Below are 498,754 nucleotides of genomic sequence, written 5' to 3'. Positions count from 1 at the left end.
CTAGAAAGCACCACATGTTACAGATGCTGTTCAAGATGCTTAACACATTACTTAAAGATGCTCTGTAACCGTCATGTTGTGAGTAATAAAAGAATGTGAATGCGATGGAAGAGGAACAATCCAGATTTACTGTGACCACATCTGTAGCCTTGCCACACTCGCATGATGTAAAGAGGTCCACAAACTTCTGCCAGTTCCTGAGGTATTACTGAACATATCTCTGCAGTGCAAAGCAGCATCAGATTAGGGAGCCTCCAGGTTACCTCCAAGTGAGCTGGCATGTCCGTAGTAGACTACCCCACACGGATACTAGCTTCAGTGCCAGAAACAGTAAAGCTCTGTTACTGCCATACATAGTTAATTAGCTCGGGTGTCACATGGAGCAAACACAGCTATATTGCTTCTGGTTCTGCAGCTCAGTTAATTGACGCTGGCTTGGGGATCTTTGCCCCAATGTGCAGTGCAGACATACCCAGGAATGCACTCCTATTGTTGATTGAATACTGTATTTTCTCATAAATGTGGCAGGAGTATAATTGCAGGGTGGAAAAAGAAGGGCAATATACATTCACTTCACTTTAGAAACTAAATTAAACCTTTGACTTAACTCACTTCTATACCAGCTCCCTGCAGGCATTTCTACAGGCTTCATTAGAGCCAACCTAGAGGCCATGGAAAAGGTCTTACAAAAGACTAGCCAGGAAGCCAGTCACAGACCCAGATCCTGCTGCTACAGAGCACAATCTGCCTCTTGGCACCTCGGGCTTGCAGCTGCCAGGCACTCTCCTTATGTGGTCACTGGTGTTGGCTCTGAGGCTGGAGCAGATAGACGAGGAGGGCTGAGGGGGAACACATTCATCACTGCCAGCAAAGAGTGGAGGCAGTGCCAAGTCACTATGTAACTAAGCACATGTGCCAATTTGCTCAGTAATTGGATTGCTATTTGAAAAATTAAAGTGATGTCTAGAAAATTCTAACCTTTGCATTTATGAAGTACGAAGGTTGTGTCTGAGAGCCCGAACAGGAAGAATAAAGGCGATCAAAAGTAGGTGTTTAGGAGAGCGAACGTAGGAAGTAATTTGATTAATTTCAAAAGTGTTGCCCCAGCCTCACAAGCAGACACTCTGTATAGAGAGACAAAGAGCAAGACACAGTGCAGTGGAAAGCTGTAACATTATGGACAAGCTGTAACCCATTGCTTACTAAGGAAAATTAGTGCAGACTTGTCAGCTGAAAGCAATTCATATAAAGAAAACATATAATTAGAGGGAAGGGCTTGATGTACTCGCTGTAATTTTTTCCCTAAAGAGGGAAAAAAACCCGGCGACTGTTAATGGGCATTATAATATCTTTTCATTTTTTTCTGAGCCTGGAAATTTGTTGCTTCTGTCTGCTATTGTATACATTACTCAAATGCATTTGCTGAGCGAGTCCTATGTACTAATATTAAAAATTAATTATATTGAATTATCCAGCTACAGAGAAAACTTCTTATTAAAAGCACGCCTGTGCCACAACACTTTCTGCTCCCCCTGAAATCAAATTCAGACCTTGCTTTGACTTTGGTAGAAGCCTAATTATATCCCAAAATACAGTTACCTAAACAGTCCTTCAGGCGTTTCATTATTCTTTGCAGTTGAGCTCACTGACCACCCTTATTCAGCTAAAAATTTTGAGCATATGGATACAATGGATTATAAATTCTTCCTAAGATAATATTTGTAGTTTAAAGTATAATCCAGTTGCTCGTAGACATATAAAAGTAGTGCCTGGGTTCTTCATCACTGTTAAGCGGAAACTCAAGCTGGAAGCCCCGCGTTTAAAATAATAAAAAGTAAAAATGTATGGACTCATACTGAGGAAGAACTATTTGGAACCTCTGTGAAATGTCTGATTATTTCTCATGCACTCAGTCCTGGTAGAATGAGGTTAACACATGTCAAAGCAGAGGCTCGAGAAATTTTGGGTTACATTTCTGCCCCTAGATGGAGTATTCTGCACACTGGTATTTTGGATATTTTGGGAGAATGGAGCTGTGTGTTAGGAGCCTTGAAATGCCTCTTGTTCTGAATTCCCTTTACAGTGTATCAAGTGCTGCCCATTGGGACCAGAGTAACTGGGTCCCAGAGACCATTTAGAAGAGAAAAATCAAAATAGGGTTTGTTTGTATAATTGATCGGATACTATAAAGGGCACTGCAGTTTCTTAGTATCTCTTATTTGTTGGTTAGTAATAGATACGTATCTAAAAAAGCAAGAAGTCTATATTTTATAAAGTGCCACTAATTACTACGAAACATCTGATATTTGCAGCTTGCAGTGCTCGGTGTTTCTGTGACTTTCATGGTATTCCCTTCTCTTAGTATACTGTGAGTACCATGGTAACGTTAACTGCTTGTAAAACATTTTAATAGTGACCACTGTAATATAGAGGTTGTGTGCAAACAGCATGCACCATTGCTTCGGAGGAGTTTGTAACATTTTGTTTTTGTCACAATCTGAGTAAAATGCTGCCAGATTTCAACAACTGAATCCTAAACTTGCCAAATGGGGAGCTGCAAGTAAGTTCTCTTCTGCAGCCTCTGTCTTTGACCATCTCTGGAGTTTCATTGATACATTCCTACCCAGCACTCAGGAGCTTAGTGAAGCATGGCTCCAGAAAGCTCCAAGTTGCTTGGGAAAAGCATTTGGCTACAGACACTGCGTGTGGAGGGGGGAGGTGGGTGTCAGCTTCGAAGCCAGCTTTTGAAAAAACTAGATTGTTTTATGCTGTGAGCAAGAATTCAGCTGTAGGCTCTTAGCTCAGGTATGTTCGCATGCAGGCTTCTGGTTCAGTCTGCTGTAACAGGAGGGACCAGCTGCAAAGTTTGTCCCTGGACTGGGAGCTGGATTCCTGCAGAATCCAGGATTTTGTTTTGGACCTTTTTAAATATGATGTAAATGCCAGCAGCTTCCTAACAACTGTTCCTGAAGCTCAGAGCAGAATTTAGAGCGGACCCTTGTGGGTTAGGGAATTGCACAAGATATCCCTTCTCAGAACAGAAAGAAAAAGCCCGACAAAACCTAAGCCATCTGACCAGAGTCCTGAGAAATGCTTTCCAGCTTTCAAAGAAAGAAAGGGTCTTAATTCAGATTTGCCGGAATCGTCTAATTAGTCCCTTTAATGCCATGCACCTTATAGTCTGCGCCACCGGATTCGTCCTATAAATGAGACGATGGGCTAATTCATCTTGGCAGCAGTAAACAGACCTTGTGATTGTCCTCCTTACAAACACCGGCCTGATTTTAGGAAAATGCTTTGACCAAGCCTGTGTCCCTGCTCCCTCCCCCGCGCCCCCCCTTTTCCGAGTGCTGCCTGTGCTTCTTGCCCTCCTTCTTCCCCACCGACCCACCCTACCCCGTCTCACACACAGTGACATACCTCACACATTTGCCACTGCTAACAACAACCTGTCAACTCTTTCTTTGCACCGTGCTAGGCGCCCTTTGTTTCTGCAGCCCAGCAAGCCTTGCAGCTGTTGTCCGAGGCCTGCTCCGACAGCCTGTGATCAGTCAGCTGCAAAATCCTCCCTGAACAACTCGGTATTCACAGCTCTAATCGGGCCAGCGGACTGTTTCCTCCTCTCTCGCAGTAAATCTTTATCACTTGCGCTCTGCTCGTCAGTTAGTGGCGCCAGCTCTTTGGGCTGCTCTATCCCTTTCCCATACTCTGCTGTGCCGTGTGCTCTGAATGCTAACTCCAGCCTTGTTTAGACTCGGGGCTGCCTCGCTGCTGCGGTCCACATGTTGGGAAGGTCCAAATTCCTGCTCCCTCCCCATTTTTAAGCTGCACGGACACCAAGTTTATCTCTCTCCAATTGCAGAGATACTCAAAAACTCCCTCCGTCTGCCTACTTCGTGTTGTATCCATATAAGTTAATTATGTGATTATCTTTCTGTTTCTCCCCAGCAGTCTGTCATGCTTCTGTTTAATAGCTGCCTTTGGTAGGAAGGCGAGGGTGAGCTGCCCAGCCTAGGGAAGCTGGGGATGGCAAGGGAAGCCCTGGGGAAACTGGCACGAGCTTAAATTTGATCGCATGCCCAGGGCTATTAACCTTCCTCCTAATGGTTCCCCCACGGACGGAAACACATTTCCCTCCATCCTGTTCCTGACTTGATGCCATCTCAGTCTTTTAAAAGATTTACGTCAAAGATGTTGAATTGTGAAGCAGATTTTTAGAGAAAGGATCAAAGTTTGCTTTCTTAGGATCCCGGTTGAGCTGAGGAGAGTCCACAAAGCTTTTCGGGTGAGGTTTGTGTCAATCTGGAGTTGCTCAGGATTTACACTTGTGGAGCTGAAAGCACAACTTTATCTGTGCCTGTTGCAGCTCCTGCCACAGCACAAAAACTCCTCCTGCCTCCTTTGCAAAGCGTTGTGGGTTTTGTTTTGCTCTGTGTTGTACTTGGGCCTGGGATTTTAGACGACAGAGAGTGTAACTATTGCTCAGTTAAACAGCGAGTTTTGCAAAGAGATTCATCTAGCTTTCAAGTAGAGCTTGCTGGAGATTACTTTTAAAAACAAATTATCCAGCACAGTGAGGTTTTATATGTGTTTGTAAGGAACCTGGAAAGCTTTTGCCTGAACAGGGGTCTGATGACCAAAAACTGCTGTTTTTTAATCGTCTCTGATGCTGAATCCATTTCCAGCGCTGGAAAATCCATTTCTCTTTCTGCTTCAGCTTCCCACACCTTAAAGTCCTTATTTTTCAGCCCTTCCAGGTGTGTGTGTGTGTGTGTGTGCGCGTGCACAGGGGTGAAGATTAGCCAAATGTAGAAATATTCCTTTAAGAGTAAAACATGAACTGGCTTTAAAAATATGTTGTTGCTATTAATTTTATGAGGCAGCTGTAAAATAGATGCTGCTTGGAAAATCTGGGTTCACGTCCACTCAGACTTTCTACTCATCAGTATAGTGGAAGGTAGATTTGCTTGATCAAAGATAAACTCATCTGTACGGGATTTTTTTTTGTGTGTTGATGGTCAGTTTGAGCTTGTAAATAGATGCGCAAGGTAAATTTGATGACGACAGTCAATCTGACATGCAGAGGAGCACTGCAATTAGACGGTATTAAGCAGGTATGTCCAGCAATACGCAGGTAACATGGGGCACTGCTGAGTCACCGAGCTCAAAGTTTGAGTTTGACAGCCTCAGGTCTGTCTCCTGCCTATCTGTGGCAGTCTGCAGTTGTGTGCACTTTCTGGCCGCTGTGGTTGTGTTCTGTTGATGTGCTCTCTTTAAACTGCTCCCATATATATCTCCATATGGGATGTTTTGCTGCTGTGTAACCAGACCTATAAACACATTTTAGGCTTAATTTAGGAAAATAGCTCAGATCTTTCTGGAATTTGCTACAGAAACATTTGTCGGTCTCAGTGTGTTCTTCAGCGAAATTGAACATCTGTAAACAGGATTTGAATACTTTTTTTCTGTAGCCTGTCTGCAAGGGGAAAAAAAGTCTATGAGAAAATGGGCTGGTTGAACCATTTGTTGCGGGAAGCTTTACTGTTGAAAGTGCTCCTATGATCAGAGTCAGTTGGTGGGACATCAGATAAAGAAGATACAATAATATCTTGACAAGCCCCAGGCAAGCATCTTAGATAACCCTTTCCCTTGCCCTGATTTTTCTTTTCTCACCTTACTCTTCTTTGTTCCTTTCTTCATGTCCCAGGGTTTTACCTCTCATCCTTTGGTGACCCCAGCTGTCTCCAAGGTCCTGGAGGCTCCTCTGAGACCGGTGCCCTGGCTGAGTTTCATGGTTTGGCTCACATGGCTCTTGGCACAAGTGATAACACGAGACCTCCTGTGCAGTCAACCACCCGTGCTTCATCTGTACTTGAAAGTCTCATCTATCCTGTGAGCCTTGATGGAGTTTCTTTGTTTACAGTTTTAATAACTGCACCGTTTGGAGGAAATACGGGTTGTATACCCTGACACCTACCAGCTAAAAGTGTAATAGCAAATTTAGCCCCAGCACACCTTATTATTATTTTTGTCAAATAGTCTGCAGTAGGCTGGACACAGTTATTTTTGATGTGAATATCTTCTATTTGATGAAGCAGTTCTGCTTCACCATACTTGGAAGAAAACTTGTCCAGTTCCACGGCATGAAAAGCAGTTTATTTTGAAGTGTTTCTCAAGCATTTGATGTCCTTCAACGTCCTTTAAAAATCAATATGTTGTATGTTATATTTTTATTTGAGTAAAATCATGGTAGCTCAGGATTTATCCATAACACTGATACAGGGGAAGGAAATATTTTGTCTTCTGAATTACAAAGGAAGGAAGGAGCTTCTGTCACTTCAAAGGGTCGGAACTGAAAGTAAATAGAACAAGAAGACTTTCTCAAAACTGAGCATCCAATCTCAGCTCCCTGCTTCAAGAGGCAAGCAGAGTCTTTGTGTTGACCCAGAGCTGCAGTGCAGGCTTAGTATTTTTTTTTCTGTTAATGGTTACTGCTAGCAGAGTACTTGTTCGTGGCTGTAGGCTGAGCAGAGTTTGAGAACAGCTGATCCATTCCCTGTTCCAAATTGAGGAAGGACTTGCCTTGCCTTTTCTAATGTACATGTGTATCTGAATACATATGTAGGAGCAGGATATTCTAATGCTCTGTTTTTAAGGAGCAATGTCAACATTTCTCTAGCTCCTTCTGCATCTGCCTTAAGAAAATTTCAGACACCAGCAACATTCTATTAGAAATTTTTTCCCAAGCTGCTGATAATATGCTTAAGCTGTAATTCCATTTTAAAATAGTCTTTTAGTCTAGGAATTTCCTCGTCTGATTTGCCTCAGACTTTCCAGAAAAATTCTACTTTGGCATAAAGTTTGCACCTGTGAAAGTTCAAGGAAATCGGGTTAGCTTTTGCTAAATGAGGAAGGGATTCTGCCAAAGTTGGGTTTACAATGAAAGGCTAGTATAAATATGGACAGACTAGTCTCTTTATAATTATTAGGTAATATTAATGTATAATCAGTCCCATAAAGAAAAAAGAAATCTACATGGCCTTTATATTGCTTATAAAAATGCATTTTTGTTTCTTCTTTGGCTAGTCAGGGGAGAATGTTTGCTATTAACCCATCTTGTTTAATTTTGTGAGCCGCCACTTGTGTGCGAATTTCCTGTACATCTTGAACAAAAACATGTAAAAGATGAACAAAGAACGAGGGGGGAAATTATAAATGGATCCATGTGACTGCCTCTTCTCCAGACATTTTTTCCCTCACTTAGGAAGTTCAGAGGGAATGCAGGGCCATGCAGTGTGTGTTAAAGCTGATGGAGTATCTTTCTCCCTCAGGGTATTTCTTTAATCAATGTTTCTTTATACCATTAGGTCATCTCTTCTTTCTTTATTTATTTATTTTCTGAAGAATCCTTGTTTTGTATGTTTTCATGCATCCTGACATTTATTCTCAGAATTATGGCCTGATCACTTCCTGTCCTTTTCCTCAAAATTTCTCTCATTTTATCTATTTTAAGTGCTGAAGCACAAAGATAACCCCATCATAGTTCTCTCATTTTCCCCAGCGGTTCCCCCCCTTGCCTCCCCGCAATGAAAAATGAAAGGTCTCATGGTCTTACAGATTTTCTTTATGCTTATTTTGGCCTATTTGCAACCCAAATACATCATCATGCTATAAGACGGCTCTCTAAGGCTCTTGGATCAATTAAAGGTAGCCCTATTCATTGCCAGTACAAACCTTTGCCTATTAACTCTTTCAAAGGGCATTTGTCATCGCAAAAAGCTGTGAATGCTGTCTGGGTTCATTGATTAAAAAAAGGTATTGTTTTAAGGCTGCTGAATATCTTAATTAGTTGTAATCAGAGGGTAGCTTGTGTCTGTAAAGTGATACAGTTACCTTTCACCTACTTGCTTTATTCTGTGTGTTTTTAAAAGAAAAATATCTCAAATGTAATTTAAGCAGAGTGTTTTTAGGGTACAAGAGGAGTGCACTTGCTGATCAAAGTATAATTTATGACGTTATTTTATAAAGCCAAATATTTAATGTGCTAACTCAGAATACGTCTCATTGGCTTACAACCAGCCCTGAGAGGGTAAGTAGAGCGGCGCTGCTCATTGCCAGCTATCATCCTCCTTTCTTCACTCACAAATCCAATGTCTGTATTCTGGAAATGTAGAAATCCACCTCAATTCTGTAAGCACTCGCACGTGTGCTTTGCTAGAGCACACGAATAGTCTGCTAATACAGAATACATGCAGCGCTGTTTGCCAGACAGAGGTAGAACTGGGTAACTTTTTTTTTCAGATCAATAATTCATTTACCACAATTGTGCTCTCAAACTTGCTGCAGCTATTTGTGAATTTGTACCAAAACTGTGAAATTGTTTAAGCTGGGAAAACGTCTTTTCTGCTGTCCCTTGAATCAAAACAGTGGTTAATAGTAATCTGTTTCTTATTTGAAGAGACCCCTCTGAAAATTAAAATCTACGTTTTTTCCTTGGGCTTCATGAAAAATTATGGTTGCACTCGATGCTCTTTTGGTTTATTTTTCTGACAAAATAGTTTGCGTTCCCCTAAGATATTTCACTCAAATCAAGTGGTTATTTATGTGCCTCTAATGGAGGCATTGGGGTGTAAACAGATCCCTTGCAGTCATGTGTATCGACGATGCATCAGTAGCTTGCATAATCTAACCCTCACCCTCTGGAGATGCATTTCCAGAGATGATGATTTAGGGATATATGCTTTTCTTTCCATATTTGTGTAAATATCTTACAGAGACGAAAAACACACTTGACAGAAAATCTTAAGTTAAATCGCGGTTGGTAGAAATGCGTGCTTTTGCTCTCGGAGACTGCATAGAATAGTAGCAGTAAATGACATTTTATTTGTTTCATTTTCGGAAGGGGAGGAGGGCACAAATGGTGTCTTAGTGGGGAGACCCCCTTATCTGGGAGAAAATATCTTTAGAAAGTACCTCACACGCTGACCAGGTGCATTTTGTTGCTGATGCAGTTTGGTGAGCTGTAAAGCAGGGCAGTGCCATGTCTGGGAGCCACCAGACACGTGAATCTTTAGCATCTACTCTCAACTTGTGGTTTGCTTGATGAATTTTATTATGAGAAATCCATGCATGCTCACACAGGGGTTCTCAAGGTAATGTAGCAGACTTATGTAAATGCTAACAGTACTGTATCCAATCTCTTATTTTTCAGTGAATAAGTATGCTAAATAACACTTCCCTCACAGGACGATTTTGCTATAGGTGCTTAGATTCATATTATGAGTACCTTATTTCCTTTTAATTTTTGTAATAAAAATTCTTCAAAAAGACTAGTTTAGTCTTCAGACTGTAATCATCCCTGTTTCATAGATGGGGAAAAACAGCCTGATAAAGATTAAAATCCTAATTCAAGAAAATGCAAAAGCTTTTTGACATGTTTTAATGTTCCTGTGATTTTGGAGTAAACTGTTCTGAAAAGTTTCTCTGGGATGTTGTCAGAGGCAAAAATAGAATATGCATTTGAGTTGCAGACAGTGCCTCAGTCACAGTATTCCTTGCTGCAATATGTGGACTTTAGAATTTTTCTTTATTCTTAATGATAAATGTGAGGCATTGCATGGTTACACAGCAGAGGGATTTATTTTAGTAGTTGGTTATTGAATTCAGTGATTTGTCTCCACACCAAAATTAATTTTAATGTTGTAGTATATCAGTGTAGTTCTAACCTTTTCCTTCAGCTTTGTACATTTTCACTGCATCGTGTAGTGCATCTTCTTTGGTCAGGTGCCTTGGAAATAAATTTGAAGAAATAAATACGCACATTTCTACAGTAACTGTGGTGTACATATGAATTTCTATATAATGGCATTGTGTGTCTTGCTCTATACAACATTTTTAGTTTTTTTTGTAAAAGTAGGAGATGATTTATGAAGTGTGACTCATTTTTCCTTCTCCACACTGTTCCAGTGGAAGAGCTCAGACTGCGATGAGAAAAACTAGTACACGTTATTAAGAATTCTGATAAAGTAGGCTGAATAAATTTGTTTTCTTTGTGAGCCTTAATCCTGTGTTGTATTGGCTTCTTGGACATGGCTAATTTATTTGGAATTCCATTCTGTTCCCGACAGCATTCCTGATTAGCAGTTTGATCACCCGGAGCAAAGTTACATACCAGCTTTCAACTCTTGTAATCTAGCAGTGTAATTTTTTCAAATGGACTCTTTTCTTTCCTCCTTTGCCCTAGCTCCCCTTCTTTTTGTGTCCAAAGAGACTTTAAAAATAAGCAGGATAACCTGTTAGTAGACTGAAAGATTTGTTCAAAACACAATGCAGTTTGCTGAATGCCCAACTTGTGTCTGGCCACAAAGCATCTGATGCAAAGTTCAGACTAGAATATAGAAAATTCCAAAATCATGGTCCGATCAGTGTGTGTTTATAGTGAGTTTAGTGTTTTGTAGCTATCAAAATGCAATTTAAGAAAGCAAATGATTAGGGAGAAAAAGCTAAAGCATAAAGCCTGAGCCATGCAATCCCGCACCATTTTTTGATTTAGTGTGACAATGGTAGTCTGATAATTCACTATTGCACACAGGGCTTTAAATAAACATAGAAAGTTTTTGTTGAAGTTAAGCATGTGTTTAATAAGGACCTTGTTGAATGCAGTCATATTTTTGATCATGTCTTCAAAGTTTCCATGACTCCATTATTTTCCAAATAAAGCTTTGTAAGAAATATTTCAACTATACCTTTCACGTAATGTACTCGTTTTAAAGTAAAAGAATAAGGTTAGGAGCTGTATCAGTCCAGCACGTGAAATGTTTGCCTTCTATCACTTGTAAAGGATAGCAATTATTTTCAATGTTTGCTTTTTATGAGTAGCGTGGGTCTTTCTATGATCTGTAGTTTATCAAAGCGCATTCCGCCTGTGGTAAATTTTAGAAACTTTACTTATCTATTTAGTAGTTAAGTTTGTCACATGCTAGACCTCATATGGAAATTGCAGTTGCATCGTTGTTCACTTCTGTCAATGTTGACTTAAGCTTTCAAAACAAATGATGACCGAGAAACCCAAATTTAATTGTAAATCAGGGACAGATTCTGATCTGATCTCTTCTTGGTAGAGCATGGGAGGAGCATCCTCACTGCGAAACTGGAGGAAACATGGCATAATCTGCTGAAGACATGTAGTTACAGATGAAAGGGAACTGTCTTTCCCATCCTGTGATGTTTCTTAAGGTCCCAGTATGGTTTTGTGCACAGTGAGATGAAAGTGAGGTTTGTAAGTCATGAGAAACTGGGGAATAGCTTGAAGATAGGTGGCCAGGGCACTCATCAGGAGACACAGCCTGTGGTTTTATGTATGAGTGTTTTGACTGTCTAATACTTAGAAGAGCTTGATCTTGTTCTGATCTTAAATTTTACGGATCTAAAAAACAGCTCCTGACAAATATATCATCATAGCTGGAGTGTGTTTTGCCAGATTTTCTGCTTTTGAAAAGCTGGCATTTCAATTGAAACATTATTATTTTGTACTATTTTTGACTAAACAAATTAAAAATAAAATTCTCTACTAGATTGACGTGTAATACCATGAATTCAGTGGAAAAAAAATCCACTAATGGAAGGAAAGCTCTGAGAATGAAAAAGCTCTGAGATGGTTTAGGACTAAATCCATTCTGTCCAATTTAATTCAGTGATAATTCCTTAATTTCACCAGCAAAAGTCCAGAGGATCTTTCCAAGAAAAAAAATTACACAACTGAGTGTGAAGACTTAGCAAGCTGTGTAGGGCCTCTGGCAACTGAAGAAGAAAATGGGTGTAATAATTGCTGATAACATATTATTTTTATGTTCATAATATATGCAAGGCTTTTTTCCTGTGAGTGGCTATTAATATATTTTTTTGCATTTTTATTCTTGTTTGTTGCGAGATGGTTGTCTTGGATGTTACTAATATTTTAATTCAGTGATGTGATTAAATACTGTGGCATGTACACAATCTTCTTGGCTACTTCTAGATGATGTTCTGATCACACTTCTGGAAAGAAAATTCTGCAAGCTGAAGGGCAATAATTTGTCTGCTACTGAGTATTGCAGTGTACAGCAGCATATGGAGGAGATGATGCACTCACAGCTCCTGAACTGCAAAGGTCTCATTGAATCTTTTTTAAAACACACGTCTCTCTAGGTAATCACTTTTAAATCAGATTTATGGGTTTAGTTTCTTTTCCTTCTAATCACTTTCCTTCATTTTTATTATTTTTCCTACACTGTGCTTTTTTTTTTTTCCCATTTGTGGCTGTGAGGCCTTGAGGATGTATTTGAGTTTGAGTTTTACAAACACTTCTGGTTTTATGGACACTAAAGTTCTTGAGAGAAGATATAGGTAGTAAATGAAGTGTCTTACTTCTGTCCTTGATCATGGAAAGGGGCATATCGAACTGACTGTGGTGGGAGGAGTATGTTTGCTGGGGACTTTCCAGTAGAAAACCAGTGGGGCAGGTGTTTGTGCTTTTCTTTGACTCAATACAACATTGAATGGTCTTGAAATGTGCTTATTATCACAAGTTATTTGAAGTAGGAATTGACTTTGAATGTTTGGTTTTGTCCTCTAAAGCTATGAATACCTTGATCTGGCTCTTTTTAAGTGGTGTTTTATTTTCCGTGTGATGTAAAATGCTTGTTCAGGAGATTTCATGTGTACAAACTGGAGCAAGGTGCCTTTTTCACTCTGATAACTGTAGCAGGCACATGACTGAGAGATAAGTGCTGGTCCTGAATTTCTTTCTTTCTTTTTTTTTTTTTTCTGTGTTCATTATTTTTTTTCTTTTTAGCAATGAACTGGGAATTTCTTGTTAGCCGTGCTGACACCTGCAACTCTTTGCCATTTTTCTTTATAGATATACTGACTTTTGAATATGTGGTAAATACAGTAAGTGAAATATCCTTTTAATTTCTTTATATTTTGAGATATATTTCAAATTGCTAACAGTGGATGTTTATATGATTATTGTTGTGCTGATTTATTGCTTGTAATTTTACTGGATATTTTAAAATTTTAGGAATGTAATGGTATTTTAGGAAGTAGACTGTTTTATAATTGGAACTGGAAAATTGGATATGAAATCTGTTGGCTTACGTTTTAAAAGACCGTATTCTTTGATTTTTTTATTTTTATTTTTTGCTAAACTACCCTTCAGAGTACCAGGGCAATTAATTACATGATGATAATTTAATAGCAAAATGCAGAATTTGTCTTGGAAATAGTTTCAAATTAGAGGATTTTCATAAATATTTATAGGAGGAGAAGGGAATAACGTTGATTATGTGATGAAAACGTATGTTAGTGAGAAAATACCACCCATCAGGAATACTCTTCTATCATGCCGTTATTCTCTAGAGAGGTGATTAGTTGAAAAACGATTTTAGCAAAATAAACTCTGAGCAGAGAGGATGCTTTTACATGTGATACAGCATACGTTCTTTGAAAAGGCAAATCAGTCAAAACAATGCCAGGCATTGGGAACATACGTTATTTGAAAACATATATTTGGAAAAATTCAAGCAATAATGATTTATATATAGGTTCTATGTAGTGCTTTTCCTCAGTGAGTCTCAGAATACTTTGCAAAGGAGAGGAGAACAGCGATCCATATTAAACTGCATTTTCTACAGTCACAGAATGTTTTCCTCTGGCACGCAGAATTGTCCTGCTTATGCTGTACATTAATTTTCTGTGCAAGGAAATCTGTCCTAAGGAGTGAAATATAAGCAGAAAAATACTTTTCTTCCGTCTTCGGCAACTGATGGTTCCTTTGTGTGAATAAATGCAGTACCTGCAGAGAGTGCCAAGCTGACAGCCGTGGCATGTGGAGCCAAAGACCTGCAACAGCAGTAGGGGAAGCTTACCCAGCTCTGTGTCAGCCTGTCCTAAGGAGAGCCCCGTGCCAGGCGCCAGGGTTGTGCGGTTTCCCTTCCGGCTTTGACACCTCTCAGGGAATGCCGGAGATGGCATAGCTGAGAACCACTTGTGAGCCTGGGGAGGAGGCACCTGTTCGTTTGGAATGAACCACCAATTTGTTCTTCGTGTGCCCTTAAATAACCACTGGGCTTCTCGCCACTAGCAGATTGAACTGGAGCTGATGGCCAGGGAATATGATGTGCTGTATGTCACAGCAGTCACGTTAGCTAATACTGAGCTCAGTAAAATCTGCTGGTGGTTTTCAGCAAACCTGCTAGAGTACGGACAGCAGGATTGCATTAGGGTGGAGGTGATGATTGTCACGGAAGAAGCACTTTTAGGTACAGCAAATGCATCCATCCAGAGGATACAGAAGAACTGTACTTTCTGAATTAAGGCAGTTATCATTATCTCCACCAATAAATTACTTACAGCTATAAAGTGAGTCAGTTGCCCAAGGGAGCGTGTAATGCAGAGCCACTGGCTGTGGGCTTACGGTGGTTGTATTATAGCAGATAGAGCCACTGAACAGTTTGTCAAACTGTTGTTCCCACTTAAATCCGTTTTCAGATTTAATTTCTCATCATCTTTGTGGATGTGGGTCTCTTAAAAACAAGCAAACAGGTTAGAGAAACACCTGTCAGGAGTGGCATAATTGGTCTTGTTTTAGGACAGGCTGATAGACCTCGCAGGTCCCTTTCTTCCCTTTTTTCCTCCTGTAGTTGGAGGTGGCCCTACTTATATATATGTGTGTGTGTAAATGTACATATATACATATTTTCCACCATGCCACATTCTTTCAGCAGAATCTTAACTAGTTGGAGCGAGGAGTCCCTTTAAACTATGCATCTTTTGAAGTCTGTAGGTATAGAAAGACACTCATTGTTCAGTGCACCTCCACAAAGAATCCCTCTTAATCCCGACTGTGTGTATTCATCCCTTGGTTGAGCCTTCCTATGCAGAGGAATTTGAGTTGATTCACATTCCTTCATAAATGCACGTAGGGTAATACATCAGACTTTTTCCTTTTAAGCAATCTGATCAGTTCTGACACTTTCCAACTCCATTAAAATATCCCCATAGTAGTTAAGAGCACCCATTAGTGTGAACAAACTCCTGAAACCCCTTAAAGTATTTACTTTGCCATGCCATTTAACTGTTTACAAAGCCTGGAGCTTTGCTTCTGATACACAGTTAATAAAAGGGAATAGACTAAATTTTTTCCTTGTAGTGTAAATGTATCTGTGTTGTCCTTGTAGAAGACAATGTGTCGGATCTCATGAGGCTACCCCAATCAGGACAATTCTGACCAGAAAATGGTAATGTAAGAGAGTATTGACAATTGATATTTTGTATGCAGTTTGGTTTAACCCAGAGTTTTGAAATTCAGGGATGCAGTCTTGACACTGTACTATGGCTTGGACCTCCTCCAAGTCATTTCTCTTACTGTTAATCCTTCATGTTTTTACCTTCCCAACTCCACTTGTCCAGTTCCAGTTGCTGAGATCCAGGCCCAGACAAGGTATTAAACATCTGTGTAAGTTCCTTGTTCCCCTTCTGAGCTGCGTGCTAGAGTTTCTGCTTGTTCTAATGGGGACTTGGCATCACTGGGGACCTCAAGGTATTACTGTACCTATTCCCTGATTTTACAGGAAAATGAATGTAGATTTCACAGAGCTTTAAGTCTCAGAATCAGGCTTTAAGTTCTTTTAGATGGAAAGTATGGTTTCTGGGCAAAGCAGTTTGCTAGTTGAGCAAGTTCAAAAAGATCTTAGCAGTTCCAGTAATCACTCATTTCATCAATCCTCTATGTTTAAAGTGAGCTAAACCAAGTTCTTTCCTATAATGTCTACTTCAAATAATGCTGCTTTACATTTGGAGAGCCAAATAAGGAAATACGACATAATCTTCCAGGAGTTTCTTTCCCTTTTAGTTCGTCTAACTCAGAGACTTGCTGTAACAAGAGCCCTTCTTTCTATGAAACCTGTTTAACATATTCAGCTAAACAAACTATCTCCTAAAGAAAGCACGAGCATTTTTTGTGTGTGCCTTGCTCTAGCGTTGGCTTTTGAGGACATTTCAGCGTTTGTCGACGCACTAATTGAGTGATGCATTTTGGACAGCTTCTGTGTTCTGATTTGTTTTGTTGTGCTTTTTTTTTTTTTTTCCCTCCCTCCCTTCTTCCCCTTTTAATTTGTCTAGGAGAAAAAAAGCCCCTCCAGTGTTGTTTCCTGCAAAGACCATTCTTAAGAGCTCGTTGGACAGCGCAGGGCTCTTGAAGTGATAGCTAATTGGTGAAAGAAAGGCCCTGATTGTCTTGAGGGAGCTGGAAAGTGCTGCGTGTGCTGCTGAAAGGGACTAGGGAGAAGGTGCCTGGTTTCGCTGAGCAGCTGCTGCTGGAGATGTTTGGAGATTACATCAGCATTGGAAAAAAGGGGCAAAAAAAAAGTCCAACTTCACAGAGACAGAGTTTATGGAGTTTTTTTCCCCTTCCAAAGGTCTTCTGACAATACTGTCATTGTCAATATAAGAGTTGTTAATTCTTTATGAATAGCACATGGGGCCTCTTGACTAAATAGTACGTTACATGTCCCAAATCTGTCAGCTGGGCTCTTCTCTCACATGCTAGTGAGATCACTTTGATTGGAATGTTACAGGAATTGCGGGGCCGGCCACAGAACTGAATACTGCATTATATAATTAGATCTCCCCGCGTATTTTTTTTTCACATTACCTCATTATTCTAGCTTAAATATGGAATCAGTCCTTTTGATGATTTTGCTGATTGTGATTATATTCATACGATTCGTTTTATGGTCCTGCCTTAGTGCTTATATAGATTACAAACTGTCCCAAAGGTTTCCTGACAAGAGAAAAAAGGACTAAGATACTTCAAAAGGCTTGTTTGGATTTGAACTGGCAATGGGGACAACTGGACAAGGTAAATGGAGCTAGAGCAGATTTTACTTCGGGTTCTGATGAGAGAGAAATGACCTGCTGAGACTGCAATTGACTGAAGAGTCTTCAGAAGGCCTCGTGCTGAGAGAGAGAGGGGGGGAAATCCAACAACTGATTGAGTCAAACGACTTCCTATCAGACTAGGGCAAGAATTTGTTGTTGGGAACAGACTTGTGGACTTTTGCCAATGAAATGATCTGGACAAGCTGGAAGGAATCCTATTGTTGGGCAGTCCAAGACTGCCAGTGGCCCAGTCTTGATACATGAAATGTGATGGCTTATTGCCTGCTGGACAAACTGCTGATCTGCACGTTAAGATGTCAGCTGCACAGCCTGCCTGGATGCAACAACTGACTGCGCCTGAACGAACACGAAGATTACTGGCCCAGCTTAGGATCTGTGTCTAAGGAAGCAGATTTACAGAGTGGAGTTTTACATGATTGACTGCCTTGTTGCTAAATTCTTCTTGTGGTTCATCGCGGTCAGTCGGATCAGAAACTGGATGTTTTTAACTGTCTATAACCTGATGATTATCCCCATTTCTTATCAAGTGATATATGCGAATAATCATGCATTGCACACCACTGGAATACCCTGTTCCATGAAAAACAGATCCGTACATCTGAGTTTGTCTGACAGACTAGCTGTGCTTCAGCAGCGTCAGGTGTGGGGACATGCAACAACACTCAGAGCCCTTGCAAAGTAATTTAATTTCTAGGCTTTCATAAGAAGCTACTGGGACACAGGAAGATTTGACGACTTGCCCAAGGCAATAGTGACTTAGGATTCTTTGGTTAGTGCGTCTTGCAAAATGAGACAGGGGACTCCAAGTGAATTGTTTGCTTTCAAATGGCTGTTATACTAAGTCAAACATCTAAAGAATCTTGCTGCAACAACAGAATTTAACATATGCTTTTAAGAACTTGGTTTTCCTACAGCAAAAGTAGGAAAATTGTACTGCCTTGCCTGAGAAAGGAAGTTGAAATGCAATGTCCTTGGCCCAGTCAACTTTAAAAAGGCTTCTCTGGGTTGATGATTTTTATGTCATTTGAAAGTAAAGGCTCCCACGTGATAAACTAACTTTTGTGTCTCTTGGTAGCTTACGTGATGATATCAGACTTCAGCCTAGGTAAAAACCCGAAGCATTCCTGTAAAGAGTTTCTGGCCCATTCATGAGTCACACACTCCTACAGGCTTGTCTCATTTTAGCAACTGTTAATCAGCCCTTATCACTTTGTTGTTTGAAGCCTCCTAAAATTCAGACATGAGAGGTAGCATGTGTTTAGGCTGTGGAGAAGGGTAAATGTCAGGTCAATTGATTGCAGCTTCAGGTTTTATTTATGGTGGATGACCAACCTACAAGACAGCCTGCAATGTCTGAAGATGCATGCCATTGCCTTGGAATCTAGCTAGTTAATAAATTATGTCTAGATGTAACTAATCCCCTTGTGTGTTTTTGTGGATCCTAATTTTAATGATGATTGTCTCATGTTTGTTTTTGTGTTCCCCAGCACCAGCAGACCACAAAGGGAAAGTGAAATGGTGTCTATTTGATGTGCAGACATACCTTTGATAATAAGTAACTGGAAAAATAGGCACAGCGATCCATTTTTCTTCTGTCAATTAAACATGGCTATTCTTAGCTGTTGTATGCATCATTGTGAAGAAAATGAAACTTGTAGATAAATTGATATGATAGTGCCTTTAAAGAACAAGTTTTCTAATCCATTTTTTTAATTTAAACTATACTTGACAGTGTCATATATTAATCATTTTAAAAAGTGGATATAAAGAGAAATGCTACAGATGGAGCTGTGGGTTAATGTCCTTAACGTTTGGTGATGTTCAGAACTGACACTGGTGTGGAATTCACGTCTTTGATTCCTTTATTCCTTTTATTTATTTATTCCTTTATTCCTGCAGAGCAGCATCTTGATTTTTCCATGTAAATCAGAGATCATGCTCTTGTTATAGACCATCCTCTTACACAGGCCACATTTTCATTGGTCTCTGTGGCACAGTTGGTAGGGCTGGCAGGATGGAATCACCAGAATGGTTTAATGCCTGAGTTGTCATAACCGCACCCTTAAATGGTTTGGGGGGTGGGGTGCAGAAAAGAAGGCTGGTACTGAGTGATCTTACTGATTGGTAGTTATAAAGAATGGGGGATATTTACCCTGCCAGATAGGGGGAACGGCCTCTCAGTGGGCTGCTTCTGTTTGCATTTGTCTATTTGTTTAATTTGGACCCTCTGAGTTGCACGAATTTCAACCTGATTCTAAGAATGTTATGGCCAACGTCTGTCAATATTAGATTTGCATCCTATACAGGTAAAACTGGCTGGAACCCTGAAGAGTTTTAGAATGTCAAAGCTTTGAGGCACATAAGATTAATAAAAATGAATGTTTTGACTAAAGAATTCATTTAAATGATTTGAATGCCTATCATAGAAGGTTGTGTTACCTCTTAAACTCCATATGCATTCAAAGCAATTTTAATAGCGTTGTGGTTAATTTCTGCTGTGGATTCATGTTCTTGTTTAGTGCTGCAGGGCGTTTTTGAAATGGAAGGCCATCCTGTTTATGCTGTTATCACAAAATCAGGGCTATTGCTCTTTTAAGTGTGCAAAGCGTAATGGAAAGGAGGATCTTCCTCTTTATTCTCGTAGACGTTTTTCCTTTCTCTTTTTGTGGAGACAAACAAAATCTAGGCCCATGTCAGCTGTGCAGTGACATGGAAGTGTTACTGTTTCCTGACCCAGTCCCATGGAGCACTGTGCTGAGATGCCTGAAATGAGAGAGAGTGTTACTTCAGGAACTGAAAGAAATACAGGTCCGTCCACTCTAGGCTGTGACAATGTGTCTTGATTAGTCTTGGGACCAAAGCCATGTCTCTGCAGGACTGTGCCGTGGTGACAAACCAGCTGGGCTGGCCGTGCTTGGGTTGGTGTTGCTGCCTAGTCACTACACACTGAGCCACTGCATTGAGCAGTCACATCACCAGGTACACCTGGGCCCTGGGGTGCCTCTGGCACTGCTGCACAGCATCCTATTATTCCCAAGGGCTAGTGTGTGGAGTTGGAATTCAAAACAGGATTGTTCTGCTGCTTTGGACGGAGCTCATGTGGAGCCAGCTTCTGATTTACCCCCTGCCTGAAGCAGTCACAATGAAAGTAGAAGTTATTTTTCATTGCAAATGGTGCATTTGGCCCAGTTTTGTGCCTTTTGAGGTAACTGTTCTGGTGTCTGAAAGCCCATTGTATCTTTATGCTTTTTAGAATTTTTGTCACAGATCTTATGTTGTGCTCTGATTTAACCGTATCTTTTTCTTTCAGGAAAATGTAGTATCAAGTTAATAATGACATTTTTACTTGTTTTACAGTATTTAAAAAAAAAAATAAAGCTAGGTTGTCTCTGTGCTTACAAGTTATTTTCTTTTTACAAGACAGAGTGCAGCAGAAGAAAAAATTTTGGAGAATAACTGCTTCATGTCAGGTAGTTGTACTTAATATTTAAGTTCTATCCTGAAGCCCATATTTCAATGGGAGTTGAATGGGGTTGGCTGGGAATCATTCTAGAGTCTTTTAAAACTAATTCCATTTCAGCTAGGTATTTAAGAAGATACATACGCCACGCTAGTTTTGATTGTGTTTAAGGACATATTTAAAAAAAAGCATGTGTTTAACAGCAGTTTTCAGCTGTGGACAATGTGAATGAAGACTGCAGTGTGGAGCCACCTTTCAAGACATGAAACCAAGGTATACGTAAAGGAATAGAAAAAATAAAAAAAAATCACTAAATACTGTGATGATATTAAAATTCCTTACAAATGTAACATTAATTTATATACATAGGTATTCAAATCCACTACACATAAGTATGTTCCTGTTATATTAAAGAAGCTTATAGGCCACCTGTGATGTACTTAAAAAAAATAATAATCTGATATTCCACTGTTACTCATAAAAGTTTGTGTGTGAAATGGTTTCTTGATTTCTTTTTTGCTTATCTAGTAATGCATACATATCAAATATATTTAAAAAAATAAATGGAAGTATACAACATGGATGCAGAACTGTTGCTGGGATATTGTAACCATTTCTTACATTTATAGGATTATGCTTTGTTTTGTTCGAAGCCAGTGATTTGGACAAAAGTGTGAGTCAGTTGTGTAAGTACTATTTCTTTTTTTTTTTTTTGAGACTACTCTTGGAAGGTTATCATGACTTCCTATTTCTGAATTTCCTCTTCTAAGATCAGTGCGTGTCTGTCTTACAGGTGTTAGTAGGGTCAACTTCAAACGTTGGAGAGCATTTATTTACTTTGGTTGTACACCCTTGGCTGTAAGCATATACAGATATGTATGTGGGTATGTGTTTCGGCATGTATTTGCATAGATTTTTATATGGAAATGTTAATTTTTTAATATCTTATGATAACGGCCCTTCCCACTATGTTATGCTACCCAAGCTTGTATAGTTCTGGAGGGAAAAAATGACTTGGATCAAACTGCTTAAGTAACTGAAGTTGCAAAATCCTCTTTGCATTGGTGGATATCAGGGCTGTGGAAATACCCAGTGACCATTTTTTGGTACTAGTGGTACCATTTTAACCAAATTTGCTCCCAAACCAAGTAGCCATATTGAAGTTCCACAATTAGTACTTTGTGATTTTTCTTTTGCCAGGACTCAGAATCTTTCTGATCTGTAAAAGCTCAATTGATTGTAAATATCCTGTCATCTGCTAATGTAATTTCTTTTTGACGTTCTGTAATGTGCACAAAGTTGGCATTATGGACTGCATTATGGTATGGAGAACTAATTACAGATAAGCTCATAGTCTGATGAGCGTGTAATTATATTTATTGATTAAAATAAGTCTATAATTTTATTTTGCAGTGTCATTACAATGGCATCCACTTAAACAATTACTGTCAAACCATGTAAACCAAACTCCAGTAGGAGTCCCTTAAATAGATCTGGCGATGCAACAGGTGGTCTAATTACTTTAGGTAGCTCCATTACAGCAGACTTCAGTGGAGAAGCTGAAGACACAAGTAGGGATACGATTATGTTGACTCTCGCAGGAGGAGTCTGAACAGCTGGAGGCCCAGTGGCTTGTCCGCTAGCTCTTTACAATGAGCTGCCATATCAGAAACTGAAGCTCAGGGGACATCTTGTAAGTAGTGCTGCTACCCTCTATGACACAGCTCTAAAGAGCAGAAAAATACTGTTAGAATCTCTCTGTCTAGATTCAACAGGTCATCAAATCGTAGGACAATTAAATGGCAGAAACCTCATCTCAGTTATGGTAACAGAAACCCAGAGTAAATCCATAAATGCCGTTGTTTTATGCTTGATTGACACCAAAATGGGTGACCTTATAATGTGCCCCTTTGATTTTCAGTACAGGCGGGGCTAGTAACAGCATCTATTGCTAAGGCTGCCAGGCACTTCCAGTCCTGAAGCCCTATTTGCAGCTATTCACAACTTTGTCAAAGTAACTTTTCAAACTAAACAAATTTTCCGTGTTGCATTGGGTGTCTGCCTCAGGCTGAATTCTCTTCAGAAAGTTTCAGCCAGAACAGTTTAGTGCCTTCCAAGAACAAGGCTAGAGAAAAATACATTGTTTTACACATGCTAAAAAGTATTGGCAATATTTTCTCTGACGAGATGTAGTCATCCCATTTTGGGACATGCAATTGGTCTGGATTTTTTTTCCCTATCAGGGATGTGTAACTCTTGTTCATATAAATAAAATTACCTAAATACCTACTTCAAATTCAAGGGGGACAGGACCAGATCTGATGTGTGTAAACAAGGATAAGGAAATCAGCAGGGAAAAGAAGACACTGTAACGACAGTTTAGGCAGAGGAGGAAAGTGTCTGTGCATAGTTGATAGAAAACGAGCTGGACTGCACCATGTAGGAAAACGGGCATTAAGACTGAGAGATGGAGATAAGAGGGTGGACAGAAGCTGTTGGGTTGGTGAGAATCAAGCCCTGTTCAGGCAAAGTGAGTGGGACAGAAATATTGGGCTGCTCAGAAGGAACTGGGGGAGGCTGCGTGTCCAGATCTGGTAAGGAACAGCAGTGTAGGAAGCAGAGCTGGAAAGAAGTGGTGAATGACAGTGAAACAAGAACAGCCAGTGAGGGGGTGGGCACTGAGGCTGGATGTAAGGACTGAGAGCAAAACCCACGTAAAAGCAGGTGAGCAGTTGACTAAATGCCAGGATGAGGTAGGAGACAGGCTGAAGGAAGTTAGGAGAGCTTGGGCTAACAGACAGGGTAAAAGTGGAGGCTGAAGTAAGCGATAAGGCTGAGGCCGGGAGGCTGTCTTACTGAGCAAAGAGATTTGTCCTGGAACAAGAGGTCCAGAGAAATGCCAAAGGGATAAGAACAGGATAAAATGTCTGCTGGACCAGACAAATACTGGGACTTGAGTTTCACTTTTTTTTGGCTATCAGAAAATTTCTGTGAAACTTACTGTCAAACTTACTGTCAAAAATTCCTCTGTCCCATCTGCCCCTCATTCTCCAACATAAAGTGCTCTGCGTCTATATACTTGGGCATTGCTGGTTAAACACAGAATTATCAGCGTAGCCTCGTGTGCTGGGCATCTAGCTGGCTGTAACAAAGGATGTAACAAAGTTAAGTGCTGAGATGAAGATGGTGATAGAATTAAGGCTTAATGTGCAATTCTTGTTCTGCCCCCAGGCATTATGATACAGTCCTAAACTGCTCTTTTCCCACCAGTTCTTTTGCTCATTTATTGCTCTGGCTGTCATGCTCTGGGATTGAAGGTTGCAGTGACAGTGCTTTGAATGTTCCAGAAAGATGGAGTGTGGAAGGCAGAGCTTTAGGAAGACTAATGTTTTGAGTGCAGTCATGAGGAAATTAGTCCTGTCTTTGCCTGTCGTTGAGTCCTGAGTGAAAACACTTAAATGTTTTCTTTTACTTTTTTGACTGCTTACCTGGAGAACCTGTGTCTAACTTAATTATGTGCCCAGAACTAGTCGCTGCAGATTAAGTCAGTGTAACAAGTAAACTGGTACCAGTTTAACAAGTAAATTGGTATGCTGAGAATTTGAATTCTGAGAATCTGAAGTGTGACACTTAAGATGCAAATAGAGTAATTTTTCTGTAGGTTGGTTTCTTATTGCAAGATGGGGTAACAAGGATATAACAAGAATGTTAATTAGCATTTATAGGACATACAAAAATTAAATGACATTCAGGAGGAAATTAATTATTCTTGCAAAGGGAATCAGAAGAAAACATGAGAACTTATTATGTAAGCACTGTCCATCCTCTCTGCTGAAAGTAGCAGGAATCCCTTGGAAAAAATCATCTACTTTTAAAATAAGAAAATAAGTTTTCTTCCCCTGTGTCATATAAGAAATCAATAGTTGCTTCTCTCAAAGCTGATAGTGAGCTTTTATCATGTCCACTGGACTTGAGAGCTTTTATCATGTCCACTACTCAAGAGAAGAGTGGACAGGTATAGCTAGTACTGCTTAGTTTCCAGATCTTGTTCACACTTGTGCGTGATAGATGAAGAGCTTCCAGCACAGAGATGTAAACACTCTGGGTGTATGCAGAAGAATAAAAATACGGGAAATTTGTGTAGAATAGAGACATATATAGTATTTAGGTATGCTTGGGAGGTTTTTAGCTTTGTATATTGGCATTAGATAACTAGACTGAGTATCAGAGGTACATGCCTAAATCCCCTTTTAGGAAAGGCGCTGATGAGTTTGGAGCCCAAGTCCCATATTTAAAGGAATGTTTGAACTTACAACCAGCACTAGCCCGTGTGTTTTAAGAGGCCATTTTCCACAAGCCCTGGCTGCTTCCCCATTGAGAGTTGCCGGCCTTAGAGCTCTTCATCAGTGTCTCTAATTGAAACTCATGAGGTTGATAATCTGTCTTTAGTGTCAATAATTGTTTTGGTTTCTTTAAAGATTTTTTTTTCTTTTCCACCCATATTATTAAAAAAAAATCTGCTGGATTTTGGGAATTACTGGCAAATAATAACTCTAGAGATTGATATGTCTCCTCCCTGATCTTTGTATTAAGACAAATTCATGGAAGAAAAATTCATTGGGGCTTTAAATGCAGGAAATCCTTGTGCTATAGGAACCTGAAGAGATTAGAGAAGCATCACTACGTGCTTATCCTGTTCTTAGTCTCTTAGAATATCCAGTGTTGATCATGATGGGGCATGGTGCGGTGTTAACTGGACCACTGGTCTGATTCTGCAGTATTCTGCTCTACTGGCCCAGGATGTTGTCTTTGCATCTGACAATTATGAGTCTGTCCATTATGTTATTTAGAATTGACCGATGTGACAAGTGCCTCCAGAAGGCAGGAAGAACTGGCATCTGCTGTCTGTGAACTCAACAAAGCAAAGTGTTGTGCTGAAAGGATGAAGAAAAAGTCGGCAGTCCCAATTATGAGCTACCTGAAGGCACGTAACTTTAACACTTTCTGTGCTGATCCCAGAGCACGTACTTCTAGAAGCATACCTCTGTGGCTCTGGCAGTTGATGAGATATCTGATTTTGTCTGCACTCTGGTTCTTTCTTTAGACATGCTTTCTTTGGCATGCATTTCAGACCGAATGTAGCGACTTCCAGATTTTTAGTCCCTGCAAAATGTCTCCCACCACGCCTAGATTTAAAAGGGCGCAGGATCCAGTTAGCTAATTTGTTCCTAGGCAGTTAAAGTACTTTACATGAGCTCTAGACCATGGAGCAGATTTAACGTACTATTTTAAGAATATGAACAGTGTTGCATAGGGGGACGTATCTGTATCTGTCTCAGAGCAATAATCTAATTGGAGGGCGTCCTTTGTGTAACCCTGTTAACATTTTAGACTATTCTGGGAAACCCTGTGGCCCAAGTACTATGGAATGTAGTTAGGAAAAACAGTGTTTTCTCAAATATTTCAGATGTGGAATATTTATTTTGTAGCCAGAGAAACTTGTTTTGTTGCCAAGCAACTGACCATGAGTAGGATCCACTGCCAACTGTACTTGAAAAAAGGAAAAAACCCAGTTACCTCTCCTCAGTCTGTGTGTGAGCATTTACAGTGCAGTCAGGAGAAATTTTAAAATCAGTGCGGGAAGATTCACTGGTAGTGGCCTCAGGTCACCAAAGGCTTTTCCCTTCACCATCCCCTCAGTCACATAATGACTGTTAGCAACCAACAGAAGAAGGCACTAATGAAAATATTGATGAAATAAATTATGTTGCTTTCAAAAGTCTTGTTTTGATGTCTGCTTCATCAGAGCCCTAGATAACGGAGTCTTACCTGCTCTTTGCTGGGCTTCTGATCCCAACCAGGTGAGATCAGTAGATGCAGCTCAGGATTCTGCTCTCTTTATTGACTTTATATGTTAGCCTGAGCAGGCCTTCAGCATCCAGAAGTTTAAATATTGTTAGTTTCAGAATCCAGATACCCAAGCTGGTTTTCAGAGGAGTTAAAGATGCTTAGCTTGCATGTGGTAGGTGAAGGCTAAAATGAGAAATAAATAACTTTGAAGGAAACTTACAGCAAAGGGGTTGTAACTATTTCAGCACAAGAAAAGCACTTCTTACTGCACAAATCTATTGAATGAAAAATAGTTACCTGGGGAGGTGTATGTTTGTGAATAAACCTGCTTGTTACACTGGACTTAGCTTAGGTAAAGAGTTGTTTTGGAATAACCTGATGATACTGACACTTGTTCATTGCAGTGGTTATGCCTGTGACGGATGCTTCCATCTCTGCATCTGGGCTGAGGCTGTACCAGTGGAGTGCCCAGTGCCCCTTTGTTAAGAACGCTCATTAACTGCTCTTTTAAAAAGTAAATCGCCTGTGAGAGTCCAATGTAAAATGCTACCCATCTGGATAAACAAGAGAAGGGAAAAAAGGAGCATTGATAAGAATTAGGCTTGTAGCTAAGTCTTAGGGAGAAGTGAGTCAAAGCCTATAAAAGGATGCAAGACAGACCTGTGAAATTTTGAGGTTGAGAAGGCACTCAGATTTTGGAATTTTTGGTGGGATATATGTGTACTGTTTTTCATAGCATGAATCTTTTTGTCTTTCTCAAAGAAGTTCAGGAAATGCTTGTTTGTCTCTGTTTCTAGTGTGTAGTAGTTTATCTGATCTTTGTTGTGGATACAGTACACTTCCATGCTTCACTGCCTACTTCGGAGATGATTGTTTGGGTTTCTGCTGGGGAGGGACAGATGTCAAATTCTTTATGCTTTCAAATACAAAAGGAGATTGCCCAGGATGGTGCTGTTCAGACTCCAAAAGCTTTCTCTCCAACCTTGGCTCTTCTTTCCATTTTTGCCCTCCTACTTCAGAATAATGCCTGTCAGTTGACCTCATTTAGCAGTCAAGACTCCACCTCACCTGTTCTGCAGTTTTCTCTTCAGCCACTGGTGGAGATTGTGTGCACACGTTAGTTTGGTTGGCTTCTCTGACAGCAGGTGACTTTTAACTTGTAATGGTACGTGAGGCATTTTCATGGCTTTTGTGAATTAAATGGAAAGTGCAAGTACTGGATTACCTCAAAAATTGCTCTCTATTTCAAGTTTACTTCAGTTACATACGAATGATTCACATGATCATGTGAAGGTAAAGATGCTTACCACATTTCTAATGTGTTTGGGGGAATTGATTCCCCTTCCCCCAAAAAAAACAATCTAATCATTATGTTTTATCTCTAGGTAAAAGTATGTGTAACTTACTCTGTTGACAAGTTTGAGATTTTTATTATCATAATTTCTTTTAGGAAAAGTTTTGAGGTTTCAGTCTGGATTCAAAAAATATATAATTATTCCAAGTGTTCAAAGTGTAGGTCTCAACCATAAAAACAGCTCAATTTACTATTGGTGCAAACTAGTGCATGAGTGTCAGTGATGAATTAGGTTTCTGTCATGTAAGTATTCCTGTGACATTATTGATAAGAAGATAAGATCAGTAGTACATAATGACTCAAGTGTATAAATAAACTTCTGATATAATTCCATGTACAAATACCTTGTATCATTTGCAGGCTGTGGCATAGATTGGCCTGCCTGTGATAATATTTATTTTTATTACTTTAAAAAAATTCTCAAAGACCAGTGCTGGGAGGTGTGATATCTCTCTTAAACATGATTATGATAATTTTTGTGAAAGTAATGTCTCTGTTATTCAGACTAGTGATCTTATATGTTAGGCAATGCACAGGCATATACATGTGGAAAAAAATACATTTAATGCTATTTCTGTTGCAGTACCTTATGCTCTGAAAACGTTAGATCCTGATGAATGAGCTGCTACGATACTGAAGTTTATAGCCTCCAAAGAGTAATACAAAGGAGTCAGTGTTTCCCTGCTCTTTGCTAACAAATTATGTGAATTTTATACTATCTTGTCCAGTGGCCTACAATGCAACGCATCTGAGTAGTTACCAAGAGAGGAAAGGGAGAGAATAAAGAAATGCCTTTCTTTCCTTTGAGCCTTGCCATTCTCTGGCAGCACAGCTCTGCATGCAGGAAACAATTTGTGTCTACGCAAATCAAACTGGGAGGTAAGTGACCGAGAGAGCTGAGTTGCATTCTGAAAGGTTACATGAAAATGTGAGAGTTGCTGTCTCTCTGAATGTTAGAGGCTTTGAAAGAGGAAGACACTAAATTTTCAAATTCAAAAAGGTGGAAAAGTTGTGATAGAAATTTTGTTTGGGAAGATTTCTTTGGTCCCAACCTGAAATTTCTGCTAAAAATAAGAAAACCCAGCTGTGCCTCAGAGCTCTGGAATGGCTAGCACCCTCCTTCACGCAGCCACCTAGAATATGACAGACGAAGTCAGCATCGCTGTTCCATCGTGCTAAAATGAGAGACTGGCACAACCCCATATAAGCCTTGTGATTTTTTTTTTTTTAAGCTATGCTAAATTGTATCACTGTGTAAAACTGCAAAGCTGTTTTCATGTAGACTAAAAAGTATTTTTTCTCTTTTACAGGTTAACCTTTTGTTACCAGAACCGGGGCACTGGTACCTGCCAAGTTCTCCCTCAGGCCACAGTGTGGGAAGTTTATCTCCAGGAGATACCTCACAAGCTGGAATTAATGCCACAGTTGAGTGTTGTGAGTGAGAAGGGAGGAATGTCCCTTGAATATTTTGTTTTCCTTGTCTTCAGATTACACTGATGTCATTTTGAGGAAAGCTGGAAATCCTGTCAGTTCTTATGCAAATAATAGCTCAATGCATTCCTTTTGTGAGCAACATCACTGAAAAAGATGATCTTATGCATGTGTTGTCAGTTACTCTCCAATATTTACTTCCATTAGTGGAAATCATGGTATTTCACAGGCTGTATTTTGGGCAGATATATGTACCAGATATGAATAACCTCTCATAACAGTGTTGTGTTGCCAGAGCTCAAAGTATATCTAGAAGGATATTCCTTCATTCTTTGGTTTTTTGTTTTGTTTTGTTTTTGGTGTTGTAACACGAGACATAATTTTTCAGATTAAAGAAAAAGTTGACATAGTTTTATTTGTACCAGAATTTGGGGTTAGTCATCTAGCATCATAACCTCAATAATGTGAGTATATGAAGAATTTGAACCTGTAGTTGGTATTTAATAATTATAGAACCTGTTTCCTCCATTTGTAAGTTAAACAAAACAAATCCTAAGTAAAAGCACAACATTTTTATTGTCATTCATGGTATTTCAGTCTATTTCCAGCAAACATTTTTTTACCAACAAAAACAGCAGAAAATTTACTAAAAAAAAAATCTGCAGATTGTGGTTGCCCGCAGATTCAGCCTGGAAATAATATTCAGTCATCTTGAAATCTTTCCAGTGTGTACCACATAGTTGTGTGATGAAGGAACAGAGGCAATGCTATCTGATTTTGCCATCCAGTCGTAAATAAGAATAACAGCTGATGAACATATGATCTGGCTCAGTGTTTCCATGTTTTGCCCAAATCCATGGTCAGAAATATGATTGCACATTTTTTAACATACATTTTTGAATCACAGGCATGACATGTAAGAGTCATGTCTGTTCTCCCTCTTTTGATCACAAAAGCTGTTGAAAACATTATCAGCTGAAGCTTACTTTCCCAGCACTAGTATGGACACAATATATTGGCTGTGGTATATTATGCATTATCTTATTTGAAAATCTTTTCTACCTTGTGCTCTCTTAGTGTGTGCCGTGGCTGCTCAGAAGGTCATTATTAGTCATCCTGGCTCTGGTTCTTGGCTATGCTTTTGTGAGTACACACTGGTCTACGGGATCTATACAGTGAAAGGCAGTCCATAGCAATCCTTTGCTGTTGTCATAACAGTTCCTATGCTGCATAGGATGCAAAGCTGTAAGCAAGGGAGCATGGTCCAAACATCCCAACAATGCCTGAAAACTGCAGCAGCTCTAAGTCACTGACAGCTGAAGCAAAGCAGAGCAGCTCTGAAGATGCTCCACTTTACACCAGGGTTTGACCTGGAGGATTGCCCGCTGCATGGTGCGGGGAGCCCTAGCAGCGTGCTCCTGCCTCGGCCCAGCTCTGGGCTCTTCTTGTGTGGTTTGGGTGCTGCTGAGAACCTGGCTCGGTGCTGGCTGCGCTGAGGCGTTTGTTTTCTGAGTGCTCGTGTGTATTGTATGCACGTTGCTTGTGGCTGCAGGCCGTGATGAATATATGTATAAGCTAGAGCGGGCAAGCACACAGCTGGTACATAGAAGGAATATAACTGAGTCAAGTAGCAGAAATATGCTTTCATGGTTTGCAGATATTACTAACCCAGTTTTACAGTAAAATTTACTGGTGCACCTAATGCAAAAACAATTTTAAAATCATATATCTGCTGAGGTACTGCTTCTGTTATTTTCCAGGATTGGAAAGAACAAAGTATTTTTATTTTCCGTGAGAGATAGTGTTCAAGGGTAGTGATAGTTCATTAACAAACATTTTTAGTTATTTGTTCTGTTCCATTCTCCCTTTTTCTGCTTGTCTTCTGAGGTGAAGAAATGGGCTTTGCAGGCTTAGCAGTCACCTGTGGAATAGTTAGAGCAAAGTGTAATATTTTGAGGCTCCATTTTCCCAAGGCTTCCTGAAGGCGTCTCTGTTTATCATTCAGCCTGCACTGCCTGTATTGGGTTACACTAGGAATGTGGAAAGCTATATGGGAAAATCTGTCAGGCTGCGAAAAGCTCTCAGGCTCTGAAATTTTATGGACCATGCTTTCTAATGCACATTCCATATTTCAGGGTGTCTGGCTACCCTCAGTCCTTGTAAGGATGTGACGTGTGTTGTAGAATATACATGCGTGTTTTGTTACAGGTGCTACTGAGCTGATAAACGAGGCCACAGACCAAGGGAGACAGAGAAAGGAAATCCCATTAGGGGATAAATTATAGTGACACCTACTAGTTTGGGTACAGATAAGGGTCAGTCACCATTTACTACACGTGATCTTTAATATGGTAGGAGCACCAAAGTAACTCCTTTTCCACAACTGTGCTCCAGTAAACTCCCAGTTTGGGAGTGGGGCCCATGTTTTTTCTAAATACAAATCATTATGAAAGGTTCATTACAGATTAGATCTTCAGCTGGTGGAAATCATGTTCATAGCCAGATGATTTGCTTTCACATACTTCAGCAGGACCTAAATTTGCAAGTCATCAAGCCCAGTTAATAGGACTTTGATCAAATGTCTTGAGCATGTTTATGTGTACTTTGTAAAAAGAAAAAAATTGCTCATGAAATTATCCTTTGCATGCAAAAGATGCTGAGATACCATGTAAACAGTTTCAGGAGCCTAAAACTGGACTGTATTGAAGAGGCTTTTTTCCTCGTTTGTAACTTTGATTAGTCTTGTTAAGGTTACCTACATGCCCTGGTAAGGTGATTGAAAAATAATAAATAAAACTAAACCAAAACAACAACAACAACAAAATAACTTAAGAAATGAAATTCCCCAATTAAAAAGTTGCAACAAAGCATAATCATTAACATCTTCTCTTCTTTTGTACTCACCAAGCTAATCAGCTTTCCTGACTACCCATTCAAAAGGTGGGATATTAACAGCAGATCTGTTAATGGAGGCTTAACAGATGGGATTATTTATACATACGTGCTTATAGAAAGTGAGGTGTGAATTCCAAAATGGCAGGAGTTTCTATACGTGCTCATGTCCATTAATGTTTCTGTAAGGCAGAAGACTCCAGGATTGTGAATGCAACATAGAGTCAGTCAGCCCCTTGAGTAGGCATATCCAAAGCCATTTTATGATTTAACACACCAAAACAAAGATAGCAAACTCCACTCAGAAGGCAGTAGACAGCCCTTTCAGGTATTATCGATGTTCTGTGGTTTTAGGGAGAGTCTCTGATTAATTATTTCTCCATAGATTTGCAGAAGGTCAGTTTGTCTATTAGATGAAATTCTGTGGTCTGGCTTATGTAGATCAGACCCTATTCTGGGAATTTGATTACAAAATGAATATGCATTTCTTGAGTATTGTCATTGTTCAATAGCTCCCTATTTTAAACAAGTGTACCTTAGAAGATGCTAGGCTTTTTTTCACGGGAAAAAATAAAAATAAAAAGATCTGACCCAAGGCAGCCACTGCTTGCTTCAGAAAAGGGCTCCTAAGAAGACATGACATAAAAATAAAATAGAAATCAAGCCCTAAGAAAGAACTGTGGATTTCATCCATGATGCATGTCTATAGCACCTGGATAGTTATGGGCTGATTTGAATCCCCTGCAACACCTAAGTTATGCATGTATGTTCATGGACACATTAAGGGTGATGGATTAGGGACACCTTTCCCTGATGTTCGTGTTGTTTTGTTGGGCTTATATCCAGACCTTAGTGCTATTCAAACCTCATAGTTTTTGTTTGAAATATGAAGCAAATACATTGTGAAACTGATATCTTTCCAAATAATTTTGTCATCAAGCAATTAAAATATCATGTGCTATAAACATCTCTAAGAGCTATGGTTGGGAACATTGCCAGTTTCACAAGTCACATTGCCTTCAAAAGTACAATGAATGTACAGTACTCTGAACAGTCTGGAAAGAAAAGTCATTTTCCAGCTCTTAAAATCTTTTTTTAGCTTTTCAGTACTCTGAAGTCAAATTATGATGATTTTAAAGGCAGAACTGTTAAATGCCAATGATATGTCAGTACTGGGCACACTTAAATTCTTAACAACACAGATAGACCAGTGCTTACTATCTTAATTGTGCATACAAAATGCTTTTAAAGTAAAGTTAGCCAGAATATCTATGCTTTTTAAATAATTATGTATTTAAAATATATTAGGAAAAAAAATCAGGGAACATACCTTTTTACTCCAATATTGCTATTTTTGGCTAGGAATATGATTGCATAGACTAGGAGTTTAAAGAGGAGTCTGTAAGATTTGACTCAGACTCATGCTTAGACACCAGATTATCTTCCTTGACTTTGAAAACTGTATTTCTCATGGGCTTCATCAAATTGATTTCAATTTACAAAAAGTTAAAAAGCAACTCTTGAATTAATTTGTTAGCTTCAATGGAAAGTGTTTTGAACTTGATGCCTTAGAAACAACTAACTAACAGAGGTCTGAATGTGTAGTGACAAACTTCAGGAATTTATTTTATTACTGGTCTATGCCTCAGTTTGCTGGGTTGCAGGGTGAAGATAGTGGTGGTGTGTCACACAGCAGGTCTGCAGTTTGGTATCGCTTCTATTGTGAGGGAAGAAATAAGCATTCGAAAGGCCAAGGTGGTGTTTGGGAGCCAGGTCCTGCTTCCTGCATGGCTGGTGTCTTCCCGGGTGCTTTTAGAGGAATTGTTTAGGCTTAGATCCATGGGAGTATTTGGGCATTTCCTTCAAAATGAGATAAAAAGGGGGCTCTGTTTTCTGTGGATCTGGCTCAAACTCTTCCTGCGTCTCTATCCTCATATGTAAAGAATAATTGTCATGTGCTGTTACAGGACATATATTTATGAATAACTATACTGATAGCTTCAAATGCTACAGTAAGAGGAGTCAGGGCAGTGAAATTTGGTGAATAGAAAAGCTATTTTTCAGAATGACATAGAAGTATAGGTCTCATTGACTTCAACGTTTTTGAATCTCTTGGGTAGTTTAGAGAAATGCACCCTAAAAGTGAACTAACTCTTAGAAAAAAGGCATAATATAACTTTATTATTGACTTCATCAGTTTAACACTAGAGTATTTCAACAGGGCGTGCTAAACGAAAAATAACAAGCTAATTAAGACGAATGTTGTATAACCCCTTGAAAACTGTGGTCATGAAGATCTTCAGTGTAATGCACATGAAAAAAAGAAATAACATTCTAGATCCTGTAACTATTATCTGAAAAACAAAGCAAACAAATAAACTAACAGTGTTAATGGTCAGTCCCAAAGTAATAGCAGTTCCTTTAGTCTATTGTTGCTCCTTAGGAATAAAAATTGTGATGAGAAAACCCCAGAGGAGTGCGAACAATTGGAAAATTTTACCTAAGCAATTAAGAAGATTATCTTGAGTAATATAATTGTTTAGGAAGTACGGCAGACCACGTATGCTCTCTGTTGACATTCTAAATATAAACATTATTTATTTGCGCTGGATGATGTGCTTGTGACAGGTTGGCTCAAAGGAGGCTGTTTCAGCACAGGAAAGTGCAGTAGTCTTTCTTCCACCAGGACAACCAGGGGAACAGAAATCCAGGCAGTTTGCAATCCTAGCTCAGACAATCACAGCCAGTAGCTCTGCTGACAGGGCTGCTTTAATGGGGCAGTCCTTCTCCAGCTGCTTGCTCTGTGCCTGAGTGCAGCATAACAGGCTGAAAGAAATGGGCAGCACAAAGAGCAGAGCCTCCTGCCAGTGGCGCCATGTTGCACTTCAGGAATAGCATTAGGAAAATCAGTATAAATGAGAAGCAAGTAATTATCAATGTATACTGCAGGTGTTTTTAGTCATAGCATTCTGAACTGAAATATTTTTGGAAAATCCACATCTAAATCTTTGTAGGAAATCGTATCCAGAAAAAGAAAACAGTGAGTTCTTTTCTGATGTTTGGTAATGTGGTACATAAATATGATCAAAGCAATAAGCATGGGTTTTCACTGCACATACTGAGGGAGTAATACACTGGAATTAGCAATAGAATAGGAGGAATGAATGGGGATATCCTCTGAGTGTTTATTCTCTTTGAAAGGTGATCTCTGCCTGAGACTTAAGAGTTGCTACATAGCTAATCGCTGATGCAAATGGTTGTAGATAGGATAGATGGCCTCAAGATTGATGGCTGACTGTTGTTGGTCTAAGTTTTTAATCCAGGCTTTTGCTGGAATGCAAAGTTCCTAGCTCAAGATCAATTATACAAAGACGTCAAGAAGAAAAAGACAGCCATGGTATTCGTCTGCTTCTCAAGCTATCCAAGATGGGAAACCATTTTTACTTGCAGTGACATGCTTGTTAATGCTGGGCAATGAAATACTTTTTAAAAAATTATTATTATTATTATTATTATTGCAACACTTTGCTTGCATTTAAAGGTTAAAACAAACAAAAAAAACACCCCTTTTTTGAATCACCGCTCATTTCTTGCAGTTTTCAAAGAATTATGATTGTGTTGCTCAGATAAAACCTGGGGACTTGGAATGTCACCGTAACGATGCAGAAGTTGCCTGAGTCACTTGGGGTGGGCAGCGTCCCAGTAGCTTAATCTAAATTTGTTTCATCACACTGCAGAACTATCAGAATACACCCAGAATACAACAGGGGACAAAAGAAGAATTCTGTATCTGGTAGCAGAGATGGGCCTGAATCAATTGCTAGCTCTGAATTAGGAGATGCTTTTGTGTGAGTTCGTATCTGAAACGTACTGCTTGTCTTCACTGTTCTTAATAAAACAGAGGCTGGTGCAAGAAATGAGGCACTGGGTAATGTAAGAAATGTAAACTTCCGATCGTGGCCCCAAACCTAAAGACATATTTAGATAATGGAGCAGTTGTCTCAAGTGTAGAGGGTTCTTTACAATACCACCTGTTAAACATGCTTTGATTTATCCATTAAGTAAATACCAATGGAGAGTGTATGAATATGAAAGGCTGAGAAAAAGGTAGAGCTATAGCATTTTAAAGGTAATTTTGAAAAAATGGTAATGCTAAAAGAATGTGTGCTGTTATTTTATTTACTTTTAGTTTCTGATTGTTCCTTTAATATACAGAGCATGAAAATGGGATGAATGCGTCTGATTTTGAAAATGTGATTTAAACTGCTTCTTTGATGGATCCTTGCTTATCGAATATCATCCCATGAAGGAGAAGAAAAAATTTCTACTTAGATGGAGGGTGAAACACAAAATGTGGACAATTAAGGCTGCTGATGTTTAGGATTATGTGATTGGCAATAGATACAAATTAGACTAAGTTTTCATACAAAGTAGTAATATTAATTGAATAACTTAATAGCCAAAGTTAAAAGTCAATAGATGTTGTCCCCCTCAGAAAAGAGGACTAAATTATTTGAACACGTGAATTCTTAACTACTTGGTCAAATGTGGTTAAAATATATGAAAACACTGGTTATTAATTCTTAATGAAATCTTCCAAGTGTCCAGTGCTGTGAATTCCAACATTTCTGTAGTCAAACAACAATGGTCAAAATTTTGTATAAGCTAAGGACTGAGTTTTTCAAGACAAAAGTAGAAGACATTTTTACATTTTTACTATTTTGTCACTTCTTTCTGGCTACTAAATGATTTTCCATTACAGCATAGTTAATGCTTTTTCTGTTTCTTTTTCTTTTTTTTTTTTTTTTCGTATTATGACCTATTAAGTCAACAAAATAGTATTCTATGGAGAGTGTAGCAATTGCACATGACTGTGATAACTTTGCATAACTTTGTGGGGATGTGGGGGGGGGATTCTTGCCCTCTTATTGGAAACAAAAGATACGACTCTGCCCTTTCCACCCAATACAGGTTCCTTAACTCGTAGTTTTAGCCATGAGACAAGACATCCGGTGTGATTTCAGCAAGTCCATATGGTTCTCGAATACTTTTCCCAAGGTAAGTATTAAAGAACATCAAATACTGCTTGATGAAGAGAGGAAATCTCATGTAATGCTTTTGTTCTGCTAACATCTATGTAAAGAGCTGCCTGGGAGTTTTGGAATGGAATCTGTCATCACGGTAATCCTGTTCTGGAAAATTGTGATGGAGACAGCACTGGGAGTGATGTCATTGACTGTTGGACACAATCATTGCCCACAGCAAAATCATAGCCTTACCCAACTTTCCTTTGTGTCTGACATTTGAATGCCCAATTGGCAAGATTATTGGTGTTGCTTTCTTTTCCCCCTTTCACAGCTGTGTTAAAATTCAAAACACAGATATGCAAGAAAAAGGCTAATACAGAGGAGGGTCTGTTCAATGCTCTCTGCAGACTTCAGAGGAATTTTTGTGCACTCTGCCTTCAGTGTCATATGCAGGAAATTCTTCTTTGGTCCATACAATGCAATAAACAAACCTCCTGTGTGTTAGCCTTAGCTTTTAGCACTTCCATCACGGTCTATGGTGAGTGGTAAACCTGTAAGAAAGAAGCAGTTTGCTTTATGAAGGTTCTGGCCTACCCTCGTTCTCTCATACACCTATTTGTTAAGGACCTGTTACCACACAGGGCAACGATAGTTGTATGACATAATGCAGAAATGCTATTTATGTACCATGTGGTAACAATTAAGTTGATAAATTGGATTTGGTTATTATTTTTTCTGCTTTTGTAAATTGATCCACCTGTGTTCTGCACTACTGGATGCGAGAAGACAGCCTGGGTTGTAGTCCTCTGGATTGCCTTTTTTCCTGACTGAGTCATGGGTTGTGTATGTGCACACTCCTTTGTAAGGCAGTGTTGCAGGTAGTTTCATGAGTTAAATGGTGTTTATATTTAAACACCTTTAGGTATGTGCTGAGTTATTGTTTTACAGATAATAATTTTACTTATTCTCACTTACAGGCTGTGGGGAGACCGTACCAGAGCACATATTCATCTTGCAGCCCATGGAGGGCACCACACTGGAGCAGGTGGACGTTTCCTGAAGGAGCCATGGCCCATAGGAAGCCTGCTCTGGATCAGGGGAAAAGTGTGAGGAGGAAGGGGTGGCAGAGAGGAACAACCATGCTGTATGTAGCCTGTCCCCCAATCTCCCTGTGTTTCTCAGGGCCAGGAAGGTAGAGGCGTTGAGAATGAAGAGGGGAAGCTGGGCCTGGGAAAGGTGGGGAAGCAGTTGCTTTAATTTATATTTTGTTTCTCAGTGTCCAAATCTATTTTTGTTGTCAATTAATTAAATTAATTTTCCCAAGTTGAGTGTGTTTTGCCCATGATGGTAAGCAATCTCCCTGTCTGTATCTCAACCCATGAGGTTTTTCATCTTTCTCCCTCCTGCCGTACTGAGGAGGGGGAATCATGAGCAAGCAGCTGTGTTGGCATCTGGCTGCTGGTGAAGGTTAACCCACGGGCTGTAGTTACTTCTCTGAAAGTATGGAGAAGCTGTGGAGCCTAAGATATTACGTTTACTTTTGTTGACAACTGTCAGCTTTCTAAGACTGGCCACGGAAAAACTGGAGTCCAGGCTTCCTTTATTTCCCAGACGATTTTCAGTTCATGAAGAAAACATCACAGAAAAGTATCAAGAATCACAGAAGAGTATCAAGAAAAAGTTTAACTATTTTATACATTAATTGCAGAAAGGAAGAACAGGAAAACAATAGAGAGAAGGAGAAGAGGCGATGTGTACTGAAAAATATGTGACTGTCTAATAATACCAAACAGTTGTTTATTTTTAGTGTTCTTAATCTCAGATGATGAAGCTATTGAATGCCAGACTGCACAGTCAGGTAACATCCCTCCAAGATACTTGAGTAGCAAGTTGGAATTCTTTGTCATTTGGGCTTTGTTTGCAGTCTTTCTGAGTGTAAGCTTGCCACAGAAGTTTGTTACTTTCTTTAGCTTTTCAACCTGACTCTTCTAATGCTAGGATGGCATATCTTGACCAGCCCACTGTATAGCATTAGAGATGTGTGGAAAAGAAGCAGGAGCAAAATATTACCCACTTGTATAAAGAGCCTATTTTTTTCAGTCATAATAAATAGTTAAGCCTCTTCAGAGGGTGAAATAACATGGCTGCAGTGCACGATGTGTAGGTTAACTATGTTCAGAACCCACAAGTGAAACATGCCTACTTTTTTGTTTCCCAGAAAAAATGAGATGGATGAATTGTTTGCATCCATCAGACAAACTCCAACAGAGAAAGAGATGGACCAACTCTATCTTCAACACTGCCAGCGCTGCCACCTGCAGAGATTATTGCCTCCTGAATGGGAAGAATCCCTTCCTGCCAGAATCTGAGGCACAGGAGCAAGGGCTTGGTATGGACTGAAGTTTTTTATTCTTTGTTCAAAATGGAATCGTAACTGTTACTTTATGATGCTTTTGACCAAGTGGAAAAGGTGCTCTCTCCTGCGAGATGTCTAGGCCTGTCACAGAGCCTTTTTGCCAGGGTTTGAGGAAGCTTGGCTTTAACCCTGGCAGGGTTCCGCTCCGTAAACTGGAAAGTTAGATCAGCTTTAAAATTGAGGTAAGTGCTCGATACTTTTGAGACCTGTGGATGAAAAATGCTGCATCAGTGTTTCCCTATGTGGCAAATTTTGGTTATGTACTGAGATTAGAAATGTCACATTGCATGCTGGCACTTTATAAGTGCTGGAATTTTCCTGTACACAGTGCTTCTGTTCACTACAGTTGGAAGGAAGTTGTACTGAAGCATTTCGGGGCTGAATCTAAACTGATTTTCATAGCAAGAATTTATCAAAAGCAAGACTGTCTGTATTTTTAAAAGCACTATGCAGGAAACAACAGATAACCACACAGTCTGTTGGAAACATTATACTAGATTTTAATTATTTAGCTTTTAAGTATTAACCTTTGCATAATTCCTAGTCTTGTTGTGTTGCTAATTATTTGCTAAAAACGCCTGTCAGTAACAGGTAATTTTCTTACCATTTTCTTCAATTTTCTTCAGCATTAATCCAGCTTCCACATGGACAGTATATTTTCCTGTTTTGGTTCTGATGCTCTTAGGCAATGCTATATGGTGGGGGGAAGGGGAGCTGAGCTGCCAACTGGGAATCTTCAACACAAAAACTATTAAGAGGTGATAAATCATTGGAGGCCCAGCATGTGATTAAAAGCTGTGGCCACCAGCAGTGACCCATGGGGATGGAGGTATCAGTGACAGAGAGCAGGGGGAGGTGTTTGGCATTCCTGCTCAGAGGCCTAACCAGGGCACCGGGGTTTGTTTATGTTTCTGTTCCACTGACTCCTGTGAAATGCCCTCTGTCTGTACACGGAACACACATTGAGTTAGGGAAAGTATCTTTGGTATTTCTTGAAATGTCAAGGCACGGATACTTGAAGGTAATGTGTGAGGAGAATTACCTGAGATTGCAGAGTAAAAGCCAAACATTTAGTCAGTTCAGGGCTCTGTAAATCAACAGTCGGCATCACAGTTATCATAATTGTAGGTGAGCTTTACACAGATGCACAGGATACTGCAAATATGACTCCCTTCCTCTCTGCTAAATTCTTGTCCACCTAGAAAAAATGTTTTTTCTTGAGCCAAGCGTGGGGACATCCAGTCTTGGGTTCTACTTTGTTCTTGGCTTAAGAAAAAGCTTGATTAAATCAGAGCCCCAAATAATCTTGGAAAAAATCATTAGGATTTGGCCCATTCTGGTATACAGCATTTGGAGCAATTACAGTATGCTTTGTTGCTGCCCGCAAGATGGTGGAGATCTAATTTCTGTCAGCTATTTGCCAACAAACATTATGCTACATGTTTATCAGAAAGTACAAAGGTATAGTTCCAGTTGCATAGTGTTGTCAAGATAAAGCAGCAATGAATAGAAAGACAGCTTTGGAAGGCAGTCAAGAGCCCGACGAATGACATCCAAGCCCTTTTGTGGTGGTAGTCTGAGTTACAGTCATAGAGAACTGTGGGTCCAGGAGGGGTTTGCTAAGAGGCAAAGGTCACGAAAAAAGACTTGAACAGAGAACAGGTTACAACAAATTAATAAAATAAAATAAAATGAGGTGTCTTTGAAGACCAAAGGAGTTTATTTTGGTAAAAAGGATGCAGAAACACTTTTTTTTTTGAATGCCATGTTGTTTTGATAGATGCCGTAACTATTTAGATACATCCTTAAATATTATTTAATAATTTAATTGTGAATTTATTCTGCCACATGTGAAAGACAGTCTTGTCATGCTTAAAAGTAACAAGACATACCCGTAAGGTAATTCCTGTATGTTCAAGAGCAGCAAATCCAGAATAGTGCTCTAGAGAAACATGCAAGAAATCTTGAATCAGGCAAATTTGAATATACATGATGGCTTCTTCCTATCCCCTGTAGAAAGAGATTGGCTTAAGGCCTGATTCAGAAGATTTTGTGTTTCTTCCTATGCTCTTGTTATTAGCTTGGACTGAATACTCTCCACAGCCATATATTTCTAAACAACTGGGAAGCAACTCACTGCAAACTGCTCGACTTTTCACCAGCGCCAAGAATATCTTAAAAATTCGCTGTACTACAGATAAGTAAGTGATTCCTATGTAGTTGATGCTGCTGAATGGCATAAACATGAGAGATACAGACACACCTTGTAAAGAAAGAACATGCCACAAGGAAGTTGGTAATCATTTGGTGTGAGAGGCTGATAAGGACTCTTAGCTAGTTTAGAAACATGGTTACCAGATGTGCGCTTCCAGATGTCAGCATTTCCTACTATATGCTATTCTGGTCAGGAGAAGTGGGTTCCCATGACAGTGTGTTAGAGCCTTTGAGACTTGAGGATTGCCTGACCCTGAAAATTAATTCTACAACTAAAGCTTATTAGAAAAAACTACAATCTTCACATCCTCCTGTGTATGAGTGGGATCGCAAGATGCCTTGGTAGGTGGGAGATGTAAGAAACTGATGCTGAAAGTTGGAAGAAGTCAAACTTCATTTCTGGGCAGAAGGCCAGTGTCAGGTCTCTGCAGTGATTAAGTCCCAGCACACAACTTGTCCGTCGAGGAGAGTACAGTGCTCAGAGTTGTGATTGTCCTGTCAGGGTGCTGCTTAGTAAGTGAATTTCTACAGTCCCTGTTTGCATCTGAGTGGCATTATGATTTCATACCTTGCTTCTGGTTCAATTCCATCTTCTTCAGCTTCCCCAAAACTGTAGCCAGGTGTTTGCTAGCCAGTTATTTTCACCAGGAGTTTACTGAAGTGATGTCATGCGTGAACTGAAACTAAACCAAGTCTTTGTCATTACCTTGTAGCTTCTTCAGACTCTTTCTAGGTACAGCTGTACTTCCTAAACCTCAGTTTCTGTTCAGGTTACCTTAAGCTACGTGGGTTTGGAAACCAGTGCTTCTCTCCATTGCTGCGCATAGCTAGTGCTATTCTGTCTTGCCTGATCCTCTGACTTTTGTCTCCCCTGAATCTCTGGAGACATCCTCCTCTTAGCTACTCCCACTCATTCTTATACGAAGCCTCAGTCCCACAAATCCTTCCTGGCAGGGAAGGTCTGCCAGACTCTTTCCAGCCTCAGAGATTTCCTAGAGAGACTTTGCCTTAGTTTGACCTTTCTTGATCCTTTGAAGAATCAGGCTGAAGAATGAGGCTTCATCAGGCTGAGTTTGATCATTTTTCCAGTGTCAACTCTGTTACTTGGGACCCAATGACAATGCAAAGGCAGTGTCTCAGCCCTAAGAGTGGCCTACAATTCAACCATTAGTGGGCAATTTTCTTGCAGACTGGTTTTTCTTTTCTTGCAGACTGTTTTTTATTTTTATTTTATTTTTTGCTAGCTAGGGACATTCACACTTGTCCCTGAGCCTTTTTCCCCTCTGGAGAAAGCTGCCAGCATAGCTTCCACAGAGCAGTTTCTCTAACTTTGTTCCTTTTTTACCTCATTTTTCCTCATTTTGCAGATGGTGAGTCAAAATCAGGTCAGGGCTGAAGAAAGTAAGAAATGAGATGAAGAGGTGGAGGGTGAGGAGGAAATGTCCCTTTAGGTTGTTGCACAGAAGCACTTAATATAGTCCTCTGACTGTCAATAGCAGAAAGGCTGTTCTAGTTAAAGTGAAAGAGCAGGGTTTATTTTTTTGCCCAAGAGCTCTTTAAGAAAGTCATCTACAGCTAATAGACAACCCTAATGGGCAAATTAAATGGCCATAGAAAGTCCTTGGTAAAAACAAGACCTACATACAGATCTGCTGTGTCTCAGCTCAGTGCTTTATCTAAGTGACACATATAAAATACTTTCTCAATATCTAATTCTGTCCCCAAATATAAATGCACAAATAATCATTATTGAATGCTTTGCTTAATAACTGAAGTATATTCATTTGCAATTTATTCATTTGCAATTTGTAATTTTCTTCAGTTATTTTGTACTTAAAAAGATGGAGAAATGGGGCTGAATGGAACGTTAGATGGTCACATAAGCATCCCAGTGCTTCCAGTAGCATCAGTCATACTAATCTTATACCTAAAAGGTACATGTTATCCTATGAATGCTCGCTGGCCAGAGGATCTTCCATGAGATAGATGACAGACTGGGTGCCCAGACAAACAGCAGAGCAGGGACTGGTGCCTGGCTCATGTGCAAGGGAACCATCCAAACCAGTTACTCTCTATTGTGGCTAACTGCAAGAATGGCTTTAAATGGCACCTGTGGAACATGCCTCCTAGGAGATACAGCTACCCCGGAAAAGAGGTGGTAGGACTTCAGATGACAAGAATTCATTCAGACAACCAAGTTTCCATTTACATTGTCAAAAGCAAGATGTTTTCAACACGAAGGAAACTGAAGTGTGGCTGTATGCCTGAGTTTGCAGAGAGTCTGAAATAATTGAGTTAGTAAAGACAATTGAAATGGCAACATCTGACATGAAGGATCAACAAATTAGGAAAATTTCATTTTCCTTGATATGAAGTCATGCTTACAAATGTTTTAGAAAATATGGGTCAACTGTGAGGATGTCCCTAGAACAGAATCATTGAATCATCTAGATTGGAAAAGACCTTCAAGATCGCCCAGTCCAACCATCAACCTGCCCTATAGGGTCCCATCACTGAACCATGTCCCTTAGTGCCACATCACATGTCTCTTAAATACTTCTAGGGACGGGGACTCCACCACTTCCCTGGGCAGCCTGTCCAGTGCTTGAGGACTTTTTTCCTAATTCTAATGAGAAATTCTTCCTAATATCGAGTCTAAACCTCCCCTGGCACAACTCAAGACTGTTTCCTCGTTGTGTCACTTGTCACCTGAAAAAGAGACCAACACCCTCCTTGCTGCAACCTCCTTTCAGGTTGTTGTAGAGAGCGATGAGGTCTTCCTTCAACCTCCTCTTCTGGAAACAGAACCCCAATTGCCCAGTCACTCTTCTTAAGTCCTGCTTCCTAGTCCCTTCACCAGCTTTGTTGCTCTTCTCTGCACACTCTGGAGCAGCTCTTGGCCTTCCTGGCCACCTGGTCACGCTGCTGGCTCACGTTCAGCCAGCTGTCGACCAACACCCCCAGGTTATTTTCTGCCAGGCAATTTTCTAACCACTCTTCCCTGAGCCTGTACCACTGCATGGGGTTGTTATGACCCCATAACTTTGCCAGGACCTGGCACTTGCCCTAGTTGAATGTCATGCGACTGGACTCGGCCTATTAGTCCTTCATCTACTAAGCAGATCATCTCATCGTAGAAGTAGTATGGCATGTCCCAAAGCTGATCTGTCTTCATGGGGCATATCCTTCGTGTTATATCTTTGCTTCTTATTTGGATGGATGCAAGCTTTGTGCAGGTTGGTGCACGTTGTAGCTTATGGCTGTGGGAGACTGCACATTAGTTGCGGAGATGCTCCTGCTGTGATCTCTGTGCATGGACCATCTCCCACTCATTAACTTGGGTTACATGGCAAAATAAGCCATCCTGACAAGTGTTGTGTTTTTTTTTTCTTTTTTTTTCTTCTCCTCTCAGTAAGGCTTGAGTAATATGGAGAAGAGCGTATAGATTGAACGCAATATTGTTATGAAAGATAGTGCTTATATACTCTAAGCAGCACTCCAATCCACTATTTCGCATTTCAGTCCAGGCTTCTGTTGGGAACACACTGTGCTCTTTTTAGATGGTTATCTTTGGCCACTTCAGAATTATTGGGTTTGATTATTTATATGTGGTCTTTTTAAAACTCATTTATTTTAAAAGACAGCCTGTGCTTATGGTAAAGGGTCCTCTGGCTTTTTGTGCCCCCTCTAGCAAAGTGACTCAGACTGATTATGGCTAAACAGGCAACGGTGCTGTGAAAACCAGCTTTTTGCAGGCTTGGAAGGTCAAATCAGTAGCCTGGAAATGCATTGGGGTCACCATACAGACAGGAGAGGCCTTTAACAATTACATTTAATTTGACTTGCAATCAAACAGAAGTAGATGGCAAAGCAGGAAATGGTATCTTTAGGCATGACATGAAATAGTATTGCTGTCAACTTGAATAAGAAATTCAGACTCTTTTTTTCCCTTTTTTTTTTTTTTTTTAAGTGACTACATATTTAAATAGCCTGTAGGGTCAAACAGCCTTTCCTACAGCCCTTTGATAGCTGGCCTGATAACAGCATATACACTATAAATATCCTAAATCAATAATCCTGTATCATTGCTGAAAGCAGGCGTGTTCACATATCACAGCAGATGGGAAGAAAGCAAATAATATTTGTCTTGCCTTTCAAATTGATTTCCTGTTTTTAGCAAGCCAGAGTGTGTCCATATGTTAATCAGATTGCTAAGAAAGATAGCAGGGCTCAGGGCAGCAGACTTCTACTTGACCCGCTGGGAAAAGGGGGGGGGGGCAAGGAAGGGCGGAGGAAGTCCTCCGTGGCCCTAAAATATCTGCGGCAGAAGCAGTTTTTGCAAATGTTATACAAATGCCTGTGTTTCCCTGACTTCCCCTGGGAAGTGCTGGGTGTCCTCCTTTCCTTTTCAGGCAGATCTTCACAGTGATCAATAAGCTGCAGGATTGGACAAGTTTGTTGGGGATTTCTTAATCTACCTTTTCTTTCGTTTTGGAGAATATTTGGCATGGTGAAATATTTCCAGTGCCCTGATCTTGGGTAGAAAGACCCAAGGTCCTCAGGAGGTGCAAAGGCTGCAGCCCTTCTCCCTTGCCTTCCCTTGCCCTTCTTCAGCGTCATGTTTCTCTGCACTTGCCCTAACACATAGCTATTTCAGCTGTAATGTGCCCTACCAGAGCATGGGGACAGTCCATAATGGCTTCCAAGTGCACTCCCAGGTTGTATTATTTTTCTTTGCAGACAGGAGATTTTAATTTATTGTAATGACAAATAGTTTTTGCATACATATATAAACTGTAATTGTGTTTATGGGCAATATTCAATGGGATGAAAGGAAATGGTGGTACACTTGATGTTCTTCTGTGGATGGAATTTATGTACATTCTTCAAGCTTCTCAGTTTTATTCTGCTTTAAAAATCCCAGACTTATAAACCATTTCTTATGCCAGTGTCAAGAAAACAATTCCACTGTCTGTTTAGTCCATATCTATGGTCTGCTGGAAAGTTCACCTGGCAGCTGCTGTTCTGTTGAAGTTGTTCTGTGTTCACGCCAATGTGGCACACTTCTGTTATCATAAACATGAAAATCAAATAAAGAATCTTTAATGTATTCTATATTAAATATAAGCCTGTCGGTGTTCAAGAGGCAATCAGATGATGCCCTCTGTAATATGCTTTAACCTTTGGTTAGCCCTGAAGGTCAGACAGTTGGACTAGAGGATCTTTGAAGGTCCCTTTCAGCTGAACTATTCAAATTCCCAGTTAATTTTAATTCAAGTTTATATATGTTTGGTGTTTTAAGCTTGACTGTTATGAGTTAGTATGTATGATCCCAGCATCCCCATAGACTCCCAGTTATCTCCTTCAATATTTTTAGAGGAAGGCTGATTCAAGAGGAAGGCATTGCCTTGATTTAGGAGACAATTTTGAAAACCCTACCTTATGTCTGATTTTGAGCAAGTTATTAACCTATACCTTTGTTCCCCATCTGTTGATGGAAAGCAGTACTTCCTGCCCTGTAGATTATAAAATACACTAACGGCTGGGATGTGGTCAGATTCCACAGTTACCTAAAAGAAGTAGGTGTGCCAAATGGATTAGTTTGAATCAAATCCTAATTTATGTTGCTTGTCAATAGGGAGCATGAAGGGGAATGGATGAGATGAGAATGAAGCTGTTAATTTCTTTCCTGAATTCAGTGTGCATTGGCTGTGCTCAAGAAGTATCTAAGGATGCCCAAATGCAGGGAGGACCAGAGCTGATCATTCTCATATTTTTGAAGTTAAAAGACAAAAACAGAAGACCACCCCTTCATGTAGTGGCTTTTATTATTAGAAAATTAATATTTTTGGAGAGGAAGGATGATTTTGTGGAGATGGAAGCCAGATGATCTCAGTTCTAATCCTGGTGTTGACACAGATTTTCCTGTGTGACCTCAGAAAAATCTCTTGCTGCATTCCAGTTTCCAATCAGTACAATGCAACAATCATTCTTTGTTGTGTCTGAGCAGCATTCTGCAGTTAATAATGCATGGTCACTAGACAGATTTTGACACATGCATAGGTGCTTAAAGATGGCGTTTGATATCCAGTGTTTTTTTTCTGTATGGTGGTTGTTTGTTGTTTTTTTTTAAGCATTGAAACAAGTTAGGTGCTTAACTTCTGTGGCAGTTTAGAAGCTCTATTTCTGTCTCCATCAGTGGGTGCCTTAATCCCTTTTGAAGTTCTGTTATGTACTAATGTGCTGGGGTAATAGAAGAACTCTAGAAATTATTGTCCTTTATGAGTAATTTAGTACTTCCAGTAAGAGAAATGGGCAGATGTAATCAAGTGAAATCTGTTAAAATATGAAGTCACTTTGAATGTTACTTTGGTTATTTTTTTGTATTATTGGAATACAATTTGTATTATTGGAATACTTCAAGACCCATCACACTAAACTTTGTACTCACAAGATCAACTCCAGCTGTTTTTGTGAATTGCTTTGCAATGTAAATAAAGATTTTTTAAGAGCAAAGCAAGGGCATGTCCTCTACCTCTTGTCGTGGGTACTTCAGCTGAACACAAGACTGGTTCTGTAATTTCACATGTAAACAATGTGAGTCCCCAAGAAACATTTTGAAGCAGGGCCCTGTATTTCCTAAAACATGTAATCAACTGTCTGTTGGTTAAGAGCCCATCCTAACTGCAGCCCCAGCCTTGTGCTGTCTATTCCTTTCATGCTACTACTACTACTCAGAAAGGGACATAAGATTTCTTTCCCCATCATTTTTGCAATTATCCTTTTATATATGCTATCATATCATCAGTGCCATGCCTTTTAACACCTCCCTTCCATTACCTTCAGTGTCTCCTCAGTACTCCTCCTGGGTATTGCTGCTTCTTCTGACAACAATTTGCATGAGCTAGGTGAGCTGTGCTAATGTTAGTATTTGTCTTCCCTGCACACTGCAGTTTGTGCCAGCCCAACGGACCCATAGTAGCCTGTGGAAATGATGCAGGTTCTATGACTCAGTGTTACTTTAGGTTGGCTGTGGTGTTCTCTGGGTTACTTGGGGTGTTACGTTCTACAAAGGACAAATTTTTAACTTCTAAAAGCCTGCCATTTGCTTTTGTTATGTAAGGCAAATGTTTATAATGGGGCTGAAAACTAGTGAAAGCCTCAGCTCAGTTACTCCCCTTTTAGGAATGTTTTTTGTGTTGAATTAATAGGTAGAGCCTCGTCAAAGGCTGGTGCACTTTGCAGCAGCCACTGCCAAAAGAGTAAGAGAGAAGCCAGAGATGAAGTGACTCAGCCAAGGTTATGGAGCAGCTCAGTGCAGAAATCAAGCGCAGATTACAGCTTGCCTGATAGCAACTTAATGCTTTAGCCACCAATTTATGTGACATGACAAATATCCAGAGTCTTTACCCAGACCCTTACTGTGTTTGTAGCTGGGTTGTGAGGAATGTTTCCCCTTTCCTTTTCCAAATAATCAACATTTAAAAATCAGTACCAGTGCTTTTTTTTGGTCCTTTCATTGACTTGGAATCTTCTTGGCTGCACATCTGATTCTTTGTAGATACAGGTACTGCAATTTGTATGCTGTTATCTGATCTATTTTCTAGAGTACGTGTAGCTGGTTTTGAAAGCGAATAAAAAGTAATCCATTTAGACTTTAAATCCATTCAGTAGCAACAATTATCTCAAGTGCTCCAGCTTCTAACATTCATCATGCTAGAAAAGGACACAAAGACGTTTATAAAAATATGACCATTTAACTCAAGTGGTGGTTCGAGGACATAAGAATAGAATCATTCTGTTGTGTTGAATAATATTATGTGGTTAAAATATGGCTAACAGGCCTTGAATATGGACATTAATGGTCGTGTGTGTGTAACAAAAGTCTAATAAGGGCACTCTAAAAAAGTTACCAAATATTACAGAGTTTCTTGGCTGCTTACATCAGCAAATATTCTAGGTAGAAGGAAAAATTGTGAAGTGTTGGCTGTTAATCTTGGGTGAATGTAAGAGATTCAATTATGTAATGTGACAATGAGTTTGTTCTGCTTTGCCTTAGGTTAGAATTTAAGCTTTTCCTCTTCAGGTTTATTCAGATTGTTAAGTGGCTGCTGAGAAGCTGGAATCTTGTCAAACAAACTTGGCTTTAAATTTTAAATTATTTTTAATCAATATGTGAAGAGGCCAAGCTCTGCCATATGTTACTCACCATCCATTAGTTGGTAGCTGGTCATTAAACTCTCACTAAGGTTTCCTAACTGTGACTATTGTGGTGATTTTTTTTCCCTCTCTTTGTAGAGTATGGGCAAAGGAGAGCATTCGTGGCAGATTGCCTTGAGGACAATAAAAACTCTCATGTAGTATGGTTGTTTGTTCAGGCACAAACAATAGGGACATTTTGCTATTACCATTTGCCAGCTATCAAGGGGTTTTGAACCCCCTCCCCCTTGGTGCCTACAACTCAAAACAGATGCAAAATCTTTCTTTTCAGCCCCCTTGAAATGACCTGTGGTGGTGCAGTGTCATTTAGAGGAGAAATTATTGGAGTGAGAGTGGCTCATAACAATAGGGGCCTTGTGCCAGGCACATGACAGAACAGTGAGGGGGCTGTTGGTGACTTTATTGGGGTGGAGGACGGCGATCTGGCAGGTGCTGCCATTGTTAAAGGTCCCCGCTCCTAGACAGTAGTCGCAGATGAGTTCATGTCATTTTGTTCAAGCTCTTTGCGCTGAGTTCAGTGATGTGACACTGGTCAAGTAGCCAATCCAGCCCTTCTGATCTCTTCAACACGGTCCCTTCTGTAACATAACCCCTTATTGCTGAGATATGTCAACATGCTTCTACGCCATATGGCTTCAAGCTAGAGTAACTTTTGTTTTCCCTGAAAAGGACATAATAACTTAATGTTTACTCTGCTAATACAGCCCTGGTACTCACTACTGATCCTGGCATTATTCTGTGGAGATGTCATCCAGAAAACCAATTAAAGTGTATTGATACAAAATAGATCCATTGGTTTAATGCTGAATTTTACAACAACAGAGATTGTTGCTTATGAGCTGAAGGCTCCCACTGACTATACTTAGAAGTGTGTGTTCTCAGGCTTTTTCTTTCTATATGCATAACAATGCAGTGTTCTGGTGGTGGGATTGCAGACCAGCAAACTGGGGTGAAGAAGTCGAAATTTTTTTACACTTGAAATAACAACATGAGTGATGCTAAGTAGAAAAGGTTAAACACATTGAAATAAATGTATTAATGCATTAATTTTACTCATGCTGTCCCTTTTCTGAAAGCACCAGGCCACACCATAATAGCTACATCTGCTTCTGTTGTACATATTGTTTAGTTCTAGTTTTGTTGGCTCAGAGAATAGAAACTGGTCTTTCTGTGGGGAAACAAAGAATTTGTTTTTGTAAATTGCCATTTTTTTCCTGAATAAATCATGACAAACTTGGCAGGTTGGACAGATCAGCCATATGGAATTTGGCAATTTTTAGTCTGCTAAGGATAATTAAACATGGATGTTATGTAGTCTAATGAGATACATGTTTGTGGTACAGGGGAGAAGCAGAGAGAGACAAACTGAAGAGATGGCACTCAGGAAAAAGTACGTCTTTAGACAGAATTGGAACTGGTGACATATAAGAAATCTGAAGCGTTTTCAGAGACACTTAACAGGCTAAGATGGGTAGTTTTCATCCAAACAGTGATTGTACATCCAAAATTGTCAGTTAATTTTTAAAATTCCACTTAAAGGGTAGTGTTGTTTTGTTTGTTTGTTTGTTTGTTTGTTTTGTAACCAAACACCATAGAGGACCATTCTTTTACAAGCAGGCTGATGAATTATGAGACAGAACAAAGACTTGGTCACAGTATGTAGAGGAACGCAGACCACATAAAGCCATTTGCACTGCGGATAAATGTTATTATTATTATTAATCTACTTTGACTTTTTGTTGTTGGTACAAATAAAAAATAATGCTATTTGCAATGAAATGGACCTACAAATACATTTTAAGCATTAAAAAATTCTATATGAATTACTGCAATTTCATCAGATATAGAACCATACCTTAAAAATAATGAAGAAAGGTAACTTTGTAGAAAAAAAGAACTATGTAACTTGCTATTGACAAAACTAAATCAACTATTGCAGACCTTTTGAAATATGAACTTTCATAAAACACCAGTGAGAAACCTTTCAAATTTCACTGATTTTGTTGAAACCCTGAGAATTCCAGACTTTGTCCTATATTTGAAATGTTTATTAGTTTTAGGATAAGACTAATGTAAGTCTTAGGATAAACAGGTAGCATGGAAAGGAAGTAGCTTCTGGCTAAAATCTCCAGTCAGTAGGCTAAGAACATAATAGAAAAAGGCATTATGGTTTATAGGAGTGTCTAATATCAGTGTAATGGGAAATGACTCAGGTATGCAACCAATCTAGCCAAATGGTCCACAAACAAACAAGCACTTCCCACCTCATTTCCCCCAAAATAACAAGGAGACAAGGAAAGTGAAAACAAATCTAAATGGATGGGGAGAGGAGGGAGGCATGTAAGGAAGGGTGTGAGGGAATGTGATCTGCTAAAAGAATATCGCAAAACTCCCCCAATTGCACTATCAGTAATTCTTAGATCAGGGAAAGAGAGTCTCATCTCTGGGTGTGCTACTCCCATTCTGACCTTTAAATGGAGAGTACTTTTCTTATCCGTTTTACAACTAGTAAAAGGAAAGAGATTACTGCCCAGATGTGGGGAGGTTTTCATTAGGTTCAGTAACGCACTCTGACCCTTCGGATGGCAGAGCCAAAAATACAAAAGGAAATGAGGGCACATGCACATACGGTTTGTGAAATTGAGCCAAATACTCCATACTATCCCAGCTGAGTGACAGGAGCTTGTGTGGTCAAAGAATCCTCTCACTCCAAATTGATGCATTTTACAGTCTGACAGAGCCGTGGAATACACATTTATGCTACTATATGCACAAAACAATATTAGCAGAACTTTAAAATGCAAAAACCAAGCTTTCAGGTTTTAAGAAATACTAGGCTTGAGGTTGCCTGTTAAATGTGAATTGTCTCCGCTTGTGTGGATGCAGTAGGATACAGTCTTTAATGGCATGATCACACTGTTTTTCTACAGGTCTTTGCTTAGTTCACTTGACATGATAGACCTGCTCAGGAGTGAGTTTGGACTGAGCACTGAAGACTCAGTATTGCAGCCTGAACAGCTGAAAGGTGAGTAATAAATGAGAGGAAATGCCACTGCAAAAATAGGGCTGTCTGTTCCTTTCTGTATAGGATGCTGAGAAGTGTTTTGTCCTCTGTCTGTCCCACAGAGTTCCTAAGCAATTCTGTACATCTTTTCCGATGGAAAGTGCCTCACCTTCTGAGTGCCCAGCCTTAGAGTTTGGGCTTTTATTTGCAGAGGCACTGGGCATTCAGACTTGCAGTTGGAATCAGGGGATACTTTCCTTGCCACAGGATGAGAGGCTTACCAATGAAAGAGATGATTTTTTTTTTTCGTACAGATCCTTTCATATGGAGAGTTCAATTAATGTTGTTTGGCCAAGTTTAATTCTGACTTCTCAAAGTTCAGAAATCCTGAAAACTTGATTTTGCTGTCTTGTTAATGCTCTGTGTTTAGAGGTTTCCATAAATTAGTTTGTAATCTCCTACTTTTAAGGAAGCAAAATGTATAATTAAAGCTCCCGCCCAAAGATAACCACAGGTTCAGCAGCATGGCTTTAACTTTCAAATGCAGTGCACAGACTGGTCAAGCTGCAGAGATTCTGGTCATGAGAGCAAATTGTAACACGTGACCCCCTCCTGGTTGGAATAGGTTGACAGATATTTGTCAGCAGCAGTGAGCTGTAGGAGAAAAAGCTTATCTCTGGTGGAAACTACATTATAGTCATCTCGGTCTGGTTTCCAGTTTCCATCTTGCAGCTTCTCTTTTGGCCCATATTCTCTAATCTGTTCCAGTCCTGTCAGTTCTCAATTCCTGCTTATCACCCTAGATATGTGTTTTGGTCGAGTCATCTTAGCCTCAGCCCTATGCCCGTAAAATAGCTCGGTCTCAGCATACTTATAACTGTGTCTGGCATGTTAGTTGCAGGTACTGTCTTTCAGCTGAGGCCTGGTCTGGGTTGGTCTATTCTCCAGCTCGATTTGCCAACGATAATCCCCTTCTTCTATCTCAGATTGTCTCAATTGCCTTCTATCTCAGGATCCTCTAAACATTCTCAGTGCTATTTGTAATCTGCATAGTAAATAATAAACATAGTAAACTAAGCTTCATAATAAACAATAGGTGGGACTAGTAGTAAAGGTGTATATTTGGAAACTAATCTTTTCATATTTTTTTGGTGTCCAGAGCAGGATCAGAGATCTCAGAGAGTGGCAGCAGAGGCTTGTTTCACCAGTCCAAATGCTCTGAAGTCATTCCCAGGGCTTGTAGAGCTGTGAGTATTTTGACAGGATTCAGTAATTACCTCTTCTTTTTAAAGTAGGAAACAGTAATAAGGCAGAAGGATGACCATGGTCCACCCTGTTTACTTTAAGGGATTACATTTACAAGAAGAATTTGTTAATTACATTTCCAGAACTTCTCTGAAAATACAAATTACATTCATTAGATGGACTCATTTCTGATTTCCTCTTTGTGGTTCAGTGGACTTGATTATTGTAGGGAAATACCTACTATACAAGGATTATATCACTTATGTACCTATGAAATTATTTCTCTTTTTTTTTTTTTTTGTAGTGTAAAGTCCTGATGTGATAACAATTGGTGTATAGTCATATATATATATATAGTTTCTCTGGCTGTAGAGTTTATTGAAAAGGTAATGCCACTTAAATGATGCGTTGCTAAATTTTATCTGGTGTGTTTGACACACAGTAAAAGCAAGATTGGAAAAAAACAAACCTTATTGACTGTTAATACTAACTATTAACTTTAAAGTCTGGCTGTCATATAAATAGTACTAATTCTTTAATTTTTCCAGAGTTCTTCCTAGATGTTTGGAAGAAACAAATGTGTTCTTTCATTGCTCATGCGTAGAGTAGCTCAGTTTCCTGCAGAATTGAGACTGACCTCAGAATTCTCAGCAGGAGAGTTCAGCCTGGATGCAAAACTGAGGCTACTCTCAAATGTGCAAAGTTTGCTCAAGAGGAAGCACTATCATATAGGTCATTTACTTAAAAATCTTCATTGATAATCCATTCTTAGGTACATTAGCCTGAATTTTAGCCTCCCCTACCTCTCTAGGACTAAAACCAGAACTTATATACATGACAATATGTGTCCTGTTCAAGAATGCATGTGCAAATACTGTACATATGTGTTTTGGTAGAGTGCATTTCATTCAAAACACTAAGGTTTACTTACCTGAAATTCTTATACAATAAAGTAAACAAAATGAGAACTTTAAAAATGTTTATTTTTTTCTTAAAAATACCCATCCTGGAAATGACACTTCTAAGAAGCTTCTTTTTAGGAACATGGCACAAGAAGCCTGAAAATCACCACAATATAACTTTATGTTACAATAAGAAAAAGTGATCAGAAACAAACATCTAAGCTGTCTACACAGTAGGGTGTAAGACACTTGGGACAGATTCACAGAGGTCTTTATATAGCAAGAAACATCAGGTTTCTTGTCTGATCTGCAAGAATTAACATTGAAGAAGATAAAATTGTATCTTCTTTTTTTGCAATCAAACTTTATTTCTTGTGAATAGATCTCCCAAACCATAAAACCTAATATGATATTTTTGACCTGAAAATGGTAAGCACTAGCATTCTCACTTGTGTTAGTAAAGAACAACTATGGTGTTCTCTAGTAAGGGTCATTCACATCTGATACAATTGCTAATGTGCAAATAGATAGGTAACATAGGTAGGTAACTATCAGGAGTCATAGATGAAAACAGACAGACCCCAGAGATCTGCTTTCACAAAGCAACCATTGATATCTTGCTGACAACAGAATCAGCTAAGAAAACGAAGGTAGTATGCAGTCACCACTGCTTGCAACATGTGGGTTTTTTTGTTTGTTTGTTTGTTTGTTTGGTTTTTGTTTTGTTTGTTTGTTTGTCTTTCTCCTCAGCAGAGTGAGTAAAACAGTGGCAGACCACTAAGAAATCTTAGTCCTGCTGAGGGTCTGCAGGAAGGCCTGGAGAATGAGGAGCATGAAGTGTTTGTTTTTTTAGAACAGTGGCTCTTTCATCGTGGCAGGCTAACAGGCCTGGGAATACTCTATTCTGCTTCTGCTTGGTACAGAGTACATTTGAAGAGATAATAACAGCAAGCAACGTATCATAGCTTTATGATCACTCATCAGCTTTGGGGAGTCTGTGAAATGAAAGGCCCCCAGACTGGACAAGGTTGAAAGGTTGAGGCTACAACCAGACTTTTTGTTCCTGAGACGGCCAGAGCCATTACTGAACAACAGACAGCTGTGAATAGATGATGGGCATCTTTGCTTTGTTGCTGCTCCCTGGTTTAAGGATACTCTTGTCCTCCTTCTGCCCCTTCTATATTTGACAAGTTTGCTTTCAGCAGATATGACAGGCACTGGTGGGGGTCACTGGCCCAGTTCCACATTTCCACACTTGGCTTGCTCCAAGTTCACTGGCCTGAACTAATGTCTCCAATGGAGGTCGTGCTACTGAACATTATGAGTTTTTATATATTAAACATGCATTAGTGGTTTTACCCTGCTTATCTGACAGCTGTAGAAAAAATAAAGAAAATTCAGTTTGAACATTAAAAAGCAGGGCTTAATTTATGTCCAGTACTTTTGTTCCCCACTTTCTTTTTCATTTGCCAATTGCAAAGCTCAAGGGAGATAATAAAATGGAGGAGCTGCTACTTTATACTTCCATGTCTTTCCAAGTGCCTGTGCCTTGCTGGGTGAGCTAAATCTAAAACTAGGAAAAGAGTTTTCAGATGGAAATTTGATTAAACAATACAATCATCTGTCTCACAATCTGTTTTTTTATAAGGAAAGTATTTTTTTTTTCCAGGGGGAATTTTCTTTCAGAGGGTTTTGTATGAAAAGGCAGACGTCATGAATACTGATGGGAAGGGCTCAGTGTTTTGTTATTTCTGTATAACAAAGACAAAATGCTTTAATAAAATCAGAAAACACAGATGTTACTTTAAGTATATTTTGCATCTTTTACTTTTTTTTTCTTCCCTTTTTTTTTTTAAGTTGGGAACAATCCCTCCCTCAGACTGACAATGGCAGCTCATGACAGACAAAATTAGCAGCTGGAAACTTAGCCAAAATTTGGGGCTTTTTAGTATGTTGTTATTGTGTGGGATTTTCTTAGATGGTGAAAGGCATGCTTGAAGGAAGAGGCATGGATGAATTGAAAGTCCTTGTTTCTCAATATAGTTTGACTGGATTTCAGTTTTTATAAACAGTTTAAAATGGGAAAATGCACAGCCCTTTGTTGAGAAATTAGCCTATTGTGTTTTTCTCTTTTTTGTGTTTGTGTGTGAGGACTTTAGAGGGAAGCTCATGTGGTTTGATAATATATACTTTTCATATTGTTTTCAAGATACCACATTTTCATTGGTTTAAAAAAAAAAAAGTTTCTGTATGTCATTGGAAAAGCAACATCTATCAATTTCTGTTTCTAGGGAGAAACCTAGAGATACCTGGTCACTCAGACTCTTGACTAAATAGTGGATCAAAGTGAAATAATTTCCTTGCTGTTTGCTCAGTATATTTAGGTGTCATGGTTGTTTTATATTCTGTGAATTTTACAGTAGCAAAGACGTCTACTAGAGCCTTGTCAGGGTGCAGAAGAAATCTGCTGGCGTGGTTAGATTTTGACAGTGTCGTCTTTATTTTCTTTGTGCATAGTGGTTTACACCCTGCCTGTTAAAATGGGCACCAGCAGGGTTTTGCCTTCAGCATGCCCAGAGCTGGGAGAGGGATCACGGCTGGGGATTATGTCCAAGTCCACCTGGTTGTCCACTGGTCTAAGTTAGTGCAGCCTTTAGGAGCCCTGCTTTCCTCAGGGCCAGATAACTCCAAGGCAGGAAACCTCTTCAGAGTTTACACTTTCTATACTGTATAAATGCTGTGAACACAGTGGAGGAGTAAATCTGCAGGTCATACTTACCTTTCCATGAGACCTAGCATAGATGTATTCAGTGCTAGGCTTGAGTGAAAACATGCAATTGTGTTTTGTCTGCTTTTGGCATATCTTGGACCTCTGTGTTAATGGGGCTGCAATTTACAACAGTAGCTACTCCAGAATGGTCTCTAGATGCTTCACTCTTGAGGTATGTTTTCCTCAAAGAAGGCGAGGCAAAAGATATTTCTGTTCAAGAGGCAACGGATTTAGAGGCAGGATTTTATAGGTTTCCTGTTTTTGTCACAGTTATGTTCTGTCTCCTTATAAACCTGTGGGTTTTATAATGAAACACACTTGCTCAGGATTGCTGAGTGGTCATTCGTTTCCTGGCCAGCATATTTGTATATGGATCTTTTGGTTATGCTGTCTTTTGTTCTTTCAGGGTATAAGCTCTTCAGAGGAAGGATCATAGCTCTGGGTTCATACTACATATAAGAAATTGTGGGGAATACTGGGAAAATCCACCTGCCAACACTGGAAGATAATATTACATTCAAAACAAAATACTAGCATTTGGAGATTTAGCTTCCGTTCTTCAAATCAGCTGTGACTTTAAGCAACTCATTCAGGTAAAAATATCCTTTAAATACATGCCAATGGAAGGGAACACCTTGTAATGATTATAGCTTTATTGCAGGGTGGTGTTGACACCTGCTGAATGCATATAAACATAAAAAGTGAATTAGAAATGATGATGAAATGAGAAGGGATCACAGGGTAGAAGAGAAAATACCGCTGTCCTTGTTCCATTTCAAAGATAAAGCGATGTTATGTTTTTGTGCTAAAATGCTTAGTATGTAAACATTCCTTTTCAAAGAAGACCTGTTTACTGAGATAAAGTAATTCAACAAAAATAACTAGGTTGGATTTCAAAGAACATTCTCTGAAATACTGCCTGATCTCTAGTGTGCAACTGCTGGAGGAACAGGGAGTTGCTGCCCATGGGAGAATATCCCAGGTTTTGTTCTATGAGGAAATTTGCTGCTTCGATGTGGTTCTGTCCTTCCAGATGCCTGTGAATTCCTCCAGGGTACCCTGGAGCAGGACTACTCAGGTATTCTTCACCTCAACTCTTTTAACAAGTCTCCTAATCTCTCCAGGGCCTTTGCATTTCAATTAGTGATTACTTTTTTTTTTCTTTTTTTTTTTTAACTGGATATGCTTCGTCACAATCACTTTGAGGGTTAGAAAATGTTGTATCCACTGGGTCTACCTATACATATTATATTTGGTAAAGGATCACTTTAATAAGGAAAAATGATTTTGAATTCCATTGACTGGTGACATTTCCTTATTTCAGCACCATTTTCTTTTTAGACTTTATGGAAATTTGTTCCCATACTAATCATGTAGTGTTACTTTGTATGTAAATGTTATGATTGCCTCCCTATATTAGGGATTCTAATGCAGGAGAACATAGTAGATGGGAACTTGCTTTTTCAGGTTATTTTTCCAACTCCCAATATGCAGTAGAGTAGTATTAGAGACCCTGAACCTAACTGAAAATGAGGGAACTAATAAGCTGCTGTATGGCTCATATTCATAGCTTGTGAGCTGAACTTTTGAGGAATGGCCTGTTTTCCTGTGTTTCTGAGAGGATTTGAGGATTTGGAGTACGTTTGTCCAAAAATAAAAAATAAAAAATAAGGGCGTGATGGAGGGGAGAGAAGGGGGCTCTGGAAATGGAAGATAAGGAAAATATTTTGCCTAGGAAAACATCATGTATGCAGAAAGTATAATACCAGGTACTGTGAGAAACCTGGTACTGATGTTTCTGGCCTTTTTCACAGTTTGTTATAAGGACCATTCCCTATCATTTCCATTTGGAAGCATTACTTCACACTTGCAACTGCACAAGAGCAAATGGAGCAGAAGAGCCTAATTAAAGTTACAGGGACTTCTTTATGACAGAGCAAATGTTGGTTTAATGATACAGTTACAAGTCACAAAGAAATCAGAGCAGACGACCCAAGTTTTATACATTTTTGGCAAAGTAAGTGGGAAACTATGTGCTAAAGTGAGATCAACAGATGGGATGGAGGAAGAGGGGTACAGGAGGGGAAGAAAGCTACACACCCATGTACAAAACCAAAAAAAGCCCCCCAAGCCCTAACCAAACAAATAAAAAGATAAACAAAACAAAGAGATAAACCTTGCAAGAAACAGATTTTTTAAACAAAGTTTGCCAAGTAAGCATTTTTTTTCTTTTTTTGAGGGCAGATGCAAAGTGCCTTTCAGTTCATTTTGGATAGGAATAAGTGAACACATGCTGTGCTTTAATAAATCTTGGTGTAACCCCAAAGGGGAATCTCAGACCTGTGTTGGAGTTTGGTAATAGTTACCAAGCCTTTTTGCATTCTTTCCTCTCTTTGTCTGTGTTGGGAAAATAAATAAATAGTGATATGCAGAACTTCAATTCCGCCTTCTTACACAAGGACACAAACAGGGCAGGTAGATGGCACTCGTAGCATCTAGACAGTATCTAGTATTTTCAAATCTACTATTAAGACTGTGGGGCTGGGAGTCAGAACTCGACAGTTCAAAATCCTGCTATAACTGACCTTGGACAAAAGTTATTAAGTTAACACTTTCAAAATTCTCTGTCCAGAGAGAATTCTTACCTTATCTTCTTAACTTTTCTTCAGTTCATTCTCAGAGGTTCAGCTCTTAAATTTCCTTCTTAAATTCCTTCTTCAGCTGCTAAGTAATCTAGTTTTCATAAAAGCTAAGACACTGATGTAACCTTTCTGAATCTTTGTTTTCCCTTTTATGAAAAAGGAATAATATAATTCAGTCACACTTTATTTCACTTTTTCTGTATTTGGTCATTATTTTCTTTGCTTTGAAAAAGCATAGTAATGTTTCATATTAAGTTTGCATAATCATGTAGTCCTGTCTCTGGCTTTGCTATCATCTCTTCTCATGCTCCCAGCATTGTGCTGTCTACTGCTTGTTTAGCTGATTTTTTAAGACAGAGATCAGGAGTGAAATCTCATCTCTGTCAAACCCAGTGAAAACAATTCCAGTCTTTAAAAGAATCAGGATTTTATCTCAAATCTTGTTATTTGCCTAGAACACTTGGATAACTGATAATAATAATTGTTAACATGTACCATTCTCTGATCCCTGCCAAGCATTCTGCATAAAGACTTAATACATTTGGTAAATCTGGAGTTTGCTTAGTATCAGGCCATTACAACTGTATCTAACAAGGACAGAGAGCTCAGGGGAATATTATCCTGACTGCAGATGTGTTGACATTGGTGAGCCTTATGACACATCACACACTTATACAAAGCCCTGAAATTTAGTCATATATACACTTGGCAAATTCCTGCCAGTCCATTTTTCTGGGCTGCCATAACTTTTTTGGAGAAGAGTTTTAGCACACAGAAGAGGTTTAATGTATAAATTTCACTCTGCTTCCAACAGTTGGATTTTGTACAAATCCTGTAATACATGAATCAAAGCTATTGAGAGCACAGACAGTGCAAACAGGGAATGTCTGACACATGAATCTTCCAAGTGCACTACTGTACTTAACAGAAAAGGCTTGCAAAATTCTTGCTATTGTACACGTACTTTTCAGCTTACTGAAGCTGACCTTGCAGGTAACTCTGAGAGCTAAAGAAGTTGCCTTGGTTGAAGGGAGGTTTTTTTCTGAGCTACATGTATGGTTGTCACTTAGCTTTTTCTTAATGCTATTTTTGTATGAGATCATAGTTTACTCTGTTCAAATACCTGTGAAAAATATTCAGACACCTCTTCTTTTGGAGCAACTTAGAACAACCCTATTGATGCCAGTGGTCGCACTTGCTGGATGTGAATGCTTTGGTCTAGATGTAGACGTATAAAAAGCATCTGCTATTCCATGCACTGTGGCACAGACAGGATACACTCCCAAATGGAACATATTTTTCCATGCCCACAATCCTTTGAAAGCTCTGAAATTCATGTCTGGGGAAACTATTTGGTCAATACGCACTGTAAAGTTACCAATGTGAACTTGTGTCACGGGAAGACTGATCTTCTCACAGTCAGCGCAGGTAACTGAACAGCCTTCATTTTGTTACTGTGGATTGAATTGTTCTTGAACCTTTGTTTCCACATGGTATACACAGCACCTAACCATATATGTGATGTCAGGTTTAAAATAAAGTGTTTCCTTGAATCAGGGTAACATTAGGACCTTCGTTAGAACTGAGAGGAAAAATTGCCTCTTGGTTTCTCCCTATTTTGAAGCTGAAACAGTGCGCCTATGATTTGTGGTCTCTGAGTGTGAAGTGATCACACAAATGATGGTTGTGACAGAGGAAGAGTGAGGGTAAGAATAAGCTGAAGGCAGTTTGTGGACTAAAAAAGTCAGATATAATTTTAGGGGCCTAAATTCTTTCCGTTCCTTTTTAGTTTGGAAAGGGGAATAATAACAAATTACATTTTGCAGGATGAAAAATACCTCTAGTACAGTATTGGTACCTACATTAGACCTTGTGTTTCCAAGGTGGCCTTTGCCCCTCATAAATTTCCTATTGCAGTTGGTCACAAAAAAGTTAATTACTAATTTCTAGGCAAAAAATGGATTAATTGACTAGGACTTAAAATATTATTGTTTACTTTATGTAATAGATTCAGTGAAAATGAAATGAAATACTTCCATCTCTGGCCGTGATCTATTTGTGTTAAATGAAAAAACAATTGTATCTATCTATCTGGTCTACTAATAACCTATAATCAATTTTCTGTGTCTGGGCATTAACTGTTAAATGCAGGTAACTTGTTTTGTTTTTATTGATAGCATTAGTTTTTAGGCTGTACTTTAGACATAGTGACATAGAGGTCACATTGGTAACTGGTGGAGTTAGACGCAAATTTGATTTGCAATGATAGAAAAATAGGAGCAGGTACAGTCCATTTGTCATAGCATTTGTTCAATAAGGCAGATTATCAAAATAATGATAAAGCATAAATAGTGTATTTCACCAAATGTGCTGAACAAACAAGGATTAAATGTGACTTTGAACTCTTCCCCATACATTATACTGAACCTCTTGCTTTCACTTCAGGACAGCTCAAACACATGCCTATCAGTTTTCCCTCTGGAATGTGGTGGAAATACTCTACAGAAACCACTCACAAAGGTAGCTCTTGCATCAGTGGGACACTGTGCCTGAGCAAATTTACCAAAGGAGGCTACTTGTGAACTATTGACTCAGTTAGAGCTCCTCCAGATGGTTGCACTGCACTCTGCGGTGAGCTAGGCATCATCTATGTCCTTCCTTCTGCTCCACTGTGTGCACTTGCCTAGGGTTTTGTCTGAACTGCTCTTGTTTTTCCCACATCACACTATTCTTCCTTATCTGTTTCTTTGCTGTCCCTTGCTTGGGTCCTGGTTCTTTGTACATATATTTCCTGGAAATACATTTTCAGATCATAAAAATTCTTCTATATGCCTCTCCCTTTGTATTTATGTGTGTGCATGTTTGTATGCATGTGTAAAAGTCTGGATACCTTTGTGTGATATACAGAGTTTACTAGGATGAAATTAAGGTCTTATATATGTGATACATTATTCACGATGCTCCAAACATTCCAGTTCAATTCCTCAGCTTGTTACTGTGTTCTGTTTTATCGCATGGCATATTTTGAGAACAGCTCTTTGAGAACTGTTTAGTTCAAGAACTTTAAAACTTTTAAAATAAATAAATAGAATAAAAAGTTCTTTTATTCTTCTGTCACTCTACTTGCCAAGCTAGTTGGTCTTTTGCTAACAGCCTGGATCTACAGACTAAAGACCAGCTACAGGAGAAGTTGACTTCAAAGCATTTTGGCTAAGTGTGGCTTCCACTATACAGATGAAGTCAGGTGCTTGTGCTATATGTACAAGGCTAACCAACTAGATGTTTGCTTTTCTATTTTGAAGACAGTCTTCCATTCCATACCTTAAAACTATTACAAACTATTACTGGTCTTGAAATGCATATTCTGTTTTTTTTTGTTTGTTTGTTTGTTTGTTTTTTTTTTTACTGGTATACCCCTCTTTACAATGAAGTGGAAGGCAATAGATAAAGATTTGTTAAAGGAGGAAAGGAATTTAATCTCTTTCAGCTGTGAATTTAGAAACTGTAGTTCTTCAAGATATGTGGGCCTAGCAAGTGAAGTGTTCAAATAAGCCTGGATTAGTATGTATTAACTCACTTCATATAGAAAAGATGGTAAAACGCTCTAATGAAGTCATATTGACAAAGATCATGCAATCCTATGTGTAAATTTCACTGTCGTGCATGTAGAAATGTATGTATTGTGTGAAAGTAATTGTGGGTATGTTGTGTGTTGATGTGAATACTTTGATAAATATTTCGACTCTTGAAACATGAAGGCACTTAAATATACAGTTACTACTGACTGAGTCAAATATGTGCTTCTCTTAGTAACAGTATGAAAAATTAGAAACTAATGTATAAAATCTGAGAATGTGGGGGAAGTCAAAGCAGAGTAATTCTTCTTGAAAGGAAATGTTGAGGAGGGGAGATATGGATAGATATGGAATGTGCAAAGTGATGATAAGAAAACATACAATATACACCTTAAGCTGTTGTTGTATCAAAAGAACTTTGCTTTCTTAGGCTCTGGAAGAAAAGCTACTGAATAAAATAAATTGGTCTGTGGCCTCTTGAACTTGCTAGAAACAACCTTGCTGTCAAGCGCAACGCTAACTTCAGAGATCTTAGCTGAAAGGTATTGTCACCCTCCCTCTTCTTCTTCTTTTTCTTCTTCTTTTTTTTTGTTCTCCCTGTTCTCTTGGGGAACTATTTTGTCTATACTGATTTGTACCCATAAGGAGCAAATGGATGCAGATCCAAAATGTTGCCAGGGATCGGGATAGCTCTGACAGTTCTGACGAGGCTAGCAGCCTCGAGAAAAGTCAACCAAGGCTCTTGGCAGCCAACCTGGTTTGGGGCAGGCAAAATTCTGGTCCATTTCTGGACTGGTGTCTGGAAACATTCATCCCATGATGGCATAAGTCATATCTAATGGATCAGTTCTGGGCATATATACCCATTTGCCATTTTGCATGCTTCTGTCTCTGCGAAGGTCTGCGCCTAATGAATGCCGAGGGAAATGTTCTTAATGCTGCTTTTGAGGTATCACTTCTTTAGAGAAGACAACCAATTTTACTGTTTACTTTGTTACCATGTCTCAGAAGTTCCTTCACCTCCTGACTGTGACCCTTACTGTGACCTGCAAATTGAGGTAATTGCAAATTCTCTACTCCATCAGCAAAGAACAGTATCACTCTTTGATTTGCATTTGTCCACATCTGAGCCTCGCATAAGCAGACACAACATCAGAGATTGATATTAAAAGCACTCAGCATATGGCAGTGCTACGTCTAAGTTGTAATTTTATTTACATGCTAAAGTTAGTTATTTCTGGGAACACTCGTACGTTTTGCCAGGTATTCTAGTACCTGGTAGCTAGCTATTCTGTCATTTTACCGATTGTTAGTAGACTTCTGCCAAGTTGTTTCTCTTTTGTTATGAAAGAGATAAAAATAAAATGGGCTGGACCTGCATCAAGAAATGATTTTAGATACAGCTTGGCAACAGAAGTGACCCTCAGCAACATTTTCCATTGTACAGTCACTTTTTCTTTTTTTTTTCTCTTAACTGGGCAGTATGATAAATTGCTAATTTCAGGTCAGACAGCTTAAAGTGCAGAACAAAAACAATGACACCATGGAAAATAAAAAGGTTGTCCAGCATATTGAGTTTAAATTTAAATCTGTCTCTCTCAGGAAGCAGACTTTAGCAACAAAGATGGAAACACCTCAGAGGAATATGTCTGAAGCCTAATGAGCAGGAATATCTTTCAAATTCACTAAGACAAGCAGGATCCTTTCTTCTGAAAAATGGATGAACAAAACCTTTTTTTCTTCATCTCTCCCCTTTTATATAGCAATAATTCTACTGTGTCTGATTAAGAAGTTTTTTGTTTCTTTCTAGTTCACCAAGTGTCTACTTTCTGTTTTTAAGAGGTTAACATGACGGCGGTAAAATCAATTGTCTCTTTGTATGTGTCTTTTTCTGACCGAATAAAATATGTTAGGAATGGTCTCAGAATGGTAGATCTATTCCTTGTCAATACAAGTCTGTAACAATATTATGAAATATTTCAGAAATGCTTACTGGGCATTTACCAGCATTTTCAGAAGTTAGGTGCTTAGATCCTATTGAATATACTGGGAGTTAGGAATTTCTTGATAATGTCAGATGTCCAAATACCCAATAACTGCTAGTTTTTAACCCACTAAAATTGATGACAGCTAAGTAACCAGTACTGCAAAATCTTTGTAAATGTGATTCTGGGCTCTTCAGTCTTTCCTGAAACTGAGATTGGACTGTTTAATCATGAACATGGTTTAGAAAAGTTTGTCTTGATTGTTGGTATACTTTGTTCCCGAGGGAGATACCACTACTATTTCAAATATCTCATTGTCATGTCAGTATTTGACACATGAATGCGATTTATCTGTGTTAAATATATTTATCCTCAGTGATTTTACTCGGCATATGAGAAGATGCAGTCACAACTGCGGATGTTTCAAAAGGTAGGGATATAATGTAAACTTGTAAATAATTAGGAATTTACTGGGTCAAAATTTAGTTACTGCAACCTCTCATATCAAGCCAGCTTCTGTATGATTTTTATTGCACTTCTCTGAACAATTTCCAGCATGCCAAGATTTTGTTGGTGATGAAATATATGAAAAGTGAATACAAAATTCCAAATTTACTGCATTACAGCCCTGTGGTGGGAGACTATTAAATCCCTGCACTGTGTGTGATAAAATGCCTGCTTCCTGCTTCTTCCTGCCTGGGTAAGTATTGAAAAGTCTTTGTCCTTTTTTCTGCACTTCATCACGTGGCAAATTCATGTCTAATTTACTTTTCACTACCATATTGAGATTTTCTAGGTTTTTGGTTCTAATTGAATAACAAAGTTTTAGACAATTTCCTGGAGTTACAAGCTAGAGTGACCATCTGTGGGACTAAGAGTCATTAAGTTTCCATGTCATTTCCACCCATTGTCTTCCTTTTAGACTATCCATAAGGATTCCAGTTAGCAACCAAACGTAATGATGGGTTGGTTTTTTGTGTCGTGGGGAACACCTGTCTGTTGGGAAGAAAACTGAAGCTTCCAACTTTTTTAAAGTAGATCAGTGAAGAATTGTCAGTTGGGAGCAACATTTGCTCACTAGCAATCTGGTTTGGCTACGTCAAATCCATGACCCAAAACTGAAAGATGTGGTTGCCTGATCAGTCTGTTTGTTCAGGGCTAAAACATAATTTAGTTTAGGCTAAAACATAACTTTCTTTATCGGGTCATAAAATAGCACTTGAATAGCTTTATGTATGCTTGGCTATACTTTTAATACTCTTTCTACAGAATTCTCACCTACGTTTAACTTAGCTTTTTTACTGAGTGTATAGATCTGGTGTGAAATTAGGGGGGTGTCCCAAGCACAATAAGGACCAAAATGAATATACGGAGAGATCCCACCTTCTGGTTTATTAGCTGAATTGATAATTAAGTGACAAACTCAAAGGGTGAGAGAAACATGTTTTATATATGTTTTTACATATGGGTATCCTATTAAAAAATGATTTGTTTTTCCTGCCTAAGGTTCAGACATTGCATTTAGTCCCTGTATTGCTCATTTTTTTTCCTCAGGAGTTAGTATGTCAATAGTGAATTTCAGTTTTATTAATGAATTCTTCTTACCTATTAATCCTTCTCCATTTTTATGTCAGTTGTTCTGTTTTTTTTTTTACTTCTGTCCTAAAATGTTGTGTCCTGTGTTTACTGAAGCTGTATTCTACCACAGTGACAGCTGCATTTCAGGAGTGGGATTTCCTGTTCTTTCTGGTGTATAATTTCCAAAGCTGTCTTAAAATAAGGGAAATACAATTGGCATTTTTTCTACAGCACCCACATTATTACAAGTGCTATGTGGAAAAGATACAAAGTCTGTTTCCCTGCCCAAAGGACTTCTCAATCATTTTTAAGAGTAGTTTAGCAAGTGGAATCAGAAAATAGTATGGAACACATGCAGATGAAGCATTCTGCAGTAATTATTTTCTTTGACTGATCAGATCAGATGCACATACAGCTGCAAAAGAAAGATTTTCTTGTAGCAATAATTATTGCTAATAAATGACTTATGAATGTGGTGGGGATGGTTAGTGATTGAAGTAAGAAAAAGGCAGTGGAACAATAGAAAGGAATAGAAAGAAAAGGTGGCCCCTTTTAGGTGTATGACTAAATGAACATTTTACATTCTGGGACTTTCAGCAAGTTAGGCCTGTACCGAAGATGAGTTTTGCTGAGTGGCTTCTGTAATTTTGTACCAAGTCCTTTGAAATCATTTCTGGCTGAGACTGGAAGAAATCAGGCTTAGAAATGAAGAAATGAAAAACCAGGATTTGATTCATCTTTTTTGGTTTTGAAACCAAAAACAATTGCCCATGTTTTAGTATTTTTCTCCCTTGTTCTAGCTGTAATTTGTGCAGTTGGGCTCTGAACTGACAGATTTACTGCAACACACAGAATTTGACCCTTAATTGCAGCAAAAGAAAATGGGCGGTGGAAGGTTTGCAAATTTCCTGGTGTCTTTAGCCTTCTGTTCTTATGAGGCATCAAGTTCCTCTCTATTTTATTCTTTTTTCACTTTTTCTTTTTTTTTTTCTTTTTTTTTTAATCATGCAGGTTTTCTTTTGGCAAACAGGTTTCCATTTCCTTCTCTTTTGCAGAATTTGTGGCCACATAAGTTATCAGCTATAAAAAGGCAAGAGCAGGAAATCTTGTCCTTGACATACCCGGTGGAATAAATAATCAAAAAAAAAAAAAAAAAGTGAGCCATTTCCCATTACTTTGTTCTGTTGGTAATTGCTGTAAGAGATTGCCAGAAGGAGCAGAGTCTGTCTTCAGGTCAGGATGGTAAACTGTGGTGTCTGGCCATACTAAAGAAAGCACAATTTTTATTTTCTGCTAAATGAGGTAGAGCCGTTATTTCTTTTGACAGCTAACCTTGTGAGCAGGATTAACTGCAGAAGAGTATGCAAGGTCCGTGTTGAACAGGGGTGAGAACAGTAACAGAGATAGAGCCGAAGGATGAAGAGCAGGCCACTGTGTTGGAAAGAGGCTCTGTAGCTTGCATAGCTGATTCACAAGATTCATGATTTAAAGGTCTGGACTCGTATTCTAATATTGTAACGCTATGAATGGTAAGAAGGTGACGGAATCATTTCCAAAGGATCAGTATTACCTAAAATATAACAACATATCAATACCTTAGACATGTATTGTTGGATAATGGGAATCATTCCTTAGAAAGACTTACCTCCCCTGATTACCTATACAGACAGCCTAGATGGTAGGTCTTCTGGGGTTGATGTGTGGTTAAGTTCAGTCAGACCCATTTCATTCTCCCCCTTTTTCCTACTCTGCGAAACACGGCAAACTGATATTTAGCCATGAAGAAAATGCTTTGTTAATTGCATATGGCAATTCCTTGCTCTGTTATTACAATTTTCGGTGTAGCATCACAGGACTTCACATCTTAGGCAAGTACAGGATTGCTTTCTGCTCACTGCCTTACAAACACAGCAAAAAGATGGTCCCTGCCCTTCCAGCCTAAATATCAGAGACAATGGATGGAGGCAGCCTGGCCAGTACAGAAGTAGAATCCCCACAAGGGGAAAACTTGGGCAACTAGAGTCACAAGAGTGACGGCACAGCACAGGGTCACAAACTTGTGCCATAAATCCCAGCTCTGCAAACTCTGTCCAGCTTGAGGGCCAGAAAAAGGAACCAAATATGTCTGTTTCTGCTTTGAGCTTAGCTGGAACATTGACAGACCTCAGGGACAGCAGGAGCACGCCACATACACCAGGAAAGCATAAAGCAAAGAGAGTTTACCTTAATGCCTGGATAATAATATTAGTAAATTACGATAGGTTAAAGCAAGAGGGACTGGGGAGAGGAGATAGCAATCTTCTCTTCTGTCTGGTTTATACAAGCAGAACTTCCTTCTGTGCTTCCCCATTTTCTTGGCTACTGAACTCAACGCTCTTTGTTTCAGTCGTCTTTAATAGCTGCTAACAAGGAAATCGCTCTGTATTCTTCCATTGCTTACACTGCACTTAAGCTCAGGATACAGAGTATATAGCTAATATATTCCATGTTTAATTAGCCCTCTGGTGTCAAGTTAAAATTTGAACTTGTTGGGTTACACTTCTTTCTTCTATAAGTAGATCTGACCTGGGGAGTGGCTGTCTGAACAAAAAAGTGCAGTGTTACAGCTGCTCTTTTTAGTCCTAGAAAATGAGCAGTAGCAAACTCTGGATCCCTAGGTTAATTTCTGGGATACGCTCTGAGATGCCTACAATGAATGATGTAACTTTCTGCACTGCACTTTCTGGAAGGGTAATGTAATTTTTATATGTCAAGCATCCCTAGAATAGGCTGTGCTTGCTGTTTTTGTATATAGGGATTTCACGGCTTCTCAGCAGCACAGATAAAACTGAAGTGAGCATTATCTCACGTTGTTAGTGGGGTGAGGGAAAAAGAGGGATTGTGACCAATGCCGTTGAGATGAAGGAGCCTTCCACCAGCTGCTGTTGTCTCACATGTGCTCATCTCCTGATGCAGAAGCTGCCAGATTGGCTTGCTGGTTTTGCGCTATTATGGGGAGCAGACACATGACTATTTTGCTATTTCCTACCCTTTACTATATCTAAAAATAACAACAGTAGTATAAGCAGTCTTAGTATTAACATGTCCATAATAATATTGAGAACTAAATAATTAAACCAATATCAATCCAGAAAATGATGTACTTTTAATATAACAGTGTGCTACTTTCTATTAGTTGATAGTGTTTGAAATTTTCAAATGGATTGAGGCTTCTACAGGTGTTTTTTACCAAAAAAATTGTACTTGAGTACTAAGTTTTATGAATTTTTTCTACTAGATATAGAAATAATGAAATTGCTAGCTAGGCTGCTTTTGTTGACGTGCAGCTGCCAATCGGTAAGATTCATGAAGATCCCTTTTGTGTGCCTGTTGTTATCATTTGATATGTGACATAAACTGGGGCAAACAAGATTCTTATTGCAAGTGTCCATTTTGATAATGGAGACCAAATGTTAAAAGATAACAAAGAAACAAGTGCTTTTTCTTTTTTTCCTCTTCCCCCCCGGCCCCACAATGGAACAGGCACTCCTCAATTGCACTGGGTTCTGAGCATTTGTTTTTAGATCTGAACTTTGAATTTGGTAACATAACAGTTATGAGAAGCCAGGCACTTAGATAATACACGGTCAATATATTTAAAGTCTTTGTTTAGCATTTTTTCTTTTTCTTCTAAGGGAAGCATATTGATGATGTAAAGTACAGGTACCCAAGAGGTTAATCACAACTACAGTAGAAAATATCAAACTTCAGCAGCATGGATAATGGCAGTACAAATTACTGGAATGAATACAATGAAGCTCTTTGTTTTCATATAAGAATTAAAAGATATTTCCAAATGTATCGAGCACATTCTTCGCTACAGCAAAGTCTGTTAAACTGGTGACCAGCTGTGCTGTCATTTTTTGTGTGTGTTTATGTTCTGATCATGTCTTTGAAATGGCTTTTCTCTTCAGGTAAACCATTCACCAGTCATCAAGTGAGAATGATTTTCAGGTACATCATATGGAGGCCATTGAATGGAAGGGTTGTTCATTTAAGTTAGATCCACACTGATGAAGCAGTGGTTTGTAGTATTTTACCAGCCTCCAGGACCTTAAGGTAAATTCACATAGTCTTTTTTAGCATAACTTCCTGCACATAATTTTTTTGCACCAATTGATTTTCAATCAACTCTATGCTTAAAAGTGCTTAAGATTGCTCCTTTCTGGTTCAGAAGTGTGCAGAGAGATTGAGAGGTTTGGATGAGTATGTTGGATTTGCGTTTAAACACAAGCTTAACTTTAAGCAGGGCGATAGTCTCACTATGTCTGTAGGATTACTGTAGGATCATGTGCCTGTATTTAAGCAGTGCTCAGATGCTGTAATGAATCTGAACGCTGGGGCTGAGATCTTCCATATTAAGAAAGAAATAGGAATTAGCTGTTTGAGGTAATGCAAATCCAAGCTAAAATCCTACCATGCTCCTTTTTAATAACCCATACCATTATTTTTAATCTATTATGTATATTTTTGTTTTGTTGGCCATGTTTTACTGACATGAAGCCCAAGGCTAAATTCCTGGAGAAATAAAATTATTAAAATTCTGCTTCCATTCCTGTTGCTGTAAATTTAGGCTTTGTAATCTGTGGGTGTTTTGGTACTTGAAGTATGGCATCACTGTGGGTCTATAGTGGCTCCCCTGTGCTGGATCAAGTCTCTATTTTTTTTCTTTTACAATGGGTGAGATGTGTTTAATTTATTGTAGGAAACTCTTAAAGATGCAAGATCCTTTTTAGAGGCTTCTACAATAGCCGTGAAGCACTTATTTAATCCCATTGAATGGAGGCTAGATTTACTAGCTGGGCTAGACATGATTTTTGTTCAGGAGTCATCTTGGAGTACATCGAAGTTTAAAGATCTTTGCAGAAAAACCACAGAGAAACAAAAGGAGTAAATTTTAAAAGGAACTTTGTCAAGGAGTTTTAGATGTTAAACAGATAGAAAAACCATGGTGGCTTGACTGAAGCGAGTGTTGGGTTAGCAGAATCGTTACAGATCCAGTGAGACATGCTAATGAGGCACTTTAAATGCAAGTTTGATGGAAAAAGGGGCAATTTCATACCAAAGTGCAGCAAGGTTACTGAATCAAAGAAGGTACACTTCAGTTCTGCAGACGGGAACAATGCTCCATTGTCGGATCCTTTTTCTTTTGACTTTAAACATGTTTTAACTACACTATTTACTAAATTGTACAATGTGGCTTGCCCACTGATTGAGAATTTATGACCAGAAACAAACCTGTTAGGGGAAAAAAGAAAAACTGAGTGTGATCCATACTGTAGCTGCATGAAATAGCTTGAATGGACTTAACCTGAGCACTGTGGGGGGTGCACAATATGTTTTTCAAGCCCAGGGGCCTGGGATCTGAGTTCAAATAGAATTTCGTCTTTCAATAACAATTTAAAAAAGGGAGAGTGTTTGGAGACATCTGTGGCCTCTCAACCTGTGTTAATATAGATGTCTCAGTTTTGTCTTAAAAAGCCTACTTCAGAATCGTGCCTTGTCAACCCATCCAGCATGTGAAATTCCTCAGATTGCATCATGCTTGAAATTCACAAACATCTTGTTTTACTTTCAATCATTACAGCTCTTTTGGTAAAAATAAAGACTAACAACATCAGTACTTGCTCCTACTGCCATGAAAAATCACAAACCTTTAGCTTCCGTGAAGGAGAACTCGGGCTCTTTTATAAGACCTATTGAACAGCTTTTGGGCAAGATTATTATGCACAAACACAATGAAATGGCCTAATTTTTGCCATGCTATTTGTATCAGGTCTGTTCTCAGACCTTGAAATGGATTTTTATATTATATGTCAAAAATTGTGTTAATTGTCTCCACATTTTGCTACCTTTTATTGGTAAGCTTCTAGTTCATATCTAGGTCTAAAAACACTATCCCTACATAAAGGTTCTCTGTCTACTTTTTAAAATGAAAAATACATGGTATCTCACTGAGGCCCCTTATATTGTAGTGCTTTTTTGCAAGATGGTAAAGCACCTGTATAAAGTGGGAAAGATTTATTTCTCAATTGCAATGGAAAACGCCCATATGAAATAAAATCTATTAGATACACCATCAGCTGGAAAAGATCAGCTATAGATCTACATTTTTGCAAACTTCTATGGTGCTGCAAGCTGGGCTTTTGTTTTTGACCCTGCATAGCAAACTTGTGAGCTGGGTTTTCACAATGTGTTTAGGTTTGGGACTGGTAATTACGAACCTTTAATATGTATTGCAAGTGAGGCATTACATCTAGACACAATTATTGTGTATAGATGCATGTAGATTCATTCATTAAGTGCTTACTGCATAATTTTGTACTGTTTAAACACATTACTGGGTAAGTATCATATATGACTAGAATGAAAGTTTTCTGGTTACATGTATATATCTTTTTATCACAGAAAGTGCAAAAGTCTAGATAATAATAATAAAAACTGAAAACTAGGTGGCAGTAATAACCCAGACATACAGCTCTCCTGTGAGTGATGATGGGATGACTCATACTTTTCTTAGGAATCCTGAGGGTGCTGCAGTCCCATACTGAATGGCTTAGCTATTAACAAACAGTTAGAAAAAGTACAGGACCAAGTGTTCATATGGGTTCATTCATTTAAAAACACAGAGTTAGAACATGATTTGCTGTAATTAAAAAGGAGTAACAAGAAGAAATGGATTGAATATTATAGGGTAAATAATTAATACAACTGAGCTTGTTTAATTGTTATATACATTAGAATCAATTTCTTTCCTAATTGCAGTGAGTGACAGGAGAGGAGGAGCTATGATTACTTATGAAACTCTTGTCTCTTGTGGTTGTGGCTTGGGGCCAGCAAGTATTTGAAAATCCATAAGCAGATTGCTGTTCACACCGGTGGTTATATATAGCCTGTGGGGTGGGTATTCCTCTCATGCCGGGGTAAGCTAAAAGTAATGTGAGGAAAATCAGCAGAATTACTCTGTAGAAGGACTATTATTGGCTCTAAAACTCCCAGGAGTTCATGGTCAACATCCTCATTTATTTAGAGACATGGACTGAGGCTACAGTCCTAGAAGAATCAGACAGCTAAGATTTATTGGCTGACTTCATTGTTTAAAAGCAATACTCTCCTTAGATTCATACAACTTAATTGCATTTGCAAAGAAGAATGTGATGTCCTTTTCTGGTTAGCCAAACTGCTTGGGTGGCAGGACTGGGCAGAAAAGTTTGGGGAATCCTTCATCTTAAATGTGGCTATCAGTCTGACGGTATTGGGTATATCTATTTGCTTTATTCCAATAAATTGTTTTGTTTGGAACTGGGTCGCCTAAATATTCTCAGAACTGTCTGAGCTGCCACAAGCTCATCTTGTTTCATGCAATATTGCAGAGATTTGTTCTGTGTTTGATTTGAATTTATGTACCTCTGCATATGACAAAGATCTTTTAATATCTGCTCCTTTTTCAACAGAGTTCTCTGCTTTGAAAGATCTTGCTGTACAGGTTAAATTCAGAATATGTCAGTGGCACTCCTGCCTGTAATATAGTTAAAGTTGATTTGCTTCCTCTTGTTCTTCAATGAGAAATTTTAAATACATTCTAACTTTTTCTGTGCCTTTGGTCTAACTAGGAAATGTCTTTCTCTCCTTTTTTTTTTTTTTTTTTTTTAGGTATCTCAAGTCCATTTCTGTTACTACTTCTGTCCTTCTGAAACATGTACTTAGGATGGATGAGGTCATAACTATTCGTTATTGAAAAAAAGATGTCTTCCACAAGGTATCCAGAGAATTCACAAAATGTCTAAACCTAGCAGTAATAGAAAGGCATTTCATCTTAGCTGTAGGACTACTTGGTAGGTGGTGGGTACCAGTCACAGGAAGACTTGCTAGATAGTAGATAACAGTTAATGGTGAAGTTTTACCTTAAAAATAATCACTCCTGTTTTCCAAAGCCTCCATTTTCATTCCTTTGAGCCATTCTTTATTTGCATAATAGTGAAGCTTATCAACTCTGTCTTTCTAGTGCTTTCTGAAAAATGTGATAAGATTAGTTTATTTATACATTTTTTGCATATGTTCAGGTGTTCATTATGTTAGGAAAAAATCAGTAAGTCTTTTGTACCTGAGCCAAACTGTCTCTAACCACTGCCAAACTAGATCTTCTGCAAGGATGGGAGGATTTTTGACCTACTCCTAAGGACATGGGGAATAGGATGTGCTTTGGGGTAACTTACTCATTCTGTGAGTCTTGTAAATAAGCACAGTTGGCACACAGCGTAAATTTCTGCATGTCAGGGGTTTAGGTGCTCTTAAGCAATTATTCCCACTTTTATAGGTATGCAGCCAACTATATATACCTTAACTATGCAGCTGAGAGCTTGCTTATAAGCACAAAAACAAGATGTGAATTTTTGTTTATCCATATTTTCCAGGCTTAAGTGCTCTTGATGATGGACTATTGGCCTGTTCTTCCTCTTCTGGCATCTTAGACAAAAAACTGCAATGGTGGTAGCATGGGGTCAAACCTAATGCACACAGCTGTGGACTTTTGCCCCAGCAAGTCTGCTGTCTTCTTTTGACGAACAGAGCTAAAGGTCTATTGGATATGTTCCAATGTTTTAAACTTTTCAAAAAATATATTTCTACAGAATTATATTGTTGAGAGTTCCTGTTGCAATTTAAAACAAACAAACCAAGCTGCAATAGGTATAGTTATCAGCAATACAGAGAAGTTCATAGCAATTACTTTTATAACATCAGAGATCTGCTGAGGGTAATTAACATGTATTGCCTTAAGATCCCAGTACAATTTACACTTTACAATCACATCATAAATAGTAGGATATCTGTGATCTCTTTCATGTCTGTGGCTCTGCTTTTGCTTTTACTTAAGAGTGTTAACCAGATGACACTTTCTGTCCCTTAATTTATTCTAACAGCCTCCTGAATGCCAAAGCTCCTGTTGTTGGAGACCTTGTCTAAGAAAGGAAAAAATGAGCATATGTAATTTCTGGGTGAGTTTACTGGCTTGTGTTCTCTTCAAAACTCCATACAACTGTATTTTGCAGAAGTCAATGTTACATTTTCCTGCAGAGGGGGATTGCAGAATCTTGCATAACAAAAGGCAGCTGAAGAGAATTCTTTATCCTTTCTGGGAAAAGCAGCAGCATCTTATTTGCAGGAAACCAAACATAAATAATTAACTTTGAACACTTGAAGTGAAAATACTTTTGGAGCTGAGGAACAAAAACTAATTTAAGTATATAAGAAGGAAATATATTTCTGTGTACTGTTTCCCAGTTACGCTGCATAAATTAGTAAAGAAAGGTGCCTCTGTTTCAGATAGTTGTGCATGACTTTGAACAAAATAAGTATACTTGCCTTAAAATGCAACATACTTCATGAATCTTCTAATGAGCTCAGAACCTTAATTTACATATCTGGAAGTCAAAGACTTTTTTTTGCCAATCACAGAATCGTCTAGGCTGGAAGAGACCTCCAAGATCACCTAGTCCAACCTCTGACCTAACACTAACAAGTCCTTCACTTAACCATATCACTAAGCTCTACATCTAAACGTCTTTTAAAGACCTCCAGGGGCAGTGACTCAACTGCTTCCCTGGGTAGCCCATTCCAATGCCTAACAACCCTTTCGGTAAAGAAGTTTTTCCTAATATCGGATTGAATCCCAGCATTAACATTTCTGTAGAAATCACTTGTGCATTACATCAAAAAGAGAAGTGAAAATTTTTCAGCAAAAGAAATATTTGTTTCTAAACTAGTTTTTTTTGGTCCTGGTTCAGTGAACGTGTAAGGATGGTTTTCATGGGCACACAAATCTTTAGGGTCAGGGACAAAAGCTGTTAAAATCTTTTTTTCGTGTGGTGTAATACTAAGGTAATAATCCTGTTGATAGTGTGAATGGTGTATACTGATTGCAATGAATGCTTTATATATTCCAAGCAGGAAGGAGGCAATTCCCATTTCTATTTACAGAAACATAATCGGCATGCTTTCAAACCCTTCTGCACATACTTTGTTCTAAGCACATATTCATCATGGTAAACCTACATGTAGTTACAGTTTTGAGAGTAGCTTTTACAGGATTGAAAGCCTTATTTTAAATATGTACTACTTTGGCTGTCATCTTAATGGGAGCTTTTATCTGCAAAACCTTTCTCTGAGCTATTCTCCTAAAGCAGTATAATATTACTAATGATATGTGTATTGGGTCTTAGGTAACTTTACAAATCTTTCATTATACATATGTGCGTACATAAGACCAGCTTTACATGAAACAGTAATCCACTTTTCCGTGGGACAGCAATAGCATGACAGAAGATGTGGGGAACACTTCAGGAGGCAGTATTATAGAGCTATTTCCCAGTAGAGAATCTGGCCAGGATCCTCAGGTTAACTTCACCATCTCCTGTGTATCAGGTCTTAGTGATCAGGTATGGGCAGGACGTGTGATTATTGTTCATTCTGAAACGGCCCAAGTCCTTGTCAGTAATGAAAGAGCAGTGGTAGTGGAGGCTGAACAAAGTTTGTGGTATACATTCTTTTTGTGTTGACTGAACAAATGATGTTATCAACCTTTTTTCTATTCTGAAGTCTAAACACAAGCAAGCCTTTAATGCAGATCTAAAGTTATACAGGTCTAAGTAAGCCCTGTGTAACTTATTCGCCGTTTTGACTAGATTTATCTCTACATGCTTAAAGTGTCTTTATACCACTATAACAGTGGTATAAATACACTGTGCTGAGATGCTGTGTATTATGCATATCTCTTTAACTTTATTAGCATTCTTTTGTATATAAACATTACAATCTGGTCCTGAAAATGTTTCTCACTCGCCCTGGAATCTGGATTTTCAGGCTGGAAAATTGCCTTTAAAAATAAATTCAGAACACTTCATGGATTTGTCTTACACTTAGGTGATAGACTTAACATTTCTCTCATTATGATACTTAAGTTTTTTTAGTATATCATATGTTCTATCAAATTTTCCAACAGAAACATTATGTGAAAACTATATGAGATCTATACTCATGTATTGAATGATTATTTAGCATTGTCAACTGCAGAGGCTTTTTTTCTTCTCTGACCTGATTAGAGATGGCAAATAACAATAATCTTTTCTGGAAATATAGTGACCTGAGATTTTCATTTTGATCTTTTTTTTTTTTTTTTTTTCTTCCAGTATTTGACAGTTTGGGTGCTGAGCATCTACTCAGTCTGCTTTATTGCTGTTCAGCACTTTGTTTGGCTTTCAAGCAAAATGTTCCCATTCTTCATTGCTGGTCCTCTACACCTGCTTTCACTGTTCACTTCATATATTCCTGGCAATTGGTAATTTTACCGGTGATGACCTCCTGGAGAAAATTCTCATAGAATTTGATCAAACTAGTGATATTTTTTAAAGATTTCTTTAGAAACAGAGTGATATTTCTAGTAAGATGTTCCAAAGTTGATTTAATAAAAAAACAAAACCACATACACACACTATAAAATGGACATGGACAAAAAGGCTGCTTATTTCTTCTTGCATCAGGAGGAAATTCCTCTCTTCCCCTGTAATCCAAACACACTCATATCACTGGCCCCATGCACTCCTGGCATTTTGCTGCTGTATGTTTTTATTTAGTATGATACAGCTCATGGGAACCGATTCTGTGATTGTCACCTATGCATTGAACAGAACCACTTCTGTGAACATCTTTTTAGAGGTGGATGACTTTGGTAAAGGACTCTGCTTTTGGAATATGATGCCCTAAATACATGAGTGCATTTGTCAGCAGTGCCTCTACGTACCTGCAGCCACGTGACCCTAGCCCTTTGTGTCAGGAAAATTCAGCTTCCACAACTTTTACTCCTTGGCACATTTGCTGCTCTGGGGCATTAGCAGAAGGCAGATCAGGGTGCCTGGGATGGACACTGCCTCCCTGCAGAACAGCAGGTCTCTGTGGGAGCTGTGATGGAAGCGAGTGCCCCTCCTGCCCGCACACTTCTCACAGCTGTTCCTGCAGGTGGAAATGCAGCCTATACAAATTCATCTACACCTCGTTCCCTTAGAATGCAAGATAGGTGGGGTGAAAGTAGCCACTGAGCAGAGTTATTGTGATGACTCTTTTCTCCAGAATGTTTTCCCTTAAGTGTCAATTTTCAAATGGAAAATATTTCATGTGCCACCACGAAATAGAGATACTGCAGAGTTATGGAACGTTGTTCTTGAAAGCTGTCGTGAAACAAATATATATACGAGGTTATAAAAATGTGTTTTGTATAAACTGCCCTCTTTTAGCAAACATTTCACTTCCTATAATTGTGTGCGCTTTTGTTTGAACTTATCAAATATGTGATTGTTCTCCTTCTCCTTCAGGGAGATAAGAAATCCACCCTCCGGATATGCAGAATGATGTTGTTGTAATCACTCTTCAAAGGGAGATCCACAGTAAACAAATGTTAGCTTGTCGCCTCTGCAGCTTCTTTTGGTGAGCAGCAGAACTTCCAGAAAAAAGGCGGAGACTAAGGGGAGAGGAAAAATTTAGCTGTAGAACAAGTAAATAATTCTATTTTCTTCAGCCCAGGAAAGACCAAAATTTATCAGTCCTTGTAAGAACACTTACCTCAAAATATATTTATATCTGTATTTTTTGTTTTGCCTCAGAATAGGTTGACTCTCTGAAGTTTGCCAGCATTACTACAAACCAGTAAGACTGAGAAACTAAAACATCCCATAAAGAAAAGTGCTTGGACCAGATAATGTTGTGTAACAGTAATTGGATTCCAGTGCCTGAGGTACATGGGAATTTTATTGTTGTTGTTATTTATGCCTGCCAAGATTGTATCCTCTCACTGAAGCAGCTATGCTAGCAAAAGTTTTAAATGCAGACTATGACTTATAGCCATCTTTTTTCTGCAAAGTTCCTGCATGTGACCAGATCATTCCTGTGGAATCCAAACTGGTCAGCCCAGTTCAGCAGCACTAGCCTGCAAGGTTTCCCAGCTTGCCTACTGAGCGTGTTTCATCTTTGTTACGCTGAGACCATCTCTGAGTCAAAAAGCTCGCACTCTCCGCTCTTCCTCTCTAGGCCTAACAAAGTCATATAGTATTAACATAGGTGTGGTTGCTCTTTGAGACACACAGCGGAAACTGGGCAGGGCTAGGACTGCTGCCTTACTCTGCTGGGGGTCTGAATGCTCTGGAGGGCAGAACATCTGCGAGCATGAGCTCCAACATGACAAGCCAGAAAGTTGGTGCTTTGGTTCATAAATTACCTATATTCTTCCATGAGAAACTGTTGCTTTTTCACATAAATGTGAGTGTGGAGGCGCCTGGCTCATTTCTGTATTCTGCATGCAGCCACACTTGTGTTAATAGGCAACAAATTTCTTCTCACGGCTGCTTATCACTCAAGAAACTGAAAGAGCAAAACCCCAAAACCATGTATAGTGCAAAACCTTGTTTGTTAACAGTATAGTCTCTCACAAGAAGAGATGGAAATCTGCTCTCTGGTATCTTACCCACCACTTTAGATTCATGTGAACTGGAGAGATAGCTCTGTAAATCTTGTGAGTTGCTAGCAGAAAGAAAATCATGGTTTATAAACCAGAGGTTTGAAATTATTTGTTGTTGCACAGTTTGAATTCCTACCCAAATCTGTTCTGTAATTTTGAAACTTTTGAGGTTTGCCGATCCATAACATAATCCTTATTTCATAATATAGATCTTTAAGATCACACGGAAATCAGTGAAGTTAGATGTTGCTTAAGTCACAGAAAGTTAAAACCAGCAGATTCAGATATTACAGGATTAAGCTACTTTTTTTTTTTTTTTTTCATAATAACTGTGGGAAGAATCATCTTTCCTTTTTCGTTTTCTTTCTCCTCCTCCAATTTTGGAGCTCCTTCTGACAATAGTAGCTGAAAAAGTGTTGTGTAGTAAATCAGCAAGAGACAAATATTCATCACTATTGTCAACACTTAGCAGATCTCAGCCTCAGTTAGAAAAAACACTTGTCTAATTGAATTGCTGTTCATGAAAGCAGTACTTCTGAATATGCTTAATCTTAGCGTGTTTAAAGCCACGCTTAGTTTAAATGCTTTCCTGAATCTGGGCCTCAGATTTTGAAGTATCTGGTTGCCTCCAGTTCTGCTGTGTACATTTTAACCTGTTCCAGGTTTCCAGAATTTAAACAAGCAACTGCTTCTTATGGTGTTTGTGCTCTATTTGAAGCAGAGAGGTGGGAGTGACACGTAAAGATTCATCTTTGGAAAAGGTAAGGAAAATGTGGAACTGCAGCCATAAAACTTTGCACAGCTAATGCTAGTACACATGGCAGCACCTGGGGACCAATGCAATAGAGTAAGAACTTCCTACATTGCCATGAAGGCTTCATGTGATGAATTGTGAAGTATTGTATTTGAGTAAGACTGTATCTTCTCTGTTTTCTAATCCTCCTTATGAGAAGTGTTATTAACATTGAACTTATTTACATTTGAAATAAGATGTAACCTAGCCAAGTGTTTAAGCAAAACTACACATATCCTTTGAGTTAAGCATATACATAGGTATTTTGCAGATGACTCTAATTATTTTGCACTTCTATTTTAACATTTGGTGCTGTACTTTGAGTTAGAAATCTTACCCAGGACTAAAACCTGTCAGCTAAAATGAAAGATCTCACGTATTCTCAGTGACTGTCATTGCCTCTGCACTCAGATCAAACAAACCCACTCAAAACTATAAATCCAAGTTGATTCTTCTTGCTTTGGAAACAAAGGCTCAATTGTCGGAATCCAAGGGTGTCTTCTATTATCTAAGCATTTTTTGCAGAATGTACATTGATTCATGTCCCTTAGCACAGTGCATTCTTTGTTTGATTTGCTTTCAACATTTTTGATGTAGATTATTATTTTTTTCTTTTCTGTACTAGGAAAGGTAGTTTCATTTTTCATCACTTTTCCAAAGAATGAAATGTTTGTCTTTGCAAAGTTTCCAGTGGATGACAATCTGTAGCATGTTAACTATTAATTCATTGGAAGGATACTTGGTGACTACAATACTGAAATGTAAACCTTGTCTCAGTGGAATCTGGATTTCCTCTTTTGAAGTTGGTTCTGTTACCTAAAGATCAACAGATAGAAATTTCGTAAACTTTCAAAATTAGAACAACATCAGAGCACCCTCATCAAATTCACTTTTTAAGTGTTTATTGCATCCAAATCCTGCCCAGGTCATTAGGAGATGTAGTGGCTCAGTGACTTAAAAGTCTATTGCATTTAAAGTGCTTAAAGATGTATTATGGATGCTAAATCTAAAGACAGAGACTAAAAATGTTGGGTTTTAATTGGTTTGAGCCAAACTTTAATTTCATTGTCCCTGATAAAATGAGGCTATGGGAATTATCAGCTGTTATTTTGCAACAAAGAGTATGAATATTGGGACACAGAATACCTTTACATAGTTGCATGTTTTCTACCTGAGTCTCTACTTTTATGAAGGAGCATACAGCTACAAATATCCATTCTCAAAGAAATTCCATTGCACTTGCGTAACTAGCTGTTGCATTTAAAATTTTCCTAAGAATCCATTTCCTTTCTTGTTCTCACTTTCTTGAAATACCTCATGTCTACTTTTGCAAAATTAACTTGCGTAGACATTTTATTCAATATGATGCCTTTATCTTCCTTGTGCTAGAATTCTAGCACAAAGAAAAGTGAGGAGGCTATTTTCTTCATTATAGTAAGAGAATCTGTTCAAAGCTTAAATTTCACATACCCTTTATGATTAGGCTTGCAATGTCTTGTTTGGTGACTACTGACTGATACTGCAAGAAAAAAAGCAGAGGTACCTGTTTGCATGTTTACCTGCCGTTTTGAATAAAAATCTAAAACATCTGGGAGTAATTAACTGGAGTGAAAATCAAATTGGCCAGTCCTTCTTAGGAAGAAATTAGTAAAAATAATACAAGTAAGCTTTGCAGTGGTTTGAACTCGCAGTGACACAGGTTCAGTTCCAGGAATCCAAAATGCAAATATTCGTAACACAGTTTTGTGGTCATTCCCATATTCTTCTACTGTTCTCTCACCAGGAGATCTCTCAGAAACAATCTCCACTGAAAGGCATTTCTGAATACTTCCACCCATTTAAGAGTGGAGAAAGTTACAGGTGTACATATTGTACAAACGTGCTGCCAGAAATAATTGTGTGTGACAGCTTGAAATCCACGATCTAGTTACAGTACCTGGCCAGATCTGCTATGGACATAATACCACGTTTTGGTTCAATGCCAAAATGTTCTGTGAATTCCGCCATCTTCACAGCCATTTAGCTAAGTGAAAGTATGTATATATACCTTTGAGAAATAGGGTTTAGTTTATATAAGACTTAAATAAGATCTGCAATAGCAAGGATAGACAGCACATTGTTAAGTGCAGAAACCACAATCACCAGAAAGACTTTGTTTTATTTACTGACCCAAACCACAGGAATTCTTTCATTACTTTCTTTCTATTTGTGCAGGTACCATATCAGGATGGGCGAGCTGTCTCCAGCTAAGCAAATTAACCTGTTGAGAAACAAGAGAATGCAAGTTAACAGGTTCTGATTTTGCCTATGAAAATGAGCTTCAGATGTGAGGTTGTGATCTATGTAAATTAAATGTAACCCCTCAGTATCAGAAGATAACTCCACTTGGGCCACTTAACGACAAAAAAACGTGCTAACGGTCCATGCTGCAACACCAGACTAAGGTACCTATTGTGTGAAAAATAAATAAATAAATAATTTTACAAGCTTTTCTGTCCTCCATCTGTTACTTGAAATTAAAAGAAACAAAAACTCTAGTGCAATGATTTCTCTCTTTCCTTTCATAGTGCTAGCTTGGAGCTGCCTTTTGCCATTCAAGTTTATTGCTTTCTTGGACTTCAAATTGGTTTCTTCTGAGTGAAGCAAAGATTGTACTGACCTAAATGTCACTTGAATTAATGTATTCTTGTTTCAGTCTTTATTTTTCTCTTGGAGCCACTTCTAGCTTAAATTACCTTGTATTTCAGGGCTTGAAGACAAGGTCACAGTTACACGAAGAATTAGAACTGTGGGACATTTCAAGTTTGCTTTCAGTATTCCAAGAGGAACAGTTTGAACACAGTGATTCCTGAATTTACAAAGCAAAATAACTATATTAGAAACTGTTACATAAAACCACTTGCTCAGTGATGTATTCTTCAGTGAAAGTGAGGGGGACTGACTAGCCAAGCTATGTAAAGAATAGTGTATAAATCACAGCCATAGCTGGAGAACTCCTCAACCACGAGTAATTCTGCTGCTAATTTTCATCTTTTTTTTTTCTTTTTTTTTTCTGATGAACATTCCATTCCCTTCGCAGAGACCACAGCCATCCTGAGTCTAATTGCGCAGCCACATAGCCTCTGCACATAATACTTGGTCTGTCAGCTGTTCGTGAGTGATATATTGCAACAACAACTCAGTATGCACTTCTGCACAGTGGTTAGAATCTTGGCTCTCCTGGCAAGTTTCTAAAATCTTCATAGAAAAGCAAAATATTAATGTCTAGTATCCAGAAATATTCTACAGGGACAATAGGCACAATTATTAAAGTTCACCGTCAATGAGTATAATCAAGCTGGTTACGTGTTCGTGGCAATTTTCCTGGAAAACAAAGGGAAGAGGTACTATTCTCATACTAGCAGAGCTTTTCTAAAAGGTGGACTCAGGTATCTTGTAGCATTCGTTCATTGGTGGTATTATTCTGTGCTCTCTGCTTTTTCAAAGTACATTGCTACTTTTGGTTTTATTCTTGTAGAGTATTAGCAGAGCATGTTCAGCTATCACACAATCTTTCCATGAAATAAATAAATAGATAAAATGACTATAAACAGCTAAGAAGGAAAAGAGAAGCATATAAACCAGATAAAAGGAGATGCTTTTGCTTTTTGTCTTCTGTTTATACTCAGTGTGTATTTGTTCACTTACTGTCTAGGCCTCTTTCTTGTCCCTTGGAATATAATTTAATTGATCATCAGCCTGATGGCTCCTCATAACATAATTCCATGTGCTGGATACTTTCTACATTAACTATGATGCCTAAATTCACTTTCTGTTCTCAACTTCCACCACTTAAAAATGACAAACTTAGCTGTTTCCTGTGTTATCCAGAAGTTATAGCAGCTGCAACAAAGAATCCCTAACCAATCTCCAGGCTGATTCATAGCCTCTTCCTCCTGCTTTGTTGCTGTTCTCTCTCCTAACATAGCTATAGAGTACAAACTCCAACAAATTGCTTGAGATCATAATTTCTAAGTGGCTTTCCCACTTAGAATATATCCCTGCTGTATAAGAGGCTTTTAACCGCAGCTAGTAATTTCCTACGGGAGTTTGTTAGGTAGAAAATTAAATTAAAATCTGAAGTGGCTTGAAGTTGTGTCCACTTTTGTCTTAATATTTTATCTGTAAGTTACTCATAAAAATTAGGAAATGGTTTGGAAAATTATCAAAGAGCAAAAATTGATTCAGTCATTTGCATATGGCATTATATGTTATATTTGCATAAGCTGTTCTGAATAGAAAATGCTGTAATGGTGATAATTCTGGATACATGAGCAGAACTGGCAAGATCTATGCTTATCTTAAATATGATGTGTGCCTTGGATTAGGGTCAGAAGAAAGTTGGAGTAAACTGTTTGCTTTTAATGTCCGGTTCCTTAAGGAGTTGGGTGGGTCCAACATCTAACAGTCTAAGCCATAAAGGAAAACTCTCTTATGTAATTTGCAGCAAATCCAAAGCTTCATCTAAAAGCTGTGGCTCATCAAACTCACAAGTGCTGTATTCAGGGAAATATGATGTTGCAACGTGCATTACATCAGTATTGCAGATACAGTGCGCTTGGTACTGCTGTTGCTTGAAATTGCTGACTTGTAATTTTTCATCTGGACCAACTGAATCAGCAAGTTCCGTCTATTTGGAGCTGTTTTATTTCTACAGCAAATCTGCTTTCAAGCAGTTGCAATGAAAATACAACACATTTCCTGCATTCCTTAGCAAAAGCCATTGTTTTTAATTTTACTTTTTACCTTGTGTACAACTGTGGTTCCTGGAAAAGGAGGAATCCTCTCCACTTATTTTTGACAAGCACTACAGTCTAAATGTTAACAAACACCAGGTCAGTACCTGATTGCACTAAATGTGGTAGGCAGAAGTAGTTGCAGGGACCCACCTGTCCATTCTTCTTGGATCTGTGATGTTGCATGCAATCAACATCCTGGAGTTGAGCTAGGATAGCCCATACAAACAAATTTCCTCCTGCTATGACGCGGACTGACCTGTGTTATCAGATGTCATTACTTAAAGACACAGTGGGCCTGGATTTCACCCTACCCAGTTGTTTTTAAAATAAAGGATGAGGAACAATGAGGCGAGGACATGAAAGAAGACCAAAAGAATATCGGGGTCACTTACTGCTGGCAGAGTTACTCTCTGTAAAGAGGTTCTCACAGATTCAAGCTGGTTGCATGGCCATATCATTAGGTTATTGGTGCCTACCGTTGTATTTTCCTCTTGGACAATGGGCTGCACTGCAGCACACACTTGCCTTGTGGTCTGGGAATAGCCTGGAGTGGCATGGATTGAGAATGTCTGGCTAGTGTGTGTGCACATCTGCGTTTCAGATATAGAGCTGAATGGCCACAGCTAGAAAAGGCCATGTCTGCATGACAGTGGGTGCGGAGAAAGAGATGCCTTGCAAGACCTGGGAAAATGTAAATAAATGTTGTATGATATTGAAAGGGTTACAGCAGAGAGACTAGGCCAGGCTCATGAAAGTCACTGCTGTTGAAGAAACAAAACGTGGCAGATACGTGGGAGGAGAAGGGACACATCGGACACGGAGCAGGGGCAGAAGAGGGCAGAGAAACAACTAATTGCAGAGAAATGCAGTAGAGCAGAATAGGCTGCCAATCTACAGAGCTAAAATACCACTGATCACTGAAGCAACTTTTTAAGCAACTTTGAAGAGGATACGTGCAAAGTAAATATTCAAAGAATACTTCTTTTGTTTCAATGAGAAATTAGTTAAGTTTGGTGCATATATCACAAAAATATTTGAGAATATTTAAGAGTAGTTACAGACTCAGAAATTATGAAGTTAGTAAGAAGAACTGTAGATACCAACGTGAGGGAAAAAGGCTGTATATTCACTTGGCAAAAGATGGGAACATATTTGTAAAGATGGTTTAAAAGCTTCTGGCATACAGCAGAGCATAGACTCAGAGCAAATATATTCCATACATCACTGGAGCCTAACTTGCAGCTTGGCAAATGTCCTGCAGGCTTGAGTTGGAGTTTTAAATTTGATCTTTCACTTGCATATTACCTGTGATTATGCAGTTGTTGTCTGGTTGCTTTAAAGCATTTCATGACTTGTACAATTTCAGCGTATATTCTCTCTGCTTTGGAATTCCCGTGTCTTAACATTTTTGGTGAAAACCATGGAAGTCTTCCTATTTCGCAACCCCCAAAATGCTGAGAGCCTGGTGAGTAAAGGATTTTCAAAGGCTCAGACAGCAGAAATAGGCAGCTTCCATATTTTGCTTCCTTATGTGAAATGAACCTGAATTCGTATACATCTCAAATCTGCCGATAATTTTTAATATTTTCACTGGAAAATATTTCACTTAACCATAGAGGCTGTCAGAGGAAAAAAAAGTAGATTATATATGTTCCACATAATTAGTAGAAATCAGGGCTCTGTTGCAATGATTTTTGTCTTTGCTTTCAGTGTCAGCTTCCTTCCCATTCCTCTGAAACAGCTGGTGCTGGCCTCTGCCTTTCACTGAATGGTGGCCCAGGTGGGCCAGAGCTGCGATGCAGGCTGTGAGAAGATGCAGAGAGAGAGGGTAAGGGGTACTTGTGGAAGAAAGGGTGAGGGGAGCTTATGTCCCTAAAGTGGTTTTCTGAACATGTTTGGGTCAAGCCATTTGCCGTTCCTGGAGTAAGAAAAAAAGATCCACCAAGAGGTACAGGGAGGGACCGAGTTTTTTTAAGCCCCCATAGACAGAGGGCAGGTGAGGGTTATGTGCAATGCTCCAGTTTTCTTTGCTCTGAGGAGGCCAACAAATGAGAATGATAACATTCATTTTTCCTCGTTATCATCTTTTGTCTTTCTGTGCAAAACGTTAGATAAAGTTTGAGTCATAACAATGTGGAGAAAGGGCTATTCCAAATATTCCCCATGTGGGTGCTAGATGGCGCCATAGATTAATGCTCCAGGCCTTTAGGGATGTTCTGGGGCCAACTCAGCGTGGTCAGGTAACAACTTAGCAATTAGTTTGCTTGCGGGAAATTGGATCAACAAAGATGTTCAGATTCTTAAATCCTCCTGGTTTCCTAGACTACCCTGGATATCTTCGAGGACTCAGAAGTTTAGCTGGAGCCATGCCACAATAAATGGGGCCACGGCCTTCAGTGGACATCAGTACCTGCTGCGCCAGGAGCCTCTCACTTGCCCTGATTGATAGACTCTAAAAAGATAGGTGACTCAAACAACAGAAGTCATGCACTTGCCTTCATATATCCAAGTGGAGAAAAGTACAGCTGCTGGCACTGCAGTGAGTTTAATCTCTTTCTGTCATCCACAAACTTTTTTTTTTTTTTTTTTTAATTTGTAATCACGTATGTTAAAAAAAGCAAAAGTAAGAAACCAACAACCCATAATTCTCCTGGCAGCACTGAGATATATTTCCGTTTTTTCAGGCTATTTCTGTTGTTGTGTTGTTAAAGGATACTTGCCTGGAACCATCCAAACTTTCCACTGAACTATAAAAAAAAAAAAGCACAATAGAATAAACTGGAAAGCACATCTCTATGCACAAATGTCAGCACACTGTTGGGCATGGGATTTGTATTCAGACAAAGTCTTGCTTTCTTTCTGGGAAAAAGACTCTTACTTAAAAACAAATGGTTTATAAAACAATGCAAAGAGACTGGGAAGACCACTTTATTGTGAAAAACTTAAAATTCAAATAACACCATGTGAGAACTTTCAGTGGTCAGTGACGGGAGCAGCCACAAAACAATTTGGAGTATGATCGGGGGGACTAGAAACCACTTAATGGGACTTCAATATCCAGCTCAAACAGATACACTGGATTGTGCTGTGGCCAGTATGCAGCAAGTTCAGCAATAACCAGCTTCAAACTCTCCATCCCCTAACCCTTCATCATCATCATTGGACACAGCTGTTAGCAGGAAGACCAGTGAATGATTGGCCTAGAAAATGAGTTATCCTTTCATGTCTGGAAGGGTTGAAACATAGTGATGCCATCATCAGTCTCAGCTTTGTGGATATGCAAAAAGCCTCAATATCCACACTAATCAGCTGAAATGAGAGGCAGGGTTCATGTCTTCATGGGGGGTGTCTGGACCAGAGGATTTTTTAACCTTCCTCCCTAGGACATCTGGTATGGCTTATGACCAGAAGTGCAACCTGTGGCACAAGAGCTATGAGGTAGGAGACCAGGGCCCCATTGCTGCAGCTGGGGACAAGCTGTTCTGCCCCTCAGCAACCCTCTTTCTCTTCCCACCCTTTCTCTTTTGCTGCTGTAAATGCAGGCTCCTGGAGGCCTTGGCTTGCTTGTTCGCTCAGCACTCAGGGCTCTGATCCACCATGTGCTACCGTGATACAAACAACTGCTTTCAAGCTTCTAAAAAAACAGACACAAAAATAATATTGCTTAGACAAAATACCTTGGGAAGAAGCTCTCAAGATTTGTTCCAGCCAAGAAAGCAGATGTGTATGTCTCTATTGACCATGTAAAGAGCAGCACTGAAGGGACAGACGTTCCTTATGGGGCACATTCTTAAAGCTTTACTTCTTCTTCCTATTTTTTTCTGACATTTGCTGTGTTTTATATTCTCTGGCAACCAGCAGAGCTCCACCGATGCTGACTTGCAGAGCCCATAGAGATACTAAGGAAATATTTTTCCTAGCAACAAGCGTCACACAAAAACATGAAGAAATGCTTCCCCTGCTCATATTTCCTTTCAATTTTTTCAGTCATCTGGTGCTGAGATAAGAGCTGCGTGGTGAAACCTGCTGCTAGTTTGTGTTTCATGGGCAACCTGGAGTACCGAGGAGCACGTCAGGCCTTGACGCCCACCATTACAGCAGCGTGGAGCCCTGTCTGACACAGCAGTGTGTGGTGTTGCCTAAGATGGTGGCCGCCCTCGGCCTGGCAGGAGAGTGGATAAATGTGATAATGCTTTCTGAGGCCGGGGCTTGCAAGCAAGGCATTGCAGCCCTGCTGCTCACCCTGTCTGAGGTGTCTGTTGCCACACCCTCTGGCTCAGGTGAGGCCATTTTGATGTTGGTCCAAGGAAAAAACAGTAATTAATGAGGCCTGGAGGTGAGCACTCCTGGCTGGCTGACAGGTGTCCTCCACTGCTACGGCCTGGGACTGCAGGGTGTCCCTGGCCACAGAGGGTGCCCAGCATGCTAAACACACAGGCTTGATGGAGAGGGGTGCTCCCATACAGTCACGCTCCTGAGGCCATTCTCTGGTCTGAGACTGGGCAAGTGGCAGGGCGGCCGCCATTGAGAGGTGAGATGAGGGGGGTGGCAGCGGGCAAGTGTGGCCTGGCTGTGTCCCTCGGAACTGAATACCATCGGTATCGAGTCCCACAGCAAAGAAGTGAATCTGACACCATCAACTTTCCCTCCATTTCTTTGAAAACCTGAGAGGGAACCTAGGGACAGTACTTCATCCTGATATGCCAGTGTTCTGTGTTTTCTGCCTGCTATTGGGACAGAGCTAAAGTCCCACTTTTTATTTTTATTTTTTTTTAACTAAAGTATAATTTTCAGTGATTGAATTATTAGCCAAGTGTGTGCAATGACTGATACTAGTGTCTGCTTGCGAATAACTCCCCCTTATTTTCTGTCCTTGCTCAGCCATGCTGAAACAGTGCTTACAGATGTGAGACCAGCAGCAGCGGCAGAAAGGCTTTGTCAACACCAGCAAATCACTGTTTCTACCTCTGCAAGGTCAGCTTCTGAAGGCAACGTGTTCAAGACCACAGCTCCACAACCGGTGAGGAACATTAATTGTCAGGAAACACTTAGAAATTACACAGTGTTAGGCAAAAAGTGTTCTCATGACAGAGCCAATGTCTGAATTTAAGGCCAGCCTTGCATCTATAGGGTGAATAGTTTGTGAGTAACTTCAGTGGGGTTAGGATGAAGCCCAGGAGTTTCTTACTCATTACTTGCTGGGTTAATGACACGATGAACATCTGCAGAACATGTTCCCGTGTCATCACTGTATTTCCTGAATTTGTCCTCTAGTATTTTGGAAGAATTTATCCTTTGGAAAAGCTTTATATAACAAATTGAAAAGCACTGGCTGTAGTTATTTAGAAATAGTGTGAATAAAGATAGGACCAATTTTGTAAAAAATGGTTTGAAAGCTGCTCATAGGCAACAGAATACAGACACAAGGGAGTTGCATTTCCCAAGATAAGCAACTATACTGCAGGTTTGAATTGGAGATATAAATATCATATTTTACCTGAACATATATCTAAAATACAGTATGATTCTTACAAGCTCTGTTTTGTGCTTTCATGGTTCTTGTGTAGAGCTGGAGCTGGTTTTTTTTTGTTTTTTTTTTTTTGTTTGTTTGTTTTTTTTTTTTTTTTTTTTTTTTTAGCGAAACTGCAAATAATCTCCAATTATGACGATTTAACAAACTTTAAAAGAAAACCAGAATGCAAAGGATAAAGTTTTAAAAATAATTTCTCAGGGTTTTTTTTAGATGAACTTGAACTCTTACATGTTTCAGATTTGCCAGTCACTGGTTATAATTTATCCGGGAATTGTATTACAGTGAACATCCTAATATGTAGGGACCAGATAGAAGACCTAAAGACTCTATTGTGTGAGGAAGGCTGTATTCTCTGTTTTATCCTTCAATTTGGAGAGGAAAACAATGTGAGGAAATGGTGTGTTGACCAGTATGTTGTACACATAGTGTTCTATAGAATGAGAGATATAAAGCAATTGCTTTTTATCCATTCAAATAATGTACTGTGGGTACATAGGTAAAGTATGTACCCTGCTCCATGCCATGCCTAATGGCTTTTTATTATTTTCTGAGCTGTTGCAGACAGATTCTTAATATAAGCTAGAGTAAAATCAAAAGCATGTATTTATTTCAAGATAGAAGTGGAAACATCCCCTCCTTGCAGCTAATAATAGGATTGACATTGTTAAACAATTAAATTTAAAAATATTAATAGTAGGTCCTTCATGCATGTTAAACAAAACTTCAATAAGCACTCTGTTTTATTGTTTAACTGTATGTATGAGTCATAAGGAAAGTGTTAATGTTCAGGATCGGATATGAATCATGTATTTGTGAACAATCTTCCAAGGCCAGCACTGAAACCCCAAACACATTTACTCTTTGTAGTTAGTCAGCTCTGCGCTTGGAAACTGAAAGTGTAATCAAAGTGAGAGTTTGTTTATTAACTAGCGGATGCTGTGCATCTTATTTACACAGATTGATAATGGAGGGTGAAAAATAAGGGAAAAGCTGGTAATGCATAGAGCTCTGTGTCCCTGGGGTACAAATCACAAAAGGAACCTGAGCAGCAGTAGCACTAGCCATTAAATGCTGAAAGCATTCTGTAACTTTAAAAGGAAATCCCATATTCATGAAGGGAATCCATATGGCACCCTATTTGTAAGGAGAGGTGCCCCATTCTCTTAAAAGCTGACTTGCATCATTTATTGTTTTGACTGCTTTAGCATTAGGGTGAGAGAATGCACTTCAAGGGGAACAAATAAGACAAGTAAAACGTGCAGGATTAACTTGGGTGTTATATTGTATTGTATTGATTTGCATTACAGATAGAAAATTGGAATTACTGAACTACAAACTCTTTGTGCTCTCTGTATTCTAGCATACTAAAGAAATCAGGTTCTTTGTAGAAAGCAATCTCACCTGGTAATTACTTCCAATCATTGGTAATAAGTATGTTCCTAATTGCCTCCTTTCCGGAAAGGCACCGAGTGAAAGGAAGGTTGAGTTGCCTGTGCTGGAGAAGGGACAGAAGTAAATGCCAGAATTCATGTCTAGTGTTATAGGCTAAGAAAAGTTTCTGAATGCTAGCTGTGGTTTAGGGGAGATCTCTGGAAATCTAGGTCAGCCTCTGATACTGCCCGACCTTCAGCAAACAGTTTTTCCTGTCTGGTTTCTCATCCGTGAAATGGATCCTAAAAAGCATTTGATCAAACTGTCTATAATACAATGCACAATCTCTCCTATGCTCAGGGAATTGCTATTGAATTTTAGTTATGCTAGGTGTCCATGATTTATGCCATTATGGCATGCCATATGGAACTCCTCTGGGATATGGCAGAATCAGTGTGGCTTTTGCAAAGGTGTGTGTTTGCTTATCTAGCTCTGTGTTGGTTTTCTCATCACTTTAAAATATACTTCCAGCAATAACATTTGGTTTTCATAGCTGTGTATATCTGAACCTAATGTAACATTACCAGTCTACTCTTGCAAGATCATAAAAATCTGGGTATTAATGATTGCATTAAAAGGAAGCAAAAAGTAGATTAAATAACTCAACAAAGCTTTGACCAAGCTTGCATTTGAATGGAGAATTCCTGGCCATATATTCCTGCCCCTAAACCTCACTTACAGATAAGAAATGACATATATTCACAAAATGTGTTCATACAGAGACTGTTCTGCTTGAGAGCCTGAATAACAGGTTTTGCTGCACGTTGAAATATGACTAGTGCTCTCAGGTGACAGGCTGCTTGGGGTCACAGCTGGCGCACTCACGGCCTGCTCCAGGCCTTTTTTGGAGGCTACTGCAGCCATCTTCAGGCTGTCCCATCGCTTGGGACGTGCCTTGGAATTTTGTGGAGAGGAGAGTGGTTTTCTCTGACTTGTAGTTTTAAAGGATGTAATGGTTACTGTGCTGCTCAAAGGAGAGTCACCTGAAGTGAGGTTTGGTGGTGACTGACCAGGCAGAAAGAAGTCAAAAGCACAAATCGGTGGTGATTTTGCATTTAAGCTCTGTTTCCCAGCAACTTCCCAGTTCCTCAAATATAAAGTTTTCTTTCTAATAGGTTAACACTAATCACTCACGTGCTGAAAGCCAGGCAGTAGCACAAAGTTTACAATAACAGAATGAAAAAATATAAATAATTAAAAGCCAGTCCATTTAGCTATTTTAGTTCTGATTAAACTGCTGTGTCTTTTGAGTAGGGCCAGACCCAACTATCACTGCTACTTTCTTCTGCAGCAGAAGCACAAACTGACGTCTGATTAGGAATGCTTCCTCCTCCAGCCTGTGTTGATTTCTTTGTGTTTCTAAATGGTATGCCCCATCTGCTGTTTACACAGTAGCAGGGAACTTCTACTTTTAAAATAAAAGCAAATCAGACCCTTTGCATATTATTAAGCCTTTTTATTCTTGTGACACTGTAGAGATCTCATCTGAAGTAATTTGAGTTGTAAATTATAAAATGCAGCCATGCAAAGCAATGGCCTGTTGTAGCTTTATAGCAAAGTACCTCCTGGAGGCTGAAATTAAGATCATGTGTTCAAATGTATTAGGATTTAAATATCTTATTGCAGATACTTGGACCAGTCTGTCTTGCTGGCCTGGCAAAATTTATTTTATTGATTGTATCAAATGGTGTCTCTGGACAATAATATCTCTGGATATATCTCTATCTATATCTCTAACTAAGCACTAGCAGTTGTGCACTGAAGCAGAGATCAGGAACATGTGTTCAAAGCGCGCTTCCATCGCAACCTGGTGTGAGCTGATCCCCCCCTTTCTCAATTTTATGTTTGGTATTGTCTGCCGTGTGAACCGCACAAAATACGGGGACATCCTGGCAGTGCAGACAAGGCTGTCTAAATTACTCTTCTCTTAACGCCTGTCCTTGTTACTGATGGTGAAGCACGCTCAGAAGAAGGGATGGGTCTGACTCACAGTTGCTCTGTCGATGTTGTAGTTTAACGCCGTCTTACAACCTTTCCTGTTACCTCTCTTCTGAGTAATGCTGTGCAGTCCATATCCATAATCTAAGATGCAGTCTAGTGTTTTTCCTTATTTGTGGATTTAGCAGTTGGTCAGATTTACTGAACTCTTTTCTTATTAGACGATTAAGTTTGTCTGCCATTTCTTGTCTACAGAGAGTCTTTCTGATTTCTGCCTGCCTTCAGCAGGGTCAACCAGCAAAGCCTGCCGCCTTCTCAAGGTTGAAAATTTAAACTTTGCTGCCATACGTTGTCTGCGGGTTAAATAATGACTGTGCTGAGCTGATTAACAGAGAACATTCAGTTTCCTTATTGCTGATGAAAGGGCTGGAATACTTGTCCAAATCCCATTAGTGGAAACCTAGTCATTGCTGAACTATGCAAGATTTTCAGAACTCATGCAGTAAAAATGTACAAATATGAGGTATGAAAGAGGAAAAAAGAACTAATTTTATGAGCTGTTTCTGCACTATTGCAGTTTATTTTTTTTTAAATGGCCATAATCTTTGCTGGTGCATGGTCAAATAATTGTTACTTAACATTCTGTCATTGGAAGGCACACACGGTATCCACATAACATGGTGGTTGTACATCTTAGTGTGATAGTCTTCAGACTTTTACAACGAGTATATACCTGGAAAAAACAAACAAACAAAAACCTTGGCACTCTGTGATGGGAATATGAATGAAGGCAAACTATATATATGGCCACTTCCGAACTGCACTTTTTGGATGCTTATATTTAGTTGTGTTCAGCTGCTTAGAGGAGTTGCTTAGGACTGACTATATCAGATCCTGAGAGATCAGGATGAGCTGTTCCTTTTTTCTCCTATACCTATTTAATGATCCCATGTGAATAGTTCTTTGAGACCTAAAGGAGTGCTGAATGCTTGTGCTTCACAGTGGTTATCTAGGAAGAAGAGGAAGGACTTGCCCTGTTGTTTATAATCTTGAGGCTGTTCCAGTTAGCAGCATTTTCAGTGTTGTATCCAGACCTCAAGGTTGGGGCCCCAGTTTAATTTTTTAATTTTTTTTTTCCAGAAACACAAACACTGATGTTAAATGCAATTATTAGGGGATTTTTAATATTCAGTTACAAAGAAACTAGTTGAATTCCATTAGGCTGAGGAAGGAAATAAAGGACAGAATTAGGTACTAATTAACATCAGTGGAAAAGGTACTTCAAGCTTTTGTTCTCGCTATACGGTAAGGAAAAAGTGTACATCAGAGGTGTTTGGTTAAGTTAAAAGCTGTGAACAATATGCTGGTTGCAAAGTCCATTTTACTTTAAAAAGATAAAAGTATTGGCAATGACTTGTAGATATGAAAATAAGTATATTAGTAATTCCATACTCTACTTTTTCAGCTGACCTTTGTTCTGGTGGTAACATTTTATGAATCACATTAATTTGCTAAATAAACTTATTCCTAGAAATAAGAACATGACAACTTTACACTTATCTGGCTAAATTGCTGTTGTTTTTTACTATGGCAGCTTCAAGAATTGTGTGGTGTAGACCAATGGCACTTTCAGAAAGTGGTTTATTCTGCATGAAGGGATGTATAATCCCAGAAAACAATGCATCCACAAGAAGTGAACGCATTCCCTATCAAAGAGGAAGTGTGGTGCCAAAAGGAGTTTCAGAACAGTTCCTGGATGGAGACTCTTCCCCAACATTGGGAGCATTTCGGACAGCCTCTAAACAGTGACAGCAGTGACATCATTGAGAAATATGATTAAGATAGAAAGCTGGTTGTGTTTTTTATTGCCCCCTAGCCCCAAACCCCTTTTTGCTAGCAGCACAAAGCTAACTGGTGTTCAGCCCAAGTATTTTAAATATTGGAATTAGCACTCTGGGTTGACATTCCCATAGTTCCCCGCAGTTGATACCTTTCACTGGGCTATTGATAATCACTGTTTTTTGTTTGCTTCTTCCTCTTTAGGAGCTTTGTGGTTTGTGTGTCTGTTTGTATAGCATTATTAACCTAACAGCTCACATATGCCACTAGCCTGTTATTGTGGATGATTATTTTATATTCATGTACTTTTATTATCAATATTTTACAGCCTGCTTGCCAATTTTTAGGCAGATAAATTCTGTATGCTGAATGGCAGAGAAACTTACTGATACTAGGAAACCGCTCATGGAGCCTTAATAACTTAGAATAGTTTATTGTGGCAGGTGTAAGAGATAAAGGAGGAGTGTCATATTTACTGGTATATGAGATTCTAGTAAGTGTCATAAAATCTGACCTAGAGCATCAGAGCAGAAAGTAGGTTGTTTTTTCTTTTCTTTTTCTTAATCTTGTTACACCTAACATTGTAATATTTTTAAGTATACTTGCATGCCTTGTGTTTTTATTGTCTTCAAACTCTCACAGTCATAACATTCCTTCCCTTAAGATTAGAAACATAGACAAACTGTTGATTACTCTGGGTAGAAAGTAGAAAAAAAAATAGAGATATTGTGAGAACAATTTAGAATACATTTGGATCCAACCTGTTCTTTCTTAAACACAGAAACATTTCTAGATAAGGCTTATGCTAGATCAAGGGATTCAAAACTATTTGAGGGTTGGAGAGCTGGAAGCAGCTGACTGTTGTTCTGAGAGCTGGTAAATCTGCTGTACTCAGAATAACCGCAGGTGGTCAAATTCAGGACAGCTCCATAGATACCGCTGAAACTCAGGACCACATTTGGGCCTTATAATGATAGATTCAGCTCCTGAACAGGAACCTCATTCTTGCTTTCCCGAGGCTGACAGGGATTTTTAATAAATACTCTGGCTTCAGCTCACTTCTGTTGGAAAGGTATCCTTATAAGATTGATTGTCTTTGAGTCCTTTCTGGTCAAACATTCACAAGCCATACCTCCTCACACTAGTACTTGGAAATTCAGAGGTGAGAGTTTTACTCTGCCAATTGCATGTGTCCAGTTCCTTTTGCAGCCAGGTACATGTACGTCTGAAAGGAGCACAGCTGACACCTCTGCTTTTTCTGGCTGTTCCATTCAAATCATTTCCTCATTACACCAAGACTGTGCTGGTTCAGCCCTGCCATTGTGTTTAACAGAACATGCAATAATCCTTTTAAAATATAATACATTTATCACTTTGCTCAGATCAAAGGTGCATGGCTTCAAAGGCTCTAATTAAATTGTGGTGATGTATAAGGCTGGCTTTATCTTTACCTTACTTTACAGAATGCTGTTTGGATGTTGTTTTGTGTTTTTTTTTTTTAAACCCATTGCGTTCAACATTGCAAAACCTTTGTAAGATGTTTCCCATCATCATGGTTGATCACGGTGTTAATATAAATCCAGATTTTTGCAGTGGATTCATGCCTTTTGCCTATCTAGAAACACTTAATATAGAAATAGTGCTTTTCTTCCTTGTTGTCTGTCTTCCAGTCATTTGCTGTCAAAGTTCCCATAGCTTCCTTTCTTTAACCTTGTTAGTACTGCAGTTTGTAAACCCTTTACAAAGATACCATGGACTACAAGTATGTCTGTTTCTAGTTCAATTTTTGGATGTGGAATTCAAGCCATACCTGAAGCCATACATGTTTTGGGTCTAAATGTGATTGTGTGCTAGAGTGCCTAGGATAATTCTAAAGCATTACTTTGATCCACAAACCCCGAGTTTGGGGGGGTTGAGATTAAGCCAAGTGTAATGGTTTGCAAGGTTTCAATCAGTGTTTTTTTAGAGATGGTTAGGAACAGAGTAAGCCAGGCCAACATCACCTAATGTTTAAAGAGTAACAAAACTCTGACAAGAGCCTATTGATTTTACATGGCTCCATTAAATACAGTTAAAACTGTTATTTGGGAAAATAGGGTTAATTATAATGGATCATCATCAGCCATCTCTCTATGTGGTTTGTGAAGTATATTGTAAGTACTGTTAGTTTAGCAAGAGATGAGTAGTAAGGTTATTTTACATGGAAAAAAAAAAAGATAGGTAGTAAATTAGTTAAAAAGCCAAAATGTGATAGAATTTGGGGCTGTGAATTAAAGGGGGAAGGTCTGTGTGTAGCCCAACTCATCCTCAGTGCAACTCCTCTGAAGCCAGTGGAGTTGCACACAGTTCAGGCAGGTATTATTTTTGTCGTACAATAGAAATATTGGCAAAACAGAGCAATTAGTTGCAGCCAAATCCAGAGCAAACTCATTTGCTAGAAATTACCCTGCAGTCCTGAAAGGAAAATGCTGAAGAATGAGATAATTTGAGGCGTTTTGACTTAGTCAAGCATATGCTCCCAGAGAGAACAGTTCTGGGACAGTAGAGGTGTTTCCCGAAAGCAAGAGGCACAACACTGAAGTTTACAATCCACTGATAATTGATAATAATCTAAGTGTAGAGTGTTCGTTGTTGTCAGCAGTTTAGAAACAATGATGAAAATAAAGTGATGATGGAAATACTAATTTCTGTAAATAAAATGTCATTTTTCTATTTGATTTCCTACTATGCTAATTTATTAGAATCAGTGAAACTCTTCTAAATATAAAGGGACAAACACTCTTTCTCCTATTCTTTTTTCCTTGGAGTAGACAGGACCATATGTTTCACTTGTCTATGATCAAAAAATCACCATTTGCTTCAGATTCCTTTGTAAAATTACATATCTAGGTTTTGTGTATAAAATCTCAAAGGTCCGGTCTTGCATGAGCAGCCAGTGAAGTGAACCATCCCGTTTTATTCAGTGGAAATGGTCACGTGAATTTCTAGAGAGATCAGGCACACCAGATGATAAGCTGTGATTTATTACAGTGTGCCCTATGCTTTGGCCAGTTTAAAACAGTGATGTTTTGCATTTTATTTATTTTTGGCAAAAACTGGAATGATATTCAGAAATCTGGAAAGCAGATACCGTGTAAATAATAATTCGCTATCCCAGTATAAAGAGGGGGGAAGCAGATTTATTAGAATTTTCCTTACAACACATTTAAATTTGGTATGTATGGTCTTATAAAGAGCCCACAGAGAACTATTTTTCTTTTCTTTTTCTTTTTTTTTTCAGTCTTTTCTTTCAGTGCAGCCAAGTCATCTCTTTTAGTAAACTGCTGAGTCAATATATTTTAAAAACTTACCAACTGTTTCTTATTTCTATATAGCTAACTGATAAGGACCTGTTTAAGGGTTACACCCTTCCGTATTTACAGTGTTAAGGCAAACATGGTTATAGGAAGCAATTACTGTTAAAATTTACAGTGTGTATCATATGGTATCACAGTATTCTTTTGACATATTTAATTCAATTTGTGTGTGTGCGAAAGTGGTGCTAGAAGCTGAAGAGCTGGATTCACATTGACGGATACGACAGGCAGCTGCTGACCAGCTTCTTCACAGAACTCTTCCCGTTGACCTAACCCTTGATGTTCCTAGAGATAAGCAAGTCCTTCAGTCCCCTCTGCTATTTCAAATTCTGACTGCAGAAATAAGTTGCTGTTTATTGAAACGAAGAGGCAAATCATACCAAGAATGGCACTCCCAGCCATGGGAAATAATTCAGTTCCCCTCTCACGTAGACTTACATCTCTCTGTAGAAATTCAGGAAATTCTGACACAAGTGCCAGAGGAACAGGAGAAGTGCTGTAGGTTCCAGGTACAGTTTGGGGGCAGTTCTGCTGAAATAACAAGAATGAGCACCTGTAAAGTTTATAAAAACTACTCCATAAATGTATGCAATGGAATGGAAATAGTGTTTCTTGTAACAGTCTTTGAAACATTCTGAAGAGTTAAATACATGATTTTAGATAGAACTGTCAGTGCAAACACATTTAGAGTAAGGCAATTTTTCTGTTTAGGTCCAAACTGTAAGCGATAATTCAATGGCATATAGAGAGGTCTTTAAAAGCTCTATTTTAGATTCCTAAAATTTGCATGTCAAAGACAAAATAATGAATATCTTGTGGTTTGGGTGTTTAATTGTAAACAGTCAAGGACCTTCACCCCATCACATCTCCTCGTTTCTTACTCTCATGGATGACGTTTGGCCAAAGCCAAAAGACAGTTCTAAATAGCACTGTTTCCACGCTCCCTCTGTCTCCTCCTTTCACCTTTTGGATAACTTAAGAAAAAGCAGCTGTTTTAAAGGGTGACAAAACTCAAGAACTATCTTTGGGACAGGGCAGCCTTAAATGATGCAGAAACATACAATTTCTGATTAGGATGCACTTTAAAGGGGTCGCTGAGACCAGGATTCTACTTAGGAAGTGTTTTTTTATTTTTTATTCTAGTGGATAAAATGGAAGATCAGAATTCAGGTCTTCTGCTGTCTTCCAGTCTTCCACCTCTTCTCAGTTTTCTGTCTGGTTTCTTGTGTCTCCTAGCCTTCGGGATAAGTATTGCAGCAAATGAACTAATTCATAAAATGTATTGAGTTCATTGGTACTGTAGTTTCTCTTCCCCTTGTTATACAACTGAGTGGTAAACACGGCAAATGAGTTTTATGGGACATGATCTTGCAGCGTATATAAGGAACAATCTGAGGAAACCCACCAAATGAAAGCATCCCAACTCAGGGGGGAAAAAAAAAAAGCATAATCTCTGGACTCAGCCTAGCCTTGGCCAAGACACGTGAGCTGGATTCTTCAGCCCTGTCAAGGCTGAAGTCTTTGGTGGGTGTTGGTGCAGAACAGGTTTTTAGATGATGACATATCTTGTATCCAGTGCTGAGGCACGAGTGGCATTCAGGCACCAGCAGGCAGGTGACACCTCAGGTAGAAGTTTCCACAGTTCCCAATCTGCTTTCATAAATTTGTGTGTGTGACTCCCCTCTTTCCACTGGATTTAATGGGTAGGTGGTTACTCTTGTAACCTTTATGCCTTTGAAAATCTCTCCCAACTATGTTTGTCTGATGGACAACCCATTCCAATGCTGTTATGAAATTTAACTTGACTGTTTTGAAAACTCTGGACTATAGAAAAGCTAGAAAACAACAATTGTTTTATTGTGAGCACATTTGCATTTTTTTTCTTTTGCCTGAGCGTAGAGCGGTATTTTTTTGTGTTGCTTGTGGTTTCCATGTGGATTATCAACCTTATGCTGATTTTTGGGGATGTTACAGTTAAGAGTCCAGCTGATTCTCAGAGCAAGAACAAAATGACATTTTGGTTGCCCATGTCAAAAATACTCCGATCTTCATCTTCTTAGGCCGCTTTTGGATGCTGCAGGACGGGAGGGGTCTCCCTGTGTAGCCCCTCTGTGCTCTCATACAGACTCTTGTTCCTTTCTACCGCTGTGCAAGTCAGGCAACAAATAGCCCCTCTCATTACTGAGTAAGGTTAGATTTCTCCCTTTTCCTCTTAATTTTATTTACTTATTTTGCCCTAAAACCTCAGCAAGTAATTTCTGTAGGGTTACTGGTGACTTTAGGTGAATTAAGATGATAATTAAGATGTTTGACTCTCATATATGACCCTTCTGTCTTTAAAGACAAACACTTTGTTGTAACACTGCAATATGGTAGGACACCATATAGGTGAACCAATACACTTTGCACGGAACAACGCTCATCCTCATCACTTATTCCTTTGACTGAAGAGCACCGAGAGTGTGCACTGTGAATAGTTCTGCAGAAGGATCAAGTCCTGCCTTCCAAAAGCAGCGGCAGGTGGAACTCTGAGGAGAAGGACCTGGGGATCCTGGTGGACGACAGGTTGACCGTGAGCCAGCGGTGTGCTCTCATGGACAAGAGGGCCAATGGGATCCTGGTGTGCATTAAAAGGAGCGTGGTCAAGGGAGGTGATCCTCCCCCTCTACTCTGCCCTGGTCGGGCCTCGCCTGGAGTACTGTGTCCAGTTCTGGGCTCCCCGGTACAAAGAAGACAGGGATCTCCTGGAAAGAGTCCAGCGGAGGGCCACAAAGATGATACGGGGCTGGAGCATCTTCCCTATGAGGAAAGGCTGAGAGACCTGGGTCTGTTCAGCCTGGAGAAAAGAAGACTGAGAGGGGATCTCATCAATGTCTATAAATACCTGAGGTGTGGGAGACAGAGGGATTTGGCCAACCTCTTCTCAGTGGTTTGTGGGGATAGGACAAAGGGTAATGGCCAGAAGATAGAGCACAGGAAGTTCCGCACCAACATGAGAAAGAACTTCTTCACGGTGAGGGTGACGGAGCACTGAAACAGGCTGCCCAGGGAGGTTGTGGAGCCTCCTTCTCTGGAGATATTCAAGGCCCGTCTGGATGCCTACCTGGGCAACCTGCTCTAAGGAACCTGCTTTGGCAGGGAGGTTGGACCCGATGATCTTTTGAGGTCCCTTCCAACCCCTTCAATTCTGTGATTCTATCACTGCTGGAACTGTGCTCATCTCTTTGTAACCAAAAGGCTCCCATTCATCTGCAAATTGCATCTCACTTGGTGCAGAAACATGCTTTGGGAGAGAAGGCGATGATTTGCTTAATGGTTCCAGTTTGAAACGGGTGAAGGGGGATCTTTCCATTTGGTTAACAACTGTAGGGGATACTCCCAGAGTCTCTGGCTGCTGCTTGTAAATGCAGGATGAAGCACCAGTGAGCCGGGCCGGTTGTGTGCCACTTCTGAGCTGAATCATCAGCATTAAAAACCACATTCAATGCTTTACTCAGAGCGCGCGTGGTATTTCTATAAGGGAAGTCACAGTCACACTGGGTGGAGGAACCTCCCTGTCTAGCTATGGGGATCGTGAATACAAGGAAATGCTTGCGGTTCTGGACATGATGGCATCCTTTGGTATTTCTCTGCTATTTTTTGCACTGATGCATTTCATTTGGCAGTTGAGAATCTCATAGCAAACACTCTGCAAGATGCAAACACTCTGTTCCAATGTGTTATGTTTTGGAACGTTAATGTTGTGGGTTTTTTTTTCCTCCCTGCTGAATGTTTCTTTTTCTTGTGGAGGTAAAGCTGTATGTGAACGGCATACTGAGGGGGGCTGCGGCCCTCGCTGTGGCAGGCACACAGTTGCTTTTAGTGTTCCTGAGCATCGTGAGTAGGCTCTGGGAGCCGTTCACAACCCCTCCTGGCCAAGACTGGAGTGTGCTTTCCTTTCCCCTCTCCCTAAACATTGTGCAACATGCATGTGATCCCCAAAGTGTTCCTTAAGATTCAGTTGAGGGAAATCATTATTTATTCTGGTCAGCAGCCACGTAGCACTGGAGAACGGACAGTGCTCTGCTTTACATTCTGCTACAATTGCCACCTCCTTTTCTCCCCATCCCAGCAGTTCCAGCTGAGGGTGAGAAATACTTGATGCCCACAGTCTCTGTTCATATTCTGTCTTTAATGAGACTTTTGGGATCTGTAAGGAATGTTTTGTGGGACTCAGTAAGTGTAAGTTCCCATGTATTGTGATGAGAAGTGCATATTACTCAAATTTTTGTGGGCTTCATTGTATTGGCCTAAACTTTGACCCTGTACCACTGTGACCTAGCTTCCTGGCAACTTCTGAATCGAGGGCCTTTCATCCCAGCTGTGTGATAGATCCCAAGCAGGAGTGTGGAGTAAATGTGGTTTCTGATTCATGAATTAAGCCTTAAATGAATTGAGCAACACTGGTGTATTGTAAAAGGCAAGGAAAGATTGAAAAGGTCTTTTTAAAGGACTGGTGCTGAAGGTGTTTGGATTGAGACAGAATAACTTGGAGGAGTTACAGCTGGGCAGATCAGTTTATTATTTCTTCAGATTTTTAAGGCCTCCTTTCAATTATTAATAAATTCTAGTCCACTATCTTTACCTATCTAATTTTGAAGAAAAATAAAAATGATCTCTGGAATAATTCTCCCTTCTTTAGTCTTTGTTGATGAAAGAAGTGCTTACATGCAACTTAAATAATGAAGGCTTCCAATGCGCACTTCTTATATTCCCTCTTGTCTATACTTAACGCTTCCATGAAAACAAAACTTGACTGAATATACTTTTCATTTCCTCTTCAATATTTCGTTAATGCACGGCCACAGTTTATTGAATTTTGCACTGAACAAAATGCAGCCCTGTAATGAAATTAGTCTCTTCTGAATGTGGAATATTAAGATATAATCCCTTTTGCTTTCTGTGTCGCTGAGTCTGGGAACAGACAGTAGATTGACCTTTAAAATGTTTCTGTGAAGTTCGACAAGTTCTTGATTTATCTTTCAGAAATAAGGAACAGCCGCCATTGTTCTCCTTGACTTCAGTTGAAATTTCAGAGTGGTTTTTGCATTGGAAAACCATTTCTCCCCCCTGACAAAGATGTTATCTAAGATAGGCATTTTGTTGTCCGTGCATAAGCTAGAGAAACCTGCAGTAGCTGAAGGATAAGTGGAAGTACAGGACCAAGCGAACAGCTGTAGTCGCTCGTGTGCTGATTTGCTGCTTGTTAGCTCCAGACCTCACTGTGTGGCCGAGATGCCTTCAAGCACTGCTCGTCTCCAGCATTTTGGGTTGGTCTTTCTCATTGCTCTGCTGCTAAGAGATGTTAAAGTGCTAGCCTGTATCTGAGTTAAAGCCAGTCAGTCTGTTCCAGGTGTGTAATGTTCCTGTCACAGACTTACTGTCGCATTTGTGCACTTGAACAAACAGAACCCTCTGCCCACCTCCGGACGAACGCCTGTCCACTGGAATGGGTCATTTTGGATTCATCTGTGGCTTTAAATGTGTTGCTTTACTTTAACGGAGATAAGGTGCATACTTAGGTGTTCAAGGTGGCTGTCTATATATTTCAGTTACCGTTTTAGCACCAGCAAATGGAAACCTCATAAAAACAAATGGGGGGGAAAAAAGCACTTGTAGATAGAAATTTTGTGTTGCTGATTCATGGGTCCTGTTCCCATGTGTGAAACATCTCCTTCTGCCTTTTTCAAAGCTAAGACAGGAAAAATTGCAGGGAATAACAGGGAAGAGCAGCACCCCTGTGTCCCCCCATCCCTTCCTGCACTTGGCTTTGTGTGTGCAGGGGTGGCACGGCTCCCCCATGTCCATGGGGCCTGGTCCCACAGGGCACTGGTGGCCGTGCTGGTGGGACGGGGCATTTGCTTCTCCCTGGTGGGATGGTCTGTGCAGGCAGAGCTGCACTTGTGCTGCTCGACCTGGCTTCTCTCCTGGCTCTGCGATTCGAAACCTATCTGCACATCCATGATGTCAGTGAGCTCCCACAAAGAGCTTTTCCTTTAGGGTTTAGCTGCTGAGGAGCTTTAATCAGAATGTCTTCTCCGCTTTCATCTATTTAACGTTTTATAACAAATAGTTAGATAATGTGAGAATTCTCTTGGTTCAGTGTCTCAGCTGAGTTACTGATGCAATACCCTGGGGAACCCAGAGTCTAAAATACTCTATTGCTGTCCTTATGGCCTTACACTCCATGTATTTTCATGCTGTTCTCAATCTGTGCCTTTCCAGCCACTAATGCCCCACAAAGCTTTCCCTTGGGAAAGTGACCAGAAGCAGCCTCTAGTTGACATTAGGGACCTCTGGGGAGAAAAACAGAGAAATGGAAACTGAATGTAGCATGAACAATTTCTTGGTGAAACAGATATCTTGTGGAAAGAGGTGGCGTTCTGTTTTGTTTTCCCAAGCAAACTTCCCTCTGCATTGCTACTGCTGTAGCAAACCTATTTGTTAGTGGCAGAAAGAAAAAAGATCACTTTAATTCACACAGACCTGATTCTCAGAGCTTCACATGCCTTACTGTGGCATTTACTTTTGTCAAGCAAAGTCAGAGGAATTGCTTGGTAAACATCTAACGGTTTGTCTCTGAGAAAATATATGATGATGATAAACCAAACAAATTCATTATATTAACAGCAATAACTCTTCTAACTGGTCTATGAAGAGGCTGCTGTTTTACCAGGAATTGATCCCATCTGCATCACCTTTACTTTTATTAAGCAAACTATCTTTGCTCTTGCCTGTGTATACACTGTTCACTTAACTCGGCAGTAATCATACATACATACAGAGAAAGAATGTTTCCTGTGAAGTTTATTTCAATAAACTATTGTGTATCAGAATAGATGCCTGCATTCCATTGCAATTTAGTTTTCAGCAGTTTGTTCTAAGAAAAATAGAAGATGAAATAGCGGAAATATCTAACTTCCATGTATCAGGAAATCATATGTAAAAGTGTTGTTATTGCTGGCTTAGCCCAATCTGCTGTTAGCCCTGAATCCTTGTTAGTGACCTGATGAGACCGGATTTCATCCCGTCTACCTGCTGGGTGGAAATGCATGTCACAGCAGCAAAAGCATCTGCTTCCTCTAGTTCAAAGCTTTGGCAGTGGTGTGTTTGATTCTTAAATTGGTCTTAGAAGTTGTTTGGCAAGTGTGTGCTTAGTCATCTGTATTCTTATTTTTGGTTCATGTCACTCAGCAGCAGCTCTTGGTTACATTCTTCAATTAAAAATATACAGGTTTGCTTTCTTGTATAGCTCTGAATATCTTTGAGTTTGAATGGTTACCACCCTGAACACCTGGGTGGCAATAAGATGTAAAGAAGCTTTTACTTCATAAAACTGGAATGATTGGTATATGCAACAATAACTCCCCTGCCTTCTCAAAGAAAAGAAAGTTCATGAATGAGTCATGGTGGTGTAGGTGGCGATATCAAAAATAATACCTAGTTGAGAACAAATGTTTAAGTGACTTTCACCTGGTTACAAATACACCAGATGCCTTTCAGCAAACCGAAGACTGGGACAGCCAGAAAGACGCCTAACTTGCAGGTTACTTTCCTGAGTGATACCTGGTGTATGAAGCTCTTTCTCAGGCTCTCAAAGTTTCAGAGCTTTGTGCAAACAAATATCTCACCGTTCTTCTGCTTGTGTTCACTATTTGGTCTCTGCCTCTTTAGAGTCTGAGCTATACATTCTGTATAATAGATAAGCCTCCCTCTGTTAGTATGTCTGTGATACTAGAAGCAGCTCATTATGACATTAATTAAAGTGGACTCTCTTGCATACAACTCTTGCAAGAATGTTATTCGTAGAAGGTGTTTTTTTAACATTGCAAAGGACTATGATGAGGTTTCAAGTGAGCACAGATGAGCCAAGAAGTGTAATTCCAACTCAAGAAAGAAAAATCCCATGAAGTTTTTACCTGAATTTATATCACTTTGTGAAATTGACTTCAGTCAAAATTTAATAGGGAGAGAAGGATATTCATTGCTTTTCCCTTCCAAAACACCCCTGTCCCTTTATAGAGGTCAAGAGTGGGGATTAGACCTAAAGCCAAATCTGTTCTTGGCTTTTACAGCACAGTCTGAAAAGTAGAGCATCCATTAGTGTCTTCAATGGCTTTTATATATACCTGTGACCAGTCATGAATGCAAGAAGACTACCAACTGGTTGGACTGGCCACTGGGGAGTACATTTGTCTGTCTGTCCAAGTGAAAGCTAACACATGGGCAGTGCTGAGTGGAGGAGCTGAGGGAGCTGAGCTTCTCCCAGGTGCTTCTGGCAAGAGGAAGGATTCTAGAAATGTGTCCACTGTAAACTCTGCTTCAAAGCTAAACATGGTTTTAGAAAAGTATATTAATTTAAAGGTATATCTGGTAAATGAAAAATGCACTAAGGGGCATTTGCCACAGATAGAAAACTCTTCAGGGCACAGATGATGCCTTTAATTTGTGCAGAGCAAAACCGAATGGGAACCTTACTGCCCTGAAGACATTGTGTGCTATTGCAGCACTACTAAATACACCAATATGTTATTTTTCTTGCTTCTTTTGTAGCTTTGTAACATATATTCATAGTATTCACACTTAAATGTACATACCGTCTGATAGTAAATAAATACTTCAAGGGACCCTGTGAAGACATTTTATTTTCCTCCTCATGTAGCTGTGGAATAAACACAGAAAGATTAAGTTGTAGAGTCTGTCGATGCAAGCAAGCAATACCTAGAATTAGTCTTTTTCTTTCATTTTCTAGGCTTACGGCAGTTCTCTTTGCCCCCAACACCTCTACTACAATAATAAAGTTTTATTGGTGACCTTGTTTTGTAAAATAATACATGATCATTATGAAGAAAGACATGAAAACACATTAAGTCAGAAATGGAGGAGACTTGGCTGGTCACCTAGCCCCAAACTACCGTGTTAGTCACCTAATGTGCTGTTCTGTGGGTATAGGGAAAAGTCAGAGTTCAAGGGAAGAGCTGCTTCTGAGGTTTGGTATTTTGTAGGCAGGAAACACAGGACACTGATGTGTCTAGATTGACCCATACATTCCAAAATACTTGCAATGCTTTAGAAGGCCTGATAACTTTTGTGACAAGATTCTTTGCCCTCTCTTTTACCTCTATCATCACCACCCTGCCCAACTTGTCAAACACCAACCCCAAACCCCAGAAGACGAAGAAACTATAATTAAAGTGATGGGGTGAACTTACTCGAGGAAGATAACTGACCTATTTTTGATTCTGCTTCGTATCTTGCACATGGTTAATCATGAGAAGCTACATCTTCTCTGAGATATAATAAGGGCCATTGAACTCTAAAAATGTAATGTCACAAAAAAAGAATGTGTTTGTTCTAATTCCTATTAGCTGTGGTGCCGGCACTATAACAGCTTCTGTATATGTTGTGCTGTTTTATGTTTTAGTTGTGAACACGAGACATTTGTCATTAAGAGAAATGGGAATATTATTCCCATTATTTCAAAAATGGCATTTTGAAATAATTTCTTGAAAATATTTAGGGAATGCATTATCCATACCTAAAAAACAATACTAGCATTATTCATTCTGGCCTAATTTCTTAGCAAGAAATTGTCTCTTGAACTCTGTAAACTAGGCTTCAGGACTGAAAGGCAAAAGGGTAGAAACGGCTGAACTGCAAAAGAAAGGGGAATTCTTTAAAAATAAACTTGGAGCTGTGGACACTGTGAGAAATGGTAACCCAGGTTGCAGCGGCCCCGAATGTGATACGATAACTTGATGTCAGTCTTCTGAAGCACTCAGCACTGGCACCTGCTTGTGCCGGGGTCCGCTTAGCACTGGTAGCAACCTGGCTCAGTTTGACCAGGAGACTGCTGAAGGACCAGCGATGCTGTGAGCAGCCACACTAGTTAGTTATTCAGTAAAATACTTCGGTCTGAGGTTTTCTGACAGATTGCAGCCGTTGCTGTACTATTGGAATTCCTGCCTCTGGGTAGGGTATAAAATCAAATCCTGAGCAGCTTTTGATCATACTGCAAGGGTGGGGAAGAAATCCTTCTGCCCTTATCTAGGGCAGCAGGTAAATTACCCTCTGTGATTCTGGTAATTTGGAGCTGGCTTGGCAGGTCCAGCAGGTCAGGACCTCACAAGAGAAAGTAGATGGTAGCTGGACCTTGTCCCTAAAATAGTTCTCTAAGGACTCTTCAGCATGCAGAAACAAATTAGCACAGTTACCTGTGTACGGGGGGAAACAAATCTGATGCAAGTATAATCAGTATTACTGATAAACTGTTAATTTGTCTCTTGGAATCTGAATTAGTGGATGGTATGTGAGTGCACAGCCACAAAAGCAGATTATGTGCACGGGTATTTTCTTCTGCTTTTTTTGGTACAAGTATGCCAATACAATACAACCTATGAAATACAAAATGCACAATTAAGTCAATATATGGACTTCATTTACTTACCCAAACAAACCCTTGCTGCTTGTGTGTTAGGGCTGTGATTTTATACCTCCTTCCACTGCGGGAGGATCTTCTGTATGTGAACCCTAGGACTCCCGTGGAGGTCTGTCGATGGAAGCATGACTCAAGCAACCTGCTTTCTTTGTGGCTCCTTGTGCCTGGCCCTGCCTCCGTTTGCCATCACTGGTCTGGCTAGCGGCTAATGGCGATTGCCAGGGAGCACATGACAGCTTATGCCGAGATTGCTGGAAAAGAATGAATCACCTTTTTCTTATGATTAGAGTAAGATTTTGCATTTCCATGGGCTGAAGAAGAGGGAAATAAGCCCAGTTATAGCTCTTGTAATTCTCTCACCTTTAGCTGAGCTAATTTTTAAGGAGATACAGGTGCTGAAATAGCCAGTCAGCAGGAAACAAAGTACCGAAAGGGGTGTTATTTAAGTTGGCCCACTGCTACATAACTTACAAGTTAATCAATGTTTCTGAGTTCAAAAGAGAGGAAGGTCAACACAGATTCTGATAAAGTTTGTTTATCTCATGTCAATAAGTTCAGAGGCTGGAGAGGGAAAATGAATTGGATGCTTTTAATTGTGTTGTAATTTCCAAAAAATCAGTCAAGGGGCTGCAGGTAATATGGAGCTGTGGCTGAGAACATGTGGGTTTCTCTCAGAAAAGAAGAGGTGTACTGGGTTGTGGTACAGACAGTATGGTTTTACAGTTCCTTGTTTTCATCTGCAGGATTCCTCCCTGCCTCATCCTTGGGGATAGGCTCTGAAAGGCAAAACGTGCACACATATACACAACACTGTTGTAACTGTGAAAGCAAATCTTTTGAGTTATTTATTCAAAGCTCTTTATTTCTTGTGAAGCTAAGTGACTTGTTTAATGCAGGTCAACTGAGCGCCATGCTAGAAACAAAAACGGATGAAAACCAAGGCCTATTAAAGACGGGGGTTTTCCTAGTTTTTTCCTTAATGTCCTTCTCCACTTGCAAGCAGTCTGCCTTATTTAATTTATGGTGTTGAATTCAGTTGTTGATTCACTATTGGTTCAGAGCATGGTCCGCAGCAGGGGAGAAAGATTGTGTCCTGGCAGATGTGATGTCCAGTTCAGCATCGGAAGAGAACGTGACTGAGAACAGTCTTCTATATGCACTAGGAAACGGATGACTACATGCATTGTGGAGTTTTGCAGAGATACTTCTGGAGAAGCTGCAATCAACCCTTTTCATTAATAGGAAAAGAGAACTTCAGAAGAATCCAGTCTTTTACAGTTTGGGCATTCCATACTGAAAGTTATTGTAACAACAAATGAAAGGTCAGAATGATATCAGAAAGTGGAATGTCTGCTAGTTAATCTAGACATCAGAGACTTACATAGAAAAATAGACATATAGTAGAGACCTGCTTGGGTTGGGAGTGAGGGGATGAATCTAGGAGACTGATTTTTGGGACGTAAACTGGCTCCGATATGTTTTTTTTGGCCACATGTGGAAGCATATGGAGAAAATGCAGTTCATTAAGAATATTGGTATTGGCATGTAATGTTGGAGGTACTGGCAAGCCTCTCTTCATAATTATACTGTACATCTCCAGGTTTCTCCTTGTGTTTTTTTTTCAGAGCTGTATATTTTCCAGCTAAATATGTTATGATCAGCTAGTTGCTGAAATAAACTGAAGCAGATTTGTTAAGGCAAATACATTAGTTTTGATTTTAAATGCACTTACTCATTAGTAAATGTCTGTCCTGTACAAAAACATAAACTTCATTAATAACTAGAGATGGATTTATTTCATTGAATGCTTGAATCTTAAAGCAAGCATTCAGCTTCCTGTTCTGGAGATGCAGTGATCAAAAATAGGATTATTTTTCTTTAATGCTTGGTGGAAAATCTGTTGACTTCTCATTGTAGCGAAAACATTATCTGATTCTATTTGAACTTGTTCTTTGGAGTTGCATGGAAATTTGTCTAAATAAGAAAACCAATTTTCTCAACTATTGACTTCAGTTTGCTGTCAGCCTTATATGTAATGTTTGCCTTGAGGTTTGTTTTAGCTACAGCAATGTGAAATTACTGGACTGCCCTGGTACAACTACCTTCAGGAGGTGCTGTCTCCAAAGCTCCCTGTCTTTTCCAGTTGTGTAGTGGAAAGAGGTTGGTCTGGTGAGAAGTAAGTGCATCTAATTGAATGCTGATCTCCTTCCATGCCACACTGTGAGATGGATGGACCTTTGGACCAGTTTATTTAGCATATGTTTCTGCAGAACTCCTTAAGTCACTGGGCTCCCTGGCCAGAAGTGACCACTGCAGTTTTGAGCCAGAAGGTGTTGAGTTTGCCACCAGCCTCCTGCCTTGGCTTGCTGTGGCTGGGCCAAGCCGGGGGCCGTGCAAGAGCTCCTTGGCCTCCTGTGCATGGGAGAGGCTAGGAGGGGACCACACTGCTTGTGCCAGCACCAGTTCTGCAGCATGATGAAGTCCCTTGAGCTGTGACCTGTCAGCAGCTGACAAAAAGACCAAGAATTTGTCTGGGTTGGCAGTTGGTAAATAAACCTCAGCTGGTCTCTCTGACCAGGTGGAGCTAAAAGGGTTTAAAATGGATCCTGGTTTCAGAAGTTTCCTGGCTTCTCACCTGTTTAGCTTTGGCCTGCCACAGCCTCCAGAGTAGGCTTTTCTATCTGCCAAGCATTTTCTACCTGTTTTTTAGATTCCTTACAGCTTCTTCTTGATGTTCCTAAAGCCATAAAGTGTATTTTTTCCTTTTTTTTTTCTTTTTTTTTTTTTTCTGCACACAGAAAACAAGGGTCCAACCCCACCAGTAGGGGTCAGGGAACACCTGAGCTAATCCTGCCTTCACCACAGAAAGGAGTCGTGGTATAACACAGCTGAGACCCTGAGACACCTTAATGTGCAGCCTCTACCAGGTTTTGCACAGAACGGGGCACAGTTATGAAGAGCTATCATGCAAATGGAGACTGATACAAACAAAGCAGAAAATATTTAAGTTCCTTTCTGCCTGTAGTGCAGCTGCCTGAAAAAGACAGAAAGCCAGGTTTTATAAGGTCTAAACCTGCTCTCAGTTTTAAAAACCAATATGAAAGAAAGTATATATCCAGGTTAAGTCCATGTGTTGCATGGCTATTGAAGACACCTAGGGGATGTGAGTATATGCCATTCTACTGAGATCAAAGGCCTTTTTGTAAATGTTGATTTATTTTTTTCATCTACCTGCTAAAAAAAGCATTTTTTTCCTCCATCTCCTTAATTTTAATAGAGAATTTAAATTCTGCAAACGTGTCCACTTTTAAAAATCTGTCTTGAAACTCAAAGTATTTTACTGCTTGATGTTGAGAAGTATGCCTAGGACCTGCAGCATTCGCATTCCATGGCTGCCACATCATCAGCTCGTATTCCCTTTTGGAATAGGAGCTGTGTCTCCTACAGACCCATCTTCTAAACCTGCAGTAAATTCTCAGGTAGAATACACATTTCCTGTGCTTTACACAGTCCTGTGCAGAAGAACAATGAGTCTTCCAATATCTTTAAACGTGAATGTATGCATGCATACAGGTTTATAAAGTATAACTGGTTATCAATCACCATCTCTTTTTGCTGGGCTGCTTTTTTTCCCCTTTTTTTTCCTTCTTTCTTTTTTTTTTCTTTTCTTTTTTTTTCTTCTTTTTCTTCTTTTTTTTCTTCTTTTTTCTTTCTTTTTCCCTTTTTTTTCTCTTTGGGGAGGTGTCTTCCCTTAGGAATTGCTTTTGAAGGTATTTTGATTAGTTATGTAATTAGCCACTTGTACAGTTAAAAGCAAACTTTCAGGTCACATACTGTATGTTTACTCTTTGGCTTAGGAGAGCTTCATTCAGAAGAAATTGCTATTGTTTCTTTGCCTTCCCATGGGAAAGCTTTAGTTTTGGAAACCATTCAACAAATGTAAGGTATGCAAAGAATACTGTAAAGACAGTTCTTGAGTTTGCCAAACTTTTTTTTATAGGCAGTAGTTACCAATTACTTTCTTTCTTCTGTATAAAGACAGAGATATTTTTTTTTATGTATGCTGCTGTGGACTGAGCTTTGATTTCTTGATGACCCTTGAAATTGATAAACTGTGTCAATGTCCTCTCCTCCCTCTTCTTCCTATCCCCGCCCCAGACTGCACAGCAGCCTTTAAAAAGGGTAAAATGGCTTACCTTAACTGATGCTGAGTGGTTACCTCACCCATTCTTGAGGAAAACATAACATCCATAAATACAGTGAGATAATTGTCTTCATTGCTACACTTTTATGCTCAAGTCTGTTATATATCTTTACTTCCAATGAAATGTATGTATTTTTCATTCCTAGTGAACTTTTTAAGATTCACAATTCACTGGAGAGCTGAAAGTGCTCACACAGAGCATGAAATTATTTTTCATCAGAAAAATGCTCTTTAGATGTCTTGCCCAAAGTGATCACTGCATTCAGTGCCTCAGGATTCCTTTTTCTGAATCTCTGTTATAACCTAATGTCATAGTGATCCCATCCTTTTTTTTTTTTTTTTCATTACAAATTTAACAAAGCCACACTGAACATATCCCCATCCTAAAATAAACTCAAGGTCTATTGCTAAAATCTGTGGATTCCACTGGATGATGTGGCAGGGCTGAAGGTCTGGTGGTGGATCATTTTCACAGTCCTGGTTCTTACAGACCTGCCCTCACAGAAAGACCAAGGTGATGTGGGATGCAAAGCCAGCAGGGATAATTTTAGTTAACCTGAGATTATGCTGTGTGAGGGCAATCTTTGGCCAGTTGCTTAGAGCAGCTCTCCTGTTATTTTTGGTGCATCTTAAATGGGGATATATCAGTTCTGGCAAAGAGTTTCACAGGATCAGTTGTTCTCAAGTGATGTCCTAATTGCTGTGGATGGAAAATTCTCTACGACGACTACAAAAAGAATAACATGGTTTGCAGCTAGGATTGCAGCGATTGCACATATTAGCTGTGATTGTGAAAGCCACCAAGCTCAAAAGTGTTAGCAGACATCTGAGTGGGATACATCAGGTATGCGTTCACGATTTTACTGGAGCAGCAGGTGTAACTCTGAGAAGAGAGCTCCGAACCCAGTGTTCAGGGAAAGGCCTATCTGGTTATTCATTTGTGTAGCAAGAAAGCCTTTAGTGGTGACTGAAGGCTTATTCTACTTCGTGAAATGTATTTTCTCAGTTCAAGTGGGTGTGTAAACTCCCTGGTCTGCTTTGGTTCTAGGGTAAATTTCTCAATTATTTAATCTCATGTTATTATAGTGATAAGGTACTTCCTAATGAAAATTCTGAACATACCTCATGAAGATAATTTTTGAACACTTAAGCCATGGAGATATGCACTTCTCATCTGAACATAGTAGATGTTTGTTTTTAAGGCACCTGCCTGTTAGCTTTGTGGAAAGAAGAGCTTGGTTTCTAACCGGCAATAACAGGATTCCCTGTAAAATACAATGGATCCTTATATATAATTATACAAAATGAATGAATTAGTGCTTTCACTTTTTTTTTTTTTTGATTTCAATCTTTAAAAATTCAGCTATGTTGTATTCTGAATGGTAGAGTGGATAATCCTAATTGCTGTTTTGGCTGGTAGAATAAAAATTTCTCAGAATGATGCTATTGCTATAGTATAAGCCATAGCAAGAAAATAAATTTGGTGATTACATCTTCCATTATGAAACACGAAAATTCCATCAAAGGCTATACCTTGTACATTGCCTGTTAACATAATTGCAATCTGAATAAAAGCACCCCTTAAACATAATGGGCAGCATTTCCAAACTGCACCATGATGGTTTGGCTGTTGAGAGGCTGTCATGAGGAAGCACTTGGGCACTAGTTACATAAACTCTTTTCTATTTAAAGTCTTGAAGCTTCGCATAACTGTCATACGTGTGATGACCTTTCCCTCTGTTGCTGTGTCCCAGCAACTAAACCTTGACAGACCGCATGGGACACCTCTGCTTGCTTGTTAATTCACCTTTTCCTCCACTGAGTATTAAAAAGCCCTCTCTGAGTAGAGCTGCCTGACTTGTCAGGAACAAAACTTGTTTCTGGGTGACCACAATTCATGTCTTCTGTATTGGAGTAGCTGGAGGTGTCTGAAATACAGCATCTAGCTTGTGCTGTGATGCAGGTCCTCCTTGGCTTACATGAAAGCAGCCATTTGTCTGTTGCTGAACACGTGCATTTTGTGGACAACCTTGCTGTAGATCATTCTATTTTGTGTTTTAAGCTGACAGCACTATGAAGTTTGCAGTGAGAATTTCCAGTAGTATTAAAAATTTCCCTGTCTCCTGTGTTCTTGACCTTGGCTAGTCTGACCTGATTTAGCATGGAAGGAAATCTGACTGCTGCTGACCTTCTGGGAATACATGACCGTTGTATCTATCATAGTCTTGAAGACCTTCGGCTGTGTTGATTAAAAGACTGAATAACACTTTGGCTAGCAGGCTTGGGAAGTGCAGGATAAGGCTGGCTGGGGGCTGCTGATCAGCTGTGTCAGGTAAGGACTCCCCTGGCCAGGCTGCGGTCTCCCTGTTTAACAAGGTGCGTAGGGCCGAGAGCAGCTCTGCGTAGGGATGCGCTGCCAGGCTGCGTATCTTCATTATCCAGTTGCTCTGTTCACACCTCTGCTGGTGGCTGGCTTTTGCATTGCTCCAGGTCTGGATCGTATAGTCCTACTTGAAGCACCTTCTGCCTTCTCCTTATCACTAGGACAGAAAGAACTGCAAGCCTAGGAGGAAAATAAAGCTGAAGTGTAATGAAGGTGTGGGTGTTTGTACGTATAAAGCAGGGACTCCATATCAAATGACCCTGAGGGAAAGCTAACCATTCCCAGGCAGAGGTGTGGTGGGAACTGAGATAAAGGCTTGTATATAGCCTGCAGGAAGAAAAGCTTAGAGTAAGATCTAGTCTATTTAAATTCTTCACAATCCTGCAGCCTGCAGGACTGTGGCAGGCTCCCGCCTCCATAAACCAGGACTGAGATCTGCTTCCAGGCACACCCCGGCAGAGCCATCAAGGAGGGGCTGCATCCTCGTGCCAGTGTGAATGTGCCATCTTCTCAAGAATATGCTGATTATGCTCATTTTGTGAACTATTTCTCTGTACCGGTCTTCTCTCACCTTGTGTGCATGTTGCAGTGACTGCCAGAGAACTCAGGTCTCGCTAGGCTTAAAGTCCATGCTTCGGGATTTGTAGCAATACATTCATCTTCCCCTATCAGAGCTTATGTCCAAAGAGAGGGGACAAGAAAATGGAGCCTTGGAATGAATTTCTGTGAATGTCAGTCCTTATGCATTGATCGAGGACGTTCGGTTAGTTCAAGGATATCCGTTTTTTGAGGAAAAGGGAACAGGCTGCCTCCTCTCACCCACTGTTGCTGTTTTACAGAATGCTTTGCTTTACTCACGACTTAAACAAATAAATAAACAATATATCCGTGAAACACTCCAGATGCTGAGAACCACATTGTAATGTAGTAGTTGAGGTGGAGCGATAGCGATTGTTTCTCCTGCTTCCTATTAAACTAATTGTTACCAGTCTTCACAGGATCTTATTATCTGTAGGTGGGGCAGGGACAGAAGTGTCTGAAAGGACTTCTTTGGCAATTGCAGTTGCTTTATGGTCAGGCATAGGAAATGCTCACACAGATCTGGCCAGTTTTAATCAGTATATTTTCTTCAAGTCCCAAAGTGTTGACCAGTGTGAAACACAAGCAGGGTTGTGTGAATGGAGCTGCATAATAAATTTGGTCGTCTGAGTCTGAGAAATGATGTGAAGCTGCTGAACTGGAATTGCAGTAATCCAGAGCGTGCATGGAGCTTCCTGGTCTGATTAACACTAAGGTTCATTGTAAGAGGGTGTACAAAACTTGGGTCAACAATTTTTATCTCTAACATAGTAGAAGAGATTCAGCTATCTGTTTGCCTAAGAAAAAATTCATTTATGAATGAAATCAAATACTAATATTTAGTGCTTAGGAAATGCTTTTGGCAAATGGGAGGTCATAGTTCAAATCTCCAGAACTGAGCAGTGAGAGGGAAATGAGTTTGATCTTCAGCAGCTTAAATGACCACCAAGAAGGGGGTCTTTGGGGCTGAGGCACACTTAATTCTTCCTCTAATTTTGTTTCATTGTAAATAATCAATTAAGAAGGAAATGGTGATTATTTTTTTGTGTTAAGAATGAATGTCTTCATTACATGTTGTTCTTTAAGGAGCTGCAAATTCTAACTTTTGTCCCCAAACCTGAGCATTTAAAGTAGATCAGTGTCAAAAGGAGGAAGTAGAATTTTTCCTTCTCACTGTCCATCGTCCTCGCTTCCAGAGTGCTTGAGGGCAGCCGTTCCTAAACTGCTGTGCTAAGTGGAATCATCACTGTTCTGAAAGTTAAAAAGGACAATCAGCAAAAATTTAGTTGAGATTGGGGTTTGCTGCAGGACAGGCTTAGAAGAGCCACTGCAGTTGCCGCTAGTAGAGTTGCAATGGGAAAACATGGGCACTGAAGGCATTTGACTGGGATGCAGGTCCCCAGAGTTTCAGATCTGATTGGCTAGAGAAGAGACTTGAAAATGGACTTCCTCAGACGTGAGTGAGCATTTTCATCACAGAACTGATGGATGCACTGAGCAGCAGTGTTGTTCAGTAGCTTTGCCAGTCAAGCACTTCATTTTCTCTGCTTTTCTTAGAATGGACTGAAAATAATATCTTTTGTGGAATGTGATATTTGAAGCACAAATCCTTTGGTCTTTGTTTTACCAGAAGAAAACAAAAAGTTTAAAGTTTTCTTTGGATGGAACTGATTTTATTTATTTATTGGGTCATCAAGCATACCAAAAAACAACATTTCATGAAATCCATTCACTATATCAGTGTGCAGCAAAAGTTCAACTTCTGTTTTGACTAAAGACACATTCCTGTAATAAATCCTAGATCGTGATGATGTTATTATTATTATCAATGCATCTTCTTGATGCATTAGTTGAAACTTACATGAGTTAAAGAAGACCAAACTGTGGTTTTAATCTATTCAAATGCTGCTACATATATTTGAAGTGTTGACATTCAAATGTCTAAATTTTGGACCTACAAATGAATGTGAAGAGTTGGAACAGAGGTACATCTAACGAAGTATACCAAGTCCAGTAGTGGATGCTTAGGGAAGAGGAAAAGAGCACGGTAAGTGTAATAGTGATACTATTTCAGAGCACTCTCCTGAGCCAGAGGAATAAGAAGTATTTGAATTCTTCTTTCACAAGTGTATCCACTCATTTTTTTGCACACATGGAAACCCTTTGCTTTAGTAATGTCCTGTGGTAAAGAATTCCTCTGCTTAAACACACACTTTGAAGAAATACCTGCTTTTGTTCAGCTTAAACTTGCCACCTGCAAGTTTCATTTCTTGTTCCCACTTCTTGTGTTGGTAGCTGCAGGGAGAAACCATTTCGTCTTCACCTCTTCCATGCCAGTCATGATTTTAGAGATCTTAACCTCCTGTCCTTTAAAACCACCTGTTTTCCAGGCTTGAAGACTCCTAGACTACTATGTTATTCATTCTGTGGAAGCTGTTCCACACACTTGGTCGCGATTTTTACTTTTCTTTTATCCATTCTACATTTTACAAGATTGGGAAACCAAAATTGCAGTATTTGACCTATGGACAAACCGTGGACTGTTTTGCTGGGAGATTGTTTAGCAGAGAATTTTGTTTCTTTCATAATATCTGCTATTTTTTTCTGACTGTACCAGTAGAGTTCTAGTGCCTGCATTATGGCTGACATGCTGTAATGAATTCATTATCATTTGGCATATCATCCAGTAGGTTCTTCCTACTGTTTACCCCAAATAACCTCGTTCATCTTTGTTTCCTACTGCAGTTTCCTCCAGTAATAATTCACACACCTGCACTTGGCCAGGCTCCTTACAGAAAGGACTAGTGCCATTGTGAACTTCTGTGTTTCCTGTACTGAAGTGTTTACACAGAAGCTAAAACAAATGCCTAAACCTGTGGGACTAACCTGTCATGTCAAATATTGCCCTGCTTTTTCAGCTTTCCCTCCCTATATTCATTTCCTAGCTGAAGTATAGATCCAAGTTCTCTAGAGCAGAGATCTTGCCTCCTTCTTCAGCCCTGAAGCCACAAAATCAAATAAAATGTAAAGTAAAAGGAAAATTAATTTGGGCTAACATAATTCTGATACAAGATAGTAAATAAATATTCATACTGTAACTAGAAATAGTGAAATGAACCCTGTGTATGTCCCATGCCCTTTGCTTGCCAGTGGAGGTTTTAGCTGTTACACTTCCCAGTGCTGTTGTGAATGCTGTGAGCGGGAGACCCATCAATCATTATCACCTTGGTCCTTTTGCTCGGGTTGATACCAAGAGCCACTTTCACTGTTCATATGGATGATTGCCAATGGGAACTGGCTTAGACCCTCAAACCTGCTTTACATAACTCATTGAATATCTATGCCAACTACCAAGATCTTGACATCAGCTTGGAGATCAAAGGATCTATTGTCCATGCAAATCTCATGGTGAAAAATTATTCCTTAATGATATAATGCCTGGCAATTGCTCTTGCAAGCTATACCAAGTATACTTATTTGTTGTTCCTTAAGAAACGTGTCTTGTAATAGCATCCCTGCTCTTAAATATAAACTTAGAAATGTGCCTCGCAGGAACAATTCTGCTATGTAATTGGATTTTATTAGTAACTCTATTAGATTTACATCTCTTTGAGTGTAGACAGCCTAAAATGAAGAATTGCACAAGATTCAAACCTATGCATTCAGACATCAAGAACATTTTGAGACCACAAGGAGGGGAGAGAGCGTTACCTTAGCACACCATTGCTCACTTGCTCTCTACTGATCTTTCCCTTTCCTCTCTGATAAAACCAGATTGTTCTCTGAAATGTAGTTATGTGATTTTGCTGCAGGCAGCTGGTTGAGTTACGGGTAAATTGCTGCTTTCTTCCATACCTGCCTTTCAGATGAGTTCACATGTTAGAGTAGATTAAGATAAACAATGGAGACTATTAATGAGAGACAGGAACTACGGTGAAAGGAAATCACACAGGAAAACTTTGCTGCTTTTTTTCCCTTCCCTCTGCTATATCTTGCAGTGACACAAAGATGTGCAAAGAGCAAGCTAAGTGGTGAGAATCTTTGCTTCATACCAGGTGGACAGTAGTTAGCTGATTATTGAAAGTACTATCTCACCTAGTAGAGATCTCCATGAATTTATATATTTTTCAGTTTACTTTCAATTTTTGGGGACGAGACTTATTTGGAATAATATTTAGGAAAAAAAAAGTCAAAAATATCCAGCTTATTTCAGACACCACTGGGGTGTTTTTGAGTGGGGTGTTCTTGAGTGGTCCTTACCTGTTCTCTGAATGAACAGCATGTACACACTGTTGAATTTAACTTTCTTATAATATTACCTTTAAACCCCAAATTGCTTTGTTATTTCATTTTTCCATCTGTAGCTGAGTTAGTCTGAAATAAGAATTTAAAGGAATTAACAATTTGAATTGATATAGGAGTTGTCATTAAAATAGGGTCTGAGATCTCGCAGTGCTCCAGTCTGAGAAAACAATGCATTTGAAGGGCAATAACATTTAAAGAAAAAAAAAAAAAAGAAAAAAAAAACTTTAAAATGTCAGCTGTTTCATAAGAAGCTTCCTACTTAGGACTAAAGAGTAAAAACTTTAATGAATTCTCACAATCGTTCTGTAGGAGGAAGGTTATGTGAATTACTGAAGATGACATTGAAAATCTCTGGCACAAACTAGGAACGCTACCTGACTCCCAGTCTTGCGTTGTAGCTGTAAGATTTCCTTTCACCCAGCAGTTCCTTTATTAACATGGAGAATTTGAGAAGATGAAAAAGTGATCTAAATGTTAAGTAGATAAGCAAATAATAATAATATGATGCAAATAAAGGCTGATGGCAATGTTTTTGAATTCGGAGTGAACATTGGCAAAACCCTTCACTAAGAAAACAGGACTGAAAACCTGTGATTATGTTGCAGAACACTTCACTGACGCTGTCTTAAGCTAACCTGCTTGCAAGATTGAATTGCAGTGGACCAGCTGGTGGCTGTGGTTTAAAAGCAGAGACATTTGTACTGCTATCCCACCCTCAGCATGCTACCTTTGGAAATGTCTTTGTCAGGATGAAAACTGTATGGCATCAAGCTGCTCAGACTATTTACGATCATGTGGAGCTGCAGAGAGTGGAACAGTTTTCATTGACAATAAGATATGGGCTCTTAGCTTGGGAAGATTATCACTTTTCACTTGTGGGTTTCTTTGAATTTTGAAACATTCTTAGGAGGAGGAAAACAGATGAATTGAGTACCATGGTCTTAACCCAACCAAATCTAGCATCCTTCCAAAAAATCCTACTAATCTGAAAGTGCTCATCAAAAAAGCTGTTTTAGTTTAGTAAGTCTTGCATTGAAATGAAATCAACAGAAACAAGTCCTGATTGCAATTATAAACAGACATCAGCTCTTGCCCTTATATCTGCCTCACTAGTACACCGGTGTGACTAAAACTGATGTGATTTATCATTTCCCTGCAGTATGGCTACCATTTGCTTTACAGGGCTGCAGCGGGTAGGGTTCAGCAATACAGGCTTGCACGTGCGCTCTCATGTACTGAAGGTCATAGTCCTGTTTATGTTATTTATTTATTTATTTTCAAAGGAACATGAAAACCTTGGCAATGTGTCTGCTTACAAGTGCCTGTTGGAGAGAGCAAGGGTGATCAGCAAAATCTACTGCACCTCCAGAAGCCCGACAGAGGCTGATGGCAAGCTGGTGGGTGTCCCTTCTGCCTGGTACCCAGGAGGAATTCCTCTGTTGTAAGCAGCAGGCTGCGCTAAATGGTCCATCCTGCTAGCTCCTGTCCAGTGAAGCCCATACACGTGGCAACAGCCTCTCACTTGCCTTTAGGGATCTATTGAAATGAAACCTGTACGTAATAGTTTCCAATCATAAAGGAGCCTTACATTCATTTTTCTACTCTATGTTACAAGAGCTGCAGTTTATTCTTGCTGTTCTTCAGGCACCCAGAGGAATTAGATCTACGTAGCCAATATTTTTACTGCAGTTATGTATCTGTAATTCATACTTTTTGTTCTGATGAAATTCTCCATGAATATATTGAGATTTTTTAAAAAAAAAAAAGGCTTTTTTTTTTTCCTACGGTTGCGGACTTCTTTCCCTGGCTTAATTAAAAAACAAACAAAATCCACAAATCAATATCATCAACAAAACCAGCCTTCAATACTTTGATGCTAGCTTGTGAAAAATATGGCTAATTTTGCTATTTAATTCAAGGAAATACTCCCCGTTCAAAAGATTGAAGAAGTTTCATCTTCAACTGTTTTAAAAAAGAAAAGGAGTGTAAATAAAAAATAATAATAATAAAAAAAAGATTTTGCATCCAACAGGGGGAACAGGGATAAATGAATGGATTTACATGTACGTGTAGTGATAAAAGCAGAGATTATGTAATATAAACTATAAAAGTACCATTGTTCAGGTATCCCTAAGTTAATCATTGTTTTATGAATAATCATTTGCCATTTAAGTTTCCCAAATCTCAGCCTAAAAATGATGATTCCAAATATTTGATTGCTGTTTGCAGGTAGACACTTTCTGAATAATCTGAACAGCCTAACTCTTACTCCAAGAGTTCACGATGTAGCAGACCAAAAGTCAGCAGCAGCTAATAAGGGCACAGCAGAAATTATTTGGTCTGGTTTTGAACAGTGAAAATTTGTATTGCAAGGTGATAAAACACAAGTAGCACACCAGTTGCATTTCTTGCTGATAAATTTCACAGGACTTACTTGATTGTCTATCAGTTTATTTTAAAAGAAATGTAACTTAGTGAGTTGAGTTGCTTGTTTGGTTCTTCAAAACTTTGAAAGCTTTTTTCCCTTAAGATGAGTCTCTCGTATATGTCCCTCTTTCCCTCAGATTAACAAGGTTCTTGTAAAGATGTATGACACAATGGGCCAGGTCTTGACTTCACTATTGACAGTTCCAGTAGCTCAAGCAACCAGTACAGGCAATTGTACTTGACAAGCTCTTTCAAAACTCACTGCATCCAGGTCTTCTGGGTTATGAGTGAGCATAACAGCAGGTCCCAGCCTGTACTTTGTTTGCTAAGAAGTATGGCCACAGCCACCTTTAGTTACACTGAAGATTAGGAAGGATGCACCAGTGATGATCTGTGTCAGAGTTTCAGAGATTTTAGCTCCCATTTAGCCCCTGAAAGTTGGTGTTCTGATTTATATGTGTATTTGGCACCCAGGAGTTCTTTCTGAAAAACACAGAAGCTTAGAACTAATGTCTGGCCTTGATATATAGTGGCAAAAATGAAAATGATGATGAAATTCAAGAAGAGGGCTGTTAGCGACTTACAGAGAGATTTTATTAACTGAGCACTAGTTAACTGAGGTTAGGCCTGTAAACATATACCAAAGTATGTTCTGTAGCATGAATCGAAGCACAGAGATTGTTGGCTGGCTTTTCAGGTTAAATGTCAAACACTTCTCAACATTTCAGGCATGGAAAGCCCGGGGAAGAGATTTGTGTCTGGCTGTCTGCAGTTGCATTTAACTGAGAGTGTTGCATAGCTATAATAGGGCTTTAGTGGTACAGTAGCAAAGTGTTCTCATTACCTAACGAAAACAAGTTAAGAAAAGCCTGTTACTGTTAACATCATTCCCGTTCACTGATGGTTTATTTTGTGATATGTACAATGAATCCCATTTAGCTTTCTGGACATGACGGATATGGTAAAAGGATTGAATCTGTGGTATATCTGTATTCCTTGGATGAAGTTCACACCTTCAGTAGATCTTGTAGAAGTCATAAAGCCTTTTCTGGGTTCTCAATTGGGATTTAAGTGGACCTTAAATAGAGCGTAGACCATAGATTGGCATAGATATAACCATGAATTTCACACATAGTAGTACATTGTCTGCAAGTATGGATAATACTTTACACTACAGTTTGAGATGCTACTGGCTGCAATGACTATGGTATGTTTACCTGAAAGTCAGGGGGGCATATGATACAGGTAGCTATCTGAAGGGTGGAAGAGCACGTATCCCAAGGGGCTTTCTACTAAATCCGTAACACCAAAAATATTCTTAAGTAATTTTATTTCATTTTTAAAAAGAGCCCACTGATTCTATTTAGCAGACCATTTTGTTAGATAACTCTACAAAAAGCTTATGATGCACAAACATACAAGTCAATTATTAAAGGAAAAGGTCACACCCTTTTAAGGTATTTTTTTTAACCAGGATCTCTTTCCGTGGTAAATATAAATGTTGTAAAGGATGATAATGGTTGTCCCCTTCCCTTTAAACTCCTGCCTACAGAGAGGAAAGCATGGGTGGTTTACAAGGGCCTCTTCCTTCCCTGTCTCACTGGGTCACTTGACAAAGGTGAAATTTGTCCTTGTGCAAGAAGGATTTAGAAACTTGGCAAGTTCTGGGCTATTGCTATGCATTAAGGTGAAATCACCTCAGACACCTTACCTTTTCAGCATGGCATAGGGCTACGAATGTTGTTGGCCTGTTTGATAAGACCAGTGCTATATAGAAACTGGCGATCAGTGGTGAAGTGCTCTACAACTACTTTTGAGTTCTATTCTTTCCAGTGGATTGAGTGAGTAGTTACTATGAGGTTACTGCAAAACCCTGTGAAATACTTTTGGTAGCTGAGTCTCTGGCACCAGTATAGAATTCAGCTTTTTTTTTTTTTTTTTTTTTCAAAATGCCTGCTCATGTTACAGTGGAGCTGAGTTTAAAATATGTATCTGTCCCTGCTTTTATTTTACAAACCCTAAACTATTTAGCCTGCCCATGCATTGTGGTCCAAATCACTGTGTGTTTTGGATTGTCTGAATTTTTATTTTGGCTTTTTTAAAGGTCTGCTATTTATATGATTTAGGATGTTTAGTGGCATGCATACTAATTGTAAAAAAAAAAAAAATAAAAAAAAAAATCCATCAGATATTACCCAGTAGACTAGAATGGCTCCTTCAGGGCTGTTATGGTCCATCAGGTAAATACATACTTTGGAACGCATACTAATGTCAAAAAACATGAGTTATTTACCCAGGAGATGCTGTTCTAGTATACTATGCAAATGTGTATCTAGATTTTTTTTAACAGCTGATATTTCATATTTTTTTTTCATACTGAGAAGGCTATATCAATTTTGAGAAAGCTGCCATGACTATTTATTAGAAAAATATACACTTTCTCAAAAGTAACACATGTGCCAAGCTGCTAAACTGTATGCTGTTATTAATATGCATTTATATAGCACCGTAATGTTGCATGTAACAACCTCTGGAACCAGGTTCCTAATAAGCCTATATATTACTGTAGTCTTATGTAATGCTGGCTTTGTTTTGCTGGTAATTGAACAGATGGATTGTTGTTGCTCACTCCCAAGCACTTTGGCTAGTCAAACTAGTGCCAGGTCCCCATGTTAATTCCTCAGTGTTGCTGAAGTCCTTATGAGAGATCAGAGACAATATAAATACATAGCATTCATAATATAAACAGTATGTTTTCTGCACATTAACCACTTCAACTCTGCATCCTAGGTAACTGTGTATGCTTAGCTTTTTTTTTTTTTTTTTTTACAGCTGAGCAATCTGTGGTATTGAGAGATTTTGAGTTGTCCATGTTTAACCAGTGAGCACTGATGTGGAGAAGCAACGCTCCATTTTCTGGACTTTCTGGCCTTTCTGTACATTTTGTCTCACCCCCTGCTATTTTAAAACTAAACATGCAAGTAATCGGACTACAGACTATGTTCAGTGTGGGTTACTGAGCAGTGTCTCAAAAAACGTTTTTTGAAAGCACCTGAAATCCAACAAGTGTATGGACCAATGCATTTGACCGTGCCCTCTGAATTTGAATGACTTCTATTTGAGCATTTTTAATCTGTTGGGACCAGATCTGTGGTTGGTGACGCAATCACTGAGATGCCTTCAAATGTGAGCCCCGTAATCTTTTTCCTTTTCGCTTTTACTGCCATCTCAACTGCCATCCTCCTGCCCTGATTTCTCAATAACGTAGATCCTAACCTGGCACCTGATTTGCCAAGTTCAAGCATGCAGCTACATTTTAATGGACACACTGCAGCGCCAGCTATGGCAGTGGAGGGAGGGGAAGAGGGGCAAGTGTACTGAAGCAGCTTTTTCCATAGGAGCGCCAACAGCACGGATATATTAAATTATATAGCACTAAACCCCAAAGGTCATTAAAATGGTTTGAAAATTCCTCTGTTATACAGTTATCTTTATAACTGCGTCCTATCTGTAGATGGCGGAACTATGACTTTCATTCATGTGCCAACCATGTACTACAATAATTATAATACTACGCTCATAAAACCCAATTGCTGCGTGCATGTGCAGATCAACCAAAACTCAGCAGATGGGATTGTGATTATAGACCCAGCTGCAAAAGGAAAAAATCTGTGATATTTGGAGTAAAAACTGAGGCTGTTGGCATTACTATGCTACATGTTCAAAGTGTCATTACAAGCTGGTAATTTATGTTTTGCATGCTAACTGAACGGCCTTTCTTGTGTGTGTTAGTTTGAACGACAATGCATTTTTTCATATGGGAGGAAGCAACAAAATAATAGAGTGAAATTAACCAATCAAAATCATGGTAAATAAAAGTCTCTCTCTCTTTCTTTCTTTTTAAGACTCAAGAGGCAGCTGGCACTCTCAGGCTTTGTTATATTGAGGAAAGAGAACAGCAAACTGCATGCAGTATAGAGTCAGTCTCATTGAAACTAATGGCATGAATGATCTCACACTATTGTAGTAAGACGGAGATTTACTGTGCTTAGTAGAGAACCCATATTATGGAGAAAAGCATCGATCTACTTCCACATTTTATTCACATGAACGACAAACAAGTTATTCACTACTATGCAGTCACATTCAATCCCTTAGTGTCTAAGTCACAATGCCTTCCAAGTCCCTCACACTTTACAGCTGTGCAGAGCACCTAGCCAATAACTACTTGTCTCCACTTCACAGCCAACAGAAAAGGTTTATTAGCCCCTCTTACTTGACCAGTTTACAGTTAGACTTGTGCTTTTTGGACAATTTTAGCCAAAACCTTTGATTCCTACAATAACAGATCCACTAATGCACTGTTCTCTTCCCCAACCTGCTTTTTATGCCACGCATTAGGCAGGTGGAGGGAGTTGTGACTATACTGACAATTTCACTTTTTTGAAATTATGAGATTATGAAATTTCTGTGGCCTAAGCATTCTGCTTCCAAAATCCCATTGCCTATTTTCTATGCAAACGGTGTGTGTAAAACCAGCAGAGGTAGGCTAAAATAAACAAAGGTAGGAAAGGCAAGGAGAAGTATTCAGTGCAGTATGGGTGCTTTGCGTTCTGGCTCTCCGTATTTACTAATGTCACCCGACAGAGCTAAAAAGAAAGGAAAAACCTATACCTTTGCTATTGTAAAAACTATTGGAAGTATCATAGTGGTAGCTGTTTCAAAAGAAGGTAGATGCTGGCAAATTGTTTTATGGTTGTTTATGTTTCCTTATCATTGGGGAGAGACTAAATAGTTGTGAAAAATAGTTGAAAAGGGCATAGATAAGCCACATGCACAATATGTTTGTGCTGTAATTTCCTGGTTCCCTACTTTGCTTTACAGCATCCATGCACGTCTTTCTTAACCATAAGAGGATGCTGTTGGTACATGAACTTTAGCTGTTTCAGAGTCCATGCCACCACGCTGCTATTCCTCACTTTCAGTGTAGCCTAAAGTGCAACAGATTAAGGATCTGACTAGGAAATCTGTGTACTGCCATTCCTGGCTATTCTAATGGTCTTTTGGGAAACATGAAGTTGATCTACAGAGCACCTTTAAACAGGAAAGCTCAAAGTCACCTCTGAGCCCTCCTTCTCAGATGTGCTGACCTGTATTTCAGTCAATATCATTGTAGCACCAGTTGTATAAGACTGCAGTCTTGACTTTAAAAACTGTTGCACATTCCTTAGTGGCACACATTTTCTATAATCACTACATATACTTGGGCAAAAAGAGATTGCAGAAAGCCATTGTTTTCTAAAATCTGGCCACGCCAAATCTACAGCTGCTGGCTATCATATAATTTATGTTTACTCTTCACTTTCAGGTCAGTCATGCTTCTTAGGGAGTACAAGCACAACAGTTTTCAAAACCTCATAACATTAAATGATTTGTCCCAAAGGAACTGGTGGCCAAGTCAGGAATGGAATCTGTCTTCTAAACTCCTGTTCTTGTTCTTAAAGGTCATTCCCTTGAGCTTCTGCATCCCCTTGATACACACTCTTAATATAGTATACAGTAGATGGAAAAATGCCTTAGTATCTCCAGTGCTCTAAGGTATCACTGTATATGCTGCATTTCTGAGTTTGTCTTTTTAATGTATGTTTTGGTTAGTTCTTACTTCCATCTTCTCAAAACAGCATCAAAAAACTGTAAGATCTAGACTATAAGAAGGAGAAACTTTTAATTTCAGAACTGGGTCTCTACTGGGAGCTGAGTGCGGTAATCTCAACATAAGTGGGACAGGCTGTTGAATTTCTTACTCATAAAAAAACGTGGCTGTGGGTGATTTGAATTATATACGGCACAGTTTCATGATTCAGAAACTCCTGAGATGCATTGGAACTGCAAATGGAGATAGAGGAAAAGAATTTCCAGTCCCAGAAAATAAAGGTTGGCTGTACTTATGATCTTATCAAATCATTTAATAAAAGAAAATACACCGAAAAGAATTCCCGGGAAGTCAGCGCTAGGCATGAGGTGGCTCATGTTTGCCCTTCCTGAGTGGCTTTGTCCCTTTTGCTCTGCAGGAAGTGGTGGAACTGAGTAGGTTTAAGAATCTAATTTTCAAATGCATACTTTCGTACCTTTCCTTTATGATTAAGGAAATATGTGAGAGCACAGACTGCTGCAAAAGGATCTGACTAGTGCATGGTACAGCCACTGTTTTCAGACACGGTTTTTATGATTGGGCCTGTACTTGAACAGAGATCTACTGCTTATGCCTGGGATTATGCCCAGTTTGAAGGTTTAACTATAAAATGCATGACTTGATTTTCTTTTTCTAAGGCTGGACATGCTCAAGAAAATCCAAACTGCTTTTTAAAACAACGCTAAGCTATGCGCAGGCTTCTGAGGGACAATATACAGGGCATATATGGCAAACATTTGCCTTCAATTCCACAACAGGTTTCTGAATTCTGGTTCCCCTGACTCTTTTTTTAATCTTTCTCTCATCTCACTTATTCTGTATTATTATATATTACTGATTCTAATCCAAATGTGATGAGTTAGTTGCAGTTGGTTAACAGTTTGGTCAGTACACAATTACTTCTCCTGTTTTCCAGACATTTTCTGTGATTCTTTGTTTTCTCATCTCCACACCTTTGAATTGAAGAAAAATAGGATTGGAAGAAACTCAAAAAATCTTCTAATCCATCCCCCAGCCCCAAGGCAGGATCAATTATGCCCCTGTCATCTCTGGCAGATGCTTGTCTCCTTTGCTTTTAAAATCTTCCAGTGATGGTTATTTCACCATTTTTAAAAGCATTACATTAACTCTTTAAGCTAAAATGAAAACTCCTTGGGTGTCTGCTGTAATTTTAAACCAGCACTGCAAAGAATTGGGTGTAAATGTGCTGTGGTATATGACTTAAACAGGACATAAATTGCCTATAACCTTTGGGCAATGTATCTCTACAGGGGCTCTCCATAAGGCTGAAATTCATCTTTAATGAACTCTGCTATCACGAATCTTTCACAGCTTTTGCTATCCTTTTAAACATGATAGTTCTTGCCATTTGATTACAGAAATTATTTTAATTATAGATTGATGCCAGATGTATGACGAAACACAAATATACAGAAAATTATTCAGAAAATTTAAATACAAATTCCTATCCACTCAACACACACCAACAGATTCCTACTAGATAAATATGTTTACAGGAACTGCCATTTTTATAAGTCTAGTCTTACTGAGCAAAATAGCTTACTTCTATGCTGAGGGTGGAATATTCTTAGCTTTTGGTCTACTTTGTATGTTTTCTGTTCAGATGGAATTTGTTACTAGAAATATGCTCTTGCTACTGTGCTTACAGTACAGCTATGTCAGCATAAAGAAAACAACCATCATAGTATTTTAAGACCTGTGGGATGGACTGTCAATCTTCTGCAGCCAAAATATAATACTTTGGAGCCAAAGGTCTTGGGTGTAAATAGTATATTCTGTTAATTTCTGAAAATGTTGGAATTTTATTAATAGAAGTCTATTAAGATTGAGAAGATAGAAATCAGTCACCTTTAAATGGAAAATACCTGAGTTGTTTTTGTTTTGTGTTTTGTTTTGTTTGTGATGCTGAGGAATTAAAGAAAGAAATCCCATGTTCTATGAAATGCCCAGCCTTGGTGAGGAAGGTAACTAGATTTCAGGACTTGATTTATGACTCAACGTTATCCAAGCTACCTCTACAGAAGTGCTTAAAAGTCTAAGATTTGTAGGAACTTTTAAAAACATGAAGCATTTTATTGGCTATCAGTTGCAAAAACTGGAAAATTAATAACTACTTTATCTTTTGAACTTGGTTCTTTGATTATTGGTTTTCTCTTGTATGTTGCTACTGTTAGCTAGAGATGGTTCCACAGCCATTTCTCTTACATTAGCTTCCTTCTACAGGATGTTTTCAGTTTTCCTAAAATTGTATTCCTCTTCATTTCTGTATTTTCAGAAACTGTTTATTGCCATCCTGTGCTAGGAAGAGAGAGTATAAGCTTGCCCTGGGGCCACCTCCCATTCACAATCTTGCATATGCTGGACTTACACAAGCCAAGCGAAGAATAAAAAGTCTCCTCTGCAGAAACGGGTGGGATACGCGTAGGTTGGGGCAGCCAGTGGCTACAAAACTGTTCTCGTCTAACGAGGTTGGCTTGCTGTAGAGTGCTAATCATCAGCTGAGAGAGTCCAGGATTTCAGCTGGAATCCTCGTACCCTTTTTCTGTTGTTCTCCCTCCGATAGCTCTGAGTGTGTCAAGGGCTTCTCGGTGGCAGACAGACAGAGGAGAGATCAGAGGAGCACATGGTATTGTTCAGTGGCAGTACAAATATGACTTACTTTCTGAGGCTGTCACTTAGCACTCATGCTGTCATACTGTGCAGGAGGGTTCTTCAGATGGACAGTAACCAAGCAGATACCTCAGTGCCTCTGCATTTTTTGGTTTGTGAACCAGAATAAGCTCCAGTGGAAACACTGAGAATGGGCCCTCAAAGCATGCCTAGCCATTATTCTCTCTCATGATACAGTCCTGTGTTTAATACTGCTTCAAGCTGACCTTTGTAAAATTGTGTCTATGTTTGCAGAAGAGTAGGAAGAAGATATTTTGCTAAGATATAAAATATGTTTGATGTGCTAAAAGAGTCAAAAACTCTACAAGCAAATTGTTGACATATCTCAGTTGTCAGAAGTGGCTTGTGAAATCCGATGAGATGAAGTCCATGCTCTGCATACAGACAGTACACGCATTCCTTGAAGTAACTAATTCCAACTTCATTAGGCAGCCTTCAGACTCACAAAAGGTGCTTGCAGTGACAAATGTAAGTAGGTTCTTCCTTGTTTTGTTTACCTTGTCACTTCTTTCCTTTCCACCTCCATATTCTCCTGTTATATCCTACTTTCTGACAACCTGATGTTTTTGCCTTCCCATACCTTTAATAGCTGTAAGTTAACAGGGAAATGAATTGGTAACTTGTAACATCCAGGTTTTGCTGTTATTTCTGACTTTTTTCCTTAGAGAGCTAGGGAATATCTGAACACAGAACACAATACCCTAATTTCTAAGGATGGAAAAGCAGTTAAAAGGACATTGAATTGAAGAGAAGTGACACAGAAACTAACAAGCAAGTGTTAGATAGGCAAGTAAGTGTAAAGCTGAAGTTACACCAGTGCCAGTTAATGAGTTTCTAATAAGGTATGCAGATGGTATCCAGGAGGGCTGTGCCTGCAGGGAGTGTAGGTCCTAATACGCATCAGCAGCTTCATGAAAGAAGATGCAGAAACATTTGTGTGACAAATGGGTTGTTAAACCTGGTGCCACTGGTGGAGAAAGAGCTCCTTTACCTCCATCATTTAATTAAAAATGTTCTACTTGGGTAGTTTGTTGTACATAGGGAGTTTGTTCTACATAGGTAGTTTTTGCTGTGGGCTTTAAGATGTGAGATATTGGACTCGCTGCATGTGATAACATTGCATCAACAATGAGCCTGTTCTCTAGTGTGCCCGGGCAGATCTTTCATTCAGGACAAAGGAAGTGTGGTCTGTGTTAAAGATATAGTTCAACTTTCATAATAAAGCAATGTGAATGATGAATGAAGGCACTTATTGAGCTGAAAGTACACACACCAGATTGAGCAATGTTGATCTTTGTGCAACAGTCAGCTGAGTAAGAGAAAGCTGGGACTGAATTTTCAACTGTCTCAGCCTGACCTTCATTTTATACTTTTTTTTAGCTGCAATTAACGCATCCAATTGTCAAGCAAGTAGTTACTGAAATTTTGCCTGCTACTTATTTACACATTTGATGGTACAAAAAAGGCAGATATTCAAGCTGCACTCACAAAAGGGATGGCTAGTCAGCTGACAGTGTAAATAATAAAGTCCAGTTGTATAAATTGATATGCAATTAACATATGCAATTATTCAAACTGTTAATTTAGAAGGTAAGATTCCGTATTCACTGACTGATTGTGAACAATGTCTCTCCTCCCTCTTTAACCCCCTCCTCATTTTTTTTCTTATGAAATCAAGCACTGTCTTTTTAGTAGGTTATTTACCATGAAGAAATACCTTGATTGGAATTCAAGCTGAAACAGATTTTAATTTACAAGGAGTGTTTGAAACAGATTTTCAAATGGCATAGCAACACAAAGGTAATTCACAGAGGCGTGTGTTTAAAATAAGGGACTAGTTTATAGGAAAATCCGGAATGTGGGCTGGAACGTGTTCCAGAATTCCACCCTCTTGTCCTGGCTACACAAACAATGTGACTGAGGCCGGCCAACAGTTGTCATGTTTAAATAGAGAGAGAGAAGGAAAGTGGCAAGAATTCCCTCGGCACCATAATCCCTGCAGCCTTGCTACTTAGCACTTTTAAGAGAAAGGCAGATACAGGAAGCAAGAATAAGAAATAGCACACTCCATCTCTTCTCTGCAATAAACACTGCTTAGAATTCCATCCAAGCTGGGAGAATAAACATTTTCAAGGCTTTTCTCTGAACACTTGATCTCAGTGACTAGAACAGTTCATTTTCTTAGCTCTCTCTGCTTTTCCACTGGACGCAGCAGTGTCAGCTTTGTACATCTTGCACTCCGAGACATAACTTGAAAACCAAATCACTGGTTCTTTACTTACAAGAAATCCTACAAACTTTAACAGGATGTTGGCTTTAGTAAAACTACTAGTCTTGACATTGTGACTGCTGCTGAGTTGGCAGTTGTGGAAACAGTTAATGAACCTATTGCTAAGGCAATGACTGTTGCATAAGGGAGTCTTAAGCTATGTTGAGCTAAATTCCTCACAAGGCAATTTGAATTGATGGGCCTTTATGACTACTCAGTCAGAAATGAATGCATAATGCACAGGCCCAAGAATGTCCATCCCACCTGGAGGCTGGCAGGTATCCCTTTTGTGAACTGTTTGTTGCATTTGTAATTGATATGAATTGAATGGTTTTATGGTCCCCTTTAAGTTTTTGTAAATTGACTGCCTGCCTTTTAGCATTATGAAAACTGGGGGATGTAGCAGGCTTCTTTTTGTGGGTTGTGGCAGTGAATGGCTGGAGGTTTAGGTTTGACATTTTTGTTTTAATGTTCTCCAAAAAGAGGTATGCTGCACAACAACTGCCCTGTCTCCCCACCTATAAAGTAAGTTTGCCATCCACTATGTCCTTTCATTTTTCATTGGCTTTTTTCCATTGACAATGTCAACTTCTTCAGACAGTGACATACGAAAAGGTCAAATACTTACACCGGTAGTTCTTAATGCAGTCTCTCTTGAAAATGAGCATGGAGCTTCAAATTCAGATAAGGAACAGCAGATCTTTCTCTCTTATTTGTAAGTGCCTCTCAATTATGTGTGGCCTCAGCCTTGCTTAGGGCATTGAGATGTTGCCATCTTCTAAATATTCACCTTTCTATTGTTACTTTTTAATGCAAATACGGGAGACTGGGGAAATCTGGGTCTGTGATAGCTTTTACTTTAGACTTGTTGTTAGAACAGGTACTTTTGCCTTCTTTTGCCTTTTTTTTTTTTTTAATCTGTAAACTGGGAAAACTAGTGCCCAACCTCCCAAAAGCTACCACTAGACTTAAGCAACTGATGTTGTAACTCATGGGAGATTTTGAGTAAAAGGCAATCAGTATGCTAAGCGTTGCATAGCTATTAATCTCCAGGCGAGGTTTTTCAAAGAGCTGAGCAGTCAGTGGTTGTTGTTGACTTCCAATTCAACTCCTAAAGGAAATGCCAAAATAATCAGAACTTCTGCTAGAGGCTTAGTGCTTCAGGAAATCAATCATCTGATTTGAAGATGCACGTGGTCAACTGAGTTCTTCTGTGAATCTGGCCCCTAACGGCTATATTTAAGGTTGGCACATCCTTCTTACACAACTGGCATGCTAAATATTTTAAAAAGCTCTTCTTTCATTTTTCTCTTGTTTCTGAAAAGCAATGTTTACAATACAAGCTTTGAAATATATTTCCTTCTTATTTTGCTCCCCAGGAGACCAAAGTCTCCTATTTATGAGCAGAACAGGCAATTACAGCCTGCAGTTCCCCACCCAGTTCTATCAATATGCCTGCATCTTGACCTGGGGGTTAGGAAGTGGTTTGTTCTCTATCCCAATCAGTCCTCAGCTATCAAGAAGTGTTTTTTCTCACGCAATATCACCAACTAGCAACCAAATGGAATCCATTACATGACTTTGCACATATATCGTATGGTAATAACTTGAGATTGTCAAGTGAAAGTGTCCAGAACCCATTAACAACATTTTGAAGTAGTCAATACCCCTCAAAATAACTTTCAAGCCTGTTGTTGAGCAATTGATTGTGTCCACAGTCTTCCCCTTTAAAAAACAGAGCACAGAAGAGTGTTTTATGGCCACTGCCACAAGCATTTGAAAATGAGTCGCCATGAATAACTCACTTTATCTCTATTTGTAAACAATTGCAAAGGATCAGATTTTTCTTCTGCTTTACTCTTGTAACTAGAGCAAGTCAGATGCGTATATAACTTGGATCTGTAACCACCAGTAGACTTTCGCTTGTATTAGCTTTCAGGTTGTTTGCATTTGTTTTGTTTTGGAAAAATGTACATTCCAAGTGATCAAACCCTCAAATATTTGTTAGGAAGAGCCTTTGTTATGCCTGTCCTCAGTTATGAAAGCATGAAGTGTTTTCACAAAAAAAAAATGATCTATAAGAACGAACTATGAAAGCTATGACTGATGCTGAGAAAAGAAAACAAGTCAAACTTGTTCTTAAAAACTCCCCCATTCTTCTGGGAATTTAGGACCATTTCTTAACACATAGTAGTATGTGTAGTAGTACATATGTCCCTGTAGTACCTAGATACAACAGAAAGAATGGATTTCCTATCCCTTTTTTCCCCTCTAATTTATTGTATTCCAACACAATTTTTGTGTGAGATTTATCTGGATTATACTGACTTGCCATGCTCTTGGCAGCAGTGTTGCTTCCTATATTTAATCTTCCTTAAGACCGCTCAAATTGTTGTATTAGGCATGCCTGTTATATTCATTTTGAGTGCAGAGAAAAGGGCAGCTGCTTTAACAGTTGTCTTTTCTGTTACAGTCTTATCACAGGAGCTATAAAAATATGGATGTCTTTCAGTATGCATAATTTTATAATCATGAATAAGCTTTGTGCTGCACTGATTCTAGAGAAAATGAAAATTGCCGCTGTAGGGCTCTGTGTTGCCAGAAGCATGCGTGTACCTGCACACACAAGCACATGGCAGAGTAGAGAGAGATGTTGCAAATGTGCCTGTCTTCCTATATGCATAATATGTCCTTTAGGTGGTGCCATTGTGTTTTTTTAAGATAAGATTGCAGACTCTGAGAACATGTAGGACACGGTAACAAAAAGGACGCAGTGCACAATACATCCTTATACCCGAGGTGACTCGGAAACATCTGAGTGTACAGAGCTATCTCCACGCACAGGATGTAGTGTTGTTAGAGTAAATATAGAGCGGCTGGTGTCAACAATGAAGAAAGCAAAAGCTAGGAGAAGAATGGCAACTTGAAATAGCCAGGAATCTCTCCTTCAAAAAGCTTTCTCAGACACAGTTTAGCTTTTAAATGTTCATGTTACTGAGGAAGGAAAAGTGAAGAAATCGAGGGAAAGTACATTGCTATCAGCAACAGGGATGATCCACGCAGGCTGGATCTGAAGTGCCAGGCGACTCCAAACCCATCCCAAACCCAAGTGTGGGCATGGCGGTTGGGTTCAGGTCGCTCCAGGCTGTGGTGAGTCATGAGGAATCTTACAAGTATGCAGAGAGAAATTCCTAGGGTGGGTCTCAAAGCAAAAGTGAAATATGTTTTGTCCACATCTCAGACAATTTGTTGCTAAGTGGGCAGGCAGGGTTGCCTCATAGCAGGGATGGGGAAGGAGCAGGGAAAGCAGGAGGCTGAATGCCTGGTATCACATCTCTGGCTGGCCACTTGCTCGCTGTGCATTTTTAATACATCTCCTAAACTGCATTCAAGTTTGAAGTAGTGCTGTTTTCCTTAAAGTGATTTAACGTATTTTAGGTGCTCTGAGAATGTTGCATTAATGGGTAACACATACAAAGCGTTACTGTCGTTGTGTACATATTGTTTAGATGATGTTGTCTTAAAAATCGAGGCACCCTCTGTCCCGTGTTTTCTCACTACATACGGGTCAGAAAAGCACAAAGGTACTGTATGTCTGAAACATTTCCAGCAGCTTCCCTGGACCTGCTTCCAAAGCTCATTGAAATCTTGTTAACAGAACACTCTACCTCCCTCTGATACCTCACACTGCAAAACAGCTTTGAAGGCCTAGACTGAATAATGAAGGAAACAAGGGCATCTGGGGTCCATTATTTACCCCATTTCATAAGGCGCTTCTACAAAGTCTGCTGCCTGCCTTTTCAGATCCATGACAGAAATAAATACAAAGCCTGGAAAGAGCGAGCAAGTCAGAGTTGTCTGCTGCCCTCTCCACTGCCCCCCTCCCCTTTTCTTCCTGTTTCACAGGACACATTTGTTTCATCTCAGCTAAATGTAGTTCTCTTTCTGCCCAAGACACTTGTTCTTTCCCTTTCACAGACTGTTTATTGCAAGGAACTCCTTCTTGCTTGGGAAGATGTCTCAACACCTTTGGATGTTTCTAAAGGAGGCCAGTGTGAAGATTGCTCACTAACAGATTATTTTTTTCTTTTTTTTTTTTTTTTTCTTGTCGAACTGACAAGGACTTGAAGACTTGACTTGCGACTGTGGCTGTGTTACAAAAACATGTGTGAAATGTCAGTAAAGTGATTCCCATCTCAGTGTGCTAATTCACAGGAGGGTATTTTAGAGTAATGGGAGTACTCTGAAATGTTAATGCATACAAAAGGCTGAAGCTGCTGTGGAGGCAACAAGGTGTGGAAATTTTTTGCAAATTCTGGAGTACCTGAGCATTTTAAAAAGGGATGGCCGAAAATGCTGCTACATTTCTTATGAAAATAAGTGGCTCTCTGGTGAAAACCTTCCAGAATGCTCGGTCAACATCAGAGCACTTGGTCTAAGCACTTAAGGCAGCTAGTATAGGTGAAGGATTGGAGTGCCTACGTAGTTACAGAGGAAATGTCAGTTGCAAACAGTTGATTGAGGAATATTTTGTGTGCGTGATTTTTTTCTGACTAGATGGTAATTTATACTGACTTCTTAGCTGCATAATTTGATGTAGTTCTCTGTATAAATATTGGCACCTCTAGCTTCTATCCACAGACTTTGAGGGGTTATACGGGGGGTGGAGCAATTATTCACGAGCTTAACCCTACATTTATTAAAGTCCTTTGTGAGAACTATCACTAAAGTTCCTTTTATTTTTATTTATTTTACCCAGATAGGACATCTCCTGCTTTAGCTGCTTCCACTTTGAATTAGCTGAACTGACAGTTCCAAATTAAGTTTGTTTCTTGAGTAAATGAATGTCTGCAAGCCATCTGAAATTGCCTTTCCTTTTGGAACAATTCAGAAATTTCAATAATGTTAATAATACCTCAAAAAAAGACCACAGCAGGATGAAAAAAATAGGAGAGTCTTTAAGTAGTTATTAATTACAGTCCTAAAACCAGCTCTAATAATAATTTATTTGTCCTAAATGAGGGCTTGGGTCTAAAAAAGAAGCCTAGACAGTGCACATCCTGAATTTTGGAGCTGCTGCAGCCTTTGCCGTTCAGTTCTAGCCATTCAAGCCATTTTCAGAAATGAGATAAGGTTTATGTTTCAGTCTCCCTGCCTATTGTTCAAGGAGTAAATGATCTTGTGTTCTCTAGTTTGGGATCAATTTTACTGGACCTTATGTGCCTGAAATGTCACCCAGAATTAATCTCTGAGGTGCAGAGGCTGTTGCTGATTTCTTTTAAGTGCACAAAGCTGCTTCCTGGTTATATTTATAAAACTAATGGGTGACTTTTTTCCTCTCAGAGAAAATGATAAATCTCGGAGTTCACCAGCATGTGTTTCAAGGGCAGTTACCAACCCATGATCATGTGCATATCGTCTAAATAAGAGACAGAAAAATCTCCCAGAAACAGCATGAGTACCATTTATCTTTCTCCCATAATAATTTTAGGCTTAGCCAACAAAGTATCTCACAGGATATTTAGCTGACAGCCCACACCACCAGCCTCTGCTGAATCATCGTCATATTACATGTGCCATTTCTATTTCTTTTAGTATTAGAGAGTACATTGCTTTGCCACTAAAGTAACTGCCAGGCAAAATAATGAGTCATTCCTTGTAAAAAGCAAATTGAAAATTTATGTTTAATTCAACCATGACATCTCTTAGTTGGCTTTCAAGCCTCGGAGGTGCTACATAAAGATATACCTGTCTTCAACAACATGCTACCCACCAACCACTGTTTCTTTATAAAAACAAGCCCGAAAGACAACCCAAAAAAGCCTAACACTTTCTGCCAAGCAGTAATCACATTCTGCTCTCTTGCACAGACGAGAGGAATAGAAGATTTGCCTGTCCTTAATCAAAAGCTTTTTGTTGTACTTTCGCTACCATTTTGGAGGTATATGTGAAGGCTATTCACACAAGCAATGCAAGGTGGTTTAAGACACTTCGTCCATTTCTTGCCACTGAAATCAGAACAATGGCATAGACTGCACAAGCAAAACCCAGACACTTACAGGTTAGCAAGGTTGCCTTGGACAGGGTACAGGGGACTGTAATAGTTCATGTTTGATTCTTTTATATTTGCAGGAAAATTGCATCCTTTCCGTGCTTCATTTTCACCATACTTAATGTGGAGTAAGAAGGGTATATGGAAACCAATTAGTGATTTATATGAAAAGCTCTGTGGAAATGCCAAGCGTCAACCCTTTGATCAAAAACTGGTGAATAGCATAGGCAGTTAAATGAAGAGGGTGGTTGCAGTCTAGTTGTAATTACGCACATCTTGCTGGCCTCACTTTTCTACGTACCTCCTTGGGTACAACACATGTTTGTTAGGCTGAAGCTAATGCGGTGGTGAGTACCACATACTGTTACATGCTTTGCAGGCATTACTGCGTTACTGCCTGGGAACTACAGTTGCTAGACATTGAAACATCACCAGTAGGTAACGAACTTTCAAGGGAGCTAAGTCTAAGAGCTTTCCTACTGCGTCATGGCCTTAGAGCTGCTGAGCATACATGTGCTGTGTTCTAGATTAGCTTGGCTTCTCCTGCAGCTCACTGCCTTGGTTTGCTCTTTATTGTGTCGTTTATCTCATGTTAGTATCCTAAGCTTTTTGTCCTTTTAATCTCAGTTTTTGAAATAACTTGGTCTTTTTCTCTGGGTTTCAGTATGATCCTTGCTGTTTTCTACATATTTGCTATTGCCCTTCTTGCCCATTGGTCATTTGCTTATTTCTTTCTTCTCTATTCAAAGTGAACTTGATAGTTTTCACAGTTGGAGTCTGCTTTTCAGAAGAGTGTGATGGCCTACTAAGGCCCTGAGAGTTATACAGTTTTTCATTGTGTAAATAATTTGTTCCAATTAACCATAGGATGTAAAATGAATGAAGAATAGTTACATCCCTAAAATGTTATGACTGTTATTTGTCTTGCTCCAAGGTAGTCTGGTAGGTACAGAAATACTATTGATTCCTATGGCCAGAGAACACTGGTACAAGCTCATCTTGTCTAAATTCATGATTTGGGAATTAACTCGCCCTGTGGTGTAGCTGAGTTGTTCAATCTATTAGTCTCAGTTTTCTTCCATGTTAAATGGAGGTAATGCTAATTAATGCTTAGTTATCTTGTGGAGTGTTATGGGGGTTAATTAATGCTTGGAAATTAAAACATGGTTTAAACACCATGGGGGACCAGAGAGGAAACAGTGAAGTTGTCTGGATTCATCCCAAACGTGACGGCTCCATCATATTTACCTACTCGTTTTTCTGCTTCCTTTCATCTCAGAAGACACTTGGCTTGTCAGTTTGTTCACAAACCTCAATGTACAACCATACAGGTGGCCGGATGGTGGGGGGAGAACTGGGGGAGAATTTGGTGGAGTGCACAGAAGAAGAAAGGAAGAGTTTAGTCATCTGTCAAATTAGTAATACCCAGAGTGATCTGAACTCTTGTACTCCTCCTTTCACAGCACACCTGATTTGGCCCTGCCAAACCATATATATGTGGTTTAAAAAATTAGAAGCCACAACAATGACACAAACTGTTACTGGAACTATTTTTAAACTCTCTCTTCTTCATGATCTACCTGCCCCTTTTCCTTTACTTCAGTCTTCCATGTAAACACATGGAACCACACTTATATCATCTTGTCTTTACAATTTCCCTTCCCTCTTGTCCCTGTCCTGTTCTTCATCCTCCTCCTCCTAGCATTTTCCACTTCCAGGCTCCCAGTTAATCTTGTGATGCAGTCTTCCTAACTGTCCCTATGCCTCTGTCTCCCATTTTCCTTGCAGAATTATATAGTGTGATGCATTCATCACACACCCCTAATCTGCTGTTTGCCCAGTGGTTCAGGCTTGCCAAGATAGTGTCTGATGGTTGCAGACTGAGGTACTGGATGCAGGATTAGCTAGATGGCTGAATGATTGATGAATCAGGCTCACAAGCACATCTTGTTAAGACTAAGTTTATCAAATCCGTAAGGGGGCTGCTCAAATCCACTGCTGTCCATCTCTTACTGGCAGTATCTCTCCTTGTTGCTTAAGTATTTATCAGCTAGTCATATCTTACTTGGTTTTCTGCATCTTGGTCTGCTTTAATGGCCAATTTCATCATCATGGCCATGTGTTCTTCTTGAATTATTATGAGTTTTTGTTTGTTTGTTTATTTGTTTATTTTCTCATCTTTTCCACAGAAAACCTTGCAATATCCTGGTCAAGCTATGGTCATTTCTAGTACACCTTCAAATTTTCCCAGGCCTATTTCTTTGCTTTCCCTTTTGCAGTGGTCTCTCTCTCTTTTCTTTCCACCCTGTCTCTTCTTGCCCCCACTCTGCAAAACATCTCTCTCTTTCTTGCAACCAATACCTTTTTCAAATTTTGCCTGCCATTTCATAACTCACCAGTAATCTCCACAGGCTTCTTTCTCCAAATTCCTGTGGTGTGGTCTGTCTTTTGTTCTGTAATAAACTGTTGCTCATTTAAGTGGTTCTAGTGAATGTCATCTCTGCAGACTGCGAAGTCCCTGATGCAAAGAGCTGATTTTGCAACATGTATGCACATTTAAAGTGAGTACGTACATCATTTACAGGTCCTGGCCTGCGTAACGTTGCTAAATACATGGGCCCAAGCATGGCCTTATGCCTGCCCACCAGCTGTGTTTCCTGTGAGCAATTAGTGATGGTTTGAGTGTTAGGTCAGAGGTTGGACTAGGTGATCTTGGAGGTCTCTTCCAACCTAGATGATTCTGTGATTCTGTGAGAAGTGCCCTTTAGTTCTGAGGTTGTCTATGCTTAAAGTAACGTTCTCATAGCCGTGTGAAAGGAACCGTAAACTTAACAGCATTACCATCATAAACATTTTATCTTCCACTGTATGTTTATATTAAGATGTCATGCACAATAAAAAGAGGCTATACGTTTATTCAGGACCAGAGATAACGAGAGCACTAACTCCCATGGGTCGGAGTCCCTGTAAACTGAAGGGGTAATCGTGTAGATGCTCAGCGGTAAGATAGCTCAAAGCACCCGCATCCTGACATGAACCAATACATGTATGTGCAAGCTGTGAAGTGTTACAAATAATTGTATTATAGCTAACAGCAGTTACCTGCACTGGGTAGGAATCTCGTGTCCGTAATGAGTTTAAGCAGGTATGCGTAGTAAGCAGGTGTTTTCCTATAGGCACATCTCACATGCAAGCATGTGTTACTGGATGTACCACAGATCTGACATTCTTCTTAGTGAACTTGGGAGAAGAATGAGGTGGAAAAGGGAGGGGGAGCAGAAACCAATCAAAGAAAGCAATACTTTTTATCAATCATATTTGATGCTATTCTTTCTCTCTCTTTCATCACTTTGATCTCTCAAATAAAACTGATACTTTGGACACTTTCCAAACTCTTAGCTTTGCAGTCTGAGAGGGCTCTGGGTTAGCTGCTGAGGGTATGTGTTTGCAATTATGCATTTGAAAGTATTTTCCCCTCCGCTGAGATAACATTCTTTTTGTGTTACCACACACTTCTGCTGTCTCGTTTTTCTTCTCCCATGGCACTGTAGGCTGAAAGGCCTCACTGCATTCCCCCTCCTCCCCCGATCTTTGCAACTGATATCTGAATAAAATACTTTACTCTGCTGGTATTTAACCTGCTGAGCCTTTCACTTTCTAGCTGTGAAACAGACAAAAAGGGTATCATGCAGAAACATCCTGGCAGTTTCATTTCTTAATATGCCTCCAAGGTAAGGTGAGATTGAACAGGGGTGGGAAAATTTATACCGATGTTAAGGATCTTCAGCATTTTATTTATAGATTAACATTCACTGAGAGGAGCTTTACATTTAATTTTCCAACCAATATTTTTCCATAAAAGAGAAAAAATTTGGAAGCTCTCCTTTGTTTTGTATCTGGCTGTAATTCAACAGATAATATTTGTAGGAATTATGATCTATCTTTTATAGGATAGATTTTTTTTTATTACCTGATAAGTTTTGGCTTCAAAGTAATGAATATTTGGAATTATATCAGTTATTAGCATAAGAAGATAGGCTCTTTGTGTTCCCTGGCAAATAAAGTATTCAGCTCAAGTTTCTTGAGTTGAATAGCCAAATTCTGTGTGACCCTATAAGCCCTTTACACTACCACCTGTTCTACCAAACTTGATTTGTCTGACCTTGGACTTGCTCATTGTGGTCCAAGAAGGAAATACTATTTCTCCCAAAAATGTATTGCATTCAGCATCAACAAGAAACATTCTGTAAGTATAATTTAAACCTTATACATGAACTACAGCATTCAAACTTCAATACGCTTAAAGCGATAGGGGTCAATAGGAATTTGAACACTACTGTCTTAGGTCTGATGTAGTATACTTCATTCTAAGTCTCTATGAAAATTAAGCATGTGGAGTCCAATCCTTGGTAATCCTTCCCTCCCACTGACTTCGTGGTTATACGCACTCTTTCCCTTTCATACATGTGTGTGTGTGCTTGCGGCCACATGCACCCACACACTGGATTTTAAAAGAGCAGCTTGTTGCAGTGAGAGACGTGTCCTGCTTGTGTCTTGCAAAACGTAGGATGGTGATCCAGCAGTGGAATCGTTCCAGGTGCTTAGCACTGAAATACTCAGTTGTTTCCTGGTTAGACCAAAGCTGAAGCCTTTTGAAAATTTCTCTCATTTTTAACAGGAAGCAAGAAAAGTTTCCATAAGCATGAAGATACCAGGGACATGATATAGACTTCTCCATGCATTGATTTTGTGAAGAACTAAGGGAGTAATGGGGTTTAAAGTACAGGGTAAAATAAAACAAGTAGTTCTAATGAGGTTCCCTGATGTTAATGGTAGTGCATATCCAAAGTGAGGGCAGGATTCTATAAAACTGAGATGTAATGTCAAAACCATCCTAAGTTTGTTTCTTGATCACAATTCTAATGTTTTTCAGAGATCTCCATGTGCCCTTATATTAAACTTGACAGTGAAATGCTCTAAAGGTAAAGTTAATCTTGTTGGTTTTATACAGGTTTGTGGCATAAGGATTGTTCACATAATAGTCTACATGGCTTGGACCCAAACCCAGTAATTTAATTTGTAAAAATCCAAAAATAAAATTCTAAATAATCGGCAAAGTTAACACTAAAATATTTGTAGGGTGTAGAAAAGGCAGTTAATTAAAGCATAAACATTTCTTGGTCATCTTTCTTCTACTGTCTTCACCCAAGTTATGAGATGGGTAAAGCAGAAAATTCATTTCTACTGAAGTCTTACAATTGTTGTCTGGCTGAGTAAGATTAAGCTCTCTGAAGGCAAAAAGGCAGTTTAGAGAACAAACGGGCTGAGTGGGGCCTTAGTGCCTGATCTTTCTGAGGTGTTGAATGTGTTCAGCAGCCAATGATGTTCACAAGAATGTATCCTGTTTCTACTGAAGTCCAGAGTTGGTCTTACTTGCCTTAAGGAAAGCACAGCTGGCCGAAAGGGAATTGATAGTGCTGAGTACTTGGTAGCATCTGATCTCAAAAGATGAGCTTTCAGTGGATGGGTCTCTCTTCTTTTCCATGTCACTTAGTCTTGGGTGAAAATGCAATGCTGTGTATTAGAGTAAATAGCTCTACAAGTAATAGCCATTTTGAAGGCATGTTTCACAGGACTGGTTAGTCATGTCTGCTAAAAGGCGTGGGCTTGCTCTGTTGTGACCCGCTGTAGTCAAAGGAGTTACACTGACTTACACCGATGAAAGATCCATCCTCTTGCATGAACCTGCAGCTTATTCCCACTTGATCTCAGCACTGCTGCAGCCACATTTACGGTATGCCATATGATAAAGGACATGATGCTGAGCATCGCTGAGCCTCCCCTCCCCCTGTTTCTGACTTAATGTCTTTTCAGTGTGGGAGCCGAATCCTGATACGCGTGACACAAGCAGAGTACGTGGGAATTAGTTCCATTAAAGCCATGCCATATGGCTCGCAGGGTGCCCTGTGATACCACTATGCTGCCTGACAGTCTTTCCCTATGGATGGGATCAGTGCATATTCCCTGATTTGCACTCTTTTTTAGCGTATCAAACAGGGACAGACTTTTAATTAAAAATGACATCATCACGCTGCTGCTAGCTAGTTGCAGGCAGTCCACATATTAACGCTGCTTGTTTCAGTTTTCAATGATCCTATTATGAATTGTAACCTCATTACACAAACCTTGCTGTACAGTGGAATTTCAAATGGGGTTTTGTGGTTTTTAGAACTTAAACAGCTAGAATAAGCACAAAGGCAGTTGCGGTCAGGCAGCTTCCTCTCTTACCGCAGCAGTTGTGGAGATGCCATTCCAGTGACCACTGTTTCTACAATGAGTCAGTTTCATTTTTAACAATCTGACTCAGTTCTCTTCAAAGGGGGCAGCATGTTATTTCTGCATGATTTTTGTGTGCATGACTCTGTGCAAAGGGGTCAGTGCCAACTTAACCCTTTGGGATGCAGCCTTCAGGAGCTGCCTGGCTGCTTCTGGTTGTGGGAGCTGTAGTCCGAACACACTGCACTGCTGTGTGTACATCTGTTTTGCCAAACATGCCTCATGTTTTCAACCATCAGAAAACCTAGTCTTTAGCACAGCTTCTTCCACTAGCAAGCCAACACTCTAGGTGAGCTCCACTGCACCCTGCAGCTATTGCCAAAAAGTCTTGCAAGAAAACTGAGGTTAAAACCTTTTGAAATGCAAGCATTAAACAAAATTGCATAGATCCTCAAAAAAAGTTGTTGTTTGTTTTTTAAAGTTCTAAAAGGTCTAAATAGAATAGCCAGTGGCAAGAAGGAGTCCAGTTGTTTCTACGCATGGTGCATTATGAATCTGCAACCCTCCCCCGCCCCCCCGAATAACTGCCAGTTACCTTCTAGAATCGATGGTTAAGTAAACAGGAGTTTATGGAAGTTCAAGCTTTACCCAGCATTCAGCTGCAAGCTCTTATAGCTCATTCATGTAAATTTCACAAACAAAGAATGCAGCAGTTTTCAACCTTAAAGAAATATAAGAATGTCTTTTTCGTTCCATATGACTCACAGTTTCGTTTTGAAGTTTTTGAGCTTCTCTTAAGGTTATGGAGTGGTCAAGTGAAGCGGAACTGGGTTTTTGAAATCAGGAAGCCTGGGCGCTGTTTCATTCAGAAAAAAAAAAGGAGAGAGCGAGAGAGGGAGGGAGGAAAAAAAGCCCTATTCCTGTGTTTGATTGAAAAATAAAACTGCTGCTCTCAGTGAACCTTTGAAGTCCCCCAGCCCAGTAATTGTTTCACGACATTTGCAGCTTGAGGCAGCAAGAATGTTTGTGGTTGTTTTAAAGGCATCTGAGTGTGGATTCCATATGGTTTATTTTTATTTTTTTTTATTTTTTTTTCTGATTTTTTTCTTCCCCGCTCGGAGCCTCAAGTTCTTGTGCATTGCCCTATACCCAGACCCAGCCTACTCTGCTCCTGCGTGAACTGTCTGTGAAAGAACTGAGTGCACACATTGTAGCCCAGAGATTCAAGCGTGCTTAATTCAGACAAAATCTGTGAATGCCTGTTTAGGCAATAGTTGATTTTAGCCGCGCTTTATCGATACTATATTTGGAGTGTGGCTTACTAAACAGTGTACAGTTTGCTTTCCTGAACAAAAGACCTCTTATATGGCCTATACTTAGAGCATGATACTCCAAATGCTTACTATAGAGCATAGTGCTTGCTGTCATGCTTTCAATAGGTAGCTTGCAGTAGGCCTGATAGTAAGCCATTGGAGTCAAATAAAGGGCCTGATTCACCACTGTGTTCCTCCAGTCTTAAAGCAGTGGAACTGTTTTGTTCAGTGGAACAAGCTGAATAAGATCCAAAAATTGTGAAAGTATGTACTATAGAAACCAAAGAAATCTAAAGTGAATTTAAGACATATAAACTTGGAAGTGTCAAGTACACTTGCAACTCCCCCCACCCCCTCCCAGAAGAGACCAGCCATTATGTACCATATAATAGGTAACACTATCTGCATTGACTACATGTATTGCTAGGGTCCAGGCCTGGGTTTATTTATGAATTACTGTTTGCAAGCCTTCTTTTGTACTTTGCAAGACAAACTGCAGGAGGAAGCTGTAATCAGCCACATGTGGAGTTTGTAGCTTGGATGGCAGTTGTCTGTGATAACTGTGGAACTCGCTTGTTTACGACCAGGAGCAGTTATGCTGAAGACCCGCATTAACCGTTTAGTCCAGAACAGAACCAGTCATAGCACCAGAGGAACTGAACCTAGTCTGCTCTGAAGAGGGAGTCAAAAACTAGAGGGCACTACAGGCTTGGTCCAGAGTGGTCCTTCGTTTCGTTCAAGTTACTTCAGTAACTTCCAGCTCCCGGGGCCTGACCAGGGCCTGATTGTGCAGCTACAGAGTTCCTTCCCCTCGGGGTGGTGGCAGCCCATGGGACCTGAGAGCAGCTAGCCCACTGCTAGGCCTCAGTGTCCAGGCCTGCAAATGAAAGGCTATGGCCATGTCAGCATGTGGTGCAACACGATAGCAGCAGAGCTCTGGAGCAGCACCGCTGGTGCTGAGGACCAAGTTGTTCACATTAAGGTGTTTAAGTTTGGGCCAGCTATGTATGGGACCAGTTTTGTGGGTTCGTGACCACTCTTGGTTGGGGCGCGTTAGCGTGCTCCCCATCTGGCTTTGCCTGAGGGGAAGCAAGGCCCTGCGCTCAGCTTGCTCTGTGACAGGAACGAGGAGGTGCACTTCAAACACACACCGCCAGCCTGAACTTAAACCCTGGGCTATTTCTGTGATGTTACTAAAGCTATGCAAGTAAGTTTTACTAATGACGTTTATACTGTGTATTATTTTTTTTAATTGAACAATGTGGGTGAATAAAGAATATGGCTTATGGGAAGTAGGCTGTCAGATACCTTATGTTTGCTAGGGAACAACACAGTGCTGGTGAATGTTCCTGCCTGCCTGTGGTGTTGCATTGTTGGAAAGGCCCCTGGCATAGTTTGGGCCAACTTGTGCTCTAGACAGTCCCTGAGAAAGCCTGAGAGGTAAGAGGAGCCACAGGCTGTTCCCTGTAGGCAACTGGAAATGGCTGCCTCTCTTGGAGAGTCCAAAGGTTTAATAGCATGGGAGCATCCAAATGGTTCTAGCTGCCATAAAGGCCAGGGAAGGGTTCCTGGTAGGGTTCAGTGTGCAACTGGAGATGTAGCTGGAGTGACCATAAATATAGTAAGAGTGATTGCCTACCATAATGCATATCAGATGAATAAAGTAGCCAGATATGTGTTGACCAAAGAGACAAGAACATGAAAGTTCCTCAGACAAAAATGTTGTGAAAGCAAATTAATGTTTAATATGATTAATGTCCTTTATTCATGGCTGTCTGTTAGAGTGAACTCTGCTGTTGTTTTACGCTTTCACAATACACATGCTGCGCATTACCTTCATTCCTGTCGCGTTGTCCTATTTAGTGAGGCCTGGAAAATTTAATTACAAAATAGTGGAGGAGCCTCTTAGAAGGAATCAGATGGTCCTCAGAATCAATAGCAATGGCTGGTCTCACATGACAAACCTCCACTGAGGTTAATGGTGCTTGGACCAGTGAGCTAATTCCTAAAGACATCCATGTCACCTAAGCTAAAAAGAAAGGGAACTTTAAAGGTATCCAGCTCCACCCACCCTCATCTGCCAGAATTAGTCTACTGTAACTAAAGTATGACAGTGTTTCCAAAGCCAAGCATGATCCATTAGCAGACTTCAGAACAGTCAATAATTGTCAGTTAGTTCAGCTTCAGCTTTCCTCAGAGTGGGCAAGTTAGTTACTGAGTGAGAATGTAACTGAAGGACTGGATGGAGATGATGTAAACAGATTTACCCAGGATAACAAAGGAAAAAGGACAGAGTCTAGAAAAACTGCTGGCTTGAAAGACATTCACTAAAACTGAGCACACTCAGTGTGGCCATATTATGAGAAGAAATGCACAACTCGTTAAAAGCATATTCCTGGAACCAATGCCTGTTTTGTCATTGCATCTCGTTGGGACAAATTTGCTGAGTACGTGCTAAACAGCTCTAAGACCTTGTATGCTATTTGAGCAGGGGATATTTTTATCCACTATCCTACACAAATGTAGCACTTATCTGTTCACAGACAGCTATGGTTTGATCAGTTAATCAGGGAGTTATCAATACAACGTAAAACTAAAAATCCATTGTCACTTGGACTGGTGATTCCATGGTTTGATAATCCGTAATTTAGGAGTGCATAACAAGTTGTGCATTTCCACTGAGTACTGAAAATGGGGAGATGTAATGCCAGAATGTGGTATGGTTTAAGTCAGAGCCAGACAGACACAACTTCTATATATGTGCGGTCTTACGCCCACTGCATTCAAACTGGTGGTGCAGTAGTACCTTTTTAACTAAAGGTAGCATTCTGAAGCCCACTGATGCTTCCTTAATAAAATAAATAGGAAAATAAATTATACCTATTTTTCTCAGATACTGAGTTTGTAAGATTTGAAAGCCCTCTGAGTCAGATGTGAACACATACCTGGCAAAAAACAACTGGCTAGAGATACTGATGGTGATCTAATTTGTATCTTTGTTACTCCTGACTCAGAATTAGAGAGTGATTAGTTCCTGTAACCCCAAAGCAGAATCTGTAGCTCTGATGTAATTTCTTAAAGGTATCTGGTAGAGGTGGGATCGCACTCCAGATGGCGGTTAAGCAAAAATCATTAACGTAAAAGTACAGGGCTTTTTGGGTGCTCTGTTGTAATTATGACAACATACATATTTTTGGAATGGTGGAGAAATATTATGAATTTCAGTTCAGTAAGTTTTTAAGCAACTAATATACTAGGAAGTGACAATTATATAATCACTCGCACACTTATAATGGCATTGAAATTTCAATGTAATACAGAATTTGGGGTTGCTTCTATCAGGGATTATGCTTACATGTTTGTAAAACAAACAAACAACCAAAAAAACAGCATTTTATTAAGACTTAAGAAATATAGGTTCATAAGCAAAAAAAGAAAGAAAGAAAGATGAAAAAAGATAGTAGGAGTAAAATATCAGTTTTGTTCACAATATTAAAAAGTACCCAGGAATGTCATCAACATCACAGAAGACGTTAGTCTTTGAGTACTGGGAGTCAAACATACTTGTCTGCCAGTTTTCCAATGCCAAACCTGCAATGAGCTGAAGCTGTCCAACCATGTCCTACAAAACCAAGACCAAATCTAGGCTAAAAGATGGAATTTCTGTGAACTCAGGGCAAATGTTACACTGCTGAGGACTGCATGCGGAGATAAAGGTGGCAAGTCCAAGCTGCAGCCACTGAGGCAGGTGGAACACGGCTGCAGCTGAAAATCCTTCCTGTGAAGTAGGAAATATGTGGAGGGGTTATCTTGAGCTAGTCTTCATGCCACAGTGCTAAACAGTGGTTGAGGGAGCTAGTTCAGACCTTGTCCTTTCAGGAGTTGTCATTGCAAGGCTACAGTTATACACAGACACACATGGTAAGATATAATTATCATAACAGCAAATGAGGATCCACGGCACAACCAGTAGGACTAAATCATCATCAGAGGGCAAGAACTGGTGTTGTTACACAAATTGCAAAAATGTTTGTCTCAAGGGGACGAAAATATTTGTAATACTATTGCACGCTGAATGTGGAATGTGCTATGAAAGAATGGACCCTGTTTTAAGGGTTTTCCTTCTTCTGATGTCAGTCATACGCTTGCTGCAAATTATAAATTGTACTAGCATTTGGGAGCTGCGTATCCACAAGGCTTGAAGGGAAAACTTTGGTGCAGCCACCGGGCAATAAATGGCCAGTGTGAATGCACTGTGGCACAGGTGAGGAGGCACCAATTCACTGGGCTGTATAGTCTTAAAGAGCAGGTTAGTTTGCTGGGGACTTGTGCTAATTCTAGGACAGCAGTCTCATAACTGTATGTCTGACCATACGTTCAAAGGAAAAACACACATATGTCCTGTTCAGAAGGGTTTTGGCAGTGGAATATTTTCATATACAATCTCATCCTAAAGTCCTCTCCCTTTCACTCCATTTTTTGAGGTGCAATGTTACTTTATGTTCTGCATGGCTTTGAGTGAGCCAGTTGATTGAGAGCAGTGCTTTAGAAAAGAGCCCTTTAAGTCACATCCATTTTAATTGGTGTGGTTTAATTATTCTGCTATACTCTAGGATAATCTAAGTACCCTGGAGAGTAGATCTGAAAAAGCTGTGGGGGCTCCATTGTGGTTGGGCAAGCTAGGAAATGTCTTACAAAAGGCACACTGTATCTGACAAGACTAGACTACATTTGTTTGGTATTTTAAATTCCACTAATTTTTGCATGTCTTTGAATTAATTATTCTTCTTTCAACATCAAAGGGAAATAGAGGACATTTTTACTTTTAACAGTTTTGTGCTATAATAATTATCCTGTTGCTCCAGTGATAGGCTTGCATGCTTCTTAGGTTTTTGAAATTACAATAGGAAATGCAGCTAATTATAGTTTGATGGAAATTACAGATTTGATTCTTTGTTTCTCAGTGGCATCTGCTCAAGGTAGGTCAAATCCTGCAAGGTGCCAAGCTTCTAATGCCCATTCACTACATCTGAAAAACCTGATGGGAAATTGAAGATGCCTTACAGAATCTGTCTTTGGTAATGCTTATTGATGTTTTGTCATATGAAAATGAACAAAACTGTGTCTGCAGAAATGGGTTTCAGTGAAGACCTTGGATTCGAGAACTCCTGACTCTGACAATGTTCGGTACTAGATCCAAACTTTGTAGCTGACTTCTTTCTCTAAAATTGGCCAGATGAAACCACAGGATATAAACTTTGTTTTAAGCGTGGGAAAGTTCATTTCAGTTCCAGTTCACCTCTTCATAGTTCAAAGCGAGTTCTACTGAACAGCAATTTTTCACCCTTCAGAAACCATGATGATTCATTTCTGTGAAACGTTTTGATGAGCACTTAGATTTAAGATGATCCTTTTGAATTTCATGTAGCTCTCCGTGCCTCAAACAGTCTCCCTGAAGCCTGCACAACTACATTATCCTTTTTCTCCAACTCCATTCATAAAATGTCCTTCTTTCAGTTCACATTTCATCATCAGTTTCTCCTATTCATACTATGAGAGGGCTCCAAAACTGAACCTTTGAAAACTTGAAGAAAACCACCAAGAACCATGACATGATTATTTTTTTTTTTCCTGTGCGTGGTATGTTGGCAAAATGAGAACTCATGTAATTTCACCTTCCTTAAGTTTTCTATGGCACTTGTTATATTAATTCTCTGGTCTTCTGTTGCAAGTTATAGCAAAATTGATTAAGTGAAAAAAAATCCAGTTTCTAATCTAAGTATGCATCTGCATGTCTTCAGAAAGTAGGAATGCAGAACAGGTTGTATATGTAATGTAGATAAGTTCTTATCTAATCTCATTTTTAGTTCATTATTTAAACTAACTTAGAAGCTGCAGTATTCAGGCATAGCCATTTTATCCATTGAAGACTTAAGATATAAGAAGCCTCGTCACTGTGATTTCTCACTGCAGTTTTTGTGTGTTAGGAGTGGTCACCTGAGTTTCCCCTGCTCCTTACTAACCCTTCTGCCATGTCTGGGAGGGCCATAACCTGACGCTTGAGCTTGGAAGCAGGGGTTGTACTTTACTACACCAGCTGCTTCATCGGTTTCTGCATTCAAAAACTCAGCAGGCTATTTGGGGACTTGTTTATTTTGATGTGGAAGGTTTGAGTGACTGGGAGGCAGGGTAAGGAGACAGCAGGTACTGGCTACCCTTTTCCTGACCTTGATCAATCTGTGTGTGAGCAGTAGAGCCTGGGGCTTCCTGCCCCTGACAGCTGCACCCTGGACAGTAGCAAAAAGAATGATAGAGCTAGAGAAGTCCAGGGAAGGAAGTTTATGCAGCATGGAAGAGTCATATCCTGAGGAAATTGAGTGGAGTATGTGTGTATAACTCTATAGATAAATATAAAGTTTTATTTTTAAGGTATTAAGAACATTAAATGGGAACAAGAATAGGTCTGAAGAGGGAAAAGATGGAAGCAACAATGGCAGTAAGCCCAAGGTCTCTTTTTCTGAAGGCAAGAAGATAAATGTTAAAGAAATAGGGAGGATTGTGACTAAGCATGATTTCTATGAATGATTTTTTTTCTTTTGATATTAAACCAATTTGCAGCCATGAAGTTTGACATGATGCTAGTCTGTAGCAAAGCTGGATTTCACTGGCTGTGTTCCTCTTCTTCCATGCCCCTTTTTGGTGTGTCTCTAATCTCCAATTAACTCCTGAACCTGCAAGTAGGCTCTTTGTGGAGCCCTTGGGCTTCAGCTGGCACTGAGGTGCCTCCACATGGAAACATGGTAGAAGAAAGAAGACAAGATTTTTCATTGTGCAGGTCATCACTCCCTGTGTGGATGCACAGCAGTTGGCATGTAAGCATGAAGGCTCTGAATGACACATTTAGGCTATCTCTATGTGATAGTCTTAATACCAATAGTAGGGGTAAACAAGGGCATGCTATAAACTGATTCTAAAAGAAGATTTTTGCTCTGGGAGAGCTGACAGGCTGTGTGACCAAGGGACCAACCCTGGCCCTTTATGGAAGCAGTGAGAGAGAGCTGCTGCTGGAGTGTTTGCTGGCTGAGAGCTCTCTCCCATACATTTTTGTGTGTACTAACTGCTGTTAGAGGAATGTGGCTGCTGCAGCTTTATCAAATAGGTCATGTGAATTTTAGCAGTAACATATGATCTTCCTTCCGTTCATGGAGCGTAGCTTGTCCTTCCCTCTGTCAGCATTAGCTGCCTGACCTCTTTTACTCGATCCTTCCAAACTGTGGCATGAAGTCATCTTTTGTGCTTCTTCCTAAGGACACAATACACACCTGCACTCTTGCATTCTGCAGCTGAGAAATGTAGTTAATGGGAGAAACATTTGCAGATGCCGTATATTATGCAGTGTGTGTTGAGTTGGTGTAGGAGGTCACTAGGGTAAATGTGGATCTAGGGTAGTCACAAGAGACATCAGACAGAAAATCATTGTGAGTTTTGTGACATATGAAATTTTCACATGTGTATATGAAAAGGAGTAGCGTGAAGACTGTCAATTGGAAAACATGAGTCTGGAGTATGAAATGAAGGAAGCCATTGCCAGAAGATCTATTTTTGGCTATAATTATTGCAACTGTAACTTGCTGTTTCTTGCCTGAGGATCTTTGAGTATCTTGCTCAGGGCCCAGGAGCTCTTGGAGACTCCTCGTGAAGGGTCCCCAGAAAACAGGTTTCTGTCGGTCAGGAGCCAGCATAGGCAGATTTGTACATTTACACTCTGGCTTTTACTCTCACTAGTTCTGAGAGATTAAAAGCAAAGCTGAAATCACAGCAATCAGGAATCTTGTCTTGCTGGCAAAAGAAGCCCTCATTTGAAGGAAACTTTGTATTATTATTCTCACTCATTTAGAGAGATTTTTTGTAGTGTTTGCGCTATGGTGGTATCATGCATGTTGTTGTTTCCGAATTGTATTACTGTCACTGATTAGATTTTTGCTTCTTTCTGATAACTGGGAGTACGAGGTTGTTTTCACAGTTTTGTTGTGGTGAAACCAAAGAAAACTCCCCAGTGAGAATAGGGAAGGATAATCTTTTGGTGGTAAGCTCAACCCTCATCTCAGCTGAACTGATGCGAATCATAAGTAAATGTACCAAAGCCATTACAATTTATTCAATGTAAAGCCATAAGGTAGGGTCATCGTCTCTGAGTGGTTGTGTACGTGCCAAAAGACAATATGATCCAAGTGCCTCTTGCATTTTTTCAAAAACATTTGAAACTGTAAAAGTTCTCAGAGAAAACTGCTGAATGAAAATAATTTGAGGAAGGAAATCTGCAGTTATAAATTACAGAGCAATTTAGTCCTCATGGTTCCTTTTCAATTATAAACACTTTTGACTATCTGGGGTATTCATTTCCAAGGATGCATTTTTCCCTGTCTGATAGATGGTTCTGAAGTCTTAAAAGTGGAATATTACAAGTGGGTAGGCGTGGGAAGACAGTGAAATGGTTTTTAAGTGTGGAAGAGCTGAAAAGGTTTTCAATAATTTTATATCATTTCAACAACATTCTCTCTCTCAAGATGTCTAGGAATTAAAGAAAGGAAATATTTACATTATAATTATATTTCTGTTTATTTAATTAAGTTATTAAGCAGATCTGGCATACAGAAGCAGCTCCCTTTAGTCCTAATTGTTTCTCCTAATGTTGCAATTACAACATTATTGAAAGAATTCAGCGAAGAAAGGCCTGCAATCTCTGTCAGGATGCAGCAGGAGGGCTGGGGGGGGGGATTTTTTCCATGGGAAAGAGAAGCAGTGAGACGGATTGTTCAGCTGCCCCCTCTGAAACAGGCAGCAAATCAGTTTTACAAAAAGAGACAGAAGTCTGCGAAGGGTGGGGGGGTGAGGAAGAAACCTTCCTCTGAAAACTCTCTTCCTAGTTATTAAACAGTTTACATAGGTCTGCATAGGAGGAGCTTTTTTCCAATTCTTCCACAAAGTCTTCTAGAATAGTAATTTTTATGTCAGGGATATTTATATTAAGAAGCCCACAAAGCCACAGTCTACTTTCCATACACGTAACTTTCATGGATCCATAATAAAGTTTCCATTAAAAAAAAGCACTAAGTGTTGTATTTACTGATTGAGCTTTCATTTCTATTATTTAGTTTTCTGCTCACTTTTCTTGAAGACCCCTTTCCCATTCAGGAAATCATAGTAAAGATGAGTGGGAGGATAAGGAGCAAAAGGAGTAGAGAGTTATGGGTGCCAAAGTATCTTCACAAATGTGTTTATGAAGTAAACATTTTTTAATTAATTTTCTTCCTTTAATTTGAGTGATATATATATGCATATATATTTTTATTTATCTCTAGGTGTTGAGTTATAGAATCAGAAGTACGGACTGCCTATTCTCTTTATTGGCTTAAGATCTCTGAAACTTAATGATACTTATCTATCTACTTTATTAGATCAATTCATTTAACTTCATTCTTGCTGATAGTAGAGCTTCCCATGGATAATTCTAAGTTATTAAAGGCTACTAGTTTAATGTTCTTCTGAAATTACCCAAAGGAACTGAAGCATATGCTGTTCATTTCTGTAAAAGTATTCAACTGATGCTATTTATCAAGTAGAAAAGATACTTCTGAAAAGCCCCCCCCCCTTTTTTTTTTAAGAGGAAGGTTATAATATAAAGATTAAAAGTCTCAAGAAAGTCTTTATGCAAAAGATAAGACTTACAATCCCTTTCTAAAATTCAGTCTTGGTGGTTGATGTGGGGATGAGAGAGGCGGGAGATTAGCACAGAAATATCTCCAGAAAAGTGGATGAAGGATTCAGAATCTGGGAAAGCTGCAAAACTGAATGGATAAGGTTTTTTTTTTGTTGGTTTTTTTTTTTTTTTTTTTTCCTTCTCAGAGGTGGGTATTTTATGTTAGAGAAGAAATAAAAAGTCACTTTTAATTTTTAAAGGTTAACTGAAGATCTACAGTCTTGCGAACTGTTTTTCAGTATTATGCCTTTTGAATCAAGTGGAATTCAATAACCTCACTTATGAGCACATGAATAAATATCACAAACGTTAGGAGGTAGTTCCACAGAAATTAGCTTCTGGAGGCTCTTTCTTTGACTCTATGGAGAGTCCATTTAAAGAGCTGGAGGGTATCTTTCACTGTCATGTTTATCCTCTTTGCCAAAAGGAAGCAATGGGAAAAGCTGAGCGGCATTCACTGTCTGGGGCAAGTGGATTTCTGTGGTTTGCTTCACTGTGGTGGCTCAAACCATCTGCGTCCTCCTTCCTTCCCCCAGCGAAGAGCCATGTTGTGCCACTGGTTTTAAAACAGAAGCCCGGTAGGAAGCTCTTGCTGTAAGCTGCTGAGTATCATCAGGGATGTTTTTGCATACTTGCTATGTTTACTCATGTACTGGGCCGAGGGCAGGTGATGCAGGGACCTGCTCCCTAAACTGTTTACCTGATGCTCAGCCAGGTGGCCAGCAGACCTCTACTGCAAAAAGATGTGTGGCAGAGTCAAATCATGCAGTAATCGTGGAGAACAGAGGTTAGGCCCACCTCTGCTGAAAGTGACTGCCCATTTCACTTCTCTGAAATCTAAATCGTTAGTATCACATGCAAGAGCATATCCAGTGATATTCTGCCTTTGTGCGGCCTCAAGGTGGGGGTGATGCCTCACCAGCCCTGCCTCAGGAGACCCCTGTGCCTTCCCTCCTGCCTCTTGGCATGAGGAGGCTGGGCGGGGGGCGGCCATTTTGTGCCGCCCGCGCTCCCCTCAGAGCACGGCTGGAGCGTGGTGGGGACAGCCACTGTTCTCCCTCCCTGTCCCCCCAGTTTAGCGCCTAGCACCCGTTTGTCAAAACATCTTGGGATCTGTAACCATATGCAGATTCACACTCTTCCAAGATTTAAAACCAGCGGCGAAAATCACCATAAAACTGCGCGTGAGCTTTGTGAAGCACCAAGTGCCGCTTGGAGTTGAAGAAGCCTTGAGCTGTTGGTGAAGCTGAGGCTGGGCCTTCTCAGAGGGGCCTGCACGGCTTTTTGGCCAAGTGCTGCACCTTTCTCAGGCTCCGGCTCCTGTGGTCCATAAGGGACGCGATGGTATGTAGGAGACTGGAAACTCAGAGACAAGTGCAGTTACATTCTTCTGAGACTGAGCGTTGCTTACCCTTCCTGTCGCGGGACTTTTCAGTCACTTTAGGATGAGCATAAGGGACTGGATCTAAGGCCTTCCCATTTATGCAGCTCTGCCGCCACCCAAGCTGACAGCTGCCCGCTTGGCTAAGAGTGTGGCATCTAGTAGTAGGAGAAACTTCTTGTTCCAGCTGGCACTTTCTTATCTAACAGTCAGAGCTTTGTAAGTGTGGACAGCTGCAGTTTCAGAAATTGGCTCTATCTGTATCAATTGGATTTGTGAAGTCAGTGAAAGGGCATGAGGCAGATTCATGGGATTTCCTGTTAGTATTAGCAAATGGAATCTACTGCAGAATTTTAAAAGAATAGGAGACTCAGACGATGACACTTAAATGAGGCCTATGGTTAAGGAAGGCTACAAAAAGAAAAATCACTGGTCAGTAACTAAGCTGGGCATGATGGGCATGATTTCCAGAAATCTTAAATCATCTTGAAACACAACCAAGAAATAGCTGCAATATTTGTTTGTGCACCTCGGAGGGCAAAGTGATCATTAGGAAGCAGGTGTTGCGTTAAATCTGATGGTCAGCCTGTGATGCAACCGTGTTTCAGGTTTTACAAAGTATGTGCAAAGAATGGCAGGAATTTGGAGCCTTATAGGGGTTCAGCAGAGGCTCTGTTGGGACCTGCAAGTTCTCCTCCCACCTCCGCCATTGGTTTGCTGTGTAGCCCTGAGCAAGTCGCATACCTTTTTCCTGTCTCAGTTTCCCAGCCTACAAATGAGTTTGATCATGCTGGAGGCTGGGAGGAACTTTGCAAAGGCAGGACGCAATTATGTAACAGGGCAGGAATAAAGGCAGCCGCTGAGCTTCCACTCCCTGTTCTGCTCCTACGGGATGGGGGTAGGGAAGAAAGCACTGCACTATTCCTCTTCACTCCTTAAATATTTCTACGGGTGCTATATAGAATTTCCCCTGGCTGTACCAGATGGACTATGAGGGAAATAGTTGACAATGCATTTAACTTCTTGGCTGGGGGTTTCCTGTTTCAAACTTGGTGTAATGTGAGCAGTTTGCAACAGTTTCTATTCATATTTGCTTAGCTGGGCCTAAACCACTGTAAACCCAGTACTGCAAGCACAGGCATTATTCATACCAGTGCACATATTTTCCTGGTAATGAATGGAGAAGGGGGAAGCAACTTTTGCATTCATTATTTGAATGTTTGGCTGTGAATAAAAAACCTTTGCTGCCTCCTGCGTGATATGTGAAAATTGGCAGACAAAAAAGAGAGATTGCCTGCACCGAGAACGTCCTGTGTTAATTCCAGTGGCTTGTTGAAGGTGCCCATTTTCCCGTCTTTTGCACCCCCCCCCCCCCCCCCCCAAACCACAGCAGAGGTTTGCTCTCCCTAGGCAGGACAGCAGACCAAATGCGTACCTGCACCTGCCACCTTTAGCAGCAGTTTGGGCAAAGGTGAAAGCTGGGCATGGCAGTGGCCAAAGTGCTGGCCGAGGCTCAGTCCTCCAGGCTCTGCCTGAGGCTGGGAAGAGGGACAGGTGGCAAGCCAACAGCAGAGGGGAGCAGCATCTTCAGACTCTGGAGCTAGGCTTACTCTGGTAGCTGACATCTGCCAGAGCCTGTGCTTTGCAAATTAGTGGTGAGGACAATCATTTGAGGGTGGGAAGATACCAGCTCTAGTCCCGTGGCTGCTTCTAAGTTTTGTCCCCTGGTCTCCCCCTCGTAAAATCCTAATATCCTTTTTTTTTTTTTTTTTTTCTTTTTTTGGAAGATTTAACCCCCTTGCATGTTAGTAAAGGAAAGTCTTATATCTGTAAGCTTCTTGCCAGCACTAATCAGAGTGGTATTTGAAATCTGACTGTTGTAATCCCACTGCTTTCTTTCTATTGTTTGATTAACTTTACAATACTGACACTTCTTCTGAAACCACGTTATATAGTGTGTGACTTCGTATGACTTGCTACTTCCTGATGAAGGAATACGGTTAGTTCTGCAGGAAGTCACAACCCGTCGTGGTTGCCCCATCTCCCAGAAGCCCAGCAGGCAGGTGGCATGGGCTGAATCACCTGAACAACATTGCTATTTTTTTCTAAAAGCAACAGGGGTGATTTCTTATGCATTGGTATTATAAAAGCCATCATCTCCCATCACTGCTGCAGAGCTGTAAGATGAGGTTGTCTTTTGGTCTTCCTACAGCAACAGCAAAGGTACTTTTTTATCACATGATTAAGCAGTGCTGAGAATTTTAAAGAATATTAATCAGCAAAGAGGAAGTTACTATCAGCATATGTTTTGTTTTTTTAAGAACTGGATAGTTTCACAGGACCGTATGTTCCTCTTACACAGGGTTGGTGCTGTGCAAGTTTAGGATCTGCAAAATGCAAGCTTAGAAAATTGCTGCATAACATTCCTGGGGCCAGTGAGAAATCATATGTAAAGAGTAGCTGTAAAACCTGTGGGGTTCAAAACCCTGCTGTCTGCATGATTAAGATGATTTTTATGGAGGATATGAGCCTCTGCTTACAAAAAAATACACTGAAAGTGTCACCACATACCTTAACACTGGACTGAAACCTTTCAATCAACAACTGAAGCACAAAATCTTATCAATATCAGCTGGACTTTCTCCATATGGGAGGCCTCTGACACATTTATATTTAGCACCAGTGACATACATGTGATTACCATTTGCACTGCATTTCTCGTGATAATCTAATCACATATAGTATTTTTCTGACCAACACCATCTGTACCATTGTCTGTACACTACCATTTTTCTCTTCAAGCTTTCTTTGGCATGATACCAAATAGGAGGTTTCCCACTGTTTGGGCTTTCTAGGTTGCATTTGGAGGACATGAATATACTTTTCTTACAGCACAGTAGTATGGAGGCTGCAGTACAGTGGGAAGGCTCACTAAAAAGAGCAGCCACTTGCTGTCAGACAGAGAGATCTTTATTTTAGAATCATTAAGGCCAGAAGGCAGAAAGAGCAAAAGTCTGTGTGTGGGGGGGAGAGGTAATGCACAGTCTTTGTGTCTCTACCTCTGTGCCTTACAAAATGACAGCTGCTTGTGTGGATATTAGACACTTAGAAATTTAAACATGCAGCATATGGAAAAGAAAATAAGTGTTTTATAGCTACATCCATGATGGGCAGGTGGATAGGAAGGGTTGCTTTATATGCCACATGTGCTGCATATGGCCCAGCACTGCAAAACCTGTATTCTGAACAAGTCTGGGGCAGGCTTTTTACTTGCTTCTCTTGTTTTTCTTACTTTTAAGATGTGTTAATCTGTATTTAAAAGTATCCTGATCTTACAGCTTCCAATCAGCAGGGGCCTCAGCGCTCTTAGTTTCAGTCAGACACAAGAGTTAAAGACATGATTAAGTTTTCAGTCAATTGAGCTGCTCAGAAACTTAAAGCTCAGAGTATTTGTTATTGTTCTGTTGGCACCAGGGCAGGATGCTGAGCACCCGTTATGATCAAGTTCCTAGAAACTTAGGATACCATAGCTTTCAGTGGGAAAGGACTGACTCTCTGGGGATGTTACCAGGCTAGCCCAGGCTGCTCCTTCTATCCCTATCCAAGTGCTGTATGAGATCTGTCTCAAACACAGCTGTATATCAAGCCTTGCTGCTGTGATTTCAGCTTCTATAATTCTTGTGCTCAAAGTTTTCCCTTTGATGGACAGGTTTTCTTTCCTATTGTTTGAAATTAAGAAAATTAAAAAAAAAAAAAGGAAAAGAAATTATCCTTTATTCATCTGGGGATAAGTGTATAAACCAACCTCAGCAGTTAAGTTTACAACTCTTTTTTGAGAAGGTGTGGCTGAAGTTTTGTATGCTTTTCATGTTTTGGGGGGGCATTTGGTGTGCATGGCTTGCACAGATCTAACGTCAAATCTAGCCACTGCTTAGGCAGAGTTTGTGCTATCTATTCCTACAGACTGTGTAATATTGACACTGATGCTGTGAGACTGAGCTTACTTGGCAGCCAGCCATCTGACAGTTAAGCATCTGATGTTCTTTTATCCAGTAAAGCTTTTTTTTCTTTCTTTTTTTTTTTTTTTTTAAATATGATTAGGGAAGCTCCTTTTCGCTACTTATTTCCTCTGACTTAGTGCAGCCCTTGGCTGTCTGCTGAGCTAAAAGTTGCAGCTAAACAGACTTTTTTCATGCTGAATAGCATGTCTCAACGTTTTCCTCTCAACCATCATGTAGGTCTAGTTGCATTGTTGATTCCCATTACATGTCTGCTGGGATGTAAATTATTTCAATTCCCCCACACCCCGCCCTCTGTTCTTGTACTTTCAAGGGGTTTAATCCGTGAAGGGGACTACTTCAAAGCTCTCACAAGAAACTCATTTCTTGATGGATAGAAGGGCCAATAAAACAAAATTAGAGTTTTATCTCATTGTCTCTATAGGAATGAAGTATAATAATTATTTCAGGCAAATACATGTTGGAGACAATAATTAAGATCACTATCATGTCTTTAAGGACAAGCAGATTCTAAAATAAGCATTAGTAATGGGATTAAACATTATTGCAGTGCCCCGGATCTCAGCATTGCCAAAGTGCCTAGCACATCAGAGCATATGAAGCTCACTCTCTGGAGGAAAAAGAAACCAAAAAAATTCTGCATTTCACAGAAACTTTTTGGCTTGTAGCCCATGAAAGAGCTGAGGCCCCAGTCTGCAAGAGTCTTGGGTGCCTGAAGGAAGTGGAAATGAAGTAGAATTTAGTATCTGTGTCATCAGCACAGTCCAGAAAGTCTGCTGCCTAATGGGCTAGGTGTCAGCGGTTTTACCAGTGAAGTTCCCAGAGAATCCTGCTCCTGAGCAAAATCGTCAGTGTCTTAGCAGTACAGCATGGTGTGCCGTGTAAGCTGTGTTGGTATCCACAAACTAGGTGTCCCTGTTGCTAAGTCTCCAAAGGACCGCAATAGCAAGAGACTCAGTTAAATGTAAATGTCATGTAGAGAATGCCACTTGTAAAATATTTATTCCAACCATCTGGACTGAGTTTGTAGCAAGCTGACCCTCAGTGCAGGAGCCTCCCAAGTAAACTTCGAAGATAGACATTTTCTCTTCTCCGAAGATTCATTCTTTTCTTTCTTTCGCTTGGTCCGCCTGCATCAACTGTCTGTGTGGCCTCTTGTCTGTACCATTCCCTCATACAGTTTCCTCTTGCTTTCACTGCCATCAGTGCTCTAAGTCAGAGAGGCACTTTAGCTCTGCATACATTCGTTTCGCTGTGGAAAGATGTTCAGATTGGGCCTCGTTAATTTTAGACTAATTGGCTGTGCAAAACTGGGAACTGTCCCGTGGAAAGTCAACAGACTTCTGCTCCCTTACTGCATAGAACTTAGTACATAGATTTGAACTATCTGGCTGGTGGTATTAGCTTTGGTTTATCAAAGTATATCTTCGACATACCCACACTTAGGTATTAGACATGAAATGAGTGAGGACTCTGCAGTTTTGTTTTTGTTTTTAAATTTTTCTTTCTTTCTTTCTTTCTTTCTTTCTTTCTTTCTTTCTTTCTTTCTTTCTTTCTTTCTTTCTTTCTTTCTTTCTTTCTTTCTTTCTTTCTTTCTTTCTTTCTTTCTTTTTCTTCCTTCCCTCCTTCTTTCCTTCTTTCCTTCTCTCTCTCTCTCTCTCTCTCTCTCTGTCTTTCTCCCTTTCTTTCCCTCTTTCTCTCTCCTGCTCACTGCTGTGATTACAGGTACCATCTGTCATCTTAAACTCTGGCTCCTTAGTTTAGTATTGTTTTATTTTTATTTTTTGCTTTAAATAACAAATTTCCATGTTTGCTTAAACAAACAGTCAACAACTTTCCTGGCATGCTGTAAAATACAAGACTCCAGAGACTGAGCTTCTTTCTAAATAGTTTAAGACAAAATTAGTGGAAGCAGCAAATGCAACTTGGTTGCCCATACCAGCCATCTCGTCCATACTGTGAGCTTCTTATTCAGGCAGGTCTTCCTGCGGGACAGAAGGAAAGAAGCAGTGCCAGCTGGCCTGACCTGCTATCCAAATGTATTTAGTGATTTTTTTTCCAAATGTTGTAAAACAAAAACAAGTGGCAGCAGTAAGCAAAGCTCTAATTTCAACATTCACCTCTGTCAACAGAGCCCGCTACCATGTCTAATATCTGGCTTGTTCAGAAGACAGGTAGGCCCTAGGGGAAGGGGAAGAGTGCAGACTGGACTGACTTGTTACAAAACAAAACATTCGTTCAGCGGCTGTTCTGCATAGCTCTTTGGAATTAAACATCAAAAAGGAGGGAAATTAATTTGGCAGGTAGAAGTCAGTGCTTGGTAGCAGCTGGAACAGTGCCGCAATGCCACAAAGCCGGACCTCACCAGCTTCAGTTGGTTGGAGCTCCCACTCCATTCTTAGACTCAGTTCTTTCTCCAGTGTGGTGTTTGTTTTGGTTTCTCCTTTGAATGCTCCTTTCACAGCAGCCTGAGGACAACCAGGGGTTAGAGTCTCAGTAGCCAAATTAATTGCCAAACAGGGCTGCTTGGGAATTTGGCCCAAGAGCAATAATAATAGAAATACTTAGCACTTGCAATATGTAGCTGTGTGATTCTTCAAAGCATGGTGCAAAAGGTGAGTGTGCCAAATGCTGCTTTGTTTCATCAGGATAACTATCTGCTTTCTGGAGGGGATTCTTCCATTTCTGTACCTAGGGGACAGAGACAGAATGAAAAGGAGTGAGGTGCTAAAAATGTGGGGTCGGTCACATATGATGTGGGAAGTGTGAAAGAAAAGTGTACTGTTTTGTTTCGTTAATAGGTGAGAGAATGACATTTTGGCTTTAAATTCCATTCACAGTGAAAGCCATAGTGCTAACACTCTGGCAGTAAGTCCTTACAGCAACATCAGTGCATATTGTGCTGGATCTGTTCCCCAGGCCTCTGGTGCCAGTTTCCTTCCAGTGCGTGCAGCAATCATGGCTAATGTCCATGAGACTAGGCTCTGTGACAGACGGTACGGGACTTTTACCATTGACAGCAGATCTCAGTGCCATCAGGCTGTGAACACGCAGTAGCTGACTTGGTTTGACAAGCTGACCTGGCAACTTAGAGCAAAGATTGTCAGGGTCACAGAGCAGCTTTCTTCTGGTCAGTGTTGCACATACTAACAACCAAGTATTTTTTTCTTCCACTTTTTCCACTTAGCTTGGATACAAAACTAGAGTGAAACGATGAAAAAGGCTTAAGGTCTAAGTTTTTCTGGCATGATTTGTGAGGATGGCAAACACATCCCTCAAAGATAAGTAGACAATACAGGAACAATATAAGGAAATTTCCTGTTTCATTCTACAAAAAGCCAGGCAGTCTAAAATTGTCTTTGGATGACCTGAAAGCCTAATCATCAAGAGAAGGCCAGAAATACCTTTTTCCTTTCCTCCTTTCCTTTTTTTTTTTTTTCCCTAGGTGATGATTATTTATTTAAAAAAAAAAAAAAAAAAGAATGAATGGGGGAGGACTGGCAGAACTCAGAGAGCTTTATGTGCTTATTAGTGGCATGAGAAGATCCCTTCCCAGGCAAACAGGAAAAACCTTTTGTTTCTCTTTGTCATCAGGGCAGGATAAGAGTTAGGCCCATATCTAACTGTGGCTGAATTGGAAGCAACAAAAAGTTGTATCCATCTGCCACATGTCAGCATACGTGAAATGAGATAGATGGTTTCTAATAGGTGGTTTCTATTAGAAAAAATCAGAAAAGGAGAATGAGTCCACTTGTCCTATGATCACTGAGTGCTGCTTCTAGTTTTGGTGAAACTCTGTTCCACTTTAGAGTTTACTACACACACCATTCTCTCTGCTGTTCAGTGTTTGTTCACATCTACAAGCCTCTGAAAAGAAAATCAAGCAAACAGTAGCTGGAAGTTTCAGAAAGGGGTATGACAAAAAAACAGACAACCCATCTTAGTATACATAAAATAGTGATTTTTAAAAACATGTCTAAAAGTGCATAAAATAGTTATAGGAGAGAAAATTAAACTAGATCATTTAGTCTGAGCTCATATAACAAATACAACACTTTAGTCAGTCCTTGAGGAAAACAGAACCTCGTCTTCTGGAGAAGCATCTTGTCTTGAGCTGAAGATGTCAGCATACAGGACTTCAGTGCTCCCTTTGGAAGTTTGTTTCATTGGTTGATTGCTATTGTTAATAAAAGGGAAAACATAGAACTTATTTCTGCTTTTACTTTATCTGGACTTAATTTTCAGTCGTTCTGAAAAGCCTCTTTAGTATCAAGTTTCTTTTCCTTGTAAATGTAATTATAGTCCATAATTAAGCATCTCTGATTTTTTTTTTTTATTTTTTTTCTGTGACAATGCTAAGCACATTGAACTCTTTATCCCCTTCTAACCAAAGGATTTTTTCTAAAACTTGCTGGAGTTTTGGGGACTTTTCCCACTGACAGCAGTGTTTTTTGTATAAGACCTAGAAAGTGGCACAAATGAGGTTACATGTGAAAAACGTCTGCAGAGTCAGGACCCTGATAAAAGCAGCCGGCATTAAATCATTTGGTTTGGTATCAGATCTAAGGGAGCTGTTTCATCAATACATGCTAAGGAGAACTGAAAAGATTTGGTCGTGCCTTTGAACATACTAAGGATTTTTAGAGGGAAAAGTGGGGGAAAAATAGGGACAGCTGGATTATTTTTTTTTTAACTACAATTTAAGGTTTTTGTTTATTTTTTAATAGGGTGAATGTAATGCTCATGAAAATGCTCACTATACACTGAAATCTTCTATGAATCAACAAAACATGTACCAGCAGTACAAACTTCACCTTGCCTAAACAATGTACATCTCAATTCCGACTTGAAAAGACCACCTGTAGGGGAAAAATGTTAGTTCGGTATCCAGGGGCCATTCATTCCTTTGCCACTTTGCTAAGACTGCCAATTAGTGCCAACTTGTGGTGGCAGATTTTGTGATGTAGACACATGTTCTCTGGAAAGTGGGCTGAGATATTCGACTCATTTCACATGGGGCACAAAGAATTATTTGCTCTGTGCTATACAAATGAGAATTGTCCAAAGCTTTCCTCTGTGTTAGCCTCTGTACGCTTACTGAGTGTAAATACAGGGGAAATTGGTGTTATTGCAAGGACAAATTAGCACCAGAACTGAGCTGTATTTTTTTAAATGTGCTGCTAATTGTGCCCAATTTGTGCTGGAGTACTCACTCAAATGCAAAAGCACAAAACCAACTGAACACATTTCAGGGTGCCAAAGAGAGCTTGCACTTTTCTCTTAGCAAATTATCCTTCTAGTTTCACACTGCCACAAGTGCCAATTGGTCCCACTAAGACCTTTATCTAGAGTAATCAAATTAACACTGCATGTTAGCAAATTAGGTTTCATTTAACAATGGTTTATATTTGCTGCAGGTTCGAGCGTTAAAGGAAAGCATTTTCTAAGTTTTACTTTAAAATTTCTTATATGAGTGACATCGATTTTGTTTGTGACATTTAAAAAGAGTGAGCTGCTGAAATGGAAGAAAAGAGGCCAAATCATTGTTTGTATTTTCACTTCCAGAGAAACGTGGATAAGGAATTGCAGAAGTTTCTAAACTTTAAGGTAGAACTGAGCGAAGTGGAAGAGGTTTATTGTTGTTTTCCCTTTGATTCACAATGGACCAAATATGCGCCATTGGTTGTACCCAGGAGATCACTGGGGCTACATAGCTGTTACTGAGGGCAGAATTTGGCTGAATACAGCCATCGGGCACAGTAAATTTGCTCTGCCAAAAAGTATGCCACTGACAGAGTGGGAAATACAAAATGCTCCAAGCGTAGGAGTGAGCAAGATTGCCAAAAAGAGAGGGAAAAAATTGTAGGCTAAATTTCTCTTTGGCAAATATCCATAAAAATCATCCGAGTTTTATCAGGGATGAATTTCACCCACTGAGATGAATTAATTAATGTTTGTACCATCTGAAGATTAATAATGCAACTGTTCAGTATTATTGAGACTTCTGCTTCCAAGACTGTCTTTTCTTAGATGTTTGTGAAACTAGCCTGAAGCTAGATTATTCTCTGTTTTGTGAGACTGGTTTTGAGAAGACAGAAAAGTATAAAACACAGAAATATCTCTGAGAGTAGGCACTCTCGCCTTCCTTCTTTTAATTGAAGGCCTTACAGAATCTCAAGAGCTGATCATATGCACATCCTGCTGTAGAAGAAGGCAGAGGAGTTCCCCAGCCAGTTATGAATGAGACTGTGTCCAAGGGCACTGGCTGTGCTGAGAGAACTAGAGGTAGGTTTTTGCCTTATTCAGTCATCCCATGACTTCAGGACTTCAGCCTGAGTCATTACTTTCCATTGCCATAAGGCACTAGAATTTATTTGGGTGCAAAATTCTGTTAGGAAACTTAAAGTGCACATGTAAGAGAATAGCTTGGTTTTGGTTCCTAATTTTGAGGTCTTGGCCCCGATCTCTTGTTTCCTGATTCTGTGCCTTGAGAAGTGTGTGCATACATAATTTCTCGCTGGTGCTATAAACGAATAAATCACTTGTAATGGGTTTCTGCAAATAACTTTTTAACGATTGAGCTGTTGATCTGCTCGTCGAAGATTGATATCTCTGAAGTATGTTGTTTTATTGCATCAGATACCAATACATGATTCAAGAAACAAGCCAGAGAGGTGGTAAGGAGAGCAGGACCAAAGAGGCCGCACGGAACATCAAGTGAGCAGCAATCAGAGCCTTGCTTATCAGTCATAAAATGGCACGAGATAGCTATTGAGCACAATAATCCAGAGTGGTATCTGTTTCAGGAAGTCCCTGCATCGTTCATTTCCAGAAATTGAGAGAAGAAGCTAGAGAGAAAAAAAAATCACTTTCTACATGCCCTGTTCTTACGCACTTTGGCTGGCCATCCTCCAGTGACAACTGCTGGGGACAGGGTATGGAGCTACTTATAGCTTTGGTCTGACCCAGAGTGGCCATTATGTTCTTAGAAGATACTATCACTATCCTTTTCTGATTACATCCACAGGAACCAAATCATATATATATAAACATGTTGTACAACTAAGTAAGACCACAAGCTTTGAGAAACAGAATAAACACTTTAAGTTTGTTGAGCTGTATTCAGAACGAAAAATCATTTTTTTTCAGAACAGTCTCTGAAGTTAAGCCCCCTCCCTGAAGTTTATTGCATGAGCCAAGGGAGAGAGCCCATTCTTTCTAACAATGCCCTTTCAGCTACTTTGATGCTAAAAATAAAAAATGTTTGATAGCTATCCAAGCAACGAAGGTGAAAACAGTAATTTCCAGCTTTTCTAAAGGTCTTTGGCAATATACATTTGACAAAACAGTCACCAGCAGATGAAATCATATTGTTTTTTCCTGCTTTGTGTGTCTGAGCTCCCTTTCACTTCTTCTAAGCCTAGACAGTCAGAAATAGTAAGTCTACTGAAAAATTAACTGAAAATGCCTGTTCATTAATGATCTTGTAAACAACACTATGTTGTTCAGTGGAGATGATGCCTGTTGCTTATAGGTGCTGAATTCTATTGTTTGGCAAAATTTATGTTGTAGATGCCAGAACAGTGCCTAGCCCGAGAACAATAACAAGAATACTTTTTTTAGCATTGCCAGTCATACATTGCCCTTTTTAATATAAGGCTGGGGAAAAATCTCATGAAAGCATTTAGTTATTGGTTTATAAAAACCTTTTTCCTAGTGATCTAATCGTGCAGCACCAGTGGCAGGGCTAAAATGGCACTGACAAGCGGAGTTACCAGTGCTTTGCAGCTCCATGTGATGATGCAGGTAGCACAAGCAATTAAACCCAATTGAATTTGTTGTTGTTGTTGGAACTGTTTCTTTTGTCAGGCTTTAGAAAAAGGGATTCTTTCAAGCAGAAACACATTTATAATTTTGTTGAAAAAAAGGATTCTGGAAGAGGAAGTATTACACACTCTGCATCAGCTGCCACAGTGCTGCAGGAATTAAAAATTCTGTGTCTTGTCTCCTTGCGCCCTTATGAGCAAGACTCCCCAGGAGGTGTCTGTGATCCTTGGATCCTAAACCACCTCCCCAGGTCAGATGTGGAGATGGCAGTATGTGAGCGAGGGTGAAGTCCTCTCCCAGAGCCCACTCCAACAGAGACTGCCGGCATAACGCCCAGCAGGAGTAGCTCCATAGCATCTGAAATGTGAGCGTTTCATTCTGCGGAAAAAAGTGTTGTCATCTTCTGGAGTGGGAAAAAATCTTCTCATTTTCCAGTCAGCTCTATTTTAACAATGTCAACTTATAATAGTTTCTTATATATACTTAGCTGTGTAAATACCATAGTAATAGTGATGCTCTGAAAAATAAGCCATACTTGTGTAACAGACGGGTGGTGTACGTGCCTCTGTTGCTGACAGGCAAGTCTCCAGTTACTCTAGACTAAGGCTTTTCCTGCCAGATGAGTGCTGGCTGCTGCACTCAGTTTCTGATGGGTCGGTGATGATAAATAACTTGTGCTGACTAGGATGGAGGCTACCACATTTATTTTCCTTGTTTTTGAGTAGCAATTTAAACCCAAGTCTCTGGGAGTAAACTGCTGTGTATTCACTCTGCTACTGAGACTCCTTTTCCAAATCAGCTGTCAGTAGCAGGAGTTGTAGCTAACATTGATTTGTAAATGCATTGCTCATTTCAGAAAGATTGCATAGGGTCTCATCCTCTTTACAGAAAACATACTGCTCCTTGGAATTAATATATTAATATGGAAGAATAGGGATGTATTCAAAAAATATCTAATTGTTGCTGATAGCTGTTTTTCGCCTCTGGGCTGATTTTGTTTGGCAGATTCTTCCTTAAAGTTGAGAAAAGCTGAGCTCTTTGTATTGGCCAGGTACAAAGCTTCACACAGGTGTTACTGGATGTTTAAATGTAAAGGAGGATGCTCAGGCATTAAAGAGGGGAAGCAAAGTGTAAATAAAAAGGGCTATTTTGCTCAAGCATGAGGAAAGTTGGGGTGATTTGATGAACATTTTGAAGAGGTTTAGGTTTTAAAATAAAAAAGGTACAGTTTTCAAAAATATGTATGCGAAGAAGTGGTCTCTCACCTCACTAAGGTACTCAGAGTTGATCTTGGGAAAAGGCTGTCCCTTCCCACTGACTCTAGTGGAAATACGGGGTGACTAGCATCTAAATGAGGTAGCATTAGGTACAGTGTGTCCTCCTCCTTGCTGCAACACCAGTTGTTTTTCAGACTGAAAAGTTCCTTTTCAAACTGTTCATTTCGGTCACCATCTAATGGACTTTTGAAAATGAAATTTAGATGGCCAAGTTATTTGGCTGTCTCGTTTATTGTTTGTTCCCTTTACTTTGACTAGCCTGTTTTGTTCTAAGGACTCTTTGAAAGGTTGGAGGACTAGCAGGATTAAACCAAGTCATTGCATTAGGGAAATGAAATCTCATTAAGAAGGCGGTTGTGATTCTCTAATCCCTCCCTGTGGGTCTTGCCTCTGCACCAGGCTCGGGCTGACAGAAGCAATGAGGAGGCCGAGTGGGCACTACTCCCCTCACTGCAGTGCTGCAGAGGGGCATCTGCAGCCGTGACTGCATGGGTCTGGGCACACCAGTAGCTTGCTGCTTGCAAGCCGACGTGTAGGTAAATTCACGCCTTTGGGATAACTTACTCATACGCCCATATCCTGAATCATAATTGGATTCCTCCTCTGATCCTCTGGTAACAATGCTGGACTGCCTTGCCCATTGCCAGTAAAGCACTGCCCTCAGGACTTCACACAAATGTTCATACCTTTGGGGCATTCACCATGAAACACAGAAATAAGAAAATCTCATAGAAGAAAGAGTTAATTCAGATGCCTGCCTGCCTGATGGCTTCTGGTTAGGAAAGTTACTCACCTGTTGCTCCCAGATGGACAGACTGCAGAAGAGCCATGAGAAAGAATGATCAGTGAGAGGAAAGTGTGATTTCCCAATTCACATCAGGAGCCTGAACCTCTGGGTGGTATTGTGGCTTACTCTGTCCAAGATTTGTGAAAATAGCTCATGTATCATTCAGGTGCTAAGTATAGGTCCAAACCCTCACGGAGATGAGGAAGCTGAATCTTGTCTACCACCTGCTGAATGAATGACAGCTCATCTGAAGATCTTTGTCATCATCCCTCATCTCCAAAAGCTCACCACATCTTTTATTGCACACAGGCACTTGAAGGAAGAGTAAAAAATGTTATTTTTGTTTTCAAACAGTTTTAAGTTTGTGTGTCAGTAGGATGAAAAGCGTCTTTTTCAAGAGCAGGAGGAAAACATGATTTGGATCGATCTGTTCTTGAACTGTCTTTTTTCTTCTCCAAATTTCACTAACAAAGCAAAACAAAATCCCCCAGTCTTACAGGGGAAAACTAATAGGGTTCCCTGCATTGCAACAGGCATCAGAAGAGCCTCCTGTCACAGTGTTATCTCAGTTGAGATTAACAGATGTATACACACACACACACAAAAATTGTTCTGAGACTGGATTAAAGGTACGTATTAAACTATCCCTTGTAAGGGGGAAATTATATGGATGAAGAAGTGCTCCAGAGCTTGTGTGCCCACTAAAATTTGCCTGGGAGGCTTGCTCCTCATCAGCAGTCTGAGTGTGCACTCTTGAGTTGTGATAACGAACAAGCCACACAAAGGAAATCTTTAAAAAGCTGCACCACTCTCTGATGATAAATGCAAAACCCTGTAGTTTTGGGGGTGAACAGAGATAGTGAGACTTCTGAAAACATCCAGGAAGAGAATATCATATATTCCAGTTTCCATCGAATCTTGAAACAAAAAGCAAGAAGAATTTGATTGTTTCTGTGATCAGCTTCAAGCACTGTCACAGGTCATGACAGGACTGATCAGCTGATCAATGTCTATCATGACAGCATCCCCAGTTCATATTGAATAGCAAATTTCACCAGTATGCCCATATTTTTTCTCTTGCTTTATGCAATCCTGATAATAAATCTGTTTTAAGTCTTCCCTCCCACTCACGACCTAGTTTGCTCCACTTATTCAAGAAACAATCTCTAAAGCTTGAACACTATTTACATTATCAAGATTTACTTATCTTTTCTTTTTTTTTTTCCATTGAAACACTAAGCAGCTCTTACATCAATGTAGGTGTGTTTGAGAATTATGAGAGCCTTCAATTCTCATACCAGACTACACCCACACAAGTCAATTCCAGTTCCAATGACTAAAGGTCATGTGAATGGCAAAAAGTAACAGGTAAGAACCTAATTTTGCTATTAAGAGTAACTGAATTTGCAGTTATGGTTTATTAGTAAAAGGATTAATGCCACGAGCAGTAAATCCTTTCCCTACCTTACATGTGTTGGTGTTTGTTCCCACTATTGCTATTACTTTTAAAGACACTTCTAATGGAAAAAAAATATAAACATGATGTGTGAGAACAAAGATTTGGTAGAAGAGTATGCCCATTTTCCTCTAGATATGCCAATGATGATAAGAAACAGTGGTGGGCTAGCCACCTGCTAAGGGATAGGGAGCATTTGCTATCCAATTACTTCCATAGGCTTTACTAATAGCAGGTGTTCGAGTGCTGGGAATTGTCAGGTTCCCTGAGGCTGATGGCCTCCTGTTCGTGCATTATGCCTTTCCCAGGATGACATATTTATATTTCTTTGGTTTAACTGCATTCTCACATTAATTTAGTGGTTCCAGTTCTTAGCACTGCTCTTTGTCTTCTTTCAACCAGAAATTCCCCAGTATAGTCGTCTCTTTTATACATTCTTCTCCCAAACCATACCTGTTTTTAATAGTGTTTAATCTATGCTGCCCACTTGAGTGATTTGTTTATTTAGTGATTCTAAGATGCAAGTAATGAGGACTCTATAGATACTAGATGCTGTAAGGATGGTCTCAGAAAGGTTTTGCTACCCTTGGAGATTTTCACAGAAGATACGACCTCTGAAGGGATATGTGATTTTCCCATTTTCTGTGAGGTGTGGGCCATTAACCTTCAGTATTCCCCTCAAAATTACCTTTTGCTTGTGTGCAAAGTGTTACACTAGGTGGGAAATCTAGTTATAATTGCTGGGTGCAACATGAAAATATCTTCCAGGAATTCAGGAGCAAAGCCAGGTGGGTCTGTGTGGTGATTATGCAAGGTCACTCTATTTTCATTTAGGAAAATATTATGTGTTAAGGGACTTGAAATCTCACAAATTAAAGAATAGTAGAGTGAACTTGAAGAACAGGAAGAAAATTCCATGTATGGACACCCATTTTCTACAGTACAACCCTCTCTTTTGCTTGGAATAACCTCTCAACAAGACAGGACCTTAGATTTGGATAACGAAAAACTTCCAAACTCTTGAGAAATTATCTTCAGGATATTAACAGCCTCACTTTCTTTGGTCTCTCTGTTTCTTCTGCTTTTAGCTGTATACCAAAGGGAAGAGGCTGTGGCATTCAGAATGGTGTGATTGATCTTGTTTCTGTGTTTCCGGCAAAGGGGTGTCCAATACTCCTAGAGAGTGATGCTCAGTTTTCATTTAAATTTCAGCCAGCAGACTTCAGTTTTCTTTTCTAGAATAAGGTTGGACTTGCTGTGAAGAGGACCACATGTAATTATCTGGTCAAAATGAATTTATTCTGTAGCTCATCCTTATTATTTGTGACTGTTACAGAGCTCAAAGGTCAGGCTTTTCTTCTGACACAAGACGTGCAGTAGATTAAGCTGTGTATTTAGGGTAATTGTGAACAGGCCAGTGTTATTCTACCAGAAAGACTGAGCTGGTCTGACAAGGCATGTGGTTTTCTCAGTTGCTTGACTGCACTATCTGACCATCCTATTAAATTTGTTCTGTTGGGAGATAGAATGTAGTTAATGCAGTTACCAATATCGGTTGGACTTTTGTTTATACCCATTTTTTATTCTATTAAATGCAATAGGTTATCAGAGCACTCTGTTCATAACAGGGAGGCTAGCATTCAGCTTGGCAACGTCAGAAAGAAACACAAAGGACATCACGGTAAAAACAGGGATGGCAGGGAGAAACTTGGGAAGAAGGGCAGGAAATGGCAAACTCTCCTCCTGCCCCAAATTGTGCTGGAGCATACTTTATAGAGTGTCTTACAGACAATGGTGGTTTTAACAAAAGAGCAAACCAAAAAATAGGCAACTGAAAGTGTAAGGTTGCATAAAACCATGTATCTCACAGTGAGATCTTAAGCTAGTGTTGTATCTAAATTTGTTCCATGCTTTGTTTATTACAATCTACGCTATATCTCTTTGTGTTGAACAAATTTTAGTATCTTCTTTTCCAGTAGAAGTAAGAGTTCAGATTCTGTCTGCAGCCTTTGAAATGTGTACTTTCTGTGCATAACTGGGTCTTGTTATTCCTAAACAACATCTTACATGGAACAGTTAGATGCAAAACCCAGGCCTAGTTTCCAGCACAGTTCTCAACCTCCTACCATGTTTATCTACCCTTCCATGGTGGTCTTCGTCTGTTCTGGTGGGATGGAAAATGATAGCTCCCCAAAGGCTGCCAAATCCACTGCCCAGCTCTCAGATGGTGCGGTGCTACCGGTAATTGCATATGTCTCCTAAGGCCCGATACTCCAATGACAAGAGTTAACTTGTTGTTTTGAAAGAAAATAAAGTTTACTGCATTTTTGGTTGGTAGGGACATACAAAGTTGCCTTCAATTGGATAAACAGTAGCATTAATAAATAATAATAAGATTATTGTTATTTTTAACTTAAGGCTTGATAAGATTTTCCCAGATAGGAAGCAAAACAAGCCTTTCACTGCAAAAATTAGTGGGTTAAGTTCCATGGCTATCCATCTGAACGAGATCAGGATGAAGGATTACAGTGGTCCCTTCTGATCCGTGGGTTTTTTTCAGTACTTTAACCTTTGCAGATCTAGCTAGTTAGGTAGCTAATGCTCTCAGAATACAGGTGAGTCAGGATTTGGGTAGCAAAAAGAACAGAGGTAATGCAGGCCATAGTTCACAATTTTGTTCCAATGCCCTGGCAAAAAAGTTGGTGCCAGACAACCTGATATCAATTGCAGTTGAGTATCTAATCAATCAACATGCTAGGAATTTTCCTTCAGTGCTTAACAAGTTTCAGTTTCAAGATGTTAACTCCTCTGGCAAAATTACCTGATGCTTTCCCCTCTAATTTGGTAAGTCCAGAAATGAGAAGGTAGCATATCTTGAGACTCATTAGATTTGTCAATGAATGCAGTAATGCAGAAAGTCTGCTTGCTTAATAATTTACAAGACCTGTAACTTCCTCTGATAGTCTTTAAGTATTAGGAAGAACCAAGGCAAAATAATTAAGATAGAAGGTTTTTTTCTGGTTGAAGGTAGTATTCAGTCTGCAGTACTTGGTGGTGATTTTGTTTCATGCCTTAGATGAAGCTTTGTCTACCAGAAGCTGCTACCTCTGCACAGCTAGAGAGAAACTTGATGTGCAGAGCCGGAATCCAGTAAGGGGGAAAAGGGGCTGTTCAAACATGGGCCGAAGGAAAGTAATAAACCTAAAATAAATAATAATAATGAAAATCTAAAATAACATCACTGATGCAAGCAGACTTCCTTGTTGTCTAAGGCAGAAGATTTAAATGCTATTTGCTGGCATAATTTTTCAGAGCCATTTCTGCTTGCAGCTTCAGTTAAATGAAAAACAAATCACAGATATGTTAAAACTGCACTGTGTAGGTCAGACTGTTGTTTTCAATGAGCAGTGGTAGAACCCCCACTGTGGATCGAGTGTGGTTTAAAGTCCTGTCATTACTGCTCACAGTGATTTAAAAAATAGCATGTTCAATATGCTTTTGAATTACGTGAATGCTTCTGTTTTATATAATGAAGGAGAAAATTATTAACAATACACTAATTTTTTGTTTGTTGCTCAGATGGGATGTTTGAGTCCCTAAAATTGAATGTTAGTATAAATCACTGTCTCTAGAGCACTGATAATAAACTCTGCTTTCAGATGGATTTATGTAAAGGTTTGGTTTTCTTTTTCTTTAATCTTTTATTGGTTTATAATGGAGCCACCACCAGCCTTCTAGTGGGCCAGGCATGGATAGCCATCTTTTAGCTCGTGTCTCAGCAGCTGTGATATACTGGCTCATTCCAGAGTCTCTTAGATTTTTGGATTTAATTCAATTGCTCCAACATCACATTTTTTCTTGTTGATCTGAATAGGAGTTATTCATAGTAAAGCATCATTAGTTCAAGTCCAGTAAATGTAATGGTGTGAAGAAAACTGTATAAAGAAATGTGGTCCACTGAGTTCTTTTTAGACCTATCTTAGGTGAAGATTTGGCTGCTGCTTTGGTTCAGGAATTCTATCAAGTCACTAAATACCCTAGATTAAGCTTTGTTTATCCTCTTACTTAGCATAATGAATCGAGAAACCTTCCAGTAAAGTTAGAAGAGTGACTCTTGAGTTCTACTCATATAATTTAGTAACTGACTGACAAACTAGGTAGGAACCTGGTCACCTTTTCAAAATATAAATAGAAGAAGCTAATGTTTAGAAATAGTAGGAAAGGTCAAACTGAATGTCTCCATCAGTGTCACAAAATTTAAGCTGGCCATTTAGGATCTGCTGTAATTAAAAAGGAAATTTGAATGTGCAGAAATCACAGTATAAATATGTTTCTGTTTGCAAAAATCTCCATTCAAAAACGTTGGCATTTATCTGAACACTCATCTTAAGAAGTTTGATCCCAATTATCCAGGTGCAGGCAACCAATCCTGAGAAGTTCGTTGCAGCCGGTCTTAACGTGTCCCCACGGTGTTTAGCAGTAATGCTGTTTTGTGCTCCTGAAAACCTTTTGCCACCTTCACAGATGAATCACAGCAAGGGCTGATCCTTCAAAGTCTTTTACTGAAACACTCTTATCTGTCTGTCCACCTGGCTATTGGAACTTTTTGGATAGAGAGCAAACTGCAACAGGGGTCTTACAGAGAAAAGAAAAGATTGTCTTTTAAGATTTCTCTTTCTTACCATCTCTGACACCTTGCAAGTACCGAACTGATGGAAACTAGTAAAATCTTTGGGTTAATGGAGTCATGACTGAAATGTCCCATGGAGGTCCAGTGCCATAACAGCATAAGCTAATTATCCCTAGATCTGGAGGACATTAAGATATGGATTCCTTTTTAGCCATACTTGCATCTAAGTGCCCAACAAATAGCTAGACCTTGGTTCACCAACACTTTTCCTGAAAGGCAGAGAACGATAGCAAAAGAAGCCATCCCTGGAGCCAGCTTTATTGCAAGGGGCATCTGTAAAGGGTACAAAGTATCTAGGAATCTAGTTCATATTGCTTTGCCTGCTGAAGCTCAAGAGCCTGATGGCTTCATCATATGCTGTGATGGCAGAAGCCCAGCTGTGAAACAACATTAAAACCGTTGCAGTAGGTCAGAAGATGAAAGAATTGTTGTGAGAGTCACTGACCGATTAAGCAGTCTGTCATCAGTAATTGATTTTGATGAAGTGGGACAGTAAATATGTGTGGGAGAAGTAAAAAATAAGTCAAAACTGAACCTATACCTTGTACTGACAGTTACAAAGTGGGGAAATACTGTGCTGTACTTCTGGTGTTTTAATTTATGTGTGCAGATAGGAAGAAGTTGCTTCTCTTTCCATTTGGAAAATGGACATTGGACTCTTAATGCACTTACTGAGTTGAAGTTAAATAAGTGGAGAGGGCCAAGCCAGTAATAGTATAAGCAAATAGACCTCTATTACGTCAATCAAGTTGTGGCTATTTATTTTAGAGCTGTTTTTGGCTAGTGTATTGTGCTCAATATATTGCATTATGGAACAGTTTGACTGTGCTGCAGATTAGTCCTCTGGAGTATGTGGTAAAAATGTTCATGCAAAATATAAAAACAAATGTGGCTTGGTTGTATCACAGAAAGATTTAACTCTGCAGAACTCTATGTCGGTTCGCATGCTACACAGCCAAATCTCACCGTCTCATACTGAGCTCTTATAATGAAAGTGCAGCTTCTACCATCAAAAAGCCCTTTAAATAGTATAGCTTACATCAGGTCTGAAAGTGAAATAGGCTACTTCAGCAAAAACAGTTCTGTGTCTGCATAACCGCATTTAGGGTTTTTGTCAGTATGGAAACATCTAAATTCAAAAATCACACCACTAAATTATTAGTACTATACCAGCAGAAGTTTCTACAGTTAACCTAGTCTCAACCAATTCTGCAGTGAGGTTATAACCATAGGGGAATGAATCTGTGGGTACTTTCCAGCAGTTTGCTGGATTGAGAGATGAGTGGAGCAGAGGTTTTCCCACCCAGCCTCATTTAAAGCATGTGGGATATCAGTATCCATATGGGAAGCTTCATGATTAATCATTGTGGAGATTTGTCTCTGTGGAAGACATTTCATTTAGCCCAGGATTGAAAAACAAAGGATATGTTGCTGCCACACTAATCAAAAACACAGACAATCTGCTGTTCATATGTGCCAATTGTTGCAACACTGTAATGTAAATGCACTTAAAGATGAGACAAATAATTATAGGCAACCATTCTGCAGAAAGCTTATAGGAATATGGGCTCTTTAGGGGGATGCTTTCATGTGCATAAAAAGCCTTTCACATACTTAACTCTGGTTGCCAAGTTCTTTGTGCTTGCTGTTGGTAAGTAAATCAGACCATAGCACCTGAATCCAGAAAGTGCCGAACAAAAAGCAAAACTGTAGTCAAAGGGTGAAGAAGGTCAATGGAAAATCCAAACAGTAGGTGTGTTTCTGTGCTGTGGTGGTGGGCACAAACACATAAACTGACTTGAATCCTAGAGAACCATATTTATTTATAAACACAGTAGGTATAGCTGTGCTCATATTGCCAGTCCATTTAGTTTCTGGAAGTTTCTATGTAAGAGAAAAGCATGAGCACTGCCACTGAAGAGTATCTGTAGAGAAATGGTCACTTCTGTAGGCTGTGCAATCTGTCAGATGTGGGCATATAATACTTTTGAAAGGATCAACAGTGGCAAGGAGTGAATTGTTTTTGTTCAACCAAGTTTCAAAATGTATTTTGTAATATTATCTGTTAATATTGAGGCTATTGCTGAACTAAGGATCAAATCATTGCAGTATGAATAGATACTTCTTCTACAGCTACTATTACAGTAAGAATTGTACCCTTCCCTTTCTCCTACAGTTTCAATAGTTTCTTCTTTTCTTCTCGCTTCTTGTCCCAAACAGGCAGTTGCCCTCGACAGTTGAGTTGTTGTTCTACAAAGCTGAATTCATACAGAACTTGAATACCATGTGCAAAAGAAGAAAAAAAAATGCAAAAGACTCAGAAAAAGGCAGCAGGAATGATCAAAGGTCTGAGCAAGAAGCGACTGAACTGCTTGGATTCTTCAGTTCAGAGAATAAATGAGCAAGGTAGGATCTGACAGAAGTCTACAGATCGTAAGTGGCATGGGTGGGTGGGTACTGATCACCAGCTCTTACAGTACAAGAACCAGGGACTGTCCAATGAAGTTAGCAGGAATCATGTTCAAAAAAAAAATAAAAAATGGATGCATTGAAGAAAAAAAATGTCTCCATGGCTTTAAGAGGAGATAGGACAAATACCTGGAAGGGACAGCTCTATTGGAAGTTACCAAATGGCCACACGAAGCTCAGGAAATATTTCAGCTTAAAATAATTACAGACTGGAAAGTACTCCAAGGAAGTATCATATATGTTTTCTCCCGTTCTTAACTTACATGTGAGGTGTGCCTGTAGCCACTGTTGAAGACAGGATGCTGAACCAGATGGTCATTTTGTAGCTCTTATATACCTTTCTGTTATAGCTGAGGTTTTGCCAAGATATTTTAACCGCTGGTTTCTAAGACGTTGTGTTTTCTTACTTGGTCAGTCTTCCAAGTGCCAAATTTAGTGCTGGTATTTCCAGACTTCTTCAAGATAATCTTGCTCCTTGTATCTGCACAATTAATTCAATGTTATTAGGTGTGATTAGAACAGGACTTTTGAAACTAAAGTTCAGATGGCATTGTCCTTCTGCTCGCCCCTTGAAATATTATTGTGAAAATGACTGCATCTTTCTTTCTGCTTGATATTTCTGTGGCTGTATGTTCCCAAATGAGCCAAAAGAACCATGGACTTTCTATATTGGCAGCTATTCATACATTGTTCTGCTGCTCATGTGTATGCTATTCAAACTATTTAAAACTATCAAACTATTTCTCTCTAGGTGCATAAGCTTCGATTTCCAAGCTAAATTTGACTTAGTTACTTTTATCACAAATAGAAGCCACTGATTCTAGCCGTTAGTTGTTTTGGGGCTTTTTAGCTCACTATCATTTGAGAGTCTTACAAGCAAAATTTTGATCCATAATATGTTGGATACAAGACCAGTGCAAATCTTACATGTCTTTGCTAGAATGCAAGACAAGTACATAAAATAATTCCTTATTATAATTCTTAGTGGTAAGTGTTGCTATTAAGTCATCGGCTAATTTCTGATTCTGTGAAAGAAACATGTTTTGGGCAGAAATTTTCCAAGCCTAGGTTTGTTACAAAGTAAATTGTTTTCTGAATAAAAAGCTTTTAAGCAGATAGACAGCTGAAAGGACCGAAATTCAAAAGTTGCAGTTTGCATGGAAATTGTCTTTATTGTGGAGTTGTCTATAGGTTTTTTGTTTTGGCCTTCAGTTCCAGTTGTCTCCTTTGCACTGCAGCAGCCATCTTGTTTAGTTTTTGCCATTAGAAAACAATCAGATAACCAGTGTTGCCAAGTACAAATGCGTCTCATTTTTAAAGTTCAGCTGTTTTCTTCTTATATGATGAATTTTATAGAGCGGCTGCTGCATGATACCTTTCAAATATGGCCAGCTCTGCCAATTCTCATGAAAGGGGTGTTTTGGCCAGACGTTATTGTTGCTGCTATTACAAGTTCCGTCATTGCCAGCCAGACCTTCTAGACTAAAACGGCGCAATTTTCTGCCTTCATATTTAAGGAGCTAACTGGCATAAAAGCAAAACCTAGCATTTGTCTAGGTGCACAGCAGAAAGAAGCAGGTGCATATACAACAGTGCAAGGACTCAGCAGGAGAGAGCCAGTATCTCTAGGATTTGCATTACCATCGCAAAAGCCTTCTAAGTAGAACTGAGTAATAGTTGAACTAGATTGCACCACAGGACAGAAGATATCTAACAGGGCATATGAGACCAAGAAAAAAAGAAAGAAAAAAAAACTACCTCTGTGTAAAAAAATGACTACAGCTGAGAAGCTAAAGGAAGGTAGAGGTGAATATAGAGGTGTACAGACCCATTCAAGAAGGTATCAATATACGGTTGTAAGCTGAATATTTGGCAGGTGGAAATTAGTAAAAAATGTAGGTATCCTATTTCCTTATTAATTCATGATACTGGTGCTGAACATGCTTAGTTGAAACAACACCTGTGCTAAGCCCTCCTATAAAATAGGCTTCTGGAAGGACTGCTGAAGTTGATTAACTTTGTTCCCCCACCTAGTTTGCTTTTCACTCTTGTTCTGGTTTCACTCAGGGCTGGAAATGAGAGTTGTCAGGAAGGCTAGTTTTGTGGTGCACAAGGAAATGCAAGAGCTTGCCAATGGAAACCTTTGTCTGGCTAAATTTTGTTAAAAACGTATTCATATGAATTCAAGTGACGAGCCAAATGAGTTGAATTCCTCATTCATTCTGTGAAGCTTTACATGATGTGACAACCTGGGAATGACACAGAGTAAGGCTGCAATCAAACTCAGTTGTCACAAGCTCTCTGTTAGACAAGCATCATTGCCAGCACTTGTGTCCCTGGTGCCAGACAGCAAACCGTAGCTTTATTTTACTAGGTAGACCAAAAGATGGAAGAGTATGTTCTCAACTAAGTGTGTGTTTTTTGAGGAGCCTCATTCTTTATTTCTACCTCCTCTCTGTAGCTGGTTTCAGGGAGTCCATATTTTTTAAGCTGACAAGACATGCTTTTTCTTTATTGCCAAACTGGTGAAATGGCTTCCAAGAGAAAAGAGAAGGGGGGTATTTTGGTTTTGAAAGCTTCCACTATATTTTTTTTTCCTTGTACACATCCTTTGCACTTGACAAGCAAAATGATTGGATTCAGTAGAAAGTGTGCTCAGAAGTCAGAGTCCCTTTTGCAGCATTTATAAGGGAAAGTACAACCCAGCTGTTGGCAAAACATAGCCTCATTGTTTTGGCAATGCTATTTCATTTACCTTTTTTTCTTTTATACTAACTTGTTTGCTCAGGTATTGGAATTCAGACTTTTTCCTTCTTTTTAGAAATTCACACCCTTTCTGGCAAGGCTTGAACTGTTTTTATTGCTTACAATTATACCTACAGGTAAAATAAATACTTTCCCACGGATGCGCTGGAATCCGGTATGGTTATAAGCTGATGTAGCTGTAAGAGCGGAGTTGTACAACTAGTATTTCTGCTGTTCTGTCTTTTCCTTCTGACAGTTCTTAAAGACACAGGGCTTGGATCTGCTCTTGCTCTTGAGTAATCAAAGCAATTCTTTTTAAAGGCAGCAGGGTTTCATCTATGCTAAATTGGTATGGATGAGAAAAGAACTAAATGACTCCTAGAGTAAAGACCTCTAAGGGAAACCTAATGTGGAGGTAATTTTGCAACACAAATATTGCTGCGGCCTTTAAGCATGTAACTGTCTTAGCACAGCTCTATCCTGTGTGCAGAAAAATGACACTGAAAGAACATTTTGCTGTCATAAAGTAAGGCGTAGAAAAGTTAGGAAATGGCCTAATTAAGGTCGCCTGTGTAATTCATTATGATTCATTTTTTAATTACCTGATCACATACTATTTTTTCCGCAGAGCCCTCTACCTCTGTGCACAGGATGTTCAGAGCACTCTTAATGAGCAGCTATTCAGTAGTTTGTTTTATCTTCATTGTTCCATGTGTGGCCCAAGGCCTTATTTACTGCATGCTATTAAATCCTGTTTTGAGGGCTAAATCCATAAAAAGACTTTGGCCTGGTGACCCTGTGTGCTGAAGTATCGAACTTTTCGACCCCCTGCTGTCTAGTGTTGAGAGGTAGAGTTTATGACCCAGGTGTGCTGTTGCAGCTGTATTGCTATCAGGGCGGGGCTAGTTCCCTGCTCTGGTACTGCAGCGTGCTGTATGGACGTGCCAGTTCTAGTCACTCCTAGCTCAGGTAACCTTAGGAAGTACATGCCATTCTATGGCATCAGCCTACTGTTAACAAATTCATATAAGTGTCTCCTTTCATTACACAGTTAACTGGGAGTCTAGGATTTGTGACTCATGCATCCTGTTTTCAGCAATGTCACTTACGTGCTGAAAAGCCTTGGAAAAGTATTTCACCAGTTGTGACCCAATTTTCCTCTCTGTAAAATGGGAATAATGACATGGGCCAAACCATGTCACAGAGGTGTTCTCTGGCTGCAGTGTTTAAAAATGCTTTGGAGTCTTGGATATAAAATGTTAGGGAAAGACAATGTATTGCTTCTGCATCCAAAACTGAATGTCAGTGCTCTGGAAAGCTCCCCTTGTCTCATCTGCCTGAACTAGATTATATTAGAATAATTGGTGATTCATTTTTCCACATGAAAACAGGCTACTTCTAGTGCTCTTAAAGCTGGTATCTTCCAGAGTCATTCCAGAAGTCCCATGAACACATACTGGAGAAAACACAAGAGAATCATGGAGAGAGAGTGAAACATGTCGTCTTATTCTCAGTTCAGACTATATGAAGATTATGTCCACAGCCTAATATGGCCGTGGACCATTCTTTAACCTGGAGAACATAGTTATGAAGAACTTGGCATGACTCACATCCATATTATCACCCTTTTCCCCTCACCAGAAGCTAAGGTGCCTTGGTGATGCTGCCTAGTGGGAACAGCTGTTGGTCTTTGCTATCACTCAGTCCATGCTTAGGCAAGCTGGGGGAACAGTACTTTGCAAAAGCCAAAGCCATGTTTGTGAGTAGGCTAACAACAGTGCGGACAGCCATCAATCAGGCTTGAAACCTGTGCTCTGGTCCTGTTTAGTTTATCAATATAGACATAGCTTAGGAGGTGTGTTGGGTGCTCAGCTTTCTACAAATGCATTTGTCACTGTGAATATAGGCAACTCCTTAAGGTCTGAGATGTTTCATTGTTTTACATCAAGGTAGTGTAAATGGGTCTAGATTATACCCTGAAATTCCTTGTGATTAGAGCTGACTAGAAATACTGTGATGTAATGACAGTAAAAGCCCTGCTCTTTGATAGAGTTGTGGGAATGTACCAATTCTGATGTTTTATGCAGGAGAAATTTTGCAAGTGAAGAATGAAACTTCTTCTAGGTGAATAACAAACGGGTTTTCTCTATCCCAGAGTACCAGTGGTTTTTATATTTCTGAGAGGGATGGAGAATTAGGAAGAAAACTACAGTAGCTACTTGAACCTGAATCTCTTGCAGTTTAGGTGACATCAAACCATGGGGTCACTCATTATATGATTATTTTTCTGTTTTCTGTTGTTATTTGGTAGAAGGTAGAAGGACGTAACCATTTGCAAGGATGGTTGTTCTATTTCCACTTCCCCCTCCCCCCCAAAAAACGTATACATATATATATATAGAGAGAGAGAGAGAGATTACTAGAGTTTTTCCTTAATAACGTTTTGATGATGTTTTCAAGGGCAGAGAAACAATTTGCTGCTTATTTCTACCCTGAGGTCCTGCCAGTGTGACCTCATGTTCATTTTCAGCCAACAGCTGCATTGATTTTCTGCATTGATTTTCCTTCATTTATACATAATCTGAATTCAAAAGTGTGTAAATGATACTTGAATTGTCCCTCCTGTCTTAACGTACTGGAAATATTCATTTTATTGACTGAGAATATGCTTCCAAATACACGAACACATAGCAAGTGAAAGAGACCACAGTTAATACGTGTAATAAAAACAGATCTGTGAGAAGCAGGCATGATTGTCCAAAACGAGCATACATTTCTGGAAACAAAATTTTCTTCCACCACTAAGGACCTGATTGCTCTTTAATTTAATCCCTGATGGGCCAACACGTGGGAAGCAAGCTACAGAGTGGAGAACAATCTGTATAAATCTCCAAAGTTCAAAACAAGGATTAATGCAGGTTAGCAATCCCACATACAGTATAACTGATCTCTAAAATAGGATAGATGTTTAAAAGATAATAGGAAGCAAACCTAGGATAATAGGAAGCAAACCCCCCAAAATATATTCTAAATATATTTTCCAGAAAGTGGGACTCAGACCTGAGTTAAACTGTCCGCTTCTGTCATTTCTCTCTGAGGTCTTTCATGGTTTGCTTCCGACTCCTTCCTTCAGACTGATCAGAAACTGGATTTCAGTGTCACTGGTACTGTCCATGCCCCTCTTTTGTACACAGCTTGGTGGGTCTGATCTGCAACCCATGTTCAGCCTGAAGGAGCAGCCCAGTGCTCAGATACTTCCCTGATCCTTATCCAAACTGTTCTGAAGCTCTTTCTATAAGCTTCTTTCTATAAATGCAGTGATTCAGCCTGACTGGATCCTTGTTGTAGGCTATGACAAAACTTGGGTTAACTGTAGAATCAGCCCTGCTGGCAGGACAGACTTTCTTGCTAGATTTATAGTACTTCCTGCTTCTAGCTGGGCTGCAAATAGAACAAGAACAGCCTTTCTCGTAGTGTCTTGGCACTGCTCCTTCTAGAGGGAACCCAGAACAAACAGGATACAATGAAAAATACCAAACTTTCATGAACTTCTTAAAAAAAAAAAAAAAAAAAGCCTTTGCTTGTGGTTGGATTTGGTGGACTTTTCCTGGGTTGTTCCATACTTTATTCATGCCAGTTCACTCACCATTAACTTTTGTGAAAATATATACAGTGAATACATAAAGTTATAATTCTAAGGACTAGACATAATTCCAGTTGCCTTGAAAAGGTGATGTTTTGGCACATCAGACTTTTAATGTTTTCAACTTTTTTGCTGCCTTTCTCAGCATCACATTTGCACTGCCACTTTTTGTACTTGAATCCATCACTGAATGTCACTCTACCAATGAGCTAAAACCCTTCAAACACTCAGTCCCTTTACCTCTGCCTTAGACAGATTAATGAAAAAGAACATTTGAGTGACCTGCTGAAGACTGCAAAAGGAGGAGATAATGGAGCAGAAAATCAAGGACTCCCCAAATCTGTCAGGTCTAAAAGACATGACAAATAGTCCACTGAAAGTAATAGATTTTTTTTCATTAACTTCATTAGCTTTCATATAAAACTCTAAAAACATAAACATATAAAAATGTATTTAAAACGTATAAAATGTGCATCATAAATAGCTGCAGAATAAGAAATATAAGACATTAAAATATGATTAAAGTCATCTGAATTTGTTTAAAAATTGCATGCTCCACCCACATATGCATTTATTAGCAGCAAACAGCTAAACAGGTTAATGAAAATCAGCTAAGTCCTGAAGTACTTAAGTTTAAAATCAGCTAACTCTAAAAATACACTCAAAATGATCAGATAGGTGAAGCTGAAGACAGTGTTGGAAAGTCAGAATGAGGGGTCAGGAGCTTAAAACCCCATGACTTCAGAAGGCATGGTGCATAGGCACAGAGCAAGGTCTGAAAAGTCAGAAAATAGCCATTTGTTTCCTATGCAACAAAATTCATACTGCTTACTTTTCTGTAATAAAACCATCTTTTATATGGGTCCTGTTCTGCACAACCCATCTTTAAATGTAAAATAGTTAGTCTTTTTTGTTTTATTTTAGAATTTTGCATTCTTTGGGAAGCTCCAACACCTTCCCTTCATCCATCTTTTTTTTTTTTACCATCCTCTAAAAATAAGTAGAAATACATGCGTGTGAAGTAAATTAAATTAAAAGTATTAAAAGTATAATAGGGACAAAGAAACACTGACCCTAAATCCCAAATGAGAGGGAATATTCAAAAAAATTGGAGGTAATAATAAGGATTTTTTTGTTTTTATTGTTTTCCTTCAGAATACCTACTTGCAAACAAATATTAGTCAGAAGGGCCACTCCAGGCCAAGCACTACTGCTCCATAATGACAGCCTGGGGGTGGCTGAAGGCACTCTGCCTTCAGCCTGGCGTTTCACCCCACACCAAGGCACACAATCCTGACAGCGATGTGTATGTACCCTGTTGTGCCTTATTGCTCACTTGACATATAGTTTCCTGCATGAATCAACTGTTTCCTGTAGCTCTCCTTTCAGCTTAAATCCTACTTCTCAAGTACCTCTTACCTGTCCTAGCTACTCAAAAGGTAATATCAAAAGGAATTAATTACTATAAATTATAGGCTGAACATTTGCTTTGTGTTATGGACATAAGCAGGCAACAAAGGGACACACTACAGGGAAACTAATAGAGATGGACTGCTTGTGACACTTACTCAAAAATCAAGTGCCGTCAAGCTGATAGAGTTTAAGGTGGGTTTAAATTGTTATTCATGAGATATGAGGTTTTGCAGACAGTTTTACAGCTGCTCTGAAGGGTCTTTATCATCTCTTGGTATAAAGCAGGGTGAAGAGCCTTTACAGCATCTGTATGGCAGCCGGAGAAACCCTTACTAAGATTCTTGGTGTAAAGCAGGGGTTCCCAAACTGTGATACACATACCATTGGTGGTACAAAACCATTTCCAGATGGTAGATGAAGGCAGCTTCTCCATTCCTATGTGAAGTTTCTTAAAAAGCCATGGGGTAAGTGTTTCCACACAGTTACTGGAAGTCACCACGTGCCTTGGTGCAGACACCCTGCAGCACAACTCAGCTTGTGCCCCAGCAGTGGGCAGGGTGGCGGTGCTCACTCAGGCTGCTCCTGGGGGTCTGCACGAGCTGTCACTGCTTGGTAGCTGGTGAGGATGGGCAACGGGGTGTGTGAGTGCCAGAGGGGGCGAGTGGGAGAGGAAGGGGGTGAGGCCTTTTCCTTGTGTGGGGGCAAACGTGAGAGCTGGTCAAAAAACAGCTTTTGTGGTCAAAACTGAGCTGTGCTGTCATTGCTTCTGCTGATAGCACTGCCATTGACATTCATTCAAACTCAGTAAATCATCAGCACACTGGGTTAATAAGCCCTTGGCACACAGGATGAATATAACTAGAAAATAATGCAGAAGGGCACCTGTGCATTAGATCCACAGGCCACGGAGTATAGGATCTATGTGCTTTCAGGTGCATGTAAAGCGCATGTCAAATGTCTATAAAACAGCTTTGGTCTCTCATAATGTTCCTTAATGCACCACAGTAAAGTAACAGAGCAGGATGGTTTTTCAGCTGTCATGGGTGCAACCAGTAGCTGGTTATTACCACACACCAGCTCACCTCAGCCAGGGCTCTGCCTGGGATTTCTGCTGATCCCTGCTCTTCCCTTTTGCTAATCCACATCATTCTCCTTTTCTTCATGTGAGTTTTCTTTGATTTGTTCGCTCATTTTGAATACATTTCAGTGGCAGGAGAATGTACTTCGTTTAAGAGAAGACTACTTAAGACAGCTTTCTAGGTATACCTTTGTAGATTTCCAGAGTTGCACAGGCTATTTACTTTCTCCCATCATTTTCACTATCATGATACTGTATCAGTTTTCTGATCTCATACTAATTTAATGATAATGGATTATTGTTATAATTCCAGCAATGAAATAGGCAACACACTTTTAATTTTGCGGAAATGAGGGCATTCAGATATTGAAAAGAATGTTTTTCAGCACTGATCTAACACAGAAGTGTAGTGAGATATTTTCCTTCTAAGAAAGCCTTCAACATATTGTTTCTGGTGAACCAGTTTGCATATTTTCACACTGGTGATTACTTCACAGTTGGGAATTAATCAGCATCTACTTCGTTACAAAAGCCCACCCACCATATGTGGGGGGGAGGAAGGGGTCTACTCTCCCTTTAGTTGCCCATCAAAGCTTTAGGCCTAAATTGAGGACCTTTTCTATTACATTGCTTCCTAGACCTGATCACTTCTCATACCCTCTTTTCTGCTGTAGTATCTGAGTGTTTCCCAGTAGTGAGTTAAGCAACACAACTAACATCTGTCACGTGTGGTTTGTTCTTTCTCTCATCCTGCCTCCAGGGAGTCTTTCCATCGAATTCAATGGGCTTTAGATCAGGCTCTAAATTAGTCTGAAGACTTTAGGATGAGTGTTTTGTGTGTGTGTGTGTTATGTGTTATTGTGTTTTTTGTTTTTGTTTTTAATTTTTATAAATGTCTACTAACTTTGCCAGCAACCAGCAAGTGGTAAAGACAACTAGAAAAAGAGGAACTTGTTGCTAGGATTGGGGATATTAGATGAGAAGAGATTTTTTTCTAACTTCTTGCAGCTGCATCAGTTTTTGCTAAGGCCTTTAGTACTGTACTGGCCTTTCACTGCTTTTCTGACAATCTCAGATGGCAGGGAAAGCAGACTTGTAGTTCTGTCTGCTGGAACCTCTTCCACACTGCAATAACAGTAATCCTATATTTTTCATAATGGAAGAGAGTTTGTTTTTATTAACCTCCATTTGTTCATCTGTGTCTTTCCATTAGCACACTGGTTGGGCTCATCTTCCTTAAATAAATACCTACTTTTAGAATTGCTTTTTTTCACATCCATTTTAGCTTCCTTTATGGGCATAACCTCTGCATGTTGTTTTCCAACAGCGTTCAGTGGAGCAGAAGGAATGGTTTATAGGTGATCCTTTGCAATGTTCATGCAGGTGAAGGCAGGGAGAATGCTAAGGTTTGTCTCCAACTTGTATATATTGCAGCAGAGTAACTTGACCTTTTTTAAACTGAAGGACCACCTAGACTTTCTGGGGAAAAATTGATCCCCATATACAGTGTTATCATAATAGTTTTCTTCGACAACTGAATGAAAACAAAGCTTTGGATATCCCTTTGTAACTTCATGTATTAGCCATTGGCATGATTGTGTGTATATGTAATATCTTTTTCTCTAGCTATATATGTATACAGATATTAGCATTTTGAAGGCTGCCTTTCAGTGTCTCAAGACCACCAGTGCTTGAGAAATGTAGGTATCCAGAGCTCTTCCAAAGTCATTTTACGGCAGCCTGAATTTTCTTGAGATGTGACAGAAAGAAAACCACAGAAACCAGGGGTGTACTGTCCAGTGATTTGAATACCATTTGGAGCAAGTTCTTAACTTTCATAGTGAAATGTTCTTCCTAGCCTCAGTGTGTTTGGTGATGGGGTCAGAGCTGTTCTGCTGTCTTCCACAAGGATCACTAGAAAAACAATCTCTTCTGAGAAGTGACTTTACACTGTGCATCATGTTATGAGCTCTAAGCTTCCTCTTGCTGAGAACTGTTGCAACATCTGAAGTATCAACTTGAGCTGGTTGTCAGCTTAAAAACAATTGATTTTTTTGTTGAAGAATTAAAGCAATTTTTGTCACCATTTCTGACTTGGTCACTGCTTTTGCACAGTGGCTAGGGTTACTGTGCTGTAAATTCTCAGGTCATCAGGGAATCCTTAAAACAAGGAAAAAAACATACTTATTTTTCCATGCTCTAATGAGCATTGTAAGAATCATGGAATCAGGTCTTCATTGTTCATCTTTGCAGGACATCCTATTAAATTTTACAGTTTATAATTTCATATGATGGTATGTTTCATCCCAGAAAGCACCTACCAACAGATATCTGTGTACCAGATATCTGTGTAACCTGTGTACACTGAGGCTACAGAAATTCCAAGTTCTGTCCCAACATACACATGAATAGATGTCTGAAACACAGCTTAATAAAACTAGCAGTTGCACAACATGCAGTTTTCGGCTCTGTTGAAAGAGTGATAAATTTTCCCAGTCAGTACTGGCTATGATTGTAAATGTTCAAGGATGAACTATCTGTGCTTCAGAAAACAGTAAATTTGTCCAAAAGAGATCTTCATTTCATCGTTGTAAAGAACTATAATTCAGAAGGTACACATGTGAAGGAAAATATGCAGCTGAAAGTCTGGCTAGCTGTAGAAATAAGGTTGAAGTATTTCATACTCAGACAGGAACAAACAGAGCAAAAGCTGTATATAACCTCGTTCTCCACAGAGAGACATTCAGTACTCTGAACCATTCTTCAGGCAGTCACCTCTTAGTTGTGGGTTATGAATGATGCTTGCAAAGATAAAAGCCTGAATCTCCACTCAGTTGGGTGAGTGTGAATTAGGAGCAACTCCGCCAAAGCCAAGAGGGCTATTCTGGTTGAAGGGAGAAGGAGGCCATTCCAGAGGTCATTTGGCAGCCGGGTTAGTAATGGCTGAACCTTCTCCAAGTTGTGGTCAGTCTGGCTAGGTCTGCGTGCTGCCATCTGACTCATCTCATTTATCTAAGTTTACTGTGGTTGCCAGAGTGGTAACTGATTACCTGCATTGTTCGCTGATAATGTGTGAACTGATAGCTCCATTCTGCTCTGAAATGCTACTTGCATTAGAGACATCAAGTTTGCAGGGAGGAAGTTTAGCTCCAGTGCAACACCTAGACAGCTTTTGGTATCTGAGCTGACTGTACACAGAATTTCATTGCTATTCATTGCTAAAGTTATTAACAGAGTCCCTCTTTGGATGTTTCTGCCTTACAAAGCAATCTTTCAACCCTCCATCTCCCATGGTTATTTTTTTTTGTATTTATGTGGAATAATTGTCTCTGTCTTTACTTTTATGCATCCAACGAGTAAATAATATCGATAAATATTCATCAATGTAACTTGTAAGCAAGGCCTAATTTTAGGAAGTAGTTTCTGGAAGAAGAGCCTCTGTCAGTAGCTGATATGCCATATTTGTTTCTGTTTTAACTCTCAAGAAGACTTACCTGGAGTCTTATTGAAGGGCTTGATTTTGCAGTTACTTGTTTTTGCATGAGTTTATTTTTGGAGAGGTAGCCTAATCCAGTGGTCAGAGCCTGGGATGCAAAGCCAGGAATCCTAAACTGCTTCCTAGTGCTGCTGAGTTGCTCTGAAACCTCAGAGTGCTGTTCTATTTCTCTGTCTCTCAGCGCTGCTATTTTTGAAGCAAGGAGTGGTAGTCTGTATATTTAAGACTGACTGGTCAGGATTGGTGTCATTATTCTGCAGTTAATGTTTGTTGAGTGCTTGGCAGATATGATATCCCACATTCTCAGATGCATAGATTATAAAGCCCGAAGGGACCATTGTTCATCAAGGCTGACCTATTTATTGGAGGTGGGCCCAAATCTAGACCCTGGATCTATCATACCCAAACTCTGGGGAAGCTCGGTTCTGAATTCAGATCTGGATGCGAGCCTCATGGCTCAGTCCCATCTCTGTAAACACCAGACAGGAATACAAATAAGCAATTTTGAATATAGGGAAAGATTGGATCCAGAACTTAGCCTTGTTCCAAACTGTCCCAGCCACTATAAATAGGTTTTCTATATCTCCAGTTATAAAACTCCAGAAGTTAAATTGTTTTAGTGAACCAAACACATCTGCACAAAATATTGTCCTCAGCAAAGTAATAGTAATAAGTTACGAAGACTCGATCCTCAGAGTGCTGGCAAAAATCTGGAAAACCTCCATTACCTTTTGTGCTAGAGATTAGGATCTTGTTCGTTGTGTCTCTCTCCCGCTTTTTGTAACTCCTGATTTTAGTAAACAAGAAGGGAAGGAGAGAAAAGGAAGGAACTCATCATGGACTTTGAATGATGCAAACAGTTTAACTAGGAAATAATGCTAGATACTGTTTCCCTTCCTTTGCTGTTTTTCAAGCAGGATGCATCCTTAGGAAACAATAATAGAACTGAGGATTACAAAGCCTTTGTATGCATTGCAGCCAAGTGGCCACACAGGAAAGTGATATACGGACAGGCGCTTGTGTAACGTGAGCGGAAGTTATTCAACATTCCTTGAGGAAGCATAGGACTAACTCTTGGTATCAAGACAAATATTCCTGTCAAGCTAAAAGGGAGGATAATGCAGGACACCATTTTGCATTGTCTCACTTTGTAAGGTTTGCTGATTTTGTTTGCTTGAGCCTGGCTTCAAAATAATAGCATGACCTAAAAATAACTATGCATTTGGGCCTTAAAATGTCTCTGTGACACAAGGTCAAACAATAATGGGCATTTCCTACTCTTTTAACCTTTGTAGCAGGCAGAAGGAAAAGTGTTCAAAAGGGGCATTGCTGTAGAGGTCAACCTGAAACATTTGACCCTGAACTGGTTTCGTTCTTAAATTAAATATCCAGGAGAAGGTACGTGGAAGCCTGTGAGACACCAGTTTTCAACTTCTGTATCTTGAATTTCTCTTTCTGCTATTTATAATCATCACGATGTTTCACTGCATAATGACGCTGTTTGCAAATGCTCATGCAGTTAAAGCCTGAGTTCTGTGAGCCAGATCCTGAAAGCCAGAGCCCACGGTACAGAGAGCCCCCATCAGTCTGCGTGGCTTTGGTCTGTAAATTGTTGATAACTAGTGATCACATCTGGGAGTCAGAACTCCTGTGGTCTCATCCATCTTCCTGCTGCTGTGCTGTGTGAAGGTTAGAAAGACGCACAGCACTACTGAACCTCAGTCTATCTCAGTTACTACTGAGCTACTGAAATGGTGGGAGATTTCTTTTAAAATGCCCATTTACAAGTCCTCAAAGTTTTCCACTGTGTTCCTACAGAAACCAAGAGCCTTGGGGCTCATTCTGTTCTTTTCCTTGGGGAATACATACCATATACGTTTTTTTTTGTACAGAGGTATGTCATCAGAAATTAACTGCTAAAGAATGCTCTGATTATACTCTCATCAGTTTATTCATTGTTCAATACATTTTCAAGTGTGATTCCTATTCTTCCACAGAAAAGTAATTCTGTTTTACTGCTCTTGAATGTGGAAAAGAATTTAAGGATGGTGTTAAACAATATGCCTAAAATGTTGCTTTTCTTCTTCTCTGCACAGAGCTCTTTTGAAATGAAGACTGTTATCTGCTCATGTCCTTACTACTTCACTCTCTCTTCTTTTTAGCCTTTGAGTATTGAATTTCTTAGTTCCCTCAGTAGTATGCATAATTGTTACTCTGATATTGCATGCTTAACTTACCAGTCTGCCCACAGCAACTGTCTTCAGAGGCTCTACCTTCAACCTAGTCTTTTACTTTTGAGACCCTGCATGACTTAGAGGTACTCTTCCCTCTTGGCTTACCATAAAAGTGATTCTTCCCACTCACTATCTTTTGTATTTTCTATACTGCTTCATCTGGAATGCAAATAGCTACCAGAAGCCCAAATCTTTCTTTGAATTTCCAAGTATCACACAAAGGGTATTCAGAACTGATTTTCAACTTGACCACTCAACATTTTTCATAGAAAATGCTGTGAAATCCACAGAGAACTTCATCTCTTACTTGGAAATTTAGAAACCAAAGAATGAAGTTTTCTAGGCTGAGGTGAGAAACAGACAAACAAACAAATCCGTGAGGTTTGGGGGGTTTGTTTCTTGTCCAAACCAGCATTTCTTCTATTTGCTTTCATGGACATGTTTTTTTTTTGTCCATATTTCTGCTCAGACTTCTACCTCTTTGGGACTTGCTAACATGTCAATACATAAGCAGTTTGTGTCAAAGAATGTACTTGACTGCTGCTGCATTTTTGTTGACCGCTCCGCTCACCTTCTCAGTCACTGCACAAGCCAGGATATGAATCACTCCACACTAAAGTACTTTGGGGTACCTTACATAGAAAGGAACCATGGTATACCAAACCCTTTTGTTCCCTCTAATCTACATTGAAAATGCATTTGCAACAGGCATGGGGGATTTTAGTCTTTTAGTAAACACAAACCCTGATACCGAGTCCAGCAAGTGGTATATAAGGAGCAGAGTCTCTCAGTCTCAGGAGCATGAAAAGAAAACGCAGCTCTGAAGCTGTCAGCAGCACAGGGCGAGAGCGGCAGAGCTGTTCCTTGGCTCGCCTTCCAAGGAGAGAGCCGCCACCTCAGGGCCAGTGTTGTGGGAAGGAAACACTGAAACAAGCAGCCCCATCAAACAGCACAGTGAAGAAGGGGCTCTTGCACGTGCAAGCTTTTCTGTTTCTGACTTTGTATGGAGCACTATGATCTTGTTTTGGCTTGGGGCTCCAAAGACTCAAAAGTTAGCTCTGTACAGAGCTCCCAATGATAAGACCAACTCAAAACGACAGTCATACCATTATGCATACCATTTTATGTAGAATATTTGTTTAGGATGAGATCTTTTACTGATGGCATCTTTAGTATCTAAAGAGAGTAAAAATTGATTTGCTTTGACAGAGCATCAAATATTTTTGTTAAGGTATAAACACAATTTGTCATCCATACAGAGAATTGTAGCCTGAAAGAAATAATTGCTTGGAACCAGACCTACTCAAGTTTGAGGTAGGTTTGCAGTTTGAAGCACAAATAATGAATGAAATCACCACCTTGGTTTCTTGCTCATCTGGAAAAAAAATAGTTCTGATACAGTTCTAAGAACAGAATCTGAGTTTATTTCAAATGGTTGCTATGTCATTTCAACAAATACAGGCTCATTGGGGTAACTTGTTAGGGTACTTTACACACTTCTAAATTTATCTTTATATGGATGACAGTTTTATAATATGTACATTGTGATGGTAAGTTTTTTTTTTTTTATCCTACTATCAGTAGTTTGAATAATTTGATTCTCATGCCAAGAAGAACATCAGAAGATCAGTTTTACTACTTCAAATTCTTTTTCTATTGTTTACAGTCAGTATAGGAGTTAGAAGATATACTAAGAGGAGGATGTACATCTTTAATATCTGAGCTGATAATACCAGGCAGAAATGATTCAAGTTTTCTCTCCAGAAACAAAGTTTTCCAGCAATTATATTTCTTGTAAAAACTGCAGGAAAAGTCAGTCCACATTTTTGTTAAATATGAATTTAAAATCTGAGTTTCTACATTAGAAACTGGGTTTCATCCAAAGATATAAAGCTTCAACCAGGCCTATTAAAAATATTTCACTGTTTTGCATTAGGTGGTATGACTCAAAAAGTTGGACATAACTCAGGAGATCTCGGACCTAACAATATCTCTGCCCTGATTCATTTTTTCTGCTTTGCAGTATCAGGCTGACAGCTCAAAGCCCAGTTGCTCTGCACATTTACACAAGTCCGTGCAAGTGCACCGTGAATTTAGTGAGTCAAATTTACCATGCTCGAGCAGAGCAACTCTTCAGATTGCTGTGATTAGTTTTTTTCATACATTTTACATGAATTAGCTGGCTATTTCTGGTATTCCTGTGTCACACTGCAGTGTGCAGGATAGTTTTCCTTTCAGTCAGACTGTGTAATAACAGTGCCTGAGACATTCAGATATACAAGCCCCAGTTACTTTCAGTTAGGACCTGTTGCACTAACTTGAAAAAGTATCATTTAACATCAGCTCCTGATTCTCCCATCTGTGAAATGAGAAGAGTTCCTACTCTTTTATAGTTCTTGATTTTGGGGAACTATATGTGAAAAATTCCATTGAAATAATTAATATATCGTGAATGAATGGTTTAAGTTAGTGTGGAATATTATTTTTTTCTTTCTTTCATAAAAGCACTACTTATTTAAAGACATGTTGAGGCAGTTGTTTGGGTTGTAAAAGAAAGCGCTGCCTTCAAAGCTGGATTAATGGCCCTTGGGGCTACAAAGAGAAGATGGTGGAGAGGTGACGGGGGTATATGCCAAAATTGTGAAAAAATATACATTAGAACTGTGCTGAAAATGCCTAAATTGATGTTTTCATCTATTTGTCCAAGATTTTTTCCTGATTTAATGGGTGTATCTAACTTATACTGACTTGAATCGTCTGGGAGCAGAAGCCATCACGTTATTTTCACTACCTCTAAGTCATGGATCTTTAGCACAGAGGGAGTAAGAGTTTGTTGTTTTGGGATGGTGTTCCTTGGGAAAGTGAACACATTTAGCAGATTTTGCTCATGATGAAGTTTTCTGCTGGTTACTTTTCCTTTGGGAATGAGGGCAGATCTTCTGTTCACAGTGAGATATTCCAACCAAGTCCATCTGTTGATTTCACCCTATTATTACCATTTCTCTCTGTAAGCCAAATCCTATGAATTACGTGTTTACTCTATAATGCCCTCAACACATCTTGAAAGCAGTGAGAGCTGAGGATACCCAGTACCAGTCAAAAGAACCTCAGCACATTGCACTATCGATGCCTCTGGGCTTGTTGGGTCATTGATTTAATTTCTTTGTTAGCTGCCAGTTAAACCTGGTCATGACATTTCTTCCTCAAATTTTGTATTAAATAGCATGTGTTTCATCTTCTTATCTCCCTGTGAAGCAGTAACATGGAAGAGCACTCAGGATCAATCTTGAGCTTAACGAAAATGATCTGGCAATATTCATTTGCCAGATCATTTTCATGTATTTCAAAACAAAACCAAACAAAAACTCCCACCAGTGAAACATTTGACTGAGTTTATCCCTGGGGAGAAGATGAGAAACAAACAACACGTGACAGATGTTAATCATATTGTGCAATAGATTACTGGAAGGCTCTCAGACACTGCATTGAAGGGCATAGTATTCAGTATAGAATTGGGCGACTTTGATCTGAGGTTCATTTTGGGTTATGCTGTGAAAAAAAATATAAATCAACAAACCCCAGACAAACTTTGTTCTATTATAAAGAAAAGAAATAAAAGACTAAAACCTTCACAGTGAACTTTATGAACTGATATCTTGGTAGATGTTACAAACATGCAGAACTTGAGTAGCAAGGCTTCTAAGCACATCAGTAGCTTGATTATGTGCAAGAGTTTAAACAAACTGATGATTAGCAAATTCCACAATAATGTACTACACTTTCATTCATTATTATTTATTGCATATAGTAAACAATGGATTTATTATTAATTCATTAAATTTTCGTCACCATTTGCAATTAGAATACAATTTAATGTACGGTCAATCTACCAGTGCCTAATGCAAGCCTTCAGTAACAGGACCTGAATGCCACAGAAGCACGTCAGCGGGAACGTGATGCCCGTCATGTACTCCCACCTCCTGCCAAGAGCAGGTCTACTTAAAGCAAGTTTCTCAGATGCTTGTCAAGTTTTGAATCTTTCCAAGGGTGAAGAGTCACCAGCCTCTCTGGGCTGGGGCACCTACTCCAGCGTCTGACCACCCTTCTGGTAAAAAGTTGTTTTCTTGTATCTTGTCTAAATTTTCCATCTTGCAGCGTGTGTTCACTGCCTCTTGTCAGAACCAAAGGCAACACCGAGGAGGAGTGGCTGGGGGAGCTGGGGTTGTTCAGCCTGGAGAAGAGGAGGCTCAGGGGCGACCTTATCGCTCTGTATAGGTACCTTAAAGGAGGCTGTAGCCAGGTGGGAATTGGTCTATTCTTCCTACATGCCTGGTGACAGGACGAGGGGGAATGGGCTAAAGTTGTGCCAGGGAAGGTTTAGGTTGGATATTAGGAAGACCTTCTTTACTGAACGGGTTGTTAGGCATTGGAATGGGCTGCCCAGGGAAGTGGTCCAGTCACCATCCCTGGAGGTCTTTAAAAGACGTTTAGATGTTGAGCTTAGTGATATGGTTTAGTGGAGGACCTGTTAGTGTTAGGTCAGAGGTTGGACTAGGTGATCTTGGAGGTCTCTTCCAACCTAGATGATTCTGTGAGAGACTGGCTCTGTCTTCCTCACACCCTCGCACTAGTAACTGCAGAAACCTAGGTCTTTCAGCCTCTCCCTGTACCTTATGCTCCAGCCTTGTAAGCACCTTGGTGGCCCTTTGCTGGACTTGCTCCAGTATGTCAATGTCAGTCTTTTACTGGGGAGCCTCAGACTTCACTCTGTACTCCTGCTACAGTATCACAAGCACCAAACAGGGAAGAATCCCTTCCCTGGACCTGCCTAGTTACAGTTAGCCTCCTTTGTGGCAGGGGTGCACTGCCAACTCATGCTCAACTTGCTTTCCAAACCGACCACCGAGCTTTTACTGAATTTTGTTTGGAGCCCAATTGCTTGTCGATTGGTCCTTTTTGTTTAAAAGACACTGTCTTTCCTAGTTTCTGCCCATATAACACAGCTTCCTGTGTTCAATCATTTTTACTCTCCTGTGAAGCACTTCTGGTGAGGGAATTACGAAGCTTACAGAAACACCAGTCTGAGAAATGAGTGTGATGTGTGCCATCAGGTGTCTGCATAATGCTCTGGAGCACACTGATCGGGATTCTACTTATAAATCACTTTTAGTTAAATTGCTCTAATAGAAGCAAAATTGTCATCTGAGCCATACACTCCAGTTGTGTCTGTTATTCTAATGAACTACTGATTGGACTACAATTTTCCAGTAAACAGTATTGGTTCAGATATTACTTATCCTTAAGTTACAAGGCTCTTTCTTTGGGAATTTCATATTAATTGATCGTGAATATTACTCTTCCCCCCCAGACCCCCACCCCTGTGATTGTGGCTGCCAAAGCACACTTGAACTAGAGATTCATTTGTGTTCAGAGTTTGGGGAGATTAAGTCCAGCAATGCCTTTTGAAAATGTGCTGTATGTTTAAGGAGGCAGGGCACAATTCTGCCCTTAGCGGGGGGTATCCCCAAGATTACGTAAGAACTAAAACTTTTATCTTCCATTTCCCTAATTCTTGGATGTTCAAAGGTGGAAAAATACGCAGAGAGAGGAGCCCGTGGCAGATGACCACCAGTTATATGCCAGGAAGCCCTCGCCTTGCTCTTTGCCAGTGCTGCAGTGGGAGATAGATGGCAGTGCAAAGCGAAATTAAGAAACATAATTTCTCACTGCTTGCATTTGATCTGCTTCCTTTCTCACATCTCCGTGTGTGGGTCGAGGGGGAGGGGAAGGAGGGTGAGGAGGGGAGGATGAGGGTGGGAGTTTCCTTCATGCTTCAGCAGTGGTGCTGAATGTGAAGGAAACAATAGTTGGTCTGATTCCAGGCATTCACTTGGGTAAAGGCTGTTCAAGGACTGAGCACAGGCCTGTGATTCTCTCAGGTAGCATTGCCAAAGGCTGGGTTACCTGTTGGATGTATGGGAACAGACAGAAAAATAGTACGCAGTTAGGGGTCTGCCCTACATTTCATCCTCTGTGCTTTTAGGAAATAGATTTTTTTCCTTTGGACCGAGTGCTCATTTTCAAAATAAGGCTTAACACTCAGCTGTCAGGATGACGCTTTTGCTTCTGAAAAGATAGTCTTCATTTGATCTGAGGGTACTGAAAGTGCATGTTGCTTTCATGTCCTCAAGGGTGATGTGGAAAAAAAAGATTGAGTTTTGTCACAGGAAGCGATACGCACCACTGAAAAAGAAATAAATGAAGTCAACTTGCTGGTAGTTGCGCCGCAAACCGACTGAGCACCATGCTGCTTTTTCTCGTAGTGGCGATGATTAAGAGGTCTGAATTAAAGAGAACTGCTTTGGAAAAATGCTAGGGATAGCATCTACTGAGCCATACAGGCAAAACAACTGAGTTCTTCACCAAAAATAATTACTGCCTACCCCTGCCTGACAGAAGGCAAATTTCTTGACTAGCTCTTCTCTCTTTTTCCATGCTTTTTTTTTTTTTTTTTCAGAAGGATGAGCTTGATTCCTAGCCATGTGGGGCAAAATCATGCACTAATGTTACATTTTATAACATCTCAAAATAGTTTGAAGTTATTGCCGTTTATATTGTGCCTTATCTACCGAGGGAAAAGTTTTATGGCAAAAGGGGTTTTAAAAGTGCTGTGCGTAGACGGTATATGATTTACCATGGGTTAGATATGAACACAACAGCCTAGATGTTGTCAAATCTTACTTGGACTGCTCAGACAGTCACACCTGCAGAATGGGCTCAGGTAGCTAATAATGAGCTTCTTTTTGACATTCCACGAGTATCTTCCGTCTGATAAGAGTAACATAAAATTAGTCATTTCTCAGTGTACTTTGCTACCTTTGGCTCTGGCTGGCATTGTGATTTACTGAAAATGAGAGCAAAATTCTACCTGAACTTTATCTGAACCCTTACTGGTTTCATTTGGGTCAAGTTCAAAGGCAAGTCAGACAAATGTTATTTAGAGCTTGATTGTTTGTTCTAGACACAGCCCAGAAATAAGGGATGGAAAAAAGCTGCCCCATGTTAGCAGGTGGCCAGCAAGGAGAGACAGTGCCACTTAGAGGTCCTGCATCTGTGGGAGCTGCCTCCTCTCACTGCTCACCTCCCTGTGCAGGCTCCTCACGTTGGCTCAGGGCTGCTGACCAGCTTGGTCCTCCTGAGAAAGCAGCACGCCAGAGCTTTGGTGGAATGGCTTGCGTGTCATCTGAGTTGTAAAGCCTACAGTTCTGTGTTATTCTAATGCAGGAAGCCCAAAGGTGTCATGGTAGAGAAGGGATTTCTCTTCTTCCCTCCCAGGTTCTCCTACCCATATTGTGGCTCTGAATGAGGATGAGTAGTCCTGCCCTGTATTTTTGGTGGGTTTGTTTTGTTTTGTTTTTAAGAAAAAGAGGGCCTTTCTCTTTCTTCCCCCCTCTCCTCCCTACTTTTTGTTATTAACAGCGTGTATGTTTGAGGAGGAAAGGGAGGAGGGAGAAGGGATGTTGGCAGGAGCATGGGTGATGCAAAAAGCTAGCTGTAAGATATCTATCTTTTGGGGAGTGGCTTGTGAAGAGAAAAAAAACAATAACATAAAAAATTATGTCTTTGTTTTTCTTGGGGATGTTCATATTACTCACAATTTAATGTTTCAGCTCCGTTCGGGCAGGATAGCTTGCGTCTGGGGACAGGCACAGAGCAGGATCAAGAGAGCACACGGTGCAGCAGCACAGGGACCGTGCCCAGCTGCGCTGCCCGCCTGCTCCTTTCTGCGTGGGGCCACGGCTTCTTCAGCTCGTACATCAGCCCCGGCTTAGTCAGGCAAACCCCACCGCCAGCGTGCTACATAATGTGCTGCTCTTGTTTTGATTTTGAGGCTCTGTGGCCTAGCTGTCAGCTGGCTTGTACTATAATGGGACAAACAGCTAACTCAAAGAGGATGCAGGAAATAAAGGAAATGTATGTATTTTTAAGGATATGGATGACGGGGGAGGAATTGCCGATATGACTGTGAACTCCTGTGATATATTTAGAACCTTGGAGTAAAACTGCAGTTTCACTGAAGTCAATAAAAATATTGCCATTGACTTCACTGGAAACATTTTTTTCTTTTCTCTGTCAGAGGAAAGTAATAGTTGAAAATATACATCGACAACACTTTCACATCTGTGTCTCCAGGGAAGAAATGACACTGTGCTTCCATAATGCCTACGCACAGACATACATCTTTCTAAAGATGCTGTCATGAACCTTGAAAACCCTGTCTTTTTTCTTCTTTTCTCAGCTTCCAGGTCAAGTCTTGGGTCAGGTCATAGGTGTTACCACTGGGGAGGAGGAAGGAAACATGTACTACCCACTCCAATCCAAGCAAGTTTTTCTGTTTTTCTTTTTTGTCTGTAGAACTGATGTGGTGGGCTTGTTTTGTTTTGTTTTGTTTCTGGAATGAGTTATGTCCTCCCTTCCCTTTTAAGAACAAAACAAAGTGCATATAGTAACATACATAACAACCTTCAGGTTTACTTGTGTGAGATTCCCTCAACCTCTCTGCAGCAAAGCCAAGGCAATAGTATTAAAAGTGAGCAGAAAACTCCTTTTTTTTTCTTTCCTAAAATACCTGAGTTTTTTGGATCCATCTGAAGCAGGCACTAGGGACTGGTGTGTTTTATACGAATATCAAATTGTTTTTAGTATCAGTCACTTGGATGTGGTACTCCATTCTAACTTTGTCTCCTGTGGTGTCTTCTTGGGAAATATTAACTGAACTGACTTTGTCATTTTTCCATGGCTGCTCTCTCTGCAGGATGTGCCCCGTGCCAGATGGTTGACTTGAATGAATTCTCTTTGCACAGTTAAGAATCACTTGCTTTTATTATTCATGACTTGTTTCTTCCATCTCTCATGTTTCCCAATTTTCTCTCTGCTTCATAGAAGGATAGTCATGCCAGATTGAGATGAGACTGTTATTTCATCTTATATTAGGAAGCCATATTGGGGCAAAACGGGTGTCATAAGGACAGAGGACATTTCCTCAGATTCCAGCTATTTTAACTTCCAGTGTCCATGCAGCAAGAATATGTGGAGAGCTATTGCTTTTAAAGTAATCACACTGTCACTGTTAGGCTGTCTCTAATATTATTTTTTTTGTCTGCAATAAGTGAATAAATAGCTACGAAATTAAAAATAAACCAGCTGGGAAGTCAAATTATCTGTAAACTTTCAGTTAAACAATTGAGTTGTATAGAAGTACTCTTACTGTATATGAAAATCATACTGACTCAGTGTCTTTCAAGACACAGCACCTACAAGGCTTAGAAAGATCAATAATTGCATGTAAAGCTGGCCAGATGAAACAATTATGCACTCAGTTGCACATTCAGTGCAACTAAATATTAAAAATCAAGCTCTGAAGTATTTGTTGAAAACAGGTCTAACTCCATTGATGTCAAGCGGGCTGATTTCTTTGGATAGGGATCTGTTGCTTTAAGTTTACATTCAATATAAACATCATATGCAATAATAAATCTTAGAAGCACATGCTCAGATTGTTTATTTGATTTATTATTTCATTTAGTGTAATGCTATTCCATTTCATTCCATTCTTGTATTTCTAGTTCCTCTGTAACAACCTTGTAAAAGTGACAGGGAGGCTCAGATCTTTGCCCAGCAAACAATATATATTATTTGGTACATGAAAGTGGTGCACAACTCTCTTAAATGTTCCCTAGCAGACTCCTATTGCATTCCACAATGTGCCTGCACTTGAACCACCTCCATTCATATCAGAGTCTTTTTATCCCAGCACACATTGAGCAAGCTGCTCTGAAGCTTAATTCTCCTGACCCTTCAGTGCAGTCGGATATTGTCACCTAATCCCCTTTTTTTCCTTCTGTCCCATGTGTGGTTTTGACTTCTTTCTCTTCTCAATTCCTTTTTCCTCTTCCCTTTTTCTTTCTTTCTTATTCTATAAGCCTCTCTCCAGGCTCCACATTCCAGAATTCATCCTTGCATTAGGGCTGCAATACAATGCTCTCCCAGTGTTAAAGGATTAGACATTAAGGAGACTGTGGCAACTCCAGCCTTACTATATGCACAGGGGGAACATAAGGGGATGGAGGAGTGCTTGCTAAAGAGTAAGGAGACTGGGAAACAAGGGGGGAAAATGGCATCTTAGTAAAACTAGAGTGGACAACAAAGAGATTTGTGTGAGGAACAGTAATTGTTTCTGTTCGCTTTAATGCTCTAAATTGTCACTGGAAGACGGTAAACCAGTTGGGAATCAAAGCAGTGTTACACATTACACAGTGATCAGTGCATTAAATTAAATTTATATTTTAACATCCATCTCTGAGAAATGGCCAGTCTGAAGCACTTGTGTCGTGACATGCCATTCCAATATGTGATGAGAGTGTTATTCGACATGCCAATGTTAATCGCTACTGCATAGATTTTTTTCATAGATAGTTGTACCTTTGACCCCCAAATTTCCAAAGTTCGTACTACTCCCAGAGAAGTAGTCTGGTGTCTTAGCTTCCAAATATTTCCTGCAGGTTGGTTTTCATTTGTTTTCATGCTTCTGAAGGGAGTGGTCTTTGTTAAATGTCTCCCCCACTTGCATTATTGGATTGGAAATAGGTATATTACTTTTTAGTATACACAGATTCGTAACAGTGTAGAAAAACATATTTTAAAGAAATTGAGGTTAATTCCCTTTCTTCACCACCACTTCACCCCTACAAAATTAATTTTGCTAAAGTAAATTTAAGGATATAATCATGCTCCATTTTAATGAATTAAAAATCTCTGGAAGCTATTTAAGAATGAAATCCTTGAAAAGGGTTTTTTTGAAGCATGCTGAACAAATCCTCTAGTGGAGCAAGTAATTGTTAGAATCTGTAGCATGACTAACAAAACCCTATAGAAATGTTCTTGTTTTCCATCAAGGTTGTTTTGCTTACTTGTTGATAGGGTGGGAAAACTAAATTGAAGAAGTAAGTTTTGCATTTTGCATTGGAGGCGGTGAAGTTCGTGGTCATCCTAATCTATTACGGAAGTGAGTTCTACAGTCATGGGCCAGCTGCCGAAAAAGTTTTGTCACCCAGACTCATGAGTCTCACCCTTGTGGCTGACAGTTTCATTGTTCCTGAGGAACGTAAGTGTCATGGAAGGTCATGGTTGCATTATTATTATTCAGCTACATTTGAATAAATGTACTTGGCTCTATAAAGAATGCTACAGGCCTACTTACCCTGCTGTACCCCACAGGCATGTGGTGAGGCTTAAAGATTGTAAAGTGCTTTGAGTTCCTTGGAAAAAAAGGCACTATATGAATGCCACAGATTCCCATTTGTTCATATAGCATCTGGTCCCACATCACTGGTGTTATGATATACAGGATCAGACCCAGAGTGCTGTACATGTGTTTGATTATTCACAAACATAAACGGAGATATGGCCCCAACCCCAAGATCTTTACAGTGTAAAGAACTGACCTGGCAGCCTACCAAACACACCTTCTGTGAGGCACTGGGCAGTTTCTTTGCTCATCAGCTTGCAAGCTTTGAGTTAGGGCTTGCCAGCTTTGAGTTAGAAATAGAACGTGCAATTAAGGATGAGGCTTGAGATTTGGACTGGACAGGAAAAAGAGCACAGACTAAGTATTAGAGCACAGGCTGAGTATCAGGAAAATGAGCAAAATCAACGTGTAGGAAGAAGGATTTGAATCTTGAAATTAAGGTTGTTTTGAGTGCAGATATGGTGTTTTACACTTGGGCACATCTGCATACTTGCATGCTTTGTCTTTTCTCATGGAAATTTCTAACGAGATTTTTGATAAGAATAGAATGAACAAAACCCAGAGTAGTAGCAGTAAGATTGAGAGTATCATTTTAATAACGAACAAGTACTTGAGCAAGTGAATAATTCTGGTAGGCTAGATTCTCACCCTGTATCAACTGGCCCATATCCAGGACGATTAGTGGTTTCGGGTGTTTTATTCTAGCTGTAGATTTTTATTTTTATTTTTAGAAAAGGGAAGCAAAAGTCAGGCACAATAAAAACATGCATGTCATTAGCATGTGGAGATTCTTGTGTCAGCAGAGTGCAGTTTGCTGCCCACATGCATTAAGACCATGCCATGCCATTCTCCAAAGCACAGAAGTTCTCCAGGACCAGTGTAAATGGAAAGTGGCTAAAACATGGAATTAAAACTAAAATAGCACACTCCCACATGCAATGAAATTCGTGTATTCTATTTTGCACATAACACTTGTTCTTCACGGTTAATAAAAGAAAGTAAAAGGTTGGGTCTGTTGACAGTGGTCACAAAAGCCATAGGAGTACAGACAATAGGTAATAATTAGCCAAAAAGAAACCGCTCAGAATGACACTATAATTTTCCCCACCTGTTCCCCAAACTGTCAAAATGAAACATGTCTCTTATTTCACTCTGAATAAGATGTAGTATGTTTGTGGTTTGGGAGATGATGGCTTGATTCTTTGTCAGTTGAAACAGCTGGCTGCTATGATGTGAAGTGAAGCCCAGACTGAGAGATCCATGTACCTGCTTTTTTTTTAAATGTTTGGTCACAGGGAGAGAAAGCTTAGCTTGCTGCTCTTAAGTATTCACTAGTTGAATAGGCCAGGCCATCAGTTTAAATGTATTTTAATATAAGTTTGAAATGGCAAATGTGAAAGAAAGGATTTGACTAATGAAAACTTTAGAGAGATAAAGAATAGAGGAATGAAGTGGTGAAGGTTTTTAAAGAAAAGCTTACGTGGTTGTTTAGATGTCCCTCGCACACGTTGTTCCAAACTATTACTGAAGAAATTAATAAACTTGTGGTGTGTAGATTGTTTACTTAGCACAAAAATCCATTGTCCGGCCTCATCTCCCATTTTCTCTTACTGTTGAGGACCGCATAACACTGTAACACCATGTGAAATTCTTCCACAGATTGGCCTTCCCTACCTAACTCTTTTATCTCTTCTTATTCATTTACTTACTTTCTCTCCTCATTCTGCTCCTGTGAAAACACTTCCCAGTTTTGCAGGCTGGCAATCTGTTGCTGCTGTTTGTCTCAGAAAGAAATGCTGATAGCAGTGGGAAGCATGTCCAGGCAAACAACACACTACCTGGGAGAGGCCATCAGGGGTGGAGGACCTGGAATCTCATGAGGCTTCCTGTTGCTTGAGGCTGCAATGAAACCCTGGTTGGGATCAGCTGTGCCACAAAAACACCTTTCTGGTTGCATTTTGATACTGCCACTTCTTGTACTTTCTAGAAAATCAAAATTTCTTGTGCAAACAAAAGAGGAAAGTGAGTGATTAGGCAATAAAGGTTAAATTTTGATTCAGTTTACATCCTCCACATACAGCTTTCATATTTTCTTGGTTCTTGCAGGCTGTTAAAATTTCAGGAAAAAAAATAAGCTGGAAAAAGAAGAAAGCGTCTGTATTCTTTGCTTTGTGCAAATCCTAACCTTTCTTGAAAGATCAGTTCTTATACGAAAAAATCCCAAAAGCCCTTAAAAAAGCCCTTAGTCTTCACTCCAGTTCATGACTTACTCTTTTTATGATATCTCCCAAAACCAGAAGCTTAAAAAGAAAAAAAAAAAAAAAAAAAAGAAGAAGAAGACCAGACTGAGAACTTCTCCCAGATGATAATAAACTGACTCAAAAAAGTTGAGAACAAGCTGGATCAGCCCTCTCACAGATGGGAGTCTTTACTGCTTTAGTCTTAAGAAACGCTGGTAAATCATTTGGCATTATTAAAGATACCAACCACAAAAAGGATCTGTAAAAATTTGTATTTCCAACTTTTCATCATCTGGGATCCTGCAGTTGTTAGTGGTCCATGAGTCACTGCTAATATTTAAATGTAATATATTCATTTGAATAGGTGCATAATGGAGTAATCTTCAAGAATGAAATAATTGCGACCCATAAGAAAAAAATGATGGTTTCATATGCTGACATAAGTAATCAAAACATCTCTTTTACTTGAAGAAGATCTTTTAAGCTGTAATCATAGACACAGGGTACTGCAGATATATCAGGTCTGTCTCACCACTATATTAGTCTGGCTTTATTCAAGTGCAACTCTGTTGAAAAAGCTGGAGGTACACCAGCATAAAATTGAGCACTTCGCCCACCAACACAGCTCTGTATTGCCTTGTGTCCTGCTTAGTCATTTGCACCACACAAGGAAGCTGCACAGAATTATGTATCTGATTTTGATTGTGGGATTTCAGTAGACATTTGTGGTACATTAAATGAGTATGCAGTATGGTAGGCAAGCTGTCCCGCTATCTTACTCAAGTGCTTTAGCTGATGGAGTGTAGTTTGTTGTCGAGAAATGGTAAGTATTTACTGAAGGTGATGGACTAGGGTTTCTTAGTGCAAAGTACTTTCCAATATCTGGCCCTTTTTGGTTAGCATCTGGAATTCAGGACTGAGATAGGTTTTAGAATGTAGAAATAAACATTGCCAAGACATTAGAAAACACAGTATAATCGTATCTTGCTGTGACTTTTTGAAGTAAAGGTTAGTAGGTGGGAGACACCATTTTATATGTAATAATTCTGATCCAAGTTCTTATGATTAACATTTCACATGTTTTCAGTAAGCAGAAGAGGAGTAGGTTCATGCAAATCTTTGCATCTCCCAGTTTCTTTACATATGTGTACCATCTGTACCTTCCACCAACAGTGCTCCCAAGCAAATGGTAGAATGGCATTTCAGTGGCTTTCTTCCTGCAAATGTTCAAAGTTACCAAGTAAATTATCAAACCTCAAAATAAAAATAAAAAAAGCAACTGAAAAACAAATGAGATGTCTAGAAAGTCAGAAGTTGATTCAACATTTCCTATTTATGCACACAAAAATGACAGCTTAATACACTTTTTCCCAAAAGAGGCAAGAGTTTAGTGTGTAGTATCCCCCTAACCACTCAGCACTCTCCAAGCATAAACTCAGTAAAGCTTATATAAACTAACGGCAGAACCTCACAGCTGCTGCAAAATTTTGTGGGCCAAGCTCATTTGGTTTAAGTGGAACAAAAAACATCAAGGTCAAAATAGGGGTTCAGTCTGACCCTTCCTTTTTCCAGATAATGTATGGGGCCTTTCTATTTGTCTGATGTACTTTAAGTCTAAATAATGAAAATGTGAACACACATTCCACATCCCTCCAAAGTTAAGTAGTATATAAACAGAGAAACATGCCATTTTATCACTGAAGTGAAAATGTATGGGTGAATAACTGTTTTGAGTTACTTCTAAGCTGTGAGATTCCTGGCTGTTTCTTTTAGTCTGAGCTGGAGTTGTCAGCAGGTTGTCTTATTGTTCCTTTTACTATATAACTTGAGAGCCTTCATCTAAAACACAGTGCTGGTGTGTATGCATAAGCTAGACAAATAAATATCAATCATCTCCCAGATGGTGATAATATGCCCCATGGGAATGGAGCATAGACTTGCTTTGACACTTCTGCCTGTGTGTACACACATACGTGCATTGCATTTCTGAGCTCTCCAACAATCCAGCATCCTTTGCTCTTCTCAAATTGTGCATTCAGCTACACTTGTGCTGGTATTACTGTGTACTTCTTGTGGATAATGTGCCGCCGAATATAGAGTCTGCTGTTTGGTCCTTTTGCATAAGTCAGATTTTTCAGGTCTTTCAGATTTTGGTGCTTGCTATTTGATTTTATTCTGCAACTTTTATGGATCTGGCTTAGCATGTGTAATCCAGAACCCAGAATTACGTATCTCTGTTCCTCATAAGATGAAGGGGGAAAGTGAACTGCCTCAGGGTGGGCCTCATGGTAGTGAGTGCCCTGAGCACAGAAACTCCTTTGCTGTTCAGCAGGAAACTACTTCAGTTCTACAGCTCCTTCTCCTGGGTTTAAGTGCCTAACTGTGTGCTGCAGCGAGGTATTTCCCTGAAACCTTTCCTGGAATAAGGTACTTATGTCATTTTCTTGGAAACTATCATGGAGATCATTCCTTTCTTTGAAAGTATCGCCAAGAAAGTACTGCCAAACCATTTTATGCAGTCTTCACAACCCCAGAATATGAATAGCCCATTCCCTGCTCTCTTGGCTGGGTTTCAGGCCCATATGGCCCAACTGCCCTGAGGATCCCCTAACCGCTAAACCATACTTGGAGCAGGGAACACTTCTAATCCCTCCTGTTGAAGCCATTCTACTTTGTCAAAAGGACTCGCTGGAGCAGAGAGGCTGAGAGAAGGTGAACTGAAGGAGAACACAACTAATGGGAGTCCTTGGTCAGTAACTGGGGAGGGATCCTGGGTTCTGCTTCCTGTGTTCCGGCATTGGTGGCTGTTGGATGAGCAGTCACTGAGCATAAGATTGTAGGCCTCTTTTCTTTTGCATGCTTTCTTTCTTGTCCAAATGATTCTTGAACTCTGGCAGGCTCGGTGCCATGGCCACTTTCCTTCTAGATTTCTAGAGAGAAAGGTTTCTTGTTCTATTGCATTTTCTCAATTAGAGGAAACAAGATAGTATGTTAGTGAATTATTATTTTAAGAGAAAACCAAAGCTAGTTGATTATTAATGCTAAAACAAGCAGCATTGCCTTTAAATTTTGCATTCATGGGTTCATTCTTCAATACGTATAATTGGCACAGCTCAGCAGTGGAGCTGTCCTAATTTCCATCATCTGTGGCCAGGTTTATCATACATTATCAAGTAATATATTACTTACATTATAATTACAACTTTAAATCACTAGAGACAACAGCAAAGCTGTTCAGTTTGCCATGCAGCTAAGCACAAAATAAAAACCCAGCTCTGCTACAGAGCACATGGTGCTTGCAAAGAAAACAAAAGGGGTGGCAGGAAACTGCACTCCAAAGTAGACTGCAAGTGATAAAACTGGTTTGGTAAAGTAAAGCACAAGTGGAAAATAAATTTGCTTTGAAGTTTTACTTGAGCGTCTTCTCCTGGAACAAAGAAAATGATATCTAGCTAACATAGAAAAGAATAGAAAAGCACAAAAAGGTGTACTTTTTCATTGTTTATTTGCTTGTTTTGGGTAGCACGGAGGATTTTTAGTTACCTTGGCTTTGCATTTCTTTTGCTCTTGTAGGTGAAAGGTAGACTAGATCCCTTAGGGTAGATCACGTTTACTTGGCTATTTTAGAGCAACTAAGTTATTCTGAATCTAGTGGAAACTGCCAAAGTGAGTATTGGAATTGACTTCTGAAAGCATAATAAGCTGGTAGGTGAAGCTGGTAATTTGAGTTTCATGTAAGACGATAGATGTTTTTACTGGCACTATGTACTTGTATCCACCATGCAAGGGCTACTGAGCAAGGCAGCGTGCAAGACCTGTCTAGATGCTACACAAATGATTCATAAGCAGGACTGGCTCAGAGAGGGACACGAGCAGGGGTCCAGGTCCCCAGCCACTTCCTCTGTTTCTCGTGCTGCTCTTCACAGCCTGCTTTGGGAGGCAGCAGTTGAACAAGAGTAAGGAGCAGCCCACTGCACGCTGTGGATTTGGCTCCTGATACACCTATGCCAGGTGTAACTACTGACAGTTCGAGGTCCCCCTGGACAGCTGGGTTATTCCCTCAGCAAGTTAACGATGCTGTCTTGGCAGTGTTTCCCCATCACCTACTAAGGAGTACAGCCATTCTGCTTTTCCTCCTCACGCTTCTCCTTGTCTCTCCAAGAATGAGGATAATCCTTTCTGCCTCAGCATTTCAGTCTTGCCTGAGGAGTTACCTGCATCTTTAAGCTCTAAGTCCTTCTCAGCAGCACTGCTCTCCATGTTATAGATCACCATTTTTTACCCTTGTCTATAATTTTTTTTCATACAGATGTACCATTTTAATCGGTAAGATGGTCAACACTTAACCGTGCTCCAGATTTTTCTCTCTGAATGTTCTGTTCTTACCTTTACTTATTATTCTGCTAGTCCTTGTTAGAGGTACAAGGTAGTTTGTTTATTTATTTATTTATTTATTTATTTTTAACTTTTTTTTTAACTGATTTTGGAACATTGGCAGAAACACTGAAAAGGATTAGGCCATGGCACAATACCCTAAAATGCCATCAAATCAGTTGTGATTCTCCACATAAGAACTACTCAGCCCATTCCCAATGCATTTAACCGGTGCCTTATTGTCATTTTGTAACACTGTTTATAACCAGTGTTGTACATTACTACAGAATTACTTGCAATCTCTATTGAGAATGAAATCAGGTTTGTTTGACAAGATTCATTTCTTGTTAAATACATTGAATGACATGAATTCTTTTTCTTTCCTTTATTTTCTTCTTAGTTGACTCCTACATCAACTGATTCATTATTTTATCTAAGGCTGAGGTCAACCTTACTGACCTGGTGCTGCCTGTGTCATCCTGTGTGCCCTTTCTGAATACAGCACTCTTGTATTTCATGGGATTCTTCCTGGTATTCCAAGATACTTTAAAGATATGCCAGAGGTTTTCTTCAGGCAGATCTACAGGATTGCTGGGGGCCAAGTATCTGGGCTGCCAGATTTAAAGTATTTAGTAGTAATTGACGCTGTTTGCCATCCTCTACTGAATTAGTGGACGTTACCTTCAAGTGAAAAAAGTACTTTAACCTTTTTTATTCCAGTATGGGATAGAAATATTTACTGGATGTTTATCTCATCTCCAACACTACCAGTGTTATCTCCAAAAAACGCTGACCAGCAGAAGCTTTCTCGTGTTTGTAAGTGTATCTCTCAAGTATAGAAAACTGACGTTTTTAGCTTCCCTTACTCGCTGCTTTTCACTGCTTTTAATATTTATTGATTGCTATTGGGTCTCTTTTGTTTCTATTTCATTCCCTGTTAAGCAACATTATTTATGTGCAGAAAAAAACCCTGGATATATACAAGTAAGGTCTCCTTGCTCCATTTTAAGATTGCCTTGAAACTCCCAAAGTCTTTCAGTTTCGCTGAAGGAATGCAGAAATGTGAGTCACTGATCCACAACAGGTACTGTGGATTATTGAAGAGTGAAGAATGAAAGTCTACCACACTGAATATAAGTGCATGACATGAAAGGTATGAGAAGGGAAGGGAGTACTTTGTAGCTTGCCTGTAAGAGAATCACAGTTGCTCCAGCTTGGTGATTTTGGAGTAAGTTGCTTAGATTTTGCTTAAAGAGTGAGACAGCTACTGTTTCATTTATCTGGTTCATTAAGTTTAGACTATATTTGTCTCTGTTTGCTTTTCTACTTGTGCTTGGAGTGTGTCTATCTGTGCTCTGTTTCACAGAGCCTGGAGTTTATTTGCCTGAGTTTGCTTTCCATTGCCTTTAGACCATGTTTGCACTAAGCTCTGTTTCATTCAGTCTGGACTTCATGGGCCCAGGTTTGTTCCACAGCATTTGGACTATGTTTGTTTTGCTTTCCAGAGCCTGGGAATGTGGCTGGATGTGGCCTGCTGCTGCCTAGCTGAGTGTCTCTGTCTGTATTGTGATTATCCTGAGTGTGCTCCTGCGCTAGCTTGGCCTTTGCTGCACTGTCTGATAGCATCTGCCCTGCCCTGTGCCTTGCTTCTGGATTTATCTGGTTTACAGGAAGGGGGAATCTGAAATAAACTGAGGGTGCTTTAAACTCAAGGTGGATTGTCAAGATCAGAGTACTTTAGTTGCTGTTTCCCAACCAACAGCATGGAAATCCTACCAAAACACACTGCACCCTTCCAGACATGTAGAAATACATTTCAACACAATTTATTATTTTTTTGCCAGCAGAAAATGACAATTAAAGGCAATGCTGAGGAATATCCTCTGTTAGCCCGCTAATATCATAGCTTATATAAATGAAGTCAGTGAAGAATTTGTCCCAGCTCTGATACAGACGAAACAAATTTATGTCAATTCAGAGGGGTTGTGTGTACCAAACTCCTGACCAAACACGGCCATCCCCAACTTGCCCTATCTTTAATTAAAATAGACAAGGAGAAAAATTAACCATGCTCTATTATCCTTACTTCTTAAGAATGGAAATGGAAAATGCTTTCTTTAATTGGAAATGAAGATGTTTTCTTACCTCCCTCAGATTATTAGGCTGATTTTTAAATTTTCATATTTCCACTTTCTCTTTTTCCTTCCAACCTAGATCTGTTTTTCTGCATCTTAACTGGTGTGTTGCCTCAGTGATCACTTCTCCATGCCTTCTGGAGATAAGGGTTTTGATACAAAGGTGAAAATCCTTGGATGGTGCTGTCTAGAACAAGTTGCTTCAGGGAATTAGAGATAATTTCTTACCTGCTCAAACAATGTATTTTTGCTTTCCACCCAACACGAGCTTGACCGTGCAGCATATGTTGCTCTGCTACAGTCATCTTAAGCATTATGTTATTTTACGTGTTATAACCTTATATGATTTTGCTAATATATGGATTGATGTAAGGCCATTATTTCTAGTATTTTATCTGCTTTCTTTCAAAAGGGAAGAAATATTATCATGTTGTGACATAACATCTGAATTTTGTTGATTTTGAGTAGTTGATATTTTCACTCTTCAGTGAAATACTAAAAATATACTAAAATAATAAAGATACAAATATCCATTGATAGATCTGAAACATTCACTGGACTGATTTCTAGAAACATTTGGTGATCAGCTTGAGTCTGGAAAAAGGCGAAATATAAGGAGTCGTATCTTGCATCCAGAGGAAAAAAAAAACCCTGATTTTAGATAATGAATGTATCAAGTTAGGGTAACTGATTTTCCTATTATGGGAAAAGGATCATTTCGACATAGGTCTTTAGTAGATTTATTACAAGACATAGTAAAAGTCCTATAAAAGTAGATGATCTTAACTGGTGTGAGAGTTTCCTCTTTACAGAAAGGGGATGTGAATTCCTCCTGATTTCAAACATCAGCTCAGTTAATAAATAAAAACCTGCTATTATTGTGATATCACAGCTACTTTCTGCCGGTAGAAAGCTAGTGTTTATCAGCCCTTAAAATTATACAAAGGGAAGTGGAAAAAAATTAAGCAGCAAGCGAGGCAAGCTGTGAGAATATCTTGTTGAAAGCTTTCTTCTGTTGTGGAATCCCCTGTTTATTTTTCCACTGCCAACATGAGCAGCTATCTGAAATCAAACTGGGAAGAAGTCTGAGCAGAGCTGGGTGATCTAGCACACAGGTGTTCGTGTCTTTTCTAGCCAGCGCACCTACCCAGGGGAAGGATGGGCAGGGAATCCCCTGCTGCAGGTTAGGTGCTTAGGACCTACTTCTCTCCAAGACTCAGGATGTTATTTTCTTCAAGTTCAAAGTTCAGTTAACTTTGTTCCTTCACTTATATACCTAAAATTAGGTATGCGCATGGTTATCTTCAGACTTCAGTAAAAATAATCAGCCCTGGACAAGTGAATGGTTAAGAATGTGTGGTTTGGGAAATGTTGATACTGGTGATTAGTAATAATTAGCAATCCCTTACCTCAAGTCTGATTTTAAACACTATCAAAATGTGCTGCCATTGCATGTAGAACCTTTTTATATGGCCACTTATCAAACCCATTTTCAAAACATGTCCTAAAACCTAATTTAATGCACATTTGCATCACTATTTCTTACCCAGGCAATAACATTTCCTCCACTAACCTGGATTTTCAATCTTCAAAGTACTGATTTTATTCAGGTTATATAAATTATAAAATTTTTAAGCACTTACTGACTAGGTAAGTCCAGTCCTGCTTTCATTGCTGAGTTAATACTTCCACTGACATCAGTTCATCACATTTAATTTAGTAAAGGACCACTGGAATAGATTCACTGGGCAGACAACTCAGCTTATTTTTTGTAATATTTTTCTTGGCATGAAGTTTAGCTCAGTTTTCTTTTCCAGGCCTGTAACCAGCTGTCAAAAATAAATAAATAAACATATAAAAAAAATACTAATAAAAATGATAGCAATGAGACTCTCCAAGAAATGACCAAACAACCTAGGAAATGTGGTGAGTACTATGGTAACGCTACAAGAAACATGCGGTGGTGTTTGGATCCATGTTGAATCCAAAGGGGCTACAGGCTGGCAATTCATATATCCATCTTCTAACTAAAGCTACTGTGCAGCTGTGGTTAAAAAAGAAAGATGCAGGCAATTTAGATGTATTCCTAATGCAGTGTTAGGTAAAATACCACCCATTGCTAGCATCACTAGGGCAAATACTATAGCTAGATATTTTTACTCCATCTTTTCTGTGGTTGAACTGATGGCATATAAAGGTTTTTGACTGAAAAATCATCATATTTCTGGTTTTCAAATAGAGAGCAAGTGCTGTCTAATGGTTTATGTATTAGGAAGATATTCTCATTTTCCACATGCTGTCTGGCTCTGGTTGCTGTTATGAGATGTTTGGAGAATGCTTTTGGGGGAAAAAAAGAGAAGAAAAGATCAGAGGGGGCCAAACCTGGTGATAAGTTAGACCCAGTGCAATGTATTGCTTTTCCTCAATGTTTTCAATGGCAAGGAAACAGCAAGTTACATGAGACTCTGCCTCACGGACCCTTGGCCAAAAGTCTGAGAGCCACAATTTGTTCTGCGGGAAGTTGAAGCTGGGAGATGCATACAAGAGCAGCCCCTGTAGACCAGCCAGGGGATCCATGTGGGACTTCCACACTCTCCCAACAGTCCTGGTATTTGCAGTTAAATGACTGTTAGTCAGGAATTGTGGCTTCAATATGCAAAATCCTTTGGCCAAAGCAGAAAACAGTGGCTAAACATCAAACGAATGAGTGTCTGGGTAAAGAGTGTAAACACAGCACATACTTTAAATGTCAGTAATAAACCATACTCCTGTAGTGGGGTACCCATTTGGTACCCATGCTAGTTTAATTTTACTTTTTCTTGGCAAGATCAAGTAGGCATGTTGATTGAATAGATAGAACGGAATAGTCTTTGCACTTTCTGGGTTTCACAGGAGAAAAACTTTGAACTGCTTATTTCTAGTCCATTTGTTTAATAATTTATTTTTATTACCACCTTTCTTTGTACTCATAGACTTGAATAGCTATTGGTTAGTTTAGGTGAACTAATGGTCTAATAGGTCAGAAGATCAGAGACCTTCTGAAGGGCTAAGACCACCCACTCCTCTCCTTTCAGACCTCACTAACTTAAAAAAGATATATTTCTTCAAGTTTCAGAAAGCACTTTTCACAACGCCCAAAGCCAGGAAGGTCCTCCTTCTATTGATCCAGTTTATATTAAAAATCCATTGAAATGAAATCCTGAAAAACTTGAAACATTCAAATATTTTTTCTGTTGTTAACTCTGATATGTGCTGAATATATTATTCTGAGCGTGTTAATGTAAATAGATAAGAGAAATAGTGAAAATACCCCTTGGATCACACACCGGTATATTCCAAATGCTATGCAAGTTAAATTCAAATCTTACACAGAAAAATTCCTGCTGTTTGGTATGGAATGGATTCAGCCTAACATTGTAGTCTAGATTCATCTCAAATAATTTTAGATACCTACCTGAGGTACCTAGAGTAGTCCTAGAGAGTAAATCTGTCCTGTCATGTGGTGGTGTGTACACGTCTCTTTAGTAACTTCACAAAAAACTCTTTAAGTGCCTGCCATTAGATATGAACAAAGTGATGCTTAAAATCCCAGATTTAGAGATTTAGAAAATTTACATTCATCTGTGGAGGTAGGGCTGAATGTCATATTTTTTTACTCTTCTTCTACTTTACATGCTACCTCACATTCAAAAGAAACCTTAAGTGTCTCAAATACAATTCCATGTGTTACAAATGTCCCAGCTGCCAAGAAGATGCATCATTTTGATGGAGGGGAAATGATTCGCTCAGCCATGAAGAGGAGAGGAAGAGAAGCAGTGGCCTTGAGACAGGATGTGGGAAACCTATGACAAAGTTTTTAAATTCTTGATTTAGAGGGTCAGACATGCCCAATGACACAAAAACCTTCACGTGGTTGCCTCCCTCTGAATATTAAATCCCAAATATTCAACATTGAGAGTCTACAAGAATCACAACTGCACAAGACATACTCTTTCTTTGACAGAGCAATAGCCTAGCTACATTTAGCCTTACCCACATCCATTTGTTTAAGTTATAAAACCAAAAATATTTCAGTATTCTTGGGACTGTGCCTAGCTACTTGAATCTTTGCAATTTAATTTAGTAATAAAATAAAATAAAATAAAAATAAAATAAAATAAAATAAATAAAATAAAAAGAAATTTACTGGAGAAATTTTAGATACAAGAGAAACACGTGAGTGTGATTTAAGATTACAGGTGCAGGTAAGTTTTACTCCATCATATATTTAGAATTTTTTAGTGGAAATGGATAGAAAAAAGTAGCTTTGAATTCTGTATTTAAAGTGTTCCCTGAGGTATCAGTAGACCACAGCAGTTTCGTTTCTGGAGTATTTGCAGTTCCCTTCCCTTCCCTTCCCTTCCCTTCCCTTCCCTTCCCTTCCCTTCCCTTCCCTTCCCTTCCCTCGGAGTGGGGAAAGGCAAGCAGTAGTTAGCAGACTGAGAATGGATGGGAAAATCAGACTTGGGGAACAGATAACTGCAAAAGCAAGAAGGGGAGGTTTCTTAACTTCCACGCTGAATAACAAACATCACCACTTGAAATAAATCACTTGATTGCGGTATCATATGGTGTTTTATACCTTTTTTAGTCAGACATTATTACTCATAAACTAAATAATATGATCATTTTTTAAGAGCTGAGATCATGCCTAGAAATAAGTCCAAACATGACTAGACATTGTAATTTATTTTTTTCAACGTTTTCACTAGCCAAGAGCCAACATCTGTATTTGAAGTGGGAAGGATTTTAGAGAAGATGGGCTGTTTCTGAAGGCACCGAGGTGGCATTTCCAGGGCGCTGCTGCCATTAAGCACAGGGTAGCGACAGTCTGCTATCAGGAGCGCTCATCAGGCTGTGCTAGGCCTTTCAGTGTGAAGTACTGGTAGGGGTACAGGAGCTTTGTAGCTCTATTTTATAAAAGAGAAAACAAACATACCCAAACAACTACCTGGTGACTTGTAGGTGAGGAAAATTCTTTACAGTTCCCTTTTTGGGCCTGTAGGCCTCTCAGCGCTCTGGATCTGCACTGCAGACGGCACCCCTCAGGCTTGCTAACCCTAAGCGCAGTTGAGGTCTGGGTCATTTGTATGCCACTGAAATGCTTTTGTGGTGCTCTATGGTGGTTTCTGTTAAGACACATTTAGGCCTCCTGTTCCCTCTGCCCGGTACTGCTGGGTTTGAACCGAAGTGGACTTGTGAGTGGATGCCCAGGGGGACTGGAGCTGGTCCAGCCCCAGGTCTAGAGGAATCGTAACTCAGCCCTGGCTTTTCCAATAAGTGTTTATAATCACTTTTAATTATGTGCATGAGAAATAACTAATTATGAAAGTGCATACCTTTCCTCCCCCAAGAAAATGTACCATAATTATTGTGCTTATTAGATTTTGTAGCTGATGTAACTATTGTTAACAGAAAAGGTACTAAACATAGAAAATATTATTTCCTTCTCCCAAGTGTTTAGTATAACAATATAAGCATTGACCGTTGTGTACTTTGGTATTATTTTCCTTTCCTGCTTATAGTCCCTTCTCATGTTTCTCCATCATTTTAGGCCCCTAATAGGGATAGGATGAACCCATTGATGTCGGCACATGGAGGCCTGCTAGTAGCATGCCTTTGGTTTTAGTCTCCTAGCAGCAGCCATTCATGTTATGTGGGCTTTCTTTTTTGGGCATTGCCCACCCCTGAAACTGACTTCAGGCATTTTTCACTGCCTGTTCTGCATGAATAGCCACAGGCCTCTTGCCAATTGTCCCCCCTTCTTGAAAGCCAGCCTCAGCCAAAGGCCTTTTCAAGTGTGATCCCAGAGTGCCACACAGGCTTTCAGGGTATTGTTGTCGAGATGAGGGCCCTGCACTGGAAAGTGGGGTCAGAAGAGAAAGCACAATAAGGGGTGATGGAGGCTTCATGCAGTCCTCAGATGCTGGCCTGTTTATTAATTTACAAAACTAATGTCACTGTCTTTAGAGAAGAGATTGAGTGAAAAAGATGCCCTTTGAAGAGGAGAACTGCTTTTGATGCATTACCAAAACATTGGTCGCCTTATTAAATTGATTTTATGGAAGCAAGTACAGCTAATAAAAGTTCAGAAACACCAATAAAGTATTGAAGGTCTGGATTCAGTGTTTTCTTTTTTTCCTCATCAGCTCAGACACAATTCATATTAATGGGTTTTACAAGTTGTCCTTGGGCAAAAGATCTTTCCATATAATGGGTGCAAATATCTGGTCTCCCTTATGCATGTCACACAAACCGTTAGTCAAGACAGTACAATAATGCAAGCTCTTTAACAGAACTCCTCCTCATACATAACATAATGAAATATTCATGCAAATTTTTTTATCTTTTGGTGTTTGGGGAGGAACTGAAAAGGTAAGGGTCTATGAATCTTGAATATAATATAAACAAATGGCTTGCCTTATCACAGGTTTCAAAGCTAGGTTTGAATGCTACTCTTGCAGTCACTGCTGGTGCAGATCAGGTGATCTAGGCAAGCAGTTCTCTGATTTGCCAGTTCCTGTAACATTAAGATGGAGTCTGTTGTCTAGTAGTACATAAAGCTTACATTACAGCTCTTAATCTGAGAGCCACCTTGGGAAGCAATGCAGCTCTTTGGCTTCCCTACTCTTCCTCTTTCCCATGTCTGGTTAAGAAAGAGGCTTACTGTATCCCTTCACAGCCACATGCATGGTGGTTTTACTTTGCTGACCACCTGCCACTTCAGACTGCTAGCTCCTTTCCATTGCTCTCCTACCAGTGAACAAAAAGACAGAGATATTGCTCTTTGAATCTCAGGTCAGCTCACAAAACAGTCTTCATGCAAAGTTGAATCTTGTTCTCTTATTGGCCTAAGAAACCAAACCAGGACAAGTGTCTTTATCTGCAAATGGCTTATCGCTTCCACGAGTGATTGTTGTCAGGAACGGCTGGAGATATGCGATGACTATCATTGTGGATGCTACTTAGGATTGAATTTAGGGACCTCCAAAGCCACAAGTCTGAAACTCTACAGCTGGAACTAAAGATGACTGTCATTAGATTTGTATCCTTTGTATGCTGAATACAGAAGGAAGGCATTCCAGTCTGACCAGTGGGTTACAGATGCAAGATTAGGAGTCAGTTTTAAACATGTGGCCATAAATGTATGATTGAATTTTAAGTGCTTTCAATTAATGTAGATCAAAAGAGACTTTTGTAGTTGGACAGACTTTCAAAAGTACCAGACTTTAAGCATAAATCTGTCCAGTCTTCCTTTGTTTTTCATAACTTGTCTTGCCATGTTTGTTAATTATGGAAGGCATTTAGGACTTGCTCTGTCTCATCCAGTTTCTTCTCTTCTTTAGTGCTCCAGCAGTGAAGTCAGCAGTTTTACAATCCACTGCCTTGAACCTTGAAAGTCATTTATGGACGGCAAGTGGGTGTAAATTGCTAATGGTGGCATTTTAAGTCTACTCTGTATACAAGGCAATGCAGATTGATCCATGGAAGAGAAATAGTCATAATGTAGTCACCCTCCTGGTAGCAGAAAATAATTTAAAAGATTATCATCCTTCCTTTAAATGATAATGCAGAACAAATAGGTTTATGATGAGGAAGGCACTTGCCTGAAAGCAAATACCACTATATCACCCAGTACGGTAAACACTGGTAATTTTAATGATATGTTTGATTCAGTTTTCAACTATGCCACAGACAGTACAGTTCACTGATCCACACAGATTCAGTGTTAGTCTCCATTAATCTCTCAAATACTTATGCTCCTGTTTGGTTATAAATGTTATGGTTTTATATGTTTGACATCACACAAGTGGTTTTTTTACTCAGCAGAACACTGAATTACTAATTTTGGGATCTATTGGTAGCTGATTCTCTACAAATACCTTTTGTTTGGGAAAGAGACAGTATATTTTCAAACACAAAATTCTCTGAAGAATAAGCAGACTGATTAGTGAATACTTTTGTGGTCTGGTGTTTTGTATTTTGTATTTGCAAATATCTATAAATAAATAAAGAGTTGTGAAGGGCTTTTGCATATATCATCCTTTAATTAGAATTGGCTGATTTGAAAATGGCTTCTTGAATAAAGTTTAACAAGTCAGGTTATGCATCCTCTTACGGTTTCATTAGGAGTCTGAAAGTCAGGGTAGGTAAACAGCCAAATATCTTCATATAACAGTAAGTCATGTTTTTCTCCTATTAGCAAAAAATTAGTTGCTAAACTTACACTGCTTCAGTCAAGGCTGAAAGCTACTAACTGCATCTGAAGGTTTTATATGAAACATAGCATCTTTGCAGAAAAGTCTATCTTGAGCGCAGCAATAGGCGTGGAACAGCTCTGCAGCCTGTGGCAAGAAACCCATCACTCTCGACCAATTTGGGACTTGCCTGCACAAGACCTGTTTATTTTGGCTTTGGGTGGAGGGGAGGATTTGTCCTCCATATATAAACAACCACAGATAATAGGATGTCAATGGACATATTTCAATATTTACCTTTAAAAAATTAATCAAATTAACCACAGTAAAAATACTAAGATAGAAATATGGCAAGCTTCTCATGAATTGTTTTCCTTTTCCTTCCTTACGAACACCAATAAGCAGTCAGAGTGCCCATGAAAGCTGTTCTGGCAAACTTGGCACACTCATGGCAGAAATAAGCAGTCATGACCAGGTCAAGAAAATCCCCATTGTGGGGAAAGGTTTTATGATGGCCTAAAGGCAGTGATGGATAAAAAAAAGGTGTCTGATAAAGATAAGGGTATGAGTAATTCTCAAAAGAGGTTCAGCATTTTGGGTCAGATAACAAGCTAAACAGATTGTCTAAGGTTCTCTGAGTCTCACTGAGGTAAAACTCAAGCAACAATCTTACGAGAACAAGGCTTCACATGACATTTCAGACTTCTGCTTCTGGTTCATTTAAAAAATAAATAAAACAGAAGTATGAGAATTAAATACATTATTTTAAAGGGAAGTCGATGCAACAAGTTTTATAGTTGTTAACAGTTTTAATTTGGTTATCTTTGACCATAGGTGTGATTCTGTACTATTTTATTCTCACTTTAAACCAATATCTTTTCCCTAAACAGTGGGGCCGTGTGTGTGTGTGAATGGTTTTTTTTGTTTGTTTGGTTTTTTTTTGATCCCAGACAATACCGATGTCAAATCCCAAAGCAGTACTAGCAGTGGGGCTAGTGCTAAATGGGGTTAGTATTCCACCCCCCCCCCCCATTTTTTTTTTCTGTTTGGAGCTCTTTTTCTTCCTTCACACAGCTATTTATCATCTGAAGGAAAAGGAGAGAATGGGCAAGTCAAAATAATTTTTTAGGAAAAAAATAATCAAACCTGTCTTCCTTAATCAGATACTGTTTTCATTTCATTTCACAAAATAGATAAACTGCCAGAGAAAATTAAGTTAGCAGAGGAGTAGGATAGCATTGTTCTATCTTTGGAATAGAGGTTTAGAACAAAATGGTCAAGCTATGAGGGATGGATGCTGGTGGTATTTTGCAATGGGAAGAATACAGTCTTGCTGAATTTTTTAGAGACCACATGAAATCCTTCTGCAACATACTCCAAGGATGCTATTTAGCGTATCTTAATTTAAAAGGTGATCTTGGAGGTCTCTTCCAACCTAGATGATTCTGTGATTCTGTGATTAAAGCTGTGTTATATTATCCTTGATGTAATGAATGTGAAATCTCCTGTGAAAGGGGAATGTCCAGATCATATCACTATACATAGCTTTGGTGGCAGGTAGGAAGTTGTTACTTCTATTGTAGATAATCTGGCATCGGACTGTGACATTTTAAACTGCTTGTAGCATTTTTCTGTCTTTCTGTCTTTTTTCAGCATTTTTAGAAAGGTTTATCCTTTTAACACATGACTTTTGGAGAGACTCAGCTTCCCAGTAAAGCTAAGGAGGTAGATGAATTTTTGGAGGGCAGTCTGGCTCTGTTTCTTGCAGTGTGAGTTCACAGATATAGACTGGTCTGTAAAATCTGGCCCTCATTTAGTTGCCCAAATGACAGCTGTGCTATTTTAGTTTTTACCTCAACTGTAATGGCTGGGAGCCTGAAAAAAATCTTAATTCTGCTTTTGAATCACTTTAATCTGCATCCCTGCTTCTACTTATGGGAGTCATTTACTGACTCCTGCCTGATTCCTTCTGTCTGTCTTATTCACGCTGAAGGAGCTCCTGAGCATGGATCTGCAGATAGGCTGGGGCAGAGTTTTGTTACCTCAGAGTCCCTCATGTATGAACTGATTTCTCCTGTCATTGCTTCAACAGCAAGCTTCTTCAGCTCATAGAGACTTTGTTTTCTGTTTTTGCTTTTGCAGAGTAGTCCGAAATGATCAGAAGATACATGGGAATAGAAGCGTTCAGAAGGAAGAAGGTATGGTTTCAATTAGTATTCTGCTTTATCGGAGTCAAAATGTTTCACAGAAATACGCTAATTTTGACAGGATTCAGACATTAAAGTTTAGGTTTGGTTCTGACCAGGGAGAAATACAGTTACCTGACATAAAAACTTGTGTGTGTGTTTTTTAACAGAATACAAATTAATTTTGAATTTTTTTGTTTTGTTTTTATTGCAAAACAAAAAACAACATCAGGGATTCAGAACCTGTACAGAAGCAAATTTGTCATTTACTGGCTATTTCTTTGACAATTATGAACATGGAAACCAAAGAATCTGTCTCATTACCATGGTATTATTGCTCTCTTCCTAGTTCTTCTACTCTGGAAGCGTGACTGATCTGTAAAGATTTAAATGGTAATAAAGTGTTAGGAATAGGATTTCTGTGTGGTCCCTGTGCCAGCATTGGAGAAAAGATCCAATGCAGCTAATCTGTTCAAATTTAATGAATATCCTGCTGACTTTTAAGGGAGCTGGGTGCCTGACTACCCTCTGAGACTTTAAAAATCTCCTCCTATTTTAGTAGGACTTTGTCAGGAAACCAGATCGAGCGAGTCCATACAGAAAATGCCATTGCTGTTCCTACAGGTTTCCACAAGACATTTGACCCCTCCCCTCCCTTTCTTCCTTCTTTTTATACCTCTCTGGAATGCAGATATTTTGGTTAATTTTCTCCAGCTGTCAAAGAGTCTCACAGGAAAATGACCTCGCAGAGTGACCACTTCCCTTAGTCCTTGACTTAAGTAGATTTTTTTTTTCAGAGCTTTCACCACATCATCCACATCACTGTCTGGTGTCTTTCATGAGTCAGGAAAAAGCAGAAAGGAAAAAAAAATACCCTTTAAAAAAGAGGAACCAAACCAGATCAGTTTGAATCAGTTTTATCAGTTTTTGTTGCTATTTCAAATCAGTTTGTGTAGCAGAAAGTTAACATTACTCATTCCCACCAAAGTGTGGGGAAATATTAGCATTTGGATACCTTCCTTATAAGATCGTTTTTTAGCATGCAATTAGTTGATTCATTTAGTAATGACAGCAGTCTCAGCAAATTTGAGAATCAGACTTCTTTATTCTTTTGTTCTTTTAAATATGCTATCCAGAGGGGAAATTTTTATTGCAGAAACTACGTTTCAAGTTTAGTTTTCTGAAATAGCACGGTGAAAAAAATCAACAAAACATGGTGTGATAGATATCTATGGCTTATGAAATATAGAAATGAAACACAGATACCTCAAAGTCTAAGGGTTTATTCAGTACCATGATAAAGAGAAGGACATATGTGACATGAAAAAATTGTGATGCATTTATAGTTGGCTTCCCTCACTCCTGAGAGAAATGATGTTTTATCCTCTTTTATTCTTGCAAGGAATTTGAAGTTAATGGGCTATTCATAAATGTAATGTTAAGAATGTGCATCAGTCTTTGCAGAATCAGGGCCTCCCATTTCTTCAGGAAAAGGAAAATGCAGGGCCCCTGCATTTTCATTCTCAAATTCAAGTTCTGTGGTTCTCAAAAAGAGACTAAAGTTTTAGTTTGCTGTGCATCTCTTTCCTTAGCCTTTTTGTAGTACCTCTTGTTAACATATCTTTCCTCTTCCTCTGAGTGCTTTTTGTAGTTATCATGAATGGCTGGCTAGTAAGGCTTGTAGAATCCCAAGGATTTCTAACTGTAAGTTTTCCCCAAAGGCATTCCTTTCTTCTTCATAATTTTATACTTTTTTCTTTTTTTCACTTTGAGTTTATCCTGTCTGCTGTCATGAGTTTTAAGTATCTGAATGAGAAGAAAAGAAGGATGGGGACTGCGAATAAACTGCAATCTTTACTATACCAGCAAATGAAATTTCTTTGCTCTCTCTAAAGGCCATGTTTACATCTGTTACGTCTGGGAGAAAGTACTTCATTCCCCTGCTGTTTGAAAGTGATATAGAGCAATTCCACATTGTAATAATTTTTGATATTCTATATCTTATGTTTTGAATGAGTATCCCAAAATCTTTCAATTTTCTGTAGCTGTTTGGGAAGTCTCCTCCAGGGAATTTTAGTGAACATGTTCTTTTTGAGTGTCTCTGTGTTATATGAGTACTATATTGAGACCGTTCAAGGTGATCATGTAGCTGTCATTCATTTCTCTAATATTCCAAAGTTAGTATCACCAGAGCTTTTTGTAAGATATACTTCGGATTTTTTTTCTTTAATTTAATGCATTTCTGTACTTTAATGCTTTACTTTAATGCTTTGCTTTAATTTTTGGATTTAGAGATTGATTACTTGTTCTGATCTCCAACAACTTAGGCATTTTAGAAAGAAATTGAAGCAAAGCTTTATTGGTTTGTGGTGTCAAATAGGCTCTCTGGTATCAATATAGGCCTAACAAAGCCAGGTTCTAAAATCAGACTACTCTTGTGCAGTGACAAGACTTTGGGGTTTTCTGCCCCATACTCAGAGTAAATGTATGGCAGGGTAATGAGTTTGCATACTTGAAACAGCAGACCTGAGGTGCAAGGGGCTGAGAGTGGGTTGTCAAAGTCATTATGGCTTGGGCCTGGTCCATAGCCTCATGGAGATGGGCTGGAGATGGACTAAATGGAGCTGGGGCTAGAAAATATTTGATCATTGCTCAAAGGCAATCACAAAGGGACTGAGTTAGGGTTGACAGTAAGGAAAATTGAGGTGTAATTGTTGATTACTTGTTTTTATCCTATTGATGGCTCTAGGGCTTGCATGCAGTCTATATGTCCTTGCTCTTAATATATATGTCTGTGGCTATACATTTTAAGGATGTCTCAACTTTAAATGGAATAATTCTGGTTTATGATGGGGCTATACCTTTCTTCTCCTCATAGCCATAGACCACAGTAATGGATGGGAAAAGTAGCTTTGTTCATTAACACACCCAGCTGGATCACAGACAGCTAGTTAAATAAGCTTACCAGCTGATGTGCAACTTTGGCACTGTTACTCAGGTTCAGTGTGTGGTCAAATGGGCTATTTCAGCTGCCGATGATTCAGGTTCCTGTCTATTCCAACCACTTCTCTTCATTCATTCCCTTAACCCCACAGCTGGAACCAAATTCTGCCAAAAGATGTGGCAAATCTGAGGAAGCAGAAGGAAGAGGGATGGTGATACAATCGCTGCAAGCATGTGGAGGGTCATAAACACTTAGCTGGAATTAGCCATGGCTTAAGCACTGTGTTCAACTGTGCTCTTAGAGACACTCAGTCATACACTGATCACACTTGCTAGAGATGCCATCTTAGCTGGGGTTGTAAAGGCACATGCTTTTGGATCAACACCCTCAAGTTGTGACCCTGCTGCCACTTGGAAATTGAAGTGGCCATATTGACTATAGTGTAGCTTGGGAATAAGGGAGCAGGAAGATGCTTTAAAACTGCATGCAGCATTCTTCCACTTGCACATCTACTGAATAGGCTTGACTTGATGAACAATCCCATTTATTTCAGTGGAAATTCTTTCAGCATAAACTTTGGCTGAGGTGAATAAAAATGATGACATCTTTTCCTAAATTATTCCTCTTTGCATGAGCTGATTTTTTACAGCTAAAACCTTTGGAATTCAAGAAATATGAAAAGCACGTTTTCTGAGTCCTTTTAGCCTTAATCACAGAAGTAATGGAGAGTAGTCCTAATGGCATGATGGTCTTATATTCATGCCCTGTTCCAAATACTTGCTTATCCAGGATGCAAAATACTGCAAAATATTAATAATTTTAATAATATGGATGATAGATATAATAGCTATTTTCTTGGAACTAGTATCTGTAAGATATTATGGCTCAGAATTACTTTACCTCTCAAAGAAAGGCACACAACTTCCATCTTGCAATTTTTTTAATCAGTCATTATAGAAAAAAGTGGTCTCGGTAAATTGTTTAACCTAGAAGGTGAGTATCGTACCTCTTGTGTTTATAAAATGAAAATGGGTTGTTTGTAGTGGCTGTGCACATACAATTACATAAACATCTCCATATTAATTTAGATGGATTCTTTGCATAGGATATTTCAAACTCTAGAAATCATAAGAGGAAAAGAGGGGATGAAGAAGAGAATGAATACCATATTCCAACTGATAAGTGTTTCCTCACATGTATATGATTCAGGAAAAGACTTCAGCATATGTTTAACTTTAAGCATGTGCTCAGGTCTCACTGGATTTAAACATGCACTGATCGAGGATGCTTTCTTAAATAGAAGCAATATGTTGTCCCAGTGAAGTCAACTTGATTTGCCAACTGCTCAGATCCCCCTCGTGTGTGTGCAGTTGGTTCTTTAGAGCAGCTCCTGCCTCCACAATGAATTTTGCACTTAGTGGTACGAAGTGCAGTTTGTCCAGTGACAAAGTTTTCTTCCTATCAAAATAAACAAATGTAGCATAATGGGGCTGCAGTCTTCTTTTGTAGACTATGGGAAAATAATAAATCTTTTACTATGGCATTTTTTTGTGCTATCCTTTTTTTCCTGTCTTTTCCATGTGACCATTGTCTCTAAGGCCAAGGAGTTCTGGCTGCACAAATACAAGAGAAGTTGCTTTATTATGGAGGGGGAGAATAAAAGGTGTTGAGTGTGACTAGGTCATATTCTTGTAAGTCTCCTGTATTTAGACTGCTTTCAGCTTAGTTTTTGGTGACAAACTGCACAGCTGTAATGCCTTACATTTACCAGCCTGCATATATGAAAGATGTGTAATGTTAACTAAGCCCTTTCCCGTCCCTCTTGGAAGACCACCCTGCCTGCAAAATCTCCAGAGGAAAACACGGCATGTCCTGATCAGAAACTGCCTTTGTTGGCAGAAATACAGTATGTTGCATTAACCAAAACAGCATTTTTAAAAACATTTTTGATGGTGGCTGCTTTTTATTTAAATATTCATTTTGCTTGTGTAAACGGATCTCATTTGGTCTTTACATCCCGACATCACAGGAGTATCTGAAAGCCTTGTTTACATTTAGCAGTGGAAATTGTTTCAAGCCTTGCACAAAACCTTCAAAACCTGATACACTCAGAGCAGAAAAAGGACTGGGTTCTCCTCAGCAGTCCCCTAACAGCAGTTTCTCTGGAATGACCTTTCTGCTGATGAAAGATATCTAATCTTTCCTCCCGACTGACAGTGCAGTTTTTCTGCTGGGTGGGAGCTGACGTGCTGTCAGTACAAACCCAGAACTGCAGGCTTCACCGTCCGGGTAGCTCTGTCCAGGGCGTAGTGCTCGAATCCTTTGGTGTTGGTGTGGTGGTTACGCTGGTGACCGTTTGTGGCTTGTATTGAGTAAAAGTCATTTTCAAAACTTGTTCTGCTTCTCTAATATTGGTTTCCCTGGGCATTCACTTGTTGCTCTGTATTCCCTAGCTCCCTGACTGTGCGTTTATCAATACATGGCATTTGTTTTCCGACTGGTAAGTGGGGCAGCTGCAATTACCATACAAATAATAATAATCATATTGTGCTGAACACAGCCATTTACTTACCAGCTGTGAGCAAGGGAAAAGCTGAGACTGTAGCAACAACATTTAAGCTCTAATTGTACGTGTAAAGGGAAAGCCTGGAATAATTGACTCCAGGGGGGTTGCTATAAATTCACAGTGGCACAACTGCATTTTGAACCTGGTCCCAGGATACTAGTACCTGAACCACCACTACAGGCTGAGGACATAACAGACATAGCTAAACATTATCCTTCTTGTTCCTTCTTGAATCATGGGTATGAAGCTTGCTTCAACTGTTACTCTATGTACATGTCAGCACAGCCTAAAATACGCTAGACCATCTACTTGATTTTGGAATGTACAAGGTTTGTAGAACTAAACCCTTCTCTCTAACGCCATTTCAGCAGTGTAACCTCATTCCAACAAATAGGACAACTCCTGATTTACCTCAGAATAACCTCAGGGGCAGTTGGTTAATCTCAGGGTGCTGGATTGAATCTAGAAAACTATAGCTTGCGATAGTGCTTTCGGACTGGTGATTTACAGATGGCCCTACCGCTCACAAAGGTCTGAACCATAAACCTAGTGGTGACAATGAACCACTTCTTTTCTGTGTCCTGGTTTTCCCAAGTGTGAGATGGTTGTAATTATGTTAATTTACCTGTCTTGTAATTATGTTAATTTACCTACTGTGACAAGAAAATTGCTGAGGGTCTATAAAGGGGTATCAAATTTGTGGTTCTGGATGTGAAATCTCTAGGTTTAGACTTTTTTCAGGTCCCAGGACAAATGTCTATCTTTTCCAGTCCACCAGTCAGTCCTTTATTCCAGAGGCCATAAAGTAGGAACCATCCTACATCAAAATCTTGGCCTTGTTTTATGCATATGTCTAGTTTTTTGTCCCACTGTGACCATACTGAGAGGTAGCACTCTCATCTCTCTAATCTCAAAAGTTTTCTGCAAGAAAGGTAAATATTACCGTCTGCATTTTGCAGATGGAAAAACAGAACAAAAAGGTTAAATGGCACAGTCTAATATTAGAAAGAGATAACAAACATGGGAACAATGCATATGGCCAGCAATTGTAGGCTCACTGTTCAGGATCACAGTGGAAATTCAGCTGAAGGCTAGACTCTGCATGTGCATCTAGAAGTGTCTGCTTTCCTGCGGATCTCCTTATAATGTGATGTATGTACTCACGCAGCCAGGTGCAGATGTCATTATGGTAATAATATTATGGAGCTTTATTAGAGCATATTTTCCAGTCTGGTACTAATCCACTCAAATGTCCATGGAATAATACCCCCAACTTTTTCTCTTATTGTATGTCATCTCCCACTCTTCCTGTGAGATTTAGGACCAGTTTCTGGATGTATAGAGGAAGCAGCTGGCATCCTAACCTTACCCTTCTGTCGACTTCTGTCTTCAGTGGGAATGGAAGGACCAAATTCTGCCAAGTTTCTTCATACTTCTCAGGTCTGTGGGGGTTTGGGACTTTTTTTTAACTGATGAAGGTGATTTTCAGATAGTCTTATAGATCACCTTCATGCCTTTCTTTGTGCAAAATACAAGTGATTTTTTTTCCATTTTTAAAGCAATTGTATGCATTTTTTAAATTTATTTCCTGTGTTAATCTCATGTTTCCAATGAAGCTAAAGAGAGAGATAGTGAGTGCTGAGAAGGCTTTTGTTCATTTACTGTATTTGGAATATAGGAGGAATAAAACTTCATTAGCATAGAAGTCAGTTAGGTCCCATACTTTTAGCCCCCAAAGGTCTTCCTGTTTCCTTGTGTTTTGATAATACGTCTGACACACTGCTAAATTGCTGGGAAAGTTAGGAATAACATTAATTTAACAAGAGAGTTAGATTGAAAATATGCTGTAGAGCTGGACGGCTGCTTTTGCTTCTTTTCTAACTGCTTGGCATTCCTGATGCTGGGTCTTGGTTTCTGTAGCCATGCAGCATATGAATCAGAGAGAACCCACCCTGTGCTTTGGCATAACTCTTAAAGCACTGACAGTTCCTCTTTCTTCAGCAGTAATTAAACAAGTAAAAACTGGTTACTTTGGTTAGCAGATATAAATGTGGAAAATATTCACAAATACATATCACTGGGCGTGTGTGTCTAAGGAATCTGGATGAGCTGTGGTTGGACTCTCCTTTCCCACATACTTACAACAAAGGTGCTTTATCCAACAAAGCAATCTGGCCAAGGTCTTTTATTTCAACTAATTCATGTTCTCTTTTTATTTGTAAGGCTTGAAGGTTTGCTGATAGAGCAGCTCAATGCAACCCTTAGCGATAGGAGGCACTGTTGGGGATAGGACTCGGCAAGAGGAAAAATCAGTTAAAACCAGGATGAGACATTCTCGTGGAACTAAGGGCCAGCCTGTCCTTAAATTTTTGTACTGATTTCTCTCTTCCAGTTAGCTGCACAATTAAAGAGTGGTTTAGCATGGCTCTTAGTTTGGAAACAATTAGTAGACCAAAAAGGTACCTCTTATGAGAATAAATTCTCCAGTAAATAACCTGTAAATAACCTGGCGTCAATGTGCTCATTGTGGGACTGAAGGGGTTGTATTGCTCTGACTGCAGGGGCAGACATATGTAGAAGCAGAGCAAAAATGAGTGCAGGCAAACCTGAACGATTGCTTAAATAACCACATCTTCTGCGAAGGAAGTATGAGCTAATGATAAAGCATTAGTGGTGTTTCAAGAACAGTGTGTTTAATTACAGCTTTCTTTCAGGCTCCATTTATGGCCATAGACTGAAGAGAAGCGCTCCCTTTGCCTCAGTGACCCCTTTGTAAAATGGGAATAATCGAACCAGAGTTTACAAATCCAAAAAAATCCTTTGTGATCACCTTCATTACCTGCTCTATACTGCAGGCTACAGAACTTCCTTGGATTAACTCCTGTCAGAACTAACACAGATATTTAGGAAAAATGTACTAGTCTGCTTTTAACATTTCTGCTAAAACACTTGGTGAGTTGACCCATATTTGAAATGGTAATGTCAGCATAACACAGATCTAAAGGAGGAAGGCTAAGGTCCTTATAGGATATTATCAGAGCAGTCAATGCTGAGGTAAGGAGGAGGCAAGACCTAATACTTCACAGCTGAAGTGCAGGCTGGACTGTTTAGCCTAGAGTTGTCTCGCTTCAAAATCCACTTACACCTGTGACTGCTGAGCTGATGATCTGCTTAGTTCATTTTATATTTCCCTAGTTTCTTTTCCCTTTACTTTTTTTTTTTTTTTTTAAGTTGAAAATGCTGTATCCTCACTTTGCATTTCTCGGTTTGTCTTGTGGCTCTTCCTAATGTCTAGTTTTCAAAACCCTTTGAATAGTGAACACCAAAAGTGCACTTCTTTTCATGGTACGTTGGTGAAGATGAATTCCTTGGGGGTGAAATGTCTGAAGGGGCTATGAAATAGAGATTCTGATTTCTTGTTTCTACTTTTCTTTCATAGTCTTTGATATTTTACGAAACTAATGCTGAAAATGATGCTAAGAATATTGACAGTAATTCCTGCAATTGACATGGCTGGAGTGAGGCTCTTAATTTCGTTATTTTTTCTTGCCTACCTACAAATCTTGTCCTCATGTGGAAATGAAGGGAACAAGAATATCACATTTCTGATATGTGAATCACTTCAGGTAGTGCTCTCTGGGAGGGTATGGGGTGTGACTGGCACCTTATCAGTGCACAGGCTCTGGGGATCCTGCCTACCCCACAGCCAGGGGAAAGGAATGACAGAGGAGGTTGTTCAGCACATCACCAAGAGGGGCTGTTTACACGTCCTATGCAGTGATTCAAAAGTTACTTGAAATGAATAGGAGTTTCTTTGCTGGATTCAGCAGGTTCTAGACCTGATAGTCCTAGACCAAGTGAGGATATTTTTGGTCTTCTTTATATTTAAGAAAATAGCTTCAGTTTATTCCTGAAAGCTATTTTATTTTCCTCAAATTACCCAATTCATATTCACCTCCTGGAGGGTTCTTTTTTCTCACTGCTGTTTATTACACACAGAAGATTTGCCTCTCCTCTAATTTACCCCCGTGGTACAACTCTGCTAACTAGAGAGGAGAAATTCCAGCTTTATACCAAAATAAGCAAAAGAAGAAATGGTGCCAGATTTTATCTTTGGTGAGCAGCTTGCTTCTCTTTGCCTGGAATCATCCAGCAATACCACAACTCAGAGCTGCAGTCAGACATCCAAATATAACAAATATTTCTGGGTTTGCATATTACGCTCTCCTGCTCCTCAGATTCAGGCCAGGAGGAAGAGGAAGATTATAAAAGAAAATGTACGCTTGAATATTTTAACAATCTACTGTGTTAGGAAGGAAAAGAGGTAAAGAGTAGATGACTGATTCATGGTGTTTCAGTTTAAAATATGGTGTAGCTCTTAAACGGGGCGCTTACAGTAAATACATTTCACACCAGATGTGGCCTCAAATGTACATGACTTCGAATTTTCCTGCACACAGTAACCATCAGTTCTAGGAGCCCGAGGATCCCCAGGTTTCAAAAAGACCATTCCTGTTGTAGCTGTCCTGCCCAAGGGGTGCCGGCAAAAGGAACATAAAGGCTGGGGAGGCTGCTGACCCCTAAAAATCTCAAGCTTCAAATAGGCTATGAAACATAGATGCCAGTGTTCTGCTTCCAGGCGCTGAATAATGCCTTTTGTTCCCAAACCGCGTCCTTGCACTGGGAGGAGCGGGCACCATTAGAAGAGGTGATCTTCCATCGACCCCGTAACATGCAAGCTCAGCAGATGCAGAAGAGCCCATAGGACATTTTCTTTCTCAAATGGATAATGCATACATTGGTTATGTTGTTATAGAGTGCAAAAATTGAATGGGGCTTCTGATTCCAGCTGAAAAGATAACAACTGCCTACATGGTTGCCTCTGTTAAATGCCTGCAAGTCATCGGGGCCAGACAGATATAGATTTTATGATTTCTGTCATTCACCTGATGCCACACATATGCATGGTTTCTAGAAAGATTTGAAAGAAACTGCACTGAAGTAAAAAAAAAAAAAGTTTACAGTGAATGAGTTAGATGTGGATATCCAGTTATAGAAAGACGCTGAGTATACAGAAAGATTTTGAGTACATTAGTATCAGCAGAGTGTTTAGCCAAGAGTATATTACTTTTGGAACTGAAGTTGGAATTGTAGTTGAATGGGGAAAATAGGAAGCCGAGCTTGTGCACATGAATGGGCAGCTCCGATGAAACCTGTTAAGGAGCCCGTTTGGAGCTACTGCTGCAAATACAGGGCTCGTTATGTGCGTCTGTGCAGACCTTATTTAAATGTTTGCGATGCAAGGATTAAATGAATAAAGGAGTATTATTTCATACTATTTAGAATATAAATACCACTTTTTCTCCCAGCAGGACTGAGACAGTCTGCGGCAGTGCCTCAATTAGCACCTTCTTTCCTAGGCTATACCTGAACTGCAGTCAGATGTGTCATTGCAATATGAACTGCTTTAGCTAGCGCGGCTATTGGTAGCAGGAAAGCTGTGACACCTTGGGCTTTGGGTAAGCTACAAATGATATTGCCTACCTGAAACCATGAACAAATATTTGCCTGTTTGACAGCTGAAGCCTGCGGTACTCTGACCTCACCACTTTCAGCACTCAAACCTAGTTTACAGCTAGTCTGAGATACCTCCATGTGTAACAGTTGTGCCTTGCTGTCACTGAGAGCAGATAGTCTGGAGACTTTGCATCGTTCTGTGGCAAGAATCAAGTGAGGCTTTACTGCCTAGGTTCCAAAGAGGCAAACTTATGTTGCTGGATCTCTACAAAGTTATACAAATGGCAGGATTTAATCGTGTCTGAATGTAATTTTGGGTAACTAAGTAATTGACGTAATACTGGTCACAATATGTTGGCTGGTGAAGACCACAATAAACTGTGCGTGTCAGCTAATCATGATTAAACACTGATGAGGCCAGGCTAAAACTGCACTTAGCTGACATGTGCTGAATGCTATTTGTTCTTGTCTACACTGATTCACATTGCATTCAGTGTGGCACAATATAGATAAGCCCTTTGGGGAGAGTGTAGCTCTGGTCAGGCCTCAGTGTTCCCTGACTGGCCAACAGCTGCTCCGAGCAGTTTTATAAAGGGACCACTTACCCATCCTTTGATGGAGAGATAAGCCACTGTAATGTAATTACAACCAAGGAGATGGGAGAGGGGAAAGAAAAAAATATGCCAATCATGAAGGGGGTACATGGAGAGCCTCAGATTCCTTCTAACCTAAACATTGTGGCAAGGAAAGAAGTCTTAATTAGGAAACGTGTAGGCATAGAACAGGAGCCCATCCTAAATGAATTGGGGTGTGATGAGCATAAAGAAAATGCTTTTTAAAAAGATCTTTGACTCCCACTGAGTGCTTGTTTCTTAGACTTCCTTGCCTAATAATGTCAGCATTTAAATGGCCCCAACTCCCAAATAACAAGGCTTTGAAGTTAACACCTCATTGAGGTATAGAGTTCATACGTTTGCTATTCCTATTATTTGGCCAGAAACCGTTTTCTGCATGGCTAGCTTAACAGGGCAACAGAATATTAAGTTGTATAGGGATTGAGAAAGCTATTCACACAAAGGAAAGAGCTACAGACTTCATGTATTTGAACAGAACCTGACAATTAAGAGAAAAGAGCAAAAGTCTGGGAAGTGCCCTGAATCACATAATTGCATGAAATTTTTTCATACCTGTGATGTTTCCAGTGGCCAGGCACAAACACAAGGGATTTTAGATTTGGGCTGTGTTAGGGAGATGTAGTTGCCATTAAGAGATGAGAGGAGGTGTTTTTTCCATCTTGCTAAGTTCTAAAACTTCAAAAAGTAATCTGTTCTTTAGCAGGAGAAGAAATCACAAGATTTATTTTATTTTATTTTATTTTATTTTATTTTATTTTATTTTATTTTATTTATTTTTGTCATTGAGAAAGACAACAAAATGCTGGAAAATGATCTGGTGCAGGTTGGACCATTTACTTAGCAGACAGGTGATCCAGACTCAGGTCTTCCTCTGTTGTTTCCCAGCATTACAGACGAATGCCTCAGTCAGCAGACTATCTAGTCTTTTGGAGTCTCTTTCTTTTGGTTTTGGCCCCATCATTGAGCAGGGCTCTGAGAAAAACATCTTCAAACAAGATATTTTGAATATATACACCAATAAAATTGTTTTTCATTCACCTGTATTTTTGACACAGTAATTACCAGTTGTCTCTACTTCTGACAGTATGCCGTGGGAGAATAATTAGCAATGCCCCTAACAAATTATTCTAAGTCATAGTATCTGTATCGTAGAAAAGCCTAGAGCCTGCCATTAAAGAGAGGGCTCTTTGGTGCTTACTACCATGCGGTAGATGTTTTCTTACCCTGAAAAGTACATGAATAATCTAAACAGTGCAACTGAGAGTGTGGATGATGTTATTAGTCTCATTTTTACAGGTAGGGGACTGAGTGATAACATGATTTGACCAAGGCTGTGCAGGAAACTTTGCAGAGCTGGGATTAAATAAACTTGGCAGGGTGTCCCAGACTTTGACCACAAGTAAGGCCACCTGTCTCCTCTAAGTACGCTTTAAAGAGCATAAATTAGACATTAGAGTGATTACAGAAGTTGGAATGGTTTAGAAAAGATCTGCTTGCTCCAGTGCCCATTGGAATTCCAGCATCTACTTTTTATTCCTATGGTATTTACAGTTCAGAAATTGCTGTCTGTAAAATCATCTGGTTTTCAGGATCCAAGAGATCTTTTGCCATTTGTGTCATTCTTTCACTGACTTAGCTAAGCTTATGCTTTACTTTGCTTTTCTGAATATAGGTATAAAAATACCTACCTCCTCCAGGCTTCAGTTAATGAAGGATTTCATCTTTGTTCCTGCCCAGTGTAATTGCTTTACATCTACACAACTGTAAATATCATCATGATTCAGTCCAATGTTTATAGCCCCTTATCCCATAGCAAAAGGCACATTAGATATTCATTTACAAGCAACTGGCATCCATGTTTAAATTAGACAATTATTATGGGTATGCAACCAGAAGAATCTTCTGTAAAAATATCTTTTTTACTCTGTGAGACCTCTTAGGGCTTGGAAAGCAGATTGAAGGCAATTTCATGTGTTTATATTAACTTGCTGCTACGAATGAATCACAGTTTCCGCACAAATCCACTGAAGTGTTAATAGCATCTGTTCATTTTATGGAAAGTGATGGATTTAAAAATGGATGAATGGAGAAGAAAAACAGTCCCATCACCCTGGTGGTCCTGTGTCCAAACGGCATGTTGTGCTGAACAGTGATAAATTTTTATGCAGCTTCATTAGAGAAAAAACACCCTTTTGCATGTGCAGACCATCACTCCCTAAGCACTGGGTCCTTCTGCAATGTAAAATCACAATGACAAGAATTACTTTGAGAAACAAAAGGACTTGGATTTCTTTTACGTTGTGTTACATGGTGGTAGTACGACAGGGCGGGTGGCTCAGGTATCTAAATTCTTTGTTCACTGCCTAAGTTGAAAATGTAGATTCTCAAAATCCCCATTCAGCTGCTGCCTGCCCTAAACTACCTAGACACCTCCATTTCTGTGCATAAACCCCTCCCTTTAGCACAAAGCCTCATCGGCTGATTTTTAACCTGGGAAATAGATTTATTTTAAATAGTGGTATGTAGCCTTGTTGTGATGGCATTTATTTAGGGGGGAGAAGCCTGGAGTTCCAGTCCTTACACCAAGAGAGCAGAAAAGAACCAATTGTTGGATAAAATACAGAATAAGTTAACTTTCCACCCCAGAACAGACCGAGAGAGATTCAGGATATGATTTCGAACGGCAGCATGGACATATCTCTGATAGGATGATGAAGTCTTCAGCCTCTCCATCAGGTTCTGTGGGAAATACATGCCATCACAGTGTCATGAGATGGGCTTGGGCTCAGAGCTGACAGTGCCAGTGGTAGATCCCCGTGGCCCTGGTGTCCATTTTTGGCTATCTGCTGCAGCTGTGATCATTTCATTCCCAGGTGCAATGTGGTAACTTCTGCCTTGGCTGGGACAGGGAAGTTGGAGAGTGGCAGCGATGTGTTGGCGTGGGAGATGGAGCAAATTGTAGTACAAATAGCAGCTTAGGACCCTTGCTCCAATAAATCTGTGGCTGGGTTTGAACAAACTGGGGTTAAAGGTAGGAATAAAGTCTGTGTTGGACATCCTGTGTCAGAGGCATTCCTGTGCCGAGGATAATGCAATCCTGATCATAAACGCTCTCTTGCACAGGTTCTGCCTTCATCTGACCACATGCTGAGCCAATTTAATTCATTAGTCTTGCAGAAAACTATGTTTTGACGGATCAGTTTTTCATGGGGTTAGTGAATTTAGTCTCTCACAGTCCAGTCAGATGAGCTCGAGCTGTCACAAGCAGCAGAAGGGAGGGACTGGACCAAGAAGGAAGTAAAGAGGAAAGAAAAAGGAGAAGAATCATCCCCTTTTGGCAGCAGGGATGCTTTAGATTAGCTCAGCCATATCATCTAACTGGACTGTGAGAGTAAACTCTGCTCTGTTTTCTGTTATTGCTTGCTTTATGCTTTGTTTGTTTTGGTTTTTGATAGGAAGAAATGTAGCTGTATATATTTGGGAGAGGGTTTCGGGCAAACATCCTGATCTGACATCTGTTCAATGCAGCTTGGATTGGGATTTTTAGACCCCTCCCTACCAAAAAGTTGGGTTTAAAGTGCTTCCCTGTCCAGCCCGTCACGTGAGCCAGTGGCCTCCCTGCTATGTCAGGAACACCCAGAGATGCTGAACTCAGCCCGGGCGCTGTGCAGGGTGCCCTGCTGGTGGCTTCTTCCCACGGTGCCAGCTCCTGCTCCGGGTCCCAAAAACAAGGGCAAAGCCGGGAATCACATTCTCCTTTCCTGTGTTGCAGTCTGGTCTCTTAATTGTTATTTCAGTTCTTCCTGCTCAGTATGAGGGTCCCTCCCCCCACCCCAAATTTAAGTGTGTATCTTCTGTATGTCAGCAGCAGAGGAGAATCATCTGCAGAAATTCAACCCTGGGACAGGAAAAAAAAAAAAAAAAGTCCTGTAAGCATTCATTCATATTTGACAAAGAATTATCTTCAGCTGTGCTGTAACCTCACTTACATTGCCAGGACAACTGCTAGATGAATTTAAAGTTACAGGACAGTGCCCCTCTTAAGTACCCCTGCGAAGTTTTGGGGTGTTGTTTGAAACATTATTTTGTTCACCAACAGAATGGGAGGGCAATAAAAAGGTTCAGCAACAGAGCCCTTGTGGGCTGCTGCAAAAAGTGATTCCAGGTATACCTGTCTGTGTGAATTCTGTATTTCCCTCATTTTTGCTCATTTCCCTGATGCCTGCCTTGTTTTGGGGAACATAAGCTGGATTGTAAGTAGATTCCAATTTGCTGTTTGTGTCAGAAGATCAGACCCTGAAATAATTTGCTCCTGAACTGTTAACGTGGAAAGGTACCTAAATGGGTAACCCAAAGAGGTGCGTATAGCAGAGGAACCCTGGCGGTGTTCCTGGCACAGAAGTGTGTTCCTTCGTCTCGATTTGAAACATTCAGAAATAAAATCCTTGTCTGTTCTGATTTCTCTAAAGCTTCTCTAGTAACAGCTTATGGTTCTCTCTTCACGTTAAAGCTACCAAAAGCAGAAAACCAATCACCATATTTGCTGTGCTTCGAGAATTTCTTGACCAGTGCTCCACCAGCTATAAAATAACAACAGCTAATAGTAATAATAATAATAGCGACAGCCAAATAACCCAGAGCACTGCAGGGACCTTACATGTGGTGGGTTTTGTGGAGAGAATTAACATGAAAGAGGGTTCAGGCTGGGGGTAAAGGTCAGGGCAGATAAACTCCTATGTTCTGATACATTTCCTTAAAGTGGGAAGCGCTTTAGAAAGCAAGGCTGTGGGAAGGAGCTGTCAGCAACGGGGTGGTCAGCAGTGTCAAGGGTGGTGGCCTATGTTTTTCTTCTGTTGCAGCCTTTCATCCTCCATCTGTCAAGCTCCATAATTTTCAAGGCAGACAGTGGATTTTTAATACAAACCTTTAACTTCCCAGGTCCGAAGTGCCCCTTTTATCTTGGAATAATATAAAAACGGCAATAACTGTTTGGAAGATTGTTTAAAGTCAGTGTTGCCACCCAGGTCTCGCCGGGGTGGCACAGGGCTGCCAGTCACCCTGTCTGTGCAGGGGTGCGTGCGTGCAGGCTCCTGCTGCTGCTGCAAGGGTGGGCTGCGTTTCCCCCCGCCGCCAGCCAGCTGTTCGGGAGTGCGGAGCCTGGCACGGTGCCGGCTTGCAGATCCCACACATAGCTGTGGTGCAGCACAGAAGGAAAAGGTAGTTTAGGGAAAGTCCTGGAGAGAGGTGTCCCGGTGGAGCACGGCTGACTCGCACACCTACAGATGACATCTTGGAGGTGAGATCAGGATGGCCTTATGTGTCCTGCTGACCCTGCCCCACGAGGCATGACAACCCCATTGTGGACGCATTTGCCCAGCGCTGACCACATGGTATTGCCACGAGGCCTGATGTCTCAGGTATGGACTGAGCCTATGCAAAACCCCAACCGGTGTGTGCCTGAGCTCGTGCTAAGGACCGGTACAGGTCCGGGCTTCCTTCACACTGCGCTGCATTCTAGTGCTTAGCTAAAGCTGATGTCTTAGCACAGCTTGTGTCATATAATTTCAGCATGAACAGGACTTGGCCCACACTCAAAATACACAGTGTTTAAGTGTTTAAATTAAGGCTTAACTGACTCAGACATTGAATCTTGTTTCAGCCACTGTGTTGCTCTGTTACTGAACGCTACAAAGTGAAGCTCCTCCATTCACCTGCATGGAGATCCGCATCTCCAGCAGAACTGGAGATAACTGAAGCATCCAGATGAGTGAGCAAGAAGTCCTAGTCCCAGGTAGATCAGTGGGATTTTTTCAGTGGGGCTGTTTTGAGGCCTAGATTTCATCCAACTACCACAGCTGAAGTTCTCACGAAGAGAAAGCTGTCTATATCCCTTCACTCATTCCCCAACACATATACAACTCCTAAACATCCAAGGGATAGTGCTGAAATACTTGCAATGAGTAAATATAAGTAAGCATGGTTTCTTAGCCTGGAAATCTCATCTGGAAACAAACAAAAAATCTTATATGCAAGTATCTCTGAGTGTGATGGGGATCATGTCTCTTTGTACCTCTTGACATTGCTGCTGGTTGGACTTCTGAGTTCTGCCTTTCTGTGGTTTAACACAAAAATAACCTGTTGAATTCTGTATCTGCTTGTAAATGAAGTTGTAAATAACAACTGAAAATCCAGGTTGTTTTTTTGGATGTGTTTGCATAATTCCATGCAAGAAATGCCAAAGACTGAAAATCAGGATTGGGCAGAGGTAGCAAGTTCAGGTCCAGATCTGTATGCAAATGTTTGCAAATGTAGAACAGAGAAGGGGTTCTGATCCAGACATTTAACTTAGCTTGTTACTGCAATTCAAACTCAGTTGCAACATTTGGAGATGGATCTGAATCCCCTTGGCAACAGGAAGTGTTTGGATGTGTGGGTATTTGAGGCCATCGGTCTAGAAAGACATTGATGAGCGCACATGCATCAGCTTGCCCACACACATACGTGCACACACATTCCTCTACCAGAGTAGGAAGTGGAAACTCCCTGCAAAGAAAGAACATTGCACTACTAATGACTTGGGCCATAAACATTATCATATGCAACCTGCTGTTGTCTTTTGCGTTGATGCTGGGGAGCAGAATCTTTGAAACATGGGAAATTTTCTAATGGTGTACTTTAGTGCTGTATGCAAACTTTTAGGTACTAAGCTTCCTAATCACTACCGTATGGCTCATAAAAGAAGCAATCTGATACCAAGTACCAAGAGAGGTTGTTATTCCTCCGCTCTATCCTATACCACTCCAAATGTTAGAACAATAAATACATTTACCTCTTGTTTAAGATCACTTAAAATAAGTTGTTTTAATTAAACCTCCTAGCAATCTATCTGCACTAAGTGATTAAGTGCCTCTTCTTTCAGTGAAAGGAGAAGGGATTATCACAAGACAAGACAGATTGAATTATGGGCAGTACTAGAACTGGGTAAAACTGCTGAATATTTTCCATCTACATTCATGCGAAAATACTGAAGTTTGAGTTTGCATGATGTTATTCCTCTCAAATATTCCCCCCTCCTTTCTGTCCTTCCTTCCCTCCCCACTGCCCCAGAGTCAATGAAATAGTTATTTCCCTCAGGTTAAAGTTCAGCTTTGAATATCAGCTTTAAAAGCTGCCCAAGAAGAGAGCTTTCTTTACTCAATGGGCATCATTTTCAGCAAATGAACATAAAAAATGGAATTATAGTAACTGTGTTGATACACTATACCTATCTAAAATTGTTCCAAATTTGTAAGAATTTTGAGTTGTCTGGCAACCAGTTCTTTGCAGCCATATCATTAAAAGTGTTGGGGGGGCATCATGCTATTTTTACATTATATTTTGGAATATTTTGTGTGAATTAAAATTCAGTAATTATTCTTTCAAACCAAGCTTCTTAAATTGCTCTCAGCTTAGGAATCACACTGGTGGGTTTGTTGTTTTATTGCTAGCCGTATCACTTTCAGGATGGAGAACAGTCACAATAAAAGGCTCTTTTATGTCTTGTAATATGTCTTGCAATGGTTATGGCAGTATCTATCTTTTAGCTTTTGTACATTCAGTTTCCTTTTCAAGTTCCCCTCCCATCTCTCCCCCCATTGCCTCTACCCCGGTACCTGACATGATGGATTGGATGGAAAACTAAAACAAAGTCTAGATCCTGGCACAGTGCAGGCAGGCAAGCACTCTAGACATACTGCTCTGCTAATTTATTTGGATTCTTTACCTGCAACCTCCCTGCTGTTTTAGTACTGGGGCCTCTCTTGGGTAGAGACAGGCAAGCATGCTGTGTGGTGGTTTTATTGTGATGTGGACAAATGATCATGAGGAACTAGCTGGAAACCATTGAATATACTAGCTTGCAGTGGTGGCATTTAAAGGTAAATGCATTAACAGCGCGCTACGACCTCCTTTTATCTCCCCCACCGGCATGCTGTGGGCAAATCAGGCAGGATGCCACCTTGGGAACTGATTGCTGCTGTTTGCAGTTTATAGCCAATCTCCAAATAGGAGCGAGAGCGAAAATGAAGACAAAATATGGGAGTTGAGCTAATGTTGCAGCATTGTTCCTCGTTTTTAATTTACCCTATTAGCTGACGGGGGCCTGTGTTATGGTTAGGGTTAGGGTCTGGCTGGTTTAGGCTCCAACTTTCACTGAAGGGCACATGAAAATGATGTGTTAAAATGTAGTCCTTCCACTAGACTTGAACTGGGCGGTTTGGGCTCCTAATTTTAAAGATTTCTGAAGGAAGCAAAGCTCAGTACCCATCCCAAGCATGGGTTGTTTTTTTTGCTTATAGTAATAAATGGCACTGCCAATTGCCAATGCTACCACGATCTCTTTCCACAACTTTCCAAGATTACAACTACAAAGAAAGCCTAATAAATGACCCGGGGGATATGACTTCTTACTCTGGCACCTCAGAATATACATCAGAAAGAGGGAAGGAGAAACATCGTATGAAGGAGTAAGGAGCAACAGCATGCATACGAGGCCATACCTTGGCAGCATTGATGGGAAAGATCATGGCCATACAAGGCTAGCTTAAAGTTCCCACAGCTTGGGGGAGCTTGGAGTTGGTGCCAGCCCCAACATCCACAGGAGTAAAGGCACGCCTGGGGAAGCAGGGCTCCTTCGATTCTCGGTGAGCGGGCAGCTGCTTCGGGAGCACAGCTAGCCAGCACCAGCGCGATGCCGCTGAGCTGCTGGGGGGCATTTCAGCGAGGACTTCAGCAACCGAGAGAATTTGCTGTCTGGCCTCCCAAGCTTGGGTTTAGCAGGGGATTGCGGCCATTCTGTCTTTTAAAACACAGTGGGAAGTTTGTTTCCTGCGTAATTACAGAGAAAATTCAGTCTTTTCAAGTTAGGTACAGAGCTGCATGTTACTAGAATGTACTGCAGCATAAGGAAACTACTCATGAGAGTCTGTCTCGCAAATAACATTTACATTTTTGCTAATTAGAAAGAATTGAGCTTTTGTTTAACTGTACAGATATGGTTTGATGTTTTTAAAGGAAAGGAATTCCAGAAGGGCTGTTTCATCAGCAGGGTGAATTAACAAAGAAAAAGAAAAAAAAAAGAAAGAAAAGAAAGAAAATTGAATGTTCCCTCAGACATATTTTCCAGTTCAGATGTCTAAAATACATGTGATCTTCCAGCTACATTTTCGTCTCGCAGATCCTAGTGTTTTTTATTAGGACAAGTTTCATTTTATTGCCTTGTTTTCCTGTAAAGCCAACAAGTTAAAACAACAGGATTTAATTTTGGATTGGCAGGCCAGCTGAAGGATAATACATTGTGTGCCCCCCTTTTATCTTTTTCTTTTCCTTCCTCCTCTGCTTCCCGGTCTCCTTGAGGTGCTCCACTTTGCCACTGTGCTGCTCAACTTATTGGCCGAAAAATCTTTGCAGGTGATTTATAGAAGCCTATGGTTATTGTATGGCTAATGATTCATGGAACTTCATTAAATACCAAGTATGTGCCTGCTTACTGTCTGTGCACACTGCATATTAGAACCTTTGCACTCCCCCTTGCAAATTGCCCCCATTAAAGTCGCAGACAAAAGGTCCTCTCAGTAGCTTACATATTTTCCCACATGTGAGAGAGCAATTGGAAACTTCCTCTTGATAACTAAAAACTTTTGAATTAGAATTTATGAGAAGGGTCTTTTGGTCTCATTGCCTAAGGGCTGAAACAGATCCCAGTGTGTACAAGCGCTCCTTTGATGCATGGAGCTGCACAGGGTAACATTTTTTAACAGGATCAAAAAGCGTAATGCAGGGACAATGTGTGGAGGCCCTTACTCTGACACAAGGAGTCAGAGTCTGTGTTTTTCCAAGGCTAAAAACGTAAAAGTATGTGTCCAGGGTAGCAACAACATTTTATATTCTTTTTAATTGCAGTAAAGTCCAAGATAAAATAATGGCAGTCAGTGTTACAACTTCCTTTTCTTTAATGTTCCTCTAAAAATGCTTTGAAGCTGCTATTACCTTTGGGAAAGTATTGTATATGTGTTAGGGGAAACTATATCAAAAAGAAAATAAAGGGCCAGATCTTTAATTGGTAGAAATCAGCATGACTCTATTACAGTTATCGGAATTTCTCAAGCTGTGGATATGGCTAAAAACTTTCGGTCATTTCTCACTGTGTGCTAATATATTCATGCCCACTTCAGTTACTCAGTAGGACTGTCCTGTTCTGAGTTTACCATTGACAAAATATTTTTCAATAGCACTTCTTTACAAAGAAGCAAAAGTCTTAAAGGTATGTCTAACTTTCAAATCAAAAATATTTCTTTTGCTTTCAGCTGTATTATTCAAGAGCTTTAAAGGAGACATGGGCATACGTCCTGGCTGTTTTGAAGTCTCTTAAAAAAAGATCTTGATAACTAAAATTTTGGTCACCTAACAGTAAAAGGAAATGATTCGGCACCCATTCAGGTGCCTTATATCAATCTTTAATTATATCTCACTTCACATTATGTATGTCTCTACACAACCAAGAGAGAAAAAAAGGAACAGCTTCATGTTATGGAGCCAAAAGATCACAGACATTATTTTAAAATAGCCACATGGCACCAAACTTGTCTATTGCATTATTGCAATAGAGATGCATTTGAGACAGATATTTTCTATATTCACACTGGCAATATTTGTGAAATTTGTCATGATAATCAAGTTATAGATATAAGCTAAAAGGGATGTTTTCATCAGCCAAAAGCATCAGGTTTGAATTACTTATACTGTCTTTAATGCAGCAGTCCATCTTACTACTTCTGCAACTGATGAATTAAATTTCTCTCCCTTTACTCCGTTTGTAGGTCTCCTGAATGAGAGAGAAGATATAAACCTTGATTATTTTTGTAGTCATTTAAGAGCCAAGTGAACTTTTCAAAATGAGTATAAGTTTGGCTTGGTCTCACTGTTGCAAATTTTCTTCTTCTCCAATAACATACTGCCAGAGTGTTTGAACCTCAGTGGTGATCTTTAGAGAGCACGGCATGTGGAATACAAAGAGCCCTGAGAAAGTGCTTTCTGAAAGACCAGAATAACTTCACACATAAATCAGAAAATGTAATGGAATTGGTTGGGGTCAGCGAGAAACTTCCTGGATCTGGAGGGTCTCCTAATCTTTGCTTATATGGTGCCAGCATGATGGGCTTTTGTCTAATTTAGGATTGACTGCTTTACTTATGTTTGTTTATTAATATCTATGACAAACAACATCTGCATGATGCCATCAGATATCATCAGCTTACTCAGAGGGACATATTTCATTAATTTGGCCCTAACTTTGTCTCATTCTGGATGTATTAGATTGCAACTCCAGTGTATTTGAGCTGTGAAACTGAGGAGAAAAAAAAGATCCCTAAATTCCTTTCTTTCTCCATAGGGGAATGGAAACAAATAAACAGAATAAGGTTTCTAACATTTAAGAAGTGGGAGAGATGGCAAATTATCTTGCTCCAAGTTTCACTCTGTATTCTCAGTGAGAATTTAGAATATATACCTCAACAAAGGCTTGGGTGCACATTTGAAATGTGTTTGTTACAGGGCATTCCTTTCTCTCCAGCTGAGCAGCATATAAAGCATTGGCTTTATTGTAGTCATCACTTTCAAAAAGTGGAGTGCCTCAGATTAAAAATCCTGTGGCATTAAATGGGGGAAGAGATTCTTCTTTGTGAAATAACTTGAAAGTTTCAAATTCAGAAAACAAATTCTGTGAGTCCTCAACGACGGCCCTCTGTAAGTACTTCATCAGTGGAGATGTAGAACTGTCTGACCATCAGGTCAATAAAAAGTACAAAAAGTTTGATGCAGAATTAGGCAAAAAGGAGGAGTGTTATTAAGCACAGGTAAAAATAAAGAATACGCGAATATACTTAAGAGTAGGGGCTAATGGCGATAATTTGTTGTTCAAGTAAGAAGAGGTTTCTTTGATTCACAGAAGCATTAGCAGGTGGGAGTTGGCCGTGTGCTGAGATTTCTTTTTCTGCAGCTCCAGTTTCAGCTGCAAAGTTTCGCAATTCTCTCAGGGAAATCTGGGAAAGCTACATTGGGAAATGCTGGTGATTTTGAAAGTTCAGTCAATTTGGGTGACATTTGGCATCATCATTTTTTCCTTCTGGTGAGATTCCATTAACTTTGCTTCCTTACTTGGCAATAACTAAGAATGCTCTATAGTTTTTAATTGCAATATGGGAAGCTCTACCAGGATGACTTAAGGGCAAAACAGCTGCACCCAGTCTGTTCTTCCTCCTCTTCCTGAATTTAAATAAAATCTGGTCTTATCTGAATATGCACCCAGAAGACTGGATGGTAATTTAAGCCTCAGTTAGGGAACATATTTAAGAATATGCCTAATTTTAAGCAAGTGCTTAAATCAATGGGACTTAAGCAAATGCTTGAAGTCAGGCATGTGGTTGAGGTGTTATCCTGAATGTGGGTTCTAATCCTTAAACAATAGCAAAGCCCGGAGGAAAGGGCAAGCTATCTGGGATCCATTCTGGGCTCTTTTGTTGGTTGTGTTATAGTCTATAAAATAAGGATCATTATTCTTATCCCTCTTTGTGAGGCACATTGAAAATTATCGGGGAAAAGCACTCTGAATACTGTTATTATTGGCTATACTTCTTGAGACTGAAAAAATTTACAGACAGACATTCTCAGTGGATTTCTGGTTCTTCCTCCTTTCAGTCAGGCAGGAAATACCATGAGAATTGAAAGAAGGATGCATACCCATGATCACAAATAATCTTAATCTCCTTCTTTGTGCTACTTCTGTAAATAATTAGATATTGCTACGCTCTTGTTTCTGCAAGCTCCCGCAGCGCATGGGACGTACTGTGTGCAGGCATACCTGCCCCAGATACCACAGGCGAGCTGAAAACTGAGTTAGGAGATAATAGTACGATGGAGCGTGTGTGTGTGTGTGTGAGAGTGACTGTGTGTATGAGAATGAGTGTCTGGGGTGGGGGGGTGAGCCTGTGTATTCCTGAGCCCACGTTACAAGTAGAGCTGCACTGAAAATAGTAAAAAGGCATGAGCTTGCGTAAGTTTAAAAGTGTGCTTGAAAAGGGCACGCCGATCATAATCACTAAAAGGGCAGCATGTCACTCAGGCAAACAATCCTTAGTCCCATGTAGCTTTATTAAACTCTGTCCCTGTAAATAAGGTGTTGCAGGATCAGGCTCCATGGTGCTGGTCGCTCGTGTGCAGTCCTGTGTTGTTGTTTGGCTGAAAGAGCTTGAGGCAGCAAAGAATCCATTATTGATGATAATACAGAGTTCCTCACATTCTCACTACCTTAAGTCAGAGCTCATTCTCCAGCTTCCATGTGAAGGGCCTGGAGCCAAGGCCATGAGCCTGTGTATATGTGTTCAGGACAGTTAATATTTATGATGCATCTTACTGGGAAAATTAGTATAAAGCTGTGTTCCAACAGTACATTTATCCCATGACCTAGTTTTATGAATAACGTGCTGAAACACGGCCTGCTTGATTTAAACCTTTGTCACCCATTCTGATGGATACAGTGCCTAGCTCAGGCTTATGCAATACAAGCTAGGATTTGTGCAAAAATGTGATGTGTATTAGTGCAAGGTAAACAGATGGTAATGCTTTTGTTAATACCAAGCACATACAAAGATATTTATCAAAGGACCACATGTAAGGTCCATAGCTCTTGGCAGAGATCCCTACACTATTACATCAGCTAATAAGAATAACCATTTTATTGCATTACAGACAGTTTTTGCAGGGTTGCTTTAGACTGTGCAGGCGGCTGCAAAACTTGCCACAATTCATAGTCTAAGTATCTGATTCTGAATAGCGCTGAACATCTATAATACCCTGTTGGTTTTTGTTGTTATTTTTATTTTATTGCTATGGCTCTCGGCATTTCTCCAGAGCAACCCCCTCCTAGGGAATTCCACTGCTAGTTACCAGCTCTGAAATATGTGCAAGAAAGCCAGGCAGTGAATACACTGAAATGTTGGAGTGCAGGTGTAAGAGATGGTTAGTGAGAGACTTCAAAGGGAAGGAGAATGAATTGGAAAGATTGGAAGCGAGCTTTGACACTACACCAGCCACAGAGATATGCAGGCAACACTGGAAAAGGCAGTTATTTTTAAAGAGAAGTGTGGCTGAACATAATTTATGCCAAAGAACGTTGCATCTAAAAGCTACAAGGCTGGTTTAGGTTGGCAGTCTCCCCATCTGATTTATACTCTCTTCTTCCATCATCATCATCAGCAGAGATTGCTTGTAGCATGTAGTGGGAAATCTTGGTCCCTGGGACACAGGGAATACCCTGGGGATACAGCTAGTAACTCTGCAGAAGGAGAAAAGAAAGTTTTCATTACTACCACCAACCAACAACATGAATTTTGATTTTCACCTGATCAAAAAGCTGTTACTTCTCTGGAGACACTTGGTACTGTTCGGAAAGCCATTTCACAAGGCTTACTCTCGACTGTGGAGCCATCTAAAGAAGTCTGTGGCCCTGACTCCAAAGCCCTCTCACCTCCCCTCAGCCGTGCTAGCACAGTGGTTTGTGGGACACGCCGTGGGCTGAGGCTGCTGTCCAGCGAACACAGGCACAGGCCAGGGCAGCTGCTGCTGAAGGAGCCGTCCTTCTTCCCTGGGCCAGGTCTGCTGCTCCCACCCTGTAGCACTTTGTCTCTTATGCTGGCAGAGCACAACAGGTTCAGTGGCTACACAGTGACCCAGGCTGGAGAACTGACTTGGCCGAAAATGGACAAATTTTGATTTATTTTTTTTTCTCCTGTCAGTCTTGTTTCCAGCCAGATCAGTTTCCTAATCTGTTCTACCTTGAGGCTGCGCACTTGCTTGTGCCAGGCTGAGGAAAGGCACAGGAACGAGCAGGCTGGGAAGAGCTGAAGCGCTTCTTTCAGGTGGCAAGGCTGGGCCACATTGACCTGAAGAGTTTCTTGATACTAGAGCATGATTTGGTCAACAGTAAAAAGAGCCTGGAAGAGAAGGTGAAGGGAGCCCTCGTAACCTGGATCATTTCAGTGATGCTGTTTACAGAGGGGTTTACAGTGAGGACAGCGGTACTGACCTAACTGAAGGCCACTGAAGAGTCACGGGCGTGGGATCTGCTTTGCTGTGGAGGCACGGTATGTGGGACCACTCTCCGAGCCTTGGGTTTGTGGTAGCAGGGAGGCCCGCAGTTTCCAAAGCGGTGTGCTTTTGAAAACACGTAGGACAGGTGAGGCAGCACAGGGGGCATGCAGCCGCTCCCGCAGCACTCCAGGACCTAAAATTCTGCACTAAGCAACAGAAATACATGTGAGATCCCGACAGAGAACACCAGCTCAGTTGGCAGGTCCCATTGACTTCAGTTCTTAACATTAAGCACATAATATAATCTTTCCTGGATATGCTTCCATGAACCACAGCATGAAATTAGTTGAAAAAGGAGAGAAGGGTGTGTGAGTTGGAACATTTCTACCAAAAAAAGCCACTTTTTCACAGAATTCTCAGCACTGGACCAGACTCTGATCTCCTTAGATTCATTCGGCAATACTTTTACTCCAGAGCATTGAAGTTATTAGGATCCTCACAGGTTAAAGCATTACCAAAAGATAAGCAAGAGTATGACACTGTGGCCTGTTTATATAACACTACATCTGTCTAGGACAGCTTCAGGCCAGACTGTCAGCTCCTTTTTCCTTGGAGGATGGCTATGAGCAGTTGTAGTTGTTTTGATTTTACAGGTCTGATTATGAATTTTCATCAGAAAGGTCAGGTCTGGACCTTATTTGTTTATTGTTATTTATTCACTGGCTTCCTGTCATTTGTAAAGATAATGTTGTTTACTCTTTCAGAGACTAATTTGTATCATTATTTTAATCCTGTGTGTAATTAAATAAGAGGTTGGGCTGAAGATACCACTGATGCACATGCTTCATTTTAAGACCTCAATGTCTTTTATTTTGGAATAGTGCTGTGACTCAGAAGCAGATAGTGTTAAATTAGTTCTGTTACTTTCAACTCCATCACAGCCGTCTCCCTGTGACTTACATGGCACTGACTTCCTAAAGTTAAAATCCTAAAATCCAGCCCATGATCACTGGGACAGCTCCCAGTAATTATAAGCCCAAGAAGCAGAGCAGCAGAGCACAGATGCTGCTCAAGTCATTTGCCTGCATAGCTGCAGTGAAACTATTAAATCAGTCTTCTTGTTGGTCTGAGGTTTCTTTTAAACATTTCCTCTGTTGTAAACATTCCACTCCTTTTTTTCTGTATTGTGGCAAATGTCAGAATTCAAAGGACTGTCTTCAGCTGACATAATGACCACTGCCCCTTTCCAGAAACAAACCATGCCACAATATCTTTCCTAATACTTTTGCTATACTGCGTTCATGTTGGCAGGTTTCCATCCCTAGAGTTTCAATAGCTCAGTATTCCTCCTTCTGCTGGATTTTATCCCCCAAATTATTTTCAGTCTATGCCAGCTTGAAGAGACTCATCTCGGGCTTCTAATAGATGGGAATGAAGTGGGCATGCGGTGGGTGAACAGAAAGTTTCAGCCTTAGTTGTGGCCATTCCTCTAGCATAATGATCAGTTTGGGGTCAAATGAGAGCTAGGAGGCTGAATCACAAACTGGTAGCAACTCATACCGGCGGAGCTGTTACAGCTACTATTAGCTGAGGTTCTGCTCCAGGCGCTTTTGATTTCTAACATTTCTTTTATTATTTTACAAGTATTTCAATTACTTGCCAGTAGGTGTGTCAATTGCCTTGTCTAATCTTCCTTTTTGCTGATTCTTGTTTCCCTAGGCACCTCAACAAATTACCAGAACTAGGAAAGAGTCCAGACCAGTAATAATCTGTAATCGTGATGCTTGGGAAAGTTTGGATTTAAGATTAGAAATGAAAGTTTCTACTAAAATTGCACTCAAATGAGAACCTCAGGTCCTTTTTTTTTTTTTTTTTTCTTTTTTTTTCATGCTCCGAAGACTACAAATAGATAAATAGATTCTCTAAAAGCCTAAGTTACACTCTACATCAGTGAGATGCAGGTTTCTGTCCATCTTAACCAATTCCCTCGAGTACTTTGTGTTTCCTGTGCAGTTGGGTAGACCTTTAGAAGAAACAAGGAAGACACATGAGGGGTTAGGTGCTAGATAAGGCTTACTGAGACTTCTGTCAGACCTGGTTACTTTTGAGTCTGTTCCATCTCAGTGCTCAAGTCTGCTATTGTTGGCATGAGTGAATCCAGATTTTCAAAACGAAAGCAAAAGTCTTCTTTGCCATCCTCAGACTGTTTAAATGGCTTCAATTATTTTGTGTAGCTGCTCAGCTGAATATTATCTAACTATAGTTTGAGGTACCGACCAAGCTCTGAAATGGTACTGCATCAGCAAGCAGAATCTTACACCAGCGGGAAGGCAGGCTCTCAACCTCCGCCTTCTTGTGCCTCTGGCTGTGTCTTCTTTTAGATGAAATTTTCAAAAAACCTAAATAATTTAGAAACTAAAGTTTAACTGTGAATTAGTGAGCTTTAGACTTCTAAATCACTTAGGTCCCTTAAAAATCATGTCTGTATTTGGTACGTAACTGGTACTCGGAATTGGTCCGTTAAGGACTTTGCGATCCATATGGACTTTGTGATCGCTATGTGAGGAAAACGTTGTGGAACTTCCATATCGCAGAGTTATTACACTGTCCTACAGCTTAGCAATCCAAATGCTGCAACAGTAAATTAAAATAAATCTATCTAAAATAATACCTTATACAACTGACATTGCCAGGAGCAGGACTGGACATGAAATAACAGCACTTTTATTTCAGCATGCCCAAGATTTTGTTGTTGGTGGTGTTTTTTTTATTTTTATTTTTTATTTTTCCAGTTTGTTGACAAGTTGAAATAGCTGTTATGATACCACAAGGAAAATGATGGAAAATGAAGGCCTTGATTATGTAACCCATTTTCCAATGAATGGTTGGTCAAAATGTGTAATTTAAGTTTGTAGGAGTTGTAGAACTAGCCTTCTATTATTACATTAATTCATGTTTACGTTAATAGAAAATTAATTTACATTAATACAAAAACTCTACTTGTGTTGATATTTTTAAGGCAATTGATAATTATTACAACTCACAGTGTGGCAGGTGGCTTTATTTGGATTTATTTCCTTCAGGGTACTATATCCTAGCAGCACTAACGGATGGAAGGAATAGCATGCTCTTTTTTTGACCCATTCATTTTAGAAACCTTTCCTTTGTTAAAAATCAGTCCAGTGGCCTTGGGACAAGGCAAGGGCATAAGGGGATTTTATTTTGCCAGGGGCAAAATGTCAAGACTTATGGGCTCTTCTGCTTGAATGAAGAGGAGAAAACAGATTGTATCAGTGGGGCTGCTCCCTTGACAGTCAGCTTTGTAGAGCACAGAGCCCCTCCACCATGAAAACGAACCTCTGTTTTACAGATTGGTGCCCATCTGCTTTCTGTGGCACACAGTGCAAAGAGCTGTACTTGAGGTGCAAGGTGTTTATTTCCCCCAAGTGGGTGCTTAGTTAATGTCACATTCCACATGGCTCTCATGAAAAAAAATATCCTGTAGTCAGAAGGCCAAAATTAGCTTCTCCTTAAAAGCCTGAAAAGGCAAAGAGATTAAAAACTATGTGGGTCACAGTAACCCTCTCAAAATGAAGTGATTGATACTGAATGCTGAGAATGAACTTTCTTATCCCACTTCCAGTCAAAAAAAAAAAAAAAGGTCCCTCTAGGCTCTGGTTTTAAATGGACTATTTGCAGTGGCTCTGACTCCAGGTCCAAGGCCATCTATTTTGCACTACTGTCTCAATCATGTCAGGTCAAAAAGAAAATCTTTGTTAGATTCCAGCACAAAATGAAGTGAATGATGAAAGCCAACAGATCCAGGTAAAAGCTAAAGGGGAAATTATTGTGATGACAAAAAGAATGACAAATGTAAGCAAAATAGATTTAGAATATTTTCAGAAGGCCCAGAGGAGCCTTTAGGCATAGAAAGACGTAGTCAAATTCATCATCAAACAGCCCAGTCCATATGCTGATGTGGGATAGGATTCTTGGAGAGTGATACACTGTGTTCCAAGTAGATAAAACTGTTCAGAAACTTAGGAAGAGACTACATTGACACTTGTCACACAGGGACCTGGTACAATTTATGACCCTTCGCTGGTGGTTAAATACCTGTTGAGAATAACATAAAACAAACAAACAAAAAATACTTTTAATAGAATTTTAGTGCCAGGATAATGCTAATAAAATCTAAATATATATGCTTTATGCATACAGCTGTGCAAATATACTTTATGTAAGAACCAATAGTGGGGAAAGAAGGGGAGAGGAAGGAATTGGGGAGGGGGGCAAAATCAGCTTTAAAGCAAGAAATGGGGGGAAATGCATTTCAGCCAGAGTAAAATCTTCATTTTGAAGATTTTGTTTACATTTTTTAAAATAAATTTAACTGAACTTCCAAATGAAATTTTATGCAAAATTAAAATCTGAAGTATTTTGTCTTGACAAACTGTGAGACAATTATCTAAATTTTCAAAATGAAGCCAGTATTTGAAAGAATGTTCAACACAAAAGCATAACCCTTTTGGATATGAAGATTCATATATGATTTCAAAAGTACTTGACTGAACATTTCATTCCTATCTTTCTGCATAGATACTTTTAGCATACTAGCATTTAACTGATTAAACAGCATTTTGAAATGTAGGTGTCAATTTAGAGGCTGGGATTTAGGTCAATATACATACATTTACTATATTTTCTCTTCAGTCTGGACTTCATGTAGTTTATACTTTGATATAATCATCCTGGATCCCAGAAGGATCTATTTTTCCTTTTTTTTTTTTTTTTCTTTAACCAGAGTAATTATATTGACATTCTGGTAATTGCTATTAAATTACAATCTTTCAGAAATACATTTTATTTATTCAACTTCTGTATGGGATAAGCCAACTGCTAGTATGGCTAATGGTGCACTGTAGGTGGATAGTCCTAAATACTGCAGTCATTTAAAACTTGGTGTAGTCCACTGTGTGTATGAGTTACTGCTTTCTCAGCCACTACCCTTGCAGAGAATACGTGCTAGTGATTAGGAGCAGTCCCCTGATATTTTTGTTGACTTGTCCACACTCTCCTTCTTCCCCAGCATCAACATACTCCACACAAATCTCAAGAATGAACACGGTAATCCTATACTGGAATCCGGTAATACATTGCAAAATAATCAGGGTGAAAAATGCTTCCCAAAGTCTCCCTGACAGGTATAGGGGAGCACAGTGGGAAAACGTAATATTTTTGGTGGAAACAAAAGATATTTTTTCATTGAAAAATAAAATTGGCTTGTTTGACTTCTATGTTCATTTTCCCTCCATCTCTTTTTTAAAATGCAAAGGTTAATTTTTAATGGAAGAATGTGTCAATTTGCCCTAATACAGGATCATTTGAGCTTTGGCTAATGCTTGGGGAGTAGGCCTCTGAGGAATGTCAGGAGATGGAGCAGCAGCATTCTGCTGGCCCTGGGTCAGTGCTAAATGTGCAGCGCACTAGGACAGTTGACTTACTACGCTCCTGGAAGCGCTCTCACTCAGATTAGATGCACAATTCGGGGCTGAATCACAGAACACACGTTGCTTTTTTTTTTTTTTTTCCTAGGCTTTAAAGTCACAGCCAAATCATGCTGATAATTTGGTCTTTGAGTTGTGTGTTCTTCTACCCAAATTCCTCTCATGGTGTCTGTTTGAAGTGTCGCTGTTTACTCAGCCCCAGCTTCCGTCCATGTTTTTCTGTCCTGTTTACCAGCTTCTGCCCTTTCTACCCAAGGTGACTTACTCCAACTGGGAGATAACAGCATTTGGCCTGAAATGTTCCATGCATACTGAAAAATGCTATTATTTAAATAATGGACATACAAAGCCGCCTTTTGTAATTAAACTGGTTTACACATGTGGAACACGCTGGCTGCATTATGGCAAAATGATCATTTTAAATTTAAAACATGCTCTCCCTCGTTACAGAAACGTATTCTGCCTGGTTCCTTCCTCCCCCCGGCTCGTTTAAACAGAGATGCCATTCCTTTCTCCATCTGAGTTAAATACCACAGTATCCTTTTCGGCAGGCTTCTAAGCTAAATCTAATCAAGCTGTGTCACAGCTCTGTCAGGCAGGTTGCTCTTTCTTTGGCCTTGAATAATTGGAAGAATGTTGGCACTTGTGCCTGGGCCATGAGAACGTGACCCGGGTTGATATTTAATCTACTGCAGTGCTAGGCTGCACTAGGGCTGGGGCCTAAGCCAGGCCTTGGGAGCAGTGTGTTAGACATCAGCAGCACTCATTTTACCTTGAAATGGATTCCATTTGATGTATCATTACACCGCTCCAGGAGAATGCTTTAATGAGACAGATACATGTGCTGGAAAGGATTAAATTGTTGTCCTTTAAACTTTTTTGCTTTGCTTGCCTAATAGCTACAAGGTGCTGGGGAGTACCTGGGAGAGGCAAAAGGTTACGGAGCTGGCCAAAAATAGCTAAAACTGAAAGTCTGTCATCTCTGGATCTGCGAGCACATTGCAAGAATTGCAAATATCTGGCCTGCTTCTCTCTCCCGCAAAATAAGAGCAAGCACCGAAATCGCAGTTCGGCTTTAACCTCTTCTCTGTGAAAGTTCAACCTAGGAGGGAATCGCAGAATTGCTTCATGTCCTTGTAACTTAGAATCAACCCTTTTTGTGCACAAGTAAAACATTCATCATCCTTTGGGATGTGGGAGAGAGAAGTTTTCATTCCCCTTCTCACAGGCGTATATAAGCTCCAGGAGCCCTCAGGAAAGAGGAAATTCCTTTCAGATCTATGGGTTGTTCCTGCTGAGCAATCTTAAGTCACCATGTATTTCAATAGTTTTGTTAACACTTTCATGGAGATTTCGGTGAGAGCTTGTGAGGTAGGGGGTGGTACAGAAGAAGCTGGGGGTGGGGGAGGAAATAACAATTAGAACCTTTTCCAGGGAGAAGTGTAAATTGCTATTCTCTCCATTCGCAAGAAAGTCTTCTGACTTGAATGACTTGCTGAGGTGCTTGAAAATGCCCTAGACTCGGGTCGCATGCATGAGGAACTATTTAAACTTTGCTAAACAGGGGAATATACTCCCAATTTGCAAAGGAGCCTGCGGTGACATTTAATCTGCATAAAAAGAAGGTGATTTCAATGACTCTTAATCTCCGATAATGAGATGTACCCATTTGGACACAACAAACTGCCGCACCACGGTCAGTGATTTCCACATTAAATCTCAGTTACAGTACTTCATTTTTTTGCCTTCAAGTTCCTCTGATTTTGTCTTATGCTGTAGAGGAATGCTTAGGGCTAAAAAGCAGCACCTCTCCATCTCACCATATAGTCTGGGGATGTGAACAATGGGAAAAAGGGACTTTGTTGTGGAGTGAAGTTGTGAGACGCTAATCAGGTGTGTTACTGATTAACTCGGCCTCCTCTGGAATGTCAACGACTTCTTTTCTTCCATGCTACAGTATTAAGGGATGAAGTGTTTGTCCGTTTCACATGTACTCCCCCAATCTAATTTCCACTTACATTGTTAGCAGAGACCAGCACCTGCTTTTAAGTCATTCTAGCCCCTGTGATGCAGGGCTCCTCTTACATTTTACAGTACGTGAGTCCTGATAAAAGCAAAGTACTGTTTCCAAATATGATGTTAAGTAAAATCTTTTCCTTCTTACTGTGAGAAATCATTCCGTGGCCTTGAGAACAATCTCCTCAAACCTTTCACATCAGTCTGAGAATAATGCAACCCTTTGAAGACAGCTAATAAAACAGCTTTCTAAATTTTTGTTTGTGTTCTGTGAAAGATCCTGGATGCATTAGCAAAGGTAATGCCAAGAGTCTTTTTATACATCCTTTTGTGTACTAAATGATTGGATAAAAATGAAAAACTTTCTGTAGAACAGACAAGAGTACTCACGGTTGTCCATTATCCACAGTTTCTTCTCTGTGTTTATTTTGACTAGGAACCGTCATATGACGAGAAAGGCCATTCCCTTCTGGGAATGTTTTCTCACAAGTAGGACAACAATGTCAGACTGACCTAAAGGAGGTTGTTCTCTTACATTTCCTTCGAGTTCTTCTCCCTTGAATGTGACGTGTTGCAAATGAAGTGAGGCCATCAGAGATGATCTCTTGTCACTGTCAAGTGACAGCTACCACTTCGTTTTGTCAGCAAACATTCTGGTTTGGATTCAGTTCAGGTTCACACAGTCCCTTTACCTCCTGTACTGACCACTAGGAAAGCTTGAGCTTATTTGTAGCCTAGATTGTTTCCTGGAGTACTTTGATATCACAGATTTTTGAATAAGGTGTCTAATCCACATCTGCCATACCTTTGTCATTACTGCCTCCATGCCTGGCATACTGTGATTCATTTTTTCTATATCTTAAAAAAAACTGCAAAAGTGATGCATTTCATCGTAAAAACTGTATCTTTCATTTGGCCCAACAGTTTGGGCCAAATTTGCAAGGAAATAAACAAACCAGAAACCAGAATATTTGCAAGAGAGGACATTCCTGTGGCCGCTTATGGTTACAAAAACAAACAAACAAACAAACACTCCCCCAAATGCCAGGCAAATGATCACCTTTCTGACCTTTGCCAGATTGCCATGTCTTTCCAATGGATTTCAGTGAGAATAACAGAAAGACGAGGAGCAAAGGACCAGAGACTGCTTCTCTCTCTCTTTTTTTTTTTTTTTTTAATATCCATCTCATGACCTTAGGCAAGATACCTTTGCAAAACCACTTTCAGTGAAATAGCCAGGGGTAAGCCTATTCTTTGTTTGTGTGATGTCCATGACCAAATCGAAATCACCTATGTTTATTATTTATTTTTTTGCATGCACTGGTTACATACAGAAGACAAAGATCTGTCCTGTTGGTTGTTAATATGATGCATTGCTTAATAATTTTCTAGCTGGTGTGTTATGTAGATGTGGTATCTTATTGTGCTACTTTGGTACCACAAGATAAACTTCAAGCTGTCAAACACTGACAGTTGAACTATTTGACAGCTGGTTGAACGATTTCTATGTAAGGTATGTTTTCTGGATTCCTCTTGTTGGCCCTTTGTAGAAAACTCATATCAGGGGAAAGTGAGATATTACACAAACTTCCAAAATAACCCCTTCCACTTGGCAGCAGCTGAGCAGTCTCCAGGTAGACCTAAAAGCACTGCTGAATCATATGCACAACTACAGAAGTATAAAGAGAGCAAAAGTAAAAAAGAAAGCTAAGGGAAGCTTGGAGAACTGGAAAGCCGGCAGTGCAGAGGAAGGAAAGATTGGGATCCGGGTGATTATTTTTCTATAGGTGGTTACCAAACTGAAAAGAAACAAGAAATATTGTGGAAGTGTATGACTGTGCGGTGTTCATACTTACTGACTGTGTCTTCAGTCATGGCAGTAAGAAAGTTGCTCCATGCAAACTTTGACATAGGCACCGTTGAGGTTTTCCCTCCATACGCTGCAATTACATGTTTGGAGCTAAACAAAATTGAAACCCTGAGTTTAGGAATTTTTCTGTCTTAGGATATGGCTGGAAAACTGGCATTTTATCTAATGAAGTAGGACAAAATAAAATGTGTTTTTTCAAAATGTTGTTTTCTCCCAGATCACAAAATGCTACTATTTTCAGCAGAATTTGTATACCAACAGTTGTCCCCTCCTGAGTTTGGGAGACTTTGATTACATTATGCTGTGAAATAGTACTTTGACATAACTACTCATAGTCTTAGGCTTAACTTTAAGCAGCTGCTTATGTATATGCTGATTGAGTTCCTAGCCCTGGTCTTCACATGTCAAAGAAATGACCAGACATACTCACAAAGCAGAAGCAGAGCTGCACAGAGAATATCCAGAAGATAAAAAACACCTTTCTGGGGCATTTTAAAAAAGTCTGAAGTGTATCTCCAGCTTTTGAAATTAGATCTAAATGCAACAGCGAGACGAAATAGAAGGGTCCCTTTTGGTTTACATATTACTGTCTCTTGAACTGCATTTGATTTTGCAGTTACAATTGCAAGGGAAATAGTAATGAAATGAAGAGCTCTGCATAGGAACTTACCCTGTAACATTTGCTGGATGTGGAAATGCAGATCAATGGGCTACATACAGAAAACTATGATATTAATCTGCATTTCCTGCAGTGTTTAGGACTCTTGTCTGAGCTGGTTACCATATATTTGGCTGACACTTAGATTCATAATGTTTTACTTTACCTCAATACAGTATAAGGTGGTTTGTGTTTTGTTTTTTTTTTTATTCTGTGAAAAAAAAAAAGTGCCTTTACTGTACAGTTCAGAGCTGTTTGTTACTATTAACATATTTTTGTCTGCTAGAAATGGAAATACTTGGTTGGTCTTGGCTCTTTAAAACTAGAACTTGGGCCCAGGGTTATAAGCAATTCTAGCAAATAGAGCCATCAGAGATTCACTAAACTAAAAGCCACCTGATTTAAAAGGCAATTATTAAAATTAAAAAATAAAAAATAAAAAATAAATCAACCATTTTCTCACATTCAGATCACTAGGCATGAATTTCAATACAAGTTTCCAAAACTGTTCATTAGCACCTGGTGATGTTAATAGACATGGTGTTTCTATCCCTGTCTTTTCTTACTAGCAAGCTTACACACAGTGGAAGGTTTTGCCTTTGAAACTTTACTTACTCTTCCCTCTCTCTTTTTTCTTTCTCTCTTTATTTTTTTTTTTTTTTTACTGTCTTCTTTGCTCTTTCTCACTGTGGTGCAGTTTTAAATATTTACTGTGGTTGGATAGCCAACCAGTTTCTTAATGTGGAAATACTCTTTTTAGTTGCAAATACTCCTTTTATCATGCACAACATTGTTGTCTTTTTTATTATTACAGAGTCATTGCAATTAAAGAGGCAAAAGGCTTCCGAGGTCATCTAGGCATATTCATGCCAGTGCAGTATTGTTCTCTGAAGTAAGCTTGATCACTATCTAGTTGCAAGCAGTCCATGTAATGGAGTATCTTTGGGTGCTTATTCTTCCCAAATTATTTATTAGATTCTTAGCAAATTCTTTCCAAGTGTTTCTGCTTTAAAAAGCCCTTTCTGTTTTTTCTTTCCTCTTATCACTTCCTTTGTAATGGCCATACCTTCTTTGTAGCACCTACAGCTGTGCCTCATGACCAAACTCACCTGGGCCCACAAGAATCCTTGCTGAAATCTCTTAGCTGGGGCTGTAGGAGCCTGACTCAGAAGGGGAGTCACATCCTCTTGTGGCCATTCAGGTGAACCTGCTCCTGGCCATACAGACTTCTTCAGGGCACTTCAAGGTCAGTCTGGGTACCATCTGTACAACTGAGATTCTTCTTAAGCTTAATAGAAAGGGTAGTGGTGTGAACAAAAGCAGATCTGATCCTGAGATGTGAACAACATCCACAGTTCCAGTTGTTTCTAGCATGGTTGTTTAGCATTGTATTCTTCTTGGCAACATGTCCTGAAGGGTGTAAAGCTGAAAGGGGGCAGTGGTGCTATGAACAGCTAAACTTTTCATTCTGCAGGGTGCTGATTGTCCTTAGGTTTCTGTAATGATAGATCTGAGCAAGGCACAAAATGGCTCTACCAATAAATAAAATGTCAAAGAAACCACTTTCTCAGACCTATACACTGTATCCACGAATACTATACTGATTTAATCTCTGCCCCAAAGATCCTGCAATCTAAATAAATCAGGCAGGCAAGAAATGAAGGAAAGGAGGCATTATTTTCTATCTTGGGAGATAGAGATTGTGCTAAATCTTTCTCAGTAATTAAGAGGATTTCGGGAGGGTGTTGTAATGGGAGTCCCAAACTCTACTTGTAAGCAACAGAGAGACTGCACTATGGGCTGCATCCTAGAAAGCCATTTTAGCTTAATGATGGTCCATGACTAAGGCACTAATTAAATTAAACAATGAATAGTATTAACATTTTACCGGGGAAGGATGTCAGCTTCTGGTGGTTTTCCATTTCAGTGTACCACTGCTCAGATAAGAAACATGCAATGAAGGTAATCTTTCCTGAGGGACTTCTGTCTCTGATATGAAAATGCCATTTCCAGTAGCAAGGACTACCCAGATAGAAAGGAGGTGCTCGGGTCTGTGGCAGGACAAAGAGGTATGCACTTAAAACAAGGCAATTTTATGGGGAATGACTATTTCTCTTCCTCCTTTTCCTGCCAGTAGAAGTACACAAGCAGGATGCCAAGGAGGCTAGTTACTGAATTTTCTTTTGTAGCACACAGAAACTCAGTAGGGACACCAGGAATATCAGCCCTCAGTGACCGGACGGGAGCCAGAAGTGTGAGACTGAATACAAAGGCAAAGGGACTGCTTGGGAGGACTGGGTTAGCAGGAGGCTGGACAACCAAAGCCTCAGCAGCCCTGGGAAATCCGTGACTTAGGACATGCAAGGGGCCCATGACCATTGATCTCTGTATTGAGGAGGTCAGGGTTCAGTTTCTTCCTCTGCCTCGAGGGACTTGGGTCTCATGTCCCACTTCCCCAGAGAGTGCTCCGGCCAATGAGCAAAATGCTGTTTTGGGTGAGGATGCTCTCTGTCCATCCTGTCCAAGCTGTGCCACTAAGCAGAAAGGAATTCATGAAACCGGAGGAAGAATACGAGTGTGTTGGGGTATGCTGCTGGAGTATGTGTGGAGAAACACACATAAGTTAGGGTAGGGTAATGAGAGTGCCTGTCACTGTTGCTGCTCTGGTTTATGTGAAATAAAATCCTTCATGTCCTCTGTGGAGCCGTTCTTCTTCTCCCTGCAGTTGTCTGCAGTTCTCTCAGTTTGGTAAGGACAAGGCGTGATGATTAATCACTGCCCCATCTCCAGAGATGTTACCACAGGAGCTTTCATTCTCTAACAAAGTGGAAATCTTCAAAGATTCATTTGAGGAAAACATTTAAGCATACCAAAAAAAGGGGCGAGTTAAGTGCACAAATGTGGTGTTTCTATATGCAATTTATTAGCAATTGGTATTATTATTATTTTATCTCTACTTTTTTTGTAATAATTTCAGAATGAAAAAGGTTAATTTCTGCCTTAAATTGATCAATGATAAGAAATCTAGTGGTTTTGTTTGTTTGTTTTTGCAAGTCAATAATATCCACTAAACTGGGGATTGTTTTATGTTGAACTTTTCAGATAGAAATAGCAAATGTGGTTTAATGTTAACTTCAGAACTGTTCTTTCCCCAAAAGAAAGAATTTATATCTCAGGACTTAAATGTCACTCCTTAGTCTGGCAAAACTCTCACTGACTTCACTGGGATTGCCTGGTTGGCTATTGATATCAGCGGGCCACCCATAAAATATTGCTAGCAAATACTATTTTATGGAATCTAAATGTTGGCAGAGTAGTCTAAGACACTTCTGTAGCTTTAACAGAGTTGCTGCATTTCAGCTGCAGTTGACTGAGCGAATATTTAGTTGGGATGCAACTTCATCCACCTGTACCTTTGCAATCTATACACTTCCTTAGCTATGTAACACTTAATTTGATATATCTGTAAGAGCCCAAATTCACGCTGAGAGCAATGTAGGCAAGCCCTTATTGTGTTTAGAAAATTGCAGCAGATATTGCATTTGCATTGAAGCTCATCCTGAAACATGCAGGGAATGATCCCAGCTCTAATGTATTTTCAAACATAAATACAAACCTCATCTTTACGTGAATGTATGTGCATATGTATACATTTACATGAGTGTAGCAAAGTGAGTGCAGGCCTGCACTGTCATTTTAGCTAAACAATGCAGGCTGTAACATAAATGCCTATGAATGTACAGTGAACACACAACTATCAGAGATAGAGGAACTTGCCTGTTGCAGGCTAATGCACAAATGTGAAATCTCAGAATCAAGGAAACATGGTAGCCTCAGTTCAGCCCGTTACAGCTATTGTATCACTTAGCCATAGTATTTCTTCAGTTGTCTATGTGTCTCCCAGCCTTTATAGTGTGAACCATCATACTTCGCAATACTCATTTCAGATAGTGGTCTTGTCTTCCCACAGATGGACATTAAGTACACTTACCTTAGGATAGCACTTCTAGTTGGGGTGCTGCCTCACCATGAGACTTAATTGCTTTCAAAATTGCCTACTAATGGCACGTGCCCCACCTGGGAGGTTCCTCTTCCAAACCCCTCAGCTTTAAAATACAGCTTTATATTTAAAATCACCTAGTATCACTCTGCACATTCAGGACGGAGCTCCAGGTGGCTCTGCCGAGGACAGCTCACCTGCCTGCCCGACAGGCCTCTGGCCAGGATGCTGCTCGAGCAAATGTAGACCTTGTCAGTTCTCTGCTCTGATTCCCAATGCCCAACACCACAGCAGCCCCCAGCTGCCATCAGCAACAACTGCACAGAAGCTCCTGGGCAGCCCCTGGATCTGTCCAAAGGCTTTTTAGACCCTATGGCTGGGTCAGGTTGGAGGCCCTTGAGCCCCTCCACCCCTGCGGCATGCATGTCAGGACCACGCACAGAAGAGGCCAGGCATGCTCAGTACCTGCTGACAATGGAAGCCTTTGCCTATAAATTTCTTGTGTTGTCAAAGCATTGGGCAGACTTTAACTTCTCAACTCTTTTTAAGTTAACCAAATCTGGGCAAACTCTCAGCAGTAAGGCAAAAGGCAGCCCTTGATCTGTTATAATTTAAATCCCTTCTCTCAAGTATGGGTTTCTTGGAAGTGCTTCTCTGCAAAACACCTAAATAGTTTCTTTTTCTTCCTCTTATCTTGTTTTGGAAAATGGGAAAGTTTCAACAACAAAAAAACACATAAAACAGCCTGAGGTGACTGCGTGGAAAATATTGGGCCAAACACTTATGGTTTAATGAAATAAAAAGTCCAAAAGTCTTGGAGACAAAACCTTAGGTAAACATGATTGCAATTATTAGTTCCACCTTTGAAGTATTTCCTAACAGACTTTTTCTCTCACACATTAAAATAAATGAATGAAGTGAAAGATTCAAATGAACTAAAATCAGGGCTTTTATTCTAAACTCAGTCTCAGATTTAGTTCTGTGAAATATTTGTCACCAAACATTAGGATTTCACAGTATCTTCTTGCTTTAGGGCATTATTCAGGAGGCTTTTAGGTTTTATCTTTCTTATTGACAGTAAAGTTTACTATACTGTGGGGCAGCAAACAGATTAGGAAAAGCCCTAGCTCTTCCACCAAAGCTGGATGAGGAAGCAAGGCCTGTGCACTCTGTTCTCAAGACTTCAAACACACGAGATTCTCCCCCCATCATTTTTGCATAATCCAGTGGAATCTGACAAACAAAAGACTCTCAGAAGTCAGATGGCATTTAATTTGAGTAGTAGGTAATCAGTGAAAGAGAGTATCCTGGAGAGAAGGTAATTTGTCTTGAGCTGACAATTTGAGATGGATGTGCTGGGGTTATCTGCAGTGTCAGTTCAGTCAGAGATGAACTGAACTCCATTTCTCTTGCTAGAAGTCTAAATCAACAGAGACCTCGGAGATAATGAGGTATTTAACGTGTTCTCTCTTTTCCTTGCTAGAGATCTCACATCTTTTCTCACAGAAAGAAAAAGGAAAGAAAAAAAAAAAAAGAGGAAATGACAAAAGAGAAAAGAAAGCAGACATAAAGGGGAATTTGCTTAGTAAATTAACTATAAGAGCCGCATTAATCTAATCTAACTAATGGTACATTTCCCCCCTCAATTGGAGTAGATCAACTGAGTCAGATAAACCATACCACTCTACTGGCTTTTGGCTCGGTTTTCCGTGCTGCGGTTTAAGGACTGCTGGAAGACTGTGTTTGCTGGAGTCCTTGGAGAGATGCTGGCCTTCTTCTTCATTAACTATTATGTTTGGGCATTGCCTAAAATAATGCTTAGTAGAATCAGCCAAATCTGAGTTTCTCTTTTTGGGTAGAAGCCTTGTTATTTTGAACACTGAGTACAGTTTGGATGAAATCTCCTCACTTTAAATGGGATTGTTAGGCCATCCAAATTGACTTTAATTATATTTTTATACACTAATGGAATGAAATAAACCCTCATTTTAGGAATATGAATCATCAGAGAAACAGAAGACCTACGGCAACAAATTGCTGATTGCATTACTTTAGGAAATATCTGAAATTCATTTAGAAAAATTGACTAATTTTGTCATTGACCTGCACTGGATAGTTACGTGTATGGAAGGGGACAACATTCAAATAACACAAACATATTGTTTGTTAGAGACTACACGTCTAAATCAAGGATTGGTGCTATCACAACAAAGACCCAAATGCTTCTAGCTAAAGGTCATGGCTCAAGACTTTGAAAAGGAAAAAAAACTCTAAATCCTGTTCAGGAAACCACTAAAATATGCTCTTAACTTCAGAACTTTAACTGAAAACTTTAAAGCCCATGGCTCTGAAACATTTGCTTAATATTATGCACACACTTAAATATCTGTCCTGAATACACTGAATAACAAAGGAACCAAAAGAACATAGGGTGGCAGAAAGAAAGAATATTATTAAACAATGTTCTTTAGACAGCATGGCTTTAATTTCTTCTGTAAAATATGCAAGTCTTTCCAAGAATCTGGCATTCATTTTTGCCTGCCTCTTTGCCCCAGCAACTAGATATGTATGAATATTCCTATCGATAATTCAAGACTGTGTCCTGCCACAGTCTGTTTTGCTTCAGAAAAGCAGTATTCAGGTTTCAAAGCGGATGAAATATCTGCTACTAACAACCCAAACGTTTGTTTAGCTCCTTGTTCATACACAGATCTTTGCATTTATACTCTAAAATGAAAAGAAGTAACTCATGTTTTCCTCATGAGTCACAAATCATTCAATTTCCCCATGAAGCTTAGGAAGTTGTTGTACATTACAGGCAAACAATTCAACACAAGACCTCTCATTTTCAGTGCTGTTTTAAATATGGCTGGCCAGTGCTTCGAAACTGAAAGATCTCTTGATTATTTCTGTTGTTGCTATCAGTGCAATATTCTGCCATTAGTGTGTTTGAAACCCCCTTTTTTTGCCATAAACCTTTTAAAGAAAATATTTTTTGTTTGTTGTTGTCAACACGTGTTGTGGGTGAAGACGACTTTCTAACCAAAGCTATATTTGACCAGTTGCATTTTTCCCCATCAGAATCCTCGGGATTTCTCACCACACTGGGTGGAAAAAGGCACGTTCCCCAGCAGATAGCTTTCGTGTGCCAACAGCTAGGGAAATTTCTGTTCCTTGGAAAATTGGTCCCAGTGTCTTACAACTGAATGGCCAGCCCAGGGCAGAGTTTCCCTAACTGTGGGCTACAATCCCCCGAGGACTGTGAAAGAGTTCAAAGGGGGCTCTGAAGTGTTAGAAAAAACAGTGCTGGTCAGCAGCTGCTGACTTTTTCCTGGCTGGAAGAGTGAGCCTGTGGTTTGACAAGATTAAGTCTTCAGCACCAGTTCTGGCTTCTGGTATTCCCTTTCCAGCCTTTCCCCACTGCTTGTTTCATCTTCCCTCCTGCAGTGCACGGGCCCCTCGGTTCTCCTGGCGGATTGGTTTGTGGCTCTGCTGTGAAACGGATCAGGAATTTGATCCAATTTGGAGGAAGACACACAAAAAACTAAGTGTTTCCCTGCCAGGCTATTTTTAAACTGGACTTATTCCCTGCCCCAGTTCACTGCACAGACGCACCACCAGCAGTACCGGTGCCGCAGAGGGAGTGGTGCGTGGCAGCACCGGCACGAGCGATGCAGGGTGGGACCGCGCCGCTCTGGCACTGCCGCGGGAAGGCCGCTCTGGCGAAACCGCAGCCACAAGAGCGGCTCTAATTACTGGTGGCCAGAGGTTACGCTCTCTAGGGAAGGATGAGTTGCTTTTCAGTGCCTTAATTGCTGGCAGCAGCTCAGTTCCTCCAGAGGAGGGGAGCGAGCGTTTATCCCTAAAGCCAAAATTGTAGCTAAGTCTCGCTCTCCTCTGGCCCTATGGGGCTGCTGACTCAGGGGGCTGCATAAAAACAGATGTTTCCAGAAGGGGCCACCTTTCCCAAGTGTTTGGAAACACAGGCCTTGGAATCCCGATGGGATTTTGCCTCTGGCTATTTATGACAAATCCAGCCCGGTCTGATGGCGAACAGTACCTGAGGCAGAAGCTCAGTGATCAGGAGAACGTTGTCCTGTGGAGGAGGGTCTCGCTCTTCTGTCATTTACCACTGCCTTTAATGACTTTGTGCTGGTGTCCATGAAGTGAAACTGACTGGGGGAGCCACTTCACAATGAGAACCAGCTGATGCTGGTCTTTACAGCTTCAGCAAAAAAGGGTTGGTCTGAATTGCCAAGTGGTATGAATGACTCCAAGTCTTTGTTAAAACACATCAGCTGAGCTTCATGGAGGGGCTCAATGCAAACAGCATAGAGCTGGCGGGCCTCGAGCGTGGCCTAGTCTTGCAACCCTTTAGGTATCTGTGTCGGAGAAGGAGCCACACATAAAAGCAAACTTACATGGGCACATCTCAGCTTGCACCCTACCTGCCCCATGGGAAATTTTAGCAGGTTAATTCATTCTTCAGGTGTGTGAACTCAGCATCGTTTGTACTCACTGAAATAAATACAGAAATATCATTTCAGTCAGGAGGGGAAAGCAAGTTAGATGTCAGCTGTGACTGTCACTGTTCTATTTCTGCTGATTGAATTCTAGCACATGTTTTAGATCATGGCAGATGGTCAAGATTCATTTCATTGTAATAGTGAGGGAAATGAGAAAAAAATTCAGCCCATAACACAAAGGGCTGCATTTTCAAAATATCAAAGCTACATAGGAACTTTCCTGAAATCAGCTGGATTTATTGCCTAGGTGTGCTAAGTTCATACATTCCTCATACATGCATAAATCCCTTTGGAAAATAGAATTTTGGTTCCTACATCAATTATATGCCTTTGAAAATTTACTGGGAGCTTGTTTATAGACCAGAGTTGAGAAGTCCATGACTGAACATCACACTGGTTTTAAATTGAGAAGATATTAAATGAAATCTAAACACCAACTTTATCATCCACATGCAACCACAATAAAGGTAGACAGCCATCTCCAAGGAGCGGTAATTTTGTGCTGCTGCCTTGTTCAGAGACTGTGCAAGATCACAATTTCCATTGCATGTAGAACTTTTTGTCTGTTGAAGAGCCCTATTTCTGCCGTGTGTATAAGTCAGAAACCCCTCACTTTGGTTTTATGCCACATGTTGAATTTCCTCTCGTTCAGAGCCTTCTGGTACATGGGCCAGCTTGGCGTGTTGTTTTTTTCTGCAACACTGAAGGTTAATAGTTTCCCTTAAACTGTGAATAAGGGCTGTGATTCTTAGAAGAAAATTTTTGTTTGCTATTTTTATGTTGACACATTTCCATGTACATATGGAACAAAAATTATCTGTTTTAAGAGCTGTACATATAGAAGGTCCCTGTCCCAAAGAGGCTACGAGCTGAAGCTGAGAAAGTGTTTATATATAAACAAAAAGGCCGTTTCAAGGAATCAGTCTGAGATAAAGTTACAGTGTCTTCTTTATGAGGTTATTTGTGAGCATTATTTCTGAGAAAGTTTGGAAAAAAAGATAACTGAATAGCTTCACAGACATTTATGGGGAAAGCATGAAGTACAAAAGTGCTTGTTTGCAAGCTTGACTTCAGGTTGAGGGATGCTGCATCCCTGAACAATTGGTGGTAGAGGGTAACATCTTGACAAAGCTCAGGGATGGAGGGATAAAGTACAAGATTTCAGAGATGGCTGAAGATGCTTCTGAATTTGCAGACCTGTGTGATGGATGAGAAGAAGGAGCAGACTTGCAAGAGAAAACACATGATGCTGCTTAAGCCTGTTGAGTTTACATTTGTAGCTAGATTATTCATGAGGTAAGCCAGAGAGATGTATTGCATTTTTCGTCTGGGAGATGCATTTTCACAGAACCTCTATATTCTGATATGTGTCCTTAAGATACGGATACCAAAAAGGATAGTGAACTTTAAGAAGAGAAAAGGGGATACGGAAACCAGACGGCACACAGAGGCGTGAATTCCAGTTCTAGGAGAGAAAATGTCACCGTGTTTAAGAAATCAGATAGAAGTGAGGTGAACCAAAAGGACAAACAGGAGGGCAGGACCAGAGTGATAAAAGAAGAGAGGTAGGAGAGTCCTTTTGCAGACCAGCAGCACAGCTCTTAAATGGGGTGTGTGAATTGTGCTCTCCAGGACGGTGTGAAAGATGCAAAAATGCCATCTGGTACAAGCAGCCTGGGCAGAGGAGTTGCTCAGAAACAGGATTTGAACTGGTGTTTCCTTTACAGTGATGCAGACAGCTCTGCCCTTGCCACCCGGTCCAGCTGCCCCTTAAAAATAAAAGAAAAAGGAGAAGCAATAGAAGAAAAAGAGGCCCAAACTATGTGACAGTCAGTGCCTTGCTGACAGATATTAGGGCGATGTGGGATGCATTGTTTTCCAAAATCCTTTGCCTCACCTCAGAGAATTATATTTATTTTATGGGTCACAAAGGAGGAATTTCTTTTGACTGTCAACCTTGGGCACATTCTTCGTTCCTCCTTCACACAGCCTGATCAGGAGGCTGGCTGTTAATGATCTGAGCTGTTCCAATTTACACGTACCAGCGATTTAAACTTCCTCTATGTACAACCCTTACTGTACTGTATTTCGGTACATCGCAGGCAAACAATCCCATTGTCTCCCATGTGTTTTGAACAACAAACATACAACAGGTGATTAAACTCCATAAACAAACAGGGTTTTCCCAGCAACAAATCAACACCTCTCCATGTCTGGTATTTGTGGAATTTGATAAGCCACCCACTTTGCTCCCTCCCCATTCTTGTTATGTCTGTCCTCAGCCTTCTTCATCTTTTATCCCCACCCTGCTTCACCCAGTTTCCAAAGGAAGGCATTCATTGTTAATTAACTGCTGAAATAGTGCAAGCAGCTTGGTTCATGGGATCGAGATGGGAATGGAGCTTTAGTTCGGAGTTTAAAATGTTTTGAAAGGCCTAAAAGGCATGTTTTCTCACTCGGAAGGAGTGAGGGAGACAGGGAAGAGTAATGTATAAGAGGAAGAGAGAGAGTTAGGGAATGTAACTGGAAAACCTCAAACCAGTAAATTAAGACACATCTTAATCAGTTTGAATGATAGTTTTTTTTTGTTTTGTTTTGTTTTTTGTTTTTTTAAATCAAAGGTTCTGATGTTTCTGGTGCTTATGTACTCCCAGATGTAAATACTTGCCTTGTATAATGTTTCTGGGCCAGACTCTGATTTCAGTCAGAGTGGTGTAAATCTGGAGTTATTCAGAGTTAGTAAACAGTGCCTTTATACAGGAGTTATGCTGGCACAACAAATTATCTGCCTCTTATTGTGCTCATTTAACTAGAATACTTAAAATTGCAAGGATGGCCAAAATACAGAAATTGTTAAAAAAAAAAAAAAGGTTCCCCTTACAGGCCATGTTTGCTAAAGCTGGCACTGCACCTTTACAAGTAGATTAAAACCTTATTGTACTCCTTCCCCATTTTCATCTAATTGTGCTGTCTTATCTTATAAGACTGCGTTTTCTATGATTGACAAAATGAAGCCCTTACCACGTGCCCCGATTCTATCTCCAGCTGCAAAAAGCAGAGTTCTGGCTAACTGAAGTGCTACCCCTGTGGAAAATGCCCGATCCACTGGGGTGGCTCGGAGCTGGCCTCAGGTTGCCCTCATCCATTTTGGATTGCAGATGCCGGTAAGAAACATTCCTGAGGCTTGAGGGGTTGGTATTTTCTGTTCTGCTTGTTGAGGTTATAGCTGCATCCACAGTAACAACAGCTGTTCAATATTCCCATTGTGTTCTGCCTAATTAGACCATGATCTGCAGTTGTCCCCAGAAATCCATACTGTACTCAGCTTATTTAGATCTCATGTAATATCAGCAGCTCTTCCATGGACTGTCCTGCAGTGTTGCAAATACACGTAGCCTATGTTGATCAGAAATGAAAGTGTTTCATTCTGTAAAGAAATTAGGAGCTCCACTGCTGTCAAATCCAGTGGTTAAATGAAGCAGAAACTTAGTTCAAAGGCCAACTCCTGGAAGCATTTTCCTTTACAACATTTCAAGAAGCAATACTTCCCTTTTGGGATTGTCCAGGAGAACATGCTTATAAACTAAATGCCATGCCTTCTTAACAATGACAAATATTTCATGTCTAGTAAAAAAATAGTGTGTGTGAATGCAGCAACCCAAAAGGGAGACATTTATTCAAAGGATTTTTGCTGCGCCAACTGTCCTGGGGGAGGGCTTGGACTTGGGAAGTCCAATTCTCTCCTATAAACCACTTCCACATGACGAAATGCAGGGATTCCCTTCCTATTCTATCACGTAGCTTGCCCAGAGGCTAGGTAGGTTAGTACTACAAATCTGCAGATACTCCTAAAAAGAAAGATACAGAGCAAGAGCAGCTTGCAGAGAGGCCTCATGTCTCTCTACAGATTGCTGGTGTGGGACATGTGCTATTCCCAGGGTCGCAAGGCTTCCCCCTAGACTGTATTCCCGTGCTGCCTGCTTTTCCTTTTCCTCATAAGCTTGCTTCTCTGATGTAGGTGTGGAGTATAAAACCTGTGAGGACCTGGGCACTACCAAAACTGCGAATAATAACCTTCAGCACAGTAATGAAAGGGGCAAGGAATCAGCAATCCTGGCTTCTGTTCCTTTGGAGTCTTGGGTGTTCTGCAAGTCTTCTTTAGATGTGCTAATAAAGAGCAGGATGCTGAACTTGAAGAACCCAGATTTAAATATTTTGACCCACAAGCACAGATACAGCAGATAGTTTAAGGGATTTATCTGGGAGTCTTTTCTCAGGTGAGGAGCAGGCTCGGCAGTGCCGTACCCTGCAGGTGTCGTGCGGTTAATCTGCCCACGGCTGCTTCTCAGATCCCGCGCTGCTCTGACTGAGGCTCTTTTCCTGTTTGCAAGGGAGCGGGTCTTATCAGCAACATCTGAAATGTCGTATGTCTTACCCAGAGCTTTTCACCAATCACGGGGGTGTTTTTAATCACTCTGAACAGGAAATAGCATGCTGCATTTAAATACTGTATATAATTATCATGGGAAATATAATTAGCAAGCGTAATTAAATGGGCTTGACTGCATATCAGACTGCTTCTCGATTTTTCACTCAATCCAGCTGTTTCTCACAAGCTCTTTACTTTGAATACTGGTGGTCTGCGATGGAACCTCTGCACAGAATGGAGAAAGAATTACTTCTTTAAAAGCTATTCATTTAATCTAACTAGGCCAATTTATTTAAATGCAATCATGACATTTTCCAAGACGACCTCCTTTACTTATTACTTCAGATGCTTCATTTTGGAATGCCTAGAAATATTCGAATTTGAAAGGCTTCTAAAACCCCTAGTATACAAAGTGACTGATGGCAGGGACTGCTTGTTTATTATGCGCTTGTTTAATGTGCTGCACAAGGGAGGCCTCATTCTCGATTAGATTCTCTTAAGTATAATGATAATGATGATAAAACCAGTGTGGTTAATCGCTGAGTACAATGCTGTTTTATGACGATGCCTTTTTTTCCTCCTCAGAAAGGAGGAGAAAGGAAGCATTCTGAGTTACTGGAGAAGGTATTGTCTTCCCTCCAGTAAAGGCGGTGGGCTCTAGAATACTGCAGTAGAGTTACAAATATTGGGAAGGGTGTGTTCAGAAAATAACTCCATTTCTATTTAAAGAATGGTCCCCTTTTTTGTCCTGGTGCCCAATCTTTGGATTAAGCTGTGTGAGATGGCTGAAGTGATGGAACAGTTTGCTGCCTGAGAACGAGGCAAACCCACACCGTCCCCTTCCTGCGAGCAGGACGCTGCCCTTACGCTGGACCTAGTGCTCATAAGTGCCCTTAGCGAGTAGGTTCAGCTCCCTCCGCCAGCAAAAACTTCTGCTTCCCTTTTTTTTCTGGGTTGCCTGAGTGAGCTGAATTAGCTCGCAGAGGAATCAAATGAAGCTAATGTCAGCAACGGGGGCACAGAGACCCATCCGTAGAGCTGCCGGGGCAGCGGGGGACGACCCACTCCCTTTTGGCAGGAGCAGGTGCTTAGATTGGCCCAGCAGCCTCATCTGACTCCACTTATCGCTGGAGTCATGTGTGGAAGGGAAAGGGTATCTGAAGATCATTGTATGCCATCTCCACAGCCAGGAATGTCTGAGACATTCCCATGTGCCAGCATGCTTAGCTGAATGACACTAATTCTTAAAGCAAAAGAAAACTCATGAATATTTGGTCTTTTTTTTTCTTGGACCATGTTCATAGTCTCTTCCTTGATGTTATTGCGTAAGATTTCAGTACATAGGCATAAATGGTAGTAAAAAAAATGCATTTTTAAATGGTTGCACTGTAGGTCGTCGCAGCACACGAGTACCCTGCAACTTTCCAGCCTATTCACAACTCCTTCAAAGAGTAGAGAGTTAAGAACAATTTAGTGCACAAAAGAAAAGCAATGGTTAAATATTTTATTCTATAATTTTGTCCAAAGAGTAAATTCAAGGAAAATCCTATATTTTCAAGAACATACACTGGGGAAAAGAAAACGATGTAATAAATTATTAGTTCTGGATGTGTAACTGCAGATTAAATGTTGTACTAACTATAATTGTCTGACATGATCCCATTATCATAAATAGGGATGTGTGGGCTATCAAAGTAACCAGCTGTATAAATTTGATCTGTGTCAGGTCTGAGCATTTCTATTAACTTTTCTATTAACATTAATTAATTTTCTATTAACATTTCTATTGACTTTACTAGCCATCGTGATCTGCAGTTTTTGCTAACATTAGGCCAGCTGTGAAAGTACAGGCAAAACGCGATCCAGGACTAAGTTAAATGGTGCAGACAGACAGTGCCCAATTCAGTCTGTCCAGAATCCTGCCGTCCTCAAAAGGCTGTTCATCAGCATTTTGGGTCATAGAATCATAGAATACCCCGAGTTGGAAGGGACCCATAAGGATCATCGAGTCCAGCTCCTGGCACCACACAGGTCTACCCAAAAATTCAGACCATGGGTCACCCAGCTATGACATTTTTTATCCAGTAGTAGTAGATCTAGGCCAAGATTTACCATAACGTCAGGTCACAGCCTGGGTCCTTTGTGCAGGTCTCCAAACCCTGTGTAGCTGGAGCCGGCTCTGTCCTTTCTGAGGGAATGAACGCTTGCAGTATGCAGTGGCTCCCTCATGTTCACTGGAGGCTCCAGGAGTCCATACTTGTGAGCCATCATCATCAAGCCAACAATTATGCTGTATTCTTTGAGCTTTAACAGACATTAAATACGTGTCTTACTGAATATTACAGAAAGCGACTGGAGAACTTACAGTTGACATAATTACTTAATACCCACACGCTCAAAGAAGGTGATGTTCAAGGTAATGGAAAAGCAGAAGTTTAATTTACAGGGATAGTTAAAGGATTTAGCTATCTTATTTCTTCATAACAATATCTAAGAATCTTTCGTCGTGCCAAGCGTGAGGTAAAGACTTGGTTCAAACAAGCAGTAAATTCAATACAAATCTTCTTCCAAATCAGAGATGCCAGATAGCTTTTCCAATGCGTGATTTAAGCCAGTATTTCCTGCAGTCTGAGGCAAGAGAAGAGAAGCTGGCCGCAACGCTTTAAAGCTAATTAGCTGAAGAGGACATGGTTGACGCTGAGAATCACACGCCACTTCCAGCTGAAGATGCCTGACTGACCTGATAACCACAGAGCAGCAAATGGCAGTCAATATAATTAAGGCCCCTCTAATTTGCCTGGTGTCAAAAATGCCAAACCCCAAATTCCACGGTTTCTTCTCTAAGCGTACCATGGAACTAGTCAAAACAGCTATAAATAAATTTCCCCTGTATCTGCACATTCCATAAATAGTACAAATATAATTTTATAGCAATAACTGAGGCTTGAGCAGCAGCTCAAGCTCGATTCAGACAGTTGCGTAGTTTAACTTCTACCATTAGAGCCTGAACTTGGAAAAGAATACAGAATACAAATTCTTGCTTTTACAACGAAAATGTATGCAACAGGATGCTTGCTTATTCATGGACAGTCTGACATCCACTAGCAGCAAACAGAACTTTTCAAGAATAGCGATCATCCTGCTTCCATTGAAGCCAGTGAGGATGTTGTCACTGCCTTGGAGGAAAGGAGGACAGTGCCCTCATTTACATACTTTTAAAGGGACTTTCTCTTTTTCTCTGCTTTGGTTGTATTTTTAATTCTTGAGAAATTTCGTAATATTGTTTGTGTTTACTCCTTTGTAAGTAGTTGCAGCAGGTTAAGTCTTTTCAGGTAGTGAGAAACCAGAGAAATTAATTTTAGATTGATTTTCAGATTGTGATTTGCGTGATTACATAAGCATATGCTGACCAGAAGGGGACACTAAATACGGGGTGCCCAAAGAGCATGTGGGCACCACAGAGTTGCTGAGCTTCCTGAAAGGGTAAAGGGGATGGTCGTAGCAGAGGGAGAAGCAGATCTCTCATTCCCTCCAGGGAATCCTGGAAATCACAGCACCTGCTGGGGCTACAGAGCACCAACACATTGCAGTTACCAAAGGCGTTCAGAGCAGTGGTCTGGCCCTTCACTGGCCAGGTGTTGGATCCAGGATGGTGGCTTGTGGAGAAGGACGGTGGCTAGTTGTGGAATAGCTTGTCTGTTCCGGATATATTGTTTTAATTTTATGTTAGGATGCAGTATGCATAGCTACTTGGCCAGCTTCTGTTCTTATGACTTGTTGATTATCCTCTGAACTCATCAATCACTTTTCTGTTCACTTCGGTAGGAGCTGGGTAGTTTTTTCTGGCAGTTTATAATATCCCTTTTATCTATCTTCTGTCAACACTTAGTGCTATATATAAGTAAAACAGACAAGGGCAAAATTTGCTGCACAAGAGCAACTTTTTTTTTTTCCCAGCGACTTAGTGCTTAGACCACCAGACCAGACACTGGGAGGCTGGGGCTGGTTTTGAATATAAGGGTTGGAATTGGCACCATCCACTTCTGAGATGGTTCAAGACTCCTGGGTATCAAAGGCAAATTAAATTTTGGTGGAGACGCTGGACGATGAGGGGAGCTAGCTGAAACAGGGAGACGCTCTGAGAAGCCAGGGGGCCGAGGCCGAGGTTTGGTCCCGCAGAGCGAGTGGTGGGAAAGGCGCTGCTGGCAGCCGCTTGCCTCTGCCCGAGCGACAGCCATGGCCCCGAGCAGCTTCTCCTGCCCAGGAGTTCTTCATGCAAGAACTGTGGATGTGCATGGTGTGCAGCTCTGCGGACAAGGCCTTCCCACCCTGCCCGAGACGCCTTCGTGTACCAGCAGCTGAAGTACTTCCACGCCCTCTCTGCGTTCTGGCACCTGGACACTTTGTCTTCGGCTGCTTATCACCAGCGAGCAGCCCGTGGTGCTTCGCTGACCTCCGCGGGTTTTGTCTGGGCTTCCCCTCGTTTAACTGCATCTGCCTATCGCCGTGGTACAACGGGAGCACTCCAGGCAGTGCTCCGTGAGGTACCGGCGGCGCTGCCGCCGACAACGCGCGGCGCGGGGCCCCCCGCTCTGACAGGGGCGCGCACGGACAAGGCGCGCCCCCCCCCCCCCCCCCCCCGCAGCCGCACCGCGCAGGGTGGTCAGAGCGGCCCCGCCCCTCGGCCGCCCGCCCTGTTGATTGGCCGGCCCGCCGGGCGGCGCAGCCAATGGGCGGCGCGGCGGCACGGCCGCTCGGGAGGCGCAGCGCGGCACCGCGCGGCGGGACCGGGCCCCGAGACCGGGGCCGGGGACCGGGGTTCGAGTCCGGGGCCGGGACCCGCGGACGGGACCCGGGGGCTGCGGCTGTCCCGGCCCGTGCCGGCCCCGGGCCGCCTCGCTCCCCGCAGGCTGTGCGTCTCGCAGCGCGCCCGCCTGCCATGGAGCTTTTTTTTTTTTTTTTTTTTGGTGCTGATTGAAATCATCTGTTTTCGGTTCTCTGACAAATTAATTGAACTTCCCTCTGACTCAGGGGCCTTCTGACTTTTGAAGCGGATTTTGTCTACATGCCGTCTCCCAGACGAACACAATTTAATTTGCCAGGCTTTAAATGAACTTTGCGTTTCCACAAAGCCAATGAAAGAAGTGTTTGTTCTGGTGGCAGCATGGCGCGGGGATGGAAGCTCACAAATGCCCATTTTCCTGCAGCTGATACCCCCCTCAGAAACGTGTTGGGTCCAGAGGTGCACGGTGCCACCAGTGGCGCAGGCCGTGAGCTCCGTAGCAAACAACCAGAGTTGCCGTGGGACCAAGCCGGGACAGTAACACAGCTGTGCCCGTTTGCTGTGTTGAGAAAATAACCATCGGTTAAGGACGTGTTCCAGTGCCATCTCCTTTCGTATGGATAAGCAGGAGCTGCCGAGTTCAGCTGGAATCCAAATTCCCCTCAATCCCCCCAAGTGCTGTGTCCGGGGTTATGACTCGGTACCCTTAAGGATACGGCTCGTTACACCATTCTCTTGGTCCATCCTGCAGGGCTCTTAAAACTCACCTTTCAAACACAGTGAGACAAATTCTGCTCTTAAGTACGTGAACGTTGCTGCCTGTGACCATACTCTGTATACCCAAGATTTGAAAAGTGGCTCAAAGCAGAGCTGTGACGGTAAAGACAGGGCTATGTCAGCCTGATGAAGGAGCACTGAAGACAGTGTTTATACCATGCTCAGATTAGTCTGTGCTTGTGCATTTTTGGTCATACCTGTTCATTTTCCCTATTTCGAAAAGGCACCAGAGTACGTAATTTATTCTGTGGGCTTCTGCTCTCGTTTGCAGAGGTAGATTTAAGCACATTCTCAAAGCTAAGCACATGCTGATATAGTTGATAAACTGGGAATGAAGAGAATCTGCTGTTTTTCTTGGCCCATCCGAGCATTTCTTCCATCCCCCCTCCCCATGCATTCTAAAATCTAAATGATTTGTAGACATTAATTAATTTATCTCTGCAACTCTGATGGGAAATAAGGGTGTTATTTTTGATCCTTCCCTTACCTAAAATGCAATTGATACCAAAAGAATTTTGTGAGGCTAATGGGAATCAAACCCAAAGTCTGCCCTGTGCCGTGTCCACGGCTCCAAGGGGCAGGGTCTCAACCAGCTCTGAGTGACTGCAGAATTTTTGTCATGGGCTAACCCTCATACCATCTCTAGTGCTTTGTCTTCTAACTAATTTACAGCTGCTACTTTGAAAAGTCAGGTCGAGAGCACTGAGTTAATTGAAAGTGTGTGTTCCCCTGAAGTGTTAGAAAAGAATTAAAACAAAGATATGAAAATCATAGCAATAGGTAGCTGAAATTTCAACACAAAACCTCAGACCCAAACATTCCCAAATGCCAGCAAAATATGTAAGTGAATCCAGACTCCTTCTTTATAATTTACCTCTTTATGTGAATTGGCCAAACTAACCCCCCAGTTCTGGGTGCGTCTTGAACCTTTCAGTCAACATCTTCAGTTTCATGGAGGTTTTCAATCTGATGACAAAGCTGAGCTTTGCAGCTTGCACCTATTTTTATTTTTTATTTCAAATTGTTGTTGTTCCTAGGACTGTCGCTTGGAAGAAATCACTCTTTGATTTCTCAGTGGAGCACAGTCAGTAAGAGCCTCAGCAAAGCTTTATTTAAGTACCAGAAACGAGTGAATTTAGAGCTGTTCAGTAACACACTTGCACAACCCGAGATCAGAGCACAACCACAGTTTTCAGGTCTGTATGTGCCCTCAGGAGTGCTGGTGCTCCCCAGAGAACAGAAAAAAATGGTAGGAAAATGTCTTAGTCAAATGACACATTTTAGGATGCTGAGTGGTTTGCAATCTGCTCGCGTAATAATGCTGATAATGATATTCAGTGTCTTTGCTTAAGCTTTTCTGTATTTATTATGCAAGCCTAAGAGGTCTGTCAAAAACGTAGCTAGAGATTGGACATGGAATCTGCAGCTGTTCAAACTTTTTACTATCCAGCCACAATAGTTACTAAGGCACATTGAAAACTGTCTGTTGTGAGTCTACTATTAACACTTCAGGGTTGTGAAGCAACATGAAAAACAGTCGCTGTTTCAGGCTTTTTCAGAAATGTCTTGGAGAAGGATGGCTACATTCAGCTGGACCACCCAATCCTCTCCAGCACTTGCATGTTTTGCAGTGCTGTGAAATAAAAGTGCACTAGATGCATGTAGTCCAGCTATGAATTTGCAGACTTGCCTCTATTCTGGCGAATGCCAGGTAAAGGGGATTTTGTGTCTTTTTAAATCAAAAACTCCCATTGACTTGAGAATTCTCCTTGCAACAACCCCGTATAGTTTACTTGAATAATAAAGAAACACCAAGTGTAAAGGAAAGGCCATCAAGTTGCTTTGCCATCAAGTTATGAGGTAATGATGAGGGGTCATTCTTGTGCCCTAGATGAAGGTCTCTGTAGCATGATCTGGAAGGTTTAAATGTGCATCTTTATAACATTTTAGGTCAATATCATGTTATAATGTGTTGATGTTGAGAACCATCTTTCAGTTTATGGCGAAAAGATAACTGACCTTTATTGTATGTTTATACAAATTATGGGTACATTTTGCAACTCTACAGCAATGGAACGTGCTGTGCAGTTCTCTTTTACCATACAATTATACTTTAGAGCACCAGCTTTTAATACAGTGAAAAGTGTAGGTATGCAATAAATGCACCTATAGACGCAAGATAGGACTCAGCTATAGTCTGTGAGTGTCAGCTCAAAACAGTACAGAACCTGAAGCAAATGGGATTTGACCTGCTTCCCCTGTTTATATTAGTTTGTGATGAAGGATATGTTTTCTCTTTTTCTTTTGGTAAGAAGACACAGACCACAGACCATAACAGTTGTGTCAGAATTTTGGCTCCAGCCTGGCTCCTATCAGTTCTTTTTGCTCATCCTTCCGTGATGCTAGGATCTACCTGAACTTGCCTCTCATTTTCCCCTTCCCCTGTAGTGGGAGGTAATTACGTTTGACGTGTCTCCCTGGCTGAGAGAGGAAGCAAAATTGTGAGATACTGTGCCAGGATCAACTTGCAGGCAGGGAGAAAAGAGAGAGGAGCAGGCTGGTGACCTGACTGCCTGCGCAATACTGCTGGGCGTGGGGAGCTGGGAAGGGAAGCCCGTGAAGCTGGCTTCAGGCTGTACGCTTCTTTGGGACAAAGCAGGGAGAGAAGTCAGTGCTGGGTGACTCTGGCGAAAGCACGAGAGCAGACATCTGGGAGTGGAGCCACGCCATCTGAAGTGCAACAAAAAAGTCCTTGATGATAACCAAGGCATTTTACAACAATAATTACTTTGAACTCTGAACCATCCTTCATAGTCTGCGCAGTTGTGAGGGAGTAAGGAATGAGACAGATTTTGTAACTATAAAATATAGTTTTTGTGTCATGCTTGTACAGGTTGTCGATGCAGAATTTGGTCCCATTTTATGACAGAGAACGTGGGATCAAGTATTAAGGTTATTTTGTTCCTTCTGTCAGCGTGTGCCTTTAGCTGTCCAAAAGACTAGAAGAAGAACAGCCTTCTTGGGCCAAATCTATTGTATTTTCTTTATCATCGTGGAAGAGTCCCCTCAACCTCAGTGCAATTGTTCATGATTGAAGCAAGTAGCCTTTGTCACTTGCAAAAAAAAAAAAAAAAGGAATTGAAAATACCTGTGATTATTTCTTATGACATAATCTGTAGGAAAACTTCGCATTTGTAAGCTAAGTTGAGCAGAGTGCTCTTAGGATGCGAGCAGATAATGAAGGAAACAAACTCAGGGAATCTTGTCTTGGCTTTTAAATTGAATTTCTCTTCATCTGTGCTCATACCCCATTTAATTCAGTTTGTTTGCAAATGGAGCTTGTTGAGGAAAGCAAAGCGTTGATTAGCAGCCAACACTCATTTAATAATGGAACAAAATTAGTTTTGCAGTGGAGAATTCACTTCAGGAAGAAACAGGAGTAACTTGTAAAGATTACATCAACCAAACAGGAAATGGAAACAGTCCCATGTGGTTTAGGTAGTTTTGATTGCGATGCCAAGGGTGTAAATTGCTGAACAGCTTTTCAGCAGCAGTGCTGGCTTGCGCTGTTGTTGGCTTTCCCCTTCCTCCTGACTGCTCCAAGGTGTCCACTCCTGCCTGAGCCTTCCCCTTCCATCTGCATCAAGCCCCTGAGCTGCCTCCCCCTGCCTTCAGGGCAGGCATGGCTGGGGGAGAATTGCTAGCAGCTGCTTGAGCTGCTTGTGCTGCTTAGTCGTTGCTGCCACCAGACACCGAGCACCGTCTGAGATTGCTGAAAAAATATTTGCAACGTGTATTTACAAACAATTGCTGGACAGAATTTATCTGCACAAAGAATATTAATATGCTGTATAATAAATAAGGGGAGTGCAACTAGGAGATGCATCTGCTTTTTTTTTTTTTTTTTTCTTGAATCTATTCTGATGGTGGATTATGTCAGTTAAACGTTTTAGGAAACAGAAGTCACTTCTCTATAGGAACTTAGCAGCAGTAGTCACAGCTAAACCACAGACGCTCCATGTTTGCATACAGGCTGATGCCAGCCTCGAGTGAATGAGTTTTAAAAGCAGCATCATGTAAATGTGTCTGAATAAAATAAAAGCAGATCGGAAGCAGTTCCTGAGACTGAAGTGAATGACCTTTCTTGCTGTTGTCGTTTCCAAATGTTTGGCAGACTCTCCTCTGACCACTATATTTCATTTCCATGCACCCCTGTACTTCCCAGTTCCGGCCAGGAGCAGAAGCAGAAGTAATAAAATACCACAAGAAAAGCTATTCTTGTGATATTTCCGGTCCTACTGGATGCAGCACCAACAGGAAATCTCATGAGAAAGACTGTTCCTTCGCAGTTTCCAGGCCCCCGCTGGAAACCCAGTGGCTTGGTTGAAGAAAACAGCAAAAAAAACTTTGGTGAATGAAAGTCCTTCTCCTGGCCTCATCTGACACCGTCCTCCCTACTAGCAAAGCACAAAAGCCTGGTGCTAAATGCTGATCACAGAGACGACAGCTCTCTACGGTCTGCTTGAACTAATCCAAACGTGTGATTCCATTGCAGCCCAGAGAAGCCATCATAACATATGCAATAAAAATCCACTCGCCTTGGGTGCATTCATGCGATTCTCATCTTTCCTTTCCTGCTATTGCCCCCACCCCTCGTTGCTTTTAGGTATTACATACTGTAGGCAGGATGGGCAAGGAGCTGTGCCTATTCCTTCTGTTTGCCTAAAATGTTAGGTTTCGGGCGATAATGCAGTCAGTTTGGGCACGTGCTTGAGGTTCGTCACACCGTTTCTAAGCCCGAGAAATACCATCCGGGGACCCATTCTCAGCCCGCAGACACCGAAAGGAACCTTTTCCATGGACTTGCAGGGCAGCCAGAGAGGCCCACAGTGAGGTGCAGAGCTTCAAACCTCCCTGAAATGCTTTGCAGAAGCTCTGCTGCTCAGCTTGCTGATGGACACACACGCTGTCGAAGATGATGACTCAGATGTAAACCCTTCCTGAAGTGTCGCTCTCAAGAATAAATGCCTTCCCTCTTGGTAACTTATACAATATTTCTGGCTCTCCAGCTGCAACGCCAGATTGCAATTGCAGTGTCACTCTGGCAGTTTAAAAACCTTGTCACAGTCATCTGCTTCAGCACCAAGCGTCTAGTCCGACTGACTGTGGGCCTCTGCCGGCCTTTGTTTCTCTCACATGCAGCCAGGATGCAGGTCTCTAATGAAGTTTGATACTCGGGACATTTGGAGATGGAATGTAACCACTTAAAACTGTTTGGTTTGTCACTTTTGGATTTGCTACATAAGGCTCGGTTAATACAAACAGGCCTGTTTATAATATTCATCAGACAGTGGAAGAAATTCCTCTGATGTCTGTATAATGCAGTGAGCAGACTCCTTGATTATTAACATACTGATTGTGTACTCTTATTTCAGATGTTAGCTCAGCATTGGGGAAAGAGAGCCGGGGGAATAAAAAATGTAAGACGCATGACATGCTTGGGATTTGTTCTGTGAAACTGGAAAAAATATTTACACAGTTAGATCGTGTTTTTATGTCATTCTTTCCTTTTATGTAATATTTGGAGAAGCCGCTGAATTTTCGGTTCTTACCCAAATCAAGCCACACCTCTGAGCACTGGAGCAAACATTGTAGGAGAGGGGATGGGCGCAACATGTCCCCATCCTTTCTTAATCCTTTCATTGATGTACTCATTAGTGCTGGCACAGTGATCATCTGATGCATTCTCATCCCTCCCCCAGCGCTCCCCTACGCTTGGCATTCACATCCGTGCTTAACTTGGAGCACGGCAGCGGGGACTCTCAAACATTTGCCTGGGTGCTTCCCTGGACTGCGCTCCTGTTTGTGGTTGCTGGATGCAGAACCTCGCACGCTTCGTGTAGTTAACCAGGTCTTCGTTGCCAGCCCTCAGTAAAAGCTGCAGAGTCAGGAGCCCTGCCTCGTTTGACTGTGCATGGAAATAGTCCCTCCAGCACAAGTCGCAGCGATCAACGTGCTTTGTATTCTCTGGCCAGAAATAACTCTGGTGGGTATCAGTTGCCGCATCCTGTCACCAGCTGCTCACCAGTTTACAATACTTTCATTTATTAATAAGGCATTTTTGATGCCTTAGTCACATAAAATACATCAGATACTTTTTGTATTACTCAGTGTTTTTATCCCTTGGGTATTATATCTTCTTATAATTTAGTGTTTGTTATTTTCGTGAAGGAACTTTCACTTTTGGTTAGTTTCAGAGCCCACCCTGGATGTCCCCTGGATGAGCTGAAGTACATTAGATATGACATTAACTAGCATTAATGTGGAAATTTAGAATCCAAATAGAACTTGTCCTGTTGCCCAACAATGAGTCATTGTCCTTTTTCTCTTTTTAGCCAACAGCAGATTCAGAAGCTGTGAGACAGTTTCCTGCAGATAAGAGATAAATCGAAGGGAAACCTGGCAAAAAGATGATGGTCAAGCTGCAAGATATCATTTCCTCCAAAGCCCCTCCATACTAATTAACCATTCCAAGCATATTTTCAACAGCATTTAGGGATTTCCTCATCAAAATAAACTTCCTCCCATGTTATCTTCGTTTTTGACATCCGGTGGTATAGTCTGATATAAGAATCAGGGTTAAAAATTCTTAATATTGGGTTGTGTGTGCGTACGCACAAGCGTGCACACACACACACACGATTGAAGCTTTGCCAGTATTACTTTGGAATTTTAATGCCTGCTCCAAAGTCCTCTGTAGTCAGCAAGAGATTTTCTGTTAACTTCAATAGTAGCAGGATCGAGCCTCTATCCTTCTGCATCCAGATTTTTTCATTTATGCCTTATGACTTGTTTATAACAAACTACAGATGGGCTTGAGTCATAAAGTTCGGAGTATTCGGTTTAGAGGTTTTGCTTTGGGCCCATCCCTTTAATGTACTGCTTATTCCAGACCTGCCTTTTAAAAGGAAAATATTGTCAGAATGAAAGTGTATGTGCAATAAACAAACTTCTCATTTCCTTCCCCTTAAGTTTTTTCCTCTTTCTGAAGCTGATTTCTTAACTGGACAATTAGTTTTAGGACTGCCATTGAATGCAAACTTGTCATACCTGATTTGCAATCTTTTCTGTTTCAAGTGCTATCAATTATTTTCTAACTAGATGCTCCTGTGGGATCAGCTGTCACTAAAAGCAAATTTGAACACAATGTGTTGCTTCCTATTTCCAAAAGAATCTGAAGATTGTCAAAGCTTGACAGGCAGCTCCAGTTTTAAGATGAAACAGATAAGTTGGGTTTCCCTGTTAGGCGCTTTTGAACACAAGTAGATAAAGGAAGTATTGTTTCTTAAGAGGGGATGCCATTTATAGTGCAAATTCACTCTTATTAAGAACAAACTGCAGTTGCTTTAAACACACAGTCAAATGCATTTGCACGGTGAGAGGTAATAAAATACCTATGAGTCTTTGCAAATATTTCTGTAAACCATGCTGCTCTTACAAATTTGGCTTTTTTTTTTTTTTAATGACAGGCTAAGTAATTACTTAAAAAGTCAGTATATGGTAGAACGTAGCTTGTGTAGATCAAATACATAAGGTGTTGATTTTGTAACCAAATTCACTGATAGTCAGCTAGAAGTTTAATTTACCTAACCCTGATTTTGAAGATGCACCGCATCTTAATTATTTATGTATTGTATTGGTATTGTTGTATTGGTATTATGTATTGGTAATTATTTATGTGTGTTACACATGAAGATCAAGCGTATGTTATTTTAGGCATAAATGACAAGTATTACAACTTTAAAGTCTAAAGTAGCAGTAACTTTTTTTTGTTCCATGCCACTTTTGTTTCAGGGTGGAACGGTGCTATTGAATTATTTGTGCAAAGACTTATGAGAGCATCTTTGAATGTGTACTTAAAAAAAAAAAAAAAGAACATTATTCTGGGAGATGGTACTAGGTTAATGGTCCTAAGGTCTGAAGTGTTCCAGGTGTCCGCAGGAGACACTTGCTGTCGTTATCGGAAACACCACCTACTTCAAGAAAGAGTAGTTCTTCCAGTCCTTTTCTGTTTGAAAAGTCAGCCTTCTTGGCTATTTGGTTGGCTACCATGTCTGTCAACAGATCTAGTGTCATTTGTTTGGCTGAGTCTGTTGCGTGACTTCACCCACTGTGGAAAGCGTAAAGAACTTCTCCTTTGCGTTGCAAGGCAAAAACCTTTATTGTTCAAGTAACTGATCAAATGCTCATTGACTTCAAGAATTACTCAGGTGCTAAAACTTCTGCTTTTGTTGTAAGTGTCTTGCTGAATGGAAGACTTGATAGGGTACATAGGAGGTCTTTTTGATGCATGTGTGAAACCTGACTGAGAGAGTAGTCTTTTCCTCCTCCCCCTAACATCTGAAACTGTCATAACAGGAAATATGAAAGGAAAATGTGATGACTTGAGGTTGTCATTTGCAGTCAGTGTGATATTTTAAACTCATATTTTGAAAATTTTTGATTAAGACCAACATCAAGGTAGAGAAAAATTCATTCAGAATCATTACTGTTGGGAGAACACAAAAAAAATGGTAAGTATTCTTAGACAGACAAGTATTGTACAACTTGAATAAAGCTGCCACCATGTTGATGGATTGTTTCCAGAGTGGATCAAAAGGAAGAATTTTGGCCATGAGGGCAGCTCATGTGATCTACCAAATGGAGAGAAGCGATGTTATTTCCACTTGCAAAATCATAGGGCTCCATTGCCACACTTTCACAATCACCAAATTAGAATCAGGTGTTAATTAGCACTTGTGTTTGGCAAGCTCAGTTTATTGAGAACATTTGCCTTGGTCAGACTTTTGATTATTTTGGCTCCGAAACCTGGTTTACATTGATTTAATCATTAGAATACCCTCTTCTAAGGCTTTCAAATGATGCAATTAAGTGCAAATACCACATCTCCTGCACAGCAACAAGGATCTGAACAGTTATGACAAATCCAGTAGACACAAATAGGTGTAATTTTTTTACCACTTAACAGGGTCTAATTTTGTAGCAGAGCAAGTATAAATTATTAAAATAATACATCAGTTGCTATCATTATCTGTTGTAATGTTTGCATATCTTTGTGCCATTTTAGGCATCTTTACTGAGTTTCCAAGTGAAAACACAGTGTTTATTGTTTAGGGACATGACAGACATATCCAGTTTGAAACTCCAGCCATTTACAAAAAAAATTATAGTGTTCTGATTTCATCCAGAAAGCAAATAGCGGCTGTGGTACACGTGTAATACAGACATGTCAGCATCTACAAGAATTACTCACCCATTCTTAAGACATCTACTCATACATGAGGTATTTAGATTATTTCCTTTTAAAATGAATAACATTTTTACTTATAAAAATAAGCATTTATATATTGTTCATTTTTACACTTCACTGTTGCTTTTGATTCTGACAGGAAGGGCTTTTGTAACCTTTTCCTTGAGTAAGTAGTACCCACTCCACAAGCATGGCCAGAGTTTCTAATAGACCTACTGGCAGTACTGTCCCACCAGAGTTAAGTGTCAGGATCCAGCACTCCGTATTTAATTATAATTTCATTCCCATATGACTGAGGAAAAACACCCTGAGGAAAGGAAGTAATCTCTCTAAGGAAGGCTAAATCTTTTTTCTTTTCTTTTCTTTTTCTTTTTTTTTTTCTTTTTTCCCCTTGCATAGCTTTACAATGGTGATTTTTATCAGATGAGTCATCTGCCTGGTTTTATGAATTGGTGCTCATGTTGTGGATCCATTAGGGGTTTGTACTTCTCTCCATGACAAACATGTTGGAGGGAGTAATGAGGAGGCAGCTGCTTAGATCAAGTGGCAATGTCTGTCCACTCCTAAGCCTGTAGCCAAAATCAACAGCGAGTCTTTACAGTTGATCTAGGGAATGCTGTTACAAAAATGGGATGTTTGCACTAACGACTTATTCAAATACATCTGGAGCATTTTTCCCTGAAGAAATGAAACTGATGTAATAACACAGCACAGTCTCCTTATTATGTAAATCATGAGGCAGAAAGCTGAGGACGTTATTTAAAGAAAACTGAAGAAAGCTGAAGATTTGCTCAAGTAATTTCCCGTTTTTACCCTATATGAGATCTTGCAGATGGCAGGAAGGAATAGAAAAAGAAGCAAGCCTTCTAGCTTCCAAATGTGAGACAATTCTCTTCTCACAGTGAGTATTTAAGCCACTGAAAACCTGGAGTTTTCTACGATAGAAGCATTTGAACACTTTTTGAGCAAGAAAACCAAGCCAGACTTTATCTACACATCCTCTATGTTGAAAGTCAAGGAATAATGTAGGATACCACTTGTGCTGTGACTCTGGAGGCATGAATTTTAAAAGTGCTTAAAGACACACTCTGGTTTTGAGCCCAGCAAATCTCTCTATCTTGAAAATATAAATTTCCTACTTTTTACTCTAACTGAAACTTGGATGCGGTGGGAAATTGGGAAGGAATGAACTGGAATGCTTTTTCTAACTTTTGACTGATTGTGCAGGGTTCATCTTTACTTCATCTAAAGTTTGTGGTCAAAGTTTTACCTTTTTTTATTCAAGTCATTTGGGATCGTGATGTATTTTTGGAAGATTTTTCTCTCACAGCTTGACTTTTCTATGCCATTCAAAATGTACCACCTAGATATAAATGTAAAGCTTTATGGGTAGCTGCCTGTGGATGAAGACAAGTGAACCTACATGCCATTCCCTCAGCTCTCAGCAATGCCAGGCCAATGTCCTATCACAAAAAAACTCGATACCTCAATAGCTTTATTTTTCTGGCACAACAGGATTTTCCTAAATAGATAAAGCATATCTATGCAAGAGACAACATTTCTGAGGGCGTGACTCAGACATTAAGTTCTCTTGGGAGTGCTGACTGTCGCACAGCTTGCCATCCTCTGCTCAATTGGCCCATCAAGGCCCATTCCTCATACATTTTATGTTTGGCAGAGGAAAAGATGCGGCAGGTATTAGTGCACTATCTGGAAGAGCTCAAATGCTTCAGAGATGATTGCATGTAAGGATTTACATAAATGAGAACAGAGAAGAATTACTTTAGTACTCTGAGGTTTACCAAGTACTGAGGTGGTGCAGACAACCCATTAAACTGCTCTACAACATTCGTTGCTACCTGAATTTGTAGGATATGTTCTAAGGCTTGTTATGTATGGCTCAGTATTGGTCAAGATGATGATGACCTTCACCAACTTCAATCTAGTTTGACTTTTCTTATGGGAGAACAAAATTTTGCACCTTAAAAATCTGCCTTTTTTCACTATTCTGATTTATTTTCATTCTTTCCTTATTTTTTTTTCCTTCTAATTTGCACTGTGGATCTCTTCTTTGAGGACCAGGAAATTTCAACGCATATGAGTAAACTGTTAATATGAAAGAAAGCTATAGCCAGAAATCAAAAATGTATAGTACAGAAGCAAGATTTTCCATTCTGCACTGAAAAATCCAAAGACTGCAGTTACCTCATCAAAGGCAGCAAATGGTCACGTACTCTCACTTTCACTGCCTTTGCCCTAGCAAAATGTTCAGGGCTCCAGCTGACAACCTCTGCTGAACCTTGCTGGGGCAGCAGAAGGGGTTACCAATGTCTACAAAAAGGCACAAGGAGCAAGACTGTGTCAGATCCTCTGTTACTGTGGCTTATGGTGCAGTGTTTTAAAACAAAATTGATGGCAGCTAAAGGGACGTGATGAGAACATCATGGTGAAACCCTCTAGCACAGAGCTGGAGCAGCTAGCTGGCAATGATAGCACCTTAAATCCAGCAAGATTCATCTGAAGACTAGGGCCTTCAGTTTCTATATTTTTTCCATTTTTAAGTATTTGCCTGCTCTATTTCTGGTTAAGTGGCATCTGCATTCCTAACAGCTGTAGGCTGCAGCGTGCATAGTATTTCACTGGTTTAAACACAGTTCAACCTAAAACACACAACAGCATTTTTAAAAGTTTACAGACATCTGTCTAAATACACAGAATAGAGGCTCAGGCATGACTGTAGGTGAAGGCTATGTGCGGTATGTGTGTTTTGCACCTTCTAATCCTACAACTTTCGTTTAGCAGAAAGAGACTAATTCTAGGACTACATGAAAAGTTTCTTCCTGGTTATGTCAAGGTTTACTTGCATAAATTCTTGTACTCAAAGACACCATCAGCTACAGATACATGATACTTCCTTCATAAATCTTATTGCTAGACTTTGCTATTAGGGTATTTTAATCTTTTCACTTCTGATGAGCCTGATCAACAGGGTCAGTGTTTCCATTTATGTAGATCTTTATTCTTGAATGTTTGTATGGATTGCAATTAAAGTGTAGGGCAAGGAGGCCTCTGTGGCATTCTGGTATACAGCAGGGGTTTTTTAGTTGTGTCTTGATTGTCTATAACGTAGACAAGGTTAGCAGCCTTAATGAAATAATGTTCTGCTGAAGACAGCAAAGTCCTACTTCCCATGGATTCAAAAGCCTTTCCTTGCCTCGATGGGATTTGGGTTCAAGCAAGAACTTATTATTTCTGAAATATGGAATGCATTTGCTCTTGGAACACATGTCCTTTTTATGCCCTCTGGTTCATGAGCTGGTTGCAAAGCTACGAATTTGCTATAAAATTCCTTTTAAGGTGCAATGCTGCTAGAAATTTGTAGAATAATAGAGGCCCTTTCATCCTTTGTATTTAAACATGCAATTTGCTTTAACGGGATCTGATCAACCATTAAAACCCACACTGTGTTTTATGTGTTTAACAAAAAACATACTTGCACAAGTAAAATGGACTGCATGCAAGCCTACAATATACCTATTTATGTTCAACATATAACAAGGTCTTGCAGAACTCCTTTTGTCCTGAGGGGTTTAACAGCTCTGTCCCAACACTGCTAGTGGAAGGTCAAGCCCTCTGGAAGGAGATCTGCAGCACAACACATTGCTAGCATAATGTGTTCGTTCCTTAGGGCGTTGGGTTGGCAGTCCCAGAGCGTGGGCTCAGCTTCTGCAAGAGGGATGCTCTGTCGCAGTGCTTAAGACAAAATATACCAGTGACCCATTCCAGTCATCTATCCAAGGATGCAGGCATTCTTCAACAGGAATGGTCTGGTTTTTTCAGAGGATGGCTAGTCAAGTGGTCAGTTCAAGGGGCCTCAGTCTTAGCTTAAATGCTTGGGTGCTGCTGGAGTATAAATCATATCCACAAGGGAAGTTTCAAAGTCCAGAAAGTTTTAAAGTCTGGGGGAGGACACTAGTTGCCTAGAAGATTTAGTGTGGGGTCTCTAATGTCGGATGTCTCTAATACTGCTACCGTGATACTCAGGAGACCTAAGTGTTCAAAGTTGCATCTGAAAGGCATGTAATAAAATTGAAGACTGACTTTTTCCTTTTTAAAATTGATTGATTAGCCATAGAAGTATAGGTTTTACCATTTTTTCAATGAAGAGGAATTTTTCATACAGTCCTGATTGTTCACATACATACGCAGAGCTTTGTTTTCTTGAAGGCAAGGAAGCAACAAGGAAGAATATTTATATACAGTTCAAAGGCCTTTTCACAAGCAGTACTTAGCTCAGAAGCCTATTTTCTTAGCTTTCCTCAATATCATTTATTTCCAGTGTTTCTTCTGGTTTTGTGGTGGGTTTTGTTGGTTTTTGTTTGGTTGTTTTGTTTGTTTGTTCATTTTTTCTGTCCTTAATTCTCAGTTGCTTTCTCTTGCTCTTTTTATTTATTTATTTTTTTCAAAAACACATAAAAACAATAACAACTCAATCTTCTCAGCTAACTGGTCCATTTTTATGGATTGGAGGCCCGATGGTTTCAACCATCAGGTCCTGTGAAGTTATTCGCAGAGTACTGGGAAGGCATCATAAACATAAGCTTTAGTGGCAAACCAATAAATTAATTGCATGAGAAATAAAGATACTACAAAGACATTTTCAGACTTTGAACCAAGAATTGGTAACTTACTTGATATCTTGTCCCCTCTTTTTGTGCAGGAAATTTGTTTTCCTCGCTGTCATTAATATTCTAGAATGAAAGCATTTAAAATATATTTTTATTGTGGAAATACAAGTATCCAAATAACAATTTTCATTTTGAAGATTCTTCTACGCAGTGCTCTTGTCATATTAGAGCTGAAGATTAAAATTAAAAAGAACTTGTCAAAACTAAGAGCTACATTTATATAATATTTCCATCCTTTTAAGTAATGGAAGTTGTTAACTAAAGATGTCATGTTTTCTTTCAAGGACAATCAGAGTTTAATTATTTTTCCTTTTTGAAATGATTTCTGACCATGAAAACCCAGTCCTTTCCTATCAGTTCAATGATATAGTGAGGACTGCAATGCAGTGAGTTATTATAATTTAAAAGATAATAGTTTAAAAAAAAAAAAAAAAACAAAGAAATCTCCTGGTTTTCACACATATAGGTATTTAATGCTAAGGATTACATCTGTACAACTAGTTTTAAGAGAATTTTTTACCGTGCATGGTTGTCATGATAAATAGCACATACCATATTTGCCTTCATGTTCTTTTTTCAAAGCCCAAATCTTTTGGCTGACCAAATGATCCTAAGACCTCTAAAATATTCTGTGATCTTTCTAATTGGATACACTGATCGCTGCTGGGAAACATATGTGATCAACTGCAGTCATCTGTGGAGCTGAAATAAAATGTGTAGTGTGTTTTTTTCAGGAAAACTTTATCAGTAACTTTACCTCCTTGCAAAACATAGACGTAATCCATAAATAAAAGAGTTGCCATTTGATGAGAAGGAGGAAATTCTATCTTACTCAATGACAGGGAAAGTGAAATGTGGTCACCCAGAGTTCCTGCAATTCAAAGCCAACTCATGCCCACTTTAATTATTATGATGTCTGTTCCTGTTCAACTTTAATAGGACTGCTTGTGCCAATAAAGGATCTCAATTGCAAGGGTCACGTTTGCTTTGTTTTTTTTTCATCCCTGGTTTAAAGTTAGGAAACCTGCACAAAGGACAAGGATCCTTTGAGGGAGCCCTCTGTTCATTTGATTCTGCCACCCCCAGGAGAAAGCAGCACAAATCCAGAGTGGGCAGTTTGGGTATCCCCCTGGATAGCAGCTGCGGGGGGAGGGAGAGGTAAACTGGTCTTGAGAAGGTGTGGGACTCAAAACCAAAGCAAAATCTGTTGTTGGAAAGGGCTGGATTGGTGTAAGACTGGATGGGAAAACACACCACGCAACCTGGGACGTAGAACACAGGAAACCGATGACACCAGATAGATCAGTCGAGGAGGTTACTGCAGCAATTAGTACAATTTCATGCATTTCATTACTCATAATTTTAGCTTTAATTTCACCACAGGTTTTTCAATGTCAGTGGAATATTGGAAAGCAAATATTTCACTTAACAAAGAAAGGTGGAATCGGGAACACAGATCTACAAAGGCATGGGGAGTACAATCATGGTTGAGTAACCTGATTGTTTATCTGCAGGATTGGTAAGGATGGAGGAATATTGGAGTGTTAAAGATGCTAATTATTTTGATTAGTGGAGTATTTGGTACTTTCGAGACGTTTAAAGAGTTTTGGTTTTGTTCAAAGCTCTAGATGGGTTAAGATAGTTTGAGGCTTTGGCAATCCGTGATGGAGTCACATTTGGGCCTTACCTCAGCTTTACATGTAAATTGCGAAGTTACCCACTCAAAAGCTGTCTTCTCTTTGGAAAACATTGTGTTTAAATCATCTGCTCTTTATCTTTGTACAGGGTGAAGTCTGTCTCCACATCAGCGGGTGACAGGCTATGCTGGTAATTCCTGTGGGGAGTCCACCTGGGATGCTGGCACTGGAACCTCTGCACTACCGCCCATTCCCAGGCAGGATTTCATCCCTTTAAGAGGACTGGCCGAGTTCCCACCTCTAGTGTTGTAGTCTGCTTGAAAACTCAGACATCAATAAAACCATTAAGGTAGGTGACATCTTCAGGCATTATTTACCTGTGAGGACTAAGGCCTGTCTTTCTTGTATGTGAAAGTCAGACTCCTGATGTCAGCATGTAGCTTTGGGAGCTGTGATAATAGCCAGAGACCTATAATGCTTGTGCTTTTATCTTGTTGCATTTTAGTACAAAGGTCTTGCCAATATCTAACATACAATGTTTCAGTATAAATTTATAATCATTTTTATTCACAGTAATATTGTCAATAATCAAACTGAAATCAAAAGACCAATAACGATTTGACTTTACTGTCATTCTTGCCCATTTCAAAGATCATTCAAAATAAATTAAAAAGAATAAATTAGTGAAATAGTATTATATTTTTTTCAGAGGACACAGGCTCCCAGTTTCCACGAAAACTGCTCTGCAGCCAGCTGCTTCTGCAGCTGACATTTGCTTACTGAGCCAAATCCATATCTTAGGGCAGACCAGAGGGAATGTGTCTATTCTGGTTCCTGAGAAATGAAGCAGACAAGGGTTATTTCTAGTGGCCTTTCAGGTCCAGTGTGGGTGGCTGAGAACTTTCAATCAAAGTCCTCCCTTTCAAAATTGAACCCAATTATAGGAATTTTGAATAAAGCTCAAAAAGTTAAACCCGGAAAAGGAGGAGACTGAGACAGTTTGTTGTCATGAAACAAACATCTCCCTCTCCTGAAATAAGGATATTATCTTCAAGAAATGAGAAAAGCAATGAATAAGGGAAACAACAAACAAAGAAACAAACAAAAGCGGAAGAATTAATTTAAATATTAGAGGGCACTAAAATCTAGGGAAAGTGTCCTGGCTCCTTTTCTGCAAACTATTTTGATAGACTTCTGATAAACTAGGAAACACAAAAAAAGCTGTCAGCCTTGGCCAACAAACAAATAAAAAAATGCTTGCAGATGTGTGGAATGCTCTTTTTTTTATTATTTATTTTCAAAGTTTACAATAAAATCCAGCCAGTGTATGTGACTATGGTAAGGGGGAGGAGGGGAAGGGGAAAGTAGGAAGACAGGGAAGGTCAAAGATTTTCAAATCTGGATGCCTTGTTCTAGGTTTTTAAATCTGTATTTCTTATACAAATTATTTTGAGAGAGGTTTATAAATTTCAGAACTTCCTCCCATATCACGTACGGTTGAATTTGTCTTCTTATGACGATCTGATGCGATAGTCTTTATTCAGTGAAGGGAAACATCTACAAGCTATTTATTTTTTGAATAGCTTCAGTTTTGAATCCTTGCTTACCCTAAATAAGATCTGAAAGGTTTTCTTCTGAATATTAGGGGATGAAAAATTAAAGGGTAGGTAAACATTGGTGTATATTTTTAATGGTAAAAGTGATACTGTGTTCCAGTTTGAAAGTATTTAAAAATATATATAGTTGGCAAAGAAAGAGGGGGAAACTCGTAGGTATTTCATTTGTTTTTATCAAAGACTTGCCATACATAAATTGCTACACAATGGAAATTGCATGCAGGGGTAGTGCCTAGACTTATATTGAACCATAGCATTTCATAAACTTGTGGAGCTAGGCATGAAGTGCTACTATTGGGAGTCTGCATCACTGAGTATTTGCTCACTTAAACCCCAGGGTAGAGGAGAAATTTTCATGGAGCTTATAGTGATTTATAATGGGAAGCATAGGCTTTTTCATAGACATTGTTCTCACTGACAGTGTAAAGAAAGAGAGCACTAAATCTCTTCTCATCATAACTAATGATTAAGTCAGCAGCTTTTTTGGCGAATACAGAATGCCCTTCTACAAAAACAAAGTATTCTATTGTGATGTATTACATTTAAGAAACCCATAAGTATCCCATAAGGCTATTGCAATATTTTTAACTAGATCTTCTCTCTTTGTCACCATATTGAAATAAATGGAATGTGTCAGACTGAGTAATGCTCTTTCAATAAGTTTTTAGGAGCTCACTTAGAAGTTTGGCAAAATATAAAGAAACGAAGAAAACTTTCTCAGGATCCTCTATGGCCTGAATGAAAGATTGGTCCATTAAGGAGAAAAGCTTATGCTGATGCTGACACTAATAAATGGGACAGGGAAGGATATTTCTGCTTAGTTTGGGCTACCTTGCTCCAAGTTGGCTGCTTCAAGTTGCCCTCTGAAATAAATCAGCCAGTTGATGATGATTCATTGCGTTACAAAGTTCCCATCAATATAATGGCAAAATCAGTTTTGTTTGAGTGTCCAAATGTGAACCCACCCTTAACTATTAGGAGTCAAAGGGCCAGCAGTCACTGAAAAATTAACTTTCCTGCGTCTGCTTTTCAGACCTGCGTTTGAACTATGGCATTAGGAATGCCTCTTCCTTTGGAGCGTCTTTCTGCCATTCACTCTGGATACTGAACTTGCTTTAACTTCGTACATAATGTGGAAGAAAATACCGTGGTTTTATTAGGCTGTTCCTTCTCCAGTGCTTTCACTTCAGATGCTATCTCAGCCCTACTGAAGCCAGTGATAAAACTCCTTCAGACACTGCCAGGGCCAGGCTTTTACTCTGTATTTTGGCTCCTGCGGCAAATTTCGAGAAGGTGGACATTCATCTTTGATTTTAAGTCCTTTTGTAGGGAATACCATTAGAATCTCTTTTATAAGAGTGTTCCCCAGAAATTTTTTACACCAAAACACTTACAAAAATGCCTCCACAGTGCTCCTTCAATGAGAAAATTTGAAGTAGAAATATTGTGCAATGGGAAATAATTGTTTTTAGCTGTGATGGTATCTCTCAGTAGTAGGGCTCAAGTGATCTTCATGTTGCAAGTGCAATGTCTGCCATACCTGCCATCTTTCATTCTTTAGAAAAAAATCTAGATTAGTCAGAATCTGTTTTCAAGGGATGTTTCTCTTGTGACACTGACCTCACAGTGTGCTCTTATATTAAATAGTTTAAACATTTCTGAAATGTTCAGAAACCTTGCTCAGTAAGACCTTTTTTACCTCTCTGTCATACAGCCTTTCCTGAGTGTTATGTCTGGAATCCTAGCCACAGTTCACAAAAATTGCAGTTCGGTAAAGTGGGCCCTCTGAGACTTAGGAATCCTTCAGATTTTTTTATTTTTTTTCCCCCATTGCCTCACAAAGGTCCTAGTCAAGAGTGGGGTAGAAGGAAATCCCACTAGAGCCTAATAATGCTGCTTCTTTCCAGAGGGAGTCACTAGAAAGTAATTTATTTCTTCAGCATGCAACTGGAGGTACTCATTTATCAAAGGCTTGTGCACGCTGCTTCTGTGGCCTTCGTTATCGCAGGGACAAGGGACTGAGGTTGTGACCCAAAAAAGTCTATTCCTACTGCCAGGCTAACCCTTGTTGTTCCTTATTTACCCAAGCATCAAATACCGGCCCACTGGACATACAAGGCTCTATTCCTAGCTGGAGTTTGTGCAGTATTTACAAGGTATGAAAAGCCACAATTCTTCTGCCTTTCCCTATCAGCACCAATAGGCAGGAGTACCACTATCAGCTGCATTCCTTTGCCTTCGGAGCCATGGGCAGCTCTGATTTTCAGACATGCTTTCCTTTTTTTTTTTTTTTTTCCTGCTCTTCTCTATTGTTTTGTCTTTCCCATCAAGGGAATTCGCCCTCAAGTTCAGATCACACACTTAGGAGATGCAGCGGAGAATTGGGCCTTTGTGAGCGTGTGAAGGATGCTTTCCTTGACCTGTCAGAGAACATATTTTACTTGATGAGAAAGAATGCGGGGCCAAATTCCTCTCTACTGTAAGCAGGCTGATAGAGGAGGACTTACATTAGGGATGAGCATGGCCTACTTTGTCTGGTGGAAGGTCTCCTAAGCAGACAACGCTCACTTATTGTTTACAATGCATTGGCTGCTTTTACTGCTATTTTAAGTGATGGTGGGTATTTGTACCAAACAATGCAAATAGGAAGTCATTTGTTTGTGAGGGCCTAATCCTGAAGGCCTTATTTGGTGTTTACTGAAGTTGAATTCAGCCTTTACTCAGATAAACTCCACATGGATTCACAAGGATCTTGCCCCAGTGAGGACAAGAAGAGGACTGTGGGAGTGTGCTGCCTGTTTCTGGCCAAAGGACAAAGATAGTTTACGTTAAAAACACATACAGAAAAAATAGAGGCACACACAATTACTGACTATATGCATGCGGCACTGTACGTGTGCACACGAACACAATTGCACACTAATCTAATCAATACATTCATTTCTTATTAGGACATAATTACACATCGCAGGAGGCTGGAACAGAAAAGTCCCATTAACCCCTCATGCCCTTTTCAGCTTTCCTCTGCCTTTCCATCTAACAGACCCCTGTGTCACTCCACTCATTAGCAGTTACTGTCTATGACATTGTTACATAAATAAGGATGTCGACCTGTCAGAATGGGTCACCCAATTCAAGGGTGATGATAAATATCTGTCCCTCTGAATTAGGCCAAAGACACCAGAGTACAGGACAGCTACTGTTGATTATTGGATAGTTAATGTATAGAGGACAAAAGGTGCTGAGGCCTGGTCACTTTTTGGATCATTAATATGGATTTAGGCCTATTGTTAAAAAAACACACACATACAAAACTAGGTTAGCAAGAACATGCATAACTTTCAGTTTGGGATTGAATATATAGCTGGTGGGTGGATTTGTGGTGCTAAAGGTGTGGCTTTCACATGAAATTAATGGTGCTTTTAGATACGCAAACACAGTATTTTGGGGTCAGTCTGAAAATGTTTTGTATTCCTCCATGCTTACAGATGAAATGTAAGTAAAAGACCTGCTGGATGCCCTTAAATAAGCCAAGATGACGCCAGGAAGCAGGATATACAGTAGAGCAGTATTCAGCTCAGAAGCAGCTAGAGAGCTGCTGAGGCATATCACATGGCTTGCACTGAAAAACATCAGTTATTGCCAAGACTCTTTTCTGAAACTCTGCTTTATTTTCAAAACACCTTTTTCTACTTTAATAATGAAGGGACTGGAGAGTCTGTAACCTCAATTCGTTCATTCAGTGATTACTATCTTCACTTAGTGACAGATTATTCCTTGCAGGTAGCACTTAAGTGTGATGCAACCCACTGCTTTGATTTTAATAGCAGATAATGTGAAAATATCAAAGCAGTTTTGTAGACAGAAGCTCTTGCCATTCTAAATAAGGACAAATTAAGACTCTTTTCCAAAAGCCTCAGTACGGTATCTCACTGAAAATGTTAAGTGCTGGGCAGGAACATCCCTTAGGATTTGTTTATCTAGAAGTCTAATCACAGCACCCACAACTTTCCCTGAACTCAAGGGCTCAGTGTCTCATAGGCTCAGAATGTGTTATCATTCTTGAAAATCTATTACAACAGCTTGATCTGAATAGAAGATCCAGTCTGGAAGGGAGTTAAGTCCCCTGTAAAGAAGTCAGCATATGTACAGCATATCTTTGCAGAACCAGGCCCTTTGATTAATTTTACTGCACTCACCCCTACCTCTGTGCTTTGTTACATCCTTTACAACACTGTCACCAAGCTCTGAGAGGTGTGGCCATAGCATTTTCCTAGAGCAAGGCTCTGACAGCTGGTAATACCAGCACACGTGCCAAGTCAGTAGTGTGAAGTAGCTGTAATTCTGTGTTTCCCTCTCCCTAATTTCCTCCTCCCTCAGGGAGCAACTGTTGCAAGGAGTATCCTTGTTTTCCTGGCACACTGGTGCATGGAAAAGTTCTGCTGGTTGTAGTCAGAAATCTCAGTCTCACCAGTGGTGCCAGACAGCAATCTTCTGAGCGCAGGAGGATCAACAAGTCAGCTCCAGTTTGCGAAGACACTGCACCAGTCCTGCAGTGCTGATTTGAATAGAGTCTGTGTGTACTGGCTTATTGGGGTGCGTTCACATCCTTATCCAGGCTTGGTTATGCAAATCTAGAGAAGGAAAATGCAGGCTGGTCAGAAATAGGGATACTTGCAGCTCCCGAATTTGCCTTGCTGGGGTGATGCCCAAGGGACTCTCTGCCAGCTCTTTGGAAAGTGTCTTTGAGTTGAATCAGTGTTGGTATACAGGAAATCCAAGCAGATGTAGTTGTGCTTTGAGCTCACTAGGGACTTCCTTTTAATTTGTCAAATAGATGGCTCAGTAAAAAGGTATGAGGGAGGGAAGGAACAAGAAGAAACTAGCCAGAATACTGTTCTTAACAGACACATTTAAAAAAAAAAAAAAAAAAGAAAAGAAAAAAAGTCTGAAAGGTGCAATCTGTTGGCTGGGTAAAGCACTTATCTTTATCTTCAAGTTCAAACTCCACAGTGCAGAGCTGTAGCATCCCTTGTCCTAGAGGTCTCTGAATTTCAATGAAAGAGGAAACATAAGTTTTCAAACCCTCTGTGGAGAAAGATGGTCTAATGTGATGTATTGTAACAAACTTAACAATAGTCTTAAAACATGGGTGTTTCTGAGGGCTGCCATTTTGACTAGCACACCAATATTTTAGCAATGCACACCAGCCGTTGTAACTTGATTTAAGGAACAAACTCTGGAGCTGTGGATGATATGGTAGCTGTGCTGGCAGATTTATATCCTCAGTGGATGAGACCCAGCAGGGAATGTCTGGTGAATCTTGTGCATAAATTGTCTATCAACACTCTACGAGGGTTATCAAAAGCATTTAGAAACACACTGTTCCCAAATCTATTTTTCCCATTCAAAGTGCAGTCACACATACTGTTTTGTTTAACTGCACTAGATTTTGCTATTTTATGATCAATACTGGTAAGGTCCATACTACTCCATTAAATTATTTCTTAGAATTAATTTGCCATAAAAGGTTTGTCTATGCATGAAATGGCAGCTGTGCATCTTCTGGAATATATAAGATTTTCTCTGTTTGAATAAAACTGCCCTTTACTCTGCAGGCTGAAGTCTCTGAGGTCTAAAAGTCATTGGGAAAAAAAAAAGTCAAACTTCTTGTATCCTTATAACAACCAAAATTTGAAGATGTTTTGATCAGGTGTTTCCTCTATGCATTTTCTCTAACATGTTGAAGATGACATTATAGGAAGGACAAGCTTATTGCACGGCTTGGAACTGCAGAGCATAGTTACGTTGCTTGCTAATCCCTGTGTTTCTTAAAGGCACATATCTATCAGCCTTCTGACTGACCTCATCAGACATTCTCAGATATCATCACCTATTCCATTATAATGACAGATTTGATAGTTTATGGGAAATCTGTTAGAATCATACTTCAGGAAAATATATTAAGTTACATTACTTCTTTAGTTATTTCCTAAATATTTCATAGTAACAGCATGGCTGTATTAGTTTGATGCCTATCAGAAACCAGGGGAAACCATGTCAGTTAAGTAAGTTAAAAAATGAAAATATATTTCTTTCCTTTTTAAGGTTGATTGTAAAAAGCCTTGTGCATACACACATGCCACATTTATAAAAATAATTCCTAACACCCTCTAAAAAAGTCTAATCATAATATCTCAAATATGTAGCCAATATATATGGGATTATTTTGCAGCAGTGGGTTAAGCATATTGCTGGCAAAGAACTCCAGGATACGATGATATAAATTCACAGGAACAGTGCTTGCTAATGCAGTAAATGACGACAGCTGCTATAACTGCTGAACTAAAAGGGAGCTCTATCCAAGAATAATGAATATTTCTCATTGCATTTCAAAAGTGCATGCTTTGCACATGTTAGTTTGGGTCTTAACTCAGTCAGCCCTATGAATCCCTCAGTTTACTGCATGGTAGCATTAAGATGAACTAATTAAATGTCTAAAGACAATTGTGTGCATCCAAGCAAGGCAGCCCCAAAGTAGCAAAATCCTCAGCATCGTCTCAGGCTGGATCAGGCAGAGCCTCCTGCAACGCCTCAACTCTGTGGGGCTCGCCCAGCCTGCTGAGGGCATTGGTGCTCCTGCCGTAAACGTGCCTCCTGCCACCACTGGAGCAAGAAAGCCGTTCGGCTTCCCATTGCCGTGTGTAACAGTCTGTCCGTTTGTGCTGGTGGTTTTTGTGCTGTGACTACCTTTCCAGCAGGAATTGGACTGAGATCACTGGCTTATTCCAGTCTAGCCACTGAAAGGCTGCCTGTTTATTAAAACCATACTCCCTGTGAAATACATCTTTGTCTATGAAATGGCATGACCATTACATAATAAGTTTGTGATTTATGGCTGTCAGATAGTGTGTTTGCAGTAGGCAAAGCAGTAGGTCTTGAGGGACCAGGATTTGCTAGCCCAAGGCTGTCCATCTCCAGGTGCTTTCATGCTTGCTTTCTCCATTGAAACACAATAATAGATGTGACTTAGCTTCTTGGAAAATGAACACTGCTATTTCCACCAGTGAATGAGGCAATCCCAAACCAGCAGAAGCATCTAAAGGTGTACCTAGACACCTGCCAGGGATGATGTGGAAAGCTACCTGGGTTGTCTCTAGAGCTCAGGTATTGGAAGCAGTCTAGCTGTGGTAGGCTGGAGCTCCATGGACATTTATTTACCTGACTGAGAATTGCTTGAGGCTCTGGTTCCACAAACACCTCTCTCTGTGGCAATTCTGGCTCCAGCAGGTCTTGCTGCCACCGCCAGGGCCGTTTGTGGCGGTCTCTACATTGCCCTCCTTGTTCTGCACGGAGGGGTGGCAGCAGGATGGGAGCAGGCAGCAGCGAGCCAGAGTGGGCATTGCCTGCTTACGCTGACTCGGTGTCCTGGAGAAATGTGTGTGTAACCACAGCCCCAGCGGCAGGATGAATAAGCTTATGTGGGAGCCTGTGACTAAATCATCCTGGAAAATAGGCTCTAGGCTCTTTTGAAAACTTTACCCATTACTGGTAGGGACTAGAGGTCTTAAAGAAAAGGCAAAAGGCTATTGAGTGTACTTCTTTAAATGGATAGCATCGTGTATCAAAGAAATCACCAGCACAGCTGCTACTAGCTGGAAGATGTGAACTTTCTCAGCAAGTAATTGATGGCCGTAGAGATTACACTGGCCTCTCTAAAGTAGTCCCTGGTGTTCATCTGATCAGTGCCAAGTACAGTAGCAGTTGGTCTGTGTGCCAAGAACTTCTCTCTTCTGTTACCTGGGTTAAGCCTATTCCCTGAATGCAAAAGTAACATTTCATAAGTATTGAAGCCCAAGCAAAATTAGAGAAAAAAAAAAAGGGGGGGGGGTGTCAGAGAGTTAAAAAAAGAGGTCTGATGCGTTGTATCAGTTTGTCTGATAATTCTGGCTGTGAAATGTTCCTTGCTCATTGATCGTGTGTTGTGGAAGATTGCAGTGTCTAAGAACAGCAGACAAAGCTAAATTCCAGTAAGTAAATAATCCAACCAGCTCCATACCAGTCAGGCTACGAATATTAGTATCCATTGGTATGCGTGATACCAGTGTGTTATCAGCTGATGTCATTAAGGTGTGATGCAGTAAAATACCTAAATGACTCTGTGTAAGTACCATTATATATATGGTTAGTGAGCAACACCCCACCCACCCACTCCCACCTGCATACAGGTGCCCACACAGCTCCATATATTGTACCTTGAAAACCTTCACTTGCAAGTTTGCCCCTATGTGGTATGACAGAGAAACTTCCACTTTTGCACTAAACCCTGGAAACTAGGTGCCAAAGAAAGCAAAGACTTATTGCCTTCTATCATTGGTCTGTCATTGGTTTGGCAAAGGCAGGTGACAAGAGGCTGATTCTTGCTAGCCTTTTTACAATATAAATCTGCCATTCATCACTGTTCCTATGGCAAGGACTCCAGAACTGTGCCAGAAGTGTGTCTTGAGCAGGCAGGGCTGTGTACTGAGGTGATTATTCTGGCTGGCCTTCACCAGGACCAGCAACCTGTGTCAGGAGTTACTTCACGAGCTGTCTTTTACCAAAAAGAAAAGCAAGCAAAACCCTTGAAGGTGAGATGCAGAAAACTTTGTCATGCCTGTGGTCAAGCACCCCTCTCTGCAAGCTCATCAGATGTCACCTGCTAACTTGGTGCTTCCTGGAAGGCTTTTATAGCGTGTAGGTGAGGTGCTGATGGTGAGCAGCCTGCACATTTTTTACTGAATTGGGCTTAAACTCAGTAGGAGTGGACACTGGATGTTCCTAAGCCAGTAACTGTCTTGTTATCAACCTCTTCTGCTCTGTGGCCATTTTTCCATCTTTTTTTAAAAGTGCATGTGGTAATCTAGTTAATAATCATGCTTATTATGGTAGTGGAAGCAGACAAGTGCTCCGGGATAGATGTCCTTCCTATCTAACTGCAGGACAAGCAGGGCAACATGGCATTCCTCAGCATCAGGTGGTCCCCGTTTTTGGCTGGGGGTGTAGGATGTGTGACCTAAACATGGAAAGGGACAAAGAACATGAGAGTAGAAAGCAGGAACAACACGCATGTCCTGAAGCTGCTGTGAAGACAGGGAGAGAGGGGAGGAGAGAAGGTGAACCAGGCGGGAACTAGGCCCCAAACCTCGTAACTATGGAAAGCTCTGTGGCTGTTACACTTTGTTTTTTCCTGTTACAATTTTTGCTGAGTTTCATACACTGAAATTGCCTTCAGTTAATGAAGGTTACAATTCATTTCAGTACAGTATAAAATTCTTTGCATAGGTCTTGAGACAATGGAGCCTAAAAGTGATCAATGCTGATCGATGCTCTCCTGAACGCGAGCCAGCAGTGTGCCCAAGGCGGTCAAGAAGGCCAACGGCATCCTGGCTTGTATCAGGAATAGTGTAGCCAGTGGGACCAGGGAAGTGATCATCCCTTTGTACTCTCTCTGGTGAGGCCGCACCCCGAGTGCTGTGTTCAGCTTTGGGCCCCTCACTACAAGAAGGACACCGAGGCCCTGGAGCGTGTCCAGAGCAGGGCTGTGAAGCTGGTGAAGGGCCTGGAACACAAGTCCTGTGAGGAGCGGCTGAGGGAACTGGGGTTGTTTAGTCTGGGGAAGAGGAGGCTCAGGGGAGACCTCATTGCTCTCTGCAACTGCCTGACAGGAAGGTGTGGGGAGCTGGGGGTATGCCTCTTCTCACAGGTAACTAGTGATAGGACTAGAGGGAATGGCCTCAAGTTGTGCCAGGGGAGTTTCAGGTTAGAAATTAGGAGACATTTCTTCTCAGAAAGAATTGTCAGGCATTGGAACGGGTTGCCCAGGGAAGTGGTGGTGTCACCATCCATGGGGGTGTTCAAGGAAAGGTTGGACATGGTGCCTGGGGACATGGTTTAGTCAGTGACATTGGTAGTAGAGGGGTGGTTGGACCAGATGATCTTGAAGGTCATTTCCAACCTTAATGATTCTATGATCACATTATGGCACTGGGGTAGTAGGCAAATTTCATACTGTGCTGCAAAAACAGTTCTCATTTTTCCTAAATGTCGTGGCTCATAAAAGCCTGCAAGCCTACCTGCCATGGCAGCAGTTGGGAGACCCACAAAAAAGCACCACAAACAGGAGGACTGATTTCTCACTGTGTAAACTGTGCATGACAGGAGCAAAGCAGATCAGCCATTGGAGAACAAGCAAAACCAGAATTTGAGAAATTATTCCTTTCCGGGCAACAGAGCCAAGTTCAGATTCTTTCAGGCACTGATTCCATTTACATTGATCAGAAAATACCTGCTCTCCCTGAGGTGTGTAATTTCCATTGTTGAATTACAATTTTATGCACTCAAACATATGGCCCATGTCCCCCTGACCCCACCAGGAACAGTTACATAGCTTCTGTCAGAGCTGGCTTGCAGGGTTGAGCTGGCGGGATTTCCAGATTTGGGATAGCAAGTTTCTGCCCCATGACCCCACCTTTTTGCAGCCCTTCTGGTACGTACAGAAGCACATCCTTTCCCAGCACTTGTGTCCAGCGAGGGAATTCTCACTAACCCAGCAGAGAACAGAGTTGGCCTCTTAGACTTTGGTTTGCCTGCATTTGTTTTTGCAGATTCAGCATACGTGTTTTGTCAGCAAGCAGGACACACAGACTTGCAGGATGCGCACGTATGAGCACTCATTGCTTACATGGGCTCGTACTGTATTGTGAACTTGGCTAAGCAGCAGCAATTAAGATTTAGCTTAACGGCCAGTAATGAATTTAACTGTTCTGTTTCGTAGTAGAGGAGTTCACAACTCCATGCATTAGCATCCTTCTGAATTACCACAGAAATTTTTGAAACTAAAGACATTTTGGAAATAAATGAATAATCACACACACACACACCTTTTTTGTTTGTTTGAAGAAAAAAGCATCATTAGTTCAAACTATTAATGTTCTGCTCTCCTTCAGCTTTGGTATAGTTCTTGTTTAGAGACAGACATGTATGTACACATGCATGCACACACATGCACAGATACATAAATGTGTGTGTAAATATATATATATATAATATATACACATGTGTTACATTTATATTCCCATATATGTGTGCCTGGAACATACAAGAAATGTCAGCATGTTTGTAGTTCTCTAAAATGTTTTAGAGTTCACTAGTGATACATCATTACTGATTTATTCTTATTACAGAAGTGTCTATAAAACCTAACCTAACTGCTTAACTGCCTTAAGCAGTCTTCAAAAGGTTCCTAGTTTGATGCAAATGCTTTAGAAAGGAAGTGAAGAGAAATATAGATGTAAGGATTACAAAACAGACTAGTGGTTTAGCTGGAAATAAATTTTGGTGTCCTGACTATTACCTTTTGATTCCTACTGGCTTCATGTATTGCTCCGTGATGAATCATTTGTCACCAGCAGAATTTGTCTGAATGAATATTATCACAGATTTCTTTGATGCTCAGTCCTGTATGGCTCCATGCACTTGATGGCAGCCTCCATAAACTCTTCCTGCTCTACTGAGTTTCAGACAGTGAATTTACTCCACTCATGCTGTGATCAGATGGGACCATGCTTTTCCCTCAGCACTCAGTCCAGGGTCCCTCTGAGTTCCAAAGATGTGAGTTGACTTTTATTCCAATTATTTCTCATTTTCACATGCTTCTTCATTTCCAGGTTCCAGAAGAAGCTTTAAGAGGAAGTGCCAGAACTTTGTTAGGGAAAGATTGTGGTACTTTTAGTCCCTGAGGAGGCCTGGCAAGATTATCAAGACAGCAGTGTGCTCCGCAGAAGACTGAGAGGTGGAGGAAGCAGACAAGATGGAAAAGTTAATAGGAAGAAGGAAAAGTGTAAATGAGGTACAGTGCATGGGAATGTAAAGAGAAAGGAAATGAGTGATGAGAGAATGTGAGTCTTCTCTGTTTCAGTGTTATGATATCACTGTCTGCATTTGTCAAATAATTTAAAAGTGACCTGCAAATGATTATTTTTATTACATTTATGTTTTTCATCACTTCTTGATGACTTAAAATGAAAGCTTGAAAGAGTTCACAGCTTGATTTTTTTAATATACTCACTGTTGTTGTTCTGTATCTCAATCATTTTGTATTCACACAATTCTTGCCAGCACAATTAAATTAGTTTAGATTGATTTTGATACATTAATGTATGATCTGTCTCCTACAGACACCCAAACCCTCATCAGCATCTGGGGGACACACTTCAGTTGGTGCAGTCATTTTCAATAGATTTAGTTTCTGTCCATAGGAAATAGATAAACTGGCAAAGTGTTTGCTGTAGTACAGGCTTTCAAAATATCAGGAAGACAGAGATGAGGGAAGTGGGAGAGGGTGGAATTTTACAGGCAAAACTTACATGTGCTTAAAAAAAAGGGAGGTTTGGGGGAGATTTATTTCCCTGCCTCAATTCCCTTTGCAGCTCACCTTTAAAGGAAAATATTTTTAATGCACATGTATTAAATGTACTCATGTTCAGTTATGATTGTTTTTTAATGAATAGGATATTCATTACATATAAGCATATTGAGCTTACAGAAACAGCTGGAAAAATAGTATAAGCATTCCTTACACATAAGTGAAGAAACAAGTATGTATGTGTGTGTGTTTATGTGTATACGTGCGTATACATAAAAGCCACGCAGCATATTATCTGAGAGAGAGCCCTCACAAGGACATGGATGACATGCATGATGGAATTAAAATGACAGAGCGAGAGGTGAAAATAAATCAAAAGATCAAACAGAAAAGGAACAGAAGAGAAAATAAGGAACAAACTGAGAGGAAGTTATGCTAAAAACTGGCCATATTCCATGTTAGTTAATTCAGATGTCCAGATTAAGACAAACCAATTATTTTATTCCTTTTTTTTTTCTCTTTCATTGAAAACAGATACATTACAGTTCAAGGAGACATTTAGACATGTGCTTAACTTTAAGCATATAATTACTGCCAATGAAGTTGTTTTATTGACTATTCAGAAAAGCCACAATTAATAAAGATGTTTACTGTCATTAAAAAAATCACTAAGTAGTATGTTAGTAGAGAAGGGAAAATAGCTGTTACATGTATATATGAATATATTTAGTTATATATATGGAGAAAAGGAAGGCTGTAGCAATACATATGAGTGAGGCTTAAAACTGCAGAATAATAATAAAGGAAACATAAGGAGAACAGGCGGATCTATGTCCACCAGGATAATTTTTAAATCTATTAAGAAGAAAGCCTGAACAATATTATTCTTTTTCACTACCTTAAAATAGTAGATCAATACAGTAGAAGTGATAGAACTGGCTTTATTTCAGAAAAATCCGTATCATATAATGAGTATAGTGGTCATAAATGTTTTCTTTTCCAACTGTAACTCAGGAGCTTAAACCCGAAGTACTGAAATTAGTGTTAAAATCAAGATATCCACACACCTGTATCCAGGAATTTTAAATGAGCTGAATGATTTTGTGGAGTGCCAGTGCTTGCAGTAGATATCAGCTGTGTATAATCTTCCAGAAACACTAAGTGGCAAATACCATCTATGATTTTATTGAAAGGGAGCTGTCAAATAGGGAAGTAAAAGTTACATTACTTCTGCATTTCTCTAGAATAACATAGTGAAGATTAAGTAGGTTCTGAATTGCTACAAATTGTAAAATCGGAGCGTAGTTTTACTGAAAGATATACTCTAGTTTGAGTAAGAATCCATTTAGGAAACCTTGTAGAATACACTACATTGGGGGTAGAAATATGGGACAAATGTACACATACTTATGTCCAACTTTCTGTTGTCAATAACTGACTATCTGAAGAGGCTTCCTACTCAACATGCTGATCTTGGTATGTCCTAAAGTGTGCTTTTATGTTTTCCTTATGTCTTGTATTGCAAAGCCAGGATCCTAACTCAGCTTTTGCTGTACCACCAGCAGCACACATCAGGGTGACAGGTTGTAACTTGAGCTGAAGTCACTGATGTAAATTTTGTCTTGGATAATTCAAATTGAATGTCCTGTATGAATCTGCAAAATTAAGCATGTCTTCTTTGACCTAAACCAATACAAACTCAGTAATGAGAAACAATGAATACAACAATTTTCCACGGTGGAATAGATGCTCGGTTCTCATTTCTTGTGTTCCCTGTTTTGATGCAATGCTAATGCACCTATTACTTTATAAAAGATCATCTTCCACAAAAACTAGTTTTTTACATGTATACAACATATTATTGTATTGCCTCAATGCCTTCTAGTTTTGAGTGTCCTTATTCTGGCAACAGCACTGTGAGAGAAGGTTTTGTGACTAATTTTGGATCCAGGTAGGTGATTTCTTACTGGAGATAGTCAATGAAACCTCACTGAGGACCAGAGATCACTCATTGTAATGAATAATCAAAAGGCTGTTCCCTTCAGAAGACACTGTGCTTAAGCTGATGTAGAATATCAAAGCTGAGACTGAGACTGGACTGAGACTGATCTTTACATACCAGTGCAGACAGCTCCCAAGAGAAAACCATTTAATTGTTCTTTTGTTTTTTCTTAACTGCACTAGCACTTACTCGTGCTAGCAGTCATGACATTACGTAGAACATCACCAATATTCCTTCACTTGCAAGCTTCATCGAAGCTGAAGGTAACTGACACTTGGTCAGACCTTCAGTAACTAAAATATTTTTCTCCTTTGTGTTAAAAAGTATTCGAGTGAGCCAAAAGCTAATGGTATCTTCATTCTTCGGTCTTTCCCAAAATCTGATAAACTAAGGAATAGTTAATGTTTCTCAACTCATTGCTCATTTCCTTGAATGGAATCATATAGATTTACAAACTGATGAGGTATAAAAGTATCACATGGAGAGATCAGAAAAATTAGGATTGGACTGTGTAGGTAGAAAGCTGTGTAGGGTGTAATGGGTTCAATAGCATGAGTTAAGTTTTCTAAATAGTCTTCCATTATCTTCTGGAGAAATAAAAGTAAAAATACTATTAAGAAGAGATAAATTTAAAGGAAAAATATTGTCATTTATTTACTGGCATCTTCCTTTAATATATGCATTAGAGTTCAAAATGGAATGTTTATAAAAAGTAGAGCTTTTTCTTTGTGTCTGCACTTAGATTGGCTCTAGATTGCCAGATAAATTAAACAGCTGTCGAAAAAGCTTTCTGTGGATCTAGACAGCTCACAGCAAGTTGATCTTTATTTTTTTCAGAACTTACTGTCTATCAAAAACTGGAGGAGTTTTAAAAAAAATAAGCAAACGAATACAAAGATACAAAGAATTATAGTTTGGGCTTCTAATTTCCTAGTGTACTTGACAAGAGCAAACACAGAGCCATATCATTTGATATCTTGAACCATAACCTGCAATAATCCATACTCCTTAATCCTTCATAGAGCTGTTGCTATGTCATCACAATTTATTTTAAAATGGTATTCTCTAGTACTTATCTCAGTCCTAATCATTCATATTAATGTTAGCATTAGAGTGAATTAGGGCATTATTTGCCTAATATGTGCCATATGTGACACTTAAGTACTTGTAAGTAATTGCATATGAGAGAAGACAGCATTAAATGTGAATGGCAGATACAGTATGAAAAATGGAAGAGACTAATATTAAACTTTTAATAGAAATAACTTCAGCAAAACTTTCCCACAGGCAACAGAACTCTGGTATTTTTAGCTTTTTGAGGCCAATGTATGTTAAGAATAGCATTCACTGCAGTGGGAAAATACACAATTTCTATTATTGGGCAGTCAGAATAACAACATACTGATGATACACTGGTATAAAATATGTAATTATCTCGCATGCAAAAGAATAAATCACATAAACTGTTTACAGTAGGAATTGTGAAAGGACAATGACACATTGTTGTCTTATTTGTGTAGCAAGGATAAAGTTTGGCTTCTAAAATTGCAAAATCTAATTCGTGGTGTTTATGTGATGCTTCCTGCAAGAAGACTCTGATAAGATTTTTTACGTCTAATAAATTAGGTTAGATATTAGCTAGGTTCAAATGGGAGATAGAACTGGATAAAAATAGAAAGATGTTAACTTGGATAACATCTTGTGTTTCTTCATGTTGTACCATTAGACTAAAATTATACAGAATAGTCCTGCTTTCCCATGCAGCTGCAGCTAACTGCAGTTTTGCTTCTAGAACAATTACTGTACTGTAATTCATAAGTTGCAAGATTCATAACCATACCATAAGTGAATTCAGACTCTTTGAAAGCTGTGCATGAAATGATGGAAACAGAAACGTTACGGATTATTATTACAAAACTAGTAGTCCATTACACTAATAATGAATAATAATTCAGAGGGCAAACATTGTGTGTCCTCATCTATCATCATATATAAAAATAGTTTTAATAGATAAGCCCCGTCTGTTCTGCATGCTATTATTGTATCACTATAAGTTTTAAAAATAGGGTGAAATCAATATTTTTTGTCTGTCCTCCCTGGTAGCAAAGAAAGGCCTAAGCTTCGGGATTAGTGGGCAGATACGAGGAGGATTTCTTTCTTTGTGATACAAATCTGTATTAATTGATTTTTCTTGATGTGGATTAATTGCAGCTCTTTATTAGGAATAATATCACAAATAAACTATAGACCGGTATAGATTGCTAAGCCTAGATTTCAACTGAATGAGGCTAATCAATATCTAAGTCTGTAATTTAAAGCAATTCATTAAGGCCTCAGGAAAAGCTAAATAATATATGTGAGAAATGTCTCATCTGGAGCCTTGAAGGAGTTTCTCTCAAGAGAATAAATATGTTTGTAATATACAATTATTGCAGATTAAGCTTGCTCAACTGCATTTTGTTTGCCAGCTATTATGCCAGGGGTGCAGAGAAACACTCCTGCAGCTCAGGCAGTGGCAGCAGCATCCTGACGGGCCAGAACCCCTCTGTTTACCATCAGGCTTTCAAGTCAGATAAGGACAGCTGTTGTAGGCATTGCAATACTTCACGATTCTGTTTACTTTTTTGGTAACTAACGAGCTGATATTTTCATTTTAAGAAATCACAATGTGATATATACTTGCCATGTCTTCCGATGGCCGAAGCTAGACAAGACAAGTATACTTCAGTTTTGGCCAACGTGTTTAAGCACAAGTGGTACCCACTAAGCACAGCACACAAACCACTGCTGTGTAAACAAGGAGGGAGGTGTGCTGTGGATGCCAGCCTCTGGTTCCCACCTGAGGGTTTGTCCAGCCAGGGTCCCTCTGTGGCCATCTGGCTGTGGCTTCTGCTGGGGGCTCGCTCACTGCCCTTGCGTGCTGGTTCCTTGCCATCAGCCCTGTACTTGCAAGCTTCTCTCAGGAGAGTCCCCAGCTGGGACTCTCAGAATCACTTGTGCCTAAAAAGTGAACCCACATAGGAATAGTTGTCATCAATATTGTACAGTAGATACATTTTGTGTCTTATAGGTCACTAGGGACTTTCCATGGCTATTTTTTAATTTGCATTATTTCAGATAGACAGTAATTAGACAGTAATCATTTATGATTTGAGGGTGAAGTTGGCAAATAGTTATAAAAAAAAGAAACCTTTGCAATTGTGGTAATTTATATCCTTCATGTACATCCATGCAACATGTATAGCAGTGTCTGTACTGTCATTGTTTAAGACATTTTGGATATACGTAACAAGTTTGTCTCTGTTCAGTCTCTGACTGGCCTGTTACATCCACAGTTCTTGCTCTCAATTCAGAGAAAAGTACAGGTCAGTTTCTGATCTAAAGCATCCATTTAAAGTTAAATGCATGAGCAAACATTATTAAATTTACTACTAATAAATAACCTTCAGGGAATTATTTTAATAACTTATAGTGACTGTGTATTATGCAAGGTGAATTTCAAGGTTCTGTGACCTAAGAACTTTCAGAATATAAGCTGTATCATAAACGAAGGGGAGTGGATGAAGCACTTGATTAATATGATTACTGTAATACTTGAGATGGATCCTAGGTTTAGAGGCACTAAATGTAAGACCTAGGATAAAACACCTAAATCAGTGCAACACAATGAACAAAGAAGATAAATTTCATAATAGCATTGTAATGAGAACTACATTTTGAAAATACCCTTACATATTGGCTTATGATCTTCCTGGGCATGTGTGTGGATAAGATAGAAACAGACTTCAAACATATACTGGTAGTTCTGACTAGTTCAAATTTTAGCACTTACCAAATTCATCAAGTTCTTGGAGGTTGAAAAGGAGATAAATTCCCTTAGCAGTTCCATGAGTGCTACATTTAACAGAGTTTCTTTGGTGTTGCTTAAGGAAATCGGTTTTAGAGCTAGAAATCCCAAGTTCTTGGTGCTAGTTACAGGTTTCAGTGGAGCTACAGCAGGGATAAATGCTTTCTCTGCAGCAGAATAAGCCAGGCAAAACATTCTGTCAACTTTCTAGTGTCCATATACCGTTAACCAATGCTGTTATTGCTTTAAGCCTTGTTCTCTTTTTCCTTTACCTAGGCTAGTATCTGTCCTCTTTATTCATTGTAGATCTTAAGGAAACCATAATATCACCTTGACGTCTAGCTCTGGAGCCTGTATTTCGCTCCAGTGGAGATAATAGAGTTTGACTCCATGACGTTACGAGTGCTGGAGCTGTAGGCTATTAATCCATGTGCAGCGAAGATAAGCTAACCAGGTTTTTAGCAATGGTTAAATGACTTGCCTTTGACTTCTGGTTCCTATATAAATGATTTGTCCTTGTCTTTGTGTTTAGTTTTCTTTTAACTGCTCAATTCAAAGTAGCCTTAGCTGAACTAGCTAACCACTTTTTACAGGAAAGGCTTAGCATGGTGTGGGACAGATTTTCAGGCAGACTGAAATTCCTTTACACTATTATAAGTGAAATCTTAAATTTTCATTGAGTTTGAATCCCTTTTAAAAATACTAGAGATGTCTAAAGGAGGGTAGTTTATTTGATTACTAAGTATACTTAATTGCTATAGAAAAAATGCTGTACGTAATTATATTATGGAAGATGTCTTAAGACAGAAATTTCTTGCTTGTTCTCATTTGTTCACATTTCTTATACTCTTTCTCAACTCCATATTGCTTCTACCACTGCAACACCATAAATCAAGGCCTAAATCCAACGATATGTAGAAATGGTAGAGCATGAATGCATCCTGGATAGATAGTTCTTGCATTTGACAGCTAACAAAGTCGAGAGAATAAACATCATAATAAGTCCGTGTGCCCTCTCTCTGGCTTAGATTATCTGGAGGCCATCTGAATAAACTCTCAGCTGAAACAGGAAGCCCTGGGACTAGATCTTTCACCTTCCTTTGATTGTCATATTGCAATTGTTTTCATTTTTCAGTGACGTCAGCACACTTGTTCATTGATGTTTCATTTTTGGCCTTGACTGTGCCAGATCCACCCAGAGAAGTCAGAAGCCAAAAACACAACAGGCTTAAATTAAGAGGGCTTTCCTTAAGGCATCCTTATATGTAAGATCCTGAAGAAAGATACAGACAATGATGAAGTTTTGTATAAGCATTGTTAAGAAACGGTGCTTCAAGTTCCTCTCCTCTCCTCTCCTCTCCTCTCCTCTCCTCTCCTCTCCTCTCCTCTCCTCTCCTCTCCTCTCCTCTCCTCTCCTCTCCTCTCCTCTCCTCTCCTCTCCTCTCCTCTCCTCTCCTCTCCTCTCCTCTCCTCTCCTCTCCTCTCCTCTCCTCTCCTCTCCTCTCCTCTCCTCTCCTCTCCTCTCCTCTCCTCTCCTCTCCTCTCCTCTCCTCTCCTCTCCTCTCCTCTCCTCTCCTCTCCTCTCCTCTCCTCTCCTCTCCTCTCCTCTCCTCTCCTCTCCTCTCCTCTCCTCTCCTCTCCTCTCCTCTCCTCTCCTCTCCTCTCCTCTCCTCTCCTCTCCTCTCCTCTCCTCTCCTCTCCTCTCCTCTCCTCTCCTCTCCTCTCCTCTCCTCTCCTCTCCTCTCCTCTCCTCTCCTCTCCTCTCCTCTCCTCTCCTCTCCTCTCCTCTCCTCTCCTCTCCTCTCCTCTCCTCTCCTCTCCTCTCCTCTCCTCTCCTCTCCTCTCCTCTCCTCTCCTCTCCTCTCCTCTCCTCTCCTCTCCTCTCCTCTCCTCTCCTCTCCTCTCCTCTCCTCTCCTCTCCTCTCCTCTCCTCTCCTCTCCTCTCCTCTCCTCTCCTCTCCTCTCCTCTCCTCTCCTCTCCTCTCCTCTCCTCTCCTCTCCTCTCCTCTCCTCTCCTCTCCTCTCCTCTCCTCTCCTCTCCTCTCCTCTCCTCTCCTCTCCTCTCCTCTCCTCTCCTCTCCTCTCCTCTCCTCTCCTCTCCTCTCCTCTCCTCTCCTCTCCTCTCCTCTCCTCTCCTCTCCTCTCCTCTCCTCTCCTCTCCTCTCCTCTCCTCTCCTCTCCTCTCCTCTCCTCTCCTCTCCTCTCCTCTCCTCTCCTCTCCTCTCCTCTCCTCTCCTCTCCTCTCCTCTCCTCTCCTCTCCTCTCCTCTCCTCTCCTCTCCTCTCCTCTCCTCTCCTCTCCTCTCCTCTCCTCTCCTCTCCTCTCCTCTCCTCTCCTCTCCTCTCCTCTCCTCTCCTCTCCTCTCCTCTCCTCTCCTCTCCACGCATTTCAAGTGCCTTTTAATTTAAGAGCCTTTGTTTCTTAGATTTTCAGATTCTTAAAATTTTAATGAGTCAAAATGCAATCTTAAATACTGGGTGTCTACTTCAAACCAATCGAAGTTGCTGGTAATGCTATGGGAAATCCGTACTGAGAGCAGAGGTCAGATTCATGTGTTTGGACTGCATATTGCTGCTGTGAAGACACTAATCAGTCATACCGCATGGGCTGAAATGTCCTGTGGCCTGAATGCTTCATGTCTTGGCACAGTGCATTCCTCAAGTCCAGCTGAGAGGCCACAGTGGTCCTCACAGGGTGGGATGCCACTGGAGATGACAAAGAGCGTTACTTACCACTGTGACTTTGTGAGAGCATGTTGTCAATGAGGAATTGAAAAGCACTTCTGGTTTATGGGATATGTTACCCATTGCATCAGCAACCAAAGAAAGACATAACATGCCAGCTAGCTCATCACAGTGATTTCCCATCTCTTCTGTTTTCATTTGGTTCACTGCCAGCCACAAGACTAATCACTACGCTATCTTGGGGAAGGTGGTTTGCTGATGTGTGGCAAAGGGGAGGGAGATCTGGGTCTTTTATGCATGTTGCTCATATTTATGAAATCCCTGTCATCTGACCAGAAGTCATTAATCTTTAGGAGCAAGAGAGGGAGTTGGAATGAGTGTTGAGTAGGCTGGACTTTTTTAATCTTACGTGTGTCCTGTCCATTTCAGTCTTGGGACTGGTTGGCAGGGAAAGCAAACCAATGTCCATGCATCTATTTTTCCTGCACAAAATATTTCAATTGCACAGGGTCTGACAGCTTGGCACTCATCATGAACCTTAACGTTTAGAGGAGAAAAACTGTTCTGAAATGGTCAAAGAGAGAAAGTCATCCACATATTTGCATTTTAGTGCTATTAGTGGTGCTGTATTCAGAGCAGCTCTCTCATCTGAGGACTGGTTTGTAGTGTAACTGCATTTTTGTAGGTTTCCTCTGAAACAGAAACAAAACAGAAAAAGAAGCATCAAACCACAATTTTAAAAATAGGATGCTTTAAGATGCCTCCTGAAAGTCACAGGCTGTCCTTATATCGTTCAATTTTTGGAATTCTTCAGGAGTGAGAACAGACTTGGTTGTCAACAGAGAGCTGTTCACAGAAACTAGGCAGGAAAATGAAAGAAGGCTCGCTATTGTTTGGCTATGTGGTGTAGGCTGCAAGAATGCATTGGGAATGCAGTGCCTGCATGTCAGGCAGAGAGAGAGGTCTTTGTGTGAATACGCTGAAGCAGAATGTCAATCATATAAATAACTATTATCTGATACATATATTATTTTTTTTATTCTGACCATTGCTGTCGTGCTTCTTTAACTGTAGCCCATAAGGGTAGTTATCGATTTGCTGGAACTTAATGGTGTCTAATCGAAGCTGTCCAGATATCGCATGCAGGGGAGCTGACCTACCACAAAGCAGGGAACAGTGCAGGAAGCATCGTACCTCTCCTGTGCCCTCTGCTTTGTCTTGACTATGTCAGGGTGATAACTTGTGAATAGGTAACATACAACCACCCTGCTCTGGTGTCACTTAAAAGCAGCATTGTTTTGCCTAAAACAGATGTTTTTGTCATTCCCCAGGGGAAAAAAAAAAAAAAGTGCATAATTTGAAATATTCATAATTGAAAAAGGGAAACTTTGGCTAATAGAAAGGGAAGCTACATACTTTATGCAAATACAAAAAGCCCAGGCTTTATCTCATAATGGTTAACATTGTATCAGGATGCAATGATGTAAGAGCACTGTTATGAAATTCCTCAAAATCCTGAACATGTTAGAGGCAACATGCCTGAAAAGGGTGCATCTGTGATTAAAATAATTTTTCTCTTTAAGCAAATTAACTCTTGAAACAGAAGCTTGCAGAGTTGGGAATAACATACCTGTTATGACCTGAATTAAATTGACCTCCTCTGAAGTCTTGCTTCTCATGGGTTGGTGTTATTTTGTGATGCTTAAGGCAGATCCGCCTTTGAGGTAACACATCTGTGTTTTGCTCGCAAGCAATGGGAGGAGATCACATACTGAAAAAATCTGCCCCACTGGGAGAGGTTGAGCCAGTATTTTGTTAGCTTACACCATGTGCTGTGTAGCAGTCAAGAGGGATCTGTTTCAGAGGAGTCATTTAGGGCCACGAGGAGCAAATCCTGCGAGCTGCTTTGAACACCTCTACAGATCTGATGTGGCACTCAGAGGTGAGAGCTGCTGGATGAATAAGCAGGGGGTATGCAGTCCTGAGCAATACAGGGGACCCAGTCCAGCACCACTGAAGTCAGCAGGAGTTTTTCCAAAGGGTTACCTTTAATCATAGATAGCCACACTATTATTCCCCTGTACCAAGGCCCAGGTAGAACAGACTTATCACACAAACACTTCTTCCTGATGCAGTAAGTGACTAACCTAGGAAGCAAGAAGTACAGTAGAAAAGCTAATAATAAATAACTCTTAAGGCAAACTTCCTCAGGCTCACTGTTTTCTGCTCCTAGTACACTCTATTCTGTTTTATCCTGAATATTGACAAGTCAGAGAATTAGTCTAGAGGACATGGGATTTCTTCTTCCTAAGGCATTACATCTGTAAAGCTGTTAAATCAGTATCAGTGGTGTTCCCACCAAGAGAAGCTGTCCTAGGTGCCACCAGACCACCCCTACCTTTACCAGCAGTGTTACAAGCTGAAGCGGGAAGCTGAGCCATGTTAAGGCCAAGCAATCTTCCACCAGGTTAGTTTTAACCCTACTCAGTTTGCTGGGGCAGATGACCATCTGTGTGCATAAATAGGTATGTCAACAAAGGAGAAGGCTGCGTGGACAGAAGGAGGCAAAGAGCAGCAGGGAGCTTAGAGAAAGCAGGTTGGCTTGTGCTTCAGCTCCATCTCAAGTCAGTGCTTACCCGGGGGCATCTGTACCTGCTCCAGCACATTGTGTCTTAGGCTTTTACGGATTCACATCCATTTCCTTTGTTCCACCAGGAACACTGAGATTGCCCTTTAGCCATCATACCTTCTCTGCTGTTTTCCACAGTGTATATCATGCTTGAAAGGCCTTCTTGAAGAGATCTTTAAGAGTGCAGGCCATGCTGACACGAGGATTTCAGGGCGAATCATGTTATTTCACCATCCCATGCTGCAGTTTATTCAGTATAGCGGAACACTGACTATATCAAAACCTCAGTTTGTTTAAGTCGATGTAGCTCTCGTCAGTTCAATAGGGCTGTGCTGATTTGTACCAGCTGAAGATTTATTTCACTACCTCAGATTTCTTCTTCATTTTTAAAGCAACTGTAGCAGTATAGCACTTACTAACAGCACATTATTATGTTAGTTTTCCATGATTTATTTCAAGCATTCAAAGTACACATAACCATTTGTACTTACTTCTTAAATGCTTTACAGAAAATCATCTTGATTGCAGAATCAAATCCTTCTTGTCTGCAAAAATAGTGTTTATTAGGCCAAAGCTCTGGCAATAACCAAAATGACCAGAACACAGAAATATACGGGATGGATGTATTGTTGTGAATGACCAATAACTGAAGAAAGCCATGTATTGTTTCACAAAATTTTCAAATGTGTTATTTCAGACTAACCTATGACAAAGTTTCAGTCTCGAAGGTAAAAACCTTCCAAAAATATTTTACATCTGTTCTATTTTGGATACAAAAATCATAATTTCTTTTTTTTTCCCCCTTAAAACACAATTCAGAATATATTTTAATATGAAATCTTGCAAAATGTTACTGAAAAAATATTGTTACAGTTCCTTGGGGAAGAGGGAAGGGTTGTTTCTTTGGCATTTATTTTGTGTTATAAGTGCGTAAAAAGGAAAATTTCTTCTAACAGCGATAGTTTAGTCAAAAGCTATTTGAAAGGAAATATGTTTTGACCAAGATAGTGGCCAATTCTTGATTTAGATTTTTGAGCTTTTACAAAGCAAACTGTACAAAGCAAACACTCCAGTTGGGGTTCCAAACTACAACTACCAAAAATCTCTGATGACTAATACTTCCTGGCTGTACTTCATGCTGGCTTGAAAAGAACAAGACTACTTTTTGTCTAAGCCTGCACTAATGTTATATAAAAGGTTGTGAAAAAGGTTGTGTAGGTCCATCCACAAACATCCTTCATTTGCGTATGCTTGTGGTGTTTTTGCTAGTGGCTTTGGGAAGAATTAATCTAATGTTTAATTAAACCATTTAGCTTTATTTGAAGCATACTTTTTTCTAGCTGACAGCATTTTTTTTTGCACAGGGTTTTGCTGCAGTCCCAGAAGAAGAATGAATAATGTTTCCTATTTTGACCACAGAGTGATCTGATCATGCATGCTGTCAGTAGACATTGCTACTGCCTGGCTTCCAGGGAGAAAAAAACATCTCTTGTCCACTGTGTCCCAGCCACAAGGAGGTCATGTGGCAGTGGGGTGTCCTGCTAGCGGGGAGAGCATGTGGTGGGATTCCTGGATTCTTTCCTTGCTCCGATACTGAATCTGTCTGTGACAGGGGACAAGTTGGGTAGACATTATAAAATAAAGGTGACAATTCTTCTCCAAAATATTATGAAGGTCATTTCTGTATTTTAGGAGGCTCTTTGACCCTCAAATGAAACTGTTGGATAACCACAAAGGAAAAATAGCAGCCCAAAGGAGAGACTAAGTGCATGTCTGATTTTCTGTAGGAATCTGGGCCCCCCAAGTCATAGATACAGAAGCATCTCACAAACTCCTCAAGAAATAAAGGCTGAGGAAGATCTACATGAAAATCGTCATTTGGCTCAGAAGAAAATATTCTGTTTTCCCATTCCTGCTCCATCCCATCCACCAAATAAGGACTTTTCAACTAACTGCTTAATCCCTAACGCCCACCCTCATCCCTTGTACTAGCCAGTCAACGTGTTCCTCCCTTGCTCTTCATTAAGCTCTACAGAACGCATTTCCAGTCAACACTGCTTTATATAATCCTCCTATTTGTGCTGCCAGCAATAATCCCAGTCCTTCCCTCGGCTGGCTGCAGCTGCTGTCACAATCCAGCCCTCCCAGTGACTTTTCCACACTGGGGAGAGGCTAAAACTGGCAGGAGGCTCCAGCAAGACCTGGGAAAAGCTAGGGCTCAGGAGAAGGCTGGAAAAAGAGGGAGGCTGGAGGAAGTGGGCTGGTTCCCACCTCTAAATTGGACTCAAAGGCCTGTGACTATGCTCTCTCCTCCTCCCTGCCACAGCACCCTCCCGTGGATACTCTCAGATGCATAATTACTCCCCATTGCCCTATGGGGAATTACACTAAATATTTGGATTATGAAGAAAAGTTTCACTTTATACAAAACTCACTGGCCAGAAGAGCTCAACTTCCAGTTGAGCACCTTACAATGACCACATTTTCAGATGTGTTCAGCACTCTACATTTATTTGCCAACTACTCCCTTGAAAAGTTTGGCTATATTAGCCAGAAAGACAGAACTTTATGAAAGGAACAAATTATTGTAAGCAGAACTTGTTAAAAAAAAGAAAAAAGTCATGTCCAGAAGTCCAATTCCTACGTGCACTTCAAAATCCTGTGAAAAAGTCACTGATGTGTAATGAAACATTTTTTAACTACCGTATCTATTTCATGTAGCTGTTTTTCTTTATTTTAGTCTATCCCTTTTTTGCTATTTTTATATTAAAACATCTGCATTTTAAGAGGTCATCTGTGATACTTGCGCTGTTTTCATCTAGCAGTTTTGCAGTTATCTTCATTCTTGTATTTCGGATAACTGAAAGTTTCTGCAGGCTCCCTTCTTTATTCTCCCTCAGTTTTCATTCTCTCCTTGGGCTGGACTTTTGTTTAGACAGACTAGTCTCAAAGCAGAAATTTAACAGAGTCCTATTAGCCTAACACACGCTGAATTTCTACTTCCTCAGTCTGTATTGCTTGGCTGAATGCGTGGCAGCAGTAGGGCTGCACCGAGACGTACCAGGAGGAAGACTCCTACAGACAGTTGTGGCCACTGGGAATTGTGGCAGTGATTCATTTTCACAAGCCCTGACAGCACTGCCTCTCAACCACAGATTCCCTAGGTCAGGGAAACCTTCAGCCAGACATCCTGGAACTGTCTTAATCCTTTTGCATCAGAACATGATAAGGATGCTAAAACGGGGGGTTATGCTTTGTCTTAGATACAGCTGTGTAGCGGGTACACCCATTTCTTAACGCAAAGAGGTTGCAATAAAATGACTCCTCTGTTCTAAAATGTTGCTGGCAAATTGTTGTGAACATGGGAGAGAAACAAGAGTGTTGAGAGCTCTGTGTATCATTGAAATATTTAAATATTATGTACAGTGACGCCTGTAATTCAACATTTGCTGTGGTAAACACAGCAGAAATGACTGTAGCATAATGTTATTCCATATTCTAAGCCAGATTCTTGAGGTTTGTTTTATTTATATCACATGTGGCAGGGAGAAATAATTCTAGGAAGGCTCATACGGTATATTTTCTTTTCATGTTGCCAAAATATCTTAGAGAAATCAATGGCTGGGGACTTTTCTGTGTGGCTAAAGATTTATTTTTAACCTCTTGGTGTGCAAAAACCAGGAACAATTATTAATCTGTCCTGAAACTGCAGATACAACCTGCTAGCAACAGATGGTGTGAATGAAAAGCCAGAAGTGGCCATTTTTAATATTCAATAGATTAAAAAATCTAGTTCTTTAATCTTATCTAACCTCTCATGACCGAGGGTCTAAGATATTGACTTAAAGACAATATCAATAGCCTTGATTTGAACCTGAATCAACCGCAGAAGTGGATCTTCTGAGATACTTCGTACCTCTAAACGATGCTGCATGTTCCTCGTCTCTGTTGACCTTGATGAGAGATGAGCATTAACATTTGCTGCTGAGCAACTTGAAAAACCAAGCCCAGTTGGAGCAGCTTGTGCTGCAGGTAGTGTGTGGCTGCACTTTGGGGGTTCTTGCGTAGGTCTGAACTTGTAGGGTAGTTAAGAACCAACTCCTGTCAATGCCTAGGGAAGAAAAAGTATTACATTACCAGATATTATCTCAGTCATGCTGTATTTGTATATCTCAACTACAAAATCAGGAAGTATTGCCAGCCGTCGTTTGGATGAAGCTGGCATAAACACACAAGCACACATGCACACACACAGAGAACAAGACAAAAATCCCAGGCTGCAAGCCTGCTTTATCTTTCAGTTAGTTACGGACCATGGAAATCTGATTCTTGCAACCTTGCGTCGTGTTTGGTGTCTCATTCAGGTAACATATGGATGGCTGGGTGCAAGTTTAACGTGCTAGACTTTCCAAAAAATAATCCCCCTTACCAAGTGGGGTGATGCTGTGCCAGTGAGGCTATTTTTTGCCTTATGTGCCACTGCTGGTGGGGGCAGACTGTCGGCAACACAAAATGTCACAACTTCACAAGCGAGATGGATCCAAACCATAGGTCCAAACTTACCTGAAGTATGGAGAAGGCTGTGTCTGAATTTCAAGTTTGGTATCACTTGTTATTTTCAGTAACATCTCTCCACCCTAGGTTTAGTTGTGAGAAACAAGGCCGGAACGCTCAAAACCACCCCAGCAGCTGGTATGTAAAGGCAATGCTATCAACATGGTGCAGGTGAGAAAATGCCTGAAATTTCTGCATCAATAATTTCCCAGGTCAAGTATCCTGTCACTGTGTACTCACCAAGTAAATGCAGCAGATGTGGACAGATGACAAACTTTATGTGCATGAGTCTGGAAAAGACAAAACCTCTCTCTGCAAACCAAGGTCTGCAATTTAGTAAGCCATTACTTTCTATATTTTTAATGCCTTTATTGATATTGGTCTGCCCAGACCCCAGATCCTGGCAGGTCAGCAGCTCCTCACCCACAAACCCCAGCCGTCCCCAGGCCTCCCTCCTGCAGTTGTTCTGCTCTGCTCTGGTGTGGCCCCTCTGCTCCTCTCCACCCACATATACATAGGCAGAAACCACTGACCACGGTCAGGCAGTCCCCTGACAATACAGCATGTGGGAAAGCTCTTGCAGGGTGACCGGCAGCCTCGGAAGGGCTCGGGCCGGAGAGTAGAGGCCGATGCACCATGGGAGAGCACTGAGAGGACATTGAGTTTTCTGAAGAAGGGAAAATGAGCCTCTCCCCTGTGGGTTTTTCTCTGGAGGCCACAAGAGTGAGATTTCTGAATTGGAGGAAGGAGTGGAAGAAAAAGACAAACCATGAAAAAAAAAAAAACCAGCCAGCTGCACAGATGTAACTTTAATTTAGCACATGATCACAGCGATGCTAGGTAGTGCTCTGAAATGAAAATGCTGGGAGATGCAGGGAAAGATGCACCTCAATATCAGACAGTCTTGGATAGGAAAATTCAGTGTGTCCAACACAGTGAGACAAACACGTGGTGAATGAGGGCACAGTCAAACAGTCACTGAAGTGTTATGGCAGCCTGAGCCATTGCTGAGAGCCCCAGTGCGCTCTGCCCCGGGGAGCCTGTTCCTGCTGCTCTCTCGGACAGTCCCACAGGGAGGCTGATAGGGCACGGATCCCACGATGAAGAGTAATTGCTTTGTTGCTGGTATCATTTTCAGGGAGAGCACTGGTCTTCTCTCACCACACAGTAATTAACACGAGAATGAGCAACTAGCCATGTGGAGGGACTTAGTGGGGAAGCAGGGAGGAGTGACAGGACTATGCATTTTGTTGGCATTGTGGATTCCTGCTGGAATGAAGTATCTGTGTAACCATGGCCTGAGAGGTTTCATCTAAAGGTCTGAGTAGAAATCAGCAAAGCATTTTTCGTTTCTACTTCCAGAGGAGAGATGGAGTCTAGGTCTTGCACCTAGAACCTATTTACTGGTCTGAAAATGGGGTTGTAAAGAGAATATTAGGGTTTGTAACTTTTGTTGTTGTTGTTGTTTCTCTAGTGGCTCCATTTATGAAAAAGAAATATTAAAATGTCTGCCTGTGAAAGCAACTTTCTACCAGGCTCTGAGATGAGTTCCTAAATGTTCTGTGCTGTAGTCTTCCCTAGTAATTCTTGATGTGCAGTGTGTATCTTACCATGCAGGAAATGCAGAGTTGAAGGACATTGAACACTAAGAATTCTTCCACTGTCTTATGATTATGGAAACATCTGTTCTCAATAGCCCTCTGATGATCATCTGTAAAAATCCAGTGTCTAATTGTTCCCAATATTTTCCATTTTTAACTCTGACTCTGAACAGTCCAAACTTCAGATGTGTTTCCCTTACCAACCACTTACCTTACATAGACCTGAAACTTATGTACAGCCCTTGCCTTCATACAAATGCTTCACAAATTTTCACATTGTTTTGGTGTGACATTCAGCTTTGAATGGTTAGACTTTTTATCTGACCTTGGAGTTTTGGAGTGTTTCATATTTCACGATCTCACGTTTATGCTTCGTGTTTGTCTCTAGTTTCTGACCTGTAGTGAGAAGACCAGACTATTAAATGCAAGTGGTGCTGAATGCAGAACACATTCATCTGTCATGAAGATGTTTCATTTTGAAGTTGCAGAACAAAGTCAGAAAAAAGCACTTATCATAACACACACACAATGACTACTACAGAATTTCTTACCATTAGGACATGTTTTCTCAGGTTGTGTCTCCCTAGCTTCTAGCAGAACTTCTGCACTATCATCACTGAACGAAGTCTCAATACCAGAATGCGTATCTCTGAATATTTCCACAAAACCTAGGTTTCTTTAATGTGAAGATATTCTGCCTTGATGCAGAAAATAGTTTCAGCACTTCTGTGAATGGCACAGTCTCTGAAGTACAACCAGCCCTTGTAATCGCAACAAGGCAATTCAGAATAAAAGGAAAAAAAGAAAGAAAAAAAGAAAAGAGGGGTCAAGGACTAGATGTGAGAGTGTTCAGAACATTATAGAAGTGGAACTAGGATTTTCTCTCTTTTTTTACTCTGTGTGTATATTATAGTTCTCATTCATATTTATGTTGTATCTTACAAGTGGCAGAAAACTGCTGTTAAACTTCATAATATCACTGCAAATATCCAAGATTTCTGCCCTGTCTGGTAGACCTCCTTGCCTCACTTACAAATTTCTCATTTTGTCTATTCTCAGAAAACAGAGCTTCCCCTTCAATATAAGCATTTGAAAAGAGAGAAGTCCTGAACTGGATGATCCCTTAGAGCTCAAGGGGGGCATCTCCAGTGCTATCTACAGGGGAAACAGAAATGTCGCAGGGTTCCAGGTGCTGCCCCACCTTTGCCATGCATAATTTTACTGCAAACATAAGCAGCCAGTGCCAGTAAATATCGCTCACTCTAACGAGGCATGGGACCAACACTGGAAATGAACTTGCCCCATCCTCAGCACAGGCAGTTCTGGTATGAGCTTAGTGGAGATGGAAGGCGCTTGAAGCAATCAGTGGTGACTTAGGAGTACCATGGGAGAAAGTCAGCCCACCACAAGCAAATCTGTCTGCTGTCTAGATGTACTAATGAAACACTGTAAAAGCAGAGGAAAAAAAAAACAAAGAGAGAATTGGAAATTATATATTAAGATTTTCAGCATTTATTTTAAATCATGTTTCAGTCCACTATTTGATATTCAGTTTTGTTATTTGTTTTCTGATAATTAAAAAAATCATTTCTCTTTTGGTCTATATATTGAATCATGCAAGGCATGGTTTATACAGAATAGCCCCACTCCATTTTCTGGTAAAAGAAGACAAAGGTCAGCATTTTGCAGGCCTAAATCCTAAGTGTTGCAAGTTTCTGACACCAGGTAAACTGAAAAAAACTCTGCAATAATTTAACTTCTTTTCTTTTTGAATGAATGAATGTCTGGTGCTGGAAGGGTGCTGGAAGGTATCTAGAGCCATTGATAAGAAAGGCATTTGAGGACACTTAGCATTATCCAGGCAATAGTCAGCGTCTTCCAAAATACAGTGTCTCGGCAGGCAGGAGCAGAGATGTAGATATTTTAACATTAAAAAAAAAAAAACCGTGAAGGATTCATTCTACTTCTAGGTAGCATTTTAAAGCTAACATGGTTAAGGCATGCCCAGTGCTGTTGCCAGCAGCTTGCAAACTGTTTACTTTTGACTTTCTTCTGTATAAAGGACGAGATCAGTGTTGTGGGTGCCATTTAGCATGAGTGTAGAGCAAGCTTCAGGCTTGTGCCTCAAGTGGTTTCACCACCAGACCATTCGTATTTTGAACAAACTCTCCCATAGTTCAGCTCATGTAAATTGCACTGCAGTTCCTGATATCAGTTGATGATCTGTTCTTCCATTTGTAATTCTGATATCTGAACTTTTTGGAACATAATCACATGGAATTAAGCCATTTGAGGCAATGAGTGTAGTCAAAGCCCACGAAATAAAACCAGGAGCATATATAAAATAAAAGTATTTATGACATGAGTATATAAATTATGAATTTTTTGAATCTTACAAAAATTTTAGCAGACCCCTGGCCAGAATTCCAAAACTGGTGATGAGAGACAGGTGAGAAATAAGAATTTTTCAAGTCAGAGGTATTTTTCTGTTTGTGGTTCATGTCATTTTATTTGAAAAAAAATCTATGATTCATCTCCCCCAAAAGACATATATGTATGTATGCATGTACATACATCACAGTGGTATGTGTGTGTATGAAAAGTATATATATATATGTAATATATAGAAAAGTTATAGAGAAAACCTTAAGGAAGAAAAAACTATTTGTATGACTGAGTCTAGCACTAAATTCCATAATGGCTTGGGGCATTCAGATAGAGTAAATTATAAATAACAATAAATCTGTTTTTGCTGGAACTTTAGAACAACTTTGTTATTTTCTCTACTACGTTGCTTTGAAAATTATAGTATGTTTTCACTGGTCTGCCTTCAACAGGGTTTAGTTTCCATTTATGTGATGCAATTTACACTCCATTAATTTGAACTTTACCGGTAGAATAAAAAGACACCCAGAAAAACAGAGTGTGATATTCTAGCATTTTATTCTGTCTGTAGTGAAGTACAGGCTTCATTTCAATTCCAAGGACTGAGCTTGTAGAAATAGAATGTGTAGAGATAGAACTAAAGATAATATTAAACCTGCATTTATAAAACAGAAGTTTTCTGTACACATAAACCCACATTTGCATGTGTCATATAAGTTGATTCTTGCTTATGTAATATTTTGCCAGTGTAAGCATGCAAGACATAGGTCAGTTGTTAAAGTGATGCATACATATAACTTGCAAATTCCATTTGATGTATTGTCTACAAACGTGTGAATCTGAATAAACGGCAACACACAACTTCATATCGTGAGATGGAGAAGCAAACTATGATAATAAAATATCTCTTTCTTCATCATTCTTAAATTCCCAGAAGTCTGAGGCAGTTTTGAACCTTGCTATAAAAACAAAGCATTTTAATGGGTATTCATATATTTGCAATGACATTCCTATTCCCCTTGTCAGGAAGATGTTGACCCATTCTTTTTTATATATTGTCAGTACACTGAAGTTGTATAGACTTACAGCATTTTGAGAGAGACTATAGACTAAGCATGCCCTAACAGTAGAATAAAAAGTGGTTTATTTGTATTTTGCAATTTATGAGAAAATTTTCACGTGCGACACCTGGCCCGTTGCAGATCCAAGTGCAGCCATGGTACTGCTGTGAACGCTACTGGTGCTGAGATCAGTACACGTACCCTGTTGCCTAGAAAAGAGACAGTTGTTTCTTGCTGCTGCATAATATGCAGGAAATGCACTTGGCAACTGAGAGAATTAAGTTGATTCTGCTGTAGTAAAGGATTGGTGGAGACTCAAATTTCCCATTAGATAGAAAAGCATCGTACTGTAGTTGAGATACTTCATTTTGAATGATTAGTGAAATAATATGGTGGCTAGGCAGTAAGTCCTATCACACAGGCACTCATCTGGAAAAATCCACTGTATTCTTACTAGGAGACCCTCTGCCATTAAGCTGCTATCTGACCCTGTATGTGAAGTGACAATAATGGTACTTAATGTCCTTTGCGGGTTGCTTGTTTATTTATTACAGCAGTGTACATTACCATAATGGATTAACAAGCCTATTTCCAACTGACAAAAAAATTACTTTTTTAGTTTTTATCAGTGAAATATGGTCAGTCATCCAACAATTTGCTTCTTTGGCATACCCTCCACTTGCTATAATGAGGAATAAACCAAGAGTATATCTCAAGAAATATATGGTTAGAAACAATGCTTTTATGTTTTCCATATTTTGTTATTTTTGCCTCAAATCATAGTTCAGTTCAGTGTGATCTGACATGGCTGAAATACTGAACCCCCACTCCTCCAAAGCAGTGTTTATTATAGAAACCCACAAACTTAACCTAACCTAGAGCAGCTTTTCCAACAGTGATATAATTACAGTAGTTATTGTTGCAATAAACCAGATGTTCCTGAACTGGAATGAAAGCACTTCCCCCTGCCCCCTGCATTACATTTGTTATATTGCCTCTTTTCAAGTTTCACATCAGCTGTTCAGAAAGCTTTTCCTTGGTTGAGTGTCATTTACAGATTCTTGCTGCATGAGCCTTTTAGCTTAAAAGAATGAAACACTAGCAAATTTTGAATTTTCATTGCTTTCCTTAAAACCTCAAACATGACAGTTATCAATGTCACTCATTCTTGCCCAGGGTCAAAGACATTTTTTGTCCTTTAGGATACTTTTACTTGGCTAAAAAAAACACTTCGAAAAAACTACTTAGTTTTCAGATTGAATGAGTACATTGTTCTCTACAAAAAAGAAATGTTCCCCTCCTCCAGATCAATGAAGTTCAGGCAGACTTCAGTGAAGACATAATTTTACCCCACCATTTTGAGTAACATGCTTGTTAGGCGATAGGGGTAGCTTTGTAGAACATCATCTTTTTAACTGCTGTATCAGCTGTGGTTACAACTGTGAACCATGAACAACCATTCAAGGCAAATAAAGAGCCCATATTTAAAATCCCATCAGAAGATCATAGTTAATCCTACACTAGACCATTAATTATCTATCATTATTTAAATGTTACACTTTCTATATTTTTAACAGTGCATTAGTCAACATATTTTTAATATTTTCCAGCCTAATCAAGTCCTAACTGCAAAGAATATTTTGCCAAGAAATAAGTCGACTGTGTTTAAACTACTAGGACCTTAGATACGAAAGTTGTTGTATATATTTTACTATATGTGCAAGAAAACCTGTCTAAGAGCAATGAATACGAAAAGTCAAGGAGAACAGTTAGCAGATTACTTTATTACACTTACTGTGCCATATAATAATACAGTAAAGAAACATAAACCGGTCTTCAGGTTTTGATAAGTTACAGATAAGTTCTCATGAAAATACAGGAACGGTAAGAATGAAGTATCTTATCAGCTATCTGAACGTGCCGTGGCAATCCTGGAAGAAACCTTTGTAATGTTCAGTTATACGTGCTACTCATTTTTCTGTTCATTAGTGGTAACCTATTAGTCAACCCATCCCTGTGGTAACTGTACTGTAATGAGGGAGACAAACCAGGGATGAATTCACCCATGAAGTGGTCTGCTAAATTTTCACTTAGTAAAATGTAAATGTTTCTTATAGAAGGAATTTACATGACTCTGAAACACGGTCCAATTTTTCACTGATGTGGTAGGGGATGCAGACATTGTTGGCCTGATTTTATAAAAATCTTTGAAAACAGTCCATAAAATATCTGAGGAAACCCAAGAGGCACCCACACGTTTGGAAGCAGATTATAAGACAGCTCTGCTACGCAGCCACAGTCATCTCCCTGTGTTCAAAAGAAACTGTATCAATTTCACATTTTTTGCCTTGCTAATGAGAATGTGTCAAAACTGAAATAAATAAATAAGTAGGACCCCTGTCCAGGGAGCCTTGATGTCCTTCCCATCGTGGAGACCGGGAGGCCCCTGTGCTTCCTCCCTTGGCCGTGACATGCCCAGTGAATATTTCCACCACCCACACTTCATTCATTCTTAACTCTCCTCACCCACTCATCGTTACAGCTGTGCAAAGCATCCATTACAAACCCTGAAGCCATGTGAAACCTACCTTCTTAACTTTGTTATGTGCTTCACACAGCTGGGATTGGTTGGGCTTTGGGTAAATTACCTTTTGAGACGATCTACCACGGTTTCATGCAAATTTGGGCCCAGGCTAAGATGGATGATTTATGAGTTGCATATTTTGAAAATCACTGAGAGAGTTTCATATCACTGCATCATGCTTCACTGTGTAGATCTCTGTCATATTCATGGTAATCAAAAAAGATATGTGTATAGGACACTGCGAAAGGGAATAACGTCCCAGATGTGCTCTGTGCATTACAAACAGTTCCTGGCCTGAAAGACCTGAGAAAAAAATGAGCTCTTTTTAACTCTTTAACACTTTATTGATTCAAAGTATAACTAACTCATAAATTTTTATTACATTCCTTTGTTTAGCACGTACACATGTCAACAGCGTTTCAATTAGATACGAACTTGTGCAAATAGTTGCCGTAACTATGCTCTCAGACAGGAAGTAGAAGGAAACCCAAACTACGAAATTCAGATTTGGAGCTAGATTTTCTATTGTCAAAATGAGAGATTTATTTGGTTGGTGATAAAGGTCTGAATTTGCAAAATATACAAAAGTAAAAAAAAAAAAAAAAAGATTCAAAGGACAGGATTCAATGTAAGAGGCTCTGTGACTTCTTAGTCAGACAGTATTAAAGAAACTAACAGTGAACTTCACATTTTATTTTTTAAGGGAAGCTCAGACTATTTAAGGCAGGAACACCAAACAAATCACTTAACATCTCAGTTTGTAACAAAAGAACTTCCTTCATTTTGGTTTGTGACATGACAACTTTTTATCTGTAAAACAATCTTTTCTCTTTTTTTGTAGTGAATGAGTCCATGCAGAAGATCATGAACACATTGCCAAATCATATTTGCGAAACACCGCTTCCTGCTGATACCCAAATATTAATGTAAGTGAAATCCAAATGAACTGCTTTAGTGTGTGGTGAATGTTGCATTGTAAAAAGGTGATTTCAGTTATTTTTTTAAAATCCTTGAATGTGGACATTTATCAAAGTGCCTTCAAGATAAGTGGAAAAAAGGCTTGAGGCAATTTGTATAAATCCTGAAAATGGCTTGAGCTGGAATTACCCTGGACTTAAGGTCATACTGAGAGAAGTATCGAGACATGGGATGCAGCTGAGCAAATGTAGATATGTACAGTGTACGCATTTATAACTGAATGAGTCACCATAGCACGAGGCACTATCAGGTCTCAATTCACATTATCCTTGATATGTAAGATAGGTAAGATGAACCACAGCCTAGAGGTGCCTCTTTCTTCCCATCAGCTACAAGGTGGATGCGAGCGAACAGCTGATGAGTAGCTCTCTACCTCCACATTAAGTGAGGTGAGTGCCACTCTCAGTGTCTGCTAAACAGGGCTGAGTGCCCTCCCCACTGAAAAATTTGGTGGAGGAGGAAGGAAGTCAGAACACTCAGTGCTGCAGAGGTCAGCACTCTAGCCTGTGCCACTGCACACAGAATTCTTCCCTTGGTCAAGAATCATTAAATAAAAACAGTATGTAAAAGATCAGCAAGGAAACATTAACAGTAAGTGACAAGAGGTATTCTGCGAAGAAATGAGCCGCAAGAGTAAAATAGAAGCAGGCTAGTACTGCAACATCAGAACCCCAAAGTGTACTTACAACAGTCTTTAATCACCACCTTCACCATGTCCATTTGTTACTTGTACTTGTTGAAACATAGCATTCGCCTTTTACTTAGGGCCTGGTTTTGTTGAAGTGCTGAGCATCCTCATCTCACATCAACATCAACACATTGTAGACTTATACCCAGGGAGAGATAAAATATGGCACGTAATGTTTCATATCACGTATGTGTGGATAGCTGTGAATCAAGGAAACAATTGCTTTTAAATAAATGATGTGAGAGTAGAAAAGTGATAACATAATGCATGATTTGAGAGCAAAAGCCCAGCTCCTTTGAATTCATTTCAATAGCAGTAAAGAGTGGTGCCACTAGCAGTGCTGTTCTGAGGAGTCCATTGGTATTTCCACTGTATATTATTGATTGCTGGGGTTGGTATCTGTCATTGCGAGTCATGGTGAGCTGCAATTTAGTGTGGAAAAAAAAAAAAAGAATGTTTAAATAGCAGAAATGATGAAAATCCTCTCTCCTCCTCTCTCTGCATCACAAACAAATAAAATACAATTTTGAAATTTTATGAAATATTTCCCAAACCTCACATCATAAACACCTTCCTTTTAAATGAATGGGTAGTAAACAGGAAGATGAACAAGATAAGCTAGCTTAATATTTAAAAGATTTGCTCAACACAAATCCTTTCCTTTTCACAAGGGCTTTTGTTACAAAATGAGAAATACATTACAAGCCTCATTTAACCATAATATTAGAAGAAAAAAAAAAAGAAAAAAAAAAAGAAAAAAAAAAGAAAAAAAAACTACTGGCAATTTGTAATGAATGCTCAAGTAAATGTATTTGTTCATCTATCTGTTCCAAATACAAGTGTCATAAAAAACATTAGAACTGAAATTTACTCCCACTGAAGTCTGCAATAGCATTTCCATTGGCTGGAGGAGGACTTGGTCCCTGGGAAGTTCAGTTCAAATATGATTATCTTTCTATCAGCAAGTCTAGGAGCGTGGACTCCATGGCCTTCCACATGAATGCTAAAGGAAATAAAGTGCTATAAATCCCTGTTTCTGCAATGATAAGTATTCTGGCCCCAGTTTAAGTATACAGAAATAAATTACAGTTATACGAGTTTTAAAATCCTACAAAATCTCTGGGTTACCACATCTGCTATCCTACCAAAGGTGTATCTTTCAGGGCTCTTGTTAAAACTGTGACTTAAAAAGCAGTCCAGGGCCCATTTCAGTGTTTGTTATCAGACGGCTCAATTACTTCAGTTACACTTCCTGGCTAAAGAAGGTCCCAGACTCTTTGTTTTGGCTATGTACAGAATTTGCCAAATTCACTGTTCATAATCCAGAAATAAAGACTGGTTTATCTGGGAATTTTCAAATAAATTGGATAAGATTGTGACTCAATTAATATAAAAGTAGACCTGTAAGGGCTTCCCAAAGTTGATTTTAGTTTGGCCTGGTAAATAACCAGTCTTTCAAAACTCTCTGGTGGCTAAAGGTAGTGGCAAAGTATTTTGGTCATGCATGTCAAGCATATAGGTCAGAAGTAAGCAGATTTCTTCCTGGTTCTTCATCCTTTCTTGTGTGTTTTATTCACAACTTTTCATTACTTGAGATGACTATGGTTTTGTACAGCTTTGAATGGTACTCTACACATGGCTGCACACTTTTGAGCCACTACTAAGTGAAATTCAGCACATTGTAAGTTGTTCGGCTTGGAGAACAGGAGAGTTAGCTAGTGGGGGGAATCAGGTGTCCCTGCTGACATGCTCTCCGTTCACAAGACGCTTGAACCCTGCTGTCCTGAGCACATGAGGACTCATGTAATCAGGAAAAGATTTCTTGTTCTCATTCCCAGAATCTTTTCAGCAAACATCAGGACTGAAATCCCCCTCTCCAGGCTCCTCCCAGAGCTGTGCGCCACAACTCCTGCAGACTGCCTACTTCTCCTTCAGGTCTGCTTCTGAGCTCTCTCTGCTTTTGCGTCTGCTCTCTCTTTTCCACATACAACCCTGCCCAAAACAAACTCACCAAGGCTCCCCACCCAGATCTTTTAAATTCCTAGGCAACCTTGCATTTGCCTTTGTTTTGGGCAGAAACGTGTGCTGAACTGTCTTTTACAACTCAGAAGAGAAGGGCGGTGGTTAAGCCTACCATTTTCAACAAGGCTTAACCCAGCCTGTAACAAAACCCTCAGTAAGGATGTAACCACTTCACAACTGTGTATGTGTGTGTGTGTGTGGTATGTGGAAAGGAATTTGCAGAAGAAATGGCCATCCTTCCCCAAATTTCCAGCTGGACAGGAGCCACAATCAGGATGAGGACAGTTTAGTTCATTTGACAGTTGCACACAGGAAAGATGCATAGTTCTTAGCAGTTTATTTCTGTTGGGACTAGAGGTACTGGTGCCCTTATGGTTTCTACTTCAGACATCAATGCACTCTCCAGCTTTTCTGTTCCGAGCTGACTCAATCTGAGCACCAGTGTGGAAGCCAAGGATGCCACACTAGATGTGAAGTTTGTGTACTCAGCGATGCAGGTCTTCAGGGCTGGAACCGGCCTCCACCTGACCAGCTTGGAAGGTGTGGAAGAGCCTTTCCTGGTCTGCACTTGTCTGAGTTCACAAGCCAATCTGTATTGGCAAGCCTTTGCCTTCCTGAGACCATGAGATTTGGCATCGTTGGATTATCTATGGAGGTCTCTCTGCTGATGCTTTGCTGTAAAAAACTCATTTATACTCTGCTCATAGATGCATAAAATATTGCTTATTGAACTTGTGTGTGTCATGTATGTCAATACCCAATAATGCTAATGTTGATCTTAATAAGACAGTGTTTTGTAACCTGGGTAGGCTTGTGCATGATGTGTTCAGTGGTGGCAGAAGGAGTTCTCCAAAGCAATGTAGTCAGTTGTTAGCAGCAGACAAGTTGTGTGAAGGAAGGGAGTAGTTAGGAGGCGCTCCGTAAACTGGCATTTTCTTACAGAGTTTAAGTTAATCTGGGTTATCACACGTAGGCAACCCTAATCCCTTTTAAATGAAGGTTCTGTTTATAGAATATCAAGATCAGGATTATAAATCCCGGAACAAATCACCAGGTATAATTAAAAGGAATAATGCCTGTTATATTTTCCAGTCATTCTCAGTACTTTAAACTTGGTCTCTGTACTCCTTGGACTTCTCACAGGTAAGCAGAGATAGTATCTCTGTGATCTAATAGTAACCCCTTTACTATAGTTCCTTTGTTTTTACCACTAGCTTGAAATACATACCAGTGTTACACATTGTATATGGCATAACAAACTAGTTAATTCTTTCAGTTTTGCATTGCTATGTTCAACAGTGCTTCAGAAGTATTTCCAAAGAAATTTCCAACCTTATTTACCTTTTGTATATAAACTCACTTTGCCTTTTTCATACTGTTTTTTGTGGTCATTTTCTAGCAGTCATCTTCAGTTCTCCAATGAGAAATTCACAGGAATAGAGAGGTTTCTTGACATGTCACAGAATATTAAAAAAAAAAAAATCTATTTAACCTTTATCACATAACTTTGCAACAAAAAATCTGATTCTGAGAGATAATGTACTTCCATCAAGGAAAGACAACTAAACAAAATGAAGTGCCACATGAACTAATCTTCCTATTGAAGAGGTAGCACTCCATTTTAAATTGAATACTTGTTAATGACTCCTTATAAGTAACTTTAAAAATAACTAAATTAACTTTAAAAAGAAAATGTTTACTGACAAGAAAAACAGAAAAAGGTGTTATGTTTTAGCCGTGTTAACTAGAATATATGTATTCTATCAGTACAGCCAATTACAGTAGTCAGTACAGTCAGTGGTAGTTAACTAGAAGATATTTGGTATAGTTAAAACAGTGGCTTGTAACACAACATACATAAAGCACAGTAAATAGTAAGATTAGTACAGAAGCATCCAATTACAGAAGTTTATCAATTGCAGTAAAGCTGCATATAACTTTGCTTTGAGAAACACACCAGGCTGGAAAAAGGATAATTATACTTTGCAGGTAGAGAGCAATTTCCTGACAAGAATCCAATTTATATTAAAAAATTGGGCTACATTTTTTTGTTTTGATTTTCCACTGAGGGTGTAGGGAAAAAAGAATACAGACTTGTTTTTTTCCTCATTATTTGGTGGTCCTTCCTTGAAACTTTCCAAACCAAAGCCATTTCTCACATCTGGTTGGAACACAGATCTTTAAGACATTCAAGTAATTCAAATCAGATGTAAAAATCTAAGCTACACTATATGAAATTCAAGAACGATATAGTTCTTACAGGGTTAGACAAGTCTGCAGTATGGCACCTCTTTTAATCAATAACAGTCTCAGTTTCAGTTTATCTGTAAATATAATACTATAATTAAAAATGATCTACTGCATTAATTATTTCAATACCCAGTGTAGCAAATTACAGATTAGTGACACTTTACATCTAAAATATTATTAGCAATTTCTTATCACTTTTCACGGCAATATGGTCTGTATCAGCTTATAGTTCCAATGAAAAATATTGAAGATCACTAATATCAATAAGCACTTCCTTATCTCAGCCATTTGTAACTGCTTGTATTGACTTTCATTACATTCGGGAAGTTCTGCTTATACCCAAATGGTAGTCATTAATTGCCACTAACTAAGGCACAACTATACATAATTTAAATTGTTTCCAATAAATGTTCAATTAATGTCTGTTATCTGCATTTAATTTCCATTGATTCCAGAAAGCTACTGTTGAGCTTAATTGCCACCATAATGAAAACAGTTTACCGTAAGTGTCATTGGGTCTCCAGTAATACCACTGGACAGCTCAAGGGACAGATTTCTCTCTTACTGTCAAGCAATAGGGAGCAGGGCTACACAGAGATCGCAGTGCAAATCAATGGCTAAAAACCCAAACAGCTGCAGCTGAAGTTGACCAAAGAACAGTATTTACCTCAGCAACAAATGCATGCTTTTCTAGGATACCATTCCAGATGGCCAGAAAATATTCTAGAGGCTTTCTTAGGCTTAGTATGTGAAAATAAAAGGGAATTACAACAGACTTTTGAAAGAAACATAGCATTCTGGCTTGAAGTGTGTTCCACTTGGGTTAAAATATTATATCTGACAAAGAGTTCTAGACCAACAGAAAAATCAGTGCAACTTGTTTAATCCTTCCCCCCCTCCCCCTCCCCATTTTATTACAATTTTATCCATGCAAATACTTTGGCTGGCTAAGGACTGTAAACAAAACAAAACAAAACCCTTATTTGTAGGACTGTTTCAAATATTTTTGGGTAATATATAGGTTCATAGCAACACCTTCAAGTAACTCATTGAGATTGGATCATTTTAACATATTGTTGGGTATTTTACATAAAAATCAGTTACATTTAGACTCTCAGAAACTGCCAATTCATGAGAAAAAAAGCAATGGCTTAAGAGTGATGATCTTGTCTAATGTTCCTTTAGAAGAGAAAAACAAAAGAATCAACTTGCTGAAAATCAAATGTTACTACATTTTCAGAATGACATTTTCGATTTAGCATTGCAAATATTTTTTTTCTTATTTTCTGTACTATTTCAAATTGAGATCTAAATGAAATATTTAGCTTTTATTCAAACAAATCACTTGATTGACCAACAATATTTTATTCATAATCATGCTTTGTAATCGCTTTCTGGATTCTTTTATTGCTTTATTAGGACTGGAAGTAAAACTCACCCCTAAGACATTCCCTGAGATGAAAAATCTGTCTCTCAATGAGCTTCAGTTAATTAGAATATTTTTTTCATTATCTTCACTTTCTGAATATGTTCAAAGTCTTATCCAAAGTAGAGTTTATTAAAATAGACCAGTCTTAAATGACTAAAAGCAGAGCTTTACTGTCAAGAAATTTGTCTCAGAAGGGAAGGATTGCTGCCTTCTAGCTGTGAATACTGTTAAGGTCTGTCCTGCCAGTCAAAATGGACCTCCTGTACAAAAGTTGCCACACATGCCACATTTTAGTATGGTCAAATCTCTTGTCTGCTATGAAATGACAGTACAGTATGTGTTTCCCTATGTTTTTATTACAGCTTACTGTTCTTTAACAGTTCTGCATTTCCTTAGAAAATATAGCACACATAAGCTGGAGAGGCACAAATTACCATTAGATCTAGGACTAGATCTAGGATCCCAAAATTTGAAGACAATCCTGGTAGCTATTTATAGTGAACTGTTATTCTATTGTAGTGAATGTTCATCACTTATCATCAATTTCTCAGCACAGGAAAATGTGTGACTATCTCCACTGTCCCATTTCTGCCTTCTTGTATCTATGCTGCTCACCACAGAAACAGGGATCCTGTTGTAGACTTGACTAGTGTCCTGTAGACCTGAAATCTGTAGTGTCAGGACATTCTTGAGAGAGAGTGAAATCCAGAGAGAAAACCCAGATTTTCTGGCTTGCAACAGTTGTAACATGGCTAAAACACAATCAGGATATGCTCCCCCACATAGCAGGCACCACAGGGCACCCGGTCCATCCAGTCCCTGCAACACCATGGACCTCCTAATTCCACAAGTTCACCTCAGGCAAGAGCATGAGCTGCCACGGCATTAGGTACAGGGTGGTGCTTGGGGGTGAGGGAAATTCCAAAACAAATTCCTGCCCATCTTTCCAGTTTATGAGAGGGAGTTCTTGGGGTGGAGTAAATTAAACAAAGGAAATAGCATTAACAAATCAGTGCAATTTTTCTGTATATCCCTTTTTCTGGTGCAAGAAAAGGTGACCTCTTTTGGATCTTCCTGTGAAGTTTGGAGCATAAAAGGAAGGACAGGTTTTAAAGACTGAAAATTCTGTTGTGTAAAATACCTTAACACCAGTATTTTGTGGGGGGGAAAAAAAAAAAAAGTAAACTCAAACAGTTGTATTACCAAATGGCTAAAACCAAAGCTTCAGGGCCTCAACACATTTTACCCTGAAACTACATGGCAACTGGAAGAGCTTGCAGTAGGCAGACAATTGCCACATCTCTACTATTACACTACAAAGAGAGAAAAGTGGAGAGAAGTCCACTTTTTTTCCTAGAGAAAGGTCACAATATCTCAGTTATTGGCTTCCATGTTGCCTCTTCACATCACAGAAAAGCTACACTGCCTTGTTTCCACTGATTAGTTCCTCATCCCACTAGGGAAAAAAAAAAAAGGCAAAGAGGAGTGAAGAAAGGACAAGCAAAGGGCTGAACAAACCAATGAACAAATTAACTCATTTGTTTTGTGGGTGAAAACACAGTCTAAGAAGCAATACTCCATCTGCACCCCACAGGAAGTTCAGCTCTGCTGTGGCTTAGAGCACATCACTGCAGCCAGGTCAAGAGGTGACAAAGTCTTCGGCAATAGTTAAAAACTTTGCATCTGAAACAAAAGTGACACCTCTAAGAACCAAACCCAAATGTTGAGGGTAATGGGCTACAGGTTAAGAGACAGAGCATCCAGGAATTGCTGAGCCTCTCAGGCAGCCCTGAAATGCAAACCTGCATAACGAGGAGCTTATGCACATCCTGTAGAGGACTGATACTGTAAAGAGCTGATGCAAAGAACTGAACAAAGGAAACCATTTTGCAATGCACAAAAAAAGGAGGAATTTTATTGGTCTTAGAGAACTTTTGAAACCTTATCTATTAACTATTTACACAGACATCAGTGGTGACAGATATTATCTGCGATTCCTTTTGATTCCTTCCCTTTCATGCCAACATTACCTCTGCCAGCTCAGGTCTAAGCCTCTCCAGCTAGCCCACTGTCAGCAAGACTTTTGTGAAACACTCTTCAACAATATTGTGTAGAAGACAGAAGCTGTGTGATTTCTGGTACATCGAAGTTTACATCTCTCAAATGTCCCAAGTATTCATGAGCGCATTTGTGACAGCTAACAGTCTTCTAAAGGCCTCCATCCATAGAGAAGATGTTAACTAGTTCACCTTAGGATCTCTCAGAAAGAAAGGAAGAGTCATTACATAGCAGTGGCATTTATCTCAAGTACTGATTGAAAACGAACCATCAGTATTTCATGCAGATCCTGAGTAATAATCAAAAAAAAAAAAAAAAGATAAAGCAAGTAAACCTTAATTTATTTTATTTCTAGTTCTTCTAAGATCTTCCTATTGCCTCCTATTGCCTATTGCCTCTGGTTTTCTTGTTTGTTTGTTTGTTTGTTTTTGTGGGTCAGAGGTAGGCTCAACCCACAGCCATGTTTTAGTCCAAGCTCCTCAGTGGAAACCTCTCTTCGTAGTATCAAATACTAACCAGTTTCTCTTCTATGAGTAAGATTTAGAGATTCACATTTCCTTCATATTCAACAAAAATGAGAATTTCATTCTTTTTTTCCCCCAAGAGTACAGGTGAGGATCTCCTCATCCACAGTTAGTAAGCATGCAGAAGAAACTATTACAAACAAGCAGAACAAAATGTGTGCAAAATATAACAGATCTTAAAGGAAAGTTGTCTTGATGCCACAGTTGACATGAGCTCCAGTTGGTGAAACTCGTCCTGTGCTCTGACATTACATGAAAGCACTTGTCTTAAGATCCACTTCCTTGAGCAAATTACCAAAGTTAAACTGAATGCTGTTGAGTATGCCACTTTCCAACTGTAGTAGCAACAGAGAACTGTTGCTGTCAAGAGCCAGAATTGTATTCGCATACGTATATTTTTTGCCTAATTAAAACAAAAGCAAAGTTTTGGAAGTAGGTCATATAAGGAAAGAAGTGGTAGTCTCCAAACTCAGCTGCAGAGAAGTTTTTCCTTCCTCAGAATAATGCTGCAAATAGCTTCGTATAGACACCCACCATGAGAGCAAATAGCTGTTCCTGCCTCCAAGTTGAAAAGAGGCAGCATAACATGCATAGCATCTCCTACTAGTGCTTGCATGTCTTGAGCCCAATTTCCCAAATAATTTAAATTGAAATCACAGGCTGTAACCAATGTTTTGTCACACTGCACCAGATAAGGACATAATTGTTTTTCTCTTCCCATGCAAGAGTTTCCCTGTTCATTTGGATATTCAGATTGCCACCATAAAAATAATTTTGCTCTTCAGCCTCCTGAGGTTTAAAACCTCAACAGTTTGACCTTCATTGATAAAATCTCCCGATTTTCCAGGCTCTGCAGCCTGGAAGCAAAAAAATGAGGATTAGTTAAGGACTGTGGCCAGCTCGTGAACATTTGATAGCTCCTCCAATGCCACAGCTCATGCTGTTTTCCTTTCACACAGATTACCTTGGAAGCCCTGCCCGATGGGGCAGGTGCTCACAGGAGATAAGCAGCAGTATGAAAAGTTTGGGAATTAATCCCATTGTGCAATAAACTTGACATCTAATCTACTACTTAGATTTGTAACACACCCAGTAGAGTTTAACTAATTTACCATTGCACTGTTAAACAGCCTTTGTGGTCCATGTACCCTTCCCAACACTTTTCAGCAGTATTGTAGAAAGACCCATTTTACTGTAAGTAAAGGTGCTCCACATGCATTCTCCTACATGTTTTTCAGTTTTTCGTGTGCAGACTTTCATTCAATTCTGGACAACAAACTCAGATGACAGTGGCATGGAGATCCCTTTTCCAGCTGGATTCCTCTGGCAAAGGCTCTCCTGGTGGGCAGCTTTTGTGGGGATTTGGTCATGGACTTGGTTTCTAGCCACATAGCTTTATCAGGCCTCAGGTGCTTTTGAGCATGTGCAGGACTTTAAAACTTGTATACTTTAAATCTGGAAAAAAAGATCATACGATCCTTAAGTACATTTGGGGCTAGGCATCAGTTGAGCAAGGGGTTTCAGGGCTTAATTTCAGGTTAAAGGCATAGTACTTGAATTTAACTTCTGTACCAATTTAGATTCCTAAATATTTTCTAACCTAGTCACTAACCCTTAGTCACTAAGGCATCTGAATGAGTGGCAGAGATTAAAATAACCACCTTTGATAATTCCCTTAAATTCCTAAATTAAAAGCACTCCTAAGAGATATATAAATGGTTTGCCTGTTTCACACAGACCAGAAAATCAGGACCAAAGTCCAAGAAAAAATGACATATCAAAACATCAGCTGAAACAGAAGGTTCCAGCTGTTTCAAATGCCACTAAACCACAATGATTATTGCTAACATAAATAAAGCAAAATCTTAATTCAACGTTATCAAGGAGTAACTAACCATATTTCTCTGTTCTTCTGGTAGTTTTATGAGAGAGCTCATTTTCATAAGGAAAGAGAAGGATGGCATATAAGCTGCCACTTTCTCTTGTAGTATATAAAACCACAAACACCTACAAATGCACCTAACAAATAACTGAACTTATTCAGTAGAAAAAAAAGCTGTCAAACCAAAGTCTAAATTATGTCCTTGATAACTGGCTTGGATTTTGTTGTTGTTGTTGTTATTGTTTTTTGATTAGACGATGTCACTTCCTTGTGACCACCACAAATGATAACAGTTGCAAGACCTTTATGGCTGCTAAACCAAAAGAACGGTTGGAATTTTTTGAAAATCTTTACAGCTTCAATAGTCACTTCAGACTGACATTTTGTACATTAAAAGCTATCTTTAAAAAACTAAATAGGTGATACAGCATTCCAGAATCTGGCAAGACAGAAAAAAAAAAAAAATCAAACCCTGGAAATGCCAACCCATTGCACTTTTGCTACACTTTATGATTGTGGTGAATGGTTTGGGTCAGTTCATTTGCAGTCTCCTGGCTCCCTTCATTCCAGTAAGAAAAATGCCAATAACATTTCTAAAATAAATCCAGCATCTTGTCCCTTCTATTTAGGGTAGCTCTTCCTCTGCCCTACCACATCTCCAAGTGCAATGACAGTTCTCTTGTACCATCTCTGTAAACTTCCCTTCACTGTTTGCAAAAGTGCCTTTTTTTCCATTGCTGGCATCAAGAGAATTTTCAAGATGTGTTCCATGAGTAATTTTTTTGCTACCCAAGTTAAACTGATCACACAAAGTTCCCCTTTCTTTTTTCCTCATTGCCCCACTATTCTGCTACTCTCCAAAACATTCTCTGAGAACTCTAATTCTAGCTCCTTACAATACAAGGGAGAGGAACGCTGAAGTTTGACACTGATTTAAATGTTACTATAACTCCTTGGTGTTCCAAAAAGACTCCTTACTAATGACTAAAGGAAAATATTTTTAAGGACACCAGAGAATGCCTGCAGCAAGTCATGACACAGGGAAACCTGAGCTATCTGGAAGTGAGTCCTTTCTCACTGGAGCAATGGAGACACAACAGCAGGACTGTTCGGGTCCAGGAGTGTGCTGCCTGGATAAAGATGATCTTCTGGGATCCAGTGTCTTATCTCTTCATGGCAGTTAATGAATAGTATTTTGGATAACAGTAATTTTCACAAGGACTTGTGCTTCTACATCTTAAGAGATTGTTTTTAATCTCTTGCCTCTAGATATGTATTCTGGCATTTCTCTGTGATGTTTGTGTTGCTCCAGTAGCTACGAAGTCCTTGGCACTGGAGTAGACATAAGATAACAGGGTGCAAAGGTTTGAAAACCAAAGATGATTTTTTTGCTGGACCTGACAAGGGATTTAGGATTACATGTTTCTACCTGAGAAGTGAAGATGACAGAGCACTGGCACAGGTGAAGTTGTAGAGTCTCCATTCTTGGAGATATTCACAAGCCATCTGGACATATCCTGGGCAATGTGCTCTGGTTGACCTTGCTCGAAAAGGTGGATTGGACAAGATGACTTCCAGAGGTCTCTTTCAACCTCAACCATTCCGTGATTCTGTGAGAAATACGAAACCTGTACTATTTGTTTAAAAAAAAAAAATAGATTCATGGGATTGGATAAGGCATATCTACTCGGTTCTCTGGAATGGAAGGACACACCACTGATGGTTCCAGATTTACAAATCAAGTTCCTACCTGCTCAGGTAGTGGTAGAAGAGGTACTCAATGACCAGAGTAATGAACACGACTGGAGCGAATGGAAGTTGAGTAAAAAGAAGAAAAGAGGTTTCAGTAGCTCCATCACCACTTGTTCAGTATAAAATTACTGCTTTGGACTCCTGTGCTGATGCATCTTTCCACTAATATGAGCTGTCTGGTAGATGCACTGTGTTCAGATGTTCAGTCCTTTCGCATAAAGGGCCAGGTGAACAGCTGGAACACACAATCTCTATTTCACCTTTGTAAAATACAGTCTCTTGACATCATTTAATTAGTGTATTTCACTCTTTTCCTATTGCAAACAGCCCACGTGTTTATGTTCAAATGACAAGAAGATAATAGAGAAAAATGTCTCCTATAATTGTTCTGCAAACTATATTGTTCTTTAATATGAACACAACAATAAAATTGTGTTCATAAACTTACTGTTACCAATATAAATAATTACAAAACCATAAAAAAATATAAACGCATGCAGTAACCAGAAGTATAAACCCACCACTACTAAATAGCACTTCATAACTGTGGCTCTGAATTATTACTCCTTCACCAACACAGCCACAGTATCCGACTTCATAAAATCCTCCTCTCTACAAATTAAATGAATTGGATAATTAAAAAAGCCTATGTTTAGTCCACAAAGTGAAACCACCATCACTATAGCATGAAAATGAACCCACATTTTTAAAAAACAGTAACATATAATTCCCTGGCATGCATGATCCATACCTACTTGTTCTCTATCCATCTGAAGCTGTGGGCAGCTGCTTTGCTCTTCATGATAGCCTCAGATGTGCTGCCAACAACTTCAGGTCTAGATTAGAAAATCTTAGGGCTGGGACTTTGGCTTCCTACCTATCTGCAAGACACTTCATTGCAAACAGTAATTAGAGAAATACAGACTAAGAGTAGAAGGCTTGGTATAAAAGGCATGGCACAGGCCATGCATGCATGCAGGTCTTGCACGAGGACCTGTCTGGCCGGGCTGGTAACAGAGTGAGGCTAGGATGGCAGCAGCTGTTCACAGCCGTTCTTTTACCACAGCATCTCCTGCCACCACGGGGAGAGGAGTGGGCCGCGGTGGAGCCGCAGCTGTGCCTGTCCCTGCAGGTCTGGCAGAGGCGGAGATAACCAAAATTGCAGGCCTGATCCCACAGAGGTCACACATACCCTACACCCCACTCTGCTAGCCTAGAGAAAGGAGGCAAAGAGCAGGAATGCAATTAAAACACAAGGTGTGTGATTCATACAGGGGGTTATGTGTGAGTGTTCATATGCCTGTGAGGTTTAAGCAGAGCTGCCACATCCCCATGGGCAGGCACAGCCTGTGCGTGCACACGAAATACTCTCTGGTAGAAAGCAAGGGAGAGAAAGGAGAGAGAGGACATCCCTTTCCCCTTCCACCCTTCCATCACCTTGCTGCTGCCAGCCTCCCTTCTCGTCTGCCCGGCGCAGGGCAGATGTTACGGTGAGGCCATGCCCTGCCAGCCAGCGCTGCCTGCCTGGGGATTGCCTCGGGGCTCCCTCTGCTCCCAGCAGCACAGTCGCTCCCACCGCTGTAGCTGAAGACAGATCTTTGCCTCTGTGTTTTCCTACCTTGTGCCAAGAGATACCTACTATAACACCTAAAATATGTTGGCTGTACTGTGCTGCCTGATTACCTTCACATCACATTAGCCCTATAAATAGGGGAAAAATACACCTAGATAGATGATGTAAGAGAATTCCACATGTATGTTTTATTCCGAACAGCATCTCCAGAACAGTTGCTGACACTTTGCCAGTTGCATTTGACTTGTAATGTTTCAGCATTTGCCAGCAGGATTTTTTGCACTGTATGCAGATAGCCGGGTGTTATCCCTCCACCCACATGCCTGAGTCCAGTAACAGTCCTGCTCCTGGCAAAATTCAATCTTCTCTCGTCTCTCAACCCATGCTCATCTTTGTATTATTTTTTAATTAATCTACGGTTAACTGAAGCTCCCTTCATAAGTCAATGATTTCCTTTCAATTCTTGTTAAAGATTTTTCATTTTCATAAACTTGCAGCATGTTGCTCAGGATCCACTAACAGCACACTTTTCCCTCATTATCAAATCATCGAGAAATGGACTCAATGAAGCAAGAAGAACAGAAACACGGCAGTGACAACCTCCAGGCCATTCTATCTGCTCCAGACAATCATCTGTCAGACACACTGCAAATGAAAACATCATCTTTTACCACCTTGAAAGCCACAAGGATAGATGCAATCTTGGTGTAAAGTGTCATAGCTCCAATCTGGGACACAAGCAAGATGTCCTGATTTACCCCAGCTATATATTTGATGGTTCCTATTCTCTAGGTAAGGAAACAGCTGTTGGTAAAACTGCCGCTCAAACAGGAATTGTAGGATTTTTCTGTGACTGAAAGTATTTCTAAACAGAAGTTTTCCATCTTTTTTTTTTTTTTTCCTTTTGGCAAGCAGTAATACTGAAGTCAGTTCTTCAGGGGAAGCTGGCATTGAGGATGCCTGTTTGTGCTTCTGTGTGCCACAGTGCTCAGCATGTCTTAGCACTGTTACTTAGTAAAGCTCTGATCACACTGTCGTTCAGTTTACAAGTCTTTGGCAAACTGAAAACAGTCTTAAAAATCCCTAGATTTTCTGATCATGTTTGCTTTAAAAAGAGATGAATAGATTACACAAAACAGAGTGATGAGCATGCCTACTTACTCTCGTAGGTGGCATGAGAGGAAAATCACTATTTAGTCAATGAAAGAAGATTCAGGACATAATAGATTTTAAGCTAGTTTGTCAGAGTGGCCATGTATACAGCAAGATCTGTGAGCTGCACACTCTAGTACTAGGTCCAATTAAATATAGTATCCTTTATGGCTTAAACCCATGCTCATTATGCACATGTATTACATTAAACCTTTTCTTTCCCCTTTTCTCCAGTTACCCTTCTGTGCATTTTGGTCTAAATTTTCAGAAAATTGCATGCACAGTTCCTACAATTATGCATGTAATCAATTAACTATTTATGTATACAACTACTGTGACCAGGTATGCAAATCGCCAGGTGGCTTTTGCCATTTTTCAATAATTTAGACCTTTGTCATTTATTCATCCACTTTTGTTTGAAACAGTAAGTTCATGGAAATTTAGCTCATTTGAAACATATGCGTAGATCCATATGAACTGCCCAAAAGCATCACAAAGAGAAAGGATAACCTTGTTGTTAAGGCAGGAGAGCGCGAAATCTGGTTTCCATTCCGAGTTCTGCCACACATTTCCTGTGTAACCTTGGGCAAGTCATGAACTGTAACCTATCTAAGTGTGGCTGACCTACATGTAAAGCAGACAGAGCAATCCTTACTTCACAGGGTTATTGAGATGTTTCATTTGTTAATGCATATGAAAAACATTGAAACAAGTAAGTGGAAGGTGCTACAGAAGTATAAACTATCATTAAGGATATTAAATATGTGACAGTAACAAACATGAGATGTGATCCGGACTCAATCGTAAAACAGTGAGTAAAGGGGCAAACGTGGCCATTGAGAACGGAGAAAAGAAAATGGCAAATAAATTCAAGTTAGAACATGAATGAGAACCAAACAGTAATGGTGAGCATGAGCAGGCATGTGAGTAATTAACCTTTATACTGCAATTTTTACTGTCCTATTTGGTCTTGCCCTTTTACAAAAGGCTGCAGTGTCCAAAGACATTTGAGAAGCACTGAGCTAGTTAATTCGGCACTGACCACCTCACGGTCTGTTTGATCAGCATGAATTGTTCTTCATTAATCAGGATAATTCTGACAGTGATATTCATGCCATGTATTGGCCAAAAGCTGGTGGAGAGCATTGTGGTGTTAAACTGACTAGCATAGCCGTGTTCAGTTATAGGAAAATACGCCCTCTTTGTTTCCTTATTCACCAGAACAACTATAAAGTCAATTCTGTTGCTGTGGTTCCTTTCTTATTTTTAGATAAAATGCAGTTAGATTTGCACATCACTTCACTAAATGCTTGGGGTATGGCCTTGTGGGAGCCATATAAATCATGACATTCCGTGAAAATACATCTCCTTTTAAAAATTACCTCATTTTGTAGCTGACCTATATATGGCACTCACACTCACATTAGGAGTCTAGAGTAGACTGATTGCAGTATCTGGCCCAAATTTATGACCTAATACAGCAAAATGCTCTGTATCCCTCAGATCCAACTGGGATAAAAAGTTACATGTTGGGCCCCATGTAGCCAGTTTCCATTTTGATTAACAAAACCTCTCCTAGGGAGAAATGAAACAAAGCTTTTGACAAAATATTGAAGATTGTATCACTTTACCTTGGTAAAACACTTTGATGAGTCTTCGTTTCATGGTGATACTGTTTGAGAGGATTTGAAAACCTGAGTTAAAACCAAACATGGAATGAATGAAGAAAATTCTAGTACTTTAGGGTTTTCTGAGCTTCAGGCAAATGTTTTAAAGTACGCCTTGATTTGTACCTCTAAAGGTGATAGTCATCCTGTGAGTCTGTACGTTCAAGCTGCAACTGGGAAAGCAAGCCAAGCCCACTGACAGTATGCTTCAATTTGCTATAGAGGGCTTCGCACTTCCAACATAGGGCTTTTAGGTGTCCACAAACTGACAAAGTTTGAGAAGCACTGCTCTATAGAAAGTGCACAGAGGTTCTGGAAAGTATGCTATCTGTGAAACTTAGCTGAGGAGCTCATCAGCAAGAGCTGACTACTAGCAGTGTTACGCTCTGCTTGCCCACTACTGTCCTTGCTTTCCAACAGTTTGCTTTCTGCCCAAAAGAATTTCATGAATGACCTGAGAGGACCCAGCTAACCTAGACAAGCTTTCATATGAACTCTTCTCCATGTTTAGCATAGTTGTTTCTCTTAGTTCATTATTGAGGCATCTCAAACCACAGCACCTCTCCTATATATCCAGGCTGGGCACTGGTGACCGTAGGGAAACCACTGCGCCAGGCTGTGATTTTCCTGGTGTGCTCCTAGGGCTGTGGGAAGGGGGCAGCGAAGCCTCCCCCTTCATCGTGGCCACCTCCAGTGCTGCTGTGCTCCTTTGCATCAGCAGAAAAGCCACCCCAATTCCCATTAACAGTATGCAAGAGATTGGTGTGATGGGCTGCTGTGACCTTCTGCAGTGCGTCAGCCCTCTGCATTCCCTGGAATTCATCCCTACCTGAATTGGACCATATCTTTTGGAAAAAGATATAATCTTGATTTAAAATTTTCCAATGAGGGAAAATAGACTATAAACTTTGGGAGATTGTTTCAATGGCTAATTAAACTCAATTAAAAAATCTATGAAGATCACAAGGGAGCTTCACAGGGGTCCTTAACGGCTACAGAGAAAGAGCCCAGATTTACTGTTTTTGTATGTTAATTGCACCTGTGTTAAGTGGGATTTTTTTTATCACTGATTGCAATACAAAAGCACACTGACGATAGGTATTTGGCCAGCAGATTAATTAAATGAGTTAATATTCCTTTCCAGGTGAAGCATTTATTAAATCTATTAGATTTCACCTGAAAAAATGAGATATTAGGGGTGTACAGTGGGAGCAGTTTCACCACACTTTAGCTGGTCTTCATAATATCTGAGCTAGTCAATGGAAAAAAACAGGCACTTCTACAGCGTGATTCATTTGATCTGAGGCATACACCTACCTTACATTTAGACAGATGTATTTGTAGTATGTATGGCACTTAAGGAAATGTGAGCTCCGGCCCTAGTTCTGAGCAGCCAGGAAAAGGCCAGATGACACAGTTCTACCTGATGGAAAACGATCTGTGAACAGCAGGGTGGAGGGAGGGGGTCTTCATCTCAGATCCACAGTGTCACCCCTGCCATTGCTGGCCCCTGGAGTGCTGCGGAGAAATGCCCTAGAGCTGTCTCACTGCTTGTAAGTGCTGATTCCAGAAAGGATGTCAGCTATTACTTACTATTGGCACTGAGGTCCCAGCATCCATAATTCCATCACTTTAGGGATTTTACTCAGGACCAGCTGTAGTCTAGTCCCATTGACTACACGTAAATTTTGTAGTCCTGGAGTTGGAAAGGATCTTATGATTTAGATGAACCCCAAAGGAGTCAAATGTATGTGCTCTGTGATGTGAGCCAAAGGGAAGGGGAGCAAGGGGAGCAAGGGGAACAACAGGGAGATTCACTTCAGAAGCATACTCCAGGGCTGTACAGCAGTGTTACTGTAGGGACAACCCAAATGTTTTTCCTTCGTGACAAAAAACTGTGGATCTGTGCTCAGCACCTGGGGATAGACCTCTATTAGTAGTCATTATCTTCTCCATCCTAACCCATAGTCTGAGACACTCAGTTATATATTCCCAGAGCCAAATCAAGTAGTCTGCTCCTTTTTCTATCTTGGGATGTGTGATTGCTGACTTCTGTTAACTACAGCTAGTGTGTTCAGAACCACAATGCTCACCAGCTTTGGACAAACGTGCCTAGGGGGCAGGCGTTTGCCTGCGTTTCAAACTATGCTTTAGCTACTGCATTTTGAGCAAACCTTTAATTATCTGTGTTTCTTTCTAACCTGAATCCCTGATTAAGTTTACAGATCAGATTGGCTCGGTCAAAAACAGATGTCCAGAAAATGTACGCACTGTAATCCTTTCTCTTTCTTCATACAAATTCTCTGCTTCGGCACTGCAGAAATACCTAATTCCCTCTCTGCTTGGGCTTTTGTAAACCTACAGGCTTTAAAAGCATTTGTCACTTTACAGTTTGATCTTGAGTAGAATTTCTTCCATCACTAGGGGAGATGACTGGGAATAAAGATCCTTAAACTGCAAGTTCCTTAGAGAAAAGCTCCATCTTCCATTCTTCCATACGTGTTGTGCTCATCTACAGGTTCTATAGAGTTAATTATAATAAAACAGAGTTACAAAGGTGGAAACTTAAGAGGTCAGATGAGAAACACAGCTTTCGTCAATGTCTGGGGTCATCACTGGAATGCAAGGAGATCATTTCATTTGTAGGAGACTCAGTAATTGTAGGAGGAATATCATCTACCCCCCTTCTCTACCCTCTGAAGAAATTATCTAATAGTTTCCAATCAAGATGGCTTTTAAGAGGATTTGGTTTTGATTGAGTCATCATCTCAGAATACGGAAAAATATTTTACTCTTAAATTGTAATTTTCATTAGTCATCTAATGCCAACTGAAATTCACACTGTTTCTCAACCAACATATGCTTCTCATATTTTCTCTCCCTTTGATATACGTCTAATCGAATAAATAGGCGAAAATAATAATTTGCTGTACTTTTAACACAAGATCCAAAAAGTTCCCTAAGAGAAGCTGGATTTAATTTCCAGACAGGGAAGCTGAGGCAGAGGGAGCTCTAGGGCTTTGCTTGGGATCACACAGGAGGCCAGCAATTGACCCAGAAATAAAATCCGAGTGTGCTGGTTAATGTCTTCATGCAGTCCCCTAACCAATACTACCATCCCAATCCCTTCTCTCTACAGCTATATCTGATTTCTACGTGTTGGGGAAGTGTAATTTTGGTGCAAGGTTGCAAAGCAAAGCAAGTCATCTTACCTGAACCTATTGAATTTTAGAACTCTGCATTATTTCGCTGTTAAGTACGTGGTATGTTTATTCCACTTGTCAGTTCCTGCCACGGAAACAGTACTCTGATGAATCTCAGTGCCTGTGATGTCAGCTGTCAAAAGACCAGGCCGTTGAAAAGATGAAGAATGTGGCTTAACATGGCAAAAACGCTCACCTATTTGTGTGACAAACCCACCCGAGGGAGATTGTCTTCTCTCGTCTTCTGAGGAGGCTTTTAAAGAGTCGGCAGTGGAGCAGCAGGTATTTGTTAACATCTCTAAAGAGCAGCTCGTTGATGCACAGATGCAAAGGTAGCATTCAGAGCACTTGTCTGACCCAAGCAAGAAAGGGCTGTTCCATTTAACGAGGCCAAGGCCCAGCTACAAAGAAGTGATAATGGAGATGCCATTGACGACAGGGATACTTGCAGAAGCCAGAGAGATTCCTCCTTTTGTCTCCAGACTGGTCACAAGGACCAGAATTCATTCACACATAGAAACAATTGCCTAGTGCCTGAAGGAAATGCAGAGAGTTGAGTCCCAGGTAGCATGAACTAAGGATCTTTTTGTTCATGCAGCAGAAAAATATGCCCGTTGCAAGTCCACATACATAGCTGTTTGTTTTGTTCTGGATTTGTTTGTTTGTTTGTGTAAATAGAATTAGGCAAATACTTTCTCTACTTCCTCCCACAAAAATGCCTTGGGATCTTTCTGCAGATCCCAGACATCAAGTTGTTGCCTTTTTCATTCAGTCTAAAAGACATCTATATTTTTCTCCTCCCCATTTAGATAATCTTTATTTTTCATTCATCTCAGGTCTAGCTGCGTCACTTTGACCTCTCTGTGAGGCCTGGGTAAATCCTGAAGATGCTGGGCCACAATTCTTAAGAAGGAAACTTCAAGTTCTTTCCGCTTCACTTCCCCTTCACATGTCTGAGGCAGTTAACGTTGCTGCCCCATAGTCTGCGTGGCAGGAGCTGTGTGCTAGCTGTGGCACCTATTGTCTGCATTTTTCCTCTCGTTAGTCTCCTTGACCTTTCATTGTCTTACTCCTGCAGTGTCAGGTCAGACTTAGTGTAGGTCTCCCTTCACTAAGGACCCCTTTCCTTTCGTGGATCACTAAGCAGGACAATTGCTCTATCCATCTTTTCAGGGCCTATTGTCGAGCCCCCCCTGAGCTGAGAAAGGTTTGATTCACTGGGAAACCATTTTGGTCAAAGGGAAGCCTGACTATGTGTCCTTTTAGGAACTCTGTCTTAATCACTGACTTTTTTATCTGGGATATGAAGAGGATTCAGGAGATCAAAAGGTTTGGGAGTACATGGGTTTGACCACATTTTTCCTGGAAAGAATGGGAAACCTCCACTGAAAAATGAGCTCCGTTACAATGGGCAAACAAGAAGGAAAGCCACATAGTGTTCCCAGAGCATTCTGAATCATCAGACCTTCAATAGCTTCCATAGAGAAGGGAAAAAGTAAACAGAAAATGTAAATGGAATGTAATAATTAATGGACCTGAAGAAACAGACTCATTTGATTTGCGCATAATTGGCACCTTTTAAAAAAAGATAAGTCAAAAGAAATTGACAGAGCAGATGGAGAAGACTGACGACTGAAGTTCAGTTTGGCTGAGCATGCAATGGACATGTATGTGGTTACTCAGAATTAGTAGCTTGCATCACCTTGACGAGTGATTATACATTCAATGGCCTCATGTTCTTCCAGGAGCAGGAAAAGTTATGGAGATCTTACTGGAGCACCACAATGGATCTGTGCTGGGTTTGAAGGTCCTGATTTTGTCACCAGGTATACATGTTCAGCCACATACATGCTAACGCTTTGAAAATTTCTTCCTGCGTGGAAACCCTGACCATTATTTGCAATTATTGGGCCTAATAGAATACAATCATGAAATTTCACTTCATTCTATTTCCAAGGAAGTTAACCAGCAGCAACCACTCCCATTCAGGCAATTTATTGAAGTATGGGTGTAGGTGCCTCTTTAGGTATACAAAATAAAAGTGTTTGGTTCAGGGACTAAACAAAAACCAGGAAGAATGCAAACACTCTTTCCTGCAACCTAGCTAAAATCCTTTTACCTACTGCTATGCCAAAATGCTTTTTAAAATGAATGTTGCACCCTTCCTTCAACTAGCCTTTGCCTCTGCACAGGGACAGCTCAGGCCTTTTCAGAAGGCAAAGCTGAATATTGCTGTGTAAGGTTAAAGAAAGGAAGAGGATGGGTGTTGGGGTGGGAGGCAAGCAAAGGGAGGAACTTGGACAGAAAGTTTTGGAGAGCAAGACTTGTGTTCCTGTTATCAATAAAATGGCCAAAAAAAAAGAGAAAGAAAAAAAAAAAAAGAAAAAAAAAAAAAGAAAGCAGAAGCCAGTGCCTCAACTTTTCCCTTTGACCTAAGCAGAGTCAAGAGGGAGCCAGGTTACTTTGCCTTTCTCCAGCCATCTACTTTACCTGGGTATTATCTGTACTTCTCCTTACTTTTTAATTCTTTTTAACATGTACAGTTAAGGATTCTGCTTTGGAAAGCACTCCGATTTTGGCAAGCTTGTGTTTAACAGATCTTTTCCTGAGTCAAATTCAAAAGTCACCTGCACATAGTGAGTGTCTGTGAACTGGCTTTTGGATGAGGATCCATAGCTGGCTTCAAACAAGGTCAAATTTTCAGATTAAACCTTTGTTCTCCAACAAGAAAGGGGGGAAATAAGCCTCAAAGAAAAAACAAACAAACAAAAAACTAGAAAACTCAGATTAAAAGAAAAAAATCTTTCCAGCTATGAAGTGTAGAAAGTGATAGTATCAACATCTCTGAAAAGTTTCAGGTAGAGATGAGTGTAGAATTGAATGAGATGAGAACCTGTAATGAAATTTCTGAACCTGACATTTCTTGGTTAGAAATTAGACATAATCCTTTTGATATTTACATTAAGTATGACTAAGAGAATTCTTTTTCTTGTTTGTTTACTGGCATACATTGTCACTGAAGGTCCAGAAATACCTACAATCATGTCCGTGCCACCTTAATTTGCCCCTGCCATTTGACTTCCCAGTGTCAACTGATCACAATGTCAGCAGTGCCACTTTCTGTCAACACTGTCAGGTAGAGGTGTCCAGGATATTAAATATGCTTGCATTTGTATACAAGAGGAAGGGAAAAAGTGATCCAAGCATTTCCTGGACTGTTGAAACACCTGAACTGTGCTTCAGTGGAATTGCAGCTGACTTGTTGACAAAGTTCTGCACCAGAAGAGTCTTTAGTCCTGATCCTTAATGACACTAAGTATCTGTTTTCTATTAACAAGTGCCAATCGTATGAGGGAAAAAAAGGTGATCAGAGAACGAAAGCATGAGTGTAATTGCAGAGCTGGTGCAATCAGCAGAGCTGCAGTTTCAGAGTTCCCAAAGGCAGAGAGCGAGTACCCTGGGATAGATTTCAGTTATGTCAGGGAAGTGCAATCTCATGCAGTTAGGCTCTTTTAGAAAACTGTTGAGTTTTGTGTACACTTCAAGCTTGATAAAGAGGTTTTGCTGAATGTCTAAGGATCTAACCATCATAGATTTGGAGTATGCAGAAAAGCCACCAACTTTCATCTGGTATTCTACTATAGAAATTAATTTCTCTCTACACATTTTTGATGGTTATATGACAGGAATCTGATCCACAGCCTGTAACTGTGGTGTGTCTCACATGGTTAAAAAAGTTAGGTCAAAAAACATCCTAGAGGAAATATCTTTAAAGAGAGAGAGACAGGAATGGTTTTCCTTGAATCTGGTGACTAACGTTAAGGCTATTGATAGAGGTTTCCTTCTGTACCCACATAGGAGGTTTGCCACCCATGCTAATGTTACTCCTTTAACTTACCCATCAGCACAGCATTGTCCTAATTTGTCCACTTTGGGCAAAACCAACTAGATTATTTCAATCCAAGTCTGCATTACATGGCAGCCTCCAGGGAAATTATGTCTACCTCTTCAAAAGGTCACATGTCATGTTTCCTGCATTTTTTGAGAGATCCCATATTGCTTACTATTCTTTGAGTCTTAGAGCATAGCTTGAGTGGGCTGTCACACTTGTTACCTGTGAAAGCAGCACATTGTCCCTACATATCCGCTAAACTCAGTGTTTCTTGATGAGCTGGCTTTGGTAAAATTCAATTGGTTATGGACCTCAGGAGAAATTAATTACCCTGATTGAGAATTAGATCAAGAATTTAATTTAGCACACATAAGTTTCATGTGATTTGGAAATTCCCATACTGACTTCTCTGTCAGTAGATTGGTGGGGGCAGAACCTCCAACAAACTAATGGTAAAAGGAGGAAGGTCACCTCCTCCCTTAGCACATCTGGATCAGAAAGAGAATGATTTACTATCCCCACCCCAAACTCCCATTGAAATGAACAATCCCATTCCTCACAAAGGACTAGTGGCTCTGCTGCATATTTAACTGGAATGGTAATATGGTCAGTTGCATAGCTGAAGATCTAAGAGCTATAATATGATTGAGCTAATTGCTTCCAGAGGGCAAGAAAGAGAAAAAATGTTGTAAAAAGGTATGTAATATTTGAAAATAATGTTTTCCTTCAACTAATACTGCTTTTAGAGCTTTTAATGCCAGATGGAACACAAATTGTTAACTAGCCTTTCTTGTAAGCATCCACGTTTTCTTTTATTAAATCTAAATCTCCATGCATTAGTTCATGCTAATAGCTTCTACAGTAAAATGCAGTACGTACAGGTGGGCAAAATGACTGTGCGTTCTGAGTAATTAGTTACAGTTTGTTACTAGCTGTTGGTGATGTACTTGACTTTGTAATTTTCTAATACTGAGACACTGAGTAATTACAAATCTGTATTAACACTTCTTTTGTAACAGCTTGATCAGTAGTTGGTTAAAGGAAAGATTCCCATTAACTTTAGTGGTCTATGAATCAAGCTCTTGATATATATAGAAGTCCCCTGAAAACAAAGTTTTATTTTTTAATGTATTGTCTCATGTGTTGAATAGCGTGGCTTACTGCCCAGTGTTATGGCAGTTCACAATGACTATTCTTCCCACCCATTCTCCTTCTCCTCCTTCCATTAATCAGTGATGGGTTGAATTCAGATGTTTTGGAAGTTCAGTCTGGTTTTGATGTGATGGTACATAAAAATATCTACAAAGTAGTTATTAGGGTACTTGGTGTGGCTGCATTTGTCCTGGGGAAACCTCCCCCTCCTCTCTGAGAGCAGCAGCACATTTTGTGGGAAGGCTGGCAGCTCTACAAGGTCCTCTTTGAGGCGGGCTCCACTCCCTCTGCCCCAGTGGTATATCCATCATTTTTGGTTTTCCTTTCCAAAATGCTTTTCACAAAAGTCACTTCCTTCTTTCACATTACTCCATGCTTTGTGAATTCAGAATGGAACATGCTGTGAGCCAGATCCATATCTGGTGCAAATCAGCATCATCCTGCTGCTCTCAGTGGAGCTACAAAATTTGGTGTCCATGGACTCTCTAAGCAGACACACTCCACCAAAACTGTTTAAGTGGGTTCGTGTGTTTTGGGACAAGATATTAGCAGGAACAGCAAATGGAAAATACCACCTAAACAATAAGGTGTTTAACTTCACTAACCTCTTGGTTCTGCCCAACAAGATAATTTTTGGATGAATTTTAGCTCTTAGAGTCCTCATATTGTCTATTTCTAGGTGCTAGAAATTGGTATGGAGCAAAAAAGGGCTAGACTGCTAACTCCATGTGAGAGAGCTCAATGAGTATCATCATAAAATAAGTCTGTATAAATGTATCCCTGGCACTCTCATTTCTTTATATAACTGACCACCCTAAGCACCTTTTTCAGAAGCTGCTCAAAGTTTATTCAAGGATGCATTTGGTTAGATTTAAAGTATTTCTCACTTGTTGGCCAAAACTGACATACAGGATTTCAGTGTGCTGCTTTTAACGTGGTGACACTGCCTTTAATTTAGCATAAGTGATTATATATGTTTGACTGTCAAATCACTGTATGTAGTTTTTGTGGTTGGGGGCTTGTTTTATCAAAGAATTCTGCTGAACCTCTTCCAAACCAGAACTCTCATGTGTATAATTATATTGTATTTTCATTATATAAACTTTATTTTTAAGACTGAAAACATATTAAATGATTATGGGAATGTGCATTCTATACAACACCACCACGTACTTGTGGGAAGAGAAGTTTATAACATAAACCAAATGTTGTCATTAATATACAGGTACAATATGTGTCTGTGTGACCCATAAAACTCTAACAATGGAATAGAGGGATCTCACAATACTTGCAATTGCACTTCAGAATGAAATAAAATCATAGTAACCTTTATTTTGCGGTGAATAGCAGCATGGTGATATTCAGTGGAAGTAGATGTCAAATATTCACAGCCTGCAATTGAACAGTACTTATGTAGACAAGTTAGGTGCTTCCAAAACACCTTTCAAAGTGGTACTTCAGCAAACGTTTATTACTTCTTTAATATGTCTGATAGGTGCAAGTGCAGTGCTGTTAGAGATCCGTTTTATCCTGGGACAACTATTTTTGTGTTTTGCCCTAAAACTTTTCACTGTGATTCTATCCTTAGTTTACTCTCATTGTCTTCTGTCACAATCTAATGAGGACCTAATTCCAGTTCAAATAGGTGCCACAGAGACCAACATTTTAAGGGATCTGCAAAAGCGTATCGGTTAAGGCAGGATCCAAAATTATATCCAATAGCAAGGTCTGGGCAGGAGACATAACTGTGTAAATTCTGAGTAAGTTGTCATCACTGTCATGTATGCAGTACGTGCTCATTCACAGATTTGTTATTATTATTATTATCCTCTTAACAAGGCTGTTGAGCATTTTCCCTGTGTTAAAAAACGGAGAACTGAAGCATCATGTAGAGTAAGGAGCTTATCAAGAATATGCTCATATACATATACACATAATTCAGCACTTGAATTCAGTTCTCCTTTTGCACCATTACTCCATTGCCCTAAATAATAAGATGTTCTTTATTTCTAATGTCTTTGGTAGCTGCACAGGGAGTAGTCCAGGTAGTTTATTTTCCTCTGCCTCAGTAACTTTTATTTTATCAACAGTGATTCTTTAAAAAACAACCCTTAAAGGAAATAAAGGCTCTACAGGGTACTTTGTGAAAGCAAACCACTACATATATATATATATCTTTTTCATATATACAGAGAGATGCACGCATTCAACACACAGCAAACTAGAGAACACATCCATCATCAGACCAATCTGTGAGTCATCTCAGATAAATGCTAACTCTTTCAAGGCAATCCTATACAATAGATCAATAAACAATGTCTTCAGTTTGTGGCTGGGAATTTAGACCCAGTCATTTACAAGCTAAAAAATAGGTCAAGGAATAGTGGTGATAACTTGCCTTATCATCAGGCAGTGTGTGCGTGTGACCATTGTCATCTGTAAACTCCTGACAAGCACGCTCACGAGGACGCCGATTCCTCTGTCAGGGCAACAGCACAGAAGTCACTGATGTTACAGTGCTGCAAACCTGAGTGGAAGATCGGGGCCAGGCTCTAAAAAAGCTCTTGAAAATATGCATAATTGATACATTAAGATACAACAAACTTTTACAAAGAAAACAAATGCAGAAAAATACCTGAGCCAAATGAACACAGGGCTTCTAAATCACCAGAGAAATCATCTGAAGGCTGTTTTACAGGCTCGATGTAGCAAATTCCTGCCGTGCATTCCCAAAGTCCCCAGCCTGAGTCACTCTGAGCTCGATTGCTCTCCAGCAGAGAGAGCTTGGAAGCTGATGAATCACTGTTGAGCAGTATGTATGTTTTTATAATCTTCACTTTAAGGAATGCCCATTCAACATCTAAGCTAATGACCATCGGATAAGGGTGCAGATGGAATGCGGTTTCCACATTAGGAAACACACTGTGATGAATCTGTTCTTTAAGTGTGTTTATGTTTGAGGGACTTTGCATGCAGGCTATCTCCTCAATGGCATGTTAAACTCTGCTCTCCAAAGAGAAAAGTGCAAGAGATGAGGTAGAGGGGGGAGGAGAAGAATCCAAAAGGATGGAAAAGCTGCAAAATGCGTTTCTTTAAAAGCACTGAAGTTGAATCTGCAAGGTTTGAAGTGCCTTTCTCATTCAAAGGAAGAATAACAAACTCTGATAATTCACCACAAACAATTACATGTTGAGGGGTCTGAATCTGCAAAACTAGACACCATTTTCCAGTATCTGCACAATGAATGCTATTTGCCAGTACATCATGCGTTCGAACACTGGAATCTTTCAAAAAGCTTGCAGATAATTTTTGCAGATTTTCAAAGCTCTATTAATTTTACACCATCTCCTTCCTTCTTTCCATATCTCCACGTGCTCGCTGCATTAGCACAAACATTCTGCAGACCGACTACTGCAGTTTCTTATGGTTTCTAAAGCATGGAGACACTTGAGCTAGAAACTTAACTAATTTGAAGACAACACAGAATTATCCTCGGCTTTTCTCCCAGGCTCATGTGAACAAATTCCCCACTCCCAAAATAACTTGCAAGCTACCTTTCCCCCTCCTCGCACTTAAGTATTCCTCTGCACTTCCTGATTTTGGCAGGGATATTTCAGAAATAGCTATTACAATGATGTTTCCACTCCGAAAGAGGAAACACTGGGTGGGAGGAGTTATGAACGGAACAGAGGAAGCAAAGCTGTTTTCATGCCATCTCAGGCTGAACTTTTACAGCAAATAGGTGGAAATGCATCTGGGTGTTGAGCTACCACAGCCCCGTCCTCGCCCAGCACAAGGCCAAATGCGAACCCGCACAAACCGAGGTGCGCGTGGCTCCTTGCATCACTCAGCACAGCTGACGCTGACAGGCAGCTCTGGACTGCTGAACAAAGTGAATGAAGCAAGGTCAGGAGGGAGCAGCAGCAGGCTTCCCTCCCTCCACCACGCACTGCTACATGAAAGGTGCTGCCGGGACGGCTCGCTAGTGCGGCTTTGTGTGCAGCAGTCATGCTGCAGAAGCTGCTCTGTCACATGTTTGTCAGCCATCCAAGATTTTAATTCTGAACTTTTCCATGAAACCAATAGCTACATTTTCTGGCTCTGGCCCGCTCTAGTGCTTGGCCAGGGCTATGGGAATGAAATGTCAAAGCAGCCTGTCTATGAATTGAGATTGCTTTCATGCGTCTCCACCTGCTGGCTGGCATTTCACTAATTGCAATAGCCTCTAGAGATGACAGTGTACTTTTTGAAGTAAAGAGCTTACGTGGAAAATGTAACTCGGTTTTACAAGAAGATGAGCAAATAAGCATGATAGGAGAGATTATTTACTAACTTGATAAAGAGCAATGTTCTGCATCACCGGTAAAAGGTAGAAGGCCACTGAGATTTTCAAGTCATGCCTTTGAACTTCTGAAGCCTCAGCTGAGAAGATAAGCACTAAGTGAGATTTTTGGAAGGAATTCATGAAGTGTGGAAACATTAGCATATTATTTCACGACCAAAACCAGATGCTAAGGATGCTAACGTGCTCTCATTGACACAGCGAAAGAGGGAAATTATTCGTTAATATCTGGAAGCATAAGCGTTCTGGGGCCCACAGCCTTGTTTCTGTGTGGTTAGGAAAGCAGTTACTTAGCAAATGCAGGCAGGCAGCTGTTTCAAATGGCAAGGAATAGAAATGATTAATGACTTCTGTGCTTTAAAGAAATGAACCCACAGGATTTCTTTCTTCTACTGTGCTGTCCCACTTGGCCATTTCTGTCATATGCCCTGGGACTTTTTTTGGAAGTTTTCAATGGTCTGTCTTGAACTACTCTTTAGAAACTTACTGGACCAGATCTGGAGCCAGACAGATGCCAGCTGTGGATCTGATCCATTTGCACATACATTCACAGGCTCAGAGCACAGATTACCAACACTTGATATTCCATGAACTTTGTACTGCATCAGCAATAGTATATCTTGTTCTCAGATACTGCAGTGATGGGCAATATTAAATCCTATTTAGAGTAGAATCAGCGTTACCATTTTCCTTTTTTAGCTGTGTTTTGTTCAGGATATATTATACAATGTAGAAGTCAAGGGGCATTCTCAGGAAACAAACCCATACAGGGAATGAACCCTTCCTCCGTTAGCAATCCATTCTGATTATTGATATTTTACCATCTTCTGTACTTCTAGCAACGGCTTCTTTTATCCTGGCGAAACTGCTGACTCTGTCATCTGTTTCTTGCCTGTGCTTTCATTTAGCTTCTTAGGTCTTCTATGCATACTGTCAGAAGGTGGAAGGTGGAAAAGGTTAAAAAGAGGATGAGGAAGAGAAAGAGGAATATAAGGAAAAGAAAAAGGAAGGCTATACAAAACACAGATATTTTCATTGAATTGTTCACAGCAAATTGTTCATTCAATTTTATTAAGGAAGTATTTAGTGAGGAGAGTCAAATTCTCCTCTGTCTTGACTTTATGGAGTTATTTTGAATTTACTTGTGTACTAATGAGTACGTGATTTGATCCACTGAAAGTTCTTTTCCCATATTTTGATGGTATGTTCAGGACTGCCAAAGCATGAAATATGAATGTTTGCTGTTCCAAAGTATTCCCCCATTTCAGAAGTGCTGTTCCATATTACTAAGCATTGGGAACAGGATATTAACTACAGAAGGTGGTGAAGGTGCCCATTGCATATCTGTATAATTAAGCCCCGTTAAGCACATTTATTACATACCTAGACAAGCAACTTTCTTGGCAGTTCAGCATATCCAATTATTGTTAGCGCTAGATATCTGACTAAATTAGCTAGCGATGTGAACTCAAAACCATCAAGTAATTTAGAAGGTGTATGAGTTTAATACATCCTGAATGCATCTAATACCTTGGCTAAACACAGGCATTGAGCTAGAAAGAGTTCTCATAGATTACTTTAAGACACAGCAGGGCTGGAAGATGATATTTCCTTGTCTGCAAGTATATCGCTCTCAAGTCATCGTTTCAACACAGGAAGTTATCTGCTACCTGGGGCAACAATGTGCACTCGGACACAATCAGCCTGCTGTCTGATGATATTTAAGAATTAGCCACATAAGGATTTCTTACAAAGTTGTCAAAAAGGCTCAACTGATTATTTTAACTAAGCCTATTTAAAATACCTTAATAAACCGATGTAAAATAAAAGTAACTTTTGCACATTTGCACTGCATGCTTCATTTACATCAGTTATTTCCTTTGTTCTAGGAATAAAGACCAGCTCAGATGAATAATGTTTCTTTTTCTGTATCTCTCTGGAGATCTCTGTCAGGTAGGCAGGTGAATTAGCATTGATGCCATTCAAAGTTCACAACGTAAGGATGAGCTTTATACATGTTGGTGCAGAAAATCACCATGGAGGTATAAATTCAGATCCGTGTTCGGTCCACTTTACTGAAAGCAGAAGCTGGTCCAATAGCATGAATCGTCTTTCAGAGGCTATTTTTGAAACTGATATCACTCGGGCAGGAAGTATGAATGTATGTATGTGTGTGTGCATTTCTGTGCTGCTGAACACCACATGAGGGCCGGATCTATTTTCTTAAGTCAATTCTTACTCCTGGTTTTCTAATTGCAAAACACTTCCTAAAAACCTCTGCCTAGTAAACCTACAGGGTACAGCAACAAGTAGAGGTTTTACTTCTACCTGGACCATCTAGTTGATGTGCATATGGATGATTTTCTTCCTCTCTTGTTTTCTGACCCTTTTTATCTTTCAGACCAATGCATCACTTAAGTATTTAGCATCTGCTCTTATTTGACACTGTCTCAGTTAACACAGCATTTTACAGTCGTATTATAAATTCTTTAAAAATAGTCCCCAGTGAAAGATCCCTTTGTACTATAGCAGAGTATTTCTGCGTGAAAAAGAGAATAAAACAATGCTGTGAATTTTGTATGGCTTTCCAAGGTGTATCAATGCTGAGCAGAATGTGAGGCAGGTGAAGAGTCCTTTGCATCATTTGCAAATACTCCAGTTGGTGTTCTCAGGCCTGGCAATTGCACTCCAAGTGAAGAAATACTGATTACGAACCTTTCGCTATGAGTACTCTGATTAGTGTTTCTGTTTTGGCAAGAAAACTGTTGCCTGCAAATCCCTTGCCAGTCTCTGAGTATAACAAATTATTACTAGGGAAAATAAAAGTCAGTGGGAAATTGATTGTCTGAGAGGCAATTCAGAAGTGTCTGGTGAGCTGTGCATTACCCTGATTGAGGCTATGTCTTATTGTATGAAAGACTGGAAATTAAGCGCAAAAATAGGCATGATGTTATAATCTGGGTAGGAAAAAAAAGTGTAAAGTTGTCTGACAGTTAGTGCATTGCTGGTGATACTAACATGAAAGATGCCTGACAAGACAGGCAGCTGTGTGCATCTCCACAAAACGACTGGAAAGCCAATATAGGCGGGTGGCTTTGAGGCGACTTCTTACAGAGAAACCCCACCTGAGGCTAAAGTGGTCCCTGTCTCATGTGGGCGACCAGGGAGCAGAAGGAAGCAACCCCCCATTCACGTATTAGAGACACCTCAGTTCTGGCTCAGACCCTTATCCCTCTTTCTATTCTGCAAGCTGAGGCTTGCAAGCAGCTGGGGAGAAGCATGCTGTAGTCTAACAGCACAAATACTGAAGTAACTTACTTCCCCGGCTGGAACAAGGAGGAACCGTGGAAGGAATTGCAGCTCTCTGAGTCACACTTCCTCCTTGGAGTTTCTTTTGGAGTAGTGCAACTTTGCACCATGCCTGAGGCTGACACTGGAGCTACGCTTGTCCATCCTGTTACCCGCAAAGTGACAGGGAGAGAGAATGAGAGGAAGGAGAAAGACAGTGAGGCAGCAGATTATCATACCCTCAGATCTCCCGATTGCAGCTCTAAATATAGCCAAACAAGTAAAAGTCTGTTTTTGGAAGCGGTACAACTATTTGGCTCCCAACCCTTCAAACAACATACATGCAAAAAGCAGCCAGTCCTCTCCCGACCGAGATGCTGGATGGGGAACCATGCTAAGCACATTCTGATCTCCAGCCAGAAAGCGAAAAATTCCCAACCACCACACCTACCCAGGGTGTGACCAGAGACTATCAACTAGTTTATATTTGCACTTTGATACACGGCGCAGGCTTAACATCATATGGTGTATCCTTGGAAAAAATAGCAACAAGTTTCAACACAGAAATTCTGTTAGATTGGGAGGCCAGAATAAATAAGAGCCAACGAGTTGTAGAATGACTCGAGGTAGAGTAAAAGATCTCATCTTAAAAATAACACGACGGCAAAACGCTGCAGATGAAACACATAATGAAAAAACATTCCAAAGTTCTCATTTGAGAAAAGATTACAAATAAAATAGGCTTGGGCATGCCAAGCGTAAAATCTTTGATATGGAAATGCAGTAATGGTTAAACGAAATGGGCTGAAAATCTATTTATCAACAGTCTGTAATGCCTCGTTGGATCGTCCCATGAGAAAAGCAAATAAGGAGTAGTAGGAGAACATACAGACACTGTTAAAAAGTTTACATACCTCCTGCCTTCATACCTGGAGATACAGTCCTTCGCCTTAACTGGAGATATCTAGAAGGTTAAAGGCCGGTATGAGAACATGCCTCGAATTATTCAGGGAGCAGATGCTGAGACCCAGCTCTCCAGGAGGGCCCAAGCACGCTCAGCCTGAGGTGTTTGGAAGGGCCTGCCCTCTGGAGAGCAACAAGGAGTGTGCTGGCGCCAGGCCGCCGGGTGGCACGCGGGGTGACACCCCCGCGCAGGGGACACCCCCAGGCAGGGGCACCACGGCTCCCTTCTGAAGGCCTCAGCCCGGGCCACCAGTGCTCACGGAGGCTGTCACGAAGGTGACACCGCGCCGCTGGCTGAGGGCGGCATCGGGCCCGCTGGGTTGCCTCCGATTCATTTCTCCCTCTGTTCGTTGCCCTCTGTTACGTTATTGCCAATGGGCATGTTAGTCATTATTGCACCCCATATGTGAATCACAAACGCGAGTGCCATGGAAATTAAACTCCTTGACCTGCTCACAGTTTTCTCTTTGATGTCGGTCTGAATAGGCATTTTTGACTGGAACATAGCTTTAATTTTGGGAGCTGGCAAGACGACCGCAACCTTTTCTGCAAGGAAGTTCTCCGAAGAGGTCTTTGTTGTTCTTCCCGAATTACTTTCCTGCAGACGGAGCGTCGGCACGCAGCACCACAGAGGGCCCAGCTCAGGCTCTCACGTGCGCAGGTGCAGGAAACAAAAAGCATTGCTGCACTCCTGTCCGTACCCCAGACACGCAGCGCTAAATACATTGGAGCACGCTGTAAAACTCCCATTAATCTGACATGCAGCCGAAAGTGGAAAATGATTTCCATTCCCCCTTCAAGCCCTCCTCTGCTGGGCTGGGACAGTGGCCGGGGGCTGACCATGTCCTCTCGGGGGCCACCTGCATCCGGAGGCATTGTGGACGCAGGTGGCCAACAGGGCCCCAGAATCTCAAGAGGAGGATGCATGGGGAAAGGCTGTAGCATTGGGGGCCAGCAGCCGTGCCCCAGGGGGAGCAACAAAATAGTAACCCCCGGCCCCAAGCCACATACAGGAGCTGGTTGCTGGAGAGGTGTCCAAGGAAGCCCCTGCAAGGCGGTGTGGGGCAAAACATCACGGCTACCAGTCGGGGGGTGCTGCTCTCTCAGAGGCTAGGAAGGTAGTTTGCAAGGCATCCCACCAGGCCAATATTAAATTCCCATCTGAAATCATATGATTTTTTGCTGAAGCACTCTAGAGACGTCTGTTTTGAAATCTACAGTTTCCCACCTCACTGTTGCTGACCTGTTTAAAATAATAAAAACAGAAAGCTTTCCAAGATGGATGACACTGAGGCCAGGGATCAAAACCTCACTTGTGTTTCTAAAGGCTCTTTCCATGCTTGGAAACCTGGTTCTTGCATTCATCAAAGGACTGAGGACTTTTTTTTTCGTACTGTCAGCCAGGAGACTTCAAAAAGGAAGATGCCCAGGCCACCTATGCTGCTAGTCTTTCTTTTTTTTCTTTTTTTTTTTTCCTTTAAAATGTGGTTCTGAAAGCTGCAGGGCTTCAGGTAAACAAATACTCCAGAACTACAAAATAAGCATGTATTCAAATTATACACCCATGCTGTTCTAAGCAATATTTTGTTTCAGACGTGGTTATCTGGGAAATATCATTGTTTTATACACTGTTCTGCAATTTGTCCACTCAATCTTTCATAGAATGCTCAGCCTGGCAAAGAGGAAGAAAAACAATTTTACGGCCACAAAGATGGCACAGAGGTTGACTTGTCACCACTCCAGGTGGCCTCAAGTACCCACAGAAAGTCATGTTTTATACCTAAACTGCTGGAAAAAGAAATTTTCATTACAGAAGCATTGCACTAACTCCACCATTAAGATTTGAAGAACAGACTACTTATTTGAAGCCAAATTTTCAAACCTTCTCAAATCCACAAGCATAGTTGATTGACTACAGAGTGAATCTGTCAAAGTCTGGAAGAAAAATCTGGGGTTGTTTTGTAAAGATGTAGGAACAGTACTTTTGAAACTTCGTGATTTTCAGCTTTCTTATGAGATTTGCTTTCTTCAGAGATGGGGAAAAGAAACTTTGAGGCACTAGTTACCTTACTGCACTGCTTCTCTGGAGATATAGGATGAAATTCCAGGTGACCATAAAGCCAGCAGCATTTTATCATTGATTTTGAAAGTACTATGGTTGGCAGAACATGGAGAGTGAAAGGTCAAAGCAAGTGCCCTGGCTTTAAATCTGCAGCGCTGGAAGATGTCACTGCAGGAGGTCTCTAAAAACAGAGTCGAGTCACCACACACTGGCCAAGCTGTATTTCTGTGCAAGCCTTTTTTTAGCAGACAGAAGGAGTCAGCAAGCAACACCATATCTGCTTTGATGATTTTATATTTGATATGTGCAAGAACCTAATGTGGTAGAAACTAATCAGGAAAGGCTTATCAGGTGACAAAGGTAGCTTAGTTTTTGCAGACAAAGTATTGGCTAGAAAAGTAAGTTTTTGATGCTTATTTCCAAGAGATGAGGCTATAAAGGTCAGTTGCTTTGACCTAAAAGAATGGGCTATCTCTGGATGTACAAGACACATTTGCTCCTCTTGCCATTATATTTTAAGAGTTTTCTTGATGTAGCTGATTTCCGTAAGTATACAAAGGAGGCAAAATGTGTCTCTAGATTTGAGGAAGGACGTATATGAACTCAGACAATTGTAAGTAGCCAACAAAAACTGGATGCTCATGGGTTTGTGTGCTTGAGGTCTTGAATTTTTGCTAGTGAAGCATCGTTCATCATTACAGAATAGCTGTGAGTTTCACACGGGTGAGATAGATGGGACACAGGCCCAACAACAGCCAGGAGAAATCAAAAGCTCTAGCTATGACATGCTGTGCTGCATTCGAAAAAGAATGAATGCAATGTAGAGAAACAAGAGTCCAGAGCTGGCCCGTGCATGAGAAGTCTTCTGGTAAAAACAGCATTTGTGCTAGGGAAAGGGCAGACAGTCTGGTTAGGTGGATATTGATGTTCTCTATTTGCTCCTGAGTCCTACCAAATAATTCTTATACAGTGTTGGGCAAGATCATGAAATTTTTCTGGGTCTGTTTCTATGACACAGGGATAACAAAGAATGATTTCTGTCTCCTGTCCTTTGTTTCTTTTCTCTATGTGAACAGCAAGCTGTGCAAGACCAGGCTGTACCTTCACTGGATGTATGTACAGTGCCTAGTGTGGCTGGCTCTCAGTCTCAGTGTGGCCTCTAGGCACAAGGTATTACAAAAATAATTAACTGGGAATGTGTATTTATTTAGTTAATTGTAATAACTTCAGTCAGGATATTGTACCTAATTTTAGCTTAGTGTAAGTCAGTTCATGTTCATTGATTGGTCTGCTCTTTCCCAGCGTGTTGCTTGTGACAATATTGGTTCACAAGCAGGATGTCGACACGCACATGCTGTTTTCTATTGTTTTTCCTTTTCTTTCTATTTTTTTCCCCTGTGAAATGAGCAGGTGAGGATTCCTTACTGCCTGAAAGCTAACTGACTTAGAGCATATTTTAATTATACCTGATGCCTCTCAACCTGTGAGGATGTAGAAGGACATAGTACAACTAAACCACTTCATGAAGAACACCTTAATTACCGAGATGTATGCAGAGTGCACCTCAGTTATCAGTTCTATGACCTACGGGTGTATTTTCTCTTTAGTTCAGAACGATCAGCAAAACGTTTAATTGCTAGTTACTGTTATATGTTAGCACAGTTTTCCAGAAAGCTGTCTGCTATGCTGGAAGATTACAGAAGCTCATCTTTGAGGGTACCATATTGCAATGTTTAACTGAAGATTAATCACGTGGTTCACAGTAGCATCTCAATTTGGTGTAGCATCAAAGTTACTTTTTCTTTTTCAAAAGGAATTCAATGAATTCTCCTCTCCAACAGTGTTCAGCAACCTAAACATTACATAGAGACATCAGAAGTCTTTAATGCAGGTTTTCAGAGTAAATGAAACCTTTTTTCAGTGTGGTTGCCTTTGTAATAACAGTCTTCTTATTTGTTGGATACTTATGTAACATAAGATGAAAAGACGTTTTATAGCCTTCTGGCAAGAGGACTTAAAATTAACAGCATACCTGTGGCTGCCCTAAGCCAGGGAGGGAGTCATTTTCAGGCCATGGGAAAACTGCAGTTTTGCATCCTTCGCTTCTTCTGACCTACTGGTATTCAGTATTTCCATAGGCTTGTTTTTCACGAAGGCATCATCATGCACACAAAGAAAGACCAAGTAATTGATTCTGATGAAAGAACGGAGGCTGAGGTGGTGCATGATAACTGCCACCCATTAACATCCCCCCAAAGAATGCACTGAAAACTTATTCTCTCATTTTGCTGCCTGATTCCCTCTGGCAGCCAAGCCAAGGAGACGCAGCACCCACCTCCAGGCAGGAATCCCCGCCTGAGGTGGCTCCATGGGCCACATCCTGCCGGCAGTCCTCAGTCAGGCAGCCTCCCGCTGGACCGAAGGGTGTTTTGCAAATCAATGGCCCTCCTCGCTGCCTCCCTGCTATGTGCAAAAAGGAAAACCACAAAAAGATAGCAATCTGGGGTTTGATCTCACCCATACGGGCTGGTGGTGCCACCCCACCGACTTTGGCTGAGCTACCCTGCCAGTCAGATGGTTTTCACAGGCTTTGGGCTGGGCCTGCAAACAGATGTAAACTTGATCAGCATCAAGCCCAATCCCATTCATGCCCATTCTTGTTGCGAATATTTGTCTTCCTTTGCACGTTTTCACCTGGAACCTGACTGACCTCCGTGCAAACTTTTATTACTTAAAGTTAACGTGACAGCTGCTTTCACAAAGATAGTTATTCTCCACCAAAAGCGCAGAACGCCACTAATCCCCAAATGAAGCTGGCCCAGCATTTAAGCATACAGGCTTTGGCTGTGCCCTACGGCTTCTGTGCCCGTGCAGCAGCCCACTGGGGTCTGCCAGGCCATTGCTCTTCTTGCCCTCGTCTGCGGAGGAGAGGGACGTGATGGCCAGCAGCTTACATGGGAGACATGTCGGGCCCTCAGCCGCAGTTCTGCCTGGAAAAACACCTCTGCCCTCCCCAGAGCCCCGTGCAATCTGCAATGGCCCCAGGTGGCGGAGCCCCCAGCTTGATGGCTCAAGGAAGTATGCAGCTAATTGGTATATTGCATCTGCTGGGGATCAGAGGAGTAATGCCAGCACTCCCACATTAGGCTTGCTAATGCTCCTTTGCTTCTTCAGCCTTCAGACTGTTTGAACTTTTTCTCTCAGCAGTAACAATTACCCAAAACTCTAGAGATGGTGGCGATATTAGATCTGAAAATGACTCATTATTGAACTAGCCCTGTCAAGCAAGATAAATACAATTTGGTTGTTAGCTAATCTATTTTCGTTTGTGTTCTCAGTTCATCCAGGACAATGATCACATTGCAGTCTAGCATTAAGTATATTCTGCTACAATGTCCTTTGCTTTGTAAAGCGAACGTTTACGAATACAATAGCTGTATTTGTCTGTCAATATTACATCACTGCTGACGTACCGCATATCAGGTCTCTGTGGCATAATTTGTAGGATAATATTTTGGGTTTGGGGGAGTTAAATTATGGAAAGGCAACATTTAATCTAACAGCATTTAAGTAACTAGAAATCTCACCTCAGATACACTTCTGATATCTGTCATTTTCATCTGCCAGCTCTTCCTTCCTCGTCTCTACGACTGAAGTTTTGTGGCTTGGTGCTGCGTCGAATCAGCTTTGGACTTTGTCACAATTTGGCCCGAGAAGGAAAGCTGACAGAGGCTGTTTTCAGGGTGCTTGTAAGATGCTTTTGCACCTTCATGCTGAGCTTTATCAGTGCTGGCAGATCTCAGAGGTGCTCAGTGCCTCCTAAATTCTCCTCCTGAAACACAATCCAGGCCTTGGTATTACTTTGCATTTGAGTTGTTCATTCTCTATGTGTTTCCTCTCGCTTTGTTTTTATTTGTGTTAAGCACTTACTTAGCCTTTGGGAAGGCTATTTATGGAAATTAAAAATTTTCATGATAAAGAAGGTGTTTTGCAATTACGAGAGGAAGCCATTGATCTTGATAACAGCGAGAGAAACTTTCTAACTTGCATGGTTGGCAAATCCATTACCAGCTGCAGAACTCTGCAAAGCATTAAAAGGCAAAGGTGCATGGTGAAAAGGAGGTGAAAGGCATAATAAAACAGGCTATCTTTCTCTGTTTGAATGTAATGCCAAGTTGGCATACCAGATAAGACATTTGTCAACTGTCATATTTTATGAAAGACTCAAGTAAAAGATCTTGCTAGATCAGTTCATGATCAAGTCTTAATTTTTTTTTTCTGAGAATCAGACAGAGATAACTGATTATTTTGTGCATGCTGAGAAAAAAAAATGTGGCTTTGCAGAGTTTCATCAGACATACAACAGGACTGCAATAATCAAGACTTCTGCTGCTTCTCTGCTTCTAAAACTGATTACAATACTCTGCTGAAAAGACTCAGACAAAAATATTAGCAATGAATTTGCAATACTTCGGAATCCAGGCAGTTGTGGACATTTTTCAGGAGAGGCAATGAATACACGCTTACTGTCTGTTCATCATTATGTTTGTCTTCTACTGTGGTGCTTTAGGTTGCTTGTTTTATTTCCACTGATTGTAAGAAATTCTTGCAGACCCTACGGGTTAATCATGGTATGTTAAACAAGCTGCTAAGTGATGTGGGAAACCATTGCAAAGATACTTAGCTGAGCCTGATGTACTACACTATATAACCTCCTACCATCTGATAGTGCTATTGTTTTGTATGGGCTGTATGGGAGGGGGCCTGTAGCTCCTATCAGCCTGTGCTGACGGCCCGTGCCGCATTTCTCATGCAGATGGTTCTCTGTCTCCTTGATTTAACCTGTAGCCTAGACAAGGCTCACCAAGGAAAATGACTGAAGTAATTTCCATCCTCCCTCTTCTAAGAATGTAACATTGTGTTGTAATACTTGTCAGGTATGTTTTAAGACAATAGTTTTATTTTTTCTCATCTACAGCATCAGATATTATTATCACTATCATTACTGTTATTATATGATATTATTTAAACTAGTCTGAAGTTGCATACCTGCATGCAATACCATCTCTCTCCGAAACACCCAGCTGAGCCAGGTGGATGAGACAACCACCATGAGGCCAGCACCCTGAGCTGGGTGGGCTCAGCCTGCCTGAAGTGAGGGGCAGAGAGGGTTTCCAAAGAAGAGGCAAGTTGGTTATTAAGAGCTTATTAACTGTGCCAGCTTCCCTCGTCAGAAGAGCAGGAAAGAAAATCCAGTCTGAGTTCAGGATCTGGCTTTCTTGGCAAGATACACGGGAGCACCAGCACCCCATCTGAGCAGTGTTTCCAGCCAGCACCCCTGGGCTGGGCAAATGAAGTCTGGGGGCAGCTGCTGCCAGAGACCAGGCACTGAACTCCGTCCCAAAGCGGTGCGACAGACCTGCAGCCTCCTCCTTACCCGCCTCCAACACCCCCCTGCACTATAGCTAAAATCTTTACAAAGTGACTTTTCCTGAGGGTGTTGAGAGATGCCTTTTGGGCTGGCTACCAGGCATGCAATGAAAGCCAACAGCTGGTTTGGAAGCTTCCTCCTTATCTCCAGACTGATAGCATCAAAGGCCTCAGTCTGTTCTGTTTTGGGCTGGTTCTTTCCAGGCTGCGAATGACTTGCGAAAGTGGCTAAGAGTCAGATTTTAGCTGTGTTTAGGCACTGATGCACACTCACTGCTGTAGCATCCGAATTACAAAGGACTGGATCCAATGTAGGACTCAGGTACGTGAAGAACAGGTGCCTCAACATCTAGTCCTACAGTGCATGGTCCCTGGAGGGGGATGACGATCTGGAGCAAACTGGCTAAACCACATGGTTGAGAGAAGGGCACTGGTGATGGCACCAACCAGTGTAACACGACTGGGACCGCTGGAGAGAGGTCGGCTTTAAGTCTGGCACCTGGCAGTACCTCACCTACAGCCAGAGGATGCTTCTGGCCGCTGGGCCGAGGACTGCTGAGCTCCCTCCTGACGGCAGGTGCCCACCCTTTGCCTTTAAAACCCTGACTCAGCAAATTGTGCTCTGCTGCTCTGACATTGCTGCTGCAAGGATAAAAACCGTCAGCCAAAAATATTGCCTAGCACAGAAGTCGGGCTAGCAAGCAGGGAGGCTGCACTTGCAAATTCCAGGCATTGCATTGAATGTTCACTTCTCGGTGCAGGAACTGCGTGCACGGGGCAGCGGGGCTTTTGGTCAGGACTGTTTCCCTTCATGCTGACTGCACCGTGGGAATCGGAGAGATCTTTGGGAGCTCTCCCACAGCCATCAAAAGGGCTGCTTAGAACTGAAGCCACAGGTGTGATCCAGTGAAAAGCATCAGAAATGCTAGGAAAAAAAAGTGTTTTAAAATGCTTTACGTGGTTAAAATAGTTAAACATCAGAGCAGATCCAAGGCCTGTGGGGGCCCATCAGTGAAAGCCCTTCAGCCTGCCAGGCATCGTCAGCACCCTCTGTTTCTCCAGGAAGCCATGCTGAGACGTGTGATGTTTTCTTCTCTCAGATGCTATGTTCAGAAATAAAATTCTCCTTTTTCCTTCTGGCCTTTGGCCAACCCAGGCTGCTTCCCACCAGAGATGGAACTGGCTCCTGTGGCTTGGGATGAAACCACAGGTGGCAGCTGTCTGTGCTGTAGGTCAGTGGTTAGCATCAGCAGTTTTCTGTGGAAGAAGATCCCATGGATGTCTGTCTGGGTCCCTGAGAGCTCCAGGGAAAGCTGAGGAATGAATCCAAGGTAAAGGAGGGTAACTTTGTGATACAAATGAAACTGACACATTTTCACCCACATTTTTGCTTTTCATTAAAATGATTCCAACTGTGGAGGCACCAGCTGAGAAGAATATGACCTTAGGTCCCCATTGGAAGCAATTGTAGTAAGGGGAGATCAATGCAAGACTTTTTACATTCAATACAGGGTACACGTTATGGACCTAAGCAGATAAAGTATCTATAAACATCACACCAGCAGAGGCATGGTCAGGAGATAACAAAGGAAAACCACACCAAAGTCCCCATTCTTTGGCACTTACATGCTTAATTGAAGGGTAATATAATCAAACTGGTAATTAATCATAAACTTTTAATCGATGGAGAGTGGTAGACATTCCCACCGAAGACTCCAAGGCCCATTTTGCTATCAATCTAACTTCACTGAGTACACGCACTGAATATTTCCCTGCTCTGAAGTAGCTTTATGGGCATCTGCAGAATCACACTCAGATAAGATCATCCTGAGGAGATAATTGCAAGATAATAGGATCCTTCCTTAAACCTAGATTCCTACATAGACTCAAATAAATGGTTTTGAATCCATATTTCTACTGGCTGATAGGAAATTTTACTGGTACAGGTAGAGCACAGCTTTGGATGGATAAACTACAGGTTCCTTAAGCACATTAAGCTTGCAGTTGTTGAGGGGAGGGATGAGTTATCCCCATTCCCAGCAGTACACAGAGTGGCACGAAGGACACCAACGAGGGAAAGCCGTAATTCATCTTGCTGTGCAGCGCTGCTACCGTAAGACAGGGAAACAAAGGGGCAATTAAAGATGGGGCTGATCATTTGCCACAGCCAGCGAGGATGAAGTGGCCAAGCATTTGCATGTTCAGATTCCTGTGGAAAGATAGGAACAGCCTGGTCAATCCCCTCCTACAGGACCCTGGCTTTACTGCAACAACCCTGACGCAAAGCTAAGCCAGTCTGCATATGAATGTAAACAAAGTCAGAGCAAGAACTTACATCATACTTTGGAGCAAATAATGCCTGGGGGTAAAATACCTCTACCTTAAAGTATATGCTGATGTAAGAGCATGCAGCATTTCAGGGTCCTTTTGTAATAAACTCCCACGCCGTAGCCTTAAACCTTAATGGTCTGTGAAAGTTATTATTCCATGTTTTTAGCATTAAATTTCATTCTGACAGGACTTTATGATGTATATTACAGAAGAATACTGTTAACCTAATCATATTAATACCAAATCTTTGTAATATAATAGCTTCAAACATCTTGAGCAAGGCACAACTTGACTTTTCATAAATACAGAAAGACAAAACTTCTAATGATGTTATTTTCCTACTGCTTCCCCAAGTCCATCTGTTAGAATCGCTAAAGATCAAGGGCCATCATTTCTTTTTTTTTTTTTTTTACAGACTGAATGGTGGAAAACATGCTTGGCTTCCCAGGGCCTAACCCTGCACTTTTTTATTCCCAGGGACAGTTTCTTCAGGCATTATCAATTTGTCTTTGTCTTTTTCTTTTTAAGACATGCCTGATATAAGTTATGTCTGAAATATAATTCCTGATTTCAGCTGCTGCTGACAGCTTAAATTATTAAGAGGAATTTTCAAGTTCTTTTTAGGTTTCTCACTTTTACAATGCATTTTTCCTTTCTGCATTTCATTTGGTTTTGGTAGCCTTATTGGAGTTGCTTTCTCCTTCTGCTTATTAGAACTATCTCTACCCTGCCTGCCTTTGATGAGCTGCTAAAGCCAAAGAAAAGCAAAACAAAAAAGCAACCAACCAACCAACCAACCAACCAAAAACCATACAGTCATACAGTTGGTAATGCTCTGATACATTCACCTACGCAGAACTGCCTATGCTTAAGACAAAGTGAATTTGCACCCTCGCATTGCCAAGAAGGGCCCTTTAAGCTTGAAACAGGAGCAGATTCTTTTAAACTTCCCCAGAGAATAGCAGTGACCTTGCATATCGGATAACCCACGGTCTACAAGAGTTCAAATATGTCATCAGGACTTTATTTTACTGCTTGATGTTCCTTGGCCTAGTTGTTCAAATCAGTCTAACTCGAACGCTCCACCCCCCCACCAAAACCCCTACGGGCTGCACAACCGGAACCAACGCCAGCAAAACAGAGCTGGGTGCATGGCAGGAACAAGGATACATGAGGCTGTGTGTTGAAGGCTGGATTGTCACTGAGCATCTGTAATCTGATGGGTACAATATATTAAAGCCAATGGAAACATTTGATTAGAAGTATGATGGAGTTTTGTACAGAGCCCTATCACAAAGCCAGCACCGTCAGGCAGCCGAGTGCTTGCTTGTAGCACAAACGACAGAAATCCGCAGGGCCCAGTCTTCCTACTTCTACGAAAGTTTGCCAGAAGGATGTTCTCCACTGCCTTTAAGTGTTTGTACTGAGACACCCAGATCTGACCACCCTAAAAAATGCAGAGAACTCTGCAAGCACCATCTCACCCAGCCCACGACTTCCAGAGAACTGGTCCAGGAAGCCCTAACCTTCCCAGGGGCCCACCTGCCTTTGTCTCAGGTCCTCTGAAGAGACGTGAGTCTCATTTATTCCAGAAAAATTTCTATTGATTTGCCAGGAGATAATGTGGTCTTCCTGCTCGCAGCAAAACCTTCATGGAGGGCCAAAGAGAAGTGGCAAAGTCCTAATCTCTCTGTGCTTGTTTCAGTGAGGCCAAGAGCCCACCAGTGATGCTGCTGGGCCTACAATGCCCTCTGCCTTGAAGGAGAAGCACCTCAAAACACGCTGTCTCTTCTTGTTGGCGTTGCAGCCATCTGGATTCTGGTGACATACTTGGTTTTCTGTTTCCTCACCCCTTGCTATTGACAGGAGGATGTGGGAGCCCATAAGTAAAAGAAAGAAATACATCTTAGCCAGCCTAGGAATGGTTCTCCTTAGCTCTTTCTCTAGCAGGCTGCGGCTTGTGAAATCAAATATGGATTACATGTTAGTACAGATGTTGACTCCAGCACATCTCCACTGATTTTTAGTATTAACTAAGACTTGTATTTTTATGAGAAGAGGAATACTTTTCAAAGTCACTAAGGAAGCAACCAGTGCTGTGAGATACCAACACCGTTTGACTCCAGCATGAGCCGCTTCAGAGAAGAAGAAAACTAGAAGACTAATCAATTCTGGCAACAGATAACATCTAGACTAGTTTAACTTTAACTTCAAACTGTACTCTAAGACTCCAGTTTAGCAATGCATTTAAATATGTATTTAATTTTTAAGCATATGAGTAGTTCTGGTGTACTTACATATTTTGACTTAAGCATGTGTTTAAATCTTTTACTGAATGAGCTTCTAAATCATTTGCAATCCAGCCTCATTTCCACCACTGAAAATCATAGTATTACATCACTGGATTGATCCACAAGTAGGAAAAAGTATTCTCAGTATTTCTTGAGACAGTTTTCCTGATGTTATCCTACCATTTCACTAGGATTCAGCTTCTGTAACCAATTCCAGCCCCAGCCTGAATTCAAAGCTGGGATTTGATGAAATGCCTTGGTTGTGGACAAAATATGCTCAAACTCTATACACATTTTAAAGAGAAGATAAGGTTGGGGCTTTATTGCGCATTTCAAGAAAAAATGTAGCCATTCCCCTTTTCCAGATCCTTCCCTTCTCACCATAATATTCTGGGAAATTGCCTGCCTGTTTCAAGACACCACTATTAGTGCTTGTGCCATGGTACACATGCACAGAACACAACTTGTGCCTAACAGAGATTCTGGGTGTATTTTGGGTTGGAAATAAATAGTAAGGTTTACCTCCCCGCCCCTCCCCTCCCTTCAGGTGTTTGCAGTCTTGCTTTTGCCTGCTGTATCATTTTCCAGTGGAGAATCAGACGATCTCAACCTCACTGCGTCCATCCATACGTCCTCTTAGCCCAATGCAAGTGTAACTAGGGGATCCCATGAGAGCCCCACCCCGAAGGTTTCAGCATCATGACAGACTTCCCTGCCATCATCAAGTGCGTGGAGGTGTTACACGTGCTGACTGAGCCTTACTATTTGCTGAGTGACCCGTGGCCCTACCAACAGAGAGCTGCAGAGTTAGCACTTAGATAAAACCTCTTGGCTCTCCGACCAGGAATCAAGAAAATGTAAAGGACAGAGGCAATTTAGAGTGGAGTGCCATCACATTGTAATTTTGATTGTTCTTTACCTTGAAAGTGAGTAGTGATGCTGCTACATTTGTACAAACGCTAGGCCAAGATAACGTTAACACCACAGAAAATGTTATACTTGGGAAACAAAACATCTCTGATGTAGCTGCTAGTCATTCATGTTTTATTTTGACTTTTCACTTGAATCCCTCTGAAATGTAATACATGGTCAGAATGACAATTCCACCCCCCCCCCCCCCAAGAAGAAGCATCCACAGTTTAAGGTTGTAAATCTGAGCAATTTACTAAATGATGTAAACACAAATGAAAATTAGCCAACAAAAGAAATTCAATTGAGTTAAATAGGAGGCTATTATCATACCTTACATTCTCTACTGTCCTAGTGAGACAGGTAAGAACTAACCACAGGGGACAAACAGCTATCCATTCATGTAGCACGCTATTCCAAACAAGAGATGGTAAATATAAAATAAATAGTACACAAAGATGTAACTATAGGATTGTGTGTTTCGCAGAGTATTCCATACTCTTTTTTAATCACATTGAGCCGCACCGCAAGCATGTAAAAAATACCAGCTACCACAAGTAGATCAAATTAGGCATAAATACTTCTTAAATCTTCGCTAGGATTATAATCTCATCTGTCAGGGTTTTCAGTTCTTCACTTCCTTTACTGATTTATGGAAACAAACAGATGAGATTCCCTACAGCTTGTCACCCCGTGTCATTATTTGTATTTTTCACCAGTTTGGTGTAACAGCCACAGATTCAAAATGGTAGCACCCTAGATCCACTCTGCACTCATTTGGCACGCACATAAAAGTGTGCGCACGCACACACACCAGGCAAAAGGTAGCAGAAAACCCAGGCAATGTAAGTTTATTTGATTGTAGTCATTAGTGCTATACATTACAGGTTCAATCCTGCTCCCTTTGATGTTGATGGTAATACTCCCATTGAATCCATGTGCTCTGAAAGAAACGCCTGAGTTTTGCAAATTTATCATTTTGTCATCTATGCTTCGGGTCGGAATTATAACCCAGTGTTTTCGCCTTGGTTCTGAGCCAAATGATCCCTACAGGTTCAAAGAGCGCACGCTTGCCCCTCAGAGAAGCGCCGATCCACCCTCCGCCGGGGAGCCCAGCGGAGGAGGCCGCGCTGCCGGGAGGGCGCCGAGGGACAGCGGCAGGGCGCGGGTGCCGCAGCAGTGCCGGCCGCCGGGTGTCCCCGAGCAGGCAGCGCGGCGCTCCTCGCGCTGGGACCGCCATGGTGCCGGCTGCTCAAACAGCAGGAGCTGCTCGTGGACCTCCAGGTGCTAAAGAGGATCTCCTGTCACTGCTGCCCTAACCGCAGCTCTGTCGGCGGGATATCCCAAATCCTGTCCTTAGTCACTTATAGCGCCCGGCGCACCGCTTCCTGGCGAAGCAGGCGTCCTTCGCTCCTCAGCCTCGCTTCTCAGCCTCTGACAGAGGACGCGGAGCGGTAAGAGGCGTCGTGCGGTAAGAGGCACGCTCTGCGGGTCCCCGCGGCCACCCCACCTACATCCAACAGCCTGCTCCAAGGCACTCCCACACAGGCAGACGGGCTCCCCAGCGATGGGACCGCTCCTGCAGTCAACACAAAGCCGAGAGCATCCAGCCCGCGTTCGCCGGGCACCAGGTGCTGACAGAGGCCCCTCTCCCCGTGCCCAAGCCGGGTGAGCGAGAACCCGCACCTCGCCGCGGGGCCGGTGCGCTGCCGGGGCGGGGGCGGCGGGGCGGGGCGGGGCAGGGCGGGGGGCTGCGGGGCCGAGCGCCCGGCCCCCACGGCCAGCGGCCCGTGGCACCCCGCCGGCAGGTGCGCGGGCAGGGAGGCGCGCTCCCGAGAGCCCGGGGGAGAGGGGCGGGAGGCGCGTGCCCGCGGCCCGGCGGCACGCCAGGAATGCGCGCGCCCGCGGCTTCCCTTTGTCAGAGGCGGCGGCGGCGCGCGGGGCGGGGTGACGTCATGAGAAAGTGCCGGAGAGGGGCGGGGCGGGGCTGGGGAGGAGCGGGGCGGGGCGGCGGCACCGGCACCGGGAGCGGCACCGGCACCGGCACCGGGGCGGGAGGGAAGGGAGCGAGCGCCGCCGGCAGCCCCAGCGCGCTACCAGCGGGGCAGGGCGCTGACTGACAGACCGACCGGCTGACTGACTGACAGCCCCGGGCTCGGTCCGACGGACCGGCCCCTGGCCGTGGGCGGCCGTTAAGGGCCGTTAGGAGGCCGTTAAGAGGCCGTTAGGGCGCCGCCCCCCCCGCCCGGCGGGCAGGTAGCGGCGGGGCGGGACCCGGCCGGGCAGGTGCGGGGCGGCCCCGGGCGGGGAAGGGCCCGGGGGCCGCGGAGCCCCGCGGGGAGCCCAGCGGCGGCGCGTGCGGCGCTCGCCCCCCGGGCCGGTCCCCTTTGTGTCGGCGGGACCGGGCGGCGAGATCTGCCCGGCCCGCCCGGTAACAGCCCGGCGCCGCCATTGGCCCGTGCTAATGGGCGCTTCCTGCGGCCGCGCCGCCCCGCGCCGCGCCGGGGGCTCCCCCGGGCCCCGCGCCAACGCCGCTCCCGCCGGCCCCGGCCCCGGCCCCGCGTGTGAGCGGAGCGCCGGCTCCTGAGGGGTGGCGGGGGGGGCTCGGCACCCACCCGCAGCGGGGCCGGGGCTGCGGGCACCTCCGGGCTGCTGCGGGGGGCAGGCAGCGGGAGCGCTCCCCGGAGGCGGCTCCTGCCGGCGCCCCCAGCCAGCCGCTCGCTCCGGAGGCGTTGGGAGCTTAAATGGGCTCCCTGAGTTGACTAAACGGGATCCCCGAGTTGTGCGTCGTGGGCAGGCTGAGTTCAGGCCTGCGACCGCAGGGTCACCACGTGCTGCTTTATTAAAAATCGAAACCTCCCCGGCCTCCGTACGCTGCGAGAGCAGAGCTGCGTGTCCCGCGTACGCAGCCAACAGCCAGGCGCGGGGGCAGGCATGGGGAGCGGCCGAGAAACCCCCCGGGTCGGCCCCACAGGCTGCCGAGCGCGAGGGGAAGTGAGCTCCGTGGGCCTCGCGCGCTCCGCGCGGGCGAAGACAAAATGGAGACGAGCGGTCACGCACAGCACTGAGCTAGGACGGCGGGCAGATACTCCGTGCAGAGAGGTTACGTAAGCACGCAGCCGTGCACCAACATGCCCTGTGAGCCTTGGCACCGCTTCCCCCGAGGTCACGCACTGGAGATGCTGCGCGGCCCCGCAGCGTGCGTGCTGCAGCCGTGAGACCCCCGGCGCCGCCGCAAAGCCCGCCGGCAACGCTTCGGCGAGCGCCGTGCCGCGGGTGGGTGCCCCCAAGGTGGGATCAGCCCGGAGCTGATGTCTGTGCTCAGGGTGGGCCCACGCAAGGCAGCGTGAGCCCCCGTTGTTCACGGCCTTCCTGCTCTGCTTTGGGCCCAGCCGTTTCTCCCGCGGAGCAGCCGGGTTGGCTTCGCCTCTGGTATTTTCCAGTGGGCCCCGAGCTCCCCTATCAGCCCGTGGAAAAGCGAGGAGTAGTTTAAAGGAGGCTTTTTACCAGAAACAAAGCAAAGTGAGGCGTTCTCAGGTACAGGCAGCCCGGCGGGGCTGGGGGCCGGGAGTTATTTACAGCGGGGCCGTGCGGCCGCACGTCACGCGTGGACGGGCTGTCCTCGCCGCATGGCACGGCGCAGCACGGCACGGCGGCCCTGGTGGGCACGGGTGGCTGCTGGCACCCCCCCCCCCGGCTCATCTCCCCGTAGGTGCCGGGGGAAGCCCTGGCCACCATTTTGCTGCTCTGCTGGGATATTTTCTTCTGGGTGGCTGTGTGCGGTGGGGGTGGGGTGCTGAGCGCGGCCTGCCCGGCGTGCGCTGCCACTCGCCGCGGCTGAGTCGGCTATCACCGTGTCCCCTGCCACCCCCGTGCCCCTTCGGGAGGGTAAAACCTTGAAAGTGAAAGGGGAGGCGTGAAGGAAGGAAGGAAGGGCGAAGCACCGTCTTTGCAGGAGGGGGGGAGACCCCAACTCCTTTACATTTCTGACCCGCAGCAAAATCATCGAGGGGCTGGGGAGGAGGAGAAAAAAAAAAAAAAAAAAAGGAAGAATGAGGAAACAGGAGAAAGCTGTTCCCTTGGGATCGACTACAAAGGCTGCACGTCCAGGTCGGGAGCGCGTGTGTTTAAAGGACAGATATTCCAGGTACGCATCGGTGAGGGCAGGCACGATAATTGATAAGGGAGAGCGAGGCGCTGGTGCTGCCCGGCTCCCCCTCCTTGGCGCCCCCCGTAAAATAATACCAACCACGTCTCCCTGTATTTATATCCATGTGTGCCTGTGTGTGGCCTAGCCCCATTCATCATTTGGCTCCCACTGCAGAACTCTCTCCATTTTTAAAATTATGCATGATACACTGAAGAGACAATTTGGGTTTCCCCCACCTCTCCCTTGCCCTTGAAGAAAGCAAGCCCTTGTCTCATTTGCATTTGCATTAAAACCCTGCTCTCTATAAGCTAAGCAAAGGGGAAGGACTTGAAGCCTATGGGATGGCTTTAGGGCTCTGCCCCTTGCTTTTGGCTCTCTCTCTCTCTCTTTCTCATTCTCTCTCGTGCTTTGATCTCTGCTTAACAACAGTAACGTCACAGGGACTATACACGAGTTTTGTTGGAAGTTAGAAAGTTTTGCAGCCTCCAGAGGGCTGTAGCGGCAGTAGCAGAAGCAGCATCCAAGGGACTCCTGGAAGGGGAAGAGAGAGAGCGAGCGAGAGACTGACTCAGTCCTTGAGAAAACTGACTCGAGACGAAGGAGGCAGACATGGAACATCAGCTGCTGTGCTGCGAGGTGGAGACCATCCGACGAGCCTACCTGGATGCCAACCTCCTCAACGACAGGGTGCTGCAGACAATGCTCAAGGCGGAGGAGACCTGCTCGCCCTCGGTGTCCTACTTCAAGTGCGTGCAGAAGGAAATCTTGCCATATATGAGGAAAATAGTTGCCACTTGGATGCTGGAGGTCTGTATGCTCCGGGGGGTTCTGCGCCGCTCCCCGCCGCCCTCGCCCCCCGCGCTCAGCCCCGGCGCTGCCCGCCTCGCTCCGGCTGCGGCTGCGGCTGCGGGGCCGGGGCTGCTCGCAGCGGCCCCGGGGCCTCCCCCGGCGGGGCGGCCGCGCACCCCCTGCCCGCGGGGGCCCCGCTCCGCCGGCGGCCGTGCGAGGGGAGCCGGGGCTGAGCGCGGCCGGAGGCGGCCCCCGCCCGCCTCCGCTCCCGGCCCGACGGGCAGCCCCGGGCCGGCCCCGCCGCGCAGCCCCCGGGCGGCGGGACGCGCCGCCGGCTGATCGCTGCCGGGGGGTTTCTTTAAAATTAATATCCCTGTACACGTATGCAAGCGCTGCCCGTGCCAGTATTACGCGCCATCTTTGTTCTTTTATTGCAAAGCAAAAAGTGTTTATTAATCGGCAGAAAATTAGAAAGTCCCGGGGAGCGCGCCAAGGGCGGCCGGGCGGGCGGGGGGAGCGGGGCCGGGGCCGGGGGAGCGGGGCCGGGGGCCGGGGGGACCCCGCCGGGGCTGCGGGCAGGGGCACGGCCGGAGGGGCTGCGGCGGCCCCCGGGGAGCGGCGGGGTGAAAGTTTCTTTGTTCGGCGCCCAGGGCGGCCGGAGCCGCGGTGCCCCCTCCGCGGCGCGCCTGTGCCGCGGCAGCGAGCCCGGCTGCGAGGTCGGCCGGGCAAAGCGGGGGGGAAAGGCCCTCGGGCCGGGGCGCGACGGGGCCGGGGGGGCTCCCGGCGGGAGCCCCAGAAGCCGGGCTACATTTTCGTGCCTTTTCGGCGGCCCTGGGCGCCCGCGATCTATTTTTAATTAATTTTTGAAAGCGCAGCGCCCTGCCTCGCTCTGCGAAGCGTCGCGCCCGGCCGCGCCGCGGGGCGGGAGAGGGAGGCGGCGGATTTCACTTCGGGGAGCCCCCCCGGAGACCCCCCGGCGGGCCCCCGGCACCGGGCTCGGTAAAGGACCCCCGCCGCTTCGTTTCGGCTTTTTTTCGGAGCCCGGGGGATTTTTTAAATATTTTTAAATATTTTTTGAAAAGATGACGTCTGGGGAAATGAGGCTGGACGCCACCTTTGTGTCTCGACCGGAGAGGGGGAATCGGCGGCACAAGGGCGAAGGGGATGGCGAACCCCACGCCAAATAAACGAGTCCGGGGGCGAGCCCGGCCCCGCAGCCCGCTCCCAGCCGGGGGGGCTCCCCTCGCCCTGCCCGAGCCCGTTTCTCCCCTTTTTCGTTGTTCCTTCCAGGGGCCGCCGAGACGGGGCCAAACCTCCCCGGCGCTTCCCCCCCTTTTCACCACGCATCGCCCGCGGGTTTCTAACGCCGCGTTTCCCCCGACTTTGTCCCCGGTGACTTTCTCTTTCATTTTCTTCGATGCCCCCCCCGCGCCCCCCTCTCCTCCTCCAGCCTTGCCCTGCGGAGCCCGGGCCGGGGCAGGGAGGCAGAGGGCGCCTGGCTTTCGCCCCCGTTGCATTCAGCACTCAACGACCTCTCTCCCTCTTGCAGGTTTGCGAGGAGCAGAAGTGCGAAGAGGAAGTTTTCCCCTTGGCGATGAATTACTTGGACAGATTTTTGTCGTTCGAACCCCTCAAGAAAAGCCGCTTGCAATTGCTCGGAGCTACCTGCATGTTTGTGGCTTCAAAAATGAAGGAAACTATTCCTCTGACCGCAGAAAAACTGTGCATTTACACAGATAACTCCATCAGACCCGACGAATTACTGGTAATTGCACGCTCAGGCACCTCAGGCGCAAACGAAGCCCCCCCCCCCCGGGACGCCGGCCGGGACCCCCCAGCAGCGGGGCGGGCGGGAGGGGGCTGCCGGACCCCAACGCCCCGGGGGGCCCGAGCGGCCGCCGCCCGCCCCGGGGAGCCGCAGCTGGGGGATGCCGAGGCCCCGGCGGCCGAGCGGGGCCGGGCCGGGCCGAGCCCCCCCCCCCGCTCCCCAGGCCGCGGCCCGCGGGGCTGCCCCCGCCGGGGCCGGGGCCGGGCTGGGCGCGGCGCGGGCGCCCCCTGGTGGCCCCGCGGGGCTCGGCGCTGCCCGGGGAGCTGCGGGGGGCGGCCGGGCCCCCCCTGGCCGCCCGCTCCGAGGGGGGCTCGGCCCCGGCCGGGCCGCGGCGTGGCGGGGGGCGGCCCCGGTGCGGTGCTGAGCGGAGCTAACCACGCTTTCCCCCTCTTCTCCTTCCTCCTCTTCTTCCCCCTCTCCTCCCTTTTGTTTTCGCAGCAAATGGAGCTGCTGCTGGTGAATAAGCTGAAATGGAATCTGGCTGCAATGACCCCCCACGATTTCATTGAACATTTCCTTACTAAAATGCCTCTGGCAGAGGACACCAAGCAGATCATCCGTAAACATGCTCAGACTTTTGTGGCTCTGTGCGCTACAGGTATGAGCCCTGCACGTTAAGCAAAGCGTGTCGCTCCCCTACACGTGCCCAGCCCCCGGCTCGTAACGCCTCCCGTAGCTATGGCCTACCATGAGCCCCCAGGGCTGCGGGGAGGTAGTTTAAGCCCCGATTATTGCCCTTGTTATTTGCAGAAGGTGGATTACTTCGCAGAGGTAAGTTTTTCAGGAGATACTTTTCTTCTGAGCTGAATGCATTTGGCTGGCTGGGGTGAGAAGCACCCCTGCTCCGTGCCCCAAGCCACCGAGTGCGGCCTCACGCGCCAGGATTTGTGCAGGGGCTGCAAAAGGCTTGCTGGCTGTACGGGGAATCCCTCCATGCGCATCCGTTCTCGAGACAGCCTTTAAAGGAGGAGGGAGACTGTGCTTGTGAATAGCTCTGCGTGGGGGTTTTAAAACTTCCCTCTCCGAGTTGCCTCTTCCCCCTGCTCCGTGGCGGCGGGTTGGAGGAGGGCCACGCGGCGCGGAGGCTTTCCTGGCACCGGACCCAGCCCCTGCCATCTGCACCCCTCTGACCACGTGCTGAGCTGGAGCCATGTGCAGGGGCGGCCTCCAGAGGAGCCAAAGACTCCGACCGCTCGCTAGGCCAGGTTTGCAGAGGCCTGATCTTTGGTTTCAAGGGCACCGTGCCTGCGCGCGCTGTTCCTTTGAAGTTCCGTGTTTGCATGCGGAGTGTGTGTGTGTGTTTGTACGTGTACCGGCTTTACCCGCTGAACCCTAGCAAAGTGGGAAGGAAAAGCGTTTTGGGAGAGCCTTTCTGATCGCCAGATCTCACGCGTCCCACAGGCTGGAGCGGAGGAGCAGGGACAAAAGAAGTCCTAGAGGGAAGATACTCTGTTTAAACAAAACGTGTTGGGTGCATTTGCTTTTTGTGTGACAAGACAAATCCAGGAATGGCAAAGAAATAAGGAAGAAGAAGCAGCCAAAGCAAATGTTCTTTTGCAGTAGCACGTAAAGAGGAATGCCAGACACTCTGTTAACACTGATAAAAACGTAGTGTAAAGGAGATACAGCGCTGTATTAAATGTTAATGCTCAGTAGCAGCTGTACTAAAAAAGAGATCGAGCCTGCATTCGGACATGCGGTGTCCGCACTTGAAAACCTTGTTGGGATGTGTGCGGTCAGTGAACCCAATTAACGCTGCGTAGTTTATTTTCCAGAGATGGATTTGGTAAAAAAAAAAAAAAAAAAAAAAAAGATTGAAGAAAGATTGCAGGCACTCGGAAGAAGAAGTCAATTTCACAGAATCAGCCCTCCTGCAAAGCCTAAAGATAGAACAACCAAACCCTAACGGAGACATCTGTAAACACTGGCATTGCTCTCCATCTTGGGGCTAACATCCGAGCAGCGGGCAGCTCCCAAGTTAGATTGCCTGCAGTAATGCTCCGTGTTCGGAGCACTGCAACCTTCAAACAGCCTTCAAACTACCTGCAGCAACATTTTGGGAAAATCGGACCTACTCTCCATGACAGATTCTACCAGATAAGGCCGCTGGGACTCTGAAGGTGCAATTTGCTAAGTTTGACACCACCTCAGCCGTTTGCTAAAAAGAACAGCTACCTGGCCTCCCCTTTGGATATGGGCATGTTTAACCTAGGTTGTTGTGTTGGCAATGACAGGGATGAAAACAAGAGTAGTTCAAAGGTTGGAGACTTGCTAAGAGTCCAGTACTTTGATCTACTGTCGGTGTTGTTATGTTTCTTTTAGGAAGCACATCCAGAGCCTTTATTTAACACTGCTACACACCGCAGCTGGAGAATGGATCAGTAAATGAGAACCATGTTCTGGGAGTTTTACTGAGCTTTTAAAAAAACAGCGCTGAGCTCACCAGAATTGGGGCCCTCTTCGGCTCCCTACTGAAGTTGGGAATACTGCCTGGGGAAAGAGCGCTCAGGAAGGCTGCCACTAGGCTCTGTGTTTTTATTGTTATTTTTGGATGTCAGGATTCTCTCTACCTCTTGCTTTCCTCATGACTTCTTTGTTGGCTAGTGAAGATAACATGTGGCTTAAGTAGCATCTGGACTTTGCTTTGCTGTTGCTGGGTTGTGTTGTATTTCCCTTTGCCAAAATGAACCTAGATGGACTGCAAATGCGTTGTGCTGCCTGGATGCTGCGGGGCCCAATCCAAAGTCCACTGAAAACACTGTGAAACTCGCTGAAGTGGCCTCGGGGGCAAGCGCAGTATATCCTCAGCTTGAAGTGTACAGCCTGCGTCCTCCACCAAAGGAGGGGCTCATAAGAAGAGGCGGCGAAATAATGCTTGCTTAGAAAATAAAACCTCGGCCAGTTGGCTTAGCAAGGCGAAGGCTGTGGAAGTGTTCGTGGATGGGTGTGCATGCGTGTTTGCTCCAGAAAGAGAAGGTTACATTGCAAGGTGAAGTTGAGGGGAATTCCTTCTAAGCTCCCTCTTCAGTTGTCTGGCTAGTAGAAGTGGATTTGTTTGATTTGGTTTAGTTTTGAGAAATCCATTTTCACCAAAGGATGTCTTTGTGCTGTGGTAGGTTTGGGAGAAAAAAGAGAAAAAAAAATTACCAGGGGTTGTTTGAAGTTAACACATAATTGAGCTTAATGAATGGGGCTTTGGCATGGCCGAGCAAGGCAGGGAGAGCTCAAAAGGAAGCAGGCCTCTTTTGGCCCAAGTTAAGACCAGTGTTGAGGGAGAACTGCAGCTCTATACAAGCATAACAATGAATAGCAACAAATATTGGAGCTTCAGCATTTCATTATGTTCCTCTGGTTATCAAAACATACCGGGCTCCTTTTATATTATTATTATTGCTATTATTATTGTTGTTGCTTTCCTCCTTTCGGATGGAGAAAGAGAGATCTCCCTTTGAAACAACTGTGTTACAATTCTCCTATTCTCTGGCCTTTATAAAATTGGGAGTCTCAAGGTATGTGACCAGTTGGAACCTGTTGCATCTTGCAGCAAGTGATTTATGTTCGCAGTTTTGATTTGCCTCAATGAAAAGATTTTCATTCATAGCCCCCAGCTCTCCAGACGGATGGAATTGCTGCTCCATTTAAAAAGGAAAAGGGGTGACTCGCCTTGTTAGGAATTTTTTTTAAAGCGCTGCAGCGCCTATATGCCTGCTTTGTCCTCCCTTCAGGGTGGCTGGCATTCTTCTCTCTCCTCCCCCTCCCCTCTCTCTCTCTCTCTCTTTTTAACAACGCTGAAGTTGTTTATTCTTTTTGGATGAAGTCTCAGATAGGCTACTGGGGATGTGTGCTTCAATTGATGGGGCCCCCTACCCCATTGTGGCTGTGTCAGGTCTAATTCATCTCACCGAAGCCCCCTTGTTCCTGGGCGCTCAATAGCGCAAGATGAGGCGATGGAGGCTGACAATGATGCCACACTCTTCACTTGGGGGCATCCAATTACAGGCGAGAGGGGCCCCCTGATTAATATGCTGAAATTAGTGGCCTCTGCCACAAATAATTCCTTGTTGAGTTGCAACAAAAAGGCAGTCCATGCTGCTTGTCTGGAGTGGTTATAGGGACAGACACAAACTGGTCATTTAAACTTCATTATCACTTTTCCACCTTGGAAAGAATGAGGGTGTGACTATGAATTCATGTTCTTGTTTACTGCTCCATTTAAAAGAAGAACGCAAATATTAATGCCAGGCGTGATCCTGCCAGGACAGACCCCTTAAACTGACACATCTTGGTCACCTTCTGTTTGTGGAAATCAGTAAACACCGGCGTGAAGTCGCTGCCGCTGCATCCCCTGGAACCTGAATCTTGGTGGCATTCACGTTTGCCCACTGAAACCCCTTAATGCTGAAGTCTACCTGCCACTGTGTGTCAGTACGTCAGCCGGGGGACCATCTCTGGAATGCATGTGTTGTCAGTAACTGACCTGAGCTATTTCGTTTTGGGAAACGATAGAAGCTTGCCAGAAGGTGTGTGTATTTGTCTGTCCGGAAATAGGTGGATTAGGAAAAAGGGGTAAACTATGTGTGTTTTAAACACGGTAGCGTACATGAGATGGCTTTAGATCAAGCTTGCCTTGTAGCTTGCAGTGCATCACAAGAGTTTGGCCACCATTAATTGTATTGGTTTTAATTTTGAAGGTTCATAGAACGTGGGGCGAAATGCCCTTTTGAAGGTGGGTATCAGTCTGGGCTTCAATGGAGCATCAGAGATATCTGAATAGATTCAGAGAGAGGACTTTCAGAGTCCCAAAGTCTTTAGTTTCACTGGTAAAACATTTACACAAAAGTTATTTTATCATAATAAAGGAGATGCATGATTTAATACTTAAACTGTTCCACTGAGCCCCCTAAGCTGTCCATGCCTTTGATTTCATTCAAGGGTCTGACAGATGGTTTATATTTTTTCGACCCAGAGGAAGTTGTATTCTGATAAAAGCTGAAGGAATGTATCTCAGGTTCTTGTGTATAATGTGGCATTTCCCTTTCTTCCTCACAAAATTAGATGTTTACTCGTGCCACTTATTTCCTTTTGTTTCCGATTCTCCTCCAAGGTGTACACTGCCACGGATCAAACGCATTCCTGTTCTGCAGAAAGAGTCTTAGCATTAAAATGTGGATTATTCTTATTAAAAACACACACACACACACACACCAAAAACATGCTAAATGGCAGAGATAGCCCCTTAAGGAATCATGGGAGTGGCTTTGTGGAGAGACCTACAGCAATGCCGTCTGGAAGGGGGCCCAGCCTCTTGTCAGCATGGTGTCACATCAGAATGTAACTGATTGTCCGCCAATTCTTGGGACCCCCGTCACTTAGTTATGCCACATTTACATTAAATCCCTGTTGCCAGGATGGATGGCAGCCACTGACAAGAGACTAGGTTGAGACAATGCATTTTTAAGATGAAACCTTAATTTAAATATGGATTATCTGCCTCCTGACAGGGTTAAGCAGTCTTTCTCTTTCTTTCTTTTTGTCGATGTTGCTGTTCATTAAAGCTATATTCCTTTCAATGTCAGTGCAAAGGTTTCCGCTTTGAAGGGCCCGAGGACTCCTGATTAGAGCGTACCTAGGGTCTGACCACGCGAGCACAGGTTCTCTCCGATGTATAGCGCTGGTGACCCCGGTGACATTATCTGTATGAGTAAAGTATTTTAATATTTGAAGAATGGGGGCCCTGCTTATGATAAAAATCCCTGGAGGCGATGGATGGCCTCCCAGGCTTCGTGCTAAGCAGGGCTACTCACTCCAGCACAGTTGCTCACATGGCTGAGTGTCTGCAGGTTGGGGCCTGTAACGGTGCGTAGCAGGAGGCAGCTTCTGCTCACCATTTCCCTTCCTTTGGATGCAACAGTTGGCAGCTGAAGCCACGCTGGTAGAGGGGAGCGTATGTGTATGGGCAGGCTTCTCTTAAAGCAATCATTTCAGTTTTTTTTTTTTTTTCCCTCTTCTTTCTTCATACAGATGTTAAATTTATTTCAAACCCACCTTCCATGATCGCAGCTGGCAGCGTGGTAGCAGCTGTACAAGGCCTGCATCTGGGGAACACTAACACTTTCCTCTCCTATCAATGCCTCACACATTTCCTATCACAAGTTATCAAATGTGATCCGGTAAGTGACTCTTCTCAGTTGATCTCTTGCCTTAGAGTTTAAGAATGAATGTCTGCTTGCTGCGTAGTAGCTAATCGGGCAGTAAATCTTGATAAAGGTCAAACCTCAGAGCGGGTTTTTTTGAAGGTGTTCGCTTTTGTTCGTCCTAGTTACTTAGCCGTTGTTACAGCCATTAATAATCAGTGATTACACTGTTGCAGTTCACTGATAGGAGTGCCACATCCAGCTCTGATGTTCGTGAGAGGTGTATCTGACAATGCAAAGGAAACCCTGAACTGATTCTGAACAATTGCAGAAGCTGTATTTGCTTGTAGGTAATGAAACCAGCAGTCTGTGTAAAACAAAACTTTTAAAATAAGGCGAGGAAATAGTTACTAAGATTGCAATAAATGGACCTCGTATCTCTGACCTTATCTTTGACCATTCTTGAGGCCTTTTATTGTGCCAAGTGGTGTGAAAAAGCCCTTCTTAAAAGAGTTCTAATGATCTAATTTGGTTTATTACGTGCTAGACCTGCACAGTAGCTGGTATTGAATTCCTTTTTGGAACAAATGTTTGTCCCACGACTTTCTGACAAGGTAGATGGTCCTCACAGGACTCTCATTTTGCCCTGCGGCTTCCAGGAGATGCACATCAGTAACTAGTGAGCAATAAACCTTTCATGAGTGAATGGGCCAGGAAGGGAGCCTACAAGGAAGACCTAAAGTCAATGATCCATGTCATAATGGTGTGTGAAGTTGGGGCAGAGTTGAGCTTTGTTTTGTAACAATGTGGAAGACCAATAAATAGATGCTTTAAAAAGGTTCTTGTGAGGTCTCCAAGCGCTGGACAATGAGTCAAATAAAGACAACTCTGTGGTTAGCGGCAGAACCTTTGAGATGCTGTTAAATTATTTTACACGTTAATAATTTAAATACATAGAGAGCTGTATTAGTCCAGACCCTTCAAAACTAGTTTTGTGTAATTGGACTTTGTTGACAGGATTGAGTGATTTGTGGAACGACAAATGCATCATAATGAATTACTCACAAAAGAGTATTTTACGTTAGACTATGTGAAACAACTGCTGACAAATACCGTGTCACAGACTATTATTTTGATCACCTTTACCATGCTTCAGAATTTGGCATGTTATTTTTTGCTATTTAGATTACTGCAGCTAAAGCAGTATGGATCCAGTGCTGGTATGTTAAATACTATAGGAACTTCAAATGCTGAAATCAAATGCTGTAAATATCCTGCTGCTCAGTTTGGTAGGCACACGTAATACTTTTAGTGAGTTTGTGAACAGAGTAGATACGTGAGTGTATGGTTGGCCTCTATCCAGTGCTAGATATTTGAAGCAGGTACTGGGGAAAAATACTAGGCTTGCTATCAGTACTGATAGTACCTGATTCAAACAAAAGTATTACTTAACCATTCCTGATAGAGAGCACTGAAATAAATTAATTCTCTCACATCTTGGAGAACAAGAGCATGTCCTTATATGACTTGACTTAGTTGATGACAGAGCTCTTTTAAAAGAAAAAGAAGTTTTAGCAAGAAGAGAATCAATGCTTATTTCTTTTTATTGTCCAGTGTCATTGTAAGGTCACAATCTGTATGACCTGAACTTAAAACTAAGAGCTTTGAAAGGAAGTAACTCCCTTCCAGCTTTTATTGCTAAATATATTTATGTGTTAGAGCAGCTAGAGTTAGAAGTGTAAGGGTTTCTGTGTATGTTACTACAGAAAATAAGCAGCGTAAAACTTTACCTTATGTACATGTATGCTGTCGTGTTTGTAACATAGTAAGGGTAGATCATCTTTCTCTACTGTTTATTGAAACAGAGAAAATTGCTCGGTTTCATACGTAGTGCGATTCCGCTGCATACAAAATTCCCTGCGGGACCAGCCCATGTAATTCTGCTATTGGTAGTACCTATTTCGCTAGCATCTATATGAAGTTTGTTACTCCACGGTGATGGTTCCACTTGTCAGACTGCACGATTGAATACGCTTTCTATTGGATTGTCTTGAAATATTAGGAGCATGCATTTATTAACAACATGGCTAACATTCTCCCAGATTATCTATTAGCTAGAGCAGCTGGTCTGTTGGATTTCAGGTTACATAATTACGCTTTTTTACCTTTAGTCTCAAAGGAAGCTGAATCTAAAGTAAAATGAATATCACCTGATTGGAATTCCTTTATGGTTCATGTTTACATTGGTAGGAGTCCAATTTCCCATTTTGCCTTTGATCAGGGGTAATTAGAAGTCAGATAATCACAATTAGAAGTCTTGGGCTGTCTTCCATCATTCTATTCTTGACCCCATCATCCAAACAGATTGAATTTTACCTGACATTCATTTCCAGGCCAGAAATTTGCTAAACTAGATTAGATTGGGTTTCCATGCTGTCTGTTAGTACATTGGAATTCGTCTCCTGCCTGCCCCTACTCAGAGGCACCTTCAGACATGTGCTTGTTATCCAGAACGGGTCAGGCAGTAACAAAGGATTTCCAAGCAGCTTCTTTGTTGTTGTTGTTTGTTTCCTTTAGTGTATCTGACCCTGGAGTCTGATCATGTCTTGTGTGTTAAAGGTATTTGACCACATCAGTTAAGCTAGCAAGTCTAGTCTTTTTTTTTTTTTCTTTTCTTCTTTTTTTTTTCCACTGAGGAGCTTAATTAATCCAGGAAGGGTTTATGACCTTGAACAAACTATGGGCATTGAAAATTTGGGTAGTGAAGCAGAAAAGTTGTTGGGAGAAGTTATCAGAATAATGCACAAGTTTAGTATTTGCTTTTCTGTGTTAAGAAGTATTCTTGCTAAGAATGAAAAAGCTTTCATTAAATTGTTCACAGTGAATTTTATATTTTGCAGTTATTTTTGCTAGTTCTAAGATTCTTGTAGACAAACTACTCATCTAATAGTTAGTTATCTGAATAAAAAATGATTTGAACCAAAATGCCTAAAACACTAAAAAAAAAAAAAGTTCAGTCATCTGTAACATAAGACTACAGTTCATAATAAATTGTAAGGATTTTGTTTTACAAAAATACAGTTATAACAGGCTGTACTCTGAGAATCTCACAGGAAAAAAAAAAGCTGTGGTCAAAAATTACCTTTAAATTATGTAGTCCTATGTAATTATTCATGATTGGAGTCCAGAGGGAGAAGAAGAATAGGTAATTTAAAGAAATCCTTTTGAATGGTTTGAGTTTTCAGAGCTCAAACATGCTATATGCAAATAGCATTAAAAACCAAACCAAACCAAAAACGGGATTTGCTTTGGTCTGAAAATAAATTGGCTTTCAATTTGGAACCCTGGCACACTACCTCGTTATAACAGAATTATCTGCAGAAGTGCCTGGATTTGTAAAACTGAAAATCTCCCCAAACCTCTATTCACGTACTGTGTGATACACCCAAGTGCGACTGAGGTACATGCTGCAGGATGCACGAGTAGGAGCCTTGCAGTCACGACTGGTCTGTCATATCTTGCGACAGGGTGAAGGGACTTCATAGAGATCTTACTGTGGAGGCCAGAGGAATGTAGGAGCCAAAGGCATCATGACTCTAGGATATGAGGCGTTTCTTTTTGTCATTTAAAACGCTGTGTGTCTCTGTCAAGAGGAAATATTACACTAGGGTTTAAACCAGAAAAGGTCATAGGTTATGTGTTTTCAGTGAGCTGTAACTGATGGTCTGATCTGCTTAGAGGTAGGATTAACCTCCCTCTCTCTCAGAAAGGACTTGCGGAGAATTGTTTGCTTGGGTTTCTAATCTTATTTTACCCCAAATGCCATGTGCCCTTATTGGTGGCAGAGGAGATTCTTGTGGTAGTGGAATCAGTGAAAAGCTGGTAGATCACACAAGAAGCCTCTGAATGAAGGCAGAATTGAAACTGGGAAATAAAGAAAACAGCAGGCAGGTCACCCTCTCAGGAAAACAACATTCATTCTCAGTCATGCACATCCTAACACTTTTGACGGCAATTTATCATGGAAGACTGGGTTCACCGCAAGGGCTAACACATGTCATAGGTTAAATCAGAAAAGGCAATACTTAAAGGAAACTTCAAAGTCCTTAGTACACAGAGTTAAATATGTTGGGAAAAAGCATATGATGTTTGTTGTAAAGATAGGAGTAAACAGCACGCTGGAGGAATTTTGGCAAAATGTAGTGTGATTGATTTGCCTGTTTGAGGCACCAGTTGTGTGTCCTTGCAATGGATGTATGTGGCGCTGAGGAACACAGCCGTAATGTGCAGAAAGTTGGACAGGTTGAGCTAGCAGGCTTTCTCCAGGTTTCATTGCTGTGGACCAGTGGGTAGAATTGGCTGTACCTACTCTGGGTATGCTCTAATGGCTGGGGAAGTTTTCCCTTTTCCCACAGGAGACTTGATCGTGCCGGGCACTTGGTGCTTTTAATTCAGGCTGAAGTGGGTGCAACAGCGAGGTCCTTGCACCCTCCCGGGCACTTGGCAGGGTTGTGTGGACACTGAGGGCTGAGAAACCGGTTGTGAAATGAGTGGAAAAAAGTTCTCACCCAAACTGAGCTGTCAAGGTGAATGCAGAAGCAAACTGAAAGCTTGGCAGCACTTTATAATGCACGGTTATGAAGACGGTCAGTGGTGCTTCTAGATCTCTCCAGTTTGGGGTTGTACGGTCGGTTATGTTCTGCTCAGATGCCTTCTGAGTTAGAAATCAGCTAACCTGAGCTGCCTACTGCTGTAGATAGTAGTGGTTGGCTGGCAACTTTGGGCGCGTAGATCTAAATACAAATATATATATATGGCACTTCTATCTAAGAACTTTATATCATCAGACCTCAGCCTGGAGAAACCACCGTTTATGACCATCACTTCTAATAGAGTGCCCTACTGAAGTGGTTTTTTTGCAGTAAAAGTAGAAATCATGACGGAATCAGCAATACTTGGACCAGCCCTGACTCCAGCCCAGTTTATGTCTTTTCCGTTCATTTAATTACGATTCGATTCACAGTGCTGTCCAGTCAGAGAGCTTATATTTTTGAAAGGTCTAAAAGACTGAGGTAAAAGATGGTATGACTGGACTTGCATGTAACTGCGCAAGTTAACAGCCCAGGCAAGAAGCACTGCAGTAAAGCTCCAACAAGCGAGCTACATCTTGCTGTGCCAAGGTCCTGCCAGGGAAGCTAGTGCCTGTGTGATGGCAGCGGAGTGCTCATCGTGTTCCTGTAGCCTTACGTGCTGAGACTAAGAGCAAACTGACAGCTGTCCTTTGTCCAGAGGGCCATGTATGGAGAACACTTGCACTGACCATGAAATAGATGGCAGGAGTTAGCTGCTGAGGGCAGGATCCAGGCTAGCACCCTGCAGAAATTTGGGTAGCTCATCCAGTGCTCTCACTAGTTCAGTGTTTCTCTTGCTCTTCCCGCACTCCTTTGAGTGTGCTGCCCTCCCAGATAACGTCATTGTATTTCTCTTGGCTTTTCAAGAAATGGTACGTGGTCTGTGATCTTAGTATTTTTCTAAAGGACCCTGGGTCTTTTTTCTCCTTCCGTTTACTCTTCTCTAGGATTGTTTACGAGCCTGCCAAGAACAGATTGAATCCCTCCTTGAATCCAGTCTACGCCAGGCACAGCAGCACAACGTATCTTCAGAAACAAAGACTGTAGAGGATGAAGCAGACCTTTCCTGCACACCTACTGATGTGCGAGATGTGAACATTTAAGAGGACTTCTTCTAATGGGTTTGCTTGGCAAGAGAAGCAGACAAAGAAAGGGCATCTGAGAAGGAATCAGCATCAGGATCTCCCCCCCAGAAACCCTTTTCTCCAGGACATTTTTATACCAGAAGGGAAAACCCGTCTTGTTATATTTTTTCTTGCTCTGTCTCCCTTCCATCTGTGACTTCAAACAAACAAATAAACAAAAAATACCCCAAAAACTGTCTTAAAAAAAGAAAAAAATAGTATTTGCATTACCCCCAGGGGTTTGTGCTACAAAAATAGAGGATTTTATACAATAATAATCAACTAGTTTTTATATTAAAGTGTTCTTGTCTGTATGTTGTAAAAATAGGCATTAACACACAAAATGTCTCCAGGGGAGGTATTAGATTTGATTTCTTACATATAAAACCAACCAACCAACCATTTTTAAAGTAGAAGAGGGTTTTTTTAGATAGTAAATGAAATATTCTTTTTTTTTTCTTTAAAAAGCATAGCTTTAACGCAGTTCTAGGCTTTTCTGTATCTTGCTTGCTTATGCATTTAGTCACTTTATAATTCATCTGTAAATGTTTATTTTATTTCCTTAGTTTTTTTTTTATCCTCTTCACCTTATAAATGGTTAACGTAACCCATAAGTTAGTGTATGTTAGTATACAGCATTATTATATGTTAATCTTTTTTTTTTTTTGTGTGTGTGTGTGTGTGTATGTGTGCCTGTGGATTGCCTGTGCATTTGTAGGGTTCCAGCTTAGCATTGTTGGGAAAGGCCAATGTACTACTCATACGATACTCTATTATAAAGAGAAACCGAAATAGTGACATAATATATTATATTTTTGTAATCTTCATATTTTTGTAGTTACCTGTGTAAAAATGCTGGTCTGACCCTGCAGATATTCAGCCTAATTATGGTCAGGTTCAATCCACAGTTTAGTCTTTTTTGTTTTTGTTTGTAATATTCTAAAACCATTCCATTCAAAGCACTTTCAGTCCATTAGATATAGGAAATACATTCTTTTATTGTGTGGGAATTTTTTTTTAATGGAATGGTTTGGAAATATATTAAGTGCTTGTTCGCAAACTTGGAATTGCAAGGCAAGTGCATTTAACTATGGTGTTAGAGGAAAGGTGAATTTTTTTTTCCGAAGGTTGCGTTCCAGTGAGAGAAATTGCATTCACGAATTGCCAGGATATCTTCCTATCCTTTTCTATAGAAAAGTTGAAGTTTAGAAATCCTTTGGTGCCAACACATTTTTATAAATTAGGGGCCTTAAAGGTTCACATATAGGACACATAGTTTAAGGATTGTCTCTAGATGTTTTACAACTGAAGGTTTTTAAACACTAAAATATATAATTTATAGTTAAGGCTAAAAAGAATATTTATTGCAGAGGATGTTCGTAAGGCCAGTATGATTTGTAAAATAATGCAATCGCCCCTTTTTTAAAAAAAAATCTTTCTACCCTTGATGTTGCAGTTTTAACACAGCTTATTAAAGAAAAAAGGACACGCTTCAGAGAACAAATCCAAAACAAAGCAGTCTATTTGGCCCCTTATACATTTTCAGTAGCAGTCTAACCATGAAAAAAACGCCATAGTTAATAGATACGAAAATTGGAGTACTTGAAAGAAGTTCTTATTCCAGTATATGCCCCCCCCCCCCTTTTTTTTATTTAGCTACAAATAGAAAATTTGCACATCTTGGCTATGTATCTTTTTATTATTATTTTAGGAAGTAGCTGAAGGGACGTGGACATAGCTGTTGAAGTTGATGCTCGAGGAGAATGTGATGGTGAAATGTATGTGAGAAAACTGCCGCTAAGGTGTTGATTGTAAAAAAAAAAAAAAAAAAAAAAAAAAAAGAAAAGGAAAAAAAGAAAAAAAGAAAGAAAGAAAAAGAGAAAAGAATAGGAGCGGATGCTCCATTTTTATTGAGCTGCTATGGATAAATTCCCAGCATGGTTTGAAAAAAAAAAAATTAACATTGCTTTTCTGTATCTTTGTCATTGTGTTTTGCTGCTATTTTGTGGATCAGTTTTTTTTTTGTTATACAATGTCATATACTGCCATGTTATAGGTTTTAATTTTCTCATAGAAAATTATATTATTGACATCATTTTTTTTGTAGATTTTTTATGTGATCAATTTTTACTTAATGTGATTACTGCTCTATTCCAAAAAGGTTCCTGTTTCACAATACCTCATACTTCAGTTAACCGTGTCTAGACCAGGTTTTAATGTTCGTACACAGTGCCTCATAGTTCTACTGCAAATGGAAATGCATCGAACGTTATTCTGAATGGGTCTCGCGATTTGCAACTAGGTTGCATTAATTTAAAAACGGCAGACATTTCAGAAGATCAAGTAATGTCAGTTTTTTTGTTGTTGCGCATTTTATAAAGCTGGATTCTTTGTCTGATCTGGGGTTTATTATCATAGTAGTTTTAAGCTGTGTTATTAGCCACAATTGATATATGAAAGGTGCATTATAATATAACTCTTGTATGCCACCTGATGTGTTTTCCCATCAATTGGGACACATCATTTGGTATGATAGGTTATCTTCTGGAACTCTAAGTATTTTGTGTGTTTAATCTGTTATGATATACTAGGGTTTTTTTTGTTTGTTTTTTTTTTTTTTTTAATTATAGCATAATGCTAATTTAAAAAGCCTGTAAATCTCATAAATAAGCCAGCTAACAGAGTTGTATGCTGAAGAATAATCTAGCTGTTGCCTGTATGCTGCTAAACCAAAACAGAATTAGAACTCTTTGAGGCAAATGCAGTTAAGATCCTACATAGTGCATAAACAAAGCATTGCAATGCTACTAGCAGTCGCAGGACCCAGGAGGACTGGATACATTCTGTCCAAATTTCAGGAACATTTACTGCTTACCTCATAAAACACTTCTGTTTGTGGCATCTCTGTGTCTCTGAACCAAACGTGATTACTGAGTTAGTGGTTGTCAGTTATATTATGTGTTACACTGAGTGGCAGTGTGTACTGCAAAATTCTTTAAATATTGTATGTACTAAAAGGCCAAATCCAGATAAGTGGGTTCATGTGCCAACAGAGATGCTTTATTTGTCACATTATTATAACAATCTGTAGTAAGCAAGCAATTCAGATTTGTACATTTTTATATTGTACTTATTGGCATCACTGGTCTGAAATGCACATTTTCACCAACAGACCTGTAACAGACAAGTTTCCAGCAAAAAAAAAAAAATCTTAAAAAAACCAACAACCTAAAGTCTAGAAATAAAATTGGTAAAACCCAGTGTCTGCTTGTTGTGTCTTTTTATTACTTTCATGAATGCTGAATGGTAGTAACTACCTAATGTAATGAGTAAGCCACATGACATTTTCTCATTTTGACTCTCCGTGCTTTAATAGTTGCAATGCTGAAAATTTTCTATCATTATTTTAGGAAAGTGTAGGCGTTTTTTAGAAATGGGTAGGTGACTGGCTGTCACGGTAATGTGTATTTTAAAAAAGCAAAACAAGTATTTGCTTAAGGTTATTTTAAACATCTAAGGTAATTACTCAGAGTAAAATACCATTTGGTGGTTCTTTTTAATAAAAGGTGAAATAAAGTAGGTGTTTGGTACAGAATGCTTGTCTGTATTTATTTATCAGTGCAAGGTTTTGTGTCCTAGAATACCTTAACAGAAAATAGTTTTAAAAGAAGTAAAGTTAAACAGCTTTATCTTCCTTCCCCTTACTTCTTACAGAGCTTACGCTTCTTACTGTTCCATCACTAAGGTAATAAAAAATTAAGAGCTACTAAACATACGTAAAGAACTGGACTTCAGAAGGACAAAAATATAACAGTAATTACATGTGATTACTTATAAAAACAAAATGAGAAAAACTTACAACCTGTGTCCCAAATGTGTAAATGGGATGCATGTTACCAATTGCAACAACTGGACACACCAGAGCATATTCTTCGTGGTGAATGGTCAAGCTTTTAACCTATGTATTGACTATTTACTCTATGAAAACGTGATGTCATTATTGGCTAAAAAAAAAAAACAACACGTAAAATATCGAGTGCTTGTCTCTCAGATCAGATACCTGTTTATCTGCCTTCTGAGTTTCCCACTGCCTGAACTTCACAGAACAACTGATTCTATGCAATAGCTACAGTAAACAAAATGAAAAATGAAAACTCATAAATTAACACGAGCATGTTGGACACAGTCTAGTGCTAAATCAGCTTGTCCTAATGCAGTTACCAAGAGACGGGAAGCCCCCTGTATCGGAAGAATTGCAGCTGAGCCTGTATTAAGCTTGTCGATTTCCCAGCCATTTCAGACAGAAACCTAAACCACGTGGCCTAGCCTAAACTCACAGATGGGCAGGTTCCTATCGGTACATAGTGGGTCCGTAATTTTGTCCATTAGACATGGGGACCTCCTCTATATGGTCAAGTTACACAGGCAGGCCACTGAAGCAGATTCATGTAGCAGTGAAAGACGATTTAAAACAAGATTTATAGTGACTTTAAATACAGATCAAGCTGAAGCTTAAATTGGACAAAAACCTCATTTTTGTCCCCACACAGATCTCGTATCAGTCTTCTGCAAAATTTCAGCATGTTTTAAGGAAAGAATAGGAAAAAGGCTTTTGTATCACTGATTACCAACCTTTCTAATTTCAAATATTTTGACTGAGGACATACATACAATATTGATTTGGGACAAAAAGCTCTTTGCTGAAAAAAAATAATTAGAAATTTCAACCCGCATTTTGTTGAACATGTTAAGTGGTTTTTGCCTTTTCTATAAGTATTTTTAATCTATTAAACTGACAGGTTATTCTGTGCCTTGAACAGGTTTAAGCCTACAGTCAGCTCTGTTACTTACATTTTCCTTCTCTTAAACACCATCTCTGAATGCAGCCTACTAAATTTGAATGTTGGGTGAACTGTGCCAATATTATTCACATTGGAAAGGACAGGACAAGAATGTAGCAAGAAAAACAATTTACTATAGGCTGTAAAAAATATGCACATTCAGCTAGGCTATGCTCTAGCTCATTTACAGGAAAAATACTGTATTAACATCAGATTGAGAAACATACGTAGAAAAACCTCCAAAAATTTCCCCAAAACATCCTCAATTCCACTGCTGAATTCAGACTGACAAAGCTTGTACCTTTACTAAACATTAAGTTCACATATTCTTTATTAAACAATAAAAAAGGTCTGTTAAATGTAAAAACTTGAAATCCACTTACAGGCAAGCGTATTTGGCATTTTAAGTGATGGAAAACTTCATAACATAGGAGAGAAAGTGAAGTTTCAAGCTACTAACCCAAAGGACCATAGAAATGACCCAGGTGTGTGGGCTAGATACTCTGATAAAGATTCCTAGCAGTGGCATTGAAAAGCTACTATGGGACAAAGGCCGTAAAGCTATATATGATGGCATTATGATGAATTCACACCAACATAATTTTATGGGAAATTCATCTTTTCAGACAAACACGGCGTTTTTATGATCCGTCAAACATACCTGCTAATGGTAGTTACAGCAGCATGACAAATATAAGATTCCCATCTGGCTTTTGACTGAGTTCCCCCACAATATTCTTATATAATAATGAGAAAGGGATTGCAAATTTTTTGACTGGATTGCACTGATAACATAAGGATTGCCAGACTTCTGACTTTGCTCTTTTGATTCAAGGAATACAAACGTGGGAGCAAGGCAGAAGTTACCCTTCTGCTTCTTTAACACAATAGACATTTAATAACAAAAACAAATAGTTTCTTGATGATCCCATTAGCATTTGCATAGCCATACTAAGAAATCACTAAGTAGCCATAATTTTCATGAGTGCTCTTACCTGAAGAGGGAACTACTGGCAGAAAGACTGGGTGCTCGCAGTGTATCAGGAATAAGGCACAGACACAGCATCTTAACTCTGCACGTGCCCTGCTGATGCAGAGGCACCACCCGCAGTGCATGGTCTGCTCCTGGGGCACAGGCTGTGCACACTTCCACTGAACTCCTGTGTTATATAAGAAAGGTTTTAATGTGGTCTTCAGAGCACCAATTCCTACACAGAACAGTCTCAATTTTTTTTGGAGCAGTCACTACCGTCCACGGATTAATACTAGCAGCTTTACCTCTCAAAAAGTTGCATCTCTAGATGCAGGAGGTTGTATTTAGTGATTGCTAGAGGTATTGCCTCTTACACAGTGTGAAAAAAAATAATTCCATTCGTGCGGATTTCATCTCTCTTCTCACTTTACTTAAGGCTTATACTACCTTCTCATTTGTAATACCCTTGAAGAAATACAACAGTTATGTTTATTTCAGGTAAATAAAACACGCATGTAGCAACCCATCTCTGAAACCGAACATCAGTCTGCACACTCGAGGACAGAAACAGATCATAGTCTCTCACATTCACAATGCACACTAAGGAACAGTCAGTCAGTACAATCTTCCCTGCTAACACGTCCATCACGTTGTGAAGCCTACCTGAAAGCCAAAGACTGCCCAGTCAAATAAGACTTTGACTACACCTGCTCAGCTCTGACTAAACTGGCATGAACTGAAAAAGAAAGAAGCAAAATATGAATTTAATCAGGCAAATGTTTCTAAATTCACACTTGGTAACACATTTGGGGTGGGAGACTGTATGGTGATGGGAACCTCTTCCCCAGCAGTAACACGCCTTCGATACAGGTAAAGCCAAACAGAGCAGCCTGGGACTGCTCGTACGGACAATCAAACACAGGAAGAAACAACTGGTTAAGAGGGTCACCCCTTGGGGCTGCAGAGGGTTCCACACGCTAACATCACCGAGAAAGCAGAACCAAAGGTGGAGCCACCCCACGTGTGGGCCAACCTGCAAGCCAGGACCTGCCATGCCGACTGCTCAGGGCAGGAGTCCTCTTCCCCTGGGCCCATGTGGTAAAGGCCAAGGGCTTGGATTTGTACGTGGGGTGCGTGCGTATCACAGAACAGAATCGCCATCTATTCACCATTCCCAACCCAAGCAACTAAATCTTGGGTTGTATGTTGCTGAGTGCTGTGGCTTTGTTATTTCTCCCATCCCACCTGACTGCCCTGTGACACTTGCCTGAATCCACCCGAAGGCTGTACACCGCTGCTCGGCCTCTATGACAGCTGCCAAGTCACCGTGGCCTGTGAGGATGTCGCTTGCAATATTAGCATCAGTCTTCAAGGAGCTGGGCTGAGATGGGCAAATCATTTAACATAGGCCACTAAGTCACCACCAGAGCATTACGACAACTCGCCTGAGCCAGCGCCACACAAGTGACCTAGTGTCATAAGTCACGGCTCTGATGGTAAACTGTCTGAAACAGACAATTGAGCATTCTGATGTTTGATTTCTCCCTTTATTAGATTTTATCACTGAAGATTGTTTGAAGACATGGTATGATTTTTGAACAGCTTTTCTGCTCCTTGAACACACGCAGGCCACAGTTCTTTACATTCGGTTGCTGGCTACGTTAACTGCTGGAGACTGGCTCTTCAGCAAATTTATGCTACTCATTATAGATATGTTCTTTCTACATGCACAAGCGTAACATCTTTAAGTTTTCCAGAAGGAATCAACAGCTTTTTACTCAAAAGTAAATATTATTTCTAATTAACCTACTACATTTACTTTATGTTTTCAACTTAATATACCTGCAGCTGTTTCAGTCATTAAGTAGGATCACTTTGTTCCTTTTAGGCAACGTATTTACCAGCCACGTATTAATTCTGGTTTCTCTTTCCATGGCAGCCCTTGGACTGTGAAGGATCAAAAAGATTCCTCCCTTACAATATCTTTCTAATATAAGTGAAACTATTCACCTGCCTTCATTCCTGCATGATAATGCTCAACAGAGTTGTAGAGTCAAACAAGTATATGCCAACTCTTGCATGCCTGTGGGAACACAAGTGTTCTCTCATCTTCAAACAGTTTTCCAAACTTCTAAATATAGTCCTCCATGTTTTTAAACCCCTCTGTAAACATGCTTCAGGTGTATTCAGGGGGCTCTTGCCACTTCTCCCATAATTCTGCCAAGGGAGCATCATTAGGCAAATCACAAGAAAAGCTTATTGAAAATATCTCTCCAGATTCTTCTCTAACGTTATTTGTTTCTCTCTCATTATTTCTCAAACTAATTGATGCTACTGGATTTTTTGCAAAGCTTGTCCTCATCTTATTGCATAAGAGAACTTACGCATGACATACAAATATAATGAGCCAGACCCTCAACATACAGTTCCAGCAGTGTACCTACAGTGAAACTGGTTTATGAATTCCCAAATTGTGCTCAAATCATTCTTCATCTTACTCAGCTGTCCTGGATATGACACAAGATGATGCTCGAAGTCCACGTGGTTTTAGGATGACAATGTGCTTGACTAACTGCACCACAACCAAGGTGTCAGGAAGAAAATACACTGCAGATACAACCTCTAGCTCTCCTATAAAAATAGTGTAGTATTATATTGATTTTTAGTTTCTAATATTCATTCATTTTCACTTGTATTTCAGAAACTAACAAGCGCTTTTTAACAGTAACTTCTCTATGTGTTTTTTTTTTTAAAGGTAAACATGGGTCTCAAAAATTCAGTGTCTGCATATACGCTACAGAAAAAAAAAAGCCAGTTTAGAGAACAATGTAGGCATGTGTTTTTAAACTACTGTTCGTGCAGTCTGGTCAGGACTGTGTGACACAGTATACAGTGTTTTGTCATCCAAGGAATGTCTTTGATCAAGAGTTTATGCAAGAAGGAAAAAAAAGCCATGAAACCCTAATCCGTTCCCACAGTCCAGTAAACGTGAGCTGGACAAACAGTGGACAATAGCAGTAAAGCTTGCTGCTGGAACAATAGCTGCAACTACAAAAATTAAAGGGTTGCTGACTCACAGTTCCTATAATCAAGAAAGATTCCATGCCTTGTTGATTATTCCACAGAATCCTGAACATGCTGAAGGTTACAAATTGTAACTACGTATTACATGAAGATAAAGCAGCAAAATATGCTGCTAAACAATCAAAAAGAAGAAAGGCAGACAAATGCTGATGTTGATTCTGCCTAGTGCAGAGCTGAGATGCAAAAACTGAATAAGCAATCTTCTTCCTGCCTAAACAGGACTTTTGCTAAAAGTAAACTCCATAATTTTTTTTATAAACTAAAAGCGCTTTATTTCTTTCTGACAGCACACTACTATTCTAGATGCCATCCATACAAATTCTACACTACAATCAAACTTTCTAACGTTTCAGTACAAAAGCTATATGCTATTTCTTGTACTTATTCAGGAATCTTCTGCAGGCAATTTTGTCATGCTAAAAAACAGACACAGAATTGTGGAACTGGTTAATTACTTATGTATATGAAATACAATAAATCAATTAAAAATATAAACAAAAATAAATCAACTGACACTACGGCTTTCATATATTTCATATGAGAGTGAACGGGCACTACTTTGTATTAATGAAGATTTCCAAAGCCTTGTATGTTGGCTATGTTCAGGTGCACTGAATGACCATGTTTCCGTTTGCAGAGAGTACTACCTCATTTGGCAGAGCTATGTGTTACTCAAGAGTTGCAAAGTACAGAATCTTAGGATGAAGAATGCTGCAAGAATATAATGGTTACACTTCAGAAGTGAACACTCCTGTGATTAAGGAGGAATATCCAGTGTGAAGCCAAAGAGATACTCAAGTTAGTTCCAGATAACTAACTAAGGACAGTGAAGTGCCTCAGTACCAGATTGCTCCAGACAGCCTTTATATGTCGATCCTGGATACCAAAACTTCCAACTGGAAACCTGCCACAGAACTCCCAGATCTCCATTCTCTCTGGTGATATATACATTTCTGTGGTAAAGCGTACTGTCATAACTTTGTCCACTTAAAAACAAACAAAAAACCTCTGGCAGACTGTAAAATGAGAATCTTTGTGGTTACTTGTCAAACTATGAAAGCTGAAGTTTTAGGCTGTAATTAGACCAGAACCCATAGCCATGAGAAGTTGCAAAGGGCAGTAATCAAAAGGCACCAAAATTCATACTGGGAAGCACCAAGAATATGCAAAATTGTAACATTATAAGAAATATTAAACCTTTTATAATAAACCAAAGCGTTTCTCTTTAAGAAGGTCGTGATGAGATGTATCACACATGTCATTCTACCTGCCTGGTTCAGCTTTTTACAACCTTCTCTGGAGTGTCCTCAGAAGTAAAGATTATAATCCAGATTCACTTCAGGTAATTCTAGCATTTCAGCAGATTTCAAACTATATGCCTACGATCATTAAGAACACCAACGCTTTGTCAAAAATATTTAGTGCTTCACACTGCTATCACTGCAGAACTTGTTTAAGAAAGCCCATGGTAGGGAGGATGGAATTGGATGGTCTTTAAGGTCCCTTCCAACCCGAGCAATTCTATGATTTTGTGACTGAAAAGTTTCTAAACCAGCCTCTATTTTCTCTCCTCTAGATGTCATATATCCAGAAAGCTGGCAACGTGAGTTTGCACAGGTTCTATGCACAGACTAGAACACACTATTGCTTATATACTTCATACCTCAATAGCAATCAGATCATAACCATAACCAAACAAGATATGCCAAACTGGGAAGTCAGACTTTCCTTACAAATCCAGATGTAATTTATCGTAACCAGGAAAACGTAACAGGATCCTACAAGGCTGATTTCTAAGTGAGAAATTGCATATACAGATATATATATGTATCTATTTTTCTGATTTCACACATTTCTGTTCATTAGAGACATACCTTCAGAGCTGAAATTGATCCCATTCATATTACAGCTCATGATAAATGGAAAGAAAGCACGCCTACTTAATGAATGTTACAATAATGAATTTAACTTATAATGAATTTAATCACCATCCTATTTTTTGTTCTCCTTCTCTATATCCATTCTAAAAATCTGTCTGTAGAAATGCAGCCTCAGTAAAGAGGCCTTTACTGTACTCACGTAGTACAATGACACAGATAATGTACAAAGTCAGACTTACAGGTGCTAGTAATGGTTGATTTGGTATTACCAGCTGATGACCCCACTGCTGTGAGACAGCACTGAAATCAGCATGGAATTCCACAGGGAATTAATTCTCTGTAGTCAGAGCTTACCTTCCCACTGATGCCTCAGAGCTCACTATCTCTTGTACTCATCACGTAACATGGAAACGAAAACTGCAAGTCTTCTGGACTGAAATGACTTCAGTACATTAGCAATAGTTAGCTTTGCATCCATTTTTTAATGGAAACCTACGATCAACAGCTTGAGCTGAGAGAACATCATGAAGAAACAAAACAAGCTAGAGCACAGTCCAGACAAGTCAGAAATTGGAGAGTTAAATGTTTCAAGCATTCCTCCCTAACTATAACTACTGAGCATACCTGGAGGTGGTAAATACAGCAATATATTTTAATATATTTTAAGGACATAGTAACTTCAATAATTTTGGCAGAAATTTTCCATCTTAACTGTTTTTATCAGATCAAGTACCTCCAGAAAAAGTTAAACCTGTTTGACCATACAGCACAGAGCCACAATCTCCATGTCCTACTTTATTAATAACCAATATTATAATCTACAAGATTGCATTTTTTCCACACCTTTCCCTCCCAGAACTAAAAGCAATATGTCAGTTACACAATCAAGCATTCAGACCAGGAAATGTCTGAATGACCATGTCCCGCAGCAGTTTTATTCAGCCTCTCCATACACAGATCTTCTGATAGTTTTTAATTACAATTTAGTAGTTGCTTCCACCACAGTCCTGACAGGATGAGTAACCAGGATGTGGCATTAATGAAGCCATTTATATGTATTTTTTTAATTTGTTCCAGATTTCAGGAAGGTGTTAACAAAACAGCAAGGGCATGAAAAGACAAAACATATGCTTATGACTCACAAAACTGAATAATCCTTTGAACAGTGGTTTTGCCAAATTTTGATGGACTTTTTTCAGTAGCATTGTAATTTGGTTAAGCACACGCCTTTCTTTCACAGGTGTTTGCTAACTCTTATACTCCTCATTTTCCAGGTAACTCCCCTGAGGAACAGCCAAGAATACAAACGTGTAAATAGCCACTCAGTGTTAACTAGCAGCACATTCTGAAGTATTCAAGCACTTAGAACACAAAATTATTTGCAAGGAGTCCCACTGGTTAAGGCAAACCAATATTCCTGATGTAATCTGGGCTTTAGCTCCTTAGCTGTAAGTACGGCATAAAAAACCCTCTGTGGTTTGCTGTTACAGCTCTAAACATCACAGAAAACCCCACAAATCTGTTGCAAAAACATTTTTAAAACTTTGCACTTAAGAAAGTACATGATTACATATCCAACAGAATTTTTAACTGTGGCTCATTTAATACACACCATCATGCCCATACAAGACTTGAGACAAAAGATATTCAGAAAAATACAAATGTTTGGAATAAGAGATTGCATTAGCATGAACACACATAAGTAGCTAAAGGAAAGGCCTAGTAGGCAACCCTAAAGATGTCATATCCCAGTTTGAAATCCTTATGGTTAATCTTTATGGTTAAATATATATTTTTATGTTTACGTTACAACTTTTCAAACCAAATTAATGTTTAAATATATGAAATAGTAAACCAATAGTAGAAATTTAGCCACCAAAACAATTTTCTAAGTAAGTAATTATCTGTTTGGTCTGCAAAGATCCTTTTAATCCTTAAGCCAACAAGAATAATTTTGTATTTGATACAATCTCTAGATTGGCGTTTTGCATATGACTTACGTATCATACATTTCTAGTAATCAAATGCTTCACTAACTTTGAACTCTCACATCCCTACCCTTGTTTTTCCATAATTTGTGCAAATCATGTACAAAGATTCCAAAAAAGGCCACATTATAAAATTTGAATACTTAGACCTCCAGTGTTTACTTCTCTTTGTACACTGAGAAGAACATCAAAAGTGCCTTTTTGAGACCAAGAACCAGCTTGCGGGGGGATCTCTATTGAAATCTCTGAATTATGTTTTAAGCAAAAAACATCTTGAGTCAATCACAGATGAATACGTAGTACCACTTCATTGCCTTAAAGTAAACAGGTAAAATACTTTGATTTGCAAAAATAAATTACGTTGTGGATCCTGAGACAACTTTTTCAAATCTGATTTTCTCTTAAGTGATTATGAAGTCAAATTACATTTCCCTAGTATATGATCTTTTTGTTTTGTGTCTATTTATTTTACAGAGATTACAGGGTATGCTATTCTTTTGTGCCTCCACTTAAGTTTCAAGTACGTGCACTTTTGAGCTTGCTCTGGTTGCCCAACAGTTTTAAGTTGTGTACGAATTGAAAGTTGTACTTAAACTACCGCAAATGAAGAGACCATCAATGCTGTCATGTCACTTCCAAAGTCCCAAATGAAGAAACAGGCTACAAGTAAACCCTACCTCAATACTACTTTATTTCAAAGATATTCACCACGTCATTAAAAGAGCTGTATCATGCATGGATACTCTCTACTTGAACAACTTCATCTATATAAATATTTGTGAACTATTACAAGAAGCATTACTTACAGGCCGTTTTTATGCACTATAAAAACCTCCTCCACTAGATGGCTCTGGCACTATGTGCATCAAAGCTAAAAAAAGTACACCAGCAACTAGTTATTAAGAAAGGCATCTGATATTGGCAAAGTAATATACTCAGGAACAACAACAAGATGATTTTGAAATATAATTCATATATATATGCACCGATATTTAACAAAACATTTTTACTTTTGAGTTAAAAAAATAAAAAGCAGAACATATGGCCTTCACATCCCAGATGGAAATGCACAATAAACATTTTGAAAATTCAAATTGCTTATCTTCTTGTATAATAAAAAAAGCTATACAAGTAAAACAGACATGAGGTCTAGATGGCACCAAGTGCCATTCAAGAATATGGCAATACTAACACATTTCCTCCACCTGAGAGTGTTTGCTGTGCATATAGCTTCCAATACGCATGCTAGTCAAATTTCTCATCATGGAGCTAAACTAAGCCATGTAAACTCAGCCAGACAGGCATACATTACAGCTGATGAAAGGCCTTCTAGAATTCATTGTATGACTGTATTGCAAATGCTATGCAAAGACATCTAACAGCCCAACCTAAAACAACTTTCAGGTAAAGTATTTGACTGTATTTCAAACTAATATAGTTGAATAAATAGAGACTAAACAGCATATTTAAGAGTAGAAAATGAAATCTTTCCCTGATAAAAGGTACTAGTAAATACTGATAGCAGTATCACAACTCTTGTGGTAGTCATGTTTCTATCACTGATCAATTAAATTGCTAGGTTTTGCTTCCCCCCCCGATCAGTCTGCAGAACTAGTAGAAACTGCAAATTTCAAGTTCAGAGTTACAGCTACTTTATGAACTGGTATCTTAAAATCTTCTTCCTTTGCATTCTGACTTTACTTGTCATTCTACTCTTTACCCACAGAAGTGGTTGCTACTGCAAAGTCTGCAGGCAACTGTTTATGTTTTACTTCACCTAAAATACCTACACATTGTGTAAACGGAATGATCTACATACATAGATTTTTTTTTTTAAATAGCATACATCCTTTAAGTAAGGAAACTTCGCAAATGCATTCCTTTTCAGGAAAGGGCTAGTGATGAATTAAAGTAGACACTTTTATTTAACAGGTTTTTAGTGTTTCCATGATCCTAAGCAAAGCCTGGAGAGAATAAATGATAAAAGACATATGAGGAAGAACTATTAAAAGATCACTGTTTTTCCCTTACCACTTTAATATTTAGCAGATCTCCGCTTTGTTTAAAATGAGTCAACACTTTTCCAGTTATCTGTTCTTTTAATATTTCTTCTTTGTTCATCCATGTTTATCTTCATCTGTTACACTCAAAACGTTAGTGAAGATCTTTCAGTACTGACCCAAAAATCAGAGTGAATATTTAGCATTGAACAAACCTAAAAAAGAATACATGAAAGTGTTTCAACGTGTCTGTTTTCCAAAAGAATGCTCAATAAAACTATCAATTCCTCCATTTCTCTTCTTCTGGTCCTACTTCTAATTCGTTGTGAAATAATATTTTTCCTTTAATTTCTTTCATTTAAAAAAATAAAAATAATTGCTTTTGCTATCATTTGGGGAATTTCCAATTCTAAGTATTTTTATACTGTGACTGCTTTTTGAACAGATTTAGAGATTCCTGCAGAGATTAATCCTATTTTGTGCTAAAAATACCAACTTGATCCTACAAACCTGTTTAAATTTTCCTCTGATTTTTTCCAGATCTTCTTGAAGCTTTTCGTAAGTGGGGTCTTCATATGGGAACTTCTGAATCATTCCTATTAACGAATCCAGAGCCTTTATCTTTTTACTACAAAACAAAACACAATAATAAAAATCAGCCTGCTATGTAAGTTTTCTGTCAGTATGAAAATAATACTAATATTTTATAATTCAGAGCATAGAATCCAGTCTTCCATCCTTCTTTCAACTTCCCTCATTTAACTGTGTATCCAATACACGTTTAAGGCATAGTCAGAAATTAGGCTGTAGCACAACTGACAAATTTAATGTTTTGTTTTTAACTTACCTGCCAAAAATGAAGATATATTCAAGAAACATCGGAATTACCAATTAGATGACTGAGTGAAATAAAGAAATGCAATAAAAAAGCTCACCAGAACACATATCAAGATAGCTGAAAGCATAGTGGCAATTCTTTCAAATAAACTAATCAAAACTGGACAGAAAATAAAAGATTAGGTTCTTCCAAAAGAAAGTAATCAATACATGGAAGTATATGCACCTATGTAGCAAAACACAGAGGAAATGAAAAAAATTAGGGGGGAAGATGAGAGCAAAAAAATGTAGCAAGATCTATTTGTGCTGTGGACAGAAAATGAAATATGCTGAGACCATAACAATTGTGATGTGGAAGGCAAAGTCTGCCAGCCTTACCAAAAATGTCTGAATTATTCATGAGACACTGATGCCCTAACTGGTGTAGGGAAACAAAATCGGTAATTTCAGATGTAACTGAGAGAGAATGGCAGCTCCTTCAAAAGAGCACCTTAGCAATGTAACATGAATGTCAGTCCTGGATGACAGGATGACCGTATCTGTGAGAACAAAATACCCATTAGGGGATATAATGCTTCCACAGTGAGTATTCAACACAGGTCCTCACAAATTCTAAATACTGTTCATACATAACAGTTTATTAGGTGTCTTCCTACAATGCAGTCTTGTATTCCTATTAGAGCATTTCAGAAATAATAGCTTGTTAATAGGTCAGGAAAACACTACATCTGTCCAGTTAAATAAAATTAAAAAGAATTAGCAGAAATAAAAAAAATAGATGATAAGAATGCTGTGTTAGAATTAAACTGTATATTTAATAATAATCTGCTGAAAACTAACAGTCAAAAATGTTAAGGTTTTACTGAATTCAACCAAATGCATCTCTCACCTATTAAAGCATCCTTAGGAAACTAATCATCATTTCATCTTCAGACAATGAACTCAGAGACAAATTTTTAATTCACCTGAATATATTTAGTTTCAAAATGCCATGAAGCATATGGATACCGCACCTTACAGAAATATTAAAAAACTACTAATGCCTCCAGCTTTGTCAGCTGCTAAAAGACCTCAAATAAACCAAATAAACCTTTTTCTGTTGTTCTTGAAGAACAGTCTCTACTCTGTTCCTCTGTCTTATGAAAGCTACTGACAAAAACACAGTAAGCATGGGTGATGAGTAGAGATACACCACCATAACAAACACTACCTTTAGGTATATAAACCACACAGCAAAAGTGCAGTGCAAGATAACTTGATTCTGTACGATCTCAATACTTCCACCCCAAAGAAATACTCTAATTTTTAATCAATAATATTGTTTAGCTATTAACATGTCACCCTTTTAACAATATCATACCTTTTAAGTAATTAAAAAAGGTCTATCAGTGGTCAGTACACTTGATTCTTTGTGACGCTGAAGTGCTAAGTGTTACTAGGATTTCATAAGCTTTACTTTCCATACAGATAACAGAATGGAAGTCATAGAAAAATATAGGTTGGAGAGGAAGTTGGGAGGTCATCTAGCCTGCCTTCTGCCCAAGGCAGGACTAATTTTAAGGCCAGAGCAGGTTGCTTGGGACAAACTCCAAACATATTTTGAAAATCTACAAAGATGGAGTTTCTGTTGTCAATTTGGTCAACCTGTTCCAGTGCTTAGCTGCTCACACTGTAAAGAACCTTCCCTTTACACCCCACCAGAAATTCAATTGTTTCAGCTTGTGAAAGGTGCTTATTGTCCTTTGCACACTGCTGCAAGGAATAAGTCTCTAAGACTTCCCTTTAAGTAGTACAAATTAGCTATCTCATTTGTCTTTTCTTCTTCAGGGTGAAGAAACCAAGTTCCCTTATCCTCTTTTCAGTATCACATTGTCCAGAATATGATATAATCCTAATGAATCTCTGCTCACCCTTCCAGTTTTCAATATATATATATATTTTTTTAACTTGGGAGGAGGCAAAACTGATCAATATAATTTGAATAATCTGAAAAACTATTGAAGGAACACTTTTTTTTTTTTTTTTTTTTAACCTTACCTGTTCTTTTCATCTGTGCATTTGCAGAGCAGACACTGCCAGGTCAGTGCGAAGCCCAGGTAGCTGCCAATCTGGGAATTTATAAGAATACCATGAAAAAAATCATTAAACATATGCATACAAACCATTAAACAAATGTATACAAACAGTACTACATTATATCCCACTCTTCAGGAAACAAATCGTTGCATATACAAACACATTTCTACGTTGAAAGGCTCAGTAAATTAGGGTAAGATGAATGAGGGATATCTGTGTTACCCAGAACAACAGTCAGAACGCTTCTTGTAAGAAATCTGTTTAGCATCTGATCACAAGAATATTTAAAATGCATTATAAACAGCAATCCTGCGAAACACTATCCATACTTTACATGCTCTGAACCTCAAAATTTATGAAACTGAAGTACGGCAGCAGGGAAACAATTCAAAACCAACCTATTTAAGATGTTCTGGTAAGTATTTGTTTTTGCAGCAGTGTCAGCTTAAGCAGCTCCTGTACAGCCCCACAAAAAGCTGTACCAGCTTGGCTGAGGGAGCGGCCAAGTCAGCCAGTCAGGAAACCACATTTTTTCTGAGTTAATACGCAAAGAATTTTACTAGCCTAACTCGCGAGGGTAGCATGGAATCCGAAAGAAGCACAAGAAGCTGACTAAGCTAGCCTTGCTGCCAGAAAGCTTTTCATTACAACTGTAGACACAAAATCAAATAGGAATATAAGTTCTTCAACGCACCAGCTTGTAAGTCAGCTGGAGTCTCTTTCCAAAGTGATTTAGCATTCACAGAAAAACAACACAGACATCTAAAACATAAGTGAGCAGACTTTGAGGGAGTTAAATCCAAAATTATAGCCTAATCCCACTTCAGTCCATATGTGCGTGTGTATACACCTGCCATTTAAACATACAAAACACTGTTTAACTTGGAAGTTCCCATAACCTTCAAACCACTTCAGCGTAAAGTGGGAATGTCTGGGAATACCAGTCTTCTGGCAGTTGTGTTTGATAAGGTACACAGCTCAGTTTTTGTTACTCTATGTATTTTATTTATTTATTTTAAGGCTCAAACATGGGTTTGAGACTTAACATCTCTTTAAGTGCTTAAGCATATTTGAAGTGAGGCAATTTCATCTGCGTGCACCAAAACTGCTTGGAGACCCCAGGTAAGGGGAGACAACCCACAGACTTGGTTCCTAGCTGCACCAAGCTGCTGCGGGCAGGGGACACGGGCCCTTGGACACTTCGCAGCGGTATGCTCAGCATTATTAGCAGTGCCCTACCACAGGGGCACAATCTTCTGCTTGAGCCCAAGCGGATACTGCGTCCAAAACCACCTAAGGGATGCGATGGACGACAGACACATTTTATTTGTAACATCTTATTTTAATTCTCTATCAAGCAAGGCCCCTGTCAGATCAGTACTGTAATTCTGCTCGAGGCTGACAGTTCAAAGACTACCCAATTAATCCCTTCACTCACTTCACGTGACTATCTACAATTTTAGTGCCTTAAGGAACTTCCCAATGTAAGTAAAGTAGTGCACTTCTCCTACGTTATGGCCTATATAGGACAATTTTGTATAGAACCATCTGTATTTAGAAGCTGCTGTTCAACACTGTTTTCTTAGAACTTCAGAGCTATAGCATCACTAGGAAAATATTTCGTCGCTATACATCTCTGTATCACACCAAGTGCAAACCAAAATTTTCCAATAACCATCTCTTCAGAATTTGGGTTTACCATTTTCAGTTCATAATGGATTAACATCATTGCTGCTGTCCTTCCAGTAGCAGTATTCAAGCAACAAACCCTCCCAGTGTTAGAAATAGCAAAGAGTAAAATGCAGACAACCAGAATTGTCTTGTTGGAAAGTAATGTGGGTGAAGAACCAACATTGCACGGTTTTCCCTAATGCTGAACCACAGAGGACGGTCCAGGGGGTTCTTTTGCCACAATTCTGGGTTAAAGAGGTCAACATACACTCCACCACCAATTTGTTCTGAGCAGGTCTATTTGATTTCTCTCTTATCCTTCCTTTCAGGAAAAAAAAAAAAATCAAAATCCCACAGAACAAACAGACTCAGAAAATGCAAAAACGTCTATTTACTAGTTTAAATCAAAATAAAATTTTTGAAGTAGTTTTATGGGCCCTACTGGACACAGACATCGCAATGTAACACTGCAAGTTATTAGACCTATAAACCCGTGAGTGAAAAGTATATACGTACTGCCTTATTAAAAAAATATTCTCATTAAAAAACTGCATAATGCTGATAAAGCTTATGAGAATGTATTCAATTTCAATCTCCTGAATTCCACTGGATGCCTCCGGTGTTGTTTTCTGTATGATGTTACCAGCAGGTTCAGGACTATGCACAAAAACTGCTTTGAACAACCCTAGAATGACACCCTTGGATCTCACCATGCCCATGGGCTTCACCCTACGGTTTCCATGCTACAGCAATTTTCTCACGAAAAAAACAACCAACCCTGCGATCATAAAGCGCCTTCTCACGTACCTCGGACCCCATCTTGGCACCGTGGAGCGACCCATACCTCCTTCCCTCGGCAGCTCCAACGTGACAGCCTTCGGCGTAGCCCTCCTGATACCCCTCGCCGTGAAACCTGCACACACACAAGGATGGTTTTTGACGTTTGTTTCCACTTCATATTCTGACATTTATTCCCACTTCACAGAAGCCCACGCTGCGCACACGCAGCCCCCGCACAGAAACCCGTGCTGCGCCACCTCTGGAGCGCGATTCCCTGCGATCAGTAGGCAATCGCCGGCCAGCCCCGCGGGGGGCCCCCTACCTGTGCTCGGCCATCACGATCTCCTCGAACATGTCCGGGCCGGGGGCCGGGGGCGCGGCGGCCGCCATGACGCCGCCAGGCCCCGAGCGCGGCCCCGCCGCGCGCGGCACGCCGGGAGCGGACGGCAAGCCGCTGGGGCCGCGGGCGGGCAACGGGGCGGGGCGCTGCCGCCCCTCAGCAGCCGCGTAACGGCCGCTGCGCGTGGCCGTGAGCCCCAACGGCCCGGCGCGGCCCTGAGGGCAGCAGGGGGCGGCAGCGCGCCGCCGAGAGAGCGGGGGTGGGACGGGAAAAAGGAATGGGGAGGTGGGGTGAAGCTAGGCCCCCTTCCCGTGACGATACCGGGATCCACGGCACCGGGAAGGATCCTTATTGTCCGTTAATTATGCCATCGGCCTTAATTCTGGATGGCCCACCTTGGGTTTGTTTTCCTGTCAGCCTAGCTGGCGGTTGTCAAACACCAAGTCATGCAAAGAGCGATGAGTACAGCTAACTTCTGACAGAAGCAGTTCTGGAAACTACCACAAGCCCATTTTGTTTGCATCTGAAACACTTTTGATTTTCAAACAGTGTAATTTTTATGTATTTAGATTGCCAAACGTTAGTATGCCAGTCTATTACAACATTCACTTATTATTACAAACAAACACTGGTAAAGCAAAACATTTGTCCTTATTTATACATATATTAACTTATTTGTTCTTCAGGTATTTAGACTTGAGACATTTCATGAAATCTGTGGCTCTGGGGACACCAAACAGCGGTACAGCCGGTCCGTTAGCGAAACACAGAAAGGCAGAGGATTGAATAGACAGCTCCGACATCCTGAGACATGTCTACAGAATAAATAAAACTGCACTAGAATGAAATCAAATTCATACTAGTAAAGGTTTAGCTAACTAGATGCACCAATCACTGTTCATTAAAAATGCTCCATCACAACAGGCTATATTGATTTATAAGGAATTGACTGCAGTCGGTCAGCCAGCTCATTTTCTGCATTAATTTCATGCTTAGATGTCGATGGACATCACGTGAAATTAAATCACTGAAGGTTTGTGAGGTGTGTATCTACTGTACTGTCGCACAATCACAAACACTTATTGTTCACTAATGCTATGATGCCAGTGGAAATATAAGGTAACTCTGAAGCTAGTGACTACAATTTAAATCTTTTGAAGTTAAGGTGAAACAAGGGCTTTGATCTCGGTAGGTGGATTGATTCACTGTGTTGCAAATATAACAGTATTCTAGCAAGAAGTCTACCAAACACTACTCTCATTCTGGGGCATTCTTACATGTTCTTAGCAATGTTTTATCTCTCAGAGCTCCTGAGAAACTTTCTATATGCCTAGACTGTCACAAATTCACCCCTAATTCAGAGTCCAAATGACATCTTTTCCCCACTCCCATTCACTTCCAAGGCAAACGCATCTCTGCTTTCATCATGTCTGATGCTGCCTGAAAGGAGGGCTGGCTCCCATACATTTTGGAGGTAAGAAAGTACATTTATTTTATTATTATTAAACAAACAAGTCCTTCTTGTCATAGTTTCAGTACTTGCAGCAGAGGTAACACTGATACTGCGGTTCCTGAATAAAGGTTTTACAGCTCTTCACACTTCCCCAGAGTGGAAATGGAGATGCCCAGTATCTCCTTTTCTATGGCTTTCTCACTGCTCTTACAACTCGTATTTACACATCATAGCTTCTAATTGAGACTTCACAAGAAGACATTTGACACCTGACCTTTTAAAACCCTTTAGGGCTGTAAAACCTACTCCTGCAAAGGAAAGCATAGTCAATTGCCTTACTGTCTTTGAGAGACGATGGCCAGCCAAGGCTCACACAGCGCAGAGCGAAAACGTGCACAGTGGTGGTACTGTTTACGTTCCCACAGAACCGAAGACAATGGTGTTCGAAGGTTTTGCACACCAAGTTCCTGACCGAGTCAGGTGTCTAATGGCAGGGAAAGCATTTTCCAGTAATCGTTCCACCTCACACGGGGATCTTGTCACTTTTCATAAGCAAAGCAGCCAGGCCTGGTCAGAGCTTGGATGGGAAACCTCCAAGGAAAACTAAAGTGCTTCAGGAAGTGGTGTGGGTAATTTAGCTCCTGGCATTCTTCCCTCTGTCTGAATAAATATTGAACAAACCTCTAACCATGCTGTTACGGTAAGGAACACCGTGCTGCTGGTGGAAGATGCAGACCCAAAGGTGTCAGCAAACAGAGTCACAAGATGCTATTCACAAATGTAAGGATGCTCGACTTTGTGCTTTTGACAATATTCACAACAATGTTAAATCTACTTTAAAATCTCTCACTGGTTAATGTAAACAGTGTGCCCTCTGAATTCTGATATTTGCTGTGTTCCCCATCAAAACTGTCTTTATTTTTATTTTTTTTATTTTTTATTTTAGCAGAAAAGTGACATTTTGACCAACTTCTAAATATTCATGTTTATTTTACTTTGCTTTTTGGTTTTTGATTTTTATGAAAGGGTCTTAAAGCATACCCGATGCTCAAAGAAAATGTAGTGTCTGATCAAAAACAGAAATGAAAAACAGAAAAACAGAATGCCCCAAGCTCAAAAACCTTTGAAATAAAGCAACTTGAAAATCAGGACTGCATCTCCCAATACATGAAGAGCAGGAACCCTCTGGATGTGTGGCAGTGGCTCAGCACAAAGGAGAATGTGAAACACCATGGGAGATGTTTTGCAGCCAAGAAATCTGCAATTCCTGTGAGTCACCCTTGCAGCATTTCCAAACTGAAATGTTCAGTCCCTCTTTTCCTGCCGGAAATAAAGATCTTTTTCAGGCAACACAGCCATTTCCCCCCCCAGGTGCACTGAAAGTACGGTGCTATTCTGTAAAAGAGAGCAGCCTTCTACCCACATCATTTTTGTGTTTTGCAGGTGGATGGTTGATGTATTAATATAAAAATCCACACGTGGAGCATGTAGTGTGATTCAAGTCTCGTTGGAAATCACTACCTTCAGTTGGGCTCATGCTGACCACAGAGGAGCCCAGCCCATGGTGTGCAGATGCTGGCATACCAGCATGCAGCTTTGCCTGTGCTGGAAATTTGCTCTGGCAGCAGCCATCAGCAAATCCTCGCTGAAGAACGAGCTGTTTCCAAAACCCTTCCATAACAAAGATGGCAACATCATCAGCAACTGGCAGCAGACGGACTCGAAGTCCAGCATTGGCCCTAACTGGCTTTGGGAAACTCGCTCTGTGTTGTACCTCAGCTGCACCTCTCCACACAGGTGCTGTGGACCCAGACTCCACGGTTTGATAAAGCTCCTTGAAGTGTCTATCTCACAGTTACAAAAGAGTCAGCTACATTTCCATGTTGAAGATGATTTTTTATTGCAAATGTACACATTACACTACTGATAATGCACAGAAAAAGCTATTGTTTCCTAAACTTTAATGATTACAAAACTTCACAAAATTTGTTACAACTAAAAAACCCACCTTCAAGAGTATATAAATAGAATTTTGAGCATAAATAACAGTAACAAAATAAACAGATGTATGTATTCAATAAATTAATTATAAATATTGCATTGGCAATGAAGTGCTAGGTCAGAAAAAACACCAGTATTTCCAGTAGAGCTTTTGTACAGAAATCTCTATTTCTAGTGAACCTTTAGAAATGAGTGAAATACCTGAACAGTATTTTTTTTCCTTTGGTTTCAGTTTGTTTATTCCTTTGTCAAATTGTTATAAGGGGAGAACAGAACTGAAGACATCGGCCATATGTTTTTTAGCCACAAGGTAGCCACGATTCCTTCCTGCAAGAAGAATGGCATGGCTGTCCCAGTTCTGCAGCGTTTACATCACTATATTGTCTCTCCACTGATTTCAACTGACGCAGAATCAAGCCTGGAAGGACTTAGAAGAATTGCTGATGGTTACAGATAAAACACGAAAATCCGCTTTGCAACTGATGTGACCTACGCATCATCCATTTTCAGTCTTTTTCTCCATTTGCTCATGACATACATTTATATATACAACAGAATCTGTATTTGAACACAGATTTGAACTGCTTATTCCCTACCTGAAAACCAGAAATGCTAGTTCTGTACACACTTCAACCCCCATGCTGAATTCCCACTAATGTTAATGAGAAATCTATGCTGGATGATGCAGATCCCACAGTGAACATAAATTAGCCTATACAAGAAATCAAAGATCCAGTTTTCCGAAGTACCCCTTAGCAATAAGGGAAGGAAGAAATATTTCCCTTTCGTCCCTTCTTTCCTAAGGGAAGAAAAAGCACAATATACAGGCAGAATTGTTTTTCAGTGGTATCCTTTCAATAGAAAGTTTTCCCAGAACCTTGTCAGCAGCTTTTCAAGAGACAGCATTAACTCTAGTTCACATAACCACATTTGCTAGGTCTTCCTTAATCATGTTTTGTTCCAAATGTTTGTCTTTAGCCTCTGAAGCTACCAGATTTTGAAGCCTCTGAAGCTACCAGATTGTGAACCTTCCCATGAACAGCAAAAAAGGTTTTCTGCATTTGCTCCCATGAGCAGAAATAACAGGTGAACATATGTGGCAATGAATTTGATGTACAAAAACTGTAATTATTTTATCACCACCACATTAATGGAGGAGCTCTGATGAATGCATTAAGCTTTTCTTATTTAATCCTTCTTTCTCAAAAAAAACCCCTATGGATAGGCAATTCTTTAGAATATAGCCTCTGGGCACTCATCTCTTACCGGTACAACACATTGTACAGAAAAGGCTGGCTCCATACTGAAATATATAAAAAAAAGTTTGAAACATCACTACACGAGAAGCTAACAACCTGCAATATTCTGCAACATTTCTTTAAAACCCTGTGTGTAATCAGCATCATTTCTGAAAGCTGGGGCTCTTCACTGGAGACAGTTTGGAAGTGATCCCGAAGGGATCCATGCTGTCCGTTTCAAGAGGCGATGAGTATACCTCTGGTTCAAAAGCCTGGCTATAGTCACCGTATTCACCAAAGTCTGTTGACTCCACTGGCACCGTGTTGATCATAGGTAAGAAGTGAGATAGTGGAAGAAAATCTTTTCCTTTGAACTGTTGTCTTTGTTTGGCACTACTCAAAGACACTGATATCCCGTATTTCTTTGATTTATATACATTGTAGCCGTCTGGACGAATCTCCTCTTCAAAGGAACAATCTTCAGTGGAATACCTGAGCTGGAAAGCAAGGAGTAAAGAGGATTACAAACGTGCCCACCAGATTCACTGTACTCGCTGTACAAATTCACTGTACTCAACCACACCGTACACTGTACTCAACCACAGCCTAAACCTCTGGCACCAGTCCTCCTCCCTCCCTGCCTGCCTGCTGTAGGGACGCAGGTAGGACCTGTGGTGCTCACCATGGCTCTGATGGCTGATCTTTGAGTTATGGACCAAGGCCCACAGGATAATTCTAAAGCTCCCCACGCTGCACGTAGCATGCCTGTTAGGTGTCAAGGCCATTAGAAGACCTAATGCAGAACTCCTGAAGCTCGTGCATGTCTGTCATACCAGATACGCTTTGCACCAGGATGTGTACTTCTCTGCAGCTACCACACCGGCCCTGTCCTGAGCACAGGGAAAAAGAACCTCAGTTGGCAGTGCTTATTTAGATAAACTGTCCTTACTTGCTGACAGTACTTGTCTGAGACCTAATCCAACAGCTCTACGGTACAAAACTCTAGTGTTGTTAGAGATTCGCCTGTGTAAGGGCTTTGGAATCAGGACAGTAGAAAGGCAGTACTGTCAACGCCAGCATTTACACAAATGTGGCCAGAGATTAAAATAATACTTAAAAGGTAACTGCCTTTTTTTTATTACTCAGCATTTATTGAAATAACAGAAGACCAATTCATGCAATGTTGTTTTCTCATTGGACTTAAGTTAGAACTGTCAATTTAATAGCATTGCAAGTTAAGATCTTGTATAGGAGAATATATTTTCTTAGGTATGAATTTGTAGAAATACACTCGTGACATATTGTGCCGACATTAGGATTTAGTATCACCAGGTTAGATCCTTTCACAAGCACTGCGTTTCTTACAGCTCTGGTGTTATTTCAGGCTCAGCCACCACAGGTGACTGAACTCGCGGTCAATAAAAGACAATTGCTGACAATGGCTCAGTCTTCAGCGATAAGTGTTTGTCCACGAATGCTCTGCCTGTCTAAATATAGAACGCGTCTGATACTTCTCAGTCATTCCTCAAACATCATCAAGAATATGGAGTACAATTAAATGCTTGCATTTGGCTGTCGTTTAAAAGCCCTTTTTAAACTAATATTTTTTTTTAAAAAGGCATTTTCTCCAATATAAATTACATGGTATATGTCCTTCCACACACAATATATCTCAGAAAAGCACACAATTATGGCTGAATTGTTGCCTGTCTTTATTTCTACGAGTGGTCAGCCTCACTAACGAGGATGATGAAATAACAGAGCTTCTTGAGCAAGTGCACATAACAAACCACAACGGTTATTGATTGAGCCCCCCATGTCTCAACTGGATTGTCCCCTCTTGACTACATTGGGATCGTCTCTAGCATTATTTTTAATAAGTATCAAATGCACTTTAGGTATTTCCAGGTTATTTTTTTTTCCACAGGAGGAATTCATAATATGTTAGTATATTAAGCAGTTTAAAAGATTTCTGCTAAACTACTGAATTCCTGAGAACAGGCCCCGGCACACTGCACATTCAAAACCAACCCCAGTGACCAATTTTACATGGTGTTGGAAAGGGGCATGTTTCACGAGGGCATGCGGTCGCTGAGTTCAGTCCCCAGACACTGCATCTGCCCTTTCGTTCTTCCACTGCTGAAGACAGTGCTGATAAGGCAAAGGCTTCTCTGCAGAGCTTGTCTGCCCCGGCTGATAGCACAGAGGAGATAGCAGGTGTCGTGAACGACCTGATTTCTCACCTTCAGCCTGAACTGGGCACGGTCTCAGCAGTGTTTCTTTGGCAACCGGATGAATATAGCTGGTATATGCTAGAAGCCATCTATTTCTCCCTTCCAAATACACCCCTAGAGCAGAGTGGCTATGGGAGAGGGGGATGTGTCTCTTAAGAGAAAACTTCTATCTGTAAAATTCTATTCCTTTCACTTCTGTGAATATTGTCAGTGAAGCCAGTAAAACTATTTCCCAGAATAAGGCAATAAAATTGATCCATGACACAAAGATGTGATGGCACAGCTACATACTATGGTGTTCTCAGAAAAAAGCCAACAACCTGCAATGAATACTATATAGCAACAAACCCAGTCGAGGGATATTCATTAGCTTTCAAAATGGTATTATTGAAAGCTATTTTAAAATTCTGTGACTGCTAAAGTCCAGCCAGCAGCTCCAATGGGAGCAGGACCCAGACTCTGTTTTGCTTTCATCGATCATTTTGCTTTGGATTTACATTAAAACTTTAAGCTAATAATTGACCCACCAGATCATCTGAGCCTATACACCTTATCACTGCATCGATTGTCTGATTCTAGCCCAGAAAAGCAAGGAAATTGAGAAAGAAAGGCTAAATCCTATGTTGCATACTCAGTCCATAACTTTATCTGCCTTGCTCTCATAAAAGATACCGGAAGTTTTGACAATGGGCCAGGTCCTTGCCCTACTGAAATCAGCAGAAATTTTGCCGGAGTTATCAAAGCAGAACCGAGCTGTATCTTTACTACAGCACAGTAAAATGCCATCGCTCCGTGCAGCTCAGGTTCCTGTAGAGCAGCTACACGAAGACTGACTCTGAGCTCACATCCTAGCAGCTCATGCATGTGGTTTACCAATCCGAGTTTATACCACTGCTAATGTCCAGCAGATATGCTGGCGTACTGAGATGATGAGCACGAGCTAACAGTGTGGGATCAGTGAGTCACTAAACTCCTCAGCCTCCAAGAGTCCCGCAGGTGTGCTGTTATCCCAAGCCAGAAGTGGGACAACGGGGATTAGTCCTTCCTGCCCGAGTCCCGTTTCTGTTTGGTACTACCTAGGGGTCAGCAACCCCGTGTGGCAGCTATCTGGGTGCATCTCCCTTCCAAAGGAGGCATCTTATATATATATATATTGGAATATCTGAGCTGAACAGCGAGAAATTATTCAGATCCAATGGCCAGACTTAATCTGTTTCTGGATCAGAACTGCAGCCACCAACCGATGAGACTTTTCAAACGCCCCCAGTTCTGGTCTATACTATATTTTCTGTATACAACACATACGCTGCATTCGGAACGCTGTTCCCGTGTTGCCTCCTTCTAATAACCCCCTTCAGGCGACGAGAATCGCCCCCCGGTCCTACAGCGAAAAGGGGGCGCCTGGGGAGGGGATGGGGGGGCTGGCGAGCCCGGGGCAGAGCCGGGGCCGGGGGTCGCAGCTCACCTGCCCGTGCAGCCGCCCCGCCTCGTCCATGCAGAGGTAGCGGGAGCTCAGCACGCCCTTGATGGCCACGGTGCGCACCGCCACGGCGCGGATCTCCAGCAGACCTGCGGGGCACAGGGGAGAGAGCGGCGTGAGCCCGACCCGTCCCGTCCCGTCCCGTCCCGTCCCGCCCCGTCCCCGCAGCGCCCCGCTACTCACTGTGCGGGCTCTGGCTGCCGGCCGCGTCCACCCGGCCGTCGCCGCCGATCCTGAGGAAGCAGCTGAAGAGCCCGTGCTTGCTGGCGGTGTAGAGGTGCCGCAGCCGGATGGGCTCCCCCCAGCCGTAGTTGACGTGCGGGCCGGCGTCGGGCAGCGGCAGCGAGCGGGCGGCGGCGGCGGCGGCGGCGGCGGCGAGCCCCAGCAGCGCCAGGGCGGCGCGGCGGGCGGCGGGGCGCGGCCCCATGGCGGGCGGCACGGAGGGGCGCGGAGCGAGGGGAGGGGAGGCCGGGCGCTCGCCTCGGCTGGCGGTGCCGCGGGATGTAGCACGGGCGAAGCCGGCCCCCCGGCCTTTTATAGGCCTCCGTTATCAGCCCGATCGATTCGGCCGCATCCAGCTCCAATATAGAGCCCGTTTCATAGCGGGAATTGGCCGGGGCGGGCACTCCCCCCGAAAATATTGATCGGGTGACATCATGGCGCAGGGGACACCCTGAAGGCGCTCCCTCCCCATCCGCACCTCCGAGATTCCCCGTCGGGGCTCCGGCCGCGCCCCTCCCCGCCACCCCGGGCTGCCCCGACGGGCCGTGCCGGGCCGTGCCGTGCCGGGCCGTGCCGGGCCGTGCCGTGCCGGGCGGTACCGCACCCCTGCCCTGAACTGAGCCCCGAAGCACACGGGGCCGGGGGTGCGCGACCCGCAGGCGTGGAGGTGCCCCGGGGCACCGTCCGGAGCCGAGCCTCGGCGCTGCCGCTTGCCCGTCCCCCATTTCCCCGGTCAGAAACCGGGCGGCTGCGGCCCCGGGGATGCTTGTGCGACCTGGCTGGGAGAGGGAGCCGGGTCTCCGCCGCCGCCGCCTGGCACCGGCGGGCGCGGGCAGGGCGGGGGGCGCCGCCTCCGCGCCCCCCCGGCTGCTCCGGGCCGTATTGCCGCCCGGCCATCCCCCGCCGGGTCGCTAGATGGAGCCTGGCACCCGGCGTGCGGGCTGGCCTCGCCGTCGGGGAGCTGCTGCATGGGGGGCTCTGCAGCTCCTGTCCTTCCCCGGTCGCACCTAGAAATCGGAGGGGGAAAAAAATAAATAAATTGTGTAGTAAAACTGCATCGCCCCCGGCCAGGAGCCCGGCATAAGCATGAAGCAGATTTTGTCCCGGTCCGCATACCAGCAGCTTTTTCCAGGTGGGCTCGTTTCATGGAAAGAAGCAGACACGCACCTCTTGTTTGCTCGGTGCATTCAACATCTCAGGGGCACGCCAGAGGGATCACTGCTGACTCTTCTGTTGTCCATCCAAACTAAGCACTAAAGGAATTTTCTCAGATCCCAAGAGAGAAACTATGCACCGATGGAATTTCATAAAGAAAGACAAAACCTTTCCCCCACAGGACACATAAACTAACAGTTAAGCAAACTATAACCTTGCCCCAGCAACTTCTCTGAAGCAAGCAAACAAAACCTTCCTGTCAGCTCCCAAATACTGTTTTACTACCTGCTTACTTTCATCTTTTTGTCTGTACACTTGCATCTCTATCCTGTAAACACTCATACAAATAACTTTTCTTTATGACTAATCCTAGCTCAGTGAGGCTGTGCATATAGACAAGGCCATGCAAAATCACAGAGCTCTGCAGGACGATGGCCTGCACGTGTATACATGCTTACATGGTGCATAATCATCACGTGTACCTTACGGCACTGAAGTTACCACATTGGTTATTTAGTGTTTGAATGATCAGGGCCTTGCATCACCAGCTCCGTGGAGCAAGGGATTATATGTCACCAGCCACTTCAAAAGCAACCACTGCTTTTGACTACCTCTTTTTCCTTTTTGGTGGTCAGTTTGAGGGACCCAGAAAGAAGCCCAGCTTTCTCTGCATGGGTGATGAGTAATTGAGAAAAATCGGGATGGCCTCCCCTTCAGGTGTCTCCTGCTGCATCCTCCAAATCACAGGCTGATTTGAGAAATTATGTCCTTTCAAACATCACACAAGTTGACAATATTATGAAAACAGTAAATAATAGCAAGGTGTCTGAGACCCTATATATATATATATATATATACATTTTTTTTTCCTCTGCACAATTCTGCAACATTATTACATGGCTACTACAGAGGCAGTTCACAACCCTGGGCCCCACAGCACTTGTGCATGTAACTCATCCTGGCTGCATGTGCATTCTTCAAGGTATCGAGCACCCACCACAGACACAGAAGTTATGGTCGGAAATGAATCTGAAAGGCTTTTTGGTCCATTTTGTTGTGCATCCCAGTGAATAGAAACTATTTTATGTGTACTGACGATCTCATGTTAATAATATTCACCATCATAAATATACACTGTTTTCTTCATCAAAATGTCAAACTTCTTTCAAGCAGCAAAGAATTGATGCTTGACTTGTTTATTCATTTTAATGGTATTATTCCTTTATGAGGATCAAAAATTGAGGCGGGAAGGACAAATCACTTGCACTAAATGATACTTCAAATCAGTGAAAAAGCTGACTATAGGTGAGAATTGCTTAATGATTGAGAGCTTTTAAAAGTTATTTTCATTGTTACTATTGCTGATGTTACATGGACTGATTTTTAAAGTCTCATATCAGATCAAATGAAAATGAAGTGCTTAACTCTCTCTCTCTCTCTCTGGAATTATCTCTCAATATAGTAATGTTTCAATCTAATTCATTTGTTCAAGTTCCTCTGGAGCTAGTGACTGAGGTTAAGAGCCTCCATGTACTTATCTGGATCGGATAGTACCAATCCTATCTCAAAACAGCTTTTTAAGAAACAAGAGTTAAACAATCTCTTAAAGTAGTTATTTCTTTATTGGCTCTGGAAAAAAAAAAAAAGAGAAAGAAAAAAAAGCCTTAGTGATTAAGCCATATTCGGTACCTTATTTTAAGCTAGAGCTAAATGAGCTTACAAATCTCACCATTCTCAACATATAATAGTTGTAGTGTGATTTTCATGTCAGTTCCTATCTGTATCACTGAGCTTTATCATTTATTGGCATCCTTTTACTAAAGTTCAATAGAAATACATGTCTTTGTGTGTTTCTACAGATGTATTTCCAGAGACATTATAGGGGAAATCACACCATCACTTCCAGTGCTGTATCTGCTCCGTACATAAACAGAGCCTGCAGCAAGGAAACTTGGTAGTGTAGGACTTTTCATTTTTCTGGGGATAGGAAAAAAAGGAAAAAGTCTTGTAGAATAAAAATACCTCCTGACCAAATAGTACACAACTGAAAAAGCATTTTCACCTGTTGTAATGAATCATTTATTTCCACTGCTGTTTTCAGTGGCCCTATGTAATTTCTGCAGAACGAAAACTTCATCTTTGTGTAACACTAAAGCCGAACTGCATGTGGTTTGTAAGGACATGACTGCCTATGTTTTAAAAGTCAAACATCCTGAGATCCTGGAGCATGCCAAAATGATAACAGAGGGTTTGTGCCTTAGTAGGCAATAGCATTATTGGAACTAAGTGAACTAAATCCAAAGAAGATTGCTACATACTGATCAGACATAGGGCATGAAACCACCCCTGAGTAGAGGCTACCTTGTGATGGAGATCAAAGGAAAAATTACGTAGGAGATTCACTCAAGGCTGACTGAGGGTCAAAATGTGATAAACTAGATCTGTCCAGAATGAAGAGGCATCTGTTCAAAAGTAGAATGACTTTAGAATATCTACAGAAGATAATGGTGAAAACTTTCTGTATACAAGTCATTGTAGAAAAAAAAGAAAACAGTACAGGAATTTTAAAGGCTTTTTACTTTTGCTGAGGTGTCTTTGGGATCTTCCACAGATTTAGGAGTAGGCGTTACATGAATGTGATTCAGTATTACTTCTGAGTAGAGATCTGTAAGTCTTTTCCCGTTTTCGCTGAACTCAGAAGCGGAAGAATTACAGAGGCTGTAAGTACTCTGAGGGGAGTAAGGTCCCAAGCAGAGCTGGGAGTGTCAGTGCTAATTCCTTTAGTTCTGAGTTCTGCTATCGTTCCTGCATGCTGTCCCATAAGCAAAAGCAAAAAGACAGCCTTTACTTGCCCCAGTGGCAGAGGGATGGCAGGACAGAGTCTGTCAGGCAATGAGGGACGGCAGAAGTGAAGACACAGTACACTGTGATATGCAGTCATTCGAGCACGGGGTTGTTCTATAAAGAGCCTTATCCACAGAGCGCAAGTTAAAAAACCTGCCTAAGAAGGAGAGGTTACTCCACCATATGTCAAGGACTGCTCTGCTTCCCAGCTGCTTCTGCAATCTAAGAGGCATAAAGGTGACAATATTTCTCCCTGGGCTGCAAATGAACACAGAATTAAGATTCCACAGTTCCTGCTGCATGCACCCACTGACAGGATGTCTTGCAGGCATTCACAAAGGCTCTCCCCAGATATCCTGTGGATTGCAGTCCCCAGTGAATTAGCAGGATCCAAATGCATCAGATACTTAAAGATTTTCACATAATCAACTTCTGGAGGGGTCCCTGTTCTAAAACTGCTCTACCAAGTGGTCACCGCACTGGAGAGGTTGTTGCTACTGTAATTGGTAGTTGCATGCGTTATCGCTGGTTCTTTCTAATGAATACAGCCAGACAACTAATTCAAACATGTCTCACTGTTCTGTTATCTAATGCTTTCTTAACTATTGCTATCAGTCAGTGCATTCCTGAGAGCAATATTTAGTCTGGAATTGACTTGAAACTTCCACGGTCAAATGATATCTTGCGATTAAGTCTACTCTAAAGATCACCAAAGTTTCATCAGATTCAAGTGGCCTAGAAGCACTTTTTTCCCTCACTCTAAGCAGTTATTGCATGGGTGAAAAATAAGCATTTCCTACAAAAGTGAGGCTTCAAACTCACAAGAGTATGTAGTCAGAGCTGTGGTCCTGTTCAAATACATCCAAAACCCTGCAGAGACAGAATTAATCAGGTGATTTTAATCAGTCCTGTTCAATGATACTTGCCATGAAATTACTGCTAAAGAACACAGTAGGAAGCTGGAGTGTGCAAGGGCTTGAGCAATGAGCCCAATACCGGCACATTGAAACAAACCTGGCTGTGAAGCAATTTTGCTGAGTTATATCTGGGATGCGTTTGTTCCATGTAGGTGCAACTTCGTTTCATAGGAGGTGAAAAATTGTTTTCTTTGTTAACAAGGACGCTGACTTAGGGACTCAAAGGTGGTCATATTTTGGCAGTCAGAAGTAAGAAAGGGAGAGGATGTGAGAGGAAGATCTGAGAGGTTTGAATTGATGCAGAGTAAGCCACATTCTTTATTTGCTAGACTAGCGTTAAATCACTGTGGTATTCTGCTAAAGGCTCTATAAGGTTTCTAGTCCAGCTTGATGAAGCTGGCACCTTTTTTTTTTTTTTTTTTTTTTTTTAAGAATCCCACTCTTGCTAATACATAGGTAAGATCTGCAGACAATTGCCACAATAAGTTTCTTGGTGGACAGACATGGAGTAGTGCATAACTTCTGATTTTTCCTATAAAAATTAGTTTCAGATTGCTCAGTCCTGTTCAGACTAAGCATGTGAATGTGGAAGGTAAGGATTATACATGTCTGGGGAGCTCTTGCTAATATTCCACTCTAGATAGCTGTGGGATTTTGGGATCTGGGCTTCAAACATTTGTACAAGGTCAGGCAAAAAGGATTCTGAGGTATGTGCTGAGTACATTACAACAATTTACCACATTGTGGAGTAAGAGAGAAGGAGAGTTAAGAAGTCAGCAAAAACTCACAGTTTTCTTGCTGCCTATTATTTCATGTTACACTCTGCTGCTTATCATTCCTAGGAAATGCAAGTCACCAACAGAACTGGATAAACAGAGAAATGTAAATGATTAGTGAATGCTGGTGAACATAGTGTCAAAGTTTCAATTCAGTCCACAAGCGGGAGGTTTGTATAATGCTTATTCATCTACTGTCATCACTTTTAATTATTATGATACTGCAGAAAGGACTCTTCGTGAAATGATGAAACCCTTTGTGAAACAGTTCTGAACAAATGCAAACTTAAAAAAGGTATAAGGTTTCCTGATGGCGTCTTTTAAGACTGTTAAGAATATTTTACACACAGACATATCCTCAGCTTCTGGAAAGCAAAGTGATTAAGTTGAATCAGTAGGTGCCTTCCTTTCATTTCAGCTGTTAATCTGTACCTAAAAGTAAGGAGGAACATCTTAAAAAGAAGTAATAAAATTCTTGTATGACTCCTTCAAAGCCTGTTTAGTAGACAGAGTTACTTCACTCGTGGTTTTTTTTTTTTTTTAAGTGTGATGTCTTCCCTCCTTCTTCACAAGACACCCAGACTCAATCTTAAATATAGTTGACATTAGTCATGTAGAAAGTTGTGAGAGTGGCTTTGCAAAAGAGGAAGGGGATGAAGATTATTAGTAACTGTTCTTCCACTTGGATGTCATAGGAAATAATTTTCTGCTGAAAGACAGCCTATACCACAGCTGTGGAGTAGCTGCATGATTTGCCAAGGATCTGAAAACTGAATTTATATTAAGTAACTTTCTCTGATGTTCCTTATTGCAGCTTCTTAACTAGGCAGATTTGCTACCACGAAACATGGCTGGGGGACGTTTGGGGTCAAGAACTGAAGGGCAAAGGTTACTGAAGCATCCTGCCAATGCAGCTAAAATTGACCTTTATTTGACAAAGCAGAAGTAACATGGGATCTAAAAGAATGGTATTCAAATAGCTAGTCCATCCAAAACATTGCATTTGGATTGATCCTAATCAGCCATAATTTCCTAGTTTAATGGCCAATTAAAAGGCCATTTGAAAGTAAGAGAAGCAGAACAAATCAGCATGGAAAAAGCCTGTCTGGTCTTTAGAAAGTAATTCGCGTTTGTTTAGGTTTTACACATCTGACTTGTGATAAAACTAGTAGGTAGCGCATTCAGATTCTAAAAGTAATTCAGGTTCATTAAATAACTTGTTCCAGTATGAGACAAAATCTGAAGCATTGCTGAAAAGTGAAGTGAAATACCTGCATTAAGATGAGGGATTTATCTTTCTGAACATCACATCAAATATTAAATGGAATGTGAAATCGTCCACTACCCGGCTCTTGTGCATGTTATTATGTACCTCGACCTGATGTAAGAAGCAGAATTACACTCGGTATTTCTTTTATATGTATTTACAAATTTGATCATACATATAATGGTCAGAAGGAACTTACCATCTTTAAATCCCAAATGTTTTAATTTTAAATTCAAAATTTTTTTTTTTTTTAATTTTTACTGGAAACAAAGTTCCTTAAACATGACTGTCCAAAGCAAGAGCCAAAATGCCCCTGGTTCTTTCATGTCTGGAGGTACAAGGAAGACCCTTGTATGACAGGGACACCTCAGTTCTTGAAGTGAACAAAGCTGACCAAAGTGCTGAGGATGAAAAAGTGAAATCATGGTGCCTCTTTCATATGGCTTGTTTCAAATTTGCTGGCTTACAGAAAGGTGTGACTTACATTCCACTAATCATGCGGAGGCAGGACTAGGCCTCTGGTCTGCGTACACTTGAATATGGGTGTGTTGATTCGGGAACGCATTTTGCAAAGGGGACTGTAAAGATAGGTCTCCCAACTAATTCAGAGTTTCACCCATTTGAGAAGACTTCCAGAAGTCCCTCTCACAGCTCCATGCGGGGTACCAAGGCTTCACTCAGTAGCGCAGGCTTCCTGAGACCTGTGTATACCTCTTTATCAGAGGTCTCTAGCAGATAAAGCCTGTAAAAACACAGCTACTGATCTCTGTTACTGCAGCCTCGTTCTGCTGAAGAGCTGCTGTTGCTGGACAATAGGTTGCCCTTTTTCCATTCTCTTGACTAATAGGTCACGTATTGCCATCGGCGTGACTTGGATTCAGTTAGGCAGACATGGCATTGATTGTATAATACTGTAGAAGAAATTAGCCAATGCTAATGGAATTGTCTCACATTTTACGTGCATGCACAAATAAGCAATGATGTAATGTTTTACCCTAGGCTTCCTAGCATAACGTTGCACAGACAGTGAATGGATTTGATCGTCTCCCAGTCTGTACATTTATTCCTAGAGAGTTTTGCTTGTTATGTACGTGAACATGCACGGCTACAGCTTTTCCAACTTTAGATCAATGAGCCACACAGCAAATAGCACCGACTTGGCAGGTCCCCTGCATTCATCTGAATGAAATGAAAGGGAGCTCAGTTCTTGGCTCCAGTTTTCTGTCACACCATTGTCATTCAACAAAACGGACCAAAGAGACAAGCGATCAATCCATAAACTCGTGAAGCCTCGGTCTCCAGCTGTCATCAGCTTTGAGCTCTCTCCACTGATCTTATCTGTTGCAGAGTGATTGAAAGTAATTTGTTTTGGTTGAAAGTAATTTGTTTTGGAGAGTAATTAGATTATCTCTTGGGGGGCTTCCTACCTGGTGACCCAGTGTTTCTCCTTGGCTTGCTGCTCATTAACATCAATTACCATAGAGACACTCTTCAAAGGAAGGCTTGCACTGCCCAGGGTAGGGAACCTATTAAGAAATATGCTTCTCATTCCTGCTTGGAGATAATAAACCTTCTGATGTCAAACAATTATTTGTGGGTCAGACACATATGATCCCGCTGGGGCTCAAGCCTTTCATTTGCCATCCAGTGTGAAATGCTTAGTAATTAGGAAATGAGCTAGATCTTTCTATAACAGTGTGTATATTGACGTGAATATAATGGCCTCAAACAAACTCCTGCGTGCTATTTGTGAGCATTTACTGGCACTGCCAAAGTAGTGTGCACTGATAGGCAGCAGGCTACTCTGGAAAAACACAAGCAGACATCCTCCATCCACGCTCACAGAGATATGTGAACAGTGAGCAGAATAAACCCTTGTAGGGAAAAGTGCTGAAGGGCTCAAAAGTTCATGCTTTGACTCTTGGCCCCAGAATCAACTGCTTTTAATTGAGATAATTAATATAGTTATGTATATGACACAGCACTGATAAGCATTATAACAACACCAGTATCTATTTTTCCTGTAATCATGTGAGCTCTAAATGACTCCTTGCCTGACTGTGACATTTACTGGTAGTGATTACATCATTACTACTGTATGATAGCACAGAAAGTTACAAAACAAACAGGAAACATTATACCCTACCTTTTGAACCACATCTCTTTTCAGACACAGCAAATCTACATTAATGGCAGGCAGTTAATTTACAAATTAATTTACAAAAGGTTCAGGCTAAGATTTCCCCCCTGCTACATCTGATCTTTGTGCTGCTTGGACAGCAGAGTGAGATGGCGAAGCAGAAACAGCCTTTAAAGGCAAGGCAGGGTTGTGGGGTTTCCCTGGCCCCCCTAGAGCTCCTAGTGTCACCAAAAGCCCCTGGGAGCGCAGGATGAGCCGGGGCTGACCACAGGGAAGCTGGGGGCAAGGCGGAGAAAAAGTCCTCGTTCTGCAGCTGTTCACGGCTCCCTGCAGCTGTTGAGGTCTGCAGGGAGCGGGATGTGCTCTGGGGCAGCCTGGGGGAGTCAGGCTGGGAGGGACGCATCCTCAGTGCTTTCTGTCATCAAAATCTGCCCTGTTAGGTGATGCTCACTCTTCCATTTCAAATATGTGCCCTTTAAATATGTTTTCTGAAGAGCTGCTAAATGCTAACATCTGAAGTAAATAGCTGCTGTTTTTTTCCCCATTTGTCTTGTTTGAGTAATTATGTCATTATATATGAAAGTGATTGTTTTATGTGTGCCAAGAAAGAATAAAGAAGACCTTTGATGAATACAGTGAGCAGCATGTAAATGTGGTGAAAGAATGCAGAGGCAAATGAATGACCTTTCTGAAACAGAATTTCTCCCTGCACCACCATTTTCGTCCACATTAAATTCAGTTAATGCGTTTACTTTTTCCTGCTGTGTATATGATAGCTGATTCCTCAGTGCTTCCTTTTCCTAATAAAATGCACATTGTCCAAAGTGTTTGCAATGTTCTTCAAACAAGCTACTGTGGGCCTGTCTATGAGCCAGACAGCGGCTGGTTGTATAAAGCAAAACATTTCCTCTTTCCAGAGTTCTCACAGAGTGCTTCGAACTTTAGGATTTCATCAGACCATGTTTCTGTGATTTTTTTATTAATGCTGAGCTATGGATGGTCTTTAGTCACCTCTCCCAACCCCTACAAACTTAAGTTAAATGAAAGTAAAAAACAAAAACAAACAACCAAAAACAACAACAACAAAAACCAACACACTAGTTTAATTACTAATTATTTATTAAAGACTGAACAAGCAATGGAAAATAAATAAGTTTTTGTTTCTCAGGGCTGAGGGCCTATGGAACCAGATTAGACTCCCTGAACCAATCCCTCTTTAACTGTATACAGCATGGATGCTAGGTCTCAGCACCTAGGAAATTATGGGACAATTTGTAATATTCACATCTTTTTACTTCTTAACTACCTTTTTTTTTTTTTCTCCTTTTTTTTTTTTCTGTGCATGACAGACAGTAGGCCCAGTAATTCCAAATCTTGTCATGGCATTTGATAAACTCTGCTACAGCGTTCATTTTTTTTGCTTGGCAAGAAACATGGTAATGTTTTATTTTGCACTTCAGATGCTTTAATTCCATCCTTCATCTCCCAATTCACCACCCTGACAGCTTAGACTAATGAGAAGAATGTGAACCAAAACTCAACGAGTTCCTACACCTGAGCTTTTGTATCAGGCTGCCTGCTCCTAGTAGGTGCTGATTTCTGTTTACAAGGCGATTTCTCTCTCTTTATTCTAAAATTTCTGAAGTGTAGATACAAGGAATTATGTAGGGGATTATCACTGGCTTCCTATTTACTTGGGAGAAAGCTACCAAGGTAGCTATGGAAAGCAGGCTGCTAGATAAAAAAATAAATGTGCATCTAAAGGTATGAAGTCCAGCACAAATGCTGAAATTCCTCTAGGGAAAATGCCAGCTTATACAACCAGAAAGCTGCAAATTTTACCAAGTCATAATGGGGAACCAAGGCAGGTCACATATCTCAGGAATACTGTGCACTGATGCTTCTCTTTACAGCTGGCTTACAGTCCTGAGTGTCATGTCCTGCCCCTCCAAAATATATTGAAGATAGATAGAATCATAGCCCAAAAGATTAACCTCACATCTGGAGTGCTAATTCTGAGATGAACTTCCACAGGATCACAGAATAAGAGACTACTTCAATGGTTCTGTTAAATGATGCGACTCATGTGGGCCTTAAACATCCTACAGAAAAACTGTGTTCCTTCTTGGTTCTGTGCCACAGTGGTGAAGAGAGGGCAAGATGGATAAACTGGCAAAGAGGTATCCATTAATTTCTTTTTTTTGACCACTGAGTTATTCACTGTTACACATGTAATTGCCAAATCACTTTTCTGTGAACACTATATAGGAAGAAAATGTTCATTTGGGCAGTTGATCACAAAAGCTTTAGAAGCACACATCTGAGTCAGTTTTAAATGTGAGGGTTACTCACCCAAAGCACAGCAATGCCAGGATATGAATGATGGAGCAAGTCACCTAGCATGGTAGGAAATGCCAAACACTTGCACATTCTAAACATGGGAAATGCAATTTTCTCTCTGAAAAGGGTACCAGTGACAATCCTAGATTTGTATTGTGTCTGCTGGCTACAGCTTGTATGAGCAACCAGCTGAACAACTGATCACAAGTTAATTAATTAATGAGAGTCATCACCTGTTTGTGGGCAATTCACAAACTCACATTTGTTACTGTCATGGCATATTTGACCACCCCGAGCTAAGAAGTGACTTTTTAAGCTCCAGAAAGCAAAGTTACCAAGGTACAAAATACCAGATGCAGTTGCGAGGGGTTAACAGCTCATGTTTCCCCTTACCCTCAGGTTGGAGCTCAGGCCTTCTTCCAACACTTCCAGTGTATGACCACAGATTTTGCCCTTTCTACCTCTCAACAGCTTTGCTCAGTCTGCCGTTTCCCACCTGGTGCTGCTGTGTAATCCTATTCAGTCCCCATACAAACAGCAGGGCCATGAGGGATGCTGGGGACATGAGCAATGCTTCACAGGAGAAAAGAAAAGACCAGCACCCTCCTTATTTCACTGACACTGTGATCCTGTGCTGGCTGGTTCCCCCCATCCATTAAAGGGTTGTCGCAGGATAGTGATTACAGGGAAAGCTCAGCTGGTTTTGCTTTGAAATACATAAAGGTGGTGTTCAGGTAATGTTTTTGACTGTTAGCCCTTTTGATGTCCGCAGGCTTTATACTTGCACATCTGGAAGCCTGCACACCTAGCTATAAGCAGGCATCGCAGCTATGTTTCACAGTTGGCTTTACAAAAGAGCAAGACACACCACTTACAAGTGACACTCTTTTCCTTCAGCTTGCTTGAAATTGTACATCATTAGCTTGTAACTTGCTTTGGTGACTGTGTCATGCATTTTCCTTTCACTCACCTTCAAAGAGCACCGCAGAATTCACCACATTGTCGTGGGGGAGCTGGGGCTTGGGTGGAATTTGCTCTCAGGAGCCAGCCTTGAGACCCGCTGAGGAGGACATGAAGGCTTTGCTACGGGTGCTGAGAGTCCCAGCCCTCCGTGAGAGAGTGGGGATACCCTGAGAGTCAAGGGAGACATGGCAGGGTCTGTTCGGACACGAGTCTTGCTAATTTCAGTCACACTAGCCTTTATTTAGTTATCTTTTACACCGCGATTCAACTTTAGTCCATATGAGCAGTGCCAAAATGTCATTACCATTCAAAAACTGCTTTGTGGTCTATGAAAAACTTAGTGTAACAGCTCAATACCAGTACTTTCTTATCCAGAAATAGAAGTTACCATCATTGCTTTTTGACAGACTTGGCTAAAATATCGTTGCACCTGAGCTGCTGCCTGATTTGGAGAGCTGGCCCCATCTTGCCAGGTGAGTGTTATATTGGCCACCTTCCTACTGCCAGCTGTCTACCTTACACCTACTGCTCTGCGCAGCCCACCTATGTCCTTCTTGGAGACCAAATACAAGCACAGTGTTCAAATAATATGATGGTCTGACAGTATAAAAAAGACAAAATTAGCAAGCGGAGTAATGTTTTACTTGCTCAGCACTCATTAAAGTGTTGATATATCCAGGGAGCAGGAGCTCCAAGACTTCCCCCTTATCCCACGACAGTCTTGGGCAAGGGGACTTGTCCGAAACTAGAAAGTATCACCTTCTTCTGTAAAATCTTTGTGGCATCCTGACCATTTTTTTTCTTCATCCCTCTGGCTACTAATAATTTTTCATAATTGCTTCTGAAAAGGCACCCACTGCAAACTATTTACTGATTTCTAGTTTTATTGATTTTTCCTTGCGTCTTTCAAAAGCAGACATCACTTTTGCTATCTTTCCTTCCTCTGATACTAAGGCTGATTTTAGCAATGAGTTACACATCCCAGTTAGCAGTTCAATGAACCCATATCTGAGCTCGTGTAAACTCTGATACCATTTGGTGGATATCACAGGTAAATATCCTGTGGTTAATTACCCTGTTGTATTCTCTCCAGGACAGAAATAGAAAGAAAATGCAATGGATGGACACTTACACAATTAAAACATTATGTACAGACCTTTTAGTCCAAACTGTCAAAATGTATGGTAATGATTCATCAGCTCATCTCTCTGTTGTACTCAGTATGATGTAAAAATGCCATCTAAACAATTCTTTAACTACAAAAGTGCTCATCCATTGCTATTTTTTTAAATGATAAACACAAAAATGAAGGAATCTCCAACGTTATTCTTTAATTTCTGAAAAGCACTGTAATGGATGACCAAAAAGTGCTGTATCTTAGGCAAGATAGGTTTTCAGACAGCCAGTTTCCATCCATGTGTGTCAGTCTTTCCTTCTTCTCACACATTTGTACTGAACTGTAGTGAAATCACTTCGTTATTTTCAGGGTGTGCTGCCAGTTTGCAGCCCATGCCATGACACAGCATTCCTCCCGCTTTGTTTTGGCTGCTACTCTTTTGGAGCTGACATTTAGCAACATTGTATTAATGCCTGCTTAATGCAAGACTCCTTGTTGAATGCCATTAGCTGAAGTTGCAAGTTTTAGGCACAGGCATGAGCCGGGTGTGGGTTAACCCTATAAGGGAGTTCCCCCCTTCCTTTGGGATGTATGGCTTGTTTTGCCACAGAGCTTCACTTCACACCACTGAAGTCAAGGGAAACTTCCTTACTCAATTGGGTAGACCTGAATCAGAATTGCAATATAACGTATACTGCAAGTATAAAGTATAGAACTGTATGTTTGTTACTTGATCAATGCAGATACATCTTTAAATTATCAGCTAATGCTCTTTTAAAGTCATCTCAGTAAAAAGTTTTTCAAAATAAACAATCCACTGCGCCAAAGGAGGCAGCTTTTGCTAGTAGAGGCTTATAGCTGTTAGCTGGATAGGTAAGCTAAATAGTGAATGTTTGCTTTCTACTTAGCGAATGTCTGTCATAGCCCTGTTAAGTAGCCAGAAACAAATTACATGTGAAACTCAGCATCCCTCTCCCTCTCTCCTGTGATTGGTATTGATTTATGCAGCTCGTGTCCTTAATTTAATTATCAGGAATATGCTTATTTTACAAATGGTAACCTTGTAATCTCCCTAGCAGCAAAACGGAACATTTTTAACATATGCTTTGTTGCACATATTTATATTACCAATGTTGTAGTGGACTTCTATTTATTAAAAACTAAATTAGTCTTTCTGATTATTTCTATTAACTTACAAGTGGATTTTATTTACAGAAAATAAATGGGAAAGCCACAGAAATATCCTGAAGTTGTGTGTCACTAAACAGCCTTCTTTGGTAGCTAATTTTTAAGTGCTTCTATCAATTATATAAGAAATTAATGTTGAATGTTTTTAATGTATTTTTTTAACAGACTAACTTCATGGGTTCTCCCCCAGCATCACTGTTTTGAACTAAACTGCAAACTGTATGCTTCAGTGAAATTTCATAGATGTCTCGAAAGTGAATAGATATTGATAGTTAGCAGAGGTATGTTTAAAAACATATATATATATATGTTTATATATATACACACTTGTGTAGGCTGCTCTAGAGCTGTGGATGTTGTATTTTTTGGGATTCTTCAGTACAGCATATAGAGAGCCCATGCTCGTTCTGCCTAAAATGCGTATTTGTGATTGTCAGTTCATGCCCCCTTCCTTTTTCTCATCTACATATCCTTTAGTGCACTCTCCCCACCAACATAAAAGCATATATTTATGGATGATCAGATGCAACAACAATTCTGTTAACGCAGTAGCTTGTATAGGTTGGTGCCCGGCCATGTCCCTGTGAAGTCAGTAGACATCTGTAGAGCTTAGAGGGGCTTTCCACAGTATGAAAGGTGTGACAGTGTGTTTGATAATCCTATGAATAGAACCAGAATAAATTGGCAAGCAGATGCATATTTGCTTCCATTTTTTTTCTTAATTAACTTTGGAGAGTGTAAACAATGAACAAATGCATATTTATACTGCATCATCTTCCCAAATTCTAAAGGAAAGAAACCTCAGATTTATGTCACCAGGAGGAGTGAATAGGAACATTTCTGACCTGCCACTGTGGTACTCTGGGAAGTGGGTAGCTAGAGCAACCCACATGAACAGCATTTTTATTAAATGCATTTATGTTGCTTGCTAGTGCATCTGTTGCTTTTCTTTAAGTGTCACAAGGTGATTACAGCAGAATATTTTTGTGACTATTCATCTAAAATTCACTGTGGTTTATTTGATGACTGCACTGGTAGCCTTATATATTTTCTGTGATTGTTCTGCAGAAGAACAATTGTTTAAATAGTGAGCTTTAAACTAATAACGTAGCATGCACTTCCAAGCACATGTATACCCCATTTCTGAAAGGTCACTCATTTGAACTCACCTGACTTGCAAGCAGCAAGTACCAGCAGAGCCTTTTTCTACCAGTAAAAACCCAGAAAGGCATTTGTTGATATTTCAGCCTTTATTCACAAAATATTTTAACTAATCTATTTTTCTGTTCTTACTTTTGCTGATTACATGTGATTACAAGTAAGCTGAAGCTTACAGGGTCCTAATAAGTCATAATAATATGTGTTAATTATTCTACTTAGGTCACCCACGTATGCATAGAAGGGCTTTGTTTAGGCGAATGGTACTTACAGTCAGATTTCCGGTGTGAATATTGCCATAGTGATTTTTATTTGGTAAAATAAAGTGTAAAGGCCCCAGACTGAAAGGAAATGTCTTCATTTTTACCCTCAGGAAAAGAATTTTTGATAGACAAAAATTTTCATAGATTTTCAACACATAAATTGCTGTGGTTGCATTTACTCTTTTCTTCTATATTTTGGTTTAAAATATATTACAAAACTATAACATTTACTGAACAAGCTCTAGTCTGGCACAGCTAGAAGGGCAATCATATGAAGTGCAAGATTCCATGAAGTCACATTCTTTGCTATTTACTAACCATTAATCCAAATATTTACCCCAGGAGCTCTTTGCCAAGGCATGAAATAAAATGGTATTTTATAGCTAGAATACCTATTCTATATTTAAATATTTATATAAATATTAAAATAAGCAGAATAAATAACAATAATAATTTTAAAGTAAGCAACTATCTTGTATGTGACTAGTATTATCAGAAAAAAGGTTTGCAGAAGACACTAAATTTCTGAACTTCAAGGTCAAAGACTTTGAATTTATCTTACTATGTAATTTCTTAGGTTTTTGTTTATAGATCTGACTTCAGCAGTGCTTCTGTATTAAAGTCATTTAAAATACAACTGCTATTTAACTCAAGAGAGGTAGAGATGACTATCTATACAGATATTTTTCTGCCTAAAACATACTTTGCTTTGATTATTCTTTTGAGGCATACCTTCTTTGCACGGCATGAGACTATCATAGCTATAACTTAAATAGTTCTATAAATACATAAGTGCTTTTCCTTGATCATCCTAAGCTTGTTAAAAATCCTGCACTGAATTGCCTATGTTGTGATTGCCAAAACAGATATGATCCAGTGAATCACATCTGATAACGTATCAGTGGGCACAAAGGACTTGTTCTTTATGCTTTTCTCAGAGGTAAACAGACTCTCGATGGTCCAATTCTGCTTCCATTGCAGCCCGTGGCTGGTACAACTTGCTCTTCAGAGGGATGCGTGCGATAACCCTTCACTGCTGTGGCTGGCTGGAAGTTGGTTCAGTTCCCTCTGCAACCCCAGGGCAATGAGGAGAGAAGCTGCACAGAACTGAGGGAAATGAGGCGTGCGGATGAGAATAAAACATGGGCAAGCGAGAAGGTCTTTGCTCACCCGGAAAGGGTTTTGGACTTCATGCAGAAGATGAAAACCAAGGGTGGGTTTCACCCACCAAGTGAGAAAATAAACCCACCGTGACAAGAGTGTAGCAGATAGTCTGTGCACATTGCCATTTTACCATAAGAAGTTTCAGAGAAAGACAAAGAGCAGAAAAGAAGGCAGAAAATGGGAGGGTGGTTGGGGTAACACAGCAAAGAAACAACAGGGGAGCAGAAAATCAAGTAGGAGTTTGAGGGAAGAGAAGAAATGAAGAACCAAGAGGAAAGGTGTCAAACACCTTTCTAGGCCAGGAGGAAGAGGCTGCACATGGGCAGGGCCGCCGGGGACAGGCAGTGCCAGTCACCCAGCCCGCCACAGGAAGGTCAAAAACAAGACAAAGAGCAACTGAGGTCATTTTCCTCATGGCTGTGGAAAAGCTGCAATAAACAGCAGCCAACGTTATGGCCGTGCCTCCTTGCGGTTTCAGCGTGGGCCAGGCCGGCCTACCCGCACGGGCAGTGCCGTTCCGGGAGCAAGCACCTGGGTCATCATCCCAGGGTAACCGCGCGCCGCGTGCTGGCGCCGGCGGCATCGGTGCTGTTATCTTGCTGCAAGGAAAGGCACCAGCGAGGGGACAGAGAGGGACCGCGTGGGTGAGACACCAGCCCAACCGCCTCGGTTAATGTGTAACTGCGGATGGGCGAGCTCCTGCGTGCGGTAGCACTAGGGCTCTCCACGGCTGGTATCGAAGCAGGATCCGGCGTGGGAGGCGAGCGCCGGGGAGCTGTACCCCACCAGGTAACACGAAGGCACCCTGGTGGTTAGCACTAGGAGGGAGGGGAGAGGAGAAGGTATACCCGTCCTGGCAGAGCATGGTCCTCACATTGGAGGGCACCTGGCTGAGGACCTCCTTGGTCTTCCCACACTGTGGGGCTGCCCTGCTGCATGTGCTGGAAGGGGGCTTGCAGATGGGGAGCGGCTGAGATGGTGCTGGGTGTCAGCGTGGACGGTGGGCACAGGGAGGGTGATGAGACAGGGCCTGGCTCCTGTGGAGGCCACCTGCCTACCTGTGCTGCTGAGGTGTATGCTGGCATGGGGCTATGCCCATCCTGGAAAAGGGCTCAGAGCAGGTCGGGCAACTTGGAACAGCTTCTGAATGAGGCTTGCCCCGCAGAAGGTGCAAAATATTACCTCAAGCTTGGAGAGCTACACAACTGACATTTCTTCTAAACTGCTTTAACAAGGTCCCCACAAGGTTGGGGTCTCTCTGATGCCTAATGGATGCTGGTGCTGCAGGTGTTACTCCCTTCCTTCTCACAAGCACCCTTAACCTCAAAGACATTAAACAGCTGTATTGGCCCCAGCTAACATTACAAACACTTTTCTTGAAGGCACTGGAAGCAAACAGATGTAGCTGTGGAGATAATGAGAAAGGATGTAAATAGTAGCTCACCAGAAACCATGGAGTTTTACCAAGTGGCTTTGACACTTACCAAATACCTTTAAGCTGATAAAGATCTGATTTGTACTTCAGAGGTAACCTGATTAGCAACCAGTTTGAATCTGGAATATGTTAATTGGTACAAACATCACTAAATCACTTTCTTTAACCTATATGAAGTAGTGTGAATGAACGATAGTGAAGGTCAACATAGCCTGGGGAGTCATAGAGAATGAGTACTCCTCTATCTACCCACAATAAAATAGTATGATTAGCCATAAAATGTAATTGTATGTGCACACAAAGAATGACACTAGAAAGCACCCAAGGTCAAACCAGCATTCAAAATTTAAGAAAAACAGAATTAAATATGCACATGCAACCAAAGTCTGGTCATGCACCACGCTTTTTGTTAGGAGTCCTGCCCAGTGTGGACTGCTTGCTAAGTGAACACCTTTTTCTAGTTTTGTTTTGCTCAACCAGAAGGTGTGTGGCTTACTGACAACATGCTGTGAGGAAATACATGCTTGTCTTCTCATAAGCTTTCCATAACTCTCACAAGTTCAGTAGCTCTGTGTTTCCCAAATGTTAATGGATATATTTTGAACACTATTTAATGGCAATTTGCAAACTGGGAGCTGAAGCACAGAGACACCAGTGACAAAAAGGTGCAGTAATGTAATCTGCCCAGGTTGAAACATTCTCAGTTCAACATTTGATAGTGCTTGACATTAGCCAGGACATAATTTCTATCCATCACACAGCTGTGACTGATTTCAGTTTTGGGTGCTCACCTTATTTGCCACACTTTGTGGTGTCCTGTTGGGCATTCAGAAAAGAAGGTCTGGACCATTTGTTGCACCTCATTGCTGGCATCGCAGGTGACCTGGTGGCATAGGTGACACTAACATCTGATTCTTTAGTGTGACACTGAACTATTCTCTCCTCAAAAACCTTAAAAAGGAAAAAAAACAGTCAATATGTTCTATGAACGTGATTAACCAGCTTCTTTTTAATTTACAGCGAAACTTAGGATGTAGTAAATTGTCATTGTTTTATATTAAGTAATTGTCTGCCTTAAGTGGCTGACTGTAGGTACTTCTGGGCATGATATTAAGCTTTTTTTTTTTTTTTTTAAGTGATCAATTTGAAAAACAAACAGGACAGGGTAATATTTCTTGTTCAAAGTGTGTAAATCATGCCTGGTGTGCAGGAAACTGGAATTGTGCTATGTCTCCCTTTCATGTGCTGAATTGTCTGAAAACAGCTAGGTATTACAATCTTTCACAACTCCATCCATGTTTAGATCACTTGGTAGAAAGCAACAATAATTTGTGTTGTACAAAGGGAGGTGCAGTGCTTCGGGGGATTCCTTTTAACTTCCTTGCTGAAGCCCTTGCTAGCCTTTATCAAAAGACTCCTCACCCCTTAACAGACTCTCTTTAATTGGCCACTTGCATGGTCAGTTATTATACTGTGGTGGAAACCAACTGGTAAAGTGTGAACAACTGAATCTGGAACTATAAACCCAGTGACCGCTCTGAAACCTGTGGCTATTTATATACAAGGCAGTGTTTTGTCATGCTGATTTTTATTAGCACAGATTAGATACAGACAGCTTGGTAGATGCCACAGAGCAGTCAGGAAATGTTAAGTGCAGACCATGTGAAAGATGCCAGCCCACAAACAAGCAGCAGGGTAGGGAGCCTGCTGCCCCCCTTCTCCAGGCAGGGAGGTGCATGGTGCTACCCTGGGACCACTGTGAAGGGCCTGGCTGGCACTGCTCCTCTTCCCTTTGCCTTATGGGACAGGCTGGACAATCACCAGGTGGGGGGAAATGGGTCTGGCCCATGGACAGGGCTAATCCATTTTCTGGAAAGGTTTTAATTTTCTGTGCAGAGAAATATTTGTTGGAGGCTGCCAGAGGCACTGGGCATGAGAGCAGTGCAGTGCTCTCAGTGATTTGAGAAATGTTATATCAGGGCCTTTTGAGGGGCATTGAAGTTCCTTTTAGTCTTTGATGCATTTCTTTTACTACCTCCAAAGGCATTTCTTTTACTACCTCATAGAGCAAAAATGATGCCAGAAGAGAGAGAATATCTTTCTAGCATTCTCTGTGACATCTCATACTGCTCCACCTGTGGTGGCAACAGGCTTTTATATTTTTTTCTGGGGGTAGGACTACATATGGCAGTGCAAGTGCTCTAAGTGCTTTGAACATGAAAAGAAATGCTCTGAAATGTCACCTTCTTAACAGCTAGGTTTTGTCCCTTAAAATCATACATGGATGTCTCCCCAAGGCTGAAACAAATTCTTGTCCCCAGAACAAATTTTGGAAATTTGTTAACCAAATTAACCAATTTTGGTTAAAATTTTGGAAGACCCGACAGCAATAGACCAACATTTGTTCTTTGTTTACAAGCAAAAAAATGTTAATCACGAAAAATGATTATATATGTCTGCTTGCCTATTTATTCTGGTTCTATTCATAGGAGCATTAAACACACTGCATCTATACTTGTCTGTTTCAAAAAAAAAAAAAAAAAAAGGCACCTGTGCTACATTTATAGAGCCTGTTCAACTTTAGAAAGAAATTGCTCAAAGTGGAGCACTGGCCATTCACAGCTCATCTATTGCCTTTCCCTTTTAGGAACAAGAAAGAGAGCATCAGTCAGTGGAAAATAAAGTGGAGAAGTCTGTATCGGGGGGGGGGGGGTCTGGCTTTATGTGTCATACAGCCCTTAGCTGAACGAACTCCCTTTGCCATTAAAGAGTGTGAGATCAAACCTGAGTATTGTCATTGCCATTACATATTTTTCCCTAGTCCTACAAAAGGAATGACCATAAATAAAACTGAAAGTATATGGATTTGACTGTGTGTGCACAAGTGCATTTATATGAGGGTCAATAAAAGTTGCGAAAACAATCTTGCCATCAGGTGTGCTACAAAGCACTTCGTGTTTCTGTACACTGGTGTGAGGATAATCAGTAACTATAGAAGAAGACAGTGTCTTAAATCAAACAGGTAATCCTAGAACTTCTTACATCGATGTAACCTTACAGCAAGAGTGACAGCAGTACTCATTAAAGCTGAGGAAAAGTCATTCCAGTTTCATTAGTAAGGTTAACATCCAGCAACATAAACCCCAAAACTGATTTGTGTCTCTGATCATTAATATTAGATGCTGCATGAAAAGCTGTTGTCATTAAATACCATGCAAATAATACAAGCAAGAATACTAATCTGTGGCAGATGCAAGCACGCATATCTATTACAGAGCTCATGAAGCTGGGCTTTCCTGGACAATATCCAACTTTGCCAGGGTGAACTTCAGCTGAGTAAGAAATCCAGATTGTCACTCATGAAGTATCTGGCATAGGTGCAAATACTCCCTTGTCTTTCAGAAAGTGAAATAGCATTTTTTGGTTGTTTGTTTTTGTTTTTCACTGCAGGATGCATTCCCTTCTAAAGAGTAAAATCAGTTCCAGGAACCCATACATTGTAAACATTTATCATTTATTATGCATTTAAATGTGCACAGCACATACACCACAGTCTTGAACAGCACCTGTATAAAACTACAGACAGATTCTGGTAAATGGTGAACTCTCATACCATGTAACATTGTTATCAAGGTTTTATCACAATATTTCAAAGTTACAACAACTACCTCTGGACATATATTGTGTGAGGCTGTCAGTTGTGGATTTCAATGGCGTGACAAGTGACAAAGAAGAACCATTCACAGGCAAGTTCTTTGTGATTTTGCTGTTTGAAACTTGGAACGAAATCATCAGTTGTCAGAGGTAGCAGTGATAATTACACAATGATTACTCACATATAGAACACATAGAAAGTATAGATATCCCCCAAATTACGGAAGAAAAATCCTTAGGCATGACATTTCCTAGGCACTCTCTCTTGATTTGGCTTCCTGATTCTTAATTGTTATTTTTGCTTTGACAGCAGCTGTCTTAGATGTGGTCCTGGTCTGCTCTGGTCTCACTGAACTTTGGTGAGTAGATTTAGTCTTCAAGGTCATGTGTAAGCAGAGAATACAGGCAAGTCTATATGATTCCAATAGAACAAAGACTTTTGTGTAGGAATGTAAAAAGGAAAAAAGAAAAGCTGAACTCAAATTACCCACAGCCTTGTGATTTGCATGTAGTCAGAAATTACTAGTTTAGATTGGAAGATGATCTATAAACATCCTCTAATTCATTAAACATTATAGTTAGTCCTGGTTACAACTTAGTTTATCAATGCCACAAATATGATGTATCATTTAAAGAAATGAAAGAAAGAACAAAGGAAAAATGGATCCTTTTAAAGATTCCCCCATAACCAAACCTGTCTTTTCATTCATCGCATTAGAGTTACACTTGCAAAATATATAAAGAAAAATATAGGGTTACTTGATGACGATATAGTACTGCAGCCTGACAGCTGTCTGCAAATATTTTCACCATGATTATCCTTACTAAAAGTAAATCACTGGGTAAAGATAGCTCAAACGTGACAAGGCTCAAATAGGATGCAACCAACTCTATCTTGAATACTTTTGGCTACATATGGAAAAAATTGAGATTTGGGATTACAGTGATTGCTCCTCCAAGCCCTCCTCCAGAATTATAAGACGAAGCAGAAAAGTGTGTACCTTCCATGCAGATTTTGTTAGGAGACTGGCTTTGAGAGTTAGTGAGGTAGAAATTAATTAACTTTTTCAGGGAATGAGACAGAAAAAAAGCAGCATATTTCTCCTTCCATATACTGTACCCAAAATAATAAGTAGTACAAAATAAACTTGATTATTTGTAATTGATCCAAATTCTCTCTATGGAGCTTCTCTTTCTGTGAACAGACAAATGACTGCCTTTTCAAAACCTAGGAGTATTATAAATTTTTGCAAACTTTGATGAACACTTGTAATGTCCAAATATGAAAGGGAATTTGATTTGAATAAGGTATGATTTGTTCACAGCAGCATGTTTCACAGTGTGCTCACTGGGGGAAGAACTGATGGTTTTTTTTTTAGCCTAACGCAAAGCAATCATATCAAATATATTGTCCATTAAGGGCCACAAAAGATTGTATGCTCCTGTTTATCTAAATAGAAAAGAAAAAAAAATCCTGCTGAGTTTATATAGGTGTTTAAACCTCTCTACCGCCTGGCAGCTCTAAGAAGACTGACTGCAGGAAAGTTCAAAGTTCAGCACTGGCAGATCTAAAAACAGATTTGTGGGGCAGCTCTTCAGCACCGCACTTTCTGTACCGAAGTAAACCGATACCATTCCAATTAAATAGCAACACTGCACAAAGGAGGTCAGGCATTGTGTGTGGCTCCATGCCGGCATCCCACCCAGGCACCTCCGCACTGTTCCTTCTCAAAGGCCAAGAGCTTCTTTGGGAGTCACGGGGGTTTTGAAAACACACAGAGGAGAACAAAGCCACCATAACAAACAAATACGTGTACAACAATAGACACTGTACAACACACACACAGTGCAAAACATTCTAATGTAGGAATTGAATGTCACCTGTTTTAGAACACGTAGTAGCAGCACACCTGTGATAACTTAGAAATGAATTAAATAAACCACAAAGCATAAGTCTTCTACTGTTGCACCATGAAATGAAATACCTTGGGTTGGAGGTTTGTTTTGTTTTCAGAAATTAAAAAAAAAAAAAGAAATCAGAACTATAAATAAATTTTGTGGCAATATATACAGATTTAAATAATTAATTTAAATATCTTACACCTACTCTTGCATAAAACTCTCCAGTAAAAGTGCACTATGTTTCTTTTCCCCAAATGTGTTCTGGGTCTTTCCCTGTGCTGAGGTAGGTCGGAAGGGAGATGTCTCAGATTCTAGGAAGAAAATGTGTCACTGTCATTGTGGGAGATACTTTATTGCCTTTCTTTGTTCTTCCGTTTTTGCTCAGGGCTATGTACATCCCGGGATAAATCCTGGATTCGTAAGCATTGTAGTTGTTTGGCAGGAGAATCTCTTTGAATTTGCACTCATCATTGAAATGGGTCTGAAATGAAAAGGAAAGAATGAGAGGGAAGGAATTTTAAACATCAGGTGTGGAAATATTCTTGCTACCAGGTGTAGTAGGTGTGCTGCACGAAGATGTGCAGCTGACTTTCCCCTCTGTTAGTAATCTTTTGAAGTGGTTGTCCAAACGAAGCTTCAAACAACACTCAGAGGATCATTAAGGATGCTGCTTCCAGGCCAGGCACAGACAAACAGAGGGGGGAAGGACACCCCTAGTTCTGTCTGTGCTTTTGAGGGAAGGGGGAGCATTTTAACAGAGAGGGCACTGCCATGAGGAATGACCCAAGCCCATTTCTGCTGCCCTGCTCATCTAACTTGGTCAAGGAGTTTTTCCTATGAATGAGAAGGGAGAAACAAACTGTCAGACACCAGGACAATGGGAGTTACGAGTTGTAACCTGTGCCCATGTCCCCATGTTAGAATGCACAGGTCCACTGATATTCCTGAGTCTGCACATGAGAAGTTTACTTGGTTCCCGAAGCAGGGTTTGTCCTACCACCAGTGAATTGCCCAAGAGGCTTCAGAAAAATTGGAATGCTAGCACTTTCTCATGTCCTTTGAGGAAAAAAAGGCATTTTAAAGATGCTCAGAGTGGACAGTATTTTCTGCTTCTTTAGTTTTACAATTGAAGGAAGGAAAATTCACCTGTGTTAATGGATCAGGAAAATAGAGCTGACAAAAGGCATGCTTCCAGTAAAGAGGTTTCACATACAAAAACAAAGAGGGACAGGTGTTACAGGTGTGTTATCTGGAGAGTAACAAATGAGGTCACCTCTTGTTATTGGGCAAAAGCCTAGCATTTTGTAAGATAGGTCTCAGCCTGCCAGGCTGAACACTGCATTGGGAATTACATTATCCAGGACACCAAAGCAATGTATTGTCTTCATAAGACATTGTGCAAAGGAAGCTTTTGCACTTTGATGACGATTCTGCCTGGCTTTCATGTAAGTTGAAATCCCCTGTGACAGGACTGATGCCACAGAAAATCATTCTGGATAATTCATGTCTTCATGTGGAAATGCTCTAGTTAACTTTGACATAGTTTGGCCCTTCCTCAGCCCAAGTTTCTTCAGAAAATATCTGAGAGACAAGAAATAGAAATGCTGTGGGTAGGGAAGGAGACCCAGGAACATGGGGTTGAAGTGATGCTAATGGCAGTAACTTATATAGAGGTGAGCTCAAAAGCAGAAGGATGGCTCAACATGGGCAAAAGCATGCACTGTTATTGTCCACCCCAAGTGTGTTGTAAAAGATGCCGCTATCTTTTCCAAAGACTTGATGTAAAAAAAAAAAAAGAAAGATTTATATTGTCTCCTAATAGATCTGCCTTCATATAATTGCAAGCCCAGACCCTGAAGATGCTGAACTCTCATGGGAACTCTCCAATTGAGAGCATTAACAAAGAGTGATCAATAGGTATGTGACAGGCACTGATTCATCACATCATAAAGGATCATTTGTGGGGCCCTGGCTGATCAGAAGTTCAAGTTCCCTCTGAGAGATGGGGCAAGAAATTGCCATCCCTGATTGATGCTGTTTAAATTTAAATATGAGAAAGATACGGATTGAGGCTACCGTGGGGGTTTGCCACACAAATGACTGCTATGTTGCTGTATGAAGTAGGCAAGATGGGTAACCATGGTTGGTTGACTAAATTTTTCACATGGGAACCAAAGAAATACAATGCAGAGAAGTGGGTTTTACTAAAAAAAACTCAGTGAACTTAGCACACCTGGGCAGCACACCTTCTATTGGCAAGGCACCAAGGGCTAATCCATGGTGCCTGACCCAGGAAGGGCAGAGATGGTGCTTGGGCAGCTTCCAGCACCATTTACACCTCTTATCCCAGCTGACTGTGTTCCCTTCCCCATGCACACAAATGGTGGCTACTTACAGATCCATAGAGTTTGCCTCTGCTATTCATGGCCACGAAGAGTCCACTTCTAACACCAAATATGCTCACCACTCCTCTTTCCACAGGGGAGATTTCCAGCAGACCTACATAGGAGACATGCGAAATCAGGGAGACAAAGTGCTGTGCCCTGAAGGAGTGTGTGGTGTCAGTTCTGTGCTCACCCAGCGGTTCCCATTCTTGGTGTGGTGTGGATCCCCATGCCCCAGCACTGCTGTGGGTGGCCACAGATCCCCAGCCTCATGCCCCACGTGCTGCCCCATGCTCCATGCTGGGACCTCTCTTCTTTTAGCCAAGTATCTATTTTTACATTGCCCCCAGGCATCCTCCTGTGTAGCTGAGGTTAAAATAAGCCAGAGTGTGCTTGGGGGCGAATGAAACATTTGTCATCATGCAGCTTATATCCTCTGTTGGATCTTATTGTTTCAGTTGGATATCAGAGTCATGGGGCCACGGGGTTAAGTCCCTAGCAGATGCTTTTCAAGTCTGGGGGAGAGCTGGGCCCTGGCTGCTCTCCCCGCAGCCCCTGCTCAGAGTGGGCGGCCCAGGTGGCCGAGGACCCTCCAGATGCTGACACACACCCTACACCTGATGTGAGGGGCAGCGCGGCTCCGGGCACGGAGCGCTCGATGGGCTGCGCCGCCGCCCCCTTCCCCCGGGCGCGGGGCGCCCTCGGGGCAGCCGGTGCGGGCAGCACCGCGGTGCCGGGGACGGGCGGACTTTTCCGGGTGGTGGGAGATCTGCCCTACACCCACCCTCCTTTTGCCTCATACCGTTCTCCGGGACAGGCGAGCCGCTCCGCACCCACTGCAACCTCCGCGGGCACGTAGCGGCTCACCTGCCCGTCCGCGGGGGCTCGGCGCCGGCTTACTGTATCGGTTCTCGCTGTGGATCCCGTCGATGCGGCCGTCGGGCAGGACCTGGATGTGGAAGCCGATGCCCACGTTGCAGTAGAGGCGCCGCAGCCGCTTGATGCCCAGGAGGTAGTCGCCGTCGCGGGAGGCGTCGCGGCGCTCGGCCGGGAGGCGCGCCACGGAGCGGGCGAAGAGCGCCGCGTCCCAGCGGCGCTGGCGGGGCCCGGCGGGGAGGCGGCCCGGGGGCGGCCGGCCGCGCACCGCCCCCGGCCACAGCAGCCCCAGGAGCAGCGCCGGCAGCAGCGCCGCGGGGAGAGGCATCCCGGCGAGGGGCGCGCAGCCACGGGCCGCCGGCCGGTCGTCGCTCCGAAGAGGCGCTCGCCCCCCCAGCTCCCACTTTATGCTGAGGTCGAAGCGCGCGGGGGGGAGGGGGGGGGGGTGAGGGTGTGCGGGGAGAGGGGGGTAAAAGAAAACAAAACGCACACACACACAGAAAAAAAAAAAAAGAAAAAAAAAAGAAGAAAAAGGAAAATAAATAAAGAAAAAAAAAAAGCGAGGCGGCGGGAGGAAGGAGGGAGCCCCGCGCTCAGTCCCCCGAGGATCTGCGGTTTCCCTGGGCAGGCTGCATGTAGAGGAAATCCCGGGAGCAAGAGCTTCTGAACTTGATCTCAACTCCAGGAGTCTTGTCTGAAGTGCTGATCTTCTTCTATAGCTGCTCAGCCATAGCGCTTTAGCCCTAGCCACGATATTTATATATCCATGTGCGTTGGTACCTATTACATCACCACCTACTGCTGTCTGCTGCAGCCCTCCGGTTTAGCTGAAAGTCAAATTATCACCCCTAGATGCTTAACAACTCGGAAGCGTCTTGAGGGGAAACGGTGAGCAGCACTGGTGCTAAACAAGAGGGACAGCACAAACTTTTAAAAAGAAAAGGTCATATTTTGCATTCGTCACAGAAGGTTCCTTCTCTCTTTTCTTTTTTTTTCTTCTTTTTCTTTTTCTTTTTCTTTTTCTTTTTCTTTTTCTTTTTCTTTTTCTTTTTCTTTTTCTTTTTCTTTTTCTTTTTCTTTTTCTTTTTCTTTTTCTTTTTCTTTTTCTTTTTCTTTTTCTTTTTCTTTTCTTTCTTTCTCTTTCTCTCTTTCTCTCTTTTTTTCTTTCTTTCTTTCTTTCTTTCTTTCTTTCTTTCTTTCTTTCTTTCTTTCTTTCTTTCTTTCTTTCTTTCTTTCTTTCTTTCTTTCTTTCTTTCTTTCTTTCTTTCTTTCTTTCTTTCTTTTCTCTCCTCCTCTCTTTCTCTCTCTGTCTTCTTTCCTATCTCTCTTTCTCCATTCTCTTTCTCTCTCTTGCTTTCTCTCTTCTTTTTCTTTTCCTCTTTCTTTTTCTTCCTCTTTTTCTCTCTTGTAAATGCCTACAAATGCTAATGCAGGACACAAAAATCAAAGAATGCCCAGCACACTTTTTCCTGACACAATGTATGACTTTGTGGAAATCTGTGGAATTTCAGCTTTTGCTGTATCCAAGCGACATGGTTTACAGTTTGCTGGATGCAGAAAAATTCCCTTCATTAACAGCCAAAATAGTTGTTGCATGGGAGGTTTAAGAAATGAAAAAATGAAAGAACTTGGAAAGAAAACAACAACAACAAAACAAAGGAAAGAAAAGGGTTGAGGTTTTAATAAGGTAGAAAATAGTTAAAGAAGCAGTATGTGATCAAAAGAAGTAATAATGAGCAACGATGTTTTTAATTCCAAATGTCCCTTTAAGAAATCAGAAAGCACAGCATTGCTCTGGAGTACAAGGCATACGGAGCTCCCTCTTGGTCACTATATTGCTAGGGGCTGTAGTAACAGCAGTTTGTTCCTGACCTTTAGAGGCTGCCCATTCATATAAGTATTGCTGTGCTCTTTAATGGTATGACTATTTTCTGATCTTTGATGTGCATGCACTTCAATGTTGCTGTTTTGTCTTAATGATACAGTTGTTCTTAGATAAGTACTTTGTTAAGTTTAAGTTCATGGGATTGAAACTCAGTATTTAAAAGTAGAAGAGGACAAATTTTGATTCCAGCAGTCCAGAACTACTTTGATTAGAGCAAATCCCATATGTTTTGTCACCTCCCTTTGCCTGAGCCTCAGCCCTCAACAGGTTTTCAGAACCAACAGGTGAGGGAACATTAGAACAGTTTTGAAAGGTCCTGAATTAATATGAAAGTGGTGGAGAAGTGGTTTGTGACTCAAGTCCTTTGTAGCCTGAGGACAGTTTAGTCTTTCACACCAGTAAAGCACTCCTGCTGTTCCAACAAAGGATGCGAGAGAAAAGAGAATTGCCCCAAGCCAGATGACAGCTCACCTAGGTGCGAAAATCTCTGACCTTCGCTAAACCTAAGCAAACTTAGATGATGTACTTTTATTTCTTCTTGTGAGGTGCATATACAGGGTGTGTATGCATGTGTGTGTGTGTGTATGCTTTCTCCATTGGTTTCTTTCTCCTGATGCACCTCTCAGGATGGAAAAGCTACTGCTGCTGCTTTGTGGATGATTGTGATCTGGTGCTACAGGGATAGAAGTCTCCTAGGTGTGGCTTTGTCTTAATGTGTCAAAGAAGTTAATTTATGTGTGTGTTTTAAAGACAGCAGAACTTAGATGTTTCTCTGTGGAGGTTTACAGGTTGGTAAATCTACTGAGGTCAAACACACAGACATTTACTACATTTCCATTTGCATCAGGCCCATCCGGACACTCTTACACCTGACAAGCCCAGGGGATCAGTTCTGGATGAAAGTGCTGTGCAGCAGGCGAGGCTGGCTGAGAGCAAAGCTGCTGCTCATGGGTTTGGAAAGTGCCCTGCTCTGCAGAGCCTGTGCTGGAGGCCTTGTCCTTCCTGAGGGTCCCCAGAACAGCACGAACCCACTTCACTTCAAAATCTGATTTATTTGCTGTTAGCAAACAGCATTGGATGAAGGTGGGATTAAGTTTATTTACCCTCCAAAGGGTAAGGCCAAGGAGTGGTGTTTTTGCCAGAACACCTAACTGCAGATTCCCCCCTGCAGCAGCATGGTCTAATGCCCAGAGCTGATGGGTCAGAACCAGATCTACCTGGCTTGGCTGCCACCAACAGCCCCTGGTACCCCTGGGGTACTCACACTCCCTCCATGTCTGGAGGGACCCACATGTCTGGGGGCCAGCTAAAATACCCCCTTTATCAAAGAGGACACTGTGATGTAAATTGGATCTCTTAATTCATTCGTAGGCAAGTAGCATCTTGTTAGGTAATGCTTGTTAAATATCTTGACCAAGTGATTGTCCATGACCCAAAAAGCATATGAGCTCCAAGGCCTTAGCCCTGTGAATGTGAATGTGGGTTAAACCTTGAGGTTAGGGACATGCACTGGAGGCCCAGCAGGCTGTGGTATCTTGGTCCCATTGGGACTTACATAAATGGGTCCTGAAATGCATGTTATGCTCTGAGTCCATATGCTTGTAAGATCAGGTCCTAGACAGTTACACAAGGCACCCAGAACATCACGTTAAATTGCCACAACATCACTGGTCTGTAAGGGACACTTCTGCAAGTTAGTTCTTCAACTTTTCACAGAATGAAATGGCAGTCTTTCCATAAAGGCTTGAAATGAATCTTTCTGAGAGGAAAAGGTACACATTTCCAGCTAAGAATGAAAAAATGAGGTTTGATTTTGAGGTTTGAATGATGTATATTCTTGTATGTGTGAGCATGTGTATAATTGGAGTTGATATTTGAACTGTCTAGAGGACTGCAAATGACCTCTAGGTACCCTGACAATTTAGGCAGTCCATTAAACTCTATACAGATTTTGTTCCACAACACACCACAAAAAAAGCACCCACTACCTCCAAAGACTAGTCTCGATGCTTCAAAGACCTCCAATTACTGATCTGTTCGTACCTGTGAAAAATACGGGGAGATGAAAGCAAAGCAGAATTGCAGCAGTTTAAATTTGCAACAGGTGTAAACGACAGGTGGAAGCTGCTGACATTCAGGGCCTCTGTGCTGCAGCATAGATATTTCCAGTTGGAAATTATTGTCACAGGAAACAATCCAAATAGTATATTCCCTATGGAATTCAATAAAACTATGTCTTGTCTTTTTCTTCCCCCCCCCCCCCAGCCTTTTATTTTTTTTCCCCATGAGTATAGTATTCCCTTATTCTATGGAGTTTCTCTAGCTGCTGTTTGTGTAATACCAGAATAGCTCCCAAACATTAATTTATCCTTGCAGAACCTTTGTGAGGTACAAACACAGAATTATCCCAGGCCAGAGATGGACGCAGAGAGAAGAAATGATTTGCCTGCAGTTGGCCAGGTTCTCTGAGGCAGAGCTGGGGACAAAGCATCCAATATACCAACAGTTTTGTGCAGTGAAGGGAGCTGGGTATCTCCAGACCATCCCATAGTTAATTCTTCGGTCTATTCTGTATTATGCCATTCTTCACTGCCGTGAACCCCTTACACCTTGTGACACACAATTTCACAGCAATAATTTAACTATTAAACAGATAAAATGTCTTCATCTTTGCATTGGCTCAGTTGCCTTAGAGCATATGTGATATCACAGTTAGACAGCTCTGCTTTCCGAATTCCTCTAGGTTTAAAGTATAAGAAAGAGGAAAGGATTCACAGACTTGAGATCCATGCCTAATTCAAATCCTGTGTCACATATTCTGAAAGGAAAAGGGAAAGGAGGAAGGAATCTGGGATATCTCTACAACCTTTATGGAAATTATTTTGCATTTGCACAGGCACAGCAGTCATCCAAACTTGGCTCTGTGTCTATATCTCTAAAGTGATCTAGGTCCACAATTTAAAAGACAATTTACATATTTATTAACCCCACTAAATAGATGTAAATGACCCTGAAAAATATTGTTCATGGGCTCTTCTGCTGAAGGCAAATATTGCACTGGTCCTTTGATCTGGAAGGATGGGGAGTGGACTGGAAGGGGCATGGAGAAGTATATTGTTAGGAAAAAATCCCTTTCACTATGTTTGCATGCTACAAAGACATGGTAAAAAGCAAGCCTGTACCCCAGCTCCCCCTTGGCACACGCCCCTTTTAATTATGATGACTTTGGAAGACAACTACCCAGCGGTCTGCAGAAGGGACTCGCCTGAGAAAGCTTTCTCACGTTCACGTCTGGCTGCCTCTCTGTGCGAGCAGGGGCAGTGGTCCCGGGAGAGGCGGCCGGCTGGAATGCAGCACAGTGCTGGGGCCCGAGCCCCGAAGGGACGGGGTCGCTGGGAGACCTTCGCCATCCTGGCCTCTGCCGCCCGCATAACACACATACCCACACACGCCAGCAAGTTATATGCACTCCTTTTCTTTTTTCTGTTTGCAGCTGGTCTATTTGATCTCTGTGTGCCTGGGCTGTTTGCTGTTGTGATCGTCTTGCTGTGATCAAAACCTTATTATCTTGGGTGATGCTGTAGTGTTATACATTGGAAAAGGGCAGTGGAGTATAGCAGCAAGCAGCTGCAATGCTGGTCATACAACAAAGGCATCAATAACCTCTCTCCAGTGTACTTGGCCTGGTTCAGTGGGAGGACTGGGTGTCACTTTACCTGTAACGGGTATGGACTTTTTCCACAGCTACTCCCTCTACTGCTGTTGAGCTTCTCCATGTGTTTCTGTCTAAAGCAGAGACCAGAGAGGACTGAGTCCTTCTCTGTGGCTCCTGTAGTTCCTCAGTGGTGTAAATGTTGCAATTCACGCTTCCAGCTTGTGACTATGCTGCTCATATACACCCACAGCTGCCGGGATGGGCACCAAAGAGGTCCAACTGGAAGATCAAGTCAAAGACATTTGATTTTCTATGAATTACATTCAGTCTTAGCAGTCTTTTTTTCTCAGCTTCTATGCTTGATTTGTTTGTGGTATCTCTTTTGAGCTGTAAGGTTGCTGTTCCCACAATGTCAGCACTGAGGTGCGAGGTGGTGGCGTGGTGACAGCAACCCTCTGGGAGACCCACGTCTGCTCTTAGCCAGCCAATCTGACATGGTCACGGCAGGCCATTTCCTTGTCCTGCTGGTCCTTGTCACTAACTGGTGTAGGAACAGCTCTCAGGTGAAGAAACACATCTGGACAATCTATTATACCCTCTGCTTCTCACTCTTGCTCTCCACTACCCTCTCTCTTGTTTCTCCCTTTTTCTATACCTGTTCTGCTCACTTCTCCATCCTCAGGACAGGATGATGGGATTACAGAAAGGAATGCCCTTTGTGGAAGATGCAGTGGTGATAAAGGCTAACTAAATAACACCCAAACTTTAACCACAGGGCTGAAATTTGTCTCTTTCCTGGTGGATCTTCTGCAGTTGCCTCTATGGTCCCGCTGTCTACTTGAATGTGTGAACCATAACTGTCATGAAATCGAGCTTCGGGGACCAATGACATAAGAACCAGCTAAGGGAGGAATTCTTAGCAGCCCTAAGTGGGATTTCTCTCTGATGTTGTGATTAGCATCAGTTCCTGAAACTGGAGGTGCTGCTTTTCTTTGGGGTGGTAGAATGGGTGGAGAACGTGGAGGATCTGAGGACTCTTCAGAGATATCGTCTTTCTTAGACTGGGAATATCGAAGGGTGAGTTCAATGCTTTATTAACAGGGAGGGAGTGTGTGACTGGAGTTTTTATTTCTGAAGAAATGTCCTGGAAAATCATCAGCTGAGCCAGATAATTTTTGAGGGCAATAATGTCCTGGGGTCTTGACATAGCCTCATGACCCTCATCCTCAAGCATCATGAAACTTGAGCCTAAGTTTGGTGGGGAAGTCCGTTAAGAACCAAGGTGGAAAAATATGTATAGAGGGCTCTTGCTATTAATGTAAAACTTTTTTTAGAAAATTTAGTTCCCAGGCAGGGTCATTCTGACACTAAAACTCATGTACTTTCATGTTCATTGCTGACATGTCTGCATATGCTATTTTGTTCTTCCTTGTCCTGTATTCTTTTCACCTATTGAAATTATAAACATTTTAAAACTAAAAATATACATGTTTTTCCTTTTGTCAGATTATGGCACACATACTTTTGCTGATACATTTCTTGGCACTCTGCCAAACAAAATTGGTGAAAGGAAACATAATAGAAAATGAGTTTTGAGAATCAGGGTAAGTGTTTGTTAAGCTTATTTTTGTTATTATTGTTGTGGGAAATAGTAGCTTAAGTTAACTTTTTGTGTGAGAATGTTTTAGCTGACTTTGAGTGTAGCAGAACTAGTTTACATGAATCTGTTCAACATGTGGCCTCTTTGTATGAATCATTTTCTACCGGTGGCTAACGTGAAGAAAACTGGCTGTTGTAAGCAAATGACGTGTATTGCTGAATTTTAAAACTTCCCAGCAAAGCACCACTTAAAATCTGTCAGAACATATATGGACATAGCTGTACAATCCATAACCTCTCTGAGCATGTAGGAGAGTAACTTTTCCAGTTGACCTTTAGTGTCATAACTGTGAAACAAACGGATGTCTCTTTTCCTTATTTACTCTTGGACTTTTCACAGTGCTCATCACTGCAAGGTCTGAGTCCTCTCTGGAGTTAGTGGCCATATCCTCAGAATACTTCCATGAGCTGGATGTTACTGTCCTCTTTCCCAGCCTGTTGCTCGCTATGGCACCGGATCAGATGCCTTCACATATGCCTGGGGTGGCAGAGGGGGAACTGAGATCAGAGAGATTGTGGAAGATCTGTGTGGTCTGACTGGGCTGATGAACTGCTGTGGTAGAGGTTCTCAAAGTCAGTTCTAAGCAAGTGGCTTTCCCCATGTGGCACACTGTGTAGAGAACCCATGACATTAACTTGGACCTTGAGGACAGTACAGATGCACTGGTCCAGCAGGACCACATCGATTGCCTGCAGCAGGAGATGCACCTGGGATCCTTTTATTTTGGATGAGCACTGCACTGTGCTCCCGTATGTGAGCACAGTGTGTGGGGAAGGGGCTGAAGCACAGATGTCCTGAAACCTTTGTAAATACTCTTCCTTCCTAACACCACTGGTATTGGCAATGGCTAAAATTTTATCTTGCACACTGACACACAAAAGGCCCTGAAAATAGTTATGAAAACACAGTTTAACAGACACCTTGCTCAGACAAACTACTCAGTTCAGCACTACATTACTTCTAATGAAACCAGTCTGGAGACTCAGTGTGACCAGAAACAACTGCTTTGTTTACTGGGTGTGTTTGAAAGGTAAGACGTAAGTATACACAGATAACAGCTCTACAGCTAGAAAAACAACCAACATGGAAGTTACCCATCAAATTCTGCATTATTTGAAGACAGCAAAAGCAGTAATAATAAGGTAATACGTAGCTTCTTTCTCTTCAAGGCATTTGGAAAGAGAAGCTAAGAAGCCAGATATACAGCTAAGAACCATATTGCAGAAATATGTAGAATAGGTTATCTGTCAACAGACATGTCAGTCCTCTGTCATCATATATATCTAGAAGACTTGTCTTAGATTTTGACACAACTATCACTCACTCTCTTTATGCTGCTTAATAACAGGCCTTTTAAATTACAATGGGAGACAGTTTTCACTCCAAGTTTGGATCACATAAGACATAACTAAGTGTTGGTGCACGATCCTTGCCCAGAAAATTCACCTGCCACCAACAAACCTGTAGAGATGGCATAATGCATTGCATGAATGCTGACTTAATCATTTACTCTTTGTCATTCAAGGCCCAGAGAAACTTCATCCTAGTAAACCATTTTAATTTTACCTCTGTCTCCTCGACATCTTTCTCACTTCACTAATGAAGCTACAAGAGCTACAGTAACATTGGTATTACAGAAACTAACAGATACATTTAAAAAAAATACACAAGTAAATGAAAAAGAGAGAGACTGTTTTATTGGAAGGCTGATGTGATAGTACTACTCTAAGAGCACATTTCTCACAAGGGTCTACTTTTGTTCCTACAGGTGAAAGAGGGAACAGGACTGGACTCTAAGTCATTGTTTGATGAAGCCACATCATCTCCTTAGCTCTCAGAAATGAACGTTTGGTTTATGTTTTTTCTTCCATTTAAAAATATGTTTTTATTTGAACATAGGCAATGTGCTCTATAGGAACAGATCCCCAGCTTAGAACTCACTTCGCTTAGCATGGCTTTTTTTTTTTTTTTTAAAGAGGTAGAATGAGTTAAATGAGAATTGAAATGACCATTTTAAAGCTTGTCTTGAGAAGAAAAAAGTCTTAAACAAGACAAACAATGATATAATGAAGATTTTGGTATTTTTATGAGTTTCACGGGACTAACCTGTGATTCCCTCCATCAGTTCACTTGAAGAAACTTGGAACCAACTCAACTCACCTTCCTGAATACGTGTCCTGTGAACACTGAGTGTAGTACTGAGATCATCTAAAACCTGTTAGCTGTCACATACAAGGAGGACATGCCCCACAGGTCCCACATTTCAACTTTACTGTGACCCAGTTGGAATACTGGGTAAGTTACTGCACGGAAAACACTGAACTATATTTTTTTTCTCACTTATTTCCATGTAACTTCCTGAGTCACTGGGAAAAAATAAAAGAAACTGAGCCTAAAGGAAGTCTGGTCCCTACTAGAGATATTGTCTTTATGTTCAGTGCACAATCATTCAGAATGATTATTTTGATCTGAATCTCCATGTACACTATTATTGGTGTTAATGGGAATGGAGGATGTGCATGTGAGCTGTTGGAATCAGAACAGTGGGATGGGAATGATACATAACGAAGAGAAAACTCCCTGCCCAGGGAATTCAGACAGTGCTGTGCAGTCACTGCTATGCTATTTGCCACGTGCTATATACAGTCACAAAATATTCCACTCAGTCAGAGACATGGCCAGAAAAAGCCCTGTGAACCCCAAAGTCTTACAGTCTTATAATAACTACTGAAGCACGCCTTCCACCACAAAAGGAATACAGCAGAGCTCCTGTTGACCCACATGGGAAAAGCTGCGTGAAATTTTTTCTGTATGTAAAGGACCAGGAAAAATCAGGGGGGCTCATTTCAGTACATCCATGGCCTTTTGGCATTGCTCTGGAACCGTGAAGCACATGTGAGGTAGGAATAACGTAAATTTCCGGCTACATTCACAACATTTCATCATGTATGAATGACGTGTTATAAAATGATTTGAGGTTTTCAGAAAATCTATTTGATTTCATGGGATAAAAAATAAATTTGGATAAAAGTATTTGGTTGAGAAAGGATTCTGTCATTTAAAACATTCCTTTCAAAATTAATCCGGGTTCTTCTCCTCACTCCTTCCACTTTTTAATTTGCAAATTTATGTTTCATGACAATTGTTGGACCAGCATACAGAGAGGCTAGTCATCACCTGAAGCTCAAATGCAGAAACTCAGAAAAATAAAAAGCACTGGAGTCTTTTTGACTGTTTATTGCATGGGAAAACAAATGAGCTTAATGATGATACAATAGTAAAATGCCATCCCTATTGTCTACAACACTGTATATGTTATTATTATTATCATTCCCATTATTACTTTTCTGACAAAAATCAGTCTAAGACTTCAGTTACAATCAAACCACAAAAAGGAAAAAACAGAAAACACAATAAGCTGCTGACTGACTTGTCTCCCAAAATGCTTAGGCAGCTGCTATTTTTGATAGTATTTTTGATAGTTGTAACTTCAAATTACTGCAGTCAGGTCGATTTTTTTTTTTTTTTCCAACACCAGTTGGCATCTATTTATATAGTGGTTGCAAGAAGAGAGTGGGGCAGAACGTGTCTTGTCTCATACAAGAAGAGTGACCACAGAAGAAGGAGAGCAGAAGATGGTCAAGACATTATGCCAGGGCTGATGGGGACTCTGGAGCACCACGCTGTAACAGAGCCACCCTGGGAGGGGTGAGACAAGTCCCGTAGATCCTGTCAACCAAGGTAGCCCATGGAAAGAATGTCTTTGTTGGTGCTGACTCTATCCTACATAAAGCGGGTAGATCAAAACCTGGCTTGGTAGCCTTTTTGGTGGAGTGCTGAACTATGACCCCAGCAAAATCACATTGGCCAATGACTGGAAGATATGACAAGGAGCAAGAGCTAGGGAGACCTTGGAGCTATTCTGTTTGTTAGCCTGGAGATCCCCACTGAACCACTGCTAAAATGGTTTAGTAAGAATGTTATTTTTGGTGACACTGACTTTTTTTGCAATCAGTATTTGAAGAGCTAAGCAGTACCATCCACAGTGAATATGCTGCAGCTGGGGGATCTATTGTACATACCGTCAGAGCTCCTCTGTTCTTTTCCATCTAAACTCTCCAGCTCTTTCTCACACTGACTGAGGAAAGGGTTTACCCAGGGCCACTGAAAGGGCAAGGGAGAGTAGTGAGAAGAATCAAGCTGGCAAGTGTTTTTCTATGTTAGATTTCTACAGAGCTTAAGAAGTTTCCCTATGTCATCATCTGTCTGTCTGTTCTCCACTCCCATCATCACAGTAATTCATCCAAACTGCAACTGGAAAATTATGAAACATAAAAAAACTACCCCAAATCTCCATTCTCTAGCAGTTTTGGTGCAAGTGCAATCATAATCCAGAATTACAGCAACAAACCTTGTATGCTGTTGTAGTTTACTATTTAACAGAAGCAAATTGCCATTATTTTTTTACCAGGCCTGAGGAATGATTTGCAAGCCATTCTCATGCTTCATGGTGCCTTCAACTCAACATGAACACAGGCTGCAAAGTTAGCTCCCAAATACATTGGATCATGAATCGATGATGGTGGCAATGTGCTTTCAGGGGATTCAGCACTTCCCCCTCTTTTGTTCCAATGGGAACTGGGATAGGGCAATGATAAATTCCCAGAAAAGAGAAAGATTTTAAGAAGTTTTTGAGGTTCATAGTATAGTCTAAAAAACACTTACGTCAGGAACGAGTAGCCAGTCCAAGATAAAGTGGTTAAAGGGTGGGTGCATGGAGGCTAGGAAAAGGAGTTGCCTTAAATCGATGTTTGCTTCATGTTGTGGTGAGATGGCCTTCCTTTGTTTTAGTTTTCACCAAATCCATTCTCATTTATGACAAAGGTACAAGTTATTATATTTTATTTAAGCTTCTGCGATGATTATGGATAAAGGAAAGACAGTTCCTTAAGCTGCAAAGTGGAATATAATCAACACCTTTGCTCGTGGACTAACTCTATACTGTTGGAGGAGCAGACATGTTTAAACAGCAATTTGGAATCACCAAATACTAGCCATATATATCTAGCTGTTGTTATACTATAAATATAATTATTGCTATTATTAGTGTTAGCAATGGTTACTATTACTGGTTATTATTAGTCATAATTTTTACTGTGGTACCACTTAGGAATTCCCTTAGTAGACCAGAGTGCCATTGCAATATGCACTGTAACACTGTTACCATGACAATTTTTCTCTGTTTGCTGGTGTGTTTTGGCTAGAGAGCCAGCTGTTGACTAGCTGTGCTCCAAGTTGCTGAGCAATAAATCCCAAACCAAATTCATGACCAGATTTCTGCTCTAAGTCTCAATCTTGTGACTTGCCGCATAGGCTGCTTTGTGACTCCACCTGACTTCAGCAAGTCAGTCTGCAAAAATACCACCCTGACACTGAAGCAAGTGGCTCCCACGCCAGTTTTTTGAAAATATACCTTGCATACTCATTTGTACAGGTAAGCACAGGAGATTCTGATGGGGAGAACAACGAAGAAGAATGTATTTCTGCAAGACTATAGAAACAAGTGAAGATGAGAGTGATTTCTTTGCAATACAAAAAAGAGTTTTTAGAAGCACATTGTATTAAGAGAATTGCATTTAACTAAGCAGGAGGAAACAAACTTTGTGAAAAGTCAGTGGTTTCTCACAGATGAGATTTCTCTGACACCTTCAGTCTTGAGGGGTCCACAAATCATTGGCCTGGCTTTTAGGTTGATGTTAAACATACTAACATTGTTAATCCTTCCAAGGCGGTCATTTGACTTTTTTCCTTCTTGTAGCAGCATGTGAAATCAGCCACTGTGCACGAAGAATTAATGTCAATGCACAGTTCTCTTGCGAATGATGTTTCCCTTGAAATGTATTTTCATAGCCTCCTGCACAGGGACACGTGTCATGCACTGTGCAAAAGAGGTGCATGCAGAGGTGTTTGGAGTCCACAGTGCCCACGGAGACCCCAGGGACTCAGCTGTCCCAGGACTGCTGGTGCTGCAGCCCTGCTGCTACCCGGACTGCAAGCCATTAGCACCTGAGGGCTGCTGGGTAGGCCACGGTATGTGAGCTAATGGTCCCAAACCATTACCTACCGAGTTGAAATCCTTATCACAAAAGCACTGTGGTTGTGATCTGCATCTCTCCAATGTGTGGGTTCAGTAACTTCCATATGCCATTACCAGTAATCTCTCTCTGTAATCTTTCTAGCAGCTCTGTGTCACCAATATCCCTGCTACAGGTGTTATGTTTTCTGATGGTCCACTTAGCACATTCAGACATCTTCCATGCTCTCACCATTGTTTGATTATGTCTTTTAGGGTTAAGATCTGATCAGTATATGTTCACCCTCTTCTGAAGCTAAACTGACTTTTCTTAAGCCTGCTATTCAGCTGTGCCTGTTTTCTTGTTCACAAGCACTCAAGCAAACGTCTCCTCAAACACCGCAAACAGGCTAATGCTTCTTGAGTTTTATATTCCTTCCTGTCACCTCCTTTTCTTTTTCTTCAGCTTGCTGTAATCACATCTGAATACCAGAGACAAGTCCTTCCGCAGCTTTGAAAAGCACTGGGAATACCTGACGCTGTCCCACAGGTAACACCTTCATTGTCAGCGTAGCCAGAAGGACGTGGCTCTTGGAAGGATGGCTGTGCATCCCACAGGGGGCTGCATCCAAGCAGCCATGACATCTGTGGGGCCACTGCATTCCCTTGATCCTTGTGCATGTGCTTGGCACCTCAATGATTGACCTTTTAAATTTCCCAGCATGGATTATCAGTGATCTTTTCAACACTGCTTGGTTTTCCACCTCTCCTATCTAGCTTCTCACCTAAAGTCCTTGGTTTTCTTGTCTCCCTCTTCAGTAAGATAAACTTTGGAGGGATGGTTTGTTCTGGCAGGTTACTGACTCTGCTTGCATGGAGGTGTGGGCTGTGGGAGTTTTTGACCTACTCCAAAGCACAGCTGCAACACAGATTTGTGCCTGACCAGATCTAGTTAGAAGTACTGATGAATTAAAAGTAGATCTCGAACCTAGTACTGGGTTCTAATTTAATGCATACTCAGCTTTTGTTCAGGTTAATCACAAAATTGATCTGTCCATTACTCTTCATGCTAAACTCTTTCCATGCTAAGGGGACTTTGTCCTTGATCAGGGTTTATCTGATTAAACACTGATAAAGCTGTATCATGATACAAGTACGCAAAATGCTGCAATTAAAAGAAGATGAGCATTCAGACTTACCTGTTGTGACCGAATGGGAATAGCAAGCCTTTGTTTCCTCCTTCAGGCTCGCACAGCTTTAGTCCATCTCTAGCAAAAGGCTCTCAATCTTACAGGTGTAGTAGCCAATCTCCAGAGAGAGGTTGAGATTAAATTAGGTACTCTTGAAGCAAATCTCCAGCCGCATCTTGCCAAATATAACAGTGTTACAGGTACTACAAAAAGATAATGAGAAAAAATACATATTGTTTTATTAGTTCTCATATATTACACATTTATAAAGTAGTACTAGTTATGATAAAAGCAAAACCCATTATAAATTAGAAAATTCAGAAGTCACACCAATCAAAAAACAGCCACAATAGCATTCATGCTTTGACATTTTAGTGAACAGATCTGTATTTGTAACAATGTTTTAAATTAAAAAAGAAATAAATCACTAATCAGTGATTGATACCATGTTTAATAAAATGATCATGAGGAGATCTGTGATGTTTTATATCTGCTAGGAATAGGTATAACAATTAGGGCTTCCAGTTCAGATTCCAGAGAAACATCTTTCTTCCATTGCATTTTTCTCTTTTCCTTGTGTGCCAGCTCTTATAAAACAAGATACCACAGGATTTAATTCTAAAAATCTAATATTACTGCCTTGTGGTGAACTGAATACTACAGATTCCTGCTTGATAATACTGTCTCGTGGGATTCCTGTGTGGTAACAGAATCTCCCAGGATTCCTGCCTGGTAACCATATCTCACTGGACTTTGGTAGTATTTCTCCCATTGGATAACCCCAGCCCCACCAAATAAGCAGTCATAAACCTTACGCTCTCATTATTTTACATGACATTATTTCACTAAAGTCAGATCCTGCACTGATTGAATCAGTGTTCTTCCCCACCTCCCCACAACTGATTTTCACTACGTTACAGTCAGGGCTCCAAGAAAAAAGGAGTACGTTATTTGTTTGACAAGAAAAACATTAAGAAATACATTCAAAGCAGCAATAATAGACACATTTCATGGCTGGCTTATTTTTATAGTATTATTCAACTTCTGCAGGACTTACACTTTGTCTTTAACTGTATGTGGACTGCAAAGCTTTATGTTGTTCTGGAAGTGAGATATTACAACCGATCTTCCTTATGCAATGCTATCTCTGTATTGTTACAAATCTGAGCAATTGTAGTATAGTTAAAAATTACTAATACTGTAGGCCAAATCAAAGAGTGATGGACCCTATGAAGAATTATTCAGAAAGGTTTGTGCCCTGGGGTTGGGATGCCCCAACAGGCACCAGTGCAGGGCTTGACTACTGCCCTCTGAGCACAGAGTGGCTTTAGCAGAGCTCTGAGCAGCTGAAGCTCTGGCTGAGCAAGAGAAGGAAATCTGTAAAGACAGACACTACTAGGGCTTGAACCACCATGAGGGCATCTGCAGAATAAATGTTGGGGATGAAAAAGATAGGCAGGCACCACTTTCTGTTAATGCACTGTATCTCCTGCCTCATGTTCAGACAAATAAATGCACATAAGCCATTTTTTCCTTTTCATAGCTGTCTTTCAGTCTGAATATAACACTCAATACTTCAGAATCTTATGGCTTTTTGGAGCCCAGGAGCTCTTGAATCCAGACCCTGCTTTGACACCAACTTTTCTCCGCTCTTGATCAAGTCTTTAAACCTCAAAGCTGTCAGACACAAGTGTCTGTGGTAATAATCCCTGACTACTTCATGTTATTTTTGAGAGGGTCAGTAAAGATTCTGAAGGTGAAAATATGACTGACATACTTGATAGTGGGTCTGCCAAGAAATCCTAGAATTCCCAGGCAGTTCAGCTGCCTGAATTACAATTAGAATTGGCAGGGACGTACACAGGTGAAAGGCATTCAGGAACATCACTGGCTTTGGCTCTGGGTGGCACTTTGGTACCCGCTGTGATGACCAGAATGCCCATATGTTCTGACCATTTCTACAGGGGTGATCGAAACCAGGAATGGTGTCAGTCTGGGATCTGTGTCTCTGCGCTATTGCCTTTTAGGGTGCATCTTGCTTCTTGGGCAGTGAATTGAGAAAAATGTGTTCGAGACTTGTGGAAATATCTGCAGGCAGCCTGGACAACGAAAACAGGAAAAACAAAACACTTCTTACCAGGGGCTTCAGACAGCCTCTTAAGGGGGCACTCATGACTTTCTTGTGAGTCACTACCCCAAAATACTGTAAGTGCTATTCGTTCAGCGGGGCTCGCGCTGCAAGCTGGAAACAATCTAGGGAACTCTCATCTTCAGGTTGGTGGGGGCTGGCAGCATGCATGCTCTCTCACTGGGAACGAGGGGCGAGACGAGAAAGAGCACGGCTTCGAAATTGCTCTCGTGCATGCTGTGGAGAGTGGAGCTGAGGGTCCCCTTTGCAGCTCTCATGGGAACAGCGAGGATTTTTTTGTGCCTGGAGGGTGGCTATGGCTAGGTAAAGTTGATGCAAACTGGGAATACAAAGAAAAGGTGCAGAGGCTTGGGAAGAAGCATGGAAATTCCTGCCACTGCCTGCTGAGTTGTCTGCTTGGAAGAGTCAGAGAGAAACTTTGGTGTATTATAGCCCATTTATAGCCCAGAGGACCTTCTTAGAACCTGAAGCCCTATTGCTATAAAAATAGGGGAGAATCCATAAAAGCAGCAGCATCTCATATATAGCACAAATCTTCTCTTACAAGATAGGCAAGAAGCTAAATGCTGTAATTAGAAGTTCACCGAGTTATTTTTTGTATGTTGCAGCTAACGACACAGAACATGGACTCCTGATTGAATACCAAGGCAGTAAATCAATGGAGGGTCTTTGCTACCGTTCATGAAATGCTCCAGCTGTGCTCCAAAGGATTATAATGTCAACAGAACTCTTGATTTGAATCACAGCCTTGCCTTCACTCAGGGGCCATATATTAGTCTTGAAAAGCAGGCAGTGTTTCATCGCTCAAAGAAAAGAGAATTGCTGAGCTGAAAATAAAACGATGATGTAGGGGAGAAACACTGCAACACAGCCAAAGGAGACGTATGGCAAATTTAAGCGAAACCCTCTTGAAATTTGAACATTATTATTCCATGTTTGAAGAGTTTAAGATAAGTTTCACAAGTTTAAATTTAATTCTTCCTGATACTTTCAGACAGTGCTGAGCCATCTGATTAAGTGTTGAATGTTGTGAATCCTCAGAGCTTCACCAAAGCCAGTAGAGCAATGCCAATTGACCTCAGACAAGGATCTGGCGCTAACATAGGGTATGATATGTACCAGCAGTCCCAAGAACCAAAACTTGTATCTTCTTAGAAATTGTCCAGAGAACAAATATCTTTCTGCATATAACTTGTGGTTATGTTTCTGCTTTCAAGCATGTACAAATAACGAAAAATAGGCTGTAGCCCACAGAGCTAAATTCCTGAAGGTGGTGTAAAAGGTGTAGTTTTGCCTTAACAAAACACTTGAAGTTTCCCAGGAATCTTTTGACATTTAGCAGGTGTTCTCTTGCAATGATTGTAATAAATCTTAGCAACTCACATGCAACCAGGCAAAAAAAAAAAAAAAGGCAAAAAAAAAAAAAAAAGCTGAAGACTCTCCTGATGATAACCTTGAAGCCGTTGACGAGGTCACAGTGGTAGTGTCAGTATAGTGTCAGTAGTGTCATACTGCAGTTTGCACATGTTCTTACTTTTTTTATTTCTATAGGAATCAGCTGCTGCCAAAGTACACATGATACACATGATACAACCTAGAATCTTGATTATCCAAAGCTCAGTCATAGTCTCTGCTTCCTATAATACAGTTCTATCCCTGGTATTTATTGCTTACAGTGAAAAGTATCTCAGTTGTTCAAAACCGTAGTTACTCAGATTCAGTAACTGGACTCATTAAATCAATTTGCAGTTAATATGGTGAATACAAAACCATTTTCACTCTCATAATGGTACTGAAGAAATACAAAAGTTTGCATAAAATTATTCAAAAAGGGAAAAACCTCACTTTAAATACTTCTCTTGAAAAAGAGGAAGAGATATCACAGAGCTCCTGGAGCTTTGTGCAGGTTTATATCTTTGCAAGAGCAAGAAAACTGGCCATTACTCCTCTCTGAAATACATAATTAATTGAAAATCCTGCTTTTCACAAGCACTAGTGTGGAACAGCAGCTCAAGTACAACAGGGTTGGAGAGTTGAGCCAAGTTCCTGAAATGCAATACCAGTTTCTATTGCACATACTCTTGCAAAGTCACGATTCCTGCTGAGGATGACATTAGCCTGTTTCCTGGCCTTTCATGCAGTTTATTTTGGTTCCCCACCACCATGTGTGAGGCGTGCACAGAGCTCTGCCAGCTCCTGCTCCCTCTGCCGGCGGCAGAATTGTGCCCAGGGCTCTTGCCCAAGGTGGCTGCCATGATAGCTTAGTGGTTGCTATCAGATGAGCCAAGAGCTTTCCTACAAACACTGTGCATCTCCTTGTTGTCTTGCATAACATGAACTCATCTTCTGGTGGGGTCTTTAAGTTCAAATATACATGTCACCAAAGTAAACTGTTAAAACATTTTACTGGCTTGCCATCACAAACAGTTAAACCAAATGAAAAAAAAAAAAAGAATATGAGTTTGTTTCAAAATTAAGTGAACTTGAAGTATCACATCTGCAAGTAAATGTTGTCAATGGTGTGTAAAAATGCATTTTATGAGTCTCAGTCACAGTGCTTTATTCCTGGAAGTATGTGCAGGAATTTTCTTTACTTTTCATCCATTTTCTCTACGAATTTCACGGAGGCAGCAGCACCACAACATCAGCTCAAGGTGTAAAGGTACTTTTCTTAACCTTCTCCGTTTGTATTTCAGTCTGTCCATGTTTCTTGTCTGAGTCTGGTTTGTCAAAATTGCATAGAGAAGAGGCACAAAGTGTACTTCGGTCTTTCCACAGCTTTTTGACCAAATATTTCACTATTTTCTAAAAATATATTTCTTACTTTGTTTAGCTATACATGTTCTTTACATAGGCCATAACCTAGATTTGCTCCAAAACCTAGTAGGAAAGCATACTTTTGCCTACCGTTCTAACTCACCTTTAAAATGGGAACCTTGCTCCAATATTCAAATGCAGGATTATTCTACACATGCAGCTTATAAATTGAATTATTTTATATATATATATTTTTTTAATAAGAATTCTTTGTTTTATGAATTTGGATTTTTTCATCCCACTAAAGGCATGATGAAAAAATCATTAAAAATGCAGAATTTTTCTGTTGAAAAGAAGTTACGTGGAGTGTTTGGCCTGTCCCATGAGATAGAACAATGTCATTGCAAAAACCACAAATGTTTTCATGTGGATCTATTATCAAAAAAGCTTTCTTAGTTTTTGTTCTTTGTAGAGAAGCCAATGTTTGTTAGAGTTCAAAACAGAAAGCAGTATTAAGTTTACATTAAAGTAATCTTACCTTGTACTGAGATATGGGGCAGAGTCCATCCTAATCCTTTAGAAAAAGGCATTAAAGGAAAGTTAGACTAGTCTTCTTCCTTTTTTCCCAAGGAAGTATTTAACCTGATCAGACTCCACCTCTTTTTTGTCTTGCCCCAGGATCTCTTTGCATAGTGACAAACCCAGAAGGCTACACAATCAAACGTAGGCCCTGAGTTCAGACCCTGCTACCTTTCTCTCCAGCAGCTGAAGCCTTACATTTGCCCACAGATGAGGTTTCAGAAGTGTTTTTTTGTGGATTTGTTGCAGCCCCTTGGAGATACACAACAAGCAGCCACGAGCCTGGACACATCCCTTATGAAGAACTAAGGAGTAAAGAGTTGACCCTGGTCAGAAACCATTGGACTGAGTTCGCTAAGAAGGGGAAAAAAATGGGATCACCCTGACCCATTTATATTAGGATTTTTTTTTTTTTTAAGGGAAAATCTCAGTAATGAAGAATCCTAGACCCCCTCTGGGAAGATCTGGGAACAGCTCAATTTCCTATGGCTATTTTTGAAATGCATGAACAGCAAAGCACTGGAGATGCAATGAGCTCATCATTCAGAACTGGGGAAAGAAATGGTTAATCTGATCCAGAGGGTTTTCTTTCCATATGCCCTACTGAATATGGCTAACAGATCCTCTGAGCAGACAGACTATGGGACACAAATAAACACAGTTTCTGCTGCTGTAGTTTTAGACCCATGTTGCCATGAAAAAATGTCTAAGGATTTAAGGATAATTTTCAGTTGGTTTCATGGTCTGAGCAACACATGCCTGGGAGACTCCATTGTCTGAGCAGTGTAAACCAAGCATATACTATCATACCATAACTATTCCATACCGAGTAATGTATGTCACCTAACTTCTAGTGCTACTGCCTCAGGTTGTCTGCAGGCTTCTTTCAGACTACCTCATTTCTGGCGGCATAAAGTAACGTTTGTGTGACTTCTAGTGGGAATGTAAAAAGGTGTAGCTAACACCTTTCTTGTAGTTGACACCAGTGTCAGGCACTTGGCTGAGCCATACTTTCCTAGTCTTTTGTTCTGTTTTCATGATTTTAGAAAGGTGCCAGCGTATGGGGAGCTCTCAGCTCTGGTTCTCCAAGGGGTGCATGATCCCAGCCGCACCAGGCCTTCAGGGTGCTCCTGCCATAGTTGAGCACTACAGATGTAGCCCTCTAGAGTCAGTTCTCTGTTGAAAAGCTGGGCGACCCACTCATCTCTCTGGTGACTGTTTCTTTTAAAAGTCTATCACAAAGCCTCTTTGAAGTCATCCAGCACATCATAATTACACTCTCCTCATTACACCTGAAGAGATTTAACTGGCTCACAAACCTGAGTATCTGAACTTGAAATTGCATTAAGCAGTTGAACTGTAAAAAGTAAATTTGTGAAGATGTCTGAAATTGCATTAAATAGTTGAACTGTAAAAAGTAAATCTGGGGAGATGTGTCCCATAGCCACTCTGTTAAAGTTTATTATCTCACTACCATCTGATCTACGCAGGACATTGCAGGACACTCATGCACAAGCAGTCCTTTCCTTGGTTCTAAATGATCAATAGCCTCCTAGCTTCCTTCTTAATTCTTTTTTTTTTTTCATTAGCATCAGCATATCTCTAAATTCTACTCACAGATAAATCACTATTCTTCAAATCCAAACAGTTCAGACTGCAGTAAAGATCCTACAGCATTTGGGATTGTTACTGTAGGAAAACACAGCCTTTTCTTTAATGTGTGAAGTGAAGACTCTGAGCTTGTTTTTGTGGTCAGAAAGGGGATGCACCCTGGATTTCAGAAAGTCTTCTGCTATGCATCGGTGGCATCTAAACTATTGCAGAACTAAAACAGGATAGAGTTCTCTTTAACTGTCTAAATTTGGAGGTGGCTTGAGAATGCTAACAAAGGAGGACAGTTACCATCAACTGTTCTTTAATTATAGATCTGCTTGTTCACCTTCCCAAATCCTTCAAACCTTCCAAAAGGAAACAGGAGACATTTGAACTTGAGCACTGCTGCAAACTTCAAAGGCACTGGTTAAGACAGCTTTAAAAAAAAGCAACTCACAATCAGTTCAACACATTTTCTCCCAATGTGCAAAACATTTCATCAGTAAAAATTAAAGAAAAAAAGAACAGAAATCTTCTTCAACAGATAAGGAAGCAGATACACAGAACTAATGAAACTACTGCCTTATCCAAGCTATTTGGCTCTGGTGTGGTTTTTAGTTCTTACAGGGGTACAGATTTCCCAAATTTTTGTAGGGACTTAGCACACATTCTCTCTTTCTCCCTCTTTTTCTACAAATTCTTGCTGCTGAAACAAACCTTCTCAGCATTACAGTTATGGGCAATGCTCTCATCTGACAAACAGTACACCCAAAAACCAAGGCACCTTTTACTTACAAAAAAATAACTATTTTATTCACATGGGCCCCAAACGGTTCATTGCATGCATTTACAGAAGACTCAAAGTACTCCAGAATCCCTCACTTGAAAAAAATGGCAATATGCCATTAGCATAGCAAAAGCTCAGAATCCGTGTTCCTTTTTTAAAATGTCATTACTGGACCAAAGGAAAAATAATGCTTCCATCCCTGGAGCTGTGGTGACATGCCGGGAGGACCAGAAGCAACCAAGGGGTGATTGAAGTCATCTCACTTCCACTTTTTAAGCTCAAAAAGATGCAGTAGTATCTGTCCAGATCTAGTTTGGCAGAAGACACTCTTTGCAGTCTCCTGTATTTGACATGCTACCTTCCCTCCACTGTCCGTGACCTCCCCACACAAGGAACAGAGGCTGACGAGACCCTTGGTGACCACAGCCATATTCCATGTTGTAGCACAGGCGGGTCATGATCACTTGCATCCTGGAGCCAGGAATATGAAGTGTGAAGACAGATCCCAGTTTACCCCAGACCACCACATCAGCTTGGGCCACACGACAAAACTTGAAGCCCAAACTCCAGCATCAGATTTTTACCCACAAAGTCTGAAGGGCTTGTTCTTCCTTCACTTGGAAACGGTATCAGATGTAACTTGTATTATATACATGCTAAATGGCTGTTACCATAAAGAATATTCTAACACGATAGATTTGAACCTGGAAGAGTTTATGCATTTCATCCCACTGTATGCTGTTTCACTTGTTTGTTTCTTTGATAGTATATTTCACCAGTAAAGGATTGTTTTTGTGTCCAGTAGAAAGATACTATATTTATTACCAATAAAAACAGCTTGCATTCCTAAAGGAGAAGAAGAGCTGTTGGTAAGGTCCTTTTGTGCACAGATTATGTTTTGATAAGATAGATCACAGCAGTTCTTATCAAGATCTGTTTGGCAGAGTGGCACACTGATCTCCTTGCAAATGTTTATCTCTTAGAAAACAATTCTGCAAGCAAACAATATGTAAATGGTAGTCTTAATTGAAAGTCTCTTTTTACAAGGCCTTCAGAATATTACAGGTAATTAAAATTGAAACATTTAATTCCAGGAGTATAAAAATATATAGAAAATCCTTTGCTTTGGACACACACCTGTAACTGTATTTTCTGTATGTATATTACATTCAGTAGTTTCATGATTGCTAAACTTAGAAATGTTTGACTTAGTTTAATATATTTTCAGAGAGGTACATTGTAAACCACTCTCTTCCAGTACAATCCTTGAGTTTTTGAGGCCAGAGAAAGGATTTCTCACTTTTAATGCCATAGATTATACATTTTTTAGAGAAAAATTACATATAAATATGCAACACATACACATATAAATATGATGAATCTTATCATTTATATAAAATAAAAACAAACACTAAGATTCAAAGTTTTCATCGCCATCATTAACAGCTTTATTTTCTGAGGTTATTGTCTGAGGGGGAGATTCTGGACTTCAGTGCATAACTGTGGCGGGGTGCACAGGGCAAAGGTTTTGGCTATAACTCAAAGAGGCTTTTCAAGGGCATCGTTCTGAGATGTCTCTGGCTACAATTTTAAGTATATTCACTTGTTTGCTCCTCTGAGCTCATATTTACTGATGAGGCTGTGAATCAAACAGCTGATGACTAATATCAGTGTATTATAACAGCTTTGCTTTCTAGATTTTTTTTCAGCCTGTACTGTTCTGGATGGGAGTAAACCTTCTGAAAGCTGGAGGAGTAACTCAGTTCAGGCAATTATAAGAGAGAGTTAAGCCTTGTCAACCAAACAGTTGAACTAATACCAGCCCCTTTCCAAAACCAGGTCCATGCAACCATCCAAATCAAAGGCATGTGTGGTCAAAAGGATTTCCGTACTTACTGTTTTGCAGAGGGTTGTGCAATGGTGAAGAAACACAGGGAAAAAAAAAAAACACATTAGGAAGTAAAGCCGGAAACTCAAGAACTCACAAAAAGGATTGCAGCAAACAGGGAAGGCTTGGGCCTAGGTACTGCTATTAAAAAATCTCACAAAAAAATCTTTCCCCAGAAAGGAAAACAAAGTTTATATGTCCTATGTAAATAAATAAGGTTATCTTGGAAACATCACCAGTATCACTTCTAAATATTCAGTGCTGGGGGGCATAAGTGTGAAGCAGTTTCCAAGTAAAAACGGGGTGCACCGCTATTTCTTGGTGAAGGCTTGTGGAAACGGGTACCAGACCTATAGCAAGCGGTGAAACAAAGAATCTCAGGATGACAGAGGAATGACACCAAATGAGAGAGAAAATCCACTCTGAGAAAGTGGAGAAAAATGTGTGAGTAAATTGGGAAATAATTCATGCTTTGTAACAGTTATTCAACATGGGGTAGCAATTTACGTTTCATAAACAACCATTGCTTTTTATGAACAGAGGACCACAAAGTACTAACATAATCACCAAAGACCAGAATATTTGTCATGGAGTTTTGAGCAGTTTGAGAGCAATGATGGGCTGAATAAAGGATTAGAAAAACTGTTTCAGCTATAAATCAAAAAGTTATGGATCTGTCTGGAAGGGCACCTGCATCAAGCACTCGACCAATTTCTTCCCTCTTAATTTCCTTCAGCGAGGAGTTACCACATTGTCGCAGCTCAGACAGCACCATACACCTCAGCTGGAGAAACTCCAAATGCTGTCAGCTTTGCTACCGAACTTGAATCATTTATTAGAGCATTGCACAGGAGAATGAGCAAGTGTATGGAAACTCTGCTAAGTTATCCTATTAGATTCTGGTCCAAAGAAATAAAATGAGTTATAGGATACAGCTGGGATAATTATTGTGAATAGGATTTCAGCCTGTCTGTGTCTAAGAACTGTGGAATTAAAGGTTACTAAAAGAATATTAACTAATGAATGTCTGCAATGAAAAGTATTTCAACAAGAACATCCTCTTTACTTTGCACAGATTTTCCACTGGCTCCTGATTTAGAGGACATCGTGCTGCCTGACTAGTCCTGTGCAGATCCCATTTCCATTTTCAGTTATTTTGTAAGAGCAAAAAAATTTAGGAACATAGTGCACCATTACCTATAACCTATTTCAAACCTAGATCTATTCTGTGTGCACCACTTTATGTTACTTCGATGTACATAATTTCAGTGTCTTTTTGCATGTCATTGGTAAGCAGATTTTTAAAAAATCTGATTTTCTTATTCAAACACAATTTCTTCCTTTGTTGGAATATTAAAAAAAAAGATACGAAGGTGGAAGTAAAATTGAGTATACTTTTTGGTATAAAGACACCTCTAGGTGTTCATTTTATAGGGATGTAAGCAGTGCTAAACCTATGACTGCTAGGCTTACTAAAGTCATTTTATATATTCATTTTAATTCTCTCTTTCACAAAACTCTCCCCTTAGTGATGAAAGATTTCACTGATGGGTATTAAAATATCATACTGTTATTCAGCAGATAGCCCATAAGAAGACCTTCATGCCATTATGGCTTCAAATGGGATTTGTACCTCTCTGTTTCCATGTAATGTCATATTTAACTTACAGATCTTTTGTTAAATTCCGGTTGAATGCTTATTTTAGCACAGTTTCTCTTTTCTCCAGCTGTGCTGTGTCAAAGACTAATTCTAGGAAGTGAAGAACACGGGGCAAATCTCACTGAAATTATTAGTATTTGTGTTTGTCAAGTGCATCTAAATCTTTCTATTGTTCTATCGTCTCCGGTATATTTCCAGAGAAAATATTAAAGTGTAACCCTTTGCTAAAAATTGAACTTGTAATGTGGACTCCTCTCAGCTTTGCAAAAGTTAATTTCCAGAACAAGAGTATAAAAATGTATAGAAACAGATTTTTGTGGAATTAACCAGAACTCAATATCATTAATCTCAGTCTAGAGTTACAGTTTTCAGTTTAAGACTACTTCAGTAAAATAATAGACATTTAAAAAGAAAGGAAAAGCAGAACACAGCATCCACCTTAAACTGGTGAGTCACTACAGATTTGTGTGTTCAACGTGACTGGTTTTTTTTTCCCTGGTTTTTTTTTCCTGTTTTTTTTAGCTAAAACGTATTTACATATTTCACCTAGAACTAGAAATTCTCGTAGAAAACTCAGCTAAAGAAAAGTACTTAATAAATATTCTCACCCTCAGAGCCAAATTTTTCTATATCACAAGTTCAGTCAATACCACAAGCTCAGCTTTCACATCATACTTGGGACCTATTTTAGGAGAGGATTTATCAAATGGTAAATATGTATATTGCTAATGTTTGGCCAATGTAAATGCCACTTTACCAACATTCATTTATTTGAATGATGAGATCAGGAGTCTTATTTCTTTAATTAAACAAATTCAGAAATACTGCAGTAATGCGTAAGTCTGTTGAAAAATTTAAAGTAGCTTACAGTTTCGGGTTTCTTGAATGGTCATGGAAAAAGAATAATTGATACTAAATGATCATATAATAAAAATAAATATATGTTAGTTACAAAATAAACCAGCTTTCTGATTCCTGTGTTCCATACAAATAGAAATGTAGTCTTTTATGAGCAACTGCCAAAAGAGCCATGAAAGTGCTATGCTTCCTCTGTAGACACAAAATTGGTAAGTGTAAAATGTTCATATGATCTGGGAGGACAGAGTCACAGAGATAGTACTCTATGGTCAGCTAGAGTGAAAATACTAGCAATTATTTTTTTTTAAAGAAGAGAAAAATGTGAAAGCCATTGACAGAATTATTATATCAAACTAAATTACATTTGAATGTGTCTTAGCTTATCTCACATCTTTTTTACCATGGATAATAATTCTAAAACAGCTAAAAGTAAGTGGTGTGACTTTCAGGTATATTATACAGTGTATCAAAGATGCCCATGTTAATGCTTGCCATACAATCACAGCTGTTAGTTTCTTTTAGTAGTATTTTGAAGACTCTCATTCACTTCCAGTCCCAATACAAGCTCCCCCCACCCCATTAGCGTCCTCTCCTTCTTCGCTGGTTCTTACTGGGGGGCTTCAGGAGGCTCTCTCGATATCTTGTATTTGTGTGAAACAGTCGGACCATTTCATGGTCTTTGTTATCCAATACTCTGGGCAGAAAGAGAGAGGATTTCTGTGTCCTGCGAGTTTTAAAGCCCCTCCTGGGTCGTCCTTTCCCATTGATTGAGACATACCAGAGTCTCTCTGCACTGGCTTTGCGCTTCGTGCTGGCTCCGTTAGGTACAGTCCGGTACAGACGGGATGCGTAGGTGTTGTAACCCAGCTCATGGATCCTCTCCACAAACTCACACTCTGTGTTATAATTCTCCTGGAAAGCAAACACGGCAAAGATTAAGAAAGGCTATTCAGGCCATAGCTCTCTTTTACCTCAAACGGATTGGACTAAAGTCATATGCAAGACTCGGCTCAGTTTTAGGCAAAGTGCAGCAACAAGTGATAAGAAAACCTTGGAGAAGTGCTACCAAAGGTAGCTCTTCCTCCCTCAGAAGAGCTGGGCCTGAGCTGCAGTGTGGTGAGGAGCCCGCTGCCACCAGCAGGAGAGTACTCCGTGGGTCAGAAACAAAGAGGCCAACAAAAAATTTGAAAACAAAAAATGGCATGTGAGTAGGAATTAACAGCTCCTCTGGTTGTTCAGCTGTAAATTTAATTTGTTTGTGCTTACAGGCCTAAATATGCCTGTAAGCCGCCGGGTGGATGATTTAATTGCGGCCTACCAAACTTTGTCATTAAAAAGGGAAAATCCTGTAGCTGAATATATAATGTGACACTTTAATTGGTATATTAGTAGCTAAATACACCTGTGGTCTGTTATAACCATTTTATTGCAATGTTTTGAGCTGTAAACAACGTGTTTATGAAACTTCTTTGCTCACTTCAGCACAACAAAATGAAAACACCTTGCCCACCTGTGTGTTCCTCCAAAATGCCAGGCTGCTCCTTTAACACAAACTGTAAGGGAGAGTACGTACCCATCCCGAGGGCTCACATTTTACATGATCTATCAAAACTTTCCAACTTTCCTCATGTTCTCAACTGAGAGAAAACAGTGTGTGAGAGCCTTGCATGAGGAACTCCTTCCTCCTCTCTGGGAGCAGTAGAAGCAGTACAAATAAAGGACATCCCACATTGTACATCTTTTTCTCAACTACTGAATTGTCTTTGCTCTATCTGTGAGATAAAGACATCAGTATCTAACATTTAAGGCACGGAGGCAGAAGGGAACTGCTATCATGGTCTTTATGGAGGTTTACCTTTAGAAATGCCTCTGAGGACTTGGAGAGGACACAGGTGGCCAGGCCGGGGCCAGAAAAGCCATAGGCTCCATTAGCAACATGTCTTTAATGCTGTTCGCTCACCAGAAATGCTGATAGGCATTTAACAAGATTTTAAAAGACTCCACATGTCTCAGTTTCACAGCTGTAAAACGGAAGTGCCCTTCCTTGCGAGGACAACATTTTGCACATGCTGTGGTGCTGGAGCCCATGCAAGTACCATATGTGGGTAGATTTCTGTTGCTGTCTGCCTCAGATCTGGCTGTAGAGGATTTATCACGGAAGATAAACTTCAAGGATTATCACAATGTACTAAGGACACAAAGGAGTTCTGCAGATTCAACAAACTTATTTTATTGACATGGGGAAATTGGTGAATCAAGGGATAACTGAGTTACACCAGTACCATTTCATAAAATGCTCCCTGTATCATTATCCCCAAAGAAATCAGACTTATTTGAAACCGGGAGCTTGCACAAGTTCCTGTCACAGTAACATCCATGAAGTAGTCAGCCAGTTTTTCTAGGCAAGCAAACCCAGGACGTTTCTCCTGAGCTTAGCCCTCACCCTTTACTTGTCCTGTGAAAAAAGCTGGAATTCAATAGCTGTGCCTGAATTGTCCCTCCAGTTCTGAAACAGTCTGTCTCAAACTTGAGCTGGACACCCATATTTAATTACAATATTAACTGGAGGCATAGCAGTGGTCAGCCTTAACTCTGGCACAGCAAAGATAGTATGTCCTCATTCCACCTCAGCTGCACTTTCCTTTGCCAAAATTGTTTGTTGCCTGGTGCTCTGTACCAGCAGAGAACCTTCATCTTTACAAAGGGGCCCTTTAATTAGTGAGCATCATGAGACACATTCCAGAATCTGGTTCGCAAACACTATCAGGATGACACTCTTGAGAAGGAGGAGTAAAATACATTAGAACAGGGGAGGTGACTGAGTTGATTGTGTTACCTAAGTTGCATTCACAAGGAAAAATCCCATGTGTCTTGAGAATGCATTATGTCACTCAAATCAATAGAATTACATAAAATGACTATTTGGAGGAAGAAGACTTCACATAGCCATACTTTACCCTATTCAAATCTGCTTTCCTACCACAGGATTCCTGGAGAAACTGCACAGTATGGTTGTTACACAGTGGCAGATCACAAGATTGCTGGGGAAGTAATCAAAGACGCTGGAAGAAATTCAAGTAGGTAGGTAATACATATAGTGTACACACTGGCTAATAGGCCTTTGTAAGTGCCTGAGTGTAGAGAAGTCTAAGCTAAAATATTTTATTCACGGAGGGGGAATACTGTCTGGGCTGAGAGGGCAAGACTCCCACTAATAACAGCAGAGCCCAGATATTACCTCAAAGATCGAGACAAAAGTTAAAGGAGTAGAATAAGGTGTTTATTTTCACCTTTATGTTCTTATACCTTCTCATACTTCCTTTCCTTGCTATAGCCCTGCCTTTTAGTCCCTGTGAATTCTTTCTCTGTCCAGCCAAATGCTCTGTGAGGAGAAACTCCTGTCAGTAGGTTGGTTTCCTGTAACAGAGATGCTCAATTGTTTCTGGATAATCTTCAACATTTATATCCCCTGCCAGTGTCCAATACCCATAGTGAATATGAGAGCATTTTGAATAGAGATGGGTATTCTGCACCACAAAGGCTGGCTCCTGAGGTCTTTATCAGTACACAAAATTGCCCAGAACTTTGGCCACATGAAGTACCTTTGCTGAATACATTATTCTGCTTTTGTCTGTACAGGCAGTATGAAAGTAATAATATAGCTTCTTTCTACTTTGTAAAGTACACTGATCAGGTTGCCTGTAACAATTCCAGATAGAAATCTGTTATAACAAAATATATTTTTATATTTATATGTTATAAAAATGTTATAGGAAAAATGAGAAAGATTTAAATCTTTTCTCTATAAACATTCATTTAAAAGAAATCAGTGCTCTCCACCGGACCTGTTCTCCCCACAGGAACTGACAGGCATATGCCAGAGGCTTAACTGAAACTTACCGACGCATAAAGTCTGCCCCTTTTGTTCATGGCCAGGTATCTGCCAGAGAACAGGCCCTTGATGGCAACGATCCCAACATCAACAGCTGTTATTTCAAGGATACCTAGAAACAGAAACAATTGTGAGATTTCTTGTTGTTCCCCATCACATGCAGTTTTCTGAGATCTGTTTGAATGACTGCTTACCTGCAGAGTATGATTTCATAGCTATCACCTGCTCACATCACAATCATACTGCAACCGTATGAACAAAACAAGACTATTATTTGAAACAATGTAAAACAACAAGGATGTTGGAATTGTTTGAGATAATCTCAACAATAAATCCCTTAGATGTCTGATTGAGATTGAACTCTTTCAAAAATGAAAAAGATCTGACACTGAACTACAGGTTCGCTTAATCCTATATGTATATAAGAAAGTTTAAATCCTCTTTAATGCTTAGGAACACAAGAGCTCTTGACTTATTGAAACCAGTCACAAAGCGGTCCATTTCAGGACAAAGCCCTTGCTGAGGTCTCCAGAGGGTAAAACAGAGCATTTCAGAGCCACGTATACAATTGTGAAAGGAACTTGCCAGTTAGGAGGTCAGTGTAGCCCTCCAGACAAGGACATTATGACTGTCTGAGCCAAGTTAAAAGGCAGGAGATGTTTCAGGCCATCAAAGATGGGGTCTCAAACACTAGAAGGGTATCACAGATAGCCTTGGCACAATACCTGCCAAAATGTTTATGTCCAGCCAACCATGCCACCATGCTGACGGTGGCACAAGTGGCTCGGGCGCCGTGCTGTAAGCGCAGGGCTCTCTGGCTCAAACTCTGCTCTCAGTCCAGCAGCTGTGGGGTGATGCGGCTGGGTACCGGCGGTGAGCCTGGCACCCAAACCCACTGCTGCCTTTGGGTAATGCTAAAGCAGAGCCGGGCGCCTGTCCCACTTGCAGAGCTGCATTGCTGGCCCAACCACGTCTGTGAGAGTTGGGCTGAGTTGGGTACAGCTGTTTTGAATCAGCCACCGGTTCGCCGCTGAAGGATGTCTCCTCTGGGCTTTGATAGCGAGGGGGTTTTCCTCTAGGAAATAGTGGTTTTCCTTTATGGACTTCAGACAGATCCCGGAGGTCTCCGTGTCTCTGCGTGCCGTCACCAGCCGGGATTTACGCTTCCTGGGGCGGCGGGGCCGGGTGCGGGGGCTCCCGGGGCTCCCCCGGGGCAGCGGGGCGCTGAGCCCCGCTCTCCTCCCTCCCCAAAGCCCCCCCAAAAAGCCCCCCGCTCCCGACGGATCCCGTTTCAGCTCAATTACCACCGATCCCCTGCACATGTCGGAGGGGGCAGATGTGGTTCAGCCCAGGGGGAGCCCCTCGGGAGACAGGCAAGCCGGGGAGGGACGAGGGCAGCCTGCAGCCCGCCGAGGGGGGCGGCGGGGCTCAGCACCGGGCTCACGGACGGGACTGGGGACCCCCGGCAGGATGCGGAGAGAGCAGGGCTGGGGTGTCCCGCAGGGACCGAGCCCCTCCGCCGCAGCCGGGGTGCCGCCGGGCAGAGGGAGGAAGAGGAGGAGAGGAAGAGGAGGAGGAGCGGGAGCAGCCCTGTCCCGCTGCGGGCCCGGCACCGGCATCGCCTCCGTCCCTGCCGCAACTGGTCCTGGCGGACGGCCCCCTCCCCGCTCGGCCCTGCCCGGGGAAAGGTGCGCCCGGTACTCACTGAAGACGCTGTTCTTCTCCAGGGTGCCGTTGATCTTGCCGTTGGGGTGGACCTGCAGGTGGTACTTGGTGGCACAGAAGAGCTTCCTGCGCCTGGGCGCTCCCCCCAGGTGCTCGTAGACGCCGCCGCGGCCCCCCGCATCCCGGCGCGGTCGGGGGTCGCCTGGGGAGGCTCCGGCCGGGCCCGGGGCGCACGGCTGCTGCCACAGGCTCAGGAGCAAGATCCAAATTACGAGCATTGTGGCATGATGGCCGCGGCGAGCAGTCTGCTGGGGCGACGGAGGCTTGGAGCGAGCGGCATCGGGGGTCCCATCAGGGACGTCTCGCTAGCGGCACGCCGGGCTGGCGAAGCGCGCTCCGGTCCGGGTGGCGAAGCATCGGCGAGTTCCTATCGGCCTCGCTCCGGCCCTTTTATCTGTCTCAGATTTACTTAAATCAATAGACATCGGCAAAGGCCACCGAGGAGTCCCAGCTGTTTGTATTAGATGGAGCTGCCGCGATGAGCCTTCTCCTTGGGTTTCCAGCTAGCCAGACGGCACGCATGAGAGACCGGGAGCAGGAGGAGGGGGGAGAGGGAGAGACCCACTGAAATTCGGCAGGAGACCGCGGGGAAAATAGCTGGTCGGCAGAGCATAGAAATAAAAGCCGCTTCCTGCAACAATAGCCCGATCTGCGACCAATTGATACAAAGCAGAGGAGGCAAAAGGTATCGGGCTCGTGTGAACTCCCAGAGTGCAGCGTGGATAAAATTACACACACGCAGCATCTCTTCCCGGCGCGCCGCACGCACCCCCCCACGCTCACACCCCCGCCGGGGGGGGCTGCGGCCGCCGCCCTCCGCCCCGCGCATCCCCCGCGGGGCTCCGCCGCCCCCTGCCCAGCCCGGTGTACCGGTGCCCGGCGCAGGCGGCCTCGGAAAAAGCGCACGTTAAACGCAGGAGCCGCGGAGAGGGGCTCAGCGCCCGGCTGCTCGGGGGGCTCACGGTGGGAGAGCGTTTTAGTGGGGTCAGGGACCCTCTGTCCCCCCCCCCCCCCCCCGCTTTGCCCCCGGTGTTGAAACCAAGCAGTTATTACTAAATCGGTCGGTTCACGGCTACAAGTAACACCCGTTATTTAGGCAGGTCTTCAGGATACAGTCGTTTCCAAATTAGCTTGGACAAAGTAGGGCCCGGCCGGAAAGCAAAAAGTTGTCGTATACGTCCTCGGATGCATTTGCAAGAAGCTGGAGCTAATCCTTTTTCTTAACTTTGGTGCCTGGTAAGTCTCATTAGCTGTAGCAGATCTGCACTCGCTACCATGTAGCTTCACACAACTGCCTACGCTTTCATAATATGATGGAGCTACCTATAAATAAATATAAAGGGAGGCAAAAGGTTCAACAACTCAGTGAATTACGCTGCCCCTGTGTGTTACTCAAAGGCAGCTCGTTAATTAGATTTGCATCTGAAACAGGCAGTAGGAGTTTGGGGAAGTGTTTCAGAGATAATTAGTATTAATGTGCTCGAAGGGCACACAAATACACCTTTGAAGTGAGTCACGACAGAATTCAAACGTTTGACCTTGATCGATATAATTTTTTTTTCCCCAGTATCGGTGAACATGTAGAGGTCTATAAAGTATTTTTTAAAGGGCATTCCTACGTAGAGCAGGAGGATTTTCTTACACGTTAAAAAAGGAAGCTTTTACTAGTGGGAAAATAAGCGAAGGGATACGACCTTTCCTTAAAAGCAACTCAGGAGGACGAAAAGGTCTCGAAGCTACTCCCTATTTTAAGCTGTGCTTAATATTTAGTAGTTCTCCAAGGCTAAAAGGCTTTTCATTATACAGCCGTCTGGAATAAAAGGAAACACATAAAAAACCCACAAGCACCCCTCTCCGCCATTACCACCCCTTCCTCCCCCTTTTCTTCTCCACCAGTTAAGCCCTAGCCTCACAAGGCGAGTTTGATCTGGGGATGATAAATGTTTGTACAATTAATTCTTTATTGCTGTTTTTTCTGCAGTGCCACTTCCAGGCACTAATGCAGTTCCAGCACGTTTAAGTAAAAGTAAACGGTTAGGAATTAAAATAATTAAAGCACCGGGTCTGGTTAAAAATAAGTAAATAATAATAAAAAAATAAAACGGAACAGGGCAGGACCCTGCTCTTGCAGTGCATGAGGGGGGGATGCTCTTATGCGGGCCAAACCCGCCAGCCCCTCCCGAAATGACCTTCGGGGGGCTTGCCTTTGGGGGCCATTTCGGCCCCCAGCTAGCCCGGGGCGCCCCGTGCATCGCCCCGTCCGTGCGCAGCTGACATTTGACGGGTCGGGGTTTGCGGGGAGTTTTTCATCAGCTCTCGGAAAAAAACCAAGCCCGCAAGATCCTTCCCACAGCCCCCCCCGCCTCCCACCGCAATAATAAACCAAAAAGACTAGTGGGTGGAAGAGTAACACGTTAATGACTTTTGCTCAAATTGCTTCCATCTTGATCACATTTTCATAATTAGCACCATCATCTACAAATCTTTCCGCCCTGGGCATCTAACACAGACGGGCTTCCCAAGCGATGTGTATTCTACTTATTAGGGAGGGGAACACTTATAGGTCTGTCATTAATGGTTCCCTTTCAAATGAAATGAATACGACCTCCAGTGAAATATCAAAGGGCTGTAGCTACCTCGTCTCACTTGGTACAACACTGAATAGCGAGCAACCTTAAGTCGTTTTGCTCTAGTCAGACATCTATACAATAAAACATAAGCCCGCTCTTGTATATTTTAAGTTGTCTGGTGACCATTTCTGAAAACAAAAAGGGTCCCTTTGATGTGGTCTAATTCTATCAGAGGGTGGGACGTCAGATGTGGTCTACCGATCCTTTCTGGAAATATTTTTAATTATGCCCCAAAGCTTCTTGTAGCCCCAGAGTAATAATCAGAGAGCAGTTTAAGTCTGTTACTTAGTGTGGAGGGGAGAATAGGCTCTAGACCGTATGTAACTAAGTTAGAATTACTACCTATAATGATCTATTAATTCGCTTGAAATGTGTAACTCTAAATAGAACATGCTAGGTATCTATTATTCCTTATGCTTGATCCTGCTAACGGGATATTTCTAAGCTTTCTTATGGTTAAGCCATAAAGGCAGCATTTCCCCTGCAAGTCATAGGGTAACAGTGAGCATTTGAGACAGATGTTTGTATTCTTACAGCGTGCTTCTACTCCAGAGCACGCAGGGCACTTGTGTTAGCTGATCGCCCTTGGTATAGGAAGGGTGGTATATTCCGATATACACGTTCAAGAGCTTTGTGACAAAGCAGTGCATATTTCTATTCGGGTATTGCATAAAAGTAAACCTTGAAAAACAATGTAAAAATTTTGAAAGCTCCTCTCCAGAGGGGAAAACAAACAAACAAACAAACAAACTAGCCAAGTTTTTGCAATGAATCGGCTGTAAAAGTGCCGTGATTCCGGACGAGCTCTTCCTACGCGGTCCAACGCCGCCGCTCCCTCAGCTCGCTGCCCGGCTGAGATTTACGGGCTGCCCTGCTCTAACGAGAGGGAAGTCGCAATTTGTAGAGTAATAAATACCGATGCGGTGGGTGGAGCCCCCAGCAGAAAAATCGCCCTCCTTCACCAATTAAAAATCCATCCTAGCTCCAACGTGGACCGTGGGAAGGTCTCAAGGAAAACAGCCTTGGTGATGATTAGGTGTTTGAGCTAATGCCATCTTCTGAACGTAACTTTTCTGCCTGCTTCACTTTGCTTACACCTGCTGCTACTGATGTTGGACAGAGGTTATAAAATTCAGTTGTTTTTGTTCAGCTATACTTTGTTTTCTTTGTGGCTTCCCAGTGAGGTTATTCTGCACCCTGTGAACAATATAATCTTGTTTAAATGACTTTCCAGACCACACAGCATCACATTACCCACCTTTATACGTGTAAGCAATATTGTTTATTGGATCGTACACCCTTAACTCCCGAAAAGCAGGAGAGAGTGGAGGAGGAGAGCTCTGGGCAGTAACTTCACAGCTTCCAAAGTTTATGATGCTTTTTCAGGTGAAGAAAGTAAGATTTAGGTCATTTCAAAGGTAAATAGACACAAAGACCTCTCTGAAGGAAACATTAAATACGTAACAGGCATGCCATCAGTTCCCTCTTTATGTTTTTCATTTTCGTAGTTACTTGTTATGCTTTTATGTAAAATCAGTCTGAGGTCTTCAGATTTAGGATGGTACAGTTCATTCTATACTTGCAATGTGAACCATTGCTATATTACACTTCAGACAATAAATTCATTTAGAACTTATAAGCCTCCATACTTAGGTTAAAGGCATGTGTGGTTGACTGATATCATTGTGATCTGTTAACTCATCTGTTATATGTATGCATTTAAAATGATTATCATTAATTAAATATTACTTGAAATTACTTAAATCATTATTACTTATTATTATTTAAAATTATTACTATTATTATTATTGTTTACAGTCTATAGATTATTCATATCGACATGCAAATGTCTAAGTTCCTTACTCTAGAAAATTTCAGTTACAGTCAGCAAGAGTTTCCTTGGCTGAGGACTGAGGGATTAATCCTTCATTCAAAGTCCATGAATTCACTAAGAGCCTTTTATTTACTGCATGTGAATTTGGATCAGGCCCAATCTTATTACTAGAAAAATTATTTTCCCCTGTTCTAAGATAATCTCTTAATGGTTTATTGAATGAAAATATTCAAAACAATGAATGCAGAAACATTAAGCAAAAATTTCATTCTCTTTCTTTGCTCTGTTGCTTACGCCTTTTCAATACAAGAAAGAAAAGAAACAGTAGACAGAAATGTAACACTACCGAAACATGTGCCATGGTACAGTTCAGACAACTGTCATATGGTTTGTAAAGATTTGTGGTAGGCTCAAACAGTGCTACAATAGGGATATTCAGACCATACAGAACTGCAAATTGTAGCCATGAAAATAACTGAACACAAGGCATGTAGAGAAGTCTAGAAGAGGAGTGTGAAAACAATAGAAATGTAATTTGTTGATAACATGGGGACCAGATTTGTACCCCTGCTTCACACTTCTGATACCTCATTCATCATTTAATAGTCTGAGCTCCTGGAAAATCTTTGCTTTTTTTTTTTGGTAACTCAGCGAGTGTTTTTGAAATTGGCTTCAAAGCATTTCTTTAGATTTACAGGGAAGTGTGGTGTAACTGAGAAAAGTATCTGGCCCATATCCATTATGTAATTGTGCTTCGTGCCTGAAGGGCCTGCTATTCAGATAAATCTCCTACTACTTTTAGAATCTATCCCCCTGTTACTTTGACAATCAGAGGCTTGTTATGATCTCTCTGAGCCCTGTAAATCTTTGGGAATTGAGTTACCTGAAGATAAAAGATTTCTCTTTCTCCAAGCTGTGGTTGGATCAACACTTTGCAAAGTCAGATGACAGGCATAGGGGTCAGGCTCAGGTTGGGCCTGGGCTGTTCAAGCACTGGGGATAAAAACAGAAGGTAGCTGCCTTAGGGAAATCCCACGTGCATAAACGTACGTCCCTGAAAGAGAAAACCTAGTGTCAGGAATTAACTACTCTGTATGTAAGACTAGTAAATGTTGCTTTTAAGCTTTCCTGGTTTTAGAAAAGACTACTTCAGAACAAGGTTTACATCATCATATGACTGGGGTTTTCCCAAAAAATCCCATTCATGGTTACAGGTTGTCCCAAGGTGGTAATGATGTGAAGTATCTTGAGGATGTTTTGCCTAGATCAAGGGACCAAAAAGAGGGCCAAAGAGGCAGGAGAAAAACAGGCAAGGAAAGAAATCAGAGTTATTTTTTTCCCCTTCTGGTCTCTGCTGTGGTCACCAGGAGGTCTGTGGATGGGGAGAACACTGGACCAGGCCCTAGAGCTTACCCAAGCCAGCAGAACAGTGGCCTCCACTCAATACTGTGCAGCCCATACTTGTCCTGCAGACTCCCTCTTCAGGGAATGACTGAAGGTCTCTCAAGCTGGATCTGGAACTCGCTGTAGGAAATTATTTGCTGAGGAAAACACGTGGCCTTTCTTTCTAACTATTTTTCTCCCTATTTTGTGGAAGCAGAAGTCCTACTGCTTAAATCCTTCTGACCAACAGTGCATACAAATAGAAATTAATCTTTTATTTCAATTCTGCATCCCCCTGTCTTCCTTTGGGAAATTTACACTCTTCATCTGGCACTTCAGCACTGATATTTCAAGAGATATCGTCTCCTGAGCAGCTGCTGGGCTTAGCAGTACAGCTACCACACTGAGCTCCCTTTTTCTATGACATTTCAGCATTGCTCCCTGGGGTGCTGGGTGTCTAAGCATCAAACCCTCTCTGCTGGCTTCTCCTGCAACCCCATCAGCCCCTGCTCCCCTCCGGCCCCTGCTGCTCTGTCTTGAGTAATTCTGATTTATATGGGAATACTAAAAGGAAATTCAGTTATCAATGGAGGCAATGGAGGAAAATATCACTTTTGTCCTTCTTCAGATGAAACTGATTATTACTGTAGCCTTCTCAATTAATTAGGTTATTAATCAAGTGATCAATACCATGTTCTAGACATCCTATATCTGAGGCAGTGCATCTAAGAAGGTCTTAAGACAAGATCAAGACAATTTGGGTCTCCCGTTTCAACCCAGTTTGACAAGTGGGTAAGGCTGTCAGAGCTCCTAGATCTGAGAGTATATTCTTCACCTGTAACATAATGAGGGAAGCTTAATAATTAAATAGCGTGTTACCTTAGTGCACTTTCTAATCTGAGAGACTTCTATTACTTGTTTTGTCC

General features: G+C 40.8%; 6 protein-coding genes and 3 long non-coding RNA genes across 15 annotated transcripts; 5 read left to right on the top strand and 4 right to left on the bottom strand.

Moving 5' to 3' along the window:
- Positions 1-12,033: 12,033 nt before the first annotated feature.
- On the top strand, positions 12,034-18,350 carry LOC308196079. Its single transcript, XR_013952060.1, has 2 exons — positions 12,034-12,930; positions 16,162-18,350. It is a non-coding gene; the product is annotated as an uncharacterized lncRNA (long non-coding RNA).
- A 486-nt stretch (positions 18,351-18,836) lies between these two features.
- On the top strand, positions 18,837-360,072 carry LOC308196072 (uncharacterized protein). The gene is made up of 31 exons (XM_080594553.1): positions 18,837-19,247; positions 21,031-21,087; positions 28,334-28,484; positions 28,916-29,029; positions 36,900-36,986; positions 37,933-38,059; positions 39,174-39,344; positions 52,736-52,830; positions 53,969-54,056; positions 58,133-58,319; positions 58,657-58,804; positions 64,374-64,485; positions 64,843-65,001; positions 66,305-66,628; positions 71,460-71,604; positions 75,199-75,304; positions 75,960-76,121; positions 76,467-76,541; positions 79,911-80,090; positions 80,199-80,329; positions 81,712-81,810; positions 84,057-84,286; positions 88,331-88,448; positions 90,608-90,900; positions 91,502-91,640; positions 182,803-182,988; positions 228,097-228,152; positions 299,275-299,475; positions 312,451-312,632; positions 337,337-337,421; positions 352,149-360,072. The coding sequence occupies exons 5-8, from the start codon at positions 36,924-36,926 to the stop codon at positions 52,759-52,761; spliced, it is 387 nt and encodes a 128-aa protein (XP_080450679.1). The 5' UTR covers positions 18,837-19,247; positions 21,031-21,087; positions 28,334-28,484; positions 28,916-29,029; positions 36,900-36,923; the 3' UTR covers positions 52,762-52,830; positions 53,969-54,056; positions 58,133-58,319; positions 58,657-58,804; positions 64,374-64,485; positions 64,843-65,001; positions 66,305-66,628; positions 71,460-71,604; positions 75,199-75,304; positions 75,960-76,121; positions 76,467-76,541; positions 79,911-80,090; positions 80,199-80,329; positions 81,712-81,810; positions 84,057-84,286; positions 88,331-88,448; positions 90,608-90,900; positions 91,502-91,640; positions 182,803-182,988; positions 228,097-228,152; positions 299,275-299,475; positions 312,451-312,632; positions 337,337-337,421; positions 352,149-360,072.
- A 28,258-nt stretch (positions 360,073-388,330) lies between these two features.
- On the top strand, positions 388,331-404,876 carry CCND1 (cyclin D1). 2 transcript variants are annotated; one of them, XM_080594551.1, is made up of 6 exons: positions 388,331-388,480; positions 388,913-389,290; positions 390,822-391,037; positions 391,539-391,698; positions 397,122-397,270; positions 402,813-404,876. In XM_080594551.1, the coding sequence occupies exons 2-6, from the start codon at positions 389,093-389,095 to the stop codon at positions 402,966-402,968; spliced, it is 879 nt and encodes a 292-aa protein (XP_080450677.1). In that variant the 5' UTR covers positions 388,331-388,480; positions 388,913-389,092; the 3' UTR covers positions 402,969-404,876. The 2 variants fall into 2 exon arrangements, with proteins under 2 accessions (XP_080450677.1, XP_080450676.1); XM_080594550.1 differs by lacking the exons at positions 388,331-388,480; positions 388,913-389,290 and adding an exon at positions 389,987-390,664.
- Positions 392,883-423,598, bottom strand: LTO1 (LTO1 maturation factor of ABCE1). 5 transcript variants are annotated; one of them, XR_013952055.1, is made up of 7 exons: positions 423,442-423,598; positions 423,147-423,252; positions 420,630-420,700; positions 418,266-418,383; positions 417,787-417,970; positions 408,826-409,539; positions 392,883-396,238 (listed from the first exon to the last, which is right to left on the bottom strand). XR_013952055.1 is itself a non-coding variant. In XM_080594552.1 (5 exons), the coding sequence occupies exons 1-5, from the start codon at positions 423,507-423,509 to the stop codon at positions 417,902-417,904; spliced, it is 432 nt and encodes a 143-aa protein (XP_080450678.1). In that variant the 5' UTR covers positions 423,510-423,598; the 3' UTR covers positions 416,417-417,901. The 5 variants fall into 5 exon arrangements, 1 of the variants encoding a protein (XP_080450678.1); XR_013952056.1 differs by lacking the exon at positions 408,826-409,539; XR_013952057.1 differs by lacking the exon at positions 392,883-396,238 and having other exon boundaries at positions 404,731-409,539.
- A 3,181-nt stretch (positions 423,599-426,779) lies between these two features.
- On the bottom strand, positions 426,780-433,314 carry FGF19 (fibroblast growth factor 19). Its single transcript, XM_080593745.1, has 3 exons — positions 432,049-433,314; positions 431,851-431,954; positions 426,780-428,648 (listed from the first exon to the last, which is right to left on the bottom strand). The coding sequence occupies exons 1-3, from the start codon at positions 432,290-432,292 to the stop codon at positions 428,316-428,318; spliced, it is 681 nt and encodes a 226-aa protein (XP_080449871.1). The 5' UTR covers positions 432,293-433,314; the 3' UTR covers positions 426,780-428,315.
- A 10,843-nt stretch (positions 433,315-444,157) lies between these two features.
- Positions 444,158-447,322, top strand: LOC308196162. Its single transcript, XR_013952113.1, has 3 exons — positions 444,158-444,260; positions 444,897-444,962; positions 446,960-447,322. It is a non-coding gene; the product is annotated as an uncharacterized lncRNA (long non-coding RNA).
- A 1,848-nt stretch (positions 447,323-449,170) lies between these two features.
- LOC308196161 lies at positions 449,171-470,175 on the top strand. The gene is made up of 4 exons (XR_013952112.1): positions 449,171-450,168; positions 454,779-454,827; positions 466,677-466,774; positions 468,599-470,175. It is a non-coding gene; the product is annotated as an uncharacterized lncRNA (long non-coding RNA).
- FGF4 (fibroblast growth factor 4) lies at positions 454,222-461,740 on the bottom strand. The gene is made up of 3 exons (XM_080594798.1): positions 459,655-461,740; positions 458,766-458,869; positions 454,222-456,851 (listed from the first exon to the last, which is right to left on the bottom strand). The coding sequence occupies exons 1-3, from the start codon at positions 459,956-459,958 to the stop codon at positions 456,675-456,677; spliced, it is 585 nt and encodes a 194-aa protein (XP_080450924.1). The 5' UTR covers positions 459,959-461,740; the 3' UTR covers positions 454,222-456,674.
- A 15,419-nt stretch (positions 470,176-485,594) lies between the features above and the next one.
- Positions 485,595-494,288, bottom strand: FGF3 (fibroblast growth factor 3). 2 transcript variants are annotated; one of them, XM_080593431.1, is made up of 4 exons: positions 491,962-494,288; positions 490,265-490,368; positions 487,143-487,276; positions 486,945-487,058 (listed from the first exon to the last, which is right to left on the bottom strand). In XM_080593431.1, coding segments are annotated over exons 1-4 (477 nt in total). In that variant the 5' UTR covers positions 492,200-494,288; the 3' UTR covers positions 486,945-487,057. The 2 variants fall into 2 exon arrangements, with proteins under 2 accessions (XP_080449556.1, XP_080449557.1); XM_080593430.1 differs by having other exon boundaries at positions 485,595-487,276; positions 491,962-494,282.
- Between the last annotated feature and the right edge of the window lie 4,466 nt (positions 494,289-498,754).

The sequence above is a fragment of the Anser brachyrhynchus genome (assembly GCF_964034855.1).
Source record: "Anser brachyrhynchus genome assembly, chromosome: 5".
Lineage (NCBI taxonomy): Eukaryota > Metazoa > Chordata > Aves > Anseriformes > Anatidae > Anser > Anser brachyrhynchus.
Note: the sequence above shows the minus strand (reverse complement) of the source record. Positions and strands in the feature narration are given on the sequence as shown.

Excerpts from the sequence above, each read along its gene's own strand:
- FGF4 (XM_080594798.1), bottom strand. The coding sequence starts at position 459,958 with ATGCCTCTCCCCGCGGCGCTGCTGCCGGCGCTGCTCCTGGGGCTGCTG. Across the intron at positions 458,870-459,654 it reads CCACAGCGAGAACCGATACA|GTCTGCTGGAAATCTCCCCT; the intron begins GTAAGCCGGCGC and ends TCTCCTATGTAG. Across the intron at positions 456,852-458,765 it reads GAGGCAAACTCTATGGATCT|ACCCATTTCAATGATGAGTG; the intron begins GTAAGTAGCCAC and ends TTTTCATTTCAG.
- LTO1 (XM_080594552.1), bottom strand. The coding sequence starts at position 423,509 with ATGGCGGCCGCCGCGCCCCCGGCCCCCGGCCCGGACATGTTCGAGGAG. Across the intron at positions 420,701-423,146 it reads GTGCCAAGATGGGGTCCGAG|ATTGGCAGCTACCTGGGCTT; the intron begins GTACGTGAGAAG and ends ATAAATTCCCAG. Across the intron at positions 417,971-418,265 it reads TCAGAGGAAAATTTAAACAG|GTTTGTTCAATGCTAAATAT; the intron begins GTTTGTAGGATC and ends ATTCTTTTTTAG.
- FGF19 (XM_080593745.1), bottom strand. The coding sequence starts at position 432,292 with ATGGGGCCGCGCCCCGCCGCCCGCCGCGCCGCCCTGGCGCTGCTGGGG. Across the intron at positions 431,955-432,048 it reads CGGCAGCCAGAGCCCGCACA|GTCTGCTGGAGATCCGCGCC; the intron begins GTGAGTAGCGGG and ends TGTGCCCCGCAG. Across the intron at positions 428,649-431,850 it reads CGGGGCGGCTGCACGGGCAG|CTCAGGTATTCCACTGAAGA; the intron begins GTGAGCTGCGAC and ends CTTGCTTTCCAG.
- FGF3 (XM_080593430.1), bottom strand. The coding sequence starts at position 492,199 with ATGCTCGTAATTTGGATCTTGCTCCTGAGCCTGTGGCAGCAGCCGTGC. Across the intron at positions 490,369-491,961 it reads GGAGAAGAACAGCGTCTTCA|GTATCCTTGAAATAACAGCT; the intron begins GTGAGTACCGGG and ends TTCTGTTTCTAG. Across the intron at positions 487,277-490,264 it reads GGGGCAGACTTTATGCGTCG|GAGAATTATAACACAGAGTG; the intron begins GTAAGTTTCAGT and ends TTTGCTTTCCAG.
- LOC308196072 (XM_080594553.1), top strand. The coding sequence starts at position 36,924 with ATGAGACAAGACATCCGGTGTGATTTCAGCAAGTCCATATGGTTCTCG. Across the intron at positions 38,060-39,173 it reads TGCTCTGGATCAGGGGAAAA|AAAAAATGAGATGGATGAAT; the intron begins GTGTGAGGAGGA and ends TTTGTTTCCCAG. Across the intron at positions 39,345-52,735 it reads GGCACAGGAGCAAGGGCTTG|GTCTTTGCTTAGTTCACTTG; the intron begins GTATGGACTGAA and ends GTTTTTCTACAG.
- CCND1 (XM_080594550.1), top strand. The coding sequence starts at position 390,437 with ATGGCGAACCCCACGCCAAATAAACGAGTCCGGGGGCGAGCCCGGCCC. Across the intron at positions 391,038-391,538 it reads TCAGACCCGACGAATTACTG|CAAATGGAGCTGCTGCTGGT; the intron begins GTAATTGCACGC and ends TTGTTTTCGCAG. Across the intron at positions 391,699-397,121 it reads TGTGGCTCTGTGCGCTACAG|ATGTTAAATTTATTTCAAAC; the intron begins GTATGAGCCCTG and ends TTCTTCATACAG.